Genomic DNA, 576716 nt, shown 5'->3' with positions numbered 1-576716 from the left:
GCAGGGTGTCAGAACTGGCTGCATTATCATGCCAGTCCCCATACTTAGTGATTCATAGGGATAAGGTAGTGCTTCATCCTAAACCATCCTTTCTTCCAAAGGTGGTTTCAGATTTTCATCTGAATGAAGATATCGTACTACCTTCCTTATGTCCTCAGCCCAAGCATCATCGGGAACATGCGTTGCATTCCTTGGATGTGGTTCGGGCAATCAGGGTTTACCTGAAGGCTACGGAATCGTTCCGTAAGACGGATTCACTTTTTGTGATCCCGGATGGCCCCAGAAAGGGGTTGCCTGCATCTGCCGCGACTATCTCCAAATGGATTAGACAGACGGTGGTACAGGCTTATGCTATTAAGGGTCGGAGTCCTCCGTTCCCTGTTAGGGCGCACTCCACTCGAGCGCTCAGTACTTCCTGGGCCTTCCGCCATCAGGCGTCAGTGGTCCAGGTATGTAAGGCGGCCACCTGGTCGTCGGTACATACCTTTTACAAAATTTTATAAGATTGATGTGATGGCATCGGCAGATGCCTCATTTGGCCGCAAGGTTTTGCAGGCCGCAATTTGAGGAGACCGGTGGTCTACCTCGAGGGTTTTTTTCTGTTGAAAAATTTTCTGTTGAGTCTCATCACTGAGGGTGAGCATTGTAAACTTCTAGTTGGCACCGGTTGGGCCTTCTAGAGTGGATTTGATTTCCAATTTCCCACCCCTCATTTGTGGTACTGCTTTGGGACGTCCCGAGGGTGTTGAATCACCGAGGACTACGTCTGTCAATGAGCGATAGAGAAAAATGGATTTTTGTAAAATCTTACCGTAAAATCCTTTTCTCTTAGCTCATTGACAGACGTAGTACCCGCCCCTCTGTTTTGGAGTTGGGTTGGGTTAAATTCTCTAGACACTGCTTTGTGACATAACTGATTTGCTGTAGCAGAGAGAGAGAGGATATACCCTCGGGGACTGCCCCTAGGGTGTGGCCAGAGCATTTTCTTTCCTGTCTAGTCCTACTCCTGTGGAGAGCAGCATAACCCGAGGGTGTTGAATCACCGAGGACTACGTCTGTCAATGAGCTAAGAGAAAAGGATTTTACGGTAAGATTTTACAAAAATCCATTTTTATCAGTTAAACTGGAAAGTAAATGAATAGAGAAATCCAAATCGTGTCAATATTTGGTGTGACCCTTAGCTCTCAAAACAGCATAATTTCTTCTTGGTACACTTGCACACAGTTTTTGTTGGAACTCGGCAGGTAGGTTGTTCCAAACATCTTGGAGAACTAACCACAGATCTTCTGTGGATGTAGGCTGCCTCAAAATTTTCTATCTCTTCATGTAATCCAGGACACTCGATGTTGATCAGGGCTCTGTGGGACTCACACCGTCAATTCCAGGACTCCTTGCTCTTTACACTAAAGATAGTTCCTAATGACATTAGCTGTATGTTTGGGGTTGTTGTCCTGCGACAGAATACATTTGGGGCCAGTCACACACCTCCCTGATGGTACAGCATAAGTATCTGCCTTTATTTCTCAGCTTTGAGGACAGCATTGATCCTGACCAAATCTCCAACTCCCATTTGTAGAAATTCAGCCCCTTCACTGTTGCCTGCAGACACTCATTATTGTACCGCTTCCCAGCCCTTCAGCAAAGCAAACTGCATCCCGCTACAACCAAATTATTTTAAATTTTGACTCATCATTCCAATGCATTTGCTGACATTTTTCTGCACCCTAGTTCCTATGCTTTCTCGTTCATAGTTGAGCCTCTTAGCCTGTTCCCATGCTGGAGGTATGGCTTTTTCGCCGCAATGCTTTCTTGACCACTTCTGCCCAGACTTTTCCAGACAGTAGATGGGTGTACCTGGGTCCCACTGGTTTCTGCCAGCTCTGTGCTAATGGCACTTCTGAACATTTCCCAATGTCAAAGGGAAGTGAGCATGTTGTCTTTCATCTGCTGCACTGTTTGCTTGACTGACCACTGTGTCTAGTCTTAAACGTTGCCTTTTTTTTTTTTAGCTTCAATAGCGCATCTTGAAACCCCAATCTTTGAAATGTTTTGCCTGGGAGAGACCTTGCTGATGCTGTATAACTTCTCTGTGTCTTGTTGCCATGTCATGGTGTATGACCTGTGACATGAAACTGTCTTCCAGAACTCTGCTCTCACCTCTCCTTAGTGGCTGAGTTTGGCTGTTCTTCACCTGGTTTTAAGTCTCCTACCCAGCTGTTTTGGTTTGAGTCAATGACTGTTTAACCTAGATATAAAAATGATGATTAGCACCTGCGTGGTATAACTGGTTAAAGTGGCTGGCTTTAAATTCTCATAAACGGAGAGTGTTTATGAGAATTTAAAGCCAGACACTTTAACCAGTTATACCACACAGGTGCTAATCATCATTTTTTCTATATCTAGGTTAAACAGTCATTAACTCAAACCAAAACAGCTGGGTAGGAGACTTAAAACCAGGTGAAGAACAGGTTATCCATTCTTGTATGTGGCAATAGTAATGGGAGTGTTGTTTTTTTTTTTTTTTTTAAGATAGGAGCTCCCCCGTGTAGTCACATGGTTCAGTCTGCTCTCATTCCCGAGCAGAGGAACTCCAATGGGGAGGGCTGTTATTTCTCTCACTTGGACCTGATGATAACTTGTTTCAGTTTCTTCTCCGCATCATAGAGGAGGATGAGGAGCAGCTTTTAGGGAATAGTATTAAGCAATGAAGGCAGGAGGGGTGGGGAGGAGATTGGCTTCATACAGACTATGTAAATGGCAGGAAGAGAGGGAGGGGGAGATGCAGAGACAGTGAGCAGAGAGCTGGATGATATAGGCATGTAATTTGACCATGCTCTTATGCAGTGGTTCTCAACTCCGGTCCTCGGGACCCACCAACAGGCCAGGTTTGCAAGATAACTAAATTACATCACAGGTGATCTAATTTGCTGCTCAGTGATTGCAGTATTCTAGTCTGCATCCCCCAAGGTAATACTTAAAATCTGGCCTGTTAGTGGGTCCCGAGGACCGGAATTGAGAACCACTGCTCTTATGGATCAGCAGCCATGAAAAAACGTGGTAATTTTACAGAGGGGAAGAGAAGGAACATGTTGGATCAACCAGGTATTGTACAACAGAGATAGGGACAATTGACATGGCCAAAGCACTGTGCTATATCTCTTGCCTTAAAGGGACAGCAGCATGTTTTTTAGGGTTACAATTACTTTAACCACGTCAGCCCCAGAAGGTTTTACCCCCTTAATGACCAGGCCTTTTTTCTCTTATGTCCTCTGACAGTCGCCACTCACTCATACAATCTGCACGTCTGGGTATTGGCCTTCTCCACAGGAGTAAGCTAGGCACAAGATTTTGTTAGAATATTAACAAAAACTTTGTATAGACACACCTATAGGGGGCTGTCCCTATGGTCAATACCCCCAGCTAGCTTCATTCCCAATTCAGTTTGCTGCTGCCTAGCTTAGGAGTAGGCTGGCTTTTCCCTGGCTGGGGCTGCGGTCTCAGCCTTCTTTCTTTTTTATTTTTTATTTTTTTTTTTTTAGAAAAGTTTTTTTCTTTAAAAGATAGCTTTTTATTTGTTCCTGCGCTTAGTTAGTCGGACTTCGGAAGACTACAGCGTTTGCGGAGCTGGGAATCGCACTGGTTATTCTAGAGTCTTACGGAATCCCAGCCTGTCATTGAGCGTTAGGTTATTGGTACGCCCAGGCCTCGCAAACGACTATGTTCCTGACCTCAGGGTCGAGCCTACGAAGTTGTTATCTTAGCCGGGATGTCTCAACTGCGGTACGCCCGCGTGTTGCTAACGTCCCCGTGACGGCACCACCACTGGGAGGTGGGAGGCTTCCTGTCAGAGCGGTACCCACGTTTTCGCTGGACCGGTGAGTACCATGCTACCCCTCTGTGTCTGGCATTGTCTGTCGGGGTGTGTATGTGGGCCCTCTGTTTTATGGGGATGGCAGTTCGGTATGGGTTCTGTAATGTCCCCCTCATGTCTGTAGGTGCGGTCCCTGTGTGTCCCTTCCTGGTCCCTGCGGGGGGAGCTGTGGCGGTTCCACCGCTGTATGGGGGGTTGCGGGGGTCTCTTATGTCCCTGAGGTGCTTGTGCAGCTATTTGGGGAACAGTAAATGGGGTGTGGCGGCTGCAACTGGCGCAAAACCACCGGCCGCCATTTTAGGTGTGGGCAGGCTGTTTGGCCTCATTGTGAGGGTAGCAGCCATTTTCTACTATGCTGTTGGCGCCAATCGGGCACCATCTTTAGTGTGGGCAAAATGTCCTTATGTGGACAACGGCCATTTTCCCAGAGCTTTTCCTATAGACCTGTATTGGCAACCATTTTCTTGTGGCTCAGGGCTGTGTCTGCCTCTAGAGGCGTGAGGTCACTTCCTCTTTTTTTTTCCCCATTCAGATCGATTCAGCAGCGTGGCAAGTATAGCACACTGTGGGGGGCTTTTATTGTGTTTCCTGGCCTGCATTCCTGCTAGCATTCATTTTTTTGCAGTTTCCTGTAGCACAGGACTTGCTCTCCATTTGCGGTGGGGACCGTGGGATTCACTGATTAAAGGGCCAACGTCATTTAAATTGAGATTGCTATTATGGAGTCCCAGGATAGCAAATTCCCCCCAGATCTGGTAGAGGGTTCAGGTACCAGATTTGGTTGCCACGGACAAGAGCGATTGGTGCGTCTTGGGCCTTCCGCCATTAGGCGTCGGTGACTCAGGTGTGCAAAGTGGCGACCTGGTCGTCCGTGCATACCTTTACAAAATTTTACAAACTTGATGCCTCTTTTGGCCGCAAAGTTTTGAGTGCAGCAGTGCCTTAGGGGAGACGGGGTAGTTTTGGCCTGTCTCCTCCTGTTGGGGGTTTACCCCTTTTTATTTGTTTTCCTGGGTTTTCGCTCCTGTTGAGCTTTCTTGTTGCCCAGTGTTTTACCTTTCTGGTTCAGAAAAGGTTTTTTTCTCTGACCTGGGTGCTGCGTTGCCTTTCTTGACGGTTACGTTTTCCCACCCCTCACATCAACACTGCTTTGGGACGTCCCAGACGTGCAGATTGTATGAGTGGGCGGCGACTCTCAGAGGACATAAGAGAAAATAGAATTTTTGTAAGAACTTACCGTAAAATTCTTCTCTCAGAGTCCTCTGACAGTCGCCGCCCCCACCCCTCTTTTGGGGTTTGTGGATCTCTATACTGCTTGTTACCAAACTGATTTGGGAATACTGCTAGCTGGGGGTATTGACCATAGGGACAGCCCCCTGTAGGTATGTCTATAAAAAGTTTTTGTGAATATTCTAAGAAAATCTTCTGCCTAGCTTACTCCTGCGGAGAAGGCTAATACCCAGACGTGCAGATTGTATGAGTGGGCGGCGACTGTCGGAGGACTCAGAGAAAAGAATTTTACGGTAAGTTCTTACAAAAATTCAATTTTTGTGGTTCGGCACTGCGTTGCTTTAAAATTTGCGTGGTCGTGCGACGATGTACCCAAATACAATCGTTGTCCTTTTTCCCCCCCCACAAATAGATTTTTTTTGGTGGTATTTGATCACCTCTGTGGTTTTTAGATTTTGCACTATAAACAAAAAAAGAGCGACAATTTAAAAAAAAAAAAAATTAAAAACAATATTTTTCTACTTACTGCTATAAAATGTTCCCAATAAAAACCTTTTAACCAAAATTTTTTGCTTAAAATTTGTATTCTGCTACATATTGTTGATAAAAAAAATTCCAAAAAGCGTAAATTGGTTTGCGCAAAAGTTCTAGCGGTTTTTTTTTGTTTTTATTAGTAATGGCAGCGATCAGCGATTTTTAGCGGCATTGCAGCGGACAAATCTGACACTAAGTGACACTTTTTGGGGAGCAGTGACACCAGTACAGTGCTAAATATTATGCACTGTTACTGTATAAATGACACTGGCAGGGACAGGGTTAATACGGGGGGGGGAGGATGATCAAGGGGTTAAGTGTGCTGCTAAATTAATCTTACTAACTGTGGGGGGAAGGCTCTGTTACAGGCACACAGAGATCGGTGTTTCAGCTTAGCCTTACATAGGCAGGCCGCTCTCCTGTCAGTTTCCCTGAAGATCGCAGGAGGTCGGTGGCGATTGCGCCTGCCCCCCCCCCCGCGGTCTGGCTCCCGTTGGGTCTAATCACAGCAGGAGCGCAGTTCAGGCGGCGCGCGCCCCCCTGAGACCACATGCATATAATCACACAGATTTACGTGATTATGCGCAGCCGAGCCGCCCTGCTGCAGTAAATTAGTGGTGATTAACCACTTGCCTACTGGGCACTTTTTACCCCCTTTCTGCCCAGGTAAATTTTTTAACTTTCAGTGCTGTCGCGCTTTCAATGACAATTGTGTGGTTATGCTACACTGTACCCATATTACATTTTTATAATTTTTTCACACAAATTTGTTTTTTTTTTTTTTTTTTTTTTTTTTTTGGCGGTGTTTAATCACTACTGGGTATTTTATTTTTTGCTAAATGAAAAAAAAAAACGAATTTTGGAAAAAAAACAAAGTTTTTCATAGTTTATAGGATTTTGCAAATAAGTAATTTTTCTCCTTCACTAATAAGGCGGCACTGATGAGGCTGCAATAATAGGCAGCACTGGTAGGCAGCAATGATGGGCACTGATTGGAGATGTAATGGTTGTACATACTGGGCACCCACTAGGCTGTGTGTAGCAGCCATTTTGTTCAGATCACAAGTCTCCCATGCCATCTTGATAAGTGACAGCTGCAGTGACCTCGCCCCTCCCTTGCCTTCTCCTTCAGCTCATCCAGTCCACAACCTTTTAATGCCAGACACCTCTAATCAATCTCCCAATACCCATCTAAGGGCCCATAAGTGTCTGACTTAGTGGTTTCATTGACTAGAAAGTTAACACAGTGGGACATAAATACCTTTGGAAATCCCTACAATATGCATATCGGTCTCTCAGTAGAATCCATCATCCCAGTATATTCCATAACTTCTAAAATAAAAATTGCACAGCCAGAATATAGACCTATTTACTTTTCACAAATCATTTGTAAGGTTTCAAGTCCAGACTCTCCTATTTCAGACCAAAGGGGGAACCATGTGCACCCCTTATCCCTCATATGTAAAGTAGACCTCTGAAACCTGCCATATTTATTTTGAATGGAATTTCACGCTGGACAAAAATTGGCTGGTTAGCAAACTGTAGATATTCAGAGATAAAAATACTTCTAGAAAACTTTATCTGGGACATTTGTCATAAATGTGGTGACATCTCAGCAACCGCCCCTTAGACCAGATCCAGATGATTGGTCAGAGCATCTCGGTCAACACCCACCTTGATGTGAAGAAAAGTGGAATGTATCCACATTTGGACAGCTTTCTTTTGGTGGTATTTAATCATCTCTAATCTCTATCTCTAATACATTTTGCTGATGAGGCAGCACTGATAGGCTGCACTGATGAGGTGACACTGATGAGGAGGTACTGATAGGCGGCACTGATAGGTGGCACTGCTGGGCACTGAGAGGTGGCACTGATGGACCCTGACGGGTGGCACTGATGGGCAGCACCATCAGTGCCCATAGTGCTGCCAGTCAGTGCTCATCAGTGCCTAGATGAGCAGGCACTGATGGGCACTGACTGGCAGCACTATGGGCACTGATTGTAGGCACTGATGGAGGGCACTGTGGGCACTGATGGTGGGCACATTGTATTTTATTTACCTCTGTTGTAATCAGGGCACTGGTGATCAGTGCCTTGATTACATTGGTCTGTGTCCCCGAACGGCTGATCGGCTCTGCTCCTTCCTCACACTGCAGTCTCTGTGTGAGGAAGGAGAGCTGGCGATGAGAGATGATCTCATATGTTTACATACTGTATGAGATCATCTCTCATTGCATGGGCCGATCACGTGGTAAATGGCCGCTGTGATTGGCCATTTACCACGATCTGTGATTGGCTGTGTCCAAGGGACACGGCCGACACAGATTTTCCCCGATGCGCGCTCGCGGGAGTGCGCGTGGAGCCTGTTTCTGGGAGGCCGTTTAAAGACGGCCTCCCGGAAATTCGAGTCTGTGCTGTAGCCGTACTTTGGCTATAGCGCGGATCTGAAGAAGTTAAAGTGTCCCCCCCCCCCCCCCAAAAAAAAATTGCTGTGCTAATACCGTGTAGTATAAATTGCAATAATCGCCATTTTATTCGCTAGGGTCTCTGCTAAAATATGTATGTGTGTATATATATATATATATATATGTATGTATGTATTTGGAGGTTCTGAGTAATTCTAGGACAATGATTTTTACGTGTAGGCGAGGAATGGCATAATTGGTCCGGTATGGAAGTGGTTAAATGTACATAAAAACATACAGTACATTCCCCCTCAAGAAATTACATTATGTCGCGTACAGAGTATACAATATATACATTAAATGTTAGATCAAAAAATACCTTCGCCCATAATCTATATACTATATGTAATGATTTTGTGTTCAATTTTATTTTATACATTTGAAAAAAAAGGTGTTGATCCAAATCAGAGTCTAACCTGTGTAATATATTAATGTTAGAATATTTATATCTGGCAGCGCTCAACCTTTGATACGTTTTCAAATTTAAAGCGGAGTTTTGGCCTCAAAAACATTTTTTGGATAAAAATACCCCCCGGGACAGTCAGGGCTAGTGCATTTCAGCAATGATAGCCCCTGTTTCACTTACCTTTTAGAAGAAATACTTACCTTGAAAATGTCTTGTCCAGCGCTGCCATCTCAGGTGTGGGCAGCTGAAGCCAGAGCGTCCTCTTTGGTGACGTCAGAATCCCAGAATGCCCTGCACCGGCCCTGCTTGTCACTTCCGGTGCAGGCGCGTCATCCCTGCACAGCTTCTGGGCATGCCCAGAAGCTGTTTAGCAGGGAATGACACGCCTGCACCGGAAGTGACAAGCAGGGCCGGTGCAGGCGCATTGACTCCTGGGTTTGACGCTCATCTCCCAGGAGTCAATGCAAGCAGGAAGTGACGGCACGGGCCGCGGCCGCAGAGGGAGGAAGAGGAAGGAAGGTAAGTATATTTTCTTCAAAAACAAGGTAAGTAAATACAAAAATAAATAAATTATCCAATTCTTTTTCAGGTAAAAAAAAAAAAGCAAGCGGATGCTGCAAAGTTGTTTTTGAGGCCAGAACTCCGCTTTAAGTATGGACTTGTGGAACCCTTGGTAAATCAAACCTCGGATGATTCACTCATCCCTACAGGAGAATAAGCATCCCAAATCCTGTGCCGAGACACTCCAGTCCATTGCAAGAGCATCTTCTCATGAGTTTTTGCTGCTCTGTATTCCCCAGAATGTTGTAGAAAGTAGCATGGTGTTACCTTTGCCTAGGCGACGTGGGTGTAAGATAAGTATATAATGGGGTTGTAAAGTCAGAAGGGTTTTTTTTATCTTTAACCACATAATGACCGCCCACCGCAGTTTTACTGCGGCAGGCAGCCGCTCCTGGGCAAAGCGATGTTATACTATGCCCCCGCTCGTTAGCTGGGGATAATAATACCATTTTCATTACTAAAGTCTTGTATGTGGTCCCTTAACATCCCCTCCAAAATCTTGCACACTACTGATGTTAAGGCTGACCGGCCTATAGTTACCGGGGATATATCTCGGCCCCTTTTTAAATATTGGTACCACATTGGAAAAAAAGCCAATCAGCTGGCACCATACCCATCTGTAAACTATCCTTAAAGATCAAGAATAATGGTCTGGCAATCATCTGGCTGAGCTCTTTAAGAACCCTCGGGTGCAAGCCATCCGGTCCCGGTGATTTATTTATGTTAAGTTTCTCTAATTTAGTTCTAAGTCTATCTTCTGTTAGCCATGGCGGTACTTCTTGGGGTGTGTTTAGTTTGGCCTTACAAGCTGGGTTAGTGTAGCCCCCAAATTCTTTTGTGAAGACTGAAGAGAAGAAATTATTTAACACTACCGCCTTTTCCCTGTCCTTTGTGGCCAAAACTCCCTTATCGTCTTTTATGGGGCCAATGTGTTCTGGCCTCTCTTTCTTACTGTTTATATACTTAAAGAATTTCTTTTTACTCTCTTCTGCTATATGTCTCTCGTGTTCTATTTTAGCCACCCTGATTTCGTCTTTACATTTCTTATTACACTCTTTGTAATGCTTGAATGCTGCCAATGACCCCTCAGTCTTGTATTTTTTTGAAGGCCTTTCCTTTTGCATTAATATGCATTTTTATGTTGGAGTTTAGCCACCCAGGGTTTAGTTTTGCTCTTTTAAATTTATTTCCCTTTGGAATGCACTGGTCAATCCCTTTGTTAAGTATGCTTTTGAAGCACTCCCATTTTTCCTCCGTGTTCCTTGTTCTCAGGGTCCTATCCCATTTGATATTTTCTAGCAGAGAGCGCAGTTTTGGGAAATTGGCTCTTTTGAAATTCAGTGTCCTTATATTGCCCTTGTGTTTACTATTACTATAATTAATACTGAAACTAATTGACCTATGGTCACTGTTTCCTAAGTTGTCCCGTATTTTTATATCCGTGAGCAGGTCTGTATTGTTGGTAATCAGTAGGTCAAGTACTGCATTGTTTCTTGTCGGTGCATTCACCATCTGACCCATGAAATTGTCCTGCAAAACATTTAGGAACTGCCGAGCCTTGGCTGAATGTGTGGTTCCTTCTGCCCAGTCTATATCTGGATAATTAAAGTCCCCCATTATAATGACATTTCCCATCCTTGCTGCCAATCCTATCTGTAAAAGGAGGTCCGCCTCCCCCTCCTCCCTCTGGTTGGGGGGCTGTTAGCTCCAATCTTGTCAGGAGGCAATCACGATGATATTACAGCCCTTCAGTTGCTAACCTCCCCCAATAGATAATGAATTCACCCTCCATCCAGCTGAGAGTTATGATGACACACAGCACTCAAACTTAGTGCAGTCACAACTAATTTTATTGCATGTGAAGCTCATATTTAAGGCATATTTGTTGAGCAGGAAAAGACTGCTCCAAACCGGTTTTACAGTTCATCAGTCGAATTACATATCAGACAGAACAATACATGAAAGGGCCTTGCATTTGTGTCAATGTTAGGTGTTCCCGTATAATAATTTGTGTCCTGTGACAGAGTCGCCCTGGCTGCATACACTTGTCATGTGTTAATGTAAGCAAGTGTCAATTGTTTACGCAACATGTCTTGTAATCTAAATGCTAAGTATCCAACTGACAAGTGTTCGAATGAATGAATCAACAGGTGGTTTAACATGTCGTCTAAATGCAAAATACAGCTGGCTAGTCTGGCTTGTTAAATCTGTAATTGCAGGGGCCACATTTCATCGTAGAATGAGCCCTAACAAATGTAATATGAAATATAATTTTTTGTAAGGCACGTTGATACACTCTTTCAACCCAACCTTTGATCCCAGCTTATTCATAACGGTGGGATCACTTAGAGTCTCTGAATAGCACAAAACAGGTGACATTATATTCCAAGGTGTATGTAGGCTGGTGACTTGGTTGTGTGCACATAGGGATATAACTTATTAGAATTCTATCAAATCAAAAACAGACATGATCAATGGGGAGGGTCATAGCTTGCAAGAATCCATGGCCTGAAAAATCCAAACTCCATATTATGGCAATGAAGTCACTACAAAAGAGACCATGGCAGCACATACCACCTGTTGATGATGGCATGTGATTTTTCAACATGTCCTAAGGCCTTTTCCAGGAAAGGGCAAAAAATAAACCTCCCGTTTTTAATGAGAGGAAAAAAATTCCCTTTCAACCCTCGTTCAGAGCGGTCAGACCAAGTCCCTGGTGGCTATAACGAAAAAACAATGTCCTTTGTGTCCAATCGGCTTGACTTCGACTGTAAAGTGGAGACATGAATGTCTCGTGTCTCTCTCCTTTCCTGGGGTGAGCAAGGGCAAAATGAGGAGAGGTTCTCGGGTGGTGAGCACATGTTGCAAGTAACCAGACAGTGGCTACTAGTGCTCAGCTTGCTACAAAGCGTACCACTGTCGCACGAATGCGACGTCTTCCAGGAGTAGAGGTGTCCGCTGGCATTGTACCAATGCGTCTGTCTAGATCCAGCTGGAATTCGTCTGGTGCTTGTCGTCACAATCTCCAATGATTCGGCTGGTGCTCGTCACAATCTCTGGTAAGTTGTCGTGGGGTCCAGGGGTGGGGCTTCCGTCTGTCGCGATGTGTGGATCCAAGCCGGGGAGTCGTCTGTCAGTACCGCTGTTCTGGTCACTGCTTGAACCGTTGCAGGAGGTCCGTAGGGTCAGTCTAGCGACGTCAGCTTATGGAGGGGCCTTCACCAGGATTCTGTCACCAGGCTTGAATGGGTGGGTTGGTGCACCTGTTGGCAAAGGAAACGAGAGCGAGAGATCACCATAATCACTGTTTAATTTTTCAATTACCACATATTCCTCTTGCAAAATCTCTAGATATGAGAATAAATGGACTCATGGGGTTGAGACGGGTCTGAAGTCATTCTGACTTTAGCAAGAATAGCAGGTAAGTACAGAGACAAAAATACAAGTTTTACAAGAATGGCAGGAGTATTTTGCGCTACTGGGCTTCTGGCCTATAGACAGGCAGCAAAAATAAATGCTAGTGAAACTACTCGCAGCACTGAGGTTTAGGGCCTACAGGAAGGCAGGTAACAGGAAGGATACTTAATGGCACTGTTTTGGGAGAACACAGCAGGTCTACACATGCAACAATGGTGAGGGCCCTTGGAGGGGTTGAACTGCCTTGTATTCCTCTAAAGGTGGAGATGGGTTAAATTGCAGTCCTCTGACTCACCCAAGCAGGAAGCTACCTAGAACTGAGTATCACTTGCATGGCTAAGATGCTGTGATCACTGAACAACAGGGAGTGAAATTCAAGCTGTCTTGTGTACATGGACACATAGAGACACACAAAACAGCTAGAAGTCAGTACTCATGCAAACATAAATTTATAAGAGATTGCACAATTGCTTGGTGACACCTGAACAGGAAAATTGAAACCAAATGGCCTTGGAGACACAAAATCTGACTTCAAGAACCATTCATATGCAAAACCTGGGCAATGAGTCACTTTTTGGATGAAAAGAGATCAACTAATTGAATTCACCGCAGGAGGTTACCTTTAAAATTTTATCAAAGTAGTACCGCTGGCATAAATTCATTTTAATTCTTAGCATACTATCAACAAGACAACCACTTCCATCCTATTTTTTTTTTTTTTTTTTGAATGACAGCTTTCTATTCTACTATTTAACAATACAGATTTCACATACTGCACATCTGATAACGTGCTGTGACATATAAATGACAATCAGCTCACTAGTTTCCAGAGTTACATATGGTATATGTACACAAATCTGTAAAATTTCATTTGTATCCAAGATTATAATATAAGAGTAGTACTACAGTATCTGCCTGAGCACATTATCCCATGCCAATAATCTTGTCAAGAGAAAAGGTAGTAAAAGCATAAGTGCATAAATTCAAAAATTAGTGTTTAGCACCAGAATACAAAAGTATGTACCAATATACCAAAAGGAAACTCTAAAAAAAAAGACCAGAGATGCTTAATTATCTAAAGCATAGCACCTCATTTATGCCAGAGCTCATATATGTCAAATTAGAACACATCAAATATCTGACACCCAATAAATAAAAACTTTCTAACACCCATAAAAACAGTCTAATCAATCAGAAAAAAAAACAATTTGGAAACAATACTCCCATGGGTTGTTGTTGAAGGCTGTGCTTGGTCGTTCTGAAAATCTCAAATTTCACTTATCTGAGGAATAAGCATCAGAAAGGTTTAGTAACAAAACATTTTACTTTTCCTCCTAAAAATAAACCAACGGTTAGAGGAATTGAGCATACAGTAAGCATATCAAACATTTTCCTTCCTAACAGTGCACTTCTCTAATACCAAAAATTGTTGACGTCAAAGTAATTATTACCACGTGGATTTCTATATTTTTTTTGTTATTATTATGGTATACCATAAACTTAAAGAAAAAAAATTATTATTGTTCACCATGGTTGAAAAAAAAAATGAGCAGCTCAAAACATTAGTAATTTCTCATTTGAAATACAAGAACCCATACGTCACCCATTCTTTAGCAATTCGGAACATTCCTTAAAACTTGTTTTCTCTACAAGGCAAAACTGATAGTTAATTTGTATGACAATACAGCTGTTTACAGTTCTTCTTGCTATTACCTGTGTCACAGACCGAAAGAGGTGGGGGGGGGGGGGGTTTGTTTGCTAAAAAGACACTTAGAAAATATATTTTTTTAAAAAAAAAAAGCCAGTGATAAAGAAAGAAAAGTTGGTGACACAAAACCTAAATGATGAAAGTTCAAAATTTCTTACGATTTTTAAGGATAGAAATACAATTTTAGTCCTTAAGGTCACACTTTACACACCAAATATATATTTCCTTGCTTCTAAAAGCTGCCATGAGCAGCATAGTACGGCAAAATCACATCACTTTTAAAACATAAGTAATAACCACAAAACAAATTATTATGCAACCAATATTCATTTAGTGTTATGAAATGCTTTGCTGATACAGCACCTTTAGGAATAGTGTTAAAACGAACACAACATAACGATTCATGGATCTAAGGTTGCCCATACACGATACAATTTTCATACAATCTTCCTAAACGTAAATTTCATCATTTTCTCGGAATTCTCCTTACCTTGAAAATTTCCCATTATCTTAAGCTCAGAATACAAAGTGAGATCAGCTGAGTTTGAAGGTTTATATATCTATGGGTAGTGACATCAGTGTTTATACTTTATTGGAAAAAAACCTAGTTTCCCAACTTATGTGGTTTCCTGCGTCTAAATAATCAGATTTATACACATCCAACTCATCTATGTTAACTATCCTTGGTGGCCAAGTGTATACCTTCAAGCTCAGCTTAATATCACATACAATCTCCACATACATCTATACAATGGCATGCAATCTTATATAACGACTAAATACACTTAAGTGTATATACAAGGTTTTGGAGGGGGAATTCACCATCACACACAGTACTGCTTTGTAACCGGGTCCCAGACCCCATTTTATCTTTGGCGCTCCAAGCGCTGGAGTATCAGACCCCATCTTTGGGAATTTCAGATTCCCGGGAGCTGCTAAAATTAGCGGTTAACTGGGTACCGTTTATCTGCTCTGACAGTATAGGGTAGTAATAATAATAATAAAAATATAATCACTTACCCCATACTGTGTTTCTGGCAGATCTCACTTTCTGACACCAAAAGGGGCCTATAGCAATACGCCCAATATTACCTTCCCCACAGTGCCTTCCCTTTGAAGTTCTACCCATAGGGATTCTGCCTCGTCCATAGCTCCATTATTAATATCATCCCTCATGGACATTCGGCTCAGTGTTGCCAGCTGCCTCCCTAGATTCAGGACCTGAGCTTCCAGGGAAGCAACGCGCTTACATTTTGCGCATTTGTATTCGCCCTCGATCGCATGATCGAGGAACGCATACATATCACAAGATGTACAACGAGTCGCACCTCCACACCCGCCGGGCATTGTACCTACTAATCTAATCTATTGGGGATTTAGTAATTAAAGTCTGTCCTGTGTGGCTGTTTCCTGGCTTCCTAACTCTACCTTCTCACCCTCTGGTACTCCGCTACACTCACTTGACACTCAGTCGCACAACACTCACAATCGCACAGCCTGGTGAGCCGCACAACACTCAGTTGCACAGCCCTCTCAGACGCACAACACTCTCAGACGCACAACACTCTCAATCGCACAGCCTGGTCAGACGCACAACACTGTCGCACAGCCCGGTCAGACGCACAACACTCTGTCGCACAGCCCAGTCAGACGCACAACACTCTCAGTCGCACAACACTCTGTCGCACAGCCCGGTCAGACGCACAACACTCTGTCGCACAACACTCTGTCGCACAGCCCGGTCAGACGCACAACACTCTTGTCGCACAGCCCGGTCAGACGCACAACACTCTCAGTTGCACAGCCCGGTCAGTCGCAGTCGTTGATCACAGTCACACAACACTTAGTCGCACAGCCCGGTCAGTCGCACAGCCTGGTCAGTCGCAGAGCAGTCAGTCGCCTACAGTCCCTAGCTATTCCCCTCTGGTTCCCCCCCACCAGCTGCCAAACAGCTGATCGGTCACCTACTCACGTGCTGCTGTTCTGGGTCACAGCTCACTCCCAGTCCTTCAGCCCCCCTGGCCGTCCTCCGCCGCAATTCGGTGGTCCCAGGTACTTGCAGGTATCAAGGTTCTGTCAGATCTAATGCTTGTCTGTCCTTGTCTGATGGAAGATCCTGCAGCCTCCCCCTGTCAGTCTCTCTACACGCTGTCTGTGTGATCCCCCTCCCCCTCACTCAGCCAAACAGCTGATTCAGCACACTCACGTCTCTGCTGTCTCCTGTCCTGTCCCGTCAGTCAGTCCCTGCACGCCTGCAGTACTGTCCCCGCCGCCTGGTGTCTGTCACGTTGCGTTGGCAGTTCCCCTTCAGTCACTGGCTTCTGTCGTGTCTCCCTCAGCTGTTCCCCCGATGTCTGTTCCCCTTCACAGAACAGCATTCACAGCTCCCCTCCTCTCCACGTGGTGCTCTCCTCTGCCTCTCCTCTCCATGTGGTGCTCTCCTCTGCCTCTAGTGGCCACCAGCAGAATGACAGCCAGCAAGCTCTATGCCTCTCATAGAGAGCAGTGGAGGTTTACGATCGGGTCCGCCTGAAAAGCTGATTGGAACGTCTGTGTGAAAGGGGCCTTCATTACCCAAACTATTGTGGGCAAAAATTTACAACTTCAAAAAATTCACTATGCTTCTTTCTAAATACCTTGGACTGTACTCCTTACAAAAAGGGGTAATTTGGGGGGGGGGGGGGGGTTATTTGTAATGTCCTGACATTTTAGTGCCTCAAGAAAATAGATGGGTAGAACATCAGGATTAATCAATTTTTAAAGATACATAGCCTAACTTGTAGACTCTATAACTTTCACGCAAACCTATTATACACTTTTCAGGATTTATTTTACCAAAGACATGTAGCAGAATACATTCTGGCCTAAACATATGGCGAAATTTGATTTTATTGGATTTCTTTTGAAACGGAGTAGGCAATATTTTTTTTTTTTCAAAATTTTCTCTTTTTTTTGCTTATATCGCAAAAAAAAAAAAAAAACCCCAGTGGTGATTAAAAACCTTCAAAATAAAGCTCTATTTGTGTTAACAAAATGATAATATGGATACAGTGTAGCATGACATTCAAAGTGTGAGAGCACTGAAAGCTGAAAATTGGTCTGGGAAGGAAGGGGGTGAAAGTGCTCAGTATTGAGGTGGTTAAGCTGTAGTAGTTGGATTTGAGGTTGGAAAATAGAAGAGGGCAGAGAAAGGCTGCTTAACATTGCTAAATGTGGCTACAATGTGCATTAACGCCAATACAAAATGCTTCTAAAAGCATGTTGTTATTGCTGTTTTTTCCTGGGGTCAGAACTGGCTTTGCAGCTTGATTTTTTTTTTAAACGCCCTGTGTGCATGAGGCCTAAAGCATACCTAAATTGAAATTTAGTCAACAACAGGAAATAAGATTTATTCTGCCAGTGTAGCTCCAGAATCCTGAGAAGTTGCTAGAAATATTTGGCTACTTAGCTGATCATAGGCAGACCATTCCAAACCTAAAGCCTCACCTCTTTTTTACCCAACAATACAAATGACTCTAAAACGCTTTCAATCTCTTATCTCAAACTCTTATCAATGTTCCCCAAAAACATATTAGGTGATTTATTTGACTCATCACCCCCCCCCCCCATTTTGCACTTTCCAAAATGTCAAATGACCTATTTAACCACTTTACCACCGGAGGATTTTCCTGCTTTGCGCCAGACCACTTTTTGCAACTCGGCACTGCGTGAGTTTAACTGAGAATTGTGTGGTCATGCAATGCTGTACCCAAACAAAATTTAAGTTTTTTTTCCCCACAAACAGAGCTTTCTTTTGGTGGTATTTGATCACCTCTGCGCTTTTTATTTTTTGCGTTATTAATAAAAAAAGAGCAAAGATTTTGAGAAAAAATGACATTTTCAACTTTGTCTTTTAAAAAAAATATCCAATATACTCAATTTATGTCATATATGTTGGCCAAAATGTATTTAGCTACATGTCTTTGACAAAAAAAATCTCAATGAGCGTATTTTTATTGGTTTGCGCAAAAGTTATAGTGTCTACAAACTATGATGTAAATACTGGAATTTACGCAGCTTTAATTTCTGACTGCCTATCTCAATTCATGAAGTGCTAAAATGGCAGTACAAAACCCCCCCAAATTACCACTTTTTGGAAATTAGACATCCTAAGGATTGTCCTGAGAGGCATGTTGAGCTCATTGAATATTTCATTTTTTTGTCACAGGTGTTTGAAAAATGACTAAAAAAAATAATTATTTTTTTTACACAAAGTTGTCATTGAAATGATATATTGCTCACACATGCCATGGGTATATGTGTAATTACACCCCAAAATATATTCTGCTGCTTCTCTTGAGTACAGGGATACCACATATGTGAGACTTTTTGGGAGCCTAGCTGTGTACGGGACCCCGAAAACTATAAAAATATATATTTTTTAAAGCAGAGGCCCTACAGAACAAAATGGGGGATGTTGCAATTTTTTTGTCACACGGTATTTGCGCACAAATTTTCCAAACGCAATTTTTGCGTAAAAAAAACACATGCACCATGCATGTGAGGCAATACCTCACATGCATGGTGCAATTGCGGTTTACATATGACACTAGACCAACGCTTGTGTGCGCATTTGCGCACAAGCACGGGGGGACAGGGGGGCTTGATTTTAATATTTTGCTTTTTTATGTTATTTTGACACCTTTTCTTTCATTTTTTTTTTTTTAAATCATTTTAATTGTTATCACAGTGAATTTACATTTCCCCTATGATAGCAATCTGTAGCGACAGGTCCTCTGTTTTTTAAAAAAAATTACGGTCTTTTAGACTATAGATCTCTCCTCTGACCTTAACGCATCTGACCACACCAAAATTGGTGTAATAAAATGCTTTCCCAATTTCCCAATTGCGTTGTTTATTTCTGGCGAAACAGAAGTCATGAATTGCTCGTAGCTTCTGATATCTTAGGCCATAGAGATGATTGGAGCCATTCTCATCTCCAATCAGCTCTATGGTTAGATAACTGAACCACGACTTCACTCTCGCGTTAACCGGTGGGACAGGAGAGTCCGAGAAAAAACGTGGAATGCGGCGAGCATCTGCAGGCATCATCCTGGTATAACCACTCAAAGTCCAGTACATTGCTGGTCCTTGTTTGGCATATAGTGCAGGTTTTTTTTTTTTCATGCAGCCTGTGGGCTGAACAAAAAAAAGAGAACCTAACCGAAATCACCACAGGAATATTGTGTAGTATTACACACCATTAACCGCCAAAATAGCCACCCACTGATTTTAATGGTGGGTATACATGACAATATTCCACGTATACCTAAAGGTATTATAACTGCAGTGGGGAAATCAGCCTACCACAGCTGCTGCCATCAGAGGTATCCATATATGCTGTGCGCAAACGCTGTTTGTGTCAGAATATATAAAATCAATGTGGCAGTTGATGGGTACCTGCAAGAGAAACAAAGGTTCACAAACGAATGAAAAACAAACAAAGTACAGTAGGAAGTGTAGAAGAACATAAAAATAACTTAGACGACTATTTTTGGCTTTTTTATGTTTTTATGTATTTTTTTTTTTCTTCTCTTCAAACGTTAAAGTTCCAGGTTAGGGTCTCTCAAAATGACGATAGCCATTGAACATCTTTTGAGACCCTGTGTAAATGTTCCCTAAACTGTGCCGTGCTGTACCCTACGCTAATAATCCACTAGTGTGTGGTAGCAGCGGAAACAATCACCGTGGCAAAGACCAGGTCGGTCAGGACAGTCGGGACAATAATTTCAGGTGTCACGCCTAAATCCGCACTTGCTGCAGACACGGCATCTTTTTTGGGGGTGTCTTTGGGTAGGGGTACTCAGTAGGTATTTCAGAAAATGCCTCTCATGCAGCCGCTCACTGCATCTGGTTGGGGAATTTGGGTAGGAGCACCAGCTGGATACAGAAGGGCTCTGATAATCTCTTCTTGGAATCGAAAGAAGGATAATGTTGCTGCAGACGCTTTGTATAAGACAAAAGCGTTGTAAATAGCCAATTGAAATAGATATACAGACACTTTTTTGTACCAGCGTCTGGCCTTACGGGCAATTAAGTACGGTCCCATCATCTGGTCGTTGAAGTCCACCCCTCCCATATTACGGTTATAGTCGTGGACACAGAGGGGCTTCTCAACAACCACACCGGTAACCGTAGTAATTTTGACTGCCGTGTCTGGGTGAATGGAGGACAGAACGAAAACGTTTCGTTTGTCCCTCCACTTCACTGCAAGCAATTCATCGCACCTCAAGCAGGCTCTCTCCCCTGAGCTCAGTGGGGCATTTACTAGCCGTTGGGGGAAGCCCCTGTGATTAGATCGCATGGTGCCACAAGCGCCAATTTGCAATTGAAAGAGGTGTCTAAAAAGTGGCACGCTTGAATAAAAATTGTCCACGTACAAGAAGTACCCCTTTCCGAATAAGGGTGACACCCAAACTATCTTGCCGCTGCTCCCTATGTAGTCTGGGCAGTCGGGGGGCTCCACAGAGCTATCTTTTCCCTCGTAGACACGGAAATTAACTGTATAGCCTGTGGCCCTGTCACAAAGCTTATACAACTTGACCCCGTATCTGGCGCGCTTGCTGGGGAGATACTGTTCGATAGCAAGGCGGCCAGCAAACTTAATCAGGGACTCGTCAACGCAGACATCTTGTTGGGGGTAAACAAGGGTGCAAACTGCTGATTGAAGTGGTCTACGAGGGGCCAAAGTTTGTGGAGCCGATCATATTCAGGGTCTCCCTGAGGACGACAGAGTTCATTGTCGCTGAAATGCATGAAATGCATGAACCGAAATATTTGTTCATATCGAGCCCTGGACATAGCAGCAGAGAACATGTGTATTTGATGAATTGGGTCAGTGGACCAATATAACCGCAATTCATTCTTTTTTGTAATGCCTGTGTTGAAGGATAGGCCCAGAAAGATTTTAAAATCGGGAATCAATATAGGATTCCAGCCGAATGGTCTGGCAAGGGGTGAATTTGGGTTGGCGGCGATGAATTGTTGTGCGTATAAATTTGATTGATGCACAATAGATCTGAAAAGATCTTCAGTGAAAAACAGCTCAAAAAAGTTAATGGGATTAAAACCAGCTGTTTCCTCTTGGATTCCGGGTTGGGCAGTGAATGGGAGAAGTACTGGCGCTGTGGAATCTGTGGGCTGCCAATTAGGATATGCCAGCGCTTCAGGGAGGGCACTATGGGCTCTACGGGCCTGTCTTCGAATACGCGGTGGCTGTGGGTCACTACTCGTGCTAGCCACTGCACCAGCTTCAACTGCACTTATGGGACTCGCCACGTCACCAAGTCTTACTGCAGTGCTGGTTGTACTAGGTACAGGGTGTACTAGGCCGCTCGTGCTTGCCAGATCACGAGAAGTGTGAGCGGCACTAGTACTGGCACTCTGCTGCATACGAGAAACATCCGGTTCTTGCATGTCAGCAACTCCAGAATGGGGTCGGGTACGCCTGACCTTAGCAGGGACCCCCTCTGTTGCTGTCAGGGAGCCGCTGCTGTCTACAGGTTCGTTGTATACTGACTCTGATTCTGCCAGTGAGGCTTCCCCATTGCTCTCATCTGACATGGTCAGTATACTGTAAGCCGCTGCACTTCTGTACCAACGTTGCTCCTTTTAGTAACTAAATTTACCGATACAGTAGTGTGACTAACAGGTAAAAAAGCACCTGGTTGTCAAGGACTATTTGGTCGCTACAAAAAAACTGCTAGTGCTAGCAGAGATCAGGCCTGACTCTGCTAACGCAGCGGTTTTGTGTAATTTGTGTTTTTTGGAAGTGACAGTAATCTATTGATTACTACACTTGCCTGGGTAGGGTGGGCTGGGCGGAGGGGCTAAACGCAGGTGCTGGCAGGAATCAGTGCTGATTGTGCAAACACTGCGTTTTGGGAACACTAAACTATGGGGACGCTAGTATAGTTCTGATCAGATCAGATATTGATCTGTTCAAACACTATACTAGTAATGGAGGTGTGTGTGTGTGTGTTAGTGTACTTGACTCTAACTGACGCTAAATAACGGTGGTGTAGTGGGACCCTGACGCTAACTAGCCTAAGTTGTGTCACCCGTGACACTAATACAGTGTTCGGTAATCACTGTATATAGTGAACACTGTGACAGGGCAGTGAAGGGGTTAACTGGGGGAGATCAAGGGGTTAAACCTTTATAGGAGATAGATGGAGGGTGGCCTAAACCTATTTGGGCTTAGCGCAAGCGCAAATTAGGGTCACAAGTGACACTAAATACAGTGATCAGTAGTTATCTGATATACTGTATATATTAGTGCACTGTGTGATAGGGAGTGAAGGGGTTAACTGGGGGAGATCAAGGGGTTAAAAGTTTATTAAGGGATAGATGGTGAGTGGCCTAAACCTATTTGGGCTTAGCGCAAGCGCAAATTAGGGTTACAAGTGACACTAAATACAGTGATCAGTATTTACCTATATAATGTATTTAGTGCACAGAGTGATAGGGAGTGAAGGGGTTAACTGGGGTGACCAAGGGGTTAAAACTTTATTAGGGGATAGATGGCGGGTGCCCTAACCCTATTTGGGCCTAACGCAAGCGCAAATTAGGGTCACAAGTGACACTTATACAGTGATCAGTAAAAGATCTGTATACCACTGTATATAGTGTTCACTGTGAGGGGTTTGGGGGGTGATCAAGGGGTTAAATGTGCCTATGTGAGGTGTGTCACTGTGCTGCTTGGTGGAACTCACATTTTTGATGTCTCTCTGTCTTCTCCTGGAACCGAAAGGGCTCCAGAAGGCACAGTTACATCACTTCCCCTGGCTGTGTTTACATTATACAGGCAGGGGACATGATGCCATTGGCTGGAACCGATCACCAGATCCAGACCAAAAATCATTGGTCTGTATCTGGTGACTGATCGGTTCTCTGCCAAATCAGACCAGGATCGGCTCGCGGGGAGTGCGCCCTGCGAGCCGTGATCGCGCCCGACGTAGGACTACGTCGCTGGACGGAATCGAGCCACTTTGCCGCAGTAGTATCCATGTGAGCGGTCGGCAAGTGGTTAATGCTTATAGTCAATTTTATAAAGTGGATCCAATGTGGCCCAAATTGTTATACTTCACAGTCTTATTAAGCGTACCCAGATTAGACCTCAAACTTAAAACTCATTTTTTTTTCCTTATTAGGGCCACCACAATGCAAAGAATCCTCAGAAAACTCCTAGCATCCAGAAAGCATCTTTAGACCTGTCATGCTATCTCGTGACACATGCCATCTCCTGCATGTCTAGTTTCCTTTGCTCTTGAAAAATCCCACTTGAAATGTTTTTCAAATGCCCATCCTAGTGCATGTCTCTAGGATACTAATCTTATTTGGTCCTTTAGAGATTAGCTTTACCCCTCACCCAACCTTCCCTTGCCATTAAATTCACAATTCTTCTGCAGCTGGTACAATAGGATCCCTATTATACATAGTCTTCCTAAACTGCACTCCAAAAAGATTTGGTAAATCGACCTGGGTGTCCTAACAGAAGAGGGATTGAATCAGTGACCATATGGATCGGTAAACATTGATAATTGTCTACAACCTCTAATGCTGGAGTCTTGCTTACATCTTCAAGACACAAGTTAATAAATTGGACAGTTTGAGGTGTAGTGGGAACAATCTCATTATATAATACTATTATCCCTCATGAAAAGGCACTAGCGGCAGCATAGTTACAGGGTGATCAATCACTTTCTGCCAGGCAGATAGTTCTTTCTAAAATTACTTGGATGCAAAAAACAAATATTGTGGTGCTATGGAGTGGACAATAAAATAAATTGATTAAATATCTGCCCGCAGCTATGAGGAACATATAGGTAGCAATTAGGTCCCAATACCCAGAAAAAAAAAAAAACAACAAAAGAACCTCTATATAGAGCGCTGGGGGATGCGAGTCTATACAGCCCAATAGTAATCCATATGCTTGCACTTGCCGGCTTGTAGTTCCACATCATGGATGTAATGGATGGTAATGGGGAAAATGTTTTTTTTTTTTTTCAAGGTCAAATAAAAACTTCCGAAGGACTTTGAATGGCTGTAGGCAAAATGTAACAAAGAGAAAAAATGTTCATGATCCATCATATTCACTGTAGGACTACACATACCAGAAATCCAAACACTGAATGGAAGACAGGAAGTGATCTGCCCGAGAAGAAACCTTCCTGTCTCCACAGCATGATAAGCTGTGTCTCCATGATGTACAGCACTGTGAAAACCCTCTGTGATGTTTTGAAAGATACAGGTAGAGGGAGAGCAGCTTTACTCTACTGGCTGTGTGTCCCCAGAGCACTGCTCTGGACACTGCCGCGGCAGACCCACAATACACACATGAGCCGAACAGCAAGTAGGGAAACCTGAAGTAGGTGGTCCCGCTGTCAGTAGAATCCCAGGAAGGGAATAAGTCTGACCAGACCGCTGAAGCTGCACTCGCCGGTGTAGAATGAAATATAAATCAGGGGTGATGGCTCCAATGCGTAGCCATCTATTACAAAGCTGTCACCATGACAATGCGTTTCAGGCTTAGCCCTTCATCTGTTCATGTATGTGATGCTTATTAGCTCATTATGCCTTTGTCTTTCAGGTTTTTATTCTATTTTTTTTCTGAGGTTTACAACCTCTTTATTGTACACAGGCCAGATTTCGTGATTCTGAGATATGGAGTGTGCAATATATTTTTTGACCACAAGATGGAGCTCTTAATCATTCTCCAATTTTTTAAATACATTTTATTTTAAGCCTATTTTTAATTTTTATTTTAAATGTATTTGGAAGCAGGAGTTATAATTCTAAAGGTAAAAAATGGATATAACCGCGCTGGTGCTGACCAAAAATATAAATAAATATATAAATAAAATAATATAATAAGCAGCAACTTCAAGTGTGACAACACCCCAAAAAGCATAAATATAAACAAGTCGCGCTAAATAATTGAGTATATAAAGTGAATAGAAAATGTATAGATAATAAATTAATGTGAAAAAATGTCCAATAAATATAGTAATAATAGAGTTCATAAATTCTTTCCACAAATGGAAGAGAAATAAATTAACGTATCCCAAATATGTGAATCCACAACCGATAGGTGTTCTGCTTACCAGAAACTAATGAAAAATGCAGGTATGCTGTGTTCATCAGGGACAGATCGGCTGCAGTCTCTTTTCAGTGTAGGCCAGGTATGCTGTGTTCATCAGGGACAGAGATTGCCAGTGACACAAATCGCTGTCAAGGTCCACAAAAATAATTTTAAGGGCTGCTATTTGGTATAGGTGTGCAGTGCACTATATAGGGGTGTAATCCACATATAATATACTTTGTAATATAGAAAGCATATTATAGTGGATTTGTATTGTGCACTGTGCAGCATTGTGACAAGTGTGTTGAGCGTTGCTGCAGCAATACTGCAAACAGTGACAAAAGCACTTTTAATGTATTATAACTGGTGTGATAGACTAGTGGCCCCCCAATACCACATATTGAAGTGGGGTGTTATTTAACATTATACTTTTCTAAGAGTGTATTGTAGTCCAACAAAAATGTTGCCTCTTTTGCTGCGTTAACTGTGCTACACACCGTGACAGCAGTTACTGGCCAATTATTTGTAGAACTGGTGTGATAAAACTGTGCCCCCCCCAATATCACATATTGAAGTGGGGTGTTATCTGAGTATACTTCCATAAGTGTATTTGTGTCCTGCAACATTATTGCTTCTTTTGCTGTGTTAACTCTCATACACACAGTGCCAAACTCACTGGCCATTTTTTTGTACAACTGGTGTGATAGATCAGTGGCCCCCCAATACCACATATTGAAGTGGGGTGTCATCTGAGTATACTTTCATAAGTGTATTTGTGTCCTGCAACAATATTGCCTCTTTTGCTGTGTTAACTCTCATACACACAGTGCCAAACTCACTGGCCATTTTTTGTACAGTAGTAAAGCAAATCTCCTGCGCTGAAGTAGGGAAGAGAGATGCACTTCAGACTCAGGTGGAAAAAAAAGCCAGTGGTCTTGCTGCCCCCTCAGGATCAAGGGTATCCAGAACCAACTGAGAGAAAAAAAAAAAAAAGGGGCGCACCGACCTAGTGCATCAACACTAAAACCATTTATTAAAATATTAAAAAGTATACAATATACTCACAAAGCAGGTGTGATTATACACACATCAACATTGCATATACAATCTCCAAGGTAGCCAAGGTCCCATACGTAGCAAAATGGCATGCAGAGTGCCGCATGGGGCTGCTGTGGCTGGTCTGACGCGTTTCAGGGGCGAACCCCCTTCCTCAGAGCCAGAAAAGTTGCTGCTGAACCACACTCCGGAAGGCCAAGGAATAAATGGGAGCTGGCCACACCCCTTCCTGCTTCACCCAACCCTGGGAATGGGACGGGGAAGAGAGGGGGGGGGAGGAACATGGAAGGGGGGATAGGTGTACAAATCCCACCTGGACCAAAAACCCCCATCCTTCGAGGCCGGACCAGACTGTGTAATCAACAGCATAAAAAACAGCAAGTGAAACACTTAGTTTAAACCACAGAGGGGAAAGTAAAAAGCCAGATGTGACAATTAATAATTAAACATTATGAATAACGTGTTCACATTCAATTACATGAGTACATGCGAATTCAAATGGATATTCCGAAAGCTAATTTTCATACCTTCCATACAGCAGCAAATATGTGATTAACAGTGCCTATATCCACTGACCTGAGATGCTGTATGGTATACATTGTGTTGTCAATAATGATGCAGTATATGATGATGCGATGGAATAACCTCATTGCATGCATACATAACGATGGCTGGGTCCACTGTAAGGGGCAAAATTGCTAAATTGGGCTTACCGATGAACTATCTTGACTGTAGGGCAGTGTCGTCCCTTTGGAACGCACGCCAGCCCGCACCCGGAAGTAGGAACCGGAAGTGCGGGTGGATGCGTTCCACTGCGTCCTACGTCACTTCCGCTACTTCGCTACGGGCCCCTGCATGGTCCAACAAACTGCTGACGCTATGGATCAGCAGAGAACATAAACAGGACGGTACTCACCCGGAAACGCCCACCTCCCTGAAACGTGAATGTCAGGTGCAACCTAATGCCAGTATGACCAGACATGCCCAGGAAACAAATTCATAGGACATATATGGTCCACAGCACAGCGGCTCAGAAACATGGGCAGAACATGTGAAATGAAAGTAAAAATAAAAATACACATGAATATAAATAGAATAAAAATAAGAATGGTAATTCATCTCACAAAACTACCAAAAATTACAATCATTACATGATAAAAGCAAAAAGTATTCATTGCATTATTATTAATCGCATGTGGCCACAAGGGAGGGGAAACGGGCTGCCACTACATGACCAACCTATGTGCACATACACATATGACCAGAACACAAGGTGGCCATGGGAAGAGTGTCTCCACATAAACATATATAATATAATATGATGGAATATAATAAGGACAAATACCGTCTCTTATGCAAAAGTATACATATGCTGATGACATAGGGAGACCTGGGAGAGCTGTGCTCATACATCTACACCGCCAAAAGTCAAATTACAGGATGACGGGTCCGGTATGAACATAAATCATATGAGTTGGCCGGTCCATGAACAATCTGGGGCCCTAAAAATACCTTTTCTTAGTGTTGGCATTAGTGTCACGTGTACTAGCATAATAATGCAAGACACATGGCTATAGATCGCTCCAGAGAGCAACCAACATGGAAGATGGAAGCCAAAGAGACACACTAAGGGGTGACTGACCCGGCCTCCAAGCCCAGACAATGGGACCACAGAAAAATGAGAAAGGGAGAAAGATTCACACAACCGTGTGAAGCTCTATCTCCTCATTCAAACCCTTAGGGGCAAGGGACCCCAGGGTAAAGATCCAATAGGCCTCCCTGGTACAGAGCCTTTGGTATTTCAGGCCACCATCCAAATCCTTGTTGATGGCCTCAATCCCAAAGACTCTCAGACCCTCAGTGCTGCTATTGTGTGCATCTAGGAAGTGCCAGGGGACCGAGTACTTGTCTTTCCGGAGGGTGATACCACTCTTATGTTCACCAATCCTTACCCTCAACGGTCTAGTGGTACGGCCAACATAAAGGAGGCCACAGGGGCACAAGATCCCATAGACCACATGGGTGGTGCCGCAATTGATGAACTGATTGATCTTATAAATTTTACCATCAATGGCTGCAACATCTTTTTTCCTGTGACACATGTGAGCACACGTGCCACAATTGTTGACCCCACACCTGTAGCACCCCTTCTGATCAAAGATGAGGCCCCAAGCCCCATTAAGCCCATCTTCCTGTCCCTTCTGACCCTACTAGGGGCCACCATGCTTCTAAGGTCCCTAGGTTTCCTAAAAATAAGGTTCAGATGTGAGGGTAGATGATCTTTCAAAACAGGGTCCTGTTGAAGAATTTTCCAATTCCTCTTCAGGACCTTCTGTATTATAGGGGCTTTATTGTTGAACCTAGTGCAGAATCTAACCTGCATTTCTCTTTCTGCTCCAGGATCCTTCCCTGCCTTCACTACGTCCATGTCAGGTGGAGAGGTGTCATATAGGGACAAATACGTGTCATAGGCCTCTTTTACATGATCAACCTCATATCCCTTCTCCTCGAACTTCTTCCTCAATATTGCTCCCTGTTCTTCGTAATCCATCTTCCGTGTGCATGTCCGCCTGAGCCTGCAAAACTGTCCGAATGGGACATTTCCGATCCACTTGGGGTGGTGATGGCTATGTGCATGCAGGAAAGAGTTCACAGCACTAGGCTTGAAGTGTTTTTTCTAATAAATCTGGCCCTCATCATCAACCCGAAGCTCAATGTCGAGAAAGACCAGACAGTTCTCGTCCAGCACATGAGTAAAGGCAATGCCATAGGGATTTTCCGAACAGTAGGACAAAAATTATCTCAACTGTTCATCAGATCCATCCCAAATGATCAAGATGTCATCTATATACTGTGCAAACAGGACCAAGTTTGCCCCAAAGGGATTATTGGCCCAGATAAACTGGCTTTCCCAATATCCCATAAATAAGTTGGTATAACTTGGGGCGAACCTGGCCCCCATAGCTGTGCCCTTAATTTGTCTGAAATGGCTGCCAAGAAAGGTGAAGTAATTATGCGTGAGCATGAATTCGATGCCACTATACAGAAACTGGACCTGGGCATGATGGAACGATTGGTCCTTGGCTAGAAAATGTTGCACAGCCTGCAGGCCATAATCGTGTCGTATCGACGTGTACAAAGACGTAACGTCCAATGACAGCCATCTGTAGCCATCCTGCAATTTGTATGATGACAGGATGTCCAGCATGTGACCAGAGTCTTTGACATACGAGGGCAGTGTAGTGACTAAATTCTGTAGGAAATGGTCCACATAGTACCCCAAATTGCTGGCTAAACTGTCGATGCCAGCAATAATAGGTCTACCTGGGGGGTTAAGGGGGTCTTTGTGGACTTTGGGGATATGGTAAAAATGGGGGACCACTGGGTATTTACGAAATAAAAATAGATATTCATCTTTCGTGATTACTTGACTCTTCAAAGCTCTTTCTAGAAGGGTCTGAAGTTCTTGCTTGTATCTTGTAGTGGGATCACAGGGGAGCCTTTCATAAGTAGTGGTGTCACTCAGGAGACTTTCTGCTTCCTTTATATACACATCCCTGTCTTGAATGACTAAGCTACCCCCCTTATCTGCCTGTCTGATGACCATCTCTGTTCTGTCTTTAAGTGCTGATAGGGGGGCTTTTAGGTCATAGTCCAATTGTGTACCACACTTAGGTCTTTTTTTGTTATTATTACCAAATAGGGACCTAAATTCGCTGAGAACCATCTCATAAAAGGTGGAAATGAAATTTCCCTTCGTCCAATGAGGATAAAACTTGGACTGGGGTCTAAAGGTGGTCTGTATGATTCCTGCGTTATCCATAGGCTATGGTAAATCTAGGTCATCCAATCCTCCCACAGCCCCCTCATCATAAAGTGCTTCCAGAACAGCAAGTGCTATATCATCATCAGAGCCAATGAAGGGGGTTCGCCCCTGAAACGCATCAGCCCAACCACAGCAGCCCCATGCGGCACTCTGCATGCCATTTTGCTACGTATGGGACCTTGGCTACCTTGGAGATTGTATATGCAATGTTGATGTGTGTATAATCACACCTGATTTGTGAGTATATTGTATACCACATATTGAAGTGGGGTGTTATCTGAGTATACTTTCATAAGTGTATTTGTGTCCTGCAACAATTTTACCTCTTTTGTTGTGTTAACTCTGATACACAGTGCCAAACTCACTGGCCAATTTTTTGTACAACTGGTGTGATAGATCAGTGGCCCCCCAATACCACATATTGAAGTGGGGTGTCATCTGAGTATACTTTTATAAGTGTATTTGTGTCCTGCAACAATATTGCCTCCTTTGCTGTGTTAACTCTGATACACACAGTGCCAAACTCACTGGCCATTTTTTTGTACAACTGGTGTGATAGATCAGTGCCCCCCCCCCCAATACTACATATTGAAGTGGGGTGTTATTTAACAGGATACTTTTCTGTGTGTTTTGGTCCTGCAAAAATGTGGCCTCTTTTGCTGTGTTAACTGTGCTACACACAGTAACAACAGTTACTTGACAATTATTTGTAGAACTGGTGTGATAAACCTATGGCCCCCCAATACCACAGATTGAAGCAGGGTGTTATATACCTTTTTCCAGATATACTGCGATTCTCTAGAGAATTTTGTCACAGGGTAATTTTAAAAATGACAGGCAGAGGAAGAGGCAGGCCCTTCAGCAGGGGTGGTAGGGGTAGGGCAGGAGCCGTAGGCCAGAGCCAAAGTGTGAAGTTTCAGAAGGTGCGTTCGATTACCTCAAAGGATGCACCAGACATTTTTGAGTGGCTCACTCAGCCTTCCTCTTCTGCACCCTCCTCATCCTCTCTATCTGCATCCTCTTCATTCTCTGCTGTGTGCACCCCCAAAGACACCACCGCAAACACCACCTACCTTCCGCTTGAGTCACTGGAATTATTTCCCGATCCATCACAATACATTTGCGATACGCAGCCATTCTTGGGATCGGATGAGGAAGAGGAGGTAGAAACAGCTGCCACTCAGCAGTCTGACAACAGTACCCAGATCAGCCCAAGGAGGTTGGTCCCTGCTGTTGCTGCCTACTCTGAGATCTCGAATGTTAGTTGTGGGGAAGGTGACGTGGATGATGACGTGTCTATGGACATCACATGGGTGGCCACAAGAGAGGAAGAGGAGGGGAATTCAGAGGGAGAGACGGACCAGCAGATAGGGAGGAGAAGCGGGCGGAACTTGCATTGCACAAGAGGTACAAAGCAGACTGCAAATGTATCAGTAGCGAGCCATCAACCATGTACAGTCACATCTGACGCTCCCAGGACACCGGCACATGGCTCTGCAGTGTGGGCTCTTTTTAATGTGTCCGTTGCTGACAACAGTGTTGCCATCTGCAGCCTTTGCAGTCAACGCATAAGTCGCGGTAAGCCCAACACTCACCTAGGGACGACCGCCTTAAGAAGGAACCTGAACTCCCATCACCAAGCCCAGTGGGAGCAACACTATCAGAACCCACAAAGCCACACTCCAGGCTCTCACTGTCCAGCCTCTTCTCCTTCTTCTCCTCACAATTGTCCTCCACTCCACCTTCCATGATGCCGTTGTCAGGTTGTTCTGGAAAAAGTCAGGCTTCTGTGGCCCAAATATTAGAGTGGAAGAAAATGATGACGCCGGATAACCCTCTTGCCCAACGTTTGACTGCTGGCTTGTCAGAACTGATAGCCCGCCAACTCCTGCCATATCAACTGGTGGACTCGGACTCCTTTTGTAAATTTGTGGCCATTTGAACACCACAATGGAAGGTCCCAGGCAGGAAATATTTCTCGCAGAAGGGCATTCCAGAGTTGTATGGCCATGTTAAGCGGCAAGTGAATATATCTCTGGCACACAGTGTTGGTGCCAAGATACATCTGACCACAGACACATGGTCTAGCAAACACGGGCAGTGAAGTTATAGCACTTTTACTGCCCACTGGGTGAAACTTCTGACGGCTGTCAAGCATGTAACCCGTGGCATCCGTGTAGATTTGGTTGTACCGCCATGGATTGCATGCAGGTCTGCCTCTTCTTCTCCTCCTCCTCCCTCTCCTCCTCGGCTGACTGCTCCTTTTCCGCTGCTACCGTCTCTTCCGCTGCGCCACCCAAGATCCCCAGAACCTATTCCACATGCCAGGTGAGACATTGCCATGCTGTGCTGCGTCTGTTGTGCCTGGAAGCGAAGAGCCACACTGATCCTGCACTCCTTTCAGCTTTGCGTTCACAGGCAGATCAGTGGCTGACACCGCTCAATTTGACAGTTGGTAAAGTGGTGTGCGACAACGGTGCCAATCTGCTGAGTGCGCTGAAACAGGGCAAAATAACACACGTGCCATGCATGGCACACATCCTGAACTTGGTCGTGCAGCGATTCGTTGCCAAATACCCTGGGGTCCAGGACAACTTGCGGCAAGCCAGGAAAATCTCGGGCCATTTCAGTAAATCTTACACAGCCATGGCTCACCTTGCTGACATTCAGCGGCGACACAACCTGCCCGTCAGGTGTCTTATTTGTGACTGCCCGACACGATGGAACTCTACGTTGCATATGCTTGATAGGCTGCTCCAGCAGAAACATGCAGTTAACAACTACCTGTACGAACTCTGCGGCAGGACAGGTTCTGGGGAGCTTGGGTTTTTTTCACCTCGCCAGTGGCTGCTCATGCGGGACGCATGCAGACTTCTGCGGCCATTCGATGAGATCACCAAGTTGGTCAGTCACGGCCAGGGCGCCATCAGTGACATCGTACCTCTTACGCCTTCTTTCTGGAGCATGCATTGCGTCGTGTCATTGATCAAGCCGTCAAGGAGCAGGAGCAGGAAGATGAGGAAGTCACAATGTTGGATGAATTCCCAGTGGGTGCTACTCCATCTGAGACAAGTCAACAACAGGAGTCTGAAGAGGAGTCAGAGGAGTATGGTGCCGGGGCGGATGAGGAGGAGCAAGAAGAGCTTGCTTTAAACCTTTCTGGGATCCCTGGTGTTATCCGTGGATGGGGGGAGGAGAACAAGGACGACATTATCCTGGATGATGAGCTGGAGCCAGGCCACTACACCGCTTCCAGTTTAGTGTGAATAGGGGCCTTTATGCTCCAGTGTTTTAAGGGGGACACCCGTATAAAAAGCATAAAGGGCAAGGACCAGTACTGGGTGGCAACGTACTTAGACCCCCGGTACAAACAAAAAATGGCGGAAATGTTACCAGCATCACAGAGGGCGGTCAGAATGCAGCACTTCCAGGCCTTGCTGCGAGAAATGCTGCATTCTGCTTTTGCGTGTGCTGGCAGAGGAATTTCCAGGCAGAGAGACAGTTGCAGGTAGCAATCCAACAGCGCCTGCAAGAAGAGGGTGGTTTGAAGATGCCTTGGTCACTTCAGATATGAGATCCTTCTTTCAGGTGAACCATCGACAGCTGTACTCCGGATCAAGCATCAGAGAATGCCTAGACCGACAGGTGTCCGACTACATCGGGTTAACGGCCGATGTGGACGCTCTGAGGAGTGATGAACCCCTGGACTACTTGGTGGGCAGGCTTGACCTCTGGCCAGAGCTTGCACAATTTGCAATGGAACTGTTGGCTTGCCCCCCCGTCCACTGTCCTGTCGGAAAGGACGTTCAGCGCAGCAGGGGGGATCGTGACCGATAAGCACACTCGCCTAGCTCATGACAGTGTGGACTAACATTTATAAAAATGAATGAGGCATGAATCTCTGAGGAATTCAACACCTGTGACCAGTAGACCATGTTTCATTGAAATTCCTCATGACAGGCCAAAAATATCCGCCAAACCGCCATCCACCCACAACAATTCCTGGTCCTTGTCTTCGCTAAATACAGCGGCATAAAAGGCATTTCATGTCCATTGAATGCCTAATTTATGGGGCCTTTCATGGCCGACAATTATTTTTCTCTTACGTCCTCTTACAGTCCCCGCCCACTCATACAGTCTTCACTTATGGGTATTGACCTCTTATCCATAGGAGCAAGCTAGGCATAAGACTTGTTAAAACACAAAACAATTTGCATAGACACACCTGTAGGGGGCTGTCCCACGGGTCCAATACCCCCTGCTATCAGCATTCCCAACTCAGTTTGTCTTTTGCCTAGTTAGGAGTAAGATAGGCTTCCCTTGGCTGGGGCTACAGTCTCAGCCTTTTCTTAATTTTTATTTCTGCTAAGTGTTTTTTTCTTTACACTAATAGCTTTTTATTTGATCCTGCGCTTAGTTAGTTAGACTTTGGAAGACTACAGCGTTTGCGGAGCTGGGAATCGGACTGGTTGTATTAGAGCCTTACGGAATTCCAGCCAGCCATCGAGCGTTTAGCAGGCTATGCATACGCCCTGGCCTCGCAAATGACCTGTCCCTGTCATCAGGGACGAAGCCCGCGAAGTGGCCACTTCGCAAGGATGTCTCAACTGTGGTACGCCGCGTGTTGCTAGAGTCCTGTTTGGCTGACGGCACCTTTGGGGGTGCAGGCATGCTTGTGGGGGCCGCCATTTTGGGTGTGGGCAGGCTGTTCTGGCTTCACTATGGGCATTCAGCAGCCATTTTCCCTGTAGTGTGTTCGCGTTTTTCGGGCGCCATCTTGTGTGTGGCAATGTAGTTATACATGTGCTTGGCGGCCATTTTCCCGGAGCCTCCCCATTACTTTACATTGGCAACCATTTTCCTTGGCTCAAGTCCTATTTTGGCCTCTAGCGGTGTGACATCATTTCCTTTCTTCAGACAGTCAGATCGAGCTGCAAGCGTTGTAATTGTACAGCTACACTTCTGGGGTTTTTTTTCTGCTGTTTTTCAGGGGATATTCTTTAGCTGTCAGTCTTTTTCCTCACTGTGTGGTATTTCAGGCTAGTCCTCATTGCGGTGCATAGCGGTGGGATTCGCCGCTATCGTGGATTTAAAGGGCCAGTGTCAAAATATTTTTATGGAGTCCAGGGACAGCAAATTCCCCTCAGCTCTGGTGGAGGGTTCAGGTACGCCTGAATCCTCTGCGATGGGCTCCCTTACTGCTGCACTTGTGACTTTAGCGTCCAAAGTGGATCTGTTGATGTCTGAGCGGGCTTCTAAGAAAAGGCCTAGGCTTTCTCATTCTTCTGATGCAGAGCTAGATATGGTTGCCATGGACAGTGTACCCCCTGAAGGGTCTCAGTCCTCTCAGTCGGACGGGGAGGTGAAGGATGAGGAGGGGGACGATTCCCCCCCCCCCCCCCGAGGCGGCCAGAGAATGCGCGGCTCACTACATTTAGAGGATGAACCCCACCCGCCGGGTAAGCGGTCTTCCTTTTTGGACCCGCAGAACCCAGAAAATGGCACAAGTGTTCCCTTGTCCCGCTGAGTTTCACGAAACGGTGAACGAACAATGGCGCAATTTGAAGCCCAATTTTGTGGTACCAAAGCAGTTTCAGTACCGTTATCCCTTTGCGTCTCCTATGGATTTGCGCTGGACAGGCCCCTAAGGTGGATCACACAGTGTCCAGGTTGAACAAAGCCACTCTAATGCCCGCGGAGGATTCTCCGGTGTTTAGGGACCCTACGGATAGGCGGGTGGAGTCTCTTACTCGTCACTCCTATATGGTGGTGGGTTCTTTGATGAAACCTATTTTCGCCTCTGTGATGGTTTCTCAGGCTGTGGTAGAGTGGGCCAAGGTGCTCAGAGGCACCCTTGTGGCTGATTCCGCCCCTCCTGCTACTTTGGAGATGGTGGACCAAATTATTCAGGCTGTTTTATACCTGTGTGATGTGGCCTTGGATGAGGCCCTTTAGTCTCACGACTATCTGCTGTCGCAGTGATAATCCGTCGCATGGTATGGCTGAAGAGCTGGTCGGCTGAACAGACTTCCAGGAAGATGGTGTCTGAAATCCCTTATGCAGGGAATCACCTTTTTGGGGACTCCCTGGACGAGTTGGTTAAGGGGGTCACTGGGGGCAAAAAGCACTCTGCTGCCTCAAGCACCCAAGGGTAAGTTTTTTTGCGGTAGGCGGGGCCCTTCCTTTAAACCAAATCAGGGGTCCTTTCCTTTCTTTCCCTCAAATCTTCATTTGATCCGTTTACAAGATCTCCATCGGGCGGTTCAGGATCTCACCGCCCACGGGGTGATCGTCCCGGTGCCTCATCGGGACAGATTTCGGGGGTTTTACTCGAATCTGTTCACAGTGCCCAGAAAGGAGGGCAAGGTGCGTCCAATTCTGGACTTGAAATCTCTGAACCGATTCGTGCGGGTTCAAAGATTCTGTATGGAATCCCTTCGTTCAGTAATAGCCTCTCTGAGCCCGAGAGATTTCCTGGCTTCAATCGACCTCAAGGATGCGTATCTACACATCCCCATATTCGAGGGTCATCCGAGGTACCTCCAGTTCGCAATCGCGGAGGAGCACTATCAGTTTGTGGCGTTACCCTTCGGTCTCACTTCGGCTTCAAGGGTGTTTACCAAAGTGCTGGCTCCTGTCCTGGCCCTGTTGCGGGCGCAGGGGATTGCGATCCTGGGTTATCTGGACGATCTCCTGTTAAGATCGAGTTCCAGTCCAATTCTGTTGCACAGTCTGTCAACCACGGTTCAGACGCTTCAGGAGTTCGGGTGGACCATCAACATTCAGAAGTCGACATTGTCTCCTTCTGTGCATCTCTCTTACTTGGGGATGGTTCTGGACTCCGCTCATGCAAAAGTTTTTCTGCCAGAGGACAAACTCCGAACTCTAGGGAACGAGGTCAGGTCCCTCAGGGACAAAGAATCCTCATCACTCAGGACCTGCATGCGGTCCCTGGGATTGATGCTGTCAGCCTTTGAGGCGATACCGTTTGCACAGTTCCACACACAATCTCTCCAAGCAGAGATCCTGGCCAGGTGGGACAGGTATCCTCATTCCTTGGAACGGAGGATATCTTTGATTCACCAAGTCAGAGAGGATCTTTTGTGGTGGCTCCAGTCTCCAGCTCTGACGGAGGGGAAATCCTTCCGGCCATTGTTGTGGACAGTGATCACCACAGACGCCAGCCTGTCAGGCTGGGGTGGCGTTCTGGGCACTCTGTCTGCCCAGGGCACTTGGTCGGAGGAGGAGTCCTCGCTGCCGATAAATGTCTTTGAACTGCGAACGATCAGACTATGCTTGCTCCATTGGTCGGATCATCTTCGGGGCCGCCCTGTGCGTGTGCAGACGGACAACGCAACTGCGGTGGCTTACATCAATCACCAGTGGGGCACCAGGAGTGCCCGGGCGGCCCAGGAAGTGACCAAAATTCTGTCTTGGGCCGAGACGCAGGTCCCGGCGATTTCGGCAGTTTACATTCCAGGTGTGGAGAACTAGCAGGCCGAATATCTGAGCTGCCAGACCCTGGATCAGGGGGAATGGTCCTTACACCCGGAGGTGTTTCAGAAGTTGTGTGCGCGTTGGGGATCCCAGGATGTGGATCTGTTCGCGTCTCGTCTAAACAACAAGGTGGGAAGGTTTGTGGCAAGAACACGCAATCCTCTGGCAGACGCCTCGGATGCGCTGGTGGTGCCTTGGAATCGGTATCGACTGATTTATGCCTTCCCCCCCGATTCAGTTGTTGTCCAGGTTCCTTCGAAGGTTGGTCTCGGAACCGAAGTTGGGGATTCTGGTGGCCCCAGACTGGTCGCGCCGGTCTTGGTACGCAGACATCATGCAACTGGTCGTCGAGCCTCCCTGGCGGCTTCCGTTACGAGATGATCTGCTGTCTCAGGGGCCGATCTTCCAGCCTGCTTTACAGTCGCTGGCTTTAATGGCGTGGCTGTTGAAAGCCAGGTCCTGAGAGATCGGGATCTCTCGTCGGCAGTCATTCCTACCCTACTCAAGGCTAGGGAGGCCTCGTCCGGTAAGATTTATTACCGTACTTGGAAGGCTTATTTTGCCTGGTGTGAATCACGGGGTTTCCATCCTCGCTCCTTTTTGGTGGCGAGGGTGTTAGCCTTCCTGCAATCTGGAGTGGACCAGCGTGTTGCGCTGACCACTATGGGTCAGTTGTCTGCGGTGGGGATCCTTTTCCAGCGCCCTTTGGCATCAAACTCTTTGATACGCACCTTCATTCAAGGGGTACGTCATCTGGCTCCCCCTCGGAAAGCGCCTTTGCCTCCCTGGGACCTGAATTTAGTCCTGTCCGTTTTGCAACATCCTCCATTTGAGATCATCAGGGAGACTCCTCTGCCTGTGCTGTCACGGAAGGTTGCTTTTCTGGCGGCGATCAAATCTGCCCGCAGAGTGTCGGAGTTGGCGGCCCTGTCCTGCCGCTCCCCTTACCTGGTTGTTCATAGGGATCTTGCGACCTCACCAATCTTTCCTTCCTAAGGTGGTATCCGATTTTCATCTTAACGAGGACATTGTCTTATCTTCGCTGTGTGCGAATCCTAAACATCCTAAGGAGTTTGCCTTGCATTCCTTAGATGTGGTCCGGGCGATCAGGGTGTACCTGTCGTCTACTGAATCCTTCAGAAAGTCGGATTCTCTTTTTGTCCTTCCCGAGGGCCCTCGAAAGGGTATGGCTGCGTCTGCGGCAACCATTTTGAAATGGATCAGACAGACGATAGTACAGGCCTATTCGATTAGGGAACGGGTGCCGCCCTTCCCTGTCAAGGCGCACCCTACCAGAGCGGTGGGTGCATCATGGGCCTTCCGACATCAAGCATCGGTGGCCCAGGTGTGCAAGGCGGCGACTTGGTCGTCCGTGCACACGTTTTCAAAATTTTACAAACTTGATGTTTTGGCATCGGCAGATGCCTACTTTGGCTGCAAAGTTCTGTGTGTTAGTCTGTTCCCGTCTGTTGGGGGTTTGTTTCCCCCTTTTGTTGTTTGGGTTTGTTTGCTCCTGTTGAGCTTTTCTGTTACCCAGCGTTTTTACCTTTCTGGTTCAGATAAGGTTCCTTTCTCTGACCTGGGTGCTGTGTTGCCTTTGTGACGGTTGCGATTCCCACCCCTCATGTCTACACTGCTTTGAGACATCCCATAAGTGAAGACTGTATGAGTGGGCGGCGACTGTCAGAGGACGTAAGAGAAAACTGAATTTTTGTAAGAACTTACCGTAAAATTCCTTTCTCTGAGTCCTCTGACAGTGGCCGCCCCCGCCCCTCTTTTGTGGGGTTCTTGGACTATTTACTGCTTGCTACCAAACTGAGTTGGGAATGCTGATAGCAGGGGGGTATTGGACCCGTGGGACAGCCCCCTACAGGTGTGTCTATCAAATTGTTTTGTGTTTTAACAAGTCTTATGCCTAGCTTGCTCCTATGGATAAGAGGTCAATACCCACAAGTGAAGACTGTATGAGTGGGCGGCGACTGTCAGAGGACTCAGAGAAAGGAATTTTATGGTGAGTTCTTACAAAAATTCAGTTTTTCTGTCAATGCCTAATGAACCTTCAGCCACAGAATTCTACGTTCTTAGCTTTCAGGTAAACCCATGTGGGTTAATTTTTTGGGCCTATACTGGCCGACACTTACTTCTGTATCCTGTGAATGCCTAATTTTAAGGTTCCGCCAAATTGTGGAATGGATGCGGACCCATTTTACAGATGTGTAAATGGTCCTTTTATGTATTTGACTTGTATTCACCTGCTGCTGTCAGTTTGGGCTGATTTATGAAAAAAAAAAAAAATTTTTTGCTGTAAAAAAAAAAAAAATGTAGGGCAACTTTTCCAATTGCAATACTTCAGTTATGACATTGTCCATGTGGTGGGACTATTTGTGCACAGTTAGTAAGTCTTTTGTGGCTGCAAATATGACCTAAAGGTTTTTAATGTTCGCCTCCCATTAAATATAACATAAATTGTGCAGCGCTCAAATGTCAAAGTGAATACAATGGGATACACACTGAAATATATATATAAATTTAAGTCATGCTAAATGATTAGTGAAAAAATAAATGTCCAAAAAATAAAAATCAATTAATCAAGTACTGATAATAATGTGAAAGGTGAAGTGTTCAAAAAGTCTCTATGAAGAATCCAATAAATGTGAAAATCAAATCAACATAGTGAGGAATCCAAACTCCCCTAGGTAATGTGTATATAAATTACATTCAGTGATATAGAAACAAATAAATGTCATCAATTGAATATCAGATTCTCAAGTCCTGATACTAAATGAAGTGATGTGATTAAATAGTCTTTAAATAAATCAAATATTGTAGAATAATGGATCAGCACAATATGGAATCCAGGCTTCCCTTAGGAAATGCGCTTAGCAAATAAATGGTTAATGAATGCAGGGTATTAAATCCAAGGTATTTGATTGAAGATAGCCCAGATATAACTCACAGGGTTGGGTGGCGTGAAGTCATGGAAAAAGAAAGAACGCCATAGCATAATACCCTTACAGCAATAAATCTTATACACCTTAAGTGCACCAAGTTGGATCAAAGGAGTGTATTCACCACCAGATGTAAAAATGCTTACCAGAGAAATTAGTGCATATTCATGAACCAGCACACAAAGGAACCCTTCCCAATACTTGGTGACAGAGAGAAGATATCATAGAAGTTGAGATTAAACCACCACCGATTTATAAGCCCCTTACCGATCTAAAGATGACTAATAGCAGGGTAGAAGAAGAAATCCAAATAGAAAAATGAAGCCGCCATCACCGACAAATGAAGCCCCTTACCGAACCAGGATAATAATCGTTTGGAGATAAGAGCCAGGCCGGATGTTTGCAACAGCACTCAGCATGGATGATAAAGAAAACCATATAATGTCGGGTCCTCCTCAATGTATCGAAAGTCAGGCCGAATGAGCAGCATAAACCGATCTCAGATATGAAAAAGAGGAAGGCGCCAATAGTGTAAAACCATACAAACTGTTTATTATTATAAGAAAGACACTCACATTTGTTTAGAGCAGAAACCGCAAGTAAAAGCCGCCGGCCGGACTGCTAGGCACGTCTGCTCGTTTGGAACGCTTCAGGAGATGACGTCAGCACGCCGTGACCTAACGACGTTTCGTCCTAGAAGACGTTTTCAAAGGTTCAATACAATTCGGCACTATTGAATGCTTCTTACCATCTGACCCATTGTAAGTGTATTACTTTCTTTGCTTTAATAAACCATTTAAACTGTATCACGCTATGGTGTCTTTTCGATTTATCCCACATACACCTTTCTGAGTGGGGATTTCCAGATATCCATACGTGTACCATCCTTGAGTGACCTTCCTATATCCACCATTTGGAGGAGAATTCGTGGAAGCCTCTGCCATCTGTTCCAAGGAGATCATCACTTTCAGCCTGCATGACCCAATTGCTGTAAGGTACTTTGGGTCCATGCCATCTGGTGAGCGAATTATATTCTCTTTTTGGTTTGGGATTTATCACAAGTATTCACTCTTCTATGTGGGACTGGTCACCTTCCTTTTTTGTCTAATTTTGAATATTGGACTTTATTTTTGCATTTCAGTGTGTATCCCATTGTATTCACTTTGACATTTGAGCGCTGCACAATTTATGTTATATTTGGTTGCCATCACAGTCTGTTGGAGTGTCAGTGGCTATTTGTTCACTATTTTTGTTAGCGCAGTATTTTTTACCACAATTTCGCCTCTCATTAATGTCAATGGGGCCCGCCACGAACTTGCGATTCGCGGACATTTGAGAAAATATGCGGCTGACGTTCGCGAACCGCCCTGGCCGATGTTCGTCCATCACTACCTATGAACAGATGCACACATCTGAAAGCAGCTGCTGCATCTGCATCCACTTCTATAGGCTGTCTGTTCGATGCTCCAGGATGGATGGGCACACAGCAGACAGCAGCTCTGTATGGAGGAAAGGACTCAGGAGGAACAGTGCCTGTCGGAATGAGCCCTTTCATCAGAATCCTGCAGAGTTCCCCTTTACACTGTAAAGGGGAACTATGATAAAAGAGTGCTCTGGGCCCCTTACATCAGAGTTCCTCTTTACACCAGAGTTCCCTCTTATATCAGTGGCCTCCTCACTCCCCAATTACCTTGGGGTCCCCAGTCGCACTTTCCCCTTACATCATTGTCCGTTCCATGCATGCAGGCTGTAGGACACTGTGGGAAGGTGGACTGTAGGGCATGGTGGGAAGGTGGGCTTTTGGGCACGGTGGGAGGGTGGGCTGTAGGACATGGTGGAAAGGTGGGCTCTAGGGCACTGTGGGAAGATGAGCTGTAGGACACAGTGGGAAGGTGGGATGTAGGGCAATGCAGGCTGGCTTGGGTTAAGGCAGGGTGTTGGTCCTTCCTACCCCTCCCTCCCCTCTTCTTCAAACTAGTGAAAACAGGCACCAAGCACAATATACGTCACATACACCCTCCAGTACACGCCACACTGCCAGAGTCAGCTCAGCTGCCCAATAATCGTCCGGCTTTGGAACTGTGCATATGCAGAACAGAGCCAATGTGAAGCAGAAAAATGTACACATCTCACTATGTCTCCTGTATGTGAAAACAACAAAAGAAAAATAAAAATATGAGTACAAATCAATATTACCTATGGTTAAGCAGTACTTAAAAAGACTTCCAAATACATCAACACCAATATCTTTTGTTATAACAAAATTAGGTGGGCTGTCACTTTAAATATTTTTAAACACTGTCAATGTGCTTTCAAATGTGCAAAATCGCAATAAAACAAAATATCTTACATAAGCAAATGTAAACAAAGAAAAAAATCCATCATATTAGTGTGTACCACAATAAAGTGCTATAGTGTGATAGATATCAAGAATAATTAATATATGTACATTCCAAAGTGCTAGTACAATAAATAATAGGCATAAAACATACATTTCACACAAATTCAATAAAACTGTACTGTGATAAACCTGTGCAGATCCACTGCAAGTTGTTTGCACCAACTTCCATGTACTATCACCAAGAAAAAGCACATACCATTTGCTTGGCAAAAAATTGATTCCTTAAGCTTATGAGGCCACATGCACTTGTCACCTGCTAAATGTTTACAACCACTTCACTCAAAAAGCAACACTGCAGGTATAGTAGCTTTGTCCAGTACCAACCACAGGGAACCCCGTAAATGAAAAGAATAAAGCATGCTGTAGTGCAATACCAGGACAAGTAAACAATTTGTTGCTTTATCCCAGTAAAGTTTGCTGTAAGTACATCACTTTAATAAATCAGAGCAATGTGTTCTGGTAATGCATAGAGTGTGCTTTATTATTTGCATACATGGAGTTGCTGTGGTTGGTACCTGATCAGACGAAAGGCTTCTCTTGGGAGAAAGCAACTATAAATGCGTTGTTGCTTTTTGAATGAAGTGGCTGTAAAAATCCGGCAGATGACAAGTGCATGTAACTTCATAAATTTAAGGAGTCCAATTTTTTGGTAAGAAAATTGTTTTTTAATTTTCTTGGTGATGGTACACTGAATTTAGGGCAAACAGCTTGCAGTGGATCTGCACAAGTTTATCACATCACAATTGGAATTTGTGTGTATATATATATATATATATATATATATATATATATATATATATATAAATTCCAATTGTGCTTTGATGATAAACTTGTGCAGATCCACTGCAAGCTGTTATTCTTGATATCGGTCACATTATTCTTTAAATTATTCTTGATATCTGTTACATTGCACTTTAGGCACTTTCAGGCTCAGTTCACATTGGTGCGATGGAAGACATTGCATGTGATTCGCACCCCACTGCTGTGCAAATCACATGTGATGTCTGGACCGAATGCAATGCGAATTCAGCCATACAATATGTATGACTGAATTTGCATTGCACAAAGTCGTGCAGGACCCTTTTTTTTGGTCCGCACCAGAATGTGATTGCATGGGTGTTCACACCTATGCAATCCAATTCCTGTCTGAGTTGACAGTTCCCACTGCGATATACAAACTAATCTGGGGGTGTCATTTACTTTGTATTGACACTCCGAGCAGTTTGCATATGGCAGTGTGAACTGCCTGCGAGTAGGGTGCGATGCGGGAACCCGCAGTGGATTTGTAGGGTTTCTCGCATCGCACCAATGTGAACTGAGCCTTACATGAATGGTCCAATTGGGTCCACCTATCAGTTTTTCAGGCAGACCTGATCAGACCCTCCATTCTTCTCTATGGTGTGGCAGATGTAAATGGACTTGTGTACATTTATACCTGCCTACCTCCAATCCACCAAAAACAAACTGACTGTTACCCTCTGTCTGGACGGATCAGGATGGGTGCCAGTTGGTTGTAAACAGACAGGCGATCTGATTATATCCCACTGCCCATAGAGCATAGTGGGCCGTGTCCACTCGGCATAAGCGGAGGGGACACGGACATGTTATCCTCCTGCTCAGCTTAGGGGGGGAATCAGCAAATAGATTCAGAGTCTGTCCCATGTGAAAGGGGCCATATTGTTGATGTCTTTTTGTCCTCCTCTGCTCTGTCTGTCCCCATGTACTTTCCAACTGTCCCTATCTCTCTTTTCTGTCTTTATGTCTCTTTCTTTGTCCCCATCTATTCCCCCTCTATCCCTAGCTGGTCCACATGATGTACATGCAGCAGGCTGTGTAATAGGTACAGTCAGTCAGACATGATAAAGCACCTTGCCCCTACCTTCTAATGAGGATCCGTACCATTCCTGCACTGTGCTTGCTGGCCCCTCCCCCTCACCTCACTCGGCTCCTCCCCCTCCTCTCACTCACCTCCAGTTCACTGACAAGTGTGCTGCACTGGAGGTGGTTCTGGTACCACCCACGTGGGAGGAGATCCATGGAGAGAAGCAGAAGCAGCAAGTGACGGATGTGCAGAAATGAGACCATCGTGTGCCTTTCATTTGGGAGAGGGGAGGAGGAGGAGCCGCAAGAGCTGGTGACAGTTAGTGTGGAGGCAGCAGCTGAAGCTTACAGCGCCCGGCCAGGTTTGGTGTCTACTTTGATGTGCTGTGCAGAGCGCGTGTGAGCAGGGCGGCGCCAGCATAAGCACTTGTGGGAAACACTCAGCTTCAGCACCCCCCTTCTCCTGCCGCCCGAAGGCGGCCACCTGAACTGCCTAATGCTGGTGACGGCCCTGCCCAGGGGGCAAGTACAACCCATAGAGCCATTTTGCAGCACCTCGGTCCTTTTTTTATGTTTGGTTTTATGTAATATTCAAATTTTCTGAGATACTGAATTTTGGGTTTTCACTAGCTGTAAGCCTTAATCATCAAAATAAAAAGAAAGAATTGCTTGAAATATATATCACTCTGTGTGTAAAGCATCTATATAGAATTGGAGTTTCACTTTTTGAATTGAATTTCTAAAATAAATTAACTTTTTGTTGATATTCTTATTTTATAAGATGCACGTGTTTGTGTATATATAAAATGTAATTAGAGGCCCTAGAGAATAAAATGGTGGCTGTTAGAATTTTTTGTGTCACATGGTATTTGCACAGCGGTTTTTCAAATGCAATGGTTTTGGATTATAGAGCCCAATTTATATGTAAAATATAAAAGATGTTATGGCGAGTAAATAGATGCATAATGTCACATTTTACAGTTGTGCATGTTCTTGGAATGGTGACAAACTCTGATACTTAAAAAATCTCTATAGGCAACATTTAAAAAAAATGTTACAGGTTACCAGTTTACACAGGAAGTCTAGTGCTAGAATTATTATCTATAATGTTCACGGCGATACCTCATATGTGTGCGAGACCTACGTATGCGTTTCTTTTTGCACACAAGCATGGGGGGCATAGGTGGGGGGGCTTTAAAAAAGTTTTTATGTATTTTTTTTAACATCGTACTTTAATTCGTTTTTTATCACTTTTATTCCTATCGCAAGAAATGTAAACATCCCTTGTGATATAAATAAGGCATGACAGGTCCTCTTTATGGACCCCAGATGTCTCCTCTACCGTGGAAAGCATCAAAGCTTTGATCTCATGCTTTCCGGAAAAAATGGCAGTGTTTACATGGCCTCCCAGGACTGGGACTGGGGACCGTCTGGTCTATGGCCAGCTCTATGATAACCCAGAGCACCGCTGGATCAGTTTCCAGGCTCCCTGAAAGCACAGGAGAGCCACTAGAATGGCTTTTACATAGGAGGGAATCACTGGCTGAAGAAAAAAAAAATGGGATAATTCCCATAGCTGCAAGCATCATCACAGTATCGGGAGAATTCCTGTAGCTGCAAGCATTATCATGTTTTGTCACATGACATGCTGCGTTAAGGCAACCCATTAACTTGCGTGCCTTTTTTTTGGAGAATGCATCAAATGGAATGAGCATTGAGATAAACTGCAATGCTTTTGGGTTGCCTCTCCTGTATAGTGCATTGGGGAGATGAGTGGTACTGCAATGCACCATGTTGCGGTTCTGCATATTACAGTGACACAGTAATTTAACCAAAACAAGTGTATCTCGTTCTAGATGACTAATTTGTTTCAGTGCATCTTTTGTAATGTTTATAAGTAGATGTAAGTTCTGGGCCTGTATCTTTGGAGTATTTATGAGGGGCTATAGCTGGCCTCCGAACAGAAATTAGCTATGATTCATTCATCAATGATTCTGTAACCTTCTGAGACCCTGTGCCACCATGTGACCAACAAACTTGAAATATCTGCAACATTTTCTCTTTCACAAGACATCGAATTTGGGAAGAGCTAATATGCTATTTCCAACCACAACGGGGAAGTTACAAAAGGAAGCTAGGTCTTACTATATGGCAAAATGTGTTCAATTTTAGCTTTCATTGTACATAGGCTCTGACATTGCTAATAGGAACCCCCTTTCAATTTGAACTTTTGTAGCGCAACCCCTGAAGGAGCCACTGGATAGGATGGGTTCTCTGTCCTTTGCCTCAACCTTCTCAAGAAATATATATGATCTCAAGGCAAGATCAAATACAGCGCTTGCTTAGAACTCTCTATTCTATATATGTATTGCCAATATAAATATCAAAGCATCAGATTAACACAAAAACATCAACTTAAATTCCATTAATTATTTGGTTGTGCAAATCAGTGCAAGGTTGTGCAAATCAGTGCAAGGTGACACAGCATAAATATATAAATACAATCAATTCAATAAGTAGAGAGTGAAAATTATATGTTAAAAGCCTCTCAATAAATATATAAAAACTAGACATTAAGTTAAATTAACGGGCGCTAGAACATATATGGGCAAACATTTGTAAAAACAGATTTGGTCTATCTGCATTGAAAGGGGGGAATGCAGCGCTGGTCACTGTGCATTGAAAGGGGGCACGCTGGTCACTGTGCATTGAAAGGGGGCACCCTGCTCACTGTGCATTGAAAGGGGGTTCCGCTGGTCACTGTGCATTGAAAGTGGCAAGCTGCTCACTGTGCATTGAAAGGGGGCACCCTGCTCACTGTGCATTGAAAAGGGGGCACACTGGTCACTGTGCATTGAAAGGGGGCACTCTGCTCACTGTGCATTGAAAGGGGGCACACTGGTCACTGTGCATTGAAAGGGGGGCATGCTGGTCACTGTGCATTGAAAGGGGGGCATGCTGGTCACTGTGCATTGAAAGAGGGGCACGCTGGTCACTGTGCATTGAAAGGGGGGCACGCTGGTTACTGTGCATTGAAAGGGGGGCACGCAGCGCTGCTCACTGTGCTTTGAAAGGGGGGGCACGCTGGTCACTGTGCATTGAAAGGGGGCACCCTGGTCACTGTGCATTGAAAGGGGGGCACGCTGGTTACTGTGCATTGAAAGGGGGGCACGCAGCGCTGCTCACTGTGCATTGAAAGGGGAGCACACTGGTCACTGTGCATTGAAAGGGGACATCCTGGTCACTGTGCATTGAAAGGGGGGCACGCTGGTGACTGTGCATTGAAAGGGGGCACGCTGGTCACTGTGCATTGAAAGGGGGGCACACAGCGCTGGTCACTGTGCATTGAAAGGGGGGCATGCTGGTCACTGTCAATTGAAAGGGGGCACGCTGGTCTATCTGCATTGAAAGGGCGGCACGCTGGTAACTGTGCATTGAAAGGGGGGCACGCAGCGCTGTTCACTGTGCATTGAAAGGGGGCACGCTGGTCACTGTGAATTGAAAGGGGGCACGCTGGTGACTGTGAATTGAAAGGGGGCACACTGGTCTATCTGCATTGAAAGGGGGGCACGCTGGTCTATCTGTATTGAAAGGGGGGCACGCAGCGCTGGTCACTGTGCATTGAAAGAGGGCATGCTGGTCACTGTGCATTGAAAGGGGGCATCCTGCTCACTGTGCATGGAAAGGGGGGCACGCTGGTCACTGTGCATTGAAAGGGGGGCACGCAGCGCTGGTCACTGTGCATTGAAAGGGGGCACGCTGGTCACTGTGCATTGAAAGGGGGCACGCAGCGCTGGTCACTGTGCATTGAAAGGGGGCACGCTGGTCACTGTGCATTGAAAGGGGGCACGCTGGTCATTCTGCTTTGATAGGGGGGCACGCAGCGCTGGTCACTGTGCATTGAAAGGGGGCACGCTGGTCACTGTGCATTAAAAGGGGGCATGCTGGTCATTCTGCATTGAAAGGGGGCACACTGGTCACTCTGCTGGGAAAGTCGGAACTGGTTACTAAAATTTTTGAATCCCACCACTGTATATACATATATATATGTATATACATGTGTATATATATATATATATATATATATATATATATGTGTGTGTGCATATATATATATATATATATATATATATATATATATATATATTGTGACAGGAAGTCAGGTAAATCTGTGGATGTAGTCACAGACAGGAGATACATTTCCACCTGGTTTGGAAAGTTCACCAATTACTATAGGGTGTCGGCTGCAAAGGTAGCCAGAACTGTCTAAGGAAGTTGAAAGGCCTTCAGCTGTTCAGAATGAGGAAATGAAGGCCTCTATAATTTGTCCGGGGGAAGTCTAAGGATTGCTGCCTCCTGCCGCCGTGTGGGCTGGGAGAGGAGGACAGTCAGATGTGTGCCCCCTGAAAGCTGTGTGAGCATGGGGAAGACCTCCTGAAGCAATGTAAAGCTGAGGAGGGTAACAAGTGTGAAGACTACTCAAGGTGAGGTTTTGGATCGTTTCTATGTGAAAAGAGACCAATGGACATTTCCTGTGTGAAGGGGAAATTAATTAAGATTGAAGACTTCTCAAGGTGAGAAAATGAACTATTTCTATGTGGAAGAAATAAATGAACTGTTTGCTATGTGAAGAGACAAACAAAGGGACAGGTTAAATGAACATGTGCTGTGTGAAGAGATAAAACATGGACTATTGAGAGTCTGCTGTATGATCAGCCAAGTCTGCCCAACAGTAGGTTGGGGACAGACTTCATTAGATAGGTTCCAGTGTGTGAAGGTGGCCGCCCACAGTGGCAAGGATTTATTTTGTGTTTTATTTTTATTTTGCTGTTTTGAGGCTTGCACTTGCGTGAAGTAAACTGCAAGTATAAACCAAACTGTTGTTTGCAACCACTTCTCGGCTATCTCCCTGTGTAACGAACCCCCCCAAAGGGCTCATCCACGTCTACCACTGAGCTAATCAACCCCACAATATATATATATATATATATATATATATATATATATATATATATATAACGTTTTCTTTAATTTCTTATTTTTTACTTTTTATGATTTTCCACACGTAGAAGCTGCTTTTACTGATTTCGGCCGCTGTCCTGTCAGATATTGCCTCCCCGCCTCTGTTCAGTCAGCTGTTCTTCCTGCCGAAAAATTAATCTGAGGGACTACGCACGCGTAATACTGACTTCTACCCCAGCTGAGCGGAGCAGTCAGCTGGAGTGACGTCATTTACCGCGCATGCCCAGTCCCTCAGATGGATTTTTTCAAGGGAGGAAGTATCAGACGGGAGCCGCGGTCTTCTCCATACCGGAGCCCCTGTCAGATGAAGTTATGCACAGTGACAGCAGGGAAAGACAGAAGCCGCGGTCTTCTCCATACCGGAGCCGCGGTCTTCTCCGGCACCTAGGTATGGTATACACGCCCACCCAGTGCCGGCCGGTGTTCTCTGCGTCCCAATCCCAACGGCTGTCCTGTGGCACATGCGCAGTAGCGCATTTCCACGGACACAGGGAAATCTGGACACAGGGACACTTGGCTTTTATTAATATAGATGGTAAAAATGTTCCTAATATATAAAGTGACTGCTGTGCTTTTAATTAATAAATTATATACATAACCAAGGAGGGGTATTCCAAATTTTAATAGTGGCTTCTGTGCTTCGAATTAATAAAGAGAAAAATCCATTATATGTAAAGTGACTGCTGTGCTCCAAATTAATAGAAACCAAAATATTAAGATGACTTCTGTGCTCCGAATTAATAAGGGTAGAATGTCCTTAATGGCAGATATATCCTTAGTTCCAAGGTGTAAGTGCTCTAGCCATGATAAAAATATCCCTTGTAAATAGGTGAAGTGAATCACTTACCAGATGAGGTGGGTTCTGTATGCCGTATGGCACCAGAACCTTTCAGGCTTGTAAAGCCCACTGGACTTAAAGGATGTTTCCCCTTCTCAAGAACCTCAGTCCCTCTGACACACCAGGTTGAATGTACAAACATACAATATCACTGAAAGTAATACTTTTTACCCAGTAGCAGTACTATATCAAAGAAAGCGGGCACCAAACCAGGTAGTGAGGACAAACTTTTTCTTTTAAATAAACATGGTATACTTTCCTCCTCTGTGCAGTTGGTTTTGCACAAAGCAGCCCGGATCCTCCTCTTCTCCGGTCCCTCATTCCTGCTCCTGGCCCCTTCCTCCTATCGAGCGCCCCCACAGCAAGCAGCTTGCTATGGGGGCACCCAAGCTGAGCTGCAGCTCTGTGTGTCCATTCAGATATGGAGCTGCCATTCAGCCCCGTCCCCTCTCTCTCTCCTGATTGGCTCACTGACTTGGATTGACAGCCGCTGGAGCCAATTGCGCTGCAAGTGTATCTCAGTCAATCAGGAGGGAGAGTCCCAGGACGGCCAAGGGACTTGTGGACATGGCTGGATAGAGATGGGGCACAGGTAAGTATTAGGGGTGCTGGGGGGGGGCTGCTATACACAGAAGGCTTTTTATCTTAATGCATAGAATGCATTAGGATAAAAAACCTTCCTGACTTTACAATTTCTTTACTTTAATATATTGTCATCCAATATGGTTGGTAACTAGGCAAGCATAAAATGAATTAACAATGGCAATAACACAATTTAACATACAAAGTAATTAACAGTAGGGTCTAGGCATCAGATGACATTTGGCATCCAGATCAGCATAAACAGTAGCAAGGCTCAAGTGCAGCAGTAAAGTTTAAATCTACAAAGTGCTGGAACTATACTGCCAGAACGTGTTTATGGCAGCGATGCTAGTTCTAAACCGACTGGGTATGTACTGTCTAAAAGAAAAGGAGGATGGTAGTGGAGGAGCCAGGGGAACAAAGGGGTCTTTCAGAATAAGTATTATGGGAGGGGCAGTCCTTTGAGATATTCTTCTGCTGGCTATCGTTGGGACACTTTAAGAGTGGTGCACAACAGCAATCCCAGTTAACCTGCAAGCAATATAGATACATAGATACAGTATACTGTAGGTATGGTATAGTCTCTGCACAGGTACAAGGTAGATGTGGTTCAGATGTGGTAAAGCTTCGGTATATTGTGGTATAGGTGCAGTCTAGGTTTCAGTTAAGTACAGTATGGATTTGGTTACACTTGGTGTCCTGCTCTCAGTGTCTCAGTCCCTGCTAGCAGTATCAGTAATGGGCGAATAGCCCTCTCATCAGTCCCCAGCATGCTGCAATCACCTCTCGCTGTAGAAGGGGGGCCCCCCCTCGATCTCTCCCAGAAAGCCTCCGGTGATCAGCAGTGGGAAAAAGACCACCCCAGCAGCAAAAGATCTCCCAATAGCCAGCATCAATAGACTCCAGCAGCCAGCAACAATAGACCTCCTCCCTCAACAGTAGATCACTTTCAGCAACCATTAACCCCTAACAATAATAGACCTCCCCAGCAGCTATAGACCGGCCATGCAAAAATAGATCCCCTCCAGCAACAATAGATCTCCCAGCAGCCAGCATCAATAGTCCCCCTTCCTCAACAGTAGATCTCTTCCAGCAACCATTGATCCCTAGCAATAATAAACCTCCCCAGCAGCTATAGACCGGCCATGCAAAAATAGATCCCCTCCAGCAACAATAGATCTCCCAGCAGCCAGCATTATTAGACTCTTCATCACACCCCAGCATCCCTTCTCATTACATCCATTCAGTGCTGGATGTGCCAGAACTGCATTTCCTCGCCTTTCTACGGAAATAAATCCCTGCTGGCGTCTCAAACTACAACTCCCAGGATTTTTAGCACTCTAAATAGTAGTCTATGCATATAAATTTATGCATATATGCATATTTATATCTCTTTGTACAGTGTCATGCTATTACCAAATCGAGCCCTTCAATACCTTTTCCTGATTCCTTTACCACACCATGGATCTTGCGCCTTGGCTGTGTTTGTGGAGGCCGCTTTCTCAGTTCCCATTGGGGACTCAATTCCGGGCAATTCCATCACCTGACTGACATTCCATACTCATGTGTAAGCTTCAGTTTCTTGCGCTAATTTTACAAAACATTCCTTTATTTAATGTAATATCACATTTATATGTGTATATATTTTTTTAGATGCCATTACCATGCCTGCTCCTGAGGAAGTGAAAAATGTAATTCACGAAACGCGTCGAGCCTATGAGGCAAACAATATACCCACAAGTTTCATCTGGCATACACGAATGTTTTGTAGTACCTCCTTGAATGTTTATTTATGTTGTTACAGTTTTTTACCAAACCTTATATATACATACCCCTTTTACCCTCATTGTACTGTATTTATATATTATTGTCAACTGCCATTTATACAATATTAAAAACACATGATGTTAATTGATTCTATACTTGTTTTGTGCTTACCAGCCCAGGTATATGCAATATCATATATAACACCATGTGCCCAGTGGCCACATCTCATACAAAGTCCCAAACATTTTTTGAGCACTATGTGCTCTACATGTAAAAGTAGACATAGGGATGGAGACCCAAGGCAGGAGTCTCATTCAAAGTCCCACCAATCCTCTAATACCTTTCCTTTGTCCTTCATTTTTACCTTCCCTCCCCCCTTCCCTTCTTCCCTTCCCTTTCCCCCCACCCCATGTTTTCCTCCCTTTTCCCTTTAATAATATTGATCCAGGGATGGAGATGTGAAACCAGTGGTTTTATCATTGTAATATAATTATGTATTATCCCAAATTGGCACCATATATACGAATTACATATGCATTGGGTATTGTATATTGATTTTGTATGTTTATTTAATACTGGTTCTCATTGTTTTACTTTTTTCACCCATGTCATTGGGTTGTGTGTCTCCCGTGTGGTCCCTTTTGGGAACTGCGATGCGCCCCGTCCGCGTCCGTCCTTCTCTCCCCCCCTTCGGCCAGATACCGAGGTGGGGGCGGGATCTTCGGCCGTGGCCGCGACGCATCGGCGTCACACCTCTCCGTGCAGGGTATTACGTCACACGCTTGTTGGCGTCCCTGCACGTGACTCCATCAGCGTTCATTTGAGGGAGACCGTCTTGGGCAACACCGGCTTGCCCGATGGACTCCCTCCGTACTGAACAGCTTTGTGACGCTGAGAGCTGCCTCCCACCCGGTCCCAGCGTAGGTTCCATGACTCACTTTATTTAATTGTCCCAGCCTCACTATCATCCTCCTTTTCGTCACATTTTTTAGTATCCTCACCCTTGGGACTCTCCTTCCCTAATAATTGTGATTCTCACTTTATTTTTCATTTTTTAGCACTGTTTTCTTTGATGTTTTAGGGATGTCACTGGTCTTTATAGTTCAAACACCTTTCATGCATGTCTCACCCTTTTTCTCTCTCTGCTTTGGTATGTCCATATAGTCACATACTTCTACCTCACACTTTGGTATTCTGACTTGGATTCTTTTTTCATATGGTTTGGGCTCATCTTTCTTTACCATTCTATGCTTATGTATTTTATGTATGGATCACTGGTTTGATTTATGCATATATGCATATTTATATCTCTTTGTACAGTGTCATGCTATTACCAAATCGAGCCCTTCAATACCTTTTCCTGATTCCTTTACCACACCATGGATCTTGCGCCTTGGCTGTGTTTGTGGAGGCCGCTTTCTCAGTTCCCATTGGGGACTCAATTCCGGGCGATTCCATCACCTGACTGACATTCCATACTCATGTGTAAGCTTCAGTTTCTTGCGCTAATTTTACAAAACATTCCTTTATTTAATGTAATATCACATTTATATGTGTATATATTTTTTTAGATGCCATTACCATGCCTGCTCCTGAGGAAGTGAAAAATGTAATTCACGAAACGCGTCGAGCCTATGAGGCAAACAATATACCCACAAGTTTCATCTGGCATACACGAATGTTTTGTAGTACCTCCTTGAATGTTTATTTATGTTGTTACAGTTTTTTACCAAACCTTATATATACATACCCCTTTTACCCTCATTGTACTGTATTTATATATTATTGTCAACTGCCATTTATACAATATTAAAAACACATGATGTTAATTGATTCTATACTTGTTTTGTGCTTACCAGCCCAGGTATATGCAATATCATATATAACACCATGTGCCCAGTGGCCACATCTCATACAAAGTCCCAAACATTTTTTGAGCACTATGTGCTCTACATGTAAAAGTAGTCTATGGGCTTGCTTGGCTTTAGCTCTCCCCCTGCTGGCTGGAGGAGAATGGTGCAGCATAACATTAGTATCTTAGTAGAGGAAGAGAAGAATAAAAGGCACAACCTCCTTCTCCATCAGTGGCGGCCCGTGCATAGGGGGCGCCAGGGCGCCGCCCCCCCTAAAAAAAAAGAAGAAAAAAAAAAAGACAAAAAGAACAATAAAGTTCGGAAAAAAAAAAAATCGGTTCGCCGGCCAATGTGGTGGCTAAAGGGGGGGTGGGGGTTACGACCCAGAAGAGGCGCCGATTGGCTGCCTTCTGGGGGCGTAACCTGGGCGCAGGAAACAGCGCTTGGCCACCCCCACCTTCGTGATATCCTGGCTGTGATTGGTCCAGTCTCCAGCCTGGACCAATCATCATCCAGGATATCGCTGATGTCGAATGGGGGCGGTGCCGGTGCGTGCGTCAATCACTCACCGTCACCGCCGCTCAGAGAAGAGGAGAGGCCGCCCGCCGGTTCCCGCCGCGAGACGAGGGAGAAGGACCCGCCGCAGAAGAGGAGGAAGAAGCTGAGCCGCGCCGCCGCAAGGTAAGTTTGAAGGGAGCACGCACGCTGCACTCTGCATCGATTGGGGTACACTGCTGGCACTCTGCAATCATTGGGGGACAATGCTGTGGCACTCTGCAATCATTGGGGTACAATGCTGGCACTCTGCAATCATTGGGGGACAATGCTGGCACTCTGCAATAATTGGGGGACAATGCTGTGGCGCTCTGCAATCATTGGGGGACAATGCTGTGGCGCTCTGCAATAATTGGGGTACAATGCTGTGGGCACTCTGCAATCATTGGGGGACAATGCTGTGGCGCTCTGCAATCATTGGGGTACAACGCTGTGGGCGCTCTGCAATCATTGGGGGACAATGCTGTGGCGCTCTGCAATCATTGGGGTACTATGCTGTGGCGCTCTGCAATCATTGGGGGACAATGCTGTGGCGCTCTGCAATCATTGGGGGACAATGCTGTGGCGCTCTGCAATTATTGGGGGACAATGCTGTGGCGCTCTGCAATCATTGGGGGACAATGCTGTGGCGCTCTGCAATCATTGGGGTACAATGCTGTGGCACTCTGCAGTGATTGGGGTACAATGCTGTGGCGCTCTGCAATCATTGGGGGACAATGCTGTGGCGCTCTGCAATCATTGGGGTACAATGCTGTGGCGCTCTGCAATCATTGGGGGACAATGCTGTGGCGCTCTGCAATCATTGGGGGACAATGCTGTGGCGCTCTGCAATCATTGGGGGACAATGCTGTGGCGCTCTGCAATCATTGGGGGACAATGCTGTGGCGCTCTGCAATTATTGGGGGACAATGCTGTGGCGCTCTGCAATCATTGGGGGACAATGCTGTGGCACTCTGCAGTGATTGGGGTACAATGCTGTGGCGCTCTGCAATCATTGGGGTACAATGCTGTGGCGCTCTGCAACCATTGGGGTACAACGCTGTGGGCGCTCTGCAATCATTGGGGGACAATCCTGTGGCGCTCTGCAATTATTGGGGGACAATGCTGTGGCGCTTTGCAATTATTGGGGGACAATGCTGTGGCGCTCTGCAATTATTGGGGGACAATGCTGTGGCGCTCTGCAATTATTGGGGGACAATGCTGTGGCGCTCTGCAATCATTGGGGGACAATGCTGTGGCGCTCTGCAATCATTGGGGGACAATGCTGTGGCGCTCTGCAATTATTGGGGGACAATGCTGTGGCGCTCTGCAATCATTGGGGAACAATGCTGTGGCGCTCTGCAATCATTGGGGGACAATGCTGTGGCACTCTGCAGTGATTGGGGGACAATGCTGTGGCTCTTTGCAATCATTGAGGTACAATGCTGTGGCGCACTCTGCAATCATTGGGGTACAATGCTGTGGCGCACTCTGCAATCATTGGGGAACAATGCTGTGGCGCTCTGCAATCATTGGGGGACAATGCTGTGGCACTCTGCAGTGATTGGGGGACAATGCTGTGGCTCTTTGCAATCATTGGGGTACAATGCTGTGGCGCACTCTGCAATCATTGGGGTACAATGCTGTGGCGCACTCTGCAATTATTGGGGGACAATGCTGTGGCGCACTCTGCAATCATTGGGGACAATGCTGTGGCGCTCTGCAATTATTGGGGGACAATGCTGTGGCGCTCTGCATTGAAAGGGGCATGCACGCTGAACTCTGCATTGAAGGGGGCACAGCACAGTGTTTATTGCATTGAAGGGGGCACAGCACATTGTTCATTGCATTGAAGGGGGCACAGCACAGTTGCATTGAAGGGGGCAGGCACGCTGAACTCTGCATTGTGGGGGCACAGCACAGTGTTCATTGCATTGAAGGGGGCACAGCACAGTTGCATTGAAGGGGGCATGCACGCTGAACTCTGCATTGTTGGGGCACAGCACAGAGTTCATTGCATTGAAGGGGGCACGGCACAGTGTTCGTTGCATTGAAGGGGGCACAGCACAGTGTTTATTGCATTGAAGGGGGCACAGCACAGTGTTTATTGCATTGAAGGGGGCACAGCACAGTGTTCATTGCATTGTGGGGGCACAGCACAGTGTTCATTGCATTGAAGGGGGCACAGCACAGTGTTTATTGCATTGAAGGGGGCATATCACAGTGTTCATTGCATTGAAGGGGGCACAGCACAGTGTTTATTGCATTGAAGGGGGCACAGCACAGTGTTTATTGCATTGAAGGGGGCATAGCACAGTGTTCCTTGCATTGAAGGGGGCACAGCACAGTGTTTATTGCATTGAAGGGGGCACAGCACAGTGTTTATTGCATTGAAGGGGGCACAGCACAGTGTTTATTGCATTGAAGGGGGCACAGCACAGTGTTTATTGCATTGTGGGGGCACAGCACAGTGTTCATTGCATTGAAGGGGGCACAGCACAGTGTTTATTGCATTGAAGGGGGCATATCACAGTGTTCATTGCATTGAAGGGGGCACAGCACAGTGTTCGTTGCATTGAAGGGGGCACAGCACAGTGTTTATTGCATTGAAGGGGGCACAGCACAGTGTTTATTGCATTGAAGGGGGCACAGCACAGTGTTCATTGCATTGTGGGGGCACAGCACAGTGTTCATTGCATTGAAGGGGGCACAGCACAGTGTTTATTGCATTGAAGGGGGCATATCACAGTGTTCATTGCATTGAAGGGGGCACAGCACAGTGTTTATTGCATTGAAGGGGGCACAGCACAGTGTTTATTGCATTGAAGGGGGCACAGCACAGTGTTTATTGCATTGAAGGGGGCATAGCACAGTGTTCATTGCATTGAAGGGGGCACAGCACAGTGTTTATTGCATTGAAGGGGGCACAGCACAGTGTTTATTGCATTGAAGGGGGCACAGCACAGTGTTTATTGCATTGAAGGGGGCATAGCACAGTGTTCATTGCATTGAAGGGGGCACAGCACATTGTTCATTGCATTGAAGGGGGCACAGCACAGTTGCATTGAAGGGGGCATGCACGCTGAACTCTGCATTGTGGGGGCACAGCACAGTGTTCATTGCATTGAAGGGGGCACAGCTCAGTGTTTATTGCATTGAAGGGGGCACAGCACAGTGTTTATTGCATTGAAGGGGGCACAGCACAGTGTTCATTGCATTGTGGGGGCACAGCACAGTGTTCATTGCATTGAAGGGGGCACAGCACAGTGTTTATTGCATTGAAGGGGGCATAGCACAGTGTTCATTGCATTGAAGGGGGCACAGCACAGTTGCATTGAAGGGGGCATGCACGCTAAACTCTGCATTGTTGGGGCACAGCACAGAGTTCATTGCATTGAAGGGGGCACAGCACAGTGTTCATTGCATTGAAGGGGGCACAGCACAGTGTTTATTGCATTGAAGGGGGCACAGCACAGTGTTTATTGCATTGAAGGGGGCACAGCACAGTGTTCATTGCATTGTGGGGGCACAGCACAGTGTTCATTGCATTGAAGGGGGCACAGCACAGTGTTTATTGCATTGAAGGGGGCATAGCACAGTGTTCATTGCATTGAAGGGGGCACAGCACAGTGTTTATTGCATTGAAGGGGGCACAGCACAGTGTTTATTGCATTGAAGGGGGCACAGCACAGTGTTTATTGCATTGAAGGGGGCACAGCACAGTGTTTATTGCATTGAAGGGGGCATAGCACAGTGTTCATTGCATTGAAGGGGGCACAGCACATTGTTCATTGCATTGAAGGGGGCACAGCACAGTTGCATTGAAGGGGGCATGCACGCTGAACTCTGCATTGTGGGGGCACAGCACAGTGTTCATTGCATTGAAGGGGGCACAGCTCAGTGTTTATTGCATTGAAGGGGGCACAGCACAGTGTTTATTGCATTGAAGGGGGCACAGCACAGTGTTCATTGCATTGTGGGGGCACAGCACAGTGTTCATTGCATTGAAGGGGGCACAGCACAGTGTTTATTGCATTGAAGGGGGCATAGCACAGTGTTCATTGCATTGAAGGGGGCACAGCACAGTTGCATTGAAGGGGGCATGCACGCTAAACTCTGCATTGTTGGGGCACAGCACAGAGTTCATTGCATTGAAGGGGGCACAGCACAGTGTTCATTGCATTGAAGGGGGCACAGCACAGTGTTTATTGCATTGAAGGGGGCACAGCACAGTGTTTATTGCATTGAAGGGGGCACAGCACAGTGTTCATTGCATTGTGGGGGCACAGCACAGTGTTCATTGCATTGAAGGGGGCACAGCACAGTGTTTATTGCATTGAAGGGGGCATAGCACAGTGTTCATTGCATTGAAGGGGGCACAGCACAGTGTTTATTGCATTGAAGGGGGCACAGCACAGTGTTTATTGCATTGAAGGGGGCACAGCACAGTGTTTATTGCATTGAAGGGGGCACAGCACAGTGTTTATTGCATTGAAGGGGGCATAGCACAGTGTTCATTGCATTGAAGGGGGCACAGCACATTGTTCATTGCATTGTGGGAGCACAGCACAGTTGCATTGAAGGGGGCATGCACGCTGAACTCTGCATTGTTGGGGCACAGCACAGAGTTCATTGCATTGAAGGGGGCACAGCACAGTGTTTATTGCATTGAAGGGGGCACAGCACAGTGTTCATTGCATTGAAGGGGGCATAGCACAGTGTTCATTGCATTGAAGGGGGCACAGCACAGTGTTTATTGCATTGAAGGGGGCACAGCACAGTGTTTATTGCATTGAAGGGGGCACAGCACAGTGTTTATTGCATTGAAGGGGGCACAGCACAGTGTTTATTGCATTGAAGGGGGCATAGCACAGTGTTCATTGCATTGAAGGGGGCACAGAACAGTGTTTATTGCATTGAATGGGGGCACAGCACAGTGTTTATTGCATTGAAGGGGGCCCAGCACAGTGTTTATTGCATTGAAGGGGGCACAGCACAGTGTTTATTGCATTGAAGGGGGCATGCACGCTGAACTCTGCATTGTTGGGGCACAGCACAGTGTTCATTGCATTGAAGGGGGCACAGAACAGTGTTTATTGCATTGAAGGGGGCACAGCACATTGTTTATTGCATTGAAGGGGGCCCAGCACAGTGTTTATTGCATTGAAGGGGGCACAGCACAGTGTTTATTGCATTGAAGGGGGCATGCACGCTGAACTCTGCATTGTTGGGGCACAGCACAGTGTTCATTGCATTGAAGGGGGCACAGAACAGTGTTTATTGCATTGAAGGGGGCACAGCACATTGTTCATTGCATTGAAGGGGGCACAGCACAGTGTTTATTGCATTGAAGGGGGTACAGCACAGTGTTTATTGCATTGAAGGGGGCACAGCACAGTGTTCATTGCATTGTGGGGGCACAGCACAGTGTTCATTGCATTGAAGGGGGCACAGCACAGTGTTTATTGCATTGAAGGGGGCATAGCACAGTGTTCATTGCATTGAAGGGGGCACAGCACAGTGTTTATTGCATTGAAGGGGGCACAGCACAGTGTTTATTGCATTGAAGGGGGCATAGCACAGTGTTCATTGCATTGAAGGGGGCACGCACGCTGGTCTCTGCATTGAAAGGGGGCATGTACCATCTCCTGTACCATGACCTGTGACATGCTTATACCATATCTGTGCCATGCCTATACCATCTCCTGTACCATCACCTGTGCCATGCCTGTACCATGACTTCAAAGTCACGCAATTTTTTACTGCGTTTTTTGACGCGAAGCAATACCGATTACATTTTTCTTTTTGCGCCCCCCCAAAAATTTTGAGCACCAGCCGCCACTGTTCTCCATACTGCTGTAGCCCAGCACTCAACATATTTTGTTAGGGTGATGGTATTCCAATGTGTCAAGAAGAACAGATTTGATGAACTGTTTCACACCACACCCCATGGCAACGCATAGCACAACTCGTGCGCTGCCATACGGTGTGATTGTGCGTTGTTATAACACATTGCAGTACTCATGTTTTGTTTTCTCCGCCATTTTACTTGTATATTCTATGCTCTGCAAAGCATTGTAATGTGGGATGCCTGCATACTTTTATTTCAACACACACCAACGCAGCATGTTGATGTGAAGTTTGTGAACAGGCCCTGTAATGAAGGAAGGCCTTTTGCAACACTGCCCAAATGCGTCTGGTGTGAACCAGCCCTTTAAACATAAACACGTGTACTCACTGTATCATTTCCACTTTATTTACAGGGCAGTGACCTCTATTTCTTATGGAAACATTTCCCTATCTTCTCAGTGTACTTTGACCTCTTTCTGCAAGGAGTCTGAATAGAGACTTACAGCTGTAAATAGTTTAGCTTTATAGTATTATAGGCCAAAGATCTCATATAATCATTAGAGGTGAACTGATACGGTAGGCGTAGTAATCTGCTGAGAAAGAAGGTTCTATGAACAGGAAGGAGTGGTTGTATGGAGTAGGGCAAGTGTTACGCATAGGGATAATAATAGGGTAATCTACATAGAAATTCATAATATTCAGTTAATATTTACCACTATCATACTAAATTATGGGCTTTAGAGCAAGTTTGGATTAAAGGGATCTCCGTGGATTACTATGGTTTGGGATTAGTAACATTGCTGTGTGTTGTTGCAGTTATGGTTGATAATACCCCATTGCCACCTGAGGAGGGAAGAATTGTAACCCTATCAGGATTCTATTACCCTTGAGGAAAGAGGAAAAATAGAGCTGGTCCCAATGGGGTGACTCACTTGTATTGCAATCTTAAAGTATTAATTTTGATGGAAATGATCTGGTTCCTGGGCAAGCAGCTTCTACACTCCAGAGGATTCACACGGTCTCCTTGGCTTGTAGTTCAATGCAACAAAAATTTAAATGGATGAGCCACACCACTGCTAAGAGGGAAAATACAACGTTATTCCAACAAAAGTCAGGGGGACAATCCAAAAAGTGGCCAATGCGGTTTGGGGGTTCCAGAGTGCTCCCTTCCTCAGGGCTTGTGTGAAAACAATGTTAATAATCCAGAAGTAAAGCGCACCTTTAGGGTCCTTTCACACAGGCTTTCCGCTGCAGGTGGACTCTGTTTTGCACAGCGGGGATCGATCCTCTAAATGGAAGGAAAATAGGGTTTCCATCCATCTGGATTTCACGGACAGGTTCAGATCGGATAGGATAGCGGTGGGTGTCAGCGGAGATGTCACCGCTGACATTTGCTGCTCCTTAGGGATGCATGAAGCATTCGATCAAGTCCGCGTGAAAAAAACTGACAGGCGGGTCTGATCGGAAAGCCTGTGTGAAAAGGGCCTTAGTTTTATTTTTTTCTAGTGTGATTACAAGCACAGGCTTTGTCAGAAGTTGGTTTGGCTAATGAAGAAGATTCTATTACCATCTTTGACCGCGCTGGAGTTATTCCCCCTATTTGTCCTGGTGGTCATTGTCTCTGTGACCCCAATGGGACAGAGACTGCTAAATATATATATATATATGTATTACAGAAATTGTAACCATGCTCGATGCAAAACTAAAAAACTTTAGGCCTTCTATGTATTTTATTGATATTCAGACAGGTGAGTCATAATATTTTCCTCTATTGTAAGTGAACACGTAGCAAACTAACATGAATAAATAATTATACTACACACAACGGAGCAAATGCAATGTCTCTTGTGTCTGGATATTGCTTTACTTTTGCAAAAGCATAAAAAATACCAATTGCTCCCTAACAAACACGTAAACATTATCCTAAACTATCTATGAGCAGACCTTGCCTGATTTATTGCTGCTGCAGACATGTCAAAGCCCAACTCCAGTGTAGGGAAGAGCTAAGCCAGTCATAGACTGTTTCGAACCATGTACAGTATGGGCAGGCTGAATCCTGTCCTGTCAGATTTGACATGCAATCATTGCTAGGGGCTATTATAGCTGCTAGCAGTAATCACTGTGTTCTCCCAGTGGGTGCGGCTCCCCCAGCCTCCCTGCTGGGAGAACACAATGGCTCCCCGGGAAGGATTCCCCCATCAACACTGACTGACCACGGGTTACAGGAAAGAAAATCGCCCCGTCTGTGGCCAGCTTTAAACTATCATATTTTTATTTCTGCATTTGTCAACTGTTCCTGTGATGCTCATGCAATTACTGATGGGTGCTGTAGTCAAAGGACAGGAAGGCAGAGAAACCAATTAAAGTTTTTCCCTGTTGAAGAGTTTTTCATTACTTCCTGTCCTGATGGAGACACAGATCGCAGTAAAAACCTTTCAAAGGCTATAACCATATTGTCAGCTGGAATACAGCTCACCTGTAGGAAAGTGTGTGATTCTAAGACATCCTCCTTGGGATGGTCAGACCCCTGGGTTCCCTTCCATTTCCCCCAGCCCCTCTAACAGTCATTGTGCGCTTTTGGCCCCAACCTACCCCCATGCCCCCCCTCCCGGGGTTAGGTAGGAGCTGGCTTTGCCACTTGCTCCAGTAAAGGGGGAGTTGGATGCGGTTGTTGCTGACCGAGCTGCCTTGATCGCACACAGGGGTTTTTGAGCAAGTTCTTTGACCCCTGGGGGTTCGTTACTGGGGCAGGGATATCCTTTGGGCTCCCTGCAGTGGTTATAGGCTTAAGGGGGAGCGGATGTTTCTTCATCCGCGGATCTGCGCCTCTTATGGCTGGATTGGGTCAAAAATTGAATCCGTGATTTTGTGGCCTACTTGCAGCTTTCCAGGTACCCGACCAAGCTGACCGAGTGCCTGATCAAGCCAACCGAGTGTCTGATCAAGCTCAGCTTGACTGCTGACAGCAGCTTGCAAAACCTTGCAGCCAAAAGAAGCATCTGAGGATGCCAACACATCTACTTTGTAGAATTTAGTGAACGTGTGCACAGATGACAAGCTGTAACGCTCCTGTGTTTTATGTATGATGTGGATTTTCAGCTGCAGAAATATTCCACTTCAGTAGTCATGTAGAGAAACGCTGAGACACCAATCCCAACTCCCAATGACTCATCATGTGTGGATGATCTCAATTCAGCAAGTAAATACACACACTCAATAAGATGTTTCCTGAAGAGACAGGTTGGGTAGAGATGGTAGATGACAGACACTTGAAAGGAAATGTTCTTGAAAGTAAGATAGTAGCAGATGGGATGCAGATAGGTTTAGCAATCATGTATGGTAGCAGATGACAGAGTAGCAGGTGGACATACAAGAGAGATCAACCCAGTGCAAGAACAGGTGGTAGTAGGCTCAAGAGCTAGCAATCTTAGATAATGCAGATGTAGTAATAGTCCTTAGTATGCAGAGCTTGATAGTGTAAGCTTTAGTATAAAGGTTATAGAGGTTTCCCCTGTGGGGTACTTATCACTAATAGCAATGTAGCAGAGGAGAGGTTCGGCAAGAGCGGATGATCCGGTAGCGGGATACAGGGATCAGCGCAGCGTGGTTCCGACAGCGAGGTATGCTTGCAAGCATGAGAGCTTCAAGACAGGTTAGCATCAAGGCACAAAGCAGTTTGAACGAACACATGTGAGTGAGAGCCGGCGATCTAAATAGCCATCCAGTCCGGCGCTCAGTGATGACAGCATCAGTCTTAAAGGTGTATGCGCACCTTACCAAAAGAGAATGGTGGGGCGCATACACTTATGAAAGAGTAATTAGGGTACCCAAGGGTACCAGAACATTACAGTACCCCCCCCCTTAAGGCCGGCTCCTGAAGGCCTCTGGAGCTGGTTTGTCTGGGTACTTCGCATGAAAATTGCGGATTAATCTAGAGGCATGTATGTCAGAGGTGTTTAGCCAGGTGTCGTCTTGGGGCCCATAGTTCTTCCATCGAACCAAGTACTGAAGTCTTCCTCTGTGGATACGAGAATCCAGAATCTCTTTTATCACATATTCTTCTCCACCTTCAACTTGTACAGGAGGAGGAGGTGGGATAGTAGGCCTTATTCCTTGGTCAGGAACATGGGGCTTCAGTAGCGACACATGGAAAATGGGATGTATTTTGAGGTCTATTGGCAATGTAAGCTGTACTGCAGCTTTTCCAATAAGTTTCTTGATTGGGAAAGGTCCCAAGAACAGAGGTCCAAGCTTTTTGCTAGGGATTTTCAGTCTTAAATTTTTTGTTGAGAGCCAAACGAGGTCCCCGATAGCGTACTGAGGAGAAGGTCTTCTGCGAAGATCATAGTACTTCTTTTGTTGACTATGAGCGTGTGCAATGGTAGTATTAAGCAAACCCAGAGAGTCCTTTATTTGGGTAAGATAGTCTGAGGCTACTGGGTTATTTGAAGGAAGGATGCGTGGTGGAAGAATAGAGGGATGAAACCCATAGTTCAAGTAGAACGGACTCTGCTTGGTCGTACTGTGGGTTGCGTTGTTGTAGGCAAATTCTGCCAGAGGGAGAAGATCCACCCAATCATCCTGTTGGTAAGAAGTGTAACAACGTAAATATTGCTCGATGCATTGGTTGACTCTTTCAGTCTGTCCGTTGGTCTGCGGATGGTAAGGAGAAGTGAGCTTCCGCTCAATCCGTAGTATGTGACATAGTTCTTGCCAGAACTTGGAAATAAATTGTGATCCACGGTCAGACAGAAGAGTTTTTGGGATACCATGTAACTTAAAGACATGTTTCATCAGGAGTTCTGCCGTTTGTTTGGACGAAGGTAGTCTGCGAATAGCAATGAAATGTGCCATTTTTGTCAGATGGTCCACTGACACTAAGATGGTATTAAATCCTTTGGAAGGAGGCAATTCCACTATAAAGTCCAAGGACACAACTTCCCATGGAGTTTGGGGTATTGGTAGACTGCATAGTAGACCGGATGGTCTCGTAGTGTCAATTTTGGACCTGGCACAGACATTGCATGAAGAGACAAATTTTTGTATAGATGTTTTCATGTCAGGCCACCAGAATTGCCTGGTAATCAGATTAAGAGTCTTTGTCATACCCATATGTCCTGCCATAGGCACATCATGCGATAATTCCAAGATCTTGGTGCGTATGGTAGGTGGTATGTAAAGTTTGTCGTTGTAGTAGAGGAAGCCTTCTGCATCAGTATTTAGTTGTGGTGGGGGTGAATCCAAACTTATACCATGCAAAACCTCTTCCTTCAAGGAACGGACAACTCCAATAATGCGTTTGTGAGGTATTATAGGAACGGAAGGGATTTCGAAGTAGTTTTCTTCAGTTAGTCGTGATAGTGCATCCGCCTTTTTGTTCTTATCTGCAGGTGTGTAGGTCACTAGGAAGTTAAACCTTAGAAAGAATAGTGACCATCGTACCTGTCGGTGAGAGAGAGTTTTGTTAGTCTGAAGATATTGGAGATTTTTATGGTCCGTGTATATAAGTATTGGTAATTGGGTGTCTTCGAGTAGATGTCGCCAATTCTCCAGAGCCAATTTTATAGCAAGCAGTTCCTTTTCACCCACGGGGTAATTTATCTCTGGACTGCTTAGGGATTTAGAAAAAAAGGCGACTGGATGAAGTGGTGAAGTGTGAGTTGGTCGTTGGGAGAGTATTGCTCCTACTGCCATGTTTGACGCATCTACTTCCAGAATGTATTGGAGGGATAGGTCTGGATGGCGTAGTATGGGAGCAGAAGTAAACCTTGTCTTTAACAGGTGAAAAGCTTTATTTGCTTCATCTGACCATTTGAATGGTTTTTTAATGCTAGTGAGCTGTGTGAGGGGTCTCACAATGGCAGAGAAGTTTCTGATGAACTTCCTGTAGAAATTCCAAAATCCAAGGAATCGCTGTAGCGCCTTGCGTGTGGTTGGTGTAGGCCAATCCTGAATGCAGGATATCTTACTCATGTCCATCTCGATTCCTGTTTTGGATATGATGTAGCCTAGAAACAGTACCTCTTCTTTATGAAACAAGCATTTTTTCAGTTTCACATAAAGGTTGTGTGCAAGCAATCTCGATAATACTAGTCTTACATGTCTTATGTGTTCAGACAGGGATCGTGAATATATAAGTATATCGTCCAGATATACCACAACACAGACATCTAGTAAGTCTCTGAAAATATCGTTTATAAATCATTGAAAAACTGCAGGGGCGTTGCATAGCCCGAATGGCATTACAAGATATTCGAACAATCCGTATCTGGTTCTGAATGCAGTCTTCCACTCGTGTCCATCACGGATTCGAATGAGATTGTATGCTCCTTTCAGGTCCAATTTTGAAAAATAGGTAGCTCCACGCACCTGCTCAATGAGCTCAGGGATAAGCGGTAGAGGCTAGCGATCTTTTATTGTAATAGCATTCAATTGTCTATAGTCGATGATAGGCCTGAGACTTGAGTCCTTATTGCGCACAAAAAAGAGTCCTGCTGCTGTGGAAGAAGTGGAAGGTCTAATAAAACCTTTCTTCAAATTCTCATCCAAATAGTCTTTGAGAAGGGAAAGTTCATCCTGTGAAAGAGGATAAACATGACCGAACGGCAATTTGCTATTTGGGAGTAGATCAATGCTACAATCATAGTCTCGATGGGGAGGTAGTGCTTGAGTATTTTTCTCAAGAAAAACCTCAGAGAGATCCTGATAACATAGTGGTGCAATCTCATCTGTCACCACAGACAGGATCTTCCCGAAAGACGGGAGGTTACACTTACTCTCGCAATAGCAAGAGAGGAAGGCCAGGGTCCGTTCCTTCCAATCTATGGTTGGTTGATGTGTGTGCAACCAGGGAAGTCCCAACACAATGGGAAAGTGGGGTGAAGGTATTAGATCGAAGGTAGTGGTCTCCATATGAGACCCGTTAGTAGTGACTAGGAGTGCCTGTGTCTGATCAGTGATCGGACCAGAGGATAAAGGAACACCGTTAATAAGACTCACTGAGACAGGTTTAAGTTTAGAAATAATAGGAACTTTATTTAAAGCAGCAAAACGTATGTCAATATAATTTCCACAAGATCCTGTGTCAATCATGGCCTTAGTAGTAATCCTGTTCTGGTCCCACTGTAATGTTAAGCAAACAGAAAGGTAAGGGTTAGTGATTGAAGTTGTCAATCCCCCTAGGAGGACATGTGAACACTCACCCTTCTTTTTGTAGACTAGGGGACAGACGTTTATCTTGTGATCCGGGGATGCACAGTACAAGCAGAGATTACCAGATCGTCTTTTGGCTCTTTCCATAGTTGATAGAGGTGGGCGTATGGTTCCTACCTCCATAGGAACGGGGTCAACGGCCGAAATCCGAGAAGAACTGGATAATGGCATTCCCATTTTCTCAGCCTTTCTTTCTCGTAGTCTTCTATCTATGGTGATACTGAGTTGTATCAATGCATCCAGGGTTTTTGGCAGATCCGCTCGGGCGAGCTCGTCTTTACGGCCTCTGATAGGCCAAGCCTAAATTGGGTTTTCAGAGATGCATTATTCCATTCTGAATCAAGGGTCCATCTCTTGAATTCTGCGACAAAGTCTTCTACAGGTCTCCTACCTTGTTTCAAGGATCTTAATTGAAGATCGGCAGTACTCTGCCTATTGGGATCATCATATAGGCTAGTGAGTTCTGCTAGGAACAAGGCATAGGAGTTGAGAAGCTGGTCGCTTTTCTCAAAAAGAGAGTCTGCCCAGGCCCGAGGATCGCCTGTTAGGTAAGAAATAATAGTACAAACCTTAACGTGATCAGTAAGGTAGGTACGGGGTTTTAGCAAGAAAAGTAACTCACATGCGTTTTTAAATTCGCGAAACTTTTGCGATCGCCTGTAAATACCAAAGGAGGATTTATTTTGGGTTCAGGGGACTGAGCAGTGGTAAGTTGTGTCAGTCTAATTACCTGCTGCGACAGAGCCTGATTGTCTTCTTTTAATTCAGCAAGTGCGTGTATTAACGCAGTTACTTGCTGTTTTAATTGTGTCATCTGAGTGGTTATTTCTGCTGAATCCATTTGTGGTTCGTTCAATCTGTAACGCTCCTGCGTTTTATGTATGATGTGGATTTTCAGCTGCAGAAATATTCCACTTCAGTAGTCATGTAGAGAAACGCTGAGACACCAATCCCAACTCCCAATGACTCATCATGTGTGGATGATGTCAATTCAGCAAGTAAATACACACACTCAATAAGATGTTTCCTAGAGTGACTTATGTATATAGTAACACAGTGATGATAGGCTGAAGAGACAGGTTGGGTAGAGATGGTAGATGACAGACACTTGAAAGGAAATGTTCTTGAAAGTAAGATAGTAGCAGATGGGATGCAGATAGGTTTAGCAATCATGTATGGTAGCAGATGACAGAGTAGCAGGTGGACATACAAGAGAGATCAACCCAGTGCAAGAACAGGTGGTAGTAGGCTCAAGAGCTAGCAATCTTAGATAATGCAGATGTAGTAATAGTCCTTAGTATGCAGAGCTAGATAGTGTAAGCTTTAGTATAAAGGTTATAGAGGTTTCCCCTGTGGGGTACTTATCACTAATAGCAATGTAGCAGAGGAGAGGTTCGGCAAGAGCGGATGATCCGGTAGCGGGATACAGGGATCAGCGCAGCGTGGTTCCGACAGCGAGGTATGCTTGCAAGCATGAGAGCTTCAAGACAGGTTAGCATCAAGGCACAAAGCAGTTTGAACGAACACATGTGAGTGAGAGCCGGCGATCTAAATAGCAATCCAGTCCGGCGCTCAGTGATCACAGCATCAGTCTTAAAGGTGTATGCGCACCTTACCAAAAGAGAATGGTGGGGCGCATACACTTATGAAAGAGTAATTAGGGTACCCAAGGGTACCAGAACATTACACAAGCTTGCCTCCTTGCAAACTTGTATTGCTGACACCTGATGGCAAAAGGCCCAAGAGGCACTCAGCGCCCTAGCAGAATGCACCTTCACAGGGAAAGGTGGAACCTGACCCTTAAATGAATACACCTGTACCACCGTCTGCCTGATCCATCTGGATATGGTCGCAGCAGACCCTTTCTGAGGTCTTTCCGGGAGGACAAAAAGAGAGTCTGATTTCCTGAAAGACTCAGTAACTGCCAGGCAAACCCTAATTGCCCGAACCACAGCCAAAGAATGTAAGGCAATTTCCTTGGGATGCTTGGACTTAGGACAGAGTGAAGGTAGCACAATGTCTTCATTCAATGGAAATTAGAAACCACCCTAGGAAGAAACGGCTGATTAGGTCGAAGTACCACTTAATCTCTGTGGACCACCAGAGAAGGAGAACGGCAGGACAGCGCCACCAATTCGGACACTCTGCGGGCAGAGGTAATAGCCACCAAAAAGGCTACCGTCTGTGACAGTGTAAGCAGAGGAATCTCCCTAAGTTTTCAAAGGGAGGTTTTTGAAGAACAGACAGTTAAGATCCCACGTAGGTAATGGGGACCGTATCGGAGGAGCCACATGAACTTCCTGGATAAAAGTGTGAAACAAAGAATGCATAGCTAAAGGGCGTTGAAAAAACCCCGCCAAAACCGACACCTGGCCTTTAATAGTACCCAAGGCCAACTGCTGCTCAACCCCTCTTTGGAGGGAAGACTGAAAAGGAGCGTGGATGCACCCTAATCGATTCACACCATGAGATGTACGATTTCCATATACAATGATAAATCATCCTGGAGGTAGTGATTCCCACAGTGTTGAAGGCTAGGAAATCTGAGTCAGATAGACCCCTATCCTTCATTACACGACTTTCAACAGCCATGTGTCTGTGGCATCGGCCAGAGGATCCGGAGACCTGGCTACAAAGCTCTGTACCTTCCCGTTGAGCTGAGAAACAGGTCTACATCGGGTGTCCTCCACCGGTGAAACACCTCAGGGTGCAGGGACCATTCCCCCTGATCCAACACCTAACAACTCAAGTAATCCATCTGCCAGTTCTCCACTCTGGGTATAAGCATGGCAGAGGGGGCTTGAACAAAATTTTCTGCCCATATTCAGATCTCGGCCACCTCCCAGGCTGCCAGGACACTCTTGGTGCCCCCTTGATGATTGACGTAAACCATGACTGTGGCATTGTCTGATTGAGCCTGAACTGGACACCCCTGCAGACGATTTGATAGCCTAGAGGGTGTTTTCTAACTGTGGGGGATGGGCTTGTGAAATCAACACAGAGACCTGTATTCCTAAATAGGAGGAACACAGGAGCTCTGCATTGATACCAGAGAGAAGAACGGTCTGCTGTGTTTACAACAGCAGACCGCCATTCTCTCTTCACGGTGAGCGATCGCGGGTGCCCAGCGGCCCCATGGATTGGCTTTCCCTCTGGCGAGTGGGTGTGCCTGCACCCCCAGGATCGCTCTCGCGGACTGCCGTACAGGTACGGCGATTTGCGGGAACTTACTGACCTGCCTCCCTATAACTGGTCAGCGGCTGGTCGGCAAGTGGTTAAAAAGATTTAGTTGGTCTTTAAAAGGTGAACTTATCGTTCAAAATGTGTTGAGGGACTATGAATGGCAGGACTGAATGGCACCACTGCCCACCAGCATACATAATGCACATGTCAACGCGGTGCACCAAATGTAAACCTAACTGAAAGGTTAAACTGACCAGTAGAATTTAAGCATTTTAACCACTTACTGACCAGCCACCGTAGTTATACCGCGGCAGGTTGGCTCTGTTACGCGAAAGGATGTACCTGTACGTTTTTTTGTGTAGCAGTTAGTGGGGGCACGCACACGCTGATTGTCTAGAGGAGGAGCCAATAAGCGGGGTCAGCCGGACGCAATGTCCACCGGGCACCCATGATTACTCCCCATTTAGACAGAATGGCGGACTGCCGAAGTAAAGACAGCAGGCCGTTATTATCAGTGATGAACACAGGGATCCTGTGTTCCTCCTATTTAGAAAACAGTAAGTAAATCCCCCACACAGTTTGAAAGCACTCCCTAGGCACACATTTAACCCATTGATCGCCCCTGGTGTTAACCCTTTCCCTGCCAGTGTCATTAGTATAGTAACAGTGCATATTTTTAGCACTGATTACTGTAGTAATGTCACTAGTCCAACCAAAAGTGTCAATATTGTCAGTCAGGTGTCTGATCTGTCCGCTGCAATGTCACAGTCCTGCTAAAAATCGCTGATCGCCACCATTACTAGTAAAAAACAAATAAATAATTAAAAATTAGATAAATCTTTCACCTAGTTTGTAGACACGATAACTTTTGTGCAAACCAATTAATATACACATATTGGAATTTTTTTTACCAAAAGTATGTGCCCGAACACATATTGGCCTTAAAATGATGAAAAAATTAGATTTTTATATTTTTTTATTGGGAATGTTTTATAGCAGAAAGTAAAAAATATTGTTACTTTTTCAGAATTGTTGCTCTTTTTTTGGTTTATAGCGCAAACAAAAACTGCAGAGGTGATCAAATACCACCAAAAGAAAGCTCTATTTGTGAGAAAAAAAGGACATACATTTTATTTGGGTACAGCGTTGCACAATCTGGCAATTGTCAGTTAAAATAACACAGTGCTGTATCGCAAAAAATGGCTTGGTCATTAAGCGGGTAAAACCTTCCGGTTCCTAATGGCTCGTTTCCACTGAGCTTTCTGGTACGGTTCGGTTCGGTACGGTACGCTATTTATGCCGTTTCCATTATGAATGGTACCCTAATTCTGAACCGTACCGTACCACTTTTTGGTACCCTTTCGTTGGGGTACCAAGCACATTAGTACCGTACCAAACCGTACCAACAGGGTGGAGCTACACTCTGCAGAACTTTGATTGGTTGACAGAGAATCGTCTATCACAGCTTTCCTGCTACACCACGCCTATCATGAAAGGGTACTATTGGCAGTGGAAACGCAATGTGTACCGTACCGAACCGTACCGTACTGAACCGAATCGTACCGTACCACTCAGTGGAAACTAGGCATTAAGTGGTTAAGATAAATTTTGAAAATCGTTCATCCAAACATTTTTTTCCTGCCATTGAGTCAAGTCATTTTGTTTAAAAAATGTTATCCTGGTCTGTCATTTGGATGGAAACGCAGACGTATTAAACAGGGTTCTTTACAATATAAATGATTTTTCCTGAATGCAAAGCACATTTAGAGTTACAATAAAAAATGTTAATCCTGACCCTTGGAAATGTTTTCATCACTACGGATGAAAACAAATGTTGGTTTGACCCTACTAACCATCAGGAAATCAAAGAAATGTTCTCAAAGTGACCATTTTCAAAGGAATCTCTCCTGGTGTGTGGCCACAAGCTGTCCCACCTTTTATTAGTAATTACCTTGCATTTTTGTGTCACGTATAAAGCAGTCCATTCACTTAAATAGGCTGCCTTAGGGCATTTTTGTAGTGGCAGAAGCTCAGGCATAGTTGCCAACATTTAAAAAAAAATTCCAGGGACACTTTTCAGCACAGCTATCAATTACTCCGCCCACTCTGCGTAATTAATCTCCGCCTACTTATCATCAGATTATAGGGTCTACTCAATAAAGAGAGAATTACAGGAAATTGAAAAGGGAATTTCAAACTGAAGGTCAGTGTAGCAGAGTTGGAATAATTCTCCCATTCAGCTGCACTACTTCTGCCTGAAGTTTAAAATTCTCATCACAATTCCCTGCAATTCTAAAGTGTCAAATGTGCTCAGGTGTGACCATACAAAAAATGTAATATGTAAATATACATAAAATGCAAGGTGTAAATAAGTACGATATAACCTAATTATACTATCTGGTATAATTAGGTTTTTATGGCGCCAGGTGGCGCCATTACGTAACTGCACAGTTATGATGTCGGCCCGCAACCATTTATTTTACGGGCACCGGCTGTCCATAAGGGGCATTTATGGGCGGTCTGCCGGGACAATGTAAATTACCCGGGACAGGCTCCTATTTGCTGGGACTGTCCTGGCAAAAACAGGACAGTTGGCAAGTATAGCTCAGGGGCCAAATTTTGGCTCTGAGCCAGGCACGTTTTTACACATGCAGCTTGCCACATGACAATTGCAGTAAAATCGCACTGTGTTTGGGATCTCATTAGAAATCAAGGGCACCTGAGCGCGTGCTGCACATTTTGCAGTATCTTTTTGGAATTGCATGCAGAATTGTGCTGATTCTAAATTGCTAAAGCCTGGTACACACTATTACACAGTAAATAGTGCAGCACTCATATATCCAAAAATAATCCTAAACATCTGTGAATCTTAAAAAAAATCATAGAAAAAGTCCATGCAAAAGGCCCGTGAATAAGGAGTGTGGATGAGGCTAATTCCTGAAATGGGGGCACAGGTGCTCTTCAGTGCACAATCGACCACCACCACATAGATTGGCCTCTCACTTTATAACCAAAGATATCAAGCCCAAAAATCCTCTCTCTGCATGGATAAAGCACCGCCAGTCATAGAATGCTCAGACAGACCTCCAGAGCTCCTTCCAGTACTCGTGTCATAGGAAACACAAAAGCGGGCAAACCATAGCGTAATACTGGTAAAACTTTAATGTAAAATGCAAGTAAAAAAAGCCTTTTACTCTGTAGCAGATATAGGTAAGCGGATCATAGAATACAAGATGCGGCGAGTCCTGCGCGGACCTCGTCGTTTCCGGGTGACAGCGGGTGACGTCGATCGCTCCTCCTTCCCCTCCTGGTACACACTATTAGCTTTTTCTCCGTTTAACCCAGCGAAAAAAAGCTGCCGGCTCTGGTCGGAGCCACTATATTAACTTGAAGTTAGTATAGCAATCTCCCCTGCTGAGCTTATGTGTTCTGACAGTGGGGCTGCCCCCCTGCCAGATGGCTCCGATCAGCGCTCTCTGACATTGACTGACAGCGCTGATCAGGAGTCTGTCAGCTCCTGGTTTTCCAGAATGCATGTCGAAACGTGCGTCTTCTGTCAGACAGACAAACATGCATATGGGCCAAATATCTCCCGACATTCGGCCTGTGTGTACCCAGCTTAACTGTGAATGGGGCATTAGGGCATGTTTATTGTCCCTTCCTGAAGAGAAAGGACCATTCCCTGCCCCCCCTGGGTGCAAGACTCCTGATGGGTGTAAGGCCTAATCAGGTCCACCTAGTCAAAAGGTCTAGTGGACCCCAACTTTTTTGTACTCCAATAATATTGCTGGGTCATTCCGCACCCTGATCTCAGGATGGTATGGTGTGGGTCTTCAGGTCTACCCTAAAGTCTGCAGTAGGATGTGTGGTCATTAGGTTCCTCTCTTCCCTGCCTTGGAGGGGGATCCCCTCACCTCGTTGGTCAGCTGATCATGAGGTAAGGAGCTCCCCCTCCAAGGCAGGGAAGAAAGGAACATAATGACCACACATCCTCACTGCAGACTTTTGGGTAGACCCGAAGACCCACACCATACCATCCTGAGATAGGGGTGGGGAATGACCCAGAAATATTATTGGAGTACGAAAAAAGTTGATGTTCGCTATTTAGGATAGAGATGACTTTTGAGGTTGCCAGAGCTCATTTCTAATTGTGATGTGCGTAGTTCTCTGAGAGAGTATTGTGATATAAAATATTTGACACTATGCATTTTCTTTCTCCTAATGTAAAAAACAATATAAACAAGTTAAATGCGAAGTTGAATGTACATACTGTATACACACACACTGCACAGCAGTTCCAGATCTGGATGTGTGATATAAGTAATTTATCTATACACCTAATAGGTGTAAATGTGCATTGTGCGTACACACCACCCTCCCACAGGCCTGTGATTTCCCTGGTAGGGGCGGCTCCTCTTTAGCACACTTGAGAGCTTGCTGCTGGGACAGTGTACTCTCATAGCCAGGGGCCAGGAGCTTTATAACGAGGGAGGAAACCACAAACCTGAACTACTCATCACTAAATTTCTACTGTGACCCAATCATCGAGTGATTGAGAAAGGGCAAGGCCCCAGCACGAGAACGGAAACACCAGCAACTACACCCTTTGTATGAGATCTGTATCTATCATCTTAAGAGCCAGACAAGGAAACTTTCATTCATAAGTCTCAGCTTCATGCCAGATTATTGGATTTGTTTTACTCCTACCAGGTAAGTGTCGCTATAAGATCACATTTATCTAGATAGAATTCAGTTTCAGTGTTTATCATGATGGGTCGCTGAAGTCTGGAGCGAAAAAATAAAACAATGGTATCCATTGCTAACCAGCTTCATGCCAGGTTATTGGATCTGTTTTACTCCTACCAGGTAAGTGTCGCTATAAGATCGCATTTATCTGGATAGAAGTCAGTTTCAGTGTTTGTCATGATGGGTCGCTGAAGTCTGGAGCGGAAAAAATGTATCAATGGTAACCATTGCAATCTCTTGTTTTCATTCCAAACCAGTTAGAAATGGAACCTTTCTGGTGACGGTGAGCAATGGATCCACCTGTATTCTATGTTTTATGTATTTGTAATAGCTAAGTAGTTCTATTTTATGGCTCTCGCAGTTTTTGCATGAGCAAGCTGTCAGCCTGAATACTACGGCTTCCTTTATGATTTCATTTTTGGAAATTGTTTTAAACTCCCTTGTTACAAAGGTTTAGCAGGTATTCAATAGTTTTGTTAGCTGGTTATAGTGGCCATACACACTTTGATACATAATAATTTTTTTTTAATCGATCTCTCCCGATAGGAATAAATGATCTATATCCGACATCCAATTCGATTAAAGTGACTCACATGGGGAAGTGGATATTGATCAATAGTTAAAAGATACAATCACATCTTTGCTCTTCCTATGTAATCTCGTAATCTGATCACAGTATGATAAGATTCAGGAACAAAGCATCTCAATGCTGCCTATTTATGCAAATGATAGATATGAATTTTATAGAACTAGATCTAAAAGAAGATAAAATTATGCCTATTTGACAGGGGAGGACTGGACCATGGGGCAGGGGGGCAATTTCCCCCTGGGCCGCTCTGATGCCCCGTAAAACGGCTGCACTGCTTCTGCCACAGACATGCCTAAAGGATTCCTGGTGAAGAGAAGTAAAAAATCCCCACTGCTGATCCACTGAGTGCGAGATGAAAACAAGGACAGAGCGCAGTCCTCCCCCAGCATGGATGGTGTACACTGTATCTGAGCAAAGGCCAGTTCCATGCCCCACTGGAGACTCTTCTCCCCTGGACAGCCCTGACCGAGCTGTCCCAACTCCCCCCTGTTGGCCTGGTCCGGAACCCAGATTCTGCCAGTGAGTAGAGAGTACCTGGAGCAGAGCTTCAGCCTGGAATAGGGGTCAGGAGGAGGCTGGGAGGAGAGAGAGAGAGTGGGTAGAGGCACCACCATGGGCCTCTGGTTTGTACTTTGCCCCCTGGGCCCAAAGTTGCCAGTCATCCCCTGCTATTTGATCATTTGCTGATCAGAAAAGTGTGTATGGCCACTAAAAGACTGATTCTAAAATGATATAGGCTTGGTACAACTGTCCGGTGTTAGAGGTCATTTTCTTATACAATAAGATGCAAAGTGCAGCACCAGCATTTATCTCCACTAAAGGGAAATATTCATTTAGCAATAAAACGTAAATCATCTTAAATTTAGCCATACACTGTATAATCCAATCTGCTTCAGGATTCGTTCACACCAGCTCTTATTCTAATGCAGGCCATACACCCATATATTTCTATCCAACAGCTTCCATCCATGCTGAAAAATGCGGATGGACAGATCTCCCACTGCAGCATTTGAAATCTGACAGCTGGCACTACCAAGAAAGTGCCTCCATCTGGTTGGACACAAGCACTGCTCAGCCCCCAATTTTCTGCCCGGCTCCTTCAATGTTTTACTTGGAAGGCAGTATAGAGTGTTGCCGATAGGGCCGCCCTCTGATCGAATTTCAGCTAAATCCTAATCGAAAAATTGAAGGAGCTGGGCTGGAAAATCTGCTCAGTGTATTGCAAGCCTAAAACGCGTCAGAAATGTGGTACGCTGTGTAGATGCAGCGGGTAGCAATGCAATGCGTTGTTACAATGTGTTGTAAGGCCTCTTGCACACGATAATGCGGTTTGAGCATCTACTTTTTCATCATTTTTTTTTTTTTTATGTATTTTCACGAATTTTTGCACATATCGGTCTCGCAATTTCGCGGAAGCGTATTCTCATGTTCTTGTTTTGTGCATTTTGTAAATGGCCATTTGCGCACATATGTGCGCATTCACACGTATTTGCACGCATGAGGCATAAATTTCTCCAAAAATGCAGATTTTTCTATTTTGTTCTTACTGAACTAGTTTACGTGCCTGTGTGCATAGGCACATTACACTGAATGGGCTGTATTTTAGCTCAGAATAAAAAAAGCTGTACTGAGCTTTTGTAAGCTGCAGTGTGCAAGAGGCCATACGACGTATTGCACTGCTCACCTTTTTTACTTTATAAAGCGTCAAAAATGACACTTCATTCAAGTGCATGTACTGCAGCGTGTTGCAAGGCAGGGCAATGAGTTACGCTGCATAGAATTGCAGCATTTCTGTTTTTTTACAAAAAAACAAACCGCAACCCACCTAAACGCAGCATTGGGGTGTGAACAGGGTAAGGGTACATAAAAAACTATTGGTTTTTATGTGCGCTTGCATTGATCTCAGCACAGCCCAGACAGCATTTTATTAAATAAGCCCTGAGTTTTGTAATATGAGGACAAATCTAAACAATTGATTCCGTTTGTATCAGACTAAATAGTTGATGGTACTGGAACAGGTGCATCCGAGCTACTACCTCCTGTGAAATGTCTGGTCCACCTGAAGAACACAGCACTCTGCCTGGGAAGGTTCTGAAAACCTCCATGTGCTATCCGTGCAAAAAAGGGAGAACGGCTGGTGCCATGGACGTCGGCTAAAACATTGTTTTATTATTGCAGATGGACAAAAGTAAAAAAAGCCAACGCGTTTCAGCCAGCAGGCCTGATGGCTGAAATGCGTTGTATTTTTTCACTGTTGTCCACCTGCATTATTAAAACAATGTTTTAGCCGACTTCCATGGCACCAGCCTTTCTCCCTTTTTTTGCATAGTTGATGGTAGATCTTAAAGTGATTATTTTTATTTTTTGTGTTAAAAATAGCAAACATGTCGTACTTACCTGCTCTGTACAGTGGTTTTGCACACAGCAGCCCGGGTCCTCCTTTGGCTCTCCTGGCCCCTCCTTCCTAAATGCCCCCACAACAAGCAGCTTGCTATGAGGGCACCTGAGCCGAGCCGCAGCTCCCTGTGTTCAATCAGACATGGAGCCGTGGCCCGGCCCTCCCCGCCCCCTCTTTTCTCCTTGGCTCACTGAATTTGATTGACAGCAGCGGGAGCCAATGGTGCCACACTGCCGTCTCAGCCAATGAGGAGGGAGAGTCTCTGGAGCACTCCTGCAACATCGCTGGATCGAGATGGGGCTCTGGTAAGTATTAGCGGGAGCTGCTGCACACAGAGAGCTTTTTTTCCTAATGCACAGAATGATAAAAAAAAATCTTCTGACTTTACAACCACATTAAGCTCACCACACATGTTACAATCTGATTGTACAATCTTCTTTATATCTTCTAATGAGTATGTTGTGCAAGGGCCTGTCTTATTGTATACACATTGATTGACCAGTTCAGGTTGGTCCTCATTAAATTTTGGTAGATCTAAAATTGATTGTTTGGTCAGATTGTAATGTGTATGGTAAGCCTATAAAGGATTGTATAGTATATGGTCAGCTTAAGGCTGGCCAAACCTTATCCAATTTTCTTGTACAGATTTCTTTTAGATTTACCAAAACCATATAATATAAGGTCAAACCTAAACACTTTCAGTTTGTATGCAATCAGCACTACATACATACATGTACAATTTGCACTACATAGTTGAAGGTAAATCTAAAGGAAATTGAATATGAAAATTGTATAATGCGTGGACAGCTTAAAGCGTAACTCCACTTTGTTGAGAAAAAAACAATGCCCTCTGGGTGATCTCTATACATTGCAGGGATTTTAACTTTGTTGCAGATTCCTACCTTTTGTTATTCTGGTGAAATCATTGTTTGCTCCTCTGTGCCTCTGTGCTGAGTGGGTCTAATGGGAGTGGTTTCATCTATCAGCTGTGGCAGCTGCAGGGCTCTAATGAGGAAAGCTACTGGGCCTGCATCCCTTTTAAACGTGTTCCTATTGGGAGTATCTCACCAAAAATGACATTTTCGTTGCAGGGGATGCCAGAATTCTGACTTATATCTTAGGCAGACTTCTGGGAAAAATGGTGAGCCAATCACACAAGCAGGAAATGATGTTTCTGGGGTGTGGTCAGTACAAATTCTGTGTACAGAACAGCTCCAGGTAGCCATATTGCATTGCATTTTCAGAAAATTACAACAGCTGCAGATTGAAAAGGAAAGGTCATTTTTAATAACATTCAATTACAATATGATTTGTGTCGCAATTGTATACGCTTTATTGCTTTTTCTTTATTTGCTGATTTTTTTTCCTCACAAAAGTGGAGTTACCCTTTAAAGTGTTACTAAACTCACAACAGTAAAATCAGTGTACTGGACTTTGCAAAGGCCTTTGACACCGTTCCCCACAAACGCTTACTGTACAAACTAAGGAAGGTAGGTATGGACCATAAGGTGAGTACCTGGATAGAGAACTGGCTCCAGGGGAGAGTCCAGAGGGTGATGATTAATGGGAAGTACTCGGATTGGGCGGGTGTGGAAAGCGGGGTCCCCCAGGGTTCAGTCCTGGGACCAATCCTGTTTAATTTATTCATAAATGATCTAGAGGAGGGGATATCTAGTACAATCTCAGTATTTGCAGATGATACTAAACTAAGCATGCCAATATCTTCTATGCAGGATGTGGAAACTTTACAAGCGGATCGGAACAAAATAACGGGGTGGGCAACTACATGGCAGATGAGGTTTAATGTTGATAAATGTAAAGTAATGCACTTGGGGGCCAGAAACCTGAAAGCAAGCTACTCACTAGGGGGGGAAACCTCTGGGTGAGTCTAGGATGGAAAAAGACTTGGGGGTACTGGTAGACAACAGGCTTGGCAGTGGCATGCAATGCCAAGCCGCTGCAAGCAAAGCCAACAGAATAAGCAAAGCCAACAGAATACTGGGATGTATAAAAAAGGGGATTCACTCCAGAAATAAAGAGATTATTCTCCCTCTCTACAAGACTCTGGTCCGGCCACATCTGGAGTATGCTGTCCAGTTCTGGGCACCGGTCCTCAGGAAGGATGTGCTGGAACTGGAGAAAGTCCAGAGAAGGGCAACAAAAATAATTAGGGGAATGGAGGACATCAGCTATGAGGAAAGACTACAAGCACTGAACTTATTCTCTCTGGAGAAGAGACGATTGAGGGGGGATATGATATCAATGTACAAATACTGTACTGGCGACCCGAGCATAAGGAACAAACTTTTTAGAGAAAGGAAATACAATAAGACACGTGGCCACTCACTAAAACTAGAGGAAAGGCGGTTTAACCTTAAAAGTACGTAGAGCAGGGAGCATCGATAGTTTCAAAAAACTATTAGATGGGCACCTTAAAGACCACAACATACAGGGGTATTCAATGTACGGTTAACGGCAAACACACACACACATCATAGGTTGAGCTGAATGGACTGATGTCTTTTTTCAACCTCACAAACTATGTAACTATATGTAAGTGTGTATATACAGTAAAGCATGCTGGTTATACTCACTGTGGAACCAAAGGGGTTAACCCTCTGCATTGTGTAAAAAGGCTGTTTGATCCTGTCTGCACAGATCCTCCTCCTCTTCCACTGACTCCAGTTTGGTGTGTAGTGCTAGAGAGTTTTTTTTTCTTTGCTTGGGAGAGTGCATGTGATCACCGCAGGGCCAATCAGCACTGTCCAGACAGAGGGTCAGGGGTCCTGCATCCTGATAAGACAGCTTATTGCAGTATGAAAACACCTCCCACAAGCTTAACCAGGAACTGATAGAAGTCACAAGACTGCTATATATTGCTGATGAGAAAAAGTATTTAGCAGTTTATATTTACTAAAATAATTGCATTTCCATGTTTTGTATACAGTGGGAATCCAGATATAGTGAATGCAAGCTCCTGGGTTTAGTAACACTTTAACAGTGCCTTCTTCCAGGAGAGATCATCTTTAGCAGAATGTGTACCAAAGATAGCCTTCGTGGACTATATCTTAAACAATCAATGTATTTACATAGGTAGAAGATTGTGCCGTGTATCAGCCATTATTTGGTGTTGCAGATAAAGGTTCTTTCCTGCCAAACCTCGGAAGCAGGTGATTGGCAGAAAAAAAAAGTATTGTAAGCAACATGTGGAAGAGTGACTAATAACATTTATGACTATGCAGAAGTACTCCAAAAAATGACAGGCCGCACTCTGATGGCGTCACCACAATAAAAACTTAATTGCAAATTCTGCAAGCTGTAAAAATTTCCATTAGAGATACCACTCTGTTCTAATGTGTTTCACCCCAAAAACTGGATTCGGTCTATTTTTGGGGTAAAACACATTAGAATGGATTGGTAGCTATAGTAGAAATCTTTACAGCTTACAGGATTTGTAATTCAAGTATAACTAAAGGCAAAACTATTTTTTTTTTTTTTTTTAGTTTTGGGTAGAGTGGAGGGAAATTTGAACACTTGCCAGTTTATATTGCTGTCTGAGTCCCAGTTAACGAGATTTGTCCTGTTTACCACTATCATTGAAAGTGAAAGTAAAAGAAAATCCCAAATTTTGAGTTCTCCCCAGAAAAGTAATAGAGGGAAAATATTCCAATGGGGACACTAGTTCTGATGACATGGGGGTCCCCAAGGAATTCCCTTAATTTGCAGGGATTTCCTCTCACTTCCTGTTTGACTATGGCACAGGAAGTGAAGAAAATCTGGCAGGGGTTATAACCCTCCCTTACTCTATCCAAAACGAAAAAAAAAAGTTTTGCCTATAGTTCCACTTTAAGTTTTCATTGTGGTGACCCCATCGGACTGAGTGATCTGCCTTTTCAGAGGTCATTGACAGAAGCAGCTGAGAGGCGAAAGGTCACCTCCTTACCGCCTGTTGTAACCCTGTAAATCCCACACCACCCAGTTTGCTGGGCAGTTGCAGTGTGACCCACATCAACTGCCCACCGAATAGAAAACGGAGGTATAATCATTGATGCGCCAGTGAAGCATAGCTTCACGGCTGCAACATGTGTACAACCCCTGACAGTCACTGTGTTTGGTAAAGGGGGGTGGTAAAGTAGTGATTCAAATGCCTGTTATTACCACCCTCTAGCTGCAACTGTAAATTAGACCTTTTGTTTATTTTTTTATGTATCTAAATTCTGAACACAGTTCTACTTCGTGCCAGTTCACACTGGGTCGCTCCGACTTAGGGGGCGACCTGAGAAGTCGCGTGCAGCACGACTTCGGCGCGACTTGCACGGACTTCATAAAATGAATGTCAATGCAAGTCGCCTCCAGGTCGCCCCAAAGTAGTACAGGACCCTTTTTCTAAGTCGGAGCGACTTGTGTCGCTCCTATTAGAACCGGTCCTGTACTACTCAATGACCGCGACGGTGCACGACTTGCCAGGCTGACCAAGTCGCCTGACAAGTCGTATTAGTGTGAACTGGCACTTAAGGTGATGTTAATGCACATTGTGGCGTTCAGATTTGTGTTTTACAACAGCGTTCAGGTGCATTAAAAAAAAAAAAAAAAAAAAACATCCTAAACCTGCATTCAGAGAGACGCTTACAGGCATACGTTACACACATAAACGTGGGAATTTATTTTACTGGAATGAATGATCGAATATTCTAGCCAACAGGATGTGTTTACCTGCAAACTCTTCTAAACATGCGGAATTATGTGCCAAAATCAGCATTTTATACATTGCTTTTTCTGTCAGAAAGATCGTCAGTGGGAGTATTTTAATTCCTCTGTCTGCACACAGCCTCACTATTGGATAGAATGAATCAGATCTAGGGCTGAAACAACAAATCAGCAAAATTGATTATAATCGATTATGAAAATAGTTGTCAACTATTTTCAAAATCGATTAGTTGGTCAGCCGATTATTTGGCTTGCATACAGAATGAATTATTTGTTTACATATTAGGAAATACAGTACAGCACACATACAGCTCAGTACACCGTAAATACATGTCAGTAAGTGCCAGGTTCACATTGGTGCGATGCGGAAACCCTGCAAATCCACTGCAGGTTCCCACGTCGCACCCAACTCGCAGGCAGTTCACACTGGAGTCTGTCATGCATATTATTATATTACAATCCTGTCTGAAAATATGCAAAGCAGTGTTTTAGGCCTTTTTTGCATTTTTTTTTTTTACTTTTGATCTGAGTCTGATGATATGTGCCAGATTCACCCTCTAATAGTATATGTTATCTCTTCTGTTATTCTCAGAGTGAATTCGATATTTTGTTCCCTAACCATATACCGTATTTTTCGCTCCATAAGACGCACCTAGGTTTTAGAGGAGGAAAATAAGAAAACAAAAAAATTCGAAACCAAATTGTGTACTAAAATATACCAAAATGTATCCCCCCCCCCCCCCCCAGCACCAATTTAACACAACTAGAGGATATAATGAAATGGAATCAGTATACAGAGGTTTACTACTTCTGAGAGATATTAAAGGAACACTGGGAGGAGTCAGAAACACGGCACATGCTGGGATATTTACAGTTATGTGCTGGGAGCTAATTGCACCCCTAGCACATGTGACTTAAGCAGCCAGAAAATGTAATGTCCTTGTTCATACACGTATGAACAAGGACATAACATTTTATTATGACAGAAAACAACTAGCTTTTACTGGTAAAAAACACATTGCAACAATTTACACACGCTAAGGCACATACCTTTTCTACTTATTTTGCAGACTGCTGGCTGGTACTGCTGGCTGGTACTGCTGGCGGGTACTGCTGGTGGGTACTGTTGGTACTGCTGGTGGGTAATTCTGGTACTGCTGGCGGGTAATGCTGGAACTGCTGCCGGGTAATGCTGGTATTAATGGCGGGTAATGCTGGTGGGTACTGCTGGTAATGCTGGTGGGTAATGCTGGTTACTGCTGGTAATGCTGATGGGTACTGCTGGTAATGCTCATAGGTACTGCTGGTAATGCTGATTACTGCTGGTAATGATGATGGGTACTGCTGGTAATGATGATGGGTGCTGCTGGTAATGATGATGGGTACTGCTGGTAATGCTGATGGGTGCTGCTGGTAATGCTGATGGGTAATGCTGTTTACTGCTGGTAATACTGATGGGTACTGCTGGTAATGCTGGTTACTGCTGGTAATGCTAATGGGTAATGCTGGTTACTGCTGGTAATGCTGGGTACTGCTGGTATGCTGATGGGTACTGCTAATGCTGGCTCCTCTGTGACAGGAGCAGCGCTGGAGGAAGCAGGCGGCTTCGGTACAGAGCAGAGCCGTTGCTTCCTGTGTATGGCTCCTCCTGTCACAGGCGGAGTGCATTTGATATCACTCTGCCTATGAGCCGGTCCTATAGAGGAAGCAGCGGCTCTGTTATTATCTGACAGAGCCTGCTGTCTTCGGATATTCACACCGGTATTCTTAAATGCCGGTATGCGGTGGTGGGGGGAGACCTGGCCAATATTCGCTCCATAAGATGCACATTCTGTACATTTCCTCCCATTTTTTTGGGGGGAAAAAGTGTGTCTTATGGAGTGAAAAATATAGTAGCTAGTTATTTATATTTACCACTGCATATAGATATTCAAAAATAAAATTGTCTTTTTCTAAACTTTACATATTGACTTAATTATACACCAAACTTTTTTTGAGGTTTTTATCTGATTAATGGAAACCATATTTATAAAAATAATCGTTAGTTGAAGCCCTAATCAGATCCTCTCTCAGTTTTTTATTTATCGGTGTGTCCCCTTTGGGGACATTTCCTGTTACTTGTGAATGGCCACAAAACGACAGTTGGCAGTTATCTTCTTAGGGATTTTTTCAAAAGACTTTATCTGTGTGTTTGAAAAGATTGCTCCCACTAGGCCATATTCATTGTAATTGTTTATCTCCTGATTACCTCCTAGAATAGTTACATATTTATCCATGATTGTTTTTTGGACTTCTCTTACATAAATCAGTTTACCGATATATCGTATAAGGTCATAGTGTACAGGGCAGATAATTTTTACTACCTACACACAGATCTTTACCTCTTATCATATTTTCCTCTCTAACGCAGGCCATACAAGGCGCAAATTTCTTTCATGCAACCTAAGGTTACAGGATAGAAATGCACATGATTTCCCCATTAACACAGACAGTCCCGACAGGGGAATCAGCAATTGTCTTCTCCATGGGCAGGGGAAGCCATCCTGGCTGGAAGAAGACAGTGATTACCGCTATCGGCGATAGCAGCTGTTAGCGATAATCGCAAGAGAATCCAGGAGGCTGGTTGTACCCATGTTGATCAATCAACTTGGTACATTCAGCCTGTCCATTATAGGTTTGAATCTTAGCCTGTTCCGGCCGATATTCGGATCATGTATGGCCAGCCTAATGATGCCTACAGCTCTTCTCCCTGTGGTGTCCACACTTCCTAAAAATAGACATACTTCCCCACCCCATACTACAATGTCTGTAACCCAAGCAGGCCCAGGTATCATCACATAGTGGAGGGGGGGGGGGGGTTTCTTAGCCAAGACCCTCATAGCCAAGGTTGTAGCCAGTGCTGGAGAAACAGATGCCAAGGTAAAGCTGGCCATAAACTATGTTCATTTCAGCCATTTCCTGATGAAATTTCCTTTAGTGGTTGGCCCTGACAGCCCCCTCTCTCCGGACATCCTTGGATTGAAAAATTGAAAGAGCCAGGTGGAAAAATGTCAACCGAGCAGTGCCTGCATCCAGTAGCCGAAGGAGGATTTTACCCCATCCTCGCTGTGTAGTATGTATGGAGGAATCCGTTTTTTTTCATTCAGCCTGCAGACCGAACAAACAAAATCTATCAATGTTTCCATCTACTGATGGATTATAATGTCAACTACCTGGTCCTGCTGTTAGTTTAGTATTTATAATATTCTCATGGGTACACTTTAAAGCAGAACTAAAGTCCCGCTGTAAAAACCAGCAAGTAGGCAGGCTTTTATTGAAGAAGAGACATGCACTGTCTCTTCTGCAATAAAATGCCCCTACCTGCCTGCTCACCTTCTACTCTGGCACTGTAAACTGACCTGCACATGCGCAGCTCAGCTTACAGTGCGAGGCCAGTGAGTGTCAAGATGACAGCCTCCTGTGCAAGCACAGGAGTGATGTCATCCTCTGCTGGCCAATGAAGAGGCCCGAAGACAGGCGCTAAGAAGATGCCGGCGCCAAGTCATTAGGCAAGTATGGAGACTTTGGCTCTTTTAGAAAAAGTTTATTGAAACTTTGAGGCTGGGTTCACATTTAAATTGGGTGCGGCTCACAGCAGGGGGTCTGGTGCGTTCCTGTTCTGTTTCAGGGATGAATCGGGCCAAAATTTTTGCCTGAATTCAGACCTGAAATGAAGCCAAAGACGCACATTACCCCTGTGCAATTGTAATGTTCTGGTACCTTTTGGGTACCCTAATTACTCTTTCATAAGTGTATGCGCCCCACCATTCTCTTTTGGTAAGGTGCGCATACACCTTAAGACTGATGCTGTCATCACTGAGCGCCAGACTGGATGGCTATTTAGATCGCCGGCTCTCACTCACATGTGTTCGTTCAAACTGCTTTGTGCCTTGATGCTAACCTGTCTTGAAGCTCTCATGCTTGCAAGCATACCTCGCTGTCGGAACCACGCTGCGCTGATCCCTGTATCCCGCTACCGGATCATCCGCTCTTGCCGAACCTCTCCTCTGCTACATTGCTATTAGTGATAAGTACCCCACAGGGGAAACCTCTATAACCTTTATACTAAAGCTTACACTATCTAGCTCTGCATACTAAGGACTATTACTACATCTGCATTATCTAAGATTGCTAGCTCTTGAGCCTACTACCACCTGTTCTTGCACTGGGTTGATCTCTCTTGTATGTCCACCTGCTACTCTGTCATCTGCTACCATACATGATTGCTAAACCTATCTGCATCCCATCTGCTACTATCTTACTTTCAAGAACATTTCCTTTCAAGTGTCTGTCATCTACCATCTCTACCCAACCTGTCTCTTCAGCCTATCATCACTGTGTTACTATATACATAAGTCACTCTAGGAAACATCTTATTGAGTGTGTGTATTTACTTGCTGAATTGAGATCCTCCACACATGATGAGTCATTGGGAGTTGGGATTGGTGTCTCAGCGTTTCTCTACATGACTACTGAAGTGGAATATTTCTGCAGCTGAAAATCCACATCATACGTAAAACGCAGGAGCGTTACAGCAATCCACTCCGCAGCCGCCACGGAGATGTGTGAACCGGCTCCATTAAAAGCCGGGCACACTCTCCTGTCATATGAATTGGATGCGGGGAAACCCACATCCAAATCGCACTAGTGTGAACCCAGCCTCAAAGAAACAAAGATGCAAACAGACATCAAATGAGAATCAGACAAAACAAATGCCAATGAGACTAAGCCCCCGTTCACATTAGGTCGCTCTGACTTCGGGGGCGACCTGTGAAGTCGCGTGCACCGCGACTTCGGTGCGACTTGCATGGACTTCATATAATGAATGTCTATGCAAGTCGCCTCCAGGTCGCCCCGAAGTAGTACAGGACCCTTTTTCTAAGTCGAAGAGACTTGTGTCGCTCCTATTAGAACCGGTCCTGTACTACTCAATGGACCTGACGGTGCGCAACTTGCCAGGCTGACCAAGTCGCATGGCAAGTTGTAATAGTGTGAACCGGCTCTTAAAAATACAATGGAATGGTAGGAAGGAGCGACTGTAATTATAAGATAACAATATAAATATCTATCATAAATAAACAAAGGCACACCAAACACTGAGTTTGGAAATAATAAGGCCGTGTCCGTTTATTACTGGTTTAAACAACAATAAATAAAGCATCAAAATATTGTAACATCTAAAACAACCCAGTCATGACAGCTGTACAATCCTTATATCATATTTAACAATACCATCCATCAAAGTACAAATTATGACATTGTCCGCCTCCGCAATGCAGAGGTGACCTTACCACAAAATAATTTGACCGTGACAAACTAAGGAGAGGGAGGGAGGGGAACACTGGGATAAAAAATTTAAGAGATTGAGCCCTATAGCCTTGGATGCCTGCTTAAATCATGCTAAAGGCAGGTTCTGGCAGGCTTTCCAGGCGGGAGAAAAGAGCGGGAAGGACCCCCATTCGTACTTAAAAATAGAGGCCTCCCTAAACTCCCCAGATACCTGGCCTAAACTCCCTGGATACTGTAAAAAGTGGGATTTTTGAGTGGGAAAGGGGAGCTAGCCTGGGCTGGGCTAAGAGTCAAAAGGTAAAGCACCTCAAGACACAGGGCAGATATATTACTACCTTATTTTCATTTACTCCATGTACAGTTAAAACGAATTGCTCCCCTTCCACCATCCCATAAGAAAAGGGGGGCTAAAAGCATGAAAGACAAGGGCCGACTGGCCTACTGTTACAAAGACAGATAGGCGACACAACAGAAACCGCTGGTGTAACCAATTCATTCAGAACATGAACATGTGATAATGAAGAACAAAAAACTTAAGTACATGGAGTTTGCACGTCGGCCACGATCAGAATCACCCACAACCCGGAGGGAGAGGGTAAGCCAGGTATTCTGAAAGGGCCAGCAAAATAGAGGGTCTGAGAAAAGCCCCCAAAACCAAAAAAGAAAGAAAAAAAAAAAGCCGCAGATAAAAAAGGAGAAGGGAAGAGAAGAGCAGGGGGAGTGGGGGTGGTAGTTGGAAGGGGAGTGGGAGTGGTGGTGGTTGGAGGGGGATGCCCCGCGGGATACAACCGTAGTGTGGCATGCAGCATCTTTGGTGCATTGTGGCTCATACAAAGTGAATGGCATGTAAATGTATAACGTGTTCTAAACATGTGCAGTAATGCAACACACCATTGGGAATCAGTCAGTATTCTAGTGTAACGTTTCAGTTTCAATCTATACACAAAGCTTCACTTTCAAAAAACAGGAATCCTTTTACTATGCCTGCTTCTTAACAACCAGCTAGTGACAACCTGTGGCAAGGACATTGACTACTGTAGTAAACTACCATAGGCTTCCACTACTAAAATACCGCATGACTTCATAAAATAACTCATGGTATTTTAGTAGCTTTTTTTTTTTTTTTTAGTGAATGCTAAAAAACTTTTTTTTAAAAAAAAACTATATGCGCTATCTTATCTCATTCCCGGATTTGGTAAGATACCATTTTTGAATGGAGCCCATTATGAGCTATCCACAGACATCACACAGGCAAAGTATGACCCCACTTGATGTAAACAAAGGAAGAGAGAAAACTTGGGACTGGATGGGCTTTAAAAATGTTTTTTTGGATTGCTGTTCATGTTGTGTTTAACATAAAAAAAAGTTTACATAAGGACAAAGTATGTGCTGCTAAAACATGTGGGTTAATTTACTAAAACTGGAGAGTGCAAAATCTGGTGCATAGAAACCAATCAGATTCCAGATTTCCACTATGCCCTGCGAGTAGGCACTGCTGTGTCACACATTCCACAGAGCTGGCCTTCTGAACTACAGAGGCGCTGAGAGGAGGAGTTTCAGGAAGTGAAGTCAGTACAGGAATCACTGCTTGCAGACAGCAAGGTACCATGGGATATGTAGTCCTTAGAAACTAAAAGGAAACAGCAAAGGAGAAGCTGAAAAGCATGCAAGGAACTCAGCAAGGCAGAAATCACAATATGAAATTGGATTTTTTTATGTTATGTTGTGACTTTAGATATCCTTTAAAGCCAAACTCTAGGCATTTAAAAAAAAAAAAATGTTTTATTGCAGTGGAGCCAAGTCTGCATTGCAATGGTTAACTTTCCTTTTTGTCCAGAGAGAAGAAAGTTTTACTTGCATGATTCGGAGCGTCCCACTAATCCAGCAGTGGACTGTCCCCTGGCTTTCTTGCATTCAGTTCTGGCCTTTGGAGCAGGGTGTCCTGCTCTGGCTTTAATGATGTCAGGTCTTCAGACCAAAAAACAGTAATAATATCTGCACTGTGAAGAAATGTATATCTAGTGTAGGCTGCCAACACTAAAAAGCAGTAAATCCGTGCTTCAATAAATATACAAAAAAGTGTAAAGTGCAGCGCCTTAAAACTAATCTCATATGTGTACCATTTAAAGTCCAAAAATAAAAGAAAAAGTCCAAAGTGATGACACCAAAAGTGATGTATATCTTCTCAAAAGTGCTTCAGTGATCTCCCATCACCAATGTACAAAATGCAAACTCACCAAAATGAGTGTTTGCCATTACAGCAGTATGAGCGCTTTGATTGGAATGTCGCTTAAACATGGATTTATGGAGCATAGGAATTCCCAGGACGTCTCCTCAAGAGCTTCGACCCCTGAATAAATAAAGCTCACCAGAAAGCCAGGAAAATTTTCCATTAGTGTAGAATGTTTAATGTAAAAGGGTAAATAAACAGTGCAACAGTCTTAACACCCACATCTAAAAGCCGCTGTTGACCTGGAATCGAGCAGCAGCATGCCGTAAACACCACCATCTCCGACTGACGCGTATAATTCAATTCCTCAAGGTGTCTCTAGACCAGTGGAGCATTGGGGGGCAGACACTACAGTGGATTGTTCTAGCAGTGGGGAGGAGCGGAGGATCAGGTAAGTAAATCTTTTATTTTACCCCTAGACCTAAATGAGCAATTAACCCTTGCAGCGGGGCAAGAGTTGGGCTTTAAGTGGCAAGAAGTGTGTGTTATGCCTCGTACACACGCAACGATTATCGGCAGACTGATCGTCCGACTTTTGTCCAGAGTGGTGTTTTGTTAGTTGGAATGTGCCTATGTGCCTAGACTGCACACGAATTTTCTCGGCCAACAAAAATCAACTTCAGAAGTGATGTCATGTGATGGTTTACTTTCCGTGTGTTTTTTCATCTCTGAGCATGCCCAGTCTTGCTCATCAGATTTTTGTCTGCCGAAATCTGTACTGACTGACGGAAAATCGGCCGTTGTGTTGACGGCCAAAAAAGATTTAATAGCCTGCACACCAGATTTTTTTCGGCCGAAAAGTCGGAGTCGGTTGTCGAAAGCAACATATTAACAAGCCGAAAATCGACCGATCGGACGTCGGCCGAAAATTCCTGGCCAATAATCAATGCGTGTGTACGGGGCATAAGTGTGTGTGTGTGCGTTTGTTTTTAATTGACACCATACTATTTTGTTGAATTCATGAATTACCCTATGATTTTCTAGTAAGGCTGGCCATACATTATACAATATTCTTGTACAATTTTCCTTTAAATTTACCAAAATCATAAAATTTAAGCTTAAACCTAAACCCTTTCAATTTGTATGCAATCAGGCAGGCCCTTGCACTACATAGTTAAAAGGTAAAGCTGAAGGAAATTTGATAAGTAAATTGTATAATGAATGGCCAGCTTAAACCAGTTAATGCTCATGCCTTTTATTGCCTTACTTTACAGGAAAATCATACCTCCCAGCTTAGTGAGTTAAGTAAGTGGGACCCATTATAGCACTTATCACTACTTTCCCTAATTTTGGCTTTTCAAAAGTAGAAAAATTACAATTTTAAATGAAAGGTTTAGTGCAGTAAAACGCATTGGGAAGAATTCACTAAAGCTGTTGCGCCACTTTTCTGGCATTAATTGCCTGCATTACTTTTTGTGAATTCTGGTGTGATTTGCAGCCCATTCACATAAATAGGCTGCCAAATCACTCTGCAGGGCAAAGCAGAGGAACACATAGACTATGCTCCTCTGTGATCTGTGTGAACTGGCCCGAACTGCATTGTGTTATCAAAATATAGTGGTACTTTATAACATTTCTAAAGACAACCTTTTTTTTTTTTTTTAAATATTAAACCTGTCATTCTTTGTGCGATGGTTTGTTAAGGAGCACCCCCCGAACTTCCTTTTCTGGGGTCTCACGTTCACAATCTTGTCTCCTCCTCTTCTGTGTCTGCCCCCATAACAACCTTCTTGTTGTGGAGGCAGACTTGCGGGCTTTCTCCTAAGCTGGGCTGTGTGCATCCTTAGACACACACAGAGTGGCTCGGCCCCACCCCCAGCTCTCTGCTCACAGGAGTTAATGGCGTCCACTGTTCTTAGTGTAGTGAGAGAGAGGAGAGAAGATCAGCAGCCAGGCACTACGCTGGACCAATGAAGGACTCAGGAAAGTTACAACAAAGGTTGGCTTTTCCTCTTTAAAATAACAGTATATCACTACTTACATGCTGGGTGCAATAGTTTTGCACAGAGCAGCCCCGATCCTCCTCTTTTGCGGGTACCTGCCGGTGCTCTTCTAGTTCCTCCTCTTCGGTGAGTGCCCCATAGGAAGCTGCTTCCCATAGATATGCACACTGGGTGTGCCTGGGCACACCCTAATCGCCCTGTGTGGCACCGATTCCCCCGGTTTAAACCCCAGGTAACTCGCCTAACGGGGCTCCTAAAAAAAATGTGTAAAAATAAAAACTACTGACACCATCCACTGCCCTGCTGATACCAATCTCTGCCCTTCTGACAACATAAACATGTGCACAAACACACATTCAGCACTATTTGTTTGAGCTTTGAGTTGCACACCCTAATGCAATAGGCTGTACACACCAATGCTGCTTTCCTGTCTTATCTGCGTCCATTGACACACACAGGGCTGTTCGGCTCCACCCCCCCTCTCCCTCGTCACAGAATTTGATTGACAGCAGCAAGAGCCAGTGGCTCCTCCTGCTATCAATCTATGTAGTAATGAGAGACAGTGCTGGGAGAGCCACAGCTCTCGTGCAAATTGCTGAATCTGGCTTAGATAAGTATGGGGGGGGGGGGGGGGGAACGACACACGCAGTGTAGAATGCATTGAGGTAAAAAAAAACCTAACGCTTTACAACCACTTTAACCTCCTTCCGCCCGCGCTATAGCTAAAAGACGGCTACAGCGCGGGCTATAATTTCCAGGAGGCCATCTTTAAACGGCCTCCCAGTAACAGGCTCCCCGCACACTCCCGCGAGCGCGCGTCAGGGAAAATCTGTGTCGGCCGTGTCCCTTGGATACAGCCAATCACAGATCGTGGTGAATGGCCAATCACAGCGGCCATTTACCACGTGATCGGACCGTCCAATGAGAGATGATCTCATATGTAAATATATGACATCAGCTCTCCTTCCTCACACAGAGACTGCAGTGTGAGGAAGAGGAGAGCCGATCAGCAGTAAGGGGACACAGAGGAATGTAATCAGGGCACTAATCACCAGTGCCCTGATTACACAAGAGGGGGAAAAAAATGCCATAACTGCCCACAGTGCCCGCCATCAGTGCCCCCCATCAGTGCCCACAATCAGTGCCCATAGTGCTGCCAGTCAGTGCCTATCAGTGCCTGCTCATCTAGGCACTGATGGGCACTGACTAGCAGCACTATGGGCACTGAGTGTGGGCACTGATGGTGCTGCCCATCAGTGCCACCTCTCAGTGCTCATCTGTGCCGCCTATCAGTGCTGCCTATCAGTGCTCATCAGTGCGGCATATTAGTACCTCCTCATCAGTGCCACCTCATCAGTGCCCATAAGTGCCACCTCATCAGTGCCCATCAGTGCAGCCTATCAGTGCCCCCTCATCAGCGCACATCAGTGAAGGAGAAAAATGTATTTATTTTCAAAATTTACTCACAGAAAATAAGAAAAAACTTTTTTTTTTTTTTTCAAAATTTTCTGTCTTTTTTTTCTTTTTTTTTGGAAGAAATAAAAAACCCAGAGGTTATTAAATACCACCAAAAGAAAGCCATATTTGTGTGAAAAAAAATGATAAAAATTTCATATGGGTACAGTGTAGCATGACCGCGCAATTGTCCAGTAGGCAAGTGGTTAAGGTAAAAATCATTTAGCTCTACAAGCACTTTAAAGCTGAACTCTGGGAAAACTCAAAGTCCTCCCTTTGCAGTGGGGCTGCCCCCAAACTGCAGAGGTTAACTGCTGCTTTAGTCTAAGAGACAGTAAAAGCACTTTTACTAAGCTGATCCTCCACTGTAGGATATGCATAAGGTGTTCCCCTGTGCTCTGATAGTGGACTGTCCCTTTGCATCCTCATGTCCCTTCCAAGGCTATGGTCCCTACATCAGTCTTGATGACATCAGAGGACCTTAGAACACTAGAGTGCAGTGGGGACTAGTCTATCAGAGTGGAGGAGCCAGCGGGAGTGGGGAGCAGATAAGTAAAACTGCTTTTTCTGTTCCCCCTAGACTTAAGCAGTTAACTTTTGCAGTGCATGCACCCCCCCCCCCCCCCCCCCCGCCCAGAAGAACTTTAATTTTCCCAGAGTCGAGCTTTAAGAATGGTCAGAAACAGAGCAGGGTTTGTGGCAACTCATTTAGGTTCAGTGATAGCAAGGCATCCTCCACACCATTATACATCCATTACAAGTGTTTGTGTTCTTCTTGGGCAGCAGTGGTTTTTATTGTGGGTGCCGCATGATAATGTCATCAAACTTCGCCTCTACTGTTGTCATTATTTGTGTCAGGATTCTTCACTAATATTCCTGAGGTCACGAGGTTCTGGGAGCTTCTGCTGTGACCATGGTAGTTTCTCTGGGTTTATATTTCAACATATAATGGTGAGAGGCTCTGATGTGGGATGGTGGAAAACTTTTCCTTTGTCCTCCCAACCCTTTCACTGCCAGAGCCGTTTTTACATGTTTTGAACTCGTCTTAAAATGCAAATTTCAGGCTTGAATATGTATTTAAACCCTTCAACTTTATATATATTTTTTGAAAATAGAGAATAAAATTGTGGTATTTGCACCATTTTACCCCCACGTCCTCTCGCAGACCCCCTGTGGCGCCACCAGGCCTGGTGGAAGACCCTGACCCCTGGGAGGCTGAGGGGACGTGGGATGAGGGGGTCCTGCCTGTTCCTGGTGCCCAGGAGGGGGACAGATGATGAGGGAACCGCAGGAGGAGACCTTACACTCCAGCATATTATGGAGGCTATCCACACGTGTCAGGCAGCCTTAAAGCGGAGTTCCACCCTCGTTATACATTTTTTTATAAAAATACCCCCGGGACAGTCAGGGCTAGCACATTCCACAATGGCTAGCCTCTGATCTGTCCCGGGTTGCACTTACCTTTCAGGAGAAATACTTACCTTGAAATTGTCTTGTCCAGCGCTGCCATCTCAGGTGTGGGCAGCTTGAAGCCAGCGCGATCCTCTTCCGCGTCCTCTTCGGTCCTCTTCCTTCTTCTTTGGTCCCACGATGCACTGCACCGGCCCCGACGTCACTTCCGGGTCTCGCGCGTCATCCCTCCACAGCTTCTGGGCATGCCCAGAAGCTGTTTAGAAGGGAATGACGCGCGCTCCCCAGAACTGACGTCGGGGCCGGTGCAGGCGCAATGATTCCTGGGAGCGATGACGTTCAGCTCCCAGGAATCATTGCAAAAGCCAGGAAGTGACGAATCGCCGTGGCCGCCGAGGGGAGGAAGAAGGAAGTAAGGTGAGTATATTTTCTCTAAAAGGTAAGTGAAAAAAAAAAAAATTGCGATTATCCATTTGTTTTTCAGGTGACCGGGAGCGAGAAGATGGAGGTAAGTATAAATTTCGGGTGGAACTCCGCTTTAACTTCTCAGATTGAGACTGTCAGGCTTGATCTCTCTATTGTGAAGCATGATATGCAAAAGATTTGTGCTAGGATATCTACGGCCGAGCAGCACATAAGTGATGTAGAGGATACTGTCACCCCTCTGGCTGCTGACATGCGGTCTCAACAGAGGGATTTAAAAGATCATTCTGCTAAGTTGGGAGATCTTGAGGACCGCATGCGGCAGAATAATCTACGCTTTATCGGCTTTCCAGAAAAGTCTGAGGGCAGGGATGTGGAGGACTTTCTGGAATCTTGGTTGAAAACCGCAATAGGGCCTGAACACCTGTCTCCCCTATTTGCCATCGAAAAGGGCACATCGGGTCCCCATGTGCCCCCTCCCACCTGGGGCACCTCCGAGACCTATGCTGGCAAAATTCCTGCATTTCCGAGATAAGGAGCATATATTGAGAGCTGTCCGCAACAATCTTGATCTTCAATTTAATGGCAACAAGATCTCTATTTTTCCGGATTACTCGGCCTCCACTCAAAAACAGAGAATGGCCTTCAACGCGGTCAAGCGCAGGCTCCGAGACAAGCACCTTAACCACATTACCACTAGAGGATTTTGCTGTCTTACGTCTGGGCCACTTTTTGCGATTCGGCGCTGTGCGACTTTAACGGACAATTGCGTGGTCATGCGATGCTGTACCCAAACAAAATTTACGTCCTTTTTTTCCCACAAACCGAGCTTTTTTTTGGTGGTATTTGATCACCTGTGCAATTTTTACTTTTTGCGCTATAAACAAAAGAAGAGCGTTTATTTTTAAAAAATAACAATATTTTTAACATTTTTTTTATATGAAATTCCCCCCAAAAAAATGTAAAAATCAAAATTTTTTTAAATTTTTGGCCAATTTGTTTTCTGCTACCTATGTTTGGTAAAAAAAAATCACAATAAGTGTATTTTGATTGGTTTGCGCAAAAGTTATTGCGTTTACTAACTAAGGGAAAGATTTTTGTCATTTTTGGTGTTTTTTTTTTTTAACGAGTAATGGCGGCGATATGCGATTTTTTTTTTTTTTTTTTTTTTTTTTTGCGGGACTGCGACATTGCGGCGGACAGATCGGACCCTTGACTGACATTTTTGACACTTGGGGGTACCAGTGACATTACTGCAGTAATCAGTGCTATATATATGCACTGTTACTGTAAAAATGACACTGGCAGGGAAGGGGTTAATTTTATTGGAGAGGGAGGGGTTAATGTATGCCTGGTGCTTACTGACGTGTGTGGGGGGAGGTGACTGAGTGAGTCAGGGACAGATCGGATGTTCAGCTATGCTGAACACTGCAAACTGTCACTCCCTGTCACTTAGGAGATCCGCCCGCTCTGTTTACACAGGCGGGTGGATCTCCAAACTAGAGCCGCTCCTCCCCTGGCCCGACTTCCCGCTGTGACTGAAAACAGCGGGAGCACGCCTCCGGCGGCGTGCGAGCTCCGCCTACAGGGGGAGGAGTCTAGCGACGTAGTAGCTAGACTAGCTAGACGATAACGAGCCACGTTGCTGCAGTAGCAGCAACGTGAGCAGACGTTATGTGGTTAAATACAGTATGCTGTACCCGGCTAAACTGCGGATCCTTAATGATGGCAAGGCTCATTTTTTCTTCTCTCCTCAGGAGCCCTCGGACTGGCTTGATGGCTTAGGCTGAAGCACCTTTTCTGCCCCTCTGCAGTTCTCCTTCTAACACCGGTTGTGGTCCTTGGTTTGGGCCCTGGCACCTGTTTTTACTGGTTTGCAGGGCCAATTTTTTTCCTGATATCTGGGCCCAGGACTTTCCATGGAACTGTCCAAACGACGGTCACCACCCTATGCTGCATTGTACTGTTACTGCCGTCATGGCTCTAGCCATATCTACCTCCCCCGTAATTTTTTCTCTCCATTTGGATTTATTTCTCCCCTTTTTTACTCGCGCCTTCTCCTTTTTTTTCTCCAGGGACACCTTGGCATGGTTATGCCTTTTTGGGAAGTGTTTTTTGGGCTAAAGCTCTCTGTGGGTTTTTTTTGGCAGGGAGCCGGGTGGGGGGTTGTTCTTTTACTTCTTGTTTACCTGTTTTTCCTTGGTTTTCTCCCATAGTGCTCCTTTCTGCAGAGATGGTCTTGTTTATTTTCTACTTTGTGATAGTGGTCATGCGGTCCAGGTGGGTGCTCCTGGGATGTTCCTTGCTCACACGCTCCTCCTGCATTGGTGTGTATACACCTGTCGGGAGTGGGTGGGCTCTGCCGGGGGATGGCAGCAGGAAGTTATATTCTGCCTATCAATTTTTTATCCTCAAATGCCCACCAGTTGTTCTCTGATGGAGTCTTTAAAACATTCCAGCAATTTCAGCAGGACTTTCAGGCGCCCGGCTCCTGACACTACCGATACTTACAATTACGGCATGCGGCTGCGGCCCAATTCGGCGCGGCCCCGGTGACTCTTGCTAATTCCTTGTTGGAAAAGGAATTGTACGATGTCCACACTAAACTGATCAGCTTATATTATAGTGTTCTGGTTCGTAGTGTGCTGTCTCGTTTAGATGCCATCAGACCCGGGAGGGTGAAAGATATTCCGGATCTGTCGGAGGATGATTGGGAAGGACTGCTTAATACATATTTCACAACAGCTATCTCTATTAGGGACAGACTGATACAGTTGCGGATCTTTCATAGAACATATTATACCCCCCATAGACTGTTCCTCATGAAACACAGGTCCTCCGCAGAGTGCCAAAAGTGCGGTAAAATGACGGGTGATTTACTTCACATGTTGTGGGGCTGCGATAAAATTAGGCCCTTCTGGTCCCAGGTTACTCACTATGTCTCCACACACTTTGACCTGCCTAATATGTGTAACCCCAAATGGTGCATCCTTGGAATCTTGGAAGACGTAGGTCTGAGCTCTAGTCAGAAAAAATTTCTGAGATTTTTATTGTTTTATGTCAGGAAAATGATTGTGATGCAGTGGATCGGTACAACCGGAATCTCTCTGAATTTCTGGAAAAATATGATTAATCAAGTTCTTCCATTGTATAAATTGACGTATGAAGCTAGGGGTTGCCCGGATAAGTTTAATAAAATTTGGGGTGACTGGGTTGCTATGGTTGAAACCTGTGCTACTGAGGAGGTTTAATTTCCCACATTGTACAGACGGAGGGGCGTGTGAGCATGGAGGACCTCTTCTGGCACCGTGTACTGCATGAGAGACCTTTTCGATATAGTGGCTGATTATATACATACATATATTTATATTATACATACATATAACATTAGTAGCATGCCTATATATCTGAAAACCAATAATTTTATACTGACCCAGTGTGACTCAAGAGGTAGCAGGCAGCAGCAGGACACAGCAGAATGTCCAAAAAGATACAATGTATATATGATTGCCCCACTTGGCACCAGTGACCAGAAGTTTCACTATCACAACATATATGGATATGTATCCATCTCCATATTCCAGGACAAATTGGCTACTGTAATTAGGTACACATAAATAGAATAATATAGGCTATATTCTTCTATTTATGTATAGTTTTAAAGTTGTACAGTAAAATTATCTTTTATTATATATTTTTTGGTGTTGTTGTGATCCTTCTCCTCCCAATGGCCCGCAAAGCCCCATTTTTTTCTCTTCTCATTTTTTGCATATCACAATACACATGAATTGTGACCTATTGAGACTGCCACTCTGCAAAAGTCACACAAAACTCTCTAGATAATGCCTCGTACAAACGATCAGATAGTTGGACAACTTATCATTCGCATTTTGATGCATGATACTAGTATCAAATTCAATAATGTGTACTAAAGGTATGATTTTTTTTTTTGTACTATTCTGGAAAAGCTTCCTGGTTGCATACCTAAGTATCGGATAGTGCAAAACAAAAACAATGGCAGCCAGGCTTTTTCCAGGTTATTTTCGTGTTTCTGATCATGAGTGGTCTTTGTCTATCGATTTTTTTTTAGCGGACGCATACTGTACTGATTAAACAATTGTTGTTCACTAGGCTATGTACTAGCTGTGTACTAACGATCAGATTATCGTGCGATCAATTCGAAAGTCTTTTTTTTTTTTTTTTTTTTACGATTATCTGATCATGTGTACGAGGCATTTATTCACAGCGCTGTCCTTCTAATGTGATATATAAAGCACATAAAAAATTAAATATCTCTCTATTCCGAATGTCAAGTACACAGTCTTGTAAAAAAATAGCATTTAAAACACCTTATTTTTTTGTTCTTTTACCTGAAATTTTTTTAATTTGGCGACAGGTTCCCTTTAAGGTGTTTCCTAAGCCAAAACATTTTATTTTAGCTTTGATGAGTGGTTAGTCTGTATCCCCATTTGGGAGAATACTTTTTATTGTTTGTCCTGAGGATTTTTGTTTCCAGAACTAGAAGGGAAACTATATAAGAATATAAGTTGTCACCAGAAGCGACATCTTCTTACGGGGACACTTGTTCTGAGTCAGGGGATATCCCTCACTTTGGAAAGGTTTCCTCTCCCTTCCTGCTGTGTCTACAGGACAGGAATGGGGAGGGAAACCTCTCCAAAGGGACACAGATGGTTTAACCGCTTGCCGACTGCCAACAGTAATATTACTGTGGCAGGTCGGCTCCCCTGGGTCCAGCGATGTCGACCTACGTCACTGGACTGCTAGTGATTTTGTGTTTAGACACAGCGGGAGTCTGGCCACAGGAGGAGCGGCTCCAATTGCCGCCTTCCTCCCCGATCGTCGGGGAACCGGTGAGAAGACCCGCCTGCTTATGTAAACAAAGCAGGCGGATCTTCTCAGTGACAGATAGGAAGTGACAGATAGGAAGAGATCAGCAGATTCAGCAAGAAACTGCGATCTCTGTGTCTGTCAGAGAACCCCCCCCCCCCCTTACACGTCAGTAAGCATGAGGCATACATTTAACCCCTTGATCACCCACAGTATTAACTCCTTCCCTGCCAGTGTCATTATTACAGTAACAGTGCATATAATTTGCACTGATTACTGTAGTAATGTCACTAGTCCCCCCTCCCAAAAGTATCAAAAATGTCAGTTAGGGGTCTGATCTGTCCGCTGCAATGTTGCAGTCCCGCAAAAAATCGCAGATCGCCGCCATTACTAGTAAAAAAAAAAAAAAAATAGAAAATTACATAAATCTTTGCCGTAGTTAGTAACTACGATAACTTTTGCGCAAACCAATCAAAATACGATTATTGCGATTTTTTTTTTTTTTTTTTCTTTACCAAAAATATGTATCAGAAAACAAATTGGCCTAAAATGTTAAAAAATTTTGATTTTTAAATTTTTTTTTTGTGAATGTCATATAGCAGAATGTGAAAAATATTTGTTTGTTTTTTTCAAGATTTTCACTCTTTTTTTGTTTATAGTGCAAAAATTAAAATCGCACAGGTGATCAAATACCACCAAAAGAAAGCTCTATTTGTGAGAAAAAAAGGACGTAAATTTTGTTTAGGTACAGCGATGCATGGCCACGCAATTGTCCGTTAAATTAACGCAGTGCCGAATCACAAAATAGGGCCTGATCAGAAAGGGGGCAAATCCTTCCGGTCTTTAAGGCCCCGTTCACATTGCCGCGATCCGACTTGGGGGGGCGACCTCGGAGCGGCCGCCACGGACTTCATAACATTGAAGTCTATGGCGGTCGCCTCCGGGTCGCCCCAAAGAAGCTCCGGACCCTTTTTCTAAGTCGGAGCGACTTGTGTCGCTCCTATTAGAACGGGTCCGCAGCTTCCCTATGGAAGGCGACCTACGGCAACTTGTGAGGCGACCAGGTCGCCTCACAGGTCGCCTTAGTGTGAACGGGGACTTAGTGGTTAAAGTAAAGTTTTAACCATTAGGTATTCATTCCAAAATTAAAAAAAAAAAAAAGTTTTGGCTTTAGATACATGCGTTAACTTTTCAGCAAAGGTACATACACAAGCTTGTTTGGCAGTTAGAAGATATTTTCCTTTCACAAGGCTGAAGATAAAGCATGTTCCCCTGCAGAAAATACAAAAAGAAATAAAATTGTTTTAGCATCTGGCTGAATGACAGAACAGCAGGAAGGTTTATGGATCAGATTTATGAGTTGATGATTGGAAATGTGGAATGCCTGGACTTGTTTGTCTTCCAACAATAAAATGGCATTTCGAACCCCAGCAAATGTAAACAGGATTGTGGTTGCAGTTTATGGCATTGAGAAATGTCACTGTTTGTGCTAACAAGCTATCAATCTGAATTTATCCCGTCAAACTGAACTTAGTACTGCATGAATTCTTCTGTACAGTAAGCAACACAAATCATGTGAGGATGTTGAAAAGTTGCTCGCTTGCATTTTGCTTATCAGTCTGCACATGCTGAACCAATGACAAGAAATGAAAAGCTCAAAGTAAATGATTCTGTTGCAGTTATGTAATGATCTTACTGCATATTTATTACTTCAATAAATATATAGTGCTAAGAGGGAGACTTTAAATTGAAACTTCACTGCCACAGCAATTCCCTCTCCCCTGCTCTTGTTCTATGCCGCCATCTTAAAAAATCTGACAGGTGCGCAGATGTGCTGCAGGACACTGCCAGATATTTAGGACCCATTGGCAGAGCCCTGTGGTGCACCTGCGCTCATAGGGATTTCTGTAAATGAGCACAAATACCGTCAGTTGGTTTGTGGGCACATGTGCAGAAATACCCAGTACATGTGCAGACATACTATGAGCTATGGCATATACTGAACCTTCTTTGCCAATTGGTCCTAGGAGGCAGCTTGGCACGGCCTAGGCCGGAAAGCAGGAAGCCATAACTTGGAGCACAAAACTACGACACTATGCAGATAACAGTGAAACCTTTCAGTTTTTTTGGGAAGGGGAAGGCTTTTTTGGGAAGGGGAAGTAAAGAAGGGTAAAAGAAAAGGTTACAGAAATGGGTTAAGTTCCGCTTTAAAGAGGAACTTTACTCCACAAACTAACTTTGCCCTGTTATGCACAACTATTCCCCAGTCTATATTTACACTTTTGTAGCCAATGGTTTGTACTAGAGGGGATGTGGGATGTACTGAGGGGGGGGTGGGGGGACCTATGTTGTGTAATGGTGGGAAAAGGTTTGTACTGGGGGAGAAATGTCTGTCCTAGAGGAGGTTATTTTTGGTGGTGTGTACTGGCGTTATTTGGGGGGGAAGATCTGTACTGGGAGGGGGGATTTGTAAGACAGAATTTTTTTGTTCTACTGTGTTCGCTGGCCTGTACGTGTTTCTGACCTCTACATGCTGCATTACACACTTCTGTCCCCTGCATTCCATGTGTTACTCTCTCCTGACCTCTCCATTTTTGTCAGGGTGCCAGGAAATCAGACCACACTGGAATGCAGGTAAAATGACGCAGTTTATTAGAGGACCAAAAAGCCCCCCCCCCCCCAATGGAGCCCTTTACATTACACAGCCCCGCCCCCCCCCATAGAACCCTTTACATTTTACAGCCCCCCCATGGAACCCTTTACATTACACAGCCCCCACCTCCCCATGGAACCCTTTACATTACACCGCCCCCCCATGGAACCCTTTACATTATAAAGGCCCCCCACAATGGAATCCTTTACATTACACAGCAAAAGCCCCCCCCCCCCCAGCTCTCCCCTTTCTACCTTATTAGGAGGAGAGTGGAGTGGGAGGCACTGTGTCTGAAGCAGAATGGGAGAGAGAGAGAGAGAGAATCACCAGCGCTGAATAAACAGCGGGAACTGCCAGAGCTAACTTTACTTGTTAACAGCAGGTGATTGGTTGCTAGGGGGTCCTAGCAACCAATCACCTGCTAGGGGGTCCTAGCAACCAATCACCTGCTCGCTAACTTAGAAAGTTAACTCCGGCAGTTCCCGCTGTCTATTCAGCGCTGGTAATTCTCTCTCTCTCTCTCCCATTCTGCTTCAGACACCGTGCCTCCCACTCCACTCTCCTGTGTCAGTGAGCAGCAGAGGCAGTCCAGCGGCCAACCTGGGTGTCACCCTGATGCTCCCTGCTGACATCCCCCAATGTGTGGCACCCGGGGCAGACTGCCCCCCCACCCCCCTCTTGGTACGCCACTGTCCCAAATATGTGGCACCCGGGGTAGACCGCCGCCCCCTCCCCGCCCCCCTGTTGGTACGCCACTGCCTAATTTAATGATCATGGTATCACTGTGCTTGATTGGCCAGCAAACTTGTCTGACCTAAACCCCATAGAGAATCTGTGGGGTATTGTCAAGAGGAAGATGAGAGACACCAGACCCAACAATGCAGATGAGCTGAAAGCCACTATCAAATAATCCTGGGCTTCCATAACACCTCAGCAGTGGCACAGGCTAATAACCTCCTTGCCAACGCCGCATTGATGCAGTAGTTCTTACAAAAGGAGCCCCAACCAAGTATTAGTTGCATACTATACTGTACATCAGGGGTGGGGAACCTATGGTCGGGGGGCCGTATGCGGCCCTCAAAGTCATTTGGTCCGGCCCCCCGTGCAGCTGAGTCTGTGTCTCTCAGCTGATCTGTCAGAATGGAGCCGATCCTTCCTGTATAGTTTCGGCTCTGTTCTGACAGTCTGAATGAGTCACAGGCGGAGTGATATCAAATGCACTCCGCCTGTGACCAATACAGGAAACATCGCCTCTTCCTCCAGCGCGGCCCCGCTGCTAGTCAGCATTTCCCGCCAGCAGCACACACAGCAGTCCCAGCCAGAGCCAGCAGTACTCACAGCAGTACCAGCCAGCTGTACCCACGAGCAGTACCCGCCAGCTATACCCACCAGCAGTACCCGCCAGCAGTTGAGTCGACTGTGCTCCAGACTAACTGACTCAAACCTGGAAAAACAGCTGCGAGTAGCAACATCATCAATACCAGCTAACATCACACACCTCACCAAAGAGAAGCAGTTGCAGCCATCACATTAGGGGTGAGTTAATTAAATGTTTGACCAAATATAACAGGCACATTTTTAAGTTGATAATTTTGTAAAGCCCCCGAATAAGTTTATAAATACCCAAATGGCCCTTGGCAGAAAAAAGGTTCCCCACCCCTGCTGTACATGGACATACTTTTCATTAAGCCAACATTTCTGTATTAAAAATGTAATTATGTAATATTCTATTTTTTCTGAGATACTGAATTTAGGGTTTTCACTAGCTGTAAGCCATAATCATCAAAATTAAAAGAAAGAAATGCTTGAAATATATCACTTTGTGTGATGCATCTATATAAAATATATACGAGTTTCACTTTTTGAATTGAATTACTGAAATAAATGAACTTATTGATGATATTTAAATTTTTATGAGACGCGCGTGTGTGTATATATATATATATATATATATATATATATATAGATATACACACACAGATGCGTCTCGTTTTTTTTTTTTTTTTCGGGGACTCAAACTGGCCACAGCTGAGGTTGTTATTTGCCCCACTTCTTACACTGGATGTTACCAGCTTAATTGAGTTTGGCAACTTCCTATAAATCAGTGATGTATTTGTTTTGAATTGCCTTACGTAAGTAATGTTCATGCATATTGTCTTTTTTTCCATCACTTTGTTTGACTAGCAGCAGACATGGTATTTGCCTTGCACACACAAAAGAATAAAGAAAAAGGGAACAACTATTCACCTGTGATTTGAGGAAGAATACATTGTCATATCAGCATGAGACATTAAACAATGACAACATATCAGGAAGAACAATACATCTATCTTTAATGTGTAAATGTTTGCCCATCAGGTTTTTGAGTGTGGTGCTAAATCATTGTGGTGATGGAGCTGCTGGCAGTGATGGTAGACCTGAAATATCCAGGTCATGAGCTGTGAGCTCCAGGTCAAAGCACTCCTTATCTTCCCATTTCCCTTCAAGGTCTTGTTTACACCTCATGTGTTGTCTTGCATTCTCCTACATTTCCATGTTCATATTACACTTGAAGAACGGGCATTTTATGCCACTTTTTGTTTCCATGTGGAAATTCGTTTTTTTGGGGGTTTTTTTGCTAGAAAATCAGTTAGAACACCCAACATTATATATTTTTTTAAAGCAGAGGCTCCTAGTTGAAAACATTGGTGGGTTTTGCAATTTTTTATGGCATACCGTATTTATGAAGTGGTTTTTCAAACGCAGTTTTTGGAAAAAGCATTTTACAGTAATGCAAAAAAACACAATACATAACCCATTTTTTTAAAAAAATCTAAAAAGATGATGTCACACTGAGTAAATAGATACCAAACACATCACACTTTAAAACTGCACACGCAAAAATTGCAAACTTCGAAAATATTACTGTCCATAGGCAACGCTTTAAAAGCCTTTACAGGTTACCACTTTTGATGTATAGAGGGGGTCTGGTGCCAAGATTACTGCTCATGATCCAACGTTTGTGTTGTTACTTCACATGTGTGGGCCGATCACGGTTTCCGTGCATGCGGGACTGAGGCACATTTGCCTTTGCGAGCTGGCCCATGGAGTGGGGGCACTTTAATTATTTTTTTTAATTTGATTGGCTCCAGTTTCAGTTGGCCCTAGTATGTGTAAGTATGCATCTGAGGTAGGACGTTAGATTCTAAATCAGTTTATGGGTGATATATACTGTATATACACACACATACACACACACACATATACATACACAGTATCTCACCCCTAACAAGTTTGTAAATATTTTGTTATATCGTCTCATGTGACAACACTGAAGAAATTACACTTTGCTACAATGTAAAGTAGTGAGTGTACAGCTTGTATAACAGTGTAAATTTGCTGTCCCCTCAAAATCACACGACAGCTATTAATGTCTAAACCACTGGCAACAAAAGTGAGTACACCCCTAAGTGAAAATGTCCTAATTGGTCCTATAGTGCCAATATTTTGTGTGGCCACCATTATTTTTCGGCAATGCCTTAACCCTCTTGGGCATGGAGTTTACCAGAGCTTCACAGGTTGCCACTGGAGTCCTCTTTCACTCTTCCATGACTACATCATGGAGCTAGTGGATGTTAGAGACCTTACGCTCTTCCACCTTCCATTTCAGGATGCCCTACCAATGTTCAATAGGGTTTGGGTGTGGAGACATGTTTGGCCAGTCCATCACCTTTACCCTCAGCTTCTTTAACAAGGCAGTGGTCATCTTGGAGGTGTGTTTAGGGTCATTATCATGTTTGAATACTGCCCTGCGGCCCAGTCTCCAAAGGTAGGGGTTAATGCTCTGCTTCAGTATGTCAGAGCACATGTTGGCATTCATGGTTCTCTCAATGACCTGTAGTTTCCCAGTGCCAGCAGCACTCATGCAGCCCCAGACCATGACACTCCCACCAGCGTGCTTGACTGTAGGCAAGACACACTTGTCTTTGTACTTCTCACCTAGTTGCCGCCACACTCGCTTGACACCATCTGAACCAAATCTGTTTATCTTGGTTTCATCAGACCACAGGACATGGTTCCAGTACTCTATGTCCTTAGTTTGCCTGTCTTCAGCAAACTGTTTGCGAGCCTTCTTGTGTATCATCTGTAGAAGAGGCTTCCTTCTGGGATGACAGCCTGGCAGACCAATTTGATGCAGTGTGCGGTATATGGTCTGAGCACTGACAGGCTGGCCCCTCACCCCTTCAACCTCTGCAGCAATGCTGGCAGCACTCATGCGTTTATTTCTCAAAGAACCTCTGACTATGACGCTGAGCACATGCACTCAACTTCTTTTGTTGACCATGGCGAGGCCTGTTCTGAGTGGAACCTGTCCTGTTAAACCATTGTATTGTCTTGGCCACCATGCTGCAGCTCAGTTTCAGGGTCTTGGCATTCTTCTTTTAGCCCAGGCCATCTTTATGTAGAGCAACAATACATTTCTGATCCATCTTTTACATGAGGTGCCATGTTGAACTTCCAGTGACCAGTTTGAGAGAGTGAGAGCGATAACACCAAATTTAACTCACCTGCTCCCCGTTCACACCTGAAACCTTCTAACACTAACGAGTCACATGACACCGAAAATGGCTAATTGGGCCCAATTTCGACATTTTCACTTAGGGGTGTACTCACTTTTGTTGCCAGTAGTTTAGACATTAATGGCTGTGTGTTGAGTTATTTTGAGGGGACAGCAAATTTACACTGTTATACAAGCTGTACACTCACTACTTTACATTGTAGCAAAGTGTTATTTCCTCAGTGTTGTCACATGAAAAGATATAATAAAATATTTACAAAAATGTAAGGGGTGTACGTGTGTGTGTGTGTGTGTGTGTGTGTGTGTGTGTGTATATATATATATATATATATATATATATATATATATATACATACATACATACATACACACACTGGCAGAAATTCTACCAATGGTACAATGGTAAAACATCTGCCCTTGAAGCTGCTTGGACCCTTCTGTAATAATAAAGGATAACTGTACTTCTGTAAAATTATCTTTGAAATTATCCGTCACCCTCTCAAGAAGGCACATATGGCCAGCTTAACAATTGCCTGTCCACACTCCTGGCAGGTCCAACCTGTGTGCCCCATGGGGGCTACACAGCCGCCCCTCAAACCTCTCTGTCAGTCCTAAAGTCTTTTGCACATTTGTTGACCAAATTCTATTCATTACAATAGAGAGGCTGTCTAGTATGTGACCTAGATGATCCTTTACTAGTGTGCTAAAGTGGAATGCTAAATGATTTAACGCCTGCCTTTGTTTTTGATGAGAAAAGGTAGGAAATGGTGTTCATTAAATACATTTTTCAACTGTAGGAAAACCTCTGTATGTGTTCATGACCACAGCTTATTGTAAAAATAAGGTGCTACACCTTCCAGCCAGACCCACCTTTACTTTACCTTCCCAGTGCTCCCCAGCCATTGGAGCCCCCCATGAAATACCTGATGCTTCCAGGTTTGGATGAGCATGTGGCCTCCACTCATGATGCAGTGTCCAGGGCTAGCAGCCAATCAACATGCCCAAACACTGTCACATGAGGAGAAGGACATATCCTCAACCCTGTGTAAGCTCCAGCACCATCTGACCCAGATCATGCATGTGGTTAGGACAGCAGAGGGATGGAGCAGTTAGAACAGGGAAGTTCATTATAGGGGGTCAAAGGGTTGGCTGCTCTGTGTTGGCAAAATGACATAAGGAGATCCAAAAAGATTAACTTTTTTATTGCTTAATATAACTATCTTCCAGAAATCAAACCAAATATACAGATTCTTTTTTTAATACTTTACATATGAAATAAGAATAGGCTTTTATACCTGGTAGAACAGTGGTAATTCCTGAATTAATAATATAAAAAAATGTTAATATCTTATAGATGCCATTAAATAGGAATATACTGAACAACCCAAAGTTAAGAAAGCTGTTGGCTCTGGTCTGTAGACTTTGCAGGCAGTTTGTTTTGACATTGTGTAAAGCTGGGTGTGCAGAGGAAGTTCTGCAAAACACAGAAGATGAAACTGATAGTGTTTCCCTGGCGGGTCCTAACGGGACCTTACTGTCATTTCGATGTTCTCATTGTGATGAGAAGATTTATGGGGACAGCAGTGCAATGATGATTTAAAATAGAACAGGGATCACATTCTAGACAGAACCTGCCCTTTTTGGAAGTCTCAATTATGGGAGCAGAGAAACTCCGCTTTTGGCACTTAAGGTATGTGACTTAACTTACCGTTTCTATGTGTCAGCAATACATAAACTCTAGAACATTCAGCATGTGAACGAACAATCGCCTATATCTGTGTTTTACAGGTTTTCATAATAGTTACTTATAATTTTGTAGTAATTGTTGGTGTGACTCACTGGGTGAGGAAGGGCAGAGGATCCCCTCTGCAGGCGCCAAAGAGCAAATGCAATGCTTGTAGCACTGGTACTTGGTTGCACCTGCTAAGGTAGCCTAACCATCAACTTTAAAAACTGTACTGAAACTGAGGAATTACATTACTAAGCCCTTGCCGCGGATGTTGCACTAGCCTGATTTTGAAGTTTTAATCTGGTTGTCAAAGATAATGCACACAAACTGCAATTTTAAAAATGTAGGAAAGGGACAGGATTTAGCAGTATTTGGTGCAAAGGGAGAGACAACACAGTGTTGAACCTTAGCGGTCTGAGACTTGCAATGTCAATGGGACAGTAGGCAGGAATTTTATAACTTAAATAAATAATGCAGACACACAACTTCTTTTGGAAAATAATTGGCCACGGCCGTTTATTATTGGTTTTAAAATTTATTAACAAATCTCAAACAAAACACACTTTCACAACCTAGCCACTATGGCTTAGGCTACATAAATGAATCTCTCCGATAAAATTCATAACTTCCAACCTAATAGACTTGACATAACTCAGTTAAATAATATATGATAAAAAAACGTCCCCCCTTTGTATATACAAAGGTGACCCACCACATAATAACAGCCGCGACATAAGGGGAGGGAGGGAACACCACAGCTGTCGCCTTCTGAGGCGAATGAGCCCCGCTGAAACAGAACCCCCTTTATATAGGCCACCCAGGCAGTTCCAGAAGCTTCCTCAGCTGTCACTTGTCCCTGCAGGTGTGCCTTGTCACCTGCCAAGCCACGTGACCTCCTTACTCACCGCTGGCTACCTCAGGGAACTAACAGCTCCTTCTTCCCGCCCTTTTCCCTGAAGAAAAAAAGGAGGGAATCTGACTGACCTGAGCTTGAATCCCTTTCTTCCCGCCACTCTCTCATGAGGAAAAGGGGGCATATAACTGCCTTACCTTTTCCTATCATTCTAGAGCTCCACTTAGTATTGGGGAAGTAGCGTTGCTTCTTTTTGTGTTTTGGAGGTAATAGTGTAAAATGCCCCCTTTACTATAATAACAACAATTTGACATGAAATTTCCTCTGTGTTTGTGTCACCAAGGATTTATTTACACCAGGCTATATTTTCCTATGTTGTCTCTTAGGCCCCTTTCACACATTTGGTCTGTTTGTCTGTTTTTCATCCATCCATTGATGGATGAAAAACTATATCAATGCATCTCTATGTAAAAACGGATGATCATCCGTTAACATCCGTTTTCATCCACTTCTGTCAATGTCCGTTTGTTGGAACAGATGAATGCCCTATTTTTCATCCGTCAAAACAACGGATTGGACGAAAAACGGATGTAAACGGACAAACGGTCCGTTTTTCATCCGTTTTTTTCATTGGTAGTGGATGTAAAAAAAAAAAAGATGAAAAAGCGGATGAAAAACTGATACATTTTGACGTGACTGAACTGATGAACTGAACGGAAAGGGGCCTAAGCGTAGTGGTGCTTAGACATAGCGTTGACTGTGAGGTCAATTCACTTACAGTTATCACGTGATTGATTTGATTTGTTTTTTTGGCAATATCACATGTTCTAATAAGAGTCAATGATTGAAAGTAAAATATTGAATTTGTGTAATTACAGAAAAAAAAAATTAGATATATCAATAAAGTGGAAGAAAAGCCTAACTAAACTATTCTTAAAGAGGAAGTAAACCCTCCTCTGCAAGTTGTACCTATAGGTAAGCCTATGATAAGGCTTACCTATAGGTACTGTAAATATATCCTAAACATGTACCGTTTGGGAGATATTTACTTTACATGCAGCCAGTGACGTCACTGGCGCATGCGCTCTGAAGGAACGGCCACTGGTGCCGTTCCTTCAGAGCCCCGTGCCGTGACTGCCGGCTCCCGCGCACGTACGCGGGAGTGACGTCACCGCGGCTCCGGCCGATCAGATGACCGGATGCCGAGATCCCGGAAGACGGGCGACTGAACATGTCGCCCGTCATAGAGGTAAGCGGGCGGCACAGCGGGGGCTCGTTCTAAGGTAAGTATTTTATAATGAGCTAGTATGCAATGCATACTAGCTCATTATGTGTTTCTCTTTCAGGGTGAAAAAAAAAATCGGGTTTACAACCTCTTTAAAAATGTCACCGCCCCTCCTTCCCTGCCTAACCTGCACAAAAAAAAATGTGTAGGCAGGTGCAGGTTTACTCTCCCCTCTGTAGGTGGTGCTGTATTGCTGACCATTCTACAGAGGGAATGGAGGAGGAGAGAAACCTTGTTCCTCTGAAGCTTCCGTAAGTGTTACAAGGGGAACAGTGGTTCAATTGGACGCTGCAACACTGTATTACCTCAGCGGCCATTTTAAGTAAAGGCAATACTAATAAATAGCACTGCCCCACTAGGATAGGGACAGGCTCCATGCTGGCTAGGGACAGTGTATTAAACCCTATGGAGAGAGGTTCCTGATGAGGAGGGACAATATAGGGACACCACTGCTGGATCCTCTATCTCTGGGACTTTGGAGCTGTGACAAAGATCTTGCAATCGGTCTCCCAAGTGCCACTTACAATAATAATCTTCCTAATAGACACGCCGGTAAGGTAAGTCTTATTAACTACATGCAGTTTGTTTACAAATAAAATTTGTATTTTTTGCTAGAAAATTACTTCAAACTCCCAAACATTATATATATATATTTTAGCAGAGGCCCTAGAGAATACACATGAAGACCAAGCCTGTTTTGTGACTTTTTGTTTACATGAAAAAAAAAAAATTTTTTACTAGAAAATTACTTTGAACCCTCAAACATTATATATAATTTAAAGCAGAGGCCCTACAGAACAAACTGGTGGTTGTTGCAGGTTTTTATGTCACACGGTATTTGCGCAGCGGTTTTTCAAACACAATTTGTTGGCAAAAATACACTTAAATGAATTTGAATACAAAAAGACACAATATTTAACCCAATTTTTGGTAACATATAAAAGATGATGTTACTCTGATGAAAGAGATACCTAACATGTTACACTTTAAAATTGCACAGACTCGTGGAATGGTGACAAAATATGATACCTAAAAATCTCCATAGGCGACGCTTTAAAATTTTTTTTACAGGTTACCAGTTTAGAGTTACAAAGGAGGTCCAGAGGTAGAATTATTGCGCTCGCTAGAACGTTCGTGGGTATACCTCACATGTGGTGCGAACTCCGTTTACATATCCTGCCTGATCTAAGTATGCGGTTGACTCTGCATTGGGAAAGGGGTGCCTTACTTTTTCTATTTTTTTTACATTGTCCCTTTTTAATTTCTTTTTTTTTTTGATCACTTTTATTGCAGTCACAAGGAATGTAAAAAAATCTCTTGCGATAGCAATAGGCAGGTACTCTTTAAGATTTGATCCACACTAGCGCGACTTGTCAGGCGACTTGTCAGCCTGACAAGTCGCAGTCCATTGACTGCTACAGGACCCGTTCTAATAGGAGCGACACAAGTCGCTCCGACTTAGAAAAAGGTTCCTGTACTACTTCGGGGCGAGACTTCCATTATGTGAAGTCCATGCAAGTCGCTCCAAAGTCGTGGTGCATGGGAATGCACAAGTCACCCCCGAAGTAGTACAGAGTCGTGCCGCCCCAGTGTGAACCGACTCTTAAACCCAGATCTTTCTACTGCCCTTGAAAGCATGAGATAAAAACAAAAATAAAAATTTGCTCTCATGCTTTGAAAAAAAATGGCTCTATTTACAATTGCCCTAACTGGAAGTAACGAAAGCTTGTCACTTCCGGTTTCCTAGACTTTAGAGATGATCAGATGCCGGGAATGGGAGAGCCGTAGAAGTGGGATGGGGGAAAGACTCCTCCTGCTGCCTAAAAGTGACCCAGCGCTTAATCAGCCGCTCGGATCACTTTTAAATATGTAGGGAGTCGCCGGCTGAAAATTTTAATACCAAAGTTATGGCTGACAGCTGCAGTATATATACCCAATTGTGCGGCAAGTGGTTAAGGTGACCACTTAAGTGCTGAAACTCTTCCAATGTGCCACTAACATTGCTGAACCTGTGCTGCCTGTGTTTTTGAGATTCGATACCAAATTGCTTTGAGACTGTTAAGCAAATCCCTTGCTGCAGTTCCCCATGTGCTATTTGTTACCTAACCAAATAATAACTGTGCCACTTTCCTTGGTCTCTGTGTGCCTTTTCTCCATTTTGGGTACCAATCAACTGGCCTCACCCACATGTGTGAACTTACCTATTTTAAATCTGGTAAAGGCCCATGATCCCATAGCTCTGGCTCCTCTGTGATGGCGCTGCGAGGGGGGCAATAAGGCCTTGGCCATCAAATCCTATGGGTGAAGTCACAGCTCCCAGAATTCACAGCCATTGAATGCCTAAATCCGCTTATTATACATGAAACTATACATGAAATTAGCCTTAATGTGAATTAAAAGCTTTGCTTATTGATTATCTCACTTGTAATGGTTATTAACATCGATCAAATCAAATATCTTAAACTGAAGAGCCCCAGTCAATATTTATTTTGCAACCATAATTCGCTTAATCAACTGTTTTTTTTTTTTTTTTTTTCTTTTTCTTTTTTTTGTTACTGCAGTGATATTTAAAAAAAATCATTTTAAATGCAAAAAAAATTGAGTAAATTAACTTGCCTTTTTATTAATGCTAGTAAGAATCAAATAATTATCATTTTAACTTTGTACTAGAGATTTACTACAAAATGTATTATATGAAATATTCTACTTTTATGTGCTCTTGCTTTCACAATATGGATATGTCTTTGTGATTTACACTACTGTGCAAAAGTTTTAGGCAGGTGTGAAAAAATGCTGTACATTAATGAACAGGCCGTTTTTTGCGATATCGGCACTGCGTTATTTTAACTGACAATTGCGTGGATGTGCGATGCTGTACCCAAATAAAATGTATGTCCTTTTTCCCCCACAAATAGAGCTTTATTTTGGTGGTATTTGATCACGTCTGCGATTTTTTTTATTTTTTTGCGCTATAAAAAAAAAATATACCGACAGTTTGAAAAAAAACAAAATAAATTTTTACTTTATGCTATAAAACATACCCCATAGGAAAAATGTAAAAAATCTAATTTATTCATCAATTTAGGCTAATATGTATTCTGCTACATATTTTTGGTAAAAAAAAATCCCAATAAGTGTAGATTTATTGGTTTGCGCAAAAGTTATAGCTTTCACAAAGTTTGGAATAGATTTATGGAATTTTTTTTTTTTTACCAGTAATGGCGGCGACCAACGATTTTTAATGGGACTGCGACATTGTCGCGGACAAATCTGACACTAAGTGACACTTTTTGGGGACCAATGACACCAAAACAGTGATCAGTGCTAAAAAAAAATGCACGGTCACTGTACTAATGACATTGCCAGGGAAGGGGTTAACATCAGGGGTGATCAAAGGGTTAAGTGTGCTCCTAGTGAGTGCTTTCTAACTATGTCTGGGGTGGCTAAACTGGAGGAAGACAAATCTGGGTCCCCTGCAGCCCCCCCCCCCCCCCGACTGATGGAGCACCAGCCACCACGAACTACATTATTTGTAGCTGCTGACTTTTTTTGCTGAAAATTTTTTTCTGAAGGAGCCTGGAGTTCCTCTTTAATGCACTGCACGTAAAATGCAAATAAAATGCATTTAAGTGTGAACAGGGTCTGAAGTAGCTGTACCATCTTCCCATGTCAGAGCAACTCTGTGTCACACCAAATAAGTGCATTGACTCAGTCTTCTCATCTTGAGAGTGGAAAAGATGACACTTTATTACAAAGTATCCAAAGTTTCTAACTGAAGAACTTTTTGTGAAGATTCACATTTCAGCATTTTGTAGCTAGAAGCTCAAAGCTCCGAAAAGCTCAATAACCAGAATCCCAGGCTGTTTAGAGTATAGGAAATTGTAAAAAATAAATATTTTATACTCACATAGGTGGATGCAGCATTAGTCCGATGCTGCATCTGTCCCCTGCTGCCTCTAAGACTGAGAACCAAGCGATCAAAGACCATTGGAGTGCCGGGCTGTGGAGGAGACAGGAACGTCTGGCTCAGGTCTTGGTGGCGTGCTGAGAGCCAGATCCAGCTGCTGCTCTAGAATGGATAAGAAAATACACTCATCTAGGTAGGGCAGGGTGTTATATGGCCAACATCCCAGATAAACTGAAAAGAAACCCCCCCCGATAGGGAATGGTACTTTAACGGCCAAAATAACACCACAATTGTAAAATTTAAAGCATAATTTTAATGAATAAGCATAAAATCAACGTGATAGAAAAAAGCACATATAACACAATACATATATCACAATAAAATACTTGTCATATTGAGACAAGGATGTAGTAAAGCATAGACTTCCAATGGGCACTCAACACCCAACGCGTTGCGGGAATACCCTTCATCAGGGGTGTCAGCAATGGAGTTCAAAATGCTAATGTACATGTATTTCTGTAATAGAGAATACAAAAGGTAATACACCAAAAATATATATATATATGTAGCAATAAGGATGTCTTAGAAATACATTACATCCAAAAGACAAAAATATCTGTCACAAAATAGAATAATATAAAACGAAAATATGTTTGAAATAAGCAACGTACCCTGAGAAGATGCTCTAGGCATCTGGGTGGATCCCGACATTAAAGTCGGTATCTCTCTAGAGCCTGGACCTGCTGGTTGATGACATTGGACTTTCAGTTTGCTGAATACGGGTCACAGGAGTGCACAACGAAGTCCACTCCTGTGACCCACAGGAGAAGTCTTTTGGCCCTACTTTTCCTTTAAATTGTGCCTGTTCACATATGCGTGCTCAGGTCCCGGTAACTCACCGCCTAACACTCAAAAGGGGACATGGGGTACTTTTGAAGGATGAGGGTGTTTTTGGCCATATACAGTCGACTTCAATGGGAGTGCTTGAAAAATGCCCGAAAAATGCACAGAAGAAAATGCAAAATCACCTAAACACGTACGCTCAGGTGTGAATGCAGCCAAGTTGATCCATGGCATGTACATCTAAAGCCTAGTACACACGCAACGATTATCGGCCGACCGATCGTCCGTCTTTTGTCCAGAGTGGTGTTTTGTTGGTTGGAATGTGCCTAGACTGCACACAAATTTTCTCACCTGACAAAATTCTACTTCAGAAGTGATGTCATCTGTTGGTTTGCTTTCTTTGTGTTCTTTCTTCTCTGAGCATGCCCAGTCTTGCTCATTAGATTTTTCCCTGTCGAAATCTGTACTGACTGCACGAAAATCGGCCGTGTTTTGACGGCGGACAAAAATTTTATAGCCTGCACACCAGATTTTTTTCGGCCGAAAAGTCGGAGTCGGTTGTCGGAAGCATCATACTAACAAGCCGAAAATCGTCAGATCGGTCGTCGGACGAAAATTCCCTGCCGAATTTCGACGCCTGTGTACGAGGCTTTAGGCTGGCCATGCATGTTTAATTTTCTTGAACAATTTTCTGTAAGGGCTCTTTCAGACGGCCGCTCCGCTTGTCCGCAAATCATCCTATTTTTTTGCGGATGATTTGCGGACATAATGTAAGTCTATGGCACTGCGGATGTCAGCTGAATACCATCCGCTGACATCCGATTTTCTTCCTTTCAGTTCTGTTCCGTTTTTTGGAACGGAACAGAACCCTATTTTTTCATCCGTTCAAAAAACGGAAAGGAAGGAAAATCAGATGTCAGCGGTGTCATCCGCTGACATCCGCAGTGCTATATACTTACATTATGTCCGCATATCATCCGCAAATGTCATCCGCTCCGTGAAAAAAAAAAAGTCCCGCAGCGGAGCTTTCACACGGAGCGGCTGTGTGAAAGAAGCCTTAGATTTACCAAATCCATATAATATGAGGTCAAATCTAAACAACACATTCAATTGTATCCAATTAGGCAGGCCTTTGTACTACATAGCTGAAGGTAAGTCTAAAGAAAACTGTACAGAAAATTGTATAATGTATGGCCAGCCTAAAGCCCCTTACACACGTACCGATCGTCGGCCGACCGATCGGCCATCTTTTGTCCCCGGGCTGTCGTGTCTGCTGAAAAGTGCAAAAGACTGCACACGAATTTTGTCCGCCGACTGCAGAAGTGATGTCATGTGATGGTTAACTTTCCCTGTGTTTTTTCTTTTCTGAGCATGCCCAGTCTTGCAAATCTGCTGTCTGTCGGCCGAATTCTGTACTGACTGGCGAACAATCGGCCGTTCTGGTGTCGGCATACAAAAATTTTAATGCTTGCACGACAGATTCTTTTCGGCCGAAAGTGCGCTGTCGGCTGTCGGAAGCATCATACTAACAAGCCGAAAATCGGCCGATCGGTCGTCGGCCGAATCTTTTCGGCCGACAATCTGCACGTGTGTACGGGCCTTTAGTCTTTTTATTTGTAGACTTTGACAAGAAATTTTTCTTTACAAAAAGAAATGTACAATGTGAAAACTGCCCTTCTGATATTAAAAGAAGCTCCGATTTATCTTTCTACACACCTACTATTTTTGACACCAAACATATAATTTGTCTGAAAAATAAATGAGATGTCTGCTACTGGCATTCTTTATGATTGTTACTTTTATTGCATGCATGTGTCCATTTTATAATTAGGAATAAACCCCTGGATTATCTAATTACATCATTCTGATTGCACAAATCGAGAAAGAAATGTAACATGGTTCTAGAACTTCAGTTCTTAAACCAGTCCAATATGCAACCAAATAAACACACTGAAGCCGATTGATTAAGAAAAATGTGCCCTTGTCTCTGTTTCTCCACCTAATGTGCCAGTGCCGAGCAATTCAAATGTACAAAGCAACTTTCCCAGATCTGGGAGCACCAAGATGATGAATACAAGTCTATTATGGAAACCTAAAAGTGTGCAATTGCATACAAAAATGTTAGTAGATATCTTCAATTATGTCCTTTACAGTGGCTAGTGGTGGGAGGATATTAATCTTGAATTTTTTTTTTTCAAAAACACAAAAGCTTATTTAGAGGCTTTTTACATGTGCAGTTTTGTGTAGCGCTGATTACTTTTTAGAGGTATTGGACAGACGGCTCAGCGGTGATACAGTAGGTTGTCTCCTGCATGCTTGTGTTAACCAGTGAAAGCCCCCAGCATCGCGTGCAATACACATGGTTGCAAGGCTGTTGCGGCAGGCATTCACTTGAATGAGCCACATTTGTTGGCAGTTCCGTCTGCCAAATGCGACCTGCTGTAAAATTTATGCCACACTGTGCAAAGCACAGCATTGCAGCTGTGGCAATTACTACCCTCTCCAGTCACCATTGCAAAGTTTAGGTGGCTAGTCAGGTGGGGATAAAACCGCAGCTCAACTGCCTATTTTTACTGTCCCCAACTGCCTGTGTTAGTGAAGCCTTAACCACTTGCTGACCGCCCTGGCAGCTGTGTGCAGGATCATGTATATTTACGTGATCTTGCACTTCCGCCTGCAGGGGGCGCATACGCACCACTTCTGCTGTGATTATTCACAGCAGATGCCGATCTGCGGGTGTCGGGCACTTGATGTCCACTGGCTCCCACCAATCTTCAGGCAGAAACTCAGAATGGAGCGCTGCCCATGTAAACAAGGCAGGTTTCCATTCTGACGGAGGGAAGGGATGGATTCTGTGTTCCTGTAAAGCAGGGACTCTCCTTCATCTCTTCTCCTAGCAAAAGCATCAAAGCAGGGACTCTCCTTCATCTCTTCTCCTAGTAAAAGCAGCACACATAGTAAACACAAGCAATGGTTAGGCACACAGTTAACCCCTTTATTGCCCTAGATGTTTAACCCCTTCCCAGGCAGTGTCATTATTACAGTGGCAGTGCATATTTTTAGCACTGATCACTGGTATTAGTGTCACTGGTTCCCGCAAAGTGTCTGTAAAGCCCCGTACACACGTACCGATTGTCGGCCGTAAATATTCGGCCGACGGCCGATCGGCCGATTGTAGGCTTGTTAGTATGATGCTTCTGACAGCCGACAGCGCACTTTTGGCCGAAAAGAATCTGTCGTGCAAGCATTAAAATATTTGTTGGCCAACACTAGAACGGCCGATTGTTCGCCAGTCAGTACAGAATTCGGCCGACAATCAGCAGATTTGTAAGACTGGGCATGCTCAGAGAAGAAAAAACACAGGGAAAGTTAACCATCACCACATGACATCACTTCTGCAGTCGGCGGACAAAATTCGTGTGCAGTCTTTTGCACTTTTCAGCGGACAGGACATCCCTGGACAAAAGACGGCCGATCGGTGGGCCGACGATCGGTACGTGTGTACGAGGCATTAGTGTCCGATTGTCCGGCGCAATATTGCAGTCCCGCTATAACTCGTGGATCACCACCATTACTAGTATAAAAATAAATAAAATAAAAATTCCAGTATATGTCCCAAAGTTTGTAGAGGCTTTTACGTTCGCCTAAAGCAATTTATATACGCTTATTGTTTTTTTTTTTTTTTTACCAAAATCATGTAGCAGAATACACATTGGCCTACATTTCTGAAGAAATTAGATTTTATTCAGTTTTTTTATTGAATATGTTTTATACCAGAAAGTAAAATATCTGGTCTTTTTTTGTTTATAGCGCAAAAAATAAAAAATGCAGTGGTGATCAAATACCACCAAAGAAAGCTCTATTTTTGGAAAAAGTGGACAGCGTTGCATGACCATGAATTTGTCAGTTAAAGAGTAACTCCACTTTTGTTGAGAAAAAGAAATTCCCCTCTGGGTGATCTCTGTACATTGCAAGGATTATAACAAACTTTGTTGCAGATTCCTACCTTTTGCTATTCTGAAGAAATCATTGTTTGTTTCTCTGTGCCCCTGTGCTGAGTGGGTCAAATGGGAGTGGTTTTAGAATTATCTATCAGCTGTGCACCTGCAGGACTCTAATGAGGAAATCTGCTGGGCCTGCATCCCTTTAGACGTGTTCCTATTGGGAGTATCTCACCAAAAATGACATTTTTGTTGCAGGGGATGCCAGATATCTGACTTGTATCTTAGTGTAGACTGGGAAAATAAGTGAGCCAATCACACAAGCAGGAAATTGTGTTTCTGGGGTGTGGTCAGTATACATTCTGTGTACAGAACAGCTCCAGGTAGCCATATTGCATTGCATTTTCAGAAAATGACAGCGGCTGCAAATTGAAAAGGAAAGGTAATTTTAAATAGCATTCCATTACAATATGATTTGTGTCGCAATTGTATGCGCTATATTGTTTTTCCTAATTTGCTATTTTTTTTCCCTACGAAAGTGGAGTTATTTGTTCACCACTTCAGCTCCGATAGGTTTTACCCCCTTAATGAAAAGGCCATTTTTTGTGATTCGGCACTGCGTTGCTTTAACTGACAATTGCGCGGTCGTGCGACGCCGTACCCAAATTCAATTGATGTCTTTTTTTCTGACAAATACAGCTTTCTTTTGGTGGTATTTGCTCACCTCTGCGGTTTTTAGATTTTGTGCTATAAACAAAAAAAGAGAGACAATTTTGAAAAAAAAAAAAAAAAAACACAATTTTTTTACTTTCTGCAATAAAACATTCCCAATAGATTTTGCGCTATAAACAAAAAAAGAGAGACAATTTTGAAAAAAAACAAAAAAAACATTTTTTTTACTTTCTGCAATAAAACATTCCCAATAAAAAAAATTTAAAAAAATTAAATTTTTTTTTTTTTTTATCAGGTTAGGCACTGTTACTGTATAAATGACACTGGCAGGGAAGAGGTTTACACTGGGGGTTATCAAGGGGTTAAATGTGTTCCCTATTGTGCTTACTAACTGTGTGGGGGGATGATTTAGACAGAGGCATGGAGAGATCTGTGATTCAGCTTAACTGAATCACACGATCTTTCCTTGCCTCTCTGATAGAAGAGCCGCCTGCTTTGTTTACATAGGCAGGCAGCTGTTCTGTCATTCTAGCCGAAGATCGCGGGAGGCCAGCAGCGATCGTGCCCGCTCCTCCCGTGGTCTGGCTCCCGCTGTGTCCAATCAAACGGGAGCGCGGCTCTGGCAGGCGCGTGCTGCTGAAACCACGTGCACATGATCCCATAGATCTACGTGATTATAAGCAGCCGAGCCGTCCTGCCACAGTAAATCTGTGTGGAGCGGTTGGCAAGTGGTTAAAGTAACGCAGTGCTGTATCGCAAAAAGTGGCCTGTTCATGAAGGGGGTTAAATCTTCCAGCGCTCAAGTTGTTAAAGTACATCTGTCAGGACTCAGCGAAATCTGATAACTTCCATTCGGTCCTCATTCTGGAAATGCTGGTTGTCTGGCTGTTATGCTGACTGATTTCAGAATTGGTAGCCTTCTTGTTTCTTTCGTGTGAGGTTTCTTTTAATTCACAAATCTTCAGTTTACAGGATGATCTTTTCTTTAGTAAGCTGCCAGCAGACAGAAGTGGATTAGCTTCGGCTCTTCAGGGAGGCATGTTTGTTTTTCACACAATAAAACTTCACCACAGTTACAAGTCTATAGACTGTTCTTCAGGTTTGATTTGGAGGTTCACTTAATCTAAATGTACTCGGGACCAAATATAAAAAAATAATTACAAAGATATTAACTGTGTGTTTAATGTCAGAAATGGATAAAAGTATCCTCTCTGCTATACCTATGGAAACATCTCATGGCCTTGTCGAACATTTCCCTGCACTTTTATTGCTATTGCACATTGATGCTGTCTAGACCAGTGGTCTCCAAACTGCAGGCCAGGGGCCAGATATGGCCCCTTGCTTGCCATTATTCGTCCCTTCGGGCACTATTTCTCCCACTGATTCGAGACACTAATCTGCCATCTGACATCAGCAACGGGGCATCATTTTCTCCTACTGACACCAATAATGGGGCATCATTTTCTCCTACTGACACCAATAATGGGGCATCATTTCTCCTACTGACACCAACAATGGGGCATCATTTCTCCTACTGAAACCAATAATGGGGCACTATTCCTCCCTATAATACCAAAGATTAAATACTATCCCTTCCCCTAGTCCCCTAGTGTGGTGATGTTTGTTTATTCTCACTGATGCCAGGAAAATTTTCACTCCCTCTGGCCACATTCCAGCCCCCCTAAAGTCTAAAGGACAATAAATCGGCCCTTTGTTTAGAAAGTTTGGAGACCCCTGGTCTAGACATATGCAGTCTGAAGCCAAACTGCAGGAGACAGCTGACAATGGCTGTGAAGTGACAGTGACATCACCCATAGACTTACTATACCGCTTTCATTGTCGGCTGCCTCTTCTACACACTCCCACAAACAGAAGTCGCATCTGACAGTTCAGCATGGGACTGGGCCAGAGCAGCTTCAGAAAAGCATTCTTCTTTACAGGGCTAGGTGTGTTAGTCTTAGAATGTGGCTGCAAATAGATTTAGAGTTAGTTCGTTTTAAGCTGAACTTCTACTTTAAAGGAGGCATATCACTGTAAGCTATTCATGCCCTACTGCATGGACAGACATAGTTACATACACTTAGGTCCATATATATTTGGACACAGGCACAATTTTAGTCAGGTATTTACCAAAACATATTCAAGCTATAGTTATATAATGGATTTGGGCTGAAAGTGCACACTCTCAGGTTTAATTTGAGGGTATGTACATCCAAATCAGAGGCAGGTTTTAGGAATTACAGCTCTTAAGAATAGCCATCGTTCCTTTTTCAAGGGACTAAAAGTAATTGGACAATTAAATCAAAAGCTGTTTCGTGGCCAGGTGGGGGTTACACCTTTATTTATTCTTAATCAATTAAGCAGGTAAAAGGTCTGGAATTGATTCTAAGTGTAGTATTTGCATTTGGAATCTATTGCTGTGAACCTACATCATGCGTTCAAAGGACCTGTCCATGCAAGTGAAACAGGCCATTGTAAGGCTTCAAAAACAAAACAAATCTATCAGAGAGATAGCAGCGAAATTAGGAGTGGTCAGATCAAGAGTTTGGTACTTTCTGAGGAAAGAAGAATGCACTGGTGAGCTCAGCAACATAAAAAGGCCTGGACGTTCATGGAAGACAACCGTGGTGGATAATTGCAGGACCCTCTCGATGGTAAAGAAAAAACCCATTCACAACATCCAGGCAAGTGAAGGACACTCTCCAGGAGGTGGGCGTATCATTGTCAAAGTCAACACTCAAGAAAAGACTTCACAAGAGCAAATATAGAAGGTTCACCACAAGGTGCAAACCATTCATAAGCCTGAAGAATAGAAAAGAAAAGACTTTGGACGGATTCAACTAAGAATAATCTGTACAAGAATGATGGGAAGAAAAAAGTTTGGGGAAGTCTTGGAACAGCTCATTAACCAAAGCACACAACATCATCTGCAAAACATGGTGGAGACAGTGTGATGGCATGGGCATGCATGGCTTCCAGTGGCACTGGGTCATTGGTGTTTATTGATGATGTGACAAAAGATAGAAGCAGTCGGATGAATTTTGCAGTGTTTAGAGATTTCCTGTCACCCAGTAACTTTTGAAGGAAAAAGCGGAATATTCTGCAATGGCAGAGTCAATCACCTGATCTCAACCCAATTAGGCATGCATTTTACTTGCGGAAGGCAAAACTAAAGGTAGAAAGACCCACAAACAAAGAACAACTTAAGACAGCTGCAGTTAGAGCCTGGCAGAGCATCAGGAAGAAGGAAACCCAGTCTTTGGTAATGTCCATGGGTTTCAGACTTCAGGTAGTCATTGCCAGTAAAGGATTCCCAATAAATTATTTAAAATGAACATTTTATTTATGATTCTATTAATTTGTTCAATTTACATTTGAGCTCCTGAAAATGCTGTGTATAAAAATGGTTGCAGTTCCTAAAATTTGTACTTTTTTTTTTTAATATATATATTCAACCCCTTGAATTAAAGCTAAAAGTGCGCTTCAAATTAATTTGGATTGTATCGTTTTAATTTTACTCTGGTGGCACACAGAGCCAAAAGTACAAAAATTATGCCTGTGTTCAAATATATATGGACCTAACTGTAGTTAGTCTAGTTGAAAAAGAATTACCAATTTTTTGACATTTAGGTTAGATTAAGAACTTTTCTACATAAATGGTAGGTTTATTTTGGCTCCTGTCTAAATTGACCCTAGTATGTGTATACAGTGCATCCAGAAAGTATTCTGAGCGCTTCACTTTTTCTACATTTTGTTATATTACAGCCTTATTCCAAAATTGATTAAATTCATTATTTTCTTTAAAATTGTACAAAATTCTACAAACAATACCCCATAATGACAACGTGAAATAAGTTTGTTTGGAATCTTTGTAAATTTATTAAAAAGAAAAAAAAAGAAAAAAAAATCACATAAATATTCACAGCCTTTTTGCCATGACACTCATAATTGAGCTCTGGTGCATCCTGTTTTCACTTATCATCCTTGAGATGATTCTACAACTTGATCTGGTAAATTTAGGTAATTGGACATGATTTGGAAAGGCACACACCGGTCTACATAAGGTTCCACAGTTAACAGTGCATGTCAGAGCACAAACCAAGCCATGAAGTCTAAGGAATTGTCTGTAGACCTCCAGGACAGGATTGTATGGAGGCACATATCTGGGGAACTGTACAGAAAAATGTCTGCAGCATTGAAGGTCCCAATGAGCACAGTGGCCTCCATCATCCATAAATAAAAGAAGTTTGCAACCACCAGGACTCTTCCTGGAACGGGCCACCCGGCCAAACTGAGTGATAGGGGGAGAAGGGCCTTAGTCAGAGAGATGACCAAGAACCCAATGGTCACTCTGACAGAGCTCCAGTGTTTCTCTGTGGAGAGGGGACAACCTTCCAAAGGAACAACCATCTCTGCAACACTCCACCAATCAGGCCTGTATTAGTAGAGTGGCTAGACAGAAGACACTCCTCAGTAAAAGGCACATAACAGCCCGCCTGGAGTTTTCCAAAAGGCACCTGAAGGACTCCGACCATGAGAAAAAAATTTCCCTGGTCTGATGAAACAAAAATTGACCTCTTTAGGCTGAATGGTAAGTGTCATGTCTGGAGGAAACTAGGCACCGCTTATCTGGCCAATACTATCCCTACAGTGAAGCATGGTGGTGGCAGCATCATGCTCTGGGGATGTTTTTCAGCGGCAGGGATTGGGAGACTAGTCGGGATCGAGGGAAAGATGAATGCAGCAATGTACAGAGACATCCTTGATGAAAACCTGCTTCAGAGCGCTCTGAGCCTCATACTGGGGCGAAGGTTCATAATCCAACAGGACAACGACCCTAAGCACACAACCAAGATAACAAAGGAGTAGCTACGAGACAACTCTGTGAATGTCCTTGAGTGGCCCAGCTGGAGCCCAGACTTGAACCCGATTGAACATCTCTGGAGAGATCTGAAAATGGCTGTGCACTGACATTGCCCATCCAACCTATTGGAGCTTGAGAGGTCCTGGAAAGAAGAATGTGAGAAACTGCCCAAAAATAGGTGTGCCAAGCTTTTAGCATCATACTCAAAAAGACTTGAGGCTTTAATTGGTGCTTCAACAAAGTATTGAGCTGTGAATACTTATGTACATGTGATTTTTTTTTCCTTTTTTATTTTAATAAATTTGCAAAGATTTCAAACAAACTTATTTCACGTTGTCATTATGGGGTATTGTTTGTAGAATTTTGAGGAAAATAATGAATTTAATCCATTTTGGAATAAGACAGAAAAATAACAAAATATGGAAAGATGAAACGCTGTGAATACTTTCCGGATGCACTATATATAAATGTGAGCTAGGGACCTTAGATTGTCAGCTCCCTGGCAGGGACTAATGTGAATGTATAATATATGTGTAAAGTGCTGTGTAAATTGACAGTGCCATGTAATAATAATATTTTTAGCTGTGTATGTCAGTATTTCCATGAATCTCATTGTTAAGCCTTGGAACCATTGACACTTGATCACAAAGCACTCCATGTGTCAGCCAGGATCACTTCACAACTATCACTTCTATTTTTTGCATGTGCCTTTAAGTGTGATTCAGTGTGCCATTCAGGAACATTTGGCAGGTATCATATTTAAAAGGTGCACTGTGTTCCAAGTACGGATAAGCACCGCCACATTGTCTCTCTTCTCTCATCCTCTGAATTAGTCACGTCATCACACCCTTCTAAAAGGTTTCTTCAGTTAAATAGAATGAAAGAATTGTGTTCTACCCAAGGGCAGCACAAAGCAGGAATACACTTCTAAGTCTTTACTGACAGATTTCAGTCGGTGTTCTCTCCAATCCTTATTTTATTTTGTAGATCTAAAATGACTGCAGTACATACAATGCATCTCACTTGCTAGAAGTCAACGCAGTTGCAGGTTGAAGTTTTCACCACGTAAATAATCCATGAGAATTTGTCACCAATTTTTCTCTTGTGACGCAAACATTCTTGGGCTACTTTAAATAAGAAATTTTAAGTAAAAAAAATTGTGTTTTCGTTTTATTTTAGATGTGTTCTACAAATAGGCACTGTTTAGTTAACTTTTCTATTTAAAGAGGAAGTAAACTCCTCCTTTTTTTTTTTTCCTGCAAAGTAAATGCATAATGTGCATACTTGCACATTATGTGAAACTTACCTCCAAACAAAGCCCTCGTCGTCCCCACTGGCAGCTGCATCCATCTTTAGCCGTCTTCCTTCCTGGTCTACAGACTCTGGCTAGGCTACTGGCCCGGGAGCCGCAAGACGTCACTCCCATGTAAGCGCGCGGAAGCCGCCAGTCACGGCACAGGGCTCTAAAGAAACGGCATGAGCAGCTGTTTCTTCAGAGCGCATGTGCCGATGATGTCATCGGCTGCATGAAATGTAAATATCTCCTAAACGGTGCAAGTTTAGAGATATTTACAGTACCTATAGGTAAGCCTTATTGAAGGCTTACCTATAGGTAAAAGTTATCAGAGTGGGTTTACAACCACTTTAAATCGAATCTAAACATGAAAACAAAATGTAATACATTGCAGCTTACCAGTCCTTGTATATCAAATTTCATTTATTCACCATTATTTCTGCAACCACGTGTAGTAAATGTGGTTGCAGCACAGTGGTACGCCCTTTACAGGGTAAAACAGCTGAGGGTTGTCATATTGCCTCCTGTTAGGTGCCTCTGAAAAGTGATCTCCCTTGGCTCGCTTTTTGGAGGTTCGACAATATTAGCCGCACATATAAACATAGCCTGATGCACTTTCTGTCCTGTGGGAACAATGCTCACTCCCTATAACCTACAGTATCTATGAAGCAACAACATTGTCAGCCTAAACTGCCTTTCTAATTTCGACTAAGAACATCATTCGCTTTCCTAATTTTCAATACATTTGGAGAGGGGGTTGTAATTCATTAGAGATAGCTGAGAAAATGGTTTCAAATGTAACTTTATTGCACAGGAAGCTACAATGACTGCATTTCTTGCAGGATCAATAGGTCTTTTTCTGTACTTGCAGAAACCTACACATACCCCTATCAGGGTGCAAAGTACATGTAGCACTTTGTCCGGTTTTTCTAGTTAGTCTGGCTGCTGACAGAGCATGGACGAAAGCATGCCCCTCTCCCCCACCTCTATTCGACCATGCACTCGACTCGCAGGCCGTTCACACTGCCGTATGCGAGCTGCTGTGAGTGTCAATACAAAGTCAATGACACCCCCAGATTAGTTTGCATATCCCAGTGCAAACTGTCAATACGGACAGGAATCGGGTCGCATAGGTGTGAACACCCATGTGATTCGATTCTGGTGCAGACCAAAAAAAGGGTCCTTTGTGACTTTGGTCCGAATGTGATGCAAATTCAGCCATATAATCTGTATGGCCGAATTTGCATCGCACAGACATTGCATGTGATTTGCACAGCAGTGCGGTGCAAATCACATGCGATGTCTGACATTGCTATAATGTGAACAGGCACTGAGGAGGAATACCTAATGAGTTATGATTACCAGCACTTTTCTGGCCCCCGGGCACTCGTCCATGACAAGGGCAGCTAGGCAGCCTAAATGCAGGAGTGCTAATGTGAATAAGGCCCTAGAGATTTGGAACATCTGTTGGATCAGGAAGTATAAACAACTGTAAGGCTCGGTTCACACTACTATGATAGCAAAGTTGTATGACTTTCCCTGCGACTTCCTTTCGACTTGATCTGACTTGGATGCTATTTAGGAGCCTGTACGAGGGCTGAAATTGCACCCAAGTTGAACCAAAGTAGCAATTTTTTCTTAAGACGGCTCTCTTAGGGAAACATTGCATTTACAGTGCTTTGCGAAAGTATTCGGCCCCCTTGAACTTTTCCACCTTTTGCCACATTTCAGGCTTCAACCATAAAGCTATATAACTGTAATTTTTTGTGAAGAATCAACAAGTGGGACACAATCATGAAGTGGAACGAAATTTATTGGATATTTCAAACTTTAACAAATAAAAAACTGTAAAATTGGGCGTGCAAAAATTTTTCAGCCCCCTTAAGTTAATACTCTGTAGCGCCACCTTTTGCTGCGATTACAGCTGTAAGTCGCTTGGGGTATGTCTCTATCAGTTTTGCACATCGAGAGACTGAAATTTTTGCCCATTCCTCCTTGCAAAACAGCTCGAGCTCAGTGAGGTTGGATGAAGAGCGTTTGTGAACAGCAGTTTTCAGTTCTTTCCACAGATTCTCGATTGGATTCAGGTCTGGACTTTGACTTGGCCATTCTAACACCTGGATATGTTTATTTGTGAACCATTCCATTGTAGATTTTGCTTTGTTTTGGATCATTGTCTTGTTGGAAGATAAATCTCCGTCCCAGTCTCAGGTCTTTTGCAGACTCCGTCAGGTTTTCTTCCATCCATCTTCCCATCAATTTTAACCATCATCCCTGTCCCTGCTGAAGAAAAGCAGGCCCAAACCATGATGCTGCCACCACCATGTTTGACAGTGGGGATGGTGTGTTCAGGGTGATGAGCTGTGTTGCTTTTACGCCAAACATAACGTTTTGCATTGTTGCCAAAAAGTTTGATTTTGGTTTCATCTGACCAGAGCACCTTCTTCCACATGTTTGGTGTGTCTCCCAGGTGGCTTGTGGCAAACTTTAAACGACACTTTTTATGGATATCTTTAAGAAATGGCTTTCTTCTTGCCACTGTTCCATAAAGGCCAGATTTGTGCAGTATACTGATTGTTGTCCTATGGACAGAGTCTCCCACCTCAGCTGTAGATCTCTGCAGTTCATCCCGAGTGATCATGGGCCCCTTGGCTGCATCTCTGATCAGTCTTCTCCTTGTATGAGCTGAAAGTTTAGAGGGACAGCCAGGTCTTCGTAGATTTGCAGTGGTCTGATACTCCTTCCATTTCAATATTATCGCTTGCACAGTGCTCCTTGGGATGTTTAAAGCTTGGGAAATCTTTTTGTATCCAAATCCGGCTTTAAACTTCTCCACAACAGTATCTCAGACCTGCCTGGTGTGTTCCTTGTTCTTCATGATGCTCTCTGCGCTTTTAAACGGACCTCTGAGACTATCACAGTGCAGGTGCATTTATACGGAGACTTGATTATTACACACAGGTGGATTCTATTTATAATCATTAGTCATTTAGGTCAACATTGGATCATTCAGAGATCCTCACTGAACTTCTGGAGAGAGTTTGCTGCACTGAAAGTAAAGGGGCTGAATAATTTTGCACGCCCAATTTTTCAGCTTTTTATTTGTTAACAAAGTTTGAAATATCCAATAAATTTTGTTCTACTTCATGATTGTGTCCCACTTGTTGTTGATTCTTCACAAAAAATTACAGTTTTATATCTTTATGTTTGAAGCCTGAAATGTGGCAAAAGGTCACAAAGTTCAAGGGGGCCGAATACTTTCGCAAGGCACTGTACCATGTCATGCGACTTGGGGGTCTCAGAAGTCGGATCCCATGTTGCAGCAGTGTGAACCGAGCCTTATCCTTCCTAGATCACTTTTTTCCCATGTTTAGACCTGCGTTTGGGCCTCATGCACACAGCTGCTTTGAGGCATCCGTAATGCATAGTAATGAATGGTTGTATGGCAGGTATACACCATATTTATTCAAACTCATGCAGTTTTAAAAATGTAGTATGGAGTGTATGCAAGGCATATACCCACATACAACCATTTACTGCTGTGGCTGTATGTTTCAATTGTCTCTCTCGGGTGCAGAAATACACACTTAAATTGAGGTAAACCCTCAGTGTGAATATCACTATTTAGATGTGCTTGGAAATGTCCTCAGTGCATATAAATGCAGGTTTGCCTATGTGAATGAGGCCTAAGGCTTGGTAGAATATGAGTTTTGTTCTAAACGCTTTTTTTTTTTTATACAAGTGCCAAGTTGTAAACATTAATTTTTTTGTAAAGATTGTAAAGATGCTTGGATAACTGTAAAAGCAGCAAATCTGCAATCTTTATGCCACTTATGTATGCTAAAATAATAGCAATGATATTGTTATACTGGGTAATCAGCTAAATATGACAACACACAGCACTAATAGAGAAAACAGGAAGCAGAATCATGTTCTGCTTAGCATTTTAGTGATACTGAATTTCCTTTCAAGAAGTCTCATTTTAATTTTTAGTCCTGTGTTCTGTTCCCAATGGGACAAAATGTATGTAGTACTTTGTACCAATTTCCTGTCTAAGTGCTGTCTAAGGCTAGCTATGAAATCGAACAGGGTGACTTCTCTTCCAGCTGCAGCTATCCAACAATGCAGCTAGCAAGCATATGCTGCCCTGACAGATGGCACTTTACTCCATTTCTAAGCACTTGCCCCCTTTCCTGGAACATGCCCCTTCCTCTGCATACCTTGAGAGGAGCGGCTTGTTGAGTGTTGTCAAATCAGCTGTCTCCTTGCCAGCTTTGTTGTCGGGCAGCCATGGGGGAAGGGAGGCCCCCTCTGACCTCACAACTAGCCTTAGCACCTAGGAAGATGGGGCAAAGTATTACGGCCCTGATGACGTCAAACATATGACGAAACACGTTAGGTGGGACCAGATGTGACATCACCACGCTCTCAGGCCACTCTGTTTGGAATGCTGCAGTTTATGTCTTTGGATCCTATGTATGCTGTTATGCATATTTTATAAGTGAGTGCACTTTTTTACTAATAAATTTGCATTTTTTTTATTGGATTACACTATGATTCTTTGTATTCATTTTACGTACACCCGATATACTGATTGAAAGCCTACCGAAATTAATAATGTTGATGGTTTCATGCATTTTTGGGATTTTATTTCCCTAAAGCGCTTTAGGCTTTTCCATTAATTTGGAAGCCATTTGAATCTGGTAAGCGGCCATTCCCTTATTTTTAGTGTTGGTGTTTATTCACAAAGGACCTGGGAAGATTGGCTCTCTTATGCATGTTGGGACTTGTGGTGCCTTTTCTATGGAGAATGTTCATTTAATCACTGGAAAAAATATGCTTCACTTTTTTTTCATAGACACTTTATGGACTTTTATATTTATTTGTATTCATGTTTTTCACTTTTGATGATCAAAATCTTTTTTTTTTTTTGTCATTTTGTATCATTATATCAGCACTGCACTTTTTGTTTTATTTGTTGTTTTGGGTTCTTGTCTATTGGCCCGTGCTAGCAGCTGTATTCTTGAATGTTATAACCTTTTTATATATCGAGCGTGGATTTATTTTGAAGTATTACATGTACTTTGTCCTCTGGGGAACAGAACACATTAATAGAAATTGAAGTGAGATTTCCTCATTAACCACTTGATCTCAGGAAGATTTACCCCTCTTCATGACCAGACCATTTTTTTGCAATATGGCACTGCGTTACTTTAACTGACACATACATAGTCACCCAAATAAAATGTATATCATTTCTTTTCCCCACAAATGGAGCTTTCATGTGGTGGTATTTTATCATCACTGCATTTTTTATTTTTTGCACTGTAAACAAAAAAAGCCTACAATTTTTGAAAAAAAAAAAAAAAAAAATATATATATATATATATATATATATATATATATATATATATATATATATATATATTTTTTTTTTTTTTAATTTCTGCTATAAAACAAATCCAATAAAAAAAATTTAAAAAATATAATTTCTTCATAAACTTAGGCCAATATGTATTCTGCTACATATTTTTGGTAAAAAAAAAACCCAGGTATATATTGATTGGTTTGCACAAAAGTTATAGCGTCTACAAACTATGGTATATATACTAGAATTTTTATTATTATTTTTTTACACTAGTAATGGCAGCGATCAGCGACTTGAAGCGGGACCACAATATTGCGGAGGACAGTCGGACACTAACTGACACTTTGTGGGAACCAGTGGCACTAATACAGTGATCAATGCTAAAAATTTGCACTGTCACTGTAATAATAACAATGGCTGGGAAGGGGTTAAACATCTAGGGCAGTGATAGCGAACCTTGGCACCCCTGAGTGTTTCCCATGATGCTCAACTACACTGCAGAGTGCATGAGAATCGTGGGTAATGTAGTTCCAAAACATTTGGGGTGCCAAGGTTTGCCATCCCTGATCTAGGGTGTTCAAAGTGTTAACTGTGTGCCTAGTCAATATTTTATTGTATTGTGTGTGTGGCTTTTACTCATGAAAGTGATAAATTGTATTCACTGCTTTACAGGGACACAAAATCCATCCCTTGCCCCCTGTTAGAATGGAGATCTGCTTTGTTTACATAGGCAGAGCCCTGTTCTCTGTCTCTGCCTTATATAAATAAATTAAATATTACCCACTCCAGTCTCCCAGTGTCTCAGTCCGAGTCCTAGGCCAGCAGCAGGTGGCAGCGGAGCCGAAAGCCTATGTTGTTGTAGTATCGCCTCCGCTGTGCCGCTGGCCTATACTGCATTGCACTAGTTGCTATCACCGCCTGGCATCTAGCAGCCAGTGACCTCACGACAGCCTGAGGAGAGCGAGGTCCCAGCATTCACAGCAGAGCCTTCTTCCTCCTCCGCCACGCTCCTAGTGGAGTGTTGGCTCCACCCACCTCCTCCCTCCAGCTTCTCCAGGCTCCGGGCCAGGCCAGCACAGTAAATTTCAGTGTCAATTGCGAGGGAGCTATTCCCTACATATAAAAGTGAGTACAATTACATGACTAAAATCACACAATACAATCAAGTATGGTTCCCATATTAATGGAAAAAAAAGTTTTGCCCTTTGACATTATTGTCTAGTTCAATCTTAACCACTTAAGGACCAGGCCTATCTGACACTTGTTGTTTGCAAGTTAAAATCAGTATTTTTTGCTAGAAAATTACTTAGAACCCCAAAATATTATTATTTTTTTTTTAGCAGAGACTCTAGAGAATAAAATGGAGATTGTTGCAATACTTTGTCACACCGTATTTGCGCAGCAGTCTTACAAATGCAATTTTTGGGGGGAAAAATACACTTCTGTGAATATAAAAATAAGAAAACAGTAAAGTTAGCTAAATTTTTTTTCTCTAATGTGAAATAAAATCTCCATAGTGGTCAATTTAAAAAATTCTACAGTTTAGAGTTACAGAGAAGGGTTGGGCTAGAATTATTGCTCTCGCTTTAATGCTGTGATACCTCATATGTGTGGTTTGAACACCATATACAGATGTGGGCGCGATTTGCGTATGTATTCACTTCTGCGCGCAAGCATAGAGGGACGGGGGGCTTGGAATTTTTTTTTCTTATTTATTTTATTTTTACACTGTCCCTTTAAAAATATATATTTTTTTATCACTTGTATTCCTATTTCAAGGAATGTAAACATCCCTTGTAATAGAAATAAGCAGGACAGGTCCACTTTACAGTTCTGTAAGCAACTTATTTTCTGGCAGTGCCCCTCCTGAGACTAGACTCTGGATCCGCCCCTAATATACAGTATATATGTGATTCTGCACAGGAGGGCCGTCCTGTAGCAGTACGTCTGCTATGGGGCGGTCCTTAACCACTTTAAGACCGGGCCTATTTTTGACACTTGGGGTTTACAAGCTAAAATCTGTTTTTTTTTTGCTGGAAAACTACTTAGAACCCCCAAACATTATATATATATATATATATAATATATATTTTTTAGCAGAGACCCTAGAGAAAAAAAATGGAGATCGTTGCAATATTTTTTATCACATCGTATTTGTGCAGTGGTCTTCCAAATGCAATTTTTTTGGGGAAAAATTCACTTTTTTTAATAAAAAAAATAAGAAAACAGTAAAGTTAGCCCAATTTTTTTCCATAATGTGAAAGATAATGTTATGCAGAGTAAATAGATACCCAACATGTCATGCTTCAAAATTGCGCACGCTCGTGGAATGGCGAAAAACTTTGATACTTAAAAATCCCCATAGGCGACATTTTAAAAATGTCTACAGGTTACCAGCTTAGAGTTATAGAGGAGGTCTAGGGCTCAAATTTTTTCTCCCACTCTAACGATCGTGGCGATACCTCACATGTGTGGTTTGAACACCGTTTATATATGTGGGCGGGACTTCCATACGTGTTTGCTTCTGCGCGCGAGCTAACGGGGACAGGGCGCTTTAATTTTTTTTTTTCCTCCTATTTATTATTTTTACACAGTTTTTTTTTTTTTGTAAGTAATTTTTATTATATTTCAAAAGGTACACAAAAGTACAACAACAACAACAAAATATTTGCATTGGCAAGCAACAACAGCAAATAACAATGATGCAGTAGAATACAGCAACAAGAATGGGGTTGGGTAATAACAGCCAAAATTATATCAGCAAAAAAAGGAGAAAGAGAACTTTATATCAGTAAGAAAGACAACAACTCTCAGGTAGTGGACCAGAAGTCCCAGTGGTTTCTAAATTTCGACAGTGTCATAGAATTGACCGCTAGTGCTTTTTCAGATTGATAATTATGCCTGAGCAGGGAAATTACCTCTGACAGATTGGGGGAATCGGCCGTCCTCATTTTTACACAGTTTTTGAAAAAAAAGTATTTTGATCAATTTTATTACTATTACAAGGAATGTAAACATCCCTTGTAATAGAAATAGGAATGACAGGTCCTCTTTATTGTGAGATCTGGGGTCAAAAAGTCCTCAGACCTCACAACTACACTAAAAAAGAAAAAAAAAAAAACGTTGAAAAAGAAATCAGCCCTTTAAACCGGTTGCTAGGCAACGACGTTTGATGTCGCTCCGGTCCTCCAAGACCATAGAGTCGAGTGAGGGCCCTCTTGCCCTCACTCGACTTCCTGTCTCTGAGGATACGGGACCGGATCGTTTTCCTTGCTGCCGACGGGTCCGGTAAGCGGGGGAAAACGGACGGGACGCGGCGGGAGGGGGCACCTCCTCCGCCGCACCGGAAGGGTGATCCCGCGACGAATCCGTCGCTGGGACCACCCTTATCTGAGAGCCGATCAACCTGCCGTTTTCAAAAATACCGGGGGTTATGCCAGCTAGCTGCTACCTTACCCCCCAGTATTTAGCGTCAAAGACCGACGTAAAACTGCGGGGGGCGGTCAGTAAGTGGTTAAGCGGTTAAAGCTGAACTCTTACAAAACATGTATTTACATATATTGAATAGTCACAAAAGATATAAATGGACTTTTTAAGTAACAAACATGTTTGGACTTGTTTTGTAGTGGTGACATCATCACTGAGGGACCCAGAAGGCAGGCACACTCACAGCAGGTTGCCTGCAAAAAACTACAAAGAGGGGGAGGGGGCGGATACAAGACCAGACACCCTGCATAAGGAGAGAGAGTAGCACTGATTGGTCTTTATTGCAAGAAACTGCTGCGCAGAGGTAAACTAAAGGAGTTGTTTAACACTGGATTACCGCACAGACCAGAAGATATACACAAAGCATACAGAAGATTCAAATTGCAATAGTCAGGGCAATATTGTTGTAAGGCAATATTTTAGCCTGGATTTCAGCTTTAAGCCTGGGTTCACACTATTGGGATGCGGGAACCAGCACCATTCCAGTGCGGGTTCCCACGTCACACTAATGACACCCCCAGATCCGTTTGTGGATGGCAGTGCGAACTGTGAATTCAGACAGGAATTGGATCACATGGGTGTGATCACCCATTCAATCGGATTCCAGTGTGGGGAAAAAAAAGGTTCCTGTGGCATTTTTGTGCAAATTAAATGCAAGTTCAGCCATACAGTTTGCATCGCACAGACATTGAATGTGTTCTGCACAGCAATGCGGTGCGAATCACATGTGAAGTCTGTGTTCGCAATATTGTGAACTAAAGCCCCATACACACACGCAGATCGTCGTCATACAAATGTTCGTCTTTTCTCCCCGGGATGTCGGTGTCTGTTGAAAAGTGCAAAGACAGCACAAGGACAGCACAAGAATTTTGTCCGCAGACTTCAGCTGACTGCAGAAGTGATGTCATGTAATGGTTAACTTTCCCTGTGTTTTTTATTTTCTGAGCATGCCCAGTCTTGCAAATCTGCGGTCTGTCGGCTGATTTCTGTACTGACAGGCAAACAATTGTCCGTTCTGGTGTCCGCAGACAAAAATTTTCATGTTTGCAAGAAAGACTCTTGTCCGCGGATTGTGCGCAGACAGCTGTCGGAGGCACCATACTAACACGCATACAATCGGCAGATCTTTCGTCCGCCGACGTTTGTATGACGACGATCTGCGTGTGTGTATGGGGCTTCAGGCTCAATGTCAGTAGTCTCACATAGGAACTATACTAAATTGAAGTGGACATTGCCTTTTCAAATATTCCAAATGAAAGATTAGTTCAGCACACTTTAAAATGTCTCTTTATTTCCCCATTTTTATCACACTGAATTTATTTAGCTGTTATCTGTAAAGAGTATACAAATAGGCAAGCCTTATCTTTGCAAGCTATAGACAACAGTTCATTTTGAAGGCCCATCGATCTCTTGGTGGATGTTCAGCATACGTTGGAGGTTGCCGCTTCTGGTTAGTCTGTCTCACTTGCTTGGAAACCACTTCCTCTGGGCTGTGACTGAATACAAGAATTGTTCATACTTCAGCAACTTCTGCATACATACATGTTATTTTTACTTTTTAGTTGGGCCCGAAGTGGATGAGATTTTACACGTTTTTTTTTAAGCTAAAGCTGCTACAAATTAGCATTATAACTGAATATGAACATCTTTGTAAGTTTTAGACAAGAATCTCTTAATGGAAACAAACGTTTTTTTTTCTGCTCTTACTGTAATGAAGCCTAAGTGATTGTAAAAAGGATCTTTTTTTAAAATAACAAACATGTTATACTTACCCTCTCTGTGCAATGGTTTTGCACAGAGCAGCCCTCATCCTTTTGTGGTCCCCTGCCGGGCCCCTCTAGCAAGCCGCTTACTGGGGGGGGGGGGGGGGGGTTACTCTTGTGGGCTTAATTCTGAGTCACACTGTGTTTGTCTATTGCAGCCTTTCTCAACCAGTGTGCCGCGGCACACTGGTGTGCCACCAGAGGTCCTGAGGTGTGCCGCGAATCATGGGAGAGAAGGGCTGTCATAGAAGCCCAATCTCCCGATCCCTTGCCGAACTGTACATCGGCACTGCGAGGGAGCTCCATCAGCTTCAAAAGTGAAAGCAAAGCCCCGTACACACGTAGCGATCGTCGGCCGAACGATCGGCCGTCTTTTGTGCAGGGCTGTCGTGTCTGTTGAAAACTGCAAAAGACTGCACACGAATTTTGTCGGCCAACAACAACCGACTGCAGAAGTGATGTCATGTGATGGTTAACTTTCCGTGTCCGTGTGTTTTTTCTTTTCTGAGCATGCCCAGTCTTGCAAATCTGCTGATTGTCGGCCGAATTCTGTACTGACTGGCGAACAAACGGCCGTTCTGGTGTTGGCCAACAAAAATTTTAATACCTGCATGACAGATTCTGTTCGGCCGAAAATGCGCTGTCGGCTGTCGGAAGCATCATACTAACAAGCCTACAATCGGCCAATCGGTCGTCGGCCGAATATTTACGGCCGACAATCGGTACGTGTGTATGGGGCTTAACAAGCCTACAATCGGCCGATCGGTCGTCGGCCGAATATTTACGGCCAACAATCGGTACGTGTATACGGGGTTTTAAGGGAGGAGGAGTGTGTGGTGCGCTTTCTGCTTCCCCAACAGTGCAGTACCCGGCTGAATGAGAAAAAGGTACTGTGCTAGAACATTTTAAAAGGGCTTTATATATATGTGTGTGTTCATATGAGTGTGTGTGTCTGTACATGTGTCTGGGTGTACATGTGTGTCTGTATATGAGTGCACGTGTCTGTATTAATGTACATGCGTGTCTGTATATGTGTGTGTGTGTGTACACGTGTCTTTCTGTGACTGTATGTGTGCATATATACGTGTGTGTTACTTTTAATCCCCCCCCCCCCCCCATTCCTGTACCATCAGAAATGCTTTCTTTTTTAGGGCTTGTTTGTGATAGCAGCAAGGACTGCAGCTCCCCTGAAAAGCAATCCATGCTCAATGCTTTTCAGAGGCATTTGACAGGCGGTAAAGAGGCAATATGTTGCCTCCTCACCACCTGTTTTAAGCCTGTAAATGCAGCATCACTACATGCAATCGTGCAATGCACAGAGTTTTGCGGTAGTTGCAGTGCAGCCGCATTCACCCTGGGTATACCTCCAGCTACAGCCACAGCATGTGTACATCCCTAGCTGCTACCTCTGCAGCTAAAGGGGGAGAAGTTGGGGGTGGTAAAAACAGCTCAACCATGTGGTTTTACCATCTTACCAACCTGACATGTGAACAAGCCCTTGGTTCACATCTGCATGGCTGCGTGCTATGTGTAGGGCAGCCAATTCATTTCAATGGGCTTCCCTACCCACAGAAGTCCCTGACCTTATTTTTTAAATTACACCGCACTAAAAACAGTCCATGTTTTCCAATGTGTGGGGTACCATTAAGAATTATTGGCACCCCTAAAGAGCAGAGCATTTGTCTGTGTGTCAGGAACGCGCCCGATTTTTGAGTGCCTCAAGACTGGAAAATACTTTTTAACCACTTTACCACCGGAGGATTTTACTGTCTTCCGTCCAGGCCACTTTTTGCGATTCGGCGCTGTGCGACTTTAACTGACAATTGCGCGGTCGTGCGACGCCGTACCCAAACGAAATTTACGTCCTTTTTTTCCCACAAAGAGAGCTTTCTTTTTGTGGTATTTGATCACCTGTGCGATTTTTACTTTTTGCGCTATAAACAAAAAAAGAGCGTTTATTTTGAAAAAATAACAATATTTTTAACATTTTTTTTATATGAAATTCCCCCCCAAAAAAATGTAAAAATCTAATTTTTGGCCAATTTGTTTTCTGCTACCTATGTTTGGTAAAAAAAATCGCAATAAGCGTATTTTGATTGGTTTGCGCAAAAGTTATTGCGTTTACTAACTAAGGGAAAGATTTCTGTCATTTTTGGTGTTTTTTTTTTTAACGCGTAATGGCGGCGATCTGCGATTTTTTTTTTTTTTTGCGGGACTGCGACATTGCGGCGGACAGATTGGACCCTTGACTGACATTTTTGACACTTTTGGGGGTACCAGTGACATTACTGCAGTAATCAGTGCTATATATATGCACTGTTACTGTAAAAATAACACTGGCAGGGAAGGGGTTAATTTTATTGGAGAGGGAGGGGTTAATGTATGCCTGGTGCTTACTAACGTGTGGGGTGGGGAGGTGACTGAGTGACAGAAGGACAGATCGGATGTCCAGCTATGCTGAACATTCCGATCTGTCAGTCCCTGTCACTATGGAGATCCGCACGCTCTGTTTACACAAGCGGGCGGATCTCCTCACTCGATTCCCCGACGATCGGGGCAGAGCAGCGGCGATCGCCGCTGCTCCTCCCCTGGCCCGACTCCCGCTGTGAATGCGAGCGCCGCCTACAGGGGGAGGAGTCCAGCGACGTAGGTCTACGTCGCTGGACGGGAACGAGCCACTGTGCCGCAGTAGCAGCACAGTGGCCGGTGGTTAAGGGCCAATTTGATTGACAGTAGCAGGAGCCAATGCCTCTCACTGCTTTCACTGAGTTCAGTGAGGAGGGAGAGAGAAAAGGCAGCATCACTGCCCTCAGGCATATCGCTGGTCCGAGACTAGGATCAGTTTATTATGTTTTTGGGGGAGAGGCTACACATACAAGGTTTTTTACCTGAATGAAGAAAATACATTAAAGTAAAAAAACCTTTAACCTTTACAATTACTTTAAAGGGTAAGTCCACCTTTGTTCACTTTTTTTTTTTTTAATTCCAGCTCCCCTATGCACAACTATAGCATTAATGTACTTTTTTTGCAAAACAAAAACAGCTTTCCAATAATTCTACACCAGCTTACCTAACTCTCTTCATAGTTGTTTAAACACATTGCTCAATCACTTCTGCTTTACTTACGGTTAGACTTTAGGCCATGACACAGGAAGGAGTTGACCAGCTGAGGGTGGATGATGCAGGGTGTGTGCTAATGAGATTAGCTGGTCAACTCCTTCCTGTGTCATGACTTAAAAGTCTAACCAGGAAGTAAGGCAGAAGTAATCAAGCGGTGTGTTTATTCACTTGCCGACCAGCCGCCATAGTTCTACTGCGGCAGGTTGGCTCTGTTACGCTAAGCGACGTACCTGTATGCCGCTTCATGCAACAGATAGCGGGGGAATGCGCGCCCCGGTTGGCCGGAGAGTGAGCCAATCAGCAGGTCCGGCGGACACAATGTCCGCTGGGCACCCGCGATTGCTCCCCATGGAGACAGAACGGCCATCTGCCTATGTAAACAAGGCAGACCGCTGTTCTATCAGAGATAAACACAGGAATCCTGTGTTCCTCCTATTTAAAGAACACAACACAACAGAGTTGGAAAGCACCCCCTAGGAGCACACTTAATCCTTTGATCGTCCCTGGTGTAAACCCCTTCCCTGCCAGTTATATTAGTACAGTTACAGTGCATATTTTTAGCACTGCTTACTGTAGTATTGTCACTGCTCCCCTCAAAATTGTCAGTCAGGTGTCCGATCTGTCTGCTGCAATGTCGCAGTCCCGCTAAAAAAAATCGCTGATCACCCCCCATTACTAGTAAAAAATAAATAAAAATGGCATTAAACATAACTTTTGCGCAAACCAATCAATACAGTATACACTTATTGCAGGGCTTGACAAATTTGCCTGAAATCTAGGAGCCAGCTAAAAAAGTTAAGAGCCAGTTTTTTTTTTTTTTTTTTAAACAAACAACCAAGCTTTATTTCCAAAAAAATAACATACTAAATATACACATAAAGACGACTATAACCCCACTCTCCTCTATAGCACAATCGGATGGAAACAGTCTGTCTGTCTGTTTCCATCCAATGCCATCTGATCCGATCCAGGGGATCGATAAAAAATAGAACCACCATCCGTCTGTTTTTGGCGGACAGGATCAGATGGCGGCAGATTACCGCCTGAAGGGTACGATCAGGTCTGCCAGGAAAATTGACAGGCAGACCTGATCAGACAGCCCGTGTGAAAGGGACCTTCGACTGTGTGGCTGTGGCATGGCGATGAGGAAAAAAATTATATATATAATTTTTTTTTTTTAATAATAATTGAAAAAAAAAGAATAAATTATTTTTTTATAATAATTGAAAAAGAAAAATAAATTATTTTCTTTAATAATAATAAAAAAAAGAAAGAAAAATAATATATTTTTTTTAAATAATTTAAAAAATAAATAAATAATAAGAATGATAATAATAACCACACTCCCTGTCCACTTACCTTTAAGCAAAGGTAAGTGGACAGGGAGACGAAGCCTGCAATAACTTCCCTCTCATCTCCTCTTGGGAAGGAGATGGACAGGCATTGAGGACAGGCACGGGAAACAGCCATTAGTGACTGCTTGTCAAACTCCTGGCCACCACAAGAGGGCGCCAGTTCCCCGTTCTCTCACTGAAGAAGTCCAAAAAGCCTGGCCTCAATTATCGGATGGCGCGGTAGTCCGTGTACTCGGGGAGGAGGTGAGGGGGCACAAAAGGGACAGGACACCTCCTGAAGTGCACCCCAGGCGCCAGGTCGGTAATTCTAGTCGCCTATGCGACCTGGCGCCCAGGGTTTGTCGAGCCCTGACTTATTGGGATTTTTTTTTACCAAAAATATATGGCAGAAAACATATTGGCCTAAATTGATGAAAAGTAAAGAAAGAAAGAAAAAAAATGTTTTTTTTTCAGAAATGGCGCTCTTTTTTTGTCTATAGCGCAAAAAATAAAAACCGCAGAGGTGATCAAATACCACCAAAAGAAGTCTCTATTTGTGCGAAAAGAAGGACATCAATTTTATTTGAGTACAGCATCACACGACTGCGCAATTGTCAGTTAAAATAATGCAGTGCCGAACCACAAAAAATGGCCTGTTTATTAGGGGGAAAATCTTCTGGTCCAGAAGTGGTTAACTGATGCTAGAACTCAGATTTTGGAATCCGATCTGTCTCCGAACAGTTTAGTCTGTTTGGTTTTACTTTATAATGGGACAGCTCATTTTTTTTAACACCACTTCTAATATCTCCTCCTGCTATTTAGCAGATTGTTTGGAGAACCACCAGTCTTCCTTAATGCTGCTGTTTTTGCTTCCCCAATATGTCATTTTTGTGCATGGAAGGGACACACATCATTGTTCACTTCCTTTGCTTATTTCAATGTTTGGCTACTAACCAAAAAAAACGAGTGCCGTATTGCATACTTTTACATTTTATTAAACAACATGTATGGGAGAATGAGTATTTGATTAATAGGGACCATAAAGCGCTTTTTTCAAGTACCGAAAAAAATATTTGTCACTTAATTTATAATCTAAATATGTACTGCATGTGTATATAACAGGGTATTGCATATGTAAAATGCTTTTTTTATTGTAGAACTTTAGAATAAAAAACATGACCAACGCCATTGCTTCTTGGTCATCAGCAATGAACATGATATGACTGCGTGAATATATTATTCATCATTCATTATCAATGATTTGATCCAGTAATTTCCTGTTATGATTCAGTTGTGTTTGATTGAAAGTGGGTTGCACAACCATTACGGTCAGTGAAATCTGTCTGAAACTGAAACCTGTCCAAATATAGAATGTGAATGAACACACTTTTATGCGAAAATATTTTTGTGGTGTGTGTGTGCAAATTTGATAAACACTGATCAGCCTAAATTTGACCACTGACAGGTTAAGTGTTTAGCCACTTGTCATCCGGAAGATCTACCCCCCTTCATTACCCCTTCATTTTCTGCTTTTTGTTACTTTAACTGGTAATTGCGCAGCAATGGAACACCGTACCAAAATAAAATTTATATAATTTTTTCTCACACAAATAGAGCTTTCTTTTGGTGGTATTTGATCACCTCTGGGTTGTTTATTTTTTGCGCTATAAACAGAAAAAGACTGCAAATTTTGAAAAAAAAAAAAATAAATTAAAAAAATGTAATTTCTTCATAAATCTAGGCCAATATCTATTCTACTAAATATTTAAAAAAAAAAAAAAGTTCCAATAGGTGTATATTGATTGGTTTACAAACTTTATAGCGTCTACAAACTATGGTATATACTGTATATACACACTGGAATTTTTTTTTTTTATACTAGTAATAGCACACCACCGACTTATAGCGGGACTATGATAGTATGGCGGACAGCCCGACACTAATGGATACTTTGTGGGAGCCAGTGACACTAATACAGTGATTAGTGGTAAAAACTGCCTGGGAAGGGGTTATCTAGGATCATCAAAGAGTTTAAAAGTGTACCCAACAGTGCTTGGTGCATTAACTGTGTGCTATTTTTACTAAGAGTTGTGCCAGTTTTTGCAAGGAAACAAAAAACTGGCACTTACCCACTGACAGGAGAGAGCTCTGTATTGTTTACATTCACAGAGCTTTGTCCGGTCATCCTATTTGCCAATCAGTTGGTGCGAGCGGTCAGTCAGGAACAAGCCAGCGCAGCCCCTACCCAGAAGAGTTGCATTATGTACTAAATTCATGATCCAACGCAGGAGAGCCACTCTTCCGCCACACTCCTACGTGAGGCGGTTGGCAAGTGGTTAACATTGATTATGTTGTTACTATGACATTTGAAAATTGATGGGATATATTAGGCAGCAAGTAAACATGTTGTCGCGGAGGTTGATGTGTTGAAAACCAGAGGTGGTTCTGGCTAGCTCACTAAATTGCTTTAAAAAAGGCCTGGATTCTTTCCTGGTTGGACTTAATATAAGTGGGTACTAATATTTATAGGTAAAATTGATACAGGGAATATCCGATTGGCTCCCCTGCTGTAGCAAATTGGGTCATGCTTTGCTGGGGTTTTTTGGCCTTCCTCTGAATCAACTGCGGATATGGGATTGTATGGTTGGGTTTTCATTACTGTTTTTTTTTTATTGGTTGAGCCAGATGGTCTTTTTTTAACCTGACTAGCTATGTAATTATGAAAGCATAAAAAAGGCATCACAGTTTATTGTGTATGGGGCTGCTTTGTCTCAGACCAGTCATGCTGACATGTCACCACAGCCAAAAGCACTTACAATGGACACGTAAGCATCAGAATTAAGGCCGGCCATACACAGAATTTAAGCCATGTGTAGCAATAATTGCAAGAGAATCCAGCAGGCTGGTGTTACCCAAGTCGATTGATCAATCAACTTGGCACATTTAGTCTGCCTATTAACGGTTCGAATCTTGGCTGGTTCCTGCTGAACCGGTTGAGATTCGAACTGTGTATGGCCGATCTAAACCATGCAACAATGGAAGAAGGTGTCCTGGTCTGATGTATCTGATGTTTTCTTTTACATCATGTGGAATCCTCATTGTATTCTCCAAGCAGGAACAGCTCTCCGTGCGCCCCCACCGGCAGAACAATAGCTCAGTTTGAAGGATTCCCCCATCAACACTGACTGTGTTGATGGGGGAATGTAGTAATTTTCTTTCCTGCAACCCACAGAATTTATGGCCTGCCTTAGGCCCCCTTGTTACGGTTCTGTGTCATTTAATTTGAATGGCGCCCTGATGCACTGTTACAGGAGCAGGTATAGCGCCCACCCTGTAGTGCACCACACAAAAAAGAAAGACACATGTATGATTTTTTTTTCTGCGTTAAGGTGTGCCACTGTAAACATCCATATTTGTTTTCCAGATTTCCTGCTTTTTTTTTTTTCCTTGAATAAGAGGGTGGTACTGACCATACATCTACACACATAATTTACCAAACCTGAATATGACATTCCGAGCAGAAAATTCAAAGGTAGTACTGCATTAATGCACACAGATTTCAATGCATATAAAATAATAAGTATGGAAAAAGAAAAATCATTATGTTGGATGAAATATAAAAAATTTAAGATAAAAAAAAAAGCTTCTTAGTTGCAGTTGTACTGAAAATCTGTGTAGCGTTCTGTGTAGTTCAGTTAGTAAATTTGAAGTCACCGGTGACGTTCAAGATGATTATAGCTGTATTTGTACATATGCAACAAAAACAATTAAGTACTATCTGTGAATGTACTAGCATTTCAATTTTCAGGACAAGCTTTCAGGGTGTACCCTCTTCTTTAAGGTCCAACAGTCAATATTGAGGGGGGATTCCTTGCCACAGTGATATTGTTCTCTGCTGGCGGGAAGCCTTACTTGCTGGTAGAACAAACTGATTAATGTTGCTGGCTATAGCCAGTGGGAAAAACTTGATAGGCTGATTTTACCCAGGTCAATTGATAGTTCCACTTGTGTACAACCAGGGTGCCCATATATGGATCAAAATTTGGCCGGGCCCCTGCTGAATTGGCTAAAATTGGATCCATATATGGTCGACCCAAGACAGTCTATTGTCTTGCAAACAAACAACACACAAGCAAACATACAAAGCAACGGTAATTAAACTTCATGTGTGGATCAAAATTTGCCTAGCCCCTGTTGAATTGGCCAAATTTTGATCCATATATGGCTGGCATAAGACAAACACCACACAAACAAACATACAAAGCAACGGGAATTAAACCTTGGATAGTTTGTGAGATAAGAAAAGATGAGGGCTATAGACTGGGATGGGGAGCAGGGCCGTCTTTTCCACTGGGCATGCCCGGTGGTTGCCCGGGGGCCCCACTTGCCAAGGGGCCCCACATGGATGGTGGCATGTCCCTGGTGGTCTAGGGCCCCCCCCCGTTCCGTTGTCTGCCGGCCCGGGCCCCCCTCTTATTGCTTCCTCCCCTCCGGCGGCGGCCGTGGCTCGAGTCTGCACTGCAGTGCACACTGGTTGCTAAGGCCAGCCCGATTGGCATCTAGCAACCAGTGACGTGAGCAGAGCAGACCCAGGATGCACAGCGCCGCAGCGGAGGACTCGGAGGAGGATCCTCCTCCTCCTTGTCGGCTCTTCCTCCTCACTCCTCTCCTCCGGCTCCGTCTCGACCCTAGAAGACTCTGGCTCCGCCTCCACCCACCTCCTCCCATGTGCAGCAGCAGCCGTTGTAAAGGTAAGGCTGCCACAGCCTGCCAGGCTGATTGATTAAATTATATATTTTTTTAACTCTCTCATGGCATGATGGCAATGATGGGATCGAATCGATGACACAAGAGACAGACAACTACCTGTCCTGGCTGGAGGATATACCTTACTATATATTGGTCCCTGGCCTGTAATATGTATATAGTAAGGTATATATCCTCCAGGTAGTAGTTGTACTCTCTTGTAGTATATAGTGTTCCCTGTAATGTGTATATAGTCTATATACATATTACAGGGAACACTATATACTACAAGAGAGTATAACTACTACCTGGAGTATATACCTTACTATATACATATTACAGGGACCAATATATACTACAAGACAAGAGACAACTACCTGGAGTATATACCTTACTAACTATATACATATTACATGGAACACTATATACTACAAGAGACTCTTGTAGTATATAGTGTTCCCTGTAATATTTATATAGTAAGGTATATACTCCAGGTAGTTGTACTCTCTTGTAGTATATATTGGTCCCTGTAATATGTATATAGTAAGGTTTATACTCCAGGTAGTAGTTGTACTCTCTTGTAGTATACAGTAAACCCCCCTCCATTGCGGGGGTTACGTTCCGGACCCACTTGCGAAAAGTGAAATTCCGCGAAATAGAAAAACCCTATTAAAATGCATTGTAGGCATGTTTTTTTTACTGTCACTGTACGTGTAAAAGCATTTTAAGGTCTTTAAACACACTTTTAAAACAATAGAAACTCATTTAAACACATAAAAGATACTAAGAGACATAGCAAGAGCTATGGAAAACACAAAAATATTTCATTTTTAATGATTTGTATAGTAAAATAACATTACAAAAAAAAACGCGAATTACCGGGACTGCAAAAATTGAACCGCGATGGAGCGGGGGATTACTGTATAGTGTTCCCTGTAATGTATATTCTCGTGAGTGATTGTGTAGGCAGGGGGCCCCAGTGCACTGCATTGCCGAGGGGCCTATAAGGCTCTTAAGATGGCACTGATGGGGACTAACAGTCCAAGGTGAGGGTTTTCATAAATCTGTTGGTTGGTGATTTAGCACAGCCTTTTTCAACAAGGGTGCCTTCAGGTTTCTTCAGGGGTGCCTTGACAAAATGCCTAAAAATTACCCAACAAATGAATACAAGCTAGCGGGTGGGTAAAGCCTGCCTTTTTGTTAAACACAGCCACAGGTTTTCATTGTGCACCATTACAAACGGTGCCTTTGCAACTGTGTTCTAACGTCCAATGACATCATTGGTTGATAATGAGGATGTTGGGCACCTGCACAGCATCCTTTTTTGCCTCTCCCCTGCCTCGCTCTGTCAGCACTGTGTTCACATTAGCTGAGTGAGGGAGATAAACCTTGGAATACTATTTAGTACCAATGTGCAAAGGAGTATTTGCTTTGGCAGAATAAAACACCTCCAACATTTGTGGATGTTGCTGCGTTTTGTAAAACTTTTAGTTTAGTTTTTTTACATTTTAGAATGAGTAGTTTTGAAGTTCTCCTTAGAAACTAAAACATTCAAGTCTTTCATAGTGTGTAGTCTGCTTCTGAAAAATGATGTCCCACAGATGTGCAGAAAAAGATTTCTTTATGTTCTTAATGGTGTGTCTGTATAAATGAATTTTTGTTTGTAATTTCTGTAATGTTTTGCCACTGTAAGATCCTTTATTACATTTTATGCATTGGATAAAGGTACACAACATTACTGGGAGGTACAGCGGTGTGATCCTCTGATATTGATATCCTTTTGTGTGTGACACTTTTTAAAGAATTGATTTGGCTGCACAGTTTGCAGCGTTTTTTTTTTTTTTTTTTTGTGCAGGGCCTGGTTCTTTTATTTGTGACTTCATAATAAGAATGAAGTTTGCTGCTGATTTGTTGATGTGTGAGGTTGAATGGTTACCGACAGCCTGCATAGGGGGTTGTTGGAGTATTTCTTTCAGCGTTTCATCCTCGGTTATGATGTGTTGCAAATCTTTGACTATCTTTCTTATCCATTCTAGTGCTGGATTTTATGTGGTTATTAGAGGTAGATGATTTTTTTTTTTTTTGCTTTGTATTGTAGGAGATTTTCTCTTTTATGCTTTTGTCCTTGTAACCTTTCTTATGTTAGGAATCTGCTAGTATTCGGAGATGTTTATTTGTGTCTGAGCATATTCAGTGGTATCTTATGGCCTGGCTGTGAGTAGTAGCTGGATTTGTAGAGATAGTTGCATCTGTCAGTGGGCTCCCTGTATATTGAGGTGTGCAGCTTGTCATCCCTGAAGGATACTGTGATGTCTAGGAAATTGATATGTTTGCTTGAATAGTATAATTTTAGTTTGATTGATGTGTGAAATTTGTTGATTGAGTAAATTTTTTTTAGATTTTCTTCACCTTCTGTTTTTTTTTTCTTCAATATGTAAACTTGTTTTTCGTTCATTTTTGCGGAATTACAATTATTTCATTTATTAATACGTTTATAATGACATTTCTGGTACAGTCATGGCAAACAGGACAAATCACAAAATGAATTTCACATATATTATATACAGTAATATAACACTAGTTGGTTTAAAATCTACAATTGTGCAACAATAATTTTTTTCCCCTCTTGTGAGGTTCCCAGAATTGACATGTTAAAATCGTATCTCTGTACAGGTTTTAGCTTGCAAGATGGAGGGCGTGAGAATGGATTGTGATCATGCTAATCCATACGCTTGCATCCCATTCAAACGACAAGTCTTTCTGCTGTAGTGGCTAACGGGACATGTTTTCTCATTCACAGATTCTTGTGAATGAATGATGTGGCAGTGTGGGTAGAACCCTGCACAGCACACTGTTTTCAAAATGTGACAGTGGGTGCAGGGAAAGGAACCCCCATGCACTGTGAGGGAGGGGGGACTGCGGAACAGGGGGAAGCTCTGGAGCATGTTACACTGTAAACATGGGTGTAATCAGGGCAGCCATCAGGTGGGGACAGCCCATACACATGTAGGGGGCCCGGGCATTCCGAGGGGCCCAGCCACCCAGGCCCCAATGAACAAGACAGAGTTGTTGCTGCTGTAGTAACTAACAATTGCTAAAGCATGGAGGATGCAGAGTAAGCCGATGCAGCTGAAGGGATGCCTCTTTGCTGAAAATGTGAGGCTGTCTCTTTGCTGGATTGGGATATCTCTTTGCTGAATATATGAGGCTGTCTCTTTACTGGATTGGGATGTGTCTTTGTTGAATATATGAGTGTAACGCTCCTGCGTTTTTAGTATAGGCTGGATTTGCAGCTGCAAAATCTCCACTCAGTAGTCATGTAGAGATGTGTTGAATACCAGATCCAACTCTCCAGGACTCATCACCGTGGGCCTGTCAGCTTCAACATACAGATATATACACACTCAATGAGATGTTCCTGGAGTGATAGTATGTATATGATAGTATGAAGGTGATGTGCTGAAGGGACAGGTGTGAACAGTGACAAGGATGGTAATCACTTGATAGGGTTTGTATAGGAGAGTTCAAGATGGTATTAGGAATGCAGATAGGTTAGTATCGAGTATGCTAACAGGTGGTGAGGACAGCAGATGACAAATACAGGATAGACTAACCCAGTGCAAGGATAGATAGTAGTAGACAGGAGAGCCAGCAATCTATGCAGCAGTGCAGATGATAGATGGTAGTAGGCTGAAGAGCTAGCAATCTATGTAACAGTGCAGATGATAGGATAGTATAGATAGGTAGTAACAGTCCTTAATGTGCATAGGTAGATAGTGCAATAAGGTTATGGAGGGTTCCCCTGCAGGGTACTTTTCACTTGTAATGTTAGTAGTTTTAGAGAGGTCCAGTAGATGAGGAATGATCCGGTAGCGAGATACAGGGATCAGTAGCGAGGTTCCGGTCTGCTCCAGGCAAAGGGAATGGCTGGAGGTTCCGATCGAGAGACAGGCTTGAAAGCATGTGGGTAGCAAGGCAGGTTGAACGAACAATGTGAGTGAGACCGCCGGCGGTTGAAATAGCCGCTCTGCGGCGCTCAGCAGTGACATCATCGTTCTTAAAGGTATATGCGTACCACCTGAAGAGAAAGGTGGGACGCATTACAGAGGAAAGTGGTGATTAAGTGGTGATTAAGGGTACCGGAGGTACCCTTACAATGAGGCCATCACTTTACTGGATTGCAATGTCTCTTTACTGAATATATGAGGCTGTCTCTTTGTTGGATTAAGATGTCTCTTTGCTGTATATATGAGGCTGTCTCTTTACTGGATTGGAATGTCTCTTTGCTGAATATATGGGGATGTCTCTTTGATGGATTGGATTCATTTTCATTCATTAAGTTGTAAGAGTTTTAAAATAGAAGTGGGTGCACTGAAGGACTCGGTGGGATGGCCAGTGGGCAGATTTGGTGGGACGGCCAGAGGGCGGGCCCCGCAAAATGTTGGTGGTCAGGCCCAGAGGGGCCAAGGCCTAAAGCTGTGTAAGGAGCCCCAAAATTTCTGATGGCTGCCCTGGGTGTAATGTGTAACATGCTCCAGTTGGTGAATTTTTCACTTTACACAGGTAGCTCTCTAGTGTGCCATAACCATGAACTAGGAGAGAATCTTCAAGCAAAACCGATACGAATGCCACAAAATTGTGCAAGGCCAGAAACCGTTTAATAATTTGCAAAGTGCACAGGAAAATCCAGCCTATTTCAGGGGTATAAACCGGAATCCTTCACAGGGCTTGATGCTTCAAACTGAAGAGAATCAGTATTTTTTTGTTTGTCCAGATTCTGCCATTGGTTGAAAGCCTCAAGCCAGGATGAAGGGGGAACATTTGAACCCCCAAATTGGTATTTGTGAAGCTTTGAGGTGCCCTCATTTCTTTTATTTGAATCAGTAAAGAGCTGACAGGGGGTATACATAAAATTTCCACTTTAGATTTATGTCCTTATGTTCTCAAGCTTTGGCTGGCAATTTGTAACTAAACTGCTTCTATTACCAACGTTTTGTGTTTAGTCATATGGAATGTGGCAAAAGTAACGCTGGGCATGCAGTCAGTTGATGTTGCAGCATAGTGGAAAATATCTTGTAATGCATCAGTTAGGGCTCATTAACACCCAGCAGACCTTTGCAATGCATCAACAACTGCACCAAAACAAACCAAGAATTGGAAATGTAAAATGTTTCCAGTGCAGCAGACTGCAATGCATGGTAGTGAGTTACTGTGCATTGTGATTTGATGCAAAGCATGTGTGTGTTGGTGGTGCATTACCATTAAAAATAAATGGCACCACAATGTGCTAACGTGTATGGTATTTATTCACCGCAACGCATAGGCTCTACGTATCTCTGTAAAAAAGAATATTTTTTTGCACTATGCACATCCCATCAAGAACAGTAGTGTCAGCAACATCTGGTGCTTGGGTTTTGCTCAGAGAAGAGGCTTAGCTTTGGCAGTATGTGGTCACTTTTACTCTGTAGTATTTCCTACCCTCAAGTAGAATTTTTTCTGTATCGTTCAGTAGCTAACACCGTAAAAGAATGCTGAGCGTTTAGAACTTCTCTCAGCTATATAATTCAGAGTAGGTCTCTTTTGGGGAGATTTCCCTGCTTATGATGCAGAATGGGACAGGATGCTTTTAGATAGGTAGAATATGACTAGAACCGCTCATATTTTTATTGCTTTGTTTCCATTGGGAAGATTAAACCTATTCCCTATACTGGTTACTGGTGTCACAGGGACATGAAGTGAAATCTCTCTAAAGGAGACATAGTGTTGGCAATAAAAGCATTACAAAAGATCCAAGCTCTCCAAATGTTATCCTAAACTGGCCTTTCACTATAAAATTTTGAGTTTAAGTCTAGCAAAGGTGAAAACCCAATCGCTGAGGGCCTATTCACATGCCCAGGGCCCAGTTACAAGACAAGGTAAAAATCCTTATTCCAAAGAGGCCAATGCAAAACAGTGCCGCGTGCATTGCACATGGTTGCAGACTGACTGTGGTTCCCCCCTAATAAATTGAATGGGTCATTTTTGGTGGCTGTACTGGCCGCCGAACGCAATAGAGAGTTTATCTTTGTTGCGTCAGCAAAGCAAAGCATCCCAGCTGCGGCATGTGTATGGCACTGAGCAGCTGCGTGCCCTTGTTTTGGTTAGCAGGGTGTTGCTAAAAACCACTCGGCTTCCTGCTTTTACCACCTCCGGCTTCCCATGTGAATGAACTTTTAATGTTCTGTTAGCCCACTCAGATGGTTTGACAAGTATACATCATGTGCCACATTGAACATGTTGGCACTAAGGGGAACAGGGAAGAAAAAGCATTAGAACTTTTTGGAATTTTTTTTTTTTTGTGATTATTTCTAGGAAATCAAAACTGCTGCCTTATGGCTACAGAAAAAGTGTGCTTTTGCATTTCTGGAAAATGACTTTTATGCAATTGTAAATCCTGATATTGATTTGTCTATTCTTCCTAAATTTTAGATTTGGGTCAGCTCTTTTTTTTCTTTTTAACCAATGGTTAAATCAGCATGTCTGTATTACACTTTGGAAGAGGATAGATATATATATATATTGTGGGGATTAGCTCGGTGGCGGGTATGGATGACCCCTTGGGGGGGGTGCGTTTACACAGGGAGATAGCCGAGAAGTGGTTGCAAACAACAGTTTGGTTTATTCTTGCAACTTTCTTCACACAAGTGCAAGCCTCAAAAACATCAAAATAAAAATAAAACACAAAATAAATCCTTGCCACTGTGGGCGGCTACCTTCTCACATACAGGAACCTACCTACGGAGTCTGTCTCCAACCTACTGTTGGGCAAACTTTGCTGATCCTACAGCAGACACTCAATAGTCCATTTATTATCTCTTCACATAGAACACAATCCTTTGTTTGTCTCTTCACATAGCAAACAGTGCATTTATTTCTTTTCACATAGAAACGATCCAAGTCCTCACCTTGAGTAGTCTTCACACTTGCTACCCTCCTCAGCGCACATCGCTTCAGGAGGTCTTCCCCATGCTCACACAGCTTCAGGGGGCATCCCTTCTCCCATGCCCACACAGCGTCGGGAGGCACACATCTGACTGTCCTCCTCTCCTCAAACGGTGTCAGGAGGCAGCAATCATTAGACTTCCTTTGGACAAATTATAGAGGTCTTAACTTCCTCATTCCGAACAGCTGAAGGCCTTTCAACTTCCTTAAGCCGTCCTGGCTACCTCTGCAGCCGACACCCTATAGTAATTGGTTAATTTTCTAAACCAGGTGGAAATGTATCTCCTGTCTGTGACTACATCCACAGATTTACCTGACTTTCTTTCACAATATATATATATATATATATATATATATATATATATATACATATATATATATATATATATATATATATATATATATATATATACACATATATATATATATATATATATATTTTTTTTTTTTTTGTAAAATGTGCTCATTATGTTCAGGATAACAGGTGAAACCTTTGTGTTAGTCAGCACAGATACTTTAGGTCATGGCACTTTAATTTTTGGGAGATTTATTTTGCATATGCCAACTTCAGTTTCTATTCCTAAATCATTATCCATCCTGTCTGCCTGTTGCTGGTGTGATGCCACCTTCTTTAAAAAAATAAATAAATAAATGATAAAATTAAAAGATTTCTGCCTTTTTTTTCTGTTGACCTCCCTGCCTGGAACATTTTTTTCTAATAAGCCATGATGTACTCTGCGAAGAGTCTGTTCATTTTCCAAAACCTCAATCTCTCTGTCCAGTCCAAAATGACTTGCTGCGGTAGTGTTGAAACCCATAAAAGGAAAATAATGTATAAGCCTCAAACCTGTATATATGTTTAAATCATCTGCTGATGGCTGTCTAAAACTGTAGATGCATGGCTGCTTTTATGTCCATGCTGTTTTACCTAAGAAGATACTATATATTAATGTATAGTTATCTCCTTTTAACAAATAACTAATGTCACATACTGTGCTCATTCTTTTTAGAAAAAAACCTACAGCTTCTACCAGCTAGTACTTTTTTTTTTTTAGACGTAAATCTGGTAACAAACATTACTTTTCAGACAGTCCTAATGAAGAATACCTTCCAAAATATGTAAGTTGGCTGTGTGATATCAGCATCTTGTTCTTCAGCAGAAACTAAAACATGAAGCAGACTTCTTTATCTATATTGGTCATCTTGTACCAGCATCGAAGCACACAAAAAAAAGGGCTGTAGTAATAATCAAAGGCGTTTTTTCCCCAAGTTTTGTGTTTTTTATGTGACACTGACCAAATTGGCAAGTGAAAACAAATTCAGTTTAACTATTATTGGTAAAAATTCAGCAGATTAATAATAGCAAAGGAGAGAAAGGTAAGAAGGAGTTAATTAGAAGTGAATACATTTAACTAAGGGTCAATAGGGTATTAAATAACTATATATATATCCTATTTGCAAGGTTTCTTTTTTTAAGGGCATGAAACCCAATGCATTTCTTTTATTTGGTCTTTTTTGAACCAATAAATATACCATTGAAACTATTTTATCTATGTGATAATGAAAAATAATATCTGTTGATCTTGCTGGAAATCATGTGAGCTGATACATTCCAGTGCTCTCTGCCTGTGCTAAATGTGCTCTCTGCCTGTGCTTACTTTTAGTAACTACATTGTTCTCTAAGGCAGGCTTTTTTTAACCAGGGTGCCCAGGCACCCTGATGTGCCTTGAGATTCATTGAGGGGTGCCTTGGAAAAATTCCTAAGAATTGCCCAAAAATGTATATAAAAAGAGAGAGAAAAGCGCTCTAAGTGCAGACAATATTTATTGAAACAAAGGCATAGGCTATGGCAACTCACTAGAAGCCAGGATAAATGAGCTGTATCGATTCAAAAGAAGTAAGATGCTCCTCTGAGGGGTGGCATCCATCCACACATGAGGCAGTCCATGGATAATCGTCCGCCACAGGAAGGAAGGACGCCGGCTAACTCCAGCAGCGGTCAGCGTCCGGAACAGCAGCTACGATGTGCGGGTGAAGGATGTTATGCGGCCACGTCACCAGGGAATGTTAGGTATGCACGGCATGCACGACGCGTTTCTGAGCATGCGCCAGGTCCCGTACGGACTCGCGCGCTCTTTCTTCAGGTGCTCAAAGCACTAATAGTGCTTTGAGACACTAATAGCCGGCGCCGCTAGAGGGACTGAGGAGAGAGAGCAGGAGACTGGCCGGCCGGGCATGCGCACAGCTCAATCAGCCGACACCGCTAGAAGGACAGAGGGAGCTTGAGATGTCTCCTTGGTAACCTGCTGGCCGCGCATGCGCACAAGCACAGGCGGCGCCGCTAGAAGCAGAGGGAGCGTGAGATGTCTCCTTGGAGACCGGCCGGCTGCGCATGCGCTAAGAGGGTGCCGTGCCGGAGGATGTTTTTACTTGACAGTGACACAGAGGTGGCAGGCAGCCGCGGGCCGCATGAAAAGGCCTGGCGGGCCAGAATCGGCCCGCGGGCCTTGCGTTTGCCACCTGTGTCATATGCAGTTCAAAGGTAACCTTTTTTTAAATGAATGAAATAGTAAATACAATGTAGTGATACATTGTATTTACTTAAAGAGTAGCTTTAGGTCCCCCCCCCCCAAAAAAAAAAAAAAACATAAAGACACTTACCTGTCCAGGGATTCAGCGATGTCCTTAGCCAAATGATTCTTCAATCGGCTTACGGTGCAGGCACCGGCATAGCAAGTAAGGGAAACAGGAAGTGAAGCCTTGCCGCTTCACAGCTAGTTTCCTACTGCCCATAGTCTTCTAGGACCTGTGATCTGTCGCAGAAGACTGCGTGGGAAGGAGGGGGGCCGAAATTCCAGCTCAGGTCGCCGCTGCGTTTTGAACCAGAAGTGGGACCTGTCAAAACCAGGCACCTGCTCCCCCCTCCCACCCAAAAAGTGCCAAATATGGCAGTGGAGGGGGGAGGATGCAAAAAAAGCAGAGCTTCTTCTTTTGAGTGGAGCTCCACTTAATGACACTGCCTATCAGCAGGTGTCATTTTTAATCGCAGCCAAGAAGTAGATATGAGGCACTGAACTTTCATCATGAAGCTTTAATCTATCAGGGGCTATTGGTTGGGTTTTTATCACTTAATTCACCAGCAGCTCTACCACAAAAGGGGGCGCAATGGCCTCCCAAATTGGGAAACTCATGTGAAATCGATAAGCAGAACACCAGATATTATTATTTAAGGTCCATATTAATTTATTGGAGTCTATTTTTTAATCTTCTCATTGTGAAATTGATATCAACATTAAATGATTATTGACCTTTAAGATGACCTTCTAGCACTTATTTTTTTCAACTTTCGTTTTACACAGTAGCAGCCACTTTGACAGACACTCCGCTCCTGCTATGTAATACATAGCCAGTCCAGGCCGTTATTTTTTGACAGCTGAGACTTGCTGGTAATTGAGTCAGGGAGTGGCAGCAGGCGGATAGCAGTACTTTTGTCTAGGGTGTACTGTATCTTCTATGTCCAAGGTCATAGATATTTAAAAAAAAAAAAAAAAAAAAATATATATATATATATATATATATATATATATATATTTTAATATTTACAGATACTTTGCAATATTAAAGCTCTGTATTGCTACATCTCAAATCAGCGGTGTACACTAAAGAGCGGCAATAGGTATATTTATTTTTCAGTTGTTTTTCCCCTTATTAAAGTGTCTGTTATTAAACTGTTAAAGTAAATGTGATTGTCTGACTACCCAGATCCTGGATACAGGCTGTTAATACCATAGATTGTGTGGCTGGTTTTCCTGAAGCTGTTAATCATTACAGGACAAGTGAAAGAACACTATTCTTCCATACAAGAATGGAAATCTGCAGGTTACAATGGATGCATCACATGATACATGATATACATGATACATTTTTCAAAAGCATGTCATAGTACTGTGTGTTTTCCCCCTGTATATAGTGATGTCTTCTTACTTTCCAATGAAAAAAGAAGTTCCTGCAGCAGTAATGGTTGTGCTTAAAGTAAATGGCCCATAATAACCAATATGAATTTATCACTCAATCGTGGCATCTCTAGTGCTAACTAGTCCCAAAGCTGCAACTGCCTGCTGACCCTTTTTTTTTTTCGGTTTTGGCACTACAGTGACATTTTCACTGTGGCATCCGACTTGTGCCTGCCTGTTGAACCTCAGATACTGCAGGAAATCAGAGCTGAGGGAGGCTCTACTAAGCTCCTCCTAAGCTCTAGTGCAGTGGTGTCAAACTCAACAGCATTATGGTTGCCTCCCAGAGCATCCCACCCCCTTATATCAGATGTAAAGAGCCCCCTTAATATCAGAAGTCAAGATCCCCCCCCCCCCAACAAGCCCTTACATCACAGTAGTGCACCCCCTACCCTGTGCTGCTTCTGGGAAGCAGAAAGTTCAGGGAGGAAGACCAGAGGAGGGCTGGAGTCAGCTGCATGGTGAGACCAATAGAGGAGGAGATGAGGAGGTGCTGCGGCTACTTGGATAAATGCAGGATCTGTAGGAGGAGATTTGTCCTCCTCTCTGCTGCTGACTGCTGAGACAAGGTTGGGTGGCGATGAGGGGGGTGCCACAGCTACAGGAGAGGTGTAAAGGCCACATGAAATGACCTGGTGGGCCGAATTCGGCCTGCGGGCCTTGTGTTTGACACATGTGCTCTAGTGTAACACAACCAAGGAGGGGACTTCCCCTCACTAAGAACTGGTGAGTGGACTTTAGGCGAGATGTGTACTGAGGGGGGGGGGGGGGTTTAGAGGGACAGACTGTACTGGGGGGATTTGGGGGGGGGGTGGAGATCTGTACTAGTAGAGGGTGGTAATGTTTAATGTTTGTACACTGGCCTGTGTTTTACTCTTGAGCAGGGCTTTTTTTCAGCGGGAACGCAGGTCCGGCACCTCCAGCACTGAATGTATGAATTAGCAAGGGGGTGCTGGGGTGATCTTAGGTGTCTACTGATGCTGACTACTGGGGATCTATTGTAGCTGAAGAGGATTATTTTTACAGGGGGGGGGGGAATCTATTTTTGCCTGTCTATTGGTACTGGCGGGGGGGGGGGGGGGAGAACTATTGTTGCCAGGGGTGGGTGTAATGTTGCTGGGGTTAGTTGTTGCTGGGAGAGATCTACTGTTGAGGGAAGGCTCTAGTGTTGCTGGCTGCCAGAGGGGCTATTGATGCTGGCTGTAGGGGGGATCTGTTGTTGCCGGGGGGGTCTACTGTTGTGCTGGGGGTATTTTGTTGTAGGTGGACCATTGTCATTGGGGTGATATATTGTTGCCGAGGGTCTATTGTGGTTGCTGGCTGCAGAGGATCTATTTTAAGATATGCCCGGAGCTTGGAGGAAATGATAAGCATAGGGCATACATGACAGGGTAGAAGGAAAACCAGGGAGTAAGGGGGGGGGGGATTAAATTAGTTGTTGGGATATGAGAGGTCAGGACTTTTACTTTATTGGCCGAGCAGATGAGGTGATGGGGAGGAGCAGGAGAGAAAGTAGTTGGAGGGGAGGAGTGAATGGGGCTTCACTTGCAGACTGGAGATCATAGGAGAAACGTCTGTCTGGCCATCTCCTGTGTTTTGGGCCTATTGAGAGAGAGAGAGAACAAGTGAGTGAGTTGGAGTTGCTATTAAATCAGCCAGGGCCTGCCACCACACGGGCTCAAAAGTCTGGGACTCCGGTGCACCTTAGCCCAGAGGACCCTCCAAGCCCACCTGCTAAGCAATTGCTTCCAACTGCAGGTGGTGGTCCTGGAAGGAATCTCCATCCAACGCAGAGCTCACAGGAGAGAGAAGCTCACCATGTTGCAGCCACGGTCCCCTCATCTGTAGTCCGGTCCCAGGTGCGTGCAGCTGACCCTGCTGGCGATGAGCCGGTCAGCCTGTAAGCTCAGTGGGGGAGGGGGGGAAGAGTCTGCACAGCGGGCGCTGGCCTGTCTTTGGGTGTGGCCGGCGGCCCTCATGCTGCGGGAGAACAGCGGCATGGGATATCCAACTCCTCGGCTGGGGAGCCTGGCAGTCGAAGGGGGGAACGTCTCAAGGTCGGGGCCTGTGCAGGCTGCCAGAGAAGCGACCAAAATGGAGGAGAGGGTGGCGGCGCCGGCTGATGACATAATCAGAGGGAGACAGAGCCACTGTGGACAGTTTTTAAGCCCTCAGGGTACCCCAAGACAGGAGAGGCACATGCAGTGTCGAGGTTGGCAGGGGACATTAGCTCCACGGACAGGCAGAGGTCCACCCTGAGGGGGAAGTCAGCAGCTCTGAAGACAGGGAGCTGGAGATGGAGGCAGCGGGGGCATCCAGAATGACAGCTGGCTTGGCTTCCTGCCCAGTGCAGCCTGGTGAGCATACGGTTTCTGATTTGTCTTGTTTTTCTTCTTTTGTGTTGGGGGGCTGGGGCTGGAGACCAAGGGACCCTAGAGCAGGTGGCAGGTTCAGGTCAGGCTGGTAGGGGCCTCTGGTGTGGTCTGCAGGACTTGCTTGCATTTTTATTAAAGTTGGCAGGTATCACCAAGTCTTTTGTGTTGGGTCAGGCGCTTAAGGGTTACCGGAGGGGAAGGCATAGTTGTGATTCTAGGCGACCGGTTTCCTTTTCAGTACTTCGTTCAGTGCTGGACCATTTTCCTATGGTTCCTTCATCACCTTATGAGGGGACTTTATTTTGGGACGTTTTTTGGTGGCCTTTTTTGGTGTTTTCAGGATTAGCGAGCTGGTCTCCTGGCCCATCCAGGAGAGTTCTGGGGGAAATGTTGGTGGGGGATGCTATAGGTTCTGCCTCATCGGTAAAGCTCTGGATTAGGCAATCCAAGACTGACCTGAGAGGAAAGGGAGTGCAGGTTGACTTGTTTAGCACTCAGATTTGTCCGGTCTTAGTAATGGAACAATTTCTGCATGTGCGGCCCAGAGAGGAGGGTGCCTTGATCATCCACTCAGATGGTTAATTTCTGTCCAAGTTTCAATTCCTTGCGGTTTTCCGTAAGTGTTTATCGGAGGCGGGGTTGGTTGCTGGAAACTGTTCCTCCCATTCTTTCCACATAAGGGCAGCCACCAAGGCGTCACGGTGGGGTCTTAATAAGGAATGGTGAAACTAATAGGCAGGTGGGAGTCCAAGAGATACAAAATATATGTGCGGCCTCACCTGCTGTAGTCTATCAGTAATGGGTGGTATGTTTCCTCCTGTCGGTTTTTCCTGTCGTGCTTTGTATTATTTAGGTTGTTTGTTGCCAGAACTTCCGGTACAGTTGGTGCATGGTCATCTTTATGTCTTTACAGATTTTCCCCAGAGTCTCATCTGGATTCTGGGGCACTCTTATTTGTTCTGGGGGGCAAAGAGGACATTGTTAGATGGATTGGGGTGCGAGGGATACTCTGGCAGAGGGTCTTACTTGAGGTTGCCCTGCTGGACAGACCGCTGGATGTTTTGGTCCTACATGCTGGTGGGAATGACTTAGGCCTACGTTTCATGAGGGAACTCATTAACGATGTGAAACTGGACTTCCTGTGACTTAGGTCTTCCTTCCCTGACACAAATAAAATATGGTCAGATATGGTGGTCCGCAGTCCATAGAGAGGGGCCAGGTCGGTGGAGAAGTTGAATATTGCCTGGTTAAAGGTGAATAAAGAAACATTACATGTATATAGGCGCATAAGTCATACCATTAGCCAGAGTCCATATGGATAAACTACCACTGCGTAGGGAATGGAGGAGGGAGAGAGTCCACTGATTAGGGCAGCCTTCAAGAAACCGAAGCCAGGGGTTCCACAGGGCTACAGACAAAAAACAAAAGCAGAGGCACCTCTAAGTGTAGACTGTAGACATATTTATTGAACAGAAAATTATGCACTCACATCTGAATACATGTTGATAAGATAAAAACCCATTCCGATGGTCCGAGATGAGCTGTGGGATGGATGTGATCGTCCGGTCTGTGTAGCCGTCCAACTGGGGTAGAGACCTCTTCGCTAATAGCCGGCAAGGCAGCGGAGCAGGAAGGAGAGGCTCGCAGTCCATCAGTGGGAACAAGGCTTGGTACACCGTCGGATGCCGATGGCGTCTTCGCTAATAGCCGGCAAGGCAGCGGAGCAGGAAGGAGAGGCTCGCAGTCCAACAGTGGGAACGAGGCTTGGTACACCGTCGGATGCCGATGACGTCATGACGTCTTCGCTAATAGCCGGCAAGGCAGCGGAGCAGGAAGGAGAGGCTCGCAGTCCGTCAGTGGGAACGAGACTCGGTACACCGTCGGATGCCGATGACGTCATGACGTCATCGGCATCCGACAGTGTACCAAGCCTCGGTCCCACTGACGGACTGCGAGCCTCTCCTTCCTGCTCCGCTGCCTTGCCGGCTATTAGCGAAGAGGTCTCTACCCCAGTAGGACGGCTACACAGACCGAACGATCACATCCATCCCACAGCTCATCTCGGACCATCGGAATGGGTTTTTATCTTATCAACATGTATTCAGATGTGAGTGCATAATTTTCTGTTCAATAAATATGTCTACAGTCTACACTTAGAGGCGCCTCTGCTTTTGTTTTTTTTTGTTTTTTTAAAGGTGAATAAGAAGGTGGGCAGATTCATTGCTATGAATGGTGGATTAGTGGTTAGGCATGTGGAGCTGGAGACAGACACATGGTTGTACCAGAAAGGGGATGGAGTGCATCTCAATGCAGTGGGTATTGACCTGTGGGCCTTGGGATTAAAGGATGGTATCCAGAGGGTATTCTGGGTGTGGCGGCGGGCACAAGTGTAAGGTTTCACACTTGTGCCACTGTGGCTGTTGGGGTCCTTGACGAGGGTCCAAAACATGGTGTTGAACAATAAAATGGTGGGACCCATCTCAGGTGAGGAGTCCTGTGTTTGGTCTGGTTTAGTCTAGACTAACCAGGTAGTGTTAGATGGTAGGGGTCTGTGGTCTGGTATTAGTCCTCGAGGTGGCGTTTTGGCTGCTGGGGACAGAACCTAACTTAATGGTACCATAGACTCCAAAGTTGTGGGAGATGGTATTGGCAAGGATCTGCAACCATTCTTTTATCTGTATTGTTTAAGGTTTTTCTGTTATTTATGGTTTTGTTTAATAAAAAGCCGAACCGGCCATTTAATCCCAATGCTGAGTTAGTGTTGTCATTTAAAGGTAAAAGGGGTGGTGTTGGTTTCTGATCCAAGTAATATGGTTAAACAGGTGGAATCTGAACTACCTTAGTCATGGCTTTTATTATTATTCACAAATTCCATACAAAATACTTGGAATCAAAAAACAATACCTAGTTCTGTATTTTCTATAATGGTCAATACTGGGAGGGGGTGGGACCAACAATGCTAGGAGGTAGGTAGGGGCGAAGAAAAAAAGCCCTGCTCTAGAGCACTGTGCGTTACACACTTTTGACTTCCACACTAGATACACTGCATTTCATGATACAGACCACTGCACTCTGTACACTGGGCTGTATAAGATACGCCTGAACCCAGCATTTTGTAAGCTATATTGTTCATTCCATACTGCTGACCAAAGTATTATCTCAACAGTTGCTGGTTGCTAGGTAGTCCCTGACTATGTTAAAAAAGTTCTTCTTTAAAAGCAGAACGTCGCCTGAAAAAGAAAGCTCTACTGCCTATCCGTTTTTTAGGCGAACCTGATTGGACCCTCCAGTCTCCTCTATGGAGCAGCGAATGTCAACGGACATGTGTTCGTTGACCCCTGCCGACATCCAATCAGATCATATCCTGTCTGCTAAAAACAGATGGGGATCCCTTCCCCATCCATCTGGCAGATCGGATAGCAGATGGGTGTAAACAGACAGGCGGTCCGTTTACGTCTGACTGCCCATAGAGGAGAATGGGCAGTGTTCGCTTTGCATAAGCAGAGCGGACACGGACCAGCCATCCATCTGCTCAGCAGAGATCAGCATACAGATTCCCCGCTAAGCAGGCGGACTCCAACTGAGCCTGCCCCATGTATAAGGGGCTTAAATGAGATATCTGATATATTTGTAGCTTTGCTTAGCACCCTATTGTTCTGTGATATCTTTCATGGTGGGCTAGTACTATAGCCTTTACATAACAGGGTCAGCATGGCCACGCACCAAAAACCTAGGTACGACGCCTAAGAATGTTAGAACTTTAATAAATTGGTTTGTTAGAGGTGTGTATTTCACTTATAGGAAGGGGTACGATCAAGAGATTACTCTCAAACTATTTTTGATCGCTACTCTCAATAGTGGCTCTGTCTATATTGCAGGCAATATAGCTCTCAGATTAGTGGCTAGTAGCAAGTAGCATAGTGCAGCATAGGATTGATTTTGTGTCAAGTAAGAATGGGAGCAATAGGATGAGTTCCAGTAGCATTTGAGCAGGAAAAAAAACTTTTAGTGATATAACACTAATGTCTCCTTGATGTACTCCCATTTATATGCTGCAATATAGACAGAGCCATTATTGAGAGTAGAGATCAAAAATAGTTTGAGAGGAATCTTTTGATCATACCCCTTCCTATAAGTGAAATACACACATCTAAAAAATCAATTTAATAAAGTCCTAACATTCTTCTTAGGCGCCGTCCCTAGGTTTTTGGTGCATGGATATGCACTCCCTGTTAGAACTGATTGCTAATTACCAATAGGAGGGACAAGTCATTCAGATAAAAGAGACCATTGTGTAATTTATAGCCTATACATGCTTTGATTTTTCAGAAAATCACTTGATTCCTTGATGGTTGCTTGAATATCTAAACAGCGGCTGCATCTGATAGAGTGTACAAATAGATATTGAAGCTCCACACCACTGATAACATCCTGTCAACCCAGCTGCTGACAAGGCCTGTGCATGTAATTATACTGGAATAAATAACATCCAGTCCAGTTAACTTCTAGTTTATTCACATTGTTTTTAATCAAGCCCTTATAAAGGGGGTGTTTTTGGCCCCCAAAATGCATTGGTACATTTTGCATTGTCTCCCTGAATTTTATTGGTACAAAATTACGTCTGGCCCCACTAAAAGCCAAAGGGACTGAGGAGATCCTCTGGGGTGTAGAAGGTGCCTGTCCAAAAACCAGCTTATTTACATCAACATCAATACTTTTAACCTCTTGCCCACCGTGTTGTAGCCAAATGGCGGCTACAGCAAAGGTCACACATTTCCAGGAGGGCGTCTTTTGACGGCCACCCAGAACCCTGCCTCCCCAGGCATGCATCAGGAGCCCTCTGTTATTGCTGTGTCCTTTGAACATACCTGATCACAGATCGGGGTGAAGGGACAATCACAGTGGCCCTTTACCTTGTGATCAGTTGTGTCAAATCACAGCTGAACACAGTGTAAACAGGATTTGTCGGTTATCGGCAGTCCTCTCCTCCCGCTGACAGTGCGGGAGGAGAGCAGACCCGGTAAGCAGCAATCCACACAGGGGATATCCAGATTGATAATCAGGGCACTGATCATCAGTGCCACCTCATCAGCGCACATCGGTGAAGGAGAAAAATTACTTATTTACAAAAAATAATAATAATGATAGGTTTTCCTTGGTTTCCCTTAGTTTCTGTTATAATATTATACCAGAAACTAAAAAGGAAAACCTATCATTATTAATTTGTTTTATTTTAGATCTTTTTTCGTTTAGATAGCAAAAAATAAAAAACGCAGTCAGGATTAAACACCAAAAAAAGAAAGCTTTATCTGTTAAACAATTTCTTTTTCTTGGGTACAGTGTTGCATGAGTGCCCAATTGTCTTTCAAAGTGCAATAGCCCTGAAAATTGGCCTGGGCAGAAAGAGGGTGAAAGCACCCAATAGGCATGTGGTTCAGCTAGCAAAACCAATAAGATAACAGTAGTGATAATTTGTATCAAATGTTGTATAGGTCACGGTACTGCTTGCGGCTTCACAGCTGGATTCCCACTGTGCATGTACAAGCTGCTCTGCGCCCCTGTAAATGCTCCCGGGGCCTGTGACCCATAAAGCTGCGGGCAGGAAGGGGGGGCCAATGCTAGCTACATGCCCCCCCCCTCCAAATAGATACTCCAAAATATGGCTGGGGGGGGGGGAGTAGAGGAGGAGAAAAAGCAGAAATTCCCCTTTTGAGTGAAGTTCTGTTTTAACGTGACATAAAATAAAAACACTTCTAAATACCATTTTTCCCCCTTTTATATAAGTGATCATATTCTCTCTGTTCTCAGCTGCATAAGAGCTGGGAGTAGGAGAAGCAACAGTACACTGATCTTCCCAGTGAGGGGGTGTATCAGTACAAGTCTGATCATTTGAGGAGAGCAGGCTGGGTTCCCAGCACAGCTACAGAACTGACCATGGTGTGCTCTCCTACCTACTGTGGTCAGTCTTTTAAAATAGGAATGCAGGGGGACTGGCAGGAGCACCAGGGATTTCACACAAAGAAAGCAATGCAAAGAGAACAGAATACCTTTCCATACAAGTACATGGTACAGCAGGCACATATCAGGAACATGAAATGTTGGGGGTAGCAAACACTTTAACTCGAATTTCCTATTAACTAGTTTTCCATTAACAGCAATAAAACCAACTGTTTTTTGGCATGATTGCATTCATATTAAGATAAGATGCTTCAGTTCTAAAATATTGTGTCAACTGCTATAGATTGAACTGTTAAGGGACAGTACTAAAGAATGGGTTAGCTATTTTCATTTGTATTGAAAAGCAATTTGGTGTAGTCATGATCATGATAAGCCTGCTCCTATCTTGTCTTTCCATATGCTACTCATGTGACACATAGAACTGCCACCACCTTCCAAAGTTATGTTACAAGTTCTTATGTTTTGGTTTAGTTTTAAAATCTTTCATCAGATGCTTAAACATTGGGTACAGTCTGACTTCTTTTGGTAATGAAGCAATGCTTTCTTCACCTTCACACAGCTGTAGTGTGCAGTGACTTGAACCATGTGGAAATATTGTGATGTATTTTAGCAAAGCATATTACAAGAGAGGAAAATAAATGTCTAGGACTTGGACAAAGCGAAAAAGACTATAAGATGCATATTGTCTTTCTGCCTTGGCATCAAATTGACTTTGCTTTAATAAATAGACTCGTGATACCACTGTTGTTGGCACGTTAGTGGCAGGGAATTAGTTAACTTGCTGTCCCCAGCAAGACTCTAAGATCTGAATAGTTTGGTTACCATGGAAGGAAGGAAAGCAGCTTAGGAAGAGGGGCAGTCAGGAGTGTTTCTTTGTTTAAACCTATTCTTTCGCTCCCCTTTTCTGTATATTGTTCTCACAACTCGTTCTTTTCACATTTAGCAGGCCTTTTCTCTTGGCTTGTTGTACTCCAAACCAAACACTCTCAACACTCACTACCAACAGTAGGAAACAATTTTTTCAGCTATCTTTTCCAATTTTATGGGAAGTCCCAAAAATGTAATTCAAAGACATGCATTTTCTGGTATACTTTTGTATCGGATGTACCGTCTTACTGCTAAACAAAGGAGGAAATAAGAAGGGATTTCAAATCCTTGTAACACTAGACTGGCTGTGTGGACACTGTCAAGCCACAGAGGTAAGTACAGTGGGGACAAGTGTGTACGATTCAAATTTTTTTCCAAAAAGGTGAACTTGCGCTTTAAAGGACAAATTCACCTTCGGGATCATTTTTAGGGTGGAACATGTAACAGGTTCCCACTCCTGCAGCCTCTTGCTGATCCCCCATCCCCCTCTATCATTGTGACAGCGGGCCGGGGATCTTCTGCCGCTTGCTTTGGGCACTGGTACGCAGTCATGTTTGAACAGGAAGAGGCCATCCCCAAACTGTTCCCACAAAGTTGGGAGCATGAAATTGTCCAAAATGTCTTGGTATGCTGATGCCGTAAGTGTTCCCTACACTGGAACTAAGAAACCAAGCCCAACCCCTGAAAAACAACCTGACACCATAATCACCTCTCCACCAACTGATTTGGACCAGTGCATAAAGCAAGGTCCTTAAAGACATGGATAAGTGAGTTTGGGGTGGAGGAGCTGGACTGGCCTGCACAGTCCTGACCTCAACCCAATAGAACACCTTTGGGGTAAATTAGAGCGGAGACTTCGAGCCAGTCCTCCTTGTCCAAATCAGTGCCTGACCTCACAAATGTGCTTCTGGAAGAATGGTCAAACATTCCCATATACACACTTCTGAACCTTGTGGACAGCCTTCCCAGAAGAGTTGAAGCTGTTATAGTTGCAAAGGGTGGTCCAACTCAATATTGGACCCTATAGACTAAGACTGGGATGCCATTAAAGTGCATAGGCAGGTGTCCCAATACTTTTGGTAATATAGTGTATCTATACAGGTGCATCTCAGAAAATTAGAACATCATCAAAAAGTTCATTGATTTCCGTAATTCAATTCAAAAGTGAAACTCATATTTTATATAGATGCGTTACACACAGTGATATATTTCAAGCATTTCTTTCTTTTAATTTTGATGATTATGGCATACAGCTAGTGAAAACCCAAAAGTCTTTATCTCAGAAAATTACATAAGTTTTTTTTTTTTTAAAAGCAGAAATGTTGGCTTACTGAAAGAATGCCCATGTACAGTATAGTATGCACTCAATACTTGGTAGGGGGTCCTTTTGCATGAATTACTGCATCAATGCGGTGTGGCATGGCATCGGTTAGACTGTGGAACTGCTGAGGTGTTATGGAAACCCAGGTTTCTTTGATAGTGGCTTTCAGGTTATCTGCTTTGTTGGGTCTGGTGTCACATCTTCATCTTGACAATACCCAGCAGATTCTCTATGGTGTTTAAGTCAGGCGAGTTTGCTGGTCAATCAAGCACAGTGATACCATAATCATTAAATCAGGTATTGGTACTTTTGTACCAAGTCCTGCACTGAAAAGTGAATTTATCCTTTAAAGTCGATGTGACAGTTTAAACCCGTGGTGTAAAAGGAAAAAAAAAAAAATTGGCCATTGGAATTAGGTCGAATGGCTGGCCCATTAAGATCTTCTTTCCTGACTCTTTCCCGCCCCGCTGTCAGCTGACGTCACAGAGCTGGTCCAGGCTCGGGCAAGATCGGGACCATATCAGTGCATCTGATTACATACAAAAAACGTAAAGCGGAACTAAACCCGCTTATCCTTTCCAACCAAAGAAGCTGCCATCTTACCCTCTGTTTGATTTGTAACTGCCATGGTGCCCTGCTATTGTCAACACGATTTCTTGTTCACAGTTTGACCACTTCTGCTCTGTGGCTCGAGTATCTCCTCTGCAGGTATTATTTACCTAAAAATGTTGTGGACCCTGCTAGACTTGGCCTCCCTATCTCAGAACACATGGGTAACGTGTTGTCAGGTTTGGGATGAGTGGGTGCCTTCATCGCTTGGTGCATTCTCATTTTCTTCTCACTAGGACAGACTTTAGATTAATTGCTTGTACTTCCTCTACCTGTGAGAAAAGGATGTAGTCTGTTTGAAGGGTACTCTGGTCTGGTGTTTTAGTTTAACGCCTTTAGTTGAGAAGAAGGTACTAAGGTATTCCCTATCCTGCTTGTTTTTAATAAGGTTGGAAATGTATGCCAAATTCGTTGTAGATCTTGATCAATGTTCTCTTTATATTGCCATCTGTTTCTTTTTCTTCCGAGTTGGAGTCTCTCTTATTTAGAGTCATGTTACCTGGAGAGTTTTTTGGCGCCTTTGGGATTGTTGAACTTGTTGCTAATGTACAGTTGGCAGCATCAGAGCAAAGGACATGCTGCTACCAGCCTTCTTTGTCTCCATCCTATTGTGCTCATTAAAAAACTGACAGGTCCTGTAAAGGAAAGTGGATGGCCCCCCCTTTTTGTCGTGTACATGTGGCTTCCAAGTGTTCACCTGTTTGACCCCCCCACCCTTACCTGTTTTTCTAGTATATGCCAATTCCTCAGAAAATAGCAAATTCCTGGTTTTGAGGGTATTTGTTCTCTTTTCAGGCTGGGGCTAATCCTCATGGAGTTCTCAGCAGACTTTTTTGCATCTGCAAAATTGGATGTTTTTTTTGGATGTCACATTTCAGTGTGTGGGTTTTGTCTTATTCCCCCCCCCCCCCCCCAGCATTGATTTGGACAATTTGCAATGCTTTTGTTTACTGGGCCTCACATTGTTCTGAAATCTGTAGCTAGTGGAAAAATCTGGAGATTTTTCTCCAATATCATGGACACAGTTTGAGGCCTGAGATAAACCCTCTTATCTTTTTCAGCAAAGGAAGCTGCCATTGTTCCCACCGATTTGCAACTGCCATGGTGCTGCACATCAGCCATTTAATGGTTTGACAGCCTAGTTAAGAGCTCAACTAAATGTGACAGCATTCCCAGCATGCCTGGAATATAACTTTTTTGAAACTGTAAAATCGAAGGCTTTAGTTCCGCTTTAACATTGCTCACAGTTGTGCAGTTTTCACGTGTTAATACTTTGGTCCGATATTGTATCTTGTTTAATCTGGACCTGTCGTATATGAGGTTCAGGTTTGGAATGTTTTAGACGAACAGTGTGTGTCCAGGTTTTCAAAGTTTGTGCAGAATCGGTGATATCATGATTTGTCACAGGAACTTGAAGGGTGATAACAGAATTTAGTTGAAACCCAACAAGGTTCATTTGCATGACATTGACTTTATCTTTCTTTCACCTCGAACTTTAATCTGATGTCTAATAGGTTCTAGCTAAGAGGGGGGGGGGGGGGGTCTCTCGTCAGTAAATCACTGACTTGTGTGTGGAGGTCGGACCAAGTCAGAAATGAACATTGATTTAATTGGTAATGCGCTCAAGTTTAAGTTTGGGTCAGTCTAATGCCTGTCTGGCACTGATGGTATTGACAGGCCTCTTAGACTATGTCAGGTTATTGTTATTGTTTACGTAGGCTCACAGTAGAACTGTGACTGGCACAGGTTATTTGTTATATTTGGAAAGATGTGGTCTTGCCCTTTTCCAGACTGATAGAAGCATGGCTATACAGTGGGTGTTGATCTAACAGAGGGAGGTTAAGTGGCTCCATCAGGAGAAAAAGACTACCCTGAGGCATCCCACTGACCTGAGGAAATTCAGCCATTTTAACTGTTAATTCACCTGGGAAACTCAATAAAATGGTAGTAGGCTCTTTTGGAACTTGAACTTTAGTGCAGTACTGGTACTCGTGTGGTTGGTGCTTATTGGTATGCAAAGATGGGGCTGGATTTACATTGTTGTCACCCTTTATTGAGGGATATTTTTGATAGGGAAGCTGTAGTTGGTTCATTTGAATGCAATAACATTTCCCACGTGGGCATTATGTTTAAAGCAGATGTAAAGTCTTGTTTTTTTTCCTATTAAAATAACAAACATGTTAGAGCCCATTCACACTGCCACGACTTGTCAGGCGACTTGTCAGCCTGACAAGTCGCGGCCGGTCGCGGTCCATTGAGTAGTACAGGACCCGTTCTAATAGGAGCGACACAAGTCGCTCCGACTTAGAAAAAGGGTCCTGTACTACTTTGGGGCGACCTCGGAGCGACTTGCATAGACATCCATTATGTGAAGTCCCTGCTAGTCGTGCCGAAGTCGCAGTGCACAGCGGTGCACGCGACCTCACAGGACGCCCCCCAAAGTCGTGTCGCCTCAGTGTGAACCGGCTCTTATACTTGCCTCCTTTGTGCAGTGGATTTGCACAGAGCAGCCCAAATCCTCCTCTTCTCGGGTACCGCTTTTCTGTGATCCTGGCCCCTCCCTCCTGTTGAGTGCCCCCACAGCAAGTAGTTTGTATGAGGGTACCTTAGCCGAGTCACAGCTCCCTGTGTCCATTCAGACACCGAGCCCCGACCTGGCCCCACCCCCCCTCCCCCCTGATTGTCTAGCTGACTTTGATTGACAGCAGCCGCAGCCAATGGCACCGCTGCTGTATCTCAGCCAATTGGGGGAGAATCTCGGATGGCTGAGACACTCTTGGATAGAGAGGGACAGAGAGGGACCAAAGGTAAGTGTTAGGGGGCTGAAGGGGGCTGTTGCGCACAGAAGGTTTTTTATCCTAATGCGTAGAATGATTTGAGATTTGAAAGCAGCTATCTGGCTAAAAAGTAACTATGGATCTGTCCTCTGCCGTGTGCCGTTGATCAACAGCAAGACAGACCCAATGGGGAATGAGTCTCCTGATTCAGTATGGATACTCCAACCTCTGTGCTAAGCACTGACAGATTCATACCTCTCTCTTAAAGCTACATGAATTGTGCTCAAGCACTAACAGTTTTGTTGTGGCACCCTTCAACGCCCTTTAGGACCCCCCATAACTATATCATACACCCTACACTTCTGGTTTCACAGTTGACCCAGAACATATAGGAATGATTTGTAGCTCTGCCTATTTGCTAAAACTTAGAGATAAACCAATTGTTTTTAGGATTTCTATTAAAAAATGAAGATATGTTAATATTTTGGTGAACATCTATCAGGAAGATTAGCGGACACAGTTGGATACAAACCAGGTTGCGTCTCACTGCAAAGTCTGAGATAGGTTTACATTGTATTTGCAATTTGATTTGTTACTAAAGATGACACATTTTGACTTTATGGTATGTATTTGATACAATTTTCAGTTTTCCTGGCATCAGTCCATGGCAGCATACTTCTACATGTACAACCACCCTGCATCAAGAATAGTGGTATTCCCCAGAGTGACCGGGGAGATGGCCCCAACACATTCTGTGATGTATTTTTTTAATACACTAGATATACTCTGATTCATTTTCATTTAAAGAAGATTTATGGTCACAGCATACATGGTCACAGCATACACTTTCATTTTACAACTTCAGCGTTGTTATAACAATACAATCAGTTATATTTGACAATCCAATATCAGCTTACTTAAACAATGTAGTATTTACAATGTTTTTGCTTTTGAGGATATTTGAATGTCCCACATTTAAATATTAGGCCATCTTTACTCCTTGTGAGAAGCATTTTAGGGCATGGCGCTCTTTGCCAGAGAGAGATAAAATAAAAGTAATAAAACAAACAGTCGTAGCTTTGTATAGCTTGTTTGAATTGCATCACTGAAGTGAGGACGGAGTTGACTAACAAGTTGTTTTACAGGTGTGATTTGAATAAGTCACTTGGCTTTCAAACATACCAGTCATTGTAATGGACCTATTCCTGCATCTCCACCTCTTTCTGCCCTCTCCGCATTGTCTCAGATCTTTGGCCTTTCAAGAGCCACCTGTAGGCCAATATGTTTAATGAGTTGTCATGAACTCTACGCACAAAGCATCGCCTTGTTTCACTTTACATCTAGCATAGTCGCTTGTGTTTTAACACCTAACAATTAAGTTGTTTACTTCTGGAGATCAGTCGCTCTGTCACTGTTTTTAACAACTTTTATTCTTAAGTATTTTTTTTTTTTAAATGTAATTATTTTATGTATATATTTTTTTCATTTAAAGTTTTTTATTTATTCTTAAGCATTTTTTTCTATTACAGCTTTGGTGTAAATACAGAGTCTTGTTTATTGAAATGCCAATAAAACTGTCTCTAAAACTGCCTTACTTTTGTCCTTTGCAGAATACAAAGGAGTCAATGGAGAGAGAAAGATGAGATGGTGTAAGGCTAGTGACTGCACTAAACTGACAGGATATCACTCAGGCACAGCTATGCTTGCTCACAAGCCTCGATAAGCTGCACATGTTTTTGGGAGGAGGGAGCTGGTTCTCTTACCTTACTCCAGCTGCAGACTTCTCACGGTGGACGCAGGCTTGCGATGTGAATCAGACTAACACACCACAACAGCTCAGGGAGACGACAAGCTTCGGTCTTTCTTGTGCACTGTAAACCCTAGGGAAGAAAAACAAGAAGCCAGATTGGATTAAAATGCCATCCAAAGGGAAATATCTAATAAAGGACAAAGAGGATTGGATTATTACATCGCTTTACGAAAAGTATCAATGCATCAACCAGCACTATCCACTGCTGCTCATCTTGCTCTTTGTGGTTGTGGCTGCCTGTGTGACTCTAGTTGTTCTGTTCTTCACAATCAGTGGAGTGAGTATTATTTTTGTTTTATTCTCGCTTTCATTTCTGTCATCCGATTATTCTGCTTGTAACTCTTACGTTGCCACAGCTCAAATATCATGTTTCAATACTAAATCCATCTCTAACGTGAGTCGTATATAATTTTTCCTTTGAATTTTAGGGTTAAACCTGCGGCTAATAAAGTATGGCGGTAGCACCTTTTTTTGAAAACTCTAGTGTCCTGACTGCTAAATCTCATCCTTTCACTTAATTGACATTATATTAAGAATCCAGCCACCAAAGTTCGATTTTCCAACTTGTTCTAGGTCTGTATATTAGAAAGTATTGAAGCCTTCGGGTCCGAATGAGAACCAAGCAGCTAAGATTTCCTAAAGAGAGGCCAGCAACGGTTACTTAGACGTGTGTCTAACAGGTTTCCTTTAAAGAAAATGTAAATTTTAGTTAACTTTTGAATTCTTATGTACATATCTTTAGGACTTGTTCACACCGGATGTGTTGGGGCTACGCTGGCAGCCAATTCCAGTGCAGCCCCAATACAAGGACAAGGCAAAATGCCTTCTTTCCAATGACGATTGCTCACACCACAGTGTTGCCTGTGAGGTTTGCTGAAAAAGTATTGCACGTAGTGCTTTTTTTCCGGTGTAGTGGGTTGGAAGGCTAACCACTGCATCACAACGCCACTGTGGTAAAAAGGACTGCATTGAAATGCCACTTGTGACATTTCAATAAAGTTCTGTGAAAAAAAAAATATTGGCTTGGTGTCTCCCAGCCCACACCAGCAGCCATGTGATTAGCGTGGCTTGCTGGTGTAAACGAGCCCCAGGAAAAATATAGGGCCTCTATTACTGAAGTTCTTTTGTAAATTCATACTTCCTGACTGGTTTGCTAAACTGTGGCTTTAGTAATTTACTTGCTTACTGATCCAGCTAATTGGAAGCCTGAAGTCATGAAGTATGGAGACTCATTTCTGACCATTCCTTTTTAATATACTAGTTTGTGGGCTGACATGTTGCTCCAATGGCTTTAGTACATTCTATGTCACTGACTTAGACTATGCAAATTGGATTCTGACTTTCTTGAGCTTTATGCTTGTCAGTTTTTGTAATGGTAGAGCTGGATCGGTAATGAAGTGAACAAAATGACCGAATAGTAAAGCAGCCTTTCTTGGACCTTCTTACCCTAGAAGAACCTTTGAAATAGTTTTCAGGCCTTGGGGGAACACCTGGCAAAAACCATTCATCATTGTCAATGGAAAAAATGCAACTTACATTGGTGGTCAGTGGGAAGCATGGACTTCCTTGCAGTGGTGGTTAGAAATCCACCCTTAAGCTGGTTACACGCGATACAATTTTCTTGTTCAATTTCCTTTAGATTTACCCTAAACCATGTAGTGCAAGGGCCTGCCTGATTGCATACAATTGGAAAGTTATCACGTACCTGAAGGTAAGCCTGAAACAGTGAGGAAGGCCTCTCTTACGCCTCTGACTCAGGGCCCCTGATAGTGCAGACAGGAGGCGCCGGAGTATAGAGTAGCACGAGTGCCTGATGTATGCTGGAAGCAGGCTGGTGTCCACGGACAGGGATAGCCAGGTAGATCCAGTGGATAAGCAGGTGTGCCGGCAGCAGGTGCTGGAGGCAGGAGTCAGGATAGCAGGGTAGGCTGACAGAACCTTCCCTGGGCAGGTGATCGGATCCGGAGAAGACAGGAGCGTAGTGAGACAAACTGGGTCAGAAGCCCAACCGGTAATGCAGGAGCCAGAAGGAGCAGACTGGAGCGGAGGTCAAAGGACAAGCCGGAGTCGGTACAGGTGGAGAGCAGAGGATGGTCAGGACAAGCCGGGTCTGGAACTGGTAAACAGGATACAGGTTGCAGGTACAGGTCAACAAAGGCTGAAGACAAAGCAGCACTGGAGCTGAGCCAAGGCTGGGTTTAAATAGCCCATTTGGCGCCAGTATCTGTCACACGTTGCGAGCTTGCGTTCGCGCATTCACGCATGCGCATTAGCCAAGTCTCTGCGGAATTTCACAGGAGCATGTCTTTGCCTATGAACAGCAAACTTCCTCTTACAAAAGTGTTAAGGTTTGACCTCACATTTTATGGATTTGGCAAATCTAAAGGAAAAATGTATTTTTTGTGCGCTTTTAATGACCTAAAGAATCAGTAAGGACTAATGGAGTGCTGCTACATAGATAAATAAGTAAAGGGAACAACCTGTTTGTTGGCGGGGGGTGGGGTCCTCTACAATGCTCCTGCAGCCTCACTTTAAAAAAAGGATTTGGTTGCACCATTGCTTACCAGCTACCATTCGCATTCCTTCCCTGCCAACCCCCAAAGCTTGCTTATCACACAATTGAAGATCAAGTCTCTGAGTCAGAAACTGCACCCAACAGCTGCATGTGATAGCATAGGGTCTTTGGCTTTCCTCCCAGCACCAGCTTTTAAGTAAGATGAGAAATGTTCAGTTTGTTGATGAGAATGAGGGGGCTTTTTTGTGAGTAGTTGTGGGCACCAGTCAGTCTTTTTTAGCCGGGGGTGAGGTGACATAGGGGTGGATAGTAACTGATGGACAGTGTCCACGGAGGTAGGCAGCGTTCCACTGGTCACTGCTAAAATCTGTAGCAATGCTGAGACTGAGACAGGAACTAATAGCTAATCTTGCACAGGGCTGAACAGATTCTAAAGCCTCGTACAGACGCACCGATTGTTGGCCGTAAATTTTCGGCCAACGTCCGATCGTCCGATTGTCGGCTCGTTAAGTATGATGCTTCCGACAACCGACTGCGACATTTCGGCCGAACAAAATCTGGTGTGCATGCTATAAAATTTTTGTTGGCCGTCAACAGAATGGCTGGTTGTTCGTCAGTCAGTACAGATTTCGGCCGACAAAAATCAGATGAGCAAGACTGGGCATGCTCAGAGAAGAAAAAACACACGGAAAGTAAACCATCATGTAACATCACTTCTGAAGTTGGTTGTTGTTGGCCGAAAAAATTTGTGTGCAGTCTAGAGCACATTTCAACCAACACAACAACACTGGACAAAAGTCGGCCGATCGGTCGGCCAACAATCGGTGCGTGTGTATGAGGCTTTACTGCTCAGTTGTAGTTGATCACTTAGTTTACAATTCAAACCACTCAAAATTAAGATATTTTTATCATGCCAACCATACTATAATAAAAAATGCTGCTCGTCATTATGAGATGTTAGTTCTCTCTGAATAAATGAGTGACTGTGCAGAGCAGGAGGGAGTGTGCTAATGGCTTCGTTTCAGGTTGCCATTGTCAATTTAGAAAATGTGTTACCACAGGGTCAATTTTACCCAGTGGCCCACCTGTAAAAAGAATGAATCTACCTACCTTTTTGCAGCTGCTTGTATTTTGAAAAGGTATCGCAGTTCTGACCTTAGCTGCCGTAAGTATTCAAGCTTCAGATGAGCCTTTCTTGCTCCCCCCCCACCGGCTAGACAACATCAACAAATGTATAAAATACATGAGCCACCCACTGGGGAGGGGAGAAGCCGTGGCTTTTTCAATAGTCTACCTACCAGAAAAGTAAGTATATTTAAACTTTTTTTTTTTTACAGGTTACCCATTTGGTTACAGGTTACCCATTTGGTAAAAGTGACCCTGTAGTGCCAGGGTCACTTTATGCAGCCAGGCAGAGTTTTGCAAATGGGAGAACAATGGTCTTTGTTAATGTATGATGAGTATGTGACAATCTTTTGTAACATCATGCAATAGGAAACATAAGAGTCATTTCTTGTAGTCTTTTGTGATTGCAGGTAGGGTCAGTTTTCTGCTACTAAAAATGTGACAACTTTTGTGATCTAAAAAACATTTTCCTTAAACCGGACCCATTTTCCTTACTAAGAATTAGCCTGCTACAATGTCTAAATTCACGTTTTTCATACAGTTCCTAAAGGTGGACACCCACTCATTTCTTCTGGTGGGTCACAGGTGTGCCAGTGGCTGCTAGCAAATGGAATTTTATATTGAATCTGACTTCTAAGTTGGAAAACAGTTGAAGGTAACTTCAGGTCCACCCCATAGCCGTTTTACTGCTACAGGGTGCACCTGTGCACTGAAATATTATATATATATATATACACACGCACACACACGTGATCCGGCTCTTCCCGGTAGGGCGAGCTTGTGATCACACACAGCGGGAGCCCAGCAGCGGGTACCGCTGACTCAATGTCCGCTGGCACCCGCCCATTGTTCAGTCCACAGGTAGAACGGCCATCTGCCTATGTAAACAAAGCAGATTGCCTTTCTGTCAGAAGAAAAGGCATTGATCCTGTGATCCTGCAAAGCAGGGACACAAATCTATGCTTTCCCTTAGTAAAAGCACCTCCCCCACAGTACACAAGCACTGGCTAGGAACAAATTTAACCCTTTGATTGCCCCTGATGTTAACCCCCTCCCAGTCAGTGTCATTAGTACAGTGCATTAGTACAGTGCATATTTTTTTTAGCACTGATCACTGTAATAATGTCACTGGTCCCCAAAAAGTGTCAGTGTCTAAATTGTCCTTGGCGATATTGCAGTAATGCGCAATAGTAGCGCAAAAAATAAAAACTGCAGAGATGATCAAATACCACCAAAAGAAAGCTCTATTTGTGGGGGGAAAAAGGACAATTTTTATTTGGGTACAGCATCGCATGACTGCACAATTGTCAGCTAAATTAAAGCAGTGCCATATCGCAAAAAAACGGCCTGGTCATAAAGGAGGGGGGGGGGGGTAAATCTTCCAGAGATCAAGTGGTTAAAAAAAGTCAACACTTAAAAACTTGTTTACACTTGCGGCAGCGATAGTTTTTTTAGAGGACATCTGACAGGTGGCTGGGAGACTGGATGTCACTTCCTCACCACCTGTTTTAACTCCTTTAAAGCTGCAGCACTGGTTGCAGGGAGGTTGTGGCATGGCCCCATTTACTTGAATGGGTCGCATTTGGTGGTGGTACTGCCCACCAAATGCATTGGGGGAAATCATTTTTGCTTTGCTTCATGGCAACAAACTGCTGTGTTGGGTTAAGGGGGGGGGCAGTTAAGGTGCAGTAAAACTATGACCCATCTGCCTATTATTACCACCCCCCGCTGTTTGGATGCAGCCTCTGCTGCTTGGCCAAAAATTTTGCATCTAGCTCCGCTGATTTTTCTGTCAAAGGATGTTGGATGGGGGGGGGGGGGGGCATCCTCATTGCAAAATTTTCTTAGTGTTATGTCCAGCCTTCCCAGTAACTATGTGATGCACAAGCCTCATGAAGTAAACAAAACTTCCTTTACCTTCCCTGACTGAGCCAAATCCATCTTTGTTTGTGTCTTGCACACTGCAGCTCACAGGGAAAGGGTTGGGTCAGCAACAGAGGCAGCGCTATCAATCCAGAAGGCAGTAGGCAGGACTAGGTGCTACAGGTTTGGGAGTGAATCAGGTGCGACTGTGGTACCATGCACTTTGGTGGCCGCAATTACACCTCATCTGCTAGATGTGTTTGGGGTGCCATTAACAATCAGCACATCTAGCAAGGGCAGCGGGTTCCAGTGTGAAAGCGCCCTAAGAGAAAACCGTAAGTGCCATACAGTTTTTGGCCATAGTTTACTTTTTAAGTGGTACTAAAGTCCTTTTTTTTTTTTTTTTCATTAAAAATAACAAACATGTTATACTTACCTTCTCTGTGTAATGGTTTTGCCAAGAGCAATCTAGATCCTCCTCTTCTCGGGTCCCTTGCTGGCGCTCCTGGCCTCTCCCTCCTGTTGAGTGTCCATTCAGACATGGAGCCGTGACCCGGCCACACCCCCTTTCTCTCCTCATTGGCTCACTGACTTTGATTGACAGCAATGGAAGCCAATGAGGAGGGGAGTCCTGGACACCCGAGTCTCTCATGCAACTATGCTGGATCTAGATGGACCTCAGGTAAGTGTTAGGGGGGCTGCTGCACACAGGTTTATCTTAATGCATAGAATGCATTAGGATAAAAAACCTTCTGCCTTTACAACCTCTTAATATTTATTTTCTAGGGAGCCTGCAGAGCAGTGCACCCATGATCAGCAGATCATGGGTGCAATCTCAGGCTCCTGCAGACTCTCAGCATAGCCATCTGCTCATACCTCATATGGGCAGGGAGTTACCTTGGAGCAGGAAGATCAATGGACTATGAGAGTGCTCATCAGTGCCCTTACAGCTCATTGAGAATGACAAGCTGTCAGCCGCAATAGCACATGGTACTTGTAGGCATTCATTCACAGGAAGCTGAATGAAAGACATAGCTCTGTGGGTGTAGTCCCACAGGGCTGCTCTGTTTTCAGAGTGTGACAGTGGGTTTGGGGCAAGGATCCCCCTGCCCGCTTTTACAATGATGGATTGGTTACTGAAGCATAGTAACATGTTACACTCTATATACAGGTGTAACATGTTATAAAGGGTAAACCTATACTTTAAGTTGCAGGAAATTGTACTTAGCTGATAAAACCCCTCCTCCTCTGTTGAAGACTCCTGGAATGTATAAAATCATTTGCCTAGGCAGGAAACTAGGAAGTAACTAAAGAAATGTAAAAAAAAAAAAAAAGTTTAACACAAGTAAATATGATATAATTTTCTATCTATTTACCAATATTAGCAGCATGAGGATGACAAATAATCAATGTTGATTGGGAGAGTGAAGTTCCACTTTAAGTCATGGTAGTATGGCTTTGCTGTCCTAACAGACTGGGAAGGATGTGAAAGTAAATGTCTCCAGGTTTACATGATATTGTGGATTTTAATGTAAGAACACACTTTTCTGGCAACTTCCTAAAAAAAATAAACCTCATTTAAGAATTAAAAAAAAAAGGAAATGTGGATTTAATTTTTTGTATTTTTGTTATAGGGAGGGTAATGTCTTCCTTCCTGTTCCCTCCCACTGTTGTCTCTGTCCGCTCTAGTAGCTCTTCGTAGTGGTACTTAGATTCAATCTTCAAATCCCTTTTTATTGTATGAAGGTGTTTGGGATCAGGAAACTCGTAGCAGTCGAGGATTTAGTCTAGTTTTAAGAGATGTCCAGAGACTGTACTAATAATAATACTGTATATACAGTATCTCACAAAAGTGAGTACACCCCTTTACATTTTTGTAAATATTTTATTATATTTTTTCATGTGACAACACTGAAGAAATGACACTTTGCTACAATGTAAAGTAGTGAGTGTACAGCTTGTATAACAGTGTAAATTTGCTGTCTCCTCAAAATAACTCAACACACAGCCATTAATGTCTAAACCAGTGACAACAAAAGTGAGTACATCCCTTAATGAAAATGTCCAAATTGGGCTGAAGTGTCAATATTTTGTGTGGCCACCATTATTTTCCAACACTGCCTTAACCCTTTTGGGTATGAAGTTCACCAGAGCTTCACAGGTTGCCACTGGAGTCCTCTTCCACTCCTCCGTGAAGACATCACAGGGTTGGTGGATGATAGAGACCTTGCGCTCCTCCACCTTCCGTTTTAGGATGCCCCACAGAGGCTCAATAGGGTTTAGGTCTGGAGACATGCTTGGCCAGTCCATCACCTTTACTCTAAGCTTCTTTAGCAAGGCAGTGGTTGTCTTGGAGGTGTGTTTGGGGTCATTATGTTGGAATACTGCCCTGCTGCCCAGTCTCTAAAGGGAGGGGGAGGAGGGGGGGGGGGGAATCCTGCTCCGCTTCAGTATGTCACAGTACATATTGGCATTAATGGTTCCATCAATGAACTGGAGCTCCCCAGTTCCGGCAGCACTCATGTAGCCCCAGGCCATGACACCTCCCACCACCATGCTTGACTGTAGGCAAGACACATTTGTCTTTGTACTCCTCACCTGGTTGCCAAGACACACGCTTGACACCATCTGAACCAAAAAGGTTTAGCTTGGTCTCATCAGACCACAGGACATGGTTCCAGTAATCCATGTCCTTAGTCTGATTATCTTCATGCTGTTTGTGGGCTTTCTTGTGCATCATTTTTATAAGAGGCTTCTTTCTGGGATGACAGCCATGCAGGCCAATTTGATGCAGTGTGCGGCGTATGGTTTGATCACTGACAGGCTGACCCCCCCCACCCCTTCAACCACTGCAGCAATGCTGGCAGCACTCATATGTCTATTTCCGAAAGACAATTTCTGGATATGACGCTAAGCACATGCACTCAACTTCTTTGGCTGACCATGGCGAGGCCTGTTCTGAGTGGAACCTGTCCTGTTAAACCACTGTGTGGTCTTGGCTACCGTGCTGCAGCTCAGTTTCAGGGTCTTGGCAATCTTTATATAGCCTAGGCCATCTGTAGAGCAACAATTCTTTTTTTCAGATCCTCAGAGATTTCATTGCCATGAGGCGCCATGTTGAACTTCCAGTGACCAGTATGAGTGAGAGCGATAACACCAAATATAACACACCTGCTCCCCATTCACACCTGAGACCTAACAAATCACATGGCACCGGGGAGGGAAAATGTCTAATTGGGCCCAATTTGGACATTTTCACTTAGAGGTGTACTCACTTTTGCTGCCAGCAGTTCAGACATTAATGGCTGTGTGTTCAGTTATTTTGAGAGGACAGCAAATTAACACTGTTATACAAGCTGTATACTAACTACTTTACATTGTAGCAAAGTGTAATTTCTTCAGTGTTCTCACATGAAACATACTAGCTCATTATGAAATACTTACCTTAAAACGAAGCCTCGACATGGACGCCCAGACACCGCTGTGGGAGCTTTCATGCTCGCTTGGCATCTCTTTCGGGTTCGGCAGCTCCGGCGCTGTGAGTGGCCGGAGCCGGAGCCGCGAAAGTGACTTGCAGGAGTCACTTTCCGGCAAGGAACTCTGAAGGTCCGCCGGACCTTCAGAGCGCATGCGCCGCTAGTGTCAGCGGCTGCATGCAGGGCGAATATCTCCTAAACTGTGCAGGTTTAGGAGATATTAATTGTACCTACAGGTAAGCCTTATTGTAGGCTTACCTGTAGGAAAAAGTAAAAACATTGAGTATACTACCACTTTAATTAGTGATATGCCTACTTATTTCCTTTGTTTGTGAGTTGCCATTCTTTTTATTAAACAACATATTTGTACACAACTTACTACACTCAGTTAGCGCTGCTGTCTCCTTGTTTCTTTGCTATGGCTGGCTTTAGTGTTACTTTAATCTTCTTCTTAAGATAGAAAGAATTTCAAACGAACATTCTTAGGAAAAGTCACACGCTCTTACCTGTCCCAGGATCCAGGGAAGTGGTCACACAAACCGTCATTTTTCTCCCTCTCCTTTTCACGGCGCCAGAATTTCAACTGTGGGCACAGCTTGCGGCTTTAAAGCCAGGTGCCCACTGCGCATGTGTGAGTGGCACTGTGCCTGCAAATTGGTCCAAAAGTCTTCTGGGACCTGTAACATCTCCCAGAAGCCTGCAGGCAGGGAGAAGGAGAACTTCACTCTGATCACCTAGGCGATCCGAGCGGAAGTGAGAGCGGGCACCTGTCAAAAATAGGTAAAAAAAATGACCACTTATTTTTATTGAATGTTTCTTCATATTAATGGTGTATTGCACTATTGAGTATTTATGTGGATCTATCTTATCTACACATACAGGGTTTGTTTATAAACTAATAAAATGCATAGTCTCAAAGGTATTTGGAAGGATTGGGAAACAGGGATTTCGGGCACAAGAGTTTTTTTAAAAAAATTATTATTTTATTCAACAAAAATATTTTAAAATCATGGAAAAATACAGGCAAATAATTGTGTGTTGAGGACACAGTGAGACCAATAGATGGTCTATACTGTACAATATCTCAGTACATAAAACTTATAGCAGTGATTTACATACAATTCAAAGTACAAGATCATTAGTAATCATATAATTCTTGAAACCGTTTACTCAGTATCAGAAGAGAACCGCCGGCGGACACCCAAGCAGTAAGGTGCCGGTCAGCGGGGTCAACTGAGAGTATAGATTAACATTCACCATGTAATATATGACCTTTGCTCAACATGTTTCGCTTTCTTAGGCAAAAAGCTTCGTCTGGAGCATATCACTTCTTTTGTCTGTGTGAAAAATAACAGTGTTTAGATAAATTACATATATGTGTTACATCGTTTCCAATATATTGTAGTTACAATTACATATCATTTTTTTCCCTTTTGTTGCATACAATCACATTACACATCTCGAGTGAGTCCTTATACTTTTACTATATCAACACAATATAACATTGAGTCTTAGATTGCATTCAGAAACCAGAGGGGTTTAGGGGAAACAATGGAGGCTGCCAATAGCGAGTATATGTGGGGATCCATGCTGTAATTATAGTGTCAGCATGTATATCATGTTTGTATATCTGGTATACGGAAGAAAAATATACATACCTGTACATATAGTAATCAGGCACATATCTCAGTTTTCATGAGGAATTCTTTAACGAGGAGGACTGTGCGTTTTGGGAAGCTCAAACATAGGCACTTGTATAATGACATAGTAGTGAGGGTGATCACTCCATGTCTATTATCTGAATGGGTAAGAGCAAGAAAACAATGTTTCTCAGAATAGTTTGCATTTATATTCTATGATATCGCTTTAAGAGGGAGCCCGTGAGAGTGCTGAACCCATAAGGTCAAGTATTCCAAAGTGATAGAATAAGTGTGCCTCATGCATGTTATGAGAGTATATAAGTACCCATAGAGCCCATAGATTATCTGCCTCAAAAGGGGCTAAAGAATAGACACATAATTACTCAGGACAGTAAGGATAGGCAATTGTCATACGTTTCTAGCCGGATGTACACCGACATATAGAGTTCACCCATGCACCAATGGGTCACCCATAGAGTAGAATGCATATCATGTGTATTGATTTATTTTTATATACATATATGAATATATGTGTGCAGTCAATTTAGTATCCAGCCCACCTCCCTCCATAATAGTAGGAGAGTGACCTGGGTTACGTATACGCAGACAGTTGCCTCATAGAGTCCACATAGAGTTCATACATGACGTGCTTGAAACAGGCATAGGAAATAAATATAGAGGTAGATAGATAAGGTACCGCCCAACATAGTAGAGCCCTATATAGTAAAAGAATCCCAAACATAAACAAACAGCTGGTGTTTGTTTGTTTATGTTTGGGATTCTTTTACTATATAGGGCTCTACTATGTTGGGCGGTACCTTATCTATCTACCTCTATATTTATTTCCTATGCCTGTTTCAAGCACGTCATGTATGAACTCTATGTGGACTCTATGAGGCAACTGTCTGCGTATACGTAACCCAGGTCACTCTCCTACTATTATGGAGGGAGGTGGGCTGGATACTAAATGATATGATTACTAATGATCTTGTACTTTGAATTGTATGTAAATCACTGCTATAAGTTTTATGTACTGAGATATTGTACAGTATAGACCATCTATTGGTCTCACTGTGTCCTCAACACACAATTATTTGCCTGTATTTTTCCATGATTTTAAAATATTTTTGTTGAATAAAATAATAATTTTTTTAAAAAAACTCTTGTGCCCGAAATCCCTGTTTCCCAATCCTTCCAAATGAATTAGTCAATTGAGGATAGGGGCACACCCTAAATGGATACGTCATGGCCAAGATGGCTGCTATCTGTGGACACATGACCTGTAAAATAATAGTCTCAAAGGTACAGAGGTAAACAGCATGTAAATGGGAAGAAGCCATGGGGTGCGAAGTGCAAATGCTTTAACAACCTCACATTACAAGCACGCTGACGCGTTTTTGGGGCGCACCCCCTTTCTCAGAGCTGTGCCCACACACAGCGAGGTTGTTGAAGCATTTGCACTTTGCACCTCATTTACATGCTGTTTACCTCTGTAACTTTGTAAGTATGCATTTTATTGGTTTTATTGCTTCTTATTAACCACTTCTGGACTGGAAGGATTTGCTCCCTTAATGTCCAGGGCATTTTTTGCAATTCGGCACTGTTACTTTAATGGAAAATTGCGCGGTCGTGCAACGCTGTACCATAATAAAATTGTTGTCCTTTTTTTCCCTTTCTTTTGGTGGTATTTGATCACTTGTGTGATATTTATTTTTTGCGCTATTAACAAAAAAAGAGCAACATTTCTGAAAAAAAAACCCAATATTTTTCACATTCTGCTATATTCATTCCCAATAAAAAAAAAGTTTTCATCCTTTTAGGACAATCTGTATTCTGCTACATATTTTTGGTAAAAAAAATAAAAAATTGCAATAAGCGTATTTTGATTGGTTTGCGCAAAAGATATCGCATCTACGAACTAGGGGAAAGATTTATGTCATTTTTATTTATTTTTATATTTTTAATAGTTATGGCGGCGATCTACGATTTTTAGCAGGACTGCGACATTGCAGCGGACAGATTGGACCCCTAACTGACATTTTTGACACTTTTGGGGGGGCCAGTGACATTATTACAGTAATCAGTGCTAAAAATATGCACTGTTACTGTAATAATGACATTGGCAGGGAAGGGGTTAACCTAGGGGTGATCAAAGGGTTAAGTGTGAGCCTAGGGTTTACTAACTGTATAGGGGTTATAGCAGGATCACAGGCGCTCTGTGATCATTTCAGAGAGAAGAATGGTCAGCTGTGTTTATAACAGCTGACCATTGTTCTCTCTCAGCGGGGAGCGATCGTGGATGGCCGGTGGCAAACGGTGCCGCTGGTCCCGTGCATCGCCATCCCCGCTGCCTAGTGGTGGCGGGAGCGCGCCGGTGGCTGCGCACGCTCGCCCCCCAGCACCACGCTTGCCCCCCCAGCACTATGTGCGCCACCGACGTAGGGCTACATCGGTTCGTGCAGGAGAGGCTGCCCGCCACAGTAAATCTGCGGCGGGCGGTCTTAATGTGGTTAAAGTGATACTAAAGTCTATTTTTTTGTGTTTAAAATTAAAAAACATATCATACTTACCTGCTCTGTGCCCAGATCCTCTTCTTCTCGGGTCCCTCTCTGGCGCTTCTGGCCCCTCCCTCCTGCTAAGTGCCCCCACAGCAAGCAGCTTGCTATGGGGCCACCCGAGCCAAGCTGCAGCTCCGTGTGTCCATTCAGACACAAAGCCGTGGCTAGGCCCCACCCCTCTCTCTCCTCATTGGCTAACTGACTTTGACAGCAGCGGGAGCCAATTGCGCTCCGCTGCTGTCTCAGTCAATGAGGAGAGAGAGTCTCTCCTGCAACATCGCTGGATAGAGATGGGCTCAGGTAAGTATTCGGGGTGGCTGGGGGAGCTGCCACACACAGAAGGTTTGCATTAAGATAAAAAAAACCTTCTGCATTTACAACCACTTTAAAACACCTTTTTACTCGGGTAATGCACCAGGTGTTTGCGTCTTCCCCTTTTTTGTTTCTGTACCTGAACATGCATTGGCAGCTCTACAGCAGAGAGGAACCTTCTCCATGGATCATTGATATTTGTTAAGGCCCTGTCTTTCAGTAGCTGCTAACATGGAGTCAGCTGCCTCGTGTCTTAGGTCAGCATTGGTCAGAGAGAAGATGTGCAATAGCATTGTGATTACAACAGACTTATGAAATTAATCCAGTGAATCACAAGTATAGTTTAGAGTTCAAAAATGATGCTAGCTTCCTAATATTGACAGCCATGAGCTGGCACTTAATTATCTTTGGTTTATTGAGTCATCCCTCATTTTACTGACTAATATGGCTTAAAAATTGTATGGCTTATTGAGTACAAGTAAATGAGTAAACCGAATGACCCATATAATATACATATGCTAGTAATTACAGAGTAAAGTTTTTAGTCTGAATTTTTTTTTATACATTTTTGTATTGATTGATAATTTCCTTTTTCAGGCAGTTCTTGCCTGTTTTGTGCGACTTTTCTTGGTTTGTGGTGTGTGCGTAAAACTCATCCTCTTGGGATAGGCAGAATGACCCTCAAAGTAGTGTGGTAGGCTAACATTTTCATCTCAGGAATACGTTTTTAATGTATAATCAAAATATTACAGCGCTTGCGTGCATTCCACGGAGGACAGGAAGTGGTGTCGTTGGTTTGACGAAAACCAGAAATGCGTCAATGCATTTCGCCCCTCCCCAGGGCGTCATCAATGAAATGTGTCAACCCATGCGACACCCATGTCCTTGATGACACCCTGGGGGGTGGGCGAAAGGCGTTGACACATTTCCGGTTTTCGTCCAACCAACGATACCTGTCCTCTGTGGAACGCACGCCATCAGCGTCGAACCCGGAAACCCTCGAGCATTGTTTTATGCCTGTGTTATCTGCAAATCTTGTAAGTGATTTTTTTATTCTGCGCAATAAATGTTTTTTTTACTGTACTTCACTATGGGTACCATTTATCTCATTGAGGTTGAAGGTCACTAAAACCCCCAACAATTGGTGGGACCCGATTTAATTGCTAAGCGAGCTGGATTCCATCTCACCAGAAACAAGTTTGGTTGACCCACAGACTGTAAAGCTGTGGGTCCATTATTTCTGGTCAGTGGGGATACAAGAGGGGAGTGTGGCACACCTCACGGCATGTTTACATGAAGCACTTCAGCACTTTGTTTTTTGGAGTTTGGAGCAATTGAGCACTTTGCACTTGGTGATCAGCAGTTGCACATTTTATCATCTTTAGACATTATTATTTATTTACATAGCGCAAGTGCTTATATGAATTTGTAGTTTTTGATGTACGGTTCGGAAAAAAATGTGTGCTAGGTAATTTTTACAAATATTGCAAAACTCAATTCTAGTTGAGTTAAGAGTAAAGGAGACCCCAAATAGCACAAAATGTGACAGTAAAGATAATCACCTGCAGTGTCATACAATCGGAGTGCAACAATTAATCACAAAGTGCAACAATTAGTCATATATAGTGATGTCGCGAACCTAAAATTCGCCGTTCGCGAACGGCGAACGCGAACATCGGCAAATGTTCGCGAACCGGCGAACCGGGCGAACCGCCATAGACTTCAATAGGCAGGCGAATTTTAAAACACACAGGGACTCTTTCTGGCCACAATAGGGATGGAAAAGTTGTTTCAAGGGGACTAACACCTGGACTGTGGCATGCCGGAGAGGGATCACGCAAAAAAAAGTTCTTAAAAATTATAATTTTTTGATAGAGAGCCAATTATTGGAAAAATTAAAAAAAAATAAAAATAAAAAATTTCTTTGGATTTAGCATCTGGGGGGTCTAAAAAGTGTACCTGTGAAGTTTCAGCTCTTTAGCATGTCCAGAACCCCTAAAAAACAGCATTTTCTTATATTTTCAGGAATATGGCTTCTCTGCGGCTGGCTTTTTCTCTTGCAGGCATTTATCGGGCATTTTTTTAGGCAGGCATGTCATTTTTTGTATTTAGTGTCTGGGGGGTCTAAAAAGTGTACCTGTCAAGTTTCAGCTCTGTAGCATGTCCAGAACCCCTAAAAAACAGCATTTTTCTTATATTTTCAGGAATATGGCTTCTCTGCGGCTGGCTTTTTCTCTTGCAGGCATTTAGCGGGCATTTTTTTAGGCAGGCATGTAATTTTTTGTATTTAGTGTCTGGGGGGTCTAAAAAGTGTACCTGTCAAGTTTCAGCTCTGTAGCATGTCCAGAACCCCTAAAAAACAGCATTTTTCTTATATTTTCAGGAATATGGCTTCTCTGCGGCTGGCTTTTTTTCTTGCAGGCATTTAGCGGGCATTTTTTTAGGCAGGCATGTCATTTTTTGTATTCAGTGTCTGGGGGGTCTAAAAAGTGTACCTGTCAAGTTTCAGCTCTGTAGCATGTCCAGAACCCCTAAAAAACAGCATTTTTATTATATTTTCAGTAATACGGCTTCTCTGCGGCTGGCTTTTTCTCTTGCAGGCATTTATCGGGCATTTTTTTAGGCAGGCATGTCATTTTTTGTATTTAGTGTCTGGGGGGTCTAAAAAGTGTACCTGTCAAGTTTCAGCTCTGTAGCATGTCCAGAACCCCTAAAAAACAGCATTTTTATTATATTTTCAGTAATACGGCTTCTCTGCGGCTGGCTTTTTCTCTTGCAGGCATTTATCGGGCATTTTTTTAGGCAGGCATGTCATTTTTTGTATTCAGTGTCTGGGGGGTCTAAAAAGTGTACCTGTCAAGTTTCAGCTCTGTAGCATGTCCAGAACCCCTAAAAAACAGCATTTTTATTCTATTTTCAGGAATACGGCTTCTCTGCGGCTGGCTTTTTCTCTTGCAGGCATTTATCGGGCATTTTTTTAGGCAGGCATGTCATTTTTTGTATTTGGTGTCTGGGGGGGTCTAAAAAGTGTACCTGTCAAGTTTCAGCTCTGTAGCATGTCCAGAACCCCTAAAAAACAGCATTTTTCTTATATTTTCAGGAATACGGCTTCTCTGCGGCTGGCTTTTTCTCTTGCAGGCATTTAGCGGGCATTTTTTTAGGCAGGCATGTCATTTTTTGTATTTAGTGTCTGGGGGGTCTAAAAAGTGTACCTGTCAAGTTTCAGCTCTGTAGCATGTCCAGAACCCCTAAAAAACAGCATTTTTCTTATATTTTCAGGAATATGGCTTCTCTGCGGCTGGCTTTTTTTCTTGCAGGCATTTAGCGGGCATTCTTTTAGGCAGGCATGTCATTTTTTGTATTCAGTGTCTGGGGGGTCTAAAAAGTGTACCTGTCAAGTTTCAGCTCTGTAGCATGTCCAGAACCCCTAAAAAACAGCATTTTTCTTATATTTTCAGGAATACGGCTTCTCTGCGGCTGGCTTTTTTTCTTGCAGGCATTTAGCGGGCATTTTTTTAGGCAGGCATGTCATTTTTTGTATTCAGTGTCTGGGGGGTCTAAAAAGTGTACCTGTCAAGTTTCAGCTCTGTAGCATGTCCAGAACCCCTAAAAAACAGCATTTTTCTTATATTTTCAGGAATACGGCTTCTCTGCGGCTGGCTTTTTCTCTTGCAGGCATATATATCAGTGGTGGGTGGGCAGTGGCACAGTACACTCTCTGTGGACCTGACAGCAGTCACTGGCACCCAGGCAACTGCAATTTTAAAAAATATATATTTTATTTTACTTTGCAAGCTGCTGTGCCACCTTATATATCAGTGGGGGGTGGGCAGTGGCACAGTACACTCTCTGTGGACCTGACAGCAGTCACTGGCACCCAGGCAACTGCAATTAAAAAATATATATATTTTTTTTTACTTTGCAAGCTGCTGTGCCACCTTATATATCAGTGGTGGGTGGGCACACAGTGGCACTGCAGTGGGCACAGTACACTCTGTGGACCTGACAGTAACTGGCAGCCCAGGCAACTGCAATAATAAAAAATATTTTTTTTTTTCAATTTATTGCAACAAGATGCTGTGCCACCGTATATATATCAGTGGTGGGCAGTGCACTGCAGTGGGTACAGTGCACTCTGTGGACCTGACACAGCACTCACTGCAATTATGACAGAGGAAAAAAAAAATATTTTTTAAAATTCAAGGTACTGTGCCTGTGCCACCCGAAATGAGTGTGGTGTGCACACAGTACAGTCTGTGGTAGGTCTGTGGCCTCTCACACACAGCGGGCAGGCAACTGCAGTGTACAATAGATATATATAGATATATATATAAAGAAAAAACTCTATTACCTTACCAGCCCTTAAAAGGGCTTTTGGGGACACTATATATATATATATATATATATATATATATATATATATATATAAATAAAAAAAATCCTCAATTACCAGCCCTTAAAAGGGCTTTTGGGGACACTAGATAGATATAGATATATATATATAAGAAGAAACAACTCAATTACCAGCCCTTAAAAGGGCTTTTGGGGACGCTAGGTATATATATATATATATATATATATATATATATATATATATATATATATATATATAAAAAAAAAAACACAAATACCAGCCCTTAGAAGGGCTTTTTGGGGTGCTGATATTACAGCAGTAGTGGACCAAGAACACTGCAAGACCAGGAACACTGACTAACTGTCCCTAGCTTAACAGCAGCAGCAGCAGCAGCTCTCTCCCTACTCTCACTACACACACTGCTTCAGAATGATCTAAGATGGATGCTGCCCTTGCTTATTTATAGGAGGTGGGAGGGTGTGGGAGGGAGGTATGCTGATTGGCTGGAAATGTGTCTGCTGACTGTAAAGTTCAGGGTCAAAGTTTGCCTCAATGATGTCTTATGGGGGGCGGACCGAACATCGCATATGTTCGCCGGCAGCGGCGAACGCGAACATGCTAAGTTCGCCGGGAACTGTTCGCCGGCGAACAGTTCTATACATCTCTAGTCATATACTGTATCTAAATACCGTATTTATTGGCGTATAACACGCACCTTAATTTTAAGAGGGAAGTTTCAGGAAAAAAACTAAAATTTTCAATAAAGAACTTTGAAGCAAAATAAGGGTCAGTGCCCATCAATGCAGCCTTATCAGTGCCCATCTGCAGCCTCACCAGTGCTCATCAATGCAGCCTTATCAGTGCCCATCTGCAACTTCACCATTGCAGCCTGATCAGTGCCTATCTGCAGCCTCACCATTGCAGCCTGATCAGTGCCCATCTGCAGCCTCACCATTGCAGCCTGATCAGTGCCCATCTGCAGCCTCACCATTGCAGCCTGATCAGTGCCCATCTGCAGCCTCACCATTGCAACCTGATCAGTGCCCATCTGCAGCCTCACTATTGCAGCCTGATCTGTGCCTATCTACAGCCTCACAATTGCCCTTCAATGCAGCCTGATCAGTGCCCATCTGCAGCTTTACCATTGCAGCCTGTGCCTATCTACAGCCTCACAATTGCCCTTCAATACAGTCTGATCATTGCCCATCTGCAGCCTCACCATTGCAGCCTGATCAGTGCCCATCTGCAGCCTCACAATTGCAGCCTGATCTGTGGCCATCTGCAGCCTCGCCATTGCAGCCTTATCAGTGCCTATCTGCAGCCTTACCATGGTAGCCTGATCTGTGGCCATCTGCAGCCTCACCATTGCAGCCTGATCAGTGCCCATCTGCAGCCTCACCATTGCAACCTGATCAGTGCCCATCTGCAGCCTCACCATTGCAGCCTGATCAGTGCCCATCTGCAGCCTCACCATTGCAGCCTGATCAGTGCCCATCTGCAGCCTCACCATTGCAACCTGATCAGTGCCCATCTGCAGCCTCACCATTGCAGCCTGATCTGTTCCTATCTACAGCCTCACAATTGCCCTTCAATACAGTCTGATCATTGCCCATCTGCAGCCTCACCATTGCAGCCTTATCAGTGCCTATCTGCAGCCTCACCATTGCAGCCTGATCTGTGCCCATCTGCAGCCTTTACCATTGCAGCCTGATCAGTGCCTATCTGCAGCCTCACTATTGCAGCCTGATCAGTGCCTATCTGCAGCCTCACCATGGTAGCCTGATCAGTGCCCATCTGCAGCCTCGCCATTGCAGCCTGATCAGTGCCCATCTGCAGCCTCACCATTGCAACCTGATCAGTGCCCATCTGCAGCCTCACCATTGCAGCCTGATCTGTTCCTATCTACAGCCTCACAATTGCCCTTCAATACAGTCTGATCATTGCCCATCTGCAGCCTCGCCATTGCAGCCTTATCAGTGCCTATCTGCAGCCTCACCATTGCAGCCTGATCTGTGCCCATCTGCAGCCTTTACCATTGCAGCCTGATCAGTGCCTATCTGCAGCCTCACTATTGCAGCCTGATCAGTGCCTATCTGCAGCCTCACCATGGTAGCCTGATCAGTGCCCATCTGCAGCCTCGCCATTGCAGCCTGATCAGAGCCCAAATGCAGCCTCATGTCAGATTACACAGAGCAGGGATCACACGCATACAGGGCCAGATTAACGTAGGGGCTATTGGAGCTGCAGCTCCAGGCCCCTACCTTTATATAGGCCCCATTTTGGCCATATTCACTGTTACCGCTCTTCTGTCACTTGTAAACACAGAAGTCTGGCTTCTATGCTCGCTTCCCCAGGCAGCTCCCTCAGAACCTCCCCACACAGCACGAAGGCCGGACAAGGAGGGACAGTTGCCGATGCATGGATGTGTTTATGGGCTTCAGACAGCATCCCATGTGGAATTAGGCATGCATGGCTGCACCCTTCCTCCTCTGGGTGCATGCCAAGGCACGGCCCTTAAGGCCCTTCAAAATCCTCAGCACCAAGCCCATGATGCTCTTAATCCGGCCCTGCACGCACACACTATTTGCACCTGATTTTCAGGGTGAAAAAGTGCATGTTATGCGCTGATAAATATGGTAAGCACAAAAAATCAACAAATATAAATTCATCACAAAAGCAGTATAATATCACAATATAAATAAAGTATATAGTGCTCAGCATAAATTAGTTCCAGTCCCCCCCCCTCCCCTTTTTGAAAAGTAAGATTTTAATGCATATCTCATTAAACACAAGAACAATTTCCAAACGTTTTTTAGAACATTTGTTTTGTTATAGCTCTTTACATGAAAGTAAGGTTAATATTATAATATTATAACTTAGATTACAAAATCTTCAGTTTTACTCAAATTAGTTGATGCAAAAATGAATACACCTCACAACGACTACATCCAGTATTTTGACCTCCATGATTTGTGAGGACAGCACCAAGGCTTCTAGGCATGGAATGAATAAGTTGGCGACATATTGCAACATCTATCTTTTTCCATTATTCAAGAGCGACCTCTTTTAGAGTCTGGATGCTGGATGGAGAGTGATGCCCAACTTGTCTCTTCAGGAGACATACTTGGCCACCGAATAGCTTTCCCCCTGTTCTTCATCAGAAATGCAAAAGTGCCCTTAGATGTGTGTTTTCGATCGTTATCATGTTGGAAAAGTACACAACGGCCAGGGACATGGAGTGATGGTAGCACATTCTCTTTCAATATAGAGCAGTCCATTTGTGAATTCATGATGCCATTAATGAAATGCAGCTCCCTGACACCAGCAGCACTCACGCAGCCCCACAGAAGGACGCTGCCACCGCCATGTTTCACTGTAAGCACTATGCATTTTTCATTGTACTCCTCACTTTTGCAACGCCATACAGTTTTGAAGCCATCAGTACCAAAAACATTTATCTTGGTCTCTTCACTCTAGAGTACAGAGTCCCAGCAGTCTTCTTTTTTTTCAGCATGGGCCCTGGCAAATTCTAAGTGGGCTTTTTTGTTCATGGGCTTTAGGCTTCCTTCGTGGACGACAACCATGCATGCCATTCCTCTGCAGTGTATGCTGTATTGTGTCATGGGAAACAATCACCCCAGTTTGGCTTTCTACTTCTTTAGCTAACTGCAGTGAACTTGCATGGCGATTTTCTTCAACCCTTCTCATCAGAAGACGCTCCCGTTGAGGTGTTAACCTCCATGGACGGCCTGGACGTCTCTGTGAGATGGTTGCAGTTGTTACATTTTTGTATCACTTTTTCTACAGTATTCTGACTGATACAGTGCCTTGCGGCCCCCTTGAACTTTGCGACCTTTTGCCACATTCAGGCTTCAAACATAAAGATATAAAACTGTAATTTTTTGTGAAGAGTCAACAACAAGTGGGACACAATCATGAAGTGGAACGAAATTTATTGGATATTTCAAACTTTGTTAACAAATAAACTGAAAAATTGGGCGTGCAAAATTATTCAGCCCCTTTACTTTCAGTGCAGCAAACTCTCTCCAGAAGTTCAGTGAGGATCTCTGAATGATCCAATGTTGACCTAAATGACTAATGATGATAAATAGAATCCACCTGTGTGTAATCAAGTCTCCGTATAAATGCACCTGCACTGTGATAGTCTCAGAGGTCCGTTTAAAGCGCAGAGAGCATCATGAAGAACAAGGAAAACACCAGGCAGGTCCGAGATACTGTTGTGGAGAAGTTTAAAGACGGATTTGGATACAAAAGGATTTCCCAAGCTTTAAACATCCCAAGGAGCACTGTGCAAGCGATAATATTGAAATGGAAGGAGTATCAGACCACTGCAAATCTACGAAGACCTGGCCGTCCCTCTAAACTTTCAGCTCATACAAGGAGAAAACTGATCAGAGATGCAGCCAAGAGGCCCATGATCACTCTGGATGAACTGCAGAGATCTACAGCTGAGGTGGGAGACTCTGTCCATAGGACAACAATCAGTCGTATACTGCGCAAATCTGGCCTTTATGGAAGAGTGGCAAGAAGAAAGCCATTTCTTAAAGATATCCATAAAAAGTGTTGTTTAAAGTTTGCCACAAGCCACCTGGGAGACACACCAAACACGTGGAAGAAGGTGCTCTGGTCAGATGAAACCAAAATCTAACTTTTTGGCAACAATGCAAAACATTATGTTTGGCGTAAAAACAACATCGCTCATCACCCTGAACACACCATCCCCACTGTCAAACATGGTGGTGGCAGCATCATGGTTTGAGCCTGCTTTTCTTCAGCAGGGACAGGGAAGATGGTTAAAATTGATGGGAAGATGGATGGAGCCAAATACAGGACCATTCTGGAAGAAAACGTGATGGAGTCTGCAAAAGACCTGAGACTAGGACGGAGATTTGTCTTCCAACAAGACAATGATCCAAAACATAAAGCAAAATCTACAATGGAATGGTTCACAAATAAACATATCCAGGTGTTAGAATGGCCAAGTCAAAGTCCAGACCTTAATCCAATTGAGAATCTGTGGAAAGAACTGAAAACTGCTGTTCACAAACGCTCTCCATCCAACCTCACTGAGCTCGAGCTGTTTTGCAAGGAGGAATGGGCAAACATTTCAGTCTCTCGATGTGCAAAACTGATAGAGACATACCCCAAGCGACTTACAGCTGTAATCGCAGCAAAAGGTGGCGCTACAAAGTATTAACTTAAGGGGGCTGAATAATTTTGCATGCCCAATTTTTCAGTTTTTTATTTGTTAAAAAAGTTTTAAATATCCAATAAATTTCGTTCCACTTCATGATTGTGTCCCACTTGTTGATTCTTCACAAAAAATTACAGTTTTATTTCTTTATGTTTGAAGCCTGAAATGTGGCAAAAGGTCGAACAGTTCAAGGGGGCCGAATGCTTTTTTACCATTAGTTATCGGCATTCGGCTTGTTCCTTCACTTCGTTTCTGCTTATCCCAACCTGCAACTATTTGTTACAGACCTCGGCCTTGACTATGTTTCTGCTTGATCCCTATCTGCTATATCTGCTATTGGACCCTGGCTTGCTCATCTCCTGATGGGACGATCCTAAGGACCGCGACCTGGTGCTAACATGCAGCAAAACCCATCTCCACAATTAGGAGCTCTGGTGAACACCGGTTAGTACTTAGATTCCGCACCTCAGGTGAGCCTGCGTCATCTGCCAGAGTGACCTGCCTGTGTTCCTATCCTGCGGGTTCCTGTGTGAGCTTCCACTGCTATAGCTACTGACCCCTGATCGTGACAATTGCATTGTACTGGGACAGGGGAAATCCCGGCAGCAGAGAAGTAGGACTGGACCCACTAGACACGCCCTGTGTACAATGATGACATTTTTTTGGGCATGTCTAGTACACCCAGAGCCTGCAAAAAAATGCATAAAGTGCAAAAAAAAAATAAAAATAAATGTGTAGTCCAAATACCATCTGTATTAAATTCCTCCATCAACAACTCAGATTGTTGCTAAACTCTTCCCAATGTAAAGAAGCACCAGCCACCTCCTCTTGAAATGAGTACTCGGCAGAAAACCAGCACAGTAGTGGTTTCTAGCAGGAGAAGACACAGTTCAGGCAGCTTGGACATAGCGGTGCCAGAGGAGCTGTCGCATGTGTACAGGACACAGGTTTGGATTAGCGATCGTCCGATTATCGGCAACACCGATATATCGGGGGCTGATATGCACTTTCCCCGATATATCTGTATCAGCCTATGGATTTACCGATATTGCCGGTATTTTTGTGACGTCATTGCGTATGTTGCGTGCACACATTCTGCCTTCTAACACCGCCTCCCACGCCTGCGCGGCCCATACGTGATGCCATTTCACCTAGCGCTGCACACGTTCTCTACCTTAAGACCACCTCCCACGCCTCACACAGCCTCGTGTTAGAGCCAGCTGCAGTCCGGTCTGCTCACGGTGCTAGCCATCCATCCACCCACAGGCCCTGGCCTCAGCCACCCACCACAGGTTGCCAGCCGCCAGCCATCCGACCCACAACAGAACAGGTTGCCATTAGGCCAGTATCCAGCCACCCACTCCACAACAGGGTTCCAGCAAGCAAAGCAGCCATCTGCCACCATGACCAGTGACCACACAGTGTTCCAGCAAGTCAGCTACCCACCACAGGCCAGGGTGAGGGAGTGACACCAAGCCAGCCACCCACACAACAGGGTGACCCCCAAGCCAGCCACCCACCATAGTGTTCCAGCAAGCCAGCCACCCACCACAGTGTTCCAGCAAGCAAGCCACCCACAACAGGGTGACACCAAGCCAGCCAGCCACCACAGTGTTCCAGCAAGCAAGCCACCCACAACAGGGTGACACCAAGCCAGCCAGCCACCACAGTGTTCCTGCAAGCCAGCCACCCATAACAGGGTGACACCAAGCCAGCCAGCCACCCACCACAGACTGTTCCTGTGAGCCAGCCACCCATAACAGGGTGACACCAAGCCAGCCACTCACCACAGTGTCCCTGCAAGCCAGCCACCCATAACAGGGTGACACCAAGCCAGCCACCCACCACAGTGTTCCTGCAAGCCAGCCACCCATAACAGGGTGACACCAAGCCAGCCAGCCATCCAACACAGTGTTCCTGCAAGCCAGCCACCCATAACAGGGTGACACCAAGCCAGCCAGCCACCCACCACAGACTGTTCTTGCAAGCCAGTCACCCATAATAGGGTGACACCAAGGCAGCCACCCACCACAGACTGTTACTGCAAGCCAGCCACCCATAACAGGGTGACACCAAGCCAGCCAGCCATCCATCCACCAAAGTGTTCCTGCAAGCCAGCCACCCATAACAGGGTGACACTAAGCCAGCCACTCACCACACCACAGTATTCCTGCAAGCCAGCCACCCATAACAGGGTGACACCAAGCCAGCCACCCACCACAGACTGTTCCTGCAAGCCAGCCACCCAGAACAGGGTAACACCAAGCCAGCCAGCCACCCACCACAGACTGTTCCTGCAAGCCAGCCACCCATAACAGGGTGACACCAAGCCAGCCACCCACCACAGTGTTTCTGAAAGCCAGCCACTCAGAACAGGGTGACACCAAGGCAGCCAGCCAGCCAGTGCCACCACAGTGTTCCTGAAAGCTAGCCACCCAGAACAGAGTGACACCAAGCCAGCCACCAACCCACAACAGGGTGCCAGCAAGCAACCCACACTGCCAGGCTTCAGCCACCAACCCACAACAGGTTGAGAGCAACCACCCACACTGCCAGGCGTCAGCCACCATCCCACAACAGGGTGCCAGCAAGCAACCCACACTGCCAGGCGTCAGCCACCAACCCACAACAGGGTGCCAGCAACCATCCACACTGTTAGGCGTCAGCCACCAACCCACAACACGGTGCCAGCAAGCAACCCCCACTGCAAGGTGTCAGCCACCAACCCACAACAGGGTGCCAGTGCCAGCAGCAGCAGCAACTTCAGCAAGCCATTTTGTTATCGTTTTTGTGTCTTTCAAATTGAAATGGAGATGGATGAGGAGAGAAAAAGTAAAAGTGTGATTTGGGACTATTTCTCGTCTCAACCTTCTCCAGGAAAAGCAGCAGCAGTATGCCAACACATTTACAAACAAAATAAGCATAGGATCAGTAACTGCAAAAAACAAAAATACATCAAATCTTTGGGCCCATGAGTTTATCATATTGAATTGTATCATGCAGCACAGAAAAAACAAAATGAATATCAATGTGATTTTGATTCAATACCTCCTCCATTAACCCAGGCAACAATAACAGATGTTTGTGAAAAAAACAGATGTCACTGTCTAGATTCATATGGAAGATCCCAACTGCTGGACAGAGTAATCGTAGAGATGATTGTAATGATAACCAGCCATTTACAATGGTGTCTGACTCATGATTTCAGTGGTTGATGTCCATACTTGAGCCAAGGTACACACTGAAGAGTGAGAAGTATTATCGAACCGTAATGCTGGCAAAGCTTCACCAATAGGTTGTAAGTAAAGGCTATTCTGCAACCAGAGAATGCTGGCAACTCACTCTCATTCATGACGGACTGCTGGTCACAAACAGAGTCAGAGTCACTAATCATTCTTACATGCCACTTCATTGATAGCGGATGGACAAAAAGGCAATTGGTGTTGAATACAAAAGTGATGCAAGGATCCCACAGTGAGTACAGTAGAGAAATCTTTCTAGGCATGCTTGAAGAATGGGGAATCAACAAAGACCAAGTGATGCTTGCGCAACTTCGAGACAGTGGAGCAAACATGCGGAAAGGAATGAGGCTTGCTGATATGTCAGAGTCAGACTTCTGTGTCATGGCACACAACACCCTCCAACTTTCAAATGATGGTCTGTCAAGCCAAAGAGCTTTGATTGATATATGTTTTGAGAAGCATGAAGAGATTAAAAATGTTGTGCTTGCAAGTCTTTTGAATCCTCGACACAAGAACCATGCTTTCTCTTCTGATGATGTATTGGCTAAGACGAAACAATGGCAGGCAGAAGATATTCAACAGGAGGTGCAGGAGGATCCTGCCGAAAAAACAAGTCCAGAACACTATTTTTATGAAGAGCAGCATGCTGCAAAAAACAGGCAAATGTCCAAAAATATGTCAACGAACAGAAGAGAAACTTCTTCATCATGGTTGAATTTATCAGGACATTTTCCTGGGGCCTCATGCGGAGGATTCAATTTCTTCTGAATCTGTAACTATGAGCCTGGATAATGAACTTCATCTTTATTTGAAAGAAGCAGTAATTGACAGAAGTCATCCTCTTCAGTGGTGGAGCGAAAATGAGGCACTCTACAAACGACTTGCTTCCCATGCTAGAAGATACCTCTCTCTGCTCCTCTCTCCTCCACTCCTCCTGAGCATTTTTATGAAGTGGCAGCATTGTATGAACAAAACAGAAGACCTTTAACAGGTGACCATGGCCATGTAGAAATGTTCTGCTTTCTACATTATAATATAGCTCTACTTAACTGGGAGTATTGAAATGAGTAGTGTCCACTCAAATCCACTGTGTAGCTGTTGCCTAGCTTTTTTTCTAGCAGTTTTGCACTGACTGCAGTAAATCATTACAGTGAAAAAAATGAAAAAATGATATCGGTCGATCACTAGTTTGAATAGATCGGAGAGAAGTATTAAGGTTGGCTCCAACCATCCAGGACCTTCAGGGCACTGCAGCAAAGGTGTTATACCCTGGAATAGAGTCTTGTGGCTAATCTGAGTGTCAAGGCAGCATGGAGTAACATGGAGTTATTTACACCTATCTATCATGACCATTCATATGCTGATGGTCCTGGTATTTTGGTAAGCTTTAAACTAAAGCTTTGTTTGCACTGTGGAGAGTAGGAAGCACTCAGGGTAGAGCACTGCATTATTTAAAAAGTGGTGCATATTACTTTGGACTTTAAGTTATAATGAAACTACATGTATTTCAATAATTTCTGTGTGTGGGTGCACTGTGATGCCCATTGATGTGTTTTTTTTTTCACTTTTGTATTTGATTGTACATTGGGAGTAGAATGCTGTCTTTATTTACACAATACCAAATATCTAGCTGTGCAAATTAATACACATGGGAAACAGCAGAAAATGACAATGCCCAAAACTGGTAACTGGGGACACTATATAACACTTTGTGATTATGGTAGTTGTAAAGCGCTGCGTAAGCTGTCAGCACTATATAAATCCTATATAATAATGATACTGGTAAGCGGATCACTACACAAGAGGTGAAAAATGCTCCTAATTTTTCATGGCATCTCTCCCTTGCCAGCTGATATGCTGCAGAATCTCCCTTATTATCAAGGAAGTGATGCCTTGTTCTGGAAAATAATAGAAATGCAATGTGGGAAGAGGTGAGTATTTCTTTGCCAACATTTAAAGATCCTATCTATTAGAAATGTAAAGACGAAATCAGGGCGGCTAAAATAGAACACGAGAGACATATAGCGGAAGAGAGTAAAAAGAACCCCAAGAAATTATTTAAGTATATAAACAGTAAGAAAGCGAGGCCAGAACACATTGGCCCCATAAAAGACGATAAGGGAGTTTTATGCCACAGAGGACAGGGAAAAGGCGGTAGTGTTAAATAATTTCTTCTCTTCAGTCTTCACAAAAGAATTGGGGGCTACACTATCCCAGCTTGTAAGGGCAAACTAAACAACATACCTCAGGAAATACCGCCATGGCTAACAGAAGATAGACTTAGAACTAAACTAGAGAAACTTAACATAAATAAATCACCGGGACCGGATGGCTTGCACCCGAGGGTTCTTAAAGAGCTCAGCCAGGTGATTGCCAGACCATTATTCTTGATCTTTAAGGATAGTTTACAGACGAGTATGGTGCCAGCTGATTGGAAAAAAACCAACGTGGTACCAATATTTAAAAAGGGGCCGAGATATATCCCGGGTAACTATAGGCCAGTCAGCCTAACATCAGTAGTCTGCAAGATTTTGGAGGGGATGTTAAGGGACCACATACAAGACTTTAATAATGAAAATGGTATTATTAGTAGTAATCAGCATGGATTCATGAAAGATCGTTCTTGCCAAACCAATCTATTAACCTTCTATGATGAAGTGAGCTGCCACCTAGATAAAGGTAAGCCTGTGGATGTGGTGTACCTGGACTTCGCAAAAGCCTTTGACACCGTTCCCCACAAAAGCTTACTGTTCAAACTAAGGAAGGTAGGTATGGACCATAAGGTGAGTACCTGGATAGAGAACTGGCTCCAGGGGAGGTTGCAGAGGGTGGTGATTAATGGGGAGTTCTCATAATGGGCGGGTGTGGAAAGCAGGGTACCCCAGGGTTCTGTCCTGGGGCCAATCCTGTTTAATTTATTCATAAATGATCTAGAGGAGGGGATATCGAGTACAATCTCAGTATTTGCGGATGATACTAAACTAAGCAGGCCAATATCTTCTGGGCAGGATGTGGAAACCTTACAAGCGGACCTGAACAAAATTATGGGGTGGGCAACTACATGGCAGATGAGTTTTAATGTTGAAAAATGTAAAGTAATGCACCTGGGTGCCAGAAACCAGAAAGCAAGCTACTCACTAGGGGGGGACCTCTGGGTGAGTCTAGGATGGAAAAGGACCTGGGGGTACTGGTAGACAAAAGGCTTGGCAGTGACATGCAATGCCAAGCCGCTGCAAGCAAAGCCAACAGAATACTGGGATGTATAAAAAAAAGGGATTCACTCCAGAAATAAAGAGATTATTCTCCCTCTCTACAAGACTCTGGTCCGGCCACATCTGGAGTATGCTGTCCAGTTCTGGGCACCGGTCCTCAGGAAAGATGTGCTGGTACTGGAGAAAGTCCAGAGAAGGGCAACAAAAATAATTTGGGTGAATTGAGGACATCAGCTATGAGGAAAGACTACAAGCACTGAACTTATTCTCTCTGGAGAAGAGACGATTGAGGGGGGATATGATATCAATATACAAATATTGTACTGGCAACCCTAGCATATGGAAAAACCTATTCAGAGAAAGTAAATACAATAAGACACGTGGCCACTCACTAAAACTAGAGGAAAGGCGGTTTAACCTTAAAATACGCAGGGGGTTCTTCACTGTCAGAGCAGTAAGGATGTGGAATTCCCTTCTGCAAACAGTGGTATCAGCAGGGAGCATTGATAGTTTCAAAAAACTATTAGATGGGCACCTTAAAGACCACAACATACAGGGGTATACAATGTACGGTTAACAGCAAACACACACACACATCATAGGTTGAACTGGATGGACTGATGTCTTTTTTCAACCTCACTAACTATGTAACTATGTAAGTATCACTGGTAAGTTGTTGCCAGCAACAGGATTGCACATTCATTCATTCATTTATGTATTTGCCTTTGGGTAGGGCCTGGGGGATTCTATTGTATTTATTTATTTATTTATGTTTTTCTAATGCAAATGTAAATTTTTTTTCTAATTTGAGCTTTAGTTATATCCCCAACTTGAGTGCCGGTTCACATTAGTGGGATCACAGAGATCGCATGTAATTCGGAGCGCACTGCTCCTAAAATTACATGCGATGTCTGTGCGGTGCAAATTTAGCCATACAGTTTGTATGGCTGAATTCGCATCGCAATCGCACTGAAACATGCACAAGACCCTTTTTTGGTCCGCAGCAGAATCGGATCGCATGGTGGTTCACAGTAGTGCGATCCAATTCTGTGCGCGCTTTCAGATCGCACTGCGATATGCAATCTGATCTGGGGGTGTCGTTAACTTTGAATTGACCTCTGATACCTCCTCTGACAGAACTGCATGAAAATCTAGGGCCAAGAGCTCCTTTTGGTAACTAACCTGGCCGCTGAGTCAGTGTTTTGATGGCTCTGACCCAGAAGTGCTCACAACTGGGCACTTTTGGGGTCAGTGACTGTACACACAGATGATGCCCTGGGGCTCTCAGAGGGGCTGGGTGCTGGGTCAGGAGGAATACAGAAGTGTTAGGGAGGCTATATACGTAGCTGCCCAAATCCCTACTGCTAAAAAAAGTTAGCGGATAAGAACAATGGGCTTTCCTATGTTTGCAGCACCTAGACACCCACCATGTGACAAGTATTTACATAATTGTATAATCTCAGCATCTTCATGTCAGTTCAGTAAATAATTTGTGTCTCTGGATAGTGCCTGCACAAAGATGGATTGAACTTCTGGAGAAAAAGCAGATGAAGGCATTGTCAGGGGGAGTACTGTAATCTCTGTGAGAGGTAATACATACCTATAAGTGTTACACGTACTATTTCTAAACGTACGTACACATACTTTTTCTACACCCTGCAACTATGTGAGTGTAGGAAGAGGGCACACAGGATTCTCAATGTTACAGTTTGAGGGGCTCTGGAGTGTTGCTTCTGAGTTAAGAAGACTGGCTTGTTAGTGCTCTCCGACTTTGGCAATCCCAGAGCAGAGGCTGGAGTCCGAAGGCTTAACAGAGATTTGGGTGGAATGAAACATATATCCATAGCTCTGGGCTCTAGCCAGGGGATAGGTGTGCTCCACTCGGGAGACAAGAGGTTTCAGCAAAGGAGTCAGGTGGGTTCTTATTGAGACTTCAAGGTCTTGGCCTGTGCAGCAGGAAGCTGCGAGTAAGAGAAACTCTTATTGCAGAATCTGGGTTCTGGGAGACGGGGTGCCTTGTACAGGAGAGTGGCCAATTTTGTTCACTGGAAAGTTAAAGCAGCCTGCATGGTGAGTCTGGGCAGAGACCAACTCAGGGGCAATGAAGTCTTGTTAGGCGGGAGGTTGAATAGTTTTGTTGGATTGATGCAACACTGACAAACCCCTGCGTAGGCAATTGTTTATTTTCATAGAGCTTTTTTTTTGTCTTTAATAAAAGTGGGCTGCTATGTAAATCCTGACTACCATGGACTTACTGGAAAATAGCTCTACACAATTTGAATTTGATTCCCCATATCACAGTATTCAGTACTTAGCTTGCATGCACTTAGAATGAAAAAACCTATCTGATGCTTGGCCTACTTTAAATGGTACATTATTATAATATAGAATACAAATATTGCTGTATACTGTATTAAATTCTGGTGTGAAGAAATGAGACAGGCTTCAGCTCAAATCCTCACCTATCGGTCACGCCTCTCTGCAAGGGCGTCCGCAAGGGGGGGGGGGGGGCGGGAAGTACCCCCCTCCGAAATCTCAACTCCCCCTTTAAAGTGGTTGTTAAGCCACTTTATACCATCCTGTTTGGTCTGTTTCATAATCCTGTGTGCCGTGCCCCTGTGTCTGTGTTTAAATAAAGAGACAAGAACTCACTGCTCAAGGTGGGGTAAATGCCTGATGACTCACACCGGTGCATGCCGTGGCTCGCCTCCGTGAAAACTTGATAAAGGAAAAGGAATTGGCAGCACTCCAGGTTGAGTCAAAATCCAGATTTATTGACTGGACATCCAAATATGACAATTGTGACAAGGTAGACGCGTTTCACACACTGACTGTGTGCTTAATCATTACGAATGATTAAGGGGGTAGTGATTGGGTAATGATTAAGCACACAGTCAGTGTGTGAAACGCGTCTACCTTGTCACGATTGTCATATTTGGATGTCCAGTCAATAAATCTGGATTTTGACTCAACCTGGAGTGCTGCCAATTCCTTTTCTTTTATCGTTGTGTTTAAATAAAAATACATTCTTTACCAGTTTTCAGAGCGCCGATTGCCACTCACGTGACCAGCCAGCTCTCTCCTCTCTGACAGTGGGTGGGGCTGAGGATTCCCTGCTGACGTTAGTCAAGAGGGGAGGAGGAGAGGCCGAGAGGAAGAGAGAGGCGGCGGGTCACGTGAGCTGCGATCTGCGCTCTGAAAACTGGTAAAGAACAGCTTATTTTTACAATACACAGACACAGGGGCACACAGGATTATTAAACAGACTTTAGACAGGATATGAAACTTTAAATTAAACTACAGCAGCAGGAGGGGGGCGGGCACTGACACACCAGCACTGCCGGAGGCGCGAAGATTGACCATGTTGTCAGGGCTCAGCAGCCATGGTATAACGTGGTCAGTTTACAGGGGCGAGGCAGGATAAGCCAAGTATTTTAGGTGATAGAAGGGGCCAAATTACACAGCACAAGCACTGTGCTGTATAACCTGCTTTAAGGCAGTGATTCTCAACTCCAGTCCCCAGGACCCACTAACAGGCCAGATTTTAAGTATTACCTTGGGGAGGGACAGGCTAGAGTACTGCAATCACTGAGCAGCAAATGATATCACCTGTGATGTATTTCAGTTATCTTGCAAACCTGGCCTGTTAGTAGGTTTTGAGGACCGGATTGAGAACCACTGCTTTAAGGGAACAGGATCTATATATATATATTTTTTTTTTAGATTAACAAACGCTTTAAAAAATAAATTCTGTTGCTTCCCCTTTAAAAATAAATACTCGCGAGTCGCGGTGACTGATGTCGCTTTCATGACATTGTCGAAAAGGGGCAGAGCATGGGTGACCCTAAAATGATGCCCTCCCCCCCGAAAAAAGTTCTGCGGACGCCCATGACTCTCGGATATATTTCACCCACATTTGGCTTAATCTTAGAGAAAGCAAAAATTATAATATGTAGCAGCTCATCAGTCCTTAGACATGGTGTTCATATTAGTTTTCTAAGCAAGTACATTTCTGCAAATAGATAATATACCTGTTAATCTTTCCAAAAATGTCACTTCTTATGAGCTGAGCTAAAATCCAAAACAGCCTTGTCAGCTATCCTCTCCAAACTAGAAACCCACTCCCCACCTCCATGTAATAAGGATGAAGAGAGGAGAACATTTATAGTCCACATCAGCAGAGCAGCCTAGGATGCCAACGCTGCTCTTCCATAGATACAATACAATAAATGAGCATAGCCACTCCAGCAGGAAGTGTGTTTTTGGAAGGATCACCACTTAAAAGCCTTAAAAAATAAAAATAACTCAACCACTAGATCTATGTTACAATATATTACATTTTTGTTACTTGATTTAGATATGCTTTAATTCAGAATTAAATATTTAAAATGTATTAATAATCTAATAATATTAATGTAATTTAGATAAATATTTAAAGCCCTTTTAAAGACCTTATCTCAGGTGATCTGAAATTGCTTGTTATCTAATATATATCAGCCATTCAGCATTTCATTTTGGCAGGGTAGGAAATAATACAGCAGTAATTAGATTGATTTCTCTAGGCAACACCATCAATGTAGAAACAGAACGTTTCTGCATAGACCACACCAATCAAACAAATCCTTCCTTTTCTCATTATGGAATGGTTTTAAAAAGTCAGATGAATCACAGCTTGAGACAGTTTTTCCTTAAGTTTTGACCTACTGTTTGCTGACGGAAGCAAATCTCTGCAGAAATGAAAATAGACCGCAAAAAAAAGAGAAAAAAATGCTTGAAAGCAGATTTGGGACTACACATGAGAACCGCATGATTTATACAAACGTTATGGGGGAAAAGTGCAGGAGGATGAGCTCACATTCACCATATCCATACAAAATTTCGTGGCGACATTGAAAAATGAAAAAATAGAAACTCTTTAGAAAACCAAATAGATGAAGACTGCTTTCAAGCCCTGACTATAACTTTTTCTCTCCAACTTTTAAAGAATATGTACATGTTATGTATATGTGTATATATAGGTTATGTACATGTTATACATGTACAGTGTACATGTATATGTAAGTACATATAAGTATAATTTCACTTCTGTTGAAAAAACAAAACCTATATACAGTACCTACATATATATATATATATATATATATATATATATTAAAAAAGAATAGCGCAACCATGCAAAAGAAATGACTATCAAATATGGAGACAATCCATAAATAAAAATGGGGATTTAGTTCCACCATATGGCCATATCGTGCTCAAGCCCACCACTGCGTCAAAGTACCCCATTATCGGTGGGTCCTACACTATCCATAAAAAAGGGGTGAATCCAGCCTCTCTTACCCTTGGAGACAACACTCCTTGCTGGGAAGGTGTGCTAATGCACTGCAGGGGACTCCTCCTATATCTACTTGATAGAGGACACCAATAGAGTACAGGTGTGTGTACAGGGTGACCTGTATTCTATTGGTGTCCTCTATCAAGTAGATATAGGAGGAGTCCCCTGCAGTGCATTAGCACACCTTCCCAGCAAGGAGTGTTGTCTCCAAGGGTAAGAGAGGCTGGATTCACCCCTTTTTTATGGATAGTGTAGGACCCACCGATAATGGGGTACTTTGACGCAGTGGTGGGCTTGAGCACGATATGGCCATATGGTGGAACTAAATCCCCATTTTTATTTATGGATTGTCTCCATATTTGATAGTCATTTCTTTTGCATGGTTGCGCTATTCTTTTTTAATATACATGTTGCTTGGTCCATAGCTGCACCGGCTTTAGATATACATGTTCAGAGTTTGCTCCCCCAATTTTTTGCTTGTTTATTATATATATATATATATATATATATATATACCTATAATCTATATAAATTGCGGAGATTTTATCAAACTTTGTTGCAGAATCCTACCTTTATATGTTCCGTAGAAATTGCTGTTTTTACCATGTCCTTTCCACACTGATTCCTGAATGGAAAGGTCAGCCATCGTCAGGGCTGCTCTTGTAGGGGGCCCGGGCACACAGGGGGGCCCACACAGAGAGAGGGATTAGTGATAGACAACAAATACAGAAATCTTCCTCCAGCACCTGAATCTGATCTGTCCCTCTCCCTGCTATCAGCTTTTATCTGTTGAGAAAGACAGTTGTCCCTCACTAATCCCCCTCCCTTGTGTGGGCCCCCCTCCCAGCACTTATCTCTGCTCAGAAGTTTATTTGTAAATTGTAACTTTGTTTCTCTCTCTCTCTGTCTCTCTGATCACTGAGCTCCAACTGCCCAGCCTGTATATTTTTCTCATCTCATCTTTTTTTATTTAACATAGTTTTTTTTTTTTTTTGATTTAGCAGGAATTATGGGAGTTATGTTATATTTGTGTCTGATAATAGTGATTTTGTTGTAATTTTAGCTAAGTATATCTTTAATATTTTCTTGGGGGGGTCTGCCAGGTAGTCTGTACGGGGCCCCGCAATTTCTAACAGCAGCCCTGGCCATCGCCATAACCTCCAAGTGAAACCTTAGTGTTCCGATGGGGAGAGATGCAGTGTCAGCATAAGTATAAACCGTGAATTGGTTAATAAATGGAGAGGGTATTAAAAATAGTCAATATTAAAATAGGTAGCTGTGTTTGTGTGCATGCAGAGCGCTGAGAGCCTGAGCCAGGGGCTCCTGCCCCCTCTCCAGCCTAGTGCTCTGGTGAGCAGAGGGGCAGAACAGAGAGTAGTGATTGACAGTCATGATCACTTGATCACTCAGTTCTCGGGTTTACAGCCAGCGGGTGACCGCTGCAAATAAGTAGGTAAGGCTGGCCATACATTATACAATTTTCTGTACAATTTTCTTTAGAATTCCCTTCAACTATGTAGTACAAAGGCCTGCCTTGTAGGATACAATTGAAAGTGTTGTTTAGTTTTGACCTCATATTATATGTTTTGTGGTAAATCTAACAGAAAATTGTACAAGAAAATTGAACATGTATGGCCAGCCTAAGTATGTATGTTTATTTTTTTTTTAACTTCCCACACTTTTCCTTTAAAAAATAGTGCAAACTAGAAATAAAAAATACCTTGCAACGCATTGAACCAAAATCATAATTTTACTGTCATTTTAAACAGGACAAAGTATAGAATAAAATGTAAACTTTATTTTACAGTATGAATTCTTTTTGACCTACTTATCTATGCAAGAGGTCAATTATTTCTGGTGAGTGAGCACCACTCTAAAGAGTCACTTTAATTCACAGAAGGTTATAAGGGGGCGAGGAAATATTGGTGTGGCACAGAGATTTCTTCAGCACTTGAATGGACTATATACGGTATTGTTCTTGGAGCACTTAGTCAATGTTTGCGTGTCATACTATTTAAATAGTGCCACTCTTTCACATATGTTATTTTAGTGACATCTGGGTGGTCATATTAAAAGTATTCCATTAAGTGCAGATATATCTCTTTTAATATATATGTATATACTGTGTGTGTGTATGTGTATAAATACACACACACACAGGGCCGGATTTAAAGAAACTGCAGCTTCAAACCTCTATGACGTGTTTCAGTTTCGCCGCGTTCAAATCAATTAACTGGCGCTGCGGCGAATTGGCGAGTAAAACAGCAATAATGAATTCCGCCGTCAGCGGGATTCACTTACGATCGCGGCTTCGCCAATTCGCAAACTTATGTCTTCGTGCTTATAGCAGTTTCACATAGCGATGTGGGCTAGTGGATTAGTGCACACATCACATGTCTGTAATTCATCTCCCTCTGCTGTAGGTTCGAGGCTTACCATCTCCACCTACTTTTTTTATTTTCTTTTTTTGTTTATATTGCTAAAATGTAACGGATTACATCATATATATTGCTAAATAATGTTACACTCAGAAGCGCTTGCAAGCTTACACCATTTTAAGTGTTTTTTTGATCTTGTCTGTGTGTCGAATCGATCTTATGAAGGAAAGTACCAAAGGCAAGTGACCAAACCCCTACCCTAATTCAGGGCAAGATGAAACCTCACAATTTTACCATGGTCTTCTTCCCACATTCCATACAATGTTTAGTTCTTTAGCTATATGTGCTTTTTAGCCTTAACACACTCCATTTTTTCCACCATACAGCTTTATTCTGCACAATAGCTAAGTGCTTTGCAACTTCACTGCAGTTCACAACGTCATGGGTTCAAATCACATCACTACACTTGGGATCTCTTTTCACTCTCATTTTTTTAAACAGTTTTTTTAAACTATCTTGAATTTGGGGGGGGAGGGGGGTGTCCTACCCAAATTTCAAGCACATCAATGGAAACAACACAATTTTGATTTTATGAGTGTGGTCCTAGTTTTATCGAGATGCAATTCTTTACATATTTACCATGGTTCTTACAATTTCTTGACCAATAAACATAGGTGTCTGATATTGGACTCTCTCCATATTTCAACAACACAGGCCCTCATAGTCCAACACTACATTTGCCTCACACCTCAACACAACACTGTCACATCCCTACTCTACATTACAACCCCTCACATCACCAGTACAAGCAGCATGCAAAGTGCAAAACTCCGGCCTTGGCAGCTTAATGGGCCATACACTAACAATTTGTCTAGACTTTTTCCTGTAGACTTAACCAAACCATATAATAGAAGCTCAAACCTCAACACTTTCAATTTGGATGCAATCAGGCAGGCCCTTGCACTACATAGAAAATGTCAATCGGAAGGATAAAGTCTTCTCTAAATCTTACAGTGTGGATGGCCCTTTTGTCTGTAGGCACCCACACAAAACAAAAAAACACATGTTCAATTCTAATGTATTTATTTATTTGAGAATGACAGCAGAAGGAGGGATGCAGCAAAAGAATATTGTCACTCTCCAGTCCGTGTGCCTTTACAGCGCCAGACCACGATCTTTGCTCCATGGCTACGGGATTCTGATGTCTTCCACAACTTCCGGCAGAGTTCAGAATCCATTCTGCACCTCTACCAGCTCATAGGGGACAGGCATGGCAAGGTTGCTGGGCAGCTTCCAAGCCACTTTCGAAGTTCCAGGGTGTTCATGTTGGTCATTGGCCATGTGCCTTACCAAATATCCACTGACCACAAAAGAAAATGAGTGGAGTCCATCAAGGTGGGTTTCTACCACCTACACCCGCAAGCAGTACCACTCCTGGAAAAATAAAACAAAGGATAAGACATTTCATTATGAAAATCACATCTTAATGCCTGTTTGCTTCATTCTGAACTTCATTTAATTTCGACATCACGAGTGAAATAACACATTTTATGCCAACTTACACAAACCAGAAATCATTAATGTAAACATTTGAATACACACCTGTGACGCCAGACAGCCCATCACCACAGGCTTCCCATGGTACGTGCCATGATTCCAAGATGTTGATGTTCTGGAAAATTACAACACCATAAGATACCAAGCAGCCGTTCATGTTATCAATAACTACACAGGTGGCATAGACACAAATAAACACCTGCCAGCTCTTCTCAGCCCTTTACACTATTCACAATACCAACATGTTTATGGTTAGAGGTGCATGTTTTTGCTCAAGTAACACAATTTTACCAATGTTGACTACACTTTATCTACAATGGCAAGTGTCATTGGCAGATGATAATCACCCTCTGTCTCCCTGTGAGTGGCACCTCTGCTAACTAGCTAATTAATACACATGCCCTATCTTGACCGGTTACAGTACTTACATGTAAAGTGGCTAGCAACCAGGGTATTCCGGGTGGCCATACCGGCAGCGGTGCTCCGCCGCCTGGGGGCCGCCGGCTGACGGACCTCTGGCTCCCTCTCCTCCGTCAGCTCCCAAGAATCATCCCGGGCAACGCACATGTTGTGCAACACGCAGCACGCCAGGATGATCTTGGAAGCCTTTGTAGGAGAGTACAGGAGTTCACCCCCAGGCCGGGCCAAGCAGAGAAACCGGGACTTGAGAAGACCTATGGTCAACTCAATGATACTCCGGCTTCTCCGCAAGGCCCTGTTGTAATTCCTCTCTGCTGGGCCCTGGGGGTACCTGATTGGAGCCATCAGCCACGTCAGCTGCGGGTAACCAGCATCCCCTGAAAAATAAGAAAAATATACATTAGTTCTTCCTATCATGTGACTTTAGATGACTCCTCAAAATGGGAGACAATTAGGCATTTTACTAAACAACCTGCTCGTCTGTTTGCAAAAAATCATATGAAACATCTCAACTCTGTCTAACTGCCTAAATCACTAATACAAATGGGAAAAAGGACACACAAAGTGGTGGGTTTCTCTTGCAAGTTCCAACTTGGCCCCTATTTTGTTCCTATTACATTAGCCTAGGTCTTACTTCTGGAATATATCTGCAACTAGAGTGAGGAAACCAATATTGACTCACTTATGCAAAGTACTTTGGGGATATGGCAATACCATTGGAATCATTTGTAGGTTTTCTTTGGGTGGCTAGAGGACACCATTTACACATTGGTTAACCACCTTCATTGGACTCAAAGACAACTTTGCAAATCTTTCTTTTGTGAGCTGCTAAGCTGCTGATCTGGTTGTGTGTGAACAGCCTGACAACTAATAACACATCCATTTTAGGTAGGCTTTGCTTAAATCAGGGTGTACACCGATGTAGCTTATTCCTATGTCTATGTAATCTTACAGTTTATGTTGTTAAGACAAAATACTTTACCAATAAGCCACCCTTCGGGCATTTGTCCACTTTCAAACACCTCGTACAGAGTACTTGTTCTTAACATACTGGAATCATGGCACGACCCTGGGTGACCAGTGTTGACACTCATGATGCGCTGTTTGGCGTCACACACTAATTGGACGTTCACAGAGTGGTACTGCTTGCGGTTCCGGTATTCACTTTCGTGGCTCCTTGGGGGCCTAATGGCTATGTGGGTGCCATCGATTGCCCCTAGGATTTGCGGCATGTGTGCCCGCCGGTAGAAACCCAACTTGACTTCATTCCACTCATTTTCATTCTGTGGCCAGTGGATAAAATTGGGCACTATATCCACTATGGCATTAATGACCAACATGAACACCCTTGAAACTGTGGGCTGGCTAATGCCCATGATACTTCCCGAAGTGGCTTGGAAGCTGCCACGCCCTAAAATATACAAAGTGGCCAGCAATCTGGCCATGCCGGGCACCGCATGGCCGCGCTGTGTGTCCGGGTCAATTTTCTCTGCTATGAGCTGGTAGAGGTGTAGAATAGTTCCTCGCTCGAGCCGGAACTTCCTCCTGACATCAGAATCCCGCAGCTTGTCCAAATAGATCCTTGGAGCAAAAATGCGTGGCTGGCGAGGTAAGGGCACACGGACTGGAGGTGCTGCTGCTGGAGGTGCTGCTGCTGCTGCTGCTGCAGCTTCCCCACCTTCTGCTGCCTCCTGTGCCAGGGCTTCCTCAAACAAGGCACCAATAAATGCCAGCATTGCACCATCTAATGCGTCTGGGATATCGTCCTCCATTTTGAACGCGCAAATTCGCGAATGCGCAGATATATATAGAAACGGCCGCTAATTATCACACCTGTGAGCCAGCTATAAAAGGAGCACATGGCCAATATGGCTGCTGGATGTTATAGATCGATGTTTCTTATGTGCTAGCAAGACCCTGTGACCCACAACCTACATTATCTGGAGGTAAGACAATTGTATCTCTCTCTCCCAAAAAAAAGGAAGGAGACAATTTGTACTTATCTTGGGTGTGCTTAAGTTGTCTATGGTGAATCCCCTCCAACCCACAATAGCTTGGGAACCCCTCAAGTGTCTTTTAATCATTGGCAGTTGGCCCCATGTGCATGTGGTTTGGACATGTGTTTTCTCATGTTTGTTAAAGGTGTGCAGTCTAGATTTGGCATCTAAACCTGCCCCCTTACCTTCCCAGCTTCCAAAGACACCATTTTTGCTTTCCTGATAACTGTAATTTATTATGTGCACGTATGTAGGTCATGCGATTTCTCATGTATGTTTAATGTTTGCAGCCTCCTTTTGCCTATAAAGGATTACACCACCACCACCACCACCACTGTGTTTGTGCCATTAGGTAAGTGTTTGGAGGGCCTCGTGTGATTTGTACCCCTATGCGTTTTCTTATGTGTTTTTTTTTTACATTTCTTTGCAGCCTCTTCTGCTCTTTGCCACCACCACCACCACCACCACCACCACTGTGTTTGTGCCATTAGGTAAGTGTTTGGAGGGCCTCGTGTGATTTGTACCCCTATGAGTTTTCTTATGTGTTTTTTTTTTCCATTTCTTTGCAGCCTCTTCTGCTCTTTGCCACCACCACCACCACCACCACCACCACCACCACCACTGTGTTTGTGCCATTAGGTAAGTGTTTGGAGGGCCTCGTGTGATTTGTACCCCTATGCGTTTTCTTATGTGTTTTTTTTTTACATTTCTTTGCAGCCTCTTCTGCTCTTTGCCACCACCACCACCACCACCACCACCACCACTGTGTTTGTGCCATTAGGTAAGTGTTTGGAGGGCCTCGTGTGATTTGTACCCCTATGCGTTTTCTTATGTGTTTTTTTTTTACATTTCTTTGCAACCTCTTCTGCTTTTTTTGCCACCACCACCACCACCACCGTGTTTGTGCCATTAGGTAAGTGTTTGGAGGGCCTCGTGTGATTTGTACCCATATGCGTTTTCTTATGTGTTTTTTTTTTTTCCTTTTCTTTGCAGCCTCTTCTGCTCTTTGCCCACTACTACCACCACCACCACGACCAAGTCTGTTTGTGCCATTAGGTAAGTGTGTTCTGTAACTGTTCACTAATTATACTGTATATGAAGAGCAATCTGCAAATCCTGTTTTTTCTGTTTTCTCTTTTGTCATTTCAGATTTAGGAGTTTGGGGCTCTTTGCTGCTGCTGGACAGCCAGATTCTCTGCCCACCTCGTGCTCCCATGGCCCCACCCACTGGAAGGATGAGAAGGGGCAGGGTGGCCAGGGGGGCCAGGGGGGCCAGGGGGGGCAGGGGGGGCAGGGGGGGCAGGGTGGGCAGATCGTCTGGCTCTGGTGTGAGGGAGGCTCCAGCTGTATCCATGAGGGAGTCCACCATCCCCATCCCGGAGGAGGAAGCCGGGGGAGGTGTTAACACACCAAGTGGACAAGCTGGCTCTTCTGACAGTAGTCCTGGAGCGGGTCCGTCCACCAGAGTCAGCTTGTCCACATTACCCCGGCTTCCCCGTTTCACCCACAATCAGTGCTGTGCCCTGGTCCACGCCTATATGGCCAGATATCAGGCGATACATGGGACCAGGGCCGCGTCTTACTCAGTAACAGAGAAGAACAGATTGTGGGATGAAATCCGGGATGCTGTAAATGCACTGGGTGAAGCACCTCGCCACCGTGACAGTGTGCGGAAGAAGGTCAACGACATCTGTGGGTCCGTTCGGAAGAAGCTAATTGCATGGGCTGCGGAGGGTCTTTATGACCGTCAAGGTCGGCTGGATGAACGTGCACGAAGTTCTCTCTGGGATTATCAATTACCTTTCTTGAACATCATAGGACCCGATACCATCTTTCCCAGAGAGGACTTAGATTCGGATGCTTTGCACCGAGGTAGGATATTATCTTGGATGTCAATTGTGTGAGTTGTTTGGAAAAGATTAACTACTATCCTATGTGTGACATTAAGAGAATGTGATACTTGCCCTTCCAATTGTCCTTTTTTTGTTTTCCCCAACCTGCAATTTGTTCATCTGTAGCACGGATCTCAGCCCCTCCACAGCCCATGCAGCTTGGCGAACCAGACGGACTCACAGGTGTTGACATCAGTGCTGACCCTCCTCCTGGTAGGTCCAATATCATACTGTGCCAAACAATGTAGATGTTTTTTTTTTGCCAAGATAGCTCATATTGCTATGTCCTTTACAGAAGATCCGCAGCAGGGAACACACCCAGTGCAGCTAGGCCTGGAGGAAGGTGTTGGTATGTCTAGTCAAATAATGTTTTTTTGAATCTTATTAACCCCATTAACACACATGTTTTTTCTTAGGAAAGAGTGTTGCCTTTTAGATGTTTACCCTGCAAAACACAGTTGACAGCATTAATGGGTGCCGTCATTAGTAGGCAGACCAAGCCTTCTTAACCTTTGGGAGGGTTTAGCAAGTGTCCTATGAGCCCAGGAAAGCACTTTTGAATGTTTGGCCTCAATGCTTCATTCATGAAGCTAGGAGGGCAATCTGGCCATAATCATTACTGACTAAGGTTATGTACTAAACATGTTTTTTTTTTTTTGTTTTTAAAAGAACATCAGGCCCCTCTTGACGTTGCAGCTGGAGTTGGATCAGGAGCTGGCGACGATTCTGCATCCAGTGCTGTGGTATGTGATATAAGGGAACAAGGTGCACATGTAACATTTCAATGGTAGCATTGATTTTGGACTAGATGTGGCTTACATTGTGTGTGTTAAATTAGTGCTATGACATTCTGACGATGCACCAGCACAACAAGAGTTCTATCTTGAACATCAGGGAATTATGTTATAATTTGGTGTGCCACTAATGTTCCAAAAACATCCAGGATCTTTAAAGTCCGGCCCGTCTTTGATTTTCCAGGTCCAAAATCATGGGTATCGTTTGGTTGGGTTGTCCTGTAGCCGATTGATGGCAAGATTTTAGACAACATACGTAGATGTATAAAGTCATTGGTGTAGTAACAGATTTACCAAAAGCATAAACAACCTACCACACCAGGGTTAATTGGGAACACCTTCATGTTGAATCTTTTTTGCCTTTGTCATATTAGTCACACCAATATAATATGTACCCATTATCAGAAGTGTTGCTAGCTTGGATAATCTTACAATGAACAAGTACTCATTAGAAGCACATCAAACTTTTCAACGTTCTGCTTGGGGTGTTAAGTTGTCAAACTAATCTGAAATATTTAGTCATGATGTTTGATAATGATTTGGTCTATTTCTTCTGCTTTCAGGTAGCCTTAGATGCAGAGGGATTGTCACCTACCCAACTTCGTCCATCTATGCTGGATGTAGCCGAGAGGCTGCTTGATGAGTATCAGGTCCAAAATGAGTTAAGGAGGCGTACTCAGCAATCTACTGAGGCAGTACGTCTGCTCGGGCTCATACAGGAATCTGTAGCAACAATGGTACAGGTTCACCAGGATATGTTACAGGTTCAACAGGATATGCGTAACAGCTTGGTAAGTTTAGCAGACCAGCATCAACGGGATCGGCAAAGTGTTGACACTCAGGTGCTGGCCACACGCCAATGCCTGTTTGGATCTGAAGATGCCCCATTGGCAGAGCCCTCCCAAACATCTCACTCACCTGCCACTGCAGGTTGTGGTAGTGGGAGGGTAATGCCAGTGTTGGCCACTTGTCAGGCAGCTGGGGATGGGACAATTCCTCCTGTAGCCACTCCTAGCACTTCACACTCCGTTCGGACTCCCACACCCCTCAATGAGCAATCCTCCTGCACAACCTCAATGCGCACTGGTTCCACAGTACCCCTTCCACCTGACTACATTCCCTCCACACCTTTATCACTTCACTCCTCCCCAGGCCGTTCTTCTTTTTTGTCACCAATGCGACATGTCGTTTGCCCCCGCACCGTGGACCACAACAAACAATCAACCACCACTCCCCACACATCTTCACAACCCTTGCACCACCAGCAGCATCAAATAGCCTTGGAGCAGCAACGATCCCATCTCATGGTAATGGCACACGTTGCCCAAATGCTTAGGCTGACCCCAGAGCAGATGACACTATTGGCCGAACATCTTCTGTCTGGGACATTTCCAACGTTCAACACCCTGCATCATCAGCAGCCTCAGACAGAAGATATGATCCTAATGGGCCACTTGAGCACAACTCTACAGTTAACCCCAGACCAGATGGAACTCTTGGCACACCATTTGATGGCAGGAAACTTAACAATGCTCACCACACTGCTTCAGGCACGACCACCAACTTGATTTTTTGTTTTTTTGTTTAATTTGGTTTAGTTTTGTTAATGATTTACATTGGCCAATTTTTTGGGCCATTTTTTTTTTAATTTGAGGGTGGCACAATATGATTTATTATAGTGCTTCTTTTGGGGATGAAATAAAATTTTATGCAAAATGATTAGTTTGTGTTTGCTCTTTGGTTTTTTAGGAGTGTTGGTGGCCAAGTAATGGCCCTGGTTAATGTAGGCATTTATACACACGTGCTTCTCTATCTCCAAACATATGATTTCATGTAAATTTAGATAACTCAATGTTCACATAACGACCCAAGAAAAGGTCTCCCTTCAAATGTAGCTTCAAAACAAGTCTCAAGGCTAACATAAACCAAAGCCAACATACTAACAATTACAGACCACACCACTCAAGTAAACAAATACAACACAAAAGACATTCGATGTGTACACCAAAAAGAAAACTTGGGTAATAAAATAAATGTTTTAATAACACATGTGGGTGTCTACCAACTGTAGCGTACAAAAAATATATTACAATATATAATAGAATGAACTAAATTGCCAATGTAACATTTGTGTTGCAAAGAGCAACATACTTAAATTTAATTTAGATAAACATTTTAAACATTTTTTATGTTTTGACATCATTTTTTGGAAGGTTTTCACAAAAACAATTCTTTTTTGTAAACATTTTTGGTTTTGTCGGTTGCCATAAAAACAACAAGGCTTTTTTGTAAACATTTGTGGTTTTGTCCGTTGCCATAAAAACAACAAGGCTTTTTTGTAAACATTTGTGGTTTTGTCGGTTGCCATAAAAACAACAAGGCTTATTTGTAAACATTTGTGGTTTTGTCGGTTGCCATAAAAACAACAAGGCTTTTTTGTAAACATTTGTGGTTTAGTTTGTTACCAAAAACAACAAGGCTTTTTTGTAAACATTTTTGGTTTAGTTTGTTACCAAAAACAACAAGGCTTTTTTGTAAACATTTTTGGTTTTGTCGGTTGCCATAAAAACAACAAGGCTTTTTTGTAAACATTTGTGGTTTTGTCCGTTGCCATAAAAACAACAAGGCTTTTTTGTAAACATTTGTGGTTTTGTCGGTTGCCATAAAAACAACAAGGCTTATTTGTAAACATTTGTGGTTTTGTCGGTTGCCATAAAAACAACAAGGCTTTTTTGTAAACATTTTTGGTTTAGTTTGTTACCAAAAACAACAAGGCTTTTTTGTAAACATTTTTGGTTTAGTTTGTTACCAAAAACAACAAGGCTTTTTTGTAAACATTTTTGGTTTAGTTTGTTACCAAAAACAACAAGGCTTTTTTGTAAACATTTTTGGTTTAGTTTGTTACCAAAAACAACAAGGCTTTTTTGTAAACATTTTTGGTTTTGTCGGTTGCCATAAAAACAACAAGGCTTTTTTGTAAACATTTTTTTTTTGGTTGCCAAAAACAAGGCTTTTTTTTTTTTTTTGGTTTTTTTGGTTCCCAAAAAAAGGGTTTTTTAAAAATTTTTATATTTTTTTTGGTTGCCAAAAACAAGGCTTTTTTTGTTTTTTTTGTTTTTTTGGGTCCCAAAAAAAGGGTTTTTTTATAAATTTTTATATTTTTTTTGGTTGCCAAAAACAAGGCTTTTTTTGTTTTTTTTTGGTTTTTTTGGTTCCCAAAAAAAGGGTTTTTTATAAATTTTTATATTTTTTTTGGTTGCCAAAAACAAGGCTTTTTTTTTTTTTTTGGTTTTTTTGGGTCCCAAAAAAAGGGTTTTTTATAAATTTTTATATTTTTTTTGGTTGCCAAAAACAAGGCTTTTTTTTTTTTTTTGGTTTTTTTGGGTCCCAAAAAAAGGGTTTTTTATAAATTTTTATATTTTTTTTGGTTGCCAAAAACAAGGCTTTTTTTTTTTTTTTGGTTTTTTTGGGTCCCAAAAAAAGGGTTTTTTATAAATTTTTATATTTTTTTTGGTTGCCAAAAACAAGGCTTTTTTTTTTTTTTTGGTTTTTTTGGGTCCCAAAAAAAGGGTTTTTTATAAATTTTTATATTTTTTTTGGTTGCCAAAAACAAGGCTTTTTTTGTTTTTTTTGTTTTTTTGGGTCCCAAAAAAAGGGTTTTTTTATAAATTTTTATATTTTTTTTGGTTGCCAAAAACAAGGCTTTTTTTGTTTTTTTTTGGTTTTTTTGGTTCCCAAAAAAAGGGTTTTTTATAAATTTTTATATTTTTTTTGGTTGCCAAAAACAAGGCTTTTTTTTTTTTTTTTTTTTTTTTTGGGTCCCAAAAAAAGGGTTTTTTTTTAAACTGTTTTTGATTTTTTTGTTAGATTTTTGTTTATAATGGGCAACAATTACAAATGTGACATTTCTTTGTGTTGCAACGTGCAACATAAGTAAACAAACAACCAAAAAAAAATACTAGGATCTTTTTAAAGGTGTGACATTCCTAACGAATGGCTCCTTAGGGTCTGGATCCACGCCACAAAGGTGTTCCAAATAGAGAATTCGGTCTCCGCACCACCTCATATAATCCAGGAGGACCTCGTAGGTGAGGTGGGTGTGCCCTGGGTAGAAAAAAACATGACAATTAGTTTTAGGCAAAATGATCCAAACAAGGATTGTAATTAATGTGCCTCAACAAATATGCTTAGGAGTCTATTGGTTGGCTTTTATCAACACTCTGAAGCAAATATGCTAAATTGCTGTTGTAAACCTTAAACTCAAACTTTCACAGCAAATTGTTCAAAAGGTTACATAAGATGGCTTGGAATGTTAGTAGCAGTTCCACCAAAGCTAAGTAAAATGCTTTTCTGCATGTAAACACAAGCAATCATTTTGAAGAATGTAAGGTGTTTTGGGTTCAATTGGTCAACACGATACATGTGCACACATTTATCTCTATCACCATTGGAATCTGTGGAGCGTTCTCTCTCACTCTTACTGTCTATAGATTGAACCTGACACATAGTAGAGACTCACCCTTAGGAATTTTGAGGGCCAGTTCTGGACGGAGCAGATGTGTCTGCTCCCCTGATCTCCTTTCCGCCATCCCAGCTGTGTTAAGAGAGAAGAAAAAGTTTATCAACAAATGGACTCACGCTAACTGTAGGTTACGCAGTCATGAAAACGCTCTAACACCCACTCATTACCCCTCCACATTTCCCTGAAAGTTTTATTTAGACATTGATATGGTGGTGATGCAGATTTGTACAGTGCAAGCGTCATTCTTCTGGGTGAAGCTTGTAGCGTTAAGGATACGTACTCCCTGCTTTTGTGCTGATTGTGTTTTTCTGATGTTTTTGGTGCCTCAGCCCTGCCTGTTCTAAGTGTAAGAAACATATCATTTTGGGAGGGCTGCGGAAAACTAATCAGGTTAGACTTACACTCTCTAGGTTTTTGGGGACAAGAGAAATAACAATCCTCCTTTTTACATGGCCCCTGTACACACCTCTAGGCACCTCCCTCCTGTTGTTTGACCCCACAGCAGGCAGCTTGCTATGGAGGCACATGAGATGAAGCCAAGCACCCTGTGCCTGTTCAGGCACTAGGCTGTGAGCCAGCCTTGCCCCCCTCCCTTCCAATGGTCTCAATGATTAGGAGTGACAGCATCAGGAGGCAATATTGGCATGCTGTCACCTCAGTTAAGGAGGAGGGGGAGTCTGTTCCAGACAAGTATTAGTGCAAAAATTTGGACCGTAAAAAATGGTCCCAGTAAGTCTTAGGGGGAATATGCACACCTATCACTTGGAATACTAATGCATAGAATGCATTCACATAAAGAACCCGCTGCCTTTAGAACAACTTGAAGCCTGAGCGGGGACATACACAGTTAGCATTTCTCCACTTACTAAGTAGACACATTACTGGAAAAGCACACAACTTACCATCATCAGGTTTTTTTGGGGCCCCTGAAGTGGATGGCGTGGCTGGCTCTGGAGAAACTGCACAAAAAGAACACAAATTGTGAACTGGAATGTGGTACATTACCGAGGAAGAGTATTTATGAAAGATTGACAAACACACATTTTCAGTGTTGACTAAATCAGGACATGATTAAATTACAATGTCCCCTAAAAATTTACAAGTACAAAGCACACATTTCCAATGTAGAGAAACTAACACCAATTTAGAATAGGGTGGCTTGAGATAACTTACAAAAGATAACATGTCCTGTAAAGCTCCCCAAAACCACCTTTCAAACATGAAGGTTAAGCAAGAGTGTTTCATGACCAACCTTCCTGTCACATATAGCAAAACTACACTTGCTTTGACTCCAACTTAGATTATCCTAGATACACATCATCCTAGCACACACAATTCATGTGAGAATCTAATTTTAGGTACTTACAGACTAGTTCAGGGGAGCCTGGAGTGGGGGAGGATGGGGGAGACCCTACATGGGGGGATGGTGTCCCTTCATGGGGGGATGGCGTTGTATCTCCTAGAAACACAAAGACACAAATACAATCCTTGAACAAAAGCTATTTGATAAAGGCACACAGAAAGTAGTCTGGAAACATTGAAGGTAGTAGTTACAGTGGACTGGGTAAGCAGTGGCCCCTCTTCCCCAGTCCTCCACAACAAACATCCTCAATGTCAGCTGCTACAAAACCCCAATGTCAAAATATATATATTACAGCCCTTATATTTACCAGGACACATTGAACACACAAACACATGTAGAATACTTACTTCCCCTTTGAGGAGAGCCCAGGTCCTCATCCGAGTCGGACCAATTGGCCTCTTCTTGGCCAACAGTTTGTTCCTGGCCCGGATCCAGGCGACTTGGCCCTGCCTGAGGCTCCTCTCTTGCTGAAGTTACATCAACCACAAAAGAAAACAAAACAAACAATCATTCCTCCAAGTTCGACCTAATACACAACACACCAGCACATCCACATTACTTACAGGGGGCCTGAGAAGGCTGAGCCGCAACATCCTGATCACTGGTTTCTAAAATAAAAGAAAAACATTATATATTATTTATGGACACAAATAGGCAGTAACCTCTCATCATGCTAGCACCATACTCAATGCCCCTACAATTCAGAACATAGAAGTGCACTTACACCAATGAGATGCATTGACCATGTTTTAAAACAGGAGGGCACCATGCAAATTAAGCGGGCGCCTAAGGCCTCGCACCTACAGGGGCCTTGCGGCCAGTGGCGGAGCACCAACATTTCGAAGGGCGCAGTCAGGGAAATCTCCCAAGTAAAAGATTGCTTTCAATCCTCGGATCAAAAAGTTGCAGCAGTGTGCTGCAGTCCCTTCACTGCGTCTGCCAGGTGTCTGTTGTCCGCTGACACTTACTCCTCCTTCTCTGCCTGGGGATTGGCCGTCTGATCATGTTATCCTAAGATGTGGAGGAATCGGTAGGTGTGTACCTGCACCAGTAGGAAGTGACTGGCCGGTCAACTCACTCTGCTATCATCAGTTGTTGCTCTGGGAGGAGAGCTCCGCCCTGGACCCGGAACATACAGGTAACCAGGCCCAGACTTGATATTTTGCAGGCTGGTCATAGATTTGTTGTGTCCACTATGCAAAGTGGTTGAGTAGCCCCAGGGAAGTTGGAAGAGTCTGAAAATGGTTGGTGGAGGAGGAGGAGAAGAAGGCCCTGGGTGGCTGGGGGACAAGGAGAGGGCCCCTGGGGGTTTTCTAGAGGAGGAAAGATCCACAATGACGCCAGAGTCAATTGCCAAGGAAGAGAGTGGAGCTGAGCAAGTCCTGCCTATCTGACATGAAAGCCAAACATGGTGTAGATGGAGCCCTTTGCCCTACACAATGACAGCACCAGAGGTGGAAGGTGAGTGGTAGCGGGTCTTTGACATTATAGAGCATATGGACTCTGTCCATTATTGGTAGTTTTGTTTGGAGTTGTCCTTTAGATGTTTAACTGTGTTGTTTTTGACCCGAGCTGTGAGGGACTGAGGTATGACAGCCCACTATGCTGAGACTTATAGTGCCCTAGAATGTTGAGGACTGAGGAATCCTTAGTCCCTAACAGAGGGCACTACAAGTCTTAGCATAGCAGGCAGTATTTCCTCATTCCCCTACAGAGAGGATTACAAGTCCAAGCAGGTAGCCTTCTGCAGTGGGACTTGTTGTGCCCTTGACTGTGGTGGACTGAGGAAGGGAAGTGTAAGAGGGTCTCTGTAAGCTCAGATGTATGGGGGAGCTTTGGGGAACACAGAGTTCCCTTTTACACCAGAGTCCCCAGCTTCCCCCCTCAAATAATGGTTCCCAAACTCTCCTTATATCAGAGTCTTCACACTTCCCTCTTACAGTGTAGTAAGTCTGGAGACTCCGATGTAAAGGGGGCTCTGTAAAATGTGATTAGAGATTAGAAATTTCTAACATTTTTATTTTCTACTTACGATCCACAATTTTCAGCTGCTCAAATGGCTCGCTGCCTCTGACTGCATATTGGAGTGTGGCCGTCCTCCTCCTCCCCTTCTTCACCAAAAGCACAAGAGGGTGCCGTCCGTCCGCTTTGGCTAGAAGCAGAAGAAAAAAAAAAAACATAAAAAATACGAATGTACATAGTAGTATTAAAGGTTGTGAAGAGACACTTGATGGGGTGTTGGTATTAGTGTTGTTGCATAGCTAAACACATGTCCACCTACCCAAAAAATTGTAACCTATCTGGTCACATGTAATGTATATTTTTACTTACCGGAGATTTGCTCCACAGCCTTTAGCAGGAGCTTGGGTGAGCGCCTTTTGGCATCACTCCAGGCCCGCTGCAGATCCACTATCTCAGGCAGAAACTGAAATCTCCGCTGCAGCCTCATCCGGAGACGACACATCATCTTGTGCTTTTGGTGAAGATGCGTATAAACTTTATCATACCCCCAGAGGAGGAGGAGCTGTGGAAAGAGCAGTGTATGTTTGAGTCCAAGTATGTCCAAAATAGTACAGTCTTCAAATAACATGCTAGGTCGTCTTTGAGATATTGTAGAACAAAGAATTCCATTTCTGGTGATACATATACATCGATGTCCAAATCTACCTCCATGACATAGGTTGCCCCACACTGGTGATTTCCTCTACATGATATAGCCATTTTCTCAATTGGCCTTTCATAACACACCCAGGGCCGCCATCAGGGGGGGACAGGCAGTCACTGTATTTACAACCTTATTGCTGTCCATTTAGCAGGGTGCAAGTAACTTTACACACATGTAGCATAGGTATCAACTTTTGTCACCATGTTAAAAGGACAGCAGTATGGGTAGCATTACAGTGACTGTTATTAGTCCAGGCTCACTAAACTAGCCAATGCTTGGAAAAGCAAGCCATGCAGATTGCTTTTCAGGTCCCTTTTAACACGAGCTGTCTGATTGGGTGTGGCTGTTAATTTTTGACGCAGACCTGATAAGCCCCTCAATTCTCCTTTATGGAGTGTTATATGTAAATGGGATTGCTTCATTTGAGATGCAGATTTAAACTGTGTATGGCCAGGCTGAAGGTACCCAAGTTGATTGGTCGATCACCTGGAGGACAACGTACAACCAGTCTGTCAGATTTTACACACACTTATCGCTAGCATCTCTTGTAGCCACTAGCAATAATCACTGTGTTTTCCTGGCAGGGGCAGCACCAGGAGAACACAATGGCTCCGCAGGAGGGTTTCCCCTGTCTGTGTTGATGGTGGAATCAAGGCAAAATGTTTTTCCTGCAAGCCACGGGACAAACAAAGATAGTTTTTTAATTAATCCATGATTTTGCCAAAATGGAAAAAAAAAGATGTTTGCTTTGTATATTCTTAAGTTTGCTACATAACTAGAACATGTAACAGTGTTATATCATTGCAGGAGATTTCCCTTCACTTCCTGTCTTGGTGTCACCAGGACAGGAAGTGAGGGAATCTCCCGTGGGGATATAGCCAGCAATTCTTTCCTTTTATATATACTATGGACATTATAAGGCAACAATTGCAAGCTATTTCCCCACAGTGATATTCCCCTCACTTCCTGTCTTGGTGACACTAAGACAGGAAGTGAGGGAAAATCTCATGCAATGATATCACCCTACTAGAAATTGTAGTTCCGTCTAAAAAGTATACATAAAGTAAGCACTTGGTTTCCAAAGTGGCAAAATTATGGAGGAGTTAAAACCCCATAGTGTGATCGGGTAATCTGACGGTGTGTTCCTACACTCCTCAATGTGTCTGTTCATTAAGCTGTGCTGAATTATCCTTGATTCACAATTCCTGCAAGAGTTGCACATGGTATGTGGGAGATGCAAATTTAAGGTGGCATAATTATCCACACAATCACACATAATCCTTTTTAAAGGTCACCAGCAGAATTTGATGGCATAGTGGTTCACAGCAGTGCCATCATATTCCAGTTAGATCTGTAAATTAACAAAGCAATGTGATCTGGGGGTGTATTTAACTTGCAATGGACACCCCCATTCATTATCATATGGCAGTGTGAGATGGGTGTGTTGGGAATGTGATCCATTGAGACAAGTGATTATACACTCATGTGTTTCTTTTAGAGGTGATTTGTTCAAGGCAATCCTTTGAAGACATGACCATTCCAGATTTTTGTGATCACTGATTCCATCTCAGGTGAACCAATTAGCTGCTGTGTGCAGATCCAGCTTATGATGGTAAGAGTGTCAGACAAGACAAACGGGGCCGAGCTTGCAGTGTGTATGGATGTATGTAAGGCAATAATTTTTGGCATTATGCATTTAGGGAATATAATGTTTCTAATCTTGCATATATGAAAAGGGTCAATACATTTGTCTTTATCTAGATAGATTCCAAAGCGTCAGAGCAATCTGTCACAGATAATTGGGTTTCATTTTGTGTAAAAGTTGAAACGAATCAAATCTATCTATATACAGGCATAGCCCACTTTAAGTACACAATGGGACCAGGGCATGTATGGAAACTGAAAATGTACTTAAAGTGAAGCAATCCCTTTTTTCTTTTCTCGATGCATGAAAATACACCAGCTCCATTGTAAATTTTGGCCACATTGACATAGCCTTACTCCCAAACCATGTGGGAGCATGTTAAGGGGATCCAGGACTATGACATGATAGATTACCTAGGCAAGCTGGCCAGCCACAAAATGGATATGGTGTAGTCCTGGGTACCTGGGTACCCTGTCGTTGCTCCCTAAGTTTGTTATCCCTGTCACTTATGGTTTGTGAGCAGTGTCATGGCAAGCTGAACAAGCTGTGTCCTTACTCACGATTGTATATAAAGTGAGTGTACTTAAAGCAGGGTATGCCTATCTATATCTATATAGAAAGTTCAGAGATGTGAACCTGTTCCCTATTATATACACTAATATATGGTATATAACATATTCTATAATGTATCTAATGTATATATATTGTATATAATATATACATAGTATATATATTGTCTAATATATATATTTTTTAGATACACATACATACATCTATATATATATATACACATATAATATATATATATACATATAATATATATATATATACATATAATATATATATACATATAATATATATATATACATATAATATATATATATATATATATACATATAATATATATACATATATATACATATAATATATATATATATATATATATATAATATAATATATATATATATATACATATACATATACATATAATATATATATATATATATACATATATACACATATATATATATACACACATACATATATATATATATATATATAGGGAACAGGTTCACATCTAGGAAGTTTCTATAACAGGAAGCTTCTAGATCACGTCTAATAGGCAGAAAGTGCATGCGCAGATCAGCAGACCAAAAGTTTCTTGCACACCCGCTAGATAAGCGACCCACCCAGCCACCATCCCCCATCCCCCATCCCGCACCCTGCACACTCACACCCCCTCCTTACCTTACACACAAATGCCACGATTTCGGCTGTAAACAGTGCAGGAGCCATGATGCACACTTACGACAGGGCCTGGACAATTTCCGGAAACGTGTGCACGCAGCAAAAGTTTCGTTTCCGGTTTCATGTATAAATGTGAGAACGCGGTTTTGTATATTCGCGAATTCGCGAATAGTGAACATACACAACCATTAAGCAGATTTAACTTAGAAAAAGAAATACAAATACATACATTTGTGGACACCAGAAAACTTTATTTAGACACATGAAGACATTTTAAAAAAAAAATTGGAAACATGCTGTTTATTACATTTGTATTTTTCAAACCAAAACAACCTTTGTACAACATTTAGACCATATACATCGACAAAGAGCCCATAATCAACAGATGCATGTGCAGATTGACAGAATTATGTTAACAGCAATAAATACTTACAGAGAGTCAACACACAACACAGCCAAATCTCACCTCCATAAATAACAAAGGGCCAAAAATGTTACCCATAAAACATGTGACACACAAATATATTGGACCTCTTCGTAGGTCAAATCTTTCCTGATGTCTGAGTGAGCTATATATAATCCAAGCAAACACACCCAGAATGGTAACGCCCAGTCCAAAAATTAACTGTGTGTATCCTGTGTGTTTTGGAGCATGCTCAGTTGCCAAAACAAGGGAAATAGAAATGAGGAATAGAAATGTATGTAGGTGTGTATAGTATATGTGAATTGAAAAAATTCTCTCTTGAAGTTTGCTAGTCATTATTTAGAATGTTTAGATACAGGAATACATACATATATATACAATTACGTGAGAGAGAGAGAAATATATATTTAGGGAAACAATTGAAACACACCTTTTGGGATTTGAGAAGTGAGATTGTGACGATTGACCAGATATGTAAGCCAACAATCTGACTCATCACTCATGAACATCCCTAAATTTGGCGTGGCAATTATATCAGGCGTTCTTATGTGCATTTTGGCTGGCGTTTTCACAGGCGTTTTGACATGCATTTTTTGGGCAGGCATTGTTATATGAAATCACCTACAAAAGCCCCAAAAACAGACCACAAACACGTACATGTGAACGTAGCCCGTTTGGGGGCGTTTGAGGGGGATTTGTCCAGCTCAAGGATCAGCTCCCAAAACAGGCAAAAAATCCAATCCTATTCAGTTCAATGGCCCCTGTTCCCATGTGAGCATTTTGACGGCATGAGGAAAACACCCAACGCTCACTGAGAAATAGCACAATGATTAGGGAGTCTGCCTTCCTGCTGTAGGTTTGTAAGTTCGAATCCGGAAGGTGCCCTCTGTATGGGCAACACTTGGATATCTCCAATCCTCCAAATGTTGACATCATTAATTTTGTTCATGTTTGAAAAAGGCATGTGTATCAGCAAACTTTTAATCCAAAGACATGAACAAAATACAAAAGATGCCCCATAAAGTCAATATGTAGCAATATTGTGAGCTAAAGCTCTATTTGTTTGTTGGGCATACTTTGCTAATTAGCCAAGTATAAGGGATATATATATATATACCTTCAGTTAAATGTGTAGTAAAATGGTAACACTTGGCCATACCCATATGGAAGAAAAGGTAGTATTTGCAATATATTTCTAAAAACATTCTTTGGAAACACATAAAATATTGTCAAAATTGTGACATTTCCTTGATATGTGTGAACTGCTAATAATCTTTCTTTGAAATATGTTTTACATCTATTTTTTTTCTATCTGACGACCAATTCCCCAATGTAATATTTTGTGGGTTTTTTCAGAGAATGTGGAGGTTCTATATAAACACTGTAGATTTGACTGCTATGATTTCGGAGTTAGCAGGAAAGGTGTATGGAATGTGATGGTGTTTACTAAAGGATCCCTTGTTGGAAGTGTGCATGTTTTTCCAATTCCGCCGGTTTTTGCCATTTTCTATGGGCGAGACAGCGGATTTGCAAGCGGTATTCAAAAAAAAATTGACCCAAAATCGCGCTGGCGAAATTTTTTGAGCCAATTTGACGTTGCGCATGCGCACATTCGCGAGTTCGCAGCTCGCGGCTGGAGGAGCTGTTTAACCTTTCCACACTTTCGCAGATATCTCTCTTTCTAAGTCAGTTTTTGAGATTTTTTAAACGCAAGTCATCTCCAAATTGACTTCCACACCTTCCACAGTGATTTGGGATTTTTGGGGGTACAGGGGAAAATTTGGCTAAACTTTAGTCGAGCTTTTAGCTGGCGTGGTTTTAAGTCGCGCTCTGACCATATTGCATCTTAATGAATCTCACACTAGGCGCTATTTTCCGCCCGCCGTTCTTTGAATGCCAATTTCAGACTTAAATAATCGCCGCTTCGCAAAATCACGCCGAAACGCCAATTCGCCGTACTATGAATCAGGCCCACAGTATCTCACAAAAGTGAGAACATCCCTCACATTTTTGTAAATATTTTATTATATCTTTTCATGTCACACCACTCAAGAAATGACACTTTGCTACAATGTAAAGTAGTGAGTTTACAGTTTGTATAACAGTGTCAATTTGCTGTCCCCTCAAAATAACTCAACACACAGCCATTAATGTCTAAACCACTGGCAACAAAAATGAGTACACCTCTTAGTGAAAATGTCCAAATTGGGCCCAATTAGCCATTTTTCCCTCCCCGGTGTCATGTGACTCATTAGTGTTACAAGGTCCCATATGTGAATGGAGAGCAGGTGTGTTAAATTTGGTGTTATCACTGTCTCATACTGGTCACTGGAAGTTCAACATGGCACCTCATGGCAAAGAACTCTCTGAGGATCTGAAAAAAAGAATTGTTGTTCTACATAAATATGGCCTAGGCTATAAGCCAAGACCCTGAAACTGAGCTGCAGCACATTGACCAAGATCATACAGTGGTTTAACAAGACAGGTTCCACTCAGAACAGGCCTCGCCATGGTCGACCAAAGAGGTTGAGTGCACATGCTCAGCGTCATATCCAGAGGTTGTCTTTGGGAAATAGACGTATGAGTGCTGCCAGCATTGCTGCAGAGATTGAAGTGGTGAAGGGTCAGCCTGTCAGTGCTCCGACCATATGCCGCACACTGCATCAAATTGGTCTGCATGGCTGTCGTCCCAGAAGGAAGCCTCTTCTAAAGATGATGCACAAGAAAGCCCGCAAACAGTTTGCTGAAGACAAGCAGACTAAGGACATGGATTAAAGGAACTATGTCCTGTGGTCTAATGAGACCAAGATAAACTTATTTGGTTCAGATGGTGTCAAGCGTGTATGGCAGCAATCAAGTGAGGAGTACAAAGACAAGTGTGTCTTGCCTACAGTCAAGCATGGTGGTGGGAATGTCATGGTCTGGGGCTGCATGAGTGCTGTCAGCACTGGGGAGCTGCAGTTCATTGAAGGAACCATGAATGCCAACATGTACTGTGACATACTGAAGCAGAGCATGATCCCCTCACTTTGGAGACTTGGACGCAGGGCAGGATTCTAACATGATAATGACCCCAAACACACCTCCAAGACAATCACTGCCTTGCTAAAGAAGCTGAGGGTAAAGGTGATGGACTGTTCATGCATGTCTCCAGACCTAGACCCTATTGAGTATCTGTGGGGCATCCTCAAATGGACGGTGGAGGAGCGCAAGTTCTCTAACATCCACCAGCTCCATGATGTCGTCGTGGAGGTGTGTAAGATGACTCCAGTGGCAACCTGAGAAGTTCTGGTGAGTTCCATGGCCAAGAGGGTTAAGGCAGTGCCGGAAAATATTGGTGGCCACACAAAATATTGACACTTTGTGCCCAATTTGGACATTTTAACTTAGGGGTGTACTCACTTTTGTTGCCAGTGGTTTCGATAATAATGGCTAAGACCCCTGATGGTGTGGCCATTGGCCCCAGCGTTCCTGCAGCAGGGACCTATCCCCAGTCCCACACTCCTTCCCCATCTGTCCCTAGCGCCCTGTCCCTGAACTTTGAAGTTCCCTTTTCACTTCTTTCTAGTGAACATTTTATCTTTTCTACCACTCTCTATGTAAGGCAGTAAAGCCAAAGCCATACCCTTTTCCCCTCCTTATCCTTCGCCTGCCTAATGACCGCTCAACCTTTGTATGTAACCAATAAGGTTGTCTATAATTGTTTTCGTTTTTGGAGGCACGACTTTGTGACTGTTTTCATTGAGATGATTTGAACTCTAATTTTATTGTCTCGCACTGCACCTCAATGTATGCTTGAAATCTTCAATAAAAAGTTTATTGCAATGAAAAGAATAGGTACAAAATTTGTTTGCATTAAATATCAGTGGCCAGTGCATTTTTTTATTTAACATAGCCTGCCTTAATTACAGTAGATTGTTAACCTACAACTGGAAGTACCAATCATTTGGATTTGGATTATAGACTATATTTTCTTGCTGACTGGTTTGTTATTGGGTCTTTCCTCTTACAGATACTACATGGTTTCAAAATTCTACATATCATCATGTGCAGACTTTGCTTTATCAAGACCTTACGCCTTTCATCATTTCTTATAACACACTCTGACTTTTCCAATGCTTCACTTGTATCCGGGAATTCAGTTTCTCATCTTATCACTGAACTCTTCACCTTCAAAGCACTTCTTGAAACCTTACACTTATTATATATCTCTATCGCTTCATACTCATGTAGGCATATCTCTGAACTATAGCACCAGTTTTTAACTTTCCATTAAATGTACCTACAGATGTGAAACAACTGGAAACTTCTCCTAACTTTTTTTTAGTCTGACATTTGAAATTATCACTTTCATATCTTGTAACATCTTTGCTGACCTGTACTTTAACCGCTTCCAGACCTCCTGCTGCATATATATATGTATATATACTGCGGCAGGGCACCCTGGCTATGCAAAATTACGTACATGTATGTGATATTGTGCACAAGATCTGGGGCGTGCCACCGGAGCCCCACTCCCGCTGTGATTGAACACAGTGGGAGCCAATCAGTGGGTCGCCAATCATCATGGCCATCGATTTTTGTGTAAACAAGGCAGACTGTCGTTCTGTCACAAAGGAAAATAGAAATCTTGTGTTGGATCTCTGTTTTTCTCTAGTGCATCCACCCCCCCCACAGTTAGAAAGCACTCCCTAGGAGCACACTTAACCCTTTGAAAGTTGCAGATGTTAACCCTGCCAGTGTCATTTATACAGTGACAGTGCATTGTTATTTAGCACTGATTAATGTATTGGTGTCAGGGGTCCCCAAAAAGTGTCACTTAGTGTCAGATTTGTCCGCCGAAATGTATTCAAGCTAAAAAGCGCTGATCGCTGCCATTAAAAGTAAAAAAAAAAAAAAAGTCCATAAATCTATCTCATAGTTTGTAGATGCAATAACTTTTGCGCAATACACTTATTGGGATTTTTTTTTTTTACCAAAAACATGTAGCAGAATACATATTGGCCTAAATTGAGGGCAGAAATTAGATTTTTTACATTTTTGTTATTGGATGTCTTTTATAGTAGAAAGTAATATTATTTTTTTTTCAAAATTGTCAGACTTTTTTTGTTTATAGTGCAAAAATAAGAACTGCAGTGGTGACCAAATACCACCAAAAGACCTGCTCTGTTTGTGAAAAAAAAAGAACATCAATTTTATTTGTGTACAGCATCGCATGACCATGCAATTGTCAGTTAAAGCAACGCAGTGCCAAATCTCAAAAAATGGCCTGGTCAGGAAGGGGGTAAAACCTTCCGGTGCTGAAGTGGGGGAGTTAAGCTGGCCAAACACTAGTAGGTTTTGAAGGGAATGTATGTGTGAATGTCCATGTGAAAGTTATCATTATATTCGATTGCTTGATGACTGACATTCAAAAGTACTTTAATATTTTAAATGCTTCTAACATCCAATTTCGGAATAAACGAAAACCACATATACTGTTAGAATTTTTTTAGAGAAAACATTTCCATGCTGCTTCTTCAAAAATTTCCTGTCATTATGGTCATAAATGTACATCAGTTTTAAACCACTAATGATTAGAAAATGGAACAAATACACTATATTGTCAAAATTATTGGGACCCCTGCCTTTACACACACATGAACTGTAATGGCATCCCAGTCTTAGTCTGTAGGGCTCAATATTGAGTTGGCCCACCATTTGCAGCTATAACGGCTTCAATTCTTCTGGGAAGTCTGTCCTCAAGGTTTAGGAGTGTGTCCATGGTAATGTTTCACCATTTTTCCAGAAGCGCATTTGTGAGGTCAGTCTCCGCTCTAATTCATCCAAAAGGTGTTCTTTTGGTTTGAAGTCAGGACTTGTTCAGGCCAGTCAAGTTCCTTCTCCCCAAACTCTCTCATCCATGTCTTTATGGACCTTGCTTTGTGCACTGGTCCAAATCATTTGGTGGATGGGGGAATTATGGTGTGGGGTTGTTTTTCAGGGGTTGGGCTTGGCCCCTTAATTCTACTGAGAGGAAATCTTAAGGCGTCAGCATACCAAGACATTTTGGACAATTTCATTCCTCCAACTTTGTGGAAACAGTTTGGGAATGGCCCCTTCCTGTTCCAACATGACTGCGTACCAGTGCACAAAGCAAGGTCCATAAAGACATGGATGAGAGAGTTTGGGGGTGGAGAAACTTCACTGGCCTGCACAAAGTCCTAACCTTAACCCAATAGAACACCTTTGGGATAATTTAGAGCGGAGATTGTGAGCCAGGCCTTCTTGTCCAACATCAGTGTCTGACCTCACAAATGCGCTTCTGAAAGAATGGTCAAACATTCCCATAGACACACTCCTAAACCTTGTGGACAGCCTTCCCAGAAGAGTTGAAGCTGTTATAGCTGCAAAGGGTGGGCCAACTCACTATTGAACTCTACGGACTAGGACTAAAGGCCCGTACACACGTACCGATCGTCGGCATACAAACGTCGGTGGACGAAGGATCTGCCGATTGTACGCGTGTTAGTATGGTGCCTCCGACAGATGTCTGCGCACAATCTGCGGACAAAAGTCTTTCTTGCAAACATGAAAATATTTGTATGCCGACACCAGAACGGACGATTGTTCGCCTGTCAGTACACAATTCGGCCGACAGACCGCAGATTTGCAAGACTGGGCATGCTCAGAAAATAGAAAACACAGGGAAAGTTAACCATTACATGACATCACTTCTGCAGTCGGCGGACAAAATTCTTGTGCTGTCCTTGTGCTGTCTTTGCACTTTTCAGCAGACACCGACATCCCGGGGAGAAAAGAGGAACATTTGTAAGCCGACCATCGGTACGTGTGTACGGGGCTTTAGATGCCATTAAAGTTTATGTGCATGTAAAGGCAGACGGCTTAATACTTTTGACAATATAGTGCATTTTTAAAATGAAATTCTTCTAGTGCATTGCCAACTTTATTCTCTTGAGATTACTTTTTGCTGGGTATTGCTTTTATCAGAAATAAGGCCTTACTAGTAGTGTTTTTCTATGGACTTAAAGCGGAGTTCCACCCTAAATTTATACTTACCTCCATCTTCTCGCTCCGGGTCACCTGAAAAACAAATGGATAATCGCAATTTTTTTTACTTACCTTGTAGAGAAAATATACTTACCTTACTTCCTTCTTCCTCTCCTCGGCGGCCACGGCGATTCGTCACTTCCTGGCTTTTGCAATGATTCCTGGGAGCTGAACGTCATCGCTCCCAGGAATCAATGCGCCTGCACCGGCCCTGACGTCAGTTCTGGGGCGCGTGCGTCATTCCCTTCTAAACAGCTTCTGGGCATGCCCAGAAGCTGTGGAGGGATGACGCGCGCGCACCGGAAGTGACGTTGAGGCCGGTGCAGTGCATCGTGGGACCGAAGAAGGAGGAAGAGGACACAGAAGAGGATCGCGCTGGCTTCAAGCTGCCCACACCTGAGATGGCAGCGCTGGACAAGACATTTTCAAGGTAAGTATTTCTCCCAAAAGGTAAGTGCAACCCGGGACAGATCAGAGGCTAGCCATTGTGGAATGTGCTAGCCCTGACTGTCCCGGGGGTATTTTTATTAAAAAATGTATAACCAGGGTGGAACTCCGCTTTAAGTATGTAAGTACATTGCACACAAACATCTATGTACCTGTCTAAAAGATTTTCATTTTGTTATGTTACTAAGCATTGCTCACTGATGCTTATGTTTAGTTTGCCAGTTCATTTGGTTAGGCTGTGTAGTTATCAGTATTTTTTCATAATTATCATTGGAAAATTTTGCATGTAGGGTACATTCGCCTTATCTAGCTTATCTATAGATTTACACCTGTGGCATTTGTTTACATAAACAAGTTTAATTCCATCCCTGGAGGCTTCAGTGACATTAGTCACTGAGCAAAGGGATGCATATATCTGGATTGATCAGTAGGGCTAACACATTTGTTACCCCATTATTGAAAGGTGTTACTACATAATAACTTTTATCTCTGAGGTTTTAACCTTGTTACCAATAAAGTGTTGTTTATTTACTTGGCTTATTCTGCAAGGGTGTTATTATTACCTACTTTCTTCAGACTGTCTTAAACAGCTGATTCTTATGTTTTTTTTTTTTTTATATACTTTCACCTTATTATAGAGAAAATGTTATTTTCATTTTTTAGGTAATATGTATAATTTCCTAGACTTGCAGTAGAAATATGGCCTTCTAAGTGCTGCAGCATTTGCATTTTTTGTTTTTCCTTAGCTCCCTTGCAAAGTTTCACAAAAATTTGGTGATCCTGCCAATAAAGTCTTTGTGCAGCTTATGGTGAGGGGGTGAGAATACTGTTGTAGTGATCCTCAATTTGAAATTGGATTGTCACAGTGGGATGAAAAGTTGTTGTAGGGGGCATTGCTGTCATCTTTATCACTGCCAATCTACAAACCCACAGCTTGTAGTCCTATCCACTGCTTTCTGGATTGAAAGCGCCGCCAGTCCCCCTTTAAACTGCAGTGTCTAGGACAGGGATCCTCAAACTATGGCCCTCCAGCTGTTGCAGAACTACACATACCATGGGGCATTGTAAAAGACATTAACAGCCATGACTAGGCATTAAGGGAATTGTAGTTCCTGAACATCTGGCGGGCCATAGTTTGAAGACCCCTGGTAGGAGAAGGAGCATATGAGTCACAAATAAACGAGAAAAAGGAAGCCTTTCTAAACTTTGAGGCTTGTGCCTGTCACAAAGGAGCTATAAAATGTACTTTAATTAAAAACAATGTTTAACTACCGTATATACTCGAGTATAAGCCGAGTTTTTCTGCATCTTTTTTCATGCTGAAAATGCACCCCTCGGCTTATACTCGAGTCACTGACTAGAATGTCTTTTTAAAAATGGCGCCGCTCGGCGCCGACGTGTCACTGCGCATGTGCCGCATGCCCGGAAATAGCCGAACACCCGAGCATCGGCGGCGCATTTGCGGTGACGTATGGCGGCGCCGGGTGGCACGATTTTTAAATCGAAGACGGCGCCTCACCGACAGGTAAGCGAGACGCCTCCGCAGCCCCTGCATTTCCTCATGCAGTGCTGCGGGCATGGTACAGGACATTCTCCTGTACCATGCCCGCAGCACTGCATCTCCTGTGCCATGCCTGTACATACTGTGCCATGCCTGTAATTACTGTGCCATCCCTATACCTACTGTGCCATGCCTGTACATACTGTGCCATGCCTGTACTTACTGTGCCATGCCTATACCATCACCTGTGCTATGCCTATACCATCACCTGTGCCATGCCTATACAATGCCTGTACCATGACCTGTGCCATTCCTGTACCATGACCTGTGACATGCCTGTACCATGACCTGTGACATGCCTGTACCATGACCTGTGACATGCCTGTACCATGACCTGTGACATGCCTGTACCATGACCTGTGCCATGCCTAAACCATCACCTGTGCCCTGACCTGTGCCATGCCCTTACCATGACCTGTGCAATGCCTGTACCATGCCCACAGCCCCTGTTTTGTGTCTCGTGGTGGTCCAGTTGGGTTCAGTAGCTGCTGCATTTCCCACCCTAGGCTTATACTCGAGTCAATACGTTTTCCCACTTTTTTGTGCTAAAAGTAGGGGTCTCGGCTTATATTCGGGTCGGCTTATACTCGAGTATATACGGTAATTTTAATCCTATAATTATTTTAAAATGCCCCATAATAATACAAGTCTATGGACTGCATGTAGTATATTTTCACTGAAAGTTGTAAAGACAGTAAAACAGGTAATCTGAAGAGATCAGAAACACCTACTTCTGTATGTATGAAATATGATTCGGAACATATGATAGGACAAGCAGGTAAAAGAATAACTCAATGTATGATAAAAGGTGAATACTGTAAAATACCTCTGCAGTTTTGACACATTCTGACATTTAGGAATCGTATGAGTCTGCATAAGAACTTATCAGATATTGTGTTGTTGAGCCCACTATTTTTTGGTAAAATATAAAAGATGATGTTACATTGAGTAAATAAATACCTAACATGTAACTCTCTAAAATTGCATGCGGCTGTGGAACAGTGAAATTACAGTGGCTAAAAATCTTCATAAGTGATGCTTTAAAAGCTTTTATAGGTTACGAGTTTACAGTTACACAGGAGGCCTGGTGCTAGAATTATTGCTTTCACTCTGACATTTGTCTGTTTATACCACACGTGTGGTGGGATCACCGTCTACATATGCCTGCGGGACTTCATGTGCGTTCACCTTTTCGCATGAGCGCAGGTGTAAGGGGCACCTTCAAAAAAAAAAAAAATGTTATTTATTTTCTTTCAATTAATTTTTTTTACACTGTACCTTTATTTTTTATTTTTTTTATTAACTTTATTGCTGTGATGAGGCTGAAGCATTATGGGTGAAACTGCACATGGCTGTGCATACTACAAAGGTAATCATTGGAGTTTGTTATAGGCCACCCAGTCTTAATGAGGAGGTGGAGACTCAGCTCCTTGCACAGATATAAAGGTCTGCAAGGGCTGGGACAATGATAATAATGGGGGATTTTAACTAACAGGAAATTGACTGGAGTAATGGGACTGCTGGAGCAATTTAAAGGGCAAACATGTATAAACCTACTACAAGACAAATGTATGGTACAGTTCATAGAGGCCCCGACTAGGAATGATGTTCTGCTGGACCTGGTAACCTCAAACCATGCAGAGCTTATTACTAATGTTCATATAAAAGAACATCTGGGTAGCAGTGTCCATAACATGATTTCATTTAATGTTAGCTGTAAACAACAATCACATACTGGAAAGATAAAAACCCTTAACTTGAAGGGAGCAAATTTTAAAAGGATGAGAGCTGCTCTCCAAGTCTTAGACTGGGAGGGAATATTAGCATTGATAAGCATAGAACAGAAATGGGAAGACTGTATGTGAACACACTGCAACATTTATTCCCATTAGGCAATATGTTTAACAGGCTAAAAATAAAGCCTATGTAGCGAATGCCCAAAGTTGAAAAAAGCTTTAAATAATAAGAAAAGAGCTTTTAAAAATATATAAAAATAAAGGAACACTATCATCGTTTAAATGTTACAAAGAATATAACCCAATATGTAAAAAAGAAATAAAGCCTGCAAAAATTCAAAATGAACGACAGATTGCAAAAGATAGTAGGTCAAACCCCCCAAAATTCTTCAAATATATTAATAGTAAAAATGTCAGGTCTGAGCATGTAGGCCTGTCGGATCCCCTAAACCAGATGGAGACAGAAAATGCAGTTAAAAATCACACCTTTAATGAAATAACACAATTTAGGAACATAGTCAAAAACAGAAGCCAGGGTATGGAAACCAGATTAGGTAATCAGACAAGCTGGGATCAGGAGGCCAGGAGTCAGCGAAGGAAGAGCAAAATCTGGAACAGGTTATGGAAGAGGAGTCAGCCAGGCCAAATCATAACAGGAACACACTGAAGGTATTGAATGCGCAAGGGCACAGAGGGAATGAGCAAAACTTTTTTAATAGCCAAAAGGGGCTGGCTGTAGGCTGAACTAATTAGGCAGGTAATGGTAACCAGGTGAGTGACTGTGAAAATAATAAGTGGCTTGTAATTAACCGACAGTTAAGCAGCCTCTGTTCACTGAAAGAAAATAGTTGCTAGTAAATAGCAGAAAACCCAGCTCTGACAAGGCCCTTTACAAAATAATCTAGAGTGGGTGGCTGGGGACCAAGAGAAGGCAAATGTATTAAATGCTGTAGAAAAAATATACTATGTATATTTCCACGCGCCTCTGGGAAAGGGTGGATAGTAAATGGTGCAATCTATTAAATAATAATGGTAAATTAAATAAATAGATAAATAGCAGCTGCTGTATAAAAGTGAGGTAGCTGCAAGTGATTGGTCTGGAGGACCAAATACAGCGCTTGCTGTGACAGTGAGTTAAAGGACTAATAACAAATAAAATTATATATAAATAATCAATTGATACATTTCCTATGAATCATCAGTTTCCAGTGGATATAAAATGTGACAGTGTTGGATAAAATGAAATTCATATATTAATAACCAATAGAATTATGTTTGATCAATTACTAAAGTTCCTAAAAATCATCCGTTTTCAGTGGATATAAAGTGCAACAGTGAAAAATAAAATAGAATAAATCACAATATTAAATTTATAAAAACAGTGACTTTTGAGTGCTCAGATAAATGTACAAAACGTCCTTGGTGAAGGTGATTGTTTAAAAGTTCAAATAAATGTGCTCGTGCTCAGGCTTGATTGGTAAAATCTCAGCAGTATCCAATCCCAAATGAATAATAGGTTGGGTCACTTACCAAATGTAGTGGGTCCTGAATGCCATACGGCACCAGGACCAAACGAACTTTGTAAGCCCCCTGGGCTAAATGGGTTCCCTCTGACTGGTGTCCGTGGGGGGCTGGCAACCACTCCTCTGGGCTCCAATATATACGATCAGGTCCAATAGGGAGGGAGAAAGAATGCTCCGAATAGTGTAGTACTTAAATTTAGTTTATTTACCCATATAGCGGGTTCAAAGCATTAAAAGTTATGCAAACAGTAGCATTGGTGGTCAGCGGTGCGGGCTGCACGTTCTCCTCACGGAGCTAGCTTCCGGCTTGCGTTCCACCAACGTAAACGTAACGACGCTATGCGTTCCAAGCTGACGCATTTCGTCACTTCCGGTGACGTCCTCAGAGCCTTTCGGTGAGGTCCTCCCAAGACGACCACTGCCTTGCTAAAGAAGCTGAGGGTAAAGATGATGGACTTGCCAAGCATGTCTCCAGACCTAAACCTATTGAGCATCTGTGAGACATCCTCAAACGGAAGGTGGAGGAGCGCAAGGTCTCTAACATCCACCGGCTCTGTGATGTCATCATGGAGGAGTGGAAGAGGACTCCAGTGGCAACATGTGAAGCTATGGTGAACTCCATGTTGAAGAGGGTTTAGGCAGTCGTGGAAAATAATGGTGGCCACACAAAATAGTAACACTTTGGGCCCAATTTGGACATTTTAACTTGAGGGTGTACTCACTTTTGTTTCCAGCAGATTAGACATTCATGGCTGTGTGTTGATTTATTTTGAGTGGACAGCAAATTTACACTGTTATACAAGCTGTACACTCACTACTTTACATTGTAGCAAAGTGTAATTTCTTCAGTGTTGTCCCATGAAAAGATATATTACAAAAATGTGAGGGGTGTACTCACTTTTGTGAGATACTGTATATATCATATTTAAATAAACCTTGCTAATGAATGAAAGAGGTCCAATGATGATTATATACAGGTATATTTGCCCTATTATATATGTATAAACACAAATATGTGTAAATCTAACATGGATCTTGATAAGTCTAAATAATTAGGGTACCTATTCCCTATTATGCATATATGGGATTAGCTCTAAATTTAACGATTACCCAAAAAAACATCCAAAGTCAAAATCCTTTTTAAGTCCCCCCAGTATCAGAGATCCAAGTTGATGTATCCACCAGGATTCTCTCTTACTAATTTCATGCACATAATGCCCACCCCCCCCCCCCCTCAAATGTTTCTTGAGTGCCTCTATCAACCTCTGGATAAGACACTGAGCACATGCACTCAATTTCTTTGGTCGACCATGGTGAGGCCTGTTCTGAGTGGAACCTGTCCTGTTAAACCACTGTATGGTCTTGGCCACCATGCTGCAGCTCAGTTTCAGGGTCTTGGCAATCTTCTTATAGCCTAGGCCATCTTTATGTAGTAACAATGTTATGTAGTAACAATTCTTTTTTAGATCCTCAGAGTGTTCTTTGCCATGAGGTGCCATGTTGTACTTCCAGTGACCAGTATGAGAGCATGAGAGCGATAACACCAAATTTAACAAACCTGCTCCCCATTCACACCTGAGACCTTGTAACACTAATGAATCACATGACACCGGGGAGGGAAAATGGCTAATTGGGCCCAATTTGGACACTTTCACTTGGGGGTGTACTCACTTTTGTTGCCAGCGGTTTAGACATTAATGGCTGTGTGTTGAGTTATTTTGAGGGGACAGCACATTGACACTGTTATACAAGCTGTACACTCACTACTTTACATTGTAGCAAAGTGTCATTTCTTCAGTGTTGTCACATGAAAAGATATAATAAAATATTTAAAAAAATGTGAGGGGTGCATTCACTTTTGTGAGATACTGGATGTTTGAGTCAAACGTAAGCTCGACTTGAACATCAGCTATTTGTGTGTTTTCTGAACACACAAACAATTGGGGCGCTCAGCGGGAAGTTTGCCCGCCGATGAGCGCCCCTTAATGACCTGCGCTGGTGTAGTGAATAAATTACTGATGATTGGCCAAAGCATACACATGACCTATATGCTTTGGCCATTCACAGCACAGTGTCCTGTCAGAGCCATGATTGGCCAAAGGCAGTCCATGCCCCACACTATATAAGGCTGCTGCTTACATGGCAGCCGTGTATAGTGTATGATAATAGAGGTTATGCAGGTACAGTATATATATATATTAGGGATAGACCGATTATTGGCAAGGCTGATACATCGGTGGCCGATATGCACTTTCCCCGATATATCGGTATCGGCCCCGGAACTGGCCAATATTGCCGATATTTTTGTGACGTCATTCTGCCTTCTTAGGCCGCCTCCCTCGCCTTGGATAGCCTTGTCTGGAGTCGGGACTAGTCTCGCGGGAGTGTTTTACAGCCATACACCCACCCACAGCAGCCCGGTGCCAGCCAGCCACCCACATCCACAGGCCCTGTACCAGCCAGCCAACCGCAGGCACTGTACCAGCCAGCCAGCCACCTACAGGCCTTGTACATGCCAGCCACAGGCCCTGTACCAGCCAGCCACCCATAGGCCCTGTACCACCCAGCCACCCACAGCCCCTGTGCCAGCCACCCACCCACCACAGGGTGCCAGCCAGCCACCCACCACAGGGTGCCAGACAGGCAGTCAGCCACCCACAGGCCTGTACCAGCCACCCACAGGCACTGTACCAGCCAGCCACCCACAGGCCCTGTACCAGCCAGCCACCCACAGCCCCTGTACCAGCCATCCACCCACCACAGGGTGCCAGCCAGCCATCCACAGGGTGCCAGCAAGCCAGCCACCCACCACAGGGTGCCAAACAGCCAGCCACCCACCACAGGGTGCCAGTAAGCCAGCCATTAAGCATTAAACAAAAATTAACATATTCAGTACCAGATTTGTGTCAAAAATTGTCTTTATTTCTCTTACGTCCTCTGACAGTCGCCGCCCACTCATTCAGTCTTCACCAATGGGTATTGACCTCTTATCCATAGGAGCAAGCTAGGCATAAGACTTGTTAAAAACAAAGTAATTTACATAGACACACCTATGGGGGCTGTCCCACTGGTCCAATACCCCCCTGCTATCAGCCATCCCAACTCAGTTTGTCTTCTGTCTAGTTAGGAGTAAGATAGGCTCTCCCTGTGCTGGGGCTACGGTCTCAGCCTTTTCTTCTGTTTTATGATTTTATTTTCTCAAATGTGTTTTCTTACACTACTAGCTGTTTATTTCTCAGCATTTAGTTAGTCGATTCTTCGGATGACGATGGCGTTGCGGAGCTGGGAGTCGCACTGGTCATCCTGGTGTTCCAGGACATAGGGCCTTATGGAGTCCCAGCCCGCCATTGAGCGTTTAGCAGGCTATGCGTACGCCCTGGCCTCGCAAACGACCTATCCCTGTCCTCAGGGATGAAAGCCTGCGAGGTGGCCACCTCTCGTGGACGTCTCACCCACGGTTCCGTGCGTTGCTAGCGTCCGGCGTTTTTGGCTGACGGCACCCCCACCGCCTGGGGTGGGAGGCTTCCCGTCAATGAGAGGCACCCACGCCATCGGGTACGGTAAGTACATTCTGTGTGGGGCCTCTGTCTGGGGCTGGCAGTCTGATGTGTCTGTGGTATCCCCTCATGTCTCATGTCTGTGTGTTTTCGGGCTCCCTTAATCCCGGTCCCTGTGGGGGCTCTATCGCAGCTGGAACGCTATGTGGTGGGTTTGTGGGGGTCCTTCATAGCAGTGTACTGTGGTGGGATCGCTGTGCGCTTAAAGGGCCAGTACCTTGAAAAAAAAAATCTTTTTCCTTATGGAGTGCCTGGACAGCAAATTTCCCCCAGCCTTAGTGGATGATTCAGGTTCCTCTGGTGGTGGCTCAGGCTGTGGCAGATTGGGCTAAGGGGCTCAGGCGCACCCTCGTGACTGATTCTGCCCCCCCTACTACCTTGGAGATGGTGGACCAGATTTATCAAGGGGTCATGTATCTGTGTGATGCGGCCTTGGAGGAGGCCCCGTTGGTGGCTCGCCTGTCGGGGGTCGCGGTACTTAACCGTCGCTTGATTTGGTTAAAAAGCTGGTCGGCTGACCAGACTTCCAGGAAGACGGTGTCTGACATCCCTTATGCAGGGAATCATCTTTTTGAGGAATCCCTTGATGAATTGGTTAAAGGTGTCACTGGGGGCAAGAGCACTCTGCTGCCTCAGAATCCTAGGGGTAAGTTCTTCCGCGGTAAGCGAGGCCCTTCCTTTAAACCAAATCAGGGGTCCTTTCGTGCCTTCAAGGCGCAGGACAAAGGGAAACCCTTCAAGGGCCAGGGTGGCCAGAGAAAGCCCTGGGCAGGCAAGCCAAAGGCCGCCCAGGCTGGCGCAGCGGCCCAGTCCGCCACTGCCTGAAGGGGCTCCCTCACCCGTTTCAGGGGTGGGGGGACGTCTGCGCGGTTTCCTCCAACCTTGGTTGCTCCGTATTTCGGACAGGTGGGTTCAGGAAATCATTCGATCGGGCTACAAGATCGAATTCCTTTCACGGCCGGCGGACATATTCTTTCCCTCAAATCTTCATTTGACCCCAGATCGGTTGCACGATCTTCATCGGGCGGTGCAGGATCTCCTCGCCCAGGGGGTTATCGTCCCGGTGCCTCATCGGGACAGATTTTGGGGGTTTTATTCGAATCTGTTCACTTTGCCCAGAAAGGAGGGCAAGGTGCGTCCGATTCTGGACTTGAAAACTCTGAACCGATTTGTGCGCGTTCAAAAATTCCGCATGGAATTCGGTGGTGGCCTCCTTGAGCCCGGGAGATTTCCTGGCTTCCATCGACCTAAAGGATGCGTATTTACACATCCCCATATTCGAGGGTCATCAGAGGTACCTCCGATTCGCAATCGCGGAGGACCACTATCAGTTTGTGGCGTTACCTTTCGGTCTCGCTTCGGCTCCAAGGGTGTTTACCAAAGTGCTGGCTCCTGTTCTGGGCCTGTTACGGGCACAGGGCATTGCGGTCTTGGGATATCTGGACAATCTCCTGTTAAGATCGAGTGTCAGTCAGAGCTTGCTGCGCGATCTGTCCACTATGGTTCAGACGCTCCAGAAGTTTGGATGGACCATCAACGTTCAAAAGTCGACTTTGTCTCCTTCGGTTCGTCTCCCGTATTTGGGGATGGTCCTGGACTCCGCCCAGGTGAAGGTGTTTCTGCCGGCAGACAAGCTCCGGACCCTGTGGGACGAGGTGAGGTCCCTCAGGGATGAGTCCTCGTCACTCAGGACTTGTATGCGGTCCCTGGTATTGATGGTGTTGGCCTTCGAGGCCATACCGTTTGCACAGTTTCACATGCGGTCTCTCCAGGCAGAGATACTGGCCAGATGGGACAGGCTCCCTCAGTCCTTGGACCTGAGTGTGTCTCTGAGTTGCCAACCAGAATGGATCATCTGTGGTGGCTCCAGTCCCTGGCTGTAGCGTAGGGGAAATCCTTCCGGCCATTGCTGTGGACGGTGATTACCACGGATGCCAGCCTGTCGAGATGGGGTGGCGTTCTTGGTAACCTGTCTGCCCAGGGCACTTGGTCGGTGGAGGAATCTTCCCTACCGATAAACATCTTGGAATTGCGAGCGATCAGGCTGTGCCTGCTCCATTGGTTGGATCGTCTTCAGGGCCGCCCTGTACCGGTGCAGACGGACAATGCCACTGCGGGGGCTTACATCAATCACCAAGGGGGCACCAGAAGTGCCCGGGTGGCCCAGGAAGTGACCAGTATTCTGTCTTGGGCCGAGACTCACGTCCCAGCGATTTCGGCAGTTCACATTCCGGGTGTGGAGAATTGGCAGGCCGATTATCTGAGCCGCCAGACCCTGGACCAGGGGGAATGGTCCCTGCACCTGGAGGTGTTTCAGATGCTGTGTGCGAAATGGGGATCCCCGGATGGGGATCTGTTCGCGTCCCGGCTAAACAACAAGGTGGGAAGGTTCGTGGCAAGAACGCGCGATCCTCTGGCAGATGCCTCGGATGCGCTGGTGGTGCCTTGGCACCGGTATTGTCTGATATATGCCTTTCCCCCGATTCAGTTGTTGTCCAGGTATCGGAACCGAAGTTGGTGATTCTGGTGGCCCCGGACTGGCCACGCCGGTCCTGGTACAAGGACGTCATTCAACTGGCCGTTGAGCCTCCATGGCAGCTACCGTTACGAGACGATCTACTGTCTCAGGGACCGATCTTCCATCCTGCTTTACAGTCGCTGGCTTTAATGGCATGGCTGTTGAAAGCCAGGTCCTGAGAGACGGGGGTCTCTCATCTGAGGTCATTCCTACTTTGCTCAAGGCTAGGAAAGCCTCGTCTGGTAAGATCTATTACCGTACCTGAAAGGCTTATTTTGCCTGGTGTGAATCCAGAGGCTTCCCTCCTCGTGCCTACTCGGTGGCGAGGGTGTTGGCCTTCCTACAAACTGGTGTGGATCAGCGCCTGGCGTTGACCACGATTAAGGGCCAGCTGTCTGCACTGGCGGTCCTTTTTCAGCGCCCCTTGGTGTCTAACTCCTTGATTCGCACCTTTATTTAAGGTGTGCGTCACTTGGCCCCTCCTCGGAGGGCGCCTCTACCTCCTTGGGACTTGAACTTGGTTCTGTCCATTTTGCAACGTCCTCCCTTTGAAAACATCAGGGAAATCTCTTTGCCTCTGCTGTCAAAAAAGGTTGCTTTTCTAGTGGCGATCACTTCTGCACGCAGAGTGTCGGAATTGGCGGCTTTGTCTTGCCGCTCCCCTTACCTGGTGGTTCATAGGGATAAGGTGGTCTTGCGACCCAATCAGTCCTTCCTTCCAAAGGTGGTTTCTGATTTTCACCTCAATGAGGACATTGTTTTGCCTTCGCTTTGTGTGAATCCTAAGGAGTTTGCCTTCCATTCCTTGGATGTTGTCAGGGCGATCAGGGTTTACCTGTCGTCCACTGAATCCTTTCGGAAGTCGGATTCTCTTTTTGTCCTTCCTGAGGGACCTCGGAAGGGTATGGCTGCGTCTGCGGCGACCGTTTCAAAATGGATCAGGCAGGCGATTGTACAGGCCTATTCAATTAAGGAACGGGCACCGCCCTTACCTGTCAAGGCGCACTCTACCAGAGCGGTGAGTGCGTCCTGGGCCTTCCGGCATCAGGCTTCGGTGGCCTAGGTGTGCAAGGCTGCGACTTGGTCGTCAGTGCACACCTTTTCAAAGTTCTACATACTTGATGTTCTGGCATCGGCAGATGCCTCCTTTGGCCGCAAAGTTCTGTGTGCGGCAGTGCCTTAAGGGGACCCTGGTTTTGCGGGTCCCTGGCTGTTGGGGTTGTTTGCCCCTTGTTTATTTGCTTTCCTGGCTTGTTGCTCCAGTTGAGCTTTTCTGTTGCCCAGTGGATACCTTTCTGTTCACGTACGGTTCCTTTCTCTGACGTGGGTACTGCGTTGCCTTTGTGGCGGTTACGTTTTCCCACCCCTCATGTCTACACCCATTGGTGAAGACTGAATGAGTGGGCAGCGACTGTCAGAGGACGTAAGAGAAAACTGCATTTTTGTAAAAATCTTACCGTAAAATTCCTTTCTCTGAGTCCTCTGACAGTCGCCGCCCCCGTCCCTCTATTGGGGTTTTTTGGACTTTAACTGCTTGCTACCAAACTGAGTTGGGATGGCTGATAGCAGGGGGGTATTGGACCAGTGGGACAGCCCCATAGGTGTGTCTATGTAAATTACTTTGATTTTAACAAGTCTTATGCCTAGCTTGCTCCTATGGATAAGAGGTCAATACCCATTGGTGAAGACTGAATGAGTGGGCGGCGACTGTCAGAGGACGTAAAAGAAAGGAATTTTACGGTAAGATTTTATAAAAATTCAGTTTTTAAATGTACAAAATATCGGCCCATATTGGCCGATACCGATACGTTGTGACCAAAATATCGGTATCGGCCCTGAAAAAACTATATCGGTCTATCCCTTATATATACAGATGCATATATACAACAAAATGGAAGCGCCCGGTGATCTACGGACTAATGGCGCTCACTTACTTCTTTATAAAATCTGGCTGGTTCACCGACCAATCAGATCCCCCTGAGGAAGACGCGTAGTCCCTGTGTCATCATGCGTAGGGGAGGAGGCCAGGTTTATGTCAGTGATCACATCGTCTTACAGTGTGTGGAACTCTGATACAAGCGCAGCAGTATCCCTCCCCTTACCCCTCTCTCCCACCCCCCCATCACACCTGTTGCTTTTTTGAAATGTCATAGTATTGATACAGTTTGAGTAATGCACGTGTATACAATGTCTTTAGTTTCATGCTTCAGGGGTATTGCGGCGTCATGCATGATGTGATGGCACGGGGTAGCATTACTCCGCACAACACATCAGACATCATACCGCAGAATGTATGTATTTGATTGAATGTATTTATTAGTATGACCGGAAATGTATTGTAATGTAGTGTATTTATGCGCTGCGTCGCAGTACAGGGGAGAATGTACCCCGACAAAGTATTGTTTTTTGTATATCTTTTATGCAAATAAAGATTACATTTTCAACAAGCGCAGCAGTGGGCATCTGTTCGAGCCATTCGTCAGTGTATCCACATATACTATACATACTATACACCCTGCTTGGATAGACTGGTGCACTCTAGCACCAGGCACATGTGAGTGTTCTGTATTTTTTAATAAACGTATGATTTTATCAAACCGTATTTGCACTATGGATTTGTGCTTTTTTCCTTGTGTGAGAGCTGCTGAGCTCATTACCCCAGATTTGGAGCCTGAACATTAGAGGAAATCATTCACCCTTTCCCTGCTGGGATTTATATGCTGTTATAGACCAAGCTAAATTGCGAGGTCACACTCAATGAGGTGAGCACCCACCCAACGGGGGGGTCACAAGAGTGGTTGGTGACACGTCCGACAAACCGTCTCAATAACTATTATTTACGGATTGTCAATTTTTATTTTGAGCACTGGTGATTGGGACATTTTCAACAAATTCATGAATATATTCTATAATAGATTATATTGAAGATAATATTTATTTATCTATATATCTATCTATTTTATTTATTTATTCATCTATATATTTATGTGCTGTGTATCTATTAGTTAATCACATCACAGATATTATATATACATAAATTCACGGATATATTAAGGATTTATTTTGCATCTAATATCAATCAATTTCACTGATTTGTTATTCTTTATTATGAATTTTTGCGCAGCACTTATTTATTTAATTATTTATTCACACTGACCAAATGGGGAGAGACTAGTGCAAGCAGCATAATTAATCGTTTTAACATAGTAGCTCACAGGACCACTAATTTAATTAGAAAACTGAACATGCATAGTCAGTTTCAAATAGGATGACAAGGTATTTCATCCAAAGGAAGCAATGCAAAGTGAAAAAGATATTTTTTAATATAAGTACTTGAAAACACAAACCCATATCTGAAATATGAAATGTTGGGGTGACATACACTTTAAAAACTATACATTAGGGGCCCTGAACCCCTCTATTCATATTTCACCAGTCTTCAAAAACGTGAAGTTCAATAGGGATGGAGGTGTCTTCTTTACAAGTACCTCATTTAAAGTCCCAAAATTTTTTTTCTTTTTTATCTAAATATTTCACCAGTCATCTTTAGTTAATCGCTTATCACTTGGTACCCCGATTGATAATACTGTAGTGGCATTTCAACATGCAAAAAAAAAAAAAAACTTACATATTTTTGAGATTACACGCTTGTTTGGCATACCCACTTTATTGCATGTTAAACCCTAACTTTTAAATCAGCACAAGGGATGGTGCTTAAAGTGATTATAAACAATCACCTTGTAAAACAACCCATGCAGTTTAAAATATAAATAAAAGGCAAAACATTTTTGTGTAGATATAAAAAAAAACATCATAAATATCTTATTTCCCTTTTTTGTAAGTGCTCACATTCTTTCTGTTCTCAGCTGCATAGGAGTTGGGGGGAGAAGAAGCAGCAGCACACTGAGCTTCCCTGTGAAAGGGCTGTGCAGAAGGGGGTGTGTCAGGACAAGTCTGATAATGGCAGAAGAGCACACTAAGTTCCCAGCATAGCTAGAGAACTGGCCACCTTGTTCTCTCTTGCTTAGTGTGGTCAATTTTTATTTGGAAAGCAGAGGGACTGGCAGGAACATCAGGGATTTCACATGAAGTAAGCGATACAAAGAGAACAGGAGATTTTCTCATACAAGCACATGGTACAGCAGCCATATATCAGGAATATGAAATGTTGGGGTAAATGGAATGAGTCAATTGAATTGAAGTGTCCCTTGTGTTAGTGGGTGCTCTCTTAGTTGAAACCCTCCATGGTTCCTCTGTTTTGAAAAGGTTGCAAAAGGCTGTTCTAAACCTTCTTATTTGTCATTGGGCCCATCTTTACCTTAAAGAACCAGTAGGGAGGATTAGAAAGACTGTTTGGGCCAAAACTCCAGCTTTACAAGAATAGTCAAGATTTGCGCATAACTTTTCCTGCTTATATCTCATCTATTGATCATTTTGACCCAACAATTTTTCAACATGAACCGTCTTTGAAATGCACAGGTTTGTGACTGGTTTACAGTAAAAAAAAAACTGCAGATTTATTCAGAGATTATTATGCTTTTTTTCAGAGATTATTATGCTATCATTTAAGAGTCAGTGACTGCTATAAATATGTGACGGACGCGGATATCAGACCCCTGCCCTCCTCACTAACTCGTGACAAGGGACAGGCCAATCTCACACCACGCTGTCACATACACAAAAATGCCACTCTCAGCTGCACCCTACACAAAGATTTTCTATCTCACGGGACCACAATCTAGGTACCAGCAGGCTGAGACCGATTGTCACTGGGCTAATTAAACAATTAATCCTTTAAATGCCACCACCTTCATTTGGTCCGAGCAGGAGGAAGCTCGTAATTTTCGCAATACCAATTATGATTTTAGAATAATCGTCTGTAACACACACTGTCACCACAGACAGGTATGTTTTAACCACTTTACGTCTGCCTGCAGTAATATTACTGCGGCAAAGTGGCTCGTTATCGTCTGACGACGTAGTACTACGTCGTCAGACACTCCCCTTTCTCGGCGGCACGCGCGCCGCCGGAGGCTCGCTCCCGCTGTATTCAGTCACAGCGGGAGTCAGGCCAGGGGAGGAGCAGCGGCGATTGCCGCTGCTCTTCCCCGATCGTCAGGGATCTAGTGTGGAGATCCGCCTGCTTGTGTAAACACAAGCGGGCGGATCTCCTAAGTGACAGGCAGGGTCAGATTGCAGGGTTCAGCATAGCTGAACCCTGGATCTGTCCTTGTGTCACATAGTCACCTCCCCCCACACACGTCAGTAAGCACCAGGCATACATTAACCCCTCCCTCTCCAATAAAATTAACCCCTTCCCTGCCAGTGTCATTTTTACAGTAACAGTGCATATATATAGCACTGATTACTGCAGTAATGTCACTGGTACCCCCAAAAGTGTCAAAAATGTCAGTCAAGGGTCCGATATGTCCGCCGCAATGTCGCAGTCCCGCAAAAAAAAATCGCAGATCGCCGCCATTTCGCGTTAAAAAAAAACCCACCAAAAATGACAGAAATCTTTCCCTTTGTTAGTAAACGCAATAACTTTTGCGCAAACCAATCAAAATACGCTTATTGTGAATTTTTTTACCAAACATATGTAGCAGAAAACAAATTGCAAATAATTACAATTATTATGCTTTATTTAGAGATTATTATGCTGTCATTTGAGAGTCAGTGACTGCTATAATTGTGTGTATTAATCCTGTTTCTCTGACATCGATGTCTTTCTTCCAACAGGACCCATCTAAAAATCTTGCCTTCATCATCACAGTATTAACGGCCCTGGTGATATTCTGTACTTTGTATGGGCTAGTATACACAGAATCATTTGTGCGAAAATGGCTGCGGATATTCTCCCTTGTGATCTGTGCCTGCCTGCTTGCCATTGGATATGTTTTAATTTTTGATAATCCAGAAAATGTCCAGACATGGGATCAGGTACTTTTCTACCATACTTTTTAAACTTGCTAGTTAGTTATAACATTTCATATGTAATTTTAATTTCAGAGAAGCAAAGTAACATGTACACTGACAGGATGCAATCAAAAACCACAGTCAATATAAACATTTATGTCAAAGTGTGATCTTTCAGTAAATTGAATCCTACACACACACACACACACACACACACACACACACACACACACACACACACACACACACACACACACACACACACACACACACACACACACACACACACACACACACACACACACACACACACACACACACACACACACACACACACACACACACACACACACACACACACACACACACACACACACACACACACACACACACACACACACACACACACACACACACACACACACACACACACACACACACACACACACACACACACACACACACACACACACACACACACACACACACACACACACACACACACACACACACACACACACACACACACACACACACACACACACACACACACACACACACACACACACACACACACACACACACACACACACACACACACACACACACACACACACACACACACACACACACACACACACACACACACACACACACACACACACACACACACACACACACACACACACACACACACACACACACACACACACACACACACACACACACACACACACACACACACACACACACACACACACACACACACACATTTTTATAAGTATTTTATTATATCTTTTCATATGACACTTTGCTGCAATGTAAATTAGTGAGTGTACAACTTGTATAACAGTTTGAATTTGCCTTCCCCTTAAAAATAACTCGACACACAGCTATTAATGTCTAAACCGCTGGCAACAAAAGTGTAAATGTCCAAATTGGGCCCAATTAGCCATTTTCCCTCCCCGGTGTCACGTGACTCGTTATTATTACAAGGTATCAGATGTGAATGGGGAGCAGGTGTGTTTAAATTTGGTGTTATCGCTCTCACTCTCTCATACTGGTCACTGGAAGTTCAACATGGCACCTCATGGCAAAGAACTCTCTGAGGATCTGGAAAAAAGAATTGTTGCTCTACATAACGATGGCCTAGGCTATACGAAGTGCTGGAAAATAATGGTGGCCACACAAAATATTGACACTTTAGGCCCAATTTGGACATTTTCACTTAGGGGTGTACTCACTTTTGTTGCCAGTGGTTTAGACATTAATGTCTGTGTGTTGAGTTATTTTGCGGGGACAGCAAATTTACACTGTTATACAAGCTGTACACTCACTACTTTACATTGTAGCATAGTGTCATTTCTTCAGTGTTATCACATGAAAAGATATAATAAAATATTTACAAAAATGTGAGGGGTGTACTCAATTTTGTGAGATACTGTATATACTATATCACCAAAAGCATTGTGGCTTTTACATGCACATGAACTTTAATGGCATCCCAGTCTTAGTCCATAGGCTTTAATATTGAGTTGGCCCATAGTGTTGAGCGAACACGGACTGTATTATTCGGGTCCGTATCGGATAATTGGATTTTTTGCTACCCGGACTGGGACCCGAAAACTTTACTGTATGTTCGGGTTTAAAATCCGTGTTCGGTAATTTTATTTCCTGTTTTGTATGTAATGGCGCGCTTTTAATGGCGGGCTTTCAACAGCCAATCAACAAGCGTTTAACTGGTGTGCCTTAAGCCATCCCAGCCATGCCTAATAATGTATTAGTAGCTGTGATTGGCCATCTGAAGCATGTGACCCATGTCTTTATAAGCTTGAGAGACACAGCGCGGTGCGTCAGTCTGCTGTAGTGTAGGGAGAGAGCACACATCATACGTGCTGGCTGCTGCTGATTAGGGACAGACAGGGAAAAACAACATTGTGCCCGAAAAGAATGCAGGGACAGGTCGGAGTGTAGGCAGGGAAAGATATTTGAGCATTTTAGGGACAAGCTGGAGAGATTAGGCAGGGACACATAGGAGACACAGGACAGAACAATTGTCCGTTAGCGATCTACATCGATTTTGCTGTGTGGGGGGTGGTGCAGTGAACGATCTTTTTGCCCTCACTTGAGCCCACTGAGGAGGAGAAGGGAGAAAAAAATATATTTTTATCAGTCTGTTGTGTGCAGCGTTCAGCTATATTTTACTACAGATTGCTGTTCTAATCTGCTATTTAAAAATTACAAAGTTAAAGGGGAATTTTTTTTTTCCCTTCATAGCCTGCTGCTGACGGTGACATAAAACATAAGACACTGCTGTGTTCACATGTGCTATTGAAAAATCACCAATTTTATATACATTTTTCTATTCCACTATTCAATATACACCCTTTTGGGATAAAAAGAATTACATTTCGGCATAGTCTGTATCGGTACGTGTGAGATACACCTTTCCAATTTTTTGGGCATATCTTCCACCGCCGAGGATTGCAGCGTGCTTCAGTTTGCCTCCTGTTCCGAACTCCTCCTACTCCTCATCCTCATCCTGCCTTTAGGGTACAAAAAATTGTAATCGGGCTTAGTCTGGTTTTGTACGTGTGAGATACACTTTTTTATATCAAATTTTCTATTCAGCTATTCAATCTACACCCTTTTGGGATAAAAAGAATTACATTTCGGCATAGTCTGTATCGGTACGTGTGAGATACACCTTTCCAAATTTTTGGGCGCATCTTCCACCGCCGAGGATTGCAGGGTGCTTCAGTTTGCCTCCTGTTCCGAACTCCTCCTACTCCTCATCCTGCCTTTAGGGTACAAAAAATTGTAATCGGGGCCTAAGTCTGGGTTTGTACGTGTGAGATACACCTTTTTATATCATATTTTCTATTCCGCTATTCAATCTACACCCTTTTGGGGTAAAAAGAATTAAATTGCGGCATAGTCTGTATCGGTACGTGTGAGATACACCTTTCCAATTTTTTGGGCGCATCTTCCACCGCCGAGGATGGCAGGGTGCTTCAGTTTGCCTCCTGTTCCGAACTCCTCCTACTCCTCATCCTCATCCTGCCTTTAGGGTACAAAAAATTGTAATTGGGGCCTAGTCTGTGTTTGTACGTGTGAGATACACCGTTTTATATACTTTTTTCTATTCCGCTATTCAATATACACCCTTTTGGGGTGAAACAAAAATTAAATTACGGCATAGTCTGTATCTGTACGTGTGAGATACACCTTTTAAATTTGTTTGGCGCATCTCCTTCCACCGCCAAGGATTGCAGGCCGCTTCAGTTTGCCTCCTGTTCCGAACTCCTCCTACTCCTCTTCCTCATCCTGCCTTTAGGGTACAAAAAATTGTAATCGGGGCCTAGTCTGTGTTTGTACGTGTGAGATACAACGTTTTATAACATTTTTCTATTCCGCAATTCAATATACACCCTTTTGGAGTGTAAAAAATTAAATTACGGCATAGTCTGTATCGGTACGTGTGAGATACACCTTTTAAATTTGTTTGGCGCATCTCCTTCCACCGCTGAGGATTGCAGGGCGCTTCAGTTTGCCTCCTGTTCCGAACTCCTCCTCTTCCTCATCCTCATCCTCCCTTTAGGGTACAAAAAATTGTAATCGGGGCCTATTCTGTGTTTGTACGTGTGAGATACACCGTTTTATAAAAATTTTTCTATTCCCCTATTCAATATACACCCTTTTGGGGGTGAAAAAAATTTAATTACGGCATAGTCTGTATCGGTACGTGTGAGATACACCTTTTAAATTTGTTTGGCGCATCTCCTTCCACCGCCAAGGATTGCAGGGCGCTTCAGTTTGCCTCCTGTTCCGAACTCCTCCTACTCCTCTTCCTCATCCTCATCCTCCCTTTAGGGTACAAAAAATTGTAATTGGGGCCTAGTCTGTGTTTGTACGTGTGAGATACACCGTTTTATATCCTTTTTTCTATTCCGCTATTCAATATTCACCCTTTTGGGGTGAAAAAAATTAAATTGCGGCATAGTTTGCATATTTGACTGTGAGATACACCCGTGCGATACTGTTGTTGTTTTGTTCCGCTATTCAATAAACACCTTTCTAGGGCAAGATCATAAATTACAGAAATATGAGGAGAACGTCAAATAGGGGCCGTGGCCTGGGTCGTGGTGCTGCTGGTAGAGCTCCTGTTGCAAGGAGAGGACGTGGTCGATCTGTGCCAGCTACACGCACAAGTGAAACACCTTCCTCAAGTGTGAGTAGGCGACAGAACCTGCAGCAGTATTTGGTAGGGCATCATACGCCTCTACAAGTGTTGAGGCAAGAACAAGTAGAGGCGATAGTAGATTGGTTTGCTGCTGACAGTGCCTCCAGTTCCTTCTCATTGTCTCCCACCCAGTCTACTGCAGAAAGGTCAGAGTTGGCACCTGCAGCCGATGTCCAACCGTCTTTCACCTCACCCCTTTGCAAATCAAAGAGAGTAGTTGTTGGGCGCTTCTGACCAAGTAAGAAGGGAAGGAGTCCACCGCTGTAAGAGGGGCGCAGGGGATGTCTCCAAATTCTTATTATGAACTGTCCCGGATGGCTGGATACAAGGCAGCGCTGGTGGGAATAACTCCGAAGAATCCGCTGGCAGAAGTGAAGAGAAAAGACAGGCGCCACTGTAGTTAGCCAAAAAGGTTTATTGCACAACATACATAATCACTTACACATAGGTAAGCTCCAGTCCGTATGGCAGCATCTCCAGGCGCACGATCCGGCCGTCCACCGGTCCGGAGGTGACGTCACAGGAAGCTGGTCGGGGAACTAGTAACACCGGAAGCCGCAATGGAACGCAGGCTCCCGGAAATGACGCAACGCGTTTCGGAGCATGCGCACTCGGCTCCTTCCTCAAGCGTAAGTGACCACCACCTGAAGCCAGGTTTAAGTACAGCAGTCTACAATCAATTATCATGGAAATCAAGGCAAGGGGCGGCGCAATACTCTGCAGTACCAGCTACACAGCCAGCATTCCGGAGAGTACGCACAGTACTTAAGATAATACAATGGATTTTTGGTACTGGGGCTTATTAGTGTACAAACAACATTTAGCAAACAATAATACACTTCAAACATATATACGTCATCCACGATAGATGCATTAAAACATGATTTTTATCGGAGCCCTGTTATCTATGCAACAGAACTAGGAGGGGGAATAAAATTAAGAAAATTATATATATATCTCTGTATATGGGTACGAGAAACACACACATACATATAAATATAAAAAAAGGAAAGAAAACTACCTCATAAATAAGAAGACCATGGGCTCATGAGTAAATCCGCCAATCATGTGCTCACAAAGAAAATTCATTTTTCATGATCCATAGGGAATTATTAAAACCTTAAATATAAGCACAAAGATGTGCTGGGTGACTATGAAAAAAGTACTTGTGCTCGATTTACTTAAAAGAAGACAAAATTCTAAAAATTTAAAAACTAGTAAAAAACTTTTAAAAATTATGTGTATATATATATATATATATATATATATATATATATATATATATACATATATATGTGTACCCATACAGAAGGGGTAACTGGGAAGGGAAGAAGGGGAGGGGAAAAAGGGGGGGGGAAGAAATAGGGATAATAAAAATACACTAGCTCACAGGATAGTATTAATATCTAGTTCCTCATTCAGTCCCCCGGGCGCCAGAACATTCAGGGCGTATATCCAGTAGGTTTCTCTACTGCACAGACGCCTGAACCTCTTGGCCTCAGAGGGACCTTTTGGGATAGCCTCAATCACCCAGACATATAGTCCCTCGGTAGACTTATCATGGTGATGGAGGAAATGTCTGGGGACGCTATGGTGGTCTTTGCCCTCCTGAATATAGCGTCTGTGCTGACCAAAACGTGCTCTGAGGGTCCGTATGGTCCTGCCAACATAGTGCAGGCCACACGGACATACCAAGCAGTATACCACAAATTCCGACGAACAGGTATGGAATTCATTAATTCCATACCTGTTGCCTCCAATCACAAAATCCTTCTGTCCATGCTTAACATATTGGCATGTCAAGCATTGTATTTTGCGACACTGGTACATACCAGTGACGTTAAAGAAAGTTAGGGAAGGGGAAGCATATTTTTTGGATTTAAGCTTGCTGGGTGCGATTTTTGTTTTTATGTTAGGGGCCTTTCTATATGAGAAGCGGGGTTTGTCCGGAAGTACTGCTTTTAGATGAGGATCTTGGAGTAAGAGTGGCCAATGTTTCTTTACCACTCGCTCCATTTGTCGGTGGTGATTGTGAAATTGAGTAGTAAACCTCATCTGTGTGCCATCAGATCCAGTCTTGGTACGCTTAACAGTCTGTGGCGCTATGTATTGAGAGAATGCCTGCTCCACAATGGTATCTGGGTACCCTTTTTCCAGAAATTTTTGTTTGAGGGCCGTGCCTTGTACTTTGTAGTCCGAAATCTTAGTACAATTATGTCTAAGTCTACAGAATTGACTTTTCGGGATATTGTCTAACCAACGGGGATGGTGACAACTCTGGTAGTGCAGCAAGGAATTACCTGCAGTTGGTTTTATATAGTTCTTGGCCAATATGTGCTGGTTGTCATGGTGAAGAAGCCAAATGGTCAGGATCAACCACAGAGGTGAACCTCAATCCCATATCATTGTTGTTACAGTGGGAAACAAAGTTCGAAACCTCTGCAGCCTCTCCATCCCAAATGATGACGATATCATCAATATATCGTCCAAAGAACACTATGTGTGGAGTGTAGGGATTATTATTAAGCATCTATCGTGGATGACGTATATATGTTTGAAGTGTATTATTGTTTGCTAAATGTTGTTTGTACACTAATAAGCCCCAGTACCAAAAATCCATTGTATTATCTTAAGTACTGTGCGTACTCTCCGGAATGCTGGCTGTGTAGCTGGTACTGCAGAGTATTGCGCCGCCCCTTGCCTTGATTTCCATGATAATTGATTGTAGACTGCTGTACTTAAACCTGGCTTCAGGTGGCGATCACTTACGCTTGAGGAAGGAGCCGAGTGCGCATGCTCCGAAATGCGTTGCGTCATTTCCGGGAGCCTGCGTTCCATTGCGGCTTCCGGTGTTACCAGTTCCCCGACCAGCTTCCTGTGACGTCACCTCCGGACCGGTGGACGACCGGATCGTGCGCCTGGAGACGCTGCCATACGGACTGGAACTTACCTATGTGTAAGTGATTATGTATGTTGTGCAATAAACCTTTTTGGCTAACTACAGTGGTGCCTGTCTTTTCTCTTCACCCTTGCAAATCAGGCAAGCAGTCTGAGCCCCAAGTCATGCAGCAGTCTCTTCTTCTTTTTGATGACTCTGTCAGCAGGGTTTCCCAGCGCCATCCACCTAGCCCTGCCCCAGAAGTGGAAGAGATTGAGTGCAGCGATGCCCAACCAATTATTTCTCAAGATGAGTACATGGAAGGTCCATCGCAGCACGTCTCCGATGATGACGAAACGCAGGTGCCAACTGCTGCGGCACTCAGAATTGTGGAGACCGACAAGGAGGGCAGGGGTGAAGACTGGGTGGAAGATGATGTGGAGGACAATGAGGTCCTCGACCCCACATGGAATGAAGGTCATGCAGGTGACCTGAGTAGTTTGGAGGAAGAGGCGGTGGTCGCACAGAGCCACCAGCACAGCAGAAGAGGGAGAAGGATGCAGAAGCGGAGCGGCCGTGCCCTAGGCACTACGCCTGCTACTGCCCAACGCAGCAAGGGACCGAGCACACCAAAGCCACCTCAAAGGAGTTCTCTAGCGTGGAAGTTCTTCAGACAATGTGCTGATGACAGGACACGAGTGGTTTGCACCCTGTGCAATTAGAGCCTGAAGGGAGGCATAACCCTTCTCAACCTGAGCACAACCTGCATGATCAGGCATCTAAGTGCAAAGCACGAGCTGCAGTGGAGTAGACACCTTCAAAACCAAGAAAGGTCTCTGGCTCCTCCTGCTTCCTCTTTTGCTGCAGTCTCGGCCTCTTCATCCACCTCTGTAGTGATCCCGGCACCTGCCACCCCGCAAACAGAGGATCTGTCAGCAACACCACCACCTGGGTCACCAACCATCTCCACAATGTCCCGTGGAAGCGTTCAGCTTTCCATCTCCCAAACACTTGAGAGGAAGAGGAAGTACCCCCCTACCCACCCGCTATCCCTGGCCCTGAATGCCAGCATTTCAAAATTCTTGGCCTTTGAAATGCTATCTTACCGTCTGGTGGAGACGCACAGTTTTAAATGCCTTATGTCGGTGGCTATCCCACAGTACGTCGTGCCCAGCTGCCACTACTTTTCCAGGCAATCCATCCCTTCCCTGCACAACCAAGTGGGGGGAAAAATCAGGTGTGCACTGCGCAACGCCATCTGTGGCAAGGTCCACCTAACTACCCATACGTGGACCAGTAATCACGGTCAGGGGCGTTATATCTCCCTAACGGCACACTGGGTAAATGCAGTGGCGGATGGGCCTGAGACGGATAGCAATTTGGCGCATGTCCTTTCACCACTGAGGATTGCAGGGCGCTTCAGTTTGCCTCCTGTTCCTAACTCCTCCTACTCCGCTTCCTCATCCTCTACTGCCTCCTCATCCCATCAGCGTAACACCTTCACCACCAACTTCAGCACAGCCAGGGGTAAATGACAGCAGGCAGTTTTAAAACTTGCCTGTTTGGGGGAAAAACCACACACCGCGCAGGAGTTGTGGAGGAGCATGGAACAGCAGACCGATGAGTGGTTGCTGCCAGCGAGCCTCAAGCCCGGCCTGGTGGTGTGCGATAACGGGCGAAATCTCATAGCAGCTCTGGGCCTAGCCGGTTTGACGCACATCCCTTGCCTGGCGCATGTGCTGAATTTGGTGATGCAGAGGTTCCTTAAAAATTACCCCGATATGTCAGAGCTGCTGCAGAAAGTGCAGGCCGTCTGTGCGCACTTTCGGCGTTCTCACCCTGTTGCTGCTCGCCTGTCAGCGCTGCAGCGTAACTTCGGCCTTCCCGCTCACCGCCTCATATGTGACGTGCCCACAAGGTGGAACTCCACCTTGCACATGCTGGAAAGACTGTGCGAGCAGCAGCAGGCCATAGTGGAGTTTCAGCTGCAGCACGCACGCGTGAGTCGCTCTGCGGAACAGCGCCACTTCACCACCAATAACTGGGCCTCCAATCGAGACCTGTGTGCCTTGTTGCACTGTTTTGAGTACTCCACCAACATGGCCAGTGCTGATGACGCTGTTGTTAGCTTAACTATACCACTTCTATGCCTCCTTCAAAAAACGATTCGGGCGATGATGGAAGAGGATGTGGCACAGGAGGAGGAGGAAGAGGGATCATTTCCAAGGCTTTCAGGGCAGTCATTCACAAGTGGCTCAGAGGGTGGGTTCCTGCACCCACAAACGCCAGGTACACAATTGTCCAGCAGGGGCACAGTTCTGGAGGATGAGGAGGAGGAGATGGAACCATGTTCACAGCAGGGTGGCACCCAGGCCAGCTCATGGCCATCACTGGTGCATGGCTGGGGGGATACAGAGGACACAGACGATACACCTCCCACAGAGGACAGCCTTTCGTTGCCTCTGGGCAGCCTGGCACACATGAGCGATTACATGCTGCAGTGTCTCCACAATGACCGCCGAGTTGCCCACATTCTAACTTGTGCTGATTACTGGGTGGCCACGCTGCTGGATCCCCGTTACAAGGACAACGTACCGTCCTTAATTCACTCACTGGAACGTGATCGCAAGATGCGCGAGTACAAGCGCACGCTGGTAGACGCAATGCTGCTGGCATTCCCACCTGACAGCGGGGCCACAGTGGAAGCACAAGGCCAAGGCAGAGGAGGCTTTTGGGGTGTACCCGAATTTAAAATGACTAAAAAAAGCAGTGTTGGCTACCTTGTCCTCCTCCACCGCCGCTTTCACCTACACCGCCACATCCACTGCCACCTCAACCTCCCTCCTACTCCATATGTGCCTCGTCCTTCACAGATGAAGACAATTGTTTTATTTTTCTGGGGTTTTTTTGTTGTTTTAAGTTATTTCCCTATCCACATTTGTTTGCAGAGCACTTGCCATGCTCTTAACTACATTTTGCTGCCATTTGCAGCACTCTAGCCCTTTCCATTGGTTTTTTAGGGCCATTTTAGTGCCTGAAAGTTTGGGTCCTGATTGACTTCAATGGGGTTCGGTGTCTGGGTAAAGTTCAGAAAAAGTCCGGGACACGGACGCGGACTTTTTTTTTTCAAGTTCGGCCGAACCCGCCGAACACGGACATCAAGGTGTCCGCTCAACTCTATTGGCCCACCCTTTGCAGCTATACCAGCTTTAACTCTTCTGGGAAGACTGTCCATAAGTTTTAGGAGTGTCTCTTTGGGAATGTTTGAGCATTCTCCCAGAAGTGCGTTTATGAGGTCAGGCACTGGTATGTGGACAAGAGGACCTGGCTCGCAGTCTCCACTCTAATTCCTCCCAAAGGGGTTCTATTGGGTTGAGGTCAGGACTGTGTGCAGGCCAGTCAAGTTCCTCCACCCCAAACCTGCTCATCCATGTCTTTTTGGACCTTGCTTTGTACACTGGTGCGCAGTCATATTGGAACAGGAAGGATCCATTCTCAAACTGTTCCCACAAAGTTGGGAGCATGAAAGTGTCCAAAATGTCTTGGTATGCTGACGCCTTAAGATTTCCCTTCACTGGAACTAAGGGGCCAAGCCCAACTCCTGAAAAACAACCCCACACCATAATCCCTCCTCCAAAAAATTATTTGAACCAGTGCACAAAGCAAGGTCCATAAAGACATGGATAAGCGAGTTTGGGGTGGGGGAACTTGAATGGCCAGCACAGAGTTCTGACCTCAACCTGATAGAACACTTTTGGGATGAATTAGAGCGGAGACTGCGAGCCAGGCCTTCTTGTCCACATCAGTGCCTAATCTCACAAATTTGCTTCTGGAAGAATGGTCAAACATTCCCATAGACACACTCCTAAACCGTGTGGACAGCCTTCCCAGAAGAGTTGAAGCTGTTATAGCTGCAAAGGGTGGGCAAACTCAATATTAAACCCTAGAGACTAATACTGGGATTCCATTAAAGTTCATATGTGTTTAAAGGCAGGCATACCAATACTTTTGGTAATATAGTGTACATTATTTAAAAGACCAGTACTAAAGGTGGAGGCATGTGGGCAGCCATTCCTGACTCTTCCTTCAGAAAAAATGCTATTTCCTTGGCCGTCATGCAATTTAAAAAGCTTTGGTACTTTCCAAGTTCCTGACTGAAACATATTTGCAGATTAGGAGTTCTGATATCTGGCTAGCTTTCCTGATCTGCATGCTTGTTCCAGGTCAGCGTCTCAAAGTACTGAAATTAATCAGGCAACTAACAGCAATAAAAAAAACAAACTAGTGTTCTAATCCCTCTCCAATCTAAAACGAAAAAAAGGAACACAATTTTGCCTTTAGTTATACTTTGGTCTGGTTCACATCACTAGCTAGGCCTCATATTTGTTGAATTTTTAAATATAAAAAGCTGAAAAGAAGATGACTTTCAAAAAAGTATCTTGTAAATGGCAAGCTGGGTTACCTAAAGCAAAATTGGATTTGCAGAATGCCCCCAAAGTGGTTGCAAGTATGCCAGTGGCGTACCAATATTGGGAGGGGGGCGGTCCGCCCCGGGTGCCACACATTAGGGGGGTGTCAGCGAGCACCATGGTGACCCCCGGGGCCGGCCGCCGGACTGATTCCGCCGCTCGCTGACACAGGAACGCAGAGGAGGAGAAATTGTATAGCAGAGAATGGGAGAGAGACTCACTTCACTCACGAGCCCTGCACACACAGTGGGAAATGCCGAAGTTAACTCTGCTAGATAATGAGAAGGCGATTGGTTGCTAGGACCGCCTAGCAACCAATCACCGGCTCATTAACTAGCACTGTTAACTTCGGCATTTCCCGCTGACCGCTGTGTATGCAGGGCTCGTGAGCCTCTCTCCTATTCTCTGCTTTGAACAGTTCCTCCCTCTCTGCTCTCCTAATAAGGTAGGGGGCGGGGGGAAACAATTGTATTGTAAAGACAGTCGTTCTATTGGGGGGGAGGGGGTCTGCATTGTAGAGGGGTTTTATTGGAAGGGGGGAGGGGTTGTCTGCATTGTAAAGGGGTTTTATTGGGGGGGGGGGTGTCTGCATTGTAGAGGGGTTTTATTGGGGGGGGGGTGCATTGTAGAGGGGTTTTATTGGGGAGGGGGGTGTCTGCATTGTAGAGGGGTTTTATTGTGGGGGGGGGGGGTCTGCATTGTAGAGGGGTTTTATTGGGGGGGGGTCTGCATTTTAAAGGGGTTTTATTGGAGGGGGGGAAGTTGTCTGCATTGTAAAGGGGTTTTATTGGGGGGGGGGGGGTGTCTGCATTGTAGAGGAGTTTTATTGGGGGGTCTGCATTGTAGAGGGGTTTTATTGGGGGGGTCTGCATTGTAAAGGGGTTTTATTGGAGGGGGTGTCTGCATTGTAGAGGGATTTTATTGGGGGGGTCTGCATTGTAGAGGGGTTTTATGGGGGGGGGGTCTGCATTGTAGAGGGGTTTTATTGGGGGGGGGTCTGCATTGTAAAGGGGTTTTATTGGAGGGGGGGTGTCTGCATTGTAAAGGGGTTCTATTGGGGGGGCTTGTATTGTAAAGTGGTTCTATTGGGGGGGGGGCTGCATTTTAGAGGGGTTCTATGGGGGGGTTGTATTGTAAAGGGTTCTATTGGGGGGGGGTTGTATTGTAAAGGGGTACTATTGGGGGGCTTGTATTGTAAAGGGGTTCTATTGGGGGGGTCTGCATTGTAAAGGGGTACTATTGGGGGTGTTTTTATGTAAAGGGGTTCTATTGGGGGGTTTGCATTGTAGAGGGGTTCTATTGGGGGGGTTTGTATGGTAAAGGGGTTCTATTGGCGGAGGCTTTGTATTGTTAAGGGGTTCTATTGGGGGGCTGTATAATGTAAAGGGTTCTATTGAGGGGGGGGCGAGGGCTATGTCACGTAAAGGGTTCTATTGGGGGGGGGGGGGTGCGGAAACTGTGTAATGTAAAGGGTTCTATGGGGGGGTGGGAGGTGGGGGCTGTGTAATGTAAGGGGTTCTTTTGGGGGGCAGGGGCTGTGTAATGTGAAGGGTTCCATGGGGGATGGGGGCTGTGTAATGTAAGGGCTTCTATTGGGGGACGGGGGCTGTATAATGGAAAAGGTTCTATGGGGGGCGGGAGCTGTGTAACCTAAAGGTTTCCATGAGGGGGGTGTGGGCTGTGTAATGTAAAGGGTTCCAATGGGGGGGCTGTGTAATGTAAAGGGTTCCAATGGGGGGGCTGTGTAATGTAAAGGGGTCCAGGGGTACGGGGGCTGTGTAATGTAAAGGGGGTCTTCCTACATTTTACTCGCAGTTATTACTGCAGTCCTATAGATTTTTTTTCTGCATTTTCTGAAAGCGCACCAAAAGTCTTGCATGCTGCATCTTTGGCGCTCTTTCAGAAAACAGGAAAATAATTTTTTGGGGGGGAGCGACACCATGGTTTACTGCACCAGGTGACACCAACCCTAGTGACACCACTGGCAGTAGCACACAGTAAGTATGCCACTGCCAGTTACATGTATTTCTGTCTGGCGCCTCAAGTCAATCGGCGCCGTTTTTGCAGAGGAGGAGGGGCCTGGTCGCCGGGTCAATGTGCGGTTCATCGCCTGCACGCCGGGGGGGGGGGGGGGGTGCCAGATATAGGATCCGCCCCGGGTGCCAAATGCTCTAGGTACGCCCCTGAAGTATGCACAACTCAGTAATCTGACACCCCTCCTGCAAAGTCATACTTGCAAGTGAGCTATGACTAATTACACCTACACAATTATTCTGTACTGACAAAATATTAAAGTTTAAAAAAAAAAGCAAAATATGGAAACTGCGTACTTAGTCCTATGTGCCACCTTCCTTGCTGGGTCATTGATCTTGGCTGCATGCAAGAGGCTCGAAGACCTTGTGGAAATGTCTCCACCTGTCTTCCCATTTACCCCCCCCCCCCCTTTTCCATCCCTCTTCCTTATTTTTTTGTGCTTTATGTTCGGGTGCTGGTGTCTCCCTGGACTAGTTAGCGAGGCATGTAACCCAAGCTCCCCCGAGATCCCCCTCTGATGCAGCACTATTTATTTTGCTTCTTTTTTTTTTCCCAGTGTGCATGAGGCCTAAGGCCTCATGCACACTGGATGTTATTAAAACGTCACTAGAAAGCTGTAGCTGTAGAAGGAGTTTTTCAGTTTTTTTTGCAGTAGCGTTTTTCAGCGTTTTTTTTTTTTAACTTTTTTTTTAGCAAAACTTTACTCCCACAAAAACTTATGGCTCAAAAACTTAGAAAAATGCTGAAAAGCCAAGTTTTTCTGTTTTTTTTTTTTTTTTTTGGCGTTTTGCAGCATTTTTAGGCTTATATCAGAGTTAGAGTTTTTTTACAGCTGAAAAACGCCTCTTAAAACCCAATAGTTCTGGGGGTTTTTTTCCAGCCAGAAAACGCCCCTGCCAAAAACTGCTGATAACAGCCTATGTGTGCATGGACACATAGGATAACATGCTGGGGAGTTTACTGGATGCAAAAAAAAACATCTGATGCCAAAAACAGCAGCTGTTAAACTGTCCAGTGTGCATGAGGCCTTACAGTAAAATGTTTTGTCACAAACAGTGGCACTCTTATGTAGGGATGATCGAACTTTTGAAAAGTTCGGTTCGACCAGAACACCCGAATTTCCCAAAAGTTCAGTTCTGATTCCAGAACCCCATTGGAATCAATGGGACCCGAACTTCTGGAATAAAAAAACACAATTTTGAAGCCCTAAAACCCAATAAATGCCCCTAAAAAGGGCCTAGGGTTCTGGGTCATGCCCCAGGGACTATGAATCAGGCAAAAAAAGTTCTTAAAAATTGTCGTTTTTGATATGTATACCCCTAGCCCAGAATCTGTATAGTGGGGTCACCCTGACATGGCAGCGTTCGGTCACCCTGACATGGCAGAGTCAGTTCACCCTAAACTACACTACGGTCACCCTGACATGGCAGAGTCAGTTCACCCTAAACTACACTACGGTCACCCTGACATGGCAGAGTCAGTTCACCCTAAACTACACTACGGTCAACCTGACATGGCAGAGTCAGTTCACCCTAAACTACACTACGGTCACCCTGACATGGCAGAGTTAGGTCACCCTAAACTACACTACGGTCACCCTGACACTTAAAGCTATCCCTACAAAACTAGATTTTTGAATCTAACTATAGTGGTATATAGTACCCTAACTAAAGTGCATATCCCTTTACTCACACTAATAATTGCAAAATGACACTGGAGCTTTACAAGCAGCAGGGAAAACACAAATGCTTCCACTCTCTTCCACAGCCTCTGTATTACAGTGCTAGAGTTTTGGCGAGGCTATCTTATATACTGGGGGGGGCGTATTCACTCCCGATTGGCCTTTGGACCCCGTAGTCACTCCAATCACATTTTACTGATGTTTCTGGGCCAATCATGGGCTTTTAAAACCCAGTTCCTGTCCCATTGCATTTTGGGTGGTTCTGGTGGCCAAATTCTGAACTTTTACCGCCGAACCGATGGTCGACCCGAACCGTTCGATCATTCCTACTCTTATGCAGTATATTTAATCTTTTCTGTAATGTTATGTTTGCTTCAAACATTTACACCTTAAAAATTGAAACAAACGTACTGAATAAAAAAAAAGTTTACAAAGAAGTGTTGTAAATCAGATTCAGCCCATTTTCTAATACTTAAAGTGAAATAAAAGTTATTTGATTCCTGTCTATGTAGTGCCACATTCTTACTCATCCATTACAGTATTTCTTTAATGAAAGAAACCGGTGTTGTCATTCGGGAGGAGATAATTTGCTCAGGTTTCTGCATGACCATAAGGGTGATGCAGCTGTACTCATACACACAAAGGCTTCCAGTGTGTAAGAAGTGAAAACATAAGTGGCTTTTTACTACAGGTATATGGGGGAGTTTTTTCTGTGATCTGTATCATTTACCTGGAAACCAAATCAAAACAAAATAGGATACATGATATTTGTATTCTTGGATCAAATCCTGCTTGAAATTTGTGGGATTTTGCAGTAAACCCTATTGAAGTCTATAGGGGTGAATCTTGATACTAAATTCTGCCTATATTCAAGGCTAATAGACAAACAACTTAATGTCAAAAAATGGCATGGGGAGCTGGGTACTGCCACGAGGGACATTTAATAAGACAAAACAAAATGTGACTTTGAAGGTAATAGGAAAACGCCAATCATTTACATTATATGCTTGGGAGCTACATTTAGGCTGTATATGGAATCCGTGTGATTTTCATGGACAGTGCCAGTGATGGCAGCGCATGTTCTGTCATTACATATTTTGGATGTGTAATTGATTATTGTATTGATATTTAACTTGGTTTAAATACAGAAGCAGCACCCCATTCTGATTAATTTCAAAGGTGTTTTTGGGTAGTTTTGGCTGCAACACCTGATTTTCTTTTTTTTTTTTTTATCCAGCAGCAATATAAATGAATAAAAATGTAAACGTATATCTAAAAATAATTGGAAGTATTGCTCTTTAAAGAAAAATCTAAAATTTTGCACAAATTTATCAGTGGCATAAAAATATAATAGCATAGGTTGCAAGCTTCTTTTTTGGCAGTACCACACTGCATTATCCTAAAAGTTTATTAGAATGTCAAAACAGAATGCACAAAAATACTTCAAAACCACAATCCCTAAACCCTCTCAACCCCTGTATCCCCAATTATTCCTTTATTCCCAAAAGTTAAAAATATAAACTTAAGGTATGCGTTTGTGTACCATCAAACCTATTATTACCAATCACTTGAATAGGTAGCAAATAGAATGAGACAAGGCAGGTTTTATTTTGCAATTAAAATTAGAGTGTATTATTTGAGAGACAATAGCCACAAATATTGCACGGTGGCTTGACTGTATGTAAGCAGCTTTATAAGGACAAATGTAAGAGCGACAGATGAGGCAGGATTTATCTTGAAATAAGCATTAGAGCAGGGGTGTCAAACTCAATTTAATCAGGGCTGCATCAGCATTATGGTTTCCCTCCAAGGACTGGTTGTATCTGTAAGACTATATAAATTTACCCAGGGCTTTTTGTCTGTGTCAGGAACCAGGCTGGAGGCTGAGGTGACAAGAGGGCTCCCCTTGTGCCTGAGTGCAGAGCACCCCTGGAGATGGTGACAGAGGGTGCTATGCCCAAACATGCATGGGTTGTCTGCAGGTGTAGCTGCTTCAGGAATCAGATTTGTAGTGGAGAAGGTTGTCACAACCACTGGAAGTGCAGGCAGGTCAATGCAAAGCATGGTCAGTAGCCAGGCCGAGGGTCAAACACGGGAGGTCAATCAGGAGCAGATGCTGGTAGAGTAGTCGGGATCAAGCCGGGGTCAAACATGAGAAGGCAATCAGGAGAAAGTCCGTAAAGCAAGCTGGGTTCAGAGCCAGGAGAGAAGCCAGAGCAGGTCAAGGATAGCTGGGTCGGTAACGGATAATCAAGCTGATATTCAAGGCACAGAAAACACAGGGTACTAGTTGAAGATAATCCAGCAATGAATGATAGCCAATCTTTATATAGACCGGTGGATACTGGTAATTAGGACGCACTGCGGTGTACGCAAATGTGCTGTTGCGTGCGCCAACGCAAGGCTAATGCGCATGTGCACATTGGCGCGGCCATCTTTGGCATTGGCGCATCTGCATGGTCTTCCCTGACAGTCTGAGATAATAGGGACAGGAACTAAACTACGCCCTCCCATGATGAACCACATTGAGCAGTGGGTATGGCTAAATTGCACGGGGGGGGGGATTTTAAAGGGGCAATAAATACCAACTTCAGGGTTGCCCTATGTACAGAGCGCAGAGTTCAGGTGTGCGCTCTGTACAGAGTGCAGAGTTCAGGGGTGTGCTGTGTACAGAGTGCAGGGTTAAGGAGTGCACTACATTTAGAGTACAGTGTTTGTGGGTGTGCTATGCAGGGTTCAGCTCTCTTGGTTGTCCACATCTCACTTCCACCCCTCCTTGCCTCTTACCTCTGCACCATTCTCCCCCATCCCCCACCTTTGCCTACGCCCCCCCAAAAAAAGTTTCTCTGTCGCTCATTGACAGACGTAGTCCTTGGTGATTCAACACCCTCGGGTTATGCTGCCCTCCACAGGAGTAGGACTAGACAGGAAAGAAAATACTCTGGCCACACCCTAGGGGCAGTCCCCGAGGGTATATCCTCTCTCTCTCTCTGCTACAGCAAATCAGTTTTTTCTGTCTAGTCAGGAGTAAGGACCTAGATACCTTGCTGGGATCTTCGGTCCTGGCAGGATTTTTTTCTTAGAAAGATTTTTTGTTAGACAGCTTTTTTCTCCAGTGTTCCTGTGGGATCTTCAAGCAAGAAAGCTGAACTGGGCGACGGGCTGGATGTTGAGATCCAGTGGTCACCCCAGTTCAGCCTGCGAGAGCGTGCAGACCATAGCTCCGCGCTGGGTGGGCCGCGACATAGTTCCACTGGAAGGGGACTGACCCTGCGATTTAAACGTCTCGCTGAAACGCCAAAGACCATGAGTCACGGCGTCCGTATTGGTCGACAGCCCTCCCACCCCGATGGAGAGGGGTACTGTCAGGAGTTGGCGCCCGCCTGGTTCCGGTATGGTGAGTAGTATGTTCCCCCCTTTCCCCTGACGGATCTTGTGGTGAACGCGGGCCCCTCTCTGTATGGTAAGGATGGGTTCCCCTCTATCCTATAACATGGCACAGATTCTCCTATTGAGTGTGATTTTTGTGTACAAAAAGCCAGGAGGCTTGGTTTGGGAGCTGACAATCTAATTGCAAGTATGTTTAAATGATTGTAATCAGTGGCAGTACTAGAATCTTACTGTGATAGATATGGTATCCTACCTGTCAGAAGCCACAGGACATGTATACTGCTTTCCAGGTCATTCCTCCAGCAAAAGCATGCCTCCCGACGGCCACGCGGTCCGCCAGGGTCCGGTACCGCCAGCCACGCGGATCACCATGTAGAGAGAGGTTTATTGATGCCGAGATACTCTGCAGTCACGCCGCTATCCTGTAAAAGGCCGCCGCCATTGTTTGGTAGATCGCACGAGGCCGCCATTTTGGCGTAGCCTCGTGTCTCCAGCATGGGGGCGGCCATGTTTGAGGTGACTCAAACACCTCGTGGAGCTAGGGGAGGCGCCGGAAGGCGTACAGAGGGGCGCAGCCGCCTCCTTTCTTCCCGGGCAGCCAGCCAAGAGACTTCCTGTCTGTTCTAGACAGTGCTGAGACAAGTTGCAGTAAACTCTGAGCATCAAGTGGTGAGCCTAGGGGTCTATCTCTCTCTCTCTCGCTCGATAGGGGTCCCTAAGCAGGTAACATTGAGGGGCTTTGTGGCGCTGGGGGTCTGAAAAAAAAAAAAAAAAAAGAAAAAGTTTATTTCTTTTTGGATTGATTGTTTTCCGGGTAGTAACTGGAATTATCATGGACCCTGCCACACAGGTAACCCCACCTGTTTCCCTCGAGGGGGCTGCGGGACCCGCCGGTGCACAGAGTATAGATGCATTTACAGCAGTTTTGGAGTCTTTGGTGGCTCGGGTGGAGACGGCCTGTCAGGAACGGGGGTCAAGAAAGCGACCCCCGCCTACCCCTATATCATCTGACACTTCAGACTCAGATTCTGAGATGGTCATTGCAGCTGCAGGTCCCTCTGCAAGGGCTGTTGTCTCAGGTAAAGTTCCTTCAGACAGTGAGGAGGACGTTCATGCTTCCGCCATAATTCGGGAAGAAGCATTGGTGGACGCACTAGTTGTGGCGGTTCGGGAAACTTTAAGACTTGAGGTTTTACCAGCAGAGGCAACTGAAAAAGAGATTCCCTTTGGTACTAACAAACCCACCAAAACGGTGAAGGTTTTTCCTGTACCCAAGTGTTTTGGTAATAAAATTAAAGAAGAATGGGAGCATTCCAGACGTACCTTTACTATTTCCAAGCGTATTGCTAGACGCTATCCGTTTGAGGAATCCCTCATTAAGAAATGGACGGTACCACCAGTGGTGGATCCACCTTTTTCCAGACTGAATAAAGCCACGGTTATTCCAGTGGAGGACACTTCGTCCTTTAAGGACCCGGTGGATCGGAAGGTAGAAGCGGAGTCCCGCACTATCTTTTCCCTGATAGGGTCAGCCTTTAGACCAGTAAATTGTCATTGGTCTAGTTTCCCAGACACTAATGGAATGGGCGAGATTGGTGCGCCAGGACCTGAAGGGGAAAGATATCCCCCAGGGAACATCTGAATTGATGGAACAGATCATACAAGGACTACAGTTCGTCTGTGACGCAGCCTTGGATGCTACCCCCCTATTAGGGCATGCATCTATGTCAGCGGTAATCCTCAGACGTGTGCTGTGGTTAAAATGCTGGTCAGCAGACCTAGGTTCCAAAAAGACCTTGACGAATCTCCCCTTTCAGGGGAATCGCCTATTTGGGGCCACCCTAGATGAGATCATTAAGGATGCCACTGGGGGCAAGAGCACTTTCTTGCCACAGGCTGCTAAACCTAAAGGACCTCGTAACAAGCGGGGACCTTCCTTTACCGCCCATAAAGGGTTTGTGCGCCCGACTGCTGCAAGCGGGAAGGGCAAGGCTCCTCCAGGAGGGTTCAAGAAGGGCTGGTCGGACAAACAAAAGACCGACACAGCCAAACCTGAAGCAAAGGATTACACAGCCTGAAGGTGCGCCCCCACCCGGCTTGAGGGTGGGGGGACGTTTTCACCGGTATTCAGGGCATTAGATCGAGCATCGACCACTGCTACTGGTGCGATTCTTCCCTTCCAACATTTAAGTACTACAGGGAGCGGTAGTTACCGTTCCCTGAACAGATCTTTTTCTTTACCTTTTCCAAAGATTAGTCTCAGTTCCCCAGAAGTATCGGATCCGGTTGAACAGACAGACCAAGAAGCCTCTAGCCGGGTGACTTCGGTCCCTGAGATTCAACCAGGAGAGATCACCGTTCCTGTTAGGAATCAGGTGTCTGATAAATGTGTAGGAACGGAGAACGATCAGACTTTGTCGGATGGTCGGGACCAGATAGCTCTAGGGCCGCCTGGTTCAGATCCAGTCAGCGCCAGTGGTCCTAGAAATTCTAGGCTAGCCTCGTCAAGCCGATCTACCCGACTTGGACATGCGAGTCGCGGACGTTCCTTGGGAACTTCGTCTCAGGGAGTGTCTGCGGTCTCAAGGACCAATCTTCCATCGTGCTTTACAGTCGCTGGTTTTAATGGCCTGGCCATTGAGACCCAGGTACTGAAGGACAGAGGGTTGTCAGCTTCAGTTATTCCTACCCTTATTAAAGCAAGGAAAGCGAATTCCAGCAAGGTCTATTATCGCACATGGAAGACTTATATCGCGTGGTGCGAATCTTTAGGGATTCCTCCACGTACCTATTCGGTGACCCGAATATTGGCCTTTCTGCAAAAAGGGGTTGAGCAGAAACTAGCCTTGAGCACCATCAAGGGTCAAGTTTCAGCATTAGCAATCTTCTTTCAGAAGCCTTTAGCTACTAAGTCCTTGGTGCGGAATTTCATCCAGGGGGTGCGGCACCTGGCTCCACCAGTCCACGCGCCCTTACCGCCCTGGGATCTTAATTTGGTTTTGTCGGTTCTACAGAAACCTCCCTTTGAAAACATCAGGGAGATTCCCTTGCTTACTTTATCCCAGAAGGTAGCCTTCTTGGTGGCTATCACGTCTGCACGCAGGGTGTCAGAACTGGCTGCATTATCATGCCAGTCCCCATACTTAGTGATTCATAGGGATAAGGTAGTGCTTCATCCTAAGCCATCCTTTCTTCCAAAGGTGGTTTCAGATTTTCATCTGAATGAAGATATTGTACTACCTTCCTTGTGTCCTCAGCCCAATCATCATCGGGAACATGCGTTGCATTCCTTGGATGTGGTTCGGGCAATCAGGGTATACCTGAAGGCGACGGAATCGTTCCGTAAGACGGATTCACTTTTTGTGATCCCAGATGGCCCCAGAAAGGGGTTGCCTGCATCTGCCGCGACTATCTCCAAATGGATCAGACAGACGGTGGTACAGGCTTATTCTATTAAGAGTCGGAATCCTCCGTTCCCTGTTAGGGCGCACTCCACTCGAGCGCTCAGTACTTCCTGGGCCTTCCGCCATCAGGCGTCAGTAGTCCAGGTATGTAAGGCGGCCACTTGGTCGTCGGTACATACCTTTACAAAATTTTATAAGATTGATGTGATGGCATCAGCGGATGCCTCATTTGGCCGCAAGGTTTTGCAGGCCGCAATTTGAGGAGACCGGTGGTCTACCTCGAGGGTTTTTTTCTGTTGAAAAATTTCTGTTGAGTCTCATCACTGAGGATGAGCATTGTAAACTTCTAGTTGGCACCAGTTGGGCCTTCTAGATTGGATTTGATTTCCATTTTCCCACCCCTCATTTGTGGTACTGCTTTGGGACGTCCCGAGGGTGTTGAATCACGAGGACTACGTCTGTCAATGAGCGACAGAGAAAAACGGATTTTTGTAAAATCTTACCGTAAAATCCTTTTCTCTTAGCTCATTGACAGACGTAGTACCCGCCCCTCTGTTTTTGAGTTGGGTTGGGTTAAATTCTCTAAACACTGCTTTGTGACATAACTGATTTGCTGTAGCAGAGAGAGAGAGGATATACCCTCGGGGACTGCCCCTAGGGTGTGGCCAGAGTATTTTCTTTCCTGTCTAGTCCTACTCCTGTGGAGGGCAGCATAACCCAAGGGTGTTGAATCACGAGGACTACGTCTGTCAATGAGCTAAGAGAAAAGGATTTTACGGTAAGATTTTACAAAAATCCGTTTTTCCTCGCATCTTACCTTCCTGACCTCTAGTACCTCCTGGCAGTGTACACGTCTCTGCCCCTCTCACTTGTAGGAAGATCATTGATTGGAATATATAAATTATATATATTTTATGCAGAGGCCCTGCTAGAGAATAAAATAGTGGTTGTTGCAATTTACATCTTTTGCAGCCATTTCAAAATGCAAATTTTCAGGAAAAAATTTAATTTAATGTGTTTTAGGGCAAACAAACACAATATAATACCCTATAATACGCTATAATACCTTTTTTGGTCAGATATAAAAGATGATATTACGCCAAATAAAGATACCTAACATGTTATGCTTTAAAATTGCATACGCCCGTGGAGTGGCGACAAACTACAGTACCTAAAAATCGACATAGGTGAAGCTTTATCAGTTTAGCCCCCGTTTACTTCAGCACAATTTGACAAAGGCTTTGACAGGTCAAATCGCATGACAAATCACAGCCTATTGCCGGCAACGGCACCGTCCCAATAGGTGCAACTCCTACTTTGCAATGCTGCACCGATTTCCAAAAGTAGTTCTTGCACTGCTTTTGGTGACTTCGGGCAACTTCAATAAACATCTGGGCGAACACCCACACAGCTGTCTTTCAAGTCATCCCTGAAGACGGACTGAAATGCGGCTTTGAAATCGTGCAAGTTCAGATGAAGTCACAAGATTTCAAAGCCGCGTTCAGTGAGGGCTTAGAAATACACAGGAGGTCTGGTCCTAGAATTATTGCTCCCCCATGTTCGTGACGATACCTCACATATATGGTGCGATCACCGTTTACATATGTATGTAGGATCTACGTGCGAGTTCGCATTTGCTCCATAGTACAGGGGGATAGGGCCACTTTAAAATTAGGGGTTTTTAAATTAACTTTGCTATCACAAGGGATAAACAACATGTGTTGTTATACCTACCCTAAACCTTTAATCCAGCCTCTAAATTTTTGCAGTTGTTTCTTTAAAACCAAAATTGGAGAAAACACTGATGGAAAAAAAGTCCCTTTACGTCTAACCAATCATCATTTGTTTTTTAATTCTTAATGGTCTATGTAAGAATGATGTGGCAAAGGAATGGTGTTTCCTTTGCCTACTCATTTCTGCATTTATAAGAAAGGATTTGTTTTACTCTGTAAAGAGTTAAATGGCTGTTTAGCTGCAAAGTTTTACAAACATAATTTTGTGTTATTGCTGTACGTTAATGAGCCAGTCATTTTTGAGAGATAGCAGAGAAGGATTAGATCCTTGGCCACATTTTTATTACTGTACGTGTTCCTTTTTAAGAGTTTTCTCCCTAATTGTGTCCTACTGTATATGTCCCAGGACATGGAGTCATTTTTGTGTCCTACTGTATATGTCCCAGGACATGGACTCCTTCCACTGTCAGCCCCCTTGCTAGTCTTATACCAACCTATCCCCTATGCAGTGATTTTGGCTGAGTAGTCCCCTTGTCTCTTGCTTTCTATATGTACAGTAATTATGAATGCTAGTGTTTTTTGTTTTTTTTATTTACTATTAACACTTACTTTTAATTAACAAAGTTCCATAACTCACCTATGAGAAGGTTAAACTTAAACAGTTCTCATTTAACCAGTGGACAATTGGACGTATTAGAACTGAAATGTGATCCGAGGCAATTGTTTAGTCTCAGGCAAAATCTGCGCTGGACGGTATTGCTTGCCAAAATCATTGCTTCCTACAGACTGTAAAATTATTTAACAGTTACCAGAATAACAAATAGCTGGTAATGCTCGCTGTCTCTGCGGAATGCTGGGTAATTATTTTGGGAAGTGTATCGGTATTCTACTGTTATAGTGTTGTCTACTTGGAAGATGTCCAGTCTGCTTTTCAAGTCTGCAACATGTTAGTCTGAAATTAAAGTCTAAACGCAGCTGCCCAGCATAACTGCAGTTGATCACCTATGTTAAAGTAGAGCACTGACCAGACAGGTATATACAGTAAATTATATTGCCAGTGAAGTGTCTGAGTTGTCAAAATATTTTTACATTTTTTGCAGTTACACAGTATTATAACATCATTTAGACAAAGAGTTGACACCATTTTTCAGAGCTTGGAGGCTCTTTAGTTTCCAGGTATTGCTTTCTTACCATTGGCCTACTTACTGGATTATGAATGATTCCCTCACTTTGGAGAGGTTTCCTCTTACTTCTTGTTTTGGCTAAGGGACAGGAAGGGAAGGGAAATCCCCACAATGGGACACCGATGGCAAATCAAAATCTGACCGGGTTATAACCCTCCCTTACTCTATCAAAAATAAAAACATTTAAAAAAAAGTTTTACCTTTAGTGACACTTTGAGAATTATTGGTTTATCCCACAACTTTGTTGTTTAGGCATAGGCAGATTACAAATGTTAAAAATTCTGCAGCATTGCTAGACTTGGAATGTCAGTGCAAGGCAATAAAAGTGAGAAAGGTTCCTAATAGAGTCTTTGGGCAATATTTGCACTTGAAATATCTGTGTTTACGAATATTGTTCATTGTGGCTTACCAAGGAAGAACTCAGTTTTTCTCTGAGGAAAGAAAAAAATCTGCCTGTCTCAGATCAGCTTAAAGCGGAGCTTAACTGTATCTAAGCACCACAAACTGAAAACACAATTTTTAATAATTTTTAATATTCAGCGCACACTCTCCCATAAATCCATGTCCCATGCTTTATTTTTTAGAGAAATCACTTTGAAAACACTTCCTAGCACTCAAGCAGTGAACCAAGATGGCCACTCGTTGATGTTGCTCCTAAACCCCCGGACACATCATCTAATATTTTGGCTTCCCAAAGAACGTTTCTACCCTCCTTTTTTGTGAAATTTGCTCCCTGACATCCTGCTGCATGCTATGGGGAAGAAAATGGTCACCACTCATGCTTCCAGTTACAATGTGGCTGACCACTGCGACAACGAGGCTTCTCGCTAGCCATCATGCCAGAGCCCTAGACTACAGTTTGAAGCCCTCCCAGCCACTGCTTTTAAGCGACCTGGACCCATTCTCTAATGCAGAGAGCACCACAGAGGCCCTACCAGAGCAGCAACCTTTGACTGAAAGATGCAGAGCCGCTGACCCACTTTAAAGCCATATTACAAAGCAAGCTCTCGGCAGCTACCTCTAGCCTTGCTGTACACCTGACTAAGGGGATCAAAGAGTTGGGGAACAGCATCAATACCCTAGAAGACAAAATGGATCAGAGAGGAGCTGGAAGCAGCTCTGCCATGTCTCAAGGACCTCAAACAGATCCTGCATGGGGAAATTTGCGCTTCCAAGGCATTTCAGAAACCGTTAACAATATCACCTCTACCGCGACTGCACTCCTTTTTGGTGTTTGACCGCATACAAAGAGCACTGGGGCCAAGGAGAACCAACGGCCCACCCAGGGACATCATCAAATTTACACAAAGCAGATTTTAAATTCCAAGGTCATCATTATTAACTGTTCGAAAATTTAGCCCAGATGACTATCCAGAAACGCAGACAAATGAAACCCTTCACAACCACTCTCTTGCATCAGCAAATAAAATACAAGGGGTGCTTTCCTTTCAAGCTGATTTTCACTTATCAGGAGCTTTCCATCTTTTGTCAGCAGGGGATGGAGCCCAAAGTCCGGTCAGATCCTCCAACTCTTGTTCCTCTCCTGGACACCTGGGCCTCCTGTGGGAGAAAGCTGGGGGCCATAAGCACTCCTCTCCTTGCGCTTCTTCATCAGCCTCCAGCTCTGACCTGGGCTGAACTCAGGAGGGGTAAGACTGACCTCCATTTGATCTATGATCTGGACTGGCGTGAACTAAGCACAGTGAACAGGTACGTGAACTGAGCACAGCAAACAGGTACTTGTGGTTGGCAGACAGGCAGAGTGGTCAGTGACAGTCTGGGTTCAGGGCAGGTTGAGTTCTGAGCATTGTCTTTATACGATCCGAGCTCATCAACACGGGAATCCAAACTATCAGGCACATGAACAGAGCAGACAGATAGGGAATTTAAAGCACGTGTTACAAACACAATCACAAGCATAAGACTGCAGGCTCGGCTGGCTTAAATCAGGTGTGGTCCCCACCCAGAGACTGGCTACATCAATCACCTTGCAGATGAACAGGTATACACAGAGAAGCATCACAGTTAAAACCAGGATGCTGGAATGAGACCAGCAGCTGTCATGGAACAGGAGTGTTTACATGCTTCTGACAGCCTGCAGAAAATTGTTGACCCCTTTTGATCCAGCTTTGGTGCCGTTCCTGTTTAATGGGATATCCCAAATCCCTAATAATGACAAGGTTATATGACATCCGTGGGGTTATATTATATGTTGGTTACCTAATGTTGTTGCATTTGTTTCTTGCCTCTACTGAACCGCGGTAGGTCGCCAAGAAACTGTGTTTATAATGGAAGGCTCCTGGATGTTGTTATTTTTATTGTTATTCTGAGACATCTGTTGTCCCACCTATGATTTGACTCGCCTTACACATCATTAACTCTGGACCTCTTGAATAGGTTACCACATACTTCAATGTGTCCACCCCCCTTTTTTTTCTCCCTTTCCCCCACTCTTAATCCTCTCGTGCTCTTAATCCTCAGGTCCAGGCCGGTTTGTCTGTGGTGGAGGCCACATATGCCCTATCTACAAGGCCTAGCACCAGATTTTAACATTATTGCATTCCATTCCAACTCCCTGATCCCAAAGATTTCAATTAATATATTTTTGATCTATTCAGTGTATAGGTCTCTTACCCTTCTATGACTTTATACTTATTTTAAGGACAGCTGATATGCTCCCTTGTTTTTGCTTCCGGAGGGGCCAGATTCTGGTGGTTTCAACTTCGCCTCAGCTCCCCCAAATTTTTCTTCATGTACCCCGATCAGCCATAACATTATGACCACTGACAGGTAAACAGAATATCTCGTTACAATGGCATCTGAAAATTGGTGGGATATATTAGGCAGCAAGTGAACACTTCCATGAAGTTGATGTGGTGAAAGCAGAAAAAAATGGGCATCACAGTTTATTGTATTTGGGGCTGTAAAGCCCATGGTGACCCATATCCACAGCCAAAAGCTTCTACAATGGTTACATGAACATTAGAACTGGACTACAATGCAATGGAAGAAGGTGGCCTGATCTGATGAATCACGTTTTGTTTTACATCATGTGGATGGCCGTGTGCGTGTACATCACTTACCTGGGGAAGAGATAGCACCAGGATGCGGTATAAGAAGGCAAGTCGGCAGAGGCAGTGTGATGCTTTGGGGAATGTTCTGCTGGGAAACCTTGGATCCTGCCATTCATGTGGATGTTACTTTGGTGTCCATGCCTCTATGGGTCAGGGCTGTTTTAGCAAAAGGGGGCCATACTTAATAGTAGGTGGCTGGTCATAATGTTTTGACTGATCGGTGTATATATATATATCTACTTTGCCTACTGGAATGTTTTTGGGAATGTGTATAATGTATGGGATATTCCTGGAACTAATAGGAATCGTAAATGTGCTCTTGATTCTCTGTAATGTGCTCTTGGCTTTTCTCCCCCCTCTTTCCCTTATCATCCCAGGCCCATGCGGCTGGCTTCTCTGTGATTTTCAGTCCATGGGAATGGTTTCTTACCCATCTGTCCTAACCTCTCCCTCCCCCTCTCTGGGCACCTTCAGGTTTTAGATTTTGAAGAAGCCATGTGTCCGGTGGTGGAGCTACCCTTCACGTATCCTAAACAGTTGGGATGCAGTCCACACTAGCTGTGGCTACTGATCTTGCACCAGCCTAATATTATGTGCTCAAAAAATGTAATAAAAAAAATACAAATACGTAATCTACAACACAAGTGTTTAGTACCTAAAAAATACAAAACTGTGACCTCAGTAATGAGATCCCTAACATATGTGTGTGTATCAAAAATCAAATAATAAAAAACAATATGTAACAGAAAAATAAATATTAAAAAGTCTGCTGTGATTGGTGACAATTCACTATAAATTGTGATAGTCTCTGTAGCCAAAACCTGTGCTATGCAAAATAAGTGCTCTTCTTCCAGTAGATTCAGTGCTCCACCACGTGTGGGTAAATAAATGCACTCACCAGAGCCCCCAGGACACAGGAGCCACTTTCGCCTTTAGGTATATACAAGAAACTTAAGCTTGTAAAAATCTTCAAAAAAACAGGGACAACCAGAACCAAAGAGGGGGAAGGCCCTAAAGCACCATATAAGAGTAAACGGGGTATAATTGAAATAGTTCCCTAACAAAAAATACTGACACAGAAATATGTCAAAATGACAATAATTTATTAGAAATACAATGTAATCCAATGTGAAAGAAAAAAGGAACCGAACCTTCCCCTTGATCACAGTAAAAAAACAGACTATATAGTCATTAAAAACAAGAACACATGCACCCCACACACATACTGCTGCGTCCTGACGAAGCTGATTAGTCAGCGAAATGCATTGACGTCACACCACCTGTCTGCTGTCTCACCTGAGCTCTCGTCAGCCTGGAGCTTGAGAGGTCGAGATTGAATGTCAGCCTTTAATTTTTGAGCTATTTGGAGATGCCATGGACTCTGCAGTTTTTTCTGGACTGATCTACCACACATTTGCTGATCCATCCACTATGATTTCTGTGAGGTACCTTCATTTTTAGTGCTTCTCTTTTTGTGTGTATGCCCTACGGGCTCTGCATCGATCCCCACCACCTCTATTCCTGGAGTGTTCACTCGGCCATTTGATCCAGGGCCAATCCCAGTATCAGACTCTGTACATGTACCTGCAATGGTGAATATATCCTTTATTCCAGCCCATCTTCAGTGCTATTAGTGATAACTTTGCATCATTGTATCCTGTGAGTTACAGATTTCCAGTTTCTGTTGATATTCAGAAGCAGTATAGCTCTAAGTGTGTGGTCATGACTGAAATATTTGCTTTCCAATTTTGGAGACCCGCATTGAGTGGATGCACTGATCTGCGGGGGTTTTCTGTTACTCACTATATTGCACCTATTTACGTGCTGATTTTTGACTCCTGCTGCATCAGGTGCTTCATGATTGCTACACATTTACCGGCCTCCGAAGTATATATATACTGTACTGGATCACTCTAAAGTGTTTGGGCTGTTTGATGGAAGCAAATTATTGAGAAGCACTCTCTGGCATGCAATTTTCCAAAGGTACCCCGCTGGATGGTATGGACGGTATGGACGGTATCAGTCTTCATCATTAATTGACTTTGTTGTGTCCTTTTCAGCTCCATAGCTCATTGGCTTCATCACTTGTGGAGGGATTTATCTCTCCATGTGGGACATCGTTCTCTTCATTCCATTTAGAGTATCGGTTCCTCGTTGTGCCTCTCAGGAGGAACTGGTTATATGAATACACTGTTTATTGCTTAGTTCACACTAACCCAATTCATTTATTTATTATGTGGATATTGGAATTATTTATGTGTTTATGCTAGGCTCCTTTCTGTCTACCACTGGAATTGTTAGAGCCCCCTCTTTTTATGCCCTTTCTCTTTGAGATATGGCTTTGCTGTGCATTTCCTGCTTAATGAGGTAATGCTTTACTTCCAGTGTTAGACAGGCTCCATTTTGTTGGCTGGCTTACCACACCCAGACAGTACTGGTCCCTTGCCGAATTGGTTGGGACGAGCAATTTTGGTCTGCCTGTGTGTGTGTGTATCTATTCAGCGGCTATTCATCATCTTTAGCTCAGTGCCTGGATCCTTCACTGGTTCCAGCTGATGTCCATCCTTGCATGTGTAAGGGTCCTGACACTGATTGGCTTTGTGTGATAGCCCTGGTTTGACCCATGATTTTGATTTGATCATCTGAGTTATCAATTATTCCATATATGCTCTTATGGTGGTTCGCAGCAGTATGTGTGTGGGGTGCATGTGTTCTTGTTTTTAATGACTATATAGTCTGTTTTTTTACTGTGATCAAGGGGAAGGTTTGGTTCCTTTTTTCTTTCACATTGGATAACATTGTATTTCTAATAAATTATTGTCATTTTGATATATTTCTGTGTCAGTATTTTTTGTTAGGGAACTATTTCATTTATACCCCGTTTACTCTTATATGGTGCTTTAGGGCCTTCCCCCTCTTTGGTTCTGGTTGTCCCTGTTTTTTCTATATGCCTTTACCATTAAGAGTATCCCTCATTTGCGCTGTACAATTGACACCGTTGTGAGTGAAGGGGTTTACCAAGACACCTATTTACACAATTTCCTAATTTTGTGTCCGTGGTACTGCTATTTGTGCTTGTGGCTTTCCACTTTTTTTTCTTTTTTTGTTTGTAAAAATCTTCCACTGTAGGCGCAATCCACATTAGCAAATATCCTCCCCTCAGACAGTAGATGGTAAATGGCATATAAAACAAAAGACAAGGTGATCTTGCAACACCGTTTAATAATTAAAAGTAAAAAAAACAACTCTGCAGTAGTTGTGCTTACAATTAAAAGTGCCTGGACCAGCACCAGCTCGAAAAGCCTGCACTATGCCCCTCGGCAATCAAAACCTAGATGTGGGTCAGCTCTCGCTCAATTCTAGCCTACCTTCACATTCCAATATGTGCCGATCACCAGTGCTTCCTCCGCTTTGCCGTGGGCGAGGAGCATTATCAGTTTGTGGCGTTACCCTTTGGTCTCGCCTCCGCTACTTGGGCCTTCACCAAAGTGTTGGCCCCGGTACTAGCATTGATGTGTCAGCGGAATCTTCTGCAAGCGGAATCTCCAACTGCACTTATGGAGAACTTGGAGATTACTCTGCGAACTCTGAGGGAGTTCGATTGGATTCTGAAACTTCAGAAGTCTGCTCTAGTTCCGTCCACACGACTGAACTATCTGGGTCTGACTCTGGACTTGGCCTCAGCCAGAGTGTTTGTTCCTCTGGACAAACTCCAGAAATTGCAGGAGGCAATTCAGCTTCTGTTGTTCAGCAGATGGTCATCCCTCTGGGCTTGCATGCGGGTGCTGGGCCTAATGGTGTCTACCTTCGAGGCAGTTCCGTTTGCATAGTTCCATACGAGATCTCTGCAAAAAGAGATCTTGGTGAAATGGGACAAGAATCCCCAGTCTCTTGACAATGTTATACAAAATAAGTTCTGTGAAATGTGATGAAAACAAGGTTGCTTCCCTCACTATTCACAGATCAGCAATGATCAGATGTAGGTCCCAGAAGAAATACACTGTAAGCACTAAGTTTTGCTAAAATAATGAAAAAAGTTTATTGAAGCACTTATGCCCTGTGGTTGAACCATGAACATGAATAGACAAAACACATAGTAAAACAATTAAAACCGTGTACATACAGTGGATGGCATCAACACAGACCTTGATAAACAAGATAATTAATCAATGGGGTAAAAAGATAACTGTTATTGGGTCAGATCTAATGGGCCCATCCCTTAGATAGAAATATGTATTGCCTGGAAAGTTCCTAGATAAAAATCACAGATATTTCATGTGAAGGAATGGTTGTGAACCATATAAACACTGTAGAAATAACCTGCAGGCAAAAAGATGAATGAAGGTCCACTTGAATCACTTTCAAACCTGAAGTGGAGAGTTGAAGTAATACTTTGGTTCCTGTAGTGGACAATATAATCACAAAGGGTTGGTGATGGCTCCAATAAGTAAACCTGTCCCTGAGTATCTGAACCGGCCAAAAGACCGGACCCACCTCCCCTATGTGTGTATGTGACCCCTGTAGCCTTGGCTCGGCAAACGGCTCCCTGGATTCCGCTGCTCGCCACTACCGGAAGTGACGCGGGGTTGGTTACCTCTGACCCGCTCGTCATACCAGGAAACGAGGCTGGAGCAAGCATCGAACGGGTACACGCCGTCAGCAGACTGCACGAGCCGCCGGGGCACAGCCGGTCCACACACGGAGGTAGGAACTTTTTTACTTCATTACAGCGAGGTGCAATAACTCTTCCTTCAGTTGACACGGAGGACCCACCCGCCTTCTTCCCCTGCTATCAGTGGGATAGGACTTACTATCAGTGAGCGGATAGTCGGCAACTCCTATATCAGTGCTCACTAGATACACAGGAGGAAAGTGCACCCATTCTTTTGGCCGGTTCAGATACTCAGGGACAGGTTTACTTATTGGAGCCATCACCAACCCTTTTTGATTATATTGTCCACTACAGGAACCAAAGTATTACTTCAACTCTCCACTTCAGGTTTGAAAGTGATTCAAGTGGACCTTCATTCATCTTTTTGCCTGCAGGTTATTTCTACAGTGTTTATATGGTTCACAACCATTCCTTCACATGAAATATCTGTGATTTTTATCTAGGAACTTTCCAGGCAATACATATTTCTATCTAAGGGATGGGCCCATTAGATCTGACCCAATAACAGTTATCTTTTTACCCCATTGATTAATTATCTTGTTTATCAAGGTCTGTGTTGATGCCATCCACTGTATGTACACGGTTTTAATTGTTTTACTATGTGTTTTGTCTATTCATGTTCATGGTTCAACCACAGGGCATAAGTGCTTCAATAAACTTTTTTCATTATTTTAGCAAAACTTAGTGCTTACAGTGTATTTCTTCTGGGACCTACATCTGATCATTGCTGATCTGTGAATAGTGAGGGAAGCAACCTTGTTTTCATCACATTTCACAGAACTTATTTTGTATATGCTTGCTGGGGATCAGTAGGTGCCCAGACAGACACTATTCTATCTGGGGAAATTTTTCCTCCCTTTTTCTTTTTGGGTATGAATATGAGGCCTTTTCAGGAACCAATCCCCCTCTTTTTTGTTCTTGACAATGTTATTCTGTTGAGCCAGGGTACGAGAGGGTCCCTGATCTGATGGCTTTGTTCTTCAGCACTTCGACAGGCAAAATCCTTTCTCCCCCTGTACTGGATGGTTGTCACCATGGATGTCAGCCTGTCCGGGTGGGGAGGCATCCTTGGCACAGATTGTGCTCAGGGGGTCTGGACTCTTCCAGAGTCCTGACTACTGATCAATGTACTGGACCTCCGAGTGATCAGACTTTGTCTGGATCATTGGACAATTCATCTTCAGGGGTTTCCGGTACGCATTCAATCGGACAATGCCACGGCCATGGCTTATGCCAATCACCAAGGGGGGGCACCTCAGTCGACAGGCGTTGGACGGGGAAATGGTCGCTTCATCTGGAGGTGTTTCATCAGTTGTGTCTCCGGTGGGGTACTCCTTAGCCTCTCATCTCAACAGGAAGGTACAGAGGTTTGTGACATGGTCTTGGGATCCTTTAGCCAACATCACAGATGCCTTAGTGGCCCCCTGGAGTCAGTATCGTATGATTTACGCCTTCCCCTCTCTCAAACTTCTGCCAAGATTCCTGTGCAGGATCGAGGCGGAAGGGATTCCAGTCATTCTGGTGGCTCTAGACTGACCTCGCTGGTCTTGGTACGCGGATTAGGTATGGCTGGTCGCCGATGCTCCTTGGAGACTTCCTTTCAGGGAAGATCTGCTGTCCCAAGGGCCAATCTTCCATCCTGCTTTTACCGCTTGACTGTTGAAAGCCAGGTGCTAAAGGATAGAGGTTTGTCTGAATTGGTGATTCCTATGCTGTTAAAGGCTAGAAAATCTACCTCTAGGAAGATCTACCATCGTAATTGGAAGACGTACATTGCATGGTGTGAGTCTTTTGGGGTTCACCCTCGATTCTTATCGGTGACTCGGATATTGGATTTCCTCCAACGGGGGGTTGAGCAGTGCCTGGCCTTGAGTACCATCAAGGGCCAGGTTTTGGCCTTAGCGGTTTACTTTCAATGGCCATTGGCCACACATTCCTTGGTGCATACCTTTCTCCAGGGAATTTGACACTGACTCCTCCAGTGCGGCCTCCATTGCCGGCGTGGGACCTCAATTTGGTGCTGTCAGTTCTTCAGAAACCTCCTTTCGAAAGTCTTAGGGAGGTTCCACTGCTTACGTTGTCCCAGACGGTTTCCTTTTTGGTGGCTATTACTTCTGCTCACAGGGTGTCAGAGAGCTGGCAGCGTTGTCTTTTTGTTCACCTTACCTGGTGGTTCACAGAGATAAGATGGTTCTTCGTCCCTGCCCGTTGTTCCTTCCAAAGGTCGTCTCTGATTACCATTTGAAGACATTGTGTTGCTTTCCCTATGTCCCAGGCATAAACATCCTAAGAAAATCGCCTTGCATTCTCTGGATGTGGTTCGGGCAATCAGGGTGTACCTGGCAGCTATGGAGTCTTTTAGAAAGTCAGGATCCCTATTTGTACTCACAGATGGACCTTGAAAAGGGTTAGCTGCTTCTGCTGCGACCATTTCCAGATGGATCAGACATACAGTAATTCAGGCCTATTTAATTAAGGGTCAGGTTCCTCCTTTCCCTGTTAAGGCGCTTAGTGCTTCCTGGGCCTTCCATCATCAGGCATCAGTGATGCAGGTTTGCAAGGCAGTCACCTGGTCATCTGTGGACACTTTCACTAAGTTTTATAATTGAAACTGAAACTCCCTCTGTATACTTGACAGGAATTCCTAGTGAATCGAGAGCCCAACCTACAGACATATATGCTGTATGACATCTTAATCCATGTAGAAACAGAGGTATGTCAGAAGACAACTCTGGGAGTTGAAAATGGGCATCCCTCTGAGCAACAATAGCACTCCTCTTAAAATCACATCTGCTGGAATTAGAATTGCTGTCCCTAGAGACGGTTAGAACAACGTTGGCTAGCAGAACTTGCTTATTGTTGCTGGAGCAAAGGATTCCTCCTGGCACAGTCAGAGGCTTGAAGGTGGCTGATTGACCATCATGGCCTGAAATGCTTGACCTTAACCACTTCAATACAGGGCACTTTCACCCCCTTCCTGCCCAGGCCAATCTTCAGCTTTTAGCGCTGTTGCATTTTGAATGACAATTGCGCGGTCATGCAACACTGTACCTAAACCAAATTTATGTCATTTTCCCCCCACAAATAGAGCTTTCTTTTGGTGGTATTTGATCACCACAAGGTTTTTTCTTTTTTTGCAGATCAGCGCTCCTTTACTCGTGCCTGTCAGGCACGTACTGAGGAAAGCCAATCAACGGCTCTTCCTGTGTACTATGTGACCAGCCATGATTGGACACGGCTGGTCACATGGTAAAGAGCCTACGTCAGTAGGCTCTTTACCGAGATTGGAGATGCGGGGAGTCAGACTGACACGGCGCATCACCGATCGCCGCTCTGCGCGCCCCCCGTCCGGTCAGGATAACGCAACCACATTCCCGCTTTCAATCGCCTATAGGGCGGGCGGGAAGTGGTTAAGGTCCAACCATCCGAGACCAAAGCTTGATTTTCCTAGCAGAAGAGGAGCAACTAGGCACCCATAAGATATGTATGTGTATCGCAAATATGAAAAAGGCCAGTAAGCAACCTTTCCCCTAGAAGTGGAGCTCTTTGCCGACTACTTGGTTGAGGACTCTTTCTCTCTTCAATTCTTTCTGGACTCCAGGCCAGAACTGCAGGAGCAAACTTTTGGAGTTAGACTCTTGAACTGCAGTCCTCTTTCATTCAGCAGACTTGTACACTGAGGGAAGGAGGCCAGACTAAACACACTCTTGGGTGTCATGAGGCTAGCCCTTGAAGGGTACTGTTTAGACTCTCACAATAAAGACAAGATTGTCCCAGCTATTTGTGATCAAATGAAGCTAGCCCTTTAAGGGGACTGCTAGACTCTCACAATGCAGACAAGAACGTTCTACTTGTAGAATCATCTCCAGCTATTTGTCATCAAGATAAAGCTAGCCCTTCAATGACAACTCCATGTAAATGGCTAAGCTGATGAAGGCCACATCAACCAAACAGGCCACTCATTATGCTGAAAAACCTCTTCCCCATAAGTGCCTTAATCTGACATCCTACAGTGCAGGTAGAAGTGTCCTGGTTGGGATTTGAACTTGAGCAACCCAGTACTGCAAGGTGCTGACCACTAAGCCATTCGGCTGCTCTGTCCTGTTCAATTTGCATCCCTCTGAAGAATGATCTTCTAGCTTAAACATCATAGGAAAAAAGACAATGCTCTCCTTTGGGACTGCTAATTGCGTTGCCGGTACCTCTGCCATTTTAGGCATCCTAACAGCCTACGAAAGGAGGTACAAAAAACCTGCTCAAAGATCTTCCTCAGCTGCATATTTATTTTAGGAATTGTTTAAAGAGAGGTAAATTGGCCAATTGACTGGTCCTGCTAGGAAAAGTTTGACATTTTAAGAGTAGAGAATCCTTGCACAGGGAGAGTTGTAACAGGCTCCTTTAGAGTGTTTTGACTACCCGTGGCAACCTGATGGTCACTGTCGTCTTGCAACCTGGATGCCTGAACATTGCAGGAAATTCATTCTGGGTTTTACCAGCCAAGGCATGAGCAGCAAAGGAGCAGTTTATGGTGTGCATAGTACATGTAGATCTGGAGATGCTTAAAAGCAAGTGTCCATTAGTCAGCTAATCATACACTAGCTTTAAGAGACCTGAAGGGCTGCCAATCCATGAACAGTACTAGTAGGGAGACACTACCCCAACTATAACCTGCATAGAGCAGACAAGGCAGAGAGGTATAAGGCTGCAGAGGACTTGTTGCAGAAATAAACAAATCTCAGTAAGTTTAAGGGAGAACTCCAGATTGTTAAGAAAATAAATATTATAACATGTACAATTGCTACTCAAGCCATGCAGTAATTATTAAATAACCTTCCCAATACAAACTGCAGCTGCTGAAGTTTCTTAAGCTGTTCAGAGAGACAAAGTAACAGTTATTTGTTTGCTAGGTGAGAGAAAACCCCTAGGGGGTTAACTACTGCTAAAGGAATACTACCACAGCAGACTGCTCTACAGAGGTGATTTTATTAGACAGAGCATTCAAAACAGAAAGAAAGTTGGAGTTACTTGAATGGCATCTGGTCCCTTCTGCTGTTCTCAGCCCAAACATACTTACGTATCCTGGACCTCATCCACAGAGCAATCGATGCATCCGCAGGGGACCCGGATCCCAGGAACAGCAGAGCACACTGTCATGCTGGGCACACTTTAGATGTCACCCACTTTTAGCAGGGCACCCAACCTAGCGCAACTGCTCGCCGTTGGCAAAGCTTCCTTTATTACAGGTGTCAATCTTTTGCACATGTGTGCCTTTCATCATCATGTTGTTAGCTGGGCATTTGGTGACTACCGAAGCCACCCTGGAACTTCTGGACACCACAGGATGCTCCCAATATCCGGACGGCTGTCCCACCTGAGACCCCAGTCACCACATCTTGCAAAAGGTAGGAAACTTCATACAAAATGGTCCTTATGAGTGAGGACAAAAAGGAACGCGGCCTCTGACTCAGCCTGAAAATCTATGGGAGTGGGGTCCTATGGAGTAGGAGCGAGGGCGGGGCTACCCAAACGTGTGCTGCCATGAAACTCTGTCAGGAAAGCTCTATTTGTGGGAAAAAGGCATCATTTTTTTTTGGATGCAGCGTTGCATGACTGTGCAAATGTCAGATAAAGTAACGCAGTGCTGTATCGCAAAAAATGGCCTGGTCCTTTAAGGGGGTTAAAACCTTCCAGTCCAGAAGTGGTTAATGCCAATAGATTTACTTGACTGGGGATGGGTAAATTAAGTACCTTTAATCATACTAGAACATTGTGTACAAGACAAACAGGGGAAGGAACCATTCCTCTTAGGACCGAGAACTGTGGGTACTCCCATCACTTTCCCACGCTGAAATTCTGACTTGATAACCATATCCCTAATAGTTTGTCCCCTCCTATAAGATGGCATTGGCGGGCTTGAAATTCCTCAACATCAGGAAAAGCTTCTCTCCGAATTCTCCAGTGTTTTTTAATCACTGAAAAAATCTGTGCAGAATATAAGCGATACTGTGAAACAAAAGGAATTCTTTTGTTCTGTCCATATTGTAAGCTTACTCTCCTGCTAGCTTTCAAATCCTGCACCCCCTCCACCTTTCATGGGTTAATTGCTGTCTAGGATACTCTCTGTCTGCTAGTCTATTTTGCATTTCTAGTAAACGATCCTGTTTCACTGACTCCTCACTTACTATGCTGCTCGCATGTGTCATCTGGCTGCGGGATACTGATTTAAACACCGCTGGTGGATGACAGCTAGAGTAAAGAAGTACCTGATTACGGTCTGTCTGTTTAATATATAAATCCATCTCAATTATACTGTTTTCCTTATACACATTAACATCCAAAAAGGGAACGATTCCTAACTGTAATGCATATTGAACAGTAATCCTGGTATCATATTATTTAAATATGAATCAAATGCTCTTAAAAACTTCATTTCTCCCCCATATATATAAAAAAATATCATAAATCTAAACCAAACAATGGGTGTTCAAAAATATGAGTTGTCAACCATATCCATAAACACGTTAGCGGGGGGGGGGGGGAGACATGTGAGTCCATCGCTTCACTTCTCAGCTACAAAAAAAGATTTGTTTTCAAGTACAATCCTCAGTAAGACAGCAAAAAATTGTATCTTTGCCTTACTGTATAGAGCACAGGACCGTAAGTTTCACTGTGGCATATATGCCCATATAGATATTCAAGAATAAATTGTCTTCTATCTTTCGTTCATTGATGGACACAGCTCCTGATCTTCTTAACCATTGGGTTATACTGCCCCCTACAGAAGTAGGACACTGGGCAAAAAAAAAGTCTGACTATGCCGATGGGCAGTCCCAGGGGGTATACTCCCTCTCTCTGCTATAGGTTTTTCTGCCTAGTCAGGAGTAAGGACCTAGTTCCTTGCTGGGATCTCTGGTCCTTGCAAATTTTTGCTCCTGGTTTTTTCCTGGGAGATCTACAATCAACTGCCGGACTGTGCGATGGGCTGGATAATGTAGATCCAGTGGTCACCCCAGTCTGGCCAGCGAGCGCGCGCAGACCTCAGCTCCACGCTAGGTCGGCCACGACATAGCCCCACCAGATGGGGGCTGGCCTGTTAAACGCCTTTGTGAGGTCGCATAAGACCGGGTCTTGGCTCGGCGTTCCTCCTGGCCGACAGCCCCCCATTTCAATGGCAAGGGTTTCTCCACTTTTTTCCGGTATGGAGAGTAACTGTCTCCCCCCTCCCCTGGAGGGTTTTGAGGTGGACGTGGGCCCCTCCTTGGGATGGTCGGATCCCTGGGTTTCCCTCCCTCCCGACAGGCACTACCTTCATCTGTCCCCCCATCCTACCCCCCCTCCACTTAGGTTGGGGCTGTGTGGGTGGTCTGGTCCAACTCCTGGGGTGGGGGGAAAATGCTGGCAACCAGACGATCAGCTTTGCTGAGGGGGCTGTACTTGGTGGGGGCTCCTGTCAGGCCCCTCTGTTCTGCCTGGGCCTGTCCTTGAGGCCTAGGGATCCCTCCTGGGTCCCTGGGAGCCTCGTGGTGCCACCATTTTGTTGTAGCCTTGTGCTGCGATGCGCGGCGGCCATGTTTGTGTAGTCCATTGGCCATTTTGAGATGGTCTGCCATATAAAACAGCGGGGGGGGCCATGTCTGTTGAGCCTTCTGGGTAGCGTTTTCCGACGGTGGGAGCCCCTCCTCCTCTCCTAATGCAGATTCTCCTGGTTGCTGCAGTCCCCAGTTTCTGCAGAGTGGGGAGTCTAGTAGGGTCCTCTCCCTCTCTGCTGAGGATCGATTGGTGCTCTGTGACTGGCAACTGGGTGGTGCTGCCAGAGCGGTGGGGGTTGTTCCTTAGAAGTGTGTTATACTTTTTGTGTGGTCCCTCTGGTGACTCATGGAGTCTTTGGAGCACATCTCCCCACTTGATCCCCTTTCTGGGGCTGTGGGGCCCTCCGGGTCCAATCGATGCACTGATGGCAGTCCTGGAGTCCTTTGTGTCCCGGGTGAAGATGGCTTTTGGGTTACAGGCTTGCATAAAGCGCCCCCTACCTTCCCCTACCTCATATGTCTAATCAGATCCTGAATCTGATTCGGCCGCCACGGACGTGGGTCACCCTGCTGGGTCTGTGACCACGTGCCCTGTATCCTCAGATAGTGAGGAGGATTCCTCCACTTCTGCAACCGCGCAGGAAAAGGCACTGGTAGACACACTGATTGTATCTGTGCTTGAGACTTAAAGTTGGAGGACGCAGCTGCAGCTGTGAAGGAGGCGCAGGTTCCTTTTGGCACTCACAAGCCATCCAGAGCAGCAAAGGTGTTCCCCTTCCCCTCCTATTTTGACAGAACTGTCACTGAAGAGTGGGGATGACCACAGCCTCCCCTTGGGGTCCCTAAGCGAGTTGCCTTTGAGGAGTTCCTTCTTAAGAAGTGGACTGTTCCACCGGTGGTGGACCCTCCAGTTTCCAGATTAAACAAGGCAACCATGATTCCGGTTAACAAGTCCCTGGCCTTTAACCACTTCTGGACCCAAAGGATTTGCCCCCTTAATGACCAGGCCATTTTTTGCTGTACCTAAATAAAATTTATGTCCTTTTTTTCCCCACAAATAGAGCTTTCTTTTGGTGGTATTTGATCACCTCTGCGATTTTAATTTTTTGCGCTATAAACAAAAAATAGCGACAATTCTGGAAAAAAAAAAAATTTTCACATTCCTGCTCACATTCCTGCTATATAACATTCCCCCCCAAAAAAAAAAAAAGTAAAAATCTAAATTTTTTTAACCTGTTCCCAACCACCCGCTGCAGTTATACGGTGGCAGGCAGCCGCTCCCAGGCAAATCGCCGTAAATGTACGGCGCTCGAGAGCACGAGGCTAGGGGGCGAGCGCGTGCCGTACGCTCCCACCCCCTGCTCATCAGCGGGGAAGGCGATGCAGCGGGCAGGTGGCTCTGATTGCCGCCTGACACCCGCGATCGTTCCCCACTGAGAGAGAATAACAGTCAGCTGTTGTAAACACAGCTGACCGTTGTTCTCCTTGGAATGATCATAGATCCCGTGTGATCCTTCTATCTAGGATCACATATCTCTATGGTCATTACAGAAGCCACACCCCCCCCCCCCCACAGTTAGAATCACTCCCCTAGGCTCACATTTAACCCCTTGATCACCCACGATGTTAACCCCTTCCCTGCCAGTGTGATTATTACAGTAACAGTGCATATTTTTTAGCACTGATTACTGTATAAATGTCATTGGTCCCCCCAAAAGTGTCAAAAATGTCAGTCAGGGGTCTGCCGCAATGTCGCAGTCCCACATATAATCGCAGATCGCCAGGAATATTAGTAAAAAAAAACAATAAAAAATTACATAAATCATTCCGTAGTTAGTAGACGCAATAACTTTTGCGCAAACCAATCAAAATACGCTTATTTCGTATTTTGGCTCCTTGGTTTCGGTGCTAGCATTGTTACACCAAAGGGGGATCATGGTACTGGGCTACTTGGATGACATCCTTCTGCGAGCAGAGTCTCCTACTGCTCTGGTGGAAAACCTGGAAATCATCATACGAACTTTGAAGGAGTTTGGCTGGATTCTGAATATTCAGAAGTCTACTCTGGTTCCGTCCACAAAGCTGGACTATCTGCGTCTGACTCGGCCTTAGCCAGAGTGCTCCTTCCTCTGGACAAACTCCAGAAACTGCAGGCTGCAATTTGTTTTCTGCTGTCCAGCAGATGGTCATCCCTCCGGACTTGCATATGGGTGCTGGGCCTGATGGTGTCTACTTTCGAGGCGGTTCCGTTTGCACAGTTCCATACGAGGTACCTGCAAAGGAGATTCTGGCTAAATGGGACTAGAATCCGCAGTCCCCGGACAATTTAGATCGGCTGAACCAGGGAACAAAAGAGTCCTTGATATTCTGGCTTCGTTCTCTGGAGCTTTGGCTGGGCAAATCCTTCCTCCCCTTGGATTAGACAGTGGTCGCCACGGATGCCAGCCTATCTGGCTGGGAAAGCATCCTCTGCAAAATTTCCGCTCAGGGGATCCGGGCACTGGAAGAGTTCAGACTACTGATCAACGTATTGGAACTCTGAGCGGTCAGACTGTGCCTTGAACATTGGACGGATCGCCTTCAAGGATGTCCAGTGTGCATTCAATCGGACAATGCCATAGCCATCACCAAGGAGGCACAAGAAGTGTCCTAGTGGCTCTGGAGGTAGCCGGCATTCTAAGATGGGCAGAACGGTTCATTCCAGCCCTCTCTGCCGTACACATTCCCAGGGTGGAAAACTGGCAATCGGATTACCTCAGTCTGCAGGCGTTGGACCAAAGGGAGTGGTCCCTTCATCCGGAGGTGTTTCATCAGTTGTGCCTCCGGTGGGGCATCCCTGTGGTGGATCTGTTGGTGTCTTGGCTCAACAGAAAGGTGCAGAGGTTTGTGGCTCAGTCACGGGATCCTCTGGCAGACGCCACAGATGTGCTGTTGGCCCTGTGGGGTCAGTATCGTCTGATTTATGCCTTCTCTCCTCTCAAGCTTCTGTCAAGACTTCTATGCAGGATTGAGACAGAAGGGATTCCGGTCATCTTAGTGGCCCCGGACTGGCCTCGCCGGGCTTGGTACGCTGATCTGGTGTGGCTGGTTGCTGACGTTCATTGGTAGCTTCCTCTCAGGGAGGACCTGCTGTCCCAAGGACCTATCTTTCATCCTGCTTTACAGTCGCTGGCTTTGATGGCTTGGCTGTTGAACACCAGTTGCTGATGGATAAAGGTTTTGTCTGAGTCAGTGATTCCAACTCTGTCAAAAGCTAGGAAATCTACTTCTAGGAACATCTACCATTGTACATGAAAGACGTACATTGCGTGGTGTGAGTCTCTTGGGGTTCATCCTCGCTTTTTTTGGTGGCTTGGATCTTGATCTTCCATCAAAGGGGGGGTTGAGCAGAAACTGGCCTTGAGTACTATCAAGGGTCAGGTGTCGGCCTTAGCGGTCTTCTTTCAACAGCCCTTGGCCACATACTCCCTGGTACGTAGTTTTCTTCAGGGAGCTAGGCACTTGACCCTTGCGGTCTCTTTTGCCGCCTTGGAACCTCAATTCGGTGCTCTCAGTCTTCCTCAAGCCTCCTTCCTAGAATCTACAGGAGATTCCCCTGCTTACGCTGTCCCAGAAGGTGGCCTTTTTTGGGGCTATCACCTCTGCGCTCAGGGTGTCGGAATTGGCGGGGTATCCTGTCGTTCACCTTACTTGGTGGTTCACAGAGATAAGGTGGTTCTTCGCCTCCATTCGTCGTTCCTTCCTCAGGTTGTCTCTGATTTTCATTTGAATGAGGACATTGTGTTGCCATCCCTTTGTCCCAGGCCAAAACATCTGAAGAAAATTGCTTTGCATGCTTTGGAGGTGGTCGTGTCAATTTGGGTGTACCTGGCAGCTACGGAGTCTTTTAGGAAGTCAGACTCACTATTTGTGCTCAGGGATGGGCCTCAGAAAGGGTTCTCCCCTTCCTCTGTGGCCATTTCCAGATGGGTCAGGCAGACAGATGGTGCTTCAGGTCTATACCATCAAGGGTCAGGTTCCTCCTTTCCCTGTCAAGGCGCATTCTACTCGGGCGCTCAGTGCCTCCTGGGCCTTCTGTCATCAGGCTTCAGTGACAAAGGTTTGCATGGTGGCCACCTGGTCGCTAGTGCACACTTTTGCAAAGTTCTATAAAATGGATGTATTGGCATCTGCCGATGATTCCTTTGGCCGCAGGGGTTTTGCAGGCTGCTGTTTAGAGGACCTGGTCCTCTTTGAGGGTGTATTTTCACATTTTATTGTTGTTGTTTTGGTTGAGCTCCTGTTTACCTGGTTGGCTATAGTTAGTGTTAGGAGTTTCTTTTTCGCTGTTCCCACCCCTCATGTTTAACACTGCTTTGGGGCATCCCAATGGTTAAGAAGATCAGCTGTGTCTGTCAATGAATGAAAGAGGGATTTTTGACTAGCCGTAAAATCCATTTCTCTAATGTTCATTGACAGACACAGCACCTACCCCTCTGTGGAGTTGTAATTCTTCTGACACTGCTTGTAACAAAACTGAGTACCTAATAGCAGAGAGAGGGAGTATACCCCCTGGGACTGCCCATAGGCGTAGTCACTTTTTTCTGCCTAGTGTCCTACTTCTGTAGGGGGTAGTATAACCCAATGGTTAAGAAGATCAGGAGCTGTGTCGGTCAATGAACATCAGAGAAATAAATTTTACGGTAAGTCAAAAATCCAATTTTTTTAAACTTTACATATTACCTAAATTTTACACCCACGCTTTTTTGAGGTATTTATACCCGATTAATCAGGTAATCAAAACAGTATGAAAAAAAACGTTACTTGCAACCTTAATCCTCTTTATGATTTATGAAAGACTTCAGTTTATATTATTTATACATGCTAAAAAGTTACATTACCGGACAATATGTTCTATCTCTTCATAAGTACGAATATGAACCAGCTTTGAACTTGGGAGTGATTTTAGCTTTTCTAGGCGGATGTGCTCTAGGTTGTTCAGATTAGGTGAGTTATGCTTGTGTGCTGCATTTATTAAAATAGTGCCATAGATTCTTGTTTAGGTTGAGCTTAGAGCATTGAATGTGGCATTGTAGGACATACGTAAGCCACACCAATGTAAGTTTGGTAAACTTTTTGAAGGCAGAAACGTTCTTTTCACTTCCCAGCATTTAAAAAAAAACCCTTTATGCCTTCTATTTAAAAGCACACTCTTGCAGACGAAAAAAAACGTTATCGCGGCACAGTGCTACTTCCATCATACGTCACTAAAACACGACAGGTGTTTTTTTAGGTCAGTATTGGATGTGCACCAAACATATCACTGTGAACCTTGGCAAAAAGCCACATTCACATTTGACAACAGTACCTCAACACATTTTGGAACTGGATCTTTCTTGTAATTTTTTTGCATGCTCCAAAATTTCTTTTGCATATTTATTTATTTTTGTTAGTCATGAGTATTGGTTAATGTCATGAAGAGATTTTGATATGGTTAGCTAATGCATGTTTACTCCAGTCTCGCCTACTAAACTTTGTAGCCTCTTTAAAGTGATTGTTGGCCTGTCTGTTGTATCTCACATATCACCTTGGTTACACAGTTTTTATGTGCAGTCAATTTTAGGCAGGGCCTGGGTGGTTTGAAGTAGCTTCCACTTCATATTAATTGAACAAGCATCCAAACACTTCTGTATTATTATGTGGCTTTTGCGATGCCTCTTAGTTTTTCTTGTTTTGTTGTTCTTTGAAGACCTCATTTCAGATTTACAACCTGAATCATGATCCCTATAGCTGGAAATTTTCCAGAAAACATATTAAATATTTTAATTATCCACTGGTGAAGGCGAAATGTAAAGTAAATGTGTCCTCACCAAGTGATTGTTTTTGCCTCTGCAAACTTAACATGTTAAAGCCTTCTCAGCTAAGCAGTACTTGTGCTAACAGTATTTTTAGATTTTTTTTTTGTCGTTTGTTTTAAAATAATGTGTTATTTTTTATTCTTTTAAATAATAATATAACACAATGTCATTGTTGGATATATTACCCAGCAACATTATGGAATTGGTCAAGTACCTGAATATTTTATCCTGCTTACAGGCACTGAAAGCTATGATATACTTTATATTATCTTATTAATGTTATTCTATTGCTGTATTATATGTTTTTATATGTATCTTATTGTATAATATATTTATTTTATCTATGTTTTTGCTTTTTCTAGGTGCCATTCTTCCTTTTTATAACGTTCTCTGTGTATACCATGCTGCCCCTTGGGATGCGTGCCTGTCTGATTATCAGCATAGTCTCTGGAATGTCCCACATTATCGTCATTAGTGTCACAGTGATGTTGTCCTCAGACACTCGTGACAACATTGCCTTTGAGGTAATTTCATTGAACATGGCCCCTAAGACACAAGTGGCAAATTCCAAGGCTCTGTGTTTTAGGGGCAGATATATACATACATTTTCATCTTATTTATGATCAGCTGCTGTTTGGTTACATAGTGAATTGGTTTGTTGCTATGTTAAGATGATTTAGGGGCCAATAAACCTATAATAATGTGTAATGGGTAAAAGCATTAATACACTTTAAACATAATTAGTTATCTGCGTGGACGTATCTGTTCCTTATGTATTTGCATTGGTTGGTTGCTCTGGATTCAGAAAATGCAGAATAAGTATGATGTTCTTGGAGAACACAGTGAAAAGATTTTGTTACTGAAAAATCATTTGCTGTTAGGATATCACGTGTGTAATACAGTAAACTGTATGTAACCAATGCTAAAAGTACAATGTATCCAATAAAAATATTGTGGTGTTTCAGAATGTAGTAAAATAGATAAACAGCCAAAGGGAAAAGGGATTTCATTTTCTGAGAAGGAAAGGAAAAAAATTGGGAAAAAATTTGTTGTTTTTAAACGTTTACCATCTTAACAAATCACATGATTTACCCCCCCCCCCCCCTCAGTAGGGAAGTGTTAAAAATCCCTTTTAGATTTTTTGTTATTTGTGTGTCATTGTGGAGTTTTCACTTCGTGTACTGTACTTTTAGTGCTAGCGAAAATGAGACAAATAATGCAGGTGAGTTTCACTAATAGAGATACAGACAGCAATACCAACCAGGCAGGGCCACTAACTATCTACTGTCCCATCAAAAACTAAAAAAGGTCTAAAAAAAGTTTTAGCTATAGATACACGTTAAGGTCACCAGGAAATGCTTCTCAGGGTGAAGGCCTACATATTATTATTTGTATTGCATAATTGTGTGAACAATTCCTTAAACTAAATTATAAATCTTGAGCTCAGGAAGTAAAACCAGGCCTCTACTAATTTCATTTAATGTGCATGATACCCTGGTTTCCCCCAGAGTTTTATATCAAAATAGTATATTTGTTTTACTGTTATCAAAACACAATTTAGGAAATTCTTATAGGGTGTCGTAGACACCCTTGAAAACCTGTTGGGGCGCAGCCCTGAAAGTGTCAGAACTTCTCTTATCTTATGATGATCTCTCATCTCCTTATGAGAGAATATCTCATGGAGTGTCCACACTGGGCTTTCTCAGTGCATTCCCTCCTCCCTGGCCTCTGTGCCTGTCACACTAACAGATGCATAGCCAAGGAGTTTTGTATTGGGGTAGGCGGAGCTTGATGGGGAACTGAAAGCCTAGTTTCCCATCAGGTCTGCTTTACTTTTGATTGACAGTGCATGGCAGTCATAGCTCATAGCCGCTATTCAATCCAATAGTGGCTTTCCATTCAGCTCCCTGCCAGAGACTCCACCCACCCAGTAAAAAGACATTACCCAAATATGGAACATTTAGATTTCATCTGGGGTATCTCAAAGTTGTCAGCTGAATGGGGCCTGGGGATACAGTACTGTACAGGAAGCTTTCACATACATAGTTACCTAGTTAGTCTGGTTGAAAAAAGACACAAGTCCATTTAGTTCAACCAATAAAAGGGGAAAAACAAATTTATACAATCCTATATACACAATACTATACCCACAGTTGATCCAGAGGAAGGTAAAAAACCCCAGCAAAACATGATCCAATTTGCTCCAGCAGGGGAAAAAATTCCTTCCTGATCCCCCAAGAAGCAATCATATTCCCTGGATCAACTTTACCTATAAATGTTAGTATCCAGTTAAATTATGTACATTTTGGAAAGAATCTTGGCCTTTTTTAAAGCAATCTACTGAGCTGGTCAGAACCAGCTCTTGAGGAAGCCTATTCCACATTTTCACAGCTCTTACTGTGAAGAAACCTTTCCATATTTGGAGATTAAATCTCTTTTCTTCCAGACATAAAGGGTGCCCCTTGTCCTCTGTGATGACCTTAAAGTGAATAATTCAACACCAAGTTCACTTTATGGAACACTTATGTATGTTGATCATAATCCCCTTTAATCTTCTCTTCTCAAGAGAATTTCAGTTCCTCTAATCTCTCCTCATAGTTGAGTTCCTCCATACCTCTTATCAGTTTGGTTGACCTTCTCTGCGCTTTCTCCAGTTCCCTGATATCCATATTGTGAATTGATGACCAGACTGAACTGCATATTCCAGATGAGGTCTTACTAATGATTTGTACAGTGGTAAAATGATCTCTCTCTCTCTCTCTCTCTCTCTCTCTCTGGAGTCTATACCTCTCTTAATACAAGAAAGGACTTTGTTCGCTTTGGAGACCGCAGCTTGTCATTGCATGTCATTATTAAACTTATGATCTACCAGAGCACCCGGATCCTTCTCCACCATTGACTCCCCCAGCTGTTCTTCTAGTATGTATAATTCATGTATATTCTTAGCCCCCAAGTGCATAACTTCTCATTTATCAACATCAAACCTCATTTGCCACATAGTTGCCCAATTAAACATTTATTCATGTCAGCTTGAAAGTTGGACACATCCTGTAAGGACATTATTCCACTGCATAGATTGGTGTCTTCTGCAAGGACTGAAATGGTACTTTTAATCCCACACCCTATATTATATATACCGTAGATGTGTTAAAAAGCAAGGGTCCCAACCCTAAGCCTTGGGGTACACCACTATTAACCTTAGACCATTCAGAGTAAGAATCAATAACTACTACTCTCTGAATACAGTCTTTTAGCCAGTCTATCCATGTGATCCAGACATAAAGGGTGCCCCTTGTCCTCTGTGATGACCTTAAAGTGAATAATTCAACACCAAGTTCACTTTATGGAACACTTATGTATGTTGATCCAAGTTGATTTTTTCCATGCCTGTAGACTTTACTTTGCACATTAGCCATGTGTGGGAAACTGTGTGAAACACTTTTGCAAAATCGAAGTATACTACATCCACAGCCACTCCTACATAGTTACATAGTGAGGTTGAAAACACCAGTCCATCCCATCCAACCTAGTGTGTGTATGACTCCTTTATCTAAGGTTGTACTTACCTTCTCATAAAAAGAAATCAAATTTGCCTGACAACTTCTATCTTTCATAAATCCATGCTGTCTGTCACTTACACATTTTTTTTACAGCAAAACTCATCTATGTGGTCTATTATTAAACTCCCAAGTATCTTCCCAACTATAGAAGTTAAGCTATCAGGTCTATAGTTACTTAATAAAGATTTTGATCCCTTTTTAAATATAGGCAAGTAGCGATCAGGAAATTTCTGTGAGCCGCCGGGCACTGTGCCAGGAGCGCACAAGGCGTGCACTCTTGGCACAGCACTGTTTGTGCTATTGCACACAAGGCTCACCCAGAGGCCACATTTTTGCGTATGCTCAGCACCAACTGGTTAAAAGTATATGAAGTTCACATCAGGTATCAATTCAGCATGCCAGTATTGTAATTCACGTCACGGGAATGCTTTAAGTGCCCTTTAGAGCCATATCTAGGGTCACCATAACAAAGCAGGTAGACAAGCATTAAACATTTGGAGAGCAAGGGCATACAAATTTCAGCCATAGCATTACCAGCTAAATTAAACATATCCATTTTGTGATATATTTCACAACAATAACCTGTTCATCACTAAATCAGCTGGTGCCAAACCAGGAGAAGCCCACCAGCTTCCACATACCCTCTCCACTTTAGAAAAACTGCCCCTAGGCTGATATATCAGCTTTTCTAACCTCAAAGGTTGTGCCCATCTTTGCACAGGGGGAGTACTGGAAGTCCAATAAAGTAAAGTGAGCCTGCAAGCCTGAAACAATATTTTGGATGAGTTAACCATAGTAACAGCATACTAGTAGCAATGAAACTTCAGGCACCTCTATAGCAAGTGTATTAAGTCCCCTACATCCCTGTTACATCTAGCGCATGTAGGGTCAGGGTGTACGCCAATAGAATGTAGCCTGAGTGGGGTACAGCGGACTCTCAACACAATGTATAAGGTCCTTCATTTTTATATTTGTTAAAAGCTCTTTTCCTATTACCGTATTTATAGCTTTTTTAACTTTGGCCGTGAGCCACACAGGTTTTTATTTTTAGCCTTTTAAACGTATTGCCAATAGGAATATATTTAGCAGTTTGCTCACATACAGTCTTTTAGAAGAATTCCCATTTCTGTCCTATGCTCATCGATGCCAATATTCCCTCCCAGTCTAAGTCTTGGAGAGCAGCCCTCATCCTTGGAAAATTTGCTCTCTTAGGCTGCTTACACTTGTAGGACTGACTTTGGAGTACAACTTTGATATGACTTGGATGTGACTTGTTGTCCCTCTGAAAAGTTGGACCCACTGCTGCATGTAGCATTCAGGCACAATTTTAATGCAACTTTTGATGGTTAACATTGAAGTCTTTGGCCCTCAAATTGCATGAAAGTCAGACAAAAGTAGTGGATGAACTAAGTTGAAATTGCTATGACTTTAAGTTGCACATATATGCATGGTTATCATTGGAAAACTTGGGGTTATGACTTGTCATGCAACTTTGATCTCCAAAGTTGCAAGACAAGTCGCACAAGTGTGAATGGGGCCTTAAAGTGATTGTAAAGTTTCATTTTTTTTTCCCTACAAACATAACAAACATGTTATACTCACCTGCTCTGTGCAGTTGGTTTTGCCCAGAGCAGCCTGCATCCTCCTCTTCTGTGATCCTGGCTCCTCCCTACTGTCGAGTGTCCCCACAGCAAGCAGGTTGCTGTGGGGGCACCCGAGCAAAGTAACAGCTCCCTGGTCCGTTCAGACACAAAGCCCCGACCCGGCCCCCTTTCTCTCCTGATTGACTAGCTGAATTAATTGACAGCAATGGCTCCGCTGCTGTGTCTCAGTCAATCAGGAGGGAGAATTTCCGACGGCTCGTGGACATCACTGGACAAAGAGGGACCTCCAGGTAAGTATTACAGTACATACATACAGTACCTGTGACCCTCTGCCTGCCCTTGATGAGACATTTCTGTTTTAATACCAACACCCAGACATATATTAGATTTGTTTTAAAGAAAATATCTCCACATATCTCAGGCCTACCCTTGATAATGATTTCATATACTGTATCTATAGGTCAGAAAGTGAAGTAAAAAAAATCTGACAGGGGTTTTATACATTTTCTCCATCTTAAATAGGGAAACAATTGACCTGCTTGTACAAGAGCAGCACACAGGGATCCTGGCTGATTAGCTTGTCTTGGCATCGAACTCCAAAGACTCTAAATATCAAAGTATATATAAAAAAAAAAGACTTAAAGTGATACTAAAGTCTCATTTTGTTTGTGTAAAAATAACAAACATGTCCACTTATTTTACCTGCTCTTTGCAGTGGTTTTGTACAGAGTGCCTTGGTCCACCTCTTCTCTGGTCACTTGCAGGCGCTTCTGGCCCCTCCCTCCTGCCGAGTGCCCCCGTAGCAAGCAGCTTGCTATGAGGACACCTGAGCTGAGCTTCTGCTCTGTATGTCCATTCAGACATGAAACCCCGCCCCCTCTCTCTCCTCATTGGCTCACTAACGTTGATTGACAGCAACGGGAGCCAATTCTGTCTCAGGCAATGAGAAGGGAGAGTCCCAGACAGCCTCCTTGTACAACATCTCTGAATTGAGATGGGGCTCAGGTAAGTATTAGGGGGGGCTGCACACAGAAGGTTTTTTATTCTAATGCATAGAATGAGGAGTACACTGTGGAGGACCCCTGCCTGCGAGGAGAACCAATCCACCTCCAAACCTGGTACCAGCACTCAGGAAAGTCAGGGAGCAACCAACCCAGTGTCCGAGAGTTCTGCTCTAGCATGGAGGAATGAGAATATGCTGTGCTGGCATTGTCACTCCTCAGGGTCATGTCCAGGTTTAGTGTCCCCTGCAGGAGGAACCCTTAAAATTTGATGCTACATAGAGGATGAATAGCCGATGCCCTGAGTAGACGAGCTTATAGAGAGGTTTGGACCAACTCAGTACATTATCACCTTAGACCCCACCAATGGCTACTGGCCGATACCTTTAAGTAGGAAGCCAGTGAAAAGATCGCATTTTCCACCCCAGAAGGTAATTTCCAATATAAGAGAATGCCATCTGGGTTGCATTCTGCCCCAGATACTTTTCAGAAGGTAATGGATAAGACACCTCGCCCTCATTGGGAATACTCCTCTGTGTATTTAGATTACATTGTCATCTTTAGCACAGACTGGGGGTTCCATCTTCTCTGAGTGGAGGGTGTCTTGGACTTCATAAAGAAGGAGGGGTTTATCATTAATCCAGGGCCATTGCTGTGAAAGAGACCAAGAACGTAGGTTATGTTTTAAACAGGGGCTTGGTGACTGGCCAGATAAACAAGGTAGAGGCTATTCAGACTTGATCCCACCCTGTCACCAAGAAACAGGTCTGAGCTTTTTTTAACCATCATTGGGTACTACTGCTGCTTTGCCCCCAACCCCATCATGTTGTTGTACCACTGACTGACTTGACAAAGGGTAAGAAGACAGTCATGGTCAAGTGGACTCTCAAGGCTGAGGAGGCTTTCTGGGCGCTTAAAACAGCTTTATGACAGTATCCAGTGCTGGTTGCCCTGGATTTTTCCAAAGAGTTCATTGTCCAGTTAGATGTTTCCAGTGAAGGTTTAGGAGTTGTTCTGTCCCTAGAGGTCAGTGGGGAGGAACACTTAGTTGAAAGTTGACAGCCACTGAGAGAAATTAAGCCATAGTAGAGTGGGAGTGCCTGGCTATTAGGTGGGCTCTGGACTCCCTACGCTATTTTCTTGTCTGGTGTCAAACCGTACCCCACTGATCTGGAAAAAAGAACAAACACACGAATGCCAGGGTAACCAGATGGTTCCTGGCATTACAAGAGCTCGTGTTTGTGGTAGAATAAAGGCAAGGAAAGCAGCACCATAATGTTGATTCCCCTTCTAGTGTATAGTGTCCCACAGTGCCTCTGCAACCTCCACGTTGAAGTGTGTGTGTATGTGTGTGCATGCACGGGGGGGGGGGGATTTGTTCAGGACGCTGGGTGTGTGTCCTGGAAGGCAGGTATATTTCTGCACTTTTTGGGTTGTGGTCCCTTTAAGGGGGATGGTTTGAAGACATTGCTGAGTAGTCAGGGGTACCCTGGGGTAGTATTGGTTGGAGAAGACAATTAGCAGTACTCTCTGGATTAGGGACCTGGAATTTTTGGGGTTCTAATGTCCTTCAGCTTGTCTTGTACCTCAAAACAACAGTGAACCCTAAGTATACAGTATATATATATATATTACATCATCATTTTTTTCTAAACTTGCCTTAATTGTTGCTAAATACAATTGCAAAAAAGGGACAGGTACATAATGATTTCCATCTTTTGTTATTCCATTGAAATAGTTATTTTTTTTAATAAACGTCCTTCTGTACTAACATTTAAATTCCTTTATATTAACCTCAATAAATTCTAAGAAAAACCTGTTGTTCATTATTCAACTACAGAATATAATTCAGTCTGGCAGCTGCGGCGTTAAGCTGATCAGCTTGGACTGTGAGTCAGGCACCAAAATGTGTCTGCTCGGCATTATTCCATGATCTCATATCCTCTGCAGACAAACTTCTGGTGGGGCAGTGAGGTCAGTGTTGTATATATTACAGCTACACCTATTGTATTGTTAGACCCACCTTAGGCAATAAAGATAGTTTAGAGATGGTCGGAAGGGCACTGGTTTGTATTCGTTTGGGATATTTTTAGCTTTGTTATATTATAAACTTTTGATACAAGTGATTAGTAAATGTTATAAATCAGTGTTTACATTTAGATACTGTAAAAGCTGATCTGCATCCAGACCTCCAATTCTTCTGTTGTAGATGAGATTCTCATTATATAGTAAAATTGGGAAGGTGTCTTGCTGTATTCATGCCTTCATAGCAGCTATTTTTTTTGTATTTTTGCAATTGTAAATAATATTAAAGTGAATAGTGATTTGCTCCAGGGAGCATTTAGATTTGGACACTTTTGTTAAAAACAAAAAAAGAAAAATTCCTCTGGGGCATAAATGTACAGCTGTGGCCAAAGGTTTTGAGACGGACACAACTATTTTCACAAAGTCTGCTGCCTTCCTTTTTATGATGGCAATTTGCATATACTCCAGATTGTTATGAGGAGTGATTGGATGAATTGCAAATAATTGAAAAGTTCCTCTTTGCCATGAAAATTAACTTCCTCCCATAAAAAAACCTTTTTCACTGCATTTGTGAAGAAAGCTTCAGGATGCCCATGAAAGTCCAGCAAGCGTCAGAACCCTCTCGTACAGTTGATTCAGCTGCGAGATCGGGGGAACCACCAGTGCAGAGCTTGCTCAGGAATGGCAACAGGGGGGTGTGAGTGCATCTGCATGCACAGTAAGCGAAGACTTTTGGAGGATGGCCTGGTGTCTAGAAGGGCAACAAAGAAGCCACTTCTCTCCAGAAAAATATCAGGGACAGACTGCTGTTCTGCAAAAGGTACAGGGATTGGATTACTTAGGACTGGGGTAAAGTCAGTTCCTCTGATGAATCCCCATTCCAATTGTTTGGGGTATCTGGAAACCTTGTCTGGAGAAGAAAAGATGAACGCTACCATCAGTCCTGTGTCATGCCAACAGTAAAGCATCCTGAGACCATTCATGTGTGCGGTTGCTTCTCAGCCGAGGAAGTGGGGTCACTCACAATTTTGCATAAGAACGCAGCCATGAATAAAGAATGATATAAAAATATTCTCCAAGAGCAACTTCTCCCAACCATCCAAGAAGAGTTGGGTGATGAACAATGCCTTTTCCAGCATGATGGAGCACCTTGCCATAAGGCAAAAGTGATAACTAAGTGGCTTGGGGAACAAAACATCAAAATTTTGGGTCTACGTCTAGGAAACTCTCCAGACCTTAATCCCATTGAGAACGTGTAGTCAATCCTCAAGAGGCAGGTGAACAAAAAAAAAAAACACACAAATTCTGACAAACTCCAAGCATTGATTATGCAAGAATGGGCTGCCATCAGTCAGGATGTGGCCCAGATGTTGATTGACAGCATGCCAGGGCAAATTGCAGAGGTCTTGAAAAATAAGGGTCAACACTACAAATATTGACTCTTTGCATAAACTTAATGTAATTGTCAATAAAAGCTTTTTACAATTATGAAATGCTTGTAATTATACTTCAGTATACTATAGTAACATCTGACAAAAAGATCTAAAAATACTGAAGCGGCATACTTTGTGAAAATTAACATTTATGTCATTCTCAAAACTTTTGGCCACAGCTGTACTTTCTAACAGATTCCTACCTTTTGCTGCTGTCTAGAAATAGCACTTTTTTTCACCAGACAGATTGCCTTCTAAATTTGAATGGGAATGACTGGTTCTTTATGATCAGTGATAGCACAGTGTGTTCTTAATGACCATGAAGCCTTCTAGGGATGCATGACCAGAGCATCCCAGGAGGCTTTGGGTAGCTGGAGCTACTTCAAGGCAGAAACCTGGGCTGCAGCTAATGAAGGTAATTTTACCCATCTAAGAAAATATTATCTGCAATAGTGGGAAAGGAAGGAGGAAGGAAAAGTATAATTCAAAAGCTGATAAATGGAGTGAAGGTCCACTTTAATTGTGCAAAAAAAGGAAAAAGGTTGGTGCCATGGAAGTCGTCATTTTATTAATGCAGGTGAACAACAGTCAAAAAAGCCAACACATTTCAGCCATCAGGCCTTAAACATGGCTAACATGCCTTATCATGCTGTTCCTTTTTGTATTTTTGTGATGCATGTTTTTATGTACAATTCTTTTATTCTTGTAGTGCATTTTTTGTATGTTTTGATATTTGCCTCAAGCCCTTTTTCTGGGCCATGTGACCCTTGGGTTTGAACATGTGATTCAGTCCACACCATTTAAGCTGCTTTGTGTCACTTATTTGTTAGCCATGATTAAGGACTGATGGCCGAAGTGCATTGGCTTTTTTGACTGTTGTTCACCTGCGTTAATAAAACAATGTTTTACCCGACTTCCATGGCACCAGCCTTTGTCTGGTTTACCAGTGATCAGCTGAATTTTCCATGCATACTGTATATGGTCTGGTTGGTTGTACAATCTACCAATCAACTTCTGTACAACCAGCCTGTTGGAAAAATTTCCACACAATCAGTGCCCTCGGCGATAGCCGGCAGTGTTGATAAGTGTATTCTGACAGTGGAGAAATTTCCTGCAGATAGAACACAATAGCTAAGAGGTAGTGATTCCCCTATCCACCACAAAGTTGTTTGTGGGGGAATTTTTATTTTTTTTTCAACCCACTGGTTGAAAGAAAAACAATTCACTAATGAATGAGCTACATTAGATCTGTTTGATAAGAAAAAAAAATAAAAATACCTGTTGCTTTTGTCGGAAATTCAGAGCTGCCTGGTGCTCTCTTTCTGTGTTATTTTAAGAAATTAAATTAGCCCTCCTAGTTCTTATCTTAGATGTTTAAAATTATTAGTGTCTTTTTTTGTAAAGAATAGGATGGGGAGGGCTTAAGTAACCTAGCAAAAGACAAATGAGATGGCTGACACATCTCACTCCACAAAAAAGGGGGGTTTCAGCACACAATCAAGACTCAGACGCTGAGTGCATATCAGCAATTATTTAAAAAAGGAAACGTTTGCAAAATTAAAGTTTAATCAAACCAATTTAAAAAAATCCCCCATATTTTTTTTAAAGACCCCCACCCCCTGGGTACACACAAACGTAAATGTATGTGTCAGATGTCCCTACATAAAATGTATCGCCATACACTCCAGAGTAGGGAAGGATAATTCAACCCAAGGGTGCCATAAGAAATTTGGATGATAAAGAGATTGCCTGTTGTGCCACCCAGGGTAAACCTGCTCACCATAGACACAAATCACACCCTGTTAGATAAGGATAAGGTATTCTGCTACATGTTTTTTATGAAAGAAATCCCAAAAAAGTGTATATTGATTGGTTTGCCTGAAAGTTATAGCGCCTTCAAACTATGGTATATATACTGGAATTTTATTTTATACTACTAATGGTGGTTATCAGCAACTGATAATGGGACTTCGATAGTGCGGCGTGCAACCTGACACTGTGGCGAACAAACTAATTGCCACGGACATCACCAATATTATACAGTACACGGTCACTGTACTAATGACACTGGCCAGGAAGGGGTTAACATCTAGGGCGATCAAGGGGTTAAATGTGTGCCCAACTATGTGTAATATGTATAAAGTGTGCTGTTTTCACTAATCTTTCATCCCTGTAATCGTTCTCTCGGTACAGAGCTCTGTGTTGATTAACACTGAGCTTTGGCCTGTGATTGTACACAGCCGATCAGCAGGTCCCAGCAGTGAATCATTACCTGGGACTTGCTGACAGGCTCCTGATGTATACAATCACAGTGAGTACTGGCGGGGAGAGGAGGGCTTTGGGGAGCACATGCGCGCCCAAAACCTAAAAGCAGGCAGCGAGGTACGGGTATGTTGCTTTTCCTGTGCAGGCCACCTTCTGCAGTACATTGTGGGCAGACAGTCCACAAGTGATTAAATATTATATTTAACGCCATTGTATACTTTCAAATGTTTGGATGTTTTAACACACGTACAGTAGCTTAAAATGCACCCACATTACATCACGCTATGTACATTGTGGTGTGCTGTACTCCTAGATGCCTTGTTGGCTGCTAGGGATGAGCTTCGAGTTTGAGTCGAGGCTAAGTTCGACTCGAACATCGCTCGTTCAAACATTTGTCGAATGACGAACAAATGTGCTTTTCGCGGGAAATTTGAGTTTCCCATAATCCACAGCGTGTTATGTGATTGGCCAAAGCATGCACCCTGACCTAATGCTTTGGCCAATCAAATGATCTCTGCCATGATTAGACTTAAGGCAGGCTGCCTTTAGCCAATCATGGCTTAGGGGCCAATGTCACGCCCCACACTACATAAAGGCTGCTCGCGCAGCCCCATCGTGTAGTGTCATTGTGTGGGCGATGGGACAGGCACTCGATTCAGGCAGGGCAAGAGTCGTTTTTTTTGGAGTTTGTAAGACAGTGGAGAGACATTGCTAGCAGTGTAGGGATGGGTAGGTTCCTGTGTGAGGTAGGGAGAGATTGATTTCATTACATCAGATAAGACAGTGCAAGAGAGAGTGCTAGCAGTGTAGGGAGGGGTAGGTTCCTATGTGAGGTAGGGACAGATTGATTTCATTACTTCATAGCAGACAGTGCAAGAGACATTGCTAGCAGTGTAGGGAGGGGTAGGTTCCTGTGTCAGGTAGGGACAGATTTACTTCTTTACATCAGATACCAGTCAGAGTTTTGTTCATTGATCAGTTGTGAAACATTCTATAATATTCACAGACCTATAGGGTTCTAGATCACTTCAGATATCAGTCAGTGTATTCATTGATCATTTGTGGAACATTTTATAATATTCACAGACCTATAGGGTTCTAGATTACGTCAGATTTCAGTCCGTGTTTTCAACGATCAGTTGTGGAACATTCTATAATTATCACAGACCTAAAGGGTTCTAGATCACTTCAGATATCAGTCAGTGTATTCATTGATCAGTTGTGGAACCTTCTATAATCATCACATACCTATAGGGTTCTAGATCACTTCAGTTATCAGTCAGTGTATTCATTGATCAGTTGTGGAACATTCTATAATTATCACAGACCTATAGGGTTTTAGATCACTCCAGATATCAGTCAGAGTATCCATTGGTCAGTTGTGGAACATTCTATAATATTCACAGACATATTTGATTATAGATCACCTTAGATATCAGTCAGAGTATTCATTGGTTAGTTGTGGAACATTCTATAATATTCACAGACTTATGTGATTATCGATCACTTCAGCTATCACAGGCCACGAAAGGAGGGCAAGCAGCCTCTGTGTCCATTGTGAAAAGTGGTGGTACCAGTCGACATAGTGCATCCTCTGCAGGCGGGGGATGCCCGTCCTTTATTTCCAGTGCTGCCTGTGCTATTCAGCCACAACATATATGAAGAGTTGGTGGAGTGGATCAATAAGCCGCCCTCATCCTCCTCTTCCTCGGACACCCACGCTCCCAGTAGTTTGCCTTCCACCGCAGTTGCCAAAGCGGCCCATTCCACAGGCTCCTTCTCCACAGCTACTCCTTCAGTCGCCCCACCATCATGCACGGAGGAGTCACCTGAACTATTCGATCTTAGTGTCAGTGACATGCTCCTGGAGGATGCACAGCAATTTGAAAGCTGTAATGTTGTTTCCCAGGTTGATGAAGGGAATAACGTGAGCCTAGAGAGAGGGGGTGACAATGACGGACAAGAGACCAGCAGTCATGTTGCCACTTTTGCTCCATTGACGAGGAGGGAGGGGATGATGAGCTCACTGATTGTACTTGGGTGCCTGACAAGATAGAGGGGGAGGATGAGGTGGACGCAAAAACTCCAACAAGGCAGGATGTGCTCCATGGGCTGCAGTAGCCAACCTATTGCGTCACAGCACAGAGCTCTGCAGGTGCAGGGTGCTGCAAAATCCCCACAGACTCCAAAAAGTTCATTAGTGTGGGCTTTTTTCAGCACCTGTACAGTAGACCGCAGGGTTGCTGTTTGCAGCATCTGTCTAAAGCCGATCAAGCACGGCCAGAACACCAGCCACTTGGGCACCACACGATTGACAAAGCATATGATGACCTGCCATGCAGTCCGTTGGCAACAGCACCTGAAAGAGGCACCAGATCAAAACAAGCATACATCACCTTGCTCCTCATCTGGGATCTCTAACCCTACTATACTTCATGCCTTCTCAAATACCAGCATTGAGAGGGATAATGGTATAGCAATGAGTGGCACAGAGACTTGCACCCAATCTGCTAGCAGTACACCACCGCTTGATTTGAGCAGCAGGCAAATTTCACTACCCCGGTTGCTGAACTGTAGAAAGAAATACTGTCCCAGCCATCCACATGCTCAGCGTCTTAATGCTAGCTTGGCCAAATTTCTAGCATTACAGTTGCTGCATTTTCAGCTGGTAGACTGGGCTCCCTTTAGCGAATTTGTGGAATGTGCTGCACCACAGTGGCAGGTCCCAAAAAGGCATTACTTTTCACGTAAGGCCATTCCAGCTCTCTACCGTCATGTGAAAGGTAGGGTTTTGGCCTTGTTGGACAAAGTGGTCAGAAGGAAGGTGCACATTACTGCTGACTCTTGGTCCAGCAGGCATGGACAGGGACATTACATTTCTTTCATGGCGCACTGGGTAACTCTGCTAGCAGTTGGGAAGGATGCAGGACAGGGTTCGGTGCTGGAGCTTGTTTTGCCACCACGCCTCCAAAAAGCTTGTGCTGGTTCTGCCACATCTGGCTACTCCACCACCTCCTCCCCTTCCTCCATGTCCTCTTCTGCGCAATTGTCCTCTGCAGGAGCAGTGCTCCCTAAGCGTTCAAGGGGCTACGCAAGCATTTAGGCTAAAAGATGCCATGCTGTGCTTCAGTTGGTCTGTCTAGGGGATAGGAGTCACACTGGTGCAGAGATTCTGTCAGCTCTGCAAGGGCAGGCTCAGAGATGGTTGACGCCATGACAGCTTGAGCCAAGAATGGTTGTATGCGATAATGGCATCAACCTTCTCTCCGCCCTCCGACAGGGACACTTGACACATGTTCAATGCTTGGCACATGTTCTGAATCTGGTGGTGCAGCATTTCTTGAGGAGATACCCGGGCTTCCAAGATCTCCCGAGGCAGGCCAGGAAAGTCTGTGGCCATTTCCATCGTTCGTTCCAGTGCTTGCTTATCTGACATTCAACGGGATTTCAACCTGCCCACCAACCACCTCATTTGTGACATGCCCACCAGGTGGAACCCAATGTTGGCAATGCTGCAGCGGTTACACATGCAGCAGAGGGCCATCAATCAGTACCTGTGTGAGTATGGCACAAGGACAAGGTCAGGAGAGCTTGGCTTTCTTTTGCCACGCCAGTGGCTTTTGATTAAGGATGCATGCATCGCCCTGTCACTGAGCAGGCCACTCGGATGGTGAGCCAGGGCGATGCATGCATCAGTGACACTATCCCACTATGGTCGTGAATATTTCACTGGGAGAATATTGGACTTTTTTTGCACTGATTATTGAGTGATCAATTGAAGTTGCACAGAGCACTAAGCACCTTTATTGATTGATGTGTTTCACATATAAATTATACTCATTTGAATACAATTGTTTATATGAATTGTCACAGAGAACTTTAATTTATGAATATTTTTGGTATTATACATGCACTTTATTTATTAATTAATCAATGGGATTGGTTGCATTTTAAGAGGATATTTATGTCACTGTAGCACTTTAAATATTTTATGCACATTTATGTATGGCAAGATATGCGCTGCTAAATGAAGCTTAGCTTCAAGATATTCACCCAGCAAGAGTAACTGTGAGGGGTTGGTCACGGTGTTCAGGCACCAGCAACACCAAAGGCCCCATTTTTGGCTCCTGTATGACAAGTACATATGATTTCAAATTTGTATGGATGTTTTAGCAGCAGGGCCCGTTCCTGCACCCAGCAAGAGTAACTGTGAGGGGTTTCAGTGTTCAGGCACCATCAACAACCAAGGCCCAATTTTTCTGCACCCGTATGACAAGTACATGTGATTTGAAACGTGTATGTATATTTGTATATTAAATTTTTTGCTTTAGAAATGTCAATATAGCTGCAGCAGGCTACATACATCGTAGAGAAGCACTACTTTACAGGCACATTCAGGGGACCCCCCAGGCATGATATTTGAAGGAATTTTTAATTTTTATAGTTTCACTTTAAGCCTCATTAAAATCAGTAAATCAGTGCTCCTTTAAAAACAATAGTTTTTGAAAACTTTTTTTCATTGCTACATGTTCCCCAGGTCAGGACCTGAACCCCCATATACTTTTTTGGGGCAATAACTTGCATTTAAGCCTTCAAAATGAGGCCGTTTGGTTTTCGAGGTTCAAGTCCCATAGACTTCAATGGGGTTCATCTGTTAGAACAAACTTTTCCTCCATTCGCGGTGTTCTGGTGCGAACCAAAATGGGGGGTGTTTGGCTCATCGCTATTGGTTGCAATGCCAAAATTGATCTAAGTCTTGTTTCTTGTCTGTTAAGGTGTTCAGCATTTAAAGCAGAACACCTTAAAGTGTTCCTAAACCCAGTATCCTGCATTCACTTTTTCTGGTCTCCCACAGTAAACAGAACATGGAAATGCAATTATTTTAATAAATATAAACTGCTAAATACCTTTTCTCATCAGCAGTATATAGCAGTCTTGTGACTTCTATCAGTGTCTGGTTAAAGCTTGTATGAGGAGTTTTCATTCTCCTCTGACTGTCCTATGAGGCTACAGGACCCCTGACCCTCTGTCTGGACAGGGCTGATTGGCCTTGTGCTAGTAACATGCACCCTCCCAAGAAAAAAAAAAACTCTTTAACAATACACACCAAACTAAGCATGTGCAGAGTGCTCTCAAGACTTTGCACTATCAGGAGATGGATTGGGGACTGGAAGAAGTGGAGGATCAGAGAAGACATGATCGAACACAGTGCACAGGATTACCTCTTAGGTTCAACAGTTAGTATAACAAGCATGCTCTACTGCATATCCAGACTGATTTTACTGCTGTGGGTTTAGTAACACTTTAAAGCAGTTGTAAAATAGATTTTTTGTTCTCCTAAAATAATAAACATTATACTAAACTGCATTGATTTTGAGCAGAGTGGCCCAGAGCCTCCTTTTCTGTGGTTTCTTTGCTGGCACTCTAGGCTCCTCCTTTTCTGCATGCTTCACCATAGCAAGCCACTGGCTATGGGGGCAGAGGTGCAGACTAGCTGTCTAACCAAGCTGTGTGAGTCCATAGACACACACAGCACATATCAGCCCCACCCCAGCTCTCTCCTTACAGGCTTGGACTGACAGCAGCACAATGGCTCCCATTGCTGCCGAGTCTCCAGTGAGAAGAGAGAGATGGGGAAAGAGCTGCTGCAGACAGACACAACGCTGGATCGAGAAAGTGCTCAAGCAAGATTTAAAGGGGGCGCTGGGGGGAGCGGGGGAGCAGCTATTGAAAGGATTTGAATGCATTAGGGTCAAAAAACCTTTTTGCTTTGATAACCACTTTAATATTATTATTATTGAAACAAATACTGTATGTGTGAAAGAGCTTTAAAGGTTGACTGTTTTTGCTTGCATTGTGCTGCCACATTATATTTTACCACTAAGTTATAAGGTCTGTAGTTGCAATATTGTAGTGACATTGGAACCTACTAGAGTTCTAAGGTGTGTTGTCTTTACTGTGTGCTTTATAAAAGCCTTTAGTTAAAGGGATCATTTTAGACCACAATTTAAAATTCTCTACGTTCAATGCTTGGCCACAATCCACATACTTTAGATTTCCTGCCAAGCCCGTACTACAAATGCGCTTTAGAGAAAGGCAAGAACATGGTGCCATAGCATGTTGACAGAGTTTTGATACATCTGCGGCCAGAAATCTGGAAAGGAAAGGACAACAGACCTGTTAGTCACCCATAAAAATTTACAGAGATAGAAAGTACCTTACTGAACAGTTTAAACCTCATTGTCCTTAGATATTTTCTAGAAATCTGTCAAAACTAAAGGGGGAACAAAAACGAAGGCTATGCCTTACCATCAGCTATCCAGATGATTAGAAAATAGCTGTTTTTTACTCATTCCATGGGTGATATAAACCTGCAGTTCCAAACCAACTACCATAGGGAGATTCTTGGCAGAATTCATAATGCATTGCAATTCTAAACCAGAAAAATAAATTCACACGTTCATGCTGTAGCACAACCCCCAAAGGGGCTGCTGAGTATGTTCATGTCCTCCTCACTTCCTTGACCCTGAGACCCTTCCAACCCAACTGACACTATGGGTTCTGACATCGTGATCCAAAGAAACACCAATTAATCTTATTCAGAAAAGTGAACAAATGTATTTCAATACAAAAGGAATATAAATGCAAAGAACCAAGGTGAGATTCTGAGTCTTAAAATCCCAGAACCCCTGAGGTAACTTAAGACTCAGAACCCTGAGTGTTAATGATATGAAATACATGTTAATATAATACTATCTTAATGGAAGATTAATATATATTATATTGTTGTAGTAATAAGCGATTCTTCTTTCAGCTATGTGAGAGTGACAAATCAGATCTGTGTCTCTAATAACTAGAGAATTAGGTAATTAGGTTCAACTGACTCAGCTGCATTAAGATTGTATTGTAACATAACCTGAAAGAGTGCACTCTGTTACCTATAGGGGGCCACCTTTACTATGGATTCAATGAGTCTCCTCCTGGGCAAGGCCTTGCTAATCTTTGCCAGCAGTGAAGCTCAAATGATTCCATGAATGATATTTGTAATCCAAAGGAAAGAGAATATTTGTAATCCAAAAGGGAAGAATAAGTATTAATATCCGGTTTCTGTCTAAAGCGTATTCAGTATATGGCCCTGCGTGTATACCGCTGAGGCCTCTCGGTTAGCCACGCACTATAAGATAACAGCAGTGTCCTATGGCAACCACTTTACTAGGTTAAAGTTCCCTCTGTGGCTGTATTGCGTCACAGGCCTGTTCTCAGTATCCGTAAGCTACTGTGTTTACTGTAATTGGATATCTCTCACACAATTCTCTGATGCTCTCTTTCAGCAGTCCTCCACACCAGGCCGGTTGCTCCACTGTAACTCCTGCCGCCTCTCTCTCCGTTGTCTCTGCTCTCATTCCCTCACCTCTCCGTGACATCCACCAAATCTCTCAGGTGTCTTCCAGTAGGCAGTAGCCTCACTCTCCACTCTGCGAGCTGCAGCAGCTCTTTTCCTCCTTCCACTCCGCACGCTGTCCCCGAGGCAAGAGAGCGAACCTCTGGTCCCGCCCCTAATTTATAGACTCTCCCATCACCATCAGTCCCTGTGGAACTCACAGCTCCCTGGGAGTATAGTTCAATCCGGTTCGCTGTCCATAGTCTTTATCCTCTCCGGGACTAAATTTCCCACAATACAACACACTACTCTTTAACAGAAACTCACGGTATTAAAGAAATAGTCCATCAGCCTAAACCATACTGAGAATGATTTCTTCACTTGGCTCTGACCAGATAAACACATCAAGGCTGGCTGGTAGGTAGTCCTTATGGAAAAAGAAAAAAACTTCCAAATACCAGGTCATTGCAGCTCTCCTTGATTCAACTGGGTGGCGTACAGTTGCCGTCAATTATGCAAAATGTGTCAGTCAAAAGGAATAATACCATATGTTCAATTTACCTTGCTATTACATTTTTACGATTTTGTCTCTCATACCAATCTACCCATGGTTTGCAGCTTGTATTAACTGAGTTCCCAGAGTTTGAAGCCAATGCAAACATTTTCTCATAAGTATAGTGTTGATGGACTTGAGTTATTACTTCATTGATCGCAGGGGTCAAGGGAGACCTTCAGTGTCTCATCAAGGTGAGTTTGTCAGCCAACAAGACATTAACTGTAATCATTTTTAAAGGGGAAGAGAATCTCTTCTATACCTAAATTCAGTATGGCGAATTCAGGGGATATTTGTAATGGGATTTTGGTGATATCTGAAATGGGTTGAAATATAGAAGGCCAGTATTTGCCCAATGTTTTGCAGGGCCATAATAGGTGAAACAGTGTCCCTACTTGGCCTCAGTTCCGCCAGCAGAGATTAGATGTGTAGGGATAGAATTTAGATAATCGATACGGTGTCCGGTACCAACGTAGGGTGATTTTATTCATTGACTCCCACATATTTGCATTCCTAAAATAGGAATAAGTTGCCGATATGGCATGTTGCCATTGCTCAGGTGTGTAGTTCTTACTCACATCTTTTTCCCAAGCTATATATAAAGAGGATCTGGCGAGACTAGAGTTATCCCCTAGCAGAGCATTCAACACAGAGATGCCCCCTTTAACTACGTTTAAGCTATACTGCCTGGGAGAATACACTTTGAGTTAGGACATTGCCTCAGCAAAGATGTTATCTGCATGTAGGTATATTGTTTTTTGTCCATTAGGTTAAATTTCCTTTGTAAAACTTAACGTGTTTGAGTGTACAGTATATGATGTGAATACATTTTGTACACTTACCACTCCTCTATCTAACCATTAAATCCAAATTTTTGTAGAACCTCCGACAGGTACCTCCCAGTGGATGCAGTCAAATGCCTCCTCTGCGTCCAATGCTAAAAGCAGAGGTGGCGTTTTAGATCCATTTGCGTAATGTATTATATTTAGCACTCTCCTGGTGGCATCTGAGGTCTGCCTACCCCTAGTAAACTCAGATTGATCCGGGTGGACCAAGGTGGGCAAGACACTCACCAAATCTATGAGTTTACATTTTGAAGTCAATATTCAGTAACAAAATGGGTCTAAAAGTGGAACATCCGAGACCTGCCCTGGTTTCGGCAATGTAATTATTAGTGCTTTAAGCATTTCTTGCGGGAAAGAGGAGGAGGCAGCAGCTGTTTTGTAAATGTCACCTAGGTAAGGTGTAAGAGTATTTTTAAATGTTTTATAATACTCCCCACTATACCCGTCTGGGCCAGGAGCCTTGTTGTTAGGTAAAGAACCGATAACTCTATGGATTTCTGACTTGGTAATGGGGGAGTTAAGTATTTGTAGTTGAGAAGTGGACAATTTGGGTAGATTGACCTTCTGAAGGAAGCCGTGAATCACAGTTGGTGAGGGTTGGGGGGTAGAGACATCTTCTTTCAGGTTATACAAAGAGCTATAATATGTACTAAATGGGTTAGCAATTTCTTGAGGATTACATATTTTTGTACCAGAGAAGGGATGAAATACGTGGAAGAATTTATTTATTTTTTATTCTATGTCCATATAGTTTATTAACTTGTAATTTGCCAGCCTTGCTTTCGCTAGTGTAGTGGGTCATTTTCATATGCCTGATAGCTCTTTCATATTATAAAGATTGCGGAGATTATTTCTAAGGGTAGAAAATTGAGTGTTTAGAGCAGAAGTGAGTTTGAGTTTATTTTGCGTTTTCAATAGATCTAATATCAGAGAGGAAGGAATCTAAACACTGTTGCCCAGGCCTCTTAACCCTAGAACCAAGTTTAATTAATATGCCTCTCACAAAGGATTTGTGGACATTCCACAACAGGATCTTTAACTGAAGCAGCATTAATCTGAAAGAAGTTGCATTCCAAAAAGCCTTGGTGTCTTGTGTTTGAAGCAATGCTTGGTTTGTTCTCTACAGAAAGGTAGATTGTGGGGCAAGGGAGTCAGCAATCGATAGGGTTATGGAGGCATGGTCCGACCAAGAAATGTCCTTAATTGCGACATCTTGAATTTTCTGATGGAGCCATTTATCAGTCAGGAACAAGTCTATCCTTGAATAAGAATTATGTGATGTGGAGTAGTATGAGTAATCTCTTTCTGTGGTATGTAAACCTCGCCATACAACAAATAAGTCATGGTCATTTAGAAAAGATTGCAGTGACGCTGTTCTATGTCTTTGGGAAGTAGTGGAGTCAGTGTTGGGATCCAGTAGAAGGTTAAAGTCACCGCAAAGTAATAAAGATCCTTGTTTGATTTTATCCACTTTCTTTATTCATTTGTGCAGAAAACGGAGTTGGGGCTTATTTAGGGCATATAGGTTCACAATCGTGTATCTAGCGGAGTTAATGTCACATATGAGAATGATGAATCTGCCTGCTGGGTCTTCTTCATTTGATATCAATTGGAAGGCCAGGGTATCTCTTATAGCAACTATCACGCCTCATTTTTTGCAGGTATTGTGGCAGAAAAGATATGTGAAAAATTGCAATGGTGGCATGGTGGGGGAGACAACTGATGGAAGTTTGTCTCCTGTACACAGAGTATATCCGCTGTGTGTTGTATAGCCTCTTTCCACAGCGACTTTCGCTTAGTAGGATGATTGAGACCCCTAGCATTTATAGATAGGACTTTAATTGACATAGGTTAGTGGTTGAAAAGAGCTGGGACAATAGAAAGAAGACTTACTTGATATCCATAGGTAATAGGCGGCACTGAGGTTAATTCATAGTAGAGTTGATTCAACACTTTTCTTAACACATCAGGGCTCTTGAGTTGTAGGTTAGTTTGCAGCAGTTTGTCAGACTCAAGATGTAAGTGCAAAAAACAAGGCATAAACAAGTCAAAACAAGGTAGCATAGCACATGTTTAACCAGTTCTGGACCGGAAGGATTTGCCCCCTTAATGACCAGGCCATTTTTTTGGAATTCGGCACTGCGTTATTTTATTGGACAATTGCGCGATCGTGTGACGCTGTACCGAAATAGAATTGATGTCCTTTTTTTCCCACAAATAGAGCTTTCTTTTGGTGGTGGTTGATCACCTGTGCGATTTTTATTTTTTGCGCTATAAACAAAAAAAGAGTGACAGATCTGAAAATATTTTTCACATTCTGGTATATACAGTATCTCACAAAATTGAGTACACCCCTTACATTTTTGTAAATATTCTATTATATCTTTTCATGTGACAACACTGAAGAAATTACACTTTGCTACAATGAAAAGTAGTGAGTGTACAGCTTGTATAACAGTGTAAATTTGCTGTCCCCTCAAAATATCTCAACACACAGCCATTAACCACTTCTGGACCGGAAGGTTTTGCTGCTTAATGACCAGGCCCTATTTTGCAATTCAGCACTGCGTTACTTTAATGGACAAATACGCGGTCTTGCAACGCTGTACCCAAACAAAATCAACGTCTTTTTTTTCCCCACAAACAGAGCTTTCTTTTGGTGGTACTTGATCACCTGTGCGATTTTTTATTTTTTGCGCAATAAACAAAAAAAGAGCGACAATTTTGAAAAAAAAAAAAAAACAATATTTTCCACTTTCTGCTATATAGCATTCCCAAAAAAAAATTAAAAAATCAAATTTTTTTAACATTTTAGGCCAATTTGTTTTCTGCTACATATTTTTGGTAAAAAAATCGCAATAAGCGTATTTTGATTGGTTTGCACAAAAGTTATTGCGTTTACTATCTAAGGGTTACAAGATTTATGTAATTTTTATTGTTTTTTATTTTTTACTAGTAATGGCGGCGATCTGCGATTTTTTTTTTTTTTTTTTTTTTTTTTGCGGGACTGCGACATTGCAGCAGGCAGATCGGACCCCTAACTGACATTTTTTACACTTTTGGGGGTACCAGTGATATTACTATAGTAATCAGTGCTAAAAAAATATGCACTGTCATTGTAATAATGCCATTGGCAGGGAAGGGGTTAATGCTATTGGTGATCAAGGGGTTAAATATGACCCTAGGGGAGTGATTCTAACTGGCGGGGGGGGGGGGGTTGGGCTTTTGAAATGATCATAGAGCCATGCGATCCTATATAGCAGGATCGCATGGTCTCTGTGATCATTTCAGAGAGAATGACAGATGGCTGTGTTTACCTCAGCCGCCTGTCCTTCTCTGTCAGCGGGGGGGGAGATCGCCGGTGTCAGACGGCAATCGGAGCCGCCTGACACCTGCACTGGCTTCCCCGCTGACGATCGGGGGTGGGAGCGCGCCTTTGGCTGCGCGCACTCACCCCCTAGTGGCCTCCCAAGCAAATTACGTTTATTAACGTGATTTTGCCTGGGAGAGCCACACTGCCGACGTAAAAAAAAGGCAATGCAGCGACAGGAGGTGGTTAATGTCTAAACTGCTGGCAACAAAAGTGAGTACACCCCTAAGTGGAAATGTCTGAATTGGGCCCAACCAGTCAATATTTTGTGTGGCCACCTTTTTTTTCCAGCACTGTCTTAACCCTCTTGGGCCTGGATTTCACCAGAGCTTCACAGGTTGCCTCTGGAGTTCTCTTCCACTCCTCCATGATGACATCACGGAGCTGGTGGATGTTAGAGACCTTACGCTCCTCCACCTTCGATTTGAGGATGCTCCACAGATGCTCAATAGGGTTTAGGTATGGAGACATGCTTGGCCAGTCCATCATCTTTACCATTAGCTTCCTTAGCAAGGCAGTGGTTGTCTTGGAGGTGTGTTTGGGGTCGTTATCATGTTGGAATACTGCCCTGCCGCCCAGTCTCCGAAGGGAGGGAATCATGCTCTGCTTCAGTATGTCACAGTACATGTTGGCATTCATGGATCCCTCAATGAACTGTAGTTCCCCAGTGCAAGCACTCATGCAGCCCCTGATCACGGCACTCCCGACATGTTTGACTGTAAGCAAGACACACCTGCCTTTGTACTTCTCACCTGGTTGCCGCCACACATGCTTGATACCATCTGATCCAATTACGTTTCTCCTGGTCTCATCAGTCCACAGGACATGGTTCCATTACTCCATGTCCTTTGTCTGCTTGTCTTCAGCAAACTGTTTGCAGGCTTTCTTGTGCATCATCTTTGGAAGAGGCTTCTTTCTAGGACGGCAGCCATGCAGACCAATTTGATGCAGTGTGCGGCTTATGGTCTGAGCACTGACAGCCTGACCCCCCCACCCCTTCAACCTCCGCAGCAATGTTTGCAGCACTCATACGTCTATTTGCCAAAGACAACCTCCGGATATGACACTGAGCACGTACACTCAACTTGCAATGAACATGGCGAGACCTGTTCTGAGTGAAACCTGTCCTGTTAAACCACTGTATGGTCTTGGCCACCGTGCTGCAGCTCAGTTTCAGGGTCTTGGCAATCTTCTTATAGCCTAGACCATCTTTATGTAGAGCAACAATTCTTTTCTTCAGATCCTCAGAGAGTTCTTTGCCATGAGGTGCCATGTTGAACTTCCAGTGACCAGTATGAGAGAGTGAGAGCGATAACACCAAATTTAACACACCTGCTTCTCATTCACACCTGATGCCTTGTAACACTAATGAGTGACATGACACCAGGGAGGGAAAATGGCTAATTGGGCCTAATTTGGACATTTTCACTCAGGGGTGCACTCACTTTTGTTGCTAGCAGTTTATACATTAATGGCTGTGTTGTTATTTTGAGCGGACAGCAAATTTACACTGTTATACAAGCTGTACACTCACTACTTTACATTGTAGCAAAGTGTCATTTCTTGTGACATGAAAAGATATATTAAAATATTTACAAAAATGTGAGGGGTGTACTCACTAACATTCCCCTCCAAAAAAAATCAAAATTTTTCATCCTTTTAGGCCAATTTGTATTCTGCTACATATTTTTGGTAAAAAAAATCACAATAAGCTTATTTTGATTGGTTTGCGCAAAAGTTATCGCGTCTACAAACTAGGGGAAATATTTATGTCATTTTTATTTATTTTTTTACTAGTAATGGCGGCGATCTGCGATTTTTAGTGGGACATTGCGATGGACGGAATCTGACCCGTAACTGACCTTTTTGACACTTTTGGGGGGACTAATGACATTACTGCAGTAATCAGTGCTAAAAATATGCACTGTTTCTGTAATAATGACACTGGCAGGGAAGGGGTTAACCTAGGAGTGATCAAAGGGTTAATTGTGAGCCTAAGGGAGTGTTTTCTAACTGTGGGGGTAGGGACATGTGAAATGATTATAGAGACCTGTAATCCTATATAGAAGGATCACAGGCACTCTCTGATCAATTCAGATAGAAGAAACGGTCAGCTGTGTTTACAACAGCTGACCGTCCTTCTCTCCCAGCGGGGAGCGAATTGTGGGTGCCTGGGGGAAATCACGGCCGCCAACCCGTGGATCGACATCACCGCTGCCTAGTGGGGGCAGGAGCACGCGCTTGCCCCCGAGCATGTCTCCTGTGAACCGACATACCCATATGTCGATTCGTGCAGCTGAGCCAGCCTGCCGCAGTATATATGCAGCAGGCGGGCGGTGAGTGGTTAAAAGGGTGGATCCGAGATCCGTATGCAGTTGCAGTTGAAATCAAAACTGCTCCAGTAGTGTGGGGGAACGGTCCACTGGCTAAAGACTATAATCTGGTAACCCAGGAAGGTTTGAATGGATGACTTATCGTGAATGCACTTAGGAAACAACAGAAGATGTCAGAGGCATTTGGTGCAACTCTGTATCTGGTTTTGGAGGTAGGTTGTTTTTTCTACCTTGCTGTGAGTGCTCAGGAACAATGCCCCAGGTTTTAAGGAGCTGTAAACCTGATTCAATGGAGGAGATCACTGGGTTTTCACCTTCTTTGACCACAAGTAATTTGGTGGGATTGCCCCATTTGTATGTTATCGAGTGGTCACTTAGAGCTTTGATGTTAATGAGCTTCTTATGTAGCTGTATAGTGTATTGGGAAAAATGTGCAAAAAATAAGTGTTTATACAGTGGAGGAAACAGGCACTAGGTGCGAGAGATGGACATTAGCTGATCTTTTATGTGGAAAAAGTGGATGCACATTGGTACATCTCTTGGCAATTTTTCTAGAATAAAAGATGGTTTGGGAATGCAATATATCCTGTCAATGACCAACTCCGAGTCAGGCTTATCTGGCAGCAAGGTTTTAAACAGATCCAAGACATATTGGCGCAGAGCATGTTGCTGGACAGATTTGGGTATACCCCTGATTTTTAGGTTGTTACGCCTAGATCTGCCTTCCAAGTCCGCCAGTTTAGCCTTAATCCACCTTTGGTCATCAGATTGTTCATCCTGCGCATCTATGAGATCATTTATAGTATGGGCAAATTCATCCATCTTGGTCTCAATTTGGTCTACTCTGGCACCCAGGGAGTTACTTTCTTCTGTAAAGTGTTTGGTCAGCTGCATAATATCAGCATGTATGGATCCTCTGAGTGATACTAACATGTCTTTTATGGTAGTATCCATGAGCGGTTGGTTAGAGGTTGGGAAAGACAATATAGAGTCTGGTAGTTCTCTGGTATGATATAGGTAGTCAGGACTGGTTAACTCACCCAGGGATCCTGCTTGATCATCCATCCTAGGTTTAGATTTGGCAGGGCTTCAGCTCAGTGGGGTAGACACTGCAGGTGAAGGAGAGGTTTGCAGAGAGCCATGGAAGGAAGAGTCTCCAGTGCGGATCCTTGTCAGTGAGTGCGCAGTGCCTCGTGAGGAGGATGGAGACCCGGCGCCATCTTGCTTTACTACTCCTCTGATGGACTGCTCCTTCTTCCTGCGTCATGGTAGCGGTGTGACCGGGATGTAGTATGCTTCGCTCACGGCTGAAATCTCGGCCTCCTGGAGTCGCTTGGGGCTGTAATCCCTGGTTAGGTAGCAGAGCTCCGGCGCTACACAACCATTTGGCTTGTGCGCTGGCCACACCCCCGTGTCCTCATGTTTAATATAAGACTAGAACACAACACTAGAATTATTCATATCAAGCTGATCTCTTTAAGGACAAGTGTCAGCTGGTTTTGTTTGCTTCAGAACTGCTTATCTTCTTAGTCCAGTCTAATGGAATGAAAAAGAAGCTTCAGCAAGTTAAACACGGGTCAGATGAACCTGCAGTGAATTCTTAAGGATCTCTATAGCATCCCAATTTGATGATAAAAGCACACTGCATTGGCCAATAGAAAGCCCATTGACAAAAGCCCTTAATTCTACATCAGAATAACAAGGACCATTGATTTTATTTAAACTTGAATCTATCATATCTTAACAGAGTTCATTCGTGAAATTTTCATTACATTTATTTTTTTTTTTCAATTCAAAATTGTGCAGTGAAAGGCACTGGGAAATTATCTATTCTTGTGAAGTAAGGGCACTTGCTTCTAAAACATGGTATATGTAATGTGGATTTTGAAAATGCAGCTAGCAGTCAATTGCATTTTATTTTTTAGATTGTGTCTAAGTATCTGTTGTTTTTATCAACTGTATTTCTAAACTGTAAATTGGAATGTGGGTAGGTACATAAGCAATGTCCTAATATTACCATCATTCTATTGTAAATAACAATATTATTCATTTGCTGAGTTTGCACTCTCCATGTGTGGAATGCAATATGAATGAAATTCATTTCAGGCTTACAGTACATTAGTAATTAAGTGCTGAGTTTTAGAACTGCTCTCTTTGAAGTAAATGATGTCCCTGCAAGAAAGGAGCAGATGGGGCAATATTCATGAGTCATTTGAAATTCCGATTTTTGAAACAGGTTGGGACAGATTTAAAGTTTCTCATTTTAGAGAGCAAGCTGATTTTTGCTGAGCTACAGTCTCAAATGATTCATTGTTGTTTTCTTCAAAAGTGATCCACATTAACTATAGAATAGCAAACACAAAAATCAATAATCCGTGAACTATTGTATTAACTAGGAGAAAATATGAAAGGAAAAAGAAGAATACGTTCAGTATTCCCCAAACATTTTTTTAAAAGTATACCTATTATACTATTATATAGATAAGATTATTATTCTTAAACTTTTTACTGAACTGTAAACCAGGCATATATATTTGCCTGCATATACCTCTAGTAGTCTTCATAATTGCCCTAAAAGACCCGGAAATACAGGGCACTCAGTTATGCAGACCCTAGATTAGTCTGTCATAGTAATACTCTAGGCTGATTCCCACAACTCACTGAGGGTTTCTCAATAAGGTGGTTGGCCAACTGACCGATTTTGGGGTGGGTGAGATAGATGGGTGGCAATCAAGACTTGACTTTCAAAGCTGAAATGGGGATCAATATTAACTTATTAGTATTTGGGATCATGTGAAATAACCAACCTGGATTAGAGGTTTTTATATATGATTAATATACATGTGGTCCTAAAATCTTTTACTTACTAGATACCATATACTGTATATAATTCTTGTTTTATATAATTTAATTAGTGTGCATGTCTTACATACACAGTCTTTTGGCCTCATTCACACAGGTGTAAAGAATAGGCATTTGGTTAGCATTATTAAATCTTTCCAAACGCTTTGCAAGGTGGTCTAGTACACTTCTCATTTTTGCATCACTGCGCAATATTTTTGAACTTGCCTGCCTCTATACGAGTCACTGTCAAGTCAAGTTCTTAATTTCCTAAAGTGTTTGGGATACATTTGTGAATGGCTATGGTAAGACTCCTTCCTTTCTACCCTTCCACCTCAAAACAGGCTTTTCAAAGGTGTCAGTCTCAACACTCATGTAAACTTAACCTTTTAGTATCTTTTATTAAATAACAAAAACTGTCTGTGCTAGTGTAGACATACTAATGTACTGGTTCGAGGCATCAAAGAAAAATACCTTTTTAAAAATGTCTGCCTTTTTGCTGAAGCTGAGAAAAAATTGTTGGGGCTCATGTATGTAAGTGGCAGCAAAGAAAACTGGAATAGTAGTAAAACTATTTCCTAAAACAACAAGTCAGATTTATTTTACTTTCTTTATCGTACATCACGGCACACAGAGCAACCATATTATTCCTTACTCATAGGGTAATGCTTCATCTACAGGTTGTTGGACACTGGCAAAAAAAGACAGGAAGTCCTCCCCTATATAACCCCTCCTATGCAGGAAGTACTTCATTTTTTTTTACAAGTGTCTGAAAGTAAAGGTGACTAATGTGTAGCTCTGCACAAGCACTACCAGATGCTCAGATGGGTCTAGTTTGGTTTAAGAGATTGGTGTTATTCTGATCCGTTCCTATGGCTATTTTGCTTAAATGAATGCCCCGGACCCTTGGCATGCGGTGACTCCCTGTAATGGTGCCTTTCAGTGCTGGACCTTGTGGATACGGAATCGTACACAATAAGACCTGACCAAGGAGTATCCAGTAAGGTACTGTACAGGTCCAGGGCAGTGGAGCCTAGGCAAGGGGTAGTAGTTCCTGAGGGTCTGCTTAGACATTGCCTGACATGTTGGGTGAAGATCTACTACAGACAGATCCTGCGGCGATATTGGCCCTTATTTTTTTAAGTTTGCCCTTATTTTTTATATATTTGGGTGCCTCTTCTTCGACTCCCCACTGGAGGGCAGTGATATGTTTTTTTCTGTTAATGCACAGTAAGCTCTCCCAATTTGCTGCTTTGCTGTAGACTCTGAAGCCCTTGTCCAGCCTTCATAAGATTGTTTTAGATTTATCTTGCTTCTTCCTGCCTTCATTAAGTAACACCCCCGCCATTATTAGAAACTTGCACCCGTGCGCAGTGGTAGTGCACGTGGTCATGCAGTTGTGTGCGTACGAAGTTCAGCTGGCAATATCATTTAGCATGGAGAAGCTGGTCTTTTATGGCTTGGACAGAGCAGTAATAGTTGGGAGGCACTACAGTCACTGAGAGGCTGTGTGAAGGCACAGAGCAGGTTTGTAATTTGCAGCGTTATGAGGTTTGCGGAAGGGGCTCTTGCAGCAGGTTGGAATCTTTTAAAATGTAACCAGTACACTTGTTCTGTTAGCACAGATTTCCTCTCAGCTGTATTAGAGCTGCCTGTTTCTTGGCACAGGTCCCATAAATTTTTGAACAGGCTTTAAAAAGGAGAGAGGTTGCAGCACAGCTAGGGAGGGTGTACAGTTGCCTCCATCAGTTCGAGGACACTAGACATAGCCCTGCTGATGCAGTTTCCCTGAAAGATCTAGGGGCATAGCATGGTTTGGAGTCCCTATGCATATTTGTTCTTGTGGCTACTAAAGGCACATCAGCTATAGCCTCTTCTTATTATAGAGAGATGGGTGGCTGAAAAGGTAGAGTAGATTGTGTGGGAGCCCCAGACCTGCCTCTACAAGTCAGTAGAATCCTCATTAGAGGTTTTCTGAACCAGGGTGCCCTAGGGTCAGAGTGTTCTTGAGGCCAAGGGGCTTTGGTGAACTTACTGTTTGAGTTTGTCCACATAGATTGCATTTCCACTTCCTGAGTCTGATTCTCTGAAGATCTAGCCCTGGGTTCTTGGGACAGATGCAAAAATCCCAGGGGTTTTCCTTAGACGCTCATTTTGGAGGAGGTAATATTTGCACAATGCTCACCCAAAAAAAGGTGTTGTTCCTCCTGAAAAGTTTGCTCTGCTGTATCCTGTGGTTTTAGAAATGGAGTTTGCTCTCCATGATGTGGCTGATCTGATCTTAAAAAAAAACTGACATGACAGCAATTAGGAGGTTCAAAACATTGCTGAAGGCCTCTTGTATCTTTGGCAGGGGCTGCCACGCAACCAGCAGTAGCATTGATAGGTGTCTGTCAAGATATCAAGGCCCACATGAAGCATCTGTCTAGGAACCTGGATTCTGCACGCAGTGAGAGTGACTTAAGGAAAGACTTAGCAAATTTACCTCAGGCCCTCTGTTTTGCTGTGGATGCCCTAAAGGATTCAAATAAACAGATTTCATGCTTAGGCCTTTGTCCATTCACATGCATTGAATACTTTGGCTGAAATGCGGGTTGGCAGAGTTACCTTCTATAAAACTTTAACACATTTGCCTTTTGATGGGGAATGTCTGTTTGGATTTCAGTTGGAAAAGGTACATCCAGAGATTCGGGGGGGGGGGGGGACAGTTTTTTTCCACCTCTCAAGAAGAAGGGTAAGAGCACAGGCCGCAGAGAGTGTGAGGGTTCTTCTTCTACAGCAGGCTCATAAAGAAAGTACTTTTGTTGCTCACTGACCTCGTCCTCCAGAGCGAAGCCTCCAAGTCCTTCCTAGTTTCACTTTCAATGAAGTTGCACCTATTCGCTCAGGTGGGGAGATATTTGCAGGCATTTGCAGAAGTGTGGCAGGAGGAGATTGTGGACAAGTGTTTTTCTTGTGCAAATACTCATCACTACAAGCTGGAATGCTGAAAATTTTCTCCTCAGCGTTTTATGCTTTCAAATGTTCTATGAATCCGCAAAAAAGGTTATTCCTAGTGCAAGCTTTTGATCACCTGCCTGCTTAGGGAGTAATCATACCAGTTCCAGAACAGGGAAAGTTTCTCTATTTTTATTCAAACCTGGTATGGTTCCAAAACCAAATGGCTCTTCTCCAGTCAGGGGATATCCTGGAGTCAGTAAACATAAAGGGTGCCTTCTTACATGTCCCAATCTTTCTGCTTCATCAGAGGTTTTTGCAGTTTCCAATAGAAAATCTACATTGTCAATGGCTCTGCAAGTGTTTACGAAAAGTCCTCGCCCCGATTCTAGGCCTTTTTGAGGATGCCATGGGGTGCCCACTTTGGAATACCTGGATGTTTTGTTGTAAGACCACAAGCTGGTCTACATTTCACACCTTTACAGCATCTTATCAAATTAAGGTATACGCTGCTGAGAAAACTGGTTTTGTTTGTTTATATGCTGGCCGATTTAAAGATTCTTTTTGGCATGTCAATTGTGGCTGTGTTTCCTTGCCCTCATGAACATTGTTTTTGGACATCCTATGAGTAAGAAATAATATGGTGGCTCTGTGTTCCCGAGATGTAACTTTGTGGTCCCGAGATGTAACTTAAGAAAACTGTATTTTTTGTACTTATCTGTAAAATCCATTTCTTGGAGTACAACACGGGACACACAGAAATCTCTCCCTTCTGTGTAGTGGTCCATTGCTTGCTACAAAACAGTGCTTGCGGTATAGGAGAGGTTATAAAGGAGAATCCTGTGTGTAAGGTAGAATATGGTGGCCCGCATCCTGTGATGTACTTCAAATAAAAAGACTTTACAGGCAAGTACAAAAAAAAAATGTTTTGGTGAGTAAAGGACTTCTGTCAGTAGCTATAGTCACTAGGTCCACTTTTTTGTCCACTTTTCCTTGCTTCTGCTTTCATTAATCTGCACACTTGTGCCCAGGGGCATCAAAATAGGGTCCCTTTACAAACTCATTATAGGACTCTTAGGTTTTCTGCCTTCAGTTATGAAGGCTTTTCTTCTTTTGAGATTCTTTTGAGATTTGCTGCCTTAAAGCTGTCTTTACATGCAGTCTGATTGTACAATCCTGTTTAGGTTTATCAACACCTATGTAGTGTAAGAGCCTGCTGTTTGGATACAGACTGAATGGGAATATTGATTAGAAAATGCATCAACCCTAGCCCATATTCTAGCTCTGCGTTGCTGGTTCCCACCAGTCAAATGGTCTGCTTTGGTGTATGGTGACTAATACACTAATAACTGTATCTATGGAAATAAGAGTCAAGATAACAGGCAGATATGTTTTGGCTCCAGTCATATTAATTAAGAAAATTGCATTGGCCAAACATAACCAACATGGCCTGTTACAGAGTTTTGCAATATCGGTTGACTAGGGGTGTTTATTGCAATCTGCTGATGGTGCCATTGGAATAAAGATTGTGACAATGATAATCCTCTTATGCTTGTGGGTACCTTAAAGCCGACCAAACATGGAACTGGACAAAATATCGATCCATGTATGGGAAGGCTGGTTGTCTACAAATTGATCTATTATTCCACTTGTGTACAACCAGCCTGCTGGGAAAATTTCCCCTGATTAGTGCTGATGAGTGTATTCTGAAAGCGGAGCAATCTCCTTGCTGTCGGAATACAAATACTCAGCGGGAGGAATTCCCTCATCCACATTGAGAGTGTGGACGGGGGGTCAAGTCATTTTTTTTTTCCATTCATTCCACTGGTTGAACGAAAAAAAAAAGACTGGTATATGGTCAGCATAAGAGATGCCATTGATTTGTAGACTGTTCACTTATCTCTGTGTATTGTATTTATGTGTTTTTCAGCTTATTGCAAACGCCATTATTTTCATATGTGGGAATCTGATGGGGGCATTCCACAAGTACCACATGCTAGATGCCTCGAGAGACCTGTACAGCTATACTGTGAAACGTATTGAAGTAAAGATGAAACTTGAAATGCAAAAGAGGCAACAGGTAAGATATTTTTTTTTTTGCTTTTTTGCATGTGAGATTGCTTATGTTCCATATTTATAAATATATATGCAGTGTGTATATATATATATATATATATATATATATATATATATATATATACATATATATATTATATATATATTATGCAACGCTGTAAAGCCTTGTTAACCATTTGACCTCTGGAAGATTTACCCCCCTTCATGACCAGGACATGTTTTGTGATATGGTGGTGCGTTAGTTTAACTGACAACTGTGTGGTTATGCAACGCTGTACCCAAATAGAATTTATGTGATTTTTTCCCCCACAAACAAAGCTTTCTTTTAGTGCTATTTGATCATCACTGTGTTTTTTATTTTCTGTGCTATAAACAAAAAAATACTAATCATTTTGAAAAGAAAAACAATATGTTTTACTTTCTGCAATAAAACATATCGAATAAAAAGGTTTAAAAAATCTAATTTCTTCAAAAATGTAGGTCAATATGTATTCTGCTACATATTTTTGGTAAAATCCCAATAAGTGCATATACAGTGGGGATCGAAAGTTTGGGCACCAAAGGTAAAAATTTGTATTAATGTGCATAAAGAATCCAAGGAAAGATGGAAAAATCTCCAAAAGGCATCAAATTACAGATTAGACATTCTTATAATATGTCAACAAAAGTTAGATTTTATTTCCATCATTTACACTTTCAAAATAACAGAAAACAAAAAAATGGCGTCTGCAAAAGATTGGGCACCCTGCAGAGTTAATATCTTGTACTGCCCCCTTTGGTAAGTATCACAGCTTGTAAACGCTTTTTGTAGCCAGCCAAGAGTCTTTCAATTCTTGTTTGAGGTATCTTTGCCCATTCTTCCTTACAAAAGTCTTCCAGTTCTTTGAGATTTCTGGGCTGTCTGTCACGCACTGCTCTTTTAAGGTCTATCCATAGATTTTCAATTATGTTGAGGTCAGGAGATTGTGAAGACCATGGCAAAACCTTCAGTTTACGCCTCTTGTTGTAATCCCCCGTGAATTTCGAGGTGTGTTTAGGATCATTATCCATTTGTAGAAGTCATCCTCTCTTTAATTTCAGCTTTTTCACAGATGGCATAAAGTTACCATACAAAATTTGCTGAAATTTTATTGAATCCATTTTTCCTTCTACTCGTGAGATGTTCCCTGTGCCACTGGCTGCAATACAACCCCAAAGCGTGATTGATCCACCCCCATGCTTAACAGTTGCTTAACAGAGGTTCTTTTCATTAAATTCTGTGCCCCTTCTTCTCCAAACGTACCATTCCAGCCAAAAAGTTAAATTTTAACCTCATCGGTCCACAGAACTTGTTTCCAAAATGCATCAGGCTTGTCTATATGTTCATTTGCAAAGTTCAAATGCTGATTTTTGTGGTGAGGACGTAGAAGAGGTTTTCTTCTGATGACTCTTCCATGAAGACCATATTTTTACAAGTATCTCTTTATAGTGGAATAGTGTACCACAACTCCAGTGTCTGCCAGATCTTTCTGGAGGGATCGTGCAGTCAAATGTGGGCTTTGAATTGTTTTTCTCACAATCCTGCGAGCTGTTCTGTCTGATATTTTTCTTGGTCTTCCAGATCTTGCTTTAACTTCCACTGCTCCTGATGACTGCCATTTCTTCATTTCGAACAGAGGATATTGACCTCTGAAAACGCTTTGCTATCTTCTTATAGCCTTCTCCAGCTTTGTGAGCATCAACTATTTTCAGTTTCAGTTTTCTAGACAACTGCTTAGAAGATCCCATGGTGCTGATTGTTGGGGCAAGGTCAGATGAGTCTGGGCATTCAAAACCTTTGAGATTGACATCACCTGGTCTTTCAAGACGATGATTGAGAACAATCCATGACACTGGCAGGTCTCAGCCTTGCAAAGGGGGCAGTGCATGCTACAAATTCTGCAGGGTGCCCAAACTTTTGCAGACGCCATTTTTTGTTTTCTGTAATTTTGAAAGTGTCAATGATGGAAATAAAATCTAACTTTTGTTGACATATAAGAATGTCTAATCTGTAATTTGATGCCTTTTGGAGATTTTTCCATCTTTCCTTGGCTTCTTTATGCACATTAATACAAATTTTTACCTGGGGTGCCCAAGCTTTCGATCCCCACTGTATAGTCTGGTTTGTGCAAAAGTTATAGCATCTGCAAACTATGTGATATATACTGGAATTGTATTTATGTATAGGGGACTGTGATTTTGCAGCGGACAGCTTTGACACTTTTAGGAATCAGCGGCACTAATACAGTGATCAGTGCTAAAAATATGAACTGTCATTGTACTAATGACACTGGCTTGGAAGGGGTTAAACACCTAGGGTGATCAAAGGGTTAAATGTGTGCCTAGCCAGTGTTTTTGTGTACTTTCTGTTCTGCTTTTATGTGATGGATTTTCTTTTCTTGCTTTGCAGGGAAAGAAAATCCATCACATTCCCCCTGTCAGGACGGAACTCTGCCTTGTCTTGTCTCCTTGACAGTCAGCGGGTTTTGGCTAACATCCATGGGCTGGCAGCCACTGATCGGCTTCTGCTGTGACTAATCACAGCAGAAGTGGCGCATGCGCCCCTTACGTGGGAGTGCAGAATCATGTACGGTATATATACATGTGATTCTGCACAGAATGGCCGCCCTTTAGCAGTAAATCTGCTATAGGCCGGTCATTAAGTGAACAACATGGGCTTCAGCTTGTATAAGAGAAAAGTGTATGGCAAGCTCTGGCAAAGCTTTCAGCAGCTTACTTAAAGTGTATCTAATGGAAAAACAAAAATATAATAGATTGCAGGTTACCAATCCTAGATTATATAGCTGCAAGAGTTTTAATTATTTCAGGGTTTTTCCCTTGTATTTTAGCTTGGTAATTCTGCAAATAGCACACTTAAGCCAGGCATATAAGGAGCAAATTTCCCAGGAGAGGAGGATTGGGGCTGCTCTGTGCAAAACCATTGCACAGAGCTGGAAAGTTTAACATGTTTGTTATTAAAAAGATATCCTTTAGAATTACTTTAAAACTTTTAAAGCACTACTCAGCTTCAGTTTGGGCAGGTTAAGCACAGATCTTAATGGGAGCACTGACTACAGTAGGTTCTACAAATTATACAAGACTTCTGCTAGAGTGGAACATGCAAAATGAAAATTAGGTATGGAGCTTCACTTCCCTGTATTGAAAAGTGGGCTGGCAGTTCATACATGGAACACTCTTCAGATAAGTTGTTGAAGAGTTGTTCATTTTTGCTGATGCTCCTATGATAAAGGTTTAAAAAGAAATGGACAGCTTTTATAGGGGTACCAGCCCAGAGGCCATGGCCTTATTTTTAGACCTTTTTCAGAGTGGTGTGAGCCTAAATGAACTTTATTTATAGAACCAAGTCTCCCTGCTGTGCTCTGCAGTAGTCAAACTAACCTGGAGATAAAACCGGTATCTCTGCCAGCCAGTCTGTCTTTTCTTGGAATTGCTACTATTGGGCCTCATGAACACTACAGCTGCTAAACTGAAGTTTAGGAGCAGTTGTGCATTTTTTACAGCAGCCCCTGAACTCTCCTCTGTTATCTTATGTGTAAGGCTTCATGTACACGGAACGTTTGAAAACCTCTCTGAGGGGAGGAACCTGTGAATGGCGCACGCAGGGAGCCTGAGCTAGGAGCTCCATGCGCCCATTCCTCCATGCAGTGGCGCCTGTAACTTCCTGAGGCCAGCTCAAAGCCCCCCCCCCCCACCCCCCAGCTCACCCCCTTTACCTGGCTCAGTAGAGTCTCCTCTCCCCTCTTTGTACACTACCGCATAGAATTAATTGTCTGGTGAACTGTCTGGTGAACGTATTAAGTTGTATGAGGGTCACAGAAATACCTTAGGGGCCTGAAAATTTAAGGGGACAAAATATAAAAATATGAGAGGCAAAACAGCAAGAGGAGGAGCGACTGAAAAATCACCTAAGATAACCTCAATTAAAAAAAAATGGCCAAAGAAGGAGGCCCAGACAAGCAGGCCCCGGAAAAACAACAGGGCTCCCGTGGTAAACAGACAGAAGGGAAAGAAAAAAGTGGAGAAAGTAGATCATCAACGGGCATAACTATTCCTGGACAACTGAGAGAGAAGCAGGATTTAGAGAGCGATTCTGAGATGGCTTACTTGACAGAACAAAATATGGATACTCATTTGCCTACAAAAGTAGAAATGGCAGCCATGTTTACAGCCTTAGAAAAGTCCTTAAAAGCAGGAATAACAACAATACATAATGACCTGGGCCATTTATTGACATGGGTTGAAGAAATGGAAAAGGAACAAGAAGAGTACACGCAGACAATAAACAAGTTAAGGGGAGAGATGAGCGAGTGAAGGATGGAACAGAGGAACCTGGCATATGAATTGAAGGACCGAGAAAATAGAAACAGAAGGAAGAACTTCAGAATACGGGGCTTACCAGAACCTACCAATGGAGAGGATCTAATGGAGAAAATTAGGAAAATATTTAACCCAATATTAGATAGAAGAGAAGATGAACAGATAAAGATTTAGGTCAGAAGATCAATGGGAACACCTGTGGAAGCCCCGAGGGACATAATTGTAAGGTTCCAGAATTACAGCGAGAAAGCCAGAATTTGGGAAAGCCTGAAATGAAAGCACCGCTAAAATATGAAAATGGTAATTTATAGATCTTTACAGACCTGTGTAATGAAACAATAAGCAGAAGGAGAATGTTAAAACCACTTCTGGAGTCATTGCAAGTTCATGGTGCTAGGTACAACTGGGGCTTCCCAGCATGTTTGGTGGGCCGGAGGGAAGGTCGTGTGGCAAGACTGAGATTCCCTGAAGAAATGCAGGACTTCTGTAAAAAACTGTAAATCCCTATAATAAATATCCCAGGATGGCCTAAAGATGGGACGAAAGACAAAGCTCAAGAAGAAGAACACTGGCAATTGGCCTCTAAGAAAAGGAACTGATCTGTAAAGAGAAGCAGTAACTAGAGTAAACAAATATCGAGAGGATATTTCGCAGGAGGGGTTGGGGGTGGGGGGCTATAGGGGAGGAAAGGGAGGGAATTAGGAAACTAAGGATGGCGAACTGAACTAACTAGCAGGCTCTGAGTCTCATTCCAACAAGAAGGGTAAGGGAACTAATGAGCACATTGGACAGAGTTCCACCCAAGGGAAAAAAGAGTAGAGTGGCGAGGAGCGCCCAAGGAGAGCACTGTAACCCACTCAGGGACCTGGAGATGGTTAAACCTACAACACGGCAGGACCAGCTGGGGAAATATTGGGGGTGTGAGGAAGGAGAAGGGGAGAGGAGGGAATGGGAAGGGAGGTTGGGAATTGGGTGGGAGAGAGAGGGGAGGGAAGGGGTTGGAATCAAGAAGAAGGAAATTTTGTGTTGAATTTGTTAAATTTACTTATTGATGTTGTTTCCCCTTTTGTTCTCTGGGTCAGACTCCCTAGAATGACTCTTAGAAAATGACTTCATAACCACATTCAGCTCAGACTGATAGCAGGGAGGAGACGAGGTAAAATACCGGAGGTGAGAGGGGAAGGAGAAACGAAAGAACTTAGCCGACACGCTGCTAGCATAGTATTTTTACAGGAGACGCATATTGCAGATTCAAACGTGAAATTCTATTCAAAATACTACCTGGTCTAGTATAATGTAGATTCACTGACCAGGAGAGCTAAGGGGGTAGCGATTGGCATAGCAAAGGATGTTAGCTTTACTCTGGTAGAAAGGATGGTAGACCCAGAAGGATGATATATCTTCCTGAAGGGCCAACTACAGGGTATGGACTGTACAGTGGCAAATATACTGCCCAATTAAAAACCCGAAAGAATATTTGATTAAAATATTAGAGAAGTTGATGCAGTTTAAAAGGGGCAAATTAATTCTGGCGGGAGACTTTAATTTCTGTATGGATCCACTCCTGAATTGTACATCACATGCTCAGGTGACAGGAAGTCACCAGCTCAGGAGGGTAAGGAAAAAGTTACACCACTGTCAGCTGGTAGACGCATGGAGAATCCAACATCCGAGGGAGAGGGATCACTCCTTCCATTCCCACCTCCAAGGAAAAACGGAGACTTTAGGCTTCTTTCCATTAAAAATGTATTTTTGGCCTGCAACATCCCTTTAAACGTGCTAGCAAATTTGCTATTTCCTAGAACAGTACTTACCTCATTGCATGTGATCACACACTGCTCTTCTAGGAGTCTACAAACATCAATTCACACATAATATGTGAAATATCACCAGAAAAGGCGCTGATCCACTATACAGTCCCAGCTTGCTGTGGTGTGCGTCTATCAGTTCGTGGTCGTAGCAGCTCCTCCAATTATCCACTGGGTGAAGGACTTGATCAAAAAACACAACTGCAAATGGGAGACAAATAGAGCACATTTGACCTCGAGTAGTAAGGTTTAATAAGAGACCCACAGCACAAGACTATACAATTGCACTCACATATTCCATCTGAAAGACAGGCGCATCTGCAAAAGCCTTCTCCTCCTCTCCCTCCCGGGTGGCCTACGGTCCACCCTGCAGCTTACATCCAGCTCGGGACACCGCTGCTGCCAACTCATCCGTCTTCGTCTTCCTCCGGTCAATTGAATTCAGATGCAAATGACTCATCCTGGTCTCTGAGGAAATAGGTGCGCTGTGGTCCGACATGCAGGAACTCGGCGGGGAGACCGAAGGAAGACGAAGACGGATGAGTTGGCAGCAGTGGTGTCCCGAGCTGGATGTAAGCTGCAGGGCGGACCATAGGCCACCCGGGAGGGAGAGGAGGAGAAGACTTTTGCAGATGTGCCTGTCTTTCAGATGGAATATATGACTATTGTGCTGTGTCTCTCTTATTAAATGTTACTACTCGAGGTCGGCTGTGCACTATTTGTCTCCCATTTGCAGTTGTGTCTTCTAGGAGTCTAGAATTACTTTCTGTTCAGGACCTTCCTCACTCTACCTTCACTTCCCCATATATAACGTTTTATGTAATTGCTGGGTAGAAGCAAAGGGAAATACTGTAAGAGTGTCAGTTAGGTGCCAGCTCTGAATCTGCTGGGGCTGTTGACATCACAATTAAGATGGCGATATCCAGGCTCAGTCACAGAGTTTCTGGTTGTCTAAACAAGGGGGGGGGTACTTTTACAGGTAAATAACATGCTTAAATTCCTTTAAGCCCCGGTTTAGTGCGATCGCGGAGATGGCATGTTATTCTGAGCGCACTGCTCCTAAATTCCATGCAATCTCATGTGCGGTGCAATTTTCAGCCATACACTTTATATGGCTGAATTCGCACCGCATCCGCACTAAACTCGCACATGAGGCTTTTTGTTATCCACAGCAAAATCGGATCGCATAGTGGTTCACACTAGTGCGATCCGATTCTGTGCGAACTTGCAGATTGCACTGCGATATGCGATCGCAACTGGGGGTGTCGTTAACTTTTAATTGACACCCCCTGCGTATCGCATATGGCAGTGTGAACTGCCAGAGGTGCGGATGCGATGCGGGATCAAGCGGCATATTCGCAGCGTTCCCACATTGCACAAATGTGAACCGGGATGCCTATATAATCTTATGGGAAGATTGTGTTGAAATTAATGGTTTGACTAAATATATAACATATTTGTTTATTTGTTTATTTTTCAACCTTTACTTTAGCAAATATTCCCACTTATTTTCACCATATTTTTACTAAGTTAAAATTTGTTTTAGAGATAGCTTTCTCCATTAATACATTTTTCTTTCAGTTTATGCTACTATAAATCTAAATAAATCCACAGTTTTCTCTTCTATGAGTGCTTGTACAACTTGCCCACTTCTCTCCCCGATGTCTCTCGGGATACTTTCCTATCCAAAATCTCAGAATACATCTCTAACACAGCGCTTCCTACCCTCTCTCCATCTGTAGTGGCCGACCTGGATCAGCCTTTTTCTGAGGAGGAATTGTTAGGGGTCACCTCCACACTTAAACCCAATAAAAGCACAGGTCCAGATGGATTTACGACCAAGTTCTATACATTTTTTTAGGGTCCTCTTTCTTCTTTCCTTACTAAGACCTACAATGCTATCTCTGGTAATTTGGCTTTCTCTGTCCAAGCCTTGGAATATCACATCAGTCTTACCCAAACCTGGCAAGGATTCATTGTTATGTGGTAGCTACCACCCTATTTCCCTTGCTAATATTGATATACGCATTTATTCCAAAATGATTGCCAATCGCCTCACGCCCCTTCTTGCATACCTTATAAACCTCGACCAGGTCGGGTTTACACCAGGTCGGGAAGCCTGTGATAACACCTTGAAAACCATCTCTTTAATTGAATACGCTCAAAGCGTAGTTTGCAGCCCTATCTGTTATCGATGGATGCCGAAAAGGCATTCGACCGTGTTCACTGGGATTCCCTTAAGGCTACTCAAATGGGACTGGGACCTATAATTCTCCAAAAAATGTTGGCTCTTTACAGTAATCCTTCTGCGAGAATATGCTGTAATGGAATCCTCTCAGACCCAATGGTATTTTGAAACGGAATTCGCCAGGGATGCCCCCTTTCTCCCCTCTTATACGTTTTGACCATGAAACACCTTGCCGTGGCCATCCGCAATAACCCAGATATTAAGGGTATTAAAGATGATCTTCTTCTTTATATTTCTTCCCCTCTTACTTCTCTCCCTTCGCTAATGAAGGAATTTGCAGACTTTGGACTTGTGAGTAATTTTAAAGTTACCTTGGATAAGTGTAAGATTCTGGTACCTTTGGTACCCTTCCAGCCCATTTCTTCCGCATTGCGTTCCACCATTTAGGTAGGTGGAACGCATATAGCTACCTGTCCCTTTAATTCTCATGACGTCATCACTAGGCGCCGCTCTGAGCGGCTATTTCAATCGCCGGCTTTCACTCACAAGGTGTTCGTGCAAACCGCTTGTTATTCAGCCTTGTCTGACGCTTCCGAAGCCTCCAGCTATTTCCTGTATCTCGCTACTGATCCTGTATCTCGCTACCTGATCCTTATCTCATTACCGGACCCCTCATCTCTCTAAACCAACTAGTGATAAGTACCCCACAGGGGATTCCTTCCTATCAACTTACACTATCTACTCTTGCATACTAAAGACTGTTGCTATCTATGCATTACTATTTCTATCATCTGCACTGTTACATAGATTGTTAGCTCTTGAGTCTACTACCATCTATATCCTTGCACTGAGTTAGCAATTCCTGTACACTTCATCTGCTGTCCCCTACCACCTGTTATTTGTACATGATTGCTAACCTATCTGCATACTACCTATCACCATCTGCTAACACTCCTGAACATTACTATTGAGTGCCTATCATTGCTATCACTACTCACGCCTGTCCTTTCAGCACATCACCTCTATACTATCGTATACAACCTATCACTCCAGGAACATCTTATCTGAGTGTCTGTATATTTGCATGCTGAGGCAGGCTGGGCCACAATGATGAGTCTGGAGAGTTGGATATGGTGATTCAACACATCTCTACACGACTACTGAGTGGAAATTCTGCAGCTGCAAATCCAGTTCACTAAACAAACCCCGGAGCGTTACAGATTGCACGAACCAGAAAAAAAAATGGATTCAGCAGAATTAGCCACTCATGTGTTACAACTAACACAAAAGGTAGATGCATTAATCCTTTCCCTTGCCGAAGTGAAAAATGAAAACCAGACTTTGAGACAGCAGATAGCCCGTGTTTCACAGCTCACTGCTGCTCAGCCTCGTGAGCCCAAAATAAACCCTCCTCTAGTGTTTACAGGTGATCGGAAAAAATTTCGTGAATTTAAAAACGCATGTCAATTGCTTTTTAATTTAAAACCTCGTACTTACACTACAGACAAATTAAAGTCTGCACCACTATCTCATACTTGTCGGGTGATCCACGGGCTTGGGCAGACTCTCTCTTTGAGAAAAATGACCCTCTTCTTAACTCCTATCCTTTATTCTTAGCAGAACTCGCTAGCTTATATGAAGACCCAAATAGGCAGAGTACTGCTGACAGCCAATTGAGGGCTTTAAAACAAGGAAGGAGACCTGTTGAAGACTTCGTAGCAGAGTTCAAAAGATGGACCCTTGATTCAGGGTGGAATGATGCATCTTTGCGAACCCAGTTCAGACTCTGGTTATCAGAAGCCGTTAAAGACGAGCTCGCCCGAGCGGATTTACCTGGCACTTTGGATGCCTTAATACAACTCAGCATCAATATTGACAGGCGACTGCGAGAAAGAAAGGCTGAGAAAATGGGAGTACCATTATCCAGTCCTTCTCGGGTTTCGCCCGTTGACCCTACTCCTATGGAGGTAGGAACCATACGCCCACCATTATCGTCTACTGAACGAGCCAGGAGAAGATCTGAAAATCTCTGCATGTACTGCGCCTCCCCGGATCATTTGATAAGCGTCTGTCCCCTTGTCCGCAAAAAAGAGGGTGAGTGTTCACATGTCTTGCTGGGGGGATTAACGACTTCTTTTTCTAATCCCTATCTTTTTATTCATTTGACCTTACAGTGGGACCACAATAGGATCACCACCAAGGCTATGATCGACACAGGATCTTGTGGGAACTACATTGACACTAGTTTTGTTGCTTTAAATAAAATACCTATTATTTCAAAATCTAAACCTGTCTCTGTTAGTTTTATTAACGGTATTCCGTTATCTTCTGGTCCAATTACCAATCAGACACAAGCACTCCTTGCTACTGCTAACGAGTCTCACGCTGAGACCACCACTTTTGATGTATTACCTTCACCACATTTTCCACATTTTCCCATTATTTTGGGACTTCCCTGGTTACACATACATCAACCAATCATTGATTGGAAAACATGGACTTTAACCTTCCCCTCTCACTACTGCGAGACCACGTGTAACCTTCAATCATATAAAAAAATCCTGTCCATGGTGTCAGATGAAATTTCACCACCACCATGTTATCAGGATCTATCAGAAGTCTTCCTTGAGAAAAATGCTCAAGTATTGCCTCCCCATAGGGACTACGATTGTTCTATTGATCTACTCCCTAATAGTAAACTACCTTTCGGTCATGTTTATCCTCTTTCTCAGGATGAACTTTCTCATCTCAAGGAATACTTGGATGAGAATTTAGCGAAAGGGTTTATTAGACCCTCTACTTCTTCCACAGCTGCAGGACTTTTCTTTGTCCGCAATAATGATTTAAGTCTCAGGCCTATTATTGACTATAGGCAATTAAATACTATTACGATAAAGGATCGCTATCCTTTACCTCTCATTTCCGAACTCATTGAACAAGTGCGCGGAGCTACCTACTTTTCAAAATTGGACCTAAAAGGGGCATACAACCTCATCCGAATCCGTAATGGGGATGAGTGGAAGACGGCATTCAGAACCAGATACGGATTATTCGAATATCTAGTGATGCCTTTTGGGTTGTGTAATGCTCCCGCAGCATTTCAGCGATTCATAAATGACATCTTCAGAGACTTACTTGATGTTTGTGTTGTGGTATATCTGGATGATATACTCATTTATTCTCAATATTTGTCTGAACATGTAAGACATGTAAGACTTGTGCTATCCAGATCACTCGCACACTATTTATACGTAAAATTGAAAAAATGCCTATTTCACAAGGAAGAAGTACTATTCCTAGGATACATCATATCTAAGAACGGTATCAAGATGGATATGAGCAAGATATCGTGTATACTGGATTGGCCTGTACCAACAACTCGTAAGGCATTACAACGATTCCTTGGATTTTCAAACTTCTATAGGAAGTTCATCAAGAACTTCTCTTCTATTGTGAGACCTCTCACACAACTTACAAGTGTAAAGAAACCATTCAAATGGTCTGAAGAAGCAAATAAAGCTTTCCTCTTGTTAAAATCAAGCTTCACTTCTGCTCCCATACTACGCCATCCAGACCCATCCCTCCAATACATCCTGGAGGTAGATGCGTCAAATATGGCTGTAGGAGCAGTTCTTTCCCAACGACCAACGAATATTTCACCACTCCACCCAGTTGCTTTTTTCTCTAAATCACTAAGTAGCCCAGAGGTGAATTACCCAGTGGGTGAAAAAGAGTTGCTTGCCATAAAACTGGCACTAGAAAATTGGCGACATTTACTTGAAGGTACTCGATTGCCAATACTCATATATACAGATCATAAGAATCTCCAATACCTTCAGACCAACAAGACTCTTTCCCACCGGCAGGTACGTTGGTCATTATTCTTCCTAAGATTCAACTTCCTAGTGACCTACACGCCTGCGGACAAAAACAAAAAAGCGGATGCGCTATCACGGCTAACCGAAGATAACTGCGCCGAAATCCCTTCACTTCCTATAATACCCCATGACCGTATTATTGGTGTTGTTCGTTCCTTGAAGGAAGAGATTCTGCACAGTATAGGACTGGATTCACCACCACCACAACTAAGTGCTGATGCAGAAGGCTTCCTCTACTTTAACGACAAACTCTACATACCTCCTGGTATGCGTACCAAGATCTTGGAATTATCACATGACGTACCTATGGCAGGACATATGAGTATGACTAAGACATTCAATTTGCTCACCAGGCAATTTTGGTGGCCTGATATGAAGACGTCTGTACAAAAATTTGTTTCCTCATGTGACATCTGTGCAAGGTCCAAAATTGACACTACAAAACCATCTGGTCTACTTTGCAGTCTACCAATACCCAAAGTTCCATGGGAAGTTGTGTCCTTAGACTTTATAGTAGAATTACCACCTTCCAAAGGATTTACTACCATTCTAGTGTCAGTGGACCATCTGACAAAGATGGCACATTTCATTTCTATTCGCAGACTACCTTCATCTAAGGAAACAGCGGAATTACTAGTGAAACATGTGTTCAAGCTACATGGAATTCCAAAGACTCTTTTATCTGACCGAGGTTCACAGTTCATCTCCAAGTTTTGGCAAGCTCTATGTCATATACTACGAATTGAGCGAAAACTTACTTCTCCCTAACACCCTCAGACCTATGGACAAACTGAAAGAGTCAACCAGTGCATTGAACAATATTTGCGTTGCTACACTTCATACCTACAGGATGATTGGGTGGACCTCCTCCCTCTGGCAGAATTTGCTTACAATAACGCAACCCACAGTACTACTAAGCAAAGTCCATTCTACCTAAACTATGGGTTTCATCCCACACTTCTTCCACCACGCATACTGCGATCAAGTAACCCAGTAGCCTCTGACTATCTTACCCAAATAAAAGACTCTCTGGGTTTACTTGACACCACCATCTCACATGCTCATAGCCAACAAAAAAGGTACTACGACCTCCGTAGAAGACCTTCTCCTCAATATGCTATTGGGGATCTCGTTTGGCTATCTACGAAAAACTTAAGGTTAAAGATCCCCAGTAAAAAGCTTGGGCCTTTGTTTCTAGGACCTTTCCCAATTGAGAAGCTCATTGGGAGAGCTGCAGTTCAACTCACCTTACCGACAGATCTTAAAATACACCCCATCTTTCACGTGTCGCTACTGAAACCACATGTTCCCAACCAAGGAATAAGACCTACCATCTCGCCTCTACCTACAGTACAAGTTGAGGGCGGAGAAGAATTTGAGATTAAGGAGATTTTGGATTCTCGTATCCACAGAGGGGAAACTCCAATATCTCATAAGATGGAAAAACTATGGACCCCAAGACGACACCTGGTTGGATACTTCTGACGTTCACGCTCCCAGGCTTATACGAAGGTTCCACTCCAAATACCCGGAGAGACCAGTGCTATAGGCCTTCCGGAGCCGGCCTTAAGGGGGGGGGTACTGTAAGATTCTGGTACCTTCGGTACCCTTCCAGCCCATTTCTTCCGCATTGCGTTCCACCATTTAGGTAGGTGGAACGCATATAGCTACCTGTCCCTTTAATTCTCATGACGTCATCACTAGGCGCCGCTCTGAGCGGCTATTTCAATCGCCGGCTTTCACTCACAAGGTGTTCGTGCAAACCGCTTGTTATACAGCCTTGTCTGACGCTGCCGAAGCCTCCAGCTATTTCCTGTATCTCGCTACTGATCCTGTATCTCGCTACCTGATCCTTATCTCATTACCGGACCCCTCATCTCTCTAAACCAACTAGTGATAAGTACCCCACAGGGGATTCCTTCCTATCAACTTACACTATCTACTCTTGCATACTAAAGACTGTTGCTATCTATGCATTACTATTTCTATCATCTGCACTGTTACATAGATTGTTAGCTCTTGAGTCTACTACCATCTATATCCTTGCACTGAGTTAGCAATTCCTGTACACTTCATCTGCTGTCCCCTACCACCTGTTATTTGTACATGATTGCTAACCTATCTGCATACTACCTATCACCATCTGCTAACACTCCTGAACATTACTATTGAGTGCCTATCATTGCTATCACTACTCACGCCTGTCCTTTCAGCACATCACCTCTATACTATCGTATACAACCTATCACTCCTCCAGGAACATCTTATCTGAGTGTCTGTATATTTGCATGCTGAGGCAGGCTGGGCCACAATGATGAGTCTGGAGAGTTGGATATGGTGATTCAACACATCTCTACACGACTACTGAGTGGAAATTCTGCAGCTGCAAATCCAGTTCACTAAAACGCTGGAGCGTTACAATAAGATGGAGGCCCTTAACATCTCCTTATTCTCCTTAGAGAGCTCTAGACTTTGTTCTAACTTCCCTTTTAAGTGGCAACCTCAAGTCATTAAATATTTAGGTGTCCACATCCCTCTACTCTCTCTAAACTGTCGGATCTAAACTACATATTCCTTCTCTCCCTTATTCGCTCTTGTCTTAAATCATACGATAAGTCCACTATCTCTTGGTTTGGCCATATGAACATCATTAAAATGGATATACTGCCCAAATTGTTTTATACTTTTCAAACCATTTCAATAGCTTCCCCCTCCGGATTCTTTGCTCATGTTAACACACTTATACAGAACTATATCTGGCCGTATAAAAAATCCAGGGTTTATTGCTCCATGCTCTTTCTGCCTAAATCTAGAGGTGGGGTTGCTCTACCTCACATACTACTATACCATAAAGCACCCTGCTTTCTCAGGATCCTTGATTGGTACCATTGCCGAGGCTCTAAATTATGGTTGGTCATGGAAAATGACCTTCTCACGCCTGACATCACGTCTTTCCAGACCACATATGGATGCCTTACCCCTCCTGGTGGCTTCTACTCTCCGTACTTGGAATCCCTTATGTAGGGAGTGGTTTACTCACATCGAGACCTAGCCCACTGTCACCACTTTTTGAGACTCTTGCATTTCCTCCTACTCTTTATCAACCTCACTTCCTTATTTGGAATAAGGCTGACAAACCACTACTTTGTCACACCCTGTGGAATGGTACATTGATCTCAATGTCACAACTGCTAGGGTCTTGGCATACCCAGGCTAGGGCTTGGATATAATATTCTCAATTCTGCCATTATCTTTCCTCTAATATACCTACAACTGCCCTGATAAAACCACTTACTGATTGCAAGAGCTTGCTGACCCAATTTGACAAGCCGAAACACCCCTTATCTCACATATACCAAGTTTTGCTGAAGACCACCCTGCCACAGGACCTTCCATTCATTGCTAAATGGGAACAGGAACTTAATATCCCAAGTAGTGAATTTGACTGGGACAAAATACTGACATATACTTACAGGACTTCTATATCTTCTAGAGCTCAAGAGCGCAATTAAAGGATCCTTGCCAGGTGTTATCGATGCTCTACTACCTTACATAAAATGGACCCATACATTGCAAACACCTGCTGGAGATGCTTTAAGGCCCCAGGCACCATGACTCCCATTTGGAGCACTTGCCCACTCATAACTTCTTTCTGGGACAAAATACTTCACCTCTATTATAATTTAGTCAGGGACAAAATTGATAATTCTCCTCTCATTACCTTGCTTTGGACGATGCCTGGATCTTATAAACAACACAAAAAAGTAGTCTCCGACAGTTCTTGACTTCTGCACGTACTGTTACTGCCAGGGCGTGGTGAAAACCACAGCCCCCGTCCTTTGGTGACTGGGCCTGTGAAATGGATTCTATTTGCCACCTAGAAAGGTCGATCTCCTGGGAGATAGATAAAACTGATTAATATACCTTGACTTATTTTGGTCTGGAATCAGTTTCGATATTCCTCTAAATTCGCCTCCTACCTTTGATCCCCCTGGCATAATATTTGTTATCTTTCCTGGATGCCGGGTTTTGTCTTCCTTCACAGTGCTTGGGTCACACCATTTTTCTATCCCCTTCCCCTCTCTTTCCTTCCTCCCTCCATATATTTTTATTTTCTCCTCGTTCTATACCCCCACGTTTCCTGGGTCCATTAGTATGTCGTTCAGACTTTTATATGTTTGTCTGGTTAGAACTATACAGTTATTATGTAAACACCTTGAGAGGGTTTCTTTTTTTTTTATGTTTATGTTGTTGAAAGCCTTATTTTAATGAATATCATCCAAGGCTTTCTATAGTCCTGGTACAACAAACATACAGTTGAGATCTCATTCTATGCTAATGTTGGATGTTTACTCATGGCCCACTTACTAAGGTGGATATGCTCCCTTGTTATTTACCTATCAGGAAATCACCATGCTATATTTTCACTTACCTTATGTACTAGGCTAGCATATATTCTTCCAGGTTCCATACCTTTTTTTCATTCATTTTAAATACTTTTACATTTTTTTATGTTGTAGCAAGATGAGGTGAAGAGTCCAAATCTGAAATAATTTATTTTGAAGACATTTATTAGGTCTTATGGTTTGTAATTTACTACAAAAACCACATTCAGACATCATCATACATCTAATGATAAAACTGCTAATATAAAGTTAGATGTGCACCAGAAGCTAAAGTCAAGCCATCAATTCAACTTAACTTAAATACGTGTTTAAAACGAATCAATGAATTGCCTATCAGTAATGTGAAACATCTTTTGTAGAAAAAAAGGTTTGGAATCCAAAAAGTTGTTTCTTATCAAACTCTTTATTACATATTCAGCATTGTCAAAAATATGTTTGCTTCATCTACTCTTGTTTCTTAATTCCTTTTTTCATTCTTTTTCATTTTTCTGTTTCTCATCTCCTATTCCTTTCAACTTTTCACTCCTACAACTATTTCTCAGTGATGCATACTGTGAAATAAGCATTACCCATTGTAATTCCCATACCTGACACCCTTCTTAGGAGAGCCTGCTGTTGTCTGTACTCCCAGTTTATATCTCTATGGAAATGAAGTTGGCTATTCAGGATCGACTAAAGGAAACAAATGACATTCGCCAACCAGACAAAAATTTCCATAGTCTATATGTGAAGCGGCACCAGAATGTAAGGTACGTGAAAAATCATCTTTATAGGTTTTACGCCATATAGGTTACCCATAGATTTAAAGTTGAAGTTTAAAAAAATATTTTAGTTCTGATAACTGCACTTACATCACTTACAGTACCTGTAATAGGTCAGGACGGTCAGGCAGTTGCAAAAATCCTCTGTACAGTTATGACAGGTCCTCCTCCTTCTGATTCAATTCTGGTGCTGTTGGAGTTATTAAGTTTAGAGTCTTCTGTGAGCTGCAGTGAAAAAGATAAAATGGTGGCCCACCTCCACTGCATCTGACATGAGTGGGAGATACTGCATTACAGGTAGGTGATGTGGCTTTAGTGTTTTTTTTTTTTTAACTAGACTTTAGCTTCAAGATAATCACCAAATCCAGTTGCTAATGGTCAGATTTTATGTGGGCAACCCCAGACCCATGTAGACATTACTCCGCTGACTACCTTCTGGGAGTAAAATCATTAGTTGAAATGGACTTTCCTTGACAATCATTGCTGTTCCTTAAACAAAAAACTGACACTGGGGGGTGTCCGCACAAGGCATCAACAGACATGCTTGCCCCAGTTCCTTTTATGTATTTATAGCCAACAAACATTTTAATCAGTCTTGTAAAAAAAGAAAAAGAAAAACTTCAGCAAAGTACACAGGACATAAAGTATGTAGCATGCACTTCAGTATCTCTCCCCCAACTCCCCCCAGTGCTTGCTGCCACTACCCCTGCCACTTTTACGTGCTGTCAAAATGACAGACGAGACTTGGTGTGTAAATACATAAGCTGGCTCTAGAGCTACAAAATACCATTGTTCCTACTTTGTACTCCGCTTCATTCCTCTGTAGATCAGAAGAGAGAGCTTTGATTCGCATATGATGTTAGGTAAAGCATCTGAACAGATTAAGGAACAATAGTATAGCAAATGAATCTTCTGATGCCTTTTGTCTATATGTTCACTAATATTGTTTTCTTTTATCCTTGTCTAGCATCCTTTATGCAGATATTGTGGGATTCACACGACTGGCTAGTGACTGCTCACCCAAAGAGCTTGTAGTTATGTTGAATGAGTTGTTTGGAAAGTTTGACCAAATAGCAAAGGTGAGGCACTATATTATAATTTCATTCTGAGAATACTGTATTACTAATTGTTCATATGTCTTTCAACGATGGGTTAAGTTGCATTTGTTATTCATTAAATGAGGGATATAAATACTAGTGTATGTTAAAATGGCACAATAAGCTAATTTTAAGCACATCATGTTTTAATGTAGTGTCGCCCTAACTGTCAGCCCCCTTAAGCCTCCTGGGCACAGCGTGGCCATTTTTGCAGCTGTATTATAGCTCACCCCTCTTCTCTCCCCTGCTGGATTGAACAGTGTGGCTGGAGGGGATTGAATAAAGAAAGAAGAGATGAACCTTTGGATTAGCTGTATCGACAGCTGGACTTTAGCCCTGCCCATGACCCGGTGGAGGAGAGCCATGAGCAGAGATGGGAGAAGGTGTGGGGAAGGAGAAAAAGCCCAGGGGATAGGGAGGCTTGGGAGATGTTTGGCGGGATCCCTGGTTAAGATAAAGGTGTTGGGAGCCCACGTAGAAAAGAAGTGAGCAGCTGTGCAAGGAGATTATCTTCTGGGGGACTAGTGCCAGAAGACAGTGTGAATCTGCTGGTAGAGAGGAGTAACCAGAGTGCCTACTGAGTCTGTGGCCTACAGACCCTATCATCTACACTGATAGAGCAAGAGCTGGAAGAAGGCTGTAGAGCAACAGTGGGGTGCGTGCTAAAGGAGAGAGCAGCAGAGACCCAGAGCTGGGGACAGGTTGCCAGAATACCGATTGGCTGTGCCAAAGGAGAATATAGTGCTGCAGTGCAGAGCCAGAGGATTGCGTGGACATCAGCTACAGGCATATGCTTAAAAGGGGGAGCCCAGAGCATTTTCAGCCTGCCTGCAGCATGACGTCTTCTATCCAGGGAGCTGCATGTGTCGAATCTGCTTTAAACCAGCCTATTGGGCCAATGCACATGAGGTTATTTTCTGTCAAGAGGATACCTACCTGGAGGCGAGAGGTCTTTTGGCCACTCTAAGTTGCATTAAACTTGTTTGCTATCTTCAAAACGCTCACCAGCAATTCTCTGCCCAAGACACTTTGGGAGTGTTTCTCCAAATTTTATTTAATTCTGGTTGTCATTGAGTTGTCAGCTCCAGTTAGTGAGGGTTAGCACTGTGAACTGGATTCAACAATCTGGCAGCTCAGACAGTGCCAACAATCTGGCAGCTCAGGAAGACAGTGTTATTGTTTTCTTTTATGTGCTTGCATCAGCAGACCCTACACAGCAGGCATGCTTGCTGAATTAACTATATAGTCAACAACTAACAAGAATAACTAAATGGCAACCGCCACATCCTAAACATTAAAGAATATCTAAATCATTTTTTCTCTTTTTTTTTTTTATATAAATCCCTGTCAATTTCTTTTTTTCATGACCTGTGTCCCTTTAAAGAGATTCCTTTTACTTCTTGCTCTGCAAGCACAACAGGACGTGGAAGGAAATCTCTCCAAAGGGGAAATCTTTTCTTAGACAAAAAGACTGCTTACAGAGCAAATGGGAGAAAATAAATTCTTTATACACAGAATTACGGCAGCAGCTCCACTAAAACACCTTACTTCTCCAATATTGTTGACCGTTCAGTAAGGGCTAGCTGTTCACAACTCATGCACCTCTACACCAATAAATTATTTTAACCTGCCTTGGCAGCCAAAGAGGTGGCCGAGATTCTGGTGTGGGCGGAACACAATGTTCCAGCTCTCTCCGCAGTCCACATCCCAGGTGTGGAGAATTGGCAGGCGGTCTGCCTGAGTCGTCAGGTGTTGGATCAGGGGGAGTGGTCCCTGCATCAGGAGGTGGATCTGTTTGCGTCTCGCCTCAACAGTATAGTTCAGAGGTTTGTAGCCAGGTCTCGGGATCCTCTGGCTGATGCCACAGATGCTCTGGTGGCTCCTTGGAGTCAGTATTTCCTGATATATGCCTTCCCTTCGCTCGTTCTCCTGCCGAGGTTTCTTTGCAGGGTGGCAATGGAAGGCATTCTGGTCATTCTGGTGGCACCAGACTGGCCTCCGCAGTCTTGGTACGCAGAGTTGGTAAAAATGGTCATGGGTCCTTCATGGTGTCTTCCTCTGCGGGAAGATCTGCTATCTTAAGGACCGATCTTCCATCCTGCTTAATGGTCGCTGGCTTTAATGGCTTGGCTGTTGAAAGCAAGATGTTGAGGGATAGAGGTCTCTCTGATTCGGTGATTCCTACCCTTTTGAAGGCCAGGAAGTCGACATCTAGGAAGATCTATCATTGTACGAGGAAATTGTACATTTCTTGGTGTGAATCGCTGCCGCTGCACCCTCGCTTGTTTTCTATAGCTAGGATTTTGGCCTTTTTACAAAGAGGGGTTGAGCAGCGCTTGGCGTTGGGTACTATCAAGGGCCAGGTGTCGGCCTTGACTATTTACTTCCAACGTCCGTTGGCTACTCATAGTTTGATTCACACCTTCATTCAGGGGGTGTGTCATTTGGCCCCTTTGAGGAGATCCCCGTTACCGCTGTGGGATCTTAATATGGTTTTGTCTGTTCTTCAAAAGCCTCCTTTTGAGAATATTAGGGAGATTTCTCTGCTTTCTTTGTCCCGGAAGGTTGCATTCCTAGTGGCTAATACTTCTGCTTACAGAGTCTCTGAGTTGGCGACCTTGTCCTGTCATTCACCTTATTTGGTGGTCCACAGGGATAAAGTGGTCCTCCGACCTAATCCGTCTTTTCTCCCTAAGATGGTGTCCGATCTTCATCTTAATGAAGACATTGTGTTGCCTTCCTTATGTCCTAATCCTAAACATTCTAAGGAAATTGCCTTGCACTCTCTGGATGTAGTTTGGGCGATAAGGGCTTATCTGACGCTAACTGAGTCCTTCAGGAAGTCAAACTCTCTTTTTGTCCTTCCGGGCAGTCCTCACAAAGGTTTGGCTGCGTCCGCTGTGACCATTTCGAGATAGATCAGACAGACAGTTGTTCAGGCTTATTCAATCAAGGGTCAGGTTCCCCCTTTCCCTGTGAAGGCGCATTCTACTAGAACACTGAGTGCCTCTTGGGCTTTTCGCCATCAGGCCTCTGTTGTACAAGTTTGTAAGGCAGCGACTTGGTCATCTGTGCACAGCTTTACAAAATTTTACAAGGTGGCATCTTTGGAGGTTTTGCAGGCTGCTGTTTCATAAGAGAATGTTTTTTTGTTATTCTCTTGGGGGTCTTTTACCTGGGTGAGCTCCTGTTGATTGGGTGAGCTCCTTGTTGCCCGGTTGGCTAGGTTTAGCCTCTTGGGGTTGACGTTACTGTCTGGTTGCGTTTTCCCACCCCTCATGCCTATACTGCTTTAGGACGTCCCACTCAGCTCATGGATGATAGAGAAAATACAATTTTTGTAAGATCTTACCGTAAAATCTTTTTCTCTGATGTCCATCGACAGACACAGCACCCACCCCTCTGTTTGGGGTTAGTTCTTTGTCTTCACTGCTTAAAACTAACTGATGTGCTGGGCTTCAGCAGTGGGGGGTTATGCCTGGAGGGACAGCCTCGTGGGCGTGTACATGTGAATTTTTCACTGCCTAGACTACTCCTGGTAGGAGGAAGCATAAACCCACTAAGCTCATGGAGATGAGGCTGCGTCTATCGATGGACATCCGAGAAAAAGATTTTACAATAGAATCTTACAAAAAGCTTATTTTTTTTACTTTCTGCTATATAACATTCCCAATAAAAAATAAATTAAAAAATCTCATTTTTTACATAATGTTAGGCCAATTTGTATTCTGCTACATATTTATGGTAAAAAATCCCAATAAGTGTATATTGATTGGTTTGCGTAAAAGCAAAAGGGGGGTGGGCTTGCTGCATGAACACAGAGGCCTGTGTTCCTAAATAAGAGGAACACAGGATCCCTGTGTTCTTAACTGATAGAACAGGGGTCTGCTGTGTTTACAGCAGCAGACCGCCATTCTGTCTCCACGGACAATCGCCGGGTGCCCGGTGGCAATCGTGGCCTGCCGGACCCGCTGATTGACTCCCCTGTGGACAATGGGCGCACTCGCCCCCGCTAGCGGTCCCGCAAAGCGACGTACAGATACATAGTTTCACGGGACAGAGCTGACCTGCCGGAGTAAAAGTACGGCGGCTGGTCGGCAAGCGGTTAAAAGTAGCATTTCATTATTTACATTCCTGAAAAATTGTATCTAATTGCAATATCTGCACAATATCGGCCAGGATTCTACCTTTTGTGCAGACTCTGATGTATCAACTCCGTATTACCCTGGCTGGTCTTCTGTGTTTGGTAGTCCCAAATTAATTACCATTGCACTCAGGCTATATCAGTTTGGGTTTGGGGGGATGGGGGAGAAAAGAGCAATGCTGCATTAACCAGGATCATGGCCATTGAATCACTGGTTAGGTGCAGTGTGCATAAAAGTGCTGGTGCTACAGCAACAAAAAGGAAAAAAAGTCTATTTTCACCTGGTGACATCACCAATAGACCCTAATTTCGATGTGATTAATTTGGAAAAAGGCCAATATTTGCCAAAGCAGGGCTCCCTACAGATGGAGAGTTTTTTATATGCACTTTGCATCCTGATTGTCCAGATTTCACTGAACTTTACTTACGAGCACAATAAATCTAATAAGCACAACTTTATTTGTTTAATCTAAAAACATTGATTATAAAGCATTAATTATATAATCATAAGATAAAAAGTAGTAATAATCACATATAAGAAAAATGAAATAAAAATATTCTAAAAGCAATTAAATGCGAAAACAATTATATGTCCCAATTAATCCAGCTCGTGAACTTGTTTTGAATTAAAAAATCTATTTTGATTCACTCCTAGGCATTTTATTTTTTACCTTCTATCCCCCAAAATGAGGTACCCTTTAGGGTGAAATGAATTAAAATCCCTAGGGAGGTACTTAAATATTAATAGATAAAAAGTTCAGCGCAACTGTATAAAATAATATAATAGAAAGCTGCTATGCACTAAAGGATCAATAAACCAAAAGTCCCAATAACAAATATATAACAAAAAGTGCAGCGCTATCAAAATATGGATTATGAAGATGATATCGAGGAGAGCAGTCTACAGGTGAAAATTATGGTGAAGCATGCACAAGATATAAACATTCAGTGCTCTTCAATGTGCTGGTAATCCTCCACCCAGTCTCATTAGCCTCTCACCTCACACTTAGCCCCTGTGTCACCAGACGGGCTAGTAAGACAAACTTTCTCCAAGGATATCACCAATATAGATCAGATCAGTATTCCTCTTCATCAGAAGATAAGGCTCACAGGTAACAGATCACAGGTCCATAGGAAAACAAAGGTCCGGACATAGTGCATTACCGCAATAAATTACTTTATTGAACATAGCATAAAATCATAAAAATTACCTTGTAAAGCACTATACAAGTGCGTGTGATGAGCAGATTGTATTACACACAGCGGTCTCGACCGCAATGGGTGGCGGGTAACGTCACCGGCCCCTCCCCCTTCGCACGCTTTACGTCCCGCGTTATGTTCAATAAAGTAATTTATTGCGGTAATGCACTATGTCCGGACCTTTGTTTTCCTATGGACCTGTGACCCGCTTTATGGACCTGTGATCTGTTACCTGTGAGCCTGATCTTCTGATGAAGAGGAATACTGATCTGATCTATATTGGTGATATCCTTGGAGAAAGTTTGTCTTACTAGCCCGTCTGGTGACACAGGGGCTAAGTGTGAGGTGAGAGGCTAATGAGACTGGGTGGAGGATTACCAGCACATTGAAGAGCACTGAATGTTTATATCTTGTGCATGCTTCACCATAATTTTCACCTGTGGACTGCTCTCCTCCATATCCTCTTCATAATCCATATTTTGATAGCGCTGCACTTTTTGTTAGGTACTTAAATATAACAGCCAGCCAAAAAAGTTGGAAAAAAATAGTATCCAAATATTGGGTTATTTTATGAGATGTATGCACACTGTTCCTAACCAGTAAGTCAACAGCTGTGACCCTGGTTAATGCACCATTGCTCTTTTCTTCCTGATCCACCCACTCCTAAACTGATATCCTGCACGTGCACTGGTGTTTAATGTGGGACTACCAAGCTCAGCAGATCTGTCAGGCTAATATGGAGTTGACACATCAGAGTCTGCACATTTAGGGCCCTTTAACATGGGCAGTCTGACCAGATTTTCCTGCCTGTTTTACGGGTGGACCTGGTCAGAAACCTCATGTAGCCCTGTGGACAGGTGGATGTAAACGGACTTGTGTACATTTACACCCGCCTACCTTCAAAGCCCAGAAAAACAAAACTGGAAAAGGACTACTTTCTATTTTTCTAGACCTAAAGCTGACAGATCAGATGTAGCCTGATTTAAATGGACAGCATAGTCTGTTTACATCTTTCCACCCATAGAGTTGTCATGGGTCTTCCCATGTCTGCCAGGCTCAAACTGAATGGGTCAGAAAACTGACTTCTGTCCCTTCCTGCTAAAGTGCAGCAGGGGATCTGCTCACGGGTCCAATGTGGAGTGGACTCCACTTTGTGGGAAAGGAGCCTAAGTGGAATCCTGTTAGTGCTTATATTGCAATTAGATAAATTTCAGGAATGTAAATAAAGAAATGCTACTTTTATGTTGAATTAGCTGTAAAGAAGCATGAGTTGAGAACAGGTGAGCAGAAACTGAACTGTCAGCGATCTTTTTTTAAACAGCTATCACTTCTCCACGTGGTGCTGGCATCTCTAGTGTGGGCATCCGGCTGTGACAGCTTGGGGCTTCAAATCCGGGTGCGCAATGCGAATGCGCGAGTTTCGCTATGCGTCCTGAGTGGACGGGCAATCTTCTGGGACCTGTGACGTGTTCCAGAAGATTGCAGAGAGGGAGGGGGTGAAGAGAACTAGGTACCCGCTATGCTGCCAAATATGGGTACCCGCCCCCCCCCCCCCCCCCCCCCAAAAAAATGACATGCCAAATGTCCCAGTCATTTTCCCCATTTACCGTAGCCATCAGTAGCGGGGAAAATGATCAGGTCCGTCCATGTCCCAGGCAGGAAGTTGAGTGAGGGCAGGATGGTCCCCCCTCAACTCTATAGTCTTGGAGGACAGGAGCGACGTCACACCTCGCTTCCTCCCAACGGCCTTAAGAGGCCCATTTTTTTTTTCATGCTGAAAAAAATTACATTTTTTTATGCTTTTAAGGGTAGATGGGAGATCTGAGGTCTTTTTTACCCCAAATCTCACATTAAAGAAGACCTGTCCTACTAAATTCTATTACAATTCTATTACAAGGGATGTATACATTCCTTGTAATAGAAGAAATAAAAGTGATCAAAGCATTTTTTTTTTTTTGAGGGACAGTGTACGAATAAGGTAAAATTAATAAGAAAAACATTTTTTTAAGTGCCCTGTCCCTCAGAGCTTGCGCGCAGAAGCAAACACATACGCAAGTCGCACCCACATACTTAAACAGTGTTTAAACCACTCATGTGAGGTATCGCCACCATTGTTAGAGTGAGAGCAATAATTCTAGCCCTAGACTTCCTCTGTAACTCTAAACTGGTAACCTGTAGAAATTTTTAAAATGGCACCTATGGAGATTTTTAAGCACCAATGTTTGTCGCCATTCCACGAGCGTGCGCAATTCTGAATCATGGGTATCTATTTACTCGGCGTAACATTGTCTTTCATGTTATAGAAAACATTGGGCTAACTTTCACTGTTTTCTTATTTTTTTAATTAAAAAAATGTATTTTTTTCCAAAAAAATTGCATTTGTAACTACGGTGTGAAATAAAGTACTATATGTGATTAAAAATTGCTACAAATATATATATGATCTACTATTGGTGCAATTAGCAAAGAAAAGTGCATACCAGTGCAATTTCAATTCAGAAGTGTTTGTGCTTCTCAAAGTAAATTAATCCACAAAGGTGTGGATCAGTGAACCAATAAATAGATATATAAAGAATTCCATACAAAAATCACATAAGAATATATAAAAAAATATAAATATATAAATGTGCTCCAAGTAGTGTTTAAAAATCCAGGCAATAGCATGCAATCAAAATTGTGCTTGGTGGATTCTTATTAATCCCTTCACAGTGCTCCAGGTGCTGGGATGTGACAACCGTCAATTAAGAAGTGCTTGTGCTTCTCAAAGTAAATTAATCCACAAATGTGTGGATCAGTGAACCAATAAATAAATATATAAAGAATTCCATACAAAAATCACATAAGGATATATAAAAAAATCACATAAGAATATATAAAAAAGTATAAATATATAAATGTGCTCCAAGTAGTGTTTAAAAGTCCAAGCAATAGCATGCAATCAAAATTGTGCTTGGTGAATTCTTATTAATCCATTCACAGTGCTCCAGGTGCTGGGATGTGACAACCGTGGCCTCTTACCAGCTAGCAGCAGGTCACAAGGACCCCCAACGCCTGTGATCCCTTTATTGGGTGGATCAGACCTCTCCTCGATTGCTTGGATCTCTGGCTCCTATATTACTCGAGTTGGACCATGTAGTCCCCCCATACACATAAAGATATAGAAGAACAAATAGCCTCCAATAGTGAAATACTGTTTTATTCTCCAAAAAACATACACTATAAGGTGACAATTAGCCTCTTACTATTTGTTGTGCCCTCCTGGCACTGGGCAATTCGGCAGTACAAAATCGTTTTTTTGGGTCTTAGGAAGATATTCTCCGGGGATCTGCAGCACCCTGTATCTCCTTTCCCCCTTTCTTTGTATTGCAGCGGTGGATGTGTATCCCAGCCTCTGTTCCGAATGCCTCTGTGTGTTACTTCCGGGTTAGCATTGACCACAATGCATTTCGCTTAACGAGCGTCCTCAGGATATTTATACTTTTTTATATATTCTTATGTGATTTTTTTATATATCCTTATGTGATTTTTGTATGGAATTCTTTATATATTTATTTATTGGTTCACTGATCCACACATTTGTGGATTAATTTACTTTGAGAAGCACAAGCACTTCTTAATTGACGGTTGTCACATCCCAGCACCTGGAGCACTGTGAAGGGATTAATAAGAATCCACCAAGCACAATTTTGATTGCATGCTATTGCCTGGATTTTTAAACACTACTTGGAGCACATTTATATATTTATATTTTTTTATATATTCTTATGTGATTTTTGTATGGAATTCTTTATATATCTATTTATTGGTTCACTGATCCACACCTTTGTGGATTAATTTACTTTGAGAAGCACAAACACTTCTGAATTGAAATTGCACTGGTATGCACTTTTCTTTGCTAATTGCACCAATAGTAGATCATATATATATTTGTAGCAATTTTTAATCACATATATTACACTTTAAATCACCTATTAATTTTTATAACACGTGATATATTAAGATTACCAGCGCCTTTTTACCTATGATATATACCTATTTATTGTTTTATTACAATTAAAAGGGCAGCAGGTTCAACAATCTTTTATTTAAAGGGCCAGGCGCCTTCTCTTTTCTTTTTATTGAAATAAAGTACTGCAATGATCTCCATTTTATTCTCTAGGGTAGGGGTGTCAAACTCAATTTCATTGTGGGCCGCTTCAGCATTATGGTTGCCCTCAAAGGTCCGGTTATATCTGTAGGATTAGATGTCCAGAGCACCCCACGCCCCCTTACACCCTTACATGGAATTTCAAGAACCCCCCCACCATCAGAAGTCAAGTCACCCACCCTTCCTTACATCACAATGCACCCCCCTTACCTACCTTGTGCGGCTGCCAGGAAGAAGATGCGGGTGGATCTGGGAAGAAGTGCAGGGTCTGAAGGAGAACCAGAGGAGGGCTGGAGTCAGCTTCCAGAATCTGCTGAATGCTGAGACCAGGGGTGGCAAAGGCAAGGTGGTGTTGCGGCTGCACAGAGAGGGGCAGGATCTGCAGGAGGAGTTCTGCACTCCTCTCTGCTGCAAACTGCTGAGAAGGGGGGGGGGCAGTGGACAAAGATCAGACTTTCTGCAGCTGCACAGGGGAGTGCAGGATCTGGCAAAGGAATTCTGTCTCTGCTGCCGACTACAGAAGGTGGGGGCACAGAGAAGGGGGGTGTCGTAGCTGCAGGAGAGGTGCGAGGGCCACATGAAATGGCCTGGGGGGCCACATTCGGCCCGCGGGCCTTGTGTTTGACACCTGTGCTCTAGGGTCTCTGCTAAAAAAATATATATATAATTTTTGGGGGTTCTAAATAATTTTCTAGCAAAAAATAACTTGTAAATAACATGTGTCAGAAATAGGCCTGGTCCTTAACCACTTAAGCTGGATACACACTATACAACTTTTGTTGTTAGATTTCCTTTAGATTTACCTTCAACTATGTAGTGCAAGGGCCTGCCTGATTGCATATAAATTGAGAGTGTTTAGATTTGACCTCATATTATATGGTTTTGGTAAATCTAAAGGAAAAAAATCTAAGGACAATTGTATAGTGTGTATGGCCCATTAAGCCCCAGAGGATTTGGCTGCTCAAAGACCAGGCCTCTTTTTTTCAGCTTGGCTCTGCGTGACTTTAACTGACAATTGCGCAGTCATGCAATGCTGTACCCAAACAAAATTTACGTCCTTTTTTTCCAACAGAGCTTTCTTTTGGTGGTATTTGATCACCTCTGCGCTTTTTATTTTTTGCGATATTCATAAAAAAAGAGCAAAAATCTTGAGAAAAAATGACAATTTCAACTTTGTCTTTTAAAAAATATCCAATATACTCAATTTATGTCATATATTTTGGCCAAAATGTATTTAGCTACATGTCTTTGACAAAAAAATCTCAATGAGCGCATTTTTATTGGTTTGCGCAAAAGTTATAGCGTCTACAAACTATGGTGTAAATACTGGGATTTATGCCGCTTTTTCTTTCTGACTGTCTATCTCATTTCATGAAGTGCTAAAATGGCAGGGCAAAACCCCCCAAATTACCACTTTTTGGAAAGAAGACATCCTAAGGAATGTCCTGAGAGGCATGTTGAGCTCATTGAATATTTTTTTTTTTTGTCACAGGTGTTTGAAAAATGACTAAAAAAAAAAGGTGTTTTTTTTATACAAAGTTGTAATTGAAATGATATATTGCTCACGCATGCCATGGGTATATGTGTAATTACACCCCAAAATATATTCTGCTGCTTCTCCTGAGTACAGGGATACCACATATGTGAGACTTTTTAGGAGCCTAGCTGTGTACGGGACCCCGAAAACCAATCACCACCTTCAGAATTTCAAAGGGCGTACATTTTTCATTGCATTTTCTCACTATCTATCACGGTTTAGGAGGCCCTGAAATGTCAAGATACCATAGCCCCCCCCCCCCAAATGACCCCATTTTGGAAGGTAGACACCCCAAGCTGTTTGCTGAGAGGCATGGTGAGTCCAAGGAATATTTTATATTTTGCCACATGTTTTGGTAAAATTACATTTTATTTTTACCACAAAGTTGTCACTCAAAGATAAATTTCTCACACATGACATGGGTATATGTGGAATGACACACCATTCTGCTGCTTCTTCTGAGTATGGGGATACCCCATGTGTGAGACTTTTTTGCAGTCTACCCGAGTACAAAACACCAAAAACCAATCACCACTTTCAGGCTTTCCAAGGGCGTAAATTGTTGATTTCACTCTTGACTACCTATCACAGTTTCGGAGGTCATGGAATGCCAAGACAGCACAACCCCCCCCCAAATGACCCCTTTTCGGAAAGTAGACACCCTAAGCTATTTGCAGAGAGGCATGTTGAGTGTTTTGCAGATCTCACTTTTTGTCACAAAGATTTGGAAATTGAAAAAAGAGGAAAAAAAATGCATTTTCCTGTTTTTTTTTCTTCATTTTCCAAAATAAATGGCTGCAAAATACTCACCATGCCTCTCAGCAAATAGCTTGGAGTGTCTACTTTGCAAAATGGGGTCATTTGGGGGGGGGGGGGTGGGGTGTGCTATCTTGGCATTTCATGGCCCTCAAAACTGTGATAGGTAGTAAGAAGTGAAATCAACAATTTACGCCCTTAGAAAGCCTGAAGATGGTGATTGGTTTTTGGGGTCCTGTACTCGGCTAGACTGCCATAAAGTCTCACACATCAAGGAAGGCGGGGGGGGGGGCGGAGTCCCCTCCCACTGCTTGTAAAAGCAGTCTAGCAGCCAATTATCCGCTAGGATTGCTTTTACATGTAAGCCGACCGCTGGCTGTAAAAAACGATACCAAGATGGTATACAGCGCCCTTTGTTATTTACCCAGATAGATAGCTATATGCTACTCATTCCTTGCGTACCACTATATGCTGGTTTGATGGCTTGGGCATGCATTCAACATATCTTGGATGCATCTTCCTATAAGGATAAAGTTCTATACTGTTGTTTATTGACTCTGATCCGCCCCTGCATATGCTCACGTCACCCTCCTCGTTAATATCATACCGTGGCTTTACGCCCCTTTACAAGTCTACATAGCTATACAGAGCATTTCACTACTAGCTCCAGACAAAGCTATTTTAGCGAAACATGTCGAGCAAATTGGCTCTACGAACTCTTTGATTGTCCAAATACAACATCAACCGATCTCGATGGATGGCAGCCTCACCTTTCTGTCACCCCTCATGAGATCTTCTTGATGTGATGTATCTATTAACCTATGCCATTAATAATACTTTATAGCCTGCTTTCTTTGTATATTATTTGTTACCAATCAGCCCTATTGGGTACATTGACTAAACAATTGTATTTTTTGAGGCGCAATGTTCACACTTTGATGTAATTTTAAAGTATATTAATAAAACTGTTAATTTTTAACATACAGTGCCTTCAAAGTCCTTGCTTTTCCAACCTATCCATTTTTTAATATTCCACGTATACCTAAAGGTATTTTAACTGCAGTGGTAAAATCAACCTACCACAGCACTGCCATCAGAGGTATCCATATATGCTGAGCGCAAACGCTGTTTGTGTCAGAATATATAAAATCAGTGTGGCAGCTGACGAGTACCCGCAAGGGAAACAGGTTAACAAATGAATGAAAAACAAACAAAGTACAGTAGGAAGAGCAGAAGAACATAAAAATAACTGAGACGACAACTGTTTTTGGCTTTTTTATTTTATATTTTTTTTGTATTTTTTTTATTTTACACTTTTTTTTGTGAACTGCAACTTTCCAGCTTAGGGTCTCTCAAAATGTCGATAGCCATCGAAGATCTTTCGAGACCCTGTGTTAGTGTGCCCTAGACTATGTCGTGCTGTACCCTACACTAAAACTCCACTAGTGTGTGGTAGTGCTCGAAACATTCCCGATGCAGAGACCAGGTTGGTCAGGACAGGTGGGATAATAACGGGTGTCACGCCTAAATCCGCGCCTACTACAGACACATCTTCTTTGGGGGTATCTTTGGGTAGGGGTACTCAGGAGGAAATGTGAAAAATGCCTCTCATGCAGCCGGCTCACTGCATCTGGAAGGGGAAATTGGGCAGGAATACCTCCTGGGTACAGGTACACATTGATGATCTCTTCCTGGAATTCTCAGAAGGATCCGGTTCGTCCTGACGCTCTGTATAGTACAAAGGCGTTCAGCATAGCCAATTGGAACAAATAAACAGACACTTTTTTGTACCAGCGTCTGGCTTTACGGGCAACTAAATACGGCACCAAAAGCTGGTAGTTAAGGTCCACCCCTCCCATATTAAGGTTATATTCGTGGACACAGAGGGATTTCTACATAACACCAGTTGCCCTTGTAATTTGGATAGTCGTGTCTGCGTGAGAGGAGGACAGAACGAAAACATTCTGTGTATCCCTCCACTTCAGTGCAAGCAATTTGTCTGTTTTCAAGCAGGATCTCTCCCCCTGACTAAGACGGGAATGTACAAGCTGTTGGGGGAAGCCCCGGCCATTAGGTTGCACGGTGCCACATGCGCCAATTTGTAATTTGAGCAGGTGAATAAATAGTGGCACGCTTGTGTGAAAATTGTCCACGTACAAATGGTACCACTTTCCGGATAAGGGTGACACCAAGTCCCAAACTATCTTGCCGTTGCTCCCTATGTAGTCTGGGCAGTTGGGGGGCTCTACAGAGCTATCTTTTCCCTCGTAGACCCGGAAACTAACTGTATAGTCTGTGGCCCTGTCACACAGCTTATACAGTTTGACCCCGTATCTGACACGCTTGCTGGGGAGATACTGTTTCATAGCAAGGCAGCCAGTAAACTTAATCTGGAACTCGTCAATGCAGACAACTTGTTGGGGGGTAAACAAGGCTGCAAACTGCTGATTGAAGTGGTCTACAAGGGGCCAAATTTTGTGGAGCCAATCATATTCAGGGTCTCCCCGAGGAGAAAAGATTTGTCGTTGAAATGCATAAATCGCAGAATTCGCTCGTATCTCGCCCTGGATATGGAGGCAGAGTATACACGCATATGGTGAATTGGGCTAGTGGACCAATATAGCCGCAATTCACTCTTTTTGGTTATGCCCATTTTGAGGGAAAGGCCCAGAAAGGTTTTAAACTCGTAAACCGTTATAGATTTCCAGCCGAATGGTTTGGCAAGGGGCGAATTTGGGTTGGCGGCGATGGATTGACCAGCGTATAAATTTGATTGGTCCACAATAGATCTGAAAAGATCTTCCGTGAAGAACATCTCATAAAAATTCAGGGGCGTTGGGCAGTGAATGGGGGAAGTACGGGCGCTGTAGTATCAGTGGGTTGGCAATTAGGATATGCCAGCACATCAGGGAGGGCACTATGGGCTTTACGGGCCTGTCTTCGAATACGGCACCAGCTTCAACTGCACTTATGGGACTCACCACGTCACCAAGTGTTACTGCAGTGCTGGTTGTACTAGGTCCAGGGTGTACTAGGCGGCTGGTGCTTGCCAGGCCACCAGAAGGCTGAGCGGCACTAGTACCAGCACTCTGCTCCATACGAGCATCTGCAATCTCTCAGAATGGGGTCAGGTATGCCTGGTTCTAACAGGGACCCATCCGTCATCAGAGCTGTCTGTCAGGGAGCCGCTGCTCTCTTCAGGTTCATATACTGATCCCGATTCTGCCAGTGAGGCTTCTCCTTCGCTCTCATCTGACATGGTCAGTATACTGTAAGCCTCTGCACTACTGTACCACCGTTTTGACATTTTAGTAACTAAATTTACCGGTACAGTAGTGTGACTCACAGGTAAAAAAAAGCACCTGGTTGTCAAGGACTATTTCAACCGCTACCAAAAAAAACTGCTAATGCTAGCAGGTATCAGGCCTGACTCTGATAACACAGCGGTTTTGTGTTTCGTGTTATTTTGTAAGTGACAGTAATCTATTGATTAAAATTAAACGCAGGTGCTGGCAGGAATCAGTGCTGATCGTGCAAACACCGCGTTTTGGGAACCCTAAACTATGGTGACGCTAGTATAGTTCGATCAGATCAGATATTGATCTGTTCAAACACTATACTAGTAATGGAAGTGTATGTGTGCGTATGTGATAATCAAGGGGTTATTTCTAACAATGCTATCTTAGACTGACGCTAACACTAACTGATGTCACCTGTGACACTAATAATAGTGATCAGAAAAAAAACTGTACACTATAAAAGTGACACTGTGACAGGGCAATGAAGGGGTTAACTGGGGGTGATCAGGGGGGATCAGGGGGTTAAATCTTTATGGGGGGGTGGCGGGGACCCTAAACCTACTTGGGATGGAAAATAATGTCACAATCACACTAATACAAAAATACAGTAAACCACTATATTACCTGTGTATAGCGTGCAATGTGACAGGAGGGAAGGGGTTAACTGGGGGTGATCATGGGGGTATCAGGGGCTTAAATCTTTTTTGGGGGGTGGCGGGTATCCTAACCCTAAAAGCAATGGCCGCAAGCGCTAAACCTGGTCACAAGTCCCACTGATACAGGTATATAGGAAACTGCTATATACTGTATGCAGTGTGTGTTGTGACAGGGGGTGTAGGGGTTAACTGGGGGTGATCAGGGGGTTAAATCTTTATTGGGGGGTGGCAGGGACCCTAAACCTCCTTGGGTCAGAAACTAACTCGCTAGCGCTAACTCAAGTCACAATCACACTAATACAAAATTTCAGTAAAACACTATATTACCTGTATATTAGTGTGCAATGTGACAGGGGGAAGGGGTTAACTGGGGGTGATCAGGGGGTTAAATCTTTATTGGGGGGTGGCGGGTATCATAAGTATAAAAGCAAGGGCCGCAAGCGCTAAACCTGGTCACAAGTCACACTTATACGGGTATATAGGAAACTGCTATATACAGTATACAGTGTGTGTTGTGACGGGGTGTAGGGGTTAACTGGGGGGAGGATCGGGGGTTAAATGTGCCTATCTAAGTGTGTGTGGGTGTACTGGTGCAGTACTCACAGTTTTAGATCCGCTCTCTCCTCTCGATTAATCCAAAAAGGATTTGGGGAGGGGAGAGCTGGTCTTTTCTGTGCCTGTGTTTACATTACACAGGCACAGACAGTATCTGATTGGGCAGGACCGATCAACAGGTCCAGGCCAAAAATCATTGGCCTGGACCTGATGACTGATCGGTTCTTATCCCAATCAGACCATCAGGGGTGCCGGGGGGCGCGGAAGCGCTCCCCAGAGCGGCAGGAGCGAGCGACGTAGACCTACGTCGGTTTGCCTGTAGGGGGCTGACTGTAAATAGTCGTGCGGCGGTCGGCAAGTGGTTAAGTGGTTAATTATAGTTTAACAGAATTTAAAATTTGCGGAAGATTGTGGCCTTTTACTTCTCTTCCAGCTATTCACAGATTGAAAAGCCTGCTTAAACTGACAAACATTTGCTTTCAAAGGCAAAACAGAGAGGAAGTGAATTATATATTTCACATCTGAGTAAAGGAGTACATGTATGTCATATGAATACCAGCTCAGCTACTCATAAGCCAGTGGTTTTGCATTGCGACTATGACCAGCAACAGCTGCACCCTGCTTAACAGGAGTAACATCTGACCATGATCCAAAGACTCTGGCTGCTTCTGGTGTTCACCACAGTATGTTATTTTAAAAGAACCCTGTACAAGTGGAGAATATGCACAGAGACCAATGTAGCATAATTAACCATATTACCAGTACAGGGGTGTTTGTAAAATAATTATTTGTTTCTGGTGCCTGAGGGCCCACTTGTGAATCTGGTATATCTTCTTCATGTGGCCTGTTGTCCTTGTCTACTCACTTCAAATGCAGCGATGATTTTATTTTCATCAGCTTTCTTCCACCACTCCTGCACACACCAGTGTCCTCAGTTTGCACCAGGAATGTTATAGTAGCTTGTAATTTAGAATTTACCTGGATTAGTAGTCATATTTCTTTTGTTCTTGATTATGATCAGATCTTTCTGTAAAGACAGGTTGCAGCTAGCTGATTGTCAGAGTGTCGACTGCTGGCTTGTAAGTAGCTGAGCTGGTATGATATGACATCTATAGGTGTATTCCTGTACTCTCTTGTAAAAATATACAATTATTTTCCATTCTGCTTTGTAATTGAGAGCTAATGGTTGACAGTTAAATATGCATGTTTATCTGTTTATCTTGTTTATCTGTGGATAGTTGGGACCCAAAGTTGTGGGCTGGAAATCTTTGGGCCTAGAAAACTTTTTAGGTTCTATAAACTAACTAAAAGCTGTGGTCTTCTGGAATTGTATGTCTTCAGTTTCCCAGTTTAGTTAATGTAACAGTGCTTATTACAGATATTTCTGTTGTAATAGTTCACATATCCATAATAACCAACTCTATTAAAAAGGCCAAACTTCCAACATTGCAGATGGATATCAATGTTTTCTCAGAATTTCCAAGATTTCACAGGCAGTCCCAAGACAATTTAATCTAGGCATCTCTATTGGAAGCTGGGGTGTGAAATGCAAGGTCCACTTTAAATAAACATGTCTCAGTTACTTCATTGCTAGTTCATGTCTTTAAGTGGCAGCCAGTTTAGGGTAATTGCCACTGAGCATGCAAATCATTACTGTCATATTAGTAGGTTACATAAGTGATCCCCCAAGCATGTTTAGAGGCAGTGTGAGGGCTTCTATGGGGTGGAATGTTATTTTATCAGGGCATTCCCTTTGTCACATAAAATGTGACATACAGTAAAATATCTTGAATAAAGTGGAAAAGGCATACAGTCTAGAAGTATATATTTATGGTACAATTCTACTTAAGTGTGATGTGTAGAGAGTTTGTAATGGTCATAGATGTCCTTGCTGAGCTGGCTGATCTTCCATCTATCTGTGGCCAGCTTAACCCTTGGACAGCAGCATTGTCAATCTGGGGAGAGTATTAGATGCACTGGCAGATTTAGATGGACTTCACAAACAAGTTAAAGTCAGACATCAGTTAAAGTGATTGTAAAGTCTAGTTTTGTTTTTTTTTTTTTCTAATAAAATAACAAACATGATATACTTACCTCCTCTGTGCAGTGGTTTTGCACAGAGTGGCCCAGATCCTCCTCTTCTCGGGTCCCTTGTTGGAACTCCTGGCCCCTCCCTCCTGTTTAGTACCCCCACAGCAAACAGCTTGGTATTGGGGCACCCATGCAGACTCTGAGCTGCAGCTCCGTGTATCCATTCAGACACAAAGCTGCCATTCGGCCCCTTTCTCTCCTGATTGGCTAACTGAGTTTGAAAGCAGCGGGAGCCAATGGCGCTGATGCTGTGTCTCAGCCAATCAAGAGAGATAGTCCCGGATGCCTGAAGCACTCATCAACATCTCTGTATAGAGAGGGGGCTCAGGTAAGTATTAGGAGAGCTGAGGGGGGCTGCTGCACACAGAAAGCTTTATATCTGAATGCATAAAATGCATTCAGATAAAAAATCCTTCTGGCTTTACAACCCCTTTAAGGCTTTTTAGGCCACCACATCTAATAATCAGCAAACTGCAATATAATAAATAATTGCTGTGGGGTTTTAATACTGCTTTAAACTATTGTTTTTTCTTACATGCTTCTAAACTGAGATATTTGTTACATCCAACACACTCTGAAAATATTAGAATAATTTCTGCCTAAAATAATGAATTTACTATTTTACGTTCAATTTCATTTGACTGTGTTTGAATTGTTGAAGTCTATGTTCTAAATGTGGTTTAAAAAACTTTCATATGCAATTTTTCTCTCCAGTAAGGATCAATGTGGTATGTCTTCCCTCCTGTGGGTAGTTTTTGGTCTATTTCCTTTCCATAAAATTCACTTGCAATTATGTTTACAGCCACAGTACACTTAACATGACAGGATATTACCAGGCTAATTCAGGATAAAATAGGAGTAAGGGTTGCAACTCTCTTAGTTTAAACAATGCTTCAGGAAATAATTCTGAAAACAAATTAACTTGAGATGTTGCCTGAATTAGACTAGACAACACAAAACACCCACACATTAAACAGGCTAGGAAAAATATTTGAAAAGCTGGACTGATAGAATAGAAAAACCTTTGTAAATGTATTGACACTTACAGCAAAAAGAAATTAAAGATTACTGTAAATAGCAGGTTAAAATTATTTAGTAATAAAAATTGTGGATCATTTGGAAGTAAAAAGCCATAGCAGCAAAATAATTGTTATACATGTTCCTTTTGACTGTACAAACATTTGCATTTGTACAAAAATAAAAATAAGATTTATGGTGTTGTTAGTGGCCAAAATGTATTTGTTTTATAGTGAGATTTGTGTGCATCCATTAGGTGCAAAGGAAAAACATTTTGTATTGAAAAGTAGTATTTTTTTAACCACTTCAGCCCCGGAAGATTTTACCCCTTCCTGACCAGGCCCTATTTTGTGATTCGCCTCTAAGTGCAGCAAGTTTTAATAATAACAGGCACACAAAATGTAGCAACTCACATGGGGTACATAGTCATAGGCTCAATCTGATGTTAGTGGATGATCGTGGAGTCCAGAGTCCAGGGTCCGGGAGAAGAGATGACCGAAGCCGGTGGATTGGAAAACGGAGGACAGAACAAGCCAGCTGCTGTCTTCCGGGACTGGCTGATCTCCACGTGTCAGTCTGGAACGCAGCGTCGGCCGCGTGACGTCAACAGGATCAGAAGAATGACACAACGCGTTTCAGAGCATGCGCCAAGATCTCAATGAGCATGCGCGCTCTTTTTTCAAGTGGCATTAACACTTGAAAAAAGAGCGCGCATGCTCTATTTTTTTGAGTAATGGCGATCTGCGATTTTTTTTTTGCGGGACTGCGACATTGCGGCGGACAGATCGGACCCCTGACTGACATTTTTGACACTTTTGGGGGTACCAGTGACATTACTATAGTAATCAGTGCTATACATATGCACTGTTACTGTAAAAATGACACTGGCAGGGAAGGGGTTAACTTTATTAGTGATCAAGGGGTTAAGTGTGTCTCTAGGGGCGTGCTTCTTACTGTAAAGGGGTGTGGCTAGTGATGTAACCACAGAGACATACGATCCTACATAGCAGGATTGTATGATCTCTGCAGTTAGATCAGGGAGAATGACAGGCGGCTTTGTTTACATCAGCCGCCTGCCTTTCTCCCTCTCCACCGGGAGATCGCGAGTGGCCGGCGGACATCGGATCTGCCGGTCACACGCGCAGACATGTCAGGAAACGAGCGGCGGTGGGAGCGCGCCTCCGGCGGCGCGTGCTCGCCCCCGGCGGCGCACGCTTTCCCCCTAGAGGCTCACAGGCGAGCGACGTAGTACTACGTCACTTTGCCTGTACGGGGCTGACTGCCACAGTAAATGTACTTGAGTCGGTCGGCAAGTGGTTAATAATGTACATGATTTAGGTTGCATCATTTCATTTTAAAATTATTTATCAGTGAATCCTAGTACGCTTTTATGTGTTGTTACACATCCAAGTTGTTTACAACATCAAATTTACAACTCAGAATGAATGTACATGCTAGAAACTAACTGAATCACTTAACTTACCAGCCAGCACTTTGCACAAACCGATATTTTAAGCCAACAGTGTATAACTTGAAAAGCTCCTTGCAGATGTATTCTCTAATAACCCAATATACAAAGAACACCATAGGCAGTGATAGGTGTTCTAAAACCTGCCTCCCCAGGGATTCCCGTATAGAGGAGAGAAAATACTAGATGGGGAAAGGACAGGGGTGGGGGGGATTGGGTTAACTAGGGCATTGTGGTGGCACATCTCTGACCTCCATCATCTAGCAATCAAATGGTTTAAATCAACAGTGTAACGCTAAATCTCTATAGATGTAAAAATGCAAACCAAAACACTAAAAGTGTACACTATGGAAAAAGTGCCATATAAATAAACTACAAAGCTTATGTGCAATGGTAATAACAAACATAGTTCATATAAACAGTTTTTAGAATTATGTTAAAGTGTCAGAATTCTTTTTGTGCAAAAGTGTATTTCATCCAATAAATATAACTGTTTTCTTGTGTCAACACACACCCTGCTAGTTCACTTCTCTGTGAATAGGATTCCACCTTCCAGGATGGGCCTCATAAAAAAAATAAATAAATAACAAGCTCATAAGAGCTTTTTTCCTATTAGTAGGTAAAACAGCAGCGGTTGGGAAGCCGTTAGTGCACTGGGTTTTCAGGTTTAAGCAGCTTAGAAGAGAATAAAAAAAAAAATCCCATTGAGCTTTCAATTTACAACTGACTTTATTTAAAAAATGTTAAAAACATTCACATGAAAAGTTCACACCTATTGTGCACAAAATACAGTACATCCTGTAAGTGATGATGGGAATATAGGAGTGCTGCCTAAATATATACTGCTTATATATGTAAAGGTAAAATACTACTTCTATATTTCAACATTGAAATCCTAATAATTGTTTCATATCCTTTCTTTACAGGAAAATGAATGTATGAGGATCAAGATTTTAGGAGACTGTTACTACTGTGTATCAGGTCTGCCAGTGTCTTTACCCAACAATGCCAAGAACTGTGTCAAGATGGGGCTGGACATGTGTGATGCAATTAAGTATGTTCACATGAAAATTGAAAGAAAGCATGACTAGTAAAATGCAAGGCTCGCTTATAGTGTCCACTGTATTGCTCCAGTGCATCAGGTGCCTAAAAATGGAATTTAGATGCCAAGAGCCTTTTATTTTGGGGTTCCTTGGGATTAGTTTAGAGGTTGCATTAGGTTTTAGTTTAAAAGGTTAGTGGGTTAATAATCAGGATTAATGTTAAGTATTAGGCAGTTCAGTCATAGGTTTAGTATTAGTGGTCAGGTAAAGTGTTAAATGTTGAGAATTAAGTGTTAAGTCTATGTTAAAGTTGCCTGTCAAACTTCCTTTGCTGCTGACCTCCACTGGGTTGATAAGATAATCATGTACAAAATCTTAAGCATCCAGCAAACTTTCAGGTCTTGTCCGATACCTGGTCCTAAGCTGTGTCATGTGTTTTTTTTTCACCAGCCCCTATATTTTTACTGTTTCCTGCAGTGGCCAAAGGCTGATAGAGGAAACTGAAATCGGCAGGGGATTCTAGCATCTGACAGTCCTGGCAGTATAAAATGAAGACGATCTTTAATCAAGATTATCCTTTTAACCAGAGGAGTTTGGCAGCAAGGACTTTAGTTGATTTCCTTTCATATTAGCAGCAAGAGTCACATTAAGTATTAAAATCCAGCTGGTTAGGGTGCAGTGTAAACTAGGGGTGCAGTTAAGTTTTAGGTCTTGCTTAGTTAGGGATAGGACACAGATTAGCTACATTTTATTCTATCCTGTTTTTATGCTTTTTGATTATTATGAGAAGTAGTGTGCTGGCTTCTGGCTCATAGCCCCTACACAAGAAACAATGGAAAGAGCAAGGACACAAATGAAGATAGGTTAAAATGAATACTGAACTAAGCCAGAGAGAACACCTATCATTTAAGCTGTTTTATTTTAATCTAGGAAAAAATATGAGAAAATGCGATATAAGAAGATGGTTCCATAACTAACAGACCATTACAATGTTTAGCATATGCTTATGATAACGCAATGAGTTTTAATTCGGAATTAGATAAAACGTAAAAATCTTTATTTATTTTATCTATTTATTAATGGTACTTACACAGCGCCATTAATTCATGCAGCCCTTTACACATATATTCACATATATTGTACATTCACATCAGTCCCTGTCCTCAAGGAGCTTACAAACTAAGGTCTCTAACTCACATTCATACATACAGGTGCATCTCATAAAAATGTACCCATATGCATTTTAGGGAGGAGCTCCTGTCCTCAAGGAGCTTACACTCTAAGGTCCCTAACTCCCATTCATACATACAGGTGCATCTCATGAAATTAGAATATCATCAAAAAGTTCATTTATTACAGTAATTTAATTAAAAAAGTGAAATGCAAGTATTTTATATAAATGCGTTACAAACAGAGCAATATATTTCCTGCATTTCTTTCTTTTAATTTTGATGAATAGGGCTTACAGCTAGTGAAAACCCAAAATTCAGTATCTTAGAAAATTCGAATATTACATAAGATCAATAAAAAAAAGGATTTTTAATATAGAAATGTTGGCTTACTGAAAAGTATGTCCATATACAGTATATAGTATGCACTCAATACTTGGTTGGGGCTCTTTTTACATGAATTACTGGTTCAATGTGGCATGGCATTGAGGCAATCAGCCTGTGGCACTGCTGAGGTGTTATGGAAGCCCAGGTTTTTTTGATAGCGGCTTTCAGCTCATCTGCATTGTTGGGTCTGGTGTCTCTCATCTTCCTCTTGACAATACCCCACAGATTCTCTATGGGGTTTAGGTCAGGCAATTTTGCTGGCCAGTCATGCACAGTGATACCATGATCATTAAACCAGGTATTAGTACTTTTGGCAGTGTGGGCAGGTGCCAAGTCCTGGTAAAAATTAAATCAGCATCTCCATAAAGCTGGTCAGCAGAGGGAAGCATGAAGTGCTCTAGAATTTCCTGGTAGAGGGCTTCGCTGACTATTGGATTTGATAAAACACAGTGGACCAACACCAGCAGATGACATGGCTCCCCAAATCTTTACTGACTGTGGAAACTTTACACTGGACCTCATGCAACTTGGATTCTGTGCCTATCCACTCTTCCTCCAGACTCTGGGACCTTGATTTCCAAATGAAATGCAAAATTTTCCACAGTCCGTGATGATTTGGGGAGCCATGTCATCTGCTGCTGTTGGTCCACTGTGTTTTATCAAGTTCAAAGTCAGTGCAGCCCTCTATCAGGAAATTCTAAAGCACTTCATGCTTCCCTCTGCTGACCAGCTTTATGTAGATCCTGATTTTATATTCCAACAGGACTTGGCACACGCCCACACTGCCAAAAGTACCAATACCTGGTTTAATGATCATGGTATCACTGTGCTTGATTGGCCAACAAACTTGCCTGACCTAAGCCCCATAGAGAATCTGTGGGGTATTTTTAAGAGGAAGATGAGAGACACCCGACCCAACAATGCAGATGAGCTGAAAGCTGCTATCAAAGAAATCTGGGGTTCCATAACTCCTCAGCAGTGCCACAGGCCGATCCCTCCATGCAACTCCGCATTGATGCAGTAATTAATGCAAAAGGAGCCCCTAATAAGTATTGAGTGCATACTTTACTGTACAGGGACATACTTTTCAGTAAGCCAACATTTCTGTAATAAAAATCCTTTTTTCATTGGTCTTATGTAATATTCAAATTTTCTAAAATACTGAATTTTGGGTTTTCACTAGCTGTAGCCATAATCATCAAAATTAAAAGAAAGAAATGCTTGAAATATATCACTCCGTGTGTAATGCATCTATATAGAATATATGAGTTTTACTATTTGAATTGAATTACTGAAATAAATAAACTTTTTGGAGGATGTTCTAATTTAATAAGGTGCACCTGTTCTAGGCCAAATTAGACAGGATGCAATGGACCTACCACTACTTCGGAGTGTGGGAGGAATGGTGGGATTGAAGGAAATGTAAAAATCTTTGAAACCATGTGTGAGAATTCAATACAGAAAGAGAATTGAGAATTAATATAGGCATTTTTAGATTTTTATATATACCAATCCAATGACATAATGGCATTATTAATAGGTAGGTTCACTCCTTTTTGCTCTCAAATATTATAGTGACCAGGAACTAGAATTAAAGATTTATTCAGCAGTACCCCCACTGGTGAAATCTGGTATTACAGAAGCAACCATTCAGATACAGTGATGCTTTATAAATTGCATTTAAAATGTCCCTAAATGTAAATTTTTTTTGTTTTGGATAGAGTGGAGGGGGATTAGAACTCTTGTCAGGTTATATTGCTGTCTGCATCCCCATTGTGGAAATTCACCCTCTATATTTGTCCTGTGTAGTGTTCTGAAAAGAAAATCCTAAATTGTGTCTCCAGAACAGAAATAGAAGGGAGATCTTCCAATGGGGGCACTAGTTCTGTGGCCCCTGTGACATGCTGGAATTCCCTCACTTTGGAAGGATTTCCTCTCACTTCCTGTTCTGGCTATGGTACAGGAAGTGAAGGGGAAGCTCCCCAGTGGGACATAGATGATAAAAAATGGATAGGGGGTATAACCCTCCTTTGCTCTATCCAAAATTGAAAATAAAACGTTTTATCTTTAGTGTCACTTTAAAAGTCAGCCAGCAGTGCAGTGCTCACAAGAGGGTTGTAGAAGTGATGGATAATCCATGTTACTGCATGGAGGGGTTGTGAGATGTGTATGTATTTACAGCTAAACTTCAGAACTTTGTTATGTATAAGTCAAACATTAAGCCATAGTAGCTAGTAGTAAGAGAATTGGAACATTACACATTATCACTGCGTTCAGCCTTAAATGTAAACATTTTTCAGAACATTGAAAAAAGATATAAAGCATTTGCCACATGTTCTATGTTTTGTAAGAATGATAGATGTGACAGTATTTAGTTGGATTTTATATCTAAAGTGCATGTGTTTTCTGGGGTTTTTCATAATTATGTCCATTTCTGTTTCCCTAGGAAAGTAAGAGAAGCCACTGGAGCAGATATTAATATGAGGGTTGGAGTGCATTCTGGAAATGTTCTCTGTGGGGTCATAGGATTGCGAAAATGGCAGTTTGATGTTTGGTCACATGATGTCTCCTTGGCCAATCGTATGGAATCTGCAGGAGTACCAGGGTAAAATAATCGAAGAAATGTGTTAAAGGAATAATACAAAACGTTTGTTTCTTATAACTGTTAATTACCCATTAATGCAATTACACAAATTTACAGATTATACTTGAAAATCCGACAGCCTGATTCTGGTGAATGTGGGGAACTGTTAATAGTGTTTACGATGGCCTGCAAAATCAAGTTTTGCCATTTCATTTCGTTTTGCCAACAATTCTATAGAGAGAATGCATCTCAGATTATACTGTGTATCATATGAACAGATTGTTGACATAGTCCTTTACACCCCATAGTTGTAGGTAAATCTAAAGTGGATTGTTTAACCAATCGGGCCAATTCTGCACTTCCCTCCTACATGTAAAATCTACTTTTCTCTTTCATTCATTGACAGACATAGCTCCTGTCATTCTGCTATAGTCACTCAGTTTTTTTCTGCCTAGTCAGGAGTAAGGACCTAGTTCCTTGCTGGAATCTTTGGTCCTGGCAAACTTTTTTTAGATAGAAAATGTTTTCCTCCTGGATTTTTCCTGTGAGATCTACTTTCAACAGCCGGACTGGGCGACGGGCTCGATAATCTAGATCCAGTGGTCACCCCAGTCTGGCTAGCAAGTGCGCGCAGGCCTCAGCTCCACACTAGGTCGGCCGCGACACAGCCCCACTGGACAGGGCTGGCCCTGCAAGATAAATATCTCTTGAGGTCACATATGAACTGGCCTCAGCCTGAGTCGCAGCGTTCCTCCTGGCCGACAGCCTCCCCATTTCGATGGAGAGGAGGATCTGTCAGGAGGATCTGTCTGGAGCAGTGCCCACCTGGTTCCTATTATTGTGAGTAGCTGTCTCCCCTCTGCCCCTGGAGGGTTTTGGGGTGGACATGGGGCCCCTCCTTGGAAAGGTCGGACTCCCTAGTTCCCCTCCTTCCCGTAGGCAGCCCCCCCCTGTTTTTGCTGAGTCCCTTAGCCTGCCCCTCCTCCACATACACTGGGGCTGTTTGGATGGCCTGGGAAGGGGGCAGGGTGCCAACTGGTGATGGGGTCCGGACGTGCGCCGCCGGCGACCGGGCGATCGTCTGTGGGGAGGTTTGTACCTGGTGGGGGCTCCTGCCAGGGCCCCCGTCCTGCTTGGATTTGTCCTTTAGGCCTAGTCTCCCAATTCTGGGTCCCTGTATACTTCATGGTGCCGGGCGGGGCCGCCATTTTGTTGCAGCTTGTATATTCCTATACACTGTGGCCATGTTTGTGTAGTCCGGTGGACATTTTCTTGTAGTTTGCAATTGCAAATAGCATCGGCCATGACAGTGGTGCCCAGTGGATTGCAATTTCGGCGGTGGGAGCCCCTCCTTATCCCCTGGTGTTGACTCCTGGATCATTTAGCTACCTGATTGCCATGTGTCTAGATTCTCCTGGTGGTTGCAGGTGCCTGTGTCGGTGGGTGATGAGTCTGATAGGGTCCTCTCCCTCTCTGCTGAAGATCGCTCTGTGCCTTTTGCTTGGCAACCAGGTGGTGCTGCCAGCGCAGTGGAGGTTGTCCCTCAGCAGTGTGTTACACTTTTTTGTGGGGTCCCCCTAGTGACTCATTGAGTCTTTTTGGAGCACATTTCCCCACCTGATCCCCTCTCTGAGGCTGCGGGGCCCTCTTGGTCCCAACCAAGCATCCATGCACTGACGGCGGTCCTGGAGTCCTTTGTGTCCCGGCTGGAAGTGGCTTGCGAGCGACAGGCTAGCAAAAAAGCATTTCCTGCCTTCCCCTGCCTCATCTGTCTTATCAGATCCTGAATCTGATTCAGCTGTGGCGGACGCGGGTCATTCTTCTGGGTCTGCAACCACGCGCCTGGAATGCTCTCATAGTGAGGATGATTCCTCCACATCATGAAAAGGCGCTGGTGGATGCACTGATTGTATCTGTGCTTGATACCCTGAAGATGGAGGATGCAGCTGAAGCTGTGACAGAGGCGCAGGTACCCTTTGGCACTCACAAGCCATCCAGAGTGGCAAAGGCGTTTCCTTTCCCTGCTTATTTTCACAGAATTGTCGCTAAAGAGGGGGGATGACCAAAGCTTTCCCATGGGGTTCCTAAGCACTTTACTAGGCGTTACCCCTAAAGGAATAAACAAGGTAACCATGATTCCGGTTGAAGAGTCCACGGCCTTCAAGGATCCGGCTGACCAGAAGGCGGAAGCTGTGGCTCGCACTATGTACACTTTAGCTGGTTCTGCAATGAGGCCGGTATTTACCATTGCCCTGGTGTCGCAAACTCTGACCGAGAGGGCTAAGCTCCTATGCCGTGACCTGGATGGAGAACAGCTCCCCCTGCCTTCGCTGAGCTGGTGGACCAGCTGGTCAAGGGGCTGCAGTTTATCTGTGATGCCTCTTTGGATGCAGGTCCTCTGATGGCTCGCCTCTCTGTTTTGGTGGTGGTCCTTCGGCGTGTCTTTTGGCTTAAATGCTGGTCTGCGGACCAGACTTCTAAAAAGGCCTTGACTGATCTTCCCTTTCAAGGAGATTGCCTGTTTGGAGCTACCCTGCATGATCATAAAGGTCTCACAGGGGGGAAGAGTACCTTTCTTCCGCAGGCTACTAAGGGCAAGGAACCTGGTCGTAGATGTGGGCCTTCCTTCACAGCTCATAAGAAGTCTTTTCGTCAATCAGGGTCGACTGACAAGGGCACGAAGCCTTTCAGGGCCTCCTCTGGCAGATCCAAATGAACCTGGTCTGGCAAGCCGAGAGCGGGCTTTTTCAGACCCACGGACAAGGCTCCTTCTGCATTAAGGTGCGCCCCCACCCGTACTGGGGTGGAAGGACGTCTTCGCTGACTTCCGGACGCATGGACTTCCCGGTACAAGACAAGTGGGTCCACAAAGTAACTCGGTCTGGCTACAAGATCGAGTTTTGATCTTGTCCCCCGGCAAGGTTTTTTCCTTTCAGCCTGCGCCTGTCCCCACAGGGTTGCAGGGTCTGTTTGGGGCAGTACAAGACCTGTTCCTTCAAGGAGTGATTGTCCCAGTTCTGACAATCACAACAGCAAGCAGCTTACTATGGGGGCACCTGAGCCGAGCTGCAGCTTCTTGTATCCATTCAGACACAGAGCTGCTGTTTGGCCCCACCCCCCTCTCGATTGGCTAACTTAGTTTTATAGAAAGCAGATGGAGCTAATTGCACTGCTGCTGTGTCTCAGCCAATCAGTAGAGAGAGTCCCGGATGTCTGAGGCACTCATGCACATCCCTGGATAGAGAGGGGTCTCAGGTAAGTATTAAAGAGGTTGAGGGGGGCTGCTGCACACAGAAGGCTTTTTATCTTAATGCATAGAATGTTAGATAAAAAGACCTTCTGGCTTTACAACCACTTTAATGCTAAGTACACACTGCATTCCATTCCATTCCATAAATCCCAACAGCCAGCATATTCTGTGTAATGGAATGATGTGAACATGTTATGCAAATTACTTCACTTTTTTTCTGCTAGAGCAGTAGTCTCCAACCTTTCGGACCTCATGGACCACTAAAATTACCATTTTCAAATTCCCGCACACCACTAACATAAATTTTACAAGCCTATTCCTGCTCTCTGTCATCGTCCCCCCCACTCTTTAGCACCTACTGCATTACTTTCTCATTAGATCTCACCTCACTATCCAGTCATGTGTTTGAGCTCCGTGCGCCCTCCCTTTCTCCTCTCTTTCTTTAGTTCCCGCTCTCTGCACTACTCCCGGTGCCTCGTTCTGAGTTCACAGGAGCCAGAACTACAGAGGGAGGCATCGGGTATCAACGTGTGCTGGCAGTATTGACTATCGGCGCACATTGAGAACAACACTGGAAACAACATTGGGCAGTATACATCGGCACAATGCTGATTTGTGTCAGAACCCCTGGGGACCACCAAAACTTTTTCGTGGACCATCAGTGTCCACAGACCACTGCTTGGCGACCGCTGTAATAGAGGATTTATTAACATGTTAAAATCATTTAAACTCCCACTTGCTACCTAATGGTAGCACATCTATTAAAATATCAAAAGACAATGCCCGACAGATAAAATATTTTCATACTTTTTTGTGTTGAAAAGAAATGTTACACATTAATTACAATGTTAGTAATAAAAAAGAAAATCTTTTGTTGGACTCCACTGAATTCCACAGATTATTCACCACCTACATCACCAGACAAGAAGTAGTGCCAGTTTTGGTGCCTGTTGATTGTTATCTTCTGTGCTATATGCCACATGCCAAGGTTTAGAGAACAATTGCGGGTTTTGCTAATTTTTAAATAAAATGTTTATCTCTATCTTTTTTTACTTTACCAAGGTTATCATCTAGCAGCTCTGTATACAATGTCTTATTTATAGTTCTACTATCTAATACCTTTCAGTACAATGTAAATTAAAACAATTTCCTTTTTAATTCTTTCTTATAGCTTAAAAAGCAGAGCTTATTAATCAGTGTAGAAAGATACTATTTGCACATTGACAAAAGTAGTAACTAGAAACAAGTATAATAGGTCTATCACTAAAATACTGGAAAACAATAGAGTAAATAGATTTTTGATGTGTGCAATTAATAATTTGAAGATATACAACTGGATGATTTACATTAAAATAATCTGTAGCAGAAACAAGATGCAATTCTAGTATAGCCATTGTTTAAATCACTTATAAGATCATGTCTTAAATAAAATGGCATTTCTCTTGTTTTGTTAGTCGGGTTCACATCACGGAAGCAACACTGAAACACTTAAATGGAGCTTACAGTGTGGAAGAAGGACATGGAGACTTAAGGGATCCTTATCTTAAGGAAATGAACATCAAGACTTACCTTGTCATTGATCCGAGGGTAAGTGAGTTGTATGGGTAGAGTAGAGATAATCATAATTTGATAACACATGTCCCAGCTACTAGGATGTTTAATTGATGCATCACTGCAGGAAAATGGTTAAATATAAAGCTGAGATACATGTATGTTTGTTTTAGCTGCCAAAGAAGTTCTAACTACGTACATGTGTAACACTACACAAGCAGGCAGGTGATGCGCTTATTTTCTGGTTTAGCAATACACCTTCCTGTGTCACCTCATTGCCTCCAGCTTGTTCACTGGACAATGAATCAGCATCACCAGATCTATCCAGTTAGCGGGGGAGAGATTCGGGTAAGCAGAAAAGCATAAACAGGAAGTAATACCTGAGTACCTGTGAGTACCTATTACTACCTGAGCACCTGTGAGTACCTATTACTACTGTGAGTGTTGTGCAACTGACCGGGCTGTGCGTCGTTGAGTGTTGTGCGACTGTGAGTGTTGTGCGACTGACCGGGCTGTGCGACTGTGAGTGTTGTGCGACTGACTGGGCTGTGCGACTGTGAGTGTTGTGCGACTGTGAGTGTTGTGTAACTGACCGGGCTGTGCGACTGGGAGTGTTGTGCGACTGGGAGTGTTGTGCGACTGGAAGTGTTGTGCGACTGACCGGGCTGTGTGACTGGGAGTGTTGTGCGACTGGGAGTGTTGTGCGACTGTGAGTGTTGTGCGACTGACTGGGCTGTGTGACTGGGAGTGTTGTGCGACTGGGAGTGTTGTGCGACTGACCAGGCTGTGCGACTGTGAGTGTTGTGCGACTGACCGGGCTGTGCGACTGTGAGTGTTGTGCCACTGATCGGGCGGTGCGACTGTGAGTGTTGTGCGACTGACCAGGCTATGCGACTGTGAGTGTCAAGTGAGTGTAGCGGAGTACCAGAGGGTGAGAAGGTAGAGTTAGGAAGCTAGGAAACAGCCACACAGGATAGACTAAAATTACTGAATCCCCATTAGATTAGATTAGTAGGTACAATGCCCGGTGGGTGTGGAGATGCGATTTGGTGTGCATCTTGTGATATGTGTGCGTTCCTCGATCATGCAATCGAGGGCGAGTACAAATGCACAAAATGTAAGCACGTTGCTTCCCTGGAAGCTCAGGTCCTGAATCTAGGGATGCAGCTGGCAACACTGAGCCGAATGTCCATACCGAAGGAGAGCCAGGATCGTACCCGTCAGGTGCAGGCAGGGGCCTGCACAGAGGTGGGCGGAGTATTGGAGGTGCAGGCATCAGAGCAGAGTAGAGGGGTGATAGGAGGGGTAGAAGGGGACAAGGCAAGGAGGCCGGTCCTGGGCTGGAGCACCCCAATAGATACTCCCCATTGCGTGATGTTGGGGAAACCAGTCAGGGACCAGCATTGCTGGAGCAGAGTGACGCCCCTAGCTGCCAGGGGAAGAACTCCTCCAGTGAGGCCGGGAGAAAGGGAAAGGAAAGGCAGGTGCTGGTGGTAGGGGACTCAATCATTAAAAGGACAGACAGTGCAATCTGTCACAAAGACCGTGAGCGCCGAACAGTCTGTTGTTTACCGGGCGCTCAGGTTCGGCACATCGCGGATCGGGTGGACAGGTTATTGGGTGGGGCTGGGGAAGACCCAGCTGTCATGGTACACGTGGGTACCAATGACATAGGCAGAGGAAGATGGAGAGTCCTAAACGATTTCAGGGACTTAAGAGCTAAGTTGAGGACTAGGACCTCCAAGGTAGTATTTTCAGAAATACTACCTGTACCTCGAGCCACACCAGAGAGGCAGCGGGAGATAAGGGAAGTTAACAAGTGACTGAGGAGCTGGTGTAGTAAGGAGGGTTTCGGGTTCCTGGAGAACTGGGCCGACTTCTCAGTCGGCCACCAGCTCTTTGGTAGGGACGGATTGCACCTAAATGGGGAGGGTGCAGGCGTACTGGGTGAGAAGATGGCCATAAAGTTAGAGGGGCTTTTAAACTAGGTGATGGAGGGGAGGGTACAGATGTAGAATTAGCCAGTGGAAAGCAAGATCCAGAGGGCACAAATGGGGACATAAGCGTTAGGATGTTTAGAGCTCCTAAACCCAGGATGGGTATGGGGAAAAATCTCAAGAGCAGCCTAAAAACATCAAATGAGGATATACAGTGGGTACGGAAAGTATTCAGACCCCCTTAAATTTTTCACTCTTTGTTATATTGCAGCCATTTGCTAAAATCATTTAAGTTCATTCTTCTTCCTCATGAATGTACACATAGCACCCCATACTGGCAGAAAAACACAGAATTGTTGACATTGTTGCAGATTTATTAAAAAAGAAAAACTGAAATATCACATGGTCCTAAGTATTCAGACCCTTTGCTCAGTATTTAGTAGAAGCCCCCTTTTGATCTAATACAGCCAGGAGTCTTTTTGGGAAAGATGCAACAAGTCTTTCACATCTGGATTTGGGGATCCTCTGCCATTCCTCCTTGCAGATCCTCTCCAGTTCTGTCAGGTTGGATGGTAAACGTTGGTGGACAGCCATTTTTAGGTCTCTCCAGAGATGCTCAATTGGGTTTAAGTCAGGGCTCTGGCTGGGCCATTCAAGAACAGTCACAGAGTTGTTGTGAAGCCACTCCTTCGTTATTTTAGCTGTGTGCTTAGGGTCATTGTCTTGTTGGAAGGTAAACCTTCGGCCCAGTCTGAGGCCCAGAGCACTCTGGAGAAGGTTTTTGTCCAGGATATCCCTGTACTTGGCCGCATTCATCTTTCCCTCGATTGCAACCAGTCGTCCTGTCCCTGCAGCTGAAAAACACCCCCACAGCATGATGCTGCCACCACCATGCTTCACTGTTGGGACTGTATTGGACAGGTGATGAGCAGTGCCTGGTTTTCTCCACACATACCGCTTAGAATTAAGGCCAAAAAGTTCTATTTTGGTCTCATCAGACCAGAGAATCTTATTTCTCACCATCTTGGAGTCCTTCAGGTGTTTTTTTTTAGCAAACTCCATGCGGGCTTTCATGTGTCTTACACTGAGGAGAGGCTTCCGGCGGGCCACTCTGCCATAAAGCCCCGACTGGTGGAGGGCTGCAGTGATGGTTGACTTTATACAACTTTCTCCCATCTCCTGACTGCATCTCTGGAGCTCAGCCACAGTGATCTTTGGGTTCTTCTTTACCTCTCTCACCAAGGCTCTTCTCCCCCGATAGCTCAGTTTGGCCGGACGGCCAGCTCTAGGAAGGGTTCTGGTCATCCCAAACGTCTTCCATTTGAGGATTATGGAGGCCACTGTGCTCTTAGGAACCTTAAGTGCAGCAGAAGTCTTTTTGTAACCTTGGCCAGATCTGTGCCTTGCCACAATTCTGTCTCTGAGCTCTTCAGGCAGTTCCTTTGACCTCATGATTCTCATTTGCTCTGACATGCATTGTGATCTGGAAGGTCTTATATAGACAGGTGTGTGGCTTTCCTAATCAAGTCCAATCAGTATAATCAAACACAGCTGGACTCAAATGAAGGTGTAGAACCATCTCAAGGATGATCAGAAGAAATGGAAAGCACCTGAGTTAAATATATGAGTGTCACAGCAAAGGGTCTGAATACTTAGGACCATGTGATATTTCAGTTTTTCTTTTTTAATAAATCTGCAACAATGTCAACAATTCTGTGTTTTTCTGTCAGTATGGGGTGCTATGTGTACATTCATGAGGAAGAAGAATGAACTTAAATGATTTTAGCAAATGGCTGCAATATAACAAAGAGTGAAATATTTAAGGGGGTCTGAATACTTTCCGTACCCACTGTATGTAACCGGTCAAAATTAAGAGGTTTTATATACCAATGCCAGAAGCCTGACCAACAAGATGGAAGAGCTGGAGCTGCTGATGTTTGAGGAGGACTTAGATTTTGTGGGGATAACAGAGACTTGGTTTGACAGCTCTCATGACTGGATGGCGACCATTCAGGGGTATTCCCTTTATCGCAGAGATAGAGAAGGTAAAAAAGGGGGAGGGGTATGTCTGTATATTAAGAACAGTGTACAGGTAAATATGAGGGATGATATTAATAATGTAGCGAGTTAGAATCCCTGGACGAGTTAGAATCCCTATGGGTAGAACTTCAAAGGGAAGGCACTGTGGGGAAGGTAATATTGGGCATATGCTATAGGCCCCCCTACCAGAGGGAGGAGGGGGAGGCGGACCTCATTTTACAGATGGGATTGGCAGCAAAGATGGGAAATGTCATTATAATGGGGGACTTTAATTATCCAGATATAGACTGGGCAGAAGGAACCACACATTCAGCCAAGGCTCGGCAGTTCCTAAATGTTTTGCAGGACAATTTCATGGGTCAGATGGTGAATGCACCGACAAGAAACAATGCGGTACTTGACCTACTGATTAACAACAATACAGACCTGCTCACGGATATAGAAATACGGGGAAACTTAGGAAACAGTGACCATAGGTCAATTAGTTTCAGTATTAATCATAGTAATAGGAAACATAAGGGTAATATAAGAACACTGAATTTCAAAAGAGCCAATTTCTCAAAACTGCGCTCGCTGCTAGAAAATATCAAATGGGATAGAACCCTGGGAACAAAGAACATGGAGGAAAAATGGGAGTGCTTCAAGAGCATACTTAACAAAGGGAGTGCATTCCAAAGGGAAATACATTTAAAAGAGCAAAACTAAACCCTGGGTGGCTAAACTCCAACATAAAAATGCATATTAATACTAAAGAAAAGGCCTTCAAAAAATACAAGGCTGAGGGGTCATTGGCAGCATTCAAGCATTACAAAGAGTGTAATAAGAAATGTAAAGACAAAATCAAGGCAGCTAAAATAGAACACAAGAGACATATAGCAGAAGAGAGTAAAAAGAACCCCAAAAAATTCTTTAAGTATATAAACAGTAAGAAAGCGAGGCCAGAACACATTGGCCCCATAAAAGACGACAAAGGAGATTTGGCCACAGAGGACAGGGAAAAGGCGGTAGTGTTAAATAATTTCTTCTCTTCGGTCTTCACAAAAGAATTGGGGGGCTACACTAACCCAGCTTGTAAGGCCAAACAAAATAACACACCTCAGGAAGTACTGCCATGGCTAACAGAAGATAGACTTAGAACTAAAATAGAGAAACTTAACATAAATAAATCACCGGGACCGGATGGCTTGCACCCGAGGGTTCTTAAAGAGCTCAGCCAGGTGATTGCCAGACCATTATTCTTGATCTTTAAGGATAGTATACAGACGGGTATGGTGCCAGCTGATTGGAAAAAAGCCAACGCGGTACCAATATTTAAAAAAGGGCCAAGATATATCCCGGGTAACTATAGGCTGGTCAGCCTAACATCAGTAGTCTGCAAGATTTTGGAAGGGATGTTAAGGGACCATATACAAGACTTTAGTAATGAAAATGGTATTATTAGTAGTAATCAGCATGGATTCATGAAAAACCGTTCTTGCCAAACCACTCTATTGACCTTCTCTGATGAAGTGAACTGCCACCTAGATAAAGGTAGGCCTGTGGATGTGGTGTATCTGGACTTTGCAAAGACCTTTGACACCGTTCCCCACAAACGCTTACTGTTCAAACTAAGGAAGGTAGGTATGGACCATAAGGTGAGTACCTGGATAGAGAACTGGCTCCAGGGGAGAGTGCAAAGGGGGGTGATTAATGGGGAGTACTCGGATTGGGTGGGTGTGGAAAGTGGGGTCCCCCAAGGTTCTGTCCTGGGGCCAATCCTGTTTAATTTATTAATAAATGATCTAGAGGAGGGGATATCTAGTACAATCTCAGTATTTGTGGATGATACTAAACTAAGCATGCCAATATCTTCTATGCAGGATGTGGAAACATTACAAGCGGATCTGAACAAAATAATGGGGTGGGCAACTACATGGCATATGAGGTTTAATGTTGAAAAATGTAAAGTAATGAACTTGGGTGCCAGAAACCAGAAAGCAAGCTACTCACTAGGGGGGGAACCTCTGGGAGAGTCTAGGATGGAAAAGGACCTGGGGGTACTGGTAGACAACAGGCTTGGCAGTGGCATGCAATGCCAAGCCGCTGCAAGCAAAGCCAGCAGAATACTGGGATGTATAAAAAAGGGGATTCACTCCAGAAATAAAGAGAATATTCTCCCTCTCTACAAGACTCTGGTCCAGCCACATCTGGAGTATGCTGTCCAGTTCTGGGCACAGGTCCTCAGGAAGGATGTGCTGGAACTGGAGAGAGTCCAGAGAAGGGCAACAAAAATTATTAGGGGAATGGAGGACATCAGCTATGAGAAAATACTACAAGCACTGAACTTATTCTCTCTGGAGAAGAGACAATTGGGGGGGGATATGATATCAATGTGCAAATACTGTACTGGCGACCCTAGCATAAGGAACAAACTACTCAGAGAAAGGGAATACAATAAGACACGTGGCCACTCACTAAAACTAGAGGAAAAACGGTTTAACCTTAAAATACATAGGGGGTTCTTCACTGTAAGAGCAGTAAGGATGTGAAATTCTCTTCCACAAGCAGTCGTATCAGCAGGGAGTATCGATAGTTTAAAAAACTATTAGATGGGCACCTTAAAGACCACAACATACAGGGGTATTCAATGTACGGTTAACAGCAAACAAACACGCACATCATAGGTTGAACTGGATGGACTGATGTCTTTTTTCGACCTCATAAACTATGTAATAGTGGGCAGTGCAGTGTTAATCACAAGGTTGACCAAAGTTAAAAATCAATTGACAGGTAAAACAGTAAATATTAATTTAACTGTAAGTAAGATAATTCCCAGAATATCCAAACCTGACACAGGGCCCTTGTGTGTTCAGATCTGTAGTTTGCCAGTATGATTTAACTATGTATAAAGTGCGGAGTATAGGGTCATTTGATATGAATTTGTCATAGGGAATGCACTTTTTTGTGATGAAAAACAACTAAAAAAATGTCTTTTTACAATGTGCTAGTTTTCCTTTCTACCACAGAATTATAAAGATAGAAAATAGTTCTTATTACACCATTGTATAAACTTTGCATCCATCTTGTGTCTTTATGTTTTTTTTTTAAGTAGAGCCAGTTGTACTGTTTATAACTGTTTTTTGTGCTGTGTTTTCCACTGTTAGTCCAGACAACGTCGGAGCAAAAACAACCATATTCCTCGTCCTCGAGTAAATGATGGACTTAAGGTTCGACCTTCAGTTCGAATGACCCGGTACCTTGAATCATGGGGAGCTGCAAGGCCATTTTCGCACCTGGACTCAAGTGAGCCCTCCAGCACTGACATTCCTGTCACAAATGGAAAACCAAAGCGGGTAAGTAGATGTAGTCTTAAATGTTTAAAATAATTAAAACATTGCCTTGAGTATGAAATAAAAAAACCAGAAAAGGTCCACCCTGCGCATATGTAAAATTAGATATTTGAGTGAAAAACACCCCTTATATACTGCAGCTGCTGCTCATCACCAAGTGAAAAAAATGAATAAATATATAAACACAGCTCTAAAAACAGTATTCTAGTGATCTAAACATTAATTAAATAAACCAGTGAAAAAATATGTGCTATACATATACATGTCCATAAATAAAATTATGAAAAATTTATAAAAATATAAATATAATCGTGTCCAAATAAAGTTCAGTGAAAAACACAAATGTCCACTTTGCAAATTCTTTGTGCAAATGCTGTATAATAAAGTGCTCCCAAGTGCTGTATGAATAAATCCACACGTGCCCTCTTCCCCCCACTTACCAGATTGTGTGGACCCCTTAAGGACTTATGGTCTTGGGGTCTGACAGGCTTTAGGGTAAGTGGATAAGCTTGGGTGTCTTCAGGATAGCCTTTCCATAAGGATAGGCAAATAAGCATAAAAAACTAATGGTCAGTACGTTCCAATTAAATTAATTTATTTAGAGTAACCACAGGAATTACACTCACATTTCCAATATAAATACAAGCTTTATCATATCAAAATATAGTGGGTAATACTCCTACCATTCTACTCAATCTGTGTAGCGGTGTGTAGTGGCATGCATTCCAATGCTACTTAAGCTTGCGTTCCACCACACCGGAAGTGACGTATCACGTTAACTGTAAAGACCGGATGTACGTCCGGTCTTTACAGACGTACATCCAGTCTTTGCAGTTAACGTGATACATCTGGAACTGAGCTCTGGGATAAGCACAGATTCATTGGCACAGAGGTACTCTCATGGGGTCCCCTACTAGCCCTGACCCCTCGGGCAGTGCCCAAATGCCCTAATGGTCAGTCCGCCCCTGGGCTGTGGACTGTGATGGTTATAAGCTGATAAAAAGCAATAATATGTTTTAGTATATGGCTAGCATAACCATTAGTGTCACGGGTGATGCCAGATAGTGTCAGTTAGCATCAATACAGACAGCGTCGGCTTGCCTGCACATATTCACTAATAAATTTGAACCCTTTGGTTGTCAGTAACACTAACACACTCACTATACACCTCTATTACTAATATAGTCTGGACAGATCAATATCTTTGATTTTGAGCAGAACTATAAAAGTATAGTATTCCTTAAAACGCAGCGTTAGCAGGATCAGCCCCGACACCTGTCAGCACCTGCATTTAGCCCCTCCGTTCCCCCCCCCCCCCCAACAATTGCAGTGTCATTAGATCACTGTCACTTCTAATACACAGTACAAAAAACGCAGCATTAGTAGAATCCGGCCTATTCTCTGCTAGCGCTAGCAGGTACATTTTTTAAGAGTGGTTAAAACAGTCTTTGACAACCAGGTGGTTTTTTTACCTTTGAGTCTCGCTAGGTACCTATAAATTTATTGGCCAAAATGTCTAAAGAAAGATACATTAGTGAAGAGGCCTACAGGATGCTGAGCATCACATGAGAGTGATAGGGAGTCCTCACTGTCAGAATCAGGCTCAGTATTCGAACCTGTAAAGAGCAGCGGCACCCTGACAGATAGCTCTGACAACGGAGTAGTGATCCCTGCTAAAGTCAGGCATACCCGACCCCATTCCCAGGTTGCTGAGGTGCTACAATCGCATGAGCACCAGCGGCCTAGTACATCCTGGTTGTAGACAAACCAGCACTGCAGTAACACTTGGTTACGTGACGAGTTCCATAAGTGCAATTCAATCTGGTGTGGTGGCTAGCACAAGTAGTGTCCCACAGCCCCCAATAATTCAAAAACAGGCCCATAGAGCTCATGGTGTCCTTCCTGCTGCATTTGAAAATCCTGATTTGGAGCCCACAAATTCTGCAGCGTCCATACTCCCCCCCCCCCCCCCCCGTTCACTGGCAACCCAGGAATTCAGGTGGAAACAGCAGATTTAACTCCCCTTGGTTTTCTTTTTTTGCTGTTTTTCACAGAGGATCTGTATGGATCTGGATCTATTGTGGAGAAAAGCAATTAATACACCAATCAATTTATTTGCCACAAACCTAAATTTGACCCTTGCCAGACAATTTGCTTGGAAACCTATCACGGTTTCCAAATTTAAGACTTTTCTGGGCCTATCCCTCAAAATGGGCATTACTAAAATTAATGAGTTGTGGTCATATTGGTGCACTGACCCAATTCATCATATGCCCGTGTTCTCTGCTGCCATGGCCACACTAGATACAAGCAAATCTTGCAGTTTATGCACTTCAATGACAATTAACTCTGTTGTCCTCTGGCCCTGGATATGATTGGCTCCACAAAATTCGGCCCCTCGTAAATCACTTGAACCAAAAATTTTCAGCCTTGTACACACCCCAACAAGCTGTCTGCGTAGATGAGTCCCTGAGTGTTTTCAAACAGTTTCTCCCCAGTGTGCCAGATATGGGCTGCAACAGGCTATACATATAGTTTCCTGGTTTACGAGGGAAAAGATAGCAGCATGGAGCCCCGTGCCTGCCCAGACTACATAGGGAGCAGCAGCAGCAAGATTGTTTGGAAATTGGTGTCACCATTATTTGGAAAGGGGTACCACTTGTACGTTGACAATAATTACACAAGTGTGACACATTTTATGAATTTGGAATTGGCGCATGTGTCACGGTGTGCCTAATTCCCAGGGCTTCCCCCAACAGCTTGTAAATGCCCCACTTAGACAGGGGGAGGGAGCCTGCTTGAAATGTAATGAATTGCTTGCAGTGAGGTGGAATGTTTTTGTCCTGTCTTCAATTGACGCAGATATGACAGTCCAAGCTGCAACGGTGACTGGTGATATTAAGAAGCCCCTCTGTATCCATGACTACAACCTTAATATGGGAGGGGTGGACTTCAATGAGCAGATGATGGGGCCGTACTTAATTGCCCATAGGGCCAGAAGCTGGTACATAAAAGTGTCTGTATATTTATTCCAATTGGCTCTGTTCAACGCTTTTGTGCTATACAAAGCGTCAGGAAGAAATGGATCCTTCCTAAAATTCCAGGAAGAGATCATCACAGCCCTTTTGTTTCCAGAACGTGCTGTGGCCCAATTTGCCAATCCAGATGCAGTGAGCTGGCTGCATTAGAGGCAATTTCGTGGATGTCCTCCCTGGTACCCCTACCTAAAGAGCACCCAAAAAAAGATGTGTCTGTAGCAAACGCGGATATAGGTGTGACACCCGCTATTTTTGTCTCTCTTGTCCTGGTCAACCTGGTCTCTGCATATGGTCTCTGTTACCGTCCCTACCACACACTAGTGGATTATGAATATAGGATACAGTACGGCGCAGTCTAGGGCACACATTCACACAGGGTCTCGAAAGATGTTAGATGCCTATCGCATTTTGAGAGACCCTAGCCTGGAACATTTAGGGCTAGTTCATACATGCAGTCCAGTGGATGGTTGATTATATGGTTTTCAATGGCATAGTTCACATCAGCGCAGTCAGTTTCAGTGTCTTCCAGTTCCAGAAAAAAAAGTAGAACTTGCTGCATTCTTTTTTGCACTGGACTGTACTGGAACGAGGTAGAATGCATGAAAAATGCACCGGAACGCAACTAAACACACCAAAAACGCACTGGAACACACGTGTCCTCATTTAAGGTTAAGGGCTGGTTCACACCAAAAAAATGCACTTCAGATCCATTCTGGATGCCTTTCTGCATGTGCATTTTTTACGCTTTCTGGTGCGTTTTTAGTGCTTTTTTGATGCGTTTCCGGATGCATTCCAGATGTTTTTTTTTTCTTTTTTCCTGTTTTTTTTTTTTTAATGTACTGGGGTCAGTGTGTTTTTGATGCGTTCCGGTGCATTTTTGATGCATTTCACCACGTTCCATACAGTCAGGTACAGGAAAAATGGAGCATGTTCTACTTTTTTTTCTGGAACTGGAATGCCCTGGAACTGACCACACTAGTGTGAACTATGCCATTGGAAACCATAAAACCTACTTTCCATGCATTTTTTTTTTTTTTTTTTTTGTAAAATTCTTTTTATTGAGTTTTGGAAAGAAAACAACCAACAGAAACATAACATTACATAAAAGTAAACAGCCTCACACAGTGAGGTAACTAACTATACAGAAAAAAGAGGGACTCACTAACACAGTCTAAACCCCCCCCCCTTCCACCCCCCTACAACCCCAGCAACCCGACATAAGGACCCGGATAGTCAAGGCCTGGGGCCGGCTAAACCGAGCAGCACTCAGCATCCAGCCAACCCCATTCCATGGAGAAAAAGGTTCACACTCCACACTATTATCTAACTAAGCAGTCTCCATCGAGGCATCAAAGCTAAACTGTGGCTGAGAAGCAAAATAGAACAGGCAGTGTATAATACCACTTCACAGGACATATAACCAACTGTATCAGAAGATTCCACCCATGCCCTCTACACCTTCTCAAATTTTTTCGGGCACCCCCTTGAGAGATAACAGTAAGGATGAGGGGGGACACCTTTTTCCAGTGCAATAATATGGCTTTTTTAGCATAGAAAAGAAGGATGGTTAATAAAGTCCTATGCACCACAGAAGGCACCACCTCCTCCATTAGACCCAACAGACAGACCCTCGGGTCTACTTTCCATGCATTTTTGATGCAGAAAAAAAACACACTGCATGTGGTGTGAACTGGCCCTTAAAGTTGAGAGGCATGTTCAGTCCGTGGAATATTTTTTGTTTTGCCATGAATTTCTGGAAAACTACAATTTTTTTTTTTTTTTACACAACATTTTCACTTAAATTATACACTGACTGGCCAAAAAAAAAAAATTGCCACCAAAAAAAGTCTCACACTCTAATATTTTGTTGGCTTTGATTACGGCGCGCATTCGCTGTGGTATTGTTTCGATGAGCTTCTGCAATGTCACACAATCTATTTCCATCCAGTGTTGCATTCATTTTTCACCAAGATCTTGTATTGATGATGGGAGAGTCGGACCACTGCGCAAAGCCTTCTCCAGCACATCCCAAAGATTCTCAATGGGGTTAAGTTCTGGACTTTCTGGTGGCCAATCAATGTGTGAAAATTATGTCTTATGCTCCCTGAACCACTCTTTCACAATTTGAGCCCGATGAATCCTGACATTGTCATCTTGGAATATGCTGGTGCCATCAGGGAAGAAAAAATCCATTGATGGAATAACCTGGTCATTCAGTATATTCCGGTTGTCAGCTGACCTCATTCTTTGGGCACATGCAGTAATTATCCAATAGGATGGTTACTGCATGCCTAGTTTAGTTAGTTGCTTAGTTAATTCCAGGTGGTGACTTTTTTTTTGGCTAGGCAGATGCCATGGGTATATGTGGAATTACACCCCAAAATACATTCTGCTGCTTCTCCCGAGTATGGGGATACCACATGTGTAAGACTTTTTGGCAGTCTAGCTGCGTATAGGACCCCGAAGTTTGTAGACGCTATAACTTTTGCGAAAACCATTAAATATATGCTTATTGGGATTTATTTTTTTTAACCAAAGACATGTAGCTGAATACATTTTTTCTGAATTTTTTTAGTTTATATCGCAAAAAAAAAAATCCCAGTGGTGATCAAATACCAACAAAAGAAAGCTCTATTTGTGAAAAAAAAAGGACATACATTTAATTTGGGTACAGCGTTGCACGACTGCGTAATTACCAGTTAAAATAATGCAGTGGCCAAATTGAAAAAAAAGCCTCTGGTCAGGAATTAATTGCAATTTATAACAACTACTATCATTAAAGTGGAATTCTAGCTTACATCTAAATAGCTTTACAAATGCCCCCTACCCCACCTGACACCTATGCTAACTAACCTGTGTAAGAAAGATGTATATACCTACCATACCATATATGTGTGTGTGTGTATGTGTGTATGCATATATATATATATATACATATACACAGTGAGGGAAAAAAGTATTTGATCCTCTGCTGATTTTGTATGTTTGCCCACTGAAAAAAAAAAAAATGATTCGTCTATAATTTAATGATAGGTTTAGTTTAACAGTGAGAGACAGAATAACAACAAAAATATCCAGAAAACGTATTTCAAAAAGTTATAAATTGATTTGCATTTTAATGAGTGAAATAGGTATTTGATACCCTATGAATCAGCAAGATTTCTGGCTCCCAGGTGTCTTCTATACAGGTAATGAGCTGAGAATAGGAGCACTCTCTTAAAGGGAGTGCTCCTAATCTCACCTTGTTACCTGTATAAAAGACACCTGTGCACAGAAGCAATCAATCAATCGGATTCCAATCTCTCCACCATGGCCAAGACCAAAGAGCTGTCCAAGGATGTCTGGGACAAGATTGTAGATCTACACAAGGCTGGAATGGGCTACAAGACCATCGCCAAGCAGCTTGGTGAGAGGGTGACAACAGTTGGTGCGATTATTTGCAAATGGAAGAAACACAAAATAACTGTCAATGATCTCAAGGCAGCTGGGACCATAGTCACCAAGAAAACAATTGGTAACACACTACGCCACGAAGGACTGAAATCCTGCAGGTTCCACTGCTCAGGAAAGCACATGTACAGGCCCGTCTGAAGTTTGCTAATGAACATCTGAATGATTCAGAGGAGAACTGGGTGAAAGTGTTGTGGCCAGATGAGACCAAAATCAAGCTCTTTGGCATCAACTCAACTTGCAGTGTTTGGAGGAGGAGGAATGCTGCCTATGACCCCAAGAACACCATCCCCTTCATCAAACATAGGGGTGGAAACTTTACGCTTTGGGGGTGTTTTTCTGCCAAGGGGACAGGATAACTTCACGGCATCAAAGGGATGATGAACAGGGCCATGTAATCAAATCTTGGGTGAGAACCTCCTTCCCTCAGCCAGGGCATTGAAAATTGGTTATGGATGGGTATTCCAGCATGACAATGACCCAAAACATACGGCCAAGGCAACAAAGAAGTGGCTCAAGAAGAAGCACATTAAGGTCCTGGAGTGGCCTAGTCAGTCTCCAGACCTTAACCCCATAGAAAATATGAGTAGAGAGGTGAAGGTTCGAGTTACCTAACATCAGCCTCGAAACCTTAAAGGAGAGGATCTGCAAAGAAGAGTGGGACAAAATTCCTCCTAAGATGTGTGCAAATCTGGTTGCCAACTAAAAGAAATGTCTGACTTTCTGTGATTGCCAACAAGAGTTTTGACACCAAGTACTAAATCATGTTTTTGAAGGGGCCAAATACTTACATCACTCAATAAAATGCAAATCAATTTATAACTTTTTTAAATGTGTTTTTCTGGATATTTGTGTTCTTATTCTGTCTCTCACTGTTAGGACAAACCTACCATTAAAATTCTAGACTGATCATTTCTTTGTCAGTGGGGAATCAAATACTTTTTTCTCGCACTGTATATACCCTTGTTTTCTTTTTTTATAAGCGATCACATAATATCTGTTCTCAGTTGCATAAGGGCTTGGAGTGGTGGTGTTGGAGAAGCAAGCAGCAGTACACCCAGATATTCCCAGTGAATAGCTGTGTGAGGGTGGGGGCTTGTCAGCAAAAGTGTGACCATTGACAGGCAGGCTGTTCTCCCAGCACAGCCAGAAAAATGACCACAGTGGGATGGATGTGCTTGTATGCCTAGTGTGGTCAGTTTAAAAAAGTAAGCAGTGGAACCGGCAGGATCATCAGGTATTTCACACGGAGGAAAAATAACAAAAAAAGCAGGATACTGTTTAACACAAGCACATGGTACAACAGACATATTAGGAATATAAAAAGTTGGAATAACGTATTCTTTAAGACTGAGATTGACAGATACTGCTTATGTTGTCTAATATTACCTTTTCTCTTGTAGGAAATCCCCATGCAGGGAATGGGGCGGAATGCTAATAATGAAAGGTAAATTAAACAGTTTTTTTTTTTTTGCATGGGTTTTTATTAGGAGGATACTGTATCAAAAGATAGAAGGATGAGCATAGTTATACAGAATTAGTACAAAAATATTTGAAAGAAGATAAATAATTGCTTGTTTGAAAATGAAAGTAAGAATCAGATGCAGATGGCTCTGGGTGCAGCTGGCTTAGGAAAGAGCCAGTGATGCCTTTAGCAAAACCTGATTCTGAAATGGGCTCAGCCAGGCACACACATCAGTGTTGTTAAGAGTTGTGAATTGAAGTGTTCGCAGTGCTGCTAATCTTTGAAAGAGCAATAGCAAAATAATACAGTTATCTATCCTGTCTGATCTCATTTTAAAACTTTGCAGCTAGCGGGTTTCACAGCCATAAATATTGTAACCTGGTCTGCCAAAAAAAGGGCTTTTCCCCAATGTTCCTATCCATCGTAGAGAAGAACTCCAGCCAAAACCTTTTGTTTTGGGTAAGGTTAGAAATGTTTTTATATTCCCAGTGCCATCATAAGACGTGGACTGTGCAGTTGCACAGGGTGCCATTCCTTTGTATTAGTAGGGGACTTCTGATGTAAGTGGGCGGCTGTAGTGCTGCCAATGTTATCTAACTGACTGATATGAACTGTGCAATACCAGAGATTCTTATAGATAACAGCACCAATAAAAAACTTCTATGCTTTAGTACACATCGGAGCCAATTGAAATTGTACACATCCTCTTAATCTAAAGGATATTTATTGATGTAAATCAGATGATAAAAACAAAACTGCTGCACCTACTAACTAAAAGAAGGTGCACGTTATCTGCTCCATTTGGAGAAGAGGCACCTAGGAGGGAATATGATCACAATATACCAATCTTTCAATGATGACTGTAACATCAGGTGAAAACGTTTTAATCCAAGGTCTCCAAAGAAAACGTGCCACACAATGAAGTTGGATGAGAAGCGGTCCTGTCCTAAACTGCCCAAGGGGTTCTTTACTGTCCACAGCTTGTGGTGTCAGTGTAAAGTGTAGATATATTCAAAAAACTTCAAATGTGTTTCCAAGGATATGGAAATTAGTAGCAACATATTCACGCGCACGCATGCACACACACACACATATAGGTTGAACTGTGTCTGTGAAACCTGTCTTTATTCAACCTTACCAACTTTGTAAGTTTGGCATTCAAAGGCAAGCATAATTGGTATCCATTATAATGTCTAATGTTTTAAGGACAGCATTGTGTTGTGGTCAGATTTTGCATAGGGCCACAGAAAATAGGGCCAGTTCTTTTAACTGTGAGGTTTATTTTTTTTATTGCTGACTATCCCAAATAGATAGTTTTTATCTCACTTCCTGTCCATGTCTCCATTTAGGAAACAGGTGAATTGCCAATTGAGACAAATCAGTAAAAATAGGAAGGTGGTTGTAATTCTTCATTACACTAGCCAAAACAAAGAGAAAATGTTTTGGCTGGAGGATGGATACCTTATCAAATCGGTGTGTTGTTTTTTTAATATTATGTCATCATCTTGAATATTTTTACATTTAGGAATGTGTCACAAAAAAGGAATCAGAACGAAGAACTCCATGACAGAATGCTAAACACAATTGATTGTCTCAGTTCCGCCAAGTACGGTCAAGTATTTTTTAAATTTATACAAATAATGTGTCACTTAAGTTATCCTTCACTCATAAGCAATACTGGTGATTTCACTACGTTTATATTATAATCCCTTGAGTAGTAGCATATTCTATGATGACTGCAACTGGTAACCTTGGAAAACCAATGTAGATTAAAATCTGATATTGGGAACGGGAATGATCAATTTATTCTTTGATGTTCTAATTTGACTTCCTGCAAAGATATAAAATGTATTTTATTTTAGAGTTTTTGGGGGAAATTAAAAAAGAGTGGTGCAAGCACAATGCTTGCACCACTCTTCTAAACATAAAAAATGGAGCAGCTCTTAAATTAAAAAAAAGGGGCACAAACCTCTTTTTTTATTAGGAACAATTAGTTCTTTGTTCTGCTGTGACAGACCCAACACAGAGCAGTAATGCTGGAGCTGCATGCTCTAATCTCTCTGCTCATCTCTGCCCCCTACTCAGCACAGAGTACGATGGAGGTGGAGGGTTATTACCTTGCTGGCTCTGCTTGTTTAATGTAATCACTGTTCAGGCAGAGAGAGGGATGTGAGCTGTCTACTGAAAGTTCACATCTTGTACTCCAGCTGCAGGCTAAATGGGGATCTGTGACCGTTTTCTATATGGAAAACTGCCATATTACCTCTGTTAATTAGATGTAGACTCCACCAGTTTATATTTCACTCTGCAAAAGAAACTGGCACGGGTGGTTCAGACAGACTTGAAACAGATCTGGCTGCTTATTTGATGCGTTTCATCGTACATGACATCCTCAGAGGGCTGAATCTTATTCAGCCCTCTGATGTCATGTATGACGAAACACATCAGGGTACATTTCCTGCTGAAGTAATTCCATACCACAAGCACTGTTTTTTGCAGATTTTTACACGGTCCATCTAAGGCAAGGTCCATACCTATTAGAACTGTGGTGATACATTGTGGACATCCATACTGAAAATTCCTGAGCAATCAGGGCTTCTAAGTTGTTGTTAACTATCCCTGCATGTGTGACCCATTTACTGTATGGTACCTGGGTCCACAGCTTCTGGTAATGGCAATATCCATATTCGTGGTGGTGGGATTGTCACTCAGGTGATCATTGGTATCTGGATATCCCTGTCTTCGTTCAACTTTTAAGCACTTTAATTCAAACACTTTTCTGAATGTTGGATTTTTAAATGGACACTTTTTTAGTTGTGATTATGTGGAATTTTTTTTTCTTCTTCCTCCTCCTTCATGAATGTGTATATATGATCACAAATAAATATATTTTGTAGTGCTGTACTTTTATTTATAATCTGTTAATACAATTTTTGGTCGATTGTGGTGCTAGCAACTTTGATTTTCATTTTGTATTTTTTCACTAGCACGGCAAAAGTTTTTTTTTTACTTTTTATTCTTCTAAATTTTGTACAACAATAAAGCACTGCCTGCCCTTTGAATTTAGGTTGCCTGGCTTATAAGAACCAGTAAGGTGACTTTTGGATAGAAGGGTAAGGCCACAGAAGCCATATTGACAATATGCTTTATCTGTTATAAGGGAAGCATAGGGAGTGCTACTTGCAAACTGCATAAGGAGAGAATAATAAAGGGCTTGTAGGCATTGGCAGATCTGTAAAATTCAATGTAAAACCTTACTGATAGGGATGAGTTTCGGATTAAACTGAAGCCCAGCCCATCCTCAGTTCAGTGAGCAGCCAACAAAATGGCCAGTTTGCCCACATGAACCAATGTATAACGTTTGTTTGTTTGGTGGTAACTAACAGTATAAGGGGTTTCACTTATCAGAATCTGAAAGCCCTTTTTAGAATGAGGGACCCCCAGATATTTGCAGGGTATGAATAAGATATGAATACGGGGTACATAAGTACCTTTACTGACCGTTCTCAAAAGAATGTAAAAAGTAAATCAAGACACAAGAAGGGGTTTCTAGATGATGTCATTAACCATATTTTGTTGTGAGCTTTTTGGCCAATGACATCACCGTGGTTCTTCACCAGTTGATTTACAACCATGGCTGGCTTGGGATCTTTTTCAGGTCTAAATGTAGAGATGCAAGGCTGTGAAACAAGTGCCAAATAATAGGAGAAAAGGCACAGAGAGTTCCCTTTCAAAAGAAAAAAATATAGAACTAATAGATTTGGGGGAGTCAATTATTTTTTGGCAAAGGGAAAGAAGTCTGGGATGTTAAAAAATGTTGTGCTTTGTTAAATGTCCCACATGGCTCCCTGCTCTTTGGACCCTTGTTTGACAACAGTTGCCTATTAGCTTTCAAAATGGCCTGAATTTGGTAACAATATTCGTCGTCCAATGAATTTCAGTGGGATTTGCTGTTAGATTCAGGAGTCTCAAATTTCAAACAGGATTTGATAAACCGGGCCTGCAAACTGGCCCAGGGCAGTTTCGCCCATCCCCAGTTCTGATTTATGGGGCAGATGCATGTAGCCATGTATGAATGTGTGTTGTAAAATCTATTTCTGTGGCTTCATAGTTTTTGAAGAACAGGCATAATTTAATTTGCAACTAGCATCTGTAGTTAATATTTTCAACAGTAAAAAGTCCATTATGACATTAGACTTTGGTTGGCTGTTAAAGAAAAAAAAAAAAACTCTGCCTGCCAAATATTTTTTGATGGTATAACTGAATGTTATGATCCTGCAAGATTGTTGTGGTCTCTGGATCACAGAGCTTATATTTTGTTAAGCTGCAGAGGGCTCTAGTGAATAACATTTTTCAGGATTGGTTACCCCATAAAATGTCCAGCTTTCTTATGAACATGTTGAGATCACAGATTCTGGGCAACAAGCATTTCATATTCCTAGGTCTCTCACCAAGAAAGATAGGTGGTCCTTTTTGCATTACTGTGGCGACGGATGCATTATCTTTGTTGAGAATGGGCAGAGCACAGGTTCACTTAAACTCCTTAAACCACAGCTCTAACTCTTAACCCCAAAAAATATAATAACCCCCTTAGGCCCTTTTCATACAGGTGGTTGTTGTGCCGCTGGTAAAAGCATGTTTTGTTATTTTGAAATTTCAACACACCTGGCACAAAGATTATTCACATTTGTAAATTGCGATAATGTGCCATAACTTGCATTTACATGCGGCTGCGTTTAGCTGCGGTAGTAAATTCTTGCCTTTTGTATAGCAAATGTTTACTTATTTTTTCTTTGTTCTACGATTAACTGCATTTTATATACTGCGGTACATCACTTCTGGACGTTGTCAACTTTATTTTTCTTAAATGCACAAAACCGTATGTTCTGAAAACGTTGCTTAACGCAGTGTGTGAATGAGGCCATAGGGATGCATTTTCTGCATTTAGCTGCAGTAAATAAGTTCCTCTTTCTGCAGTTGATATCTAACTGGTCGTGTGAAAGGGGCCTTAAATGTGCACTTGGGCATTGAAATAGGCTGACATTCCTGGAGACAAATACTTTGAAAACTAGTAGTGGTAAATTTACAGAATCATAAATTTCTATCTAAGTAGCTATCTAACATAGCTATTCTTTAAAAAATACAAAATAAATACTGCCATATTCAAAACACAGGACGATCACAATGAGTCTAATGTTTTATTTTTTTATGATCTAGCTGTATAATAAGACCTGGATTGAACAGCTGAAGTAAAGCAGTCTGTTTTCTATTTTTTTAGACCCTGGTTTGGTAAATCAGATGACTTTTATGCCTTCCTGCTATTTTTCACTGCTGATGGCCTGGAAAGAGAGGTAAACCACATTATTTCTTATTTTCTGTTTCGTGTCCATCTTGCCCTAACTTAGTTTTAAACTAAATGTGCTTAGCATCATGTAATACTATTTTCAGTAAAGCTATATCATTACTGTATACCAACAGTCTCCCTGGGCTTTCCTGTTTAAGTTAGCTGCCCGAAGAACGTAATTTCCCTTTCTAAATGTATTAATTGATGTATGTTTTGTTTTTCAGTACCGCACCCTCAGAATACCTAAGATACGGAATTATTTCTTATGTGCCAGTGTAGTGTTCTTGTGCATTTTTTTGGTCCAAATTTTGGTCATGCCAAGGTTGGTACATATGCTACTAATAAAAGACAAAAAAAATGTTTTATTCAGCTATAATATTACCTTTTATCTCTGGAATATTTGGTCAGATATACGTTTAAAAATCTTTGTATTGGATATATTTGCTTACATATGGGGTTGATTTAGATGATGTTTTAAAGTTAAACTACCACATCCCATCTAATGCTTTTAACTAAAATAAAAGCTAAAAGAAATCTGAACACACTGCTTAGAAACAATGTGTCTGTCCTGTTTAGAGAGGTTATTTTTTTAGGTTTTTTTGAGAGCGGAAAAGCTGATAAACTGCACATCCTTGTTTATATGTGATCGCCTGTGATTGGACATAGCTGATCACATGGGTAAAGAGCCGCGGCTGTTTGCCGAGATCGGGGATGCGCCGTCATATGATGTTGTCCCAGAACGAGACGGCAGTTGGTAAGTGGTTAAATATGTATATTTGCCAGTCATTTTGTGAACTTTAGGTCTTTAGCTAAGCCAGTAATTAACTGACAAATGCAAATAAGAGAGAATGTAAAAGCTGAAAATGTAATATTTCCGTAAAAGGTGGATGTCTTAGTGGTTATTCCTTGTCATGCCAAAATGTAAACAATACTTTACTTAAAGTGGATGCAAACCCTTACATGTACCCAGTAAAGAGACTAGCTTAAGGTGATACACAGAGATGAAACAAATCCTCCTACATAAGTTGTACCTGTTTGTCTGCAGTCTTCTCTTCTCTACAGCCGTTCAAAATCCAGCATTTATAAAGCTTGTCTGAATTTTCAGAAAGCAGGAAGTGGGGAGCTGAAATTACACTCTGCAGAGCTCAGTGAAGAGAGCTCTGAGAGCTAATTGGAGGGAAGGGACACCCCCCCCCCCCTTCACACAGTATACAGAGCTGAGGCTGTCAATCCCAAGCTGTGTTCTGGAGATAACTCTCCTGTCACTTTTTTCTCTTGGTGTCAGGGAAAAAGGCCAGAAGTAGTTCATGCTGATAACGGAAGAATGAAGCAGCAGACAGAAATGACACTAAACCTGGGTTCACACTGTTGCGACATGGGATCCGACTTGCGAGAGCACCAGTCGCATGACATGTCAAATTAAATGTTTCCCAATGAGAGCCTTTTTAACTGATCCGACACAAGTCTCTCCAACTTTAGAAAAGATTCCTGCCAGCAGTTAAGGAATGGGTGGCTCAAATGGGAGATACATTAAGATTGAGAGATACATTTTTCAGCATAGGAGTAACTCGAGTAAATTTGACAAATTATGGGCCTCATTGCTGGCCATGCCAGGTTTGGCCCCAGTGGACCAGATCTCTGGCAACCTACTGGCTGGGAGGGGGTGAAGAACTATTGTCCTCATTCAATATGATGAAGTCATGGAGGGATACATACAATAAATGTACATATTGTCTGTCTGGTTTCGTACTTAGGCTTATTATAACTTTGGGATATATGTGACCTATTTGTACATCTGCTCTGGACTGTTTGTGCACAATGTTCAATAAAGTTCTTTGATATAAAAAAAAAGAAAAGGTTCCTGCACTACTTTGGTCTGACTGTGTTACGACTTGCCATAGAGTGTGAAACGTCACAATAACCACTTGCCTACTGGGTACTTTTACCCCTTTTCTGCCCATACCAATTTTCAGCTTTCAGCGCTGTTGCACTTTGAATGGCAATTGCACAGTCATGCAAAACTGTACCCAAATTAAATTTTTATTATTTTTTTCACACAAATAGAGCTTTCTTTTGGTAGTATTTATTCACCACTGGGTTTTCTTATTTTTTGCCAAACGAATAAAAACCCAAAATTTTGAAAAAAAACACAAAACTCTCTCATAATTTCTTATAAAAGTTTTCAAACAGGTAATTTTTCTACTTTACTGATGTGAGCTGATTAGACTACACTGATGGGCACTGATAGGCTGCACTGATGGGCACTGATGAGGTAGCACTGATGGACACTGGTAGGTGGCACTGATGGACAGCACTAAAAGGCACTAATAGGCAGCACTGATAGGTGACACTGATGAGGAGGCACTGATGGGCACTAATTGGTAACACTGGTAGGCACAGATTGGTAGCACTGTTGGGACTGCACTGATAATCAGGACACTGAAAATTAGTGCCCTGATTATCAGTGTTCATGTCCCTTTTACACAAGCCGATTATCAGCTCTCTTCTCCTCTCCTCATGTCAGCATGAGGAAAAGATTGCCGATAACTGGCTTCTGTTTACATCCGTGGTCAGCTGTGGTTGGCTCATCACCTCAATCTGTGATCAGCAGTGTCTGAAGGATGGTGAGAGCTGCCTTAACTGGTTCCTGCACTACTTTAGTCTGAATTTAGTCTGTTTTCAACCCATTCAATATCATTGAAGTTGGATCAAAGTTGGATCCTTGTCCTAACCATCTGACTTGTGACATCTGTCATGGCGATTACAGTAGCAGGAGAAGGAATTTATGTCACCCAGGGATTGTTTTGATTGGTCAAAGTCGGACTATCTCAAAGTCAGAGCAAAATGGCATCCTGTTCATTCAAGTCGGATGGAAGTAGGACCAATGTAGGACCGATGTCGCAGGGAAAAATCGAATCGACAGTTGTGTCGTACCAGTCTGAACCCAGCCTTAACCCTCATTCACACTGAACGCGGCTTTGAAATCATGCAAGCTCATCTGAACTCGCACAATTTCAAAGCTGCATTTCAGTCTGACTTCGGGGGTGACTTGAAAGACATCTGTGCGGGTTCATTCACAGATGTCTGTTGAAATTGCCCCCGAAGTCGCCAAAAGTAGTGCAGGAACTACTTTTGGAAATCGATGTGCCATCGCACCAATTGGGGCGCTCTAACTGCTGGCAATATGCTGCGATTTTACATGCAATTTGACCTGTATGTGAATTTGCGCTGATGTGAACGGGGGCTTTTTTTTTCAAAGCTTAATTGAACTAGCTGAAATTAGAAGCTGATTGGATACTATGTACAGCTGCACCAGATTCTGGGGGCACCATTTTTGTAAATCCCTCCCTTAGTGCTCTTAAGACCAGTACACACTATAGAGGGATATTCTTTGTTCAAATTTCATGTCTGAGTTTTACAACCACTTTAAGTTTTACTTTCTTGTGAAGCTAGTTTGTTTCTGAGACAGAAATGGCTTAAACCATAATTTACCACACAGAATGTTTCTATTCATGAGCCTCCAAACTCAATCCTAGTACCTGTGAGCCTTCAGATCATGCTTGCACATTCACCTTTTGTAGGTATATAAGTGACCTATGAGCGTGTCTAGACAAAAATATAATCTGGCTAGTTTTTTAATTCATGTAAAGAAAGAGAACTAGATTTTTAGAAACCGGTCTTGTTAACAGGTTTCCAAACGCTAATCAACCATTAATTTTATTGAAATATTGTCACCTTTCTCTCTTGCAGGAGCGTGAAACTAGGTGTTTCATTTGCTGTGGTTTCCTTGATAATCATTTGCGTGTTGCTAATTTGCTATGCAGACAAATGTGTGGTAAGTCTGCACCCCACTTTGCTAACTGATTACCCATCAAGTTCTTGGTGGAACTGACTTACAAAAACTGGAGCATAACAGCCAGACTTGACAGGTTGCGTGGTTAGTCTGGTTGAAAAAAGACACAAGTTCATCTAGTTCAACCAATAAAAGGGAAAAAAAGCATACAATCTTATATATATAACCCAATACCCACAGTTGATCCAGAGGAAGGCAACCCCCCCCCCCCCCCAGCAAAACATGATCCAGTTTGCCCCAAGGGGGGGAATAAAAAATCCTTTCTAATCCCCCAAGAGGCAGAACTTTACCTATAAATGTTAGTATCCTAATTTTAGTTACCTGTGGACAATCATGCTGGTTTTCTTTGTGCCAGTTTTTGAAAATCAGTCTGGAGGACAGCTGGTGGTTTATATGCATGCAATAGTAATAACAAATTTTTTGTGTTTTCCAGCGTTTCTGTGGGGAAAGTTCACCTTTGTCAAATTCACTACGCTCTATAGCAGAAATGGTAGAGACTAAACCTCTAGTGAGGGTTCCATTGGCTTTGTTGACTATAGCAGCACTCCTAGCAATTGCTATTCTTAATTTGGTAAGCCTTTTAATGGAATCTGTAAGCATTATGGACTGTTAAATTATCATTATTGCCAAGTAATATTTATGTTTGTTCTTTCAGCCTTTAGACCAAACGCTACAGAAATGCAATGGCTCTAACTTGGAGGCAAACAGTTGTCAAAGCATACCAGTAAGTTTTTCACAATTTTTTTTAACAAGAGAAAAACTAATAACATAGCATGAACCTGTCTATAAAATTTCACATTCTTTTTTGATTATTGAGGGACACAGCTAAATCCATAAATTATTACCATTGGAATATAGTGCTACTGGTGAAGATCTGTGGATCTGACTGTATTTCTAAATTAACTCAGAGTATAGCTACTCTTATAAATCAATTCCCAGAAGATGTGTAACTTTGTAGTAGGTTCACTGCTTTACCCAAGGAAGTAAGTAAATTGATTTGTTACACATTTCTAAAGTCAATCCAAAATCCAAAAGCAGGATGTTGGCATAAATCGACCACTCCTTTGGAAATAGTCAGGAACAAATTTAACTGGGTTATGGTTAAAGACAAGTTAGCAAGCATATTAAATAATTAGAAAATTACATTTGAAGTGATATGTGGTCCATAGATCAAATATATTTTACCTCCCTAGATCTGCCATGGAGTCCCCACTCATCCCTATCCTTTTCCTTGGCTTTTCTTTTCTTTATTCTTTGATTTTATCTTCTTGTTTGACTGTATCTTCTTGAACACTTTATTGTTTATCAGTTAATATGCCTACACTATAAACTAAAAATATTTCTGGAGAATCCCCCCCTGGCATCAACTCACCACCCTCCTTTGGCCTAAAAGAAAATCATAAGAAATGGGGATCTGGCCAGAGGAACTGATTGATGCTGCAAGGCTTTGGTCGAAAATTCACCCTTTGGGGCTGATAGTGTTTGGCATATTATTCTGCTGAAAGAGGCCACTGCCATCAGGGAATACCATTTCCATGAAGGTATGTACTTAGTCACCAACAATGTTAGGTAGGAAATGTGTGTAAAAGTGACATCCACATAAATGGCAGGACCAAGGTTTAACAGCAGAACATTGCCTGAAGCATTATACTGCCTCTGCCAGCTTGACTTCTTCCCATAGAGCATCCTGGTGCTATCTCTTCACCAGGTAAGAGATGCACACGCCCATGGCTATCCACATGATGTAAAAGAAAACATGATTCATCAGGCTAGGCCACCTTCTTCCGTTGCTCTGTGGTCCGGTTGTGATGCTCATGTTACAATTGTAGGCACTTTTGACTGTGTACCTGGGTCAGCATGGGCACCTTGACCAGTCTATGATTATGTAGCCTCATACACAACAAACTGCGATACTCATATCTTCTTTTTGTAACACATCAACCTCATGAATAACATGTTTACTTGCTGCCTGATATAGCCCATCTACTTTCAGATGCAAGTGTAATGAGATAATCAATGTTATTGACTTAACCCAGTGGTTTTCAACTCCGGTCCTCGGGACCCACCAACAGGCCAGGTTTGAAAGATAACTAAATTACATCACAGGTGATCTCATTTTCTGCTCAGTGATTACAGTATTCTAGTCTGCATCTCCCCAAGGTAATACTTAAAATTTGACCTGTTAGTGGGTCCCAAGGACCAGAGTTGAGAACCACTGACTTAACCTGTCAATGGTCATAAACTTCTGGCTAAGTAGTGTATATTACAATTACATTTGTTTGTATTAGTAGGTATTATGGTTACATTTGTGCTATATGTTGACTTTATGTTTTTTTTTCAATGCTTGTATTATCTTTGCAAAAAACAGAAATGTGATTATATTTTATCTTTTGTTCTAGTATTACATATACTGCTGTATTTTGGGTTTCATTGCATGCTCAGTGTTCCTGAGAATGAGCTTTGAGCTGAAGATGCTCCTTCTGTTTGCTGCCTTCATAGTGTACAATGTCATCATCTTTCATACGCATTCTGTCTTGTTCAAAATTGCTTTACCGCCCAGAAACAGGTAAGAGTGTAAATGGTCCACTGCAACAGCAATGTATAGGTATAAGGACTTAATAGGTAAATATTGTCATTGTGCAATAGTTGCCAGGAGTTTTTATCCAGTGTCACAGAAAAAAAAAAAGTAATTTTTCATGCATCATGTTCATTCCACAGTAAAAAACTTTTCTTTTAATCTGTTGCACTTGTGTGCCCTTATTGACTAGACAATTAGAAAACTTGAAGGGAAGTATAGCCACAGCTTTTTCAGCTATACTTCTCCTGTAGATTACAGGAGTGCAGTTCATTCTGCACTCCTGTGACCTGTGGCTAATGTTACATTGTCTATCCAGTCACTGAAAAGATCCAGACTATATGGTTGGAATCCACTCAGAAGCCTGGACGAGCACCTGGCAGGGTCTTTTAGTGATCTGCCTGAGCCTGAGCCAGCCCCCTCTGCCTCTTCCACAGCCCAGTGCTCCAGTGAGCGCTGGAGGGGCAGGGCAGAGAGCCAGACACTAACAGTCCATTCAGAGTGCAGGGGGAGAACTGAGCGATCAGTGGTGGTTGAACACTTAGTTCTCACTGCTTAGTTGTACTGTGGAGGACAGATGCAGCGTCGTATCAATGCTGCATCCACCTAGGTGAGTGTAAATGTTTTATTTTTATAAAAAGCCCATACTTCTCTTTTAAGGAATACATAATATAAAGCTTTACAATATAATATAATTAGACATTTTGCAGCATCATGGCACTTTATAATCACAATAATTATGTATGTTTTTACCTTGGGTAAGGGAAAGAGTGTAGCAATCTACAATAATATTTAAAACAGGCAGCTTATTTTGGATATACAGGCTTAAAAAAAAAAAAAAAAATTGCTTTTCAGTTCTGTGACAGGGCACAGGACACAGAAAAGAGAGATTTTCTCAGATTTGCATTACTAATTCTTACTTTGGTGGGGAAAATGTCTGATCACATTGTGGAATGTAGCACCATTTAGTCAGCAGGTTATATCTTGATTTATGTAATGTAGTGAAAAAAAAGTCTGAATATTTTCTTCATTTAAAATGAACCTACCAAAATGTAATCAAGTTGGTGAAACATCTGTTAACATTTCATAGATCATTGAAAAAGATCTCATACCAACTACTTAGCTATCTTCAATTATTTAAATATTTAATTTATTGATTTATCATGTCATAAAACATTCCAATTGTCACAATAAAATGGTTTCACAATGCTAATGACCATTTTGTTCCACAGGTAACTCACAGTTTGCATAAGTGGGTTCCTTTAAGCCTAGTGCACACTCTTCATTTTGTTTTTTTTAGTTCAGCCCTCTGGACAAAAACAGAGGTGCTTGGGAGGAGATCCTGCACTAGCAATCCGATGTTCGTACAGCGATCAACCCTCTGAGCTATTGTGTTCTGACAGGGGGGCTTAACCCCCCCGCCAGAACATTTTGGGTGAAGTTCCACTTAAAGCTTCATGAAAACAATATTTTCTGAAAGTGTAGGAGAACACTGTGGAAACTATAACACCAGACATCAAAACTGAGGGTTTACAATATTTCTCTAAGACCAACTAAATGGATCCACACTGATAATAGAATCCAGAAACCTGTAGAGCCCTATACCTCTACAGTTTCAAAGGCTTTTATGATGCAATTTGTAAGAGGAAATGATAGATTTTCTAAGAGGGTTAAAAGAGGAAATGATCAGTGTTTTTCTGTATTTAGATGGTTAGCACTGTGAGCAGATGGTGTAAAATCTCTGTTTTTGGGGGGCAATAGAAGTCAGTGATAGAACACTGGAATAAATGTTGCATGAGCATTTTTAGCTCTTAAGATCCACTGCTTATTCACCAAATGTTGAGGTCTGACTGTCACACAAACCAATAGGGTACCTGACTGGGTGACTGCTTTGTCCTATAATGTAAAGGTCAGCAGCCAGAAACCAGAGACCTGCTGAAGACCCAGGAGATTGACATTCCTGGAAGTTTATTTTCCTTTACATAAAGATTTCCAAAATTGGAGTGGTGTTTTGGCAGTGCAGGCAGAAAGAAAAGGTACATTTTTGCTTGTCTTTTTTCCAGGTATGACTTTTTTCAAAAATGCGTGGTACTGACAGTTGCTTTCAGGTTCACTGGCTGTTATGTCTGAGATTGTACAAATACATTATTTTTGCATATTTTAGACAAAGTTACAATTTCCCAATTACGTTTTAGCTCCGGAATTAAAAAAAAAATGATGGAAGAGAAAGGTATGCTGACAGAACACTGCTGAAACTGAAACCCATCTCCAAGGCCACCTATCAGAACTGGAAGGGGTAGAACAATACAGCACATATGCAGATCCATTCCATAAGGTATAAGATATAGTGCTTCTGAACTTCACCCTGAATTTTAGATTTAAAGTGGTTGTAAACCCTTACATATACCCAGTGAAGTGATGGCCCCAGGTGATACACAGAGATGAAACAAATCTTCCCACATAAGTCATTTCTCCTCTGCAGCTATTCAAAGTGCAGAAGTTTTACAGCTTGTCTGAGCTTTCCGAAAGCAGGGATGGGAAGCTGAAATTACATTCTGCAGAGCTTAGTGACAGCTGATTGGAGGGAAGGGACGCACCCCATTTACACAACACACAGGTACAGAGCTGAGGCTGTCAATCACAGGCTAAGTGCTGCTCTGTCACCTTTTTACCTCTTGGGGTCAGCAAAACTTGTCCAGAAGTAGATAGCAGAGGAACTAGGCAGCAGACAGAAATTAAATCTAGTGCTCCAGACTAGGACACACTATAGAGGAATTCATATTTCATGTCAGCGGTTTACAACCACTTTAAATATCCTGGGTTTAGCTGATATAGCTGATAACTCTTGTGGATGATTTACTTCAAAGTTATGTGTCTTTAAACAGAAAGGCAGAGAGAAGTTCAGGCGTGTAGTTTACCTTATGGAGTGGTTTATTTTGAAGTTGTACCCGATAATTTGTCCTTTTGATGATGGTCATGGGGAGGTTTTTTATTTAATTTTTTTTTTTTTAGGGAAATAAACGTTCTCTCAGCAGCAAATCCTTTCTCTTTTATCTGCCTTCTTCTCTTTCTATGAATGAATGATTTTCCTAATTCTATTCTTTTCTGATTTTCTGAAACTCACTAATGGATAATAACCCATTTATACAAAGTTGTATTTCCCTATCATTTTTTATTGGAATTTTTAATTTAAGAAAAAGCTTACAAACAAACGAATTTTGTTGTCTTTAACTGATGTTACTATTTTTCTTTTTCAAATTGTAGTTCTTTGGGCATTATGGAAAACCTTCAAATTATGTCCTGCTTCTATCTGTCCTTATTCTTCCTAGTATTAGTGTTATTGGCGAGTCAGGTAAGCAATAGAAAATTCTTTGCAAACCTAAGTTGTTTCATCAAGTCTAATTGAAGTCATGGTATTTAATGCAGTAGCCTAAGGGATGCACTTTGCATTGCTAACCCTAGAGACGTTACTTAAAGGCTTCTATGCATTAAGATAAAAAGCCTTCTATGTGTAGCAGCACCCCCAGCATCCCCTAATACTTACCTGAGCAGGATCTTCCTCCAGCGATGTGCACGTGTCCCTCAGCTGTCTGGGACTCTCCCTCCTGATAGGCTGAGACACAGCCATGGCGCCATTTGGCTCCTGTGGCTGTCACTCAAAGTCAGTTAGCCAATCAGGAAAAAGAAAGGGGCGGGGCCGAACCACAGCTCAGCTCGGGTGCCCCCATAGCAAGCTTCTTGTTGGGGGCATTTGACAGGAGGGAGGAGCTAGGATCACAGAAAAGGGATCCAAGAACAGGAGAATCTGGGCAAAACCACCGCACAGAGCAGGTAAGTATTACATGTATGTTATTTAAAAAAAAAAAGGAGACTTTACAATCACTTTAATGTAACGATGGGCTATACAATGCATTGGAATAGTAAGATCCATATGTCTTCATAATTATTTATCTTGCATAGTCCCTGATGTTTTTCCTGTGAATTTTGAAACATCCAGTATGATAATTAAAAATACAATGGGCAATTCTCTCAACATGCATAAAGGGATGAAAACTGTAAGTAGTTTGACAAAGAGATGATTAGAGAAACTTCACTGTCTTGCAGCTAAACAGCAGAGACTGTAAAGACTCTTTTACCAGTGGACAGTTTTGAATAACGGTCCCCACTTGTGGGTGTTCATAGGTAAAAAATAGGTTAGTAATATTGAGTTAGGATAAAGTCCTGTTGCTGTAGGTAAAAACCATTAATAATAAAACATATGGATAAAGATTTGTATGTTTATGTGTGTGTGTATAATATAAGTATTTATGTATGTATCTTGTGTTTGTATTTTTTTTGTGATATGCAAATACAGTGATATTTCTTTTACTGCGTTAAGGTTAACTATTACTCCAGATTAGACTGCTTATGGAAAAAGAAGTTCAGGAAAGAAGATGAAGAAATTGAAACCATGGAAAATCTGAATCGAATTCTCTTAGAAAATGTGCTTCCCGTCCATGTGGCTGCCTATTTTATTGTTGACAACAAAATGAATGAGGTATGGACTGTGTAAAGCGTGCATTCTCTTTACAAAAGAGGCATTGTTAGGAGAAGCCAGTAAAATAAAGATGTGCATGGTTAATTTCCTTTGTGCTACAGGTGATGCATCTATTGGGAGGAAACAGCCAGCATCTATGGTGATTTGTAAGAAAGACAATCACTCTGATGTTTCTCAGGACACCTGCTGATTTGAGCTATTTAGACTAACTAAAGCAAAAAGCTATAGGTGTAGGGAGAAGCACAAATATGATGGGGAGGGTTGGGTAGGGTGGTTATCAATTAACAGGACTGCCATGAGGTACACAGATCTTCACCAGAGAGTACCTAAAGGAAATTGTAGAAACCAAATAGAGTTTGAATAAAAAAAATGTGACCCAACCTCACTGCATAACTTCTATAAAAAATGGATTTTCAAAACTCCTTCCCTTACAGCTAAGGTTAAAGTAGTTCCAAAGCCTTAAGGCTTCTCAACTTGATGCATTCTATGCATTTGGATGAAAAACTTTCTGTGCTGCAGAATCTCCCCCCCCCCCGTTATACTTACCTGAGCTTGATCAGATCCAGCGATGTGCACGAGAGAAGCGGCTTTCAGGTCTGTCTCCCTTCTCTATGGACAGACTGATAGCCAATGGCTCCCGCTGCCATCAATCAAATGCTGTGCTGAGCTGCCCGCTCTGTGTAAAGAAATCACAGACAGGGTGGCTTGGGAACTAGCATGCATGGGTGCCCCCATGAAAAGTGGCATTCCATGGGGGCACTTGCCAAAGAAGAGGAGCCTGGAGCACTGGCGGGGGACCCCAGAAGAAGAGGATCAGGGCTGCTCTGTGCAAAACAATTGCACAGAGACGGGAAGTATAACGTTTGTTATTTTAGAAAAAAAGATAATAGATAATGCATTTTTTATGTTGCACAACTGTTTATCAAACACACATTTTCAGGAAAAAATATAATAAAATTAATTTTAGGGCAAACACACATAATATACCATTTTTTTGGTAAAGTATAAAATATGGAGTTGTGTTGAGTAAATAGATACCAAGCATGTCACGTCTTAAAATTGTGTGAGCCGTGATATTGCAAAAAATAATGGTACCCATAAATCTCCATAGACAAACTTTACAGCTCATCAGCTTAGGGTCAACTGTGAGCTATGGCACTAAAATTATTGCTCTCGCTCTGACAATCGAGGCAATACTTCACATGTGTGATGCAATCACAGTTTACATACATGTGTTCACCCTGTGTTCAAGTTTTCATTTGTGGGTGTGTGCAGGGCAACAGGGGGTTACGTTTTATTTATTTTTTTAAACATTTAATTACAGTTTTATTTATTTATCTAGTTTATTTATGTTTGAGGTTCCACTCAGAACAGGCCTCGCAATGGTCGACCAAAGAGGTTGAGTGCACATGCTCAGCGTCATATCCAGAGGTTGTCTTTGGAAAATAGACGTTTGAGTGCTGTCAGCATTGCTGCAGAGGTTGAAGGGGTGGGAGGTCAGCCTGTCAGTGCTCAGTGTCCTGTGGTCTGATGGGACCAAGATAAACTTATTAGGTTCAGATAGTGTCAAGCATGTGTGTGGCGGCAACCAGGTGAGGAGTACAAAGACATGTATATCTTGCCTACAGTCAAGCATGGTGGTGGGAGTGTCGTGGTCTGGGGCTGCATGTGTGCTGCCGGCACTGGGATGCTACAGTTCATTGAGGGAACCATGAATGCCAACATGTACTGTGTCATACTGAAGAAGAGCATGATCCCCTCCCTTCGGAGACTGGGCCGCAGGGCAGTATTCCAACATGATAACGACCCCAAACACACCTCCAAGACGACCACTGCCTTGCTAAAGAAGCTGAGAGTAAGGGTGATGGACTGGCCAAGCATGTCTCCAGACCTAAACCCTATTGAACATTTGTGGGGCATCCTCAAGCAAAAGTTGGAGGAGCAGAAGGTCTCTAACATTAACCAGCTCCGTGATGTCGTCATGGAGGAGTGGAAGAGGACTCCAGTGGCAAACTGTAAAAAGAAAAGAAAAGATCTAATTCTCTCTGTATGGATTTTATGCGGGCCGTATCAAGTGATCTGTACAGTGCGGCAACCAACAGCGGAATGGCATACGATAGCAGGCTCCGCCCCAATAGGCATTGTGTCATCCGTTGACTTCATCAGTAGGGTGCATCAAAGTTACATAGTTACATAGTAGGTGAGGTTGAATAAAATAAAGACAATAGTCCATCCAGTTCAACCTGTGTAGGTGTGTGTGGCTGTAATCATCTCACATAGCCCTGAATGTTCTGATCCTTGAGATGTAAGAGTCTTTTGAAAGTCACCATACTTCCCGCAGAAACCACCTCTTGTGGTAGAGAATTCCACAATCTTGTAGCCCTAACAGTAAAGAACCCCCACGTAGCCTGAGGTTAAAACGCTTCTCCTCTAATCGCATTGTATGCCCTCGAGTCCTCATGCAATCCCTTTGACTGAACAGCTTTTTTTCTAAGCTGAGATCCCCATTGAGATATTTATAAATTGCTTTCATGTTCCCCCTCAGGCGTCTCATTTCCAGGGAGAATAAATCAAGCGATTGCAGACGCTCTTCATAATTAAGGTCCTCCAATCCCCTAATCAGTTTAGTTGCCCTTCTCTGGACTCTCTCCAGCTCCAACACATCCCTCCTGAGGACTGGCGACCAGAACTGGACAGAATACTCCAGATGTGGTCGGACCAGAGTTTTATAAAGTGGAAGGATTATAGTCTTATCTCTGGAATACATCCCTTTCTTTATGCATGCTAATATTCTGCTGGCTTTGGCAGCTGCCGCTTGACATTGCATGCTATTGCCTAATCTATCATCAACCAAGACTCCCAGATCTTTCTCCATTTTTGATTTCCCCAAGGGTTCCCCTCCTAACGTGTATTGTGTTTTTATGTTTTTCATGTCTCTCTCTCTTTTTTTTTTTTTTTTAGCTCTTCCAGGTCTGATCCGCAGCGCACCGCACATAAAGAAGATTGCCATTCAAAATCACAGCACCTCTCTTCAAGGTCCAGGTGCAGGTCCCCTTCTAGCTCAAAGCGCCGCAGTGAGGACCCAGCCTCCCCACTCGGATCTTCTTGCCTCCCTGGCCACTCACACAAGACAGGGTGCTGGAGATGTGGATCTCAGGTCCTAGACGGAAAGTACCTCTGTGACCACTGTTATGCCCAGGCAGGGGGTGAGAGGGGGAGTACGGATCAACAGTTGACATCCATAGTGAGACAAGTCCTTAAGGATTCCCTGAATGAACTGGGTGTTTAGCCATGTCCAAAATCCAGGCCTCGGACCCTCCACTCTCTCCCGTGAGGGATGCTCAGGGCCAAGACACCCTGGAATCCTCACAGCCAAGCTGTCCTTCCGTCTTCCTTTCAGACCGCAATTCAGAGACAGAAGATCCTTGTCTGGGTTTCAATTTCGGCCTTGTTCCATCCGATCACGGCAGTAAAAGAAGCCCTAAACTGGGAAGATCCAGTGGTCTCTACTCCCAAACAGAAACATTTTCAAGCAACTGAATAAAGATCATCTGAATTTCCCATTCCTGGGAGAGTTGGGAGAAGGTATTACGGATGAATAGAGCAAGGTGGAGAAGAACAATTCCTTGCTCTCAAAAATGTCGATGATCTACACTTTCAAGGAAGCAGAGGTGAAACACCTGGAGTCCCCACCCCTGGTGGATGCGACTGTGATGAGACTCGTCAAGCATGGGACCCTTCCGTTGGAGGATATAGTGTCTTTTAAGGACGCTTTGGAAAGACGGATTGATACCGATCTTAAACGAATCTGTCTGGGCGGGTGCCTTCCCTGGTGGCTTCGGCGGGCATGGCTTGCAAACTGGCCTTAGCCCTAGCAGCAATGTCCAAAGCAATGGAGATACGGGTGGACAGCATGGATGAGACTCTTAGGAGTGTCTCGGAAGAGGTGGCCAGAAGCTCCCCCATTGAAGAGCTGAAAATGGCATTGGCTTTCTTGGGAGAGGGGTCCATTAACATCATCTGCCTTGTGGCTCGGGTTATGCTATCATCTGTCACCGCTAAGCGTGCCCTCTGGCTTCGACCCTGGTTAACTGATCCTGCATCAATGCAGGTGTGGTGCCGTATTCCATTTGAGGGCTCCTCACTTTTCAGTAATAAGCTTGATTACACTATAACCCGGGCCACGGGTGGTAGGTCGGGGTTCCTTCCCCAGTACAGGCGCCTGCTAAATCAGAAACGGCTCTCCCCAGGAAGCAAAATACAGACCATGCCAGGGAGGCAAGCAGCTTCAAGCCCAGCAGAGAGTTCGTGAGAAGTTGGAAGTTAAGACAGTCCTCCTTCCGTTAAGCTAGTTCTCCTTCCAGAAAACCCCTAAGGGTAATTCTCCTGGTGACCAGGAGGCCACTAAGCCCTTTTGAGATTGGGCCTGCTCAGACATGTCAGGTGGGGGCTCGCATTCTCCACTATCGGCATGTCTGGGCGGCCTCAGTCCGGGACTCCTGGTCCATCAGAACGGTCTCTTTGGGGCATTCCTGGGCTTTCACCAGCGCTCCCAGGCTCAGGTTCATCCCCACCTACCTCTCACCTTTGGCAGAGAAAAGGCAGATGCTTCTGTCCTACATAGAATCCCTGATAGCTCAGGGTGTGCTGTTTCCATCCTGGAGGTCAAGAGGGGGCAAGGAATCTACTCACCTCTCTTCATGGTACAGAAAAAGAACGGTTCCTGGAGAACCTCTCTTCATGGTACAGAAAAAGAACTGTGCTTGGAGACCTGTCATATAACTCTCTCTTGATAAACTGATTTAGATGTGGAAGAGGTTCAAGATAGATACACTACTAACCAGCAGTTGGTCCAGCCAGAGGACTGGCTAGTATCTATAGACCTGAAGGATGCCTATTATCATGTCCCTGTAGCAAGAAACTTCCAGCAGTTCCTCCACTTCGCCATCAGTCAGACTCATCTACAGTTTACTTGTCTCCCCTTCGGGTTTTTAACATCGCCTCGCATGTTTTTGAAAGTCTTGTTGGTAGTAGAAGCCTTAATAAGAGTCAGAGGTGTTCGGCTCCATCATTACTTAGACGATCTGCTCCTCCTATCTCAGGGCAGGATTCAATATCTTGAACACATGCATCAAGTAATCACCACTCTCCAGGAATTCAAGTGGATTCTGAAAATGAAGAGTCATTTGGAACCCACACAGTCCCTCGTGTTTCTCGGGGCCCAGTTCGACATAGAAAGAGGCACCAAGTCTCTAACCGAAGAAAAAATTCTGGTGGTCCGAGACAGGATATTTCTCGCTCTCTCTTTCTCTCATCTCTGTGGCAGGTAATGTCTGAAAGTCATCAGGACTATGGTATCCACAGAAGTGGGCATTGTGGAGAATGCGGCCCTTCCAGAGAGGCTTTCTCAAGCAGTAGGGGTCAGTAGACTAGGATCAACGCATCTATCTAACACCAGCCATGAGTCTTCCCTGGTGGCTTCGGTGGGAGAATCTCCTCAATTGCCATTCTATAGTCCCCATCTCGTGGATCACAATAACGCTGGATGCCAGCAGTATAGGTTTGGGCGCTCACCGCCTATCGGAAATGGCGCATGGGTCTCCCCTTCCTGCGGGATAGTCTCCAATATCCTAGAGCTTTGGGCAGCATTCCAAGTGTTACAAGCCTTCCGTCATCTGACGGGGGGGGTCTTCAGTGATGCTCAGATTGGACAACACAATGGCGGTGGCCTATGTGAAGAGGCAGAAGGAAACTTGCAGCCTGTCCCTGCTACTGTGTGACCTCGGCACAGAAGAACTTGTCCAACTTATCGGCAGGCAGACTTTCTCTCTCAAGTCTGACTGGACAACAACGAGTGGGCTCTCCACAGGGAAGTCTTTGCGTGGGTCCTGTCCCTGGGGTTCTCCCAAGAGGTCGACCTCTTTGTGCGTTCACCATGCAAAAACAAGCTAGAAAGATATTACTCGAGATTCCAAGATCCCCCAGGCCTTCGGGGTGAACGCCCTCATGGACCAATGGAAGTTTCCCAGAGCATATGCCTTCCCTCCGATTACGGTTTTTCTTCAGTACCTGTGGAGGCTCAGGACAGAAGCGGTGGAAATAGCAGCGATAATTTCATACTGGCCCAACAGGCCCTGGCTTCCCCTGCTGATGCTACTCCATTACCGAGATCCAATCCCTCTGCCTCCCGGACCTGCTTTCCCAGGGTGCTACCCTACATGCATGTCAGGCTCATTTGCACCTGAAAGTCTGGTTCTTGAGAGGGGGAGGCTGGAGGCTCTAGGTTGCCCAGAAGAGGTCATCCCTACACCCTTGAACGCCAGGAGAAAGAGCACTAATAGAGTCTATGAGAGGATATGGTCCAAGTTCACAAACCACTTTTCCTCTTGAGTCAGCCCATGGGTGGCTCCTATGGTCCAAGATAACCGAGATTCCCTAAAGGGGATCTACCACTGGTCCTCGATTTCTTCTTGTTACTCGGATCAGATTCAGACAAGCCTCTCTCGATCAAAGAAATTACTCTCAAAACAGTTCTCCTGGTGGCCATCACATCAGCAAAAAGGATTTCTGAGATTCGAGGTCTGGGCTAGAAGGCGCCTTTTCTAACCTTCTTCCTGTACAGAGTAGTCCTAATTCCTATGCTTGGATCAAACCCCAAGGTTACCTCAGTTTTTCATGAGAACCAGGAGATTGTTTTCCCCACCTTCAGATCAAGTGAAAATTCTGTAGTCCATCCTCTTGATGTGGGCAATACCCTGAAGCAGTATCTAGAAGCCGCGGCTCCCATTCGACAGTCTGAGTACCTATTTTGTTCTCTGTTATGGGAAGAACAAGGGAGATGCATGCTTCGTCAAGGTCAATTGCTGGGTGGATCATGCAGGCCAATCAGTGGGCCTATAAAGCGAAGTGCTTGGCACCTCTGGATGCGGTGACAGCGCACTCGACCCAAAGTATCTCAACATCTTTGACAGTCTCAAGGCACGTCGCCCCTGATGTAATCTACAGGGCAGCCTCGTAGTCTTCTATCAACTCTTTCTTGACCCATTATTGTGTTGAGCTGGCTGCTTTATCTTCTGTTAACTTTGGTGTACAAGTACTGTTGGTTGACGGTGTCAATTAAAATTTATCTGTTCAGCATCTGCCCACCTGGGTGTTTTACGGCGAGTAATTCGCCAAACGTAATCTGCCATTGAGTCTGTCGGGAAAACGGAAAATTGTCTATTAAATACTTACCGTAATTTTCCTTTCCTGATGGGCTCCATGGCAGCATGAGTCAACCCCCCCCCCCCAGTTCCTGAGTAGGCTAGTTACAGGACATGGATGCTGAATGAGAGCAAAGATGTATGGGAGTGGGGTCCTATAGTGTAGGAGTGGAGGCAGGGCTAAACCCAAACGTATGCTGCCATAGAGTCCAGTAGGAAAGGAAAATTACGGTAAGTATTTGATAGACAATTTTCCATTTTATTGCCATCACAAGGGGTTAAGGTGGTTGTAAACCCTTACATATACCCAGTGAGGTGACTGGTTTTAGGTGATACACAGAAATAAAACAAATCCTCCTACATAAATTGTACCTGTAGTCTTCTCTTCTCTACAGCGATCCAAAGTCCAGATTTTATAAAGATTGTCTGAGTTTTCAGAAAGCAGGGGGCAGAGAGCTGAAGTTACACACTGCAGAGCTCTGTGAGGAGAGCTCTGAGAGCTAATTGGAGGAAAGGGACACACTCTCCTTGACTTCACACAGGAACAGTGCTGAGGCTGTCAATCACAAGCTGTGTTGGAGATCCCTCCTCTCTCACTCTTCCTCTCTTCCTCTCTTGGTGTGAGGAACATTTGTTAGAAAGGATTCATGCTGATAGGAGAGGAATAAAACACAAGCAGAAAGAAATGATACTTAGTGCTCTTAATTGAAACAAGTACACACTATGGAGGGATATGCTTTGTTCAGATTTCATGTCTGAAGTTTACAACCATTTTAAAGAATAAGTTCACCTTTTGAACATGTTACACCCATATTTAGCCATCAGCTTATGTGTAACTCTTCACTCTGTGGACATACGTACACCATACGGGTAAAGTGGACCTGAACTGAAATAGTGGGATTTGGTCTGAATTTGTCTGTAATTCCTCCTGAGCAATGGCAGTGTACTTCCTGGTATGTGCGGGTAACCAGATATTCATGTGTCTTCAGCCTCATTGTTATATATCTCCACTGTCTAAAGCTAGCCACACGTAGTTAGATTTCTTTTGTTCAGCCAACAGGCTGCACAAGATAAAATCAGTGGATTCTCCCATCCATGCTAAACAGCATGAATGGAGGCCTCTCCACAGGTGGCTATGGTATTCAGGTAGCTGCAGTGCCTGCGGCTGCCTGATAATCGAAACAGTATATGCATCTGATAGGATGCAATTACCATTCAGCTGATGTGTTTCCATCTGGCTCGGTCGATTTTTAAATTGAGTTTTAGGTCACCTTTTAGTTGAGCTGAGTGGTGCTTGCAGGGCCACCCATGGCTGAGATTTTGACCAGTTTTAGCAGGAATCAACCAAAATTAGTGCTGTGTGTCAGCTGTTTAAGGCACTGTTGCCTCTGACTGCTAATGTCAGGAGATTTGGAGTAAGATTTGGTAGGGTTGCTATTGTTTTCCACACTGTTTTCTTTATTGGAGGATCTAACCTGAAGAAGCAAAGCCTTGCCTGTACTAAGGCCGTCACCTCCACATGGAAGCACAGTGCATGGCAATATTTTAAATGCTACTTCAAAGCTTGTAGAAGCATCTGAAAAAAACAGTGCAACATTCAAATTACTATGCTGGTTGTACTATAGTGTTCTGTGATATGATTGACCAGACCAGATTAGATTCCACTGCCTTATTTTAGAGACTTCTTTTTGTTTTCATTATTTAAGTTGTACATTTTGTTAATGGTGATCTTCTTTTTTGGCAGGATTTGTATCATCAGTCATATGACTGTGTCTGTGTAATGTTTGCATCAGTGCCAGAGTTTAAGGTCTTCTACACAGAGTGTGATGTCAACAAAGAGGGCCTGGAATGTCTGCGGCTTTTGAATGAGATCATCGCTGATTTTGATGAGGTATGCCTTGTGTTATGTTATTGCTAATTTTGAATGCTTAAATTAAGGTTTACTAACACAATATATTTTGATAGCTTTTGATGAAACCAAAATTCAGCGCAGTGGAGAAAATCAAGACAATTGGAAGTACCTATATGGCAGCAACTGGACTCATTGTAACTCCTGGGCAAGAAAGTAACCAGGTAATACTGCTCTGAATATTTAAAGATGAACTCTGGGATAGGTTAAAATGTGCTCCCTAACGCCCAGGTACACACGGGGAGTTTTTTTTTTTTTTATCAATCCAGCAGGTATTTATTCACCACTGAGTTTTTAATTTTTTGCTATATAAACAAACAAATTACGAAAATTTTGAAAAAAAAAAAGTTTTTCATAGTTTCTCTTTTAAAATTTTGCAAACCTTTCTTCAAAATTTTAGGCCAAAATGTAATCTGCTACATCACTTAAGTAAAAATACTTGTGAAAGTTCTAGAATCTACAATTTATGATATACAGTATCTCACAAAAGTGAGTGATGTGTTAAATTTGGTGTTATCTCTCTCATTTTCTCATACTGGTCACTGGAAGTTCAACATGGTAACTTATGGCAAAGAACTCTCTGAGGATCTGAAAAAAAGAATTGTTGCTCTACATAAAGATGACCTAGGCTATAAGAAGATTGCCAAGACCCTGAAACTGAGCTGTGGCATGGTGGCCAAGACCATACAGCGGTTTAACAGGACAGGTTCCACACAGAACAGGCCTCGCCATGGCCGACCAAAGAGGTTGAGGGCACTTGCTCAGCGTCATATGCAGAGGTTGTCTTTGGGAAATAGACGTATGAGTGCTACCAGCATTGCTGCAGAGGTTGAAGGTGTGTGTGTGGGGGGGGGGGGGGGGGGGTCAGCCTGTCAGTGCTCAGACCATACAGTTTGCTGAAGACAAGCAGACTTAGGACATGGATTATTGGGACCATGTCCTGTGTTCTGACGAGACCAAGATAAACTTATTTGGTTTAGATGGTTTTAAGCGTGTGTGGTGGCAATCAGGTGAGGAGTACAAAGACAAGTGTGTCTTGCCTACAGTCAAGCATGGTGGTGGGAGTGTCATTGTCTGGGGCTTCATGAGTGCTGCCGACACTGGGGAGCTACAGTACATTGAGGGAACCATGAATGCTAACATGTACTGTGACATACTGAAGCAGAGCATGATCTCCTCCATTTGGAGACTGGGCCCCAGGGCAGTATTCCAACATGTAAACGACCCCAAACACACCTCCGAGACAACCACTGACTTGCTAAAGAAGCTGAGGGTAAAGGTGATGGACTGGCCAAGCCTGTCTCCAGACCTAAACCCTATTAAGCATCTGTGATCCATCCTCAAATGAAAGGTGGAGGAGCGTAAGGTGGTCTCGAACATCCACCAGCTCCATGATGTCATGGAGGAGTGGAAGAGGACTCCAGTGGCAACCTGTAAAGCTCTGGTGAACTCCATGCTCAGAAGGGTTAAGGCAGTGCTGGAAAATAATGGTGGCCACACAAAATATTGACACTCTGGGCCCAATTTGGACATTTCCACTTATGGGTGTACTCACTTTTCTTGCCAGCAGTTTAGACATTACTGGCTGTTTGTTGCGTTATTTGGAGGGTCAAATTTACACTGTTATACAAGCTGTAGACTCACTACTTTACGTTGTAGCAAAGTGTCATTTCTTTAGTGCTGTCACATGAAAATATATAATAAAATATTTACAAAAATGTGAGGGGTGTACTCACTTTTGTGAGATACTGTCAATATTTGAAAATTGATTAGTCCTGATGTACTGATGAAATATCTCATTTCTTGAGGCCCCAAAATGCCAGGACAGTACAAATACCCCCAAATGACTCCTTTTTGGAAAGTAGACCATTTAAGGTATTTAGTAAGAGGCATGGCAAGTTTTTTTTGAAGCTGTAATTTTTTGTCACAATTTTCTGGAAAATGAAGAAAAGAAATAACATTTTTTAATCACCATTGCAGTACAGTTTCATCATAAGTTGTGGCGGTGATCAGGGATTCTGACTGGTGATAGTATGTAAATGAAAAAAAAAATTTTTATCCAATTTTTTAAACTTTTTTTTTGTATTTTTTCCCTTTATATACACAGTATCTTCCAAAGTGAATACACCCCTCACATTTTTGTAAATATTTTATTATACCTATTTATGTGACAACACTGAAGAAATAACACTTTGCTACAATGTAAAGTAGTGAGTGTACAGCTTGTATAACAGTGTAAATTTGCTGTCCCCTCAAAATAACTCAACACACAGACATTAATGTCTAAACCACTGGCAACAAAAGTGAGTACACCCCTAAGTGAAAATGTCCAAATTGGACCCAATTAACCATTTTCCCTCCCCGGTGACTCGTTAGTGTTACAAGGTGTGAATGGGGAACAGGTGTGTTAAATTTGGTGTTCTCGCTCTCACTCTCTCATACTGGTCACTGGAAGTTCAACATGACACCTCATGGCAAAGAACTCTCTGAGGATCTGAAAAAAAGTATTGTTGCTCTACATAAAGATGGCCTAGGCTATAAGAAGATTGCCAAGACCCTGAAACTGAGCTGCAGCACAGTGGCCAAGACCATACAACAGTTTACCAGGACAGGTTCCACTCAGAACAGGCCTCGCCACGGTCGATCAAAGAAGTTGAGTGTATGTGCTCCGCGTCCTATCCAGAGGTTGTCTTTGGGAAATGTATTACGTGCTGCCAGCATTGTTGCAGAAGTAGAAGGGGTAGGGGGTCAGCCTGTCAGTGCTCAGACCATACGCCACACACTGCATCAAATTAGTCTGCATGGCTGTCGTTCCAAAAGGAAGCCTCTTCTAAATATGATGCAGAAGAAAGCCCGCAGATAGTTTGCTGAAGACAAGCAGACTAAGGACATAAATTACTGGAACTATGTCCTGTGGTCTGATGAGACTAAGATTAACTTATTTGGTTCAGATGGTGTCAAGCGTGTGTGGCGGCAACCAGATGAGGAATACAAAGACAAGTGTGTCTTGCCTACAATTAAGCATGGTGGTGGGAGTCCTGGTCATTAGTGCTGCTGGCCCTCGGGAGCTACAGTTCATTGAGGGAACCATGAATGCCAACATGTACTGTGACATACTGAAGCAGAGCATGATCCCCTCTCTTCGGAAACTGGGACGCAGGGCAGTATTCCAACATGATATCGATCCAAAACACACCTTCAAGAGGACCACAGCCTTGCTAAAGAAGCTGAGGGTAATGTTGATGGACTGGCCAAGCATGTCTCCAGACCTAAACCCTATTAAGCATCTGTGGGGCATCCTCAAACAGAAGGTGGAGGAGTGCATGGTCTCTAACATCCACCAACTCTGTAATGTCATCATGGAGGAGTGGAAGAGGACTCCAGTGGCAACCTGTGAAGCTCTGGTGAACTCCATGCCCAATAGGGTTAAGGCAGTGCTGGAAAATAATGATGGCCACACAAAATATTGACACTTTGGGCAAAATTTGGACATATTTATTTAGGGGTGTATTCACTTTTGTTGCCAGTGGTTTAGACATTAATGGCTGTGAGTTGAGTTATTTTGAGGGGACAGCAAATTTACACTGTTATATAAGCTGTACACTCACTACTTTACATTGTAGCAAAGTGTAATTTCTTCAGTGTTGTCACATGAAAAGATATAATAAAATATTTACAAACATGTGAGGGGTGTACTCACTTTTGTGAGATACTGTATATCCTGACATAATCCCTGAGTCAGATCTTGAGCTCTCCAATCAGTGGGGGGAGCATGAGATTTATTGATTGCAGAACTAAAAGCTCTGACTTAGCAGCATGTCAGGTGTTTGCGTTGCTTCCCCACAGAGAGCAAGAGTCCCACTTTTTTTGCTAGCAGGGGGCAGGTTTTTATAATCAGGCTGTGTAGCAGTTTTAGAAAGAAAACCAACTGTAAAGTGGGGAACACACTATAGGAAAAGCAGCTGATCGAGCGTCCAATTTAACTCGTTTTAAAGCAAGTTCGGAAGCGAGGAAGGAAATAATGTACAAAAATTCTCGTACAACAAAGGCTTTTTTTATTTTTTGTTGTTGTTTATTGTTTCTGATCATGCGCAGTCTTTTTCTGATTTTTCCCATCCGAAAACAGTACACATAAAAGAAAATCGTAAGTTTTGTTCCCGTACAATAAATATTTTGGTGTTTGTTCCTTCGGAAATTTTCATTCAGAAGGTCAGAATCGGCTGTCGAAAGTTGTGTACACACTATCAGAAAATCATACGATCCTTCCTCGGATGAAAACGTTCGCCCGACTTTCTTATAGTGTTTACGAGCCTACACAAGACTGTGTACATATTTTGTTTCATGCACCTGGAATGTATCTAGCTTATTTCATTTAAACTAAATATGTGCTTTAACTTTTGAAAATCCACTATTGTTTTGGAGGGGATATGGTAATTGGATAGGTATCAGTGGAGTTGTTTTTGTCCTTTTGTAAACATGCTCACAATTTGGACCTTAGGTGGCTGGTTCCTAGTTTATTTTTCCACTTTCCACCACCAATTAAACACATAGGGGTTTATTTATAAAATTATCAATTTTTTTTAAACATTTGTTGAAGGACTGTCACAATCAGTCATCTAGGCTGCATGAATTTCCCCCTATTTTCTTTATATGTTATTACTTCTTATGATTGCCAGCATGTCTTCTACATCTACTGGTCAAAATGGGGTATATTGGGGGGCGGAGCCTGCAGCCGGAGTGAATGGCAGTGTAGTAGCCGAGCTCCGGTAAACGGGAGGAATACTGCGGCTTGGGCTCAGCTAATGCCCTCACACCCGGGGAAGATGCCGACAACATTGGGCAAGAGAAAAAACAGAGATGGCTCCAAGAAACTCACCGAGTTCTTCACCTCAGCGGGAGGCAGGGGTGGCAAAGATGGCGCCGGCTCACACAGGCAGGGACGCATGAGGCGGCATCCAGAGTGGTGGGGAAGGCAGATCTCCCTCCATGAAAGCTGAAGCAGGTACAGCCGCAGCACTAACCCCCACAAACAGCCCTATAAAACAAAAAAGGCACCTTAATAACTCAGAACTTCTGAGGAATGGCAGTGAACAGGACAGTAAGGATATGGAGAAAACTAACCAACATGAGTCACATCTCAATGCCTTTCTCACTACAGGACAGCTTGTAATGGACACTGCCCTAAAGGAAATGCTCCTCTCTCTGAGAGGAGCCTTACAGCATGACATGACATCCTTTATGAAGAACACACGCAGAGAGATAGCAGAGATAGGGGACATAGTGGACTATCTGGAAACTAAAATGGGGTACTTCACTCAGGCTCCTAGTGAGTTAGTGTATTCACACTTTGATTTAGAAGAGGAGCTGCAGGCCCTAATACTTAAAATGGCGGATATAGAGGACAGGTCCAGGAGGAATAACATCAAGTTTTGGGGGATCCCAGAATTGGTCAAGCCTCCAGACCTGAGCCTCTATCTACAGAAGACGATGAGGGAGCTATTACCGACTCTCACCGCATAATGTTATTATAGACAGGGCACACCGCCTGCCTAAACCAGCACACCTACAAGACAAAATCCTGAGGGATGTTATAGCAAGAATTCATTTTTTTACAGTCAAAGACCAACTTATGCGTTTCTCACGCCAACGTCAGACCCTGCTGGAGCCTTATGCAGGGATATCTCTATACACTGACCTATCCCAAGCTACAATGGAAGCCTGTCGGAAACTCAACTCAATCACCAAGCTGCTCAGGAACCATAAAAATAATCTATAAATGGGGGTTCCTGGCCAAGTTGCTAATAGACAGAAATGGAGAATCAAGCGTGATCACATCTCTAGAAAAGGGCCTGGATCTGATGCGCCAATGGGGATTACTACCAGCAACGGAGGACAGCGGCTCAGACCAACACTTCAACAGGAGGCCTCCACCAACTGCCACCACCCTAAAGACTGACCTACGGAGGGGAATCGCCTGGTTTCTCATATATGGCAGGTAACTCTCCTTGCATCCCGGAGTGGTTCTTTTTGCTTTAACTCAAGATCTCACACCCAAGTTCATTCCCAGTTCACAGCGTTTCACCTTTACTGTTATTTGCCCTCAATGCCGTGTTACAGGGTTATCCTGTTCTCATTTACTTTACTTTCAGCAGTACTATGTTCCCGTACTGTCGACATCCGTTTGTTTAATGCCCAAGATTGGGGCCCCAGAGATACACACCACTTCGAAGACACGAATCTCAACACCGTTCCTATCTCCAAACTTCACACTCCATTACCTTCACCATGTAACTTGCACGACTGGGCATTCTCATTAAACTTTGCTCATGGCTCTTAATCTACTTTCTTTTAATGTGCGAGGCCTCAATAGCCCGTCATATAAGTCATATACCAATTATACTCATTAGGGATGGATCCAGGTTTCATATAGAGGAAGAAAGCCTCATATAGTGATGTATCGTTTAAGTAACATATTCTTTATTATAAAGATAAACAGTGTACTCACATTTAAAAGGCAAACATAGGCGATAAGTATCGTAGGGACCGCAAGACCCTCTTTAGCGGTGGCTTCCGGGACGCTGTGCTGACCAACCGCCGAATCTGCGTTCCACCAGTGCGGAAGTGACGTAATTACGCTTGACGCGTTTCGTCATCAATGACGTCTTCAGAAGGGTTTTACACATTTTACACATTTTTAATATTGACCTTTTGGTCTATATTTTAGGGGTAGGCAGCAGCCATTCTTAAATATTTAAAAAAAATACCTTCTCTCCATAGCGCAGATATTATTGTCAATCACAATTGAAAGGGACCTTAGGGAATTTTTCTCTATCAATAATACCCAGGAAATCTCCCGACAATGATCTGGTGTGCCTACAAGGCCTACGCAAGAGGTTTACTAATAGCACTTTTACTTAAGGAAATTGCAGAGTTAGAGGCCCAACATAAAGCGTCCCATACGTTCTGCCCAGACCCTCCCCTGCGATTATTGGAATGTGGGGGAGAACTCCGACATCTTCTGATAGTGGACCATGACAAGTTCCTAAAAAGACTGCGACTATCATACTATTCATCCAGCAACAAGTCAGGTAAGCTACTTGCTAAGAAAACACCAAAATATCGCAAAATTTAGCTCCATTAAACACTTCAAAGAGGATAAGTTATTTCACAACCCCCAGGACATAGCAAACGTATTTGGGGATTATTATGCCTCCTTGTACAATCTCCATACTGACACGCACAAACCCAATGAGCATGATATAACACATTTTCTTTCACAACTTAACCTCCCTAAAATAGACCAGCAGACTTTTCAGGACCTAAACAAACCATTTGAAGAGGCGGAGATAATACAGGTGATCAAATCTCTCCCATTGCACAAGTCCCCTGGGGTGGACGGTTTCTCCTCGGAATACTATGTGTTTCGTGGAGATTCTGGCACCCCGCCTCAGAAAGATATTCAATGAAGCTGCAGCAAACTCTCAATTTCCACCTGAGATACTTTAGGCCATTATAGTTACATAGTTTGTGAGGTTGAAAAAAGACATCAGTCCATCCAGTTCAACCTATGATATGTGTGTGTGTGTTTGCTTTTAACCGTACATTGTATACCCCTTTATGTTGTGGTCTTTAAGGTGCCCATCTAATAGTTTTTTGAAACTATCAATGCTCCCTGCTGATACGACTGCTCTGACAGTGAAGAACCCCTTACGTATTTTAAGGTTAAACCGTTTTTCCTCTAGTTTTAGTGAGTGGCCTTGTGTCTTATTGTATTCCCTTTCTCTAAAAAGTTTGTTCCTTATGCTAGGGTCGCCAGTACAGTATTTGTACATTGATATCATATCCCCCCCTCAAGCGTCTCTTCTCCAGAGAGAATAAGTTCAGTGCTTGTAGTCTTTCCTCATAGCTGATGCCCTCCATTCCCCTAATTATTTTTGTTGCCCTTGTCTGGACTCTCTCCAGTTCCAGCACATCCTTCATGAGGACCGGTGCCCAGAACTGGACAGCTTTCTCCAGATGTGGCCGGACCAGAGTCTTGTAGAGTGGGAGAATAATCTCTCTATTTCTGGAGTGAATCCCCTTTTTTATACATGCCAGTATTCTTTTGGCTTTGCTTGCAGCGGCTTGGCATTGCATGCCACTGCCAAGCCTGTTGTCCACTAGTACCCCCAGGTCCTTTTCCATCTTAGATTCACCCAGAGGTTTCCCCCCTAGTGAGTAGCTTGCTTTCGTGTTTCTGACACGCAAGTGCATTACTTTCCATTTTCCAACATTAAACCGCATCTGCCATGTAGTTGCCCACCCCATTATTTTGTTCAGGTCCGCTTGTAAGGTTTCCACATCCTGCATAGAAGATATTGGCATGCTTAGTTTAGTATCATCCGCAAATACTGAGATTGTACTAGATATCCCCTCCTCTAGATCATTTATGAATAAATTAAACAGGATTTGTCCCAGGACAGAACCTTGGGGCCCCCGCTTTCCACACCTGCCCAATTGGAGTATTCCCCATTAATCACCACCCTCTGGACTCTCCCCTGGAGCCAGTTCTCTATCCAGGTACTCACCCCATGGTCCATACCTATCTTCCTTAGCTTGTACAGTAAGCGTTTGTGGGGAACGGTGTCAAAGGCCTTTGCAAAGTCCAGATACACCACATCCACAGGCTTACCTTTATCTAGGTGGCAGCTCACTTCATCGTAGAAGGTTAATAGATTGGTTTGGCAAGAACGATTTTTCATGAATCCATGCTGATTACTACTAATACCGTTTTCATTTCTAAAGTCTTGTATGTGGTCCCTTAACATCCCCTCCAAAATCTTGCAGACTACTGATGTTAGGCTGCCCCTTTTTAAATATTGGTACCACGTTGGCTTTTTTCCAATCAGCTGGCACCATACCCGTCTGTAGACTATCCTTAAAGATCAAGAATAATGGTCTGGCAATCACCTGGTTGAGCTCTTTAAGAACCCTCGGGTGCAAGCCATCCGGTCCCGGTGATTTATTTATGTTAAGTTTCTCTAGTTTAGTTCTAAGTCTCTCTTTTGTTAGCCATGGCGGTACTTCCTGAGGTGTATTATTTGGTTTAGCATTACAAGCTGGGTTAGTGTAGCCCCCTGATTATTTTGTGAAGACTGAAGAGAAGAAATTATTTAACACTTTCCCCTTCTCTCTGTCCTCTGTGGCCAGATTTCCTTTGTCGTCTTTTATGGGGCCAATGTGTTCTGGCCTCGCTTTCTTACTGTTTATATACTTAAAGAATTTCTTGGGGTTATTTTTACTCTCCTCCGCTATATGTCTCTCGTGTTCTATTTTAGCCACCTTGATTTCGCCTTTACATTTCTTATTACACTCTTTGTAATGCTTGAATGCTGCCAATGACCCCTAAGGCTTGTATTTTTTGAAGCCCTTTTCTTTAGTATTAATGTGCATTTTTATGTTGGACTTTAGCCACCCAGGGTTTGGTTTTGCTCTTTTAAATTTATTTCCCTTTGGAATGCACTGGCCAATCCCTTTGTTTAGTATGCTCTTGAAGCACTCCCATTTTTCCTCCGTGTTCTTTGTTCCCAAGGTTCTATTCCATTTGATATTTTCTAGTGACATTACCAAAGCCAGGAAAAGACCTCTCTATGCCTCAAAGCTTTTGTCCAATATCCCTCTTAAACGCTGATTTAAAAATATTCACCAAAATTCTAGCCTATAGGCTCTTAGCAGTCACTCCGACACTCATTGGTAAGGAACAGGTGGGCACTGTTAAAAACCGTCAGGCTCCAGATGGAACTAGGAAAATAGTGAACCTCCTACGTTATGCAGAATTGAAGGGGGACCCCTGCGTATTTTTGGCCCTTAACGCAGAAAAAGCCTTCGATAGGGTCCATTGTGGGTATCTAGCTAGAGTCCTACACAACTTTGGAATAGAAGGCTTTCTTAACTCCGCACTAATGTCACTCTATACTAAACCTACCGCTAAAGCAGCAGTGTCTGGGATGCTTTCCAAGACATTTAGTTTGAACAATGGCTCCAGGAAAGGCTGCCCTTTATCTCCAATAATCTTCTTTTTGGCCATTGAACCCCTAGTGGAAATTATAAGGTCTCATGAATCAGTGCATGGCACTAGAATTGGCAGGGAGGAACACAAGATAGGACTTTTTGCAGATGACATAATCCTGACATTTACCAAACCGAAACAGTCCATACCAACTATTCAAAGCATCTTATCACTATTTGGCACCCTGTCCTTCTACAAAGTCAACACTACTAAATGTTATGCACTTCACGTATATTGGATACCACCCTCAAGGGGCTTAGGGATATATTCCCCTGTTGTTGGAATTCTCCCTCAATCACTTACCTAGGCATTCAGCTGATCCTCCCTACGACTAATCTATATGAAGCCAACTTCCCTGCTCTCCTGCACCAATTCTCTATGGACCTTTCCAGGATAGGGAAATTGCAACTTTCTTGGATTGGAAGAGTTGCAGCTTACAAAATGCAACTTCTACCTAAACTGATGTAAATCTTTAGAGCCCTCCCTATTCCAATGCCACGTAACTTCTTTGCAAAGGTGGCCACCATGGTTAACAGATTCATTTGGGCGGGGAGAAAAACTAGAGTCCCACTATCTGTCCTCTATAGGAAAAAAGAACACGGAGGCCTAGCCCTTCCAAACGTACAAGCCTATTACAGGGCAACGATGCTTGACCAACTTTGATATTGGTTTTCTAACCAAGAGGATAAGGATAGAGTGTGGGTGAACAAATAAACTGTTGGTGCACCTATCCCCTGCGCTCTGAGTGGTGCAATCCTCTATCCAACTCGGCTACAGATTTGCAGATGTCGAGAACTATTGACATGGCAACCTTGGAATGCTTCAGCCTTGCAGCCCCTCACAAACCAGGGTGGTCTGGGAACACTAAAAACAATAAACAAACACAAGGGCGCACCGGCCTAGTTTATTATCCTTTAAGCAGGTTTATTAAAAGTAATGGAATAAAAATACTCACAAACGAGTTCTTGATAAAAAGCACATCAAACAAAGTTTAAAATCCTCAGCATCGAGATCGGGATTGGATTGTCCCCCAAAGCTGTATAGGTTTACACGTTTCGATGCAGCACCTCTTCTTCAGAGCCTAGAAAGCATGTCTAAGTCCATGCTTTATATAATGGACACTGACTCAGTGGACCAGATACAGTTGGGTAGGGCCCCTCCCTCTCCAGGGCGTGTGCATGAGGTCCCTGCCCACAGACTCCCATCTACCATGATAGAATAATACCCCCAGAGGGGGGGAGAAGGGGGGGGGGCGTGATGGTAGGTAGTAATCAAATTCAATTAGATTAATTAGATTAATAGAGACTTGATGTAAAAGTATAAATATAACTGAAAAAAACTAAATTAAAATGTAGATACAAATAAAAATATTGATATTAATACTAGCATTACTGCCAGAACCCGGAGACCAAGGCAGCGAGCAGAAGACAGGCTTCAGGCAGCAGATTCAAAGAGGTCAAAAAGTTACAACAATCCTGGTCAGCAGAGTGAATATAATTCATGAAAGGCATAGCTATCAAGAGTGCAAGTGATCATATCAATGATGATAATAATAATAATAATGATGACCCCCATCTCACCAGCCTAGACCACTCTTCAACAATGATCAACCGGAAGGAACCTTGCACCTACTAGGTGTCCATGCACGTTCTGACGCCAAAAATGTCATGGACCTTGTAATTAGGGGGGGGCATACATATTGATACCAAAATAGATAAATACAAAGGGCAGCTCACCAGATGGTCCCAGGGGTATCCACGGCTGTTTCCTCATCACGGTCAGAGTGTATAGTTTCCCACTCACTACAGGCAAAAGACTGCTGGTCCCCAGAGCTGCGCCACACCCTAATGCTACAATTAGCATTGTAGGGATAGTATCCTTCATAATACACTGTTGTATGCATCCCACAGGCTGTGGAACGCATACCGCCACTCCCGGAAGTGGGCGGAGCGCTTCATGCCTCTTTTCCAAGGACAAATCGTACCTGCGACCATCCGGCGCCCCGCCCAGCTGGGCGAGGCTCGGGCAGCAGGAGAGAGGATGATTGGGATGCGCACCGCCCATCGGGAGGTGCGCTGTGTGTTCTAAGACCCCACCAATAACAGCTCAATAGGAAGTTCAATGCAGACATTCTCCTCCTCCTCAATAGACAGCTCAATACAGACATTCTCCTCCTTCGTGCCACCAGTTAACGCCCCCATCGGGATGTCCCATGAGTACTGATGTCGCGAACATAAAATTCGCTGTTTGCGAACGGCGAACGCGAACATCGGCAAATGTTCGCGAACCGGCGAACATTGCGAACCGCCATAGACTTCAATAGGCAGGCGAATTTTAAAACCCACAGGGACTCTTTCTGGCCACAATAGTAATGGAAAAGTTGTTTCAAGGGGACAAACACCTGGACTGTGGCATGCCATGGAAAATTACGTAGTTGACGCAGAGTCGGGTTTTATTCCATAAAGGGCATAAATCACCTAACATTCCTAAATTGTTTGGAATAACGTGCTTTAAAACATCCAGTGTGTGTATACGATCAGGTAGGATGTTGTATCGATCAGGTAGTGTAAGGGTTACGCCCGCTTCACAGTGACAGACCAAACTCCCCGTTTAACGCACCGCAAACAACCGCAATCAGACCAGAACCGACCAAAATGGGACAGGAACTGGGCTTTAAGGGTTTGGTTTAGTGTAAGGGGCTAGGGTTAGGGTTACGGTGAGATACTTAGGGTTAGAGTTAGTAACCCTACCCCTACGCCTCTAACCCTAACCGTCTAAACCTAAGCACTAAAAATAACCCTAGCCCTAACCCTAGCCCTAACCCTAATTCTATTTTTTTTTCTGGTTCTGGACATGCTACAGAGCTGAAACTTCACAGGTACACTTTTTAGACCCCCAGACACTGAATCACACAAAAAAAGTTCTTAAAAATTGTAATTTTTTGTTAGCGAGCCAATTATTGGAAAAATTAAAAAAAAATAAAAATAAAAAATTTCTTTGGATTTAGCATCTGGGGGGGTCTAAAAGGTGTACCTGTGAAGTTTCAGCTCTGTAGCATGTCCAGAACAAGAAAAAAATACGAATTAGGGCTAGGGTTAGGCTTAGGGCTAGGGTTAGGGTTAGGTTTAGGGTTAGGGTTATTTTGATGGCTAGGCTTAGAGGGTTAGGGTTAGAGGGTTAGGGTTATGGTTAGAGGGTTAGGGTTAGGTTTAGTGTTAGGGGCTAGGGTTGGGGTTACGGTGAGATTCTTAGGGTTAGTTAGTAGCCCTACCCCTCTAACTCTAACCCTCTAACCCTAAGCACTAAAAATAACCTTAGCCCTGACCCTAGCTCTAACCCTAACCCTAGCCCTAACCCTAATTCTATTTTTTTCTGGTTCTGGACATGCTACAGAGCTGAAACTTCACAGGTACACTTTTTAGACCCCCCCCCAGACACTAAATCACACAAAAAAAGTTATTAAAAATTGTCCTTTTTGATAGAGAGCCAATGATTGGAAAAATTAAAAAAAAAAAAAAACAATTTCTTTGGATTTAGCATCTGGGGGGTCTAAAAAGTGTACCTGTGAAGTTTCAGCTCTGTAGCATGTCCGGAACCAGAAAAAAATACGAATTAGGGTTAGGGTTAGGGTTATTTTTATGGCTAGGCTTAGAGGGTTAGGGTTAAGGTTAGAGGGTTAGGGTTAGGTTTAGTGTTAGGGGCTAGGGTTAGGGTTACGGTGAGATACTTAGGGTTAGAGTTAGTAGCCCTACCCCTCTAACTCTAACCCTCTAACCCTAAGCACTAAAAATAACAATAACCTTAGCCCTGACCCTAACCCTAGCCCTAACCCTAACCCTAACCCTAGCCCTAAACCTAATTCTATTTTTTTCTGGTTCTGGACATGCTACAGAGCTGAAACTTCACTTTGTACGCTTTTTAGACCCCCCAGACAATAAATACAAAAACATTTTTTTTTAAAGTTTTTTTTTTTTTTAATTTTTCCAATAATTGGCTCTCTATCAAAAATGACAATTTTTAAGAACTTTTTTTGTGTGATTTAGTGTCTAGGGGGTCTAAAAAGTGTACCTGTGAAGTTTCAGCTCTGTAGCATGTCCAGAACCAGAAAAAAAGATCATTTTTCAGTAGAGCAGGGATGGTGGGAACCCCTTTTACACCTATATGATCTTTTTTTCTGGTTTTGGATATGCTACAGAGCTGAAACTTCACAGGTACGCTTTTTAGACCCTCCAGACAATAAATACAAAGACATTTTTTTTTTTAAGTTTTTTTTTTTTAATTTTTCCAATAATTGTCTCTCTATCAAAAATGACAATTTTTAAGAACTTTTTTGTGTGATTTAGTGTCTAGGGGGTCTAAAAAGTGTACCTGTGAAGTGTCAGCTCTGTAGCATGTCCAGAACCAGAAAAGAAAGATCATTTTTCAGTAGAGCAGGGATGGTGGGAACCCCTTTTACACCTATATGATCTTTTTTTCTGGTTCTGGACATGCTACAGAGCTGAAACTTCACATGTACGCTTTTTAGACCCCCCCAGACAATAAATACAAAGAATTTTTTTTTAAAGTTTTTTTTTTTTTTAATTTTTACAATAATTGGCTCTCTATCAAAAACGACAATTTTTAAGAACTTTTTTGTGTGATTTAGTGTCTAGGGGGTCTAAAAAGTGTACCTGTGAAGAGTGTACCTGTGAAGTTTCAGCTCTGTAGCATGTCCAGAACCAGAAAAAAAGATAATTTTTCAGTAGAGCAGGGATGGTGGGAACCCCTTTTACACCTATATGATCTTTTTTTTTCTGGTTCTGGACATGCTACAGAGCTGAAACTTCACAGGTACGCTTTTTAGACCCCCCCCAACACTAATCCAAAAAAAGTCATGCCTGCCACTGTATATATCAGTGGTGGGTGGGCAGTGGCACTGCAGTGGGCACAGTACACTCTGTGGACCTGACAGTCACTGGCACCCAGGCAACTGCAATTATAAAAAAAATATATATATTTTTACTTTGCAAGCTGCTGTGCCACCGTATATATATCAGTGGTGGGTGGGCACGCAGTGGCACTACAGTGGGCACAGTACACTCTGTGGACCTGACAGTCACTGGCAGCCCAGGCAACTGCAATAATAAAAAATATTTTTTTTTTTCAATTTGCAACAAGATGCTGTGCCACCGTATATATATCAGTGGTGGGCAGTGCACTGCAGTGGGTACAGTACACTCTGTGGACCTGACACAGCACTCACTGCAATTATGACAGAGGAAAAAAAAAATATTTTTTAAAATGCAAGGTACTGTGCCTGTGCCACCCGAAATGAGTGTGGTGTGCACACAGTACAGTCTGTGGTGGGTCTGTGGCCTCTCACACATAGCGGGCAGGCAACTGCAGTGTACAATAGATAGATATAGATATAGATATATATATATATATATATATAAAAAGAAAAAACTCAATTACCAGCCCTTAAAAGGGCTTTTGGGGACACTAGATATATATAAATAAAAATCCTCAATTACCAGCCCTTTTGGGGACACTATATATATATATATATATATATATATATATATATATATATATATATATATATGAAAAAAAATTACACAAATACCAGCCCTTAGAAGGGCTTTTTGGGGTGCTGTCAGGATGCTGTCCTTACAGCAGTAGTGGACCAAGAACACTGACTAGCAAGACCAGGAACACTGACTAACAACTGTCCCTAGCTATTAACAGCAGCAGCAGCAGCAGCTCTCCATGCTCTCACTAACACACACTGCTTCAGAATGATCTAAGATGGATGCTGCCCTTGCTTATTTATAGGAGGTGGGAGGGTGTGGGAGGGAGGTATGCTGATTGGCTGGAAATGTGCCTGCTGACTGTGAAGTTCAGGGTCAAAGTTTGCCTCAATGATGTATTATAGTGGGCGGACCGAACATCGCATATGTTCGCCCGCATCGGCGAACACGAACATGCTAAGTTCGCCGGAACTGTCCGCCGGCGAACAGTTCGGTACACCTCTACCCATGAGCACGGATGCTCACACAGCAGTCTAGAGACACTACTGAACTAAAGTGCTCCTCCCCAAATAGGTTGTATTTCTCTCTATATACCACGTTATGTATAAGAGTATTATACCAATTGATATTATAAGTGCTCTTGGTAATAATATGCGCTCCGGGCAACCCGCACACACGCCCTGGACATGAACACACATTGCTAAATACATGAATATGTAAAGAGACCTATTATCCCCTATAGTACCATTGTATACCTCAATAAATACCACTAACGGCTGCTATACTGTGAATTAATCTAAATGAGGCAGCTGGACCGACCTTCAGATGCCTAAACTCTGAAACGACTCCTATCGACATGAAAACTTGCAGAGGGTAAGGGTTATAACAAATATCTGTACTCAAACTAGCAATTACTACATAACTATATTAAGAGAAGATGGTATCACATGACAGTAGTTGACCTATGTAAGCCCTGGGCCTACATACATACACGTGTAGATGGCCATATATACATATGTGCGCACACATGCATGCACATATGAACACGCATAGTCACATGAGCATGAATATATGCACACGTTCCCTATTTCCCAAAGTGTACCTGAGTTGGAATGCACCTCCCTTTCCTTCAGAGGGAGATGCACTATGGAAGATGTTTAGTAGTGAATGAACTTCCCCCTTTACTGTGGATGGGAGCAGGGGTAACCCAGGGGTGAAATTCACATTGGAAAAAGCCCACAAGACAAAAAACTGAAAAAGAAAAGGTGATAGACAGCTAGCACACCCAAGAACGGGAGTGTTCCATATATTCTCAAAAAGAGGATGTCAAACCCCAACTATCAGTGCTCTAGTTCTATGCCCCCTAGGCCAGTTAGATGACCCCATGAACCTCTAGGTCCTCATTCAACCCCCCTGGGGCAGCTTGTTCCCAGTGGGGAGACCAACTCTAGGCCCAGCAGGGAACCCTATACTTCAACTAGCCAGGGAGACCGGAACATTCCTGGATGAAAAATACGCAAGTTTATCTTGTATTGATTAGTTCTGATTAGTTATGATTTACTGGATATAATCTCTTTGGCCTTCTTTTCTATTGTTAATGTATAACCAACATATTGACATGTGTATCTCTTTCTGTTGTTTGTGATATTTTTTATTGTGAAAATAAAAATTTGAAGTTAAAAAAAATGGGGTATATTTTCTGATTGCGGTATATACTTCACATTTAAACAGTAACCTCCGAAACCATACATTTTATGGTCCTTCAGAGTTAGGATAGTTTCCATGATTTTCTACATCTTATGATATTCCTATAACCTATATTCTGTTAAAAATTATGTGAAACTGCTATTTATATATACACATCCGATGTAAAGTATGCCATTCCTGCTAAATTGAAAAGATGTAACTACATATAACAACTAGTGTTTAATCCTGCATTTATGATCACTTTTATGTTACTTTAAATATTTGTTTAAATATTTATGAGACAATTAGGTAGGCTGCCATTGCTGACCCCCTTCTGAAAGTGCTAGTTGACTGTCTGCCTTCAGGTCAGGAAGTCAAAGAAAACTAAGACTAAATTACTTTTTTGTATGATTGTTTTGGATCTTGGATTTTGTTAAATCAAAAGTGTGAGCATTATAGCCTGGGAACTAGCAGACAGGGGGTTAAGCCACTACAGCCTTCATGTTTTCAACAGTGGCAATGTTTTTTTTTTTTTTTAATCGAGGCAGGGATCTCACTAATGAAACAAGTAGCTGTGGCCATCTTTTTTAAAATTTTTGTGACTGGACAAGCTGTGATGTGACCAGGCTTGCTGAAGCAACAGTCATCTAAAATGTGAAAAAATGTAACTTCTATTAAATAACTGAATTGGCATGCTGCAGGCATTCCTGTTCAGCTAATTAGAGATGGGAGGCAAAAGGTTATTTGACCTATGTTCAGGGTCAATCACTCTTGCTGGTGTCTTCTTTGGTGATCCAGGCTTGAAAAGTTTTACAGTGCAAGTTCTGATACTTAACTTCATTATGTCTTTGTACTGTAGCACTCACTGCAACAGACAGGTTCTCCCTAAGCAGCACAGAGGCCGCCAGTCACTCAAGCACATTGCCAATAACAGGGCAGTGTCCAAGGAGTGTATTTTTCGGCTTTATTTCTTAAGAAATGTTAACAATAGAAGGGATTAGGGTCATGGGATATTCCAAAACAGTGAGCAGTACCTAACTTCTTTCTAGTCTCTCAGTATCAGCTTCTCTGGAGGAAGCTGGGGATGTAAGTATGTCTAAGGCCCCATAGGGCAGTCATTAGTAACTGGTTTTCTTCTGCCTCTACGGAACTGTCAGTAACATCCTTACCGTACAGTGTCCTAGTAGCTGCTTGGATCCCAGTCTCTTCAGGTAGATCCTCAACGAGGAGTTGACATAGTCCTCCTCCAGACCTGGACTCTGAAACAGTGTCCTTCAGTAGGTATCCACTTTCTAGCTGCCCTACTTGGCCCCTTAGCACCGCAAAAGCTGAGGCGCATACAGTGGTTTCTTGTCTTAGTGATTCTTCTCCTAGGGGCATCAGCCCCAGGAGTACTGGAGCAAGGGGAACTAGTCAAACTCTCAGCCTAAACGTCCTCAGCAGACCAAACAACCAGCAACCACTCCACTTACTACAGGGGCCAAAAACTAAATTTGCCTAACAGGAAACAACCACTCCACTTACTATGGTTGTGCCAATAATTAGGCTACACCACTGCAATAAGCTGTCTGTAAGCAAGATCTGCATGGATTTCATTTACATGCATAATGAAAATCTAAATGCAACACCCACTACTAAGGAAACCTTTTAAAAGCAAAATGAATTTTTGACAATACAGCCACATACTATTTGTGAGGTGTATCTGCTTTTCCTTCATCCTCATGCTCAAATCCACCTTACCTAGCTGTGATTAGATGCATCACCCACATAGCAGGCATTCAAAAATATTTGGGTTATGGGTATTTTTCATTGACCCACCAGATTCCATGCTAAAGCAACTCTCTACTCTACACTCCCAACATGGGCCGAAACACCTCAATAGCTAGGAGCCTGGCATACCTGAATCACCAGCAAAACTGCTTGTAGTTACTGATTGTTTTCAGAGTGCTGGCCGGCACTGTTTACTTTCAGAGGGCTGGTAGTTACTGATTGTTTTCAGAGTTTTGTGGACTACAATACTTTACTCCCTGCCTGAATTTGAATTAGTGTTTCATATATAACCATAATCTTGTTTTTATTTTCTACTTTCCACCTAGATTACAGCACTAGCCACTTCACTATTTGTAGCATGAATGTGTGAAATGTTATCTGCTATATATTTCTACTCCTTGTTTTAATAGGAAAATTTTTTTTTTTTTTTAAAAAGATATTTTATCTTTGTTATTTTGAATATATCCTATAATAATACATTTACGTTTCTATTAGGAGAAAGATTACCTGGGGCACTGGGAGTTGGACATCGATTTAACGATAGTGAAAAATATTACTCATATTACTCTTTCTTCTAGGACCAAGAAAAACAGAATGCTCAAATAGGAATCACTGTTGAATTTGCAATGGCTTTAATGCAGAAGTTAGATGGGATCAACAGACACTCCTTCAATAATTTCCGCCTTCGTGTTGGTATGTTGCTGAGTGTAAATTACTAACAAGGATATGATAGTTGCTATGAATTCACTACAGGTTGTTGCATGTTTAGTGGAAATTATATTGGGTGCATTTGGCCATTTTAAATAGCCATGTGGTGTTCCAGCTTAGCATGGCTGTGGTGCTTTTTTCTGTGACTGTAAACTCACAATGATCACGCTGACAACAGTGGAGTCATGAAAGGGCTTATTCTTCTTCATATGTTAAGAACATGAATATGCCACAAGAGAGGGAACATTTTAGCTATTTATATACATGCTATCTATAAGGCAGATTAGGCATTTCTGGACTGCTAAATATAACTGTTTAATGGTAGCAGGCTTTTCTTGCTGAATGTTAAAGATAGAAAATACATTTATACAACTCTCTTTAGGATTGGTAACTGTAGAGTACACAGGCAGATAATATACAAATGCTGAATAACCAAGCTCAACCAAAAGCAGAAATGCTGAAGCTGTGGGAAAAAAATGCCTGTTGTGGTCACAGACAGTAGTGAAGTCCCAGTAGTGGATCAAATTCTGATCAAAGGCTTTCCTACCAGGGTATGTCTTTATGTCTTTTTTCTATTTTTCCTGTGAGAATCTACAGTCAACTGCTGGACTGGGCGACAGGCTGGATAATCTAGATCCAGTGGTCACCCCAGTCTGGCCAGGGAGCGCAGACCAGAGGAAAATTATGATGCTTAGCACCTTGCTCCTGCGCTCAGAAACTGGTTCTCAAACACCCTCTGTCACGGGACTTTCTTTTGGCATCCCCAAATGGCTAGACCTTGCTGCCCTCTACGACCGGGGTGGTCGAATTGACACCATAAACATAAACACAAAAAAAGAGGGCGCACCAGCCTTGCGCATTATCCTCAGTAGGCTTTTATTAACCACTTAAGCCCCAGCCCTATTTCAGACACTTTTTGTTTACAAACCAGTATTTTTTCCTAGAAAACTACTTAGAACCCCCAAACATTATATATATTTTTTTAGCAAAGACTCTGGAGAATAAAATGTCGGTCATTGCAATATTTTTTGTCTCGCGGTATTTGCGCGGCGGTCTTTAAAACGCCATTTTTTTTGAAAAAATGTGGAAAAATCACATTTCACTGCATTTAAAAAAAAACAACCAGTAAAGTTAGCCCATTTTTTTGTATATTGTGAAAGACGATGTCACGCCGAGTAAATAGATACCCAACATGTTACAGTTTAAAATTGCGCCCCCCCCCCCCCCCCCCCCCGTGGGATGGCGACAAACTACGGTCAATAGAGATCTCAATAGGCGACGCTTTAAATTTTTTTAACGGTTACCAGTTTAGAGTTAGAGTGTAGCTCTTTTTTTTAAATTATTGCTCACGCTCTGACGATCGCTGCGATACCTCACATGTGTGGTTTGAACATCGATTTCATTCGCGGCTCGACTTCTGTATACGTTTTTTTTTTGTGCGTGAGCTAACGGTGACAGGGGCAGCTAAATTTTTTTTTTTTTTCCAATTTATTTTATTTATTTTTTTAACTTTATTACAGGTTTAAAAAAAATAAAAAATCTGATCACTTTTATTGCTGTCACAAGCAATGTAAACATCCCTTGTGACACCAATATGTAGTGACAGGTACTCTTTATGGAGGGATTGAGGGTCTAAAAGACCCTAGACCCCTCCACTACACTTCCATGTATGCAAAACACTGAAAACGGCGTTTTTGCATACAGCCGTTTTTGAAATGTGCCGCCTTTTGTAGCATCCGGGTTATGTCAACGGAGACCCGATCGAAGCCGTTTCCGGCATTGATCGGGACTCCATCCAGCCAGCGGACGTGCCGGCTGGGTGCTCGGGGCTCCCGGTGGGACGGAAGCCCAGAGCAAAGTCACGGAAGGTGGCGGGAGGGGGGGGACATCCCCTCCCTCTCACCCGGGCAACGATCTAGCGGCTCCCGGGCCGCATCGGTCATCACCGACGGAAAGCCGACCGTTGGCTCTAAACCACGGTACCGGGATGGTGTCTCTAGCTAGAGGCATCATCCCGGTATACTACCGCAAAGTTTGCCGACGTAGTCCTACGTCACTTTGCGGTAAGTGGTTAATAAATAGTTAAAAAGTGTCAACTCACAAACAAGTGATGTAAACCAGCATATCAAATCAGACTGACAACATCCATAATGTTGGAGTCCACTAAGTCCAGGAAATCGGCTGACGCGTTTTGATGCAGTACCATTTTCCAGAGCTCTGTGCTTGGTCGGCCGCAACCGCCCCCATCCTGGACCGGGATGGCCAGGGAGTTAAACGTCTCGTGGGGACACATATGACCAGGTGCCGATAGTCCGTGTCACAGTGTTACCGTGGCTGACAGCCTCCCCACTTCAGTGGTGTGGAGGTTCTGTCTTGGGAATGTTACCTGCACACATGCTGGTAAGTAGATGGCCCCCTCCCTCCTCTCTGTGGTGAGTTGGGCCCGGGTACTCTCTGGGGTGGTCGGTCCCTCCGGGGTTCCCCTCCAACCCCTCCCCAGTGGGGGTCATGGGCTGGCATTCTACATGCCCTGTGTCCCATCTGAAGAGATATGGTTTTCTCTTTTAGGGGTGAATTTGTTTTGGAGTAAGCTCCTGTTGGTGTTGGTTGAGCTTTTTTTGTTGCCCTGTTGGCTACGTTTTTAGCCTTGGAATTGCGTTAACAGTTTTTTGGTTGCGTTCTTCCCACCCCTCATGCCTACACTGCTTTGGGACGTCCCATTAGTGAAGAAGTATTGAAAGCTGCGTCTGTCAGAGGACGTAAGAGAAAATTGGATTTTTCTAAGAACTTACCGTAAATTCCTTTTCTCTGAGTCCTCTGACAGATGCAGCTCCCGCCCCTCTAATTTGAGGTTGATTGTGTCTTCTTTCACTGCTTGCTACGAAACTGATTTTAGAGCACAGTGTGTCTGGAGTAATGTTGTGAGGGACAGCCCCTATAGGTGTGTCAGGTGAAAACTGTGAAAGCTTTTCACTGCCTAGTCTACTCCTGTAGATGGCCCATTACCCATTAGAGAAGAAGCATTGAGAGCTGCATCTGTCAGAGGATTCAGAGAAAAGGATTTTATTGTAAGTTCTTACAAAAATTTAATTTTTTAATACTATTAAGATGATTAAATTCTTCCAAAAACACTTCTCTTCTTTTCTCATTCCAACACATTTTAACATACAACAGGCAGAAGACCTCCTTTCCACTATTATCCTTCCTCAGGTTTCTCCAGACCGCCCCCACTTGAATATGTATGTATATATGAAAATCACATTGGCAGAAGTACAAGGCACCATTAATGCGCCTAAAAGTTAATAAACAACCAGACTCTAAAGGCTATACTGCCTCATACTATAACCATAACTTAGTCTCTGTGTTATTGTACTTTGATATTAGAAAAGCATGTGATAGTCTTATCATGTGATTACTTAATTGTTATGTTGGCAAGATGGGGATTCCAAAGTAATTTTAATACCTGGATTCACACCCTTTTTAAGAACCTTCTTGTCTATATTAAATACTTGGACTTCCCAATATTTGGATAATATATAGAACCAGGCTGGTCTGCCTCTTTCCATGCTGCTTTTCATTTTATCTTTTGAACCCCTTTAGTCTTTTAATCCTTACTTAATTACCTAGCTGCTCTAAAGACCCCCCCGCTCCTGGCAATATTTCCACAATCTACCATGATCTTGCTTTTTCTCCCTACCCAAATATACTCTTAGCTGTGAAAAACAATTGGTGATATCCGACTCCCAAGAAGACTAAAAAATAATGTAATGGCATTTGTTCCCATCTAGAGTCTCATATGCTACCCCCAGTTATGACTTATTGGCATCCATGTACTGTTGAAAGGATTTTCTAGTAAGTTGTCGCCTGAGAGTTCATAGTTAAAGTGGTTGTAAAGTCTTAGGATTTTTTACCTAATGCATTAAGGAAAAAACTTTCTGTGCCAAGATTTCTGTGGTTCCAAGCCAGAGCAGAACAAACCACCACATCTCAAAGATCCCCTAGCAACCTCAAGAGGAACCTTGGTTGAGAAAGCCTGCTCTAGGTTATAACAATATGACTTATTTCATTTTTTAGGTATAAACCATGGACCGGTTATTGCTGGAGTCATTGGAGCTAGGAAACCTCAATATGATATTTGGGGGAATACTGTGAATGTTGCAAGTAGGATGGAGAGTACAGGAGAGCTTGGGAAAATTCAGGTAATTATTTAACCAATTAAACAATGCATTCATGAGTAATCACTGTAATCTGTGTGGGTGAAGGAGTACATGAATAAAAAACTATAAGGTTTTTAGAACTTTCAGTGAAATATTGGAACCTACTTTGGTGGGTAATAATTTTGTATTGGGTCAGTTTCTCATTTATTGGAAACCAGTCCAGAGTCATTAGAGCACACTACCTGTCCCTCCTGCAATTATGTTCTCTTGCAAAGGCACTGAGATTAAATCCTCTGTACACTTTGTGTCTGAGCCTATACAAGGCCCTGGGAGCAAGGGATGAAGGTCGTGTGTTTCCTCCATACCTTGAAAAACTGGATATTTCTCCCACAGATGAATGAGGTGGAGGTGGAGTTGGAGTTGGTGGAGGTGGTGGTGGTGGTGGGGATTACAGTGAAGGGCCCAGTGGGTGGAGGTGCCCTAACAAGAGAATCTCACTTTTTCCTGAATGGACAACATAACTAATTATCTTTAAGGCCTTTTAATTCCATTCTGTTTCTTTCAGTTTTTCTTGACCTGTGTACTTTCTTTTCAGGTGACAGAAGAGACGTGTCGTATTTTAGAAGGGTTGGGATATTCATGTGAATGTAGAGGACTAATCAATGTTAAAGGAAAGGGTGAATTGAGGACTTACTTTGTTTGTACAGACACAGCCAAATGCCAGAACATTGGAATGAACTAAATCTTCTCCAGATTTGAAGTTGTAAAAAGAAACCTGCTGCCTAATTTTATATGAAGATATTGACAAGTGTGTTGATGAAGCTCCCATTCCAATAACATATATTGGAGGATGTTTTACATAGACTACCAGTGCTCTGCTTGTCAGTATGGAGAATACATATTGACTCTTGTGAGAACTATAGTGTTTACACAGTGAAGGCCTAAAGTGGCAGATGTTCCAACCATGGGTTTATTTGGAAGGACAAAGAACTCTTTTCCTGCAACTATATCTGTCTATGATACATAAAAATGCACCTTGCGTTCCAAAACTGTGCCTTATGCAGTAAGATAGACAATGATTAAGGCAAATTGGAAAAACAATTGTGGCTGATACTGATGGCAGTGTCACAACAACAGTAGACACTTGTAAGTCTGAAATGTGTGAAGACGCCAACTGATCTGCATCTCCAGCCAATGGGAGGCAACAATAATAAGCAGCCAGTAAGCAGAATTTATGTACACAGTTACTGCAGATTTTACAGATTTCTTAAGGGATTGTACAGGAAAACACTGTAGTCACAGAGCATAATGTTGTAGGTAGAACTGTGTGTTATTCTCACTGCTTTGCACCTTGTGAGTTATATAGCCTGTCTTACTTTCTGTCATTTGCTCAATATCTGCATCTTCTGGAAATGGCACATTGTAATCCTGGAAAAAGACAGAGTCTGCAGAGGATATAGCTGAAGAAGACTAATACAGACAAGTGTATGAGGAGCAGAGATAATCCAATGCAGTCATTAGGTCCAGTATTATTAACCCTCTGGTCTGAAGAGTTCATAAATGGTCAGGCCTTTGACCTGGCATTTTACTTATAGCTCAGCTAGGGGCAGAACAAAAATACCCCCCTGCAAAGATTAAAATGGTATTAAAAGATTAAAGTGGTATTAAACCCAAAGGCAAACATTTATCAAATTGCAGCTTATTTCTTAGCTGTAATGGCTGCATTCATTTTCTTTTTAGGCTTTCGTTCTTCTATTTTCATCTGCTGATCTGGCCAGTAAGTCTGTTTTTTAAAATAACAAGCTCTCCAGCAGAGTGTATCAGTTACAGAGATGAAACAAACAATTTAAACTGACAGAGGTGCTTACAATGATCAGCTTTTATTTATATATGTAAAACCTTTATCCCAAAAGGAAAGAAAAACTTTGCTGTAACTACTTATAAAGTATTAGCTGGAGTCTGGCTTCAGTTTGTTAGTGTATTTAATCTGCTAGTACATCTAACACTTCCCTACCCCCAGACTGAACATTTTGCTGTCCAAAAGTTCCCTCTGTGCTTCTCATCCAGAGTGGGGCACTCTCATACAGGAGGTGGGTACTGGCCAGATCACCAGGTGAAAGCAGAGGGAAAAAAGGCTAAAAAAACAACAAAAAAATGAATGCATTACATCTAATGATTGGTACAGTGGCGGCCCGTCCAAACAGGACGCAGGGGCGCTGCCCCCTAATCCATGTGCCCGGCCCCTAATCTACATGCAGGGCGCCGGACGCATAGATTTCAATGGGTTTTTTTTTTTTTTTTTTAGAAGCTCATTATTATAGCCGGAGGCTCTAATTTGCTTCAAAAAGGGTGGGCTGGGGGTGCAGAACACTGCACCCTGAGCCCACCCTTTTTGTACACATGGACCCACCCCTTGTACACATGGACTGAACATTGGCCAGTTCCTTTCAGCCCATGTGTACAGCTGTCTGTTCTACAGAAGCCAGTCTCACAACAGGCTCCTGTCAATTGGGCATGCTGGAAAACCAGTATCCAACTGGCATCCAATCAGCGCTGGCAGCCAATGTGATCAGTCAGAACACAAAGGCACAGCAGGGGAGATAAACACACGAAGATTGTTTGCATTAGTACGGCGATCTCAGGTTTTTTTTTTTGTTCAGCTCGCTGAGTTGAACAAAAAAAAAACTGTACCAACACTTTTGGGTGTGTTGTATGCCTGTCTCTGCAACTCTGTAAGGTCACACCATTGATGTAACAGCTGGGGTGTGGGACTAAAGTGTAAAGCACGGGAAAGCAGGCATCGAACACATCTAGAGGTAATGGATTCCTCAGACACCAGCAGTGGCTGTAGAGGGCAAAGCGTAAGGCCATACATTATACAATTTTCTTATACAACTTTCTTTTAGATTTACCAAAACCTTGTAATACAAGGTCAAACCTAAACACTTTCAACTTGTATGCAGTCAGGCAGACCATTGCACTACAGTTAAATGTAACTCTAAAGGAATTTGAACAAAAAAATTGTATAATGTATTGCCAGCTTTAGAGTAAGAATTATAAATCACTTTTAAATGTACATGCGCTTTAAAGCTGCAGATCATTGCAATGCTGGATTTCAAAATGATTTCTGTAACAAAGACACCTTCTGTAGTATTATCCTGACAAGTCCTGGAAAATGCACTTTTACCAGTTAGTATATGCCTGCAACAGTTTAAATGAAAGCCAGCAAAAATTCTTTAGCCTGGTTTATTTATCTATGAACATGTTGCAATGAATGTGTTTTTCTAAATTGCACTGAATATCCAAATTTTTGTAAATGCTTATACTAGTACTTTCATTAATTCCCCGATGCTTTCATTTTTGTAGGTTGTTTAAAAGGTAAGTAATTGGTGTAAATTTGCATAACATGTTTGCTGCCGACTCTAGTCCCCAGGAAGTGTACATGGAAACTTTACTTCTTAGATTTGATAGAATGGGAAATTAATTAGAACCCTCGCCAGGTTTTTAAGACTAACGGGCTTCATCAGAGGGATTTACCTTCACTTCCTGTTCTGATGACATTTTTCCAGACAGGAAATGGGCGCAACAATCAGACAGCATCCCAGGCTAAAAATGAAAATGCTGTTCTTTTTTAGGGGAAGGCTAGAACCCCTGATTTTTCAGATTTTTATTTTGGTCTTTAAAGCGGAGTTCCAGCCTCAGGGGTCGATTTTAGATAAAAATACCCCTGGGACAATCAGGGCTAGTACATTCTATAATGGATAGCCTCTGAACTGTCCCGGGTCGCACTTAACTGTAAGAAGAAATACTTATCTTGAAAAGTTCTCTAGCACTGCCATCTCAGGTGTGGGCAGCTGAAGCCACAGTGTCCCTCTTCGTGTCCTCTTCCGTGACGTCAGAGTCCCACAATGCACTGCACCGGCATGCCCAGAAGCTGTATAGCAGGAAATGCCACATTTGCACCGGGAGTGAGGAGCGGGGTTGGTGCAGGCGCATTGATTCCTGGGAGTGATGACGTTTTAGCTCCCAGGAGTCATCGCAAACCGGAAGTGACGGCGCGGGCCGCGGCCGCAGAGGGAGGAAGTGAAAGGAAGGTGAGTATATTTTCCTCTATAATAAGGGAAGTAAACAAAAAAAAAGATCGGCAGTGTCCATTTCTTTTTCAGGTTGCAATCAGCATTTGGATGGCCCAAAATCGATTTTTTTCTATTTTGAGGCCGGAACTCCGCTTTAACCCTATTGTTGATTTTTGCTCACTTTCTGGCTGGTGTCAGCAGAACAGGAAGTGAGAGAATTCTAGGAATTTTGATCCTTCCCCACTTTATTCAAAACTAGGACAAATGTTTTAGCTTGACATGCTTTAACAAGCATTTTATGAAGGCGATACTTGGTATGGGCAATGCCCCCAATTCTGCTTTATTTACTATTTTTTACCTTTTTCCAAATTTCTTTTTGTTCAGAAAGGGAACTTTGACTTGATTTATTAAGTGATATATTGATGGCTAGTGGGAAATTGTGACAAACATGAGGCTTTTTGTATTCTGCTGCCGGCTCCTATGGCTTCGGGATTACCTGAAAAGACAAGTGACTACATCTGATTGAATTCAGACGCTGTTTGGCCGCCAATATTCCACCTGGTTCTTTTAACGGAATTTGATTGTTCAGTTGACTTTTTCAAGTTGTGTGTGCTGACAGGGGCACTCACAGCTTGAATTTTGGCTGATTAAGCATGAATTGGCCGTAAATCCAAGTCGTGTTTGGCAGATTAAAATGAACTGGGACTGCAGAGTTGATGCCTTACAAATATTGCAGATGCTGTTCATTTCAACACAAAGTAAAGCTTTGCTAAGCTCTTGTATGTATTCGGTCATTTAGGTCAATATACCCTCTCAATCCTGGTATTTGATTGTGCAAGGCTAGCAATAGAAACGATCAAGGCGGTTTAGGGAGTGAAGAATTGTTCATATTTTACCAATAATAATTGTTAGATATAGAATTTGCAGATCGTTTTTTAACTGCAGTATTACAGGATAATGGTGCACCAAAATATATTTATCTGTTAATATAAGGCAAGTGATGCTGAACCACTAATTAATTTTTTTATGCTGGGGTCTACTGTGATAACATTAGATCAAGCCCTGAACATCAAAATAAAAAAAAATTGATTCTGTAAATTTATGTTCAGAAATCAATACAAAATTCTCATAAGTATATAGCCTAAATACAGAGACAACTGGTTCTACTGAAGTTATATTAAGAAATGTTTTTAGCTACAGTTGCACACATATGTAGATTTAATTAATAGGCAAGACCAAATAGTAAGGATGTCTAATAAGATGATGTGCTATAAAGCATGCCATACATTTTACAATCTCTGCACATTTTGTAATAGGAGGACCTATCTAGCCTATCCATTTAGCTTGTATCCAGTTCCAGCTAGGTAGCCTTATTATGCATATGTTTCTTGGTCACATGATTGCTGTTAAAGTTGCAGGTCAGCATTCAAACTCCTACCCATCATCAAAGACTACATGGCCAAATGCTGAGGCATTTGATCATGTGCATGACTGCATGGAATTACAGTGCATTTTTTTTTTTTTTTTTTGCAGACAGGTATATGTTTTAGAGTTTTCTGTGCAGATTTTGAGAGGCATTAGGGTGCACAGAATGATAAAGGGTTATATTACTTTAGACCATTTTTAAGATGTTAGAATGTACACTTTATTATATCATTAGAATGTGCATTTTATTACCAAATGTAAGCTTCCATAGTGAGCATGCTTATAAACTAAGTAGATACCCCAGGAACCATCCTAATCCCAAGGAAACATAACTGACTGGAAAAAGAAAATCAAAACTAAGCACCACGATTAAAAGTAATGTTAATGGGCAACTTTAGTATATCATGGATACTTACAGTCAATAATGTTGGATATATAGCTCAAATTTCTCATGTTATAGGACAAAATGTCCTGTATTATTACAGCTAAACTCAAACAACATAAAGTGTATGTAAGATTAATACTTTCACACCTGTACCCTTTTGGAAAGCAGAAAGGAAAATTGTGTCACTAGGCATACATTGAGTGCCCTATCACAGGAGTCTTACCTAGCAGTGACAGCATAACCCTTGGACATAAAGGACTTTTATGCAGTAGAAACTATTTAAACCTGGAACTGAAAAAGTTTAAAATATTTTACCTCCTGTTTTAAAAAGAATATATATGAATACACATATATGAAAGCAATCCACTTACCACCACTTGTTTTTATATGGTCGTGGGATTTTAATATCCTTATATTTTCGGTAGGGATACCTAATTCCTATGTTATTTGTAAGTAATTTTTGTACAAATGTTCATTTTTAAACTGCTGTATAGCCAAATTTCCTTCAGACGTTAAATAACCTCCAGTGTTGTTTTTTTGTGTGTTTTTTTTTTTTCTCTTTTTTTTAACGTGTTAATGTGATGTCATGTTTATTTATTGCACTTTCACATGCAAGCTCATTGCCAGATACTACAGTATCTCTAATTACTGTGTAATTAAATACATTCATGTTGTTTTTATTATGGACTGGCTGTGGAATAAAAAATGTCATGCAAGTCAGGTTTTACTTCTCACGCTAAATTGCTTGTGCATTATTTAATTGGGTTTCCAGTTTCTTTTACAAAATTGTACGTTGAGAATAGTTAGCCTGTGCTAGTTGCTCTATTCTGTTATTTATTTATTACAGGTACTTATATAGCACCATCAATTTAGGCAGCCCTTTACATATATTTTGTACATTCACATCTGTCCCTGCCCTCAAGGAGCTTACAATCTAAGGTCCCTAAGGCCAGCCATACATAGAACTGATTTATTTCCTGCAACTGACAGCTCATTTCTTGAGGCCCGAAAACACGAGAACAGTTCAAATATCCCCAAATGACCCCTTTTTTTTAAAAGTAGACAGTCGAAGGTATTTAGTAGGAGGCATTATTTGGAGGGGTAATTTTTTGGTCACAAATTTTTGGAAAATTAAGAAACTAAAAAATTATTATTTTCTTTTTTTTTTTTTACATACTGTGACCAGAGCAATACAGTGTTACCATAGTAATAAGGTACTACTGTGGGGAGGTGATCCAGATTTTTTTTTTCTTTTCACACACTGATTGCTTATAACAGAGAATATACAGTAGACAGTTATAAACCACCATTTCTACTTAAATAGATTCATTAAGTGAGTATTGTTTTGATGAGCTGTGATTGGCCCTGTCTGTACCATGTGATCACTGTGACCAATCTCAGCCATCAACACAATAGTACACAAAAAATGGCATGAATCAAAGCCATTCATTATGTATGATTGGTCACAGTGATCACATGGCACCAGCAGCAAGCCGGTACACTGATCTCAATAAAAAAAGAAAGAAAGAAAACTGCTCTCACCACAAAAGAGAGAGAGAGAGAGATAAAGGGGATATTTAAAGTGGAGTTCCAGCCAAAAATGGAACTTTCCACTTTACGGCCTTTTGACCCCCTGACATGCCACATTTGGCATGTCATTTTTATGAGGGGGGGGAGCCGGTACCCAGATTTGACAGTTACCCGCTCCCACTTCAGCTTGGGTCACCTAGGTGGCTCAAGTGGAAGTTCTCCTCTCCCCTCCCTCCTTGCAAGACACATCACAGGTCCCAGAAGATTGTCCGTCCACTCAGGACACGCAGCGCAACTCGCGCATGGGCAGTGTGCACCTGGCTGTGAAGCCGCAAACTATCACAGCCAGATGCCCACACTAGAGATGTCGGCGCTGCGGGGAGAAGGAGGAGAGAACCGAGGCTCCCACCAGCAGCATCGCTGGATCTGGGACAGGTGAATGTGTGTTTATTAAAAGTCAGCAGCTACACTTTTTGTAGCTGCTGACTTTTAATAAACACAAAAAGGGGTGGAACTCTGCTTTAAGCAGATATCCTAATGTCTAGGCACTTAGTGGCATCCCTGAGGGTGTCCAATGCAGCTCTGAAGAGATGCTGTCCCTTGAAAGAGGTGCAAAGGAGACCTTTTTTACATCCCAGGTCTATAACTCTGCAAGTCATAAATCCACTGGATTTCTCTTCTCAATATACTTCATATTGCTACCTCTCCAGTGTGGAGTATTTTTCTCAATAGCAATTATCTCCAATGTGGAGGGATTCTTATGATGACACCTAGAGACGTATTTTGATAGACAATGTCCCACGGAACCCTGCCTAATGTTAGACAAATGTTTACCCACCCTGATGTTTAGAGTACCTGTGGTCCTCCCAATGTACTGTGAGCCACACCTACATCGAAGTAAGAAAACAACTCCTCTGGTGTGGCAGGTGATAACATTTTTGATTTTATACTCTTTCGACGGAACACTAGATTTAAAGGTGGAAGTTTTTTGTACAGGCTTATCGTTTGGATCAGGTGCAACCGTATCCCTTAGGTAACAAGCTCTCCTAAAAACTTTGTTTGATTTATCTGGAAGGGTAGACCCCAAAACTCCATCCCCCTTCAAAACTCTCCAGTGTTTGTAAATGATCTTACTGACCCATCTATGTTGATTACAAATGCTGTCTCAAATCTAGTTTTCCTCTTTCGCTTTTTTCCTAGAGATCAGTAGATCCTTACGATCCAACCTGGCAACCAATTGTATATCTCGTTCCAGGACAGTTGGGTCATATCCTTTTTTGGAAGAATCTATCCTTAAGTACTTTGACTTGTGCATTATAATCCTAAAGCTTTGAACAGTTTCAGCAAATTGTTCTAAACTGTCCCTTAGGAATAGCACTTAACCAGGTGGGTAGAGATGTCGCGAACATAAAATTTTCCGTTCGCGAACGGCAAACGCGATCTTCCGCAAATGTTTGCGAACCGGGCGAACCTCCATAGACTTCAATAGGCAGGCGAATTTTAAAACCCACAGGGACTCTTTCTGGCCACAATAGTGATGGAAAAGTTGTTTCAAGGGGACTAACACCTGGACTGTGGCATGCCGGAGGGGGATCCATGGCAAAACTCCCATGGAAAATTACGTAGTTGACGCAGAGTCAGGTTTTAATCCATAAAGGGCATAAATCACCTAACATTCCTAAATTGTTTGGAATAACGTGCTTTAAAACATCCAGTGTGTGTATACGATCAGGTATGATGTTCTATCGATCAGGTAGTGTAAGGGTTACTCCCGCTTCACAGTGACAGACCAAACTCCCCGTTTAACAGTCAGTCAGTCCATTTGCACAACCGCAAACTCCCCATTTGCACAAGGTTGGATACCAAGCTAGCCATGTCCCGTTCCTTGTCCTCACTGACGTCATTGAAGGTCTCTTCCTCCACCCAGCCACGTACAACACCAAGGGTCCCCAAAAGGTGACAACAAGCCCCCTGGGACGCCTGCTGTGGTTGGTCTTCCACCTCCTCAAAGCCACCTTTCTCCTCTGACTTCTCTTCTTCAGACTCCTCTCTCTGCGTTGCCAGGTCCAGCAATCGACAACAACAAGGCTGCTTCTGGTGGTGATGGGGACCACAACTCTTCCTCTTCATGCTCATCTACGGCCTGATCCAGCACTCTTCGCAGGGCACGCTCCAGAAAAAACGCATATGGGATGAGGTCGATGATGTTGCCTTGGGTTTGACTGACCAGGTTTGTCACCTCCGCAAAAGGACGCATGAGCCTACAGCCATTGTGCATGAGCATTCAGTAACGCGGCCAAAAAATACCCAGCTCCACAGAGGCTGTCCTCTTTTTTTTTTTTTTTAATTAAAAAAATCTGTTCTTACCAGTTTGATCTGTTTTGTCCCCTATCAGGGGCCTGTGTATGGAATAGATTTTAGGAACCGGGGGATGGAAAAAGATGGTTGGTCTGTCCTCTTACTTCCAATTTGGGGCACTGCGCGTGCGCCGTGCAATGTACTGTACCATCCTATATGAGTGGTGTGTTAAGTAGTACTATTCTTATCAGTTTAATCCCTGTTACGTCCCCTATCAGGGGCCGGTGTATGTAATAGATTTTAGGAACCGGGAGATGGAAAAAGATGGTTGGTCTGTCCTCTTACTTCCAACTTGGGGCACTGCGCGTGCGCCGTGCAATGTACTGTACCATCCTATATGAGTGGTGTGTTAAGTAGTACTATTCTTATCAGTTTAATCCCTGTTACGTCCCCTATCAGGGGCCAGTGTATGGAATTGATTTTAGGACCCGGGAGATGGAAAAATATGTTTGGTCTGTCCTCTTACTTCCAATTTGGGTCACTGCGCGTGCACCGTGCAATGTACTGTACCATCCATAAATGAGTGGTGTGTTAAGTAGTACTATTGTTCTGTCTCAGCATCGATTGTACCGGTGACCTTGTAGACCCCCAGTCTGAAAGTGTGTGCAGCAGGTTGAATGATGGCTTTAACAGAACAGTAAATTTACAATGAAGTTACACAGCTTCCACACTCTGCAGTCTCCTCATAACATCTAAACAAAATGGTAGATACAGCAGGAAAATGGAGATGGGAGAAACCATCTAGCCAGAAACAGCAGGGGTGCAAGGAAGATACCAATAACATAGCATAACATAACATGTAATAACAACTGCTAGACAGTTAAAGCTGCGTGGCAGCACACTCCCCGCCTGGTATTGTGAGATACCACTACACAATTATTTTCCATAAACATACAATTAACATTGCATACAGTAGAATGCTATGTAGCCCTCTCCTCTAAGCTAACTATGCTAGAGATCTAAGTGACTCCTTCACATAACACTGAATCAGAATTTTTGGAAGCAGGCATAATTAGGACTGTCTCAGTGACTGGTCTCAGGAAGGTTTTTGGGCTCCCGTCCTTTACAATCCTGACTTCCACACTTCGGACCTTTCCATCATCACTAGCAATGGCCTTTGAAATAACTCCAACTGGCCACTGGATCCGATTGGTTTGCTTTTCTTTTAGAAGAACCAGGTCCCCTTCCTTTAAGTTAGGCTTCTGGGTTTGCCACTTTTTACGTCCTTGAAGAAGTGTGAGGTATTCCCTCCTCCATCTGTCCCAGAAACAATCTGCAAGGTATTGAGCATATCTCCATTGACGTTTATATATGTCCTTTTCATCAAAGATGCTCTTTGGCGCTGGGATCTGTCCAATTTTCCGGCTCAATAATGCAGCTGGAGTTAAAACAGTTGGACATTCTGGGTCTGTGGATACAGCTGTCAGCGGTCTTGAGTTGATTATTGCTGCGACCTCAGCAAGGAATGTAGTAAGTACTTCATGGGTAAGACGTGAAGAACTCACATCAAGCAACATAGAATCCAGTATGCGCCTTGCCATCCCAATCATACGTTCCCATGCTCCGCCCATGTGTGAAGCGTGTGGTGGGTTGAATTTCCACTGGTTTGCAGTGGCGGAGAAGGTGGCCCTTGGAGGTGGCTCTGTCTGAGAAGCTCGCTCCCGCAGGGGTTTGTTAATGCTCTGGGACGCTCTCTCGCTATAATTGAACTGGTTGGTCAGTTTTCTCTCCTTCTTGTTCCTGGATGGTATTTCCTCACCTTCTGTCCATTCTTCACTAGCCTGAGCGTCAGACTTCCCATCTGTATCTTTGTCTCCCTGCTCTGTGGAGTCGTTGGTCTGAGTCTCTTCAATGACTCCCAACTTCGCCATCTGCCGCCGCGCTTCATCAGAGTCTTCGCGTGGCATGTTTCCATCCAGGGAAAAGCGTACGGCCAGCTGGTCCACGATGCTAATGGGTTTGTAGGCCCGTTCCTTAAAACTGTACCTCACAATGTTCTGGGGGGCATGAGGGTGGTTTGCAGTCAGGATACGAGTGAATTCCTCCTTAAGTTCAGCGTCGCTGAGTTCCAGCTGGTCCGGAGGCTTAACCAGAGTCTTGGCCTGCATCCATTCATCAGCTCCATCCCCCATATCTGTGGAGTCATCTTCATCCTCCAAATTTCTTCTTGAGCAGATGTTGGAACTCAATGCTACAACTTCAGGCTGGATTTCCGGATCAGTATCTGGATCCTCCAGGTGGAAATCGATAATTTCTTCTGAGTTTGTAGAAGACTGGTCCATTAAAAACTTGGGTCCTGAAAACCAAATGGTTTGTGTGAGGACAACTGCTGGCACTAAAATCTTCTGCATGAATGCTAGAAAGTGCTCTTGCTTCTCAGGTTTGTTACGGAGAGTTTTCTTAAGTGCAGCAAATCTGGTTAAAGCTTGTTCTCGATTGTTAGGGAGAGTAAGCCTTGGTACTCGGAAGGGTAATGGAGCTACCCAATTGTTGGAATTGTCCTTGAAGAACTCTTCATCCATAATCTTAATGAGCTCCTTGTCTTCAACTGAAGGAGCAATCTTGTTGTCATCGCAAGTAGTCTGGTACACTGAATCACCAAAGTCCTTTTGAGAAGTGACCTTGCAGTTAATACTTTGAAGTGCTTGATATGGAACTTCGTTTTTGAAATCAAGTCTTTCCTTCACATAATAATGCGATGGACATTTCATCAATTGACAGGTAACATTAGTTTTGTAGGAAGCTACATCCAAGAGCTTGTGAGATTGGTCTAAACAGACTTCTCCAATTATCACCCATCCAAGATCAAGTTTCTGGGCCTGAGGAGCATCATCTGGACCGTTACATAACTCTCTTATTTTATGAACTCTAGGAATGTCTCTCCCTAGTAGAATCAAAATCTTAACATCCTTGTTAAGTGGTGGAATGTAGTTAGCAATGTGACTCAAATGAGGGTGATGACGTGCAACCTCTGGTGTGGGGATTTCTTCTCTGTTGTTCGGTAGCTGATCACATTCGATTAGCGTTGGAAGAGGAAACTCTGTGTCCTCATATTCTGATGCAACTATGAAGCCATGGGCTCTTCTTCCAGAAGTATTGACCTTTCCTGCACATGCCTGCAAGGTATAAGACCAGGTCTCTCCTTGAATGCTGAATAGGTCAAAGAATTCTGTACTGGCCAATGAGCGATTGCTCTGATCGAGTATGGCATACATTTTTATGGATTTTTGTGGACATCCTTCAGGAAAAACTCTTACAAGACATATCTTGCTACAAGACTTGCTATGAAGCCCTTCTCCACATACCTCTGTACACCTTGTGGTTACGGGGTCGGCATATTGCTCAGTTCTCTCCCCGCCATCATCTGATGAAGTCTTGGGGTTGCTGCCGGGTGAAGGTTTCCTTTTGAACAGGTCTGAATGAAGAGCGTCCACATGTTTGGCACTGTTGCAGAGAGAACATCTGATGGCGATCTTACAGTCTCTGGCTAAATGATCGGAGGATGCACAACACTTAAAACAGATATTATGCTCTTTGAGAAATGACTTGCGTTCTTCAATAGGCTTGTCCTTAAATGCACGACATTTGGAGAGAGAGTGTGGCGCATTATGAATAGGACACTGTTGATTAAGATTGCTAGCTTTAATGTCTGTAGCTAAGACGTTGGATGCTATTGCAGTCTTCCTCACGGCAATAGGATGCCTTAAATCCTTGAATTTACTGTTGGTGGCAATACCCCTTGAAGTACTTAAAGGAATGGTGGTTGTATCTGGATAGAAGAAGCTTGGGTCATTCTTGGATCTTGCAACCTTCCGCACGAACTCTGAAAAATAAGAAAAGGGAGGGAAGGAAACGCGATGCTCATACTTATACTTTGATCCCACTTTCCCTGAAGATGACTAGGCAACTTTGCTACAATAGGATTTACGCCCTGAGCAGTGTCTAAATAGCTAAGACCTGGTAAACTAGGATCTAACTTAGCAATTATTATAATTATAATAATTATAGCAAATCTTATCAGTTTAATCTCTGTTACGTCCCCTATCAGGGGCCAGTGTATGGAATAGATTTTAGGAACTGGGAGATGGAAAAAGATGGTTGGTCTGTGCTCTTACTTGCAATTTGGGTCACTGCGCGTGCGCCGTGCAATGTACTGTACCATCCTATATGAGTGGTGTGTTAAGTAGTACTATTCTTATCAGTTTAATCCCTGTTACGTCCCCTATCAGCGGCCAGTGTATGGAATAGATTTTAGGAACCGGGAGATGGAAAAATATGGTTGGTCTGTCCTCTTACTTCCGTTTGGGAGATTGCAGGCGATGGCGGTTTTTCAAAGCCTATGGTTGTGCTGAGGTAGTTCAGTGACAATTAAGTGACCCAGAAAACAATGATTCTGCAGTGTGGGCCCATTGTTGGCCTAGTAGGCTTTAATGGTCACCTAAGATGATCATAAAGAAAATTAATGTTTTTTCTATGAAAAATTATCCAGCCGATCGCTTTTGGTCTGTTCACAATGAAGCAATGACCTTATCTGGGGTGTGCCAACATTGCCAACACACTCCTAGAGGTGATCGCTTCATTGTGATACGCAAGCCCCTTCACCACAACAAGGTAAAGATCACGAAGGGGAATTGACACATGTATGTGCCTTTTTTTTGTGTTTTGTTTTTGCAGCCACAGTGTAGCACCAGATGCCAGAAAAATTAGGAATGTACACATGCCTGAAAAAGTAGGTATTGTTGCAGGCTCTGCTGTAGCAGCGGCCGGAAAAATCGATGTTTTCCAGGCAGAAAGTGCACTAAAACATTGCGGCTTGAACCCTAGTTGGTGGCGGAGAAGTCACGTAAGTCATCCGGCATGCAGAGATTAAATACAGCAGCGTGTGGACAATTTTTAGCCCAAGGCATCTCATCAGGCCTTTTTTAGTCAAATGCATCCCCCACTGTCAGTCCCTTCGGGATCCATGCCTCATTCATCTTAATAACGGTGAGGTAATCTAGACTTTTTTGACGTAGGTGACTTCTCTTCTCAGTGACAATACCTCCTGCTGCGCTGAAGGTCCTTTCTGACAGGACACTTGAAGCGGGGCAGGCCAGAAGTTCTATCGCAAATTGGGATAGCTCAGGCCACAGGTCAAGCCTGCACACCCAGTAGTCAAGGGGTTCATCGCTCCTCAGAGTGTTGATATCTGCAGTTAAGGCAAGGTAGTCTGCTACCTGTCGGTCGAGTCATTCTCTGAGGGTGGACCCCGAAGGGCTGTGGCGATGCGTAGGACTTAAAAAGCTCCGCATGTCCTCCATCAACAACACGTCTGTAAAGCGTCCTGTCCTTGCCGATGTGGTCATGGTAGGAGGAGGATTACTTTCACCTTTTCCCCTGTTCGATTCCCGTTGTGCTGTGACATCACCCTTATACGCGTGCCTATCCAAGTGCATGCCTATCCAATGCAGGCTGATCAGTGTCCATCCAATGCAGCCTGATCAGTGCCCATCCAATGCAGACTCACCAGTGCATGCCCATCCAATGCCGCCTGATCAGTGCCCATCCAATGCAGCCTCACAAGTGCATGCCCCCGCTTACCCGGCGACCGCTGTCATACAAAGTCCTGCCTCCTGGACCGGCTCCTATAATAGCTGTCTATCATAGGAGCCAGTCCAGGAAGCGGGGCTTCGTTTGACAGCGACCGCTGGGTAAGCAGGAGATCCCCGATCTGCTTGTAATCCAGCAGCACACACCCCTCCTCCCCTCTGAGGCAGCCTCTGCCTACAGTTAGTTGGAAGCCATTGTGGCCGTGCCCCCGACTCGACTTCCTTCCTCTCCAGCAAAAAAATAATAATTGTCAGGGGGCAGTGGGCCGCATTGCCTGTGGTTCCGGGCCGCAGGTTGGACATGCCTGCCCTACATCATTTATAAAGATATTAAAAAGTAAGGGTCCCAACACTGAACCTTGGGGTACACCATGATAACCTTAGACCATTCAGAGTAAGAACCATTAACCACTACACTCTGAATTCTATCTTTTAGCAGATTTTCTATTTACAAACTGATTTTTCCAAGCCTGTAGACTTTACCTTACACATTAGGCGTGTGTGGGGAACTGTGTCAAACGCTTTTGAAAAATCCAAGTATACTACGTCCACAGCCAACCCTCTATCCAAGGTTTTACTTACCTCCTCATAAAAAGAAATCCGGCTTGTTTGACGACTTCTGTCTTTCATAAATCCAAGCTGTCTGTTGCTTAAAATATTTTTTTTCAGCAAGAACTCATCTATGTGGTCTTTTATTAAACTCTCCAGTATCTTCCCGACTGTAGAAGTTAAACTTACAGTTCTATATTTACTTGGCAAAGACTTTAATCCCTTTTAAATATAGGCACCACATTGGCCCTACGCCAATCCAGTGGTACTATTCCAGTCCTTAATGAGTCCCTAAAAATTAAACAATAAATTAAACATTAAAATAATTAACAGGTGCACTAGATGGGCAACAATGAGGCCAACCCCCAAAACAGGAATGGTTTTACAGGTGAAGGCCACTGAAATTTTTTTTCCCTACTGTTTTTCACTAGCTTTGCATTAGGCTAGGGTCATTGTCACTACTGATGGCATTAGGCAATACCTGGACCCTATAGAGGTTTCACAGGTAGTCCAAATCCTCCAGGATGGCACATCAATATGTGCCATTGCCAGAAGGTTTGCCGTGTCTCCTAGCACAGTCTCAAGAGCATGGAGGAGATTCCAGGAGACAGGCAGTTACTCTAGGAGAGCTGGATGGGGCAGTAGAAGGTCCTTAACCCATCAGAAGGACTGGTATCTGTTCTTTTGTGCATGGAGGAACAGGATAAGCACTGCCAGAGGCCCCAGCAGGCCACTGGTGTAAATGTTTCTGACCAAACAATCAGAAACAGACTTTATGAGGGGGTGGCTTGAGGGCCCGACGTCCTCTAGTAGGCCCTGTGCTCACTGCCTGGCACCGTGGAGCTCGATTGGCATTTGTCATTGAGCACCATAATTGGCAGGTCCGCCACTGGCGCCCTGTGGTTTTCACAGATGAGAGCAGGTTCACCCTGAGCACATGTGACAGACATGAAAGGGTCTTATGAAGGCATGGAGAATGTTATGCTGCCTGTAACATCATTCAGCATGACCGGTATGGTGGTGGGTCAGTGATTGCCTGAGGAGGCATATCCATGGAGGGACGCACAGACCTCTACAGGATAGACAATGGCACCCTGACTGCCATTAGATATCCAGATGAACTCCTTGGACCCATTGTCAAACCCTATGCTGGTGCGGTGGGTCCTGGGTTCCTCCTGGTGCACGACAATGCCCGGCCTTATGTGGCGAGAGTATGCAGCCAGTTCCTGGAGAATGAGGGAATTGATACCACTGAATGGCCCCCACGGTCGCCTGACCTAAATTCAATAGAACACCTCTGGGACATAATGTTTTTCGGTCCATCCGACGACGCCAGGTTGCACCTCAGCCTGTTTAGATGCTCAGTGATGCCCTGGACACTAACCATGGTCTCATTAAGAGCATGCCCCGATGTTGTCAGGCATGCATACAAGCACGTGTGAGCCACACATACTACTGAGTACCATTCCTGCAACAAAATTTCAGCAAAATGGACTAGCCTGCTGCATCATTTTTTTACTTTGATTTTTGGGGGTGTCTTTAATTCAGCCATCTGTAGGTTGAGAATTTTAATTTCCATCAATGTGGCATCCTTTCGTTCCTAACACATTACTCAGTCCATATCAGTATAGATATCCAGCATGAAATTTTTCCCCATTGAGATCTGATGTGTTTTCAAAGTGTTCCTTTCATTTTTTTGAGCAGTTTACTTCTGCACACCTATAAATGTTTCAAATAGGTGCAAATTTCAAACCTTTGTCCAAGGTATATATTTTTTTGAGTTGGTTAGGGATACACCACTTAAGTTAAAAATTCCTTCTCCTTTTACCTTTTTCTTGGAGTGTCCTCCCCTACACCATTTTGTTTTATTTCTTTTTCCTTTCCCTTTGCCCTTGCCTAAAAAAACCCTGGGTTTGAAACTAAGGGGAGTCATGGAATGGGTTTCATAGGAGGATTCATAATAGTCATCCCCTTCCTCCATTTGGTCATAAAGAGGTTTATATCTATTCTGCGATATATATGCAATAATATTCTGCAATAATATCAGGTAAAATCAATGAAACCATAAAATGAATAATCAATTCATATACCATTAATTTATACCTATATCAAAGACCTAATTAAATAATTAGATAAAACTGGGTAAAACTGTAAAGACGTAAAACCAAAAGGGGGAGGGGATCTCAAATTAAGCATCACTGATAAAACAATTGAGATCCAGCTCAATATTTAACCCCTTTGGATCGAGAGCTTTTGTTAACCGCTTGCCGACCGCCGCACGACTATTTACTGCGGCGGTCAGCCCCTCACAGGCAGAGCGACGTAGTACTACGTCGCTAGCCTGTAAGGGAGCGAGTGCGCGCCCCCGCTCGGTCACGGACCCCCCCGCGCGTGTGACCGGCGGACCCGATGTCCGTCGGTCACTCGGCGATTGTCGGTGCAGAGGGAGAAAGGCAGGCGGCTGATGTAAACAAGCCGCTTGTCATTCTCCCCTGTGTGGAAACAGTGATCATACGGTTCTACTATGTAGAACCATTGATCACTGTTCCTACACCTCAAGCCACAGCCAATCACAGTAAGAATCACGCCCCTAGGGACACACACCACCCCTCCCTCTCAAAAAAATAGTTAACCCCTTCACTGCCAGTGTAATTTTACAGTAACAATGCATATGTATAGCACTGATTACTGTAGAAATGTCACTGGTAACCCCAAAAGTGTAAAAAATGTCAGTCAAGGGTCCGATCTGTCTGCCGCAATGTCGCAGTACTGCAAAAAAAATCGCAGATCGCCGCCATTACGCGTTAAAAAAAAAAAACAACAAAAATGACAAAAATCTTTCCCTTTGTTAGTAAACGCAATAACTTTTGCGCAAACCAATCAAAATACGCTTTTTGCGATTTTTTTTTTTTTTTTACCAAACATATGTAGCATAAAACAAATTGGCCGAAAATGTTAAAAAAAAATTTGATTGTTACATTTTTTTGGGGGAATTTCATATAAAAAAATGTGAAAAATATTGTTATTTTTGCAAAATTGACGCTCTTTTTTTGTTTATAGCGCATGATCAAAAAATCGCACAGGTGATCAAATACCACCAAAAGAAAGCTCCGTTTGTGGGAAAAAAAGGACGTCAATTTCGTTTAGGTACAGCGTCGCACGACCGCGCAATTGTCTGTTTAAGTCACGCAGTGCCGAATCGCAAAATAGGCCCTGGTCAGGAAGGGGGTAAAATCTTCTGGGGCTTAAGTGGTTAAAAAAATCCATTTAGTTTCACATTTTGAAAGCTCTCTTACCCAATTAGCACCTCTCCAGGGCGGGGTCACTCTCTCTATACCCCAGAAATGTAGGCCCCTGGGATCTCTTTGATGGTATTGTCTAAAATGTGCAGACACATATGTTCTCTTTTCCCTTTCAGAATATTTGTAATATGTTCACCTACACGTTTTTTTAAAGTGCGTTTAGTGCGTCCGATATATACCATATTACATGGGCACATTAATGTGTAAACTACATGAGTAGTGTCACAAGTAATTAAACTCTTGATCTTGAATTCCATTTTAATAGCGGGTACCTTAAACTTATCCCTTTTCCTGGGATTCGTACGGGCAGTATGACAGGCTCGATTCGTACTGGCAGTATGACAGGCTCTGCATCTCCCACATGCAAAGAACCCTGTCCTCCCATGGAAAAAAGTAATGTTTGGTGGGTCAAGAATCCTCTTTACTACCTGGCTGCCGAAATTAGGAGCCTTCCTGCATATAAATGAAGGTTCCTTTGGCAACACTTTACCCAAAGTTTTGTCCATTGTAAAAACATGCCAGTGTTTTCTGAAAATGGTCTCTACATGGCGATAATCATTACAGAAATTAGACAAAAAACTCCACTCATGTGAACTATCCTCACATTATCTTTATCTAACAGGGTATTTCTTGAAGTGGTTAGGACATTCTGGATCTCCTTATCCAGAGCATCCTCCCTGTAACCTTTGTCAGTAAATTTCTCTTTGATGACATCTGCTTGGGATAAAGCATAAAGATAAATAATCATTGTCATATGTACAATTCTGTCTCAGACGCATTAGCTGTAGGATGGTGTCCACTCTGGATCGACAAATAACTATTTCAATCAGTGTCTTTAAAGTACACTTTAGTGGTAAAAATAAAACCTTCTCTACGTATCCACACATCTAAAAAGTGGACCTCTTGGTCACTCCACGTAAAATCAAGTTTAATACTATTATGGTTATCCTTAGGATGGCGCATAAATCACATAAAGATAATTCAGACCCCTCCCATATAAAAATAATATCATCAATAAATCTTCAAGCCTCAATTGGGGTCTGGCTGTGTTTAAAAACAAATTTGTCCTCCCATTCTGCCATGAACAAGTTTGCTAAACTAGGCGCCCTTGGCAACTCCTGTTTTTTGGCTATAAAATTTACTTTGAAACCAAAAATAATTATGGTCAAGACAAAAATCCAGTGCTTTACGAATAAAAACCTTTTGTTCATGAGGGACTTCATCCCTCCTACTCATTGCCCAATTGAGGGCAAGTAAAGCATCATCATGCTGGATGATGGTGTAGAGAGTCGTCACGTCCGCCGTCACTAGGAAGGCGGGTGAGCCGTCTCTCAACCACACATCATCCAACGAACACAGCAGATCTTTCGTATCTTTTAAAAAAGCTTTAGTAGATACTACACTGGGCTGTAGAAAAGTATCGAAATACTGTCCCAACCTCGCACATACCGATCCAATCCCATTAACAATGAGGCGCGCTGGAGGGCATGTGGAATTTTTATGTATTTTGGGGAGGGTATATATAATGGGTATTCGGCAGACACTAGGTACCAGATACTGCTTTTCTTTTTTTGTCAGTACTCCTTTTCTATACCCTTCATTGATCAGACATTTTAATTCATTCTCAAATCTATCAGTGGGGTCTTTAGTTAATACTTGATAGGTATTTTCATCCTCCAACATACCCTTCAACTGATTAATATAGAATGATTTGTCCATAATTACCACCCCTCCCCCTTTATCAGCGGGTCTTATTATTATTTCTTTACGTTTTTCTAATGAGTCTAGACCCTCCTGGATATGTCTGTATTTGTTCTCACTTGTATAATCAGGTTTTAATCCCTGTAAATCATGTAGAACTAATTTTTTGAAAACATCCACACATTGATTATTGCTTACAGGAGGGTTAAGGATAGACTTATTACGTAGCCCACTGTTTATCATGCCATTCCTTCCAGTATAGCTAATAGACGTAATGGGGTTATTCAAAAAATACTTTTTAAATTCAGTTTTCTGATAAACTTGTGTGTGTCTATGTAGACACTGAATTTATTCATGGCCTTCTTGGGGGCACATTTAATCCTTGGTTTAAAACATGTAACTCTTTTTTTTTTCTCCAGCTTCACTTGACTTAAATTAAAAATTCCTTCATTCAGTTTTCTCTCCTTCTTTTTCTTGAGTTGGATACGTCTCCCGGCTCTACATCTCCTGTATAGCCGGGATCTCCTCTGTATCCCCCTCAATCTCCTTGATATCCCCAGCCTGAGGTCGGCTACGCCCCCTCCCCCGGCCTCTCCCTAAAAAAGTCCCATTGCGGGGTCCTGAGTCCGGGTATTCATCCGGATTCTCTACATTCTCCAATGGTTGATAATAATTCAGTGTGGGGACATCTGATGGGTAATGTCTACTGCCCCTTGAATTATTATTATTCTGGCCCCGTGTCCTGAACCTCCCTCTATTATTCCCTCTCCTTGATGGATAGACCCATTCCCCCTGTTGGGGTTGTGTCTGTGGGGTGGAGGGTGGACACTCATTTCTTTTACTAGGGGTATGATCCCTTCTTTGATTAGAAACCTTCTTAATTAGGGGGGCTGGTTTCATTGGCGTTTTAGTTGTCTTAGACAGAAGAACCTAAGAGTATCTTTATTTATAGCAGTCTATTGTAATATAGTTACTTTTACTTTGAGATACACACTGGCCCAGTCACCTGAGTTTGGGGATATGGCTGGTTGCTACTGCTGTAACCCGAATTGGCAGATTGTGTGGAAATTATTTAAATTTAATTTTAGTTCATTGTGGAAAGGACGTCGGAAATGACGAAACGCGTCGGGCGTGGCTATACGGCATCCACAAGTGAGTGTTTGTTGACAGGGAAGGTGTTCTGGCGTCCGGTGTATGCAGCGCGAGCCGCGGACCGCACATTTGGACTACCAGATCCTGAACCAGTCTACTGATATATGCTTTACCAATCGTTCTAACAAGTGAGTGTGATGTGTATTGTTTTCTTCAATAAATTTGTGTTGAAACGTTATCACGCTATGGAGGTGTTCTTTGTTTTGTCACCCATATACTATGCATGAGAGGAGGAAGTGTATAGAAGCCGCAGATACCGGGCGGAAGCTGTTTGATTTATTCATGCTGGTTTTGCCTATTCCATGAGAGTGGTTAGGCATGGTCCTCTGGTGAGTCTGCATTTTGGCTAAATTCTCCCAGCACTGCTGGTGGTGACATCTTATGGTAATCCTTGTAATTGGCACCAAAAAGACCCTTATTTGAGAGACTTTTAATACTGTGATACATAACAAAGGACTTGTTTGAAGGACTTTTAATCACTGTATTTTATATATTTATGTATGTTATTCATGCACTTTATAATAGGAGGGTAACACCATCCTTGTGCTACTGAAGTTCTATAGAATTCTTTGATGTCTTTCTGTGATGAATTTTATTTATATATGATTTCCTTTTGAAGTAGCAGCACTATATGCTATTGTATTTTAACATCCCGGAAGCGCAGAGGATCACATTAGCCTATTGAAGTGGTTGCTCTGTGTTATTATATATAACCCACATTAGAGTTTTTAATGAGACTTTGTTTTATGGAATTTTACATTTTTTTTCACCATATATATATTTTTCACTGTATTATTTTTATGCATGTTCACTGATATTATAACAGATGTTAACCTTGCAATAGTTGATTTTCATTGCTTCTTTTGGTGTGTTGTTTCACATGTGAAAAGCCAAGTGATCAGCCGTGCACGTTTGTACTCAGTATCAGCACTTATGCTGTGTGAATTTTGTCACATCTTTATAAGTTTCTTTACAGATAGTGCACTAGTTTTCAATCCACTTATCTTTATCTCCTGGTATTCAGGGAGTTCTAGGTGCAGCAATCTTCAAGATTGGCTAACACATCCTCAATCTATTTTTCTTGTAGGTAAACATGTTAGAACTACCCAATAAATAGTGTATAAAAGAAATATATCTTTCTGTAATAAATTACTACATTTTATAAGAAACATCGAGGAGTAGAGTGAATCAAAAGGCATTTAGATGTGGTCAATGCACAGAAGGTCCCTTGTTTGATAGCTGCATTTTGTTTCCTTGTGTTATTAGGTAAGAATTATTTTCACAAATATTGGATAGTTGAACTTAACTGTGGTGGGAATTGGTATCTTTTGCCATGCATGCCTGGTGATATCCTCTTGTTGTAGATTCTCCTGGTGGGAGCCTGGGTTTACTACTGGAGCCATATTTACGGTCTTAGCAGTTGCTACTGTAATGGATGGGTGCCAGTTGTTTCCTTTTTCCTTAATAGGGACTAGCCACTTGGTGGAGTGCTTATCCCTCTTCTGGATGGAACGTGTCCGGCATTGTGTGTGTACCCGGGCTCTTGTTGGATCAGGTCCTCCATCACCTAGGGCTGCAATGACATCAGACATTATGTACGTCTTGGCATTGTACACCGCCCAGATGTGCTTGGAGCACACGTGTGCTCGTAGTTGGCGTATTCCTAAGCTGCCATCTTAATTCCTCAGGGGCCAGTGTTTGGTGCCCAGATGGTGAACCAATAGGGAACTATTAAAGGGGAACATTGAATCCCTATCAGGATATGGCACATTACTGACAGCACTCCAGACACCATCCCACACTACTTTGAACCATGGATGACCTGCAGCTTTTTTTTTTTTTTTTAGATCCCCAACAAGGTTATGACCTGAACCAATATAATCATATTACACCTAAAAGGAACCTCTGCTTCCTCGTTTAAAGGTACCCTATTATGAGCGAATGTCTTTCAGTTTTGGATTGTAATCCTGTGGGATTTCTAGCCAATACCATTTGGTGTGCTACATAGAACTGGCTTCTTAGTTTCATCAGTGAAAGACGTTAAGCGTTGGCCATTAAGGTATACTTTTACTTCTATGTTTATTATAGATATGCTTGAAACATCTGCTCCTATAGTTAAAGTGATTGTAAAGGTTTTTTTTTTTTTTTTAAACTAACAAACATGTTATACCTACATGCTCTGTGCAATGTTTTTGAACAGAGTAGCCTCGATCCTACTCTTCTGGGAGTGCCCCGGCATTGCTTCTGGCTCCTCCTCTTCCTCGGGTGCCCCCACAGAGCGCTTTCCACGGGGGAACATGTGCGGTGCGCTCCCAAGTCTTGCTGCTGTGTCCCTTGACACAGACAGCAGAAATCGGTGCCGCCCCCCCCCCCCCATGTCACTGGATTTGATTGACAGCAGCGGGAGCCAATGGCTCCCGCTGCTGTCAATCTATCCAATGAGGACCCGAGACAAGCGGCTGGAGCTGCTGGGCTCGCGCTTGTCGCTGGAACGTTGGGGCTCAGATAAGAAAAATGGGGGATCTGGGGGGGCAGCTGCAACCAAGAAGGTTTTTCACCTTCAGGTGAAAAACATTAAGACTTTACAACTCCTTTAAGACATATTCATATAAGCAGTAGAATCATTGGAATTAGTCTACCATTATTATTATACGAGGGTGTAGATATGCTTTGATTTAAAAAAATGATTTATATAGATATCCGTTAGTGCACTTCTTCAATACTTGGGATTATCATACAGTGGGGAAAATAATTATTTAATCCCCTGCAGATTTTGTAAGTTTGCCCACTTACAAAGAAATAAAGACTCTATAATTTTTATCATAGGTGTATTTTAAATGAAAGAGACAGAATATCAACCAAAAATCCAGAAACACATTACAAATGTTATAAATTGAGTTGCAGTTCAGTGAGTAAAAAAAGTATTTGATCCCCTACCAACTAATAATTCTGGCTCCCACAGCCTAGCTACAGTATGTGCTCATGTGGTACACTTATTAGTCCTCTCAATTTAAAAAGGTGCTCCCATGAGCGTTGTACGAGAGACGGGTTGCTCAAGCGAGGGCATTACTGGCACGAGTTTTCCAATGAAGACAGAGACCTGGTTGCTTAAGTGCAACGTGCCCGGTTAGTGGCCCTCTCTTTCCTTCTCCCCCTCTCCTCCGTTTTCCCTCTTCCACTTTTCCTGCTTCCTGGCCTATCCTTCTTAGTTGCTTTTTCTCTCAATTATGTCTGATTCTCGGGCATGGAAAACACTCCCTTCCCCATCGGGCATGCTAGCAGTCGACAAATCACTTGGAAAGTGCTGCAGTCACATATTACCTGGGACATACTTCCATGCTCCCATATACCGGCCATTTGATGGATGCTGGTGGGTGCGGGAATTATCCCAGAGACATGCCATTCTATCCGCATTTCCCAAGTTTCCTGACACTACAAGCTCTAGCTGGAATATATTATATCCGGGATATTTGTTCACCCGGATTGTTTTCTGTTCACAGGCCCACATGTGTGATGTTTCCTTGACTACCTCTTTGGTTTTTATGCGATCTGTTATGTTTCTGTTTTTCTTGCTATACTGGTCTGATACGTGTACTTGTTCCCGACTATAATGTATGCCTTGTTTACCTAATATAAATAAAGAATTACAAAAATAAAAAGGTGCTCCTAATGACAACTCTTTATGTGTATAAAAGACCTGTCCACAGAATCTTTTTTTCCATTCAAACATACCATCATGAGCAAGACCAAGGAGCTGTCAAAGGGCATCAGGGACAAGATTGTGGACCTGCACAAAGCTGAAATGGGCTACAAGACCATCAGCAATAAGCTTGGTTAGGAGACAACTGTTGAAGCGTTTACTTACAAATGGAAGAAATAGAAAATAACCATCAATCGCCCTCGGTCTGCAGCTCCATGCAAGATTTTGCCACATGGGGTAAGGATGATCATGAGAAAAGTGATGGGTCAGCCCATAACTACACAGGAGGAGCTTGTGAATGAGCTCAAGGCCATTGGGACCACAGTCACAAACCATTGATAATACAATATACGCCGCCATGGATTGAAATCCTGCAGTTCCCGCAAGGACCCCCTCCTCAAGAAGGCACATGTACAGGCCTGTCTAAAGTTTTACAATGAGCATCTAAATGATTCAGAGGATTGGGAGAAAGTGCTGTGGTCATAGGAGAACAAAATTGAGCTCTTTGGCATTAACAACTCGCCGTTTTTGGAGGAAGAAAAAATGCTGACTATGACCCTAAGAAAACCATTCCTACAGTCAAGCACGGAGGTCGAAAAATTATATTTTGGAGGTGTTTCTGTTTTAAAGGTACAGGCTAACTTTGAAGGGCCAAGTATTGTAAAATCTTGGATGAGAACCTTCTTCCCCCCAGCCAGAACACTGAAGATGGATCGTGGATGGGTCTTCCAGCATGACGATGACCCAAAACATACTTTAATACTGCTTTTGGGAGACCTCATATGTTTTTGCAAAATTTAGCCGGGTTTGGATGTTTTTCTTCGTAAGAAAAGGCTTCCATCTTGTCACTCTACCCAATAGCCCAGACATATTAAGACTACAGGAGATTGTTGTCACATGTATCACACAGCCAGTACTTGCCAGATATTCCTGCAGCTCCTTTATTGTTGCTGTAGGCCTCTTGGAAGCCTCCTTGACCAGATTTCTTCTTGTCTTTTCATCGATTTTGGAGGGACGTCCTGTTCTTGGAAATGCCACTGTTGTGTCATATTTTCTCCACTCGATGATGACTGTCTTCATTGCGATCTATGGTATATCTAATGCCTTGGAAATTCTTGTGCCCTTTTCCTGACCGATACCTTTTAACAATGAGATCCCTCTGATGCTTGGGAAGCTCTCTGCGGACCATGGCTTTTGCTGTAGGATGCGACTAGGAAAATGTCAGGAAAAACCTACCGGTACTAGAACAGCTTAACTTTATTTGGGGTTAATCAGAGGCACTTTAAATCATGGCAGCTGTGTACTGACTCCTATTTAACATGAATTTGATTGCCTAATTCTGAACACAGCTACATCCCAAGTTATAAGAGTATGCGCACACTTATGCAACCACGTTATTTTTTTTCCCATTAACAAATTTTTATTTTTGTTAAAAGCAAGATATAACAAGAAATGTATACAGTACAATAAATTGGAAGATAATGAACCCACATAATATCAAGATACACAATAGCGTGAAAACTTATGAGGTTACGTGGTTACAGACACAAGAAGGCATAACCAAAAACATATAAGGTGGAAGCACTCTATTGAAAAAGGGATGAAGCTTCAAATATCCTGGCAGAGAGATGTGTTAAGAAAAATTTTGGGGATTAGTGTCCATCTAATAAGGTGGGTGTTCTTGTTTGTTGTACGGTAGGTAAGTTTTGATGGGCCAATTCCATTGCGGGCAGAGGGATTGCCATATTGTTTCATGAGTCTGCTTCCTTTATGTGTCTGAAACAGGGGAGCTGGCTTCTTGGTAACCGTCTGTGGGAGTGCAGAAATATGGCTTGTCAAAGAGATAGAAAAAAGTAGGCAGAAAGGAATAATAAAGAGAGAAAGATAAAAAGGGAGATAATGGGAAGGAGGGAGATAGAGAAAAAGAAGAAGAGAAGAAAAAAAAAAAAAATTATAAAAAGGGGGGTGGGGGGGGATTGGAGGGGTTCGCGGGTATGAGGATCAAGAGGGGAGATCAGGAGGTAGTGGACCTAATGGTGAAAATGAGCACAATTTCCCTGCTCTTATTCCTCCAGGGAAACCGGCTCCAGAGTAATAATAAAGTCTATGGATTCAGGTTATGGAGAGCTAATGAAGGATTTGTATTAGTCTGTCTCTTTGTATCGGACCCAGTCCAACCATTCCGCAGAAAATTTGGATATTTCTTCCCTTGAGATAGCTATCAGTTCTTCTATTTCTTCAGTTCTATTTAGTCTGCGGAACCATTCTTTGAGTGAGGGTATATCAGATGTGCGCCAGTGGCATGGAACACAAAGTTTGGCAGCATTCATCATATGTCGCGCCAGTGCAGTTTGAAGGGAGTAGGGGGTTCTAGGGGAATAGTTTAGAAGAAATTTTTCCGGGGTGAAAGGAATTTCACTGGATGTGACTTTTTTTATGGTTTCATGTACCTTTTTCCAGAAGAGTTGCAATACTGGGCATGTCCACCATATATGAAGCATGGTACCCGGAGACTCAGTGCATCTCCAGCAGGTGTTATCAACTGTTGGGGCGAATCTGTGGATTTTGTCTGGCGTCCTGTACCAGCGGGTAAGGATTTTGTATCCATTTTCTTGTGCAGTAACATTAATCGAGGTGCGATGGGGTGAGCGGCAAATTGCTTCCCAGTCTTTTTCGGAAAGGGCTAGTTGTAGGTCTTTCGACCAGGCAAGGGCAAAAGTGGCAGAGGATGCAGATGGGGCATCAAGTATGTGACCATATAATTCTGAAATTATATCTCTTTGAGGATGGGTGCGTTCGCATATGGTTTCCAATGGTGACCGGGGTCTCGACCATAATGCTGGGGTGCCTTTGGAAGAGAGGAAATGGCGCACTTGAAAGAACGTCCACAGTGGTATGCCTGGGGGGCGTAGTGAGGAGTTAAGTCTTTCCCATGAGATGGGTGCTCCATCTTTGCAAAAGTGTTTGGCTAGGACTTCCTGATGCGGCCAAAGGGAGCGCAAAAAGCCAGTAGACATGCCTGGCGGAAAGGCTGGATTGAACCTAAGGGAGGTAAATGGACCACAGCGGGGATCAATTTTCATCTTCTTACGCCAAGCATCATGAATGAGTAGCGGGGGCCCAATGAAGGGGTGCGTTTTGAGGGATTGCGGTATGTCTGACAAAGGAAGCCACGGTAGAAGATGTAGCGGAGTGGATGTCCAGACATTTTCCATCTTGACTACCTCTTTTTGGTCAGCATGGAGGGTCCAGTCAACTATTCTGCTGAGAAGACATGCTTCATAATAACTGGTCACATCCGGCAAGTTGAGACCTCCTCTATGTTTAGGGTCTGTAAGACGGGAAAATTTAAGCCAGATAAAAGTCCGCAATGAAGCGCGTAGAGAAGAAAAAAAGGCTGGGGGTATATGTATGGGAATTGTTTGGAAAAGGTACAATATTTTGGGGAGAATGGACATTTTAAGAATAGCGGCCCTTCCAAACCATGATACCTGAATGTTCCTCCATGATTTCAAATCTGTATTGATTGCTGACAGGAGGGGTTGATAGTTGGAAGCATAAAGATATGACCGGTCACGAGGAATATGTATGCCTAAGTATGGGAGTGTCGTGTTTGCCCATAGAAAAGGGAAATTAGATTGACAACGACTCACCTCAGCGGGAGGAAGGGAGACGTTGAGAGCCATTGATTTTGAATGGTTAACTTTGAGGTTGGATAGAGAACCATAGTATTCCAGGTATTTCATTAGGTTCGGGATGGATATGTGCGGTTGCGACAAAAAAAGGAGCATGTCGTCCGCAAACGCAGCTACTTTATGGGTGGTATTACTTATCTGTACACCATGGATGTTAGGGTTTTGGCGAAGCATGTTTAGAAAGGGTTCGAGGGACAAAACAAAAAGGATGGGGGAAAGTGGGCATCCCTGTCTTGTGCCGTTGGATAGGCGGAAGGCGTCCGACAGGTGGGCGGTGACCCTGACCCTAGCAGTTTGATCTGTGTAGAGCGCCTGGATGTTCGAGAGCATCCTAGTTTGGAATCCAATGGTCTCCAGGGTCTTCATTAAGTAGTCCCAGGCCACCCTGTCGAACGCCTTCTCTGCATCCAAGGAGAGAAAGAACCCAGGGGCTTGCTTTGTGGTCAACCAGTGGTGAATGTTGAGGGCCTTTGTGGTATTATCTCTCGCCTCCCTACCTGGGATAAAGCCTACCTGGTCTAAGGAAACGAGAGATGGCAGAAAAGGGAGTATCCTATTGGCTAAAATTTTGGCATATAGCTTGGCGTCAACATTTAGAAGGGAGATTGGTCTATAGCTTGTGACCAGGGAAGGATCCTTTCCTGACTTCGGGATAACTGAAATATGTGCCTCCAGGAGGGAGGGCGGGTGGTTAGGGGATGTGGCTAAGCTCCCAAACGTGCGGAGGAAATGAGGTGTGAGAGTATCAGCAAAAGAATGGTAGTACTGAAGTGAGAGCCCATCGGGGCCCGGGCATTTCCCAGGCTTCATTTCTTTAAGGGCGCGGTGTAGTTCCTCTCCAGTTATGGGGGCTTCCATGGATATCGCATCGGACTCGGAAATGGGTTTCATGCCATGTTCATGGAAGAATTTATCCAGATGAGCTTTTCTGGCTTCTGGAGAAGGTTTAAGAGCAAGTGAGTCCGTAAGGTTATATAGTTTCCTGTAGTAGCATTCAAATTGCTTTGCAATGTCAGGGTTAGAGTGGTGGTCCTTACCAGAAGCATCTCTTATGAGGTGTACAGGGGACGACGTATGTTGTGGGCGTACGGAACGCGCCAGGAGGCAACCACTTTTATTTCCTTGCTCATAGAATAGTTTGCGGGAAAGAACGAGTCTGCGGTGGGCTTGCAAGCCCAGCTTATCTCGCAGTTCATTTCGCACCGCTGTCAATTCTGATAGAGTGGATTGTGCCTGTGAACGTTTGAAGGATTTTTCAAGTCCTTCGAGTTTAGAATAAAGATCTGTGAGGTCCTTCTGCCGGGCCCGTTTAAGTGTAGCTGATAATGCAAGGAATTCTCCCCGGATCATGCACTTGTGCGCCTCCCATTGGGTCAGTGCTGTGGTATCTGGGGTGTCATTCAGATTAAAATATTCCTTCAAGGTGTTTTGGATCCTTGTGATTACTGCCGTGTCTTTTAGAAGTGAGGTATTAAGTCTCCAAGACTTACATCTTGTCTCAACTTCTGGAAACAGCAAGGTTAAGGTGATAGGGTTATGGTCTGATAAAACACTGGTTTCTATTGAGGAGGAAGAGAGGTAAGGAAGGTCTGGTTGGGATAGGAAGAGGTAGTCGATTCTGGAGAATTTCTGATGAGGTGAAGAACAAAAGGTATAATCTCTAGTATCTGGATAGGTCAATCTCCATGTATCATGGAGCCGGAGGGATTGAAGTTGTGTGGTGATTTGTCGCAAAGCCTTGTAAGGAAGGACCGAATTACCTGTGGAGGAGTCAAGTAAGGGGTTCAGAGGGGCATTGAAATCACCTCCAAGAATTAGAAGTCCGGATGTGAAATCCTGAAGCTCCTGTATGGTTGAACGAAAAAAGGCCACCTGCTTGGTGTTAGGGGCATAAACATTTGCGATTGTAATTGGGCGGGAGGCAAGAAGTCCCTTTACAAAAAGGAACCTACCGTTAGGATCTTTTTTAATGTCAATCAGTAAAGTCTAATTGACGTGCTAATAGAATAGAGACTCCTCGCGATTTGGTGCCTTCTGTCGTGGAGTGAAATCCCGTAGGATATCGTTTGTTTGAGAGATAAATTGGGTCACCAGTTCGAAAATGGGTTTCCTGCAGTAAAATAATTTGTGCCCGGAGTCTATGGGCTTCTGATAGTGTTTGCGAACGTTTTTCTGGCACATTAAGGCCATGTGCGTTCAGCGAGAGAATTTTGACGCGATTTTGTATTTGCATCAACTTGGGGTTGGTCATGGTGGAAGGAGAATAGGGAAGGGGGAGCTAATTCGGAAAAGGAATAAAAAAAAAAAAAGGGGGGAGTGAGGGAGAAAGGAAGGGTCAGGAAATTAAAAAGAAAGAAGAGAGAAGTGGAGATATGAAAGATGGAAGAGTTATTGGAAGTGTCAGAAAAGAGATATAGAAGGAGACGCCCCCAGAAAGCTTACCAAGATTACCGGCAAAGCCTTATTCTAAGGGGCGAGGAAGTGCGCACTTGGTGCTAGGGGTCAATGGGAGCCCGGAGTGAAGCACAGGCACCCGTTGTGGTGCGGGGAGGGGTCTTAGAACAAAAACCAGATAACCGTGGGACTGCACAGCACTGGGGAATAGCAGGGTAATGTAGAAAAAAGTTTTTGGGTGTCTCAAGAGGTAAATAAAAAGTGATTTGTACAATGACAGACAGTGGTCTTATGGAGCCAGGGTCATCAGAGGCTCTTCTAAGAACCTGTATGGAGTGCAAAAAGGAGATAATGTCTCGGGGAGACCTAGGAGTCTGTGTAATATGAGGTTATGGACGCCCCCTCGCCCATATTGGATCCAGGTCAAATAAATCGGTGACCGGCTCAAGATGGGCGCAGATCAGCGACAGATAGACAGTGCAATATAGCTAAAAGTAAAGATGGATGTAACATCAGATAAAAATTGCATAACCGCTGAGGTATTCAAATCAACCTGGCAGAAAGTAATAACAGTGTATGAACATTTAACCAAGTATCTCAGATTGGCAAAGAAGTTCTGGTGAGCCTGGATGTTAAGTTGCAGTTCAATGTGAAATCCGGCAGTGTTAAGCGGGTAGGAAGTGAAGCTAGATCACTGAGGAGGATACAGGGGAATGAATGGGACTTGGGGGGCTATTATTATTTTATTTTTTTATCTTTACTTCCCTCCCTAAAAGATTTCAGTTTGTTTTTTAATTGAGTTATACAGTTTATAGGTCACATTAAAAGTGGAAAAAGTTCTGAAATATTTAGCTTTGTCACTTGTATACATCAAAGAAACCTGACATTTTAACAGGGGTGTGTAGACTTTTTATATTCACTGTATACAGACAGGTGTGTGCCTTCCAAATCATGTCCAATCAACTGAATTTACCACAGGTGGGCTCCAATCAAGTTGTAGAAACATCTCAAGGGTGATACGTGGAAACAGGATGCACCTGAGCTCAATTTTGAGTATCATGGCAAAGGATGTAAATACTTATGTACATGGGATTTTTCTCCCGTTTTTTATTTGTAATAAATTTGCAAAGATATTAAACAAACCTTTTTCACATTGTCATTATGGGGTATTGTTTGTAAAATTTTGAGGATAAATGGGAGGTTTGTCTTATCGTAAAATCCATTTCTCCGATATTCATTGATTGACACCGCTCTTCAACTCCTTGACCCTAGGGTTATACTACCCCCCACAGGAGTAGGACACTAGGCAGAAAAAAAGCTTTAACACGCCTACAGTGCATTGCGAAAGTATTCAGCCCCCTTGAACTTTTCGACCTTTTGCCACATTTCAGGCTTCAAACAAAGATATAAAGCTAATTTTTTGTGAAGAATTAACAAGTGGGACACAATCATGAAATGGAACGAAATTTATTGGATATTTCAAACTTTAACAAATAAAAAACTGAAAAATTGGGCGTGCAAAATTATTCAGCCCCCTTAAGTTAATACTTTGTAGCGCCACCTTTGGCTGCGATTACAGCTGTAAGTCGCTTGGGGTATGTCTCTATCAGTTTTGCACATCGAGAGACTGAAATTTTTGCCCATTCCTCCTTGCAAAACAGCTCAAGCTCAGTGAGGTTGGATGGAGAGCATTTGCGAACAGCAGTTTTCAGTTCTTTCCACAGATTCTCCATTGGATTCAGGTCTGGACTTTGACTTGGCCATTCTAACACCTGGATATGTTTATTTGGGAACCATTCCATTGTAGATTTTGCTTTATGTTTTGGATCATTGTCTTGTTTGAAAGACAAATCTCCGTCCCAGTCTCAGGTCTTTTGCAGACTCCATCAGGTTTTCTTCCAGAATGGTCCTGTATTTGGCTCCATCCATCTTCCCATCAATTTTAACCATCTTCCCTGTCCCTGCTGAAGAAAAGCAGGCCCAAACCATGATGCTGCCACCACCACCACCATGTTTGACAGTGGGGATGGTGTGTTCAGGGTGATGAGCTGTGTTGCTTTTAAGCCAAACATAACGCATTGTTGCCAAAAAGTTCAATTTTGGTTTCATCTGACCAGAGCACCTTCTACCACATGTTTGGTGTGTCTCCCAAGTGGCTTGTGGCAAACTTTAAACAACACTTTTTATGGATATCTTTAACCACTTAAGCCCCAGCCCTATTTCGGACACTTTTTGTTTACAAGTTAAAAGCAGTATTTTTTCCTAGAAAACTACTTAGAACCCCCAAACATTATGTATATTTTTTTAGCAAAGACTCTGGAGAATAAAACGTCGGTCATTGCAAAACTTTTTGTCAAGCGGTATTTGCGCAGCGGACTTTAAAACGCCATTTTTTTGGAAAAAAATAAAAAAAATCACATTTCACTGCATTTAAAAAATACTAAACAGTAAAGTTAGCCCATTTTTTTGTATATTGTGAAAGATGATGTCACGCCGAGTAAATAGATACCCAACATATTACGGTTTAAAATTGCGCCCCCCCCGTGGGATGGCGACAAACTACGGTCAATAGAGATCTCAATCTGCGACACTTTAAATTTATTTAACGGTTACCAGTTTAGAGGTAGAGTGTAGCTCTTTTTTTTAAAATTGCGCACGCTCTGGCGATACCTCACATGTGGGGTTTGAACAGCGATTTCATTCGCGGCTCGACTTGCGTATACGTTTTTTTTTTGTGCGCGAGCTAACGGTGACGGGGGCGGCGAAATTTTTTTTTTTTTAAACTTTATTACAGGTTTTTTTAAAAAAAAAAAAAAATCTGATCACTTTTATTGCTGTCACAAGCAATGTAAACATCCCTTGTGACAGCAATATGTGTGACAGGTACACTTTATGGAGGGATCGAGGGTCTAAAAGACCCTAGACCCCTCCACTACACTTCCCTGTATGCAAAACGCCGAAAACGGCATTTTTGCATACAGCCGTTTTTTAAATTTGCCGCCTTTTGCAGCACAGTAACCCGGAAGGGACGTCATGGACGCAGCCTCCGGGTTACGTCATCGGAGACCCGATCGATGCCGTTTCCGGCATTCATCGGGACTCCACCCAGCCGACGGAAGGTGGCGGGAGGGGGCGGGGGGACGTCCCCTCCCGCCCCGGGTAACGATCGAGCGGCTCTGGAGCCGCATCGGTCGTTACCGACGGAAAGCCGACCGTCGGCTTCAAACCACAGTACCGGGATGATGCCTCTAACTAGAAGCATCATCCTGGTATAAACCCGCAAAGTGTACCGACGTATCGGTACGTTGATATGCGGTAAGTGGTTAAGAAATGGCTTTCTTCTTGCCACTCTTCCATAAAGGCCAGATTTGTGCAGTATACGACTGATTGTTGTCCTATGGACAGTCTCCCACCTCAGCTGTAGATCTCTGCAGTTCATCCAGAGTGATCATGGGCCTCTTGGCTGCATCTCTGATCAGTCTTCTCCTTGTATGAGCTGAAAGTTTAGAGGGACGGCCAGGTCTTCGTAGATTTGCAGTGGTCTGATACTCCTTCACTTTCAATATTATCGCTGTGGATGTTTAAAGCTTGGGAAATCTTTTTGTATCCAAATCCGGCTTCAACTTCTCTACAACAGTATCTCGGACCTGGCTGGTGTGTTCCTTGTTCTTCATGATGCTCTCTGCGCTTTAAACGGACCTCTGAGACTATCACAGTGCAGGTGCATTTATACGGAGACTTGATTACACACAGGTGGACTCTATTTATCATCATTAGTCATTTGGGTCAACATTGGATCATTCAGAGATCCTCACTGAACTTCTGGAGAGAGTTTGCTGCACTGAAAGTAAAGGGGCTGAATAATTTTGCACGCTCAATTTTTCAGTTTTTTATTTGTTAACAAAGTTTGAAATATTCAATAAAATTTCGTTCCACTTGTTGATTCTTCACAAAAAATTACAGTTTTATATCTTTATGTTTGAAGCCTGAAATGTGGCAAAAGGTTGAAAAGTTCAAGGGGGCGAATACTTTCGCAATGCACTGTATGGGGCAGTCCCTGGGGGTATACTCCCACTTCCTGCTATAGTCAGTTGTGTCTAAATCAGTATAGGTAGTCAGTTTTGTAAAAACCAAACTCCATAGAGGGGCAGGTGCTGTGTCTGTCGATGAACATCAGAGAAACTGATTTTACAGTAAGACAAAAATCACATTTTCTCTTTCGTTCATTGACAGTCACAACTCTTCATCTTCTTGACTGTAAGGACGTCCCAAAGCAGTGTCAAACATGAGGGGTGGAAACAGCAGAAAAAACAAACTTTCCCAAGGCTAAACATAGCCAACCAGGAAACTTGTAGCTCAACTGTCAACAACTGGAGCTCACCTAAAAAAAAATACCCGCAAAGAGGACAAGTCCTCTAAACAGCAGCCTGAAAAACGTTGCAGCCAAATGAAACATCCACAGATTCAAATACATCCGCTTTAACCACTTAAGCCCCGGAAGATTTTACCCCCTTCCTGACCAGGGCCTATTTTGCGATTCGGCACTGCGTGACTTTAACGGACAATTGCGCGGTCGTGCAACGCTGTACCCAAATGAAATTGACGTCCTTTTTTTCCCACAGAGCTTTCTTTTGGTGGTATTTGATCACCTGTGCGATTTTTTGATCATACGCTATAAACAAAAAAAGAGCGACAATTTTGCAAAAATAACAATATTTTTCACATTTTTTATATCAAACTCCCAAAAAAAAAATGTAAAAATCAAAATGTTTTAACATTTTAGGCCAATTTGTTTTCTGCTACATATGTTTGGTAAAAAAAAAAAAAAAATTGCAATAAGCGTATTTTGATTGGTTTGCGCAAAAGTTATTGTGTTTACTAAGGGAAAGATTGTCATTTTTTTTTTAAAGAGTAATGGCGGCGATCTGCGATTTTTTTTTTGCGGGACTGCGACATTGCGGCGGACAGATCGGACCCTTGACTGACATTTTTGACACTTTTGGGAGTACCAGTGACATTACTACAGTAATCAGTGCTATACATATGCACTGTTACTGTAAAAATGACACTGGCAGGGAAGGGGTTAATTTTATTGGAGAAGGAGGGGTTAAGTGTGTCCCTAGGGGCGTGTTTCTAACTGTGAAGGGATGTGTCTGTTTGTGTAACAGAAATATGATCCTACATAGCAGGACCGTATGATCTCTGTTCTTACACAGGGGAGAATGACAGGCGGCTTTGTTTACATTAGCCGCCTGCCTTTCTCCCTCTCCACCAGACGATCGCGAGTGACCGGCAGACATCAGGTCCGCCGGTCACACGCGCGCGCCGGGGGGGGGGGTCCGCAAACGAGCAGGGGCTCGCCCCCTAGAGCCTCACAGGCTAGTGACGTACCCCTACGTCACTTTGCCTGTGGGGGGCTGACTGCCGCCGTATATAGTCGAGCGGCAGTCGGCAAGTGGTTAATAAACTTTGTTAATGTGTGTACAGACAACCAGGTAGCCGCCTGCAAACCTGCATCACTGACGCCTGATGATGGAAGGCCAAGGAGGCACTAAGCACCCGAGCAGAGTGCGCCTTGACAGGGAAAGGAGGAACCTGACCCTTAATAGAATAATCCTGAACCAGTCTGTCTGACCCATCTGGAAATGGTCGCAGCAGAAGCAGCCAGTCCCTTGCGAGGTCCATCCGTGAGGACAAATAGTGAGTCTGATTGCCTAAAAGACCCTGTAGCTGCCAGATACACCCTTATTGCCCGAACCACATCCAGGGAGTATAAGGCAACTTCCTGAGGATGCTTAGGCTTGGGACACAGGGAGGGCAACACAAATTCTTCATTCAGATGAAAGTCAGAGACGACCTTTGGAAGGAACGGCGGACATGGACGCAGAACCACCTTATCCCTGCGAACCACCAGGTAAGGTGAACGACAAGACAACGCCGCCAGTTCAGACACCCTGCACGCCGAAGAAATGGCCTCCAAAAAGGCCACCTTCTGAGACAATGTTAGCAGGGGAATCTCCCGAATATTTTCAAAGGACGTAGTAGTCTCAGCAGAAACTGGAGAGGAGGAAAGGCGTAAATCAGATACTGACTCCAAGGAGCCACTAAAGTGTCTAGCGACGGCTAGAGGATCCTGAGACCGTGCCACAAATCTCTCTCTGAACCTTCCTGTTGAGGCAAGAGGCCAACAGATCCACCTCTGAATTACCCCACTGGAGACATAACTAATGAAACACCTCCAGGTGAAGAGTGGCGTTCTCCCTGGTCTAATGCCTGTTGACTGAGATAGTTCACTTGCCAATTTTCCAACCCTGGAATGTGCCCACCTTAGAATGCCGGCTACTTCCCAAGCCGCCAGGGGACTTCTTGTGCCCCCCTGGTGATTACCATAGGCCACGGTAGTGGCATTGTCTGACTGAATGCGCACTGGACACCCCTGGAGACAACTTGTTCAATAATCCAGACAAAGTCTGATCGCTCTGAGCTCCAGTACATTGATTGGTAGTCTGGATTCTTCCAAAGACCAGACTTGAGCACAATCTGTGCCGAGGATGCCTCCCCACCCCGGAAAGGTGCATGCAAGTCTGAAGAGATGACCATCTGCTGGTCAGCAAAAGCTGAATTTGCTTCCTGAAGAAGAAACACTCTGGCTGAGGACGAGTCCAGAGTCAGACCCAGATAGACTAGGCTTGAGGACAGAACCAGGTCAGACTTCTGAAGATTCAGAACCCAACCGAACTCCCTCAGCGTATGCAGAGTAATCTAAAAAACGGTGTCTGAAGCTAAAAAACCCCAACCACCCGCCCGGCGCTTATGGATAAAATATAACAGTATTTAGGGATAAAATAATAAATATCTAAAATATTATATTAAAATATTTCAAATAATCATATAAAATCATGTATATCCTTGTAGTACACCAGCAGCCACTGTATGCAGAGTAATCTCCAAGTTGTCCAACAAGGCGGATGAAGACTCTGCTTGTCCTGGATCAGGGAGGTCCACGGATCCGGAAAGCAGCAAAAAAACATCTCCCAACCCCAGATGTGGTTGAGGTCCCTGCCCCTTTATGTGGAGAAGTTTTTGTCCGCAGGTCTGGCAGCACCTGCTTGTTGTTTGCCCAACCAAGACTTTTTGGAACCCCCAGCAGAGGCCCGAAAGGGCTTGGATCCCTGAGGGACGATAAAGAGGCTTGTGAGCCTAAAAGGAAGGTCCCCATCTGCGACGGGACTCTTTACTCCTTGGAAGCCTGAGGAAGAAGTGTACTCTTTCCCCCTGTGAGGCCCTTGATGATGTCATCCAAGGAAGCTCCAATCAGGCGATCCCCCCATGAATGGAAGATCAGACAAGGCCTTCTTAGAAGCCTGGTGCACAGACCAGCACTTCAGCCAGATAATGTGCCGCAGGACCACTGCTGTGACAGTCTAGAAAGCAGGGGAGCGCCATCCAAAGAGGCATCACAGACAAACTGTAGCTGCCCTTGGACCAGGTCCTCCAGGTCCTGGTATAGAAGCTTAGTTCATTCAGAGTTTGTGACACCAGGGTAATAGTAATTACCATCCTAATCACCGAAACAGCCACAGCCACATATGGCGGGCCAAAGCATCCGCCCTCTTATTAGCTGAACCTGCAAAGGCCAGGGACTCCTCAACCAGAATGAAGGTAACTCATTTCACCTGGAAACTGGCGAGTCCACTACAGATGGAACCGTCCACCTGTAATACAGGTAATCCTCATAAGGATACCGAAAGCAAAAACACTTAGCAACCACTGCGTTTTGGACAACCCTGCTGTTTTATGACAATGTTGTCAAGGTAAACGGAAACGGAAGGAGGAACACCCATGCCGCTTTGGAGGGCCTGTGGGTGCCAAAATGAACTGGTGCCTCCAACGCGGCATTAGCCGCAACCTCCATTTTTAAAGTTTAACGCACTGACATAAACAGTGCATCCACCAGCACCTATTTAAGTGTGGCTAGAGTATCAGAGGAATCATCCTCACTATCTGAGCACTCAGGGTGCGTGGACGCAGACCCAGTAGGGTCGCTATATACTAAGCTCACCCTGAAAAACTTAAATCAGGGGAGGCCGCCGACTGCGATCCCGCAAAGGGGACACCGGCCAAGGGCCCATAATAGATCCACCTATCGGACCCCGCAAAAAAACAAGGGGGGGTCACCCTCTATAGAGGACATAATAGACATAGCCCCCTTAAAAAGGGGGCTGGCCACCGTGATGCGGAAGTGCAGGCAGGATACCCTCACTAAAACAAGGCAGTTGTCCCACACAATAATGGCGGCAAGGCTTTCAATAAAAAAATAAATAAAAAGCGCCCCCCCACAGCACTACCCCTCCCAAGGGAGGAGTCAAGCTGACCACATGTAAAACAAAAACAGAAAATTTTTGTCTTTGTATATTCAAGCTGACTACATGGCCTAGCAGCCCGCAAGTCGCGGCCAAAATTTTTGTGGAGCCGCAATTGCACGGATCCTCAGCCCGGCAGGTGCCCAAAAGAAGAGTGGGGGCTTTAGCTACAGACACACACACCGAGGCCGCCCCCCAACGGCGGCACCCGACTCAGGGCATGGCCTAGTAGGCCGCAGCCCAAATTGTTGAAAGTGCCAGCCACCAGGACGCGAGCCCCAGCGGAGCGACCACCCAGAGGCAGCGGAGGGGAAAGCGGATGCCCAAACAGGAGGCAGTGGCTTTAGCCACCCTCACAGGGCCCGCTTTACATAGTTTCCAGCGAGAATGCCGCAAAGCATTGGCCTAAATTTCTGGCCAAAACCGGCCGCGTGAGGCGAGTATCAGCAGAGGTTAACACACCCGCTCCCCCAACCCAACAACTGCCGCAGGGAGCCCAGAGAATATACCTGCCCTAGTCACAAACCCCCAAGGTGGCAGGGAACCCTGTATAACCCCCTAGTTGTGCCCCAGGAAAACCCGGTTAGCAACAAATTCAACCAGCCCCCCTTAAGAGCATGTGGCAACAGCCAGCTCATAACCACACCCAGGGAGGGTGTGGGGCCCAAAGACCCACAGTGACTAAAATTTCAGAGGGGCTGGGGTGGAGGATGGAAACCTAGGGTCCGACCACCCCAAAACCCTCCAGTAGTAGTGGGGGGCCAGCTACTTACCACACCAGGAACAGGATGGGCACTGCTCTGGACAGGACACCGCTCCATCGTAAAGTGGGTGCTGTCGGCCAGGAAACGCTGCGACTCAGGCCGAAGCCAGTTTGTATGCGCTCTTCGAGACGTTTAACTTGCAGGCCAGCCCCCGTCCAGTGGGGCTATGTCCCAGCTTCCTAGCGTGAAGCTGCGATCGGCATGTGCTCGCTGGCCAGACTAGGGGGACCCTAAGTATCTATATTATCCAGTTCATCACCCAGTCCAGCACTTGATTGTAGCTCTCACAGGAACAAAATAATAAAAAGAGGAAAAAATTCCATGTAAAAAGAAAAAAATGACCAGGACCAGAGATCCCACCAAGGAACTAGGTCCTTACTCCTGACTAGGCAGAAAACAAAACTGAATACCTATAGCAGGAAGTGGGAGCATAGCCCCAGGGACTAACTCATAGGCGTATTCATGCTTTTTTCCCCCTAGTGTCCTACTCCTGTAGGGCGCAGTATAACCCTACGGTCAAGAAGACGAAGAGCTGTGTCCATCAATGAAAGAAAGAGAAATAATGAATTTAATCAATTTAGGAATAAGGCAGTAACAAAACAAAATGTGGAAAAAGTGAAGCGCTGTGAATACTTTCCGGATGCACTGTATGTCAATGCAAAGTAAACACAAAGATTTACTAATGCATCTCATTTATAAACTATATTTTTCTCATATGTGTAGTAAACAGCAGCCTTCTTTGACTCATCCAATCAGGCTGTGCCCAATATATATTGGGCACAGGGGGATACAATGCTTTGTCACCAAGCATTGATCCTCTTGTGTGGGAAAACACGGCAGTCACCATGGGCCGACCTAAAGTTAACATGTAACCCAACGCTATACTTGCATCTTACATTGTATTGTAAATATGGTTGTTGTGGGCAATGTGTAAATATCATGTAAGCCAGGGGACTTGCACTGTACACTGTGTTGTAAATACTGCCTGGTGTGTAATTTGCATATATTATGTAACCCTATCAATAAATGTTTAGTGCAAATGGAACTACCTCTTTTGTGTAAGAACTCTCAGCTCTAGATGTGTATATGTAAAAACTACTATAATGAGGTTTATGCACACATAAACTAGGCAACAAAATACTTGCTGAATGTTGTGTGAAAACATTAAAAAAATAGACCTCTTAGTGATGCTTTATGCACTTGGAGAATCAAAGCCCATTTGTTGTTTTCTAGATTTGGTTTAAAAAGTATCCCGTGCATTGCTGTAAACACAACTTCACTTTGTACTGTTGAGGCGGTAAATATGCTTTGGAGCAAAAGCACATGGCTCCATAATTACATCAATAGCCCTAATAAATGTACATGTCTTTGTTTGGCTGAGCACGCTAATCACTTCCTTTATATGAAAAAAATATTAAACAAATCTTTTAATCACATATTTTTCCTGCAAAGAAAATAAACATTAAGGTGGTGAATGTACAGATCATGGTTTGTGAATGATCTGTATGGATATGGTCACTCTTAGATTGGAGGCTATGAATCTCTAACCCATTTTTTGCCCCATCTGCATTCAATAAGTCTCAAATACATAAAGGTACAAAAGCAAATTCACCAGGTTTATTGAATTAAAAGTTAAAATGGTACAAATATACAAGTTGGTCCATCTGGGTTACTATGTTACAATCTGCAGACACTCGCTTCCATTTTTATGTACTGCTTGGCTTTCTTGGGTATCTGCTGGAAAAACAGAGCAAGTTTGTAACTCCTGATATCACATAAACACACTACACATTTCTTGTGACTAGGTAAATATATAAACATCTCATGAATTATACCCAAATATATACTGAGAAATGGGAATGCGTGTGTATGAAAAACAAAATAAAACAAAATCAATATTAAAAAGGAAACAAACCTGTTGTCAGATCCACTAGCATGTCCTCTGTGTCCACATATGGGGTAACGATTCCCATTGCCTTCCGAATTCCAGAAACACTGACAATGTCTCCTGGGTGCACTTTCTGGGTCAGTTCTTTCAGATTCTCATTTACTTTGTCCGCTAAAACAAAAAACACAAAAAAACAAGGTTTTACCAAAACTGTAATTTTCTTCAACTCAAGGTCCATGAGCTCAAAGTAATGCAGATAAAAAAGAAGTACAGACCATTCAGTGAATAACTGGCTTTCACATATGAATATCCATTATTTGTCAGCTGCCTTCACTGGTAAAAATTATTTTAGAAAACTGGACTGCTATTGATAGACATTCTTCCAGATGAAATTAAAAGAGCAGGCCCAGGAGAAAGTACTTCCTGACAGGCAGGCTCATTGCCTGTATTGGGATATTATTAATGTTTTTTAAACATTAGGTTTTCTGCACTAGGCATGCTTAAAAAAAGAAAACATTTAAAGGAAAGGTTCACATTAGACTTAACATTCCTAGCCCCCAACCCATTTGTGACACGGCTGGTCTACCACAGTGTCTAAGAATTATTGCATCACATCCAGTGGTCTCAGCAATAACTTTCAGTAAACTTGAATGAGGCACCTAGAGGACGGTGGGGCATACAATAGTTCAAAGAACTAGAGAGTTTTAGTCTAAAGTGAATCTGTCCTTTAGTATTGGATTTTCTCTTATAAATGGCTGGCTACATGTCGTTTTTATTTTTTGTCAGACTACAGTGCCCACGATGTCAACCAATTATTGCTCCCAAGACTACAGTATTTTATATATAGAATCAAAAAAGGTTTAATAATTTTTGGGAAGGGAAAGGGGCTTTAATTAGGATATATATGTATGTTGTACATTTAAATTAGGAAGAAATTCTGCTACTTGACTAACTTTGATGGATTATGTAACAGAGCAAACCCTCAGGGACCTTATGCGGCCATTGTTATTTTAAAAACACTGCTGGGATTGACAGGAGCTTCCACAGTGTTGCTTTAAAATGACCAAATGGATAAAGTGGTTAAACAATATTATTTGGTAGGTAGACAGCTTACAGGATGTGCCACCCTGTTGTGCCTTAGATTGCTGTGCTACAAATGTACTTTTAAGCTAAGAATTAGGTATGGCAATTGTTACATTGGTCCTCCAGCTTGCAAGTATGCGTATGCCACATCTATGGATTCCCGTGGAAACTGGAAATGCCCAATAATTTCACAGGAAATACAAAAACGTGTTTTGCGTCTTCTTTTAGTCATTTATATAACAAATCTAACTTCACTTTTGTTGAGAAAAAAAACATTCACATCTGGGTGATCTCTGTACATTAGAAGGATTTTAACAAACTTTGTTGCAGATTCCAACCTTCTGTTAATCTGAAGAAATCAGATTAAATCAATCAGCTGCTTCCTCTGCAGGGCACTAATGAGGAAAGCTGCTGGGCCTGCATCCCTTTAGACGTGTTCCTATTGGGAGTAGCTCACCAAAAATGACATTTTTGCTGCAGGGGATGCCAGAAATCTGACTTGTATCTTAGGCAGACTTCTGGGAAAATCGGTGAGCAAATCGCACAAGAAGGAAATTAGGTTTCTCGGGGGCATTCTGTACACATTATGTGTACAGAACACCTCCAGCTAGCCATATTGTATTGAATTTTACAGAAAACAACAGAGCTGCAGATTGAAAAGGAAAGGTAGTTTTTAATAACGTTTAAATACAATATGACTTGTGTGTCGTAATTGTATACGTTATATTAGTGCTATTTTTTTCCCCCCAAAGAAAGTGGAGTTACCCTTAAACCCACTTGACACAAAATCAGGTACCTGCACATCATTTTGCTCAAGTGATTGTACCGGGGGGAGGCAGGTTTATTTATTTATTTTTTTTAGGAGCAGCTGGTCGGCTTTCTTGTAATAACAACTGCTGCGGCTAAGCAGCTGCTAGTCTGTTATTACAAGCAGCGGGATAGGACGCCCCCTCCCACCCCACCTTTCGCCGATCTGCCTGGCTCTCCTGTCACACTGGGGGACCCGAGCCACCAGCTGGCACATCCGCCAGCTAGCCGGAGACACAAACACAGCCGGAATCAACTTTGATCGGGTCTCCAATGTAGTAACCCGAAAGCGATGTCACGTCACATCCAGGTTAACTCGGCAGCCAACGGTGCCAGTTTTAAAAAATCCAAAGTATTCAAAAACGACGATTCTTGATATGGAAATCGGCAGTGAAGCCTTGACACTTGGTTCTCCTACTGCGCATGCGTGAAGCGCACTGCGCTTTGTGAATGGCCCGGTGGCGGGGGAGGGAGAGCAAAACTTCCGAGTGACCTCGCCGCGGTGAATTCATCAGGAAGTGGTTGCGGGTACCTGTCCAAAACACCCGCTCCCTCGGAAAACATACCAAATATAACAGCGGAGGTTGGGGACGCAAACAAGCGGAGCATCCCCTTTTGTGTGGAGCTCTGCTTTAAACTAACAACACTGTCATTTAAATTAAGGGTGGAAAGAAGAGCACCTTTAGGCCTATTTTACACAGACATCAGCTTGAATAAGAGTAGTGTGAACATCAAGCTTTTAGAAAGTATTTTCAAAGCTTTGAGCACACTTGGTTGAACCATTTAAATTGTCATTTAGCTCCAATTTGTAAATGTTGAACACAGATCCTAATGGGAGTGCCGATTACAAAAGCTTCTAGCAGACTTTAGCACTACTTGAAGCTTGTTGAAAGCCTGCTAGAAGCTTGTGTAAAGTACCAAAGCAGCACTCCCATTAGGATTTGTGTTCAACATTTACCAACTGGAGTTAAAGGGAGCTTTAAAGGCTCAGAGAAAGCTGCTTGAAGCTTTGCAAAAGCCTGCCGCTCTTATAAAAGCTGAAGCCAATGTGAAACTTGGAAACCTACAAAAATATTGGGAGAACAAACTCCTATGTAGAGTGTCCCTGGTTGGAACTGAAACCAAGATCAGAGCACCACAAGGTAAATATGCGTGTTTTTAAACATTATTGCAAAAAGACAAAGTGCTGCGGCTTCAAATTAATAAAAGATGCTTCGTCTAAGGCCAAAATCACATCTCGCAAATTGGCAGAATGTGTGACATGTCTTTAGGGGCCATTATTCTCTAATGGCACCCCATACTCAATGCAAATCTGCTGCGATTATCGTGCGACAGGACAGCATGTCAAGCAAATCCTTTGAAAATTGCTTGAAACTTGTTGGCCGAAAAGGAGCAGGAGCTTCTTTTCTGGCGACAAACACACAGTCAAAATTTTGGAAAAGTTTTAGTGCTTCAAATTTTGCATTTGATGTACAGAAACAATGTGTTGTAGTTCATTGTATTATTGCATTACTACAGGGGGCTTTGTAATATCCAATTAGGATCTGGCTAGATAACAGTAGCAAGAAATGTTATTTGTTTAAAATAAAAAATGTGTAGCAAGAACCTGGCTTTAGGTAGCTAAAAAAAATTAGTATACATTTTTCCCAACAAAATAAAATAAATGGCAATTTACCATATATTTTTGCACAATTCATAATTTTTTTTGAGTAGTAGGTTTTAAATACATAAACCGTTTTATTTGAACTTACCAATCTGAACTTCCTTTACAGATGGAGCTAACAGACAAACCATGTTAGGAGGAGGCTTTGTGCTTAGGCGCTCATTCTGAACCTCTTGTAATTCCCAGAGTAATTTAGTGGTTTCATCCAACTTCCTCTGGAACTTCTCTGCTTCTGTAATTATATTTTGTTAGTACAGAATTTTTGTAGACATTGAATATGAATTTCTGTTCCCCAGCCATAACTACATTAATAAAAAATATTAATAAAAAATACCTCTGGAGCCCTGTTTTTTTTTTTTTTTGTTTCTGTTTCAGTTCCACGCATTATATCTTTGAGAATTTGTAGTCTACACCAACATATTACACATGAGTTTTTTGGGGGACTGATCGGAAGTCAGTATCAAAAATGGATACACATACATTTTTTTTTTTTTTTTTAGAGAATACATTTAAAAATTTCCTGTCATTTTTTTTTCAACACACCATTTACATAATTAATTAGCACACCCCCTATATTTACCACATAATATATTCGACAAAGTCTTGTGATTAAAATCTTTACCATTCATTGAGCCACAAAAACACAGCAAATGTTGTTGCCGAAACATCACAGATGTGTGTACAAGATAACTAAAGAAATCCACTGTCTACAAGATGCATGTACTAAACTCCCAGCAGCTGGTGCCTCACTATAACACAGTCAAACCATAGCTGGAGAGCTAAAGTGGTTTTCCCACCTTGAGAATCAAAGGCCTCTTCAAATAATCCCAGACCAACCACAGACTTTAAACTTGCAAACTGGTCAGTGGTGCCAACACAGTCTGACTTCGCTGAGGTTTCACTCACTGCTGCCTGTAAAACAAGTATAGTTATCAAAATGACATATATTATTACACACACACACACACACATATATATATATACATATACACACACACACACACACACACAAACAAACCCAGTATCTCACAAAAGTGAGTACACCCCTTACATTTTTGGAAATATTTTATTATATCTTTTCATGTGACAACACTGAAGAAATGACACTTTTCTACAATGTAAAGTAGTGAGTGTACAGCTTGTATAACAGTGTAAATTTGCTGTACCCTAAAAATAACTCAACACAGCCATTAATGTCTAAAGCGCTGGCAACAAAAGCGAGTACTACTCTAAGTCAAAATGTCCAAATTGGGTCCAATTAGCCATTTTCCCTCTCTGGTGTCATGTGACTCGTTAGTGTTACAAGGTCTCAGGTGTGAATGGGGAGCAGGTGTGTTATATTTGGTGTTATCGCTCTCACTCTCTCATACTGGTCACTGAAAGTTCAACATGACACCTCATGGCAAAGAACTCTCTGAGGATCTGAAAAAAAAGATGGCCTAGACCAGGGGTGGCGAACACGCGGCTCTCAAGCCGCATGCGGCTCCCGGCCAAACTGAATGCGGCTCTTTGGTTATCATTATTATTTTGGTATACTGTGGGTCTAGTAGTCTTTGCCAAGTTTGGATGCTGCGGGACCTCCGAGGAGAGATCTCCAAGCGCGTAGTCCCGCCCCCAGGCTGCGAAATCACGTCTCCCATCTCCCAACACTGCACGGGCCAGAGAGCGTGGGGACCCGTGTGTCTCCCTCCCGCCTCAGCTGCCTGTCACGTGTCTGAGTGACTGACGAGAGCTCAGCTCAGCCGAGACAGCCGCCCGCTGACATCTTCCCCTGCGCATATCAACAGCAGCAGGTGAGGAGGGGGGGTCTCTGATGGGGGACATTTATGTGTGTGGGGGTCTCTGATAAGGACATTATTGTGCAGGGGTCTCTGATGGGGGACATTTATGTGTGTGGGGGTCTCTGATGGGGGACATTTATGTGTGTGGGGGTCTCTGATAAGGACATTATTGTGCAGGGGTCTCTGATGGGGGACATTTATGTGTGTGGGGGTCTCTGATGGGGGACATTTATGTGTGTGGGGGTCTCTGATGGGGGACATTTATGTGTGTTTGTCTGTTTTGGCATGTCACTGCGTGGTGTGGCTCTCTGACTCTCAGTTTAAAATTTTGGCTCCTTTTGTCGAACTTGTTCGCCACCCCTGGCCTAGACTATAAGAAGATTGCCAAGTCCCTGAAACTGAGCTGCAGCATGATGGCCAAGACCAAAAAGCGGTTTAACAGGACTGGTTCCACTCCGAACAGGGCTCGCCATGGTTAGCCAAAGAAGTTGAGTGCACATGCTCAGCATCATATCCAGAAGTTGTCTTTGGGAAATAGACGTATGAGTGCTGCCAGCTTTGCTGCAGAGGTTGAAGGGGTGGGGGGGGTCAGCCTGTCAGTGCTCAGACCATATGCCGCACTCTGCATCAAACTGGTCTGCATGGCTGTCGTCCCAGAGTGAATCCTCTTCTAAAGATGATGCACAAGAAAGCCTGCAAACAGTTTGCTGAAGACAAGCAGATTAAGGACATGGATTACGAGAACCATGTCCCGTGGTCTGATGAGACCAAGATAAACGTATTTGGTTCAGTCGGTGTCAAGCGTGTGTAGCGGCAACCAGGTGAGGAGTACAAAGACAAGTGTGTCTTTCCTACAGTCAAGCATGGTGGTGGGAGTGTCATGGTCTGGGGCTGCATGAGTGCTGCCGGCACTGCTAGCACTGGGGAGCTACAGTTCATTTAGGGAACCATGAATGCCAACATGTACTGTAACATACTGAAGCAGAGCATGACCCCCTCCTTTCGGAGACTGGGCTGCAGGGCAGTATTCAAACATGATAACGACCCCAAACACACCTCCAAGATGACCACTGCCTTGCTAAAGAAGCTGAGGGTAAAGGTGATGGACTGGCCAAGCATGTCTCTAGACTTAAACCCTATTGAGCATCTCTGGGGCATCCTCAAACGGTAGGTGGAGGAGCGCAAGGTCTCTTAACATCCACCAGCTCCGTGACGTCGTCATGGAGGAGTGGAAAAGGACTCCAGTGACAACCTGAGAAGCTCTGGTGAACTCTATGCCAAAGAGGGTTAAGGCAGTGCTGGAAAATAATTGTGGCCACACAAAATATTGACACTTTAGGCCCAATTTGGACATTATTACTTAGGGGTGCACTCAATTTTGTTGCCAGCGGTTCAGACATTAATGTCTGTGTGTTGAGTTATTTTGAGGGGACAGCTAATTTATACTGTTATACAAGCTGTACGCTCACTACTTTACATTGTAAAAAGTGTCATTTCTTCAGCATTGTCACATGAAAAGATATAATAAAATATTTACAAAAATGTGAGGGGTGTACTCACTTTTGTGAGATACTGAGATATATTTATAGTTATATCCATACACACACATCATATGAATGTATATATCATATAAATATATGAATAAAATATTTTCTATCTATGGGGAATGAAGGAAACACAGCCCTGCTGATATGATTCATTCAAATTCTTTCAGCAAAATTGAAATATATCTTAATAAGTAATAAAAAAAAAAGACAAAAAAAAAACAAAAAAACAGTCAAAGAAGATAAATGAAGTCATACTGTCAGCTTATATTGCCTCTTACAGGAGGATTGTGATCCTAAACACAGAGGGATGTGACTCCATTAAAAAGATTTTACGATGAGTACAAAAATCCTATTTCCCCCCCCCCCCCCCCCGTAAAATTACCTAGAAACCACAAACATATTTTTAAGAGGCCCGTGAGAATAAAATAGCGGATGTTATAATTTTTTAAATCACACAATATTTGTGCAGGGGTTTTTTCAAAAAGCAATTTTATGGAAAAAATGAAGTGTAAACAAGCTTCCTGTTGCAGACAGACCATTATTCAAGCTTATGGTCTCAAAGATGGGATGCCACCCTTTCCTGTCAAGGCACACTCCACTAGATCTGTAAGTGTCACTTTGACAGCAGGCTACGGTTTCTCAGATTTATGTGGCTGTCACCTGATCTTCTGTTCACACATTCAGTTTTACCTGAAGGATGTTCAGGCCTCATCTTATAGCAGCTTTAGGCCTCATGCCCACTGAGGCTCTTCTAAATGTTTTTAAGCTGCAAAAACGCTCCTAAGCTGCATTTTTTCCAAGCGTTTTTAGGCGCAGTAATCATTTCATGGTCAAAGAAACCTAAAGTGAGTGTTTTGTCACTTCCGATTTCCGTCTACTGGCCTGTGAAAGTATCTGATCAGATGCTTTTAAGTGCCGAGTACCTGTCACTTTCCATGCTATCACAAGGGAGGATGTTCATCCCTTGTGATTGCAATAAAGTTTAAAGAGACAAAAAAAAAAAAAAAAAAAAAATTGAAAGCGCTCCTGTCCCCTCGTGAAAAGACGAATTCACACATAGGTTGTGCACACATTTGTAAACGGTGTTCGCACCAAATGTAAGGTATTGCTGTGAACGTTCTAGGAAGAGCGATAATTCTAGCACCAGACCTCCTGTGTAACTGTAAACTAGTAACCTGTAAAGGCTTTTAAAGCAGCCTTTAAGTACCGTAGTTGGTGGCCAGTCTATGGATGTACACAATTTTAAAGCACAACATGCTAGGTAACGATTTACTTGGTGTAACACCATCTTTTATATTTTATCAAACAATTTGGTATTATATTCTGTTTTGTGCATTAAAACTTCCATTAAAATGTATTAAAAAAAAAATAAAAAATTTCATAGAATGCCACGCAAATACTGTGCGACATAAAAAATTGCAACACCTACCATTTTATTCTCTTGGGCCTATGTTTAAAAAAATATGTTTGGGGGTTCCAAGTAATTTTCTAGAAGAGAAATGTCAGATTTGGCTCAGTAAGCATGTGGGTAAAAAAGAAGGCTAAGATTTGTCCCACTAAGAATTTCTTGTGGTGAAAATCTCTCACCTTGCAAAAAGCAAAATAATAGGTCTTTGACTGAGGATAGACCCTGTGAAAAGTGGACTTCCTTGCTTTTAGCATAGTGGGAGAAACCAGTTCAGAGATGCCTCTGTCCCCAAGTATCTAGACCTCAACAGCCATGTTGTAAATCAATCCTTTAGGCTGCTTTCACACTGATCAATATGGAAATGAATGGAAACCATTATCAAAAACTCATCAAAACTACACCCGCAATTGCGTTTTCGATGCATTTTCTAAGTCACATGTCCTTTTTTCACAGGTGCAAGAGGTCCACAACTGCACTTAGATGTCACAGGTCCTGAACACCTCTGGGTGAAGGGATCACCCTCCAGGGTCCAGGAATTGAGGCTGAGAAGTCTGCCTGCCTACTGTGCACCCTTGGAAGGACAAGACTGGAATGTAGAGTTCTGCCCAGGACAGGATCTGCTCTAATGTTCTTGCCATTGCGAAGCTTCTGTTTCCTCCCTTATGGTTGATGCAAGTCACTGCCATGGTATTGTCTGGATGATTCTGGATCGGATGACTCTGCAACTGGGTGGTCCAGCATTACAGGTACAACCAAAATACCAATAGTTTCATAATGTTTATTGGAACACTATATTCCTCTGAGTCCCCTGCACCAACAGGATGACAAGGCCTTCACCTAGTTTGACAGGCTGGCATCTGTCGCTATGGTCTTTCAGAGAAGAGGAAGAAAGGACTTCCCCCCAATCCAGAAACAGATTCTTGAGCCACTGTGCCAGGCACAACCTGGTCTTCAGTGCCAGAGGAATCGGTCTGACCAAGGACTGGACTGACTTGTCCCATGATACCAAAATGTTTTGTTCAATGTTTTTATTGAAAGTTTTACAAATAACAGTTGTAAGTAAACACAGTCTGTTGTACAGTAGTAGATTGCATACAGGGAAACACTTTTATGTCGTAGTATGATAATATCAAAGATGAACAGTATAAACATAGATATTGGTTGGCACATAGTATAAGGTAAAAGGTGGGGGGGGGGGGGCTGCCTATCTCAAGTTACAAATGACCATCTGAACTGAGCAGTGTTTGTGTTCCAATGTTACATCAATACCAAAATGTTGTGTTGTAGAGATATGGAGTGAAACTGGGCAAATAGGACTGCCTCAAAAGAGAATACAATGAGCCCCCATACTCTAACGCAGAAGCAAAGAGTTAGGCACCCTTCAATTGAATAGTATGCGTCTGGTTTGAAGTTTCACCTGTGAAAGAAGAATTCTGGCCTAGCCCAGATATTCCAAGCGATGACTCAACTGAACTTCTGCCAAGTTTGGATGACCAGTGCTATGTCGTTCACCAGAACCCACTCTGACTGTTGTCTAGATATTACACAATGGGAAAGCCCTGAGAGTACAATAAGGGCTAGGCCAACCTATTCATAAACACTTGAGGTGCATAAGATATACTGAATTATATGGCAGAAGCCCACAGTAAGGTGTAGACCTGGGTCTGGACTTGGAGTTTAAGGCCGTAGAGTAATAAAAAGGACTATTCTTTGCCTTTCTTCGAGTTAGCTTTCCCAGACTGAGCCTTAGGTAGCCAAATAATCCAGGGCAGCCCCACAGAAGCATTGCCCCTCAAAGACCACAAGAATCAAAATCGGTTTAAGACACAAGATCTGCAGTCCAATACTGTAGCCAAAGTGTCCACCTCATGTTTATTGGCAAGAGACTCATACAAAAAATGAAATGGAACACCTTTATAAACCCATCCCCGCTATTGGGTAAAGCTGCAGGCACGAGTTCTAAATAGCCTATACAAGATTCCTAAAGTGGGAACAGTGTAGGTAGAGGCGCCTGGCTGATTCTCTAGCTTTAGTGATGTCAACATCAATAAGGGTCACAATGGTCTCTTTTAGTTTGGGATGGCCGAAGACTACAGCTCCACTGAGCCAGGTTAAGGATGAAGGCCAGCAGACACACAGAATCAGTTTTCCGGCTTCCAGTCCTCCTGTAGCTAGCAGTATAAACCCACGATATACGACTTCCTGTGTCCGTCAATGGACACTACATTCACACACAAAAAAATATCAACAAGATGATTTTAAAAAAATGACATTATAGCCTGGAAAATACATTCATAAAATTATAAACAAAGTAAACCACAGCACACAAGGAGGAAACGTTTATCAATCCTGCAGCAGCTAATTTAAAACTCCAATCCACAAGAGTATTCACTATGAAATCAAACATGTCCTTTAATGCCTCGTTTCCACTGAGTGGTACGGTACGCAATTTTTGCCGTTTCCACTGTCAAAAGTTGTGAATGGTACCCTAATTCCAAACCGTACCACTTTTTTGGGACCCTTTCGTTGGGGTACCAAGCACAATCATACCGTACCAACAGGGTGGAGCTACACTCTGCAGAACATTGATTGGTTGACCAGTGGTTCACCACGCCTATCAAGTGATGTCGATCACTACTTTCCAGCTACACCACGCCTATCATGCAAGCGTACTGTTGGCGGCAGAAACGCAAGCCTGATCAAGGTGTACAGTTCCGAACCGTATTGAACTGTACCGAACCGAACCATAACGCTCAGTGGAAATGAGGCATTAAGTAGCACTTGCACTTCTTTATAGAAGTAGAATGGTACCTACAAAGATTGGAGTATTTTCCTTACAGCATAGCACACATGTTAATAGACTATCCTCAAAAAAGTACACTTGCATGGAAATAAATTATTTAGCTACAATATCACACTTTGCAATAGCAATACTAATATTATATAGGGTACCTGACTTTGTAAAATTTGTGTCAGAAGTTGTAGTTACCTTATTCTGCTCTCTTTCAGTTCTTGAATATTCTCCATTACTAAAAGCATCAAGAATACAGTCCACCATCCCATAAGGTTGGTTACTTACATTATTCATGAATTCCTGTATGCTAAAAAATATACAAATTAATTTTGCAGATTTATATATACACTGAATGCTTTGCATGATAAAAAATGCCTCATACAGATCTCATTAGAGAAGCATTTAGGACTTTTTTTTTTTTTAGCACAAAGCACAGTTAACAGCCAAAGTTAATATAATACCACTTACTTGGAAGATTATAAAAAATTATTAAATATCACCCATTGTAAAATAACATACCTCAAAGCCTAAATCCAGGTTGAGATCCCCCTTTATCCACTCATCCACTGCAGCACAGCTCCAGCCTTATATAAACATACATGCATACCTTTTTCCCAGCAATCTTGGTTTTATTATAACCACTTTACCACTAGAGGATTTTGCTGTCTTACGTCTGGGCCACTTTTTGCGATTCAGGGCTGTGCGACTTTAACTGACAATTGCGCGGTCGTGCGACGCCATACCCAAACAAAATTTACGTCCTTTTTTTCCCACAAACAGAGATTTCTTTTCGTGGTATTTGATCACCTGTGCGATTTTTACTTTTTGCGCTATAAACAAAAAAAGAGCGTAAATTTTGAAAAAATAACAATATTTTTCAAAAATTTTTATATGAAATTCCCCCCAAAAAAATGTACAAATCAAATTTTTTTTAAATTTTTGGCCAATTTGTTTTCTGCTACCTATGTTTGGTAAAAAAATTCACAATAAGCGTATTTTGATTGGTTTGCGCAAAAGTTATTGCGTTTACTAACAAAGGGAAAGATTTCTGTCATTTTTGGTGTTTTTTTTTTTTTAACGCGTAATGGCGGCGATCTGCGATTTTTTTTGCGGGACTGCGACATTGCGGCGGACAGATCGGACCCTTGACTGACATTTTTGACACTTTTGGGGGTACCAGTGACATTACTGCAGTAATCAGTGCTATATATATGCACTGTTACTGTAAAAATAACACTGGCAGGGAAGGGGTTAATTTTATTGGAGAGGGAGGGGTTAATGTATGCCTGGTGCTTACTGACGTGTGTGGGGGGAGGTGACTGTGTGACACAAGGACAGATCTAGGGTTCAGCTATGCTGAACCCTGCAATCTGACCCTGCCTGTCACTTGGGAGATCCGGCCGCTTGTGTTTACACAAGCAGGCGGATCTCCACAGTAGATCCCCGACGATCGGGGAAGAGCGGCGGCGATCGCCGCTGCTCCTCCCCTGGCCCTACTCCCGCTGTGACTGAAAACAGCGGGAGCGAGCCTCCCGAGAAAGGGGTGTGCCTGACGACGTAGTACTACGTCGTCAGACGATAACGAGCCACTTTGCCGCAGTAGTACTACGGTACTTAGACGGTAAGTGGATAATAAATGCATTTTACATAGAACTAGTATAGGAACCTGAGCCTATTTTGATACACATATCTTGTACATGTGAACATGAACATAAGAGGTGAAAATAGTATCTGGCATGAAATTTTCATAGCAAGTAGCAACCATGCAGACATAGGACATTAGAGGTAACTTCTTTCAATTGTACCATTCCCAAAAAATATGTACACTTTTCTTGTAATATAGTCTTGAAGTGAATGGGGTTGTGACAATGTAATGAAGATTGGGGTTCAACACAACACTAGCTGTGCACAAGTACAAAACCCATTTTAACTTAATAACTGGTACAAAACATACAAAAACAGGTAAACTATAGTGTGGGGTAAACTTCAAGTGATTGTAAACGATCACCTTGAAAAAAAAAAAACCCCAGTCAGTTTAAAATAGAAATGAAAGGAAAAACATTTGTGTATAAATATATATCATTTTTATAAAATGAGCACATTCCCTCTGATCTCAGCTGCATAATAGCTGGGGGAGGAGAGGAAGCAGCACACTGAGTTTCCCAGTGAATAGCTGTGCAACAGGGGCTTGTCAGGACAAGTCTGATCGTTGGAGGAGAGCAACCCGAGTTCCCAGCATAGCTACAGAACTGACAAAGGTGTGTCCTCCTGTTTAGTATGGTCAGTTTTTAAAAGGAAAGCAGGGGACTGGCAGGAACACCAGGGATTTCACACAAAGGAAGCAATACAAAGAACAGAATACTTTCTCATACAAGTGCATGGTACAGAAAGCGCATATCAGGAACATGAAATGTTGGGGTAACAAATGCTTTAAGTTCCAATAAAAAAAAAAAAAAAGTCAGCTAAGCACTTCTGCATAAGTGCGAGGATTTAGCCTGGAAAAGAGCACAAGCTGTGGCAGTTCTCTGCAGGCTGCTCAGCAGGAACATAGGCATTGCAAATCCTGAGGTGTGGGAGTCATATCTGGGTTATTTTAGACACGCTGGGGGAGTTCTTTTGCTAATTCTGACTAAAAGGTAACTAAATTCATCAATATTCAGTAGCTAAGACAGCCATTGATAAGATTATTAAAAACAATTAAAAAGAAAACAAAAAAGAAAAAAACATTTATAAAGTGGTTGTAAACCCTTATATATACAGTGCCTTGAAAAAGTATTCATACCCCTTGAAAATTTTCCACATTTTGTCATGTTACAACCAAAAATGTAAATTTATTTTATTGGGATTTTATGTGATGGAACACAAAGTAGAACATAACTGAAGTGGAAGGAAAATGATAAATGGTTTTCAACAAATTTTTACAAATAAGTATCCGAAAAATGTAGCGTGCATTTGTATTCAACCCCCCCCCCCCCCCCCCGAGTCAATACTTTGTAAAACCACCTTATGCTGCAATTACACCAGCAAGTATTTTAGGGTATGTCTCGACCAGCTTTGCACATCTAAAGAGTGACATTTTTTACCATTCTTCTTTGCAAAATAGCTCAAGCTCTGTCAGATTGGATGGTGAGCGTCTGAACAGCAATTTGCAAGTATTTCAACAGATTCTCAGTTGGATTTAGGTCTGAACTTTGACTGGGCTATTCTAACACATAAATATGCTTTAATCTAAACCACTCTGTTGTAGCTTTGGTTGTATGTTTAGGGTTGTTTGTTCTGCTGGAAACTGAACATCCACTCCAGTCAAGTCTTTTGTAGACTAAGGCCTCTTTCACACTTGTGCAACTTCAAAGTCGCATGATTTTACCGCGATTTTGATGCGAGTTTGACTGGGCTTATAATGTCTTTTGGTCAAAACGCACCAAAATCATGCCAAAAAGTAGTGCAGGGACTACTTTGAAGTCGGTGCAACTTCAAGCCACACAGATATGAATGGGGCTCATTGGAAATAATGGAGAACGACTTGTCCTGCGATTTTGCAGTCCCAAAATTGCATGACAAGTCACACAAGTGGGAAAGGGGCCTAACAGGTTTTCTGCAAAGATTTCCCTGTATTTGGCTCCATCCATCTTCCCATGAACGCTGACCAACTTGCCTGTCCCTGCTGAAGAAAAGCATCCCCACAACATGATGCTGCCACCACCACATTTCACGGTGGGATTGGTGTGTTCAGGGTGATGTGCAGTGTTAGTTTTCTGCCACACATAGCGTTTTGCTTTTAGGCCAAAAAGTTCAATTTTGGTCTCATCTGACCAGGGCACTTTCTTCCACATGTTTTCTGTATCCCCCACATGGCTTCTCGCAAACTGCAAATGGGACTTCCTATGGCTTTCGTTCAACAATGGTTTTCTTTTTGCCACTCTTCCATAAAGGTCATATTTGTGGAGTGCACGACTAATAGTTGACCTGTGGATGGATTCTCCCACCTGAGCTGTGGATCTCTGCAGCTCCTCCAGAGTTACCATTGGCCTTTTGGCTGTTTCTCTGATTAATGGCTCTCCTTGCCCGGCCTGTCAGTTTAGGTGGACAGCCATGTCTTGGTAGTTTTGCAGTTGTGCAATACTCTTTCCATTTTAAGATGATGGATTGAACAGTGCTCCCTGAGATGTTCAAAGATTTGGATATTTTTTTATAACCTAACCCTGCTTTAAACTTCTCCACAACTTTATCCCTGACCTGTCTCTGGTGTTTTCCTTGGCCTTTATGATGCAGTTTCTTCAGTAAGGTTCTCGAACAAACCTCTGAAGGCATTACAGAACAGCTGTATTTATACTGAGATTAAATTTCACACAGGTGGACTTTTTAGATGTTTATTTGAAAAAAAATAAAAATAAAATAATGTAAAACCATTGATCATTTTCCTTCCACGTCACAATTTTGTGCCAATTTGTGTTGGTCTATCACAAAAAAATATATTTAGGTTTTTAGTTGTAACATGACAAAATGTGGAAAAATTTCAAGGGGTATGAATATTTTTTGAAGGCACTGTACCCAGTGAAATTACTGATCTCAGGTGATACACGAAGATGAAAAATCCCCCTACATAAGTTGAACCTGTTTTTCTGCAGCCATCAGTCCTGTACAGGGCATTAAAAAAATTATCTTTACAGAACTACAAAGCAGATGGTAGGGGAATGAAGTGATACCTCAGTGAGAACTCAGAACAACCCCCCCCCCCCCCCACACAGGAACATGCAGGGTTAAGAATACCAATCATAGACTGTGTGCTGGAGCTCCCTCCCCATCACCTTTTTATATCTTGCAGTGGGGAAAACCTGTAAGAAAGGACTCATGCGGATAGCTTTGGATTGAGACAAATAAACACTATAGAAGGATGTGTTTTGTTTAGGGATGCACCGAATAATCGGCGGCCGAACATTATTCGGCCGAAAATAGAAAAAATAGCACTTTCGGTGTTCGGCCGAATAAGTCAAAAGGCCGAATAATTTTGTGCCGAATAATAGGGCTGAACGATAGTCGATATGATATTGACTATTGTTCTGTGGCCGTAGGCGATATTCATATCGCCGAGGTCACGATATTTACAGGGGGAAGGGACTCGGAGGAGGACAGGAGGACTCACAGACTTCCGTGTTAGGCAGGGGAAGCCGGGACACTTCAGCGGTGAGCATACATACATTACTCACTCGTGCACTGCAGCCCGCCCCACACATTCAGTGAGTCTTACTCTCCTCCCTAGTTTTTTCAATGGCACATTCAGGAAGCCAATCACGCCGTGATTAGCCGCACAGCGAACCAATCACGCGTGCCTGCACACCTGATTGGTTCCGCTGTGCCACTACTCACGGCGTGATTGGCTTCCTGAATGTGCCATTGAAAAAACTAGGGAGGAGAGTAAGACTCACTGAATGTGTGGGGCGGGCTGCAGTGCACGAGTGAGTAATGTATGTATGCGGCTGTGCTCCTTTCCAGGCTACTACTAGTCCACCTCCAGCCTCCTACTACCACCACTATGAGAGACTGTCTGTCACTGTATAATCTGATCGAGTCCACACTGACACTGACTGACTGTCACTGAGTAATTGATGTTACCACATTAACCCTGACCTGCCCAGTGCCCTGTATCTGCAATTAAAATTTACAAGGCTGCCTGCATGCTTCCTGATTTCCATTCCCAGCATCCTTCCCAATCCCTACAGTGTCACTAACATTAACCCTATGGTACAAGGCTGCAGTGTGCACTGAATCCCATTCCCTACAGTAACATTTAGGGAGAGAGAGAGAGAGAGAGAGAGAGAGAGAGGACAAGAGAGAGAGAGCGAGAGAGAGGAGGACAAGAGAGAGAGAGAGAGAGACATGAGAGGACAAGAGAGAGAGAGAGTGAGAGGACAAGAGAGAGAGAGAGAGAGAGAGAGGACAAGAGAGAGAGAGAGACACGAGAGGACAAGAGAGAGGACAAAAAATTGGCAAAATAAATGGAAAAAATGCAAAACACCGCGTTCGGTATTCGGCCTTCGGCCAAACATTTTATTATTATTCGGCTTCGGCCAAGAATTTCATTTCGGTGCATCCCTAGTTTTGTTCATATTTTATGTCAGATGTTTACAACCACTTTAAGGGCTTTATGTAGCTATAAAGTAAAACTAAGTAGAATCTGATGAAATATGATCTAGGTTTAGCTTGTGCTAAGTCACTTGGCAGTTTAAATACTAGAATGCTGATGGAATTGGTTGATTAAAGTGACTGCCACTATAGGTTTAAAATTATACTAAAGCCACACAATAAAAAAAACAAAAAATAAATAAAAAAGGAATTATATATACCTTTCCAGCGGTCAGTGTCTGAAAAATAAGCTGCATAGCGGATCCCCGGCCACTTCAGGTATCTGACATTGTGTCAAATACTGATCCCCCTGCTCCTACATCATTATACTAGGAACAAGCTAGCGGAGGAACCACAGTACATATTCATAGCACCCATTTAAGATGAGACAGACATTGTTGGACAACAACAGCTGGTGTTCATGGTAACTGAGCATTGGTCAACTAATTCAACGCACTTTACAAATGTGCACGAGAGCACAAGTCCACTGATTGTAAAGCAGCAAAAAGGAGCATTAGCCCACTGGCAGACAGCCTAAGAGAAATTTGCTGACTGCAATGTAACTATTGAGAGGAGGGTAATCCATAGGAGGGGAAAAAAAAAAACACTTGCTGAACCAATAGCACTTTTGATAAATTTTCTGTATGGCATTATATTAACCATTTCTGGACCACCCCATAGCAGATATACTGCTCCAGGGTGGCAGTTCTTTGCAGAATCCCGTATATATAAACGTCATTCTGCACTTCCACCTAGGGGGCACACGCATGTGCCACTTCTGCTAACTCACAGCAGAAGCCAATCTGCGGGTGCCGGGCAATGGATGTCTGCTGGCACCCGTCAATTGTCGGGCTGACACAGAACGGAGCTCTGCCTATATCAACATGGCAGATCTCCCTTCTGACAGAGGGAAAGTGATGGAGTTTGTGCCTCTGCAAAAGCATACCTAAGTGCAGCACACAGTTTACACAAAAAAAAACAAAACTAGTTAGGCACGTAGTTAACCCTTTGATCACCCTAGATGTTTAACCCCTTTCCAGCCAGTGTCATTAGTACACTAGTGACAGTGCATTTTTTTCATCACTGACCACTGTATTAGTGTCACTCATTTCCACAAAGTGTCAAACGTGTCAGTCTGCCTGCCGCAATATTGCAGTCACGCTATAAGTGGCTTATTGAGATTTTTTTTACCAAAAACATGTAGCAAAATACAAATTGGCCTAAATTGATGAAAAATTAGATTTTTATTTTTTTAAGCTTTGCGTTGGATATATTTTATAGCAGATGGTATAAAATATTGTTTTTTTTTTTTTTTCAAAATTGTAGGTCTTTGTTTATAGAGCAAAAAATAAAGATAAAAAATGCAGTGGTGATCAAATACCACCAAATGAAAGCTCTATTTGTGGGAAACAAATGACAAACTTTTTTGGGGGTACAGCGTTGCATGACCACACAATTGTCAGTTAACTACTTTAGTTCTGGAAGGTTTTACCCTCTACCTGACCAGGCCATTTTTTGCGATACGGCACTGCGTTGCTTTAATTGACAATTGCGGCGGTTGTGCAATGCTGTACCCAAAAAAAATTTAGGTCTTTTTTCCCCCCACAAATAGATTTTTTGGTGGTATTTGATCACCTATGCGGTTTCTATTTTTTTGCGCTATAAACAAAAAAAAAAAAAAAAAAAGAAGCCCCCCCCCCCCAAAAAAAAAAAAAAATAGAAAAAAAATCTATATTTTTTACTTTCTGCTATGAAACATACCCAATAAAAAATTTAAAAATCAAATTTCTTCATCAATTTAGGCCAATATGTATTCTGCTACATATTTTTGGTAAAACAATCCTAATTAGTGTATATTGATTGGTTTGCACAAAAGTTATAGCGTCTACAAACTATGGGATAGATTTATTGACTTTTTATATATTTTTTTTTTATTGTTTTTACAAGTAATGGCGGCGATGAGCGATTTTTAACTGAACTGTGAGGCAGACAAATCTGACACTAAGTGACACCAATACAGTGATCAGTGCTGAAAAAAATGCACTGTTACTGTATAAATAACACTGGCATGGAAGAGGTTAACACCAGGGGCGAGCAAGGTGTTAAATGTGCTCCTAGGGAGTGCTTTCTACCTGGGGGGGAAAATGGAAGCACTGGACGAAAAGAGAGATCTGTGTTTCAGCTCAGCTTAAAACACAAGATCTCTCTTTTACTCCCTGACAGAACAGCAGTCTTTCTGGTTTACATAGGCAGACCACCGCTCTGCCTTTCCCCTGAATGATTGGTGGGTCCCGGCGGCCATCGCAGCTGCCCGAACCCGCTTAGTGGCTCCTGCTCTGTTTAATCACAGCAGGAGCGTTGTGCGCCCCCTAGACCACGTGCAAAAAAATCATGTGCATGTACAAAATTTTGGCAGCCGGGCCACCCTGCCACAGTATATATGCGGTGGGCGGTCTGGAACTGGTTAAAGTAAAGTAGTGCCGTATAGCAAAAAATGGCCTGGTCATGGAGGGGTATATCTTCCGAGGGTCGAGTGGTTAAATCTACACCTCGGTTTACCCAATTAAACAACAATAATTCCAAAACACAAGTACATTATTTGGAAACTGATATACATCATCAGACATATACAATACAGACATGAGATAACTTATGCTGCTGTACCTGAAAGTCCCCTGAAGACTTGGGTCTTCTCCATACATTGTGTAAATTAGATCAGAATCATCCTTGCCAATGTTTGCAAAGGTTGAGTCATAGGATGGTGCGTAAGAGGTGAACGGCCCATAGTTCAAGTATAACACTAGGAATAAATAACACAAATTTGCATCACTGCCATAAAATAAACTAAACTTTAAATGCAATATTGGATATTTACAACTAGGTCTACAATTTCCTTTACAGAGAATATATATATATATATATATATATATATATATATATATATATATTTTATGTATCAATGGAAGACCAGGTGGCAGCTTTGTAAATCTGAGAAACAGATGCCCTCTACCAAAAGGCCCAGGAAGCTCTTACTGATCTTAGTGTGCCTTAAAAGGAAAGGGTGGAACCTTATCCTTAGGCTCTTTGTATAATAATCTATTAGAGCCACCAAAAATGGTGCAATGAGAAGTTGGTTTCCCTTTACGAGTCCTTAGGAATGACAAAAAGAGTCAGTCTTTCTGAAAAAGTGTAAACAGTGAAGAGAAACACAAAGTTCTGGTTAAAGTGATATTAAACCCAAAACCAAAAATGTAATATATTGCAGCTTACCAATCATTAGATGTAGTGGCTGCATTTTTTTTTTTTTTTTTTTTTAGGCTTTTGTCTCCCTATGTTTTTTTCCTGGTGATCTGGCCAGTAACACACACCGCTGTATCGTACAAGTAGGAAGAATAACGCCCGCTAAAAAAAGGCAGGAAGAGGTAGTAAACAGTGTGCCTGTAACACTGCAGTCAGTGACAAGGGGCTCATCAGAGGTTAATATTGTTATAATTATCAATAAAGACTACAAAAGGCTTTATTTACAAAAGTAAAACCAAACTGACAGTCAGTCCTAGTGAGTTTACTGGTATAACCGCTGTAACGAATAATACATACCCAAACAAAGTGGAACTGTGAGCAAAAAAAAAAAAAAATGGGGATTTTTGACTTACCATAAAATCCATTTCCCTGATGTTCATTGACTAACACAGCTCCTTATCTTCTTGACCATTGGGTTATGCTGCCCCCCTACAGGAGTAGGACACTAAGCAGAAACAAAGTCTGGCTATGCCTATGGGGCAGTCCCAGGTGGTACACATCCTCTCTCTGATTCAGGGATGCCACCACTGTGCGAATGGACTTCATTCTGAACTTCTGCACCTGCACCTGGGAACTCTAAGCAGGTTTGAGTAAAAACCCTGAAAACGTTTTGAAGTCGGAACCAGGACAATCACCCCTTGAAGTAACAGGTCTTGTACCGCCCCAAACAGACCCTGTAAGCGGTCCAGGGACAGGTACAAGTCAGGGGACAGGTACAAGTCCTAAGGAAAGAACCTTGCCGGGGGACAAGAGCGAAAATCGATCTTGTAGCCGGGCCGAATTACTTGTGGACCCACTTGTCTTGTACCAGGGAAGTCCATGGGTCCGGAAACCAGTGAAGATGTCCCCCCCATTCCCGATACAGTTGAGGGCGCACCTTCATGCTAAAAGAGCCTTTTCCATGGTTCTGGAGAAGCCCACTCTCGGCTTGCCAGACCAGGTTCGCTTGGATCCTCCAGAGGGGGCCCTGAAAGACTTTGAGCCCTTGTCAAACGACCCTGAGGGATGAAAAAACTTCATATGAGACGAGAAGGAGGGCACACGTCAATGACGAGGATCCTTGCTCTTAGTAGCCTATGGAAGAAAGGTACTCTTTCCCCCTTTGAGACCTTTAATGTCATCATCCAGGGTAGCTCCAAACAGACGATCTCCTTAAGAGGGGAGATCAGTCAAGGCCTTTTTAGAAGTCTGGTCTGCAGACCAGCATTTGAGCCAAAAGACAAACCGAAGGACCACTGCCGAAACAGAGAGCCAAGCCACTGGGGGAGCCGCATCCAAAGAGGCATCACAGATAAACTGCAGCCCCTGGACCAGCTGGCCTGCCAGCACAGCAAATGCAGGGGGGAGCTGTTCTCCCTCCAGGTCACGGCATAAAAGCTTAGCCCACTCAGTCAGAGTTTGAGACAGTAGGGCAATGGTGAATACCGGCCTCAGTGTTGAACAAGCCAGAGTGTACATATTGCAGGCCACAGCCTTCGCCTTCCTGTCAGCTGGATCTTTAAAGGCTGGGGACTCTTCAACGGGAATCATGGTTGCCTTGTTCAAGCTGGAAACCAGAGGGTCCACCACGGATGGAACAGTCCACTTCTTAATAAGGGACTCCTCATAGGGGTAATCACCTAGCAAATCGCTTAGGGACCCCAAGGGGATGCTTTGATCGTCCCCACTCTTTAGTGACAATTCTGTCAAAATAAGAAAGGAAACACCTTTGCCGCTCTGGATGGCTTGTGAGTGCCAAAGGGAACCTGCGCCTCTGTCGCAGCTGCATCCTCCATCTTTAAGGACACACAAACAGACACAATCAGTGCTTCCATCAGCGCCTTTTTGTGCGTGGCTGCAGATGTGGAGGAATCATCCTCACTATCTGAGGATTCCGGGCGCGTGGTCGCAGACCCAGCAGGGAGCACCCTTGCAGGGGCCAAATCAGATTCAGGATCTGATGAGACAGATGAGTCAGGAGAAGGGGGGGGGGGGGTGCTTTTTGCGAGCCGGTCGCCCGAAAGCCATCTCCACTCGGAACACAAAGGACTCCAGGACAGCTGTCAGTGCATCGATGGATGGTTGGGACCCGGAGGACACCACAGCCTCAGAGAGGGGATCAGGCGAGGAGATGTGCTCCAAAGACTCCATAAGTCACCAGGGGGACCCCACAAAAAGTATAACGCACTGCAAAGGGACAATCTCCACTGTGCCAGCAGCACCACCCGGTCGTCAGGCACAAGCACCAAGTGATCCTCAGCAGAGAGGATCACCAGACTCACCACCCAGCAGAAACAGACACCTGCAGCCACCAGGATAATCTGCACTCCACGGATGGCGATCAGTAAGTGAAATGATCCAGGAGTCCACAGCAGGGGATGAGGAGGGGCTCCCACAGCCAAAATTGTCGCTCTACTGTCATGGCTGCCGCTATGTTTAATGGCAAACCACCGCAAAATGGGCAGCGGACTACACAAACATGGCCGCTGTGCATTGAGCACACAGGCTACAGCAAAAAATGGTGGCACCACAAGGCTCCCCGTATCCCAGGAGGGATCCTTAGGCCTCAGAAAAACGGGAACAGGCAGGAAGAGGGGCCCCTGGCAGGAGCCCCCACTAGGTAGACCCCCCCGACAGCCGATCACCAGCAGCGCACCCCCCCCCCCCCCCGCCCTCATGGCCAGCACAGCACCTTGCCCCCACCCCAGGCAGTGGACCAGGCCAACCCACAGCCCAAGTAAAGGAGGGGGGATGATATGGCCCACAGGAACCACCAAACGGGGGGGGGGCAGGTTTGGATACTTAACCGGAAGGAGGGGAACCCAGGGGTCCGACCGCCCCATGGAGGGGCCCACATCCACCCCAAAACCCTCCAGGGGGAGAGGGGGGGTTTCAGTCACTCACTATACCAGGAACCAGACGGGCACCGCTCCAGACAGAACCTACTCTGCATCGAAATGCGGGGCTGTCGGCCAGGAGGAATGCTTTGACTCAGTCCGAGACCCAGTCGTATGTGGCCTTGCGAGGCATTTACCTCACAGGCCAGCCCCCAACCGGTGGGGCTATGTGGCGGCCAACCTAGGGTGGAGCTGAGGTCTGCGCACGCTAGATTATCCAGCCTGTCGCCCAGTTGATTGTAGATCTCACATGAAAAAAAACAGGAGAAAAAAATTCTATCTAAAAAGAAAAAATGTGGAGTTGGATTTCTTCTAACGCTGCTTATAACAAAATTGAGTACCTATAGCAGAAAAAGGGAGTATACCCCCTGGGACTGCCCATAGGCGTAGCCAGTTTTTTTTCTGCCTCTTGTCCTACTCCTGTAGGGGGCAGTACAACCCAATGGTTAAGATGATCAGGGGCTGTATCCGTCAATGAATGAAAGCAAAATAGAAAATTTTCACAGGAAATTACAGGAAAAAAAAATATATATATGACGACGGTTTACCTGGAGTGACTTTGTTGCGTTTATCTTCTTTGAATCCTTGCAAGCAATTTACCCCTGCTTGTAGTCGGCCAGCTGTGGACCCAAGAATGGCAGTTCCATGCCCAGGTTCTAAAGAAAAGGGTTTAAAAATCAAGTTAAAATCTTAGAGTGGTGCACAGTACTGAAGTCCAGAAATCTACTTGTCTTGCAAATTTGAATGTCCCACTGTAATTTACACCTATGTTTGTATCAAGTAAAAAAGTACACTGACATTTAAGTTATTAATACTACAACCTAGAACAGCTTTCTTCTATCAGGACACACCGAAGAAAAAAAGAGACATGGATGAAAAAAACGAAAGATGAAAACATATGGTATAAACTCACCACCCTGATGCAAAGGTGAGGGTGGCATTATTATCCTTCAAGTGAGAACACAGGAAATTGCACAGAGCTGGGCAGTCATCCTGTGAGATATTGGATACTCAGAATCTCCCAGGGAGCTTGCGGAAGAATGATGACCCCACCTATTTTATGGATGCCAAGGTAAGGCAAGTACATTTAAAGCTGAACTGCAGAAATTCAGCAATTTTATAAAAAGTTCAGGCATACTAGGACTTCAGTTCTGCACTTCATAAGCTGAATGCTCTGGTCTCAGCTCCTTCAATTTAAAGTGTAACTGAAAGGCAAAGGATTTTTTTCTATTTTTGGATGGAGTATAGCTGGATTTGAACACCTATCGTTTTTTATTTCCGTCTGGGCCACCGTTCGGGAGATTCCCCCTCTCTATTTGTCCTATTTACTTTCACTTGCAATAAAAATGGAAAACAAAAATTCTAAATTTTGGGTCCACAAATAAGTAATAGCAGGGAAACATTCCAATGGGGAAACTAGTTATGGTGAATATAAACAAAATGTAATCTGGGCAGCCCATAAAGCCACCATACGGGGGGAAATAATTCAAATGTAGACACAGATAAAGAGAGAGCATGACTTGGCCCTGGCAATACTTGACTTACAAGAATTGTGCAAAGCGCATAAGCTTAGACCCAATCGGGAAACCCTAGCTAAAATCGAGTCTACTAGGTTGGCACTTAATCTGGTGCTTACTGCCAGAGTTGAAAAGAGCTTAAGATGGAGTGGTGCATGTTTTTACTTCCAGCGTGATATAATTGGGCCTATGTTGGCATCTAAACTGACCCCTAGGGATCGTTCCCATGCATTACAGAAGCTGCGCTCTGCTGGGGGGGGGGGGGGGGGTTCTACCCAAAACCCACAAAAATTATGGAGGAGTTCAGGGACATCTATTGCCCGGCTATACCGGTCAGACTCTTTGGGGTCCTCGGAGGTAGTGGACTCCTTCATGGAAGACATTCCTTTACCTAAGCGGACTACTGCCCTTAGCGTCCGACTGGAAGTCCCTATCACGGAACAGGAAGTTTTAGGGGTGATTAAGGATGCAAGAACGGGCTCTGCGCTAGGTCTATATGGTTTTTCAGCCCTTTACTATAAGAAATTTGTGACAATGTTATCCTGGTACCTAACCCACTTTTTTAATTCGTTACGGAAAGGGGGCTCCTGACAAAAATTTTGGCTAACCGCTTGGCATCTTTTATTGCAGCATATGTGCATAGAGATCAGGTGGGGTTCATCCCAGGGTGACAGGGACCTGATCAGATTTTCCGGGTTATTGATGTCATATTCCTGCTTAGATCCAAATGGGACGGGGGTTCGGCTCAGGAGGGGTTTCGGTTATCCATAGACTTACAGAAGGCCTTCGACACGGTTTCCTGGTCCTACATGTTCCGGGTCTTGGAGGTCTGGGGGTTTGGACCACAGTTTCTTACTATCCTAAGGGCTTTATAATCCACTCCACGGGCCCAGGTTCGTCTGCAGGACCAATTTTCTACCCCTATCTCCATTGCGCAGGGTACAAGGCAGGGCTGCCCATTATCCCCTTTAATTTTCGCAATGGCCATTGAAACTCTGGCGGTAGCTATTAGATCTGACCTAGGCATCCGGGGGGTGTGTTGTGTGGAACAAGAACATAAATGCACTTTGTCCGCGGACAAACTTTTTGTTATTCTTAACCTGCCCTACAACTACAACCCCATGACGTCATCTGTGACATAAGGGGGCAGGGCCTCCCGGTGATGTCACCGGGAGGCCACGCCCACATTGGCTATATAACAAGCTGCAGAGACCGGCATAATCGCCGGAGACATCGTCGGAGGAGGACCGGAGGAAGAAGAAGACCAGAAGATTGGACAGCAAAAGAGCAGAAGATTGGACAGCAAAAGAGCAGAAGATTGGACAGCAAAAGAGCAGAAGATTGGACAGCAAAAGAGCAGAAGACAAGAAGAGCGGAGAGGAGAAGACCGGAGCGGAGAAGTCCAGATGAAGATTTTTAATAAAATTTCCAAAACGTCTCCTATCATTATTTACATACACCGCCTTTTATGGGGTGAATGGGTAGGGGTACAGTGTACCCCATACCCACTCACATAGGGAGGGGATCCGGGATTTGGGGGCCACCCTTGTTCAAGGGGGCTTCCAGATTCCGTTGGGCCCCCTGCCCGCAGACCCCCACAACCACCGGCCAGGGTTGTGGGGATGAGGCCCTTGTCCTCATAAACATGGGGGCAAGGTGCTTTGAGGTGGGGGGTGCAGAGCTCCCCCTGCCCCAAAGCACCAACACCCCCCCATGTTGAGGGCATGTGGCCTGGTATGATCCAGGGGGGGTGGGGCCGCTCGCTCGTCCCCTCCCCTTTCCTGGCCTGCATGCTCGGATAAAAGGGTCTGCTATGGATTTTGGCGGGGACACCACGCCGTTTTTTCGGTGTGGGGCTACCCTCAAATTCCATACCGGACCCGAAGGGCCTGGTTTGGAACCTGGGGGGACCCCCACGCCGGTTTTTTTTTTCCCATTTTTTTGGCGTGGAGTTCCCCCTCAATATTCTCACAGGGCAAGTCGTGCCGCAAGTCGGATCATCCGGATCCGACTTGCGGTGCGACTTCCATTCAAATCAATAGGCTCCCATAGGGAACCATTGATTTTGAATGGAAGAAAAAAAACGTAGAACGTGGCTGAAAACGTTCATCACGTTTGGTCGCGTTTCTGCGTTTCAAACGCCGGGAAACACACGTTCGAACGCAAATAATTGCGTTCTAAAAAACGTCCCTGAACTCAACTGCCTGCAAATGACTGTAAACGACCCTGTGTACATGGACAGATAAGATAAAATGTAGATGGGTTCAGGGGCTTCTAAAAAAAACGCCCAACTGCTCCTAAACGGCCATTTCCAACGTCCCGTGTACATGGAGCCTAAAAGATAAAACTAATGCAGCTATCCCTTTTATGGATTGTAAACCAACATATTAAAAGGTTTGTTATTGGGTTTAATAACGCTTTAGGTCCGCTTTACACACTTAATGGTCCTTTGTATGCTACTTCTAGATAGTGATTAACTAAAACACACTCCCGCTTCCACTCTAAAGTCAAGAAATTATGCAGAAGAGAGGACTGAAAGCCTGCTTTAGGACTGAAATTCGTTCACATCAATACATAGAAGTCTCACCAAATATCAATTTAATTTACACACTTACCAAGTGCTGTTATCATTATGAAAATGTTTTATTTTTTTGCCATCTACATACCCAATGCTGTGTCCCCAGGGTTCAGCAGAGCCAGGGTTGTAGTTCCATCAGGCTTCCTTCTCTCAAACTCCAGCTGTAATGATTAATACCTTTATTTGTATATTAGCATTAAAACGTAGTAAAGTAGAGTAAAATGCAAAGTAAGCATGTTTTCCACATGACAGAGTCAAATAAATATTTAGATTTATCATAACTTAGGTTAAAAGGCACATTGTGATTTGCAATAATGCACTGCAGATTTAAGGCTTTAAAGTGTAAGTAAAGAATTTTTTTTTTTTTTACGTTTTGGACGGAGTTAAGAAAGGTTAGACCCTTTTCGATTTTTATTGTTTTCTCAATCGAGGTGATTACCTTTCTGTGCTGGTGACCACTGTCACTGAGAAGGAAAGTGAGGGGTGATACATATTAAGCAAAAGGTGAGGAAAAACCCTCCAAATGGTGACACCCATTAATGTGACAACTCTCTAAAATGGAAATCCCGTTAACTTTGGAGAAAATTGCTCTTGTGTCTCGAGGCCAGGATGTGCAGGGAAATCTCCCCAGCAGGACACAGGAAATAAATAACCCAATATGGGATTGAACCCTTTCCATAAAGGTTTTGGCTTGATATATGCTCTGATTTCAAGTGCCATCAGAATCAAACTTGCATTCCATTTCTTACGCTTCATTCAAAACATGTTTAGATGGTAATCCCAAATGGGCAATTGACAGGTATCAATAGCATACATGTGCTCTGTAAAGTCTAGAAATGAGAAAAGCATTACAAAATCAGTGGATTCGGTTTTTTCTCTATTTGGGTTAAAGTGAATGAACCATAAAGGCTTTTAGACGAAAGGTGTGCGCGTGTGCTTAGTTTTGATAATATAGCAGTGTGTACAACTGTTTAGAGGAAGAAAACAGATAACTGATGGATAGTGGTAGCTGATTTTTATAAAGTATTCACCTTGGTCTTGTTCACTACAAGTACTATCACTAGGCTTGGACTCAGTCTATAGTAATCAATACCATTGAACAGAGCAGGCAAGTAGAACAGGTTTAAAAAAAAAAAAAAAAGCCCTCAGAATTACTTTTATTACAACTAGTGTTTCGGTAAAACTCAGTCACCTTCCTCAGGGTATATAAGCATGTATTACCTCTGATCCTCTGACTCATCTACTACTGACCCCTGAAATCTGCTTCAACTAGTACTGAATTCTGCACTTTGCTTTTCTGGAATCACTTGCTGTCTGCCCCATAGCAAGTGATTCAAGAGTTTTACTGCTACATGGTATTATTTTTATATATATATATATATATATATAAAATATATTATATTATATTATATATATATATATATATATATATATATATATATATATATATATATACACACACACACACACACACACACACACACACACACACACACATGATCCAGCTCTCCCTACGGGGAACGCATGTGTGCAATCAACGCCTCGCTTTCTTTGTGATTATACACAGCAGGAGCCAATCATCGGGTACTGGAGACTATGTCCGCCGGCACCCGCCTATCATTCGTTACACAGGAAGAACGGCATTCTGCCTATGTAAACAAGGCAGATTGCCGTTCTGTCAGTATGGAAGGCAAAGATCCTGTGTTCCTACAAAGCAGGGAAATGGATCCGTGGCTTCCCCTAGTAAAAGTACCTCCCATAGTACACAAACACCCTTTAACCCTTTGATCCCCCTCATGTTGACCCCCTTCCCAGCCAGTGTCATTAGTACAGTGACAGTGCATATTTTAAGAACTGATCACTTTATTTGTGTCACTGGACCCCAAAAAATGTCAATTAGTGTCAGAATGTCCTTCTCAGTATTGCAGTCCTGCGATAAGTCGCTGCCATTACTAGCAAAAAACAAAATATAAATAAAAAGATCACATAGTTTGTAGACGTTATAACGTTTGCGCAAACCAATCAATATATGCTTATTAGGATTTAACCATGACTGACTGCTTACCTGGCATTACCGATCTCTGCATTACTGGCTCCTGATCCTGTACCCTGCATGTCTGACCTTGCACGCCACACTGCTGAACCCTAACCCTGCATTACCGACTCCTGTACCCCACTTCCAGACCGCCCATTGGGATTTGCTACTTCGACATTAAATAGCTGCCAAAGCCCCGGCATTTTTATTTTTACACAGCAGTCGGTTCACTTTAACATAAAAAGTGGTCCAGCGGCGGATTACTTTTATGGGCAGCGGGAGAGCCATTGGCAGCGGGGAAAAGGATCCGATCCCCTGTGCTGATGGGCAGGAAGTCGAATGAGGGCAAGATGGCTCCAACTCGACTCTATACCCTTGGAGGACCAGAGCGACCTCAAACATCACTTCCGCCCTTAAGAGCTTTTTTTTTTATGCTTTTAAGTGTAAATGTGAGATCTGAGGTCTTTTAGACCCCAGATCTCACCTTAAAGAGGCCCTGTCCTGCTTGTTTCTATTACAAGGGATGTTTGCATTCCTTGTAATAGGAATAAAAGTGATAAATTTTTTTTTTTTTCCGGAGTTAAGCTTGGTAAGTAACTTTAAAGTAAATTACAATAAAACAGAAGCCCTTAACATATCCTTACCAAGATGATTATATCTCGACTACAATCTACCTTCTCGTTTAAATGGCAACAAAAAGCTATTAAATACCTTGGCATCAGAATACCTCCCTCCTTGTCTTCCCTGGCTGATCTCAATTATACGCCCCTAGCTCTGACGATCCACACTTCTGGCATGATAAACCGAATATTTCTTGGTTTGGCCGTATAAATGTTGTCAAAAATGGACATTCTACCTAAACTCCTTTATGCCTTCCAGGCACTCCCTGTTTCCCCATCCCAGGTTTTTTTTCCAAGACATCAATAGGGCAATCCGTAATTTTATAAGGCAGGATAAGAGATCTAGCATTAGCCCAAATATCTTGGGGTTACCTAAGGTTAGAGGAGGTGTTGCTCTTCCCAGCCTCCGGGTATACTTTCATGTTGCAACGCTAATCAGGGTAGTCAATCGGTATCATGGCCAATCCACTAAATTATGGTCATTATTAAAAAATTGATATAGCTAGATTTCCCATCTCTACCATGGACAGACCCGACACAGACCTCCTAATGACCTTTTGTCCTTAGCGACTTCCAACACACTACAGATTAGGGAAAAATACCTGGCCAAGGGGCTGCTGTATTCTAGACCTAGCCCCTTGACCTCATTGTTTGGTATTGCATCTTTCTCCCGTACTTTTACGAACCTCAAATTCATGTCCTGGCAAAAATCTGATACTCCTTTGCTGAAACATACGCTTTGTAATGGTGAACAAATTTCTTTACCCCAATTGCTTTTCGCTTGACATAACCGATTCGGAACTTGGCTTGAACACACCCAATAGACACATTTCTTGTTCAAACCACATGTGAGGTATCGCACTAGACCTCTAACTCTTGGTTACCTGTAGAAATTTTTTAAGTGTTGCCAATGGAGATTTTGAAGTACCAAAGTTTGTTGCTTTTCCACGAACGTGTGCAATTTTAAAGCATGCCATGTTAGGTATCAATTTACTCAGTTTAACATTATCTTTCACAATATAGAAAAAAAACATTGTGTTAACTTTACTATTTTCTTATATTTTAATTCAAAATAGTGTATTTTTTCCACAAAAATTGCATTTGTAAGACTGCTGCGCAAATACGGTGTGACAAAGTATTGCAACGATCTCAAATTGAATCTCTAGGGTCTCTGCTAAAAAAACAAAAATTATAATATATATAGAATTTTTCAAGCAAAAAATTATGATTTTAACTTTTAAAACGACAAGTGTCAGAAATAGGCCTGGTCCTTAAGTGGTTATTGACTCCTATGGTCTGTACTATGCAGTACTGACTTCTGACCATGCACTCTGCAATACTGATTCTGACCTTGCATTCCACATTGCTGAATCCTAATCATGCATCCTACATTACTGACTTTGGACCTTACATTCTGCATTACTAACTTCTGGCGTTGCATTATGCATTACTGAATCCTGAGCCAGCATTCCACATTACTGACTCCTGACCCTTCATTACCCTGACCCCTGCACCCTGCTTTAATAACTCTTGAGCCCCGCACTCTGTAATACTGATCCCTGAACTATGCATTATTGACTCCTGAGCCCAGCACTCTGCCTTACTGACCCCTGGACTCTGAATTAAGGATTACTGACCCCCTAAACTCAGTAATATCAAGTCCAGAGGTCAGTAATGCAAACTACTGACCCTTGAACCCTGTTACCTACTACTGACCCCATAACTCTGCGGTGCTTACTCCTGACCTCCTAACTGACCCTTGATGCAGGGCATTTTTTCTCTCCAGGGATTTTCCTCTCACTATCAACAGCAGGCCATTTTGTCATTCTTCCACCTTCAACCAACACCAGGGCATTTGGTTTCCCTTCCACAGACCAGCAATGTAAGCGGCACCGTTACATTATTATTAAAAAAAGAATCAGCGCAATTTTTATGCTATGTTGTATGTTAGGATTCAGTCCTTGAAGTTCAGACTTTAATATGTATAGCTCATTACATGAATCCTTGATGCTTTTACTGCTCACCTGACTGTTAGCTGCTCTTTTTGTTAGTTTCCCAAAAGAATCTCTGATTATCTGGTTGATATGTTCCTGCTCTTTTTCTGAAGCTCCTTCATTTATCCTCTGCTTATCTTCTGACTGATCCTTATCTTTTCTGTGGAAATATAAGAAAAAAAAAAAAAATTATATATATATTTTGTTACTACAGGGCATAAAGGAATTATGAAGGGTGGTTGTGAGTGCTGAAACTCAGGCAGTGTTTCTCATACTGTTCATGGCAGTAGGGAAACCGACACTTTACCAGAACTATACAGATTCATTTGTTTGTTTTTACACTGACATTTCAACCAAAGAGAATACAATTCCAGTGCTATGCCCACTGGGCATTTAGCCCATCTCTTTTGAATGCCTTTTCTCCAGGCAGGAGAAAATCAGCATTAAAAATGTACCTAAAGCGGTGATTTGGCACATACTTTAATGGGATAGCTTTTACAGCAGAAAGTAAAAATATACTGTTTGTTTTTCAAAATGTTTGGTCATCTTTCATTAATAGCGCAAAAAAAAAAAACAGTGGTCATCAAAATACCACCAAAAGAAAGCTCTATTTGTGGGGGGGGGAATATGAATTTTGCTTGTGTACAGCGTTGCATGATTGCACAATTGTCAGGTAAAGTAACGCAGAGCCAAAAAGCAAAACATTGTCCTGGTCGTGAAGGGGGGTAAATCTTCCGGGACTGGTTGAACAGAATAAGCTTTATTAACCCTTTTCAATTAGTTACCTGTGAAAAAGATCCAATACAAAACCAATATTGATTATTTCAGTAAATGTAGTGTCTCCTTTCATAACTGGAGTGTATCCTCTGGCATTGCAATAAACCGGTCACATATACACTCACCGGCCACTTTATTAGGTACACCTGTTAAAGTGCTTGGTAACAAAATTTATAATCAGCCAATCACCTGGCAGCAACTCAATGCATTTAGACGTGGTGAAGAAGACATGCTGAAGTTCAAACTGAGCATCAGAATGGGAAATAAAGGGGATTTAAGGGACTTTGAACACGACACAGTTGGGGCCAGATGGGTGGGTCTGAGCATTTCAAAAACTGTTGATCCACTGGGATTTTCACAAACAACCATCTCTAGGGTTTACAGAGAATGGTCCAAAAAAAAGGAAAATATTCAGTGAGCGGCAGATGTGTGGATGAAAATGCCCTTTTGATGTCAGAGGTCAGAAGAATGGGCAGATTGGTTCCAGATGATAAAAAGGCAACAATAAATCAAATAACCATTCCATTCAACCAAGTTATTTAGAATACCATCTCTGAACGTACAAAACATCGATCCTTGAAGCAGATGGGCTACAGGAGCAGAAGACCACACCGGGTGTCAGCTAAGAACAGGAAACTGAGGCTACAATTTGCATAGGTTCACCAAAATTGGACAATAGAAGATTGGAAAAACGTTGCCTAGTCTGATGAGTCTCGATTTCAGCTAGGACATTCAGATGGTAGGGTAAGAATTTAGCATAAACATAAAAGCATGGATCCACCCTGCCTTGTATCAATGGTTCAGACTGGTGGTGTAATGGTGCGAGGGATATTTTCTTGGCACACTTTGGGCTCCTTAGTACCAATACCTGAGCATTGTTTAAACACCATGGCCTACCTGAGTATTTTTGCTGACCATGTCAATCCCTTTTGGACTACAGTGTATCCATCTTCTGATGGCTCCTTCCAGCAGGATAATGCACCATGTCACAAAGCGCAAACCATCAAACTGGTTTCTTAAAGAGGAAAATTAGTTCACTGTACTCCCAATGGTCTTCACAGTCACCAGATCTCAATCCAATAGAGCACCTTTGGGATGTGGTGGAACGACAGATTCACATCATGGATGTGCAGCCGATAAATCTGCAGCAATTGTGTGATGCTAGCATGTCAATATGGACCAAAATCTCTGAGGAATGATCCCAACACCTTGTTGAATCTATGCCACGAAGACTTTAGGCAGTTCTGAAGGCAAAAGGGGGTCCAACCCAGTACTAGCAAGGTGTAGGTAATAAATTGGACTGTGAGTGTAAGTAATAGAAGTCCTGGAGGTTATACGCACCTAATTGGACTTAACAGTTAGTGTGCCTACTCTATTTGCAAAATTCCTGGAATTCAGCTTTAACTCCCCTTCAACCCCCCTTCTTCATTCCTTTCTCTAGCTCCAATAGGGCATCCTGGGCTACTGATGATCTTCCAAAAGAGCACTGGAGGACAAAACATCCAGGGTAATTCAGTGCTTCAACCTATCTAGCTACCTGCGAGGAGGACTGTTCTTGTCCAGGTAATTGTGGGCATTGATATTGGCCAGGTGTGTTGCCCTAGAAGATGACCTAGACACCCATACCTTTTAAAATCTTTGACTGGTGTTTTGAAGGCAGCAAAGTCACTGGTGTCCATTGATTCTTCCTTGGGTTCTTCCATTTTTTCCACATTTCCCTTAGAATCTGGATTATCTTTGTCCTTCCCACCACTGTGAAGATCCGCCATAAACTCTATACTTTGCTTTAAACTCTGGATTCTCTCCTGTATTGAGTACCGCAGACAAACATAATCACTTCTTTAGGATACACAAGCATGAAAGTCAAAAGCTATGTTATTTGTACAGTGCATCTAAAGCCAAAATTTGTTTTTGTCAGGATTTTACTGTGGTTTGTGCCCCTGTTAAGTTAAAGTTATTGGTTTTTTTTCATTTAGCCAGTGGGCTAAAAAAAAAACAAAAAACCCCAAAACTAACAAGTTCCTTCATCCACACGAACAATATGGCAGAGGAATCCAACCTTGCACTCACAGCTGTCAAAATACACAGATCAGTGTCTGAAGTCACTGATGGAGGAGAGTTTTCCAGAATGTCCCTCCAACAGAAGTAAGTCAAAGAATTGAATGGTCAAGCGGGGATGGCTATTCACTGATTGAAATTTAGATCAGTGAATGGCAAACTTTAGGCTCACCATATACCTTTCAAACTGACCATACAATCTTTGCGCAAACAACATTAGATTTACAAATGCTGTAATATAATCTACTGTAAATATTAAGCCCCATCTAGTTTATTCAATCAATTTGTATCCAATCATGCAGGCCCTTGCTCAATGTATTTGTTATTTGTACAGACAATTGTACAGTCAGATTGCAGCATGTATGGTGACCTGTTTAGATTTATTGGCTGATTTACTAAAGGAAAATAGACTGTTCACTTTGCAAGTGAAGCTTCACCTCTCACTAAGCTCTTGAGAAAATGCCCATGCACAGTGCAAATTCACTTGCAAAGTGAACAGCATATTTGCCTTTATACTCTCCATTTGTCCTGGTGACCAAGGACATCATGACTAAAAAGAAGAAGTTTGGCTATATCTATATCATATCTGTGTTTTTGTCTTACCGTAAAATCCTTTTCTCTGATGTTCATTGACGGACACAGCGACATATCTTCATTAGTCAAATGGGTTATGCTGCGATTCCTAGGAGTAGGACACTAGGCAGAAAAGGGTTAACAAGATTAAAATAACTTTAATTACACCCATGGGGCAGTCCCAGGTGGTATACTCCCACTTCCTGCTCTAGGATTCAGTTTAGTAACAAGCAGTGTCAGAAGAATACATAACCCAACTCCACAGAGGGGGTGCTGTGTCCTGTCAATGAACATCAGAGAAAAGGATTTTACGGTAAGACAAAAATCCAGTTTTCTCTTTCGTTCATTGACGTACATTAGTCGACATTAATCTTCATTAGTCGAATGGGAAGTCCCAAAGCAGATCAGCATGAGGGGTGGTAAACAAACACAGCAAGAACTAAAATGATGTGGTGTAGTGCTGGGCTGCCTCTTTCCATAGTGTGACAGTGTGGCGCAATAAATTAGTAAATTAAATAAATAAATGAATGAATGAATATTGAATAAATGAATGAACGAAGCGTGGGGAGTGTAGTACACTAATCAATAAAAATATTTTTTGTTGAATAAATAACAATAAAAAGAAAAGTGTGAATAAAAAGTAAAAGGCGTATTAATCCGATTTCACAAGCCACTTTTTGATAGTATTTGCACTTTTGGAACAACTGCTTTGGCACCTTATTTGCATATCCATGGAATGTTTTCAGTGATTATTTAATTTATTTCATTTATGGTACATCTCATTATACAAGTCACTTATTGATAGCATATATTTGCACTATTGTTTCAGCACCTTATCTTGCATTTCCATATTATATAGATTCTGTTGTTTTTATTATGTATTCCCCTCTATAATGAATTGCATTATGATTGATTATTAGCACTTTACAGGATTGATACGCCTTTTACTTTTTATTCACACTTTTCACTTTCAGTGCTAGCCGCAGCCTCACCACCCTATATTTCTCGCTTACGCACATCTCACCCAAAAACAGCGTGAGAGCCCCTTTTCTTCATTATAAACACAGCAGGAAACAATTTCCAACAGGACTAAACATAGTTAACGTGGTAACCCAGGAGCTCAACCAGGAACAACTGGAGCTCAACTGACAAAAAAGTACACCCCCAAAGAGGACTAATCCTCTCCAACGGCGGCCTGCAAACCCTTGCAGCCAAAAGGAAGCATCCACAGATGCCAACACAATGTACGCGAATGACCAGGTGGCCCCCTTGCAAACCTGCACCACTGACGCCTGATGAAGAAAGTCCCAAGAGACACTAAGCGCCCACATAAAATGTGCCAAAACAGGGAAGGAGGATCCTGACCCTTAATGAAATAGGCCTGCAACACCGTCTGCCTATCCATCCAGAAATGGTCGCAGCAGACGCGGCCAGCCCCTAACAGAATACATCTGTAAGGACAAATAGGGAATCTGATTTTTGGAACGACTCAGTCGTCACCAGGTACACCCTGATTGCCCGAGCAACATCTAAAGAGTGTAAGGCAAGCTCTTTAACCACTTCTTACCCGCCCGCCGTCAAATGACGGCAGAGCAGTGCATCCATTGTTCTGGGACGCAGTCACATGACGGCGCACCAGAACTGCCTCTTGGGGGCACGCGGAGCGGCGATTGTGGCAGCGCCGTGTTGCTAGGACATGGCGCGACCCCGATCTTGGTAGAGAGTCAAAGACATGACTCTTTACCCATGTGATCGGGTGTGTTCAATCACAGCTGGTCACATGTAAATGAGGAAGTGCCGTTATTTGGCTCTCCTCGCCTCACACGGTTAGTGTGTGAGGCGAGGAGAGCCGATCAGCAGCTCCTCCTCACGGGGGGGCGGGGGTGGGGGGGGGGACAAGCACAGGTAATCAGGGCACTCATCAGTGCCCTGATTACAGAAAATTAAAATAAAGTGCCAATCAGTGCCCACAGTGCTCACAATCAGTGTCCACAATCAGTGCCCATAGTGCTGCTAGTCAGTGCCCATCAGTGCCTGCTTATCTAGGCACTGACTGGCAGCACTATGGGCACTGATTGTGGGCACCGATGGTGCTTCCCATCAGTGCTGCCCGTCAGTGCTACCTCAGTGCTGCCTATCAGTGCCCATCAGTGCAGCATATTAGTACCGCTGCATCGGTGCCCATAAGTGCCACTTCATCAGTGCAGCCTATCAGTGCCGCCTCATTAGCGCACATCAGTGAAGGAGAAATATTATTGATTTTCAAAATTTACTCGCAGAAAATAAGAAAAACGGAATTTTTGTAAAATCTTACCTGTAAAATTCCTTTCTCTGAGTCCTCCGACAGTCGCCGCCTCTTCATATTCGTCACATATGGGGTATTAGACTTTGCTCCGAAGGAGTAGCTAGGCAATGAATATGTTAACAATAAAGCTTTAACATATCCCACCCTCAAGGGGTGGTCCCCTCAGTCAATACCCTCCTACTTCCTGCAACCATATCTCAGTTTTAGTGGAATAGCAGTAGAGTATACATTCAAACCCCAAAAGAGGGGCGGGGGCGGCGACTGTCGGAGGACTCAGAGAAAGGAATTTTACAGGTAAGATTTTACAAAAATTCCGTTTTCTCTTACGTCCTCCGACAGTCGCCGCCTCTTCATATTCGTCACATATGGGGACGTCCCAAAGCAGTGCAAACATGAGGGGTGGGAAACGCATCCGCGCCGAAAGGCAACGCAGTCTCCACATCAAAGAAAGGAACCTTACCAAAGGAAGGAAACCAGCTGGGCAACAGCAAAAATAAGTGCTCAACAGGAGCAACAACCCAGGAAAAGACAAAAAACCAGGGGATACAAAACTTATCCCAACAGCCAGGAGTCCCCAACAAGGGACCCTAGGGAACAGCCGCACTAAGAACCTTGCGGCCAAAGGAAGCATCCGCCGATGCCTGAACATCTACTTTGTAGAATTTTGTGAAAGTGTGTACGGTCGACCAAGTCGCCGCCTTACACACCTGGGCCACAGAAGCCCCATGACGACAGGCCCAAGACGTACTCAGAGATCTAGTAGAGTGCGCCTTCACAGGCACAGGGGGAACCTTCCCCTGCAAGGCATAGGCCTGTTCAATGGTCTGCCTGATCCATTTGGCAATGGTAGAGGCGGAAGCCGCCATGCCCTTCCGAGGACCCTCTGGAAGAACAAACAAGGAGTCCGTCTTTCGAAAAGACTCAGTCGATTTAAGGTAAACCCTAATCGCCCGGACAACATCCAGAGAATGCAATCTCACCTCCTTTGGATGTTTAGGCTTCGTGACAAGCTAGACATTAAAACTGAGATATGGTTGAAGGAAGTAGGAGGGTATTGACTGAGGGGACCACCCCTTGAGGGTGGGATATGTTAAAGCTTTATTGTTAACATATTCTGTTGCCTAGCTACTCCTTCGGAGCAAAGTCTAATACCCCATATGTGACGAATATGAAGAGGCGGCGACTGTCGGAGGACGTAAGAGAAACCTTTTTTTATCTTCAAAATTTTCTGTCATTTTTCTTTTTTTTTTTTTGTAATAAATAAAAAAACCCAGGGGTGATTAAATATCACCAAAAGAAAGCTCTATTTGTGTGAACAAAAATGATACAAATTTCATATGGGTACAGTGTAGCATGACCGCACAATTGTCATTCAAAGTGTGACAGCGCTGAAAGCTGAAAAATGGCCTGGGCAGGAAGGGGGTGAAAGTGCACTGTATTGAAGTGGTTAAGGTGCTTACACTAGGACACAAGGAAAAAATAACACATGCCTTATTTAAATGAAAACCAGAGAAGACTTTTGGAAGGAACAGTTGACTAGCAGGGCCGGGGCACCACTTTATCTCCGTGAACCACCAAGTAAGGGGAACGACAAGACAAGCTGCCAGCTCCCGATACCCTACGTGCAGAAGAAAAAGCCACCAAGAAGACGACCTTCTGGGACATGTAAGCAGAGGAATCTTGTGAATATTTTCCAACAGCGGCTACTGAAGAACCGACAGCACCAAGATCCCACGAGGACAATGGAAACGCACTGAGGAAGCAAAGTTGCAACCCCTCGAACAAAGGCACGAACCACAGAAAAACTTGAAGTTGAAGGACGATGAAAGAAACCGCCAAGGCCAATCCTGGCCCTTGGTGGTACCCGAGGCAAGACGCTGCTCCACACCTCGTTGGGGGAAGGCCAAAATCGGAGTCACTGAAAAGGAGCAGGGGTGAACCCCAGGAGATTAACATCTGCAAAGTACGCTCTTCAAACGCGATGGGTCCAAAAAAGGCAAATACGTCCTCCCCCCACCGGATGGGAGCGCCCCTCCTTCAAGCCGAAGGAGCGTTTGTCTGCAGGTCTGGGAGGCCCCATCGGCTTACCAGACCAGGCCCTCATGGAACCTCTGGAGGGGATCCTTCCAGGGAAGCCCCGAACAGACGGTTCCCCACAACGGGAAGATAACATAAGGCCATCTGGAAAGTCTGCTCCGCAGACCAGCATTTTAGCCATATTGTATGCTGAAGGATCATTGCTGTCACAGACAGCCCAGAGTACGGGAGCCGCCTCCAGAGAGGCATCACAGACTAACTGCAACCCCTGGACCAAATAGTCCACCAGCTAGGCAAAAGCAGGAGGAATCTGTTCCACCTCCAGATCCTGGCGCAAAAGCTTGCCCACTCAGGAAGGTCAGGGACTGGTGAACAACGGCAAAAGGACCGAAGCGGCCACAGAAAACATGTGACGGACCAAAGTCTCAGCTCTCCCGTCAAAAGGATCTTTTAAACTGGAGACTCCTCCACCAGAAATAGGCCAGAATTATGCAGCCTGGAAACCTGGGAGTCCACCACAGGTGGGACTGCCCACGTACTCAGACACTCTTCAAGGGATACCGTCTATCGAAACGCTTAGGCACCGACATATTGCGTTTAGAACTCCACTGACTTGCGACAAATTTTGTCACAATAGGCGGAAAAAAGGGAATACCTTTGCCGCTTTAGGGGATCTGCGGGCAGCTGCATCCCCCATGTTTAAAGTTTCCTTCACTGAATTCACCAGCGCCCTAGCGTGCACAGTAAAAAGGAGAATCATCCTCACCACAGAGCACCCGAAGTGCGTAGACGCAGACCCAGTAGAGTCGCTATATGCTAAGCTCACTCTGAGAACATGACAAGCAGGGGAGGTCGCCAACCACAGTCCCGCAAGGAGATGCCTGAAGGTTAAAGGTCTGAAAAGGTCCACAAAAGGACCACCTATTAGACCTAAGTGTTGCCCACCATAAAGGACATAACCCCCTAGAAAGGGGAAGAGGGGACCCGCCGTGACGCAGACACACAGGCAGAGTACCCCCACACAATAATGGCTGCTTCACTTCTCTTAAAAAAATTGCAGGCCCCACGGCGCCCCCCGGGCAGAGGGTGGACGCCCGTTCGCTGCTCTATCACCCCGGTCAGCAGCTCGGTCAGTTTAGCCAGCAGCTCAGACAGCCAGCCGCAAGTAGGTCGCAAAGCCGTGGCCTAAATTTGGGGCCCGTTCCGGACGCGAGTCCGCCGGCAGCTCTGTTAGCTTGATCAACAGCTCAGTTAGCTCGGACAGCTTGGTCAGTCAGTCAGACTGCCAGCTCCATCAGCCACAAAGCCGTGGCCTCAATTTTTGGCCTGATCCGGCCGCGTAAGGCATACATCCATCGGCAGTACCGTCTGCTCAGCAGGGTTAGGCCCTCGGACAGCTTCTCAGGTACCCAGACAGCCATGAGTAGGCTGCAAAGCTGCGGACTAAATTTTCGGCCTGATCCAGCCACGTGAGGTGCAGACCCACTGATGAGACATCACCCCCCAGCCTATAACCACCGCAGGGAGCCCAAAGGACAACCCTGCCCCAGTCACTAACCCCCAGGAGGCTCCCATGTGTGATCCAGACAGCCTGGTCAGCAACAACCACATACACCCCCCCTTACTGGAGCAAGTGGCAAAGCCAGCTCCTACCCCACCCAGGGAGGGGGGGACGTGGGGGAAGGTTGGGGCCAAAAGACCACTGTGACTGTTAGAGGGGATGGGGGAAATGGGATGGTCAGACCCCTGGGTTCCCTTCCAAGGAGGGGCCCACGCCTACCCCGAGGGACTACAAAGGGAGAGGGACACTACTTAGCATACCATGGAACCGGGTGGGCACCTTGGAATGGGGGAGGTTGCGGGCTACAGGTACAATACAACTCAGGCCGTGACCAGGTCGCGTGCGTCCTCGCGAGGTGTTTCACTCGCAGGCCAGTCCAAGTTCAGTGGGACTATGTCGAGGCAAACCTAGTGCTGAGCGGAGGCCTGTGCGCGCTCGCTGCCCAGACTGGGGAGACCTTAAGGATCTAGAATATCCAGTCCATCGCTCAGTCCCCCAGTTGATTGTAGTTCTCACAGGAACCAAATTGATTGTAGTTCTCATAGGAACAGAAAATAATAAAAGAAGAAAAAAAGAAAAGAAAGAAAGAAAGGAAAAAAATGCCAGGACCAGAGATCCCAGCAAGGAGCTAGGTCCTTACTCCTGACTAGGCAGAAAAAACTGAATCCTAGAGCAGGAAGTGGGAGTATACCACCTGGGACTGCCCCATGGGTATAGATAAAGTTCTGTCCCACTCCTAGGAAGAGCAGCAAAACCCATTCGACTAATGAAGATATGTCGCTGTGTCCCGTCAATGAACGAAAGAGAAATTATATATATATATATATATATATATATATATATATATATATATATATATATATATATATACATATATATATATATATATATATATATATATATATATATATATATATATATATACATATACACACACACACACACACACACATATACATACATACACACACACAATTTAAAATGACACCCAATTGTAGAACAAACAATCTAAAAATCAACTTAACCCTTCACTCTTTGGACGAACCAAGTACGTCCAAAGAGCTTTAGTAGTTAAACAAACGTCATAAGCAGTATATATTTAAGTCTAGCTCTCAGCCACAGCTGCACACCTTATAAAAATTTTGGGACCCAGAATAATTTACAGGTTCGGCAATAGAAAATAAAGTCTGTACCTGACTAAGGATCCTCATTCCAGAGTTCAGCAGCTTTTTAGCAGCCTTGAAATAAATGGTTCCAGGCTTGTTGTAAATCATGGCATTGTGGCAAATTTGCTTGAAGTTTTCCTATGAAAAGCTTATAGTCAGTACATTGTAGTTTGTAGTGCAGTACCAAATGGCAACAAATTGGGACTGCTGCATAAGATACACATTAGGTTCGGAGATGGTGGTGGGTGTAAAATGGATTTCCAGGACAATGTGGACCTACTGAGTACCCATAATAGCAATATTGAACTCAGCATGACTGTCTATGTTGCAGAAAGCCTAGCATGGGACATTTTGGCACTGAAAATAAATATGAATTTTAAACGATAAGTTCACCTTTCGTAAGATGTTACACCCATATTTGGGGTGTAGCATGTAACAAGCGAACCGCCCTTTGCACCTTCCAGATTCCCCAATCTGACAGCTAGCAGGAATCTTCTAACCGTCCCTCCCCCCAGCTATCACAATGTAAAAAAAAACATGGCTGAGCGGTGCTCTGCCCGGCTGCATCACTAATTCAGTGTCCTGTGAATAGAAAACTACAAGGTCCGGCAGCCTTTGCGGCTGTTGGCTAGTAGTTTTTAATGAACTACCATGGCACTGGAGCACTGTGGTTCATTCTCTCTTCCGGTCAGATTGCATCTGCTTGCCTGTACAGATACAATCTGACACAGATATGCTGGAGACCTGCATGGCACCAGAAATGATTACAGGCTCCAAAAAAATAAACATACATACATTTTACCTGCAAAAAAACATGCTTCTAGCCTTTAAATGGAAGCACCAACCTCCCCCTCACACTTTAACAAGAACAACTTGCTACCCTAAAATTCATTAAAATTAACCCTTCACATTGAACCTGTGGCTGTGGATATAGTATACAGCCCTGGCCAAAAAAGTTTTGCAAATGAAGAACTTCATTCTGAAGCAGCAGACTTTGTGAAAACTATTGATTTGTCATTGTCAAAACCTTTGCCCAGGGCTGTATATGGATTTTGCAAAAGCATTTGACACAAGTACCCACACATGGTTAATGTGTAAGGTAAAGTCTACAGGCTTTGAAAAATCAGTTTGTAAAAGGGACAGAAAACTGTCTAAAAGACTGTACTCCGAGATTAGTGGTTAATGAGTTATCAGTGGTAAAAGTACCATTTCAGTGTTTGCAGATGACAATAACGCCCTTACAGGAGGTATCTAACTGACAAGCCAAACTCAATGCACTGTTTAATTTAGCAACTGTGTGGCAAATGAGGTTTAATGCTGATAAATGTAAAGTTATGCACTTGGGGACTAAGAATATGCATGCATATTACATACTAGAGGGAGTACAACTGAAGGATCAATGGCAGAGAAGGATCTGGCTGTTCTGGTAGATCATGGGCTTAACCACTTAAGCCCCAGCCCTATTTCGGACACTTTTTGTTTACAAGTTAAAACCAGTATTTTTTCCTAGAAAACTACTTAGAACCCCCAAACATTATGTATATTTTTTTAGCAAAGACTCTGGAGAATAAAATGTCGGTCATTGCAAAACTTTTTGTCAAGCGGTATTTGCGCAGCGGTCTTTAAAACGCCATTTTTTTGGAAAAAAATTGAAAAAAATCACATTTCACTGCATTTAAAAAATACTAAACAGTAAAGTTAGCCCATTTTTTTGTATATTGTGAAAGATGATGTCACGCCGAGTAAATAGATACCCAACATGTTACGGTTTAAAATTGCGCCCCCCTGTGGGATGGCGATAAACTACGGTCAATAGAGATCTCAATCTGCGACGTTTTAATTTATTTAACGGTTACCAGTTTAGAGGTAGAGTGTAGCTCTTTTTTTTAAATTATTGCGCACGCTCTGGCGATCGCGGCGATACCTCACATGTGGGGTTTGAACAGCGATTTAATTCGCGGCTCGACTTGCGTATACGTTTTTTTTGTGCGCGAGCTAACGGTGACGGGGGCGGCGAAATTTTTTTTATTTATTTTTTTTAAACTTTATTACAGGTTTTTTAAAAAAAAAAAAATCTGATCACTTTTATTGCTGTCACAAGCAATGTAAACATCCCTTGTGACAGCAATATGTGTGACAGGTACACTTTATGGAGGGATCGAGGGTCTAAAAGACCCTAGACCCCTCCACTACACTTCCCTGTATGCAAAACGCCGAAAACGGCATTTTTGCATACAGCTGTTTTTTAAATTTGCCGCCTTTTGCAGCACAGTAACCCGGAAGGGACGTCATGGACGGCGCCTCCGGGTTACGTCATCGGAGCCCCGATCGATGCCGTTTCCGGCATTCATCGGGACTCCATCCAGCCGGCGGACGTGCCGGCTGGGTGCTCGGGGCTCCCGGTGGGACGGGAGCCCCGGGCAAAGCCACGGAAGGCGGCGGGAGGGGGGGGGGTGGTAAGTGGTTAATATTGGCATGCAATGCCAAGCTGCAGTTTCAGAAGTGAGCAAAATCCTTTCTTGCATTAAGAATTATAGACTCCACAGAGAGATAGCACTTTACCCCTGTATAAATCATTAGTAAGACCTCATCTAGAATACGCAGTTCAGTTTTGGAATCCAGTTCACAAAAAGGATATTGTGGAACTGGAGAAAATGCAGAGAAGGGCATGCAAACTCAGCTGTGAGGAAAGATTAGAGGAACTGACTTTATGCTCTCTTGAGAAGAGGAGAATAAGGGGGGATATAATCAACAGGTATAAAAACACATAAGCGGTCCATGTAGTGAATGTGCTATTGAGTTATTCACTTTAAGGTCATTACAGAGGACAAGGGGGCACTCTTTACATCTGCAGGAAAAGAGATTTAATGTCCAAATATGGAAAGGTTTCTTCACAGTAGGATCTGTGAAATAAGACTCCCTCGAGCTGGTTCTGGCCAGCTCAATAGATTGTTTTAAAAAAGGCCTGGATTCTTTCCTAAATGCACAAAATATAACTGGATACTAATATTTATTAAAGTTGTTCCAGGTGATATCCGATTACCTGTTGGGGGTTCAGGAAGGACCCCCCCGCACTGGAGCAAATTGGGTCATGCTTTTTTTTGCCTTCCTCTCGATCAACCGTGGATTTTGGATTATGTATATGGAGGTTTTGAATTTGTAGGTGTGCGTTTTTTTTCCTCTGTTGGTTGAACTGGAGGGACTTGTCTATTTTTCAAATAGACTATGCAACATTGGTCTGATTTACGAAGGGTGTATGCCAATGAACCATTAGGAGCTTCTCTTACAGTCCTCCATGTTACGCGATAATGTAATGCTGGGGTTCAGTGCAGGCATAACACTGCTCCATCTGCCTGGCAACTTTATTTAAATGATGAGATCAACTGTTCTACACACAAAAAGTTTATATATTCTCATTCAGTGGAGACTTTTCATGACAACCACCTATAAATATTGTGACCTTTCCATACCTTGAGTTCTTCTATTGACTCATATGCATTGTTCCTAATCTTTTCCTTTATTGTGCTGAAGTCCATTGGGTGTTTAATAATCATTGAGTAACCAGGAGCAATAAAATCTGTAACCGGGAATGCAAAAAAAGAGCTGGGGTCCTTTCTGTGTGAATTAAAAAAATAAAGATTAAATATATATATATATACACAATAGTTAGAGTGAGTTTTCATAGGTGTAAATACAAAAAATAAAGACACTTTGTAAAGTGCATTAAACAGAAGAAATCAGAATAAAAAAGGTACTGTACTTTATTTAGTAAATTAGGAATTCTGACTATCTGCTGTATGTGGTACTGGATTTTGCTCACTGCTTTCTTCCTTCCTGAATAACCCATGTGGGACTATATAAAGTTTAGAAACAAATTTAAAATATCCCTGGGCATGTTACAAATTTACCCACAAAGCTTCCTCTCCCCCTCTAGAACATGCCCCAGCTTTATTTTTCTTCTTTATTCATTTATTTTTCCTGTTTCTGTACTGAGAAAGAGCTCCTATTACTGCCCGTGACATCATCACCAGGCTTGTAGAATTCTTGCAAGGGCAGCTGGCTGAGAGGTCAAGTTCCTACCAATGTAGGCAAGCTCCTTGATCTACATCTCCCAAGCACATTTTCCATAGACAGTATGAGCAGATTCTTAGGCCCCTTTTACACATACAGTCAGTCCATTCGTCCATTTTTCATCCATCTGTTGATGCATGAAAAAACGGACATAAATGCATTCCTATGGAAAAAACGTGTGTAAATGGATGATCATTCATTTACATTTGTTTTCATCTGTTTCCGTCAACATGATGAAAAACAGAGGACAATGGATAAAAAAAAAAAAAAAACGGATGACAAAGGACGAAAAACTGATGTGAAACTGATATTGACTAAAAAAAAAAAAAAAAAAAAAAAAAAAAAAAAAAAAGACGGATGACAAAAAACTGACAACTGATGAAATGAACGTATGTGTGAAAGGGGCCTTCGAAGACAAACCAGCAGTATTATTTTGTTGGGGAAAAAAAATAAAAATATAATTTTTTGCACTTGGAGTGGGACAGGGAAGGGTGGGGTAAAAGCAGAGTATTTATAAGCAAGCAAGGCTGACAACGCTAGTTGGGATTTCAAAACACAGAAAAGACACCTAATTGCTAGCCACACAGGTTAGGAGCACATTAGATTTTTGGCCAAAAAAATGGTATTTTTCTGTTCTTACTGCATTTTTAGAAAGATAAAACATGGGAAAAGGCGCATGTACAAGGGTTCTTTAAAAAGTTTCTGCAGTTTTCTTTAAACTCTGGGGACCTCCCCCCCTAACCCCCAAAAGGGAGAGGGGGCAGGGAGAAAACGGGCTGATGAGGCGGTGAAGGGCTAACACTGACTGGTGTATCAACGGCTTTTACAGGCACGCTGAGGGGGGGGGAATGCCTGATATCCTCCTTGGGCGGATGTATGACGTTCACTTGTTATATGGATAAAGGGGACTTTATGTGCAATATTTCCCATGGATTGGGGTCTAACACTATCCATTGTAATACACGCATTTCTGGTCGTAGGTGAGGAAAGTTGGGAGGCTCAATCTCTTGTTTTGGTCTTTTATAATAAGAGGGCATACATCAGCCTATCATTGCTCTGTCTCCCTATATATTGGGGTTTCATAAATTCTGACCGTTTTGATACGGTATATGGACATCTGATGGGGTTTTGATTTTCAATTTCCGGGTTATCATCCTTTTGGGGTATTTAAGTGGTGTTAATTCTTTGTACCTGGATCCTGAAGAAGCCCCTTAATCAGGTGAAACGCATCGATCCAGAATTATCCCCATCACATGTACCCCACTATGTTAAGTTGGATACATTTTAAGAAATCGTGTACTGTGTTGTCTTGTCTATTTTTAACATTTGATGTACCAATAAAAGCTATTTTGTTGATTTTAGATAGTTGTAGATTTATGCCTGGCACCAACTAACCTAACCTATTTTTTCCATGCCTTATCTCTCTTTTGGGGGTTGGGGGGGGGGGGGTTTTCCACTTTTTAATACATAATTTTTGGGGGGTAGTGCCTAGGCATTATATTATGTCTCTTGTTCCCCAATACAGAATCATCCCCTCATCTTCCCTATAACTTCTTTAAACTTTATTACAAATAAAAAAAACTTTTTTTGAAAACCCCTCCTATTTTAGAGACATAAAAAAAAAAACACACACAACACTGGATTTTTGTAAGAACTTACCGTAAAATCTTTTTCTCTGAACTTCATCGACAGACGCAGCTCCATCTTTTCAGAGACTATAGGGTTATGCTCCTCCAATCAGGAATAGGCACTAGGCAGGAAAAAAAAAAAAACTTAACTATGCCTATGCAGCTGTCCCAGCAGGCACAATCCCACACACTCTGCTATCAGCACCAGTTTAGTTGCAAGCAGTGTTTAGAATACATAAAAACCCCATTCACTCAGAACAAGAGGCGAGGGGGGGGGGGGGTGCTGGCTGCGTCTGTCGATGAACTTCAGAGAAAAGGATTTTACAGTAAGTTCTTACAAAAAATCCAGTTCTCTATATCGTTCATCGACAGACGCAGCTCCATCTCTTCAGAGACTATAGGGATGTCCCAAAGCAGTATATTCACGAGGGGTGGGAAGACAACACAAAGAAGCCATTATTCACCAAAGGCTAAAAACTGAGCTCCATGTTATCTGGTCGGCTAAACCAGGAACAACAGGAGCTCACCCAGCTAAAACATACACCCTCAAAGAGAAACAAAAAAAGATTCTCTTCAAACAGCAGCCTGCAAAACCTTGTGGCCAAAAGGAAGCATCCGAAGATGCCAACACATCAACCTTGTAGAGTTTTGTGAAAGTATGCACAGATGACCAAGTTGCCGCCCTGCACACTTGCAGCACTGACGCCTGATGGTGAAAACCCTAAGAGGCACTCAGCGCCCTAGTAGAATTCGCCTTCACAGGAAAAGGAGGAACCTGACCTTCAGTGAATAAGCCTGAACAACCGTCTGCCTGATCCATCTGGATATGGTTGCAGCAGACACAGCCAATCCTTTTCAAGGTCCTTCGGTAAAGGACAAAGAGTCCAATTTCCTGAAAGATGCAGTAGCCGCCAGGTCAACTCTAATTGCCCGAAACACATCCAAAAAATGCAAGGCAATTTCCTTAGGATGCTTGGGCTTAGGAGAGACTGAAGGCAGCACAATGTCTTCATTCAAATGGAAAATCAGAAACCACTTTAGTAAGAAACGACTGATTAGGTCGAAGTACCACTTTATCTCTGTGTACCACCAGATAAGGTGAGCGGCCCAACAACACCACTAATTCAGACACTCTGCGAGCAGAAGTGATAGCCACCAAGAAGGCAACCTTCTGGGGCAATGAAAGCAGAGAAATTGCCCAAATGGTCTCAAAAGTAAGGCTTTTGAAGAACAGACAACACCAAAACTGAGATCCCACGGCAGTAGCGAGGACCGTCTCAGAGGTGCCATATGGCGCACTCCCTGTATGAAGGTACCAATCAAGGCATGCATAGCTAACGGGCGTTGGAAATATATAGCCAAAGCCGACACTTGGCCTTTGATAGTGCCCAAAGCAAACCTTTGTTCAACCCCTTTCTGCAGGAAGGCCAAAACACTTGCGGTCGAAAACAAGCGAGGGTGCACCTTCAACGACTCACACCATGAAATGTACGATTTTCATGTACGATGATAGATCTTCCTGGAGATCAACTTCCTAGCCTTCAAAAGCATAGTAATCACAGAATTAGAAAGACCTCTATCTCTTAACACCTGGCATTCGACAGCCATGCCGTTAAATCAAGCGACTGTAAAGCAGGATGGAAGATCGGGCATTGAGACAGCAGATATTCCCTGAGCGGAAGTCTCCAAAGAGCATCGGCGACCAATCTTACCAGGTCCGCGTACCAAGACCGGCGAGGCCAGTCTGGAGCCACCAGAATGACTGGAATCCCTTCCACCTCTATCCTGCGGAGAAGCCTCGGCAGGAGTTTCAGCGGAGGGAACGCATAGGTCAGCCGATACTGACCGCAAGGAGCCAATAGTGCATCTGTGGCGTCGGCTAGAGGATCTCGAGACCTGGCTACGAACCTCTGCACCTTCTTGTTGAGACGGGAAGCAAACAGTTCAACCTCGGGAGTCCCCCACCGGACACACACAGGTGAAGAAACACCTCCAGATGGAGGGATCATTCCCCTTGATCCAGCACCTGACAACTCCGCAGGAAATCTGCTTGCCAGTTGTCTACACCTGGGATGTGCACAACAAACTTTTCCACCCAGGCCAGAATCTCGGCCACCTCCCTGGCCGTGGTATTGTCTGACTGAATCCTAACAGGACAATCTTGCAGACGAGTCATCCAGTGGCTCCAAATCAAGTTATCGGCAGTTTTTTGTTCTCTTCCACTGTCCAGGTTCCCTGGGCACAGAACTTCCCCAGTAACCCGCCCCAGCCCGACAGGCTGGCGTATGTGGTCGCCACCGTCCGAAACAACGGGAGGAAGGACTTGCCCTGGCACAGTGCTGGAGAATGGAGCCACCATAACCAAGCAGATCTGGTGTTGTGACTCAATCGAATCAAAGTGTCCAAGGACTTTGGATCCTTGTTCCATTTTACAAGAATCTCTCTTTGCAATGGTCTGGTATGGAACTGAGCAAACGGAAACGCCTCAAAAAGGTTGATATCATCAGACCCAAGGCCCTCATGCAAGTCCGCAGCGAGGACAGACTGTTCTTCAACACCACCCGGATCACCCCCCCTGCAACTTCTGAAGCTTGTGTGGGGGAAGAAAGACCCTCGCCAAAGCTGAATCCAGAGTCAGGCCCAGATAATCCAGTCTCAAGGCAGTTATCAGGGCGGATTTATTCAAATTGATGTTCCAACCGAACTTCTGTAGGGAGCCGAGAGTGATCGTCAGGTCGCTCATCAGGGCTGAATGGGAGTCTGCTCTCAACAGGAGATTGTCCAGATAACCCAGTACCGCAATCCCCGTTAGCGCAACAATGCCAACACCGGGGCCAGTACTTTGGTAAATACCCTGGGAGCAGAGGCTAGACCAAAGGGTAATGCCACAAATTGAGAATGCTCTTCTGCTATGGCAAAATGAAGAAACTGCTGGTGTCCAGCGTACATATAAAAAAAGCAAAGGGTAGTGCGCTATTCAGATGTGTGATGAAGCTAAAATAATAATATGATAAACCAAGAAGTGTAATAGAAAGAAACGATGTGTAGATATGCGTCCTTGATATCTATGGAAACTAAAAAGTCTCCCTGGTGTAGTGAAGCCACCACCGTGTGAATGGATTCCAAATAAAACCTCTGAACCCACACAAAGAGGTTCAGAGCCTTGAGATCCAGAATGGGACGCAATTTGCCCTCTTTCCGAGGCACAGTAACGAGGTTTGAATAAAAACGTTCCTGAGAGGGAACTGGCACAATCACCCTTTGCAACAGCAGATCTTGTACCGTCTCCCATAAATCCCTTAAGTGATCTGGAGATAGGCGCAGATTGGACGGAAAGAACCTTTCCGATATACGAGACTGGAATTCGATCATGTACCCTGATCGGATCCGTTCCTGAACCCATTTGTCCTGAATCAAGGAAGTCCAAGGTTCCGGAAAGAAGCGAAGATGTCCCCCGCACCTCAGAAGCGGGTGAGAGCACCCCTTAATGCAGACAAGGATTTGTCTGCAGATCCGGACTGGCCAGTCTTTGATTTACCCGACCATGGTTTCTTGGAACCCCCAGAAGACCTGAACGGCTTTCCTTTGTCTTGCAACCCCGGAGGTACGAAAAAATGGATTTTTGTAAGATCTTACCGTAAAATCCTTTTCTCTTAGCTCATTGACAGACATAGTCCTCTTTGATTCATATCAATTGGGTTATACTGCCCTCTACAGGAGTAGGACACTAGGCAGAAAAAAAAACGTTCTGGCTCCACCTTAGGGGCAGTCCCAGAGGGTATATCCTCTCTCTCTCTGCTACAGGATGTTAGTTATGTCACAAAGCAGTGTCAGAGAATTTAACCCAACCCAACTCAAAAGTAGAGGGGCGGGTACTACGTCTGTCAATGAGCTAAGAGAAAAGGATTTTACGGTAAGATCTTACAAAAATCCATTTTTCTCTGTCGCTCATTGACAGACGTAGTCCTCTTTGATTCATATCAATTGGGACGTCCCAAAGCAGTGCCACAAATGAGGGGTGGGATTAACGGAAATCAAAATCCAATCTAGAAGGCCCAACCGGTGCCAACTAGGATTTTTAGTTGAGTCTCATCCCTTTTGTCTGATGAGCCTTTAAAACTTCAACAGAAAAAAACCCTCGAGGTAGACCATCGGTCTCCTCAAATTGCGGCCTGCAGAACCTTGCGGCCAAAAGAGGCATCTGACGATGCCATCACATCAACTTTATAGAATTTTGCAAAGGTATGCACTGACGACCAAGTAGCCGCCTTGCAAACCTGAAGCACTGACGCCTGATGGCGAAAGGCCCATGACGCACTAAGCGCCCGAGTGGAGTGCGCCTTAACAGGGAACGGGGGCTCCCGACCCTTAATAGAATAAGCCTGTACCACCGTCTGTCTAATCCATTTGGAGATAGTCGCGGCAGATGCAGGCAACCCCTTTTTGGGGCCATCCGTGATCACAAAAAGTGAATCCGTCTTGCGAAACGAGTCCGTCGTTTTCAAGTATACCCTGATCGCCCGAACCACATCCAAGGAGTGTAAAGCAAACTCCCGATGATGGCTGGGCTTAGGACACAGGGAAGGTAATACAATATCCTCATTCAGATGAAATTCTGAAACCACTTTAGGAAGGAAGGATGGATTCGGACGAAGAACCACCTTATCCCTATGAACCACCAGATATGGGGAACGACAGGATAATGCGGCCAGTTCTGACACCCTGCGTGCAGAAGTGATGGCCACCAAGAAGGCCACCTTCTGGGATAACGTAAGCAAGGGAATCTCCCTAATATCTTCAAAGGGAGGTTTCTGAAGAACCGACAACACCAAATTAAGATCCCAGGGTGGTAAAGGCGCACGCACTGGCGGAGCCAGGTGTCGCACCCCCTGGATGAAATTCCGCACCAAGGAATGAGTAGCTAAAGGCTTTTGAAAGAAAGAAATAGCAATTACTGGTCTGAAAGCTGACCCAATCAGGGAAAAGATGGCGCGAGACACAGCTTCTACCTTACGATCCACTGGATCCTTGAAGGACGGAGCATCCTCCAATGGGATAACCGTAGCTTTGTTCAATCTGGAAATTGGAGAATCCACCCCAGGTGGTACTGTCCATTTTTTGAGGAGAGATTCCTCGAACGGATAACGCCTAATAATGCGTTTGGAAATAGCAGGGGTTCGTTTAGGATGACCCCATTCTTCCTTAATTACATTACCAAAACATTTGGGCAAGGGAAATACTTTCGCCATTTTGGTCCGTTTATTAGTACCAAAAGGGATCTCAGTCTCAGCTACTTCCGACGGTGTAACCTGCAGTCCTAAGGTTTCTCGGACAGATACAATTAGTGCGTTCACCAACGCTTCCTCTCTGGCTATGGTAGATGCCGAAACATCCTCCTCACTGTCTGAAGAGACGGTACCCGAGACACAAGCCCCAGATGAGGGCCCTGCACCTGCAGTGACAGGCTCAGACTCTGAATCTGAAGTTTCAGATGAAATAGGGGTAGGCGGGGGTCGCTTCATTGCCCCCCGTCCCCGACAGGCCACTTCCACCCGGGATACAAAAGACTCCAAAACGGCTGATAATGCATCAATAGTAAGTGGGGAACTGGAGGGTCCTGCAGCCACCTCGAGGGGATCAGGTGGAGATACATGCGTGGCAGGGTCCATGTTAATCCAGTACACTTTGCCAGTAAAAAATCTGAAAAATAAAAATATCTTTTTTTCTTTTTTTTTTATCTGTAATCCCCCAGCGCAATAGCGCCCCTCAGCGTACCTGCTTCTTGGACCCCCACAGAGAGAGAGAGACCCCAAGGGCTCACCACCTGATGCAGAGAAGTTCCTATCAAACTGCTGTCAGCGTTGTCCTATACAGACTGGGAAGTCCTGTACTAGCTTTCCCGGGTAAAAGGAAGTGGCTCCGCCCCCTTTGCACGCCTTCCGGCGCTCCCAGCTACTCGAGGTAGGCTGGGCACATCAAACATGGCCGCCCCCATGCAGGAGACACCAGGCTACGGCAAGATGGCGGCCTCTGTAGACAATGCAGCGTGCGGTCTACAGCAAAATGGCGGCGGACTGCCGATCTAGTGTGGTTCCTCCGGAAGATTGCCACGGCCGGCGAACGGCTATGAGCGGCTGGCGGCGGCCTGTAAGTGCGGCCTGCGGGAGTATGGCGCCTCTGTATCCTTAGTATAAGGTAGGTGCTTTGCCTCCTAACTAATTGCCAGCATCTTATATTTCAATATAGTCAATCTAAACCAGGCTTCCTTGGAGACCAAGTCTGCTGGAGAAACCAAGGCTGCTGGAGTGTCAGCTCCCAAACCAAGCCTGCTGGAGTGTCAGCTCCCAAACCAAGTTTGCTGGAGTGTCAGCTCCCAAACCAAGCCTGCTGGAGCGTCAGCTCCCAATCAAATCACACTATCACAGAGAGATATGTGCACATGTCATAGGCTAAAGGGGGAACCTTAATGCAAAAAGGGTCCGACCACACACAGAGGGGCCCGTATCCCAATAAACCCCACAGGGGGGAAGGGGGAACATCTACTCACCATACCGGAACTGACGGGCACCCTCCTTTTAACAGAACCCCTCTCCACCGAGGTGGGGGCTGTCGACCAATCCGGACGCCGTGACTCTGCTGGTTCTTGGCGTCCAAGCGAGACGTTTAACTCGCAGGGTCAGTCCCCGTCCAGTGGGACTATGTCGCGGCCGACCCAGCACGGAGCTATGGCCTGCACGCGCTCGTAGGCTGAACCGGGGTGACCACTGGATCTCAACATCCAGCCCGTCGCCCGGCTCCAGCATACTTACTTGAATGTGTCGCGGCCAACCCAGCACGGAGCTATGGCCTGCGCGCGCTCGTAGGCCGGCTGGGGTGACCACTGGATCTCAACATCCAGCCCGTCGCCCAGATCCGGCGTGATTTGCTTGAAGATCTCACAGGAAAACTGGAGAAAACAACTACCTAAAAAAGGAAAAAAATTTTCTAAAAAAATCTTGCCAGGACCAAAGATCCCAGCAAGGAACTTAGGTCCTTACTCCTGACTAGACAGAAAAAAACTAACATCCTGTAGCAGAGAGAGAGAGAGGATATACCCTCTGGGACTGCCCCTAAGGTGGAGCCAGAATGTTTTTTTCTGCCTAGTGTCCTACTCCTGTAGAGGGCAGTATAACCCAATTGATATGAATCAAAGAGGACTACGTCTGTCAATGAGCGACAGAGAAAAGCCGCTTATGAGCAGTAAAAGAAGGCCCCCGCCTAAGACGTGGCACTTTACCCTTAGAGGATTGGGGGAAAGAGCCTTTCCCCTGTGAAGGGAAGATCAGTCAAGGCCTTTTTGGTGGCCTGGTCAGCAGACCAGCTTTTTAGCCACACCATGTGCCTAATAGCAATCCCCACTGCCGAAGCCCTGGCCACCAATGGAACTGAATCAAGGGACGTATCACACATAAACACCAATGCTTGAGCCAACTGGTCCAGTAGTTCCAGCACTGCAGGAGGGAGATCTGTTCAGCTTCCAAGTTACTTTTAAGTAACTTCACCCATTCAGTAGCTGTCTGTGCCACCAGAATGTTCACAAAAAGGTAGTCTTTATAATGGACCCTGTTATCACGTGGAGATGGAAGGACGAGGTCTCCACCCATCTGTCCACTGGGTCCATGTCGGTGACTCTTCCACCAGTACCAGAGTCACTTTATTTAAGCTGGAAACCAGGTGATCAACCTTCTGCGATACAGTCCACCTAGTAGACACTGCCTCCGCAAAGGGGTAACAGCGTGCAAAGCGCTTGGGCACCACAAGCATATATATGCTTAATGCGCCGCCATGGTTCATCCACAATATGGTGAAACAAATCTGGACAAGGGAACACCTTGCCCAATTTACGGGAGCCAAAAGACATCTGCGTACCCGGGTCTGTGGAGTCATCAGCCAATTTAAAGTTTCCCGCACTGAAACTATAAGGGCTTCCACCAATGCGTGTTCCCGCGCGGCGGCTAGGGACAACAGGTCCTCTTCACCATCAGAATGCAAAGACACCGACCCCTCAGGGTGGGCTATGTCTGCAGCAGTCACATCTGCCTCAGAGTCCGAGGACCCCGCTGATGGAGGCAAAAGGTGTTTGCGGCTGGCAACACTTGAAATGACAAAATCCACCTTAGTCATCAATTTTGCAAAAAAACTGCACTTATCCTGGGACTCCATGTTACACTGATTGTAAAATTAAGGCAGTGTCCCTTTAAGAACCGCCAAAATGCGATCCCACCGCAATTACAGTGGACCCTCAATCCCTGACTAATAGAACTAATAGCAGAGTAGATGAGGAAAAAAACGACTGAGAACCCCAGAAATAAAATGTTACCAGACCGTTCAGGAGACTGTCAGCATGTGCTTATGCAAAACGAAAGTGACACTGACTGCACAGGAAGAGGAAAAAGAAACTCTGCCTCTACATTTAAAAAAGCCATGCCGCACGCCTGTCCAGCTTGTGGACCTCAGGAAAATGGCCGCTCAAAGCATTCACAATGGGGAACTAAAGAAAATGGCTGCCCATGTAATACAATGGGAAAAGAAACATACATGATCCACAGCAAAATGGCGGCCCCCACTGTGCAACATGCGGTCTCCACGACCCCTAAAAAACAGTAGTCAGTCATCGGAAGGGCCCCAAACAAGGACCCCATCAGGACAAGCCACCCCACCAGCACCACAACGGCTGCAATTTTACCGCCCCCCCCCCCCCCCAACGCTAGGGATAAGGGATTGCTGAGGGGAATACAGGCTCAGTCCTCCGAGAGGCCAGGGGAACGGAAGGAGCCCCTTGGGTCCGACTATTCCAGGGGGGGCCTTCGTCCACCCAGAGACCTTCAGAGGTTTTGGGGGGGACAATCTACTCACCCTACCATGCTACCAGGTGGGTGCCACACTGAAACAGAACAGCTCCCACCCGGGATGGGGGGGGGGGGGGTGCTGTCAGCCAGGGGGAAGCTGCGACTTCCAGGTCCCAGCGAGACAGTCCACTTGCAGACTCGTCCCCATCAGACGGGGCACAGTCGTGGCGAGGCCTAGTTCTGGATTTTAACCTGCTCATGCTTGCTGGCCAGGCTGGGAGACCTTAAGGATCTAGATTATCCAGTGCAAAACCACAGCCGGCTGTTGCTTGTAGTTCCTCTGGATCTTGGTCCGTCAGTAACTAACTTGTGCAAAAAAAATACCAACTAACACAAATTTCCCTGTTAAAAGCTAAGACCGAAGTCTCAACAGGGAGCTGGGTCCTATTCCTAAAACTAGGCAGAAACAAAGGAATGCTGATAGCAGAGTGTGTGGGGTTATGCCTGCAGGGACAGCCCCATAGGCATGGTTAAGCTTTTTTCCTGCCTAGTGCCGATTCCTGATTGGAGGAGCATAACCCTATAGTCTCCAAAGAGATGGCGCTGCATCTGTCGATGAACGATAGAGAAATGTATTTATTTTTATTTATATTTTTTACCTCTATATGCTTTCGATATTTGCAGGGGCTATTTTCACAGACCAAAGCAATGAAAATGGTTTAGCCCAGTGCATATCCCATTTCTCAAGGCATATGCAATAATTTTTTCATTCTGTGATAACTGCACTTATGTTGGATTGAGAAGACGGACAACAGCACATCGCTTATGTACCGCAAGAAGCATGTGTATTCTTACATAAATGTGTGCTCTGCATTTCTTCCAGATTTGTGCAGTATTGCAGAGTGTGAAATCGGATTTGCTTCTGTATAGAAGGCCAGTCTGCTGTTCTCTCTACTTGTGCAGGGTGACTGGTCTTGCATGTGCTCTCCTGTATTTTTCTGTTGATAGGAGTTTTGCCCCCCCCCCCCCCACCCCACCCCATAGCTCAGCTCTCTACATGCAGCACAAGGTTGATGTCACTGATACTTTTACAAGATAATAGCTGGATTTGAAAAAGCATTTGGTGAACATACAGTGGATTTACAGTGGGTATAGAAAAGAGTCACATTTTGTTGCTTTGCAGCCTGAAATGAAGACAGACACCGTTTTTGTTTTATCCAGTTGTATTTACTCAGTGCAACAAATTATCCAAGTGAAAGATAGATCAACAAGTCAGAAAAAAAATTCAAAAACAGAAAAAATTCAAAAACAGAATCACTGAATTGGAAAAAGGGTCCCCCCCCCTTATGTCAATATTTTGTTGAACCACCTTTTGCTTTAATTACAGCTTTTAGTCTGTTGGGATGTGTCTATACTAACTTTTCACATCTAGACTTTGCAATATTTACCCAATCTTCTTTGCAGAACTGCTCAAGTTCAGTTAAATTTGATGGTGACTGTTTGTGGACTACAGTCCTCAAGTCATTCCACAGATTTACAATGGGGTTTAAGTCTGGGCTCTGACTAGGCCATGCAGGGACATTCACATTTTTCCTTCAACCGCTGTGTGGTAATTTTTCTGTGTGCTTCGAGTCATTATGTTGAAAAGTAAACCTTCTCATTGACAAATTTCTGGCAGAGGGCAGCAGATTTTCCTCAAGAAGTATATGGTATTTTGCCCCATCCATTTTTCTTCTATCATAACAAGTGCTCTAGTCCCTGCTACAGAGGAACACCCCAGTAATGGAATATTACCACCTGCTTTACTTTAGGAATGGTGTTATTTGGATGGTGAGCTGTATTGGATTTCCACCACACACATAGTTTGGTGTTGAGGCCAAATATTTTAATTTTAGTCTCATCTGAGACTCAAAATATTTACAGTGCATGCAGCCGACGACATCATCGGCGCATGCGCTTTTTTTTTTTTTTTTGCATTCATCTCCTGCCTTGTACCTATCCACAACTTTATCCCGGAGATCTTTTGACAGCACCTTGCCACCGGTTGAAGATGGTTTGCTTCAATTGCACTACCAGGGACTGAAATGCTCATGGAAAGCTCTTTTCATGCTAAGCTAATCCAAATGAACACAGCTCATCACTGGTAAAGGGCAAATGGCTTTGCATGCCATTGAGAAGAGGATTATCTACACCTAATTGAGTGTACAAATCATTTTTAGGAGGGGGTGATTCTTTTTTCAACTCAGTGATTCCATTTTTGAATTTGTTTTATTTTTTTATGACATGTTGGTGTTCTAGCTTTCACCTGGATGTTTCTAAGTTGCACAATACATATGGATAAAACAAAACATGTGTGTCTTCATCTCGGGATGCAAAGCAACAAAATGTGATTATTTTAAAGGAGGGGGGGGGGGGATTCTTTTCTATACCTACTGTATATCCTTTGAGGCTATTTGATAACTTATTTAACATTTTTGTGCTCAGAATTCAGTTTTAAAGAAAGAGTGGCAAAGCAGGCCCCATGTGTTCGTATCACAAGCATTGATCAACTGCTACACCTACAATTCTCTCTTGCAAACTTCCAAACATCTTGGTTAGCAATGCTTTACCATTTCACCTTGTCCAACCAAGTACATACTGTATATTCAGTATTGCTAAAGTCCAGCTTGGATCCTATCATGTTACAACAATAGTTATGGCCTTCAAAGTGAACCAGTTACTTTGCCTATTCAATACAGATCTGTAACATTTGATAATGAATATAGTGAATAATATGATTGCATGCAGTATCATTTACACTTGCATTCATATGAGAAAGCAAATTGAGAAAATGTACTTCAATACAAAAAAAAAAACAACAACAACAAAAACAAAATTATGTTTTCACTCAAGACACATTTTTCTAATTTGATTCAATATAAATCTGATCTCTCACTCAACACCTGGCTTAAGAAGGCCTCAAGTCTTTAGGATATTCACTGTATCCTTCTGAATCAATACTACAAACCAGTGATTTTGCGTTAAGTATACTTTTGACCACTAGAGGGCATAACAGGCTTAAAAAAAAAATAAAGCTGTAGATCTGATACAGATGCGTTTCTGCATGTGTGTTTTAACGCGTTTTTTGGATGCATTAAAGATGCTTTTTTGTTCCCCCCACTGGTGCGTTTTTGATACATTTTTTATGCTTTTTACCGTGTTGCACTGATATGAACTATGCAATTGAAACCCATGTCACCTACCTTCCATGTGTTCTTGATGCAGGAAGAAAAAAAAACAAAAAAAAAAACACTAGGGCGTGAGGTGTGAATGGGCCCTTAGAGTGAACATTGTATCCATGCTACAATGTAGCAGCAGTGTGCTTGCAAATAGTGAATAAACTGGAATGCGTTGTGGGAAAACGTTACCTTTGTAGCTGCCTGATAAGCTGATTCAAAGCTTCTTGCAGTGGAGTCTGCTCTTCTACATGGAAAAAAAAAAAAAAAAAGATTATACTTTAAATCTAAGGTCTGATGTTCCAGTACAGAGTTACTTTAAAATATTAGCTAAAGATCATACTTGTGTTCTTTTCTATGCATGACTAAGTAAAGAACCTTAGCACAATTGGAGTCGATCCATCACTAAAACAGAAAAACCCCTCACTAGGAACAGAGTCTGCTCTCAGCACTAAACAGGGGGAATGGGGAGTACTATACTGTATGGTTGTAAGTGCTCACGTTATACAAGTAGCCCACCTGGTCAGCAGCACTGTGTAAATGGGTAACCAGGTATTTTCTAGGTCACAGATGTGAACCTAGTGTTAGAATGTGTGACATTCATGATCTAATTTGGATTTTTTGCACACTGTACAGGGCACATTGTTAATTATTCAGACCTGACTTGCTGAATGCCATTTAGGGAGGGAAGCCGTATGTCGCAACCATCGTGTAGCACTACGTAGCAGACCCTGCATTTAAATCAACAAAAATGAATCTCTAAAAAAATGTTGTTCCTTTATTTTTACCTGGTAACCCTGCGAATAACATTTTCTGTCCCCGAGTGGCTATGCTCATTCTTCCACTAAATATACAGTGGGGAAATTAGTCAACCCCCTGTAGACTTTGTAAGCTTGCCTACCTACAAAGAAATGAAGGATCTAGAATTGTTTTCAAAGGGGGGATTTTAAATGATAAAGACAGAATATCAACCAAAAACCAAGAAAAAAAACTCACTATACAAAATTTTATAAACGGAGTTGCAGTTAAGTGAGTAAAATAAGTATTTGATCCCCTACTAACCAACAGAGTTGGGCTCTGGCGTGTTCGTACGTGCCCGATCCTGCCAGGGAGTTGACACTGCGCTCCACTAATCGCAGGCAGTGAGACATTTCCCGGTCTGTGCAGCTGCAGATGGGGAAATGTCTCACTGCCTGTGATTAGCAGAGTGCAGTGTCGGCTTCCTGGCGGGATCGGGCACGTAGGAACTCATCTCTGCTAAGCAACAATAATTCTGGCTCCCACAGACTGGTACTGTATGTGCTCATGTGGTACACAGATTAGTCCTGTCAATTTAAGAAGGTGCTTCTAATGATAACTCGTTAGGTGTATAAAAGACACCTGTCCACAGAATCCCTATAAATCCTATAAAACATTTGTGGAGAGAGCTAAAACTTCAAGTTGCCAAACGACAGCCAAGAAACCTTAATGATTTAGAGAAGGTCTGTAAAGAAGAGTAAACCAAAATCCCTCCTGGGGTGTGTGCAAACCTGGTAACCAACTACAAGAAACAGCTTAACTCTGTGCTTGCCAACAAGGGTTTCTCCACCAAGTCATGTATTGCTTGGGGATCAAATACTTATTTCAGTCACTGAACTGCAACTCAATTTATAACAACATTTGTATCCTGTGTTGTTTCTGGATTTTTGGTTGATATTCTGTCTCAATCATTTAAAATAAACCTATAATAAAAATAATAGACCCTTTTTATATCTTTGTTTTATTACATTTTTCCCACTGTATGAAGGAAGCCATAGCTGTATTCCAGGCTGGACTTCAAACATGTTTATTTCCTCTTCATTTCTATTGGATGGAATAGGGATTAGAGGTTTACAAAAGGACAAGAACATTGTCCGTTTGGTTCAACTCGCAGGAAGTAACATGGTACCTGCTGAAAATGTTAGACTGAAAAGTGAAAGCTAATGTAGTCCCCAATATGTTAAATGCATTCTGTCACAGAAAGGGGGGGGGGGGCTCAGGGGATGCTTAGTGTTAACTTCATGTACAAGGGATATAGTTGTTTAATATACTGCCATCTTGTGGTCATTTCGGTTACTGCATCTTTTTCAGTGTTCCCTCCTATTCTATGATGGATTTCCCCTTCCTGTTTAGTTAGTGTGGAGGGGAAAATAAAGTACTGAGTGCAGAACCACGTCGTGTCTGTGGAGTTTATCAATGGTAGCAGAGGATGGTTTCCAACTATAGAGTACCACCTAAGTTTGACGAAATCAGACCATACGAGTGCTGGAAAAATGAAATTAGTATTTGGAAACTTGTTACGGATTTGGACAAGAAGAAGCAGGCACTAGCGGTGGTGTTAGGGCTCGAGGGGCGAGCCAGAGAGACCGCTTTGGAAATACCCGCGAGCGATCTGAATGAAGACAATGGTATGGAAACCTTGTTAGCTAAGCTGGACTCTGTATTCTTGAGAGAAGAAAAAGGCCGCGCTTATGAAGCGTACTCTCATTTCGACTCGATTTCCAAAGACAGCGAGATGTCCATGGCAGACTACATCATAGACTTTGAGCAGAGATACAACCGCATGAAGAAATACAACATGACCTTGCCTGACGCTGTGTTAGCGTTTAAACTACTGGACACGGCTTGTCTTGAAGAGAAGAGTAGGCAGCTAGCACTTACAGCGTGCACGGATTTAACATTTGCATCCATGAAGTCAGCGTTAAAACGGATTTTCGGAGGAAAAACCAGTGGAGCGAGTGGAGGCAGCTTGACTCAAGATGCGGCGTTTTTCACGGAGCAGAGGCCACCAGGTAAATTCAGACGGAACAGCAGCCAGTCACAGAATAGACAGTGGCAGCCACAGCAAGGTACAAACCCGCTCGACAAATATGGTAAGCGAACAAAATGCGTAATTTGTCAGAGCACGTACCATTGGGCCAAAGACTGTCCTCATTAGAGAAATGAAGTAAAGCTAGCAGAAGATGAAAATGTCGAGTGTAACATTACACTGTTTACAAAAGTTATGACGGACTCGGAGATCTTCCTAACTGAATCACTGGGATCAGCTATCATTGACACAGCATGCACACGTACTGTTTGTGGTGAAAAGTGGCTGGATAGTTACATGAAAGACCTGAGCCAAAGCCAAATAAACAAACTGATGCAAACAGAATCTTCAAGCTGTAGACCTTTCAGATTTGGTGATGGTCAGGTGGTACACTCCTACAGAAAGGTAAAGCTTCCCGCTAAGATCGGACCAACAAAATGTCACATTGAAACGGAAGTTGTTCCTGTTGATATCCCTTTACTGCTGAGCAAAATGGCTCTAAAGAGAGCAGGAACTGTTTTAGACATGGAGAATGACAAAGTTGTCATGTTCAAGCAACCAGTGCCTCTTGAGCTCACTAGTTCGGGACACTACTGTGTCGACATTAGAGATGGTAATACTGAAGTGGACACCAATGAAAGTGAAGTTCTTGTCATCACAGCAGAGATGTCTACAAAAGAGAAGCGTAAAATTCTCCTGAAACTTCACAAACAGTTTGGCCATGCCTCTGCAGACCGGCTGCAGAGGCTTATCCTCAGCTCTGGAAATACTGACAAAGACTATCCAGTTATTCTGCAAGAGATTATCCGTGACTGTGAGGTATGTCAAAGATATAATAGGACCAAGCCCAGGCCTGCTGTGGGTTTGCCTTTAGCCTCAGAGTACAATGAGACGGTGGCAATGGATTTACATGAGCTGGAACCTGGCATATGGTACCTCCACATCATCGACCATCAGCGGTGGAAACATTGTGAGAACAAAGAAAGCCTCTGAAATTGTCAACTCTTTCATTCACTCGTGGATAAGTGTTCATGGTGCCCCAAAACGGATATACACTGACAACGGTGGTGAGTTCAATAATGAGGAGATAAGAGAGATGGCAGAAAAATTCAACATTGAGATGAAGACCACAGCGGCATACAGTCCTTGGAGCAACGGGCTGCTGGAGAGACACAACATGACTCTGACTGAGATTCTTCTGAAGGTGAAAAGGGAAAACGGGTGTGGCTGGCAGACTGCTCTAGACTGGGCTTTAATGGCCAAGAACAGTATGAATAATGTGCATGGTTATAGTTCACACCAGCTGGTGTTTGGTAACAGTCCTAATCTTCCCTCCATTTAGGTTAATAAACTGCCTGCTCTAGAAGGCACTTCTATGAGTACTAGAGTAGGACAGCACCTAGCAGCATTGCATGCTTCCAGAAGAGCATTCACAGAGGTGGAATGCTCAGAAAGAATAAAAAGAGCTTTACGAAAGCAGCTTAGGCCTACAGATGAAAAGTATGAGACAGGAGACAGAGTGTACTACAAACGAGCAGACAGTACAGAGTGGAAAGGTCCTGCTGTAGTTATCGGTCAAGATGGCTCTGTAGTGTTTGTCAGACATGGTGGTATCCTTGTCAGAGTACACCAGTCCAGGCTGAATAAAGTTAATGCACAGGATGGGGATACACTTGTACTACCTGATATTCCTGGAGATAGTACAGAAAAAGAAAATGTAATACACACTGATATGTCAGAAAATTCAGATGATGAAATGAGTGTTAATAGAGAAGTGCAAATCCATGAAAACACAGAAACAGATGATAGAGAAGATGTGAGACAAACTAATGAGAGGGATGCTACTAATACAGTGGGTTCCACGGGTGTCAAACTGAAAACAGGTCAGACAGTGACATTTACAAACAGAAATGATGAGACAAAACACACGGCCAGAGTTTTAGGCAGAGCAGGGAAAGCAAAAGGGCAATATAGAAACTGGTACAATGTGCAGTATCTAGAACCAAATGGCAACGAGGGTCAAAAGGAAGCTTTAGACATGTCACAAGTTGATGATCTTCTCACTGAATGTGAGAACACCGATGGCGATGTACTTATTACCAAAGACATCTCTTTTGATGCTGCTAAACAGCAAGAGATTGACAACTGGCAAAATAATAATGTTTACGAAGAAGTCACAGACAAAGGTCAGAAATGTATCTCTACTAGATGGGTCTGTACGTTAAAGGAAACTTCTAGTGGTGTTGTTCCCAAAGCCCGCCTTGTGGCGAGAGGTTTTGAAGAGGTCAATATGCATGAATTACAGAAAGGTTCTCCCACATGTGCATCAGAATCACTCAGGCTCCTGTTAGCTGTTATTTGTCAAAACAAATGGCAAGTGAACTCTATGGATATTAAGTCTGCTTTTTTGCAGGGAATGGAACTCTCAAGAGACATTTACATTCGTCCCCCACCAGAAGCGAGCGTGGACAATGTGTTGTGGAAACTAAAGAAATGTGTGTATGGACTTGCAGATGCTTCCCTCTACTAGTACAACAAGGTCAAAGAACTCATGCTGAAAAGTGGGGGTAAAATGTCACGGGTTGATCCTGCAGTGTTTTATTGCCAGAATGAGCAGTCTGAGGTAACAGGAGTACTGGCATGCCATGTGAATGATTTTTTTTTGGGCAGGTTCAGAGCATTTTGTAACCAATGTCATCCCTGTGCTTAAATCTGCATTTCACGTGGGTCGTGAAGAGTGTGAGAGTTTTTCATATGTGGGGATGAACATTGCTACTGTGGGTGGTGTAGTACAGGTGCATCAGCACAGTTATATTGAAAACCTACAACCAATTCATTTGCAGGCAACACGTGCTGTACAGAGAGAGGCCCCACTGAATGAGAAAGAAAGAGAACAACTCAGATCCAAAATAGGACAGGTTCTGTGGGTTGCTAAACAAACAAGACCAGATGTTATGTTTGACACATGTAGCCTAGCATCCAACATTAAGAATGCTACTGTTCAGTCCATACATGAAGTGAACAAAGTGCTCTGTAAACTTAAGTCAGAGAAGGTAACACTTAAGTTTCAATACTTGGGTAACAGTGAGGATTTGAGTTTGGTAGTATTCAGTGATGCTTCACTGGGCAATCTTGCAGATGGAGGTACACAGGGTGGGGCTCTAATTGCCCTCATGGAAAGATCAGGAAAGTTCTCCCCACTGTTTTGGCAATCTAAAAAAATTAGACGTGTGGTAAGAAGCACACTGGCAGGAGAAACCCTTGCCATGTCAGATGGTATTGACAATGCTATGTTCTTGGCTATGCTCTACTCTGAACTCACTACTGGTAAAGCTGATCTTAATGCTCTTCCTCTTATCTGTGTTACTGATAACCATTCCCTGTTTGACGCTCTTAAGTCTACAAAACAGGTCACAGAGAAGAGACTAAGATTAGAAATAAGCGGTGTCAAAGAGCTCATACATGCTAATAAAATCAAAGAAGTGCGTTGGTCAACAGCCAAGTCACAACTTGCTGACTGTTTGACAAAAAAAGGTGCTTCCTCTCTTATGCTTCTTAAAGCGCTGTATGAGGGTGTATGGAAACTGTAAAATCTGGTCCATTGAGCATATATCTTGGTATTTTTATTTTGTTTGTTTAAATACGCAAACTCACTTGAATGCTACTGTGTTCTGAAAATCATTTTTGTGTGACAATGTTTTATGTCAAACTCACCCGTTTTTTTTTTTTATCTTAAGAAGAGAGTGAGATTGTTAACTTCATGTACAAGGGATATAGTTGTTTAATATACTGCCATCTTGTGGTCATTTCGGTTACTGCATCTTTTTCAGTGTTCCCTCCTATTCTATGATGTATTTCCCCTTCCTGTTTAGTTAGTGTGGAGGAGAAAAAGTACTGAGTGCAGAACCACGTCGTGTCTGTGGAGTTTATCACTTAGAACAGGTTACACCCTAAATATGGGTGCAACATTTAACATGCTCCAAAAGGTTAAATTAGACTTTAAAATTTAAAAACGCCTTAGGAGGGACTGTGAAAGCGATCAGCTGGCTGCACAACCCCCACAACATCAATTGATAGTAAACATTCAGCTTGTGAAATTTACGTGCAATGTGGGTGAAATCCACCCCCTCCCTGCCACCAACATAAGCCTTACATTATTGGTGCAAACTGGAAACACACTACACTTTCCCCTGCTAACAAAGTACATGAGACTTTGCTTTCATCAGATATGTACTTCCAAAAAAATAAAATAAAAAATAATACTATTTTAGGTTGTTGATTGGGGTGAATCATGAACTCAATGGCAGTCTCTGCCTGCCTTCAAGAACCGCACAAATTGCATTTTGCCTAGAAAGTATCAAACTCGCTTGATCCTCTGATCTACCGTGAACCACAAATCAATTAACAGCTCAAGGGTGACATATAGCCAGACTATAGACTTTTGTTGCCAGAATGTATAGTTGTATAAAGACTGAAAATGTTTTTATTGGTAGCGGTAACAGTATCAAACTGTGGGTTGTTTTTTACCTTCTGGTTTCATTATGGAAGAATCTTGCATAGATACTGCTGGTAAATCAGGTCTAAGTGGTGAATGCAGTGAATGTTCATTATCAGGGTCACTTTCACGTTGACTTTTGTCTTTCTTCTTCTTATCATCCTGTAAACATGACATTAATAAAAAAAAAATTATTATATTTGAAAATTATTTTAAACTTTTTTTCTTTTTAGGATTTAGCAACAACGTAGATCATAAAGTAGAAGAGAGATTGGTGTCACCACAGGATGACGCTGTGGACACTGGGGTAATTCTGTGCCGCGTCCTAATTTATTCACATATAGGGGGGATAGAACTAGACGGACGGACTTTGTTGGCACCATAACAGGACAATTAAGTCATAAAAAATATATTTTTATTCTGAAAATGTTAAAAAAAAAAAAATTATATTATATATATATATATATATATATATATATATATATATATATATATATATATATATCACACACATACACATACACACACACACACACATACACAAAACAGATATAGGACAAAAGGCAAAACAAGACTAAAGACAAAATCTTAAAAACAAGCGTAGGTGCTGATATAATAGTCAATGTAACTATAACCCCTGTAACCGCCTCATTGGAAAAAGTAAGCCGTCTATAATCTAGTAAAAGACAGAAAAACGTACAACCCGTGGTTGTTATCCATAGACTTAATTGGCAAATAATACGGTTCCAACGATGATGGTGGTTTTAAGGACTCAATATTCAGTAGTAGTATTCTCTATCATAACATTCTCTACATGTTTCGCGCCAGATGCGCTTCTTCAGGAGAAAATCGTTATGTGGAGACTGTAGTTGGTCAAAATGAGAATATTGATAGCAGAGTACAATAACACTATTTCCTTTTTGTATAGTATCAGCGTTTGTGGTCACATTGCAGATAATGAGCAGAGGTCCAGAAAGTCCAGCACCAATACCAAAAAATGGTGGAGGTGGGGGGATATTTAGAATAACATCGGTACATCAATCCATAAGGCAAAACGTTGAATACTGTAATTAAGGAGGTCACTGATAAAGCAGATGTTTTGGCACGGCAGAGCAGTGAAATGTAGGTATATAGGTATGAATGAACAAATATGTGTTCACTGAATATGTACTGCAAAACCACGAGTAAAAAAGCTGGAGTACACAAATGTGTTTTAAGGACACTCTCCAGTGGTATCTGGAGAGCAAGGTGAGCCTGTGAAGCTGGCTAAAACAGAAAGAGTGTCTATCATGACACTTGCTGGAGCGCCCTGACCTCCACTGCAACCAAATAGATCATAAAGTACTGAAAATAAAGAAGTTCTGCTTTTCCTCCACCTCTGCCATATTTGGATCATTTTTTGGAGGAGCGGGTACCTGGTTTTGACAGATACCTGCTCCCACTCGGATCGCCTAGGCAATCCACGCAGAAGTTCTCTCCCCCCAGTCTGCAACCTTCTGGGACACGTCACAGGTCCCAGAAGTCTGAAGGACTATTCACAAAGTGCAGCGCAGTGCGGCTTACGCATGTGCAGTGGGCAGCTGGCTATGAAGTTGCAAAGAGTCACAGCCAGCTTCCCACAGTTAATATGCCGGGGCCGCTGCTCTCATGCACATCGCTGGATCGAGCGGAGGCTAGGCTGGGGTGGGGGAGAGAAAGATGCACCCAGAAGGTTTTTCACCTTAAATGCATAGAATGGATTAAAGTGATACTAAAACACACACACAGTTTAATTTACATTGTCCCTTCTAGGGCTGCCACGACGCGTCGTCGTAGTCGACTACGTTGACTACAAAAAATCGTCGACGTGCGGAAAAAGCGTCGACGCGTCAACGCGTGACGTCGCACGCCCCCGGCCGGCCGCCGCGCCGCTTGAAGCATTGCCGGCCGGGTGAAATTCCCCCGCCGGGCTCCGTCGGAGACGAGAGGTGAGCGCTGACCGTCTCCAGCACCCCTGTACTCCCTGTACTGCCACAACACACATTCGCCATCCTCCCCGATCACCCAGCTGCGGCGCTACACCGGCTTGTAATGGCCTGTACTAGGTGGGAGGGCTTACTGGGGGGTCTGTACTGGGCGGGGGGGCTTACTAAGTGGTCTGTACAGTACAGTCCACTTAGTAAGCCCCCCTCCCAGTACAGACCCCCCAGTAAGCCCTCCCACCCAGTACAGACCCCTTAGTAAGCCCCCCTCCCAGTGCAGACCCCTTAGTAAGCCCTCCCACCTAGTACAGTCTGTACTAGGTGGGAGGGCTTACTGAGGGGGGCTTACTAAGGGGTCTGTACTAGGTTGGAGGGCTTACTGAGGGGTCTGTACTAGTGTACTGGGAGGGGGTTCACTAAGTGGTCTGTACAGTACAGACCACTTAGTAAGCCCCCCTTCCAGTGCAGACCCCTCAGTAAGCCCTCCCACCCAGTACAGACCACTTAGTAAGCCCCCCCCCCTCCCAGTGCAGACCCCTCAGTAAGCCCTGTACTAGGTGGGAGGGCTTACTGAGGGGTCTGCACTGGGAGGGGGGCTTACTAAGGGGTCTGTACTGGGTGGGAGGGCTTACTGGGGGGTCTGTACTGGGAGGGGGGGGGGGCTTACTAAGGGGTCTGTACTAGGTTGGAGGGCTTACTGAGGGGTCTGTACTAGTGTACTGGGAGGGGGGCTTACTAAGGGGTCTGTACTAGGTTGGAGGGCTTACTGAGGGGTCTGTACTAGTGTACTGGGAGGGGGGGCTTACCAAGGGGTCTGTACTAGGTGGGAGGGCTTACTGAGGGGTCTGTACTGGAAGGGGGGCTTACTAAGTGGTCTGTACTGTACAGACCACTTAGTAAGCCCCCCTTCCAGTACAGACCCCTCAGTAAGCCCTCCCACCTAGTACAGACCCCTTAGTAAGCCCCCCTCCCAGTGCAGACCCCTCAGTAAGCCCTCCCACCCAGTACATACTGCACTAGGTGGGAGGGCTTACTGAGGGGTCTGCACTGGGAGGGGGGCTTACTAAGTGGTCTGTACTGGGTGGGAGGGCTTACTGAGGGGTCTGTACTGGGAGGGGGGTTTAGTAAGTGGTCTGTACTAGGTGGGAGGGCTTACTGTGGGGGTCTGTACTGGGAGGGGGGCTTAGTAAGTGGTATGTACTAGGTGGGAGGGCTTACTGAGGGGTCTGAACTGGGAGGGGGGGCTTACTAAGGGGTCTGTACTGGGAGGGGGGGCTTACTAAGTGGTCTGTACTAGGTGGGAGGGCTTACTGTGGGGGTCTGTACTGGGAGGGGGGCTTACTGAGGGGTCTGTATTAATTACAAGATTAGCTAATCAAAAAAACACTAAATTAAGCAAAAAAAATAAAATAAAAATAATCGTTAGATTAGTCGACTAATCGTAAAAATAATCGATAGATTAGTCGACAGACAAATTAATCGTTAGTTGCAGCCCTAGTCCCTTCTATTTCTGTATGTGGATGGCACTGTAATTATTTAAATAAATAAAAAAACCTCCAAGTACCTTTTCCCTAATTGATATACCGCTGTCACATGATACAGCTCTTTCCCAGCCTGTCTAGTGTGTGCATTTTTATTATTATTATTGTGTTTGTTTGTTATATGTGCATTAGTATCTCAAGACTTAATCTAAGAGGAGCTGCATCCACTTTACCTGGTGCCCCTTACCACTCTCCCTGCCCTCTTATTTGCCATGTTAAATGACTAGCCAGGTTAATAGCTTAATCATTTTTTTTCCCAGCCTGTCTGCAGGGAAACATAAGCAGGAAGAGCTTCTAACCCTCTGCTACTACATTAACAATAAAGATGCCACCTTGGGGAATGATTGGATGTTACTAAACCCACAACAGTAAAATCAGTCTGTATATGCAGTAAAACATGCTTGTTATACCCCTTAGTATGGAACTTAAGTGGTTAATCATTTGCATTGTGTAAAAAGGCTGTTTATTCTAGTCTGCTCTGATCAATTCCTCCTTCCACTTACTCCAAAAAATAACCTGATATTTACAGAGTCTATGGAGATAATCTGCACATCCTCAGTTTGGTGTGTATTGCTAGAGTTTTTTTTTTTTCTTGCAAGAGTGCATATGATCAGCACAGGGCCAATCAGCACTGCCCAGACAGACGGTCAGGGGTCTTGAAGCCTGATAGGACAATCGTGGGAGAAATGAAAACTCCTCCTACAAGCTTTCAGCACACACTGATACAAGTCACAAGACTGCTCTAACTGCTGATGAAAAAAGTATTAGTTTATATGTACTTAAACTATTGCATTTCCATGTTCTGTGTACTGTGGGATACCAGATATAGTGAACGCAGTTTCTGAGTTTAGTAACACTTTAATGCTATCCTTGAGGCTTTGGCAAATGTCAATGGCTGCCACCGCAGGTTGCATAGATAAGCCCGCCTGCCAAGACAAAGGAAGAACAGCGTTTCCAGTCTTTTGTCAGCTGGATGTTTAAAGTAGAGCTCCACCAAAAAGGCCACATTTGGCAGCTTTCAGGGGAAATATTGATAAATTATAGCACTACCTCCACTACCTACCCCATAATAATGAACAAGGTCTAAGACCAAAAGTAGCAGCATATCACTGGCACAAAGCACTACGCTGCCCCCTACAGATCACATAAGGGAATACCAGCTAGGCAACAACATGATTCCCCCTTAAAGGGACAGATTCACCGGTCTCAAGCTGCAGGATCCTGCCAAAACAAGGACCCAGCCCTCACCCATCATGGCGGGCTTTGTCACTTTGGACCTTCAGGGGCTCTGTCCCCCTGATAATCGAAAGGTTTGTTGGGGGATTTATGGAGTAGGATAAAATTTGTATAAGGGCCTTCTTGAGGTGGCACTGTCATGACCAACAAGGGGGTCTCAATATCCAACTGGGAGGACATTACTTCCCAATGTGTAGGGGGATGCCTTATCTCTTAAAAAGAACTAAATAAGCTGAATTGTGGCTTGTACTACTCAGTCTGCTTCCCAACTATTGCCAAATTAAATAGCCTAAAAAGAGAACGATGACAACAAAACTACAGTGTAATAATCTGTAAAAATTAGCCACATGAAGGTGTCAAATTTCAAGTAGTCACTGAATCATACAGTTAATTTACATTGATACTCCATAGTAAATACCCACCTTTTTCTTCTTTTTTTCTTCTCCTGGTCCAAGTGTTTTCTCATTTTTCTTTTTTTTCTTCTTCTTTTTGTCTCTGTGTTTATCGTGGTCTGCCTTGTCTTCATGGAAGCCATGTGGAATAGCTGAAGCCCGTGCTGTGGACAGCTCCTTCACCTCTCCAGTCCCAACTTTTAAGACAAGTTTTAATGGCTTTTCTACATATTCTGAGAAGAAAGCATGCCGCTATTTAAGCACCTATTTTGAAAACCAGCAATTGGCACAGATTTAACACTGCAAATTACAATATGTAACTATTGTATACCAACTGTTAAAGTGAGGCAACAAAAGCATAAAAACTGGGCCATACTCAAAATGAAAGCTCATTTGCAGATGATCAGATTCTTGGTAGAAGGAAGAGAAACTAGAGGAGCCCTGAGTGTGGAATGAATGGCTTGCAAGTGAAACGCTACCTCTTAATACATTTTCATACATTACAATTTTCACCAACATATTTTCCTTACTTTTGTCTTTTTTCTTCTCGGAATGTCCTGCTTTTCCCCCTTTGCCTGTAAAAATAAATATATATTATTATCCGTCAGGGACGAGTCCACATTTAGCAGTTACTGAGGGCCTTATGGGCCATACACACTATAAGATTTTCTGAAGACTTTTTCCTTTAGACTTACCAAAACCATAGACTTACCAAAACCATATAATATGAGGTCAAACCTAAACACTTTTAATTTGTATGCAATCTGGCAGGCCCTTGCACTACATAGAAAAGGTAAATCTGAAGGAAAAAGTCTTCAGTATGGCCCTTTACATTGACCATACACATGCATATGTGGTTGTCTGAAAATGAATATGCAATTTGTTTACTAGCCCTTGGCAAGTGCTTTCCTATCATTAGCACAAGGCAACCATTAATTTACAATAGCCCTGCCTGTACAAAAGCAGGAAGTGTAGGAAGATCTCCATAGGTTTTATTCCTTCCCTACTCTGTGTCCTGTTGGTGAGATTCTCCTTTGCTTCCTGTTCTTAAAAAAAAAAAATAAATCCAATGAAGCGAATACAAAAATGTTGGACACACAGTAAAAACTACATATAGTCTGATTTCAATTAAAAAAGGTATAACATTAGTCCCTATTAGGCCTATTGTAAAATAATTGCCAGGCGGGAGGCCTCATATCCTGGGAGGATGTCACATCATATGACATCTTCATCGTGCCCCAATGTACATATTTGCCAGCACACTATGGATCGTCAAATACATTCGAGCCTTTATTGTAGAATGATCACATCACGGAAGACATAGTGCAACATTTCAGAGCAACGCAGAGACCCTTCATCAGGCATGTTATAAACATGTACATCAGTGCAACCATATTTAAAGTGCTCTCTGCCAATCAAAGAACAGAAAAGTGACACTCCCCCTACACCTACTAATGTCATATGATGTCGAAATCCCACCAAAACCACTTAGAAAAATAAAGATTTCGTCTGTATAAGTAAACATAGATCATTGGGGAAAAAACATGTATGTGGAGCCTGGCCAAGTCACACATGAGAGATCTGCACCTAAAGGTAGCATAGCGTAGCGGGGATCAGGCACATTAGCCAGATATGCCCAAAATGATTAGTAGAAGCCAGTCAGGTCTGGCGCTCCTGGGCAACCTGTCACCTGGTGTGTCCACCAGAACCATGCCGCTGCTGGTACCATGTGATTGCTGTGGGCAATCAAAGCAGACCACATGACACCTGTACACAATGAAAGGCCTGGTTGTTTCAGGCCATTCATTAATCTTGTGATAAGCTCTGTGGGTAGTCAGAGTGATCACATAGTACAGACAGGGCCAATCACAGCCCATCTGTACCATGTGATTACCTGTGGCCAATTAAAGCTAGTCCCTAATAGTTTTCATTCAGAAAAAAAAAAAAAAAAAAGGGTTCCTTATAGCTGTAAAATGCACGCGGAGGGCACATGGCACATAGGCAAATCATAGTGTGCAAAAAAAATAAAACAAAGAGAAAAAAAAAATGAAAAAATGGCTAATAACCTCCCCAGGTTACTATGGCAACACCGTATTGCTCTGGTCACTGTATGTAAAAAAAAAAAAAATCTTTTCTTTTTTTTTTTTTTATGTTATCTTAATTTAGAGAAGATTTTCATACATATAAGAGAGAAAAAGAAATAGCACAGTACAGTATATTAAAAAGGCAGTGCAGCCAAAGTAATAAGGTATACAGCTGAAAGTGAACAAAATTATATTCCAGTGCAAAATTTACAAAGACAACAAAAAGGACCGCTATGGGGGCCAGTCTGAAGAAGTACCTCAGCATAGTGAGAGTTACCAGCCCTTGTGTACCTACCTGGTGCTGTAAAGAGAGAAAACAAGTACACAGAAACAAAACATACCAAAACCAAACATCAACTTATGAGCACTTAAACAGTGTGGGACGCAGAGCTATCGGTATAAATAGCAAGTCAAATCCGATCACAGACATATCTAACATCCACTGTAGAGCAATGGCCTCAGCGTTTGACAGGAATACCCATGCCACTCACCCACTTGGGTTGCTTAAGGATATGAAAAGTCAGGTGTGGACATCGCTTCTTCCAAATATAGCCCAAAAACAGACTATACAGGCTTGAAAAAAGTATGGCCTGGATAAAAGTTTAGGCACCATTTGTATAAAAGAAAAAAGGATCCTGGGTAGTACATTCATTTTCAGTAAATTGACACAGCCCTTCCAGGAGGAGGCGGCTCGATCCCAATTTGTAATGTCTGTCCACATAGTATTAAGTAAAGGGGCATGATTACAAGTGTATAATTGGGAACAATGGGCAGGGAGATGAATGTCCAGGTATTTTAAGGAGTTCTGGCGCCAAGAAAAGGAAAACGAGGTTCGCAACTGCGTACGTATATATATATATATCTGAAGGGATGGAGATTGGTAGAATCTCTGACTTTCAGTAAATAATTTTGAAAGTCATATAAAACAACACGTAGGGGGAGAGCTTGTGTTTCATGGTACCAATGCAAACTCCCCATATGCTGGGGTTTAGGCATACTTTAATGAGCAAGGGCAAATATAAGTGGAGATAGGGGCATCCCTGTCTTGTTCCATTCTTGATAGAGAACGGACAAGAGAGGGCACAATTAACCGAAACCTGTGCTTCCGAGGAAGAATTGTAAAGTGCCTCAATCCACAGGACCATGTGCAGGCCAAGAACAAATCTATTAAGTACAACCCGAATGTACGTTCTAATCCATCCTGTCAAACGCTTTTTCAGTATCAAAAGTGACAGACAGGGTGGATGGTTGTTTGAGTCCACTGGATTATTTGGATTGCTCTGTTGGAGTTATCTATGGCTCCCTACCAGCAATAAATCCCACCTGGTCAGAGAGAATGATTGCTGGCAGTACGGATTTCAAGCAATTCACCAATACCCGGCCTAATATCTAAAGATCAGTGTTCAGGGTTCAGGAGGGAGACTGGCCTAAGGTTACTGGTAACACCAGCCATTTGATGGTTTGACAGTTTGGTTGAGGACACAAGTAAATGTGACAGTTAGAAATCTCAGTGTTCTGTAAGAGTACCGCCACCCATCAGATTGTCTAACGGAAGTGACGTTCTGACAAAAACTTACTGCGCATGCGCTATGTGTTCCAACATGCGTTCCATGACGGGTAGCGGTAATCTGCTGGAAAACACATGCAGACATTTTACTACACCCAGCTACGTCTTAAATCTCTGAGTAATTTTAGAAATAAAATGAGAAATAAAGTCAATATAGTATATAGACATCTGTGAAGCTATTTTGATGTTACAGTTTGAAAGAAGCTGGACACTAGAGCTGCACGATTCTGGCAAAAATGAGAATCATAATTTATTTGTTTTTATTTTAAAGAGATGTATTGATTTATTTATTTTTTATTACCATTTGAAATAAAGTGGTGACTAGGATTACACCCCTCCTCTGTCATGATAAAAATGGGTTAAATAAAGACAGCTCACATTTGAAAAAGCATGGCATGAATGTAAACTTCATGGAGAGGGGTGAAGGGTGCATTGTCCCTGGGGCCTATGTCTGAAGAAGAAACGCGGAACCGCCCATCCACCGCATCACGTTGTCTCTCAGCTGATGTCAGTTCCTGTATCGGCGCTATTTGTGTTCCATGCTGGCTCCGCCATGGCCGACGGCTTCCCCTCCGGTCCCGATTACCTTAGCAATCCCGCCACAATACCGACGCCAGCATCCCGGGGACACCCTTGATCCCAGCAGCTACACAAATGTGAGCTGATAATTACTATGTAGACATACCAACCTGCAAAAACTCATTTCAGGGAGGTGGCACTCCACGCCCCCACCCCTCACCAATTTAATACAACTAGAGGATGATCAAATGCAATCAGTATACAGAGGTTTATTTCTTCTGAGAGATATTAAAGGAACACTCTACCCACCATGTCCACTTCAGTGATTGGAAGTGGTCATGGTGATAAGAGTCAGAAACACTGCACATGCTGGGATACTTACAATTATGTGCTGGGGGCTAGTTGCACCCCAAGCACATGTGACTTACTGCTGGCTGGTACGTACCACTGTGGGTACTGCAAGCTGCTGGCGAAGAGTGTGTGTGGAGTGGTGCAGAGCCGATGCTTCCTGAAGCTCTCCTCTGTCTCCTCTTACAGGCGTTTGATATCATTCCGCCTGCAACAAAACGGAGCCAGAACTACACAGGAAGCATTGGCTCCGTTCCGACAGCTGAGCTCTGACACAGACAGCAGGGATATCACCCAGGTGTCAGGCAGCTGCAGCCCAAATGCCGGAGACTTGGGATGTCTGGCTATGCGTCGTACCCAGACACAACGCTTAACCCACGGCACTGAGAATCGTGAAAATTGGTGACTGAGATCGTGGGGGGGATGAATTGAGATCACAATTATCATACAATTAATCGTGCTGCTCTACTGGACGCCAGCAGTAGGAAGGTGGCAGAGGCCATGTTGGTACACCCCGCACTGCTCAGCGCTAAACCTTTATGCTTTACAAAATTAAACATCATCACAGATATCAATACCAGCACATATTGATTGCAAGGATTTTTTAAACACAACGGTATCAGCACACAGCACTTTATATTTGGTAACACCGTATGATTATTGAAGCGGGTTACACATTTATTTATATACTCAGCATTGGAATCACATCAAAACATTGACTTTTCACGAAACAATTTATATCACACAGGTTTATTTTATTTTATATTTTTAGATAGCACACCATACACAGTACAATCTAGATTGGTCACCAATATCGTTGAAATAGCAACTAGGCAGATTTTTACTCTTGCGCAACACTATTTATTGTATTTATATCACAGATATCAATACACTATATTGATTTATATATGCTAACTTTATTGGTAAAAATTACTCTGGAATTTAAGATGTAGCAGGGTGTAGGAAGATGTACCCATGGGTGTTCCATCAGATTACCGCTGTCAGATCATGAAGTGGACCACATATCGCCGTGGAACGCATAGGGCATGCGCAGTATTTTGTTTGGAGTGTCACTTCCATTACCCAATCTGATGAGTAGCGGTAATCTGATAGAACACTGGCATTCCAGGAATGTAACTGTTTTTTGAAACCGTTAACCACTTGTCGACTGCCTAACGCCGATCTACGTCGGCAGTCAGCCCCTCACAGGCAAAGTGACGTAGGGTTACGTCACTAGCTTGTGAGGGTCTAGGGAGCGAGCGTGCGCTCCCGCGTGGTCACGGACCCCCCCCCGTGTGTGTGACCAGCGGACCCGAAGTCCGCCGGTCACTCGGCGATCGGCGGGGGAGAGGGAGAAAGGCAGGCAGCTTGTGTAAACAAGCCACCTGTCATTCTCCTCGGTGTAAAGACACTGATCACACGGATCTACTATGTAGATCCATTGATCAGTGTCCTTACAGCTCAAGCCACAGCCAATCACAGTAGAAAGCACGCCCCTAGGGACACACACAGCCCCTTCCTCCCAAATAAAGTTAACCCCTTCACTACCAGTGTATTTTTACAGTAACAGTGCATATGTATAGCACTGATTACTGTAGAAATGTCACTGGTAACCCCAAAAGTGTCAAAAATGTCAGTCAAGGGTCCGATCTGTCCGCCGCAGTACCGCAAAAATCGCAGATCGCCGCCATTACGCGTTAAAAAAAAAACAACAAAAATGACAAAAATCTTTCCCTTTGTTAGTAAACGCAATAACTTTTGCGCAAACCAATCAAAATACGCTTTTTGCGATTTTTTTTACCAAACATAGGTAGCATAAAACAAATTGGCCGAAAAAGTTAAAAAATTTAGATTTTTCCATTTTTTTGGGGGGAATTTCATATAAAAAAAATGTGAAAAATATTGCTATTTTTGCAAAATTGACACTCTTTTTTTGTTTATAGCGCGTGATCAAAAAAAAAAAAAAAAAAAATTGCACAGGTGATCAAATACCACCAAAAGAAAGCTCTGTTTGTGGGAATAAAAGGACGCCAAATTTGTTTAGGTACAGCGTCGCACGACCGCACAATTGTCCGTTAAAGTCACGCAGTGCCGAATCGCAAAATACCCCCTGGTCGGAATGGGGGTAAAATCTTCCGGGGCTTAAGTGGTTAAATCAATTGGTTTAGTTCCACTTCATGATTGAACGCTGTTTGGGGGCTCCGGGATTCAGCAAAATGGCAGCCTCCAGCAAGAAGCAAGTTGTTCTGGGTAAAGTTCTGCTTTAACTAATGTGAGCCAAGCTGGCCTAAAGGAACTATTTCTTACACTAACAGGTATAAACTGTATGTAGCCTCATACAGTATACAACAACACTAGGTTTTGCCAGTGAGACACAAGCTTCTCACCCCCACACAAAACTGAGCCATGCATTGAAAGCTCAGTATTCTCCAATTGAATACAAAGCTTTCTCTGATTGGCTAAGGAGGTGATAATGATGCCCACCTCAGCCAATCACAGGAAGCTTTGTATTCAATGATAGATTAGCACTGATGAAGAGGGCCTTGAAACCTGTGCAGTGTGGTGAATCTTTACTGATTGCCAGCCTGTGAACATGTACCAATGTGCCTGGCTCTCTCTAATGAAGGCAGGCTGCATGTTCTTCCTATGTTCTGAATGGCTGGATAGAGCAGATACACTACACTCAGAGCACAGCATGCTGGGACTTGTAGTTCCTGGTCCCCTCACCACACACACACATCATCACAGCAGCAACTCACGGCTCTCCGCCGCTCTCTCCTCTTTGCCCTCATAGCCGTGCTTGTCGCCTTTGTGTTTCTTATGCTTCTTCCCCATGTCGCCTACAGCTCCTTTCAGAATCTTCTTCCGTATTCCTGTAATGACGTCACGCCGGCGGACCGACAATTCCTTTTGTTGTTGTTGCGGTTCCATGGCAGAAACCATAGAGACGTACATCGGTGCTGGCATACGGCACGGGTCGCAAAAAAATTCACACAACCAGGTGCTGTTCTCATGCACCCTGTCGAGGAGACTGGGGAAGTGCTGGAGGAGGGATTCCGGCCAATCCGAGGCGCCGCTTTGCGCAGTAGTAAGGATGCAAAGCGCAAATTCTCTACTAGCGCTCAGTGACTCGCTCGCATCGGTGCACGTCCCCGAGGCCTGAGGGCAGTAGTGCGCATGTGTAGACTCGGCTAATGCGCGGTCTTGAGTCCGAGCCGCTTGTAGGGAGGAGGTGGAGTTCAGGAGACCAGAGTGATGTCATGTAAAGCTGTAGGAGTGATTGGTCAGACGGTAATATTCGGTCCTGACTGGTGTAGTATCTTGTAGTATATTGATTCATCAGAGAGCACAATGGGTGCTACAACAGGAACCAGACCGATATAATTACAGTGCCTTGAAACAGTACTCATACCCCTTAACATTAACACATTTTCTCATGTTACAGCCAAAAACATAAATGCATTTAATTGTGAAGTGGAAGGAAAATAAAAAATAAATCGTTTTCAAAATGTTTTACAAATAAATATCTAAAAAGTGTGGAGTGCATTTGTATTCAGCCCCCTTTACTCTGATACCCCTAACTAAAATCTAGTGGAACCAATTGTCTTCAGAAGCCACCTAATTAGGGATAGACCGATTGTTTTTTTCAGGGCCCATACTGATACCGATATTTTGGTCACAGTGCATCAATATCGGCCAATATTTTGTACATTTAAAATTTTGAAAAAAAAAGAACATTTTTGACACAAATCTGGTACTGAACATCTTATTTTTCATTTAATGCTTAATGGCTGGCTTGCTGGCACCCTGTGGTGGGTGGCTGTCTGGCTGGCACCCTGTGGTGGGTGGCTGTCTGGCTCCCTGTGGTGGGTGGCTGTCTGGCTGGCACCCTGTGGTGGGTGGCTGTCTGGCTGGCTCCCTGTGGTGGGTGGCTGTCTGGCTCCCTGTGGTGGGTGGCTGACTGCCTGGCACCCTGTGGTGGGTGGCTGTATGGCTGGCACCCTGTGGTGGGTGGCTGGCTGGCTCCCTGTGGTGGGTGGCTGGCTGGCTGGCACCCTGTGGTGGGTGGCTGGCTTGCTGGCACCCTGTGGTGGGTGGGTGACTAGCTGGCACCCTGTGGTGGATGGCTAGCTGTCTGGCACCCTGTGGTGGGTGGCTGACTGGCTGGCACCCTGTGGTGGGTGGCTGGCTCCCTGTGGTGGGTGGCTGGCTTGCTTGCACCCTGTGGTGGATAGCTAGCTGTCTGGCACCCTGTGGATAGGTGGCTGGCACCCTGTGGTGGGTGGGTGACTAGCTGGCACCCTGTGGTGGATGGCTCGCTGTCTGGCACCCTGTGGATAGGTGCCTGGCACCCTGTGGTAGGTGGGTGGCTGGCACATGGGCTGTGGGTGGCTGGCACAGGGGCTGTGGGTGGCTGGCTGGCTGGTACAGGGCCTGTGGGTGGCTGGCTGGTACAGTGCATATGGATGGCTGGTACAGGGCCTGTGGGTGGCTGGCTGGTACAGTGCATATGGATGGCTGGTACAGGGCCTGTGGGTGGCTGGATGGCTGGTACAGGGCCTGTGGGTGGCTGGCTGGCTGGTACAGGACCTGTGGGTGGGTGGGTGGCTGGCTGGTAAAGGGCCTGTGGGGGGCTGACTCACTGGTACAGTGCCTGTGGCTGGCTGGCTGGTACAGGGCCTGTGCTGCTTGCGTGCCCCCATTGGGATGCGGGTGGCGTGCTCTGTGATCAGGGAGTCAATGAGACTTGGCTGATCCCAGCCCCTTACCACGTTATCAGCTGTCAGCCAATGACAGCTGATCACATGATGTAAACTAAAGCCAGTACTCAGAAAAAAAAGCAGATTAATGGCTTGTGTAAGCGGGACATCGATCCCGCACACAGAAAGTCCCTGCCGCCTCAACAGTGCCCAACACTGCCTCCTATCAGTGCCCATATGTACTGTTAAGCAGTGCCCACCAGTGCCACCTATCAGTGCCCACCAGTGTTGCCAATCAGTGTCCATCAGTGCCTCATCATCAGTGCTGCCTATCAGTGTTACCTATCAGTGTTTTTCAGTGCCGCAATCAGTGCCACCTATCAGTGAAGCCTCATCAATGCCTCCTGATTAGTGCCCACCAGTGATGCCTCATCAGTACAACCTATCAGTTCCCATCAGTGTCACCTATCAGTGCTGCCTTATCAGTGCAGCCTATCCATGCCCATCAGTGTAGCCTTCTTAGCGCACATCAATGAAGGATAAATATGACCTGTTTGCAAAATTTTCGGTCTTTTGTTGTTTGTGTAGCAAAAAATAAAACCCCAGTAGTGATTAAATACCACAAAAAGAAAGCACCATTTGTCTGAAAAAAATGATAAAATTTCATATAGGTATAGTGTAGCATGACCGTGCAATTCTCATTCAAAGTGTGACAGCACTGAAAGCTGAAAATTGGCCTGTGCAGGAAGGGGGTTTAAGTGCCCAGTAAGCAAGTGGTTAAAGAAGGGTTAGGTTATGAAAAAAAAATAACCCAAGCTTTAAACATCTCACAGAGCTCTGTTCAATCCATCATCTGAGAATGGAAAGAGTATGGCACAATTGCAAACCTACCAACACATGGCCGTCCACCTAAACTGACAGGCTGGGCCAGAAGAGCATTAATCAGAGAAGCAGTGGTAACTCTGGAGGAGCTGCAAAGATCTACAGCTCAGGTGGTAGAATCTGTCCACAGGACAACTATTAGTCGTGCACTCCACAAATCTTGCCTTTATAAAGGGGTGGCAAGAAGAAAGCCATTGTTAAAAGAAAGCCATAAGAAGTCCCGTTTGCAAGAAGCCATGTGGGGGACACAGCAAACATGTGGAAGAAGGTGCTCTGGTCTGATGAGACTAAAATCTAACTTTTTAGCCTAAAAGCAAAACCCTGTGTGGCGGAAAACTAACGCTGCACATCACCCTGAACATACCATCCCCACTGGAAAATGATAAATGGTTTTCAAAATAAATATCTAAAAAGTGTGGCGCGCATTTGTGTTCAGCCCCCCTGAGTCAATACTTTGTAGAACCACCTTTCGCTGCAATTATACCTGCAAGTCTTTTAGGATATGTCTCTACCAGCTTTGCACATCTAGAGAGAGTGAAATTTTTGCCCATTCTTCTTTGCAAAATAGCTCAAGCTCTGTCAAATTTGATGGTGAGCGTCTGTGAACAGCAGTTTTCAAGTCTTGCCACAGATTCTCAATTGGATTTAGGTCTGGACTTTGACTTGGCCATTCTAACACGTGAATATGCTTTGATTTAAACCATTCCAATGTAGCTCTGGCTGTATGTTTAGGGTCGTTGTTCTGCTGGAATGTGAACCTCCGCTCCAGTCTCAAGTCTTTTGCAGACTCTAACAGATTTTCTTCTAAGATTGCCCTTTATTTGGCTCCATCCAGCTTTCCATCAACTCCGACCAACTTCCCTCTCCCTGCTGAAGAAATGCATCCCCACAACATGATGCTGTCACCATCATGTTTCACAGTGGGTATTATGTGTTCAGAGTGATGTGCAGTGTTAGTTTTCCACCACACATAGCGTTTTGCTTTTAGGCCAAAAAGTTAAATTTTGGTCTCATCTGACCAGAGCACCTTCTACAAGTTTGCTGTGTTCCTACATGGCTTCTCGCAAACTGGAAACAGGACTTTTTATGGATTTCTTTCAACAATGACTTTCTTATTGCCACTCTTCCATTATTGCCAGATTTGTGGCGTGCACGACTAATAGTTGCCCTGTGGACTGATTCGCCCATGTGAGCTGTGGATCTCTGCAGCTCCTCCAGAGTTACCATATGCACCTTGGCTGCTTCTCTGATTGATGCTCTCCTTGCCCGGCCTGTCAGTTTAGGTGGACTTGGTAGGTTTGCAGTTGTGTCATACTCTTTCCATTTTAGGATGATGGATTGAACAGTGCTCCGTGAGATGTTCAAAGTTTGGGATATTTTTTTCATAACCTAACCCTGCTTTAAACTTCTCCACAACTTTATCCCTGACCTGTCTGTGAGTTTCTTGGCCTTCGTGATGCTGTTTTTTCACTAAGGTTCTCTAACAAGCCTCTGAGGGCTTCACAGAACAGATGTATTTCTACTGAGATTAATTTACACACAGGTGGACTCTATTTACTAATTAGGTGACTTCTGAAGGCAATTGGTTCCACTGGATTTTAGTTAGGGGTATCAGAGTAAAGGAGGCTGAATAGAAATGCACGCCACACTTCAGATATTTATTTGAAAAACATTTTGAAAACGATTTATCATTTTCCTTCCACTTCATAATTACAGTATC

General features: G+C 43.4%; 2 protein-coding genes across 3 annotated transcripts; one reads left to right on the top strand and one right to left on the bottom strand.

The window, feature by feature from the left end:
- The first annotated feature begins 174990 nt into the window (after positions 1–174990).
- Positions 174991–450465, top strand: ADCY7 (adenylate cyclase 7). Its single transcript, XM_082270019.1, has 25 exons — positions 174991–175188; positions 254795–254995; positions 301462–301623; positions 335178–335327; positions 352563–352708; positions 353688–353799; positions 375614–375741; positions 379733–379891; positions 384575–384707; positions 391792–391980; positions 399869–399912; positions 401456–401536; positions 405209–405281; positions 405499–405596; positions 409025–409109; positions 409561–409698; positions 409783–409851; positions 411527–411693; positions 414967–415054; positions 416081–416239; positions 425186–425332; positions 425407–425514; positions 444943–445057; positions 449147–449271; positions 449825–450465. Exons 1-25 carry the CDS (start codon positions 175018–175020, stop codon positions 449969–449971), a joined length of 3195 nt encoding a protein of 1064 aa, XP_082126145.1. The 5' UTR covers positions 174991–175017; the 3' UTR covers positions 449972–450465.
- Positions 450466–491806: 41341 nt separating this feature from the next.
- Positions 491807–572589, bottom strand: BRD7 (bromodomain containing 7). 2 transcript variants are annotated; one of them, XM_082270017.1, is made up of 17 exons: positions 572174–572589; positions 565427–565471; positions 564927–565129; positions 559799–559928; positions 552637–552691; positions 538173–538317; positions 534730–534840; positions 526629–526807; positions 524256–524385; positions 519665–519737; positions 516030–516137; positions 511970–512105; positions 503378–503489; positions 496450–496564; positions 495741–495884; positions 492127–492270; positions 491807–491948 (listed from the first exon to the last, which is right to left on the bottom strand). In XM_082270017.1, the coding sequence occupies exons 1-17, from the start codon at positions 572379–572381 to the stop codon at positions 491884–491886; spliced, it is 2103 nt and encodes a 700-aa protein (XP_082126143.1). In that variant the 5' UTR covers positions 572382–572589; the 3' UTR covers positions 491807–491883. The 2 variants fall into 2 exon arrangements, with proteins under 2 accessions (XP_082126143.1, XP_082126144.1); XM_082270018.1 differs by having other exon boundaries at positions 491807–491945.
- Positions 572590–576716: the final 4127 nt, after the last annotated feature.

This window comes from Pelophylax lessonae (genome assembly GCF_965119305.1).
Source record: "Pelophylax lessonae genome assembly, chromosome: 10".
Taxonomy (NCBI): domain Eukaryota; kingdom Metazoa; phylum Chordata; class Amphibia; order Anura; family Ranidae; genus Pelophylax; species Pelophylax lessonae.
The sequence above is the reverse complement of the archived record's forward strand: the minus strand, read 5'-3'. Positions and strand labels throughout refer to the sequence as shown.

Bases quoted from the DNA above. Each gene is read 5' to 3' on its own strand.
- BRD7 (XM_082270017.1), bottom strand. From the start codon at position 572,381: ATGCCAGCACCGATGTACGTCTCTATGGTTTCTGCCATGGAACCGCAA. The intron at 565,472-572,173 runs GTGAGTTGCTGC...TTATTTTTACAG, and splicing joins GGAGAGAGCGGCGGAGAGCC to GCAAAGGGGGAAAAGCAGGA. The intron at 512,106-516,029 runs GTAAACCGTCGT...ATTTATTCCTAG, and splicing joins ACGCAACAAAGTCACTCCAG to TGTTATACTTGAACTATGGG.
- ADCY7 (XM_082270019.1), top strand. From the start codon at position 175,018: ATGCCATCCAAAGGGAAATATCTAATAAAGGACAAAGAGGATTGGATT. The intron at 175,189-254,794 runs GTGAGTATTATT...TTCTTCCAACAG, and splicing joins TGTTCTTCACAATCAGTGGA to GACCCATCTAAAAATCTTGC. The intron at 445,058-449,146 runs GTATGTTGCTGA...TTCATTTTTTAG, and splicing joins TAATTTCCGCCTTCGTGTTG to GTATAAACCATGGACCGGTT.